A 488,125-nucleotide genomic window follows, 5' to 3' on the forward strand; every position below is an offset into this window, starting at 1 on the left:
CAAGAAGCTTTCGGAGGGCAAATAGGCACCCCAAGACTTCCCTGGTGCCCTGCAATGCAGGGGACGTGGGTTTGATCCCTGGTTGGAGAACAAAGATCTCACGTGCCACAGAGCAACTAAGCCCGCGGGTCTCAACTACCGAGCCCTCTCGCCTCGACTAGAGAGTCCTTGCATCGTCACAGCTGATCCATGTTCCACAACCAAGACTTGATGTAGCCAAATAAATAATATTTAAAAAAATGAAAGAATAGGCATCTTTAAGAGAATCAAAACAGCAATATCAATATCTTTGTCTGAAGTGTGTGCAGGTTGAGAGGCTTACGCATTTCTAAGTTTCAGGAGCGTTTTGCTGTTTAAAGCACTAGTTCAGCCTTGTGATTCGAATTTAAAATATGAGATTGAGCACTTGATTTAGACTTGGGATTTGAGGTTGTACTCTTGGGAAGTTTGTAAACAGTGCTGGAGTTTATAGATTCCGTATATTAGACCTACAAAGGATGCACTTAATTCTGCAGTGAGGCTGGCTTCTCAGTCAGATCACTGCAGTACCTAAAGGAAAGCGGGACGTATTCAATCTGTTTATGCCGTTTCAAAGGCTTTAAGGAGTTTGAATAACTAGTTTTGTAAATGGGAACGAACGGTGATCAGTGGCCCTTGAAAGAGATTGTGTAGATGTGCTGAATTTATAAATATAGAAATAGAAATAAAACAGCTAGATGTCAACTGAACTTAAGAAAGCACAGCATTTTTGTTTTTATTTTTATTTTTTGGCCACACCATGAGGACTGCGGGATTTTAGTTTTCCGACCAGGGCTTGCACCCAGGGGATTTCCCTGGTGGTCCAGTGGCTAAGACTCCACTCTCCCAATGCAGGGGGCCTGAGTTCGATCCCTGGTCAGGGAACTAGATCCCACATGTTGCAACTAAGAGTTTGGGCACCACAATTGAAGATCCCCTGTGCCGCAAGTAAGGCCTGGTGCAGACGAATAAATAAATACATAAATATATATTTTTTAAATGGCTTGAACCTGTGCCTTCAGCAGTGAAAGCTCAGAGTCCTAACCACTAAACTGCCAGGGAATTCCCAGAACAGCATTTTTTTTTAATATGGAACATTCATGAATCAGATCTGAACGTTTAAAGTCAAAGGCATTGTCTGAGTCACCTTTTCTGAGCACAAAAGTCACCCAGGGAACAAACCAATCCCAAGGCTACATTCGTGCCTCCTTTCTCAACTTCCTCCCGTGCACCCCACCTGCCATGTCCCTTCCCAAAGGTGAGCTCTGGAGGTGACAGGCCTGCTTGGACTCATGGGTTTACGGTTAACAGGATAACGTCTGGCTGCAGCGGGAAACACCAGGACCTTTGAATCTGGCCTTGGTCTCTAATGGTGGGGCTGCCCGAAGCCTTTAGCTGACCCTCCCAGAGGGAAGAAGCTCCAATATGAACCAGGAAATGTTCAAGGTACTTCACCAGACAGCAAGAGCTAACACAGCTACGGTGTTATTATGACCAGGGATAGTAGCTCACGTGATCACCATAAGGACCCGTTTCACAGAGGAGGAGCCTGAGATGCGGAGCTGTGGGTGGCAGAGCTGGGACTTGCCTCCAAAGAGTCTGGTGGCAGAACCTTCGCTCTTCATCAGGCTCTTCTCCTTCAGCCTCTCCCCCAGCCTCCCACCCCCGTGAAGCAAGACACCGTGGTCCCACTGTGCAGAACAGTCAACCGAGGCTCAGAGAGACTGGAGACTGGCTCAAGGCTGCGTGGCCTGCATGGGACAGAGACTTTGCAGCTTGTGGCCCTTCCAACATCTGTGCAGCCCAAATCCAGGGGGGCAGGTGGATTTCCACCCACAGTCCCCGGATGGTTTTGATATAATTACAGTCGTGGCCAGTGTTTTGCAGGCAGAGCACAGGGGCTCAGAGTGCATGGAGCAGGGAGGCCGGGACTGGACTGGGCACTGGAGCGGGTGCAGGGGAGGGGGACGGTGAGGAAGGGGCAGGCCGGTTCCGGGTGGGCAGCCCCTCGGAGGTGTTTCCTGGCTTTGGACTTATTCCTGAGACCAGCTGGAGGTGATTGGAGGGTTCTGAGCACAGTTAGACTCATGTCTGAGGGCCGTCTGTCACCGGAGGGGAGCAGGACCAGACAGGGCAACCAGAGAGGGCACTGGAGCCTGGGCCAGTCTGATGGCTGGAAACTGAGCCAGGCGGGTGCATGGAGATGGCTTCAGAAGGCAGCCTGCACAGGGCTTGGCAAGGATGGCTTGGAGGAGAAACTGGACATCAAGGAGGACCTCCAGGGCCTGACTGGGCCCGGGCACCTGTGTGGACCTCCCCTCTCCACACGGAGACCCTGGCCCACTGCACCAAGGCCCAAAGCTGAGGGCCTTCCACTGGCCTGGAGGGTGACCAGAGGGACGCAGAAGCACGGCCACAGGGCTGGCTGCAGCAAACCAGCTGCCCTGAGGTGCCCTCACAGCGACCTGAACCGCTTAACACCCCCCAGAGGAGTCCGGGTAATTCAGTCTCTCTGTTTACTCCCACGGTGAGTGCCTCTGAATCTTTCAACTTGACTGCTGACTGTATCAAAATTCCCGTGGTAATTGGATCAGGTGCAGTATTTTCCATGAGGATATTAAATCAGGCCTTCTGCCCGCGTCCAGAGCGATCCGTTTCGGAATATAAAGACGCAGGAGATGGCATTACCCGAGGAATTTTTCCTCCTTTAAACTTTCTCCCCCACTCTTAATCATGGCAGCTCTTTATTTGTTGCCAAATAAATTGGGTCGTCCTCCCCTCTCCCAGTTATCAGCCAAAGGAAAGGAAAGACGCCTGGGGGTCGAAGAGGGAGGCTGGCAAGGGTGTGGGGCGGCAGAGCCCAGGTTTGCCCAGGACTGTCCCACCTCTAGGGGACCTGTGGGCCAGGTGGAGTGGTCAATGGTGTGTGTGTGTATTGCAGGGGGAAGCGGGGAGGTGTGGATAACCAACCACTTCACTACCCCCGGTCTCTCCATCAGGCCCCTGGGAGGGTCACAAGGTGGAAGGGGGGTGCTATGCACTTGGATGGGAGTCCTTGGTCAGCCAACCTTCAACAGGGGACTTTTTTCCCCAATATTTATTAATATTTATTTATTTGGCTGCATCAGACCTTAGTTGTGGCACACAGGATCTTTATTACCGCACGTAAGATCTCGTTACCTGACTGGTGATCGAACCCAGGCCCCTGCGTTGGGAGCACAGAGTCGTAGCCACCAAACCACCAGGGAAGTCCCAGGGTGGGGCCTTCTGATCAGCTGTAACCTCTGTGGGAGAAAGCTCCAGGTCACAGCAAAACTCAGAGCTGGGAGTTGGAAGCTCAGAGGCATTCGTTGTTTTAGAAATAAAAAAGATGGGGGTAGGGAACTATTAAGGTCACATCAGGGGTTGAAGAGGCTGCATCAAAATGGTTGTTGTTCCCTGGAGAAGGAAATGGCAACCCAGGCCAGTCTTCTTGCCTGGAAAATCCCATGGACAGAGGAGCCTGGCAGGCTACATACAGTCCATGGGGTCGCAAAGAGTTGGACACAACAGCACACACGCAAGGTCAAAAATAAAAATTTTTTTTTAATGGCTGTTGTTTGGAACAAGGCAAAGACGGTGGTCACATGACCATGTATCAGCAGTATTTGTCACCAGATCGTATGCTTTAAAACGGATACTTTGGGGACTTCCCTGGTGGCCCAGCGGTTAAGACTCCACTCTCCCAAAGCAGGGGCCCAGGTTCCATCCCTGGTCAGGGAACTAGACCCCACACGCCAAGAGTTCAGGTGCTGCGACATGAAGATGCTGCATGCCGCAACCGAGATCCAATCCAGCCAAACAAAAAATTTTTTTAAAGTGTTACCTCTATGTGACAGGAGCTTCATGTTCATTCGGAACAGTGGCTCCACCAGATGCCATGTTACCTGCCACTGACTTGCTTCAGTTATTCAACCAGCATTGACTGAGCTTCTGTTCTGTGCCAGACCCTGGTGTAGGCTCTGGGGATGCAACATGGAGCAGAACATAGGTGCTTCCCTTGGAGAGCTGGCATCTGGTGGGGTGCAGGGGGGACAGAGGACAGCAGGAGGGGAGGCCCAGGGACGGTGGGGCCCATCGGGACCTCAGCTTTTACTGTCAGCAAGCTGGGAGCTTTGGGAGAGTTTTGAGCAAAGGAGGGTTTTAACCTGACAACTGATCCCTCTGGCTACTGAATACAGGATGGACTAGAGGGGCCAGGGACAAGCCTAGGGACCCCAGATGGGAGGCCAATGCAGTCATCTAGGTAAGAGTCAGTGGTGAAAATACAGATGAAAGCCACAGTGAGATCTAGTACATAGCCACCAGAATGGCTAAAATTAAAGACAGATATCACCAAGTGTTGACACACACCTGGAGCAACAGGAACTCTTACATATTGCTGTGGGAGTGTAAAATGTCACTGCCAACTGGAAGAAGTGCTTGATATTTTCTGGTAAAATTAAACACACCTCTACCTACCCTACAACCCAACAATTCCACTCACAGCCATATACCCAAGAGAAATGAGGGCTTATATTCACAAAAAGACACGTACCAGTAGCTTTCTTCGCAACTGCCTCAAACTAGAAACAGCTTAAATGTCCATCCACAGGCGAATGAATGAAACAATTGTGTGTCCACAACCATGAAACATTACACAGCAGTGAAAAAGGAGGCACCCCCGATATACTCAGTGACATGGATGCATCTCCTCTCCCCTAATGCAAACAAATCAGAAAAGAGACACTAAAGAGCACATACTAATATTATCCAGTAGCATTTTTCTGAAGTTTTAGAGCCTGTGGAGTGACTTAGAGTGACAGAAGTGTAGCTCCCTTTGGAAAGGTGACAATGACAAGGAGGGAGAAGGAGGGGACCTTCCCCAGTGATCCATGTTCTTGGTCTTGATCCTGGTGGTGTTTTTACAGGTATAATGAGTGTGCTTAGTCACTCAGTTGTAGCTGACTCTTCTCAACCCTTTTGAAGGCAGCCTGCCAGAGTCCTCTGTCCATGGGATTTTTCAGGCAAGCACTGGAGTGGGTTGCCATTTCCTTCTCCAGGGGATCTTTCTGACCCAGGGATCAAACCTGAATCTCCTGGGTCTCCTGCATTGCAGGTGAATTTCTTACCCACTAGGCCATTGAGGAGACCCCTTTAGAGGTACATATCTACGGAGAAGGAAATTGCAACCCACTCCAATATTCTTGCCTGGAGAATCCCATGGACAGAGGAGCCTAGTGGGCTACAGTCCATGGGGTTGCAAAGAGTTGGACATGACTCAGCGACTATCACACATCCCTGGAAAAATTCATCAAGCTAGCAAACAGCTGACTCATTGGAAAAGTCCCTGATGCTGGAAAAGATTAAGGGCAGAAGGAGACGAGGGCATCAGAGCATAAGATGGCTGGATGGCATCACCGATGCAATGGACGTGAACATGGGCACACTTCGGGAGATGGTGGGGGACAGGGAGGCCTGGCGTGCTGCAGTCCATGGGGTGGCAAAGGGTCGGACACGACTGATCGACTGAACAACATGTACTTGTTGATGCATTTCACTGAATGTGAAATATACCTTGGGTGGGGGGAAAAAACTGTCATAGGATGAAAGAGAAAGAATCCAGGCTCCAACCAGGTATCAGGGTGATAGATGTACAGGCAGAGGCAAAGGGCCTGTAGAAACTCAATCCCCATCTGTGAGCTCACTGCTTCTGGGCCTTCACACCACATGGTGCCAGCCACCGCCTGCCCTTCCCCATGGACCCTGCCCCTTACTCTGGGTGGAGGCACCCCAGGTGGGCAGATGGGCACCGAAGGGGGCAGGTGGCCTGAGGAAACGCATATTTATCTGGGAGACTCAGCCCATTTGTCTGATGGGGGAGGGGCTGGTGGTGAGCACCGAGGGACCAGATTCCTGATTATAACTTCATCACGGGCGCTGGCTATTCGGGAGGCGCTGATATTTATGGAATAAATACGACGCGATTTATGGCTGTATCTCCCTCTGATGTCCCATCTGATATGCAATTCAATTTCTTTTATTGTCTTTGGGCTCTTGCCATGGAGGAGAATGCATAAATAAATAAATATATGGGCAAATGGCAGCCGGCAGGCCGGGCTGGGGCTGCCAGCCCGCCGTCTCCAGTCCCATATTAGGCCCATCGATCACGGGTTATGAAGCCCAAGCTTGTCCCCCGGCTGGGATGGGGAGCAGACGTGCCGGTCACTCCTAGTTATTTAGGGGCCCCCGCTGGCATGCTGCCCTGCCTGCCCTCTGCCTGCCAGAGGGCCCAGGCAGCCCTGCTCAGGACCCAAGGCAATGCCAGTCACTTGAAGGGACCACCATCCTACCCTCCCAGGCCCAGTTGTCCCAGCTCTGCCGTGGTGGAGAACACCAAAGACTGCAGACATGTGCCCCTTGCCTGCTCACCCATGGGGCCCTCACGCCAAGTGGCCAGGCCACGCTTCTGCTGTGGAGTCAGGCCACATCTTGAAAACCAAGCGGGGGGCAGCTCTGAGCCTTGGGGACCGGCATAAGTCCCCCTGCTTGATCCTCGCCTCCCCATCTGAGGGAGGGGCAGCAGCCTTCATCCCCCAGGACAGCTTCCAAGACACGGGACACGCTCTGCGCACCAGGCTGGGTGTTCATATAGGTGCTGTCTGGGCACCGGCGGCTTGAGGGGCCTCGGGAGCGGGCAGACCTCAGCCCTGCCCTCAGCCAGCCCTGCTCTGGGGCTGACAGAGGGCTCTGTGGCCGGGCCCCTGCCCTTTGCTGAGGACACAGTTTGGAGAGGCCTGAGGCAGGCTTCAAGGCTGCCCTCCGCAGCTGTCTGTGGCCGCGTCTCATGCGGACTCCCACACCCCGCGATCTCAGGAGCCTGCAGCAAGCACCCCTCCCTGGGGCCCTCGGGAATTGTCTTCCAGAGGCCTGAGGCTGGGTGCCCCCTCCGTCTGCGTCTCCCCAGCCCGGCCAGGCCACGGGGTCTATGACCACCCTGCCCAAACCCTCAGGCTCCAGGGCCACACCCCTTCTGCCACCCTCCCCGCTCCCCATCGGTTCTAGTCTCTCTTCTTCCTCCAGCTCCCATGGGGCCTGCCCGCTGGATCCCTCATCTCACAGCTCCACAGCCTTCAGCTGGGGTGTGCTTACCCCCAGCTCTGGTCCTGCCATACACGCACACATGCCACAGTTACACACACACACACACACACACACACACACACAAGACACGCAGGTGCCCATAGACCACACCCATATGCAAAACAGATATCCATGCATGCATGTGCACACATGCACACACACACTGCACACACATGCCCATACCCCACATTGATCACAGGCACACACACACAAACACACATCCCCCATGCACACATGCGCACACACACAGCACACATGTGCACATACCTCGCATTGATCACGTGCATGCATGCTGCACGCTGTATGCTCACATAACACAGCTCACGCATGTGCACACACGCATGTGCACGTGTGCTTGTGCGCGCGCACACACATGTATCCAAATGAAAGCCTGACAGCTCCAGCACATCCCCGACACAGCAGTGTGGGAAAGAAAAGCAATTTGCGAAGAGGATCTCCACTGAAGAGAGAAATTTCCCTGCTGGGGGCGGGACAGACAATTGACCTCGGTTGGGAAGGAAGAGGGTGTGCCAGCGGCTCGAGCAGCGTGTGTGCAAGTGCTCTGTGACCCAGGCAGAGCAGCCCGGATGCTCTCGGAGGGAGTTCTAACCTGACATGGATGCTGCGGGCTCTCCTTTGGGTGATTTGTCCTGGAAATTGGGGCACGTGGGGGAAGGCAGGGCGGAGAGGCTGCTAGGGAGTCTGAAAGAACTGAGTTCAAACCCCACCTGACCACCACCCCGCCCACCCCCCCAGCCAAGTAACTCTGGGTGAGTCACTTTGCTCCCTGAGCCTCAGTCTTCCCATCTGAAGCATGGGTCGATACTGCTTCCTAGAAGGATCCCGTGAGGAGGAGCCTGATGGTTGATGTGATGAGGCTGAGGGTTCACCCCTCCATGGCTGCAGCACATGGGGGCCTCTAACCCCCCGTCCCCACGGCTACCACTGCCTGTGGGACCACACTCCGCACTGCCCCCTGTCCTCCAGGTGCCCCTCAATGGCCCACACCCTCCTAGGGGAGGCACAGCCTTGGCAACCTCACCGCTTTATTTTCTAGATGTTCCTACTCCCACCTTGGCCTTGGATTGGCCCCAGCAGGCGGCATAAATTTCCCGCAGCCCGCGAGGGAGCCCCGTTAAGCCAGCGCCAGGAACGCTAACAGCCCGCCTGGTCCCAGGACAGCCCGCCTGGTCCCAGGCCGAGAATCCCAGCCTCTCCCTGACATTTGCAAAGTTCACGTTTTCAAAACAGAGTCACATGAAGGGCGAGGTGCGTTTGTAGATCACTTTCCGGTCGTGAGTCATGGGCTGGCGAGCTCCCTCCCTGCCCTCGGCCTTCACCCGCGTTCACCAGCAGCCCTGCTCCCAAACCAGAACCTGGGCCTTGCTGCCAGATTACTTTATCCCTCTCTCCTTCCCTCCCTTCCATCTGCTTCCATACACTCACTCATTCACTCCATACTATTCACAGACCACTGAGCGGACACCCTGCCTGGGGTGCACATTGAGGACAGAGCAGGAAGCCACCAGACCCTCGTCCTCTGGGGCCAGCAGCCCAGTGGGAAAGAGGAACACGGAACGATGATGGGTCAGAAGTGCCACGAGGTCAGGGCTGGAGCATCCTGAGAAAGCGACATCATCCCGAGGTCTGAGGCCCAGAGGAGGAGCAAGAGTCAGGCTGGTGAGAGGAGGCACCAGCAGGCGCCAAGGTCCTGGGGTTGGAAGGGACCCAGCAAGTCTGAGGGTCTGGAAGGTGCTGGCCAATGGCACAGGGGTTCTGGGGTCTCAGGATCTGAGTTCTCAGAGGCTGCCTTGACCCAAAAGGAACGTGAGCTCCTGCAGAGGCATGCACATCTGGGGGACAGAGTGCCTGGCACTAGGGCACAAGGGCTTCCCAAAGGCCGACAGAAACAGCAACATCTATCCTGCCGAGGGCCCTGGCACAGACCAGCTGTCTATGCAAAACCCCACTTGGCTTCCTGTGTCCATCTCAACACCTGACCTTCCTGTAACTGCAGCATGCTGTCACCCCTGACACGTGCACACACACACCCCTCAGGGTGACTCCAGCTTCTCTGGAGGCTGGACCCTGGGGTGGCCCAGTCTGCTCAAGGCCAGGGCACCAAGGAGAAATGTCTTCTATGGCCTCAGAAGGAAGTGGGTCCATGGAGTGTTTTTTTTTCACATTCTAGTCCCACTCCCCTGTATCCCCATATTCAGCAATAGCTTTACCCTGACAGATGCAAAGTGAGCTTCCAGAACCTGGCAAAAAGGTGGCATATTCATACTCCCCTGGCATAGAGAGAAAGGTAATGTGTTAACAAATGTGGGTGATGAAGACCTTCTTGTAATCCATCAGATTTTAAAGAACAAAGAGGTTGGCCCCATTTTAGGGGAAGAAGAATATTACAGAGCTATTCCGAGTATTTTCTAGAGATTTTATATTTATATTTTTAGTAATTTTCTGGTAGAAACTATACAATAAAATGATTTGGTTTGGTAAAAAAAAAAAAAAAAAAAAAGACCTGAGTCTGACTCAGGTCTGGGGGTCCCGTCTTGTTCCCAGTGGTGCTCACAGTGCTGATGAAGAGTCCCTGGGGGAGCTAGAGGCTTATCTGTGCTTTCCCCTTCCTGGCTGGGTTCTGGCGCTGACTTATAATCGCTGTTCCGTGTCCTCAGCTGAAAGAAAATTGTGGAAACGCAATTACTGTTTAAGCTGCGGCAGGGACTGCTGGCGGGGACCAGTGTCTGCGCATAACCGGTCACTCCGCTGAGGACGCTGTGCCCTCGTCTGCTGCTCTGCGTCCCATGGATTCAGCCCACCAGTGTCCCCGCTGAGCAGAGGAAGGGGCGGGGAGCACAGGAGCCTGCCCTCAGGAAGCTCCCAGTCTGCTGGGAGAGAAAGACCACAGACAGACGAGCGAGGACGAGTCGTGCGTCAATTGTGGTGCGGGTTAGGGAGGGAAACACTGCGCCATGCAGGAGCAGGAAGCTCAGGGGAAGGCCAAGGACGGTCTGGGTCAGACTCTCCACGTGGGGACCCTGGGGAAGGCAGGGACGTGGAATCTGGGGGAACAGTGCTCCAGGCATAAGGCGCAGCACGTGCGAAAGCCTTGGGCTCTGTGTGTGTGGGAAGGAGACCCGTGTGGCTGGAGCTGAGCGGCCGAAGGGAGAGGGTGGCAGGTGCGGTGGGCGAAGTGGGGAGGGGGCCCCAGATAGTGCTCCTAGTGGGAGGGTAGGGTCCCTAGAACTGGGGGCAGAGGCCGCGTGAGCAGAACCTAGGGAGAGAGGTGCTAGCTTCCCACGCGCAGGCCTTCATCCAGCACCACCGTCATCTTTATCACTGCCCTCTCCATCATCCCACCGTCGTCACTGTCACCATCCTCACCATCTCCATCACCACCAGCAGGATTCACACATCCATCCATCCATCCACTCAGATGCTCTCATCCTGCATGCACTTTCCATTCACTCACCATCCCTCCATCACGCATCGCCCTTCATTCATTCACTAGGCATTCTGCAAGCATCCACGTTGCTGCCTCCCCAAGGGATGAGTCACACCCCTTCTGCCTACCCTCCAGGGGCCCCTAGTCTGGCAGGGGTGGGGTGGGTGCAGACAAGTAAGACAGCCCCCCGAGGAGCAGCTGCGCTGTGTGATCCACCCACAGGTTGGGCCCTATGTCCCAATGTTCCTGGCTGACCCGTCTCTGGGTCACTTCAGCTGTGTGTGGGCAGTGTCTGGCACAGCTGAGATGTGACTGAGTGGGCTCGGCCACAGGGTCTCCCCAGGGAGTGCCAAGCCCAAGGATTACTGCACTGGACCCTTAGTGTCCAGAGGAAGACAGAGGGGACCTAGGAGGGGCCAGAGGCTGGGTCTAGGGCTAGAGCCTCTTACTCGGGGGGAAGGGGAGGATCTGGCCCCTTAGGAGAAGTCAGAGAAGGGAGTCTGCTCTCTGGCAGCCCCCACATGGAGTCCAGCTCTTCAGCAGGATATATGAGGCTGGCCCTTGCCCACCCACCAGCTTGCCCTTTGTGCCACCCCCAACCTGTCTCTTCCCAAACTCCCATCTCCAGCCACTCTGGACTCCCTTCAGTTCTTTGGTTTTGCCTGTAAGCCATCTACATGCTGTTTCCCTCCCTTGGAATGTTCATTTCCATCCCCTTTACTGGCTATCTCCTCCTCTCTGGGTCTTAGCTGAGACCTCACCTCCTCCAGGAAGCCTTCCCTGACTTCTCCAGACCAGGGTAGGCACCTTCTCTTTATTCTCACTTCCCCAGTGCTTACTCTGATCACTCTGTGTTATCATCAGTTCAATTTAATTCAGTTCAGTCGCTCAGTCATGTCCGACTCTCTGCAACCCCATGAATCGCAGCACGCCAGGCCTCCCTGTCCATCACCATCTCCTGGAGTTCACTCAGACTCACGTCCGTCGAGTCCGTGATGCCATCCAGCCATCTCATCCTCGGTCGTCCCCTTCTCCTCCTGCCCCCAATCTCTCCCAGCATCAGAGTCTTTTCCAATGAGTAAACTCTTCTCATGAGGTGGCCAAAGTACTGGAGTTTCAGCTTTAGCATCATTCCTTCCAAAGAAATACCAGGGTTGATCTCCTTCAGAACGCACTGGTTGGATCTCCTTGCAGTCCAAGGGACTCTCAAGAGTCTTCTCCAACACCACAGTTCAAACGCATCAATTCTTCGGCGCTCAGCCTTATTCACAGTCCAACTCTCACATCCATACATGACCACAGGAAAAACCATAGCCTTGACTAGGCGGACCTTAGTCAGCAATGTCTCTGCTTTTGAATATACTATCTAGGTTGGTCATCACTTTTCTTCCAAGGAGTATGCGTCTTTTAATTTCATGGCTGCAGTCACCATCTGCAGTGATTTTGGAGCCCCCCAAAATAAAGTCTGACACTGTTTCCACTGTTTCCCCATCTATTTCCCATGAAGTGATGGGACCAGATACCATGATCTTCATTTTCTGAATGTTGAGCTTTAAGTCAACTGTTTCACTCTCCTCTTTCACTTTCATCAAGAGGCTTTTAAGTTCCTCTTCACTTTCTGCCATAAGGGTGGTGTCATCTGCATATCTAAGGTTATTGATATTTCTCCCAGCAATCTTGATTCCAGCTTGTGTTTCTTCCAGTCCAGCGTTTCTCATGATGTACTCTTCATAGAAGTTAAATAAGCAGGGTGACAATATACAGCTTTGACGTACTCCTTTTCCTATTTGGAACCAGTCTGTTGTTCCATGTCCAGTTCTAACTGTTGCTTCCTGACCTGCATACAGATTTCTCAAGAGGCAGGTCAGGTGGTCTGGTATTCCCATCTCTGGAAGAATTTTCCACAGTTTATTGTGATCCACACAGTCAAAGGCTTTGGCATAGTCAATAAAGCAGAAATAGATGTTTTTCTGGAATTCTCTTGCTTTTTCGATGATCCAGCGGATGTTGGCAATTTCATCTCTGGTTCCTCTGCCTTTTCTAAAACCAGCTTGAACATCTGGAAGTTCACAGTTCACGTATTGCTGAAGCCTGGCTTGGAGAATTCTGAGCATTACTTTACTAGCATGTGAGATGAGTGCAATTGTGCGGTAGTTTGAGCATTCTTTTGCATTGCCTTTCTTTGGAATTGGAATGAACACTGACCTTTTCCAGTCCTGTGGCCACTGCTGAGTTTTCCAAACTTGCTGGCATATTGAGTGCAGCACTTTCACAGCATCAGCTTTCAGGATTTGAAACAGCTCAACTGGAATTCCATTACCTCCACTAGCTTTGTTTGTAGTGATGCTTTCTAAGGCCCACTTGACTTCAGATTCCAAGATGTCAGGCTCCAGATGAGTGATCACATCATCATGATTATCTGGGTCGTGAAGATCTTTTTTGTACAGTTCTTCCATGTATTCTTGCCACCTCTTCTTAACATCTTCTGCTTCTGTTAGGTCCATACCATTTCTGTCCTTTGTCGAGCCCATCTTTGCATGAAATGTTCCCTTGGTATCTCTAATTTTCTTGAAGAGATCTCTAGTCTTTCCCATTCTGTTGTTTTCCTCTATTTCTTTGCATTGCTCACTGAAAAAGGCTTTCTTATCTCTTCTTGCTATTCTCTGGAACTCTACATTCAGATGCTTATATCTTTCCTTTTCTCCTTTGCTTTTGGCTTCTCTTCTTTTCACAGCTATTTGTAAGGCCTCCCCAGACAGTGTTATCATCACCAGTCTATTATTGGAGTCCCCCAAGTGCAGAGACAATTTCACCAATGCATCATTCTGTCCCTTGTGTCCAGCCTGGGCCCTGGCATGTGGACTCAGTAATTGTCCAGCCAGTAAGTGGATGATGAGTGGACAGCCAGTCATACCTCCTTTGCAGTCCAGCCTCTGGTCCCTGTACCATCCAGAAGAGAGGGGCAACATTTACCCATCTGGGCCCCCTGGATTTGAAGGGCTATCCAGGGTTGACTCAACCCTAGACCCAGGCCCTGCTCAAGCTGGGGACAGAGCGGGTTTGAGACAGTTGCTGTACTGAGGGGTGGCATGCCCCGAGGCCAAACATGTCCCTGGGCCTGTCTGAGCCTGTTAACTCCAGGGAGAAGATGTTCACTGAGGGTGACAGCTGAGGGGTCCCTGTCAGCTCCCATCAGCATGAGCCCTCCCTCTCCGTCCTGCCTCCCATCCCATCTTTCAGGTCTCCACTGTGCTGTCACCTCTTCCAAGAAGCCTCCCCTGATTGCCCAAACTAAACTTACTTCCTTGTCCTGGCCCCTTATCTATTTCCTTCGTGGCTTTTACCATAATGTCACTACCTAATTTATCAATTTGTTTCCCGGTCACTGTCTGTCTCCCTGATTGTCTAGGAAACAATTAGGATGAGATTGTGAAATACCCACTGCCTGCAACACCAGTGGCCGGCATAGGTGCAGCCCAAAGGAGTGGATGAATGAATGAGATGAGAGTAGAGTGGAAAGTGCATTAACTCTGGGACCAGGCTTATAGGGCTTGAATCCAGGCTCTGGGGTGGACCAGTGGGGTGGTCTTGAGCAAGGACCTGCCTCTGGCTGAGCCTCGGCCCGCCTCCCGGTCTGAACTTACCTGCAGCTGGTGTGCTCAGCCCAGCTGGGCCTGGCTCCCAGAACGCCTCTGCGATGGCCACCTTGTCCTTGCTCAGAGGTGCAGGATGGTCACCGAGAGGGGCAGAGGATGATCACAGTGTAGACAGATGGGCTTGGGCCTGACAGCAGGGTCCTAGGGGGCCAGTATAGCCCTCCAGACCCCCAGTTTTGACCTCCTGCTTGTCTGCCTGTCTGCTTAGCAAGTGAAATCTACCCACTTGACAGAAAGGAAGACTGAGGCCCATTCATGCAGACAGAGAGCACAGACTTAAGTGCCTTGGAGCCAGACAGTGCATCATGAAAAATCACCTAGACCAATGCTTTTGCTGTCCCAACAGGGAAAACGAAGTGCCCCAGAGGGACAGTGCCCAGTCAAGGTACCACGATGACTCTGGGCCAGCCCCAGCTCCTTCTGAGGCTGGGGGCCGGGGCTGCTCCTCCTCTTCTAGTGCCCCCAACTCCAACAAGGCTAGGGAGCTGTCAGGTGGGATCAGCAGGGTCCTGGCTCCATCTCCCCAGATTTAATTAACAGGCCTTTCATCTCTGTCCTGAAGGAATCTGCTCTCTTCTGTCTTCTTAATTAACATTCATTAAGCAAATCAGAACAGGGCTTTTCTCCTCCTTTCTTTGCCTGGAAGGTTTTAACCCTTGGTAGGTGGACTGTGGGAAGGAGAGTCTGTGCCTCTGCTTGCAGCTCCAAGCGAGAGGTCAGGCCTCTGCAGGAGCTCCCCAGGTCCTCAGGATATGCAGAGCCTCTCCTGGCCCCCACCATCAGCCACACCCGGACAGCAGGGCCACCTCCCACGACACCTCCATGCCGCCTGGATTCTTGAAGGAAACTAACATGGGTTCTGCTGCTCAAGAGGCTTCCCATCATCCTAAGACGATGAGTTAGGACACTGGGCAGGTTGTGGGCCCTCCAGGCTGCAGGAAAACTGAGGCCATGTGCCCCTGTGGCTTCTGTGACCCCACAAAGACTTGGGCTTCAACTCATGTGTGTGCGCAGACAGGGCACAGGCCACAGGGCACAGATCCTTTTGCTGGGATCATGGCAGGTCCTGCCTGGAGCTGACCTTCAGACTAGTCTCTCCCTCTCCTTTCACATTTTTTTTTTTTAATTTTTGGTCATCCTGCTCAGCTTGCGGGGTTTTAGTTCCCCAACCAGGGATCAAGCCCGTGCCCCCTGCAGTGGAAGCACGGAGTCCTAACCACTGCACCACCAGGGAGGTCCCACTCAGTGCCCTCACTTGATGGAGGCTGGCAGCGTGCATCTTTGGTTGCCCTTTTGTGGTTCCTAATGGCGACTCCCACAGGTCTGCTGGCTCACTCCCTGAAGCTGCACAAGTGTTTGCTGTCCCTTTATCATGCAGATGTGAGGAGTTATCCTGAGATTTTGTGGGTGCACAGACACCCCATGTTTGGGGGCCACATTCCTAGATGGCTTCCTGGCATCTGGGAACCCCAGCCCCTCCTTGACTCCCATCCTGGGAGAAGCTGACCCCAGGGATGGGAAAGGCCTGGGCGAATATCCTCAGTGAACGACGTGCCGTCTCTGGGCCTCGGTTTCCCCATATGTGTAACCAGTGCCCCTGGGGCCCAGTGACTTTATTCTGGTCCGTGGTCCACCATCTGTGTGGGACAGCAGAGTTGGCCTTGGTCTCCAGGGGGCGAAAGGAGCCGGTCCTGTAATGTGGCCAATGTCGCCACCTGGTGGTGGGTTGGGGCGGGGGAACCCACCGGAACCAGCCGGACCGGGAGCGCTGGGAGGAGACGTTCAGGCAGACAGAGGTGGCTATCCAGGCAGGATGGTTCCCTGGAGAGCCGCTTCCAGGAGCTGGGTGAGGCCAGGGAGCACCCAGCTGGCGCCTCTTAAAGAAGCCATCATCTCAAACCCGGCTCCTGTAGGATAATCCTTTGCCAGCCATGTGGTTCCTGCTCAGTTCCCAAACATTCCCTGAACTGTGTGTTCACACAATGGGGACACAAGGGTGAGGTACCCAAGGTCCCTGCCCCTCCACAAACACACAACCCTCAGTAGCAGCAGAGCCTCTTCAGGACAAAGCCCCAGTTCATCACCATGGTGCCCAGCATCCCACTTCATCCGGCCTCTGCACCCTGCTCCAGTCTTAGCCCCCAGGACTAGCCCCCCACCCAGAGCTGCAAACACCCATCAGGCTTCCCTAGCCATTCAGACCTCAGACCCTTTGCACATGCTGTGCCTGAGATGCCCTTTCCCCCATTCATCCCATTACCGTATAGTTTGCTTGTCACCTCTTCTGGGAAACACCCTCTAGGTCCAGGCAGAACTATCTACCCTGCCCTCCTTACATCCCCAGTTCCCCATGCACAGCCTTCTGTTACATCCTATCACCCTGTTCATGGACATCAGTGGCTATGGTGTCTACTTCTGTTTTATTGACTACGCCAAAGCCTTTGACTGTGTGGATCACAACAAACTGTGGAAAATTCTTCAAGAGATGGGAATACCAGACCACCTGGCCTGCCTCCTGAGAAATGTGTATGCAAATCAAGAAGCAACAGTTAGAACCGGACATGGAATAACAGACTGGTTCCAAATCGGAAAAGGAGAACGTCAAGGCTGTATGTTGTCATCCTGCGTATTTAACTTATATGCAGAGTACATCATGCAAAATGCTGGGCTGGATGAAGGACAAGCTGGAATCAAGACAGCTGGGAGGAATATCAATAACCTCAGATATGCAGATGACACCATCCTTGTGGCAGAAAGCAAAGAATTAAAAAGCTTCTTGATGAAAGAGAAAGAGGAGCGTGAAAAAGTTGGCTTAAAACTCAACATTCAGAAAACTAAGGTCATGGCATCCAGTTGAATCACTTCATGGCAAATAGATGGGGAAACAATGGAAGCAGTGACAGACTTTATTTCCTTGGGCTCCAAAACCACTGCAGATGGTGACTGCAGCCATGAAATTAAAAGACACTTGCTCCTTGGAAGACAAGCTATGACCAACCTAGACAGTATATTAAAAAGCAGAGACATTGCTTTGCCAACAAAGGTCTGTCTAATCAAAGCTATGGTTTTCCCAGTAGTCGTGTATCGATGTGAGAGTTGGACTATAAAGAAAGCTGAGCACCAAAGAATTGATGCTTTTGAATTGTGGTGTTGGAAAAGACTCTTCAGAGTCCCTTGGACTGCAAGGAGATCCAACCAGTCCATCCTAAAGGAAATCAGTCCTGAATATTCATTGGAAGGACTGATGTTGAAGCTGAAACTCCAATATTTTGGCCACCTGCCTCATTGGAAAAGACCCTGATGCTGGGAAAGATTGAAGGAGGGAGGAGAAGAGGACGATAGAAGATGAGATGGTTGGATGGCATCACCAGCTCATCATGGACATGAGTCTGAGTGCGCTCCAGGAGCTGGTGATGAACAGGGAGGCCTGGCGTGCTGCAGTCCATGAGGTCACAGAGTCAGACAAGACTGAGGGACTGAACTGAACTGAATGGATCCTCCACCCACTTCTACCTTCCCAGTCTCAAGCAACATCTGATAGTCCTGAGCATGTTTAGAAATTTATTCCTATTTTTTTTAGAGTTTTTATGGGAAATGTACTAAGTTTTATCAAGTGTTTTCTCTAGCATCTGTTTATATGAGCATATGGCTTTCTCTCTTGGTTTACTAATTTTAATGAATGGAGAATATAAGGGGGCATCTCCTGGGGGTGGGGGAAGGGAAGGCTTCTCTCTCAAGTGATGTTTGCGGATGAGACACAAATCCTTGGTCACAAATATCAGGTTAGAATCTCTGCTTTGAGAGCAGAGAAAAGCCAGCAGCAAAAGCAATTTTCAGAGTTAATGGAAGCGTGCAGACGCAAGGAACCATTGTAGCATCCTGCCTAGGGTGACTTCACTGCTGAGAGGAAACATGCAATGGGAAAGACCAGATTTTTTAAAAACCCGCATGTCCCCTTTTATCTCAGGACTTGAAAGGCACTGGGGAGAGGTTTCCCCGTCAGCAGCCATTGAAACCTCACAACCGCGGTAATGAACCTGTATCGCCACCCTTCCCATTTTACAGATGAGGACACTGAGGCTCAGAGAGCCAAGGTTCCCCCGGCAGAGCCAGGGCAAGGCAGCCAGGGAGCTGAGTCCCCAGCCGGGCACTCCCGGGCACGTCCACCAGGTGGGGGTGAGCGCCCAGAGACGGAGCGGTCGGGAGCTGGGGGTGCTGCCCGCCGTCCGTCCCTCCCTCCCGCAGTGGGGCCCGCCCGCCGAGGGGAGGCGCGGTCCGCGCCCACCGGAGGAGCCGGAGGCGAGGCGGGCTCGCAGAGCCGGGCGCGCACAGCTGAGCGCAGGGTCGTCGGGGGCCCCGACCATGGGCACGGCGGCGGCGCTCCTGCTGAGCCTGGCGCTCCTGGCGCCGCGCGCGGCCGCAGCGGGCATGGGCGCGTGTTACGACGGCGCGGGGCGCCCGCAGCGCTGCCTGCCCGTGTTCGAGAACGCGGCGTTCGGCCGGCTCGCCGAGGCCTCGCACACGTGCGGCCGCCCGCCCGAGGACTTCTGCCCGCACGTGGGCGCCCAGGGCGCGGGGGCACCGTGCCAGCGCTGCGACGCCGCCGACCCCGCACGCCACCACAACGCCTCCTACCTCACCGACTTCCACAGCCAGGACGACACCACGTGGTGGCAGAGCCCGTCCATGGCCTTCGGGGTGCAGTACCCCACCTCGGTCAACATCACCCTCAACCTGGGTAAGCGCGCTCGGAGCGGGGGCGGCACCACTGCCCCCTCGTCCCCTCTCCCACAGTCGCGGGCAGTGGTTAGCCATAGGATCCAGACTGGGCGGGGGCGGGGGGGCGTTGCTCAGGAATGGGACCGCGAGTCCTGGCAGCACATGGGGTCTGGAAGAGTCCGCCCCTACTGGGAGACTGAACGACCACCACAGCGGGAATGGGACCTATGTCCAGCGCCATCTGGAAGGATAAGCTGATGGGTGTCCCTTGGGTCTGGGAGGGGTGGGAAGCCTCCTGGGAGCCCTTTACAGAGCAGTGGATTTGGGTGCCAGAGCCGTGCCAAGATTGTCCATCCTAGACCCGGAGCTGTTCTGGCTGAGGAGGGGGGTGACCCACCCGGGGTCAGCTCGTTGGCTCTCTGGGGCCTGGGCTCCTCGTCCTGGCTTATCGGGTGACTTATGGGGTTCAGTGACCCCTGAGGTTGTGTGCCATCCCTGGGGGAGCTCGGGGATGGAGCCAGCCTGTTCATCACAGGGAGGGTTATCCTCAAGGCAGGAGCCAAGTTTCACTGGGCTGCCGGGTAACTGGACCAGATGGCCTGGCCCCTCTGCTGTGTCCAAGCCTCCCTCCACCCAACCCCAGGCCACGGCGCAGGAGCCCTTGTGTGTGTGTTCAGCAGTGGCCAACTCTGCGACCCCATGGACTATAGCCCGCCTGGCTCCTCTGTCCGTGGGACTTTCCAGGCAGGAATACTGGAGTGGGGTTGCCATTTCCTACTCCAGGGCACCTTCCCGACCCAGGGATCGAACTCGTGTCTGTTGGGTCTCTTGCATTAGCAGGCGGAATCTTTACCACTGCAGTGTCTGGGAAGCCCCTCAGGTCCCTGGCAATCAGAATCCGGAGTCTGGACCCAGCCCTTCACTCCTCACACTGCCCCCACTGCAGGGAATGGAAATAAAACATGCCCTCCTGGCCCCCCACTCCCTCCAGAGCCCTTTCAGGGAGGGAGTGTTTCAAACTGTCCCTACTCCCTTATCTGTGGGTTCAAAATCTCCCAAAGCTTTGAGAACTCAGAGTATTTTTATACACTCATTTTGGCTGCTAAACCTGCCCTGAGGCTATTTATAGACCTTGTTGATCCTAGAGTGAATAGTCATACGTTTGGTTACTGAGATGTTATTTGAATATGGCTGTTGGCCCCAGACCCAGCTGGGGGTGTTAACACAGTCCATGGTAAAAGGGCTGTATCATCTTTCCAAACTCTGGAAAGTTCTGAATTCTACACTACATCTGGAGACTGGATAAAGAATTGCGGGAAGGTATCCCTATTTTTCAGATGAGAAAATTGAGGTTCAGAGAGGTTAAGTCTTTGGCCCAAAGACACACAACTGCTCAATGTTACCGGCCTCTGTGTATATCCAAGAGACGAGCATAAACTCCTCGACATGCATTCCACCCACCCGTGGAGTCTGTTCTTCCCAGCTCTGGGTGACAGTGCCTTGGGGAGGGCGGGGAGATGGGACCGAAGTGGTGGGTGGGGGAACACTGAGTCTTCTCAGAAGAGCAGGCTGGTGCTGACTGCCACCCCAAGAAGCTCAGTTGCTCTGGGGTCTTGACGGGCCTTGACACCTCCAACTGACCTGCCAGGCCTGCCAGGTGGGGCTTGTCGATGGAATGGGACGGCTGGGATGGGGCAGGGTCTCTGTCCATCAGGGCGACAGGAAGCCAGTGCAGGGAGAGAGGCTGGGGGAACTGGCTGGACTGGCCTGGCAGGACCCCAAGGCCACAGGAGGAGGAATCTGGGGCTGGGTGGAGGCTGCGGGAGACACTCTGTTCCGTGACAGAGGGTGTGGGATTGGCTGATGTGGGGCTTGTGTGGGTGGAGCCTGGGGCAGGCGCAGATGAGGCAGGGGTGAGGGGGGTGGGGGGGCATCCGTGAGTTTCAGCTGGGGCACTTCCCGTTTATTTGCGCTGTGCGCGGGCCCTGTGTGGGGCACACACACATAGACACACATAGCCACACCATACGCACGTGCACACACGCTACACACACACCACAAACGTGTGCACACACACACCACACACAAGCACACGCACACATGCACACACACCACAAACACACACACACCACACACACACACACACCACACACACGCACATAGACACACCATACACACATGCATACACAGTCACACACACTGCACACACACACACACACCGCAAACACGCACACACGCACACCACACACACGCACATCACACACACGCACATAGACACACCATACACACGCACATAGACACACCATACACACGCACATAGACACACCATACGCACGTGCACACACGGTCACACACTGCACACACGCACACACACACCGCAAACACGCACACACACACACCACACACACCACACACACCACAAATGCATGCACATGCGCACCACACACAAGCATACACACACGCACACACACACACCACACACGTGCACACACCACAAACACACACACGCACATAGACACATCATACACACGTGCACACATGGTTACACACACTGCACGCACGTGCACACACACAGGCACATACACACCCCAAACACACACACGCGCACACACACGCAGACACACCACACACGCACGCACATACACATGCTCACACACCGCACACACATGCAATACACACCCCGCACATACACACCACACATACACATACGCACACACATACACCACACACCACACACACCACATACCACACATACACACTCACACACCACACACACACACACCATTGCTCTTCCCATTGTGTTGTGTTGTACAGCACCAGGCACGCAGGAGGGGCTCTGGAAGGGTCTGCACAGGGAGTGAGTGAGTGAGTGCAGCATCACCTCCTCCGTCCTGTGCTCTGGGCCCAGCTCAGGGCTCTCTTTTGCTGCTCAGGACTCAGAGCAGCCTTTGCCCTCGCACCCAGCACAGCCGCTCACTGCACGAACGCTACCCCCTCCCCGTGCCCCGTCAAATGGGGTGAGAGCCACCCCTCCTGGGTGGTTGTCCCGGCCCCCCAGCTCAGGTCGGCCCAGTGCTTACAGGAGCTGGGTCCATCCTTGTGTGTGACCGGGGGCCTCTGCTCAGAGCGCCTCAGGCTGCGGCTCCCCTTGAAGGTGGCCTCTGCCGAAGGGCTTGAGAAACATTCGCCCAGCTGGCTCCCAAAACATGTCCTGACCCCGGGTTCCGTCTACGCAGGAGGGGTGCTGGGAACCCACAGCAGCCCTGGATGTGGCCCGTCTTTGGTTCCATTCCACTTTGGGTCTCTCCACCCCGAGCCACGGATGATGCAATAATGGGGAGAACAGGTCTGGGGTCTTCAGGAGCTCCCAGTGGGGGCCCAATCTCAGAGGAGGTGGTTGGGGGAGCCTCTCCCAGGCCTCGGGCCCCCACTACCGACCTCGCCCCCTCTCTCCTTGACCTCGTGGGTGGCAGCTCGGGAGTGGGGGGGCCCGGGTCTTCTGGAGGGAGGGGGGTGAGGGGCGGGGGAAGAATAGGCGGCCGTCCACCCTGGAAGGAGGTCGCTGCTTTCCCAGCCCCCCGCAAGCTTGCAGACATCTGCTCTGAATCCCTGAGTCCAGTCGCCCAGCTGAGCCTTCCTGTCTGGGATAAAAGGCAGCAGTGGGGGCTGGAGGCTCCTCAGCCTCCACGGAGGCCCTGGAAAGTGGACAGACTGGAGCCGGGGGTGGGGAGAGGTGCAAGGGTGGAGGTGGATGTTTATCGGGGGATCCTTCCCATGTGCTGGGAACCCCACCAAGCCTGCACCCCCATCCCAGCACCATCTGATCCTGTATAGACAGGGAAGCTGAGGCTCTGAGCGTGAAATCAGTGCCCAGGGTCCCACCGGATACCTTGGGACCCTCGCCACCGTGCTCTTGCCCTTGTGGATGATAAGCGTCCGGGTTAGGCCCGTTGGAGCCTCAGCCTTTGGCTAGGCTCGGATCAGTGGGGTCTCCCTTCTGCTTGTCCACTTTCTTGAATTCCCAAGAACCTCCTGGAAGGACCCTTAAGTCCCTGAGCAGGTGAGCCCTGAGCCCCTGAGTGTGGGGAAGGCTGCAGGGGTGTGGGGGATGGGCTCCCGGCTGGGGGCTGACCCCGGGTGGACCAGTTCCCCGGCATCCAGCATCCGGTCAGTGTCTGCCCCGCATCATGGAGCGAGAAGACAAGCTAGGCCCCTGGAACCATGTGGATGAAGATTTACGCTCTGGGGACATACCCAGAGCGGACCTCCTGGAGATCTGAAGGGTGGCGGGAGCTGATAGGAGAAGGGAGGACCTTCCAGGTCAAGGAGACCACACAGGGGGACTAGGAGGCCGCTCTGTGTGCTCTTGGACCCGGCGGTCTGGCCGGCCAGAGCAGAGGGAACAAGAGGATAGCGGGGCCTGGCCCGGTGGGAGCTGACGTCAGAAGGACCTGCTGGCCCCTGCGGAGCCCGACGCGGGCTGTGTCTCCCGAGCCCTGGCTCCACTGCGTCTTCCTGTCGAGTGGGTGGCCGTGTTTGCATTGGCCGAGGCCAGTGCCGGGGGGGACCAAGTCCTCCTTCCTTCTCCCTGGGGGCTCTGGCTGGAATGCTGGGGCCCCAGGCAGGTCAGGGGGTCAAGGCAGCAGCCATTACTAGCTTCCACCACAGAAGCAGCCCCCCACAGCCCTGGGCCCAGCTGGCCCTGGCCGCCTCACCTGGCTCTGGACTTGTAGGAGCGGGAAGTCCCCAAACCCAGGAAGATGCAGGCAGCCTCCGGATTGCCCCTTTCTCCCCAACTCTGGCCGCGTCACCTCCCCGTCAGCAGGGCCGATGACGGCCGGAGACGGCCTCTCTGCTCTCCGTCTTTGCCTTTGCTGTGGCATTGGCCGGGGTAACTTCCTGTTCCCGCCTTCTCTCGGATCACCCGTATCTCATTCATAAAACAACCAAGTGCCTACCACGCGCCGGTCCCTGTACCAAGCAGCGGATGAACATGTGGATCCAGCAGTGGACAAGCTGCTTTCTCCCCTGCTAGGCTCTGAGGTCACCTCCTCCAGGAAGCCTCCAGGTTCCAGCACTGGGCAGAGGGCCTGCCTCTGTGTTCTTGCAGCCCTAACCTTCCCCTGTCACAGTCTAGATCATGAGCGTGAGCTTTTGGTTCATTCATGTCCATCACTGGCTCCAGGCAGCAGGGAAAATGCCTGTTTTCACAGCTGTCCCCCAGCACCCCGGGCCTGCCTTGTGCACTGGTGCTGTTGGTTGGGTGGGTGAATGGAACAGCAGCGAGCGTTTAGTCACGTGTGTGCCAGGGACTATTCTAAGTGCTCTGCGGTCATTTATTCATGAATCCTTCTTATTGTGATGCCCGTTTTGCAAATGGGGAAACTGAGTCACTCCGTTTCAAACACATGCCCAGTTCACACGAGGGGGGTTAGGTATTTCGCCCAAGGCCACCGAGCTGGTAAGCATGCAGCGGAGCTGGAATGTGAACCCAGATTCATGAAGGCCACACCGTATTTCCTCCCGGCAACAAGGAGCAAGTGGGTGAATGCGTGAATGACCGCCGCCCCCCGTCCCCAGCCCTCCAGATAAATCCCGACTCCTGAGCTGCGGCCTCGCCCTTCCTCCTGGCCCTGTGCCTCTCCTGCCCAGCCCGCGGCTCCAGCTGCTTCACCCCGTCCTTTCCCCTGCTCTCTCTCGTCTCCCCACCCTGTGCCCTCTCCCCTTCTCATGCCCTCTGGCTTTACCTACTGGGGTCATGGTTGACATTTGGGGCTCCCCCTGCACCTATAGCCCAGTCTCCCACCTGAGCCCTTGACTGGGTCATTCAAGCATTCACCCGAAAGCCAGCTCTTGAATGTCACGCGGGGCCCAAAGATAAAGGCACCGTGTAAACCGTGCCCGTAGCAGCATTGTCCACAGTAACTGAAGGCTGCAAGTAACCCCGGTGTCCACTGATGAATGAACAAGCGAAACGTGGCGAGAGTCACACAATGGGATGTTTTCAGCCTTAAAAAGGAAGGACGCCTTGGTCTGACCCCTGCTGCTACATGGATGAACCTCGAGGACGTTATGCTCAGTGAAATGAGCCAGACGCAGAAGGGTGAACGCGCCATGATCCACTCATAAGGGTCCCTGAAAGAGTCATGTTCATCGAGATCGGAAGAGAATGGCAACCCACTCCAGTATTCTTGCCTGGAGAATCCCATGGACAGAGGAGCCTGGCGGGCTACAGTCCACGGGGTCGCCAAGAGTGGGGCTAACACGGGGTGGGCGAGGAAGAGAACCGTGGACGGCTAGGCCCGAGGAGCCCTCTGTGGCGCCCCTGCAGGCCGGGAGCGGCTCTCCCCACCTGGTTCTCATGCCCTTGGTGGGCAGGGCAGCCTCACCCCCGCGTTTCCAGCTCAGCTCCCCACCCTGCCCCCCTCCAGCCCCATCCCCAGGCCACTGCGCCCCAGATGGCTCCAATTAAAGGGCTTTGTTTTGTTTCCATTTTCCCAAAATAAGCCTCTCCTTCGGAGCTCCCTGTGCTCGGTCAGTGCCGGATGTGGGCCGGCCTGCTTCTCTGGCCGCCCTGGTGACATTCCTGGGCTTTACGGCCCAGCTGGCTGGAGAGGACAGCGCTGGGTGCTGGCTTGGCTGACTTCAGCGGTTCTCAGGGGGCACAGGCACCCCCTTCCTGGGCAACCCCTTCTCTCTGAGCCCTGAATGGAGGGTTGTGGTTCGGCGACTTTGGGGCCGACAAGCCTGCGGTTGAGTAGAGACTCAGCTGTTTTCCATGTGACCTTGGGCGAGTCCCTGTCTTCTGCCCAAGCCTCGGGTTCCTCGTTAGCGAGATGCACACAGCGATGGAAGCGTTTGTGGGTCTCTGAGATACAGTGTACGTAGAGCACTTAACAAGGTTCCTGGCGGGACTTGCCTGGTGGTCCAGTGGTTAAGACTCCAACCTTCTGATGCAAGGGGCACATGTTCAATCCTGGTTGGGGAACTAAGAGCCCACATGGCTTGTGGCCAAAAATACATAAATGCAAATTAAAGAAGACTTAAAAAAAAATACAAGGTGCCTGGCACATAGTAGGTGCTCAGTAAATGCCGGTTGTTGTTAAACAGACTTATTCAGAGGTCATGAAAAGCAGACTCTGTGATAGCCTCAACCATGTTGTCGGGGTTGCCTGTCTCCACTTGCTCGCTGGATTATACCCTCCTAGAAGGTGTTAATGGAAAAGGCAATGGCATCCCACTCCAGTACTCTTGCCTGGAAAATCCCATGGGTGGAGGAGCCTGGTAGGCTGCAGTCCATGGGATCCCGAAGAGTCGGACACGACTGAGCAAATTCATTTTCACTTTTCACTTTCATGCATTGGAGAAGGAAATGGCAACCCACTCCAGTGTTCTTGCCTGGAGAATCCCAGGAATGGGGGAGCCTGGTGGGCTGCTGTCTATGGGGTCGCACAGAGTCGGACACGATTGAAGCGACTTAGCAGCAGCAGCAGCAAAAGGTGTTAATGAAAATCATGCTTCATCTGGCAAGCATTTATGGAGCACCTGCTGTGTGGTGGGCTTCCTAGGTGGCACTTGTGGTGAAGAATCCCCCTGCCAGTGCAGAAGACATAAGAGACACAGGTTTGATCCCTGGAACGAGAAGATCCCCTGGAGGAAGAAATGCCAACTCACTCCAGTATTTTTGCCAGAAGAATCCCATAGACAGAGGAGCCTGGCATGGGCTATAGTCCATGGGGTCACAAAGAGTCGGACACGACTGAGCATCTGAGCACATACTGTGTGTTGGGAAGATCCCCTGGAGGAGGAAATGGCAAGCCAATTCCAGTATTCTTGCCTGGAAGATTCCATGGACAGAGGAGCCTGGCAGACTGAAGTCCATGGGGTTGCAAAGAGTAGGATGACTGAGTGACTGAGCACGTACGCACTGTGTGCCAGGCACGATGCTCAGCTCTGAGGTGCACTGCCCCGTCCCCGTCCCCAGGAGGTCACAGTCTAGTGGGAGGGACATGCAGGTCTTTACAGAACAGGGCAAAGAGACTCGGGGAAGCTGGGGAGCACTAGTGAGACACCCAGACCCACAGCCCATGGATGAATAGCCATCAGGAAGGTTGGAAGAAGGCAGTTCCACGCAGGACTCGGGCTGGGGCATGTGATCAGTCTGCTAAGCCAGTAGGATGAGCAGGGATGCATGGTAGTCAGCCAGGTGAGGAGCAGAGGGAACAGCATTTTAGGCAGAGGGAACAGCATGTTGGGTGGCTGGGAGGTGGGAGCCATGTGGTCCTGAGCAGTGTCGCCCCCTTGTTAACAGTTGGGGATGACATCAGTGTGTTCCCAGCTTTCTTAATGGGAGCACACCTGTCTCAATCACCCTGAAGCCCTATCGGCCCCACAGCTTGCAAAGGTCAAAGCTGCAGTTTTCATTCTTGTCGCTGCTTAGAAGACCTCAGTTCCTTTCCCAGCCTTTCGGCTGCCTTTGGCAGGAACCTTTTCATCACAGAGCAGGGATTACGCTGCTTTCTTCTCCCTTCTAATTAATTCTTGTAACAGAAAGTTGCTGCCGTGCCTCTGTGATGTTCCTGCATCTTCTCTCCCCTCCTGGCCTGGCAAGGAAAGGGAAAAGCCGTGATGTTTCCTCACGTGTGAAGTTCCTCGTTTGCATGAAATCTCAGTGGCTGCCTTTTTCCGATCATGCTTCTAGCTGCCAGCTACCTTTTAAGTGGCTCCAAGCTCCCCTCCTGTGAGGTGTCTGGCTGGATGTTTACAGAGGAGTCTGGGTCGGTGGACCCAGGGCAACCTCCACGAGCATCCTTTCGTGAACGCACGTCTGGGGCAGGTCCCCACCTGGTTCCAAGGCCTGACGCCTGCTCAGAACAGAAGCCGCCGCCCCAGACACTGGCTCTGTGTGGGACACATGCTTTCTTTTAAGGGACTCGGAGTGACAGTGCCAAGCTGTGCTGTAACTTTGAAAAACATCTTAAAACAGAACATGGCAAGGCGGTTGCTTTTTAAATTTTTTTTTAAAAAATTTGTGTTTTCTCCAGTTTTTAAATTAGAACAAGCTTCTTGAGAAAAAGGAACTGGGAGAATGCAGAACAATTGAAGAGGAAAGAAGAGCCCCGAGTCCTCTGCCCTGAGGACAGTCATGCTGACACGTTCGATGTCTTTCTTTTCTGCCTCTTCTTTGGGGATTTTTAAATATCAGCTGATGATTCCCAATGTAGAATCGTTCGTCTCCTTTTTTCATTCAGCATTTTGACTTCCCCACGTAATATAAACTCATTGTCAACTGTTCCGGTAGATTCAACTAGCCTGTGAGTTTATGCCCTACAATTTATTGAGCCCTGATGGCTCCAGTTTTCCCCTGTTATAAAAGCACTTCCTTGATGAACTGACTCGTCAACTCAGGCTCAGTGCCTTGTCTGACTTCCCAGAAGTGGGATTTCCTTTTTCTTTTTTTTAACCAAAGCCCGAGAACATGTTTATGGCTCTGTGTCGCCACACTGCATTCCCCAGGGACCAATATGTATACTCTCGCCCCAGTTTTTCTTTTATTGTGGTAAAATGCACATAGCATAAAATGTATTAGCATAACCTTTTTTAAGTGCCGAGTCCACTGGTATTAAGTACTTTCGCATAGTTGTATCACCACCATCCACCCACCAAATTTTTTCATCTTCCTAAACTGAAACATTCAGATTGGAATGAAAACTGCCCTTTTCCAGTCCTGTGGCCACTGCTGAGTTTTCCAAATTTGCTGATGTACTGAGTGCAGCACTTTCACAACATCATCTTTTAGGATTTGAAATAGCTCAACTGGAATTCTATCACTTCCACTAGCTTTGTTCGTATTGATGCTTCCTAAGGCCCACTTGACTTCACATTCCAGGATGTCTGGCTCTAAGTGTGTGATTACACCATCGTGATCATCTGGGTCGTTAAGATCTTTTTTGTACAGTTCTTCTGTATAGTCTTGCCACCTCTTCTTAATATCTTCTGCTTCTGTTAGGTCCATACCATTTCTGTCCTTTGTTGAGCCCATCTTTGCATGAAACGTTCCCTTAGTATCTCTAATTTTCTTGAAGAGATCTCGAGTCTTTCCCATTCTATTGTTTTCCTCTATTTCTTTGCACTGATGGCTAAGGAAGGCTTTCTTATCTCTCCTTGCTATTCTTTGGAACTCTACATTCAAGTGGGTATATCTTTCCTTTGCTCCTTTGCTTTTTGCTTCTCTTCTTTTCACCGTTATTTGTAAGGCCTCCCCAGACAGCCATTTTGCTTTTATGCATTTCCTTTTCTTGATGGTCTTGATTCCTGTCTCCTGTACAATATCATGAACCTCTGTCCATAGTTCATCAGGCACTCTGTCTATCAGATCTAGTGCCTTAAATCTATTTCTCATTTCTACTGTGTAATCATAAAGGATTTTATTTAGGTCATACCTGAATGGTCTAGTGGTTTTCCCCACTTTCTTCAACTTAGTCTGAATTTGGCAATAAGGAGTTCATGATTTGAGCCACAGCCAGCTCCCGGTCTTGTTTTTGCTGACTGTATAGAGCTTCTCCATCTTTGGCTACAAAATCAATCTGATTTCGGTGTTGACCATCTGGTAATGTCCATGTGTCAAAATTCTCTAAACTAGGCTTCAGCAATATGTGAACTGTGAGCTTCCAGATGTTCAAGCTGGTTTTAGAAAAGGCAGAGGAACCAGAGATCAAATTGCCAACATCTGCTGGATCATCGAAAAAGCAAGAGAATTCCAGAAAAACATCTATTTCTGCTTTACTGACTATGCCAAAGCCTTTGACTGTGTGGATCACAATAAACTGTGGAAAATTCTGAAAGAGATGGGCATACCAGACCACCTGACCTGCCTCTTGAGAAAGCTATATGCAGGTCAGGAAGCAACAGCTAGAACTGGACATGGAACAACAGACTGGGTCCAAATAGGGAAAGGAGTACATCAAGCTGTATATTGTCACCCTGCTTATTTAACTTCTATGCAGAGTACATCATGAGAAACTCTGGGCTGGAGGATTCACAACAAGCTGGAATCAAGATTGCTGGAATAAATATTAATAACCCAGATATGCAGATGACACCACCCTTATGGCAGACAGTGAAGAAGTAAAGAGCCTCTTGATGAAAGTGAAAGAGAAGAGTGAAAAAGTTGAGCTTAAAGCTCAACATTCAGAAAACTAAGATCACGGCATCTGGTCCCATCACTTCATGGCAAATAGATGGGGAAACAATGGAAACAGTGGCTGACTTTATTTTTCAGGGCTCCCAAATCACTGCAGATGGTGATTGCAGCCATGAAATTAAAAGACACTCATTCCTTGGAAGGAAAGTTATGACCAGCCTAGACAGCATATTAAAGAGCACAGACATTACTTTGTCAACAAAGGTCCATCTAGTCAAAGCTTTTTCTGGTAGTCATGTATGGATGTGAGAGTTGGACTGTGAAGAAAGCTGAACATAGAAGAATTGATGCTTTTGAACTGTGGTGTTGGAGAAGACTCTTGAGAGTCCCTTGGACTGCAAGGAGATCCAACCAGTCAATCCTAAAGAAGATCAGTCCTAGGTGTTCATTGGAAGGACTGATGCTGAAGCTGAAACTCCAATACTTTGGCCACCTGATGCGAAGAGCTGACTCATTGGAAAAGACCCTTATGCTGGGAAAGATTGAGGGCAGGAGGAGAAGGTGATGACCGAGGATGAGATGGCTGGATGACATCACCGACTCAATGAACATGGGTTTGTGTAGACTCTGCAAGTAAGTGATGGACAGGGAGGCCTGGCGTGCTGTGGTCCATGCGGTCGCAAAGAGTTGGATACGACTGAGCGACTGAACTGAACTGAACTGAAACTGTCCCCATTAAACACTCTTGCCCCCTTCACTCACCGTTCTGCTTTCTGTTTCTATAAATTCAGCTACTCTAGGGCTCCCTTCAGCAGTATATACACTGAATTCAACTACTCTAGGAACCTCATGTAAGTGGAATCACCTAGTACTTGTCCTTTGATGACTGGCTTAATTTGCTTCACGTAACATCCTTGGTGCTCGTCCAGGTTGTAGCATGTGTTAGAATTTCCCTGCTTTGAAAGTTTGAATAATATTTCATTGTGGGATGAGCCATGTTTTGTTTCTTCATCATCCATCCATGCACACCTGGGTTGCTTCTACCTCCTGGCTATCGTGAATAATGCTACTGTGAGGATGTGTGTGTCCAAATATTTCCTCAAGACCTTGCATGATTCTGGGGAGTATATACTCAGTCGTGGAATTGCTGGATCATATGGTAATTTTATTTTTAATTTCTTGAGGAACCGCCAAGCTGTTTTTCATAGCAAGTGCATCATTTTACACTCCTACTAACAGTGCACAAGGCTTCCAACTTCTCCACATCCTCGCCAACGCTTGGTATTGTTATCTGCTTCTTTAAAAAAAAAAAATAATAGCCATCCTAGGCCCTTCTCTGGTGGTCCACTGATTGGGACTCCATGCTCCCGATACGGGGGGCCAGGGTTCAATTCACGGTCAGGGAACTCTATCCCGCATGCTGCAACTAAAGATCTCACGTACTGCAACTAAGAGCTGGGGCAACCAAATGAATTTTAAAGATAGAATAAAATAATAGATATCCTAATGGATGTGAGGACCAATTTTTAAAAATATATAAGACAAATTTATGGAAACATAATTTACCATCCAGTGCACCCAACTCAAGCATACAATTCAGTGCTTTGTAGTATTACTCATAGAGTTGTATACTCATCACCACAGTCCATTTTTGAACACTGTCATCACCTCCAAAGAAACCCTGTACCCATTAGCAATCATCTCCCCCCAAGTATTCTCCCGCCCTCTAAACCCTGAAAACGACTAATCTACTTTCCATTTTTCTGACCGTGCCTATTTGGGACATTTAATACAGGTGAAATCATACTATATGTGCTCCGTGAAATTAACGTCTTTGTATTTTCAACTGTGCTGGGTGTTCTTGCTGCTCGGGCTTTTCCTCTCGTTACGGAGAGGGGCTGCCCTCTAGCCGCGGTGTCCGGCTTCTCACTGCCGTGGCTTCTGTTCTTACAGCGCACAGGCTGGAGTGGGCTTCTAGCTGTGTACTCGGGCTGAGCTGCATGCGGATCTTCCTGGACCAGGGCTGGAACCCATGTCCTCTGCACTGGCAGGTGGATTCTTTACCACTGAGCCACCAGGGAAGCCCGGCTTCCTTTATTTATCATATTGTTTTCAAGGCTCATCTCCCTTGTAGCCTGTGTCAGCTCTTTACTCCTTTCTCTTGCCAAATAATATTCCTTTGTGTGATATACCACGTTTTATTTTTTCATTTATCTGTCGACAAACGTCTGAGTTGTTTCCGGTCTTTGGATTTTATGAGTAATCCTGCTGTGAACATTCGTGTGGAGGTTTTTGTGAGGACATATGTTTTCATTTTGCTTGGGCACACGCCTGGGAGTGAGATTGAGGAGCCGCGTGGTAACTTTATTTTAACCTTTTAAGAGACCCCCAGACTCTTTTCCAAAGCAGCTGCACCATTTTGCACTCTTACCAGCTGTGTACAAGGCTTCCAGTGTTTCCACGTCCTTGCTAACACTCCTTTTTGTCTTTTTATTATATCCATCTTAGGAGAATGGAGTGGTATCTTGTAGTTTTGTTCTGGGTAGTCATGTTGAACATCTTCTCCTGTGCACTTTGGCCATTTATATATCTTCCTTGGAGAAATGTCCATTTTTTCAGTTGGGCTATCTGTCCTTTTTTTTGGGGGGGGGTGTGGAGCCACGTGGCTTGCAGGATCTTAGTTCCCTGACCAAGGATAGAACCCGTGCCCCCTGCAGTGAAAGCACCAAGTCCTAATCACTGGACCCCCAGGGAAGTCCCCAATGATCTTTTTATTTTTGAGCTGTAAGAATTCTTTATACATTCTAGATAAGCCCCTTAACAGATACATGCTTTGCAAATAGTTTCTCCTATTCTGTGGTTGGCTTTCCATTTTCTCAGTGGTGTCAAGAAGCACAGGAGTTTCTGGTGAAGTTCAGTCCGTCTGTTTTTTCTTCTTCACTTGTTCCTTTGGTGTCCCATCTAAGAAGGCGTTACCTCACCCAGGTCACGAAGATTTTCTCTTATATTTTCTTCTAAGAGTTTTATAGATTTAGCTCTCGCATGGGGCCACAGTGTTTTAAACAGAAGACTGAAGTGACTTGTCCTCAGTGGGTAGGGAAGACTGTGGGCAGTGATGGAGGCGGCGGCAGCAGGGCAGGCCTCCTGGGGCATCTGGGACCGGGCAGAAAGGCCAGGGGAAGAAGGTGGATGCAGGAAGGGGGCCTTGACAAGTTCTCTGCTGCTCAGGCACGCCTGACTCTGTGTGACTCTACGGACTGTAGAGTCTCAGGGCCTGAATCCATGTCTCTTAAGTCTCCTGCAGTGGCAGGTGGGTTCTTTACCACTAGCACCGCCTGGGATGCAGGTTCAATCCCTGGGTCGGGAAGATCCCTTGGAGAAGGGAATGACTACCCACTCCAATATTCTTGCCTGGAGAATCCCATAGACAGAGGAGCCTGGCGGGCTACTGTCCAGAGCATCGCAAACAGTCAGGCACAACGCACAACTGTTAAATTGGGAGATAAGGCCATGGACCCAAGAGCTGGAGACTTCTCTTGAGAAATTTGGATTGAGGAGGAGTTTGATGGAGGCAGGGGAAGAGTGAAGTCCCGGGGGAATTGCATTAGGATTCGGGGGGGGGGGGGGGCTTGAAACAGGCATGTCTCCAGACTCCAGGGGTCTGAAATCACTGGGAGGGAAGGAGGTAAAAAGGCACAGGTGGGAGGTCTGGCTTTGTTGGGGTGTAGTAAAAGAAATAACTTTCTAATGGCAGAGCAGACTTCAGGTTGTGGCACTATCCCATTGCTGGGGCAATTTGAAGCAGAAAGAGATGGCTGAGTCGGAGGTGTTACATTGCTGATTGCTGTGCAGGGGGGCAATTGGCCTAATTAGGGGATGGCAAATGCCTGGGAATCATGCCAGCATTGTCCTCTCCGGTGTCCCTGACAGGCATCACTAACTGATCCTGGCATGCCCTGCTCGGTGCTCCAGACAGCCTCTAACGATCCATCCAAGATAGTTCATGCAGCCCAGCCGTTCTGTTCTCCCTGGACCAGGATTCTGACTCTCCCTTCCCTTCTGTAAAATGGGTCCACATCTTCCCACTGCAGGGAAAGCTTATGAGATCACCTATGTGCGGCTGAAGTTCCACACGAGTCGACCCGAGAGCTTTGCCATCTACAAGCGCAGCCGGGCGGGGGGCCCCTGGGAGCCCTACCAGTACTACAGCGCCTCGTGCCAAAAGACCTACGGCCGGCCCGAGGGCCTGTTCCTGCGGCCGGGCGAGGACGAGCGTGTGGCCTTCTGCACCTCCGAGTTCAGCGACATCTCCCCACTGAGCGGGGGCAATGTGGCCTTCTCCACCCTGGAGGGCAGGCCCAGTGCCTACAACTTTGAAGAGAGCCCTGTGTTGCAGGTTAGAGGGGAGTGGGACTGGGGGATGGAGGGGAGAGGCTGACCCGGACACTCAGGTCCAGGGGACCAGAGGGAAGACTGAAAGGGCAGGAGGAAGCAGGGGGCTCTTCGAGATCCCCTGGTTTTTAGATTCTAAACAACAGAAGCTTTTGTTGTGCCTGAATCTTTTGTGAATGGCTGATAATGAAAGAGTTGGAAGAGGGTGCCCTGTGACAGCCACCAACTCAGCTAACCCCTTTCCCCTGGGGAAATGGAGGCTCAGAGCCGGGGAAGGGACCTTCCAGGGGCCCGTGCAGGTGGGTGGAAGGGTCCTGAGTGCCCTGACTCCTAGCTGGAGCCCCTGCCAGAGCTCCCTGCTCTGGGATGGATGGCCTTGCCTGCCCTGTGTGTCGCCAAGGGCTGTGATGAGGACGAAAGGGAAACGTGAAAAGCACCCGCGTTTGAACTCGTGGAGTCGTGGTTTCCGTGCTGCCAGGCGGAGCTGTCCGACAGGACTTCCTGCAGTGACAGAAGGAAATGACCCCAAGCTGCGTGGTGCGGTGGGGGTTGCCACGAACCACGTGTGTCTGTAAGAACACGTGAGGTGTGACTAGCACGACTGAGGGACTAAATTTTCAACTTTAGTTTAGTTTAATGAATTTTAATTACTAGCCCCATGGGGCTGGCTGCTGCCACCTTGGGTAGTCAACAAGAAGGTCGCCAGCAGAGTGAGTGGCCTTTAAGAGATGCTTATTCACCCTTTGAAGGTGAGATCGTAGAAGCTCGTTGATCTCATCTCCATGGCAGAACGCTGTGGCCGTGGGTGTGCACCAGGTCCCCGTATCTTGCCCATCTGAGTCCATTCATGGGACAATCAATCCACTTGCATCTGCGCCATCTTGGCAGTGTGCCAAAAGACCTACGGCTGGCCCGAGGGGTCCCCTGCCTTGTTGTCCCATATGTCCAGGATGTTATCCCTGATGAGAAACAGCCTTTGCAGAAATGAGCCCCTTGCAGCCCCCCAGGCAGAAACCAAGGTCAGAGAAAGAAACCAAGGTCAGAGACAAAGAAAGGCAAGGCCACGCTCCCCTTCTTTCCCCTCTCAGCGCCCCCAGGGTGGTGCTTCCTCTAAGGATGGGGAGCATGTGGGGTGGGGGTACCCAAGGATGTAATCAATTGTGGTGTTGGAGAAGATTCTTGAGGGTCCCTTGGACTGCAAGGAGATCCAACCAATCCGTCCTAAAGGAAATCAGTCCTGAATATTCACTGGAAGGACTGATGCTGAAGCTGAAGCTCCAATACTTTGGCCACCTGATGTGAAGAGCCAACTCATTGGGGAAGACCCTGATGCTGGGAAAGATTGAAGGCAAGAGAAGAAGGGGGTAATAGAGGAGGAGACGGTTCGATGGTTTCACCAACTCAATGAGCATCAGTTAGGGCAAATTCCTGGAGACAGTGAAGGACAGGAAACTCTGCTGTGCTGCAGTCCAGGGGCCGCAAGGAGTCAGACACAACTGAGCGACCGAACAACAACGAGGGATGTGTTCGTGTGACTGCTGTGTCTTGGATCCCTCCATCCCCCATGCAGGGGGCCACAGGCCTGGGGTAGAAGGCTGACCCTCTGCAGGGTGCTGCCTGGGGCAGAACCACTGCTGCCTGGAGCCGAAGCTCCCGCCTCCTGCTACTTACCATTGCATTCTGGCCCCCGGGTGTGTCCAAAATCAATGCCCACTTGCAGTTTTAACTGGGCCATTGCAGAAGTTGCAGAAGCCCATTGCATGTGTACATAGGGTCCCCAGTTTGCCCAGAAGCGACCTTGAGGGAGTGACCTGTAAAATTTGGGCTAAGGAAACAAATTCCCCTTCCCTCTCCCAGCTCCCTTCCCGGTGTCTCAGGGAGAGCCTGATGCTGTTCCCAAGGTCATTGTCTTCACAGACTGATGAGCAGGTCATAGGCTGCAGGGCAGATGCAGGAACCCAGAGGAGGGCCCCTGCAGGCCGAGACCTTGGCGTGTCATTGCCCTCTGGACTCCACTGATATGATGAGGGCGTTGCGGTTAGATGCAGGAAGGCAGGCTACCTAGTGGCTAAAGCTGGGACCCTGGGGGTCAAACACGAACCCCAGCTCCTCGTGCACCAGCCCTGCAGCTCGGAAGCACAGCACTTACCTTCTCTGAGCCTCAGTCTTTCGGGTCATGTTGTTGTTCAGTTGCTAAGTCGTGTCTGACTCTTTGCAACCCCATGGACTGCAGCACACCAGGCTTCCCTGTCCATCCCTATCTCACTCTCTCCCAGAGTTTGCTCAAACTCACGTCCATTGAGTCGGTGATGCCATCCAATCATCTCATCCTCTGCCGCTCAGTTCTCCTCCTGCCTTCAATCTTTCCCAGCTTCGGGGTCTTTTCCCATGAGTCAACGCTTTGCATCAGGTGCTTCAGCCTACTCGTCTGTAAAACGTGGCTGAGAATAAACCCTCCCCATGGGGTTATTGTGAGGACCTAAGTCATAACTACTAGAGAAGGCACTGGCACCCCACTCCTGTACTCTTGCCTGGAAAATCCTGTGGATGGAGGAGCCTGGTGGGCTGCAGTCCGTGGGGTCACTGAGAGTCAGACACGACTGAGCGACTTCACTTTCACTTTTCACTTTCATACACTGGAGTAGGAAATGGCAACCCACTTCAGTGTTCTCGCCTGGAGAATCCCAGGGACGGAGGAGCCTGGTGGGCTGCCGTCTATGGGGTCGCACAGAGTCGGACACGACTGAAGTGACTTAGCAGCAGCAGCAGCAAGTCATAACCACACAGTAAGTGTCAGCTGTTGCACCTTCCAGCTTAGGCAGCAGTGATTTGAGTTCTCTGCGGACACTGTCTCCAGACAAAGAAGACTCTTAGTGCCTCAGCTGTGCTCTGCTGGGTTCCCACCCGGGCCTTGCCCCTTGCTTCTCAGCTGCCCCAGGGACTGGCGAGCAACATCAGCGACACCTGGGCACGTGTGGAAATAGAGTCTCAGGCCCCACCTCTGATCAGAAGCTGCTTTTTAACCCGATCCCTGAATGCACACTGACATTTGGGAAGTGATTCAGAGAGTGACACCCCTGTGGGAGCTGACAAACTCCTCCGAGCGCTGAGGTCCCTTCTGAAGTTTTCTGGTGCCAGAACTCCTCCCTGGCTGAAGCATCCTCAGGCAGAGGTCCTGGGCCCCAGGTCATGGGCTTGAGGGTTGCTGAGCCTGAGGGGGACCGGGGAGGCCTGCTGGCCTGAGTCATGCTGGGGTGAGAAGTCAAGACTCTGCCAGGAGTTCATTTCCTGTCCTGATGGGCCTGATTGCTAAACCAGGGGCTCCTGGGCTGAATTAAAAAGGTGATTAACATTCAGCTGGAGCCACCTCTGATTGTGACACCAGGCCGATGAAAATGTCAGCCCTCACGTGGGCTCTCCCCCAAGTCCCTGCCAGCTCTTCCAGGGGGAAGCCTCTCCTCCCGCCATCAGCAAGTATTTACCGTGTTGTCTGCTCCGGGCCAGGCAGAGCCCGGGGCTGGGGATGCCGCCAGGACCCCGAGTCCCTGTTCTCATGGGGCTGTGTTCTGGTGAGACGTGTCACCTGGGACAAGGGCCTTGTCTGTGGGAGGCAGCTCCTTAGCCCGTGAGAAGCCTGTAAACCCAGGGCTCTGGGACGTGCCCTCCCTCGGCTAACCTCTAGCGTGGCAGTGCAATTCTACTGGGAGGAGTCGGGGACCTGCGTGACACAGTTTTAAAAGGGCTGCTCCAGCCCTTCACCCAGCACCTCGGCCACTTGGTGGACTCCATGCCCTGCCACTGACACTGGCTCTTCCTCCTCCATCACCCTCCCGGGACAGACGTTATCCCTTGTCCCACTTCACAGATGGGAAGGATGTGGAGGTTCCGAGACACTGAGCTGCTTCCCCAAAGCTGCAGAGTCAGGATGGGGCTGGGCACCCAGGTTGACATGACCCCAAAGCACAGGCTTCTTATTTCTGCAGTGTTCTCAGGGTTTGTCTGGGCTGGGCCTGTCCCTGAGTGTCAGGAGACCCCACCACCGCCGCCACCACCACCCCCAGGCCACAGGCAGGACCTCCCAGCAGAGCAGGGTGGGAGCACAGCCTGGAAGCACACAATGCTGATGGTGCCCCTTTCCCTCCGTCTTGTCCCCCAGGAGTGGGTCACCAGCACGGAGATCCTCGTCTCCCTGGACCGGCTCAACACGTTTGGGGATGACATCTTCAAGGACCCCAAAGTGCTACAGTCCTACTACTACGCCGTGTCAGACTTCTCGGTGGGCGGCAGGTAGGTGGCAGGCAGGGCAGCAGTGGGGACAAGGGTGGCTACCGTGGAGGGTGGAAAAGGCGGAAAGGGGAAGTGTGAGTCGGTCGGCCACGTCCAGCTCTTTGCGACCCCATGGACTGTAGCCCGCCAGGCTCCTCTGACCGTGGACTTCCCCAGGCAGGAATACTGGAGTGGGGAACCATTCCCTTCTCCAGGGGATCTTCCCCAGCCAGGGATCCAACCCGGATCTCCCGCGTTGGCAGGCGGGTTCTTTACCGTCTGAGCCACCGTGGACGGTAAAGAAGCCATTTCTGGTGCTCTGAGTGATGGGGGGTTTGGGGAAAAGCCAGAGCCTGGTCCCCTGGGTCCAGCACTCAAGACCTTCGTGACCTGGCTGCGTCCCGCCTCCCGCAGCCCTCCCACTGCTCTTCCCACACGAGCCATGTTCCTGCACCACCTGTGGGACACACCAGCCCTTTGCACCTGCAGTTCCTTCTGCCTGGCGGCCCCTCCCCCTCCCTTTCCTTCCTTTTTTTGGGCATCAGACAGGTGCGCTCATTCATTCATGCCACACGTGCCCGTGTGCAGCAGTGTTCCACGCTCCCGTCTAGCACACAGAGCCTGTTACGTTTTTCGCCCACCCACTGTTCCATGGGACATGTGCTCCAAGACTGGTTTACAGTGGCCTCGAGCAGGCCCGGGACCCCAGACTTTCAGCTTCACTTCTTTAAGCAGCACTCACGAGCTTATAACCGATGGAGCCGATCAACCTCATTCTTCCCCAAATCTTGTAAACTTGGGTACAGTAGGGTTTCCCAGGGACATTCGCATTGTTGAACAAGGCTTTGAGGCATCTCTGCATAGGAGGAATGGTTCAGGCTGCTCCAAAGCCCCTCGGCCCATGACCTGGAAAGGTCGCTGTGGGAGGAGCCGCTGTGCTTCCGTGCTTCTCCTGGGGATCGCCAGGCCCTACGGTCGGGACGCCTGGTCCTGGCCCACATACTCCTCAAGCTTCAGTCACTGCGTGTTGTCGTTTGTCTGCTTAAGCATCTCGTCTCTCCAAGAAGCAAGGATCATCGACATCTCAGGCCTGCCTTACATGTAGGCACCCGGTACTGGGCCCTCCAGGCACATGTGACATCTTTAATCTAAATGCTTATCGGGCTTCTTGGAATGGAGAAAACAGATAGATGTGTTCTGGCCCCAGGCAGACAGTCACCAGATTAGACCCCAGTAACCACAAACTAATTAGAACCCAGTACCCATGAACTGTGGTGTTGGAGAAGACTCTTGAGAGTCCCTTGGACTGCAAGGAGATCCAACCAATCCATCCTGAAGGAGATCAGTCCTGAATATTCACTGGAAGGACTGATGTTGAAACTCCAATACTTTGGCCACCTGATCTGAAAAACTAACTCATTTGAAAAGACCCTGATGCTGGGAAAGATTGAAGGTGGGAAGAGAAGGGGATGACAGAGGATGAGATGGTTGGATGGCATCACTGACTCAATGGACAAGACTTTGAGTAAACTCCGGGAGTTGGTGATGGACAGGGAGGCCTGGCGTGCTACCATCCATGGGATTGCAAAGAGTTGGACACAATTGAACTGTACTGAACCACGCCCCAGAGTAACAGGGACGGGAGACCAGGGCAAGGTGTGCCATTGGTCAGGGGGACCACCCTGAAGATGGGGACCCCACAGGAGGTCAGGGAGCCCCGATGAGGCTGGAGGAGGTGAGGGGCAGGCATCCCAGTGAAAGAACTAGTGTGCGAGACCCAGGCTTGAGGAAAGAGGTGACAACCCTGTGGCTGGAACGGGGGACACAGAGACGGCCAGAAGCTTGTCTGGACCGTGGACCAAGTTTGTGCAGTCAGTGGGAAGCTGCTGAAGGATTTGGCCAGGTAACAAGAGGATTGGATTTCTAAAACACCCCAGCCCCTGACAGCATAAGCGGGGAGACGAGAGGAGAGAGAAGTTGGTTGTGGCACTTCCCAGATGGTCCAGTGGCTAAGACTCTGTGCTCCCAATGCAGGGGGCTCAGGTTTGATCCCTGGTGAGGGAACTGGATCCCACATGCCTCAACTAAGAGTTCATATGCCGCAGCAAAAATCCCACACGCTGCAACCAACACCAGGCGTAGCCAAATAAATAAATATAAATATTTTAAAGAAGAAGCTGGTTGGGCAGAGAGGATGGGAGAGGTGTGGGTCTGAAAGCTAGTTATGATGGGAAGTCAGCTCGACATGGGAGTGGTGGCTCAGGAGGGTAGGGAGCAGGGGCTTCCAGAAATCAGAGTTGCTTGGAGGGGGTGCAGAGAGATGGGTGTCTGCGAAGGGAGCATGGGTCCACTGTCCGCACTTGGGGCGTCTGCACCCCTCAGAGGCAGAGGCTCGGGAGTGAAGGGGAAATGGGGGAGTGTCTGTGAGGACCTCTCTGCCCCTTCCCCCCCGACCCCGACTCCACACTTGACTCAAGTCAAACCACCCAGGGGCAGGGCCCCTCGGAGGATGGTGGATGTCAGTGAGCTGCAGCGCCTGCTGTCAGGGGGCTTCGGGACAGAGAACATCTGGGTCCCAGCTGCCAGAGCCGGACCACCCTCCCGGCAGCCTGTGTCCCTCAGTGGCCCACAGGAACTTCACTCCTTCCCTTGAGGTTGGAGGGCTTCATGGAGGAGGCAGTGTTTGCAGTATCCCATTGGGGCCGAGAGCAGTCCCTTATCCTGAGATGGGTGACCGCTGTCTCCTGAGACTGCCTGGTGCCCGCCTCACCTGCCAGAAGTGCTGGGCATTACCTGCCTACCCTGAGCTCCCGGAGAGGAGCCAGTGCCCCACTGGCAGTGGTTGGAGAGTCTTCAGCACCCACTTAGGATGGAGCATGAAACGCAGCTTATGGGGAGACACCAAGTGGGCACAGAGGAGTGTCCAGGAGCTGGGGGTCGGTGTGGACTAGGAGAGAACGGGCTTCAGATTCTAGCTCTGCCGCATGGCATCCGTCACGCCATGACCTGAGCCTCAGTTTCCTCTCCTGTGAAATGGGGATAGTTACAGTCCCTTCCACCGTGGTGGTGAGACTCCAGATAGACGACGTGAGCTGACTGCTCAGCTGGGGGCTGAGACAGAGAAGTCTGGGAGCCGGGAGCCATGGCCATTGTCTGAGCGGCCCAGTCTGGCCACTTGGGGTTGGGGTGACGGTCTCACAGGGTCAGGTTCAGCGGAGCAGGCTGTGTGATCCTCCGGGCACATTTGTTCCTGCCTGATTCCACCTGTGTGACCCTGGGGGAGGGTGGGCGGGGCAGGCCCAGGACTGCCCTCAAAGGCACAGCCTCACCGGAGCCTTGAGATGAGTTGGGGGCTGTCCTATGTGTGGGGCAGTCTCCTTCCCGTCCCTTTAGACGCAAAGGAGCGGGCATGCGGTGGCCTCCCTGGCTGCCCCCACCTCCATCCACTGCCCTGAGAGCTGGCCCACCCTCTCCCTACCCAGGAGACCGAGATGACTTCTTCCCCTGGGTATAGCACCCTGAATGTAGGGTCATAGTGGGCTTGTGAAGTCATGATGGGTTTATACATGTGCAGAGCTCAGAACAGCCCGCTGTGGTCGGCTCTGTTCCTGTTGCCCTGAGCCCAGAGTAGGTGTGGAAGAAAGCTCGAGCAGTAAAAAACCCACCTGCCAAGGAGACATAAGATCTGAGGATTCGATCCCTGGGTGGGGAAGATCCCCTGGAGGAGGGCATGGCACCCCACTCCAGTATTCTTGCCTGGAGAATCCCATGGACAGAGGAGCCTGGTGGGCTACAGTCCACAGGGTCGCAAAGAGTCGGACACGACTGAAGCGACTTGGCATGCAAAGCTCCACAGCTGAGCGGTAGAGTCAGGGGCTCCCCTGAAGGCCGGGGCTACCTGCTGATTAACCCTTCCTGTGCTGGTGCCTCCCCCAGTTTGCAGACACCCTGCCCCCGTGTTCTTTCCCCAGGTGCAAGTGCAACGGGCATGCCAGCGAGTGTGGCCCAGACGAGGAGGGCCGGCTGGCCTGCTGGTGCCAGCACAGCACCACGGGCGCGGACTGCGAGCGCTGCCTGCCCTTCTTCCAGGACCGCCCGTGGGCGCGGGGCACGGCCGAGGCCGCCAACGAGTGTCTACGTGAGTGTCCCGGGACTTTGGGGGCCAGAGGCAGGGGCAGGGGTTGCGGGCTTGGGAAACCAAGCCCCCAGCCCTGCTTCTGGGTGGGCTGGCAGCAGCTTGGGGCTGTCACCCCCACGTAGGGACCAGGAGGAGCTGAGGGAGAGCTGGACCCGGCGTTTGGTCCTCAGCCCTTGCCCCCACACACAGAGCCCCAGACCCAGTCTCCCCAGTTGAGGCGTGCGTGGCGGGAGGGCTGAAAAGGACACCCAACTTGTTCCTTTGTTTTCATGGCTCCCACCACAGCTGCTAATCAAAGCCAGGCCACCCCGGGCCCTGGGAAGGTGCTGACCTGCCCACCCATCCTCTCCCGCAGGCCCCCAGGCAGCCCTGGGATGCCCGACCCGTGTGATGTGGCCAGGGCTGCCTAACCTCAGAGAGGCACACTGCAGAGGCTGGTGGTGCTTTACCTTCCCCACTGGGGGCTCTTCCCCGCCTGGCATGCCCCTTCCAGCCTCGCTGTGTCCCCAAGCCCTGCCTGCCTCCCTTTCCCCCGACAGTCATCGGACTTGCTAAGCCCTCGCAAGTGTAGCTGGCCGTTGCTGGGCACCAGACCCCACCTGGTTCCATGCTGGTGGGAGGCACGTCTTCCCACGCACGCGCTCCTGACGGCTCAGCCTCTGGACCCACTGTGCTCTTGGGCCTGGGCTGCTGACACAGAGACCCAGGGGGGAGGGAGGGGACGGTCTGTTCCACGGAACAGGATGCTGTCTGCAGGAGCCTCCCAGGGCCACCGTGGCCCTAATGAGTTCCTTCTGCCCTCACTGGCCTGCCTCCGCCAGGAAGTCCTCCTGGAGCCAAGGAAGCTGGCTGGCTCACCATTCCCAGTCTGGGGCTGACTCTGTGGTGGGGACACCAAAGGTTGTGTCCTCACCCCTGAGGTCATGTCTCTGTCCTCCCAGCCTAAAAGCTGGGCTGTATACCTGACCCCTCTCACCCACCAAGTCCAGGCAGCCCTGAGCCCCGATTTTGATCACATTCATGCCCCTCCAACCCGGCTAACTGTGTCCTTCTGCACAGCCAACACGTGGTCCAGCCAGTCACCCCTCCTCTGAGCGTCTAAGACCCCACCTCCCTGCTCTCTCTACCCCCTCACCCCTATCCCCTGCCTGCACCACTTTCAAATGCAAATACAATTGCAGTCACCCACATTCTTGCTCCAAGGTGAAGTCCGCTGACCCTGACTGCCCAGCCTCCCTTGATCAAGCCCTGGCTGACCTCTTGACCTCATAGCTGCCCCTGCACCCCTCTCCCTCCTGTCACACTGCACCCTCCCATTGCATGACATGCCACCTCCCACCCCGACCCTGGGCGAAGCCTCCTCCTCTGGCTGTGTCACAAAGGGCCTCTCGCCTCCGCCTGGGACTTTCCTTCCCTTCCTCCTCCTTTGCCCTCCCACTTCCCTCCTGCTCACCCTTCAGTCCCTTTAGCTGTGACTTCCTCCAGGAAGGCTGGAGCCTCCCTGCTTCTCCCGTCACAGCCCCTCCCCTGCAGGATGTTCACCTGCTTGCTGCATCTGTCCTCCAGCAAACAGTGGGACCATGTGTGCAGGAACTGGGCTCCTACTGTTCACGGGTCCGCCCCGCGCTGGGCTCACCATGGGAGCCAAGACGGAGCTGATCCTTGATACATACTGCTTCTTGAAAAAATGTATTATTGAGTGAATGAAAGGTGACTTGTATTTTTCATGCCTCTGGGTGACCTCATGGTCACTGGGGATCAGATTCACACACCATTATGGCTTGGAGGGTCCACAGGGGGAGCCAGGCTGCTGCTTTGGAAGGTAACAAGTCTGTGACCCATGACCAGGTGACTGTAGGCCTGGCTTGCCTGGGAGGGTCCTGTGTTGGTTGTGTTTTATTAACAGTGCCTCTCTTCTTCTTGAGAGTGTCTTATTTTGGAAGATCAACCACCTGGTCTCCAGATTGTTGATCAAGCCAGGCCTGAACTCCATCCTTGATCTTCCTCCTTGATCCTGGACCTTCCTCCAGCTGCCTGCTCACTCACCAAGGAGGCTGATTGGCACCTGCTCCCCTCCTACCACGGGCCTCAGCCTTACACTCACACCCTCCCCCTGCCTCCTGCCCACAGCTTGCAACTGCAGCGGCCACTCTGAGCAGTGCACCTTTGACCGGGAGCTCTTCCGCAGCTCGGGCCACGGTGGGCGCTGCCTGGGCTGCCGTGCCCACACAGCTGGGCCACACTGCGAGCGCTGCCAGGAGAACTTCTATCGCTGGAGCCCGCGGACGCCCTGCCAGCCCTGCGACTGCCACCCAGCAGGTGAGTGAGCCACCCTGCCCCGCCCCCACAACCTCACCCACCGCCGCGGGCCCCTGCTGCCCTGTGCCCTTCCTCCCCAGGCTCCCTGCGCCTCCAGTGCGACGACTTGGGCACCTGCGTCTGCAAGCCCACGGTGACGGGCTGGAAGTGTGACCGCTGCCTGCCTGGGTTCCACTCGCTCAGCGAGGGCGGCTGCAGGTGAGGGTGGCGGGGGCGGTGGGTAGAGATGGTACGAAAGGGCACGTGGCAGTGGACTTGGGCTGAGTGGCGGGAAGCAAGCGGGGAGCTCCTGAGCCCCTCAGAAGGCAGAGTCGGTGGGCATTTGGATAGATGGGTAGAAGGTGGTACCAGGGAGCAGAAGAGGAAGCAGAGTTGAAGGCTGACCCCCGAGGTTCTGCTTTGGGCATCTTGGCAAAGGGAAGCCATTCTTAACAAGGGGGACACAACTCAGGAAGACGCTGAGTCCGCAGTGCTCGGGGTGGGGAGAGGCACCGACGGGGAGAGAGACAGGCCGGGGCTGCTGGGGTCTGGACCGCAGAAGGGGGATCTACACATCTGCTCTCACCTGGTTGAGAAAATACACAGCGACCAAGAAAACGAAGCTGCTATAAATCAGAAGCACTTTTAAATGAATTTGGCTTTGGTTAATTTCAGCAGTCTTCTTGGATATTTGAAAGGCAGTGGAAATGGCATGGGGAAGGTAAGGGAGGCTCTCGCTCACAGAATACCTAGTGGTTCCAGCGTCACACTTGCCATTGGGTGGGGACCGGGATGCTTCTCCAGTGTCTCTCCGGCCTCTGGACCTTTGCACATGCCACTTCTCTGACCCCAGAGCACTCTCCCTCACTCAACACCCACTGCCACCTCCCCCTGGCCTGTGTCTGAACAAAGTCCTACTCGTCCTTTAGTTGTCAACCAAGGTACAATCCCCCCACTTCCTCCCCACCCCAGGCATCTCATTGGTGCTGCCATGGACTCGGGTATGTTCTCTCTCCTGTAGCTTGTATCAAAGTCCAGCACCCACCTGTTTGCCTGTCCATCCTCACTGGACTCTAGGCTCTGTGAGGACAGGAACCATGTCTTGTCAGATGGATGGGCAGACAGATGGGTGGATGAGCGAACAGGTGCATGGGTGGGTGATGGGTAGAAGGGTGAATGTGTGGATCAGTGGATGGAAGGATGCACAGATGGAGGCGTGAGTGGATGAGTGGACAGGCGGATGGACAGGCGGGTGGGAGGGCGCAGATGGTTAGCTATTCAGGTGAGTGACTAGGTCACTTCCTTTGCTCAGCAGAAACCAGGGGGCAGGCTCTTGGGTCAGCCTGCCTCCTGTTCCTCTCATGCATCAGGAAGGATAGAGAGAGTCCTTCCCATGAGGATGGGCTGTTCCCACTCTGGAGCTCTCTCATTGGACACCCTCCTCTTGTCTTGTCTCTTTGGCAGACCCTGTACCTGCAATCCTGCGGGCAGCCTGGGCACCTGTGATCCCCGCAGTGGGCGCTGCCCCTGCAAAGAGAACGTGGAAGGCAACCTGTGTGACAGGTGGGTGAACCGATCCAACAATGAGCCTGCTGGCAGGGACCTCGGTGGTGGTGGGAGGAGCACAGGGCATGGTCCTCCCAGACTTGGGCAACCCCACCACCTGGCTCTCTTCTTAGAGCACAGCAAATCTGACACCCAGGAAGTCATCCAAAGACTTTATGACACTGCTTATACTGTGACACACCACCACTGATAGTTCATAAGCTGTGAAAATACATCTTCTTGAAAAGAAAGAGCTAGAAAGGATAGGGGAGATCATCTAATCCAGGGATAGCAACCACGTCTTACTGGTACCACAATCCTCCCATCTCTGGCCCAGGGCAGACATCACTAATGGAGCACTACCATAACCCTCCCATCTCCCACCCAGCACAGACATCACTAATGGAGCACTACCACAACCCTCCCATCTCCCACCCAGCACAGACATCACTAATGGAGCACTACCACAACCCTCCCATCTCCCACCCAGCACAGACATCACTAATGGAGCACTACCACAACCCTCCCATCTCCCACCCAGCACAGACATTACTAATGGAGCACTATCACAATCCTCCCATCTCCAGCCCAGGGCAGACATCACTAATGGAGCACTACCACAACCCTCCCATCTCCAGCCCAGGGCAGACATCACTAATGGAGCACTACCACAACCCTCCCATCTCCAGCCCAGGGCAGACATCACCAATGGAACACAGCCATCTTTACTGTAAGCTCTGCTGTTACCTTAGAATCCTTCTCCATGCCCTGCTCCAAGAAGATCCAACGAACTGAGCTGAGACTCAAGCTTGTTTGCCATCTTTGCCATCCTGTCGTGGTATAAGTGGAGCCCCTAAAGCTCAATGAGGCAGAAGGGCTTTTCCCTAAGCTTCGTGCTCAGGCGTTCCGGGGCCTCCTGGCCCCAGCAGTGGGCTGGCAGACAGATGTGGGTTTATGTTCTTGGGCAACTTTGTCTCCTCTTCCTGGCTTTGTCTCTGACCTCTGAAGCCTTTGCAGCCAGCGTGGGGCGTGCCAGTGCCTCTTTGATCCTCTGGCCACGGAGTATGTGGGGGAACCTGGCCCAGCAGTACATTGTGGACTCCGCTATTGCCAGATCATGTTGTTCCTCTGCTGGGTCAGGAAGACGCCCAGCCTTGACTCTCATCTTGGGCAGCCCCAGGCCTCTTCCTCACCTTGTCTGCGTGTGGCTTGTGGGTCCTGGAGTGGGAGGTGGACACCCTCCTGGGTCTTCCTCCCACAAAACCTCTTAAGTTGAAGAGACAGAGTGAAGCTGGGGGGGCTAGATCCCACTAACTCTATTCTGCTGCCTCTACCTTGAGGAGGTTCGCCTCTCGGCCTCTCTTTACCCATCTGTGAAGTGGGAGGACTGGGTGACATGTTTGTTGGAGCAGCAGCATTGAGGTAACTGGCAGATTCTCAGGAATCAGATTCCTCCACCTGGGTTGGTCTGAATGGAATTTCTGGGCAACCCCCCCAACATCGTGCAAACCAGGAATCTGCATTTGTAAAAGGCATCTGCAGGGCTCATTGGGAAAATGGCTGATTCTGAGGCTGGGGTTGAGGAAATACAAGATGAGCCTGAAGCATTTTGTAGAAAGCAGAGAAATGCTTAAAAACAAAACCAGACAAAAACAAACCCCCAAAAGACCCAAACTAGGATGGGGCCCTGTGTCAAAAGGACATGAACGCCAACCTGAAAGAGTTCCCAAAGCTGGAACAAAATAAATAATAACAATATTGGATTATAACCCAAGAATAAAATAAATATCCATAAGTCCACACTGACATAAACAGATGCCTGAATAAATAAATACACGGGGACAAATCCTCCTTGCAGAAGAATTCCACAGAAGATTTAGAAATGGAGGAGGGAGGGGAATACAGAACCACAGTTAGAATATCAAAGTAACAGTCACTGTAGGCCGGAGCTGCTGATAAATGCTGAAATTCGTGGGCAGAACTTGAAGGAGAAACAGGATAGTTGCATAGCCCTCAAACATCTCCCTCAAAAAATTTACCAATGACTGGGACTTCCCTGAAGATCCAGTGGTTAAGACTTCGAGTTTCCACAATACGGGGCGTGGATTGGATCCCTAGTTGGAGAACTAAGATCCCTCGTACCCTGTGCCCCCCAACCAGAAATTTTACTACCTACTCCAGTGGTTTCACCATAGGCCCACAATTCTTTGATTATTTCCCCCTCCCAGAGGTGGAGCTTAATTCCCTTCCTCTTGAGTCTGGGATGGATTTAGTGACTTGCTTTTGACAAGTAAAATATGGCAGTTTTGCAGTGGAGGAACCTGGTGGCCAGCGCCTTAACCAAGCGGTGAAGGTTAACATCCCCAGTGATGTCATACATGACCAGGACATCACAGGGGTATCAGTTACCCCAGTAAGATGTGACAAGAAGGGCGCTTTCTCCCCCAAAACCCTTGGCCCCCGTCTGATTATGAAAAACCTCAAATAAACCCAAACGGAGGGCATGCTACAAAGTACTTAACCAGTACTATCAAAAGTATCAAAGAAAGACCTACGAGCTATTACAGATAGAGATTAAAGATACAGTGAAATACAACACCATGCCCTGGATCAGATCCTGAAGCAGAAGACAGACATTTGTGGGGAAAGCGGGAGAAATCCTAATAATGTGTAAGGTTCAGTAAATCATTCAGCTCAGTTCAGTCGCTCAGTCGTGTCCGACTCTTTGCAACCCCATGAATCGCAGCACGCCAGGCCTCCCTGTCCATCACCAACTCCCGGAGTTCACTCAGACTCATGTCCATCGAATCAGTGATGCCATCCAGCCATCTCATCCTCTGTCATCCCCTTCTCCTCCTGCCCCCAATCCCTCCCAGCAGCAGAGTCTTTTCCATTGAGTCAGCTCTTCACATGAGGTGGCCAAAGTACTGGAGTTTCAGCTTTAGCATCATTCCTTCCAAAGAAATCCCAGGGCTGATCTCCTTCAGAATGGACTGGTTGGATCTCCTTGCAGTGCAAGGGACTCTCAAGAGTCTTCTCCAACACCACAGTTCAAAAGCATCAATTCTTCGGCACTCAGCCTTCTTCACAGTCCAATTCTCACATCCATACATGAACACTGGAAAAACCATAGCCTTGACTAGACGGACCTTAGTCGGCAAAGTAATATCTCTGCTTTTGAATAGGCTGTCTAGGTTGGTCACAACTTTTCTTCCAAGGAGTAAGCGTCTTTTAATTTCATGGCTGCATGAATCAGTGTTAAATTCTTGGTTTTGATAGCGCATCCTGGTGAGGTCAGACGTTACAATTAGGAAAAGCTGGGTAAAGGTGCCATGGGAACTGTGTCTGTCATGTTTGCAACCCTTCTCTAAATCTGAAATTAAAGAAAATTCCCCAGTGACTGCGGGCTGCAGTTGGGCTAGCTGGGCTCCCTGAACACAGCCAGTTCACTGGCCCCCGGGGGCGTGTCCCGCCTCCCTTGCCTCCCTTGCAGATGTCGTCCGGGCGCGTTTAACCTGCAGCCCCACAACCCCGCCGGCTGCAGCAGCTGCTTCTGCTACGGCCACTCCAAGGTGTGTGCCGCCGCTGCCGGGTTCCGGGAGCACCACATCCTCTCTGACTTCCGCCAGGGTAAGAAGTGATCCCCGCAGCCGCCTCCAAGGGCTCTGCTCCCAGCCCAGGTGGGATGGCAGGCCTGCTTTGAGGACATCCAGTGATGGAGGGGCAGCCTCAGGCCCCAGCCCCGGCTCCTCCCACAGGCCCGCACAGTGGCCATGGTCCTCTGCGCCCTTCTGCACCCCCAGCACCTTCCTGCGCCCCCAGCACCTTCCTGCGCCCTGGCTTCCTTCCAGTCCTTGCCTGCTCCCTCAGTCTCCAGTAAAAGCAGGGGAGGGGATGGGTATATGGCAGCCTCTGGAATCTCAGGGGGATTTTCATTTCCTCCTCGGACCCCTTGGCATATCCTAGTGCTGGGGATCCAGGCTTGGTCCCCTGGCCTCCATTTATTGAGCACTTGCTGTATGCTTGACACCCTGCTGAGCTCATTATGTGCATAGAACCTGAGGGATTCCCTGGCAGGTAGATACTCTCATTCCCATTTTACAGATGGGGCAACCGAGACCCAGAAAAGGGAGGTAACATAGCTTAGCTGTTGGCACCCCAGCTTCATCGGCTTCTAAGTTTTGTTCTTCATGGCTGTGCACGGCCTTCTTTCTGAGTCCAGGGTCCAGGGTCCCCAATTCCAGGTGGCTGTTTAGAGCAGGAAAGCAGTGGAGCTCTGCACTCTGCCAAACATCATAGCCTGAGTGGGTCCCAGCCATGACCCACTGACCCTTATTCCCCAACCCCACCTCCAGCATCTCCTCCTCAGGGCCATTTCTGGGGCACCCCAGATGCAGGGGGCAGTGCGCCCTCTGCTGGACTGAGAGGGGCTTGGAATGGGGACAGCCCTGTGGTCACCTGGCCCGGAGTCAAGCATGTCAGCATCAGACGGAACTCAATTTAAAAATCCTAGGAGAGCATCGCGATCTGTCCTCACTCGGCCCTGGGTTTGACGATTCAGTCTCAGCATCCCATGTGATCCCACAAACACCCTCAGCCGGCACTTCTCAAACTTCTGGGTCTCTGGATCCCTTTATGCTCCTGAAAATCAGAGACAATCTCAAAGTCCTTTTGTTTATGGGGGTTGTGTTTTCTGGATTAGACATTAGAACAGTAATTTTTAAGTATCTGTGCATCAATTCATTTACAAATGACTATAGAAAATTTATAACAAAAAAAAATAACTTCCGCCTGTGAAAAATAACTTTTTAAAACACAAAAAATTTGGGGACATCCCTGGTGGTCCAGCAGGTAGAACTCTGCACTTCCGCTGCAGAAGCTGAAGGTGCGATCCATGGTTGGGAAACTGAGATTCCATACGCCATCGTGGCGTGGCCAAAATTTAAAAAAAAAAAAAAGACAAAAAACTCTGAGAAGAGTGGTGCTACTCATGTTACATTTTTGCACCTCTCTTTAAGCTCTGGCTTAATAGAAGTTAGCTGATTCTTACCACGGCTTCTGCCGTTTAGTCTGTTGTGATATCACACATCTTGTAGCTCCTGGAAAGTTCTCAGCGTGCGAAAGAGGATGAAAAATGCAAATGACATTTTAATGTTACTAAAAAGATCGTTTGACCTCATGGACTCCCCTGAAAGAGTCCTAGGGATCTCCCAGGGTGTTCAGACAAACTTTGAGAACTGCTTCTGGGGCCATAAGTACTTCATTGCCCTCCTTTTGCATATGAGAACCTAGCCTCAGAGAGGTTAAGAAACTTGCCCAGGGTCACACAGCCAGCAAGGGGGCAACCTAGCCTAGCCCCGAGGAGCTCCGGACTTCCCCTTTCTGACCTCTTTCCCTTCCTTCTTCCCTCCCTCCCCACCCCTTGGGAGCCCCAGGTCTCCACCCTATTCTCCAGCTGTCTTCTGGAGAGTCTCCCCTGGAGGCCACTTGCTCTGTGCCTGACTGTTTGGTGAACTGCTGGGGTCGGGGGAGGGAAGTGGACCGAACCGGGACTGGGTTACCACCCCTGCCTGGCCACTTCCTAACCAGGGGGCCTCCTTGGGTGCAGTGAGGTTCATGGCACGCACACTTGGAAGGACAGGGGCAGTGAGGTCACAGGCGAGGGAATTCCCTGAAGACCAAAAAACCAGATCAAGCCTGGTCTCATGAGAGACGGCCCACCATGGGGTTCTGGGGCCATGTCCTCGTATGTGCTCAAAGTCCGTTGATGGCGCAGGGTGCGTTCAAAGGTCAGCCATGACCTTGCCCCAACAGAGGCGACTTCCTGAAGCTTCTAGCTTCTCTCAGGGCCCTGTCCCATCCCATGATCCTGCCCTGATCTGGGCTGGGTCTCCAAGCTGCCTAGGTCTGGGCACAGAGCGAGGTCCTGGCCGGCTCCTCTCCCCACCTGACCTGTCTCTAGAACAGTCTCTCCCACTCTGGGTCCTGTTGTTTCAGGCAGCACTCACGCCTCTGGGGGTTGTCCTTGGGACCCAGGGAAGGGTGTGAAGTGGGAGGGGGCAGAGGTCACCCTCCAGGACCTCATGGGGGGGCGTGTGTGTGTTTGCTGTCCAGGAGCCGAGGGCTGGCGGGCCGGAAGCATGGGGGACCCAGGACATCCTGCACGATGGAGCCCAGGGGGCCTCCTCCTGGACCCAGAGGATGAGGAGGCAGAACTCACAGCACCAGGTACCCGCCGGCACAGGCAGGGGCGGGGCTACCCTTGTACCTGCCCTGTGACCGCTGTCACAAAGTGCCACCAACCCAGTGGCTAAAAATGTGTTCCATTAGTGTTCTGGAGGTCAGAAGCGTGAAATGAACTTGTTGGGCCGAAATCAAAGTGTGGTCTAGCTGTGTCCCTCCTAGAGCTTCTGGAAGAGAGTCCCTTCCCTGGCCTTTTCCAGCTTCTCAAGGTGGCCCGCACCCCTCTGCTCATGGCCCCTTCCTCCCTGAGGGCAGAGGCCTGAAAGAACGATGGGGTGTTTACTGGTCCCCTTTCCTTCTGAGCTGTGATTTTCCGCTTAAGTGAAAGTAAAAGTCGCTCAGTTGTGTCCGACTCTCTGTGATCCCATGGACTATATTTAAGCGCTTGACTAATACAGAGAAACGACAGTCAGAAGGCTAGGTGAGGGCCCCTTGGTCCTTGGTGTATCTGCCTTGTTTTGGCTAGAAGCGAGTTCTGATTCCCATGGAAAAGGTGGCCTGTGGGGCCATCAGCCCCCCAGCTTAGTCACGCATGTAGCCCTCTTACCTGGGACTTGCTGGAGCCTCACTAAGCTCCCACATGTGCGGGTCCCTGAGGACTCTGAGCTCGTGGGGCGTCTGGCACTGTGAGTGCTACGTGAACGGGCAGACTGGTGCCCACCAGACATACGGCATCTCCACCACCGGGCATACTGAATCTCCTCTGCTCCCACACGGACTCTCTTGCCCCATAGCACGTCACTTCCAAAAGCCAAGTTTCAAGACAAAAGTCTTAAGACTGTCAAGATAGGGTAACCAACAAGGACCTACTGAACAGCCCACGGTGCTCTGCTCAGTGTTATGTGGCAGCCTGGATGGGAGGGGGGTTTGGGGGAGAATGGATACATGTGTGTGTGTGGTTGCCCTTTGCTGTCCTCGCTGAAACTATCACAACATTGTTAATCGGCTATGCTCCAATATAAAATAAGTTTAACAAAAAAAATGAGCGTCAAGACAGTGACAGCAGAGCATTAAACTGGGTGTGGGACCCCCGGTGATTGGCAGGGTCTGGGTGTGGGACCCCCAGTGATTGGCAGGGTCTGGGTGTGGGACCCCTGGTGATTGGCAGGGTCCCATGCCCTTAAAGCCAGCTCTGGCTGCGGAGATGTGGGCAGGCCACCCTCAGGATCTTCTGTGCAGGGTCCCTTTGAGTTTGTAGTTTTATCTTTTGAGAGTTTAATTGCCAATAAAAATCAATATAGACATTAAAAATCCAGCTAATTAAGTGAAGACTATCAAAGCCTTCTTCTCTTGTCTTCAGAGAAGTTTCTGGGAGATCAGCGATTCAGCTACGGGCAGCCCCTCACACTGACCTTCCAGGTTCCCCCTGGGGGCTCCCCACTCTCCACGCAGCTGAGGCTGGAAGGGGCGGGCCTGGCCCTGACTCTGCGGCATTCTGACTCACCCCACACCCCGGACTCTGGGCAGGCTGGGGAGGTGCGGCTGAAGTTCCTGTAAGTGTCCTGCTGTGTCCTGAGTGATGGGGTCGGGTGGTCGGGATGGGCCCTGAGATCCAGGCACATCTGTTCCCCTGCGGTCTGGGGGCTCCTGCCAGGGGGTTCTCGGCACCACTGGCCCCTCTCACGACCCCCGGCCTCAGGATCTGCTTTGACCCTCCCCCCGGCCAGGCTGCAGGAAACCTCCGAGGACGTGGACCCTCCGCTGCCCCCCTTCCACTTCCAGCGGGTGCTCGCCAACCTGACTGCTCTGCGTATCTGGACCAGTGGCCACAGCACCAGCTCTTCCGGTCAGTAATGACCAGGGCACTCCCCAGCCCCCAAACCAGCGAGACCCCCGGGGGCTCTTTCATCATAACCTTATGGAGTCTTCACAGCCGGCGGTTATCGACCCCACTTTAGCACAAAGGGGTCTGAGGCTCAGAGAGGTCGAGACACTTGCCCAAGGTCGTATAACCAGTAAGGGCAGCAGGAGTGGATCCTGAGGACAGAGGCAGGGGCTGGACAGGTGAGGAGGCTGAAGATGGACAGCTCTAAGGGACGCAAAGAAACCAAGAACCTGACGTGGCCACACCAGGGTGGAATCCACCCCTGACAGGAGGCTGGACCCTGGGGGGCTCTTCGATGATGCTTGGGATTCCTCCCCCTGCTGGTCATTAGAGGTGTTGCACCTAGAAAAAGCCTCGTTTCCAAACCTCTCAACCAGCCTGCTGAGTCATCACAGCCTCCAGCCTTCTTTCTTACCACCTCTCATCCTGGTCACTGAGTGATCGCCTTGGTGGTCCTCTCACTGTCCCTGGTTCCTCTCTCTTTCCTAGTGTACTTTCTCTCCTCCTCCCCCCACCCCGTGCCTATATGTGCCTAGACCAGGCACCCTCCGTATCCATTTTTAGGACAGATCTGTGGCTCAAAGATAAGGGATCCACCTGCCAATGCAGGAGACGCAGGTTCGGTCCCTGGGTCAGGAAGATCCCCTGGAGGAGGAAATGACAGCCCACCTCAGTATTCTTGTGTGGAGAATCCCATGGACTGAGAAGCCTGGAGGGCTACAGTCCACAGGGTCACAAAGAGTCAGACATGACTGACTAGCTGAGCACACACACACGCACCCCTTTACTTTCTGGAAATTCACGGATATTATAACCCGCTGCTGCCAAGTCGCGTCAGTCGTGTCCGACTCTGCAACCCCATAGACGGCAGCCCACCAGGCTCCCCCGTCCCTGGGATTCTCCAGGCAAGAACACTGGAGTGGGTTGCCATTTCCTTCTCCAATGCATGAAAGTGAAAAGCGAAAGTGAAGTCGCTCAGTCGTGTCCGCCTCTTAGTGACCCCATGGACTGCAGCCCACCAGGCTCCTCCATCCATGGGATTCTCCAGGCAAGAGTACTGGAGTGGGTCGCCAGTGCCTTCTCTGATATTATCACCTACCTAGACACAATTTTTAAAAACCAATATAATATGCTAACTGTAATACACAATAAATAGAAAGTGAATATTTAGAAATAACCATATGGGGACTTCCCTGGTGGTCCAGTGGCTAAGACTTCATGTTACCAACACAGGGGACCCAGGTTCAATCCCTGGTCAAAAAACTAGATCCCACTTGCTGCAAATGAGAGTTCATGTGCCACAACTAAAAAGCCCACATACTGCAACAAAGAGCTGTGTGTGTGTGTGTGTGTCAGTTGCTGTGTGTGTGTGTGTGTGTGTGTGTATGTGTGTGTTAGTCGCTCAGTCATGTCTGACTCTTTGCGACCCTATGGACTGTAGCCCACCAGGCCCCTCTGTCCATAGGATTTCCTAGGCAAGAATACTGGAGTGGGTTGTCATTTTCTCCTCCAGGGGATCTTCCTGACCTGGGGATTGAGCCTGGGTCACCTGCATTGCAGGTGGCTTCTTTACCATCTGAGCCACCAGGGAAGCTTCAGATAAAGGTCTTTTATCCTCATGCAAGCATGTCTTCAGGTCAGATTCCTCAAAATGGAAATGTGAGGTCAAAGAGTGTATGTTTTCTGTTTTAACGCATGCTGCCAAATTTTGCTTCAGCAAGGCTGTATCTCTCTATATTTTGATGCCAAGTGTCTACTCTCTTTGTCTATTTGCCTGCTCAATGTTGACAGATAGTTTTTCTATTTTGCCCCAAGTTTCTAGTAGTTTTCTGTGGGAAAGCTGGTCTGATAAGAGCTACTCCTGTGTTACTAGAGGCTCCCAATTCATCTTCATACATCCCCATGTGTGAGTTCCCCAAGCCCCCATCCTCCACCATCACTACTGTGGAAAATGCTCACCAAGCTGAGGGTTGTGAGCAGTATCAGTGTTTATATGTACATATTTATTTGTTTGGCGGTTTCTTTATTTATTTGGGTCTTAGTTGCAGCATGTGGGACCTTTTTTCAGTTTTTGGCGTGCAAACTCTTAGTTGCAGCATGTGGGATCTAGTTCCCTGACTAGGGATCGAACTTGGGGCCCCTGTATTAGGAGCACAGAGTCTTAGCCACTGAACCACCAGGGAAGTCCCGTAAATATATGTATCTTTAATAACCAGTGAGAGTATGGTTCTTCTTGTCAAATTCCCAGCCATATAAATTTCTCCTTCTGAAAGTTACCAATTTTTCCTTTGCCCTTTGTCCTTTTTTAAAAATTGCAATTGACCCATGGACTGCCTTTGTGTATGTGGGCCAATACCCTGTTACACAGGTGAGCAGGAAGGTTCAGGGGAGAATCACGTGCATGGAGCTGTCTCCTTCTGTCTCTCTCTGAAGGTCCCGTGCTGCTGACTGAGGTCCAGCTCACATCTGCCCAGCAGGGGCTGTCCCCACCAGCCTCCTGGGTGGAGACTTGTTCGTGTCCCCAGGGCTACACCGGCCAATTCTGTGAGTCCTGCGCTCCAGGATACAAGAGGGACACGCCCCTGGGGGGTCCCTATGCCGGCTGCGTTCCCTGCACCTGTAACCAGCATGGCACCTGTGACGCCAACACAGGTAGGTCTCCCTGCACCTCCGCCACCCTCAGGCCACCTGGGCTACACCCACAGCAGCGAGAAGAGCACTGACCTGATCCGGGCCAGCTGCGTGCCTGCGAGTGATCACGGACACTGATAGGATGGTGTCCTCAGTTTCCTCCATGTGCTCAGTTCAGTTCAGTCGCTCAGTCGTGTCCGACTCTTTGCGACCCCATGAATCGCAGCACGCCAGGCCTCCCTGTCCATCACCAACTCCCGGAGTTCACGCAGACTCACGTCCATCGAGTCCGTGATGCCATCCAGCCATCTCATCCTCTGTCGTCCCCTTCTCCTCCTGCCCCCAATCCCTCCCAGCATCAGAGTCTTTTCCAATGAGTCAACTCTTCGCATGAGGTGGCCAAAGTACTGGAGCTTCAGCTTCAGCATCATTCCTTCCAAAGAAATCCCAAGGCCGATCTCCTTCAGAATGGACTGGTTGGATCTCCTTGCATTCCAAGGGACTCTCAAGAGTCTTCTCCAACAGCACAGTTCAAAAGCATCAATTCTTCGGCGCTCAGCCTTCTTCACGGTCCAACTCTCACACCCATGTGCTAGGCACCGTTTTATAAGCTGTACCGTTGGATACTGCAAAAAGCCCTGGAGGTGCCGGGATCCTTCCGGTCCCATGTTACAGGTGTGGGACCAAAAGTGCAGGGAGACGGCTTGGCCAGTAGGTGGCAGAGCTGCTCCTCTCTCAGGTCACTGCCAGCGACGGTCACCCCCACTTGCAGCAGAGGAAAGCCCAGCAGGGAGACCACGGGCCCTGGGCCGGAGCTGCCAGACTGGGCCTGGACACTAGCCTCTCACACGGGAGGTGGGAGGGCCGGCGCCTGCTGCTCTTCTGCAGCTTCTAGGATCTCTGCGAAGGGAAACGCCTTTTCCCCGCTGTCAAAGGACAGTAGACTGGGAATCAGCAGGCCGGCCGGGGTGGGGGAGCACCCACAGCACGAGGGGCTCCTTCCTTCTGGTGCCCAGGCAGGCATCCTTAATCGAGCCAGATGGAGCCTCGTGATCCTTCCATGCCGGACTCTGGAAGGGTCATCTCATGAGATGGGACTGGTTTGTTGTCCCTCAGAGCCCCTTGCCTTGGAACGACTTCCAGCTCCGTTTGGGCAGGTCTTCATCTGTAAGGGGGTGGGGGCACAGCGGTCACTGCTGCCCTTCCTGGGAAGATGAAGTGAGTGGGTGGGTGCTGGGCAGAGACAGAGGCCATGGAAAGCACCCCCTGGGTGCCCCCCCGTGCTCTGCTTGTCCACCCCGGGTCCTCTCTCTTTCCTCCTGTTCACCCCAGTCCTTGATGAGTGCTGCTGGGGGGCGCCTCTGGGAAGGGGTGCTCTTGCTTAACCCCTTCTTAGCCAGGCTCCTCCCTTAGGCCCTGGCAGTGGCTCTGAGCAGGCTCTGGACGCCATGGGGCTAGAGAAGGGGGGTTGCAGTGTCCCCTTCATTAGAAATCAGTGGGCAGGAATTCCCTGGTGGTCCGGTGGTTAAGACTCCATGCCTCCACTGCAGGGAGCACGGGTTTCATCCCTGGTCGGGGAACTGAAGATCCGTCGTAAATAAATAAATAGAAGCCAGTGGGCAAGGAGGGGAGTTCCATTCTATGAGGCCAAGAAAGCCTCTGGAAACCCACAGACCCCCTAAATGGGTTTCCTCACATTAAGGCCGGAATCCTGGGTCTGTGTCACTGTCCCTGAGCTTAAGAGGGCTTGGAGGTTTTAATTTACAGAATAAAACAAAGAAACCACTGAGGAAGGGGAAAAGGAATATCAGAAGCAAACACTAGCAGCATCGTCAGCCGGTTCAGGTACAGGTTTCGGGTTATCAAATAATAGTGATGACAAGTAATAATTGTGTGTCAGAGGCTGTGCATGGCTGCACTGAATCGTGATGAAAACCTGTTGTGATCAGAGTCATGTGTGCCGATTTTGCAGGTGAGGAGGTTGAGGCCCAGGGGTGCCCAGCTTCACATGGTCAGTGAGTGATGGACGTGAACCCAGGTGGATGCTTCATCCCTGGGCCATGCTGTCTGCACTGTGGAAGAGGCCCCACCCCAGTTCCCACCCCAGGACATGCTCGGTGGCCCCCGTGCAGCAGCCCACCCCCTGTCTTGAGCAGGGTCTGGGTTCAGGCGGTGGTGACCAGGTGCTTGTCTCACCCCTCAGGGATCTGCCTGTGCGGCCACCACACCGAGGGCCCGTCCTGTGAGCGCTGCTTGCCAGGTTTCTATGGCAACCCCTTCACAGGCCAGGCCGACGACTGCCAGCCCTGCCCCTGCCCTGGACAATCGGCCTGCACGACCATCCCAGACAGTGGAGAAGTGGTGTGTACCCACTGCCCACCAAGCCAGAGAGGTGAGTGCCCGGGGACCCTGCCTCTGCCAAAGCTCCAGGAGTGAGTCCTGGGTCCACAGATGAGGGAGGGCCTCGCTGAGGGGTGTCAGGCCTGACCTTTGGGAATCCTGAGTCTCATAGTCTGATAGTCAGGGCCGTGGGCTGCTGTGGGTTCACTGAGCATATCCAGGTGGGAGTTTGGAAATTGTTGTGTCCAGCCCTGCCCCAACCCACAGAGCCTGGGTTAGTAGTTTAAGATGGAGCTCTGGAATCTGTATTCCTGTCATGTTCCTAGGTTATTCTTTTACATAGTTTAGGTGGAAAACCCAGCTGATTGAACTTTCAGCTTTTAACAAATGTCGCCATGGGAATTCCCTGGTGGTCCAGTGGTTAGGACTCGGAGCTCTCAGTGCTGTGGGCCTGGGATCAATCCCTGGTCGGGGAACTAAGATCCCACAAGCCATGCGGCGTGGCCAGAAAAGCAGACGCAGAAACAAATAAATAATTACAAAATGCCGCCAGGTAATGTGTGATGCAAAACCCCCCCCGTCCCCAGTCGTCTCCCTGTTCCTCATTCCTGCTCCAGGAAGCAGAGTCATCCTAGACAGCTGATCGTTTTAAAAAAAAAGAAAAGCACACAAGAGCTTTATTGAGAAAGTATTCATATACCCCCTGACTCACTGATTTAAAGTGTGCAATTCAATGGTTTTTTTTCATATTTGCAACTACTGATTTTTTTTTTTATTATTTTAGCAAAATACGCACAACTTGCCGTTTTGACCATTGTCAAGTGTACAATTCAGGGGCCTTAACTACATTCCCGGTGTTATGTAACCATCACCGCTATCCACCCACAGAATTTTTTATCATCCTAAATAGAAACTCCCAACCCATTAAATGATTATCTCGTAGCTCCCCCCGCCCCATCCTCTGGCACCCACCGTCCTAGTTTCTGTCTCTCTGAATGTGAATATCCTGGGTGCCTCAGGTGGGTGGCCTCTGACGATATTTGTCCTCTTGTGACTGGTTTGTTTCACTTGGCGTAATGTGCCCATGGTCTCAGGTACCTGGCTCTGCATCTGGGACCACTCTGAAAGCAGCTCCCTTGGGACTCTCCGGGCGGCCGGTGGTTAGTGCTGCATGTTTCCAATGCAGGGGTTGCAGGCTTGATCCCTGGTCAAGGAGGTTCTGCACGCCATGTGGTGTGGCCAAAAAAACCTGAAAGCAGCTCCCTGACAGCTAGCAGGTTGGGGAGGTGCTCCAGAGCAGGGGTCCCCAGGAACTGCGGGAGTGAGGTCCCACCTCAGGACCCTGCCCCCCACCATCACGCTGCCCTTGTTTCCACAACCTTCCCCACATTCCCTGGCTCCCCACCTGTGGCTGCCCCCAGTCTACAACTCAAGGGGACTCCACTCAGTGAGAGAGGGTGGACAGAGGAGTTACCCAAGAGAGGACTTCGGGGGAGGAGGGCACTGCTGTGCGCAGGAGGAGCCCTGGGAAGGATGCGAGGGTGGACATCAGGGCTTTGTGCCAGCTCATGTCTTTATCACGCCAGCATCCTTCAGGTCCCGCCAGAGCTCAGCACACAGGGGACTCAGCCACGCAGTCTGATCCGGGACTGACCGCGGTCAAGTCCTGATCCTTGTCTGCCTCGCTTGCCTACCACCCTGACCCCTCGCAGCTGCCTCCTGCCGGGGAACTATCCTCACCCAGTCCCAGGTGGACGGCAAGTTAATTGCAGGGACCACATTCTTCATCACTGGCTTCAATCTCCCCCTTGGCCATCTCACTCCATCTCTGTTTCAAGGTCTCAAAGCCAGACCCTAGCCTCTACCTTCTGACCTCCATTCAGATTTTTCTTTTCCTTCCTTTTCTCTTTTGTCTTCTCCTCCTTAGTCATCGCCCTCTCCAGGTTCAAGGTTGCCTGCCTTTCATCGCATTAACTTGATTTCCACCTTAGTGATGAACTTTGAGGATGTCGGGAGCCCACAGCTCTTTTTCACAACAGTAGCTACTTTTTAGATTATAAATTAAGTAATACTCGTTGTAACCAATGAGTAAATTGTTGGGAAAAGTGTAAAGGAACATGAGTGCCTACAGGCACGAAGATCATTTAAGATGCCCATCATCCCAGCACCCCCAGGTCCCCCTGTTGTCTGTTTCATGCAGATATGCACAGAGAGGTAGGCATGTTTACCGAGAACAGGCTGACACTGCATGAAGCCTGCGGGACAAGGATGGCCCTTGATCTGTGTTCAGAGTGGGCTTCCCAGGCCATGAGCCTCCAGAAGCCTCCTCACACACTGTCTTTTCTGAGACTCACAGTAACCCTACGGCTGGAAGATGAAGCCGCAGCACCAGATCAAACCCACGAAGCAGGGCAGGAGAAGGAAATAGACAGTCCAGAGGGAGTTCAGAAGCCATGAGAAGCAGAACAGGCAAAGGGGCCAGAAACCACAAGGAAGAAGCAGCCCCGGCTGAGGGAGAGAGACAAGGAGGGTGGCGGTGGTGTTGAAGGCGGAGACAAGGAAGATGACGACAAAGAGAGGGATGAGCAACATAAGGATGAAGATGATGAAGACCGTCAAGTGGATGCTAATGATGAAGGTGGAGATGGTGATAAAGGTGTCGATAACGAAGACGCTGAGTGATGATGGAGAGCGATGCTCAAGGTCATGAGGAAGATAAGGGTCAAGATAATGACCGTAGCGATGAGAATGATGGATGAAAATGATGGCAGAGGTGACGTCCACAGAGCTTCCTTGGCTCAATGGTAAAGAATTCACCTGCCAACACAGGAGACGCGAGTTCAAGAAGATCCCGCACGGTGTGCAGCAGCTAAGCCCAGGTGCCCCGACTATTGAGCCCTTGCTCTAGAGCCCATGGGCCGCAACTACTGAAGCCCACGCACCTTAGAGCCCTGCTCTGCAGCCGGAGAAGCCCCAGCCACGAGAAGCCCTCGCTCTGCAATAAGAGAGTAGGTCCCACTCTCCGAAACTAGAGAGAGCCCCGCGGGCAGCCGTGAGGACCCAGCACGACCATAAACGCATAATGCTAAATCAGCCATGGGCGAGAAATCAACCGGACCCCACATCATCCAGCCGCCGCTCACCTCTGCAGACAAAGGTCATGATGACAATAATGATTATGTGAGGAAGAGGATGGTCAAGGTGCTGATGAAGAGAATGGTGAATGAGGGCCTGATGGCTAGGAGGGTGATGATGGTGAATGCGTGATGCCAGCCACTGCTGCTGATCATGAACCACGTGCCAGTATCTGGGCTTGGTGCTTTGCTCGCCTCAAGGGTCCTTTGAGGTCGCTGCCTTTATTGTCCCCGCTCTGCAGACACGGAGTCCAAGTTCAGCAAGCCTCAGTGGCTCGCTTAAGACCACAGGGCCAACTGATAGCCCGGCTGGGCCCTGGCCCCAGGTCAGCCTGACCCCAGAGCCCATGCTCCGCTCCACCAGGAGGCTTGCAGGCGCTCTCTTGGGTTCCCACCCACCCTCACCCCTCATGGACCCGGCAGGCCAGGCCCCTCGTTCCTGCTCCTCCACGCAATCCTTCTTCTTTCCCAGGGCGGCGCTGTGAGATCTGTGATGATGGCTTTTTCGGGGACCCACTGGGGCTCTCTGGGCGCCCCCAGCCCTGCCAGCCATGTCAGTGCAGTGGAAACGTGGACCCCAACGCTGTGGGCAACTGTGACCCCCTGTCTGGCCGCTGCCTGCGATGCCTGTACAACACGACCGGTGTCCACTGCGGGCACTGTCGGGAAGGCTTCTACGGGAGCGCCCTGGCCCCTCGGCCTGCAGACAAATGCATGCGTGAGTACCAGCCTCCCAGGCCCACAGGGCGGGGCGGGGCGGGCTCCTTCACCAGATCCAGCCGGCTGTTCTGCAAGGCTCCTGTGCAGCCTTAGGCAGGTTACTCACCTTCTCAGTTGCCTTGTCGAGAAAGTGTAAGGGTTTGTTTCTTCTCCGAGGTTCTTTCGGCTTCGGGATCTGATCAACTCTGACCCTGTGATTTTCTTTGTTTGTGGTTTTCCTGCCCGGATGATTTAGCACTGATCTCACGCTCTGCCGTCAGCACCTGGGACTGTCCCAGACGGCCTGCGGCCCTCATCATTTTGTCCTGCCCCTAGGCTTCCAAGATGCTCAGCCCTTGGGCCTTCGAGGCGTGCACCAGTCTGTGGCAGGCTTCCAGGAGTGCCCCAGGGAGAAGCTCAGCATTTGCCCCCCTACTCCATGCAGCCCCTGTTGGCCTCTTATTCTTAGGGGGGCCCAGGAGAGCAGAGTCAAGTGACCCAAAACAGTGGGAGCCAGGTCGGCCCCTAACCCCCACAACCTAGTTTCTGGCCTTCACTACAGCCTTGTAGGGGGCTCAGAAGGGCCACCCGCCACCACGGCCATCTGACCTGTCTCTCCAAGGACATAGAAAATGGGCTGAGACTAGCGCCCGGCCCTGGAGCCTTTCTTCAGAGACCGCTCAGGAGTCTGAGCTGAATGGGAGTCGTCTCCCTGGGCTCCCCACCTTCTCTGCCTCTCTGGGACCCCTCGAGGTGGGACAGGTGGTCTGCGGGGTGCCCTGACACCCTCTCCTTCCCCTATTCCCATCCCCCAGCCTGCAGCTGCAACCCGGAGGGCTCAGCCAGTGAGCAGAGACCCTGCGACCCAGCGACCGGCCAGTGCGCCTGCCTGCCCCACGTGACCGGACGGGACTGCGGCCACTGCAGCCCAGGCTTCCATGACCTCCAGCCTGGCAGGGGCTGCCGGCGGTGAGTGGGGTGCAGCTGGGGTGCCTTCCCCTGGCGGTCCCCCCAGGATGGAAGAAGCCACCAGGGAGCCTCCAAGCCCACTGCGAGGTGCCCTGCACTGATGGGGGACAAGGGGACGGTCCCTCGGGGTCAGATTCACTGCCCTGCCAACCCAGGACGCAGGCCAGGAGCAGCCCTGAGGGATGTCCAGGCAGGCAGGAGCTGGTTCGGTCTCTGCTTCCCTCCTCGGTGACTCGGTCACTCTGTGAGCTTTGCGGCCACAGCAGCAGCTTAGATGGCGTCTTTAGGGAGCAGCAGAGGACTCCAGGGACATCCCCCATGAAACAAATCGGTTTCTTTCTGAGCAGACTGTCTCTCTCCTGCTTTCAATATGCCAATTGCCTTGTGAGTTCCAACTGACAGGTATAGGCCCAGATGTATACATGAATATGTCCCCATACCCTCTTCGGGGGGTGGAGGGGAGGATTTTGTGAGACCGTGCCTCCTTGGCTACAGCTTGGAGGAGGCTGTCGGACACGTTCCCGCACAGAGATGGGCCCTCGTCCGCAGAAGGCAAGGTCCCGAGGCCCCGCGCCAGCCTGAGATGACACAGGCAGGGCTGGGAACGGCCCAGAGCTCGTCCCAGACCTGGGTTCCTTCCCTTCCCTTATTGTAGCTGCAAGTGCCACCCATGGGGCTCCCAGGAGGACCAGTGCCACCCCAAGACTGGGCAATGCCCCTGCCGTGCAGGTGTCGAGGGCCAGACCTGTGACCGATGCCAGCTGGGTTTCTTCGGCTTTTCCATCAAGGGCTGCCGCGGTAAGGAAGCCAGGTCCTTCCCGGGCTGCCCGGAGACGGAGGCTTCTAGGAAAGAGGGTCAGCGGGGGATGGCCGAGCAGCAGGAGGGAGACAGATCGGATAAGGGGCAGGTCTTCTTGGAGTAACCGTGGGAACGTGGAGTGAATGAACAGAGCAGAGGAGGGGCACGGGATCTAATCCTAGATGCTACTACTGACCTCCTGAGTGCCTGAGGCCATCAGATCACCTCTCTGGGCCTCACTTATACGTGGACTGCATGGCTATCCTAAACCTGCCTGGTCCTCAGATCCTGGGGACACTGAAATATCTCAGGTTCTTGGTCATCGCCTCCAACCTTCTGAATCAGTCTCCTGGGAATGACCCAGGAAGGTACTTGAGCTGCCCACGGGGATCGGGAACATCTGGGTGGCCAGAGCGGCAGGGCATCTGGGGGTTCTGGTGTGGGGTGGCCATCAGGGCGCCCAGTGCCATCTGCACACCCCCCCAGACTGCAGGTGCTCCCCGCTGGGTGCCACCTCGCCCCAGTGCCACGAGAACAGCACGTGTGTGTGCAAGCCTGGCTTTGTGGGCTACAAGTGTGACCGCTGCCAGAACAACTTCTTCCTCACGGCCAGCGGCACGCAGTGCCAGGAGTGCCCGCCCTGCTACGCCCTGGTGAAGGAGGAGGTGAGCCCTCCCCGTCGAGGCCCTGCCCAGGCCGGCTGTACCTTCTGTTCATTTCACGCCCCCAGCGAGCACCTGCTCTGTGCTGGGCGCCGGGAAGAGCCCGCTTATCCTGAGCCCTTGGTCTTTCTGGGACCACCAGCCACCTTCTTCTTGTGCTCATCCAGCCATCTGGCTCAGCTCTCCCCTCTCCCCTTTCCCGGCTCCTGAGTGGACAAGAGAAAAATGGCCCCAGCCTTGTGTCCTTCCCCACTACCAGGCCGAGGTCTCACACTTACTCACATTCCCTGGGGATGAGGACACAGGTGGCTCTTCGTGGGGAGGGTCAGGAGGAGGGCGATGCTCATGCTGGAACACAAGTAGAACCTCAAGCAGGGAGATGACGTGGAGCAGGGGTCAGGAGCATGACCTCTGGACCCCAGGAGCGTGACCCCCCAGCCCTGTTCGTTAGTTGTCACGTGTCCAGGCAGGTGACAGCCTTGGTAAGCTTCAGTGGGTCTCTTTCACTCCAAAATGGAGATGGTTCAGACCTGCGACCCCTTTCATGAAGTCAGTGAGGCCAGCTTTTGGAATGATGGTTCTGTAGAAAGATAGGATGGTGTGTGATGGGTACTGGGTACCACTCCCAGCAGCGCCTGGGCCAGCTGCCCTAATCAAGCCCATTGACACATCTACAGGAACTCAGGTGAATATTCACACCAAGAGGGTAGATAAAGATCACAGGTAGCCTTGTTCCGAATATTCACACCAAGAAGGGAATAAAGAATTTAGCCTTGTTCTAAGTGAATTCAGGGATTTTTTTTTTTTTAAACCTGATTTTGCCATCCTATGCAGAATGGAAATCTTTGAGGATTTTCAGAGCATTTTGGACTTCAGAATCAAGGAGAGAGCTTGGGACCTGTATCCCCCACCCTTTAGGGTGGTTAAAAGGTGAATGTGAGCTGGCGCGTGGCTGGTGGTCACTCACACCTGGCTCCTAGTGAGTGCTCCATAAATGCATTTCTTGTTCATATGATTGAAAGAACGGGGCTAGGAGATGGAGCAGAGCGCTGTCACTCTATCTGCAAGGATCATGTGTCTGCTCCGTGCCAAGTCCTGGGAACATGGCAGGACAGATGGAAATCCTCCTGAGGCTTCCCTTCCCATCCCCCCTCAGCAGGGCAGAGGTGTGATTGGCTGAAGGCCAGTAGGTACCATGGGTGTGAGAAGGGAAGGGTCAGCTCCAAGGATGGGGGAGGTGTACAGTAGGTTCCCAGAGGTCCAATGTATCCTTTGCTTTAAGGCCTAGATTAGGATTGGAGAAGGCAACACTTGCGGGGATGGCAGGCCAGGCAGAAACCAGCAGAGGTGTCCAAGCAGGACTTCAGGCCACCAGCCTCACACACCCTTCCCTCCCTGACCCTTCCAGGCTGCCAAGCTGAAGGCCAGGCTGACCCTGATGGAGGGATGGCTGCAAGGGTCTGACTGCGGCAGGCCCTGGGGACCCCTGGACATTCTACAGGGAGAGGCCCCACGGGGGGATGTCTACCAGGGCCCCCACCTGCTGCAAGGTACAGTGGGAGAGCAAAGTGGGAGACTGGGAGGCCAGGGGAGGGGGCTGGCTGGTCAGATGCCCACCGTGGAGCCCCTCGGTCTGGCCTCAGGATGCTTCAAGGGCTCTCGGCTCACCCCTAGGAGAACTCGCTTGCTGGTAGAGCATGTCTGACTTCCCCGGCTGTGTGAGCCCCTCCTGCCCTGCAGTCCTGTCACCCCACGGACCTCTCTTTCACTATCCCTTGCCCTGTTGTACTTTGTAGCTTTGTTAAGATCAGTCTCTGACTACAGCCTCAGTCCCCATGTCCCCTGCACCACCTAGACTATACCGGTAAGCTCAGTGAGGGCAGGAGCTGGGTTCATTCACTGAGTCAGTCACTCACCGAATGACCATCGAGGCGCTGTCCCAGGTGCTGAACAGGTAAAGTTTCTGCTGTCTTAACTGTTGGCCATTTTGCTCACTGCTGTATCCCCAGCATAGAAAAGTGAAAGTGAAGTCGCTTAGTCATGTCCGACTCTTTGTGACCCCATGGACTGCAGCCTACCAGGCTCCTCGGTCCATGGGATTTTCCAGGCAAGAGTACTGGAGTGGGTTGCTATTTCCTTCTCCAGGGGATCTTCCCGACCCAGGGATTGAACCCGGGTCTCCTGCGTTGTAGGCAGACCCTTTACCATCTGAGGCACCAGCACAGAAAGTGAATGGCAAATAGGAAACAAGACTGTCATTAAGTCGAGATGTGGCCCTGGGATACTGATGGGGGCGTCAAAAGCCAGTTGGTTATTTTGTCAAGTTTTATGTTCACAAGCACCTGTACTCCTGCAGCAGCCCCAGGTGAGCTGAGCACTGGTTTGCAAGATGCACACAATAGGGAGCTATCAGACGCTGTGCATTAAATGTCCACTCTGAGCCACGCCCTGGATTACAGAGCTGACTTGGGGAGGGTTTCCTGGTCTCTCAGGTCCAGGAAGCACTCGTAGTGGTTCTAGAAGGCCTGGCTTCCCTCCAGTCCTTTGTCTGTGGCTCACTTCCTGCGTGGGGGACCTTGGGTCATGATCTGCCATCTCTGGGCCTCAGCTTTTGCATCTGTAAAATGGGGGAGGCTCTTCCTTTAGAGCCAGTGCTCAGGCCTGCTCGGGGAGTCAAGCTGTGCCCTGGAGTAGAGGCCACAGTTGGGGCACCTTGAGGCTGTGGGCTTTACTGTGAAATCTCGACTGCTCTGTGACCCCTGGGCTGGGGGCTTTCTGCAGGGGCCCAGGAAGCCTTCTTGGAGCAGATGACAGGCCTCGAGGGTGCTGTGAAGGCTGCCCGGGAGCAGCTGCAGGCGCTGGGCAGGAGTGCCCACTGTGCCCAGGCTGGAGCAGAGAAGACCTGCGTCCAGCTGGCGGACCTAGCGGCAGCACTGGAGTCCTCGGAAGAGGAGATTCTGCACGCGACCACCATCCTCGCATCTCTGGTACCCTAGGGGACTCCCTTCCCGATCCCTCCCCCGACTGAGCCTGGGGCATGTCCCCGCTTTGGGAGGCTCAGTTTTCTCATCCGCAGAATAGCGGGTCACACAGTGGCTCCTCTGCCCATTCAGTGAGATGATGTTCACAAAGCATGAGGCATATTCCAAGTAGACAGTGAATGTCCAGCCAGTGGCAGGCGTCGTTACTGTTGTTTCCAAGCTCTAGGGCTCCACCGACTGGATGCTGACTTTGCAGCTGGCTCTGAGCATTTATACATTAAATATAAATTGGAGAAGGAAATGGCAACCCACTCCAGTATTCTTGCCTGGAGAATCCCATGGATGGAGGAGCTTGGTGGGCTACAGTCCACGGGTCACAAAGAATCGGTCACGATTGAGTGACTTCGCTTTCGCTGAGCATTTATACATTAAGTGGCGTGGCCCAGTTCTCCCAATAACTGAGCCAGGTACAGGCTTGAACCTTCAGGGATGGGCCATCAGCTCCCTCTGACTTCCTTCTTTCCTCTAAAGGTGATTCCTCAGGAAGGACTCAGCCAACCTGCCAACTGGAGCCAGCTGGCCACAGAGGCACGTGCCCTTGCCAGGAGGTGAGCCCCTAGGCCCCGGGAGCTTGGTGAGGTTGTTATGCCCAAGTCGCGAAATCTCCCAATGACCACCAGGGAGCTGATATCTGATGCAAAAGCAAGAGAGTTTTTATTACCAAGCTCGAGCTGGGGCTCCCACCGTTACCGACGCAGCGGCTAAGGAGAGGAGCCTCGAACTCTGGGTTACATTGCTTATATAGGGTACTCTCGCACGAAAAATTCGAAAAACAGGAGTTTCCGGGTTGGGAGACGTCTAATTAGTTACCTTCTGTGGAAGAGTTAGGTGTTGGGTTCTGATTGGTTTTCATTTCCCGGGCTGGCCATGGGTTCTGATTGGTTCCCATTTCCCAGGTTTAATTTGAAAGTCCTGAACATAAAGTCAGGAGATCCTGATCTGGGATCTGATTGGCTCACAGGTGGTGGGGTGAGGTCAGGGGATTTCCAAAGACTCTTTCCTCAGAACTCTAAAATGGAGTCTTTTTTTTTTTTTTTTTTTGGCAAAATGGAGTGGCTTAGGCTCTTCAAGGTCCTGTCCACAGAACCATGCAGGGAGACCAGCCCTTCTCCTGAGGGCTTCCAGGCTTGGGGCCAGCCCAGTTGAGGTGTCCCCACCCCGAGAAGTTGGAACTATTGAGTACACGGCTGTATGGTGGGGGAGAGCTGTGCAGGATGCTCACAGCATCTCTGAGCCCAGAGACAGGGGGGCGAGGTGTGGGTGGAGCTGCTATATTGAGATGTAAGCCATGTAAGTCAACCGTTTAAACTGAACAGGTCAGTGGTGTTCAGTATATTCATAGAATCATGCTATTATACCATCCCCACAATCAGTTTTAGAACACTTTCGTCACCCCCCACCCAGAAACAAGTCCCATACCCATCAGACATCACTCTCCCGTCCTCCTCACCCTCCCTAGCCCCTGGTAACCGCTCATCTGCTTTCTGTCTCTATAGGTTTACTAACCTGGACATTCCGTATGCATGGAGTCGTACACGTGGTCTTTTGTATCTGGCTTCTTTCACTTAGTGTAAATTTTCAAGGTTCATCGGCATTGTGCGTTGTGTCAATACTTCATTCTTTTTTTTTTTTACAACCAAATAGTATTATTCCGTGGTTTGAATGTATCACATTTTGTTTATCCAGTCATCTATTGACGGATATTTGGATTGTTTCATCCTGTGCCTTTAAGTAGCAGCTTAAGATCCTCAAGACACAAGCTCTGAAACAATGTGTCCCTTTGGCTGTACTTTACCCCTGTAGGTCCATTTTATGGATGAGCAAAGAGACTCAGAGAAGTGAAGTGACTTGCCTAAGGACAAATGGTTAGCAGTGATAGAGCCGGATTCAAACCCAGGCTGTCTTGACCACTCTTTTCTATGCTGTCTTTATTAGGGTGACCGTATAATCTATTGTCCAAGCTGAGATTTTATGTGTGATGAAAGGCCCCATTGTACATTTTGCCAGGACAGCAGGCATAAACCCAATATAACAGGAAGAAGGGGCGTGGGTCCTCTTGCCGTCAAGTCTTCGCTGCCTGCCAGGCACAGAGGGTAAAGGAGCCTGGCCCCCATGGCTGCACTCTGCGTGGGATGGTGTGAGGCTCACACAGGGGATGGGGGTTTGCACCTAAGCCCCCTTCCGTGTGAGCTCCTGGTGATGGTCAGGTGGGCATTTTCACACAGCCACAGGGACACCGCTACCAAGATTGAGGCCACGGCTCGGAGGGCCCTGCTCGCCTCCAACACCAGCTATGCACTTCTCTGGAGCCTGGTGGAGGGCCGAGTGGCCCTGGAGGCCCAGCAGGAGCTGGAGGACAGGTGAGACCTCCCACGTGTGGGTCGGAGCCTGGGTTGGCTTCCTGGAGCCCACAGGGCCTGACCAGAGGCCAGTGGTTCCAGAAACACCTCCCTTCCCTTGAGCCCTGACGTTCCCTGGGGTGGGGTAGGATGCCTGGGGTCTTGGCTCTGCTTGGTGGTGAGTTATAGGAACCCACTCATGCCTAGAGGAGGAAATGACAGCCCCCTCCAGTATTCTTGCCCTGGGGAATCCCATGGACAGGGGAGCCTGGAGGGCTATAGTCTCTGGGGGTGGCAAAGAGTCGGACACGATTGAGCACACACACTCTCGCCTGGGGTGCAGCTCAGCCTATGGAGAGAAGGGACAAGAAACGTGAAGGAGGAGGGCCCAGGTCAGCACCTCCTCCCCCCACCCCACCCCCACAACTTCCCCACCCCCACCCCAGGCCCTGGGGAGTGCCTCTCAGGCACTAGCTTTCTACTTGGCCCCTGATTCTCTGCTGAGGAGGGGGTGGCCCCCTCCTATCCCCCTCATTCAGAGGGTCAGCAAAGACCCACCAACGTCTCACTGAGCCCAAGTGGACTTCCTAGATGAAAGACTCTGATTGGCCCAGCTTGAGTCAGGTGGCCCATCCTGAACCAATCAGTATGGCTGGGTGAATCACATGACTCACTCCCAGAGGCAGGGGTGCTGGTTCCCATAAAAAGGGATGAGGGATGGGAGTGACCTCGGGGGGTGGCTTCCCTCATAGCTCAGTCAGTAAAGAATCTGGCTGCAGTGCAGGAGACCCAGGTTCAATCCCTGGGTCAGGAAGATCCCCTGGAGGAGGAAATGGCAACCCATTCCAGTATCCTTGCCTGGAAAAAAGTCTCATGGACAGAGGAGCCTGGTGGGCTCAGTTCATCATGGGGTTGCAAAGAGTCGGGCACGACTGAGTGACTAACACTTTCTTTCTCGGGGGTGGTCCACTCCAGCAGTACCCATGGTTGGGGGAACTGGTCGGGGAGCAAGATGTGGACAGCTGGATCAGAAAGCCATCTTAGTTGATTGATTGATTATAGCACTTTGGGGGAAAAGGCCCCCAGAGCGATCATGCGACCCAGGGATCTCTCTTTACCTGGAGACCAGCATGCCCAAGGTCACCCAAGGGCGTCAGGGCCTGGGCTGCTATCCCTCCGCCAGCGTCAGGCCTTCTCCTCTTGGAGATTCATCCAGAGGAGCCAGACATTCACATAACGTGTGACTCTCAAGTGGAAACCGAGCGGGAGCCCCTTCAGAAAAGCGTGATTGAATTAAGCGAACGGAGGAACAAGAATGTAGCGACTCTGCGGCCTTTTCATTCATGAGGAAGCTGCCAAGTGGCAGCCAGCTTCTGAGGCCAGCTGCTGGGTACCCACTCCACAGATGGTGGCTCTGCCCGGGAAGTCGCCAGAGCCCTCTTCCATCGGGGATTCCGGTGGGGGCGGGGGTTGCGGCCGGGACAGCGATAGGGAGGCACAGCCTACACCCGCTCACAGGCCACCCTGCCTCTGTCTCCCCCCAGGTACCAGGAGGTACAAGCGGCCCAGAAGGCGCTGGGCACAGCTGTGGCAGAGGCGCTGCCCGAAGCTGAGAGGGTGCTGGCCGCCGTGCAGCAAGTCGGCGCAGACGCGGCCCTGCGCCTGGCCTCACCAGTGGCCCCAGCATCACTGGTCAGCTCGGCTATCCCTGGAGCTCTGCGTGGGGTGGGGATGGGGGAGAACACGGCGGCTGGGAAACCAGTGTGGCCCAGGCAGAGGCAGATGACATGGCTTATTTTTAGCTCGATAGCGGCTGATTAAAAGATAAGGCACCTCCATGGCCTGGCAGAGTGCCTGCCTGGCACAGAGCTCAGCCAATTTTAGTTATTGAAAATAATATTAAGGCCGAGGTCCCTTCTCCGTCACTGTGTCATTGGCAATGACACCAGGCAGACATGGAGTTAAATCCCAGCCCCACCATTCAAGTTCTGTGACCTTGGCCAAGGACCTTCCCCCTCTGTGCCTCAGTTACTTTGTCGGATGGAGCTCACCCTTTAGGTTATTTCTGGGCTGTATCCATCACGGGCGGGGAGGGCATTCATGGCTCACCTCTGGATAAATCATTTCATCATGACTTCTCAGTATTCCTGAAATCCCGAAACTGGGGACCTGAACTTGAAAAAAAAGAGACTAAACAAGAAATATATCTGGGACCCAGCCGGTTGGGACTGACGGGCCCCAGGCTAAATGCTCAGGGTCTTTGGTTCTCCCGCTGTGTATAAAAAAGGAAAACATGGGTAGTGACATGTCTGGCTCTGAGTGCTGTCCCAGATACTACTGAAAGTGTTAGGTAAGAAGCAGTCCCCACAGAACAGTCTGAGTTCAGAAGTACAGGTTATTGGTCCTCTACGTTAACACCTTTCCCCTCCCCAGAGTAAAGCTAGACAAAGGGCCAGTTGGGTTGGACTAGATACTGGTTTTCAGGCCCCTTATCCTTAAAAGGAGCCCAACCTCAGATACTCAAACATTCCTCGGAATCATTCTGCTTGCCTCAAACAAACAAAACCAGGAAGTCACTGCTCAGCTAGGATTCATTTCTGCCATAGAAAAAGAAAACAATCTATTGAGGGTGTTTCTCTGACTGGCTGTTTCCAGGTATAAGATTATGAGTAATCCTAATCTACCTACAATTGGCAGCTTCCCCTGTAGCTCAGTCGGTAAAGAGTCTATCTGCAATGCAGGAGATCTGGGCTCGATTCCTGGGTTGGAAAGATCCCCTGGAGAAGGAAATGGCAACCCACTCCAGTATTCTTTCCTGGAGAATCCCATGGACAGAGGAGCCTGGAGGGCTATAGTCCATGGTGTTGCAAGAGTCGGATACGACTTAGCGACTAAACCACCACCACCACCACCTACAGCGTACCAGTCTGTGTACTTAATTCAGGATGGAATTTAGAATTAAGTAGGGAGTCTGAGGGGGGAAACGCAGGTCAGGAAGATCAGCTGAGTTGCCTGAGGCCACGCTTCTAGAAATTGCTGGGGCTGGAATCAGGCCTCAAGTGACAGGTTCCCCAGCCTGGCTTCTCTCGCCCTGGCTCCTCTGCATCTTGAGGGTCCACACGCAGCCTGTCCCCCACTGTCTCTGCCCCTGGGCTTCTCCCATCCCCCTGCCCCTTGGACCTTTCTTGCCTGAGCCCTCCATTTCCCAGCAGCCTCAGAAGTCCCAGGCCGAGGCCATGAGCCTGAAGGTGCAGACGCTGGAGAAGACAGTCACGTCGAGGGAGCGCATGGTGACCGAGGCTGCCCGGTCCCTGCAGGCCACCGCCCAGGCCGTGCTGCAGGAGATGGAGCCCCTCACGCAGGTGGGCTCTCATCCTTTGAGGCAGCACCTGGAGGAGGTTGGGGCTGCCCCAGGGGTGATCTGGGGTCAGGGATTGCAGGGGAGGTGGGGGCAAAGACCAGAGCAGTTCTTTCTGCCCCTCCAGTGCCTCCCCGCCAAACTCCAGACAACCTCAGTCAGCATGTGCCAAGGCAGGAGGTCCTGACTGCCTGAGAAGGGGTAAAGGTGTGAGAGGAGGCAGGATGGTTAGACGGACAGAGCACCAGCAGTGTCCAGGGCCTGCCTACCGCCCTCTGCAGTGTTAATTACGTCTGGAGGAGTCTCATCCATTCAGTCTCCAATTCGTTAGTTCACTTGCCAGATATTTTAGCAAACACCTACATCACTCCTGCGCTCAACCCCACAGTTGACAGCCCCGAAGCGGAGGCAGTGCTAAGTAATCACAGAACTCAAGAGTTATGGGGTGAATTTAGCCCAACCCAGTGGTTTCCAGCCTATTAAAGTATAAGCACCCCTTCAGGTATGGTTTTTCTTAAACTTTTCATCTGAAAATAATTTTAGACTTAGAAAAAAGTTGTGAAGAAAATCCAAAGAATTCCCCTATACCCTTCACACAGATTACCCTTCTATTAACATTTTACCTAACCACCTTATAAAGATCAGAGTAAGGAAATCAACGTGATATTTACACGATGAGCCTTATCTACAGACTTTATTCAAATCTATCATCCACTTATCCCAGCAGTGGCTTATCCCACAGACATCTTTATTGTCCTTTTAAAGACAAGGCTCGGGGGAGAAGCTTGCTGCCAGCATCCAAAGAGCTGGGCCTTGTGCCTGTCGCTCGCTGGGTGAGCTGTGCTGTGTTAGGGTCTCCTGGGGTGGTACTCGTTAATCTAGTCCATCCCCCTGGTCCGGGGAGCAGATGAGGCCACAGCAGGGTCAGGACCAGACCCCAATGTGCAGTGACCAGCCTGAGCACAGTGCCTCCCACCTTCCCCTCCCAGGAATGCCTCTGCCAGGCGTTTGGACTTAAGACATGAGGGCTCCCTGGGCAGCATCTGGTAGCTCTTTAAACCCACATGATTGACTGATTGACCGAAATTCATGTGACGTAAAATTACCCCACTCCTTTTTTTTTGGCCAGGCTCTGCAGCATGCAGAATCTTGGTTCCCTGACCAGGGATTGAACTCATGCCCCCTGAGATGGAAAGGTGGAGTCCTAACAACTGAAACACCAGGGAATTCCCTAAAATTACCCATTTTAAGTGTACAACACAGTGGCGTTTAGCACGCTCACCAAGTGTGCAACCATCACCTCTCAATTCAGAAACACTCGTCACCCCAGAAGGAAACCCCGGAAGGGAAAACTTACACCCATTAAGCAGTCACTCCTCAGCCCTCCCTCCCCCAGCCCCTGGCAACCACCTGCTTTCTGTCTCTGTAGATTTACCTACTCTGGACGTTTCATACAAATGGAGTCATATGATATGGGCCCCTGTGTGTCTGGCTGCTTTCGCTTACCGTAATATTGTCCAGGTTCATCTACATTATGGTACATATCAGCACTTCATTCTTTCACATGTGATGACGTGTGAAAGTCACTCAGTCGTGTCCGACTCTTTGCAACCCCGTGGACTATACAGTCCATGGAATTCTCTAGGCCAGAATACTGGAGTGGATAGCCTTTGCCTTCTCCAGGGGATCTTCCCAACCCAGGGATTGAGCCCAGGTCTCCCACGTTGCAGGCAGGTTCTTTACCAGCTGAGCCACAAGAGAAGCCCTGAATAATATTCCACCGAGTGGATACACCACATTTTGTGTATCCATTCATCCATCAAATATGTATTGAGTATCCAGCCTTATTTAGTGCTGAGCTTCCTTGATAGCTCAGTCAGTAAAGAATCCATCTACAATGCAGGAGACCCAGGTTCGATCCCTGGGTCGGGAAGATCCCCTGGAGAAGGAAATGGCAACCCCCTCCGGTATTCTTACCTGGGAAATCCAATGGATAAAGGAGCCTGGCGGGCAACAGTCCATGGGGTCACAAAGATTCGGACACGACTCTTAGCAACCGAACCACCATCATCACCTTATTTAGTGACAGCGGGGAAGAAACTAATTTCCTAGGAGTAAAAGTTGTGTAAGAAACAGATTCTCTATTTCGCATCCTCTTGCTGAGATACAGCAGCATTCTGAAAAGAAACTTTCAGTCATCCATCTTTCTTTTACTTCTTCAGTTCCAGCGTTCCTTTAATATTTTGTGGGACAGAGAAGCTCTTGGGAGAGATATTCAAAGTGTAACATTGACGGAGTAAGACAAGTCAGGTAGTCCTGGTAAACAGCGTAATTCCGCGTCCGTTTTGGTGCCCTTTGGGGACCTTGTATATGTGGGTTTGGTGCCCACCTGACCCGGCTCTGCCCAGCACACCTCCAGCACCACCTGCCCAACCCCTCCCATCTCTCTCCAGCTGCAGCAGGAAGCCAGAGCTGCCCTGACCCGAGCTTCCTCATCTGTCCAGGCTGCCACAGTGACCGTCATGGGAGCCAGGGCTCTGCTGGCTGACGTGGAAGGTATGTGTGCCTTGCTTGGCCCCAGGCTCATCAGTGCACAGACGCGCGTGACAGACCCCAGGGATCGGGCCTCACCCTGGGCAGGCCAGGCTGCAGGGGCCAGAGGCCCAGTCACATAAGCATGAGCCAAAGAGACCGTTGCCTCCGCCTCTCAGGACCTCCCTTTCCTGTCGCTGCTTGTCCCTCCCCATCTCACATACCACTCACCCCGTTCTTGCCCACATGGCCATCCATCACCAGACCACGCACAGAACCTCTCAAGAGCAGATGGGAGGAGAATCGGATGCCGTCAGCTGTCCATCCCTGATCCAGGCCACTCTGGCTCAGTCACCTGGTACAAAAATGGCTGCCCTGGTCCAGCCTCCAGTGGGGCTACGGGAAGGGATTTGGTGTTTCTCTTTAGAAGGGAGCGTGGGTTGATGCCAGTCCAAGTCTCTCTTGAACTTTAGGAAAATGAGGCCAAGTGGCCCCATTTTACAGATGAGTAGACCAAGAAAGGAAATTCTGCTGCATGAAATGTGGAACAGCCCTTAGCCTGTAACTGTTCTGCCAAGAGAGGGTTTGTGTTCAAATAAGTTTAAGAAATGGGACAAGCTGTAGATCTCCCTGAGGCCTTGCAGTGCACACCTTAGTATACTAAAGGCTCTGAGAAGTCCTGCAATTAAACAAAACAGGTTCACTTTTTATTGGCGTGCCTCCATGAAGCATGCGGGATAGTTCCCACACCAGGGATTGAAAATGTGCCCCTGCAGTGGAAGCGCAGATTCTTACCCACCAGACCGCCAGGGAAGTACCCCGGGTTCACTTCATATAAACTTAGTTGACGTTATGCCCTAGCATTTCTCAACACCCTATGGAACTAGGACTCCCCAGCGTGCCCTTTCAGAGAAGGCAATGGCACCCCACTCCAGTACTCTTGCCTGGAGAATCCCATGGATGGAGGAGCCTGGTAGGGTATAGTCCATGGGGTCCTAAGAGTCAGACATGACTGAGTGACTTCACTTTCAGTTTTCACTTTCATGCATTGGAGAAGGAAATGGCAACCCACACCAGTATTGTTGCCTGGAGAATCCCAGGAACAGAGGAGCCTGTTGGGCTGTGCCGTCTATGGGGTTGCACAGAGTCAGACATGACTGACATGACTTAGCAGCAGCAGCAGCAGCAGCAGCAGCAGCAGCAGCGTGCCCTTTAAGAAATACCGGTTTTGTGTACAAGAAGCAAAATAGATCTAAACTTTGGATTATCCTCATAGAATGATTATGTACTATTATGTCCTTGAAAATTACAAAGCTTGATTCTTTTTAAAATTTTATTTTGTCCACCATGGGGGGCAGCCCAGAATGAGATGGTTAGATGGTTAGATAGTATCACCCACTCAATGTACATGAATTTGAGTGAGCAAGCTCCAGGAGATCGTGGAGGACAGAGGAACCTGGTGTGCTATAGTCCGTGGGGTTGCAAAGAGTCGGACACGACTTAGCAACTGAACAACAACTGTAATCAGTACCCCTTGGGATAAATTTCCCCTAGAATTTGATCTGAAAGGAAAGGGGAAAGTCTTTCTTTCTTTATGGAGAGACACTGCCTTTTATTAGATAATAAAATCCGTGTGAATTGTCGAATTTCCCCTTTTGTCTTGGCTGCTAGGAGGCTAATTGGTGAACAGAGCATCTGGCCCTGCACTGGCATGGTCCTGATTTTCTGGCTCTTCTCACTTTTCCTCGTCCTCCGAGTTACATACGGCCCTTGGTTTTTCATTTTAATGGTCCAGTTGATCTATCATGATAAGCTGCCTCAAAGCCTTTGAAGAAATGGGCGGTCCATAAAAACACAGAACTGAATGGGTCTTTCTATATACTGGGCTGTGGCTCCCATCTCTACTGGCCCAGGCGTTGACCACCATGTAACCCTGTGACTTGTATGTAGAGTTGGCCCAAAAGTCCATTTGAGTTTTTCCATAAGATATTCCATAACCGAAACAAGATCTTCCCAGCTGGTTCAGTGGTACAGAATGCACCTACCAATGCAGGAGACTCAACAGACCTGGGTTCGATCCCTGGGTCGGAAGGATCCCCTGGAGGAGGAAATCGCAACCCTCTCCAGTATTTTTGCCTTGGGAACTTCTATGGACAGAGGAGCCGGGCAGGCTACATACAGTCCGTGCTGTCACAGAGTCAGGCAAGACAGCACACACTCATGCAACCAACTTTTTGGCCAATCTGATATCGTAGTATCACGTGAATCTTTACACTCACAAAGCACTATGTCTCATTTAGGTTTTTCCCGGGTGATCCTGAGAAGTAACACACACAGGTCTCGTGTGTCGTATTCTTCATTGTCCAAGGGTCTGGGGACAGTCAGCTTCCGGTGGGGACCTCCTGTTGGGCTCTCCAGGCATGAGCCCAGCCCTCCTGACACAGCTTCGGCTGGGTTTATAGGAATGAAGCCGAGGTTTCCTCGGCCCAAGGACCAGGCCGCGCTGAGGAGGAAGGCGGCCATCGTCCAGGACAGGATCCTTGCAGACTCGAGAAAGAAGACCAAGCAGGCAGAGAGGATGCTGGGAGATGCAGCTTCTGTCTCCTCCAGGGCCAAGAAGAAGGGCAGGGAAGCCGAGCTGCTGGCCCAGGACAGTGCCAAGGTCAGGGCCAGGGACATGACTCCTGGGGCGTCCATGTCTTCAGGGCCTGGGGGAGGACTGGCATAGAGGAGGTGCCCTTCTGTGGGGCAGCTGCCCTCCCACATTTGCCCCTTTCTGTGTGCAATGCTGAGTGCTCTGCACTTAACCAGGGGCTCCCAGGCTCTGAGCTCTGGAGCTTCACACGGGTGACCCTGTTGATTTTGCATGAAATAGATGTCACTGCAGTCCCCGTGGGACAGGTGGGGACCCTGGGGCCCAGCCTGGTTCAGTAGCTTCAATCACATGAGCAGGACTCACACCTCGGTGTGTTGGGCTCTACTCCCTAAACCTCTAGGCTTTTCTTGTTTAATTGGGGCCAAGTTTGAATCGATGTGAATCTCCCCAGCACCTTCACTGGCTTTGTTGCTTGGGTCCCAAGTGAACTGGCCTTATTTTTTTAAGTGTATTCTTTTTAAAAAATTAATTAATCTGACTGAGTGGGGTCTTAGCGGCGGCACTCAGGATCTTCATTGCGGTGCACAGACTCTGTAGTTGTGGCACTCGGGCGTCAGTAGTCTCAGTAGTCGTGAGACGTGGACTTATTTGTTCCGAGGCCTGTGGGATCTCAGCTTCCTGACTGAGAATCAAACCCGTGTCCCCTGTATTGCAAGGCAGATTCTTAGCCACTGGACCACCAGGGAAGTCCGCTAAACTGCCTTCACAGCTGCCTAGAGAAAGTGCTGGATTTGCAGGCGCCCCCAGGCTTGCTTCTGGTCCCGTTGTTTCAATTCCGGCCAGCTCCTCTCCTCTGCAGCTGTCTCCCTGTCTCTGAAATAGCTGGAGTTTCTCCTCACAGGAGAGATGGGTAGGGTCCAGCGACCTGCACCGCGCCAGCATCCGGTACATACCTGTTGAATGAATGAATGAATGAATGATCGTGGAGGGATGAAGTGAAGTGATGACCGCTTGGCGTGATGACCATTAATATCCTTTACCTCTAAAAGGACTCTCCTGGGGACTTCCCCGGCAGTCCAGTGGTTAAGACTTCACCTTCCAATACAGGGGGTGGAAGGTTCAGTCCCTGGATGGGGGGCTAAGATCCCACATGCCTCGCAGCCAGAATATTTTTTAAAAAATCCATCAAATAGAAGCAATATTGTATTACATTTAGTAAAGACTTCAAAAAATAATCCACATTAAAAAAAAAAAACTTAAAAAAGGAAAAGAAGGACTCCTTCCACTCACCCTCCCCTCTCTGCTGCCTCCCACCCACAGCTCGCCAAGGCCTTGCTGAGGGCAGGGAAGCAGGAACACCGCCGGGCTAGCCGGCTCTCCAGCCAGACTCGGGCGACCCTCAGACTGGCCTCCCAGCAGCTGCTGGCCTCAGAAGCGCACAGACAGGAGCTGGACACCGCTGAGCGGGTACGAGACCCCCACCCTTTTCCCTCCTGATCCTGGACACCAGCTGGGAGCCGCTCAAGCTTTTCCTCTCCCCCTGCCCCCCAACAGGATGGTGCCAGGCTGAGCCAGATGGAACGGCAGATCCGGGAGTCACGCAGCTCCCTGGAGAAAGACATCAAAGCCTTGTCAGAGCTGCTCACCAGGCTGAGTAAGGAGACCCCAAGGCCGGGCCCTGGGCCCCTGGGTCCCTGGCACACCTCTGGGATCTTTCTATGAGGCCCAGTCCAGGGGAAGGTTGTCTCCTAGCCCTCCTATCCATTGCTTCCGGCATCCTGAGCCTTGTGGTCGTAACTGCTCCAGGCCCCCTCACATAAGGCAGGGTTGGGGTCCAGAAACAAGCTTACTTTGTGCCTCCAGGGGCTGCTACTCAGGAGGAGGGAACGCTCACTACCTGCCCAACACCTGTAGGCACCAGGTGACTGGATCTGGCCTCAGTGGTTAAGGATTTCAGAGAAGGAGAGAGAATGTCACAGGAGCAAGCGTGGCGCCGGGGACCAGGTGCTGGCTTGGGATCAGATAGACCAGGATTCAAGTCTGGCACTTTGCCTTCCTGGGCTGTGAGATCTTAGGAAAATCACTCACCCTCTCTGAGCCTCAGTCAGCCAATCTGTGAAATGGGGTCACAGGGGGTAATTCACAGGGTGCTTGCCACGCTGTGCGGTGTGTGTGTGCCCGCGTGCTCGGTCGCTCCAGCCGTGTCCAGCTCTGTGTGGCCCCGTGGACTGCAGCCCGCCAGGCCCCTCTGTCCATGGGACTCTCCAGGCAAGAGTACTGGAGTGGGGTGCCACGTTCTCCTCCAGGGCATCTTCCCAACCCAGGGATCAAACCCACGTCTCTTACATCTCCCACATTGGCAGGTGGGTTCTTTACTGCTAGTGCCACCTGGGAAGTGTGGTGAGTCAGTAAATCATGAAGGGGACAGCCCCCAAGACGTGGAGCCCTCGAGCAGAGGTGAGGGGCTCAACTGCCTAATAGCAGTTAGGCTGAAGTGCTAAACTTCAGTGGCCTTCAGGGAAGCAGTTGGCTTCACTGGTAGCTCAGTTGGTAAAGAATCTGCCTGCAATGCAGGAGACCCCGGTTCAATTCCTGAGTCAGGAAGATCCTCTGGAGGAGGGATAAGCTATCTACTCCAGTATTCTTGGGCTTCCCTTGTGGCTCAGCTGGTAAAGAATCCACCTGCAGTACAGGAGACCTGGGTTCGATCGCTGGGTTGGGAAGATCGCCTGGAGAAGGGAAAGGCTACCCATTCCAGTATTCTGGCCTGGAGAATTCCATGGACTACAGTCCATGGGGTCACAAAGAGTCGGACATGACTGAGCAACTTTCACTGCTGAAGTGAACAGCATGCCGTTTTAAAACACACAAAATGTTAAATTTGCCATCTTAACCATTTTTCAGCGTACATGTCAATGGTGTTAGGTACAACATTCACCTTACCATGTGGCCTATCACCACCATCCATCTCCAGAACTTTTTCACCTTCCCAAGATGAAGCCTGTCCTCATTATACACAAAGCCCACTCCCCCACCCCCAGCCTCTGGCAACCCCCTGTTCTTCCATCTGTCTCTGTGAATTTGGGGTTGTAGGCACCTCACCTAAGTGGAATCATACATTATGTGTCCTCTTGTGACCGGTCTATTTCACTCAGTGTGACATCCTCAAGGTTTGTCCATGGGATAGCATGCATTTCAATTCTCACTGTCAATAAGATAAGGGGAAATCAGCGTGTTCTGCATTTCACCTGAACACCAGGCCCCCACTCAGCTATTCGCACACACAATCGGATCTCATTCGAACCTTTCCAGCCAAGGATCCTGATGCTCCTGCTATTCTGCAGATGAGGAAACCGAAACACAGGAATTTAAATAATGTGCCCGGGGTCCCACAGCTAGTCAGCAGGGAGGCTGTGGGTCACACTCAGGTCTGACTTGACTCAGAGTGTGTCCACTCGTAGCTACGAGTCTATACCCACAAGAACTCAGCACATTGGACACGATTCAGCCCAGCCTGAATCAAACACTCTGTGTGGGTAAAACCATTCTCACCATTGTTGTCATTCACTCATTCACGCTGGCACTGGGATTGACCCGGAGGTGTAGGAGTGACCACACACACCTAGACCCTGTCCCCACCCCAGGAGACCCAGCGGGACAGGCAGAGTGGAGGCTGTAAGCTCCTCCGAGGCCACGCTGTTTGGACTTTGCGGTGGATGGTGGGGCCTCTGAGGGTCTTTGCTTGGAGCATCTTCCCTCTGCCTCTTCCCGCCCCAGGCTCAGCTCCTGCAGCTGCCTGCCCTCCAAGCCAGCCTTCGAGGCCCAGGACACTCAGGGCCATGGGGGCCTGTGGGGTCTGTGGGTTCAAAGCCACTTAGGGACTTCCCTTCTGGGGTCCAGTGGCTAAGACTGTGCGTCCCCAGTGCAGGGGGCCTGAGTTCAATCCCCAGTCAGGGGACTAGATCCCACAGGCGGCAACCAAGGGTTTGCGTGGCCGCAACTAAAGATCCTGCATGCCGAAACAAAGATCGAAAAATCCCACGTGCCGTAACTAAGACCGGGCACAGCCTGATTAATTAATTTTTAAAATGCCATTTAGAATTTGTTCCCTTGTCCCCACCACTCTCCCGCCTGGCTCAGCTGTCTTCCCGTTGAGTATCACCTTAATGACAAGCTGACAAAGCCCAGGCAGGGGAGACAGCCGGTGGATTCCATGCCACCACCATCACCAAGTTCATAGGTGAGCACCCGGCCCCACCCGCCTCGTTTCACACTTGGAGAGTCTTCCGGGGGAAGTCTTTCACCCTCAGCAGCAAAACTAATCCAGGCCCCGGGGCCAGGACTAGACCCCCGCTGCCCGCTTCCCAGGCCTGCAGCTCCTCCTGTCCCACCCCCCCTCATTCTCATGCCAGAGACCTTTCTTTTCACCTGGTGTCCCTGCATCCCAGGTGAAATCCATCCATAAGCGTACTCTCTCAGCGAATCGACAGCTTGGGGGAGCCAGCAGACACGTGGGGACCTCTCTCTCACACATGCTGCTTTGTAGATGAGGAAACCAGGGCTCAGGACTCACCCAAGGCCTTCTCTTCTTTAACAGTAATAGTAATGCCAGTACTAAAGCTTAACAGCTTCTCCATGCCCCCCGAGGGAAACTTCCAAGGTTGGCACATAAGCTTCAGTCAGTCAGTCAGTTCAATCGCTCAGTCGTGTCCGACTCTTCGACCCCATGAACCATAGCATGCCAGGCCTCCCTGTCCGTCACCAGCTCCCGGAGTTTACCCAAACTCATGTCCATTGAGTCAGTGATGCCATCCAACCATCTCATCCTCTGTCATCCCCTTCTCCTCCTGCCCTCAATCTTTCCCAGCATCAGGGTCTTTTCAAACGAGTCAGCTCTTCACATCAGGTGGCCAAAGTATTGGAGCTTCAGCTTCAACATCAGTCCTTCCAATGAACCCCCAGGACTGATCTCCTTTAGGATGGACTGGTTGGATCTCCTTGCAGTCCAAGGGACTCTCAAGAGTCTTCTCCAACACCACAGTTCAAAAGCACCAATTCTTCTGCGCTCAGCCTTCTAAGCACATGAGCTTGGTGGGGTACAAACCTGGCCCAGCCCCTCTCCTGCCTCACCACGCTGCCCTCTTGGGCTTTTGCTTTCCTGATAGCTGTGGGGGGGGGCAGTTGGGATCCTGAAAATCTGGGGTTGGGGAGGGCCCTCCAGGGGTGGGGAGCCGGCCCCCTCCCTAAGTCTGTCTGTGCTCCTCTGTCCAGGGTTGCTAGACACCCACAGAGCCCCAGCCAGGGCCCTGGACGAGACCCAGCGGACACTGGAGCATCTGAGGCTGCGGCTGGGTCCCCCAGGGGCCCTGCAGGGGAAACTGAGGCTCTTGGAGGAGGAGTCCAAGCTGCAGGAGCTGCAGATCCAGAGCTTCGAGAGCGACCTCGCAGAGATCCGCGCTGACAAGCAGAACCTGGAGGCCATCCTGCACAGCCTGCCCGGGAGCTGTGCCAGCTGGCAGTGAGGGCTGCTGGGCCCCGAGGTGCCCCCAGACCCTGAGGTGCCCCCCCTTCCCAGCCCAGGGCCTGCACACCCCCGCAGGTGGGCTGTGCAGACACACCCACCAGAGCCTGCTGCCTCGCACCCTCCCGAGTCCGTGCTCACACTCCCTCCCCTCCGGCAGGAGTGAGTGTGCATTCAGAGCTCACCCAGGTGGCTACGGTGTGCACACCCCCAACAGTGTGCACTCCCACGCCGTACACGCCTGCACGCACGCAGGTACACGTGGGCGTCTGTGAGTGTGCACAGCGCACATGTGAACTAGTCCATCCATGTGTGCTGCGCCTCCCCGCTGGACTCTGAACACCCTGTGACATACCCGGGCAGGGTCGGTACCCAGAAGGCTGAGTCGGGGGCCATCTGCAGAGATCCAGGGCGGGTTCAGCCACAGCCCCCGTCTCCAGACCTGCCCTCTCTCCTGCAGCACCCCCCCTAACCTATCTCTCATCCACCATGAACACCCAGCCCAGCTGAGGGACCAGGCAGGTCAAGAGCTGCAAGATGCTAAGGCTTCTCGGCAGAGGAAGCTGAGGCCCAGGGTTCCTGGGGCCCCAGGGCAGCCTGCTTGCTCGGCTGGCTGGGGCGTGGCCCACCCGGGAAAGGAGCCTCGTTGTTGGCTTCAAGGAGTGCCTCCCTTCTCAAGATCCTGGGACTGGGTCGCATTCACTGAAGGAACCGCCCACCCTGGGCCCTCGGCCCCTTGTAGGGTCATGACCCTTTAAGGGGTCATGGCCTGTCCAAAGAGCTGGGTCTCATGGCCTGAGAGGGCCTGGGTTTTGGAGCTCTTTGTGACCCTGCCAACCCTGGTTGTCCTTTGACCGATCAATACTTCCCAAACTGGCCGCGCAGCCCTGCCAGCCCCACCTGCCACAAGGCAGGCCCAGCCAGGCACTGGGCTGGGAGGCCTGGCTGCCTTTCTACCCTGTCATGCCGGGGAATCCCCATGCAGCCAGGCCCCCTGCCGACCTCTGCCCAGGAGTCTCGGCATCTCCTCCTGGCTCTCCTTCCCTTCCCCGGGCTCTCTTCCAGCAGATGGCAGGACCCTGGCACTGGGAGGGTGGGCACCTGGCACGGGGAGGAGCCTAGCCCCTTCCCAATGCCCTTCCTGCCTCCCCCGCCCCCAGCAGGGGCGACAGGCAGCAGCTCAGACCAACTCTGTTTAACCAGTTCTGTTTAACATGGCAATAAAGGACTCCTGTACTAGCTGGTGGTGTGCCTCTGGTCCAGCAGGGGCCTGGGCTGTGGGTGCACCCAGCTAGCGGATGGCAGAACATTTGGTGACACCTCTCGGCCTACGTGAGGGGCTAGGACGATGGCAGAGCTGAGCCCACCGGCTTTGCCAGTGTCTTCCCACCGCAGGGACTCTGCAGGGGTCCTGCGACCCCAGCCATCTGCCCTCTCCTCTCTGCTTCAAGGGGCTTATTAGACAAAGTCTTGGGGCTGGGAGGGAGCTTCTCTGGTGGCTCAGACAGTAAAAAAAAAAATTACTTGTGATGCGAGAGACCCAGCTTCAATCCCTGGGTCAGGAAGATCCCCTGGAAAAGGGCATGGCTACCCACTCCAGTATTCTTGCCTGGAGAATTCCACGGACAGGGGAGCCTGGCGGGCTACAGTCCATGGGGTCAGACACTACTGAGTGACTAACACTTTCACACTTTCACAGGGGCTGGGGGAGCGTGTGGGGTGGGGTGCAGAGAGGTTATCAGCTGACCCCTGGCTCAGGCTAGAGACACTGAGGCAGGAAAGGAACTCAACACCAGTGTCCAGTGGTGCAGGAAGGCTCAAGGAGGGACCCCAGTGAGGAGAGGAGGGCTTGGGGCCAGGCCTCAAAGGGTGGGGAGACAGCAGGGAACATTCCAGGCAGGAGAGTGGGCAGCAACCCAGCATTTGCAGGGTGGGGGCCTGGCCTGCACGGGTCACTCTGGGAACCCAGGTTGAGGGTGGGATTCTGGCGCATGCTCAGTCAGGGCTCTTGACCACAAGGACCACCCCCTCCTGCTCTGGTTTAAGCAGAAAAGGGGCATTTGTGGCCAGGGGCCGGAGGCTTACCTCTCCCCTCCTTTCTGTCTTTCCCCTTGTTCTCTGCCTCTGCTCTCTCTGTGTTTACTTTTTTTCTCTCCACAAAGCAGCTTTCTTTGCTTTTCCTGTGCTTTTGATGGAAGAGAATGTCCTCACTACCCCTACCGCCTCCACCCAGACACACTGTGGCCCCTCTGTTGACTTGTCATCAGGTCAGATGCTTAGCAGAGACAGGCTAGAAACTGTCCTGATTCCAGCTTTCCATGAGAGACCAACCCAGCTCAACCAGATTCCCCTACTCCTGGTCAGAATAACAAGGGTCTCTCTGGGCTTCCCTGGTGGTTCAGATGGTAAAGAATCTGCCTTCAGTGCAGGAAACCCAGGTTCAATCCCTGGGTCAGGAAGATCCCCTGGAGAAGGGAATGGCAACCCACTTCAGTATTCTTGCCTGGAAAATACCGGCGGGCTACAGTATCATCGGGTTGCAAGAGTCGGACACAACTGAGCGACTAGCACTTTGACACTTCCTTTCTTCCTGGGCCCAAGGCCGTAATGAGAGCTGGGCTGTGCCTCTCCCATCTCTGCCAACCTCTGGGGACAGCATTCAGAGAAGAGGTGTGCTCCTCCATGGAGAAACCAAAAGCCGAGGCCAGGGTTGGCGGGGTGCGGGGTGACATGGTGCACAACAGTGACCCGAGGAGGGACCAGGTAGATCTGGATGGGGAGGCCAAAGCAGGAGGGTTTTACTCTCCTGAGAGTTTGATGATTGATGCCTGTGTAAGTGGTGCCAAGGAGATGGGGGTTCTTTGAAGACCTCTAGGGCAGGGTCTAATGCCCCCCAACCCCTCTTCCTGGCTGACAGAGGCACACAGCTGCTCTGATGCCTGCTCTTGGCATTCCACTTTTATCTGCCCAAGCCATAGCGGGCTCAGCAAAGCCCTGTCCCAGCATCCCCGACGGGTGGAGAACAGGCTTCTTCTCTGCTCCGTGGTGACGTACCTCGGGCCTGACATCTCGTGACTCATGCAGTCCAGGCATGCCTGGTGTGGAGAGCTGTTCTCTGGCCCCAGAGGTGGGGCTGTGGCTGGGTGGAATGCGGCAGTTGCTGAACATCTGGCTAGGCATGCAGCCCAGCAGCTGAGCAGTGGAAGACAGGGCAGCCTCTGCCCTGCAGAACCAACCAGCCCAACACCCAGGGCAAACAGCTGTCTGAGCCTCGACCAGGAAGGGCATGATCAGGGCCCCATTCTAAGTTTGGATGTTAACCGAAAGGTTGCTGGTTCAGGCCCACCCAGGGACGGGCCTATACTTTGGGGCTTCCCTAGTGGCTCAGTGGTAAAGAACCCACCTACCGTGCACAAGATGCGGGTTCGATCCCCGGGTTGGGAAGATGCCCTGGAGAAGGAAATGACAACCCACTCCAGTATTCTTGCCTGGGAAATCCCCATGGAAAGAGGATCCTGGTGGGCTAGTCCATGGCGTCGAAAAAGAGTTGGACAGGACTTAGCGACTAAAACAATAAACATTCTAAGTCCGCTCTCTTCTCTGGCATCCAGACAGAGTATCTCCTTTTAACCCAGGGTTATTATTTCTACCTGCTTAAACCACCCTCATGGTAATAAAATTTATAATAGCCCCAGCTGGGTGAGAAGCATTGTTTCCTCCATTCTGCAGACCAGGAGACTGAGGCTCAGAGAGGTCAAGTACCTTGACCAAGGTCGCACAGCTGGCCTATATCCAAACCCTAAGTAGGGGTGAATGGGCCTATGGAGAATAACTGGCTGTGCTGGGGAGGTGGGACCTGCTGCCCTGGCATCAATCTCCACCTTGGGTTGTCCCGCCTCCACCAATCTCCACCTGTGTAGCCCTCTCCTTTGGGACAGCCTAGCCACTTCCCTCCTCAGAGGCAGCAGCAGAAAAAAAAGAGAACCAGCTGGCCCCAGGACGTCAATCCTAGGGGTGAAAATGGAGGCTTTCTGCACCCAGTCCCCAGGGACCTGCTCACTCAGTGGGCGTGTGGGTGGGAAGTGGTGACCAGGTATGCTGTTCGCCTATCCTAGTCCCTGTCAGTGCTGTGACCCATGCATAATTAATTGTTAGGAGGGCCACTGGGGATTCCCTGGTGTCTCCACGGTAAAGAATCTGCCTGCAATTCAGGAGACTCAGGTTCAATCCCTGGGTCAGGAAGATTCCCCGCCCCCCCCCCCCCCAGATGGGAATGGCTATTCATTGCAATATTCTTGCCTGGAGAATTCCATGGACAGAGGAGCCTGGAGGGCTACTGTCCATGGGGTCGCAAAGAGTTGCACACGATTGAGGGACTAACCACTTTTCACTTTCTTCCAGTTCTTGAGACCTGCTGTTTCAGAAACTAGAGGCTTGGTTTATCATTCTGGTGGACTTGTACTCCAGGCTCCAACTTTCTGACTTTTCTATAACGTGGAGCGGTGGAGTCCTATTTCACAAAGTTTTGAGGATTAAATGATGTAATACATATATCCTGCGTTGGTGCCAGTGAGTGATCAAGGAAAAGGTTTTATAAACAAAACACCAACTCGTTCTAATTGATTTCAAGTGTTGGTGATACCCGAGAGACGCTTTGTCGTTATGCGTTTTCTCAGCAAGCTACAAGCGTGTACATCTTTCAAGAGTTAAGAGGAAAGTTTGGGAACGTTGGGCCTGCCTTTCTGAAAGTACGTGCTGCGCAAAAGGCGAGAGTTCAACTCCCGGCAACTGGGACCTGCACTGGATGGATCCTCAGAGTCATTCCACGAAGTGAGTACTAAGGTCGTCCCGGTCCGTTCAACGGTAAACCGCGGCCTGAACGGGAACGGACTGGAAGAGGTCCCGGGGACGAAGCGAGAGGGAGGCGCTCCGGGGAGGCCCCCGCACGGAGCATTTTCCGCGTCCTCCAGCAGAGGGGCCGGCCGGCGGGCTCGGCGTCCCGCATAATAGCCGCTTTGATGCCGGCGGCGGGGAGCAGAGGGGAGGGGAAGCGGGGCGGGCCGGGCGGGGAGGGAGGGGGGAGGGGAGTGTCCCGCCGCCCGCGCCATCCCTCCGCCCCTCGGTCCCGCCGCCACACGCCGCGCGAGCTCGGACCAGGCGCCCGCCCCTCCTCCTCGTCCCTCGCTGGCGGCCGCGAAGCCCCGAGCCGGCGGGAGCCGTGTGCTCACCATGTCGGTCGCGCTCAGCAACAGGTTCCAAGGTAGGCATCGCGGTGCCCCCGCCGGCCCGCGCCCCTGCCCCGCCCCCTGCCCGCCGGCCCGCGCCTCCGCCACCCCCCCGGCCCGCGCCTGGTGGCCCCCGCCCGCCACCTGTGCGCGCGGGGCGCTCGGTGGGGTCTGCGGCGCGCGGGGAGTGGGCGCGGGCCGAGGGCGCGCGGCCCGGAGAGAGACCCCCCGGCTTCCCCGGCCGCCTCTTTGTCTCCTCCAGGAGGGAAAGCCTTCGGTTTGCTCAAAGCCCGGCAGGAGAGGAGGCTGGCCGAGATCAACCGGGTAAGCGCGCGCCGCTGCCTTCGCTTTTCCAGCTCCACGCTGCCCCCCAGGGCAGCGTGCCAGTCGCCCCCAGATCTCCCAGCGCCCCTTGGGGTGGGTCCCACCTCCGTCTGCGAGGCTGTGCTGGCTGCAAAATCAACCCCCCTCCTTCTCCCGGGCTTTCCCCAATTTCCTCCCTCCAGCCCTGTCTCCGCGCCTCCAGGTAGGTCCCCCTCCAGCCCCTCCACCTCCCTCTGGTCTCGGGTTGCAAGTTGTCCCTCTCAGACTAGGGAGGTGGGGCCCTCTCTGGAGCTCTGATGCCAGCCCAGTTCACCCGCCCTGGGCCCCCCGGAGCTGGCCTGGGATCTGGCGCAGGGACTTGGCACTGGAAGGGCCCCCCGATGTCTGAGTTGTCCCCTGTTTTACATCGGGGGAGGGAAGAGAGGCTCAGAGAGGTGAGGGAGCGGCCCAAGGTGGCACAGCAAGTCTGGGTCAGGCTGCTGTTAGGACCCCGGGCTCCAGACTCACAGGCCAGTGATCTCGCCCCCCAGAAAATGTTGGCCTCCTGGCTGGCTCCCCCACTCCCACAACTCCTTCTCACTCCAGCGCTTTTAGGAAAGGTTGCCTTAGATACTTGATGCTTTTCATCCTGGTCCTGGTGGATTTCTATAAAGAAATCCTTCCGGCTCTTGCCAGACACACAATGGGACGTTTTAGACCTTTGCTTAAAGACTACATTTAAACTCTGGAAGAAAGGGAAAACTGTTGGGCCTGCTCGGATTGGTCAGAACCTCAAGGCCGCACCACAAGCCCTGGGCTCAGATCTGGTCTCCACCATGTACCAGTTCTGCGGTCCGTAGCAAGGACCTCTCCTCGCAGAGCCTGGGTCCCCCAAAGGGCTCAGTAAGGGAAGGAACGTCTTGTGATTGGTCCAGCACCTGGCCCGGCAGGAGAGAAGACCTCCATGGGTGATATTCAGATGACTTCTTAAGGAGGATGTCCCAGGTTTCTAGCTGGTGGCAGAGTCATGCCCACTGAAACAAGGCTGGACATTTCCCCTGCTGGTTCCCTTGGGCTGCTGGGCATCCAAGATCCAAGTGCGGCTCAGAGTCCCAAGTGGACAGCGGTGAGGGTCCGCGGGGCCCTGGGGGGAGGCCGTGTGGAGGAGGGTCCGAGGGCTGTGGCACAAATGTTGTATTAACTCTCACCCGGGGCTTGCAGTCTGATTTCCATGGACTGTCTAGAACTAGGCAGCCTGCCTGGTTTCACTCCACCAGTAGGAAACCCTTGGAGGGCTCTGGAGACCCCAGGGTCCCACCAGGTTAAACTCTGGCCCCCTTGTCATCATCCTACGCCTGGCCTCTTGGTGCCTTCTTGAGCGCAGCTGGATGTCAGGACCTGGACGTCTGGCTGGGACTCTCAGGGGTCCAGGCTGCTGGGCTCCCTCCCAGGTCCCATCTCAGCTGGCCCAGCCTTGGTGTTGGCTGCTTTTGCCCTCTGGACGGGAGCCTGGAACCCTGACCTCATACAGCCCCCTGGGCCACTCAGCCGGCTGGGTTCCAAGCCAGTTGAATCCACCCACAGCCAGAGGACCCCGAGCCAGAGACAGCTGGAGATGGGAGAGAGGTGACTATAGTTGGACAGACCAGCGGAGCTGAGAGTATGTGGGACTTTCCATGCCAACCCTGCCCGTGGGGGATGGGGCGACTACATGGGGTGGGGGTGAGGCTACAGGGCTGTTCTGGGAGGTGTGCTGACTTGGCTCAGGAAAGGGAGGGACTGTGGCTCTCAGGGGCCAGTCTGGACAGCACTGAGATTGGAGATGGTGAACACGAGAGAGCTATGTCTAACCACCTTGGGACCCCTGCGCCCAGAGAGGGCAAGCCACTCGCCAAGGCTTCACAGAGGCCAGTGGCAGAACTTCTGGTCTAGTGTCCTTTCCCTGCCTGGATGCTATTCTGAGATCCACTGTGGGAGCCCAGGCTGGGCTGCTGGGATCTAGGCTCTGGGCTCCCAAGGAAGGAGGCACCAGGATGAAACTAGAAGCTTGAGCTGTTCCCTACCACAGCAGCAAGTTTGTCCCACCATAGTTGAGAGTCATGGGTGGAGGGGGGTGTTCACTGGCTCTGTGACCTTGGGCAAGCCTCTTGAGATAATGGTAATATGTTTGTTGTGATTTTTCAGCTGAGATAATCTATGTAGAGTACACAGGAGAGCTGCCTGCTGTCTTGATTGTTATCATTGGTTTGTTTGGACTACAAGGTGCAGGAGTGGAAACCAGGGGCAAGGTCTGAGATAGGCTGGCTGTCCATCCTGAACCAGACCCCTTTGTCTGGCAGAATCTTATCTTCCCCTTCCTCAACTGGGAGCAGAGATGCCTGCTCTGTTCCAGGTCCCTACAGCGACTGTCACTAGAGATGATCAGGCTGAAGCTCCTTGCAGACTCTCGGGGAGTCACTGCGTCTGAAGGTCTGCGGCCATTTCGCACATGGCCATGGCCGCAGTGGAGGTTCCCTAGCGTGGATGGATTCTTGTTGTTCAGTCGCTCAGTTGTGTCTCACTCTTTATGACCCCATGGATGGCAGCACGCCAAGCTTCCCTCTCCTTCACTGTCTCCCAGAGTTTTGCTCAAATTCATGTCCCTTGAGTCTATGATGCTATCCAGCAGTCTCCTCCTCTGTCACCCCCTTCACCTCTTGTCCTCAGTCTATCCCCCAATCAGGGTCTTTTCCAATGAGTCAGGGACCACTATTGGCAGCCCAGATTGCCTGCTTTTGGGGTGTAGCTTCATTGCTCCACTGAAGTGGGGTTTTTGGGGTGCTGGGCTGAGCAGCTGCCCGGTGGCCCTTTGGAAGCTGGAAGGCATGAAGGTCAGAGCTTCATGACTCACTGTATGTGTTTGGGCATTGCTGTGCCTGCTGCCTGGGGCAGAGCCTGGCCTGGCGACGAGCTCTGGGGGCTTCTCTGGGCCAACAGTTTCCCTGTGGCCTTTCTCCTCCCTGGGATGGGCCAGTTTCCAGAGGGCAGCAGGGTAGCTCAGTCTTGGCTATTGTTATGATAAGGGATTCAGGAGTCAAAAGAGAAGGAGATTTGGGTGGACCCAGAGGTCCCTGTAGAGCTGTATGAAAATGCACTTTTTGAGGTTTCACTCTAGCTTTTGCTGTCATTTTCTGCGCACTTGGCATGTGCTGGGAAGTATGCCAGGCATGCTTGGGACATTATCTTACTGGGTCCTCACTCCAACCCTGTGAGTGTCTGTTCCCATATTGCATGAGGCGAGATTCAGAGGGGCCGAATATACTACCTGGGTTTAAACAGCCACATGAGGCTCCCCAGGTGGCTCAGAGGGTAAAGAATCTGCCTGGAATGCAGGAGACTCGGGTTCAGTCCCTGGATTGGGAAGATCCCCTGGAGGAGGGAATGGCAATCCACTCCAATATTCTTGCCTGGACAATCCCATGGACAGAGGAGCCTGGCGGCGACAGTCCGGACACAGCAGAAGCAACTGAGCATGCACACACACACAAGTGGCCACACTTGACCCCAGCCTTTCCTCTCCATCTCTGAGCTTGGCTGGGGCTCCCCTGTGGGCATCCCCACGCTGTGTCTGTGTATATCTGTGTGTGTGTGTGTCTGTGTGTGTACGTCTCTGTGTGTGTGTGTGTCTGTGTGTCTGTGTATATCTGTGTGTCTGTGTGTGTATGTGTGTGTGTCTCTGTGTGTACGTCTCTGTGTGTGTGTATATATCTGTGTGTCTGTGTCTGTGTGTGTGTATGTATGTGTGTGTGTATGTGTGTATGTGTCTGTGTCTGTGTATATCTCTGTGTGTATGTCTATGTGTGTGTCTGTGTATGTGTGTCTGTGTATGTGTGTGTGCCTATGTGTGTGTGTGTCTGTGTGTGTGTATGTCTCTGTGTGTGTCTGTGTGTGTCTGTGTGTGTCTGTGTGTGTGTCTCTGTGTGTACGTCTCTGTGTGTGTGTGTGTATATCTGTGTGTCTGTGTCTGTGTGTGTCTGTGTGTGTGTCTGTGTGTGTATGTGTGTATGTCTCTGTGTGTATGTGTCTGTGTCTGTGTATATCTCTGTGTGTATGTCTATGTGTGTGTCTGTGTATGTGTGTCTGTCTGTGTATGTGTGTGTGCCTATGTGTGTGTCTGTGTGTGTGTATGTCTCTGTGTGTGTCTCTGTGTGTGTCTGTGTGTATGTCTCTGTGTGTGTGTTTGTGTCTGTGTATACCTCTGTGTGTATGTCTATGTGTGTGTCTGTGTGTGTATGTGTCTGTGTGTGTGTCTGTGTGTGTCTGTGTCTCTGTGTGTGTCTCTGTGTGTGTATGTCTCTGTGTGTGTCTGTGTGTGTGTCTGTGTCTGTGTGTGTATGACTGTGTGTGTGTCTGTGTGTGTCTGTGTGTGTGTCTCTGTGTGTGCCTGTGTGTGTATGTCTGTGTGTGTGTATCTGTATGTGTGTGCTTGCGCGTGCGCATTCTCTGCATCACTGGAGCCAGCAGGACCTCCTACCCCCCTACATAGCTGACATTCCCCGCACCCTGATGGCATGACAGGTGACCCTGGGTCAGCCAGACCCGGCCTTATATGGCAACAGGACAGATTCTCTCCAGCTTCTTGCAGGAACCAAGGGAAGCTACAGGACTGGGCGGGTGCCCCTCAGAGTGCCCTTAGCCATGGGATGGAGCAGGAGGAGCCTGGGAGGTGGTGAGAGCTGCGGCTTGCACCGGCCAGAGGCCAGAGGCTTATTTACAAAGTAGCTTGCATTGTGCTTTCGCTCCAGGCCTGGTGCTTAGCGCGCCTCATCTCACTGACTCCTCTCAGTGGAACGCCGGATGAGGTGGATGCCCAGCAAGAGTCTGTAAACATCCTCGTGAGACAAGGATTACTTGGCCACCCAGGTTAGAGATGAGGAAACAGAGGCTCAGCCAGGTGAAGTCACCTGCCCAAAGCCACCCAGCCAGGAAGTGACAGAGCCGGGATTCTGTCTCCCAACGCTGCCCATGGCTCGGCCTGGCCCCTGTCCACCAGGTGGCTGTGGCCTCACTATGACACAGGCCTCTCTTGCTTACGTGGATAAGGATCTCTGGCTACCATCCCGCCCTCTCAGCCCTCCAGGGTCGAATGAAGGGCACTCGGCATTCCCTGTAGCATTTTGGTGCCTGATGGTTAGTCAGAGCCCACGTGCCACCTGCGCCAGGAACTGGGCACAGCAGGCCGGGTAGCTCTGCCCCGGGGGGTGCTTCTCCCTGGCCCCTCCCCCAGCAGCGGGAGGCCTCTGAGCCCTGGCCTGGCACTGCACAGGTGTGTCTCTTGTCCTGTGGACTGGCAGTGCTACCCTGTCCCCTGCCCAGGTGAATGCCCAGCTGGCATCCCCGGGCACCCGTATCTCTTGCTCTTCCTTAATATATTATAAGGGAGATGGTGATAAGCAACCACGTGAGCCTCTGAGGATTCAGTGTCCCTGCAGGTCCTGCCCCTCTCGACCTTAGTGTGGCCACATCACAGAAAGCCGGAGATGGAATTTCTGCAGAGTCTGCTTCATTCGGGCAGGTGGTGGGGTGTTTTTCTCCAGCTGCCCTGTCTATTGGCGAGCACACTGTGTCCGGATGAGGCCCCAGAGCCGCCGTGGGGAATGTGAGCCTGTTGTCCTCGCGGGTGCACATTACAGGCACCTGCTACATGCCAGGCCCCAGGCCAGGCATCCGTGACCTGGCTCTGGCCCTTTAAGAGCCTGTGGGCTGCGTCAGAGGCCACAGGGCCAGGCATGGTGCCACCTGTCCTTGGGGTTTTCTCCCAGGCCTTCGGCCACCGGCCCCTTGGATGGCCTCCAAGATGGTGATATCTGCCTGCCCTAAAATTCTGCTGCAGCTAATACATAAAGACATGCCTGGAGGGCCGGGAGCAAGCATCCGGGAGCAAGTGCTAGAGGTACCAGCCCAGAAAGGGAGTTACATGGGGTCCGGGGGTGGGACAGGCAGATGGCGAGGATCAGGAGGCCAGGACACAGCATCCTGGGGCTGCCAACCCCTGCTGGTTCAGGAAACAGCCCCTTCTGGGCATGAGCTCTCAGGGGGAGACTGGTGTGTGTCAGAGTATAGATGACCAAGAGAGGCAGTAGCTGCGGGCACCATCCCTGGGGTCTGAGATGGGCGCACTTTGTCCTCTGTGGATGGCCCATTACTACCAGCTCAGCCTGGTATCCAAGGACAAAGCCAAGTTTGCCCTGGAGGAGGAGGAGTGACCAGGGGTCAAGGCTCACCAGGAGGACTTGATGGCACAATGTGAGACAGAGTCGTGGGTGGGCCTCTTCTCTGCCCTTCCGCTATACACTCTCTTGGTGTGGCTTGAGTTTGGGTGATCCAAACACACAGTGATAACTGCTAACCTTTAGTAAATATACTGGGCTTCCCTGGTGGCTCAGACAGTAAAGAATCTGCCTGCAATGCAGGAGACCCAGGTTCAGTCCCTGGGTCAGAAAGAACCCCTGGAGAAGGGAATGGCAACCCACTCCAGTATTCTTACCTGGAGAATCTCATGGACGGAGGAGCCTGGGGGGGCCACAGTCCATGATGTTCACAAAGAATCAGACATGACTGAGTGACTAAGCATATATACAGTAAGTATACTAGAAGTGAGGATTTTTCTATACTGTTCACTCATTTAATCTTTATACCAACCCAGTGAGGAGGTTCTGTTATTATGGTTCCATTTCACAGATGAGGAAACTGAGGCCCAGAGTTGTAAAGCAAGTTGCCCTGGGCCACAGAGCTAGTAAGTGCTGGAACTGGGATTTGAGCCCAAGCAATCCAAGTCAAGCTCCCTTCCCCATCCCTATGCCGAGCACGCCCTGCACTTGCTGGAGGAAAGATGGTTTGGTCAAGACCTTGCCCTCTGAGGCCTCAGTTTCCCCAGGTGTTGACAAAGAGGACCAGCTGGATCTCTGAGGAGTCCCTTCTGGATTCTGTGACTGGGTGGATGTCAGAGCAGCTCTGCCACCTCTGGGAGTCCAGGCCATGGGCAGTGACCTCCTGGCTCATGGCTTCTTGTTTTCAACCCCAGGCTCTTTCCAGCTTGCATTTCCTGGTCCTTTGTTAGGAACTGACCAAGCCCCCAAGGGCTCTAGACTGTCTACTCTCAGAGCCCAGCGGGCCCCTGAACTCCTCATACCTGGATGCTCTGACAGCAGTTTCTGCAGCCTGAAAAACTGGTCTGTGGGGACAGTGGGTTGGAGTGGGAGTGGGATTGGGGGATGGGACTAGAATGAAACGTCTGCACACACACCCCTTCTCAACCCCCTAGAGGGCTATAGAGTGGTTCCCTGGCCTCTGGAGTAACCTCTTTCTGTAGCTGCCCAAGAAGAAATACTGCCCAAATCCCAGTATTGACCTTCTTTGCCCGGAAACAGTGGCCAGGCCTTGTAAGGGGCAGGGAGGGACCTGGGATGGTGAAGGCAGATAGACCTTGAATTGTGAAAACACTGTGATCTTGAGTAAGCTGAGCAATCTCTCTGGACTTCCGTTGTCTTATCTGGGAAATGAGGACACCCGGAGAAGGGAAAGGGCAACTATAACCGGCTTGAATTGGGGGAGGGGGTTTCCTTCCTAATCTGTTTAATAGTTGATGATGGTCTGGATGATGAGCTGGGGGTTATAAGTGGATTGAATGTATAGAAACGTTAAATGATAATAATAAATTGTTGTTCAGTAACTAAATCGTGCAACCCCATGAACTGCAGCATGCCAGGATAATAATAAATTGCTAACATTAATTTAACGTTTACCAAGTGCCAGGCGCTGAGTTAAGCACTTTAGGTATATTTACCTACCTACTGTAATACTCAGGACAAGCCTATGAGGTAACTATTTTTCTCCTTCCCAGGTGGCACAGTGATAAAGAATTCACCTGCCAAGCAGACTTGGGTTTGACCCCTGGGTCGGTAGGATCCCCCAGAGAAGAGAATGGTACCCTACCCCAGTATTCTTGTATGGGGTGGACAGAGGAGCCTGGTGGGCTTCAGTCCTTGGGGTCACAAAGAGTTGAACACGACTGAGTGACGGAGCATGCAGAGATGAGGAAACTGAGGCCCAGACAAATGAAGTCATTTCCCCGCGGCACTCAGTGCGTTCAAACCTAGGCATTCTGACTCCAGCTCGCCCTCTTGTTTCTGTTTTTGGCGGTGGTGGTTTAGTCGCTCAATTGTGTCTGACTCTTGTGACCCCATGAACTACAGCCCTCCAGGCTCCTCTGTCCATGGAAATTCTCCAGGCAAGAATACTGGAGTGGGCTGCCATTTCCTCCTCCAGTTTCTTTCTTTTTCTTCAAACATCTAAGGTGACCTTCTAGTTCCATCTCCTCCACCTGGGGGCCCAGAGCTAGGGCAGGGGCTGCTGGGGTCTGGAGAAGGCACCCGCCCAGTGGGCATGGCTGTGCCCTGAGGCTGGGCAAGGATGTAGGGGGAGGAGTCTGGAGGGAGGAAGCTGTGGGCTGTGCATGAGCAGGGACCAGGAATCCAAAGCTCCGAGGTGGGGTGGGAGCTGGCAGCCCAGCCAATAGACCTGTTCCTGCCTCCCGCCTTTCCGCCTCCCCATGCCCTTGCCAAAGGCATGGTCCACACAGCTGCCCCAAGCCCGAGGTCAGCAGTTTATGGGCCCACCCGCCCATAAACAGGTCAGCTGCTTCTCCCGCCCATAGTTGCCCTATGGCTCAAGCATTTATCACTGAGGGAAAATGTCGTTCCAGTCTCAGTCCTCTCCAGCCTCTGTCATGTGCATAAACATGCTTTTGCAAAGCTGCCTTTTCCATTTCAGGAGGGAGGGTGGAGAAAGTCTTCCTGGGCTGAATGCAGTCCTCCCTGTTCACTCAGTGCTCACATTAATTGAGCACCTACTATATGTTAAGAATTGCCAGGTGCTAGGCATCCGTGGGGCAGAGACAGTAAACACATCCTCCTAGAACCTGTTACCAAGAACCTACCTTCTCATAGCATTCTTCCAGCACCCACTGCCACTTCCTTCCTTCTGCTCCTCACCTCTGCTCAGGGAGGGAACCCGAGCCTCTGCTGTGGAGTTTCATCCCAGCTCAGCCACTTGCCAGCTGTGCTGCCTTGATGTTGTTCAGTCGTGTCCGACTGCGAGCCCACAGACTGCAGCATTCGAGGCTTCCCTGTCCTCCACCATCTCCCAGGGTTTGCTCAAACTCATGTCCATTGAGTCGATGCCATACACCCATCTCATCCTCTGTCGCCTTTCTCCTCCTGCCCTCAATCTTTCCCAGCATCAGGGTCTTTTCCAATGAGTCGGCTTTTCGCATCAAGTGGCCAAAGTATTGGAGTTCAGCTTCAGCATCAGTCCTTCCAATGAACACCCAAGACTGATCTCCCTTAGGATGGACTGGTTGGATCTCCTTGCAGTCCAAGGGACTGTCAAGGGTCCAACACCATAGTTCAAAAGCATCAGTTCTTTGGTGCTCAGCCTTCTTTATGGTCCAACTCTCACATCCATACATGACTACTGAAAAAACCGTAGCTTTGACTAGACAGACCTTTGTTGGGAAAGTGATGGCTCTGCTTTTTAATATGCTGTCTAGGTTTCTCATAGCTGGAGAAGGGAATGGCAAACCACTGTAGCATTCTTGCCTTGAGAACCTCATGAACAGTATGAAAAGATTACCTTGATGAGCAAGTTGTTTATCCTTCCTGAGTCTCAGTTCATTGACACTTCCTGCAAATATTGGCCAAAAAGTTCATTTAGGTTTTATTATAGGAAAACCACTTTTTGGCCAACCCAGTATTGACTGAGCACCTATAGAGTAGAACCCAGCAGGGGCAGACAGCTAATGGACAACACCCTCAATAAGCAATTACACTGTAAGTCGTGTTAAGAGATAACTCACCGTGGAATGCAAAGTGTTATCTTAAGGTGGATCGGAAGTGGGGTGGGGTCTCCAGGAGGCTGTGTGGCATTGAGAGGGTGACAGTTGAGTAAAGACCAGAAGGAGGTGACATGCAGCTATGTGCACTCCAGGCAGGGGACACAGCTGCCATCCCGTGGTGGGAGCACACCTGGCATGGGGGAAGCAGAGAAAGGAGGCAGGATTGCTGAGGCACCCACTCTGGGGGTGAGAGCTGGGATGTAGAGGGCAGAAGTGAAATAGCATGTTAGATGGTGATCAGTGCTAAGGAGGAAATTGGCTTTATCAGTGAACAGACAATAGTCTTGGACACCTAGGGCTGCCTGCTGAGAGCCAGGCCCAGGGTCAGGTCCAGAGAGGGGTGTGGCTATTAAGCACCCCGCAGTTCAGGCTGAGCTCTTGCCTTCAGGTCTGATTTGTCTCCAAGCCCTGGGATGGAGTCCTACCCCTTGACCCCCATCCGTCTGGAATCCGTAGAGGTGAAACCTTGAAACTCAGAGTGGGTCTTGAACCCACAGTCTTTTAACTAAGATCACACACTTGGTCTCAGGACTTAATGAAGCTCAGGTTCTCCATGTCTCATCACAGAAAGAATTCAATGAGAGACGAAGTGATAGGTAAGAAGTGGATTTACTTAGAAACACTCCACAGAGAGTGTGGGCCATCTCAGAGAGCGAGAGCTTCGGCACGGTACAGGGTTGTCAGTTTTTATAGAGCTGGGTAATTTCGTAGGCTAATAAGTGGGAGGAATATTTCAGCTATTTGGGGGAAGGGGTGGGGATTTCCAGGAACTGGGCCACCGCCCACTTTTTGCCCTTTAAAGCTGAGGCTCCCGGTCTAGTGGAGGTCCCCTCGGCCACTGTCTTGGACCTGTTTGGTTCTAATCAGTCTGTGTTGCGTACTCAGGCTGTATCATTCTTTTAAAGTCATCCCCCCCCCCCCCTTCCCTCCTGTTTCAGAGGTGGTCAACATACATTACAGACAGGCTCCAGGATGGTACAGGATTTCTGGTCAACCAGAAAGAACAGGGGAGTTCAGAGGGCCCCCAGGTCTCTCCCCAGAGGATCTCAGATGTTGGGCTTTGCCTGTGCTCTTGTGCTTCCTAACATGATCAAGTGAAGGGGTCACAGGCAGTATGGTGAGTAGCCTAAATGGATTCCACTTAAAAATTCAGAGATTGTGAACTTCCTTCTCTTATGAAATATCCTTTTCTGAACTCATGGCAACCGTCAATGGTCATTGTTTAAAGACTCGACTTGGCAAAATAAAATCTTGGACGCCCTATATTCGCATTTCCCCCTATTTTTTTTTTTAATGTTTCTGCTTTACCCCAAAGGCTGGGAAGCCCTGGCTGGTTTGTACCTCCGCCAGACAGATGTGGCATCTGTGACCCCAGGAGGTGCCTGGTTGGCACAGGGTCACAGACAAGACTTAATTGTCCTGCTCTTGGTCGGCGGGGGGGTGGGGGGTAGGGGTGCAGAGGAGAAGAGCTAGAGCTACGAGAAGAAGCCAAGAGGAAGGGATGGACAGACAGAGCCAGCCGACAGGAGGGCAGTCTCCCAGGCTGCAGGGGAAGGTTCCAGCTCAGCGGAGCCAAGTGCAGGCAAGGCTGTGCGTGGTGCGTGGTAATGAGGCTCCGAGTGAGGCTGCGGCTGAGCCAGCTGGACCCCATGGGCCCCGGGGCTGCCCCCTACCTGCTCAGCTGCTGGAGCCACGGGCCCTGGGGTCCGATAGATGCGGGTTCCAAACCAACCTTGAGCTTTCACCTTGCCTGGGTACCTTGGACGTGTAATATATTGACCACCTTGGTCCTATTCTGACCTGCAAACTCAAGTAACGGTGGCTGTGAGAACTGAGTGGGATCGCATAGTGTCTGCTGAAAGCAAAGGAGCAATCAGAGGCCCCCTGACCCAGTGAGAGAAGCCACATTGGCAGGGCGGTGGCGGTGGAGGGGGGTGCCTCCTACTCTGTCAAAGGGTTCTGAGTTAGTAGGGAGGAACTCGAACCCTCGAAGGGATCAGATGCTGCCCCACACAGAGTTGTACCTCTTGTTTTCTGAGCAGGGACGTTTGAGCCTGGTGCTGACTACCCACAGAGGGTTGTCTCCACTGAGGTGTAGGTGCCTGAGGAGGTGGGCACCTGTGCGCCCATTTAGCAGCCAGTAAGGAGGAGGCTGAGATCCAAACCCAGAGAGCTTTATCCTAACCAAGGTGCTTGTCATTCTCCCATTCTACATTGCATTTACAAAGACTGGCTGGAGAGGTAGTGAGTTCCCTGTCCTAGGAGATGTGTGAGTATAGACTTGTTCATCATTTAGCAGGAAATGATGGCAGGAATTATCAGAAACAGGTTGCATGATTGGCCCAGATAATTTTTTCTTTTCACTTAAAGATCATTCGTTGAACTACAAGTATATATTTATATGGGACGTTCCAAAATTTTAAATTAGAATTTTGTAAACTCCTCCAAATTAATTTGTAAGATGTATTTTTCAATAGTAGTTGGCCTAGTCATAACAGGAAAAACATTCAAGAGAATGGTAGAAACCCAAGTTCAGTATCGTGATTACCTCTGGGAAGGGGGAGAAATTGGATTAGGGAAGAGCAGAGCGGAGCTTCAAACTGTGTATTAGTTAGGCCTAGATAATATTTAACATTTTACTTTATTTTAATGTTTTTGGCCACACTGCATGGCACGGGTTCGAACAGGGATGGAACCCGAGCCCTCTGCATGGACGCGTGGAGTCTTAACCACTGGACTGCCAGGGAGGTCCTCTAACGTCATGTTAAACAGGGACTTCCTGTAATTTTACGATAAGGACCTTGTGTTACCCTCCTTGGTCTCCCCTGCTCCCAGGATACCTAGAACAGAGCAGTGTACCCTGTGGTCCCTCAAAAGCTGTTGAAATAATGAAAGGGTGGAGTCACAGGCATGTCCATGCAGCTCAGTGAGAAAAGCAAGGTCCAGGGAAGTGGAGGGGAAATTCTGCAAACGCTGGTGCCACGATGGGAGCGCACCCTCTGCTTCCTCCTCTGAATGCAGGTTCCAGGGCCACTTGAAGATGAGCAACAAGGGAGGTAAGACACAGGAGACCTGAGTTCGATCCCCGGGTCAGGAAGATCCCCTGGAGAAGGCAACGGCAACCCACTCCAGTATTCTTGTCTGGAGAATCTCATGGACAGAGGAGCCTGGCGGGTTACAGGCCATGGGGTCACAAAGAGTTGGACATGACTGGACAACTAACACTTTCAGTTGCAAGTAAGACACCTGCCACTGTGCCCAGCCTAGCAGGTGCTAACTGTTAGTTTTTGTTTTAAAGTCAGATGAATACCCTGCTCACTGCCCATTTTTAAGTGTTGGGATTAAAGGTGCATGCTTTAAGTCAGACAGAACTGAGCTGAAGCTCTGGCTCTGTGAGCCTCAGTTTCCACATCTGTAAAATGAGAATAGTAATTATAGCTACCTTCTGGGCTCACTGGGAGATCCAGAGTGAATGTGTGGGCAGGTGCTTCATTCTGGGACTGTTATTTAATCCTGCTCCATCTCCCTTCAACCCCATCTGGTTCTGAAAGGGCTCAGTTGAGTTTCTTGAAGCGTCTGAGGGGAAGGCAGACCCTGTTTTACAGATGAGGACACAGGTGGGAGGGTAAATGACTTCTGGAGAGAGAGTAATAATAATAATAACATAACAGCTATTGTTTATTGAGCTGCCAAGATTCATATAGATACTCTCCTTGGATTCGCAGACAAGAAGAAGTTGACGATCAGTTCAGTTCAGTTCAGTCACTCAGTCGTGTCCAACTCTTTGCGACCCCATGAATCGCAGCACGCCAGGCCTCCCTGTCCATCACCAACTCCCGGAGTTCACTCAGACTCACGTCCATCGAGTCCGTGATGCCATCCAGCCATCTCATCCTCTGTCGTCCCCTTCTCCTCCTGCCCCCAATCCCTCCCAGCATCAGAGTCTTTTCCAATGAGTCAACTCTTCGCATGAGGTGGCCAAAGTACTGGAGTTTCAGCTTTAGCATCATTCCTTCCAAAGAAATCCCAGGGCTGATCTCCTTCAGAATGGATTGGTTGGATCTCCGATAGTTATACCCATTTGGCAGATAAAGCGAGAGAGATTCAAAGAGGGGTCAATTGGCTCAGGATCGCCTACTTAAGGAGTGCATGCTGGAACCACGTGATTTGCCTTTGCAGCTCACGGCTTTGTGGAACTTGAAGCTTCCTGGGTGCCCAGAGGGGAAGCCCAGGTCCCTGTGCCCCTACTTCAGAGGCTGACTGAAGGTGCTTTGTCTTCCAGAGCAGAACCACTGGGCCTCACCGCCAGCTGCTAAACAAACTTCCTACCCACGGGCTGGACTGTGCAGGTCTGCCCCTGAGGGTTGACAGGAGGCCAAGATAAACCCCGAAGCCTCCCTCCCAGTCCGGCCAAGCCCAGCCACCTGGCGGGAAGGGCGGCACCGGGCAGGGGGCCTGTGTGTTGGTGAGCTTTGCCTGCTGACCGCCTGCTCCCCGCTGTCCTCTTCCTCCATAGGAGTTCCTCTGCGACCAAAAGTTCAGTGATGAAGAGAACCTGCCGGAAAAGCTCGCAGCCTTTAAAGGTGAGCTGGGGCTGGCTGCCCCCCATCCCCAGGAGAGCTGGGTGGCCCCCCTTGCTCTCACACATAGCGTTCCTCACCCATAGAGCCAGGCTGCACCCCGGTTTCATCCAAAACACCCCACTTCCAGGCAGACTGTGAGACAGGGTGTCCAGCCCCGGGGACACCCCTCGCCCGCAGGCCCCGGGCCCGCCCTGGCCCTCTCTCCCCTCCGCTGCCCAGCGTGGCTCAGGTTGGCTCCTGCCCGCTGCTGCCCAGGCCCACCCTGCTCGCTCCCGGGGCCCCAGGACACAATCAGCTCTTTGTCGCCGCGCTTGCCTCCCCTCCTCCGCGGTGGAGCGTCTCGGGAGCCCCTGCGGAGAATGGACGTTTGTGTCGCCACAGTGGGGCAGGGGGCAGAGTTTCTGCCCATTGAATCCCCAGCAGCACAGGATGAAAAGAAAACAGGGCCCAGGAGCCCGCGCGGGGCGGGGGCGGCAGAAAGGTCCCTCTGTTCTGGGCCCTGGTGCTTGGTTCCCAGCCAGCAGCTTGAAAGGAGAGGAGCTGTGCACAGAAGGAGCCGGACAGACCCACCTTTGGTGCCCAGGAGATGCACTCTGGGTGTGGGAGCCCTGGGCGCTCTGGGGGACCACTCGAACTTGGCACTGTGGGCATCCTCACTGCTCCAGGGCAGAGAGCTGGCCAGTGCTCCTCGGACCGCTTACAGCTCAGCCGTCCTTGAGGCAGGACACCAACGGCTGAGCGTGTGCTGAGCGCTGACCTTGTGCTCAGGGTTGCAGATCGCCCCGCCTCAGCCCAATCCAAGCCGCGAGGAGATGGTGCAGATGAAGAAACTCAGGCTCAGAGAGGTGGTGTCATTTGCCTGGGGTCACACAGCTCACTACTGGCAGAGTTGGAGCTTGAACCCGTATTGGTCTTACTCCAAAGCCTCTGCTCTTAACCATTACACAATTGGTGCTTTTTACATCATAAAGAAAGAAAAAAGGAAGAAAGAAGGCAAAGAAGTAGAAGACAGACACTCCCGCCCTGGCAGGTCCTTCTGCCCCTCCCTTCCCTGTGCCAATGCAGAGCGGCCAGTCTCTTTCCTTCTCCCTGAATACTAACAGGGTCACTCTTCAGAGGTGGCTCTGAGAGGAGGGATAGAGGTCCCAGGGGGCTCCACGCTCCTGGTCCTCATTGGGATGTAGGATGGGGTCCATCCTGGGACCACAGGAAGATACCTCGGAAGTGAAGGGAATGTGGAAGTTTTAAATCACTCACTCATTTTATCTGCAAATGAGTCCTACTAGGCACCAGGCCATTTGGGACCTGGGGGGCACAAGGAACACACACACAGGGCGGCCCCCTGGCCAAAGGAGCCCGTGTCCTCGTGGGGGAAGGGTGGTGAAGAGAGAGCAAGGGAGTAGAAAGGGTGTCAGATGATAGTAGGTGCTTTGTGGGGGTGACGGGGCCCAGTTAGAAAGGCTGGAGACCCCTGAAAGCAAAAGGAAAGGCCCTGAGAATTCCTGGAGGGACATTCCAGGCAGAGGGGTGGCCAGGCTAAAGCAGGAGCATGTGGGAGATGGGCCAGGAGCCGTAACATGCTGCTGCGGGGAGCAGGGTGGGATGGGGGACATTGAAGGGGAGAGGCAGGCCTGGAGTCTGGAGGGCAGACGCTTGTGAAGGTCACGGGGCCTTGCAGGTCACTGGGAGGATCTTGGCTGTCTCATGCTGGCTGCTCAGTGCAGAAGAGACCCCGAAGGTTCTGCCCTCCTGTGGCAGGGGCGACCTGCCCAAGGCCACAGGACTTCCCTGCACACACTGCCTTCTTAGGAGATACCAGGCTCATTCTTCCGACCCCTTGATCCAGGAGGTCGAACTCCAAGTCTGTAGCGAGGTTTGCAGGGAGTGTCCGGGGACCCCGGGGCACTGTACATGGCACTTTGTGGTCAAGGGCAGCTGCATGAGCATTTGTCCTAAGAGAGCATCAGGTTCTCAGTGAAACCCATGAGCCGCCTACAAAAGATCAGAACTGTGGGGACTTCTTAGCTTGGAGGTTCTCTCACCCAGCTGCCCATCTGAATCACCTGAGATGCTCTGAACCCACCAATTCCTGCCCCCAAGATCTGCTTCCCAAATCCTGCAGATCCGCCTCCCCGGGGCTGGGTATTTATTTCAGTCTCTTCACAGACGGTTGGGATGCGGCCAGCCCGCACTGCTGGGGGTCTGGGGGAAAGCAGCTGCCCATGTTGGCAGAGGGTCAGAGTGGACCCTGGGCATCTTTCTCCACCTCGCCTGCTGTCAAAAGGTGCAGTGGGGTGAGCCCTTTCTCCAGAGACAACAGCTGAAATGGCAGGACTTGGCATCGAGCCCCCCAAGTGGGGTGAGGAGGCTGGTGTGGGCTCCCTAAAGACCCAGCCAGTTACCCCCCAGGGGAGTCACTGGGGCCCTGCTAATGCCAGTTTTTGCTCTGTGATTTCCAGAGAAGTACATGGAGTTTGACCTGAACAATGAGGGCGAGATTGGTAAGTGAGACCCCAGGGGTGCTGGGCTGGGGGAGGGGAGGCAGTTTGATGGGTCGGGGGTGGCAGGTCAGAGAGTCCTCCTGCCTCACCAGCCTGTGGTTTCCCAGTGAACCCTCCTTCCAGCATTTCTCCTCCTCCTCTGTCTTCTCTCGTTTTTCTCCTTTTTGAATATTTTTATCCTGTTTTCTTTAAAAATGAAATGTGAAAGTGTTCGTCATTCAGTCACGTCTGACTCTTTGCGACCCCATGGACTGTAGCCTGCCAGGCTCCTTTGTCCATGGGATTCTCCAGACAAGAATACTGGAGTGGGTTGTCATTCCCTTCTCCAGGGGATCTTCCCCACCCAGGGATTGAAGCCGGGTCTCCTGCATTGCAGGCAGATTCTTTACCATCTGAACCGCCAGGGAAACCTCTTTAAAAATAGGGGGTTATTAAATTAATACATCATCACTATAAAATGGTTTGGAAATCACCGCAAAGCACAGGGACAAAATACGTCACCACAACCCCACCTCCCAAAATACATCACCACAACCCCAACCCCAATAGCTTCCTTCCATTCTTTGTGCTAATCACAAGCAGTTTTATACCGCTTTAGAGCCTTTTTTAAAAAATAATATATTGTTTGTATTTTGACATATGATTCACTTTTTTGAACTATAATTAATGGCTGCATAATATTCCATTGTGGGGATGGACTATAATTTATTCACCCGACACCTTAGCATCGCTCTGTCAGACGATGTCTGGTTTTAAGTCTTACGGATAATCCCATGAAGGACGTCTTTGTACGTCAATCCCTGTCCACACTGCTGATTATTTCTTTAGAGTAAATCTCAGGAATTAGGCATTCTGGGTTAAAGGCTTTTGAAGCATCTTGCCAAGTTGCCATCCGGAAAGGTCTTGCCAATTTAGTTTGGCCCACAGCGTGGGGGAACGGTTCACTCCTTCCTGTAGAGCGTTGTCCAGCTTTCATTGAAATGTCCTGGACATCCTGGCACCTCGGTTTGACATCAGTGCGGCCCACCCTGCCTCTCTGGGGAGCTGGTCCACCCCTCCCCCGGCCCTAAAATTGGCCCCCGCCCTACCCCCACTCCGCTGTTTGCTGACCCATTGTTCATGGAACAATCCGAAGGAAATTGCCTCAGATCTTGGGAGCCAGGAGGTCAGAGGCAGCAGCTCCTCGGGGTGCCTCCCTTGTTTTTCTTGAATTTGGTTCATTTGTTGGCTTTCTTGCTCTGTAGGCTGTTCTGGGCCCCTTCTCCCTTCCAGCAAGGTGGAGCCTGGGACTGTGGGGTGGGAGAGGCAGGTCGGGGAGAAGCTGGCAGCCAGCACCCGGGGAAGCGATTTCTGATGCATGGGTCAGGCCGACTCTCTGATCCCACTTTGCTGGAGTCGATTTCCCGGGTGGCTGGAGCAGTGGACTCACGGTCACCCGAACCTCAGGCAGCCGCAGGGAAAAAATAGAATGAAGAGAGCTGTGTGTCAGGGGCATCCTGTGCATCCTCACTCCACACGATCCCATTGACTATTTGATCACTGATGGCAGGAGGTTCAGAGAGGTTAAGGAGTTTGCCCCACATCCCACAGCCAAGAATAGCAGAGCTGGATTCCAACCCAAATCTGCCTGACTTTAGAAGCCCATGTCCCTAACCCCTAGTCCATACTGCCTCTGAAGAGGGCAGGGAGGGTGTGATGGGCTTATTCTCCCAAGAGGAGAAAAGTCATTGCCTGCAGTCTCCAGGGAGGGGCCATCCTGCTGGGCTTCTGGGCATGGGGTGCCGCCTGGGAGCTTCCCAACTTGGCCCGGCAGCCTGTCCCCACTTAACAGATCTGCTTCTCCTCTGGCAGATCTAATGTCTTTGAAGAGGATGATGGAGAAGCTTGGGGTCCCCAAGACCCACTTGGAGATGAAGAAGATGATCTCGGAGGTGACAGGCGGGGTCAGCGACACCATCTCCTACCGAGACTTCGTGAATATGATGCTGGGGAAACGCTCGGCGGTCCTTAAGCTGTGAGTACCTCCTGCCTCTCCTGGGGTCTCCGGAGGCAGAGTCACCGTGTGTGGAGAGGTTCCTGGCTCGGCACCTGAGCCAGTCCCCGGCCAGGAGGTAATTTATTTCTCTGACTCACTGGGCAAGGTTCTTAACTTCGCTGAACCTGATGTCTCATCTATCAAATGGTCCCATTAATAAGTACCTTGCCCGCAAAATGAGCCCATAGCAGAACCTAGCGAAATCAGGGCTTGGTAAGCGGCAACGGTGATGGTGATGACGATGATGATAACTGCACAGCTGAGACCTTCTGACCCTCAGCTTCCTCCTTTGTAAAATGACTCTGCTACTCCACAGATTGTTGTGAGCATAATCTAGAGCAAAAACCAGCTCAAAAGGTAGGTAGTGTTCAATCTTGATGCTGTTTCTTTTTTTTTTTTTTCCCAATTCTGCTTCTTTAAAAAAATTTTTTTTGGCTACAGTGGGTCTTTGTTGCGGCACAAGAGTCCTTTGTTGCTTCTCTAGTTGTGGCATGCAGGCTTCATCACACCACGGCATGTGGCTCTTAGTTCCCCGACCAGGGATTGAACCTATATCCCCTATCCTGGAAGATAGATTCTTAACCATTGGACCACCAGGGAAGTTCCTCTTGACGCTACTTCTTGCTACTGAAATGACTTTGGGAATATTACTTTTGGCCCCTGAGCCTCAGTTCCTTCACCTGTAAGATAGAGATGATCTTATGTATCTTGCATGAAGTGTTGTCCTGAGGGTTAATGAGCTAATACATATGAGGAGTCCAGCACCTGGCTGATGGCAAGCGCCTAGTGTGTGGTAACCAAAATCCCAGTTTGCATGTACTTCCCCACTGGAGAGCAGCAGAGAAATTCCTTGGAGAGTCCCACAGTATTTGTTCAGACTGTAAAGGACCCTTGCTTGGATTTTATAAGATTAATTAAAAAACATTGAAACAGTTGATTTATGATATTGAGTAAGTTTCAGGTTTATAGCAAAGTGATTCAGTTATACATGTGCGTGCATGCATGCATGTTAAGTCACTTCAGTCGTGTCGCTTTGGAACCCTGTGGACTGTAGCCGACCAGGCTCCTCTGACCATGGGATTCTCCAGGCAAGAACACTGGAGTGGGTTGCTGTGCCCTCCTCCAGGGAATCTTCCCAACCCAAGGATTGAACCCACATCTCTTGGGTCTCCTGCATTGGCAGGCGGTTTCTTTACCACTGGTGCCATCTTGGAAGCCCAGTATGTATGTATATATTTTCAGATTCTTTTCCATTAGGGGTTATTATGAAATATTGAATATAGTTCTCTTTGCTATACAGTAAATCCTTGTTGTTTATCTGTTTTATGTACAGTGGTGTGTTTGTGTAAGGTTAACTTCAAATGTACTAATGTAAAATATACCTGTCTCACTTTACAAAGAGTAAAGCTGAGTGACCTGCTCATGAGCCCATGGGTTTCAGGCTGGTCAGAGCGTTTAGTGGGGGGCGGGATGATCGGGAGGTATGGTGGGAAGACCATATAGGTGAGATCACACCGCACCTGAATGGCTAGGTGGTAGCAATAGGAGTGATGATGCTATTAAAATGACACCTAAGATTCAGTGGATATTTGCTCTGTATTGGGCCCCAGTCTGCACGTTGACTCCTTAGATTTGTCATTTATGAATTCAGTAAATATTTATTGAGCACCACCTCTGTGCCAGGAATTATGCTTGGTGCTGGGGACCCATGAATTACTTACATTCTAATGACAGGAGACAGACAAAAACAAGGCAAAAACCCCAAACAGCAGGTTGCAATAGGGCAGCACACAGAAAAATAAAGTGGGCAAGAGGACTAGAAAGAGGCGGGGTAGTGGAGAGGGAGGATCTCAGCGAGGTGACATTTGACCAGGGCCCTGCGTGAGGGGGATGTGAACAGATGAGGTGGGGGAAGCTGCACGTGCAAAGGCCCTGTGGCACAGCCGTGCTTTGATGCTCAAGGAATAGCATAAAGCCTAACAAGGCCTGTGTGCCTGGAGGACACTGAGTGAAGGGTGAGTCTGCAGAGATGGGCAGGGGCCAGACGATGTGGGGCCTTGTCGTCCACGGTTGATTTAGCATCATTTGCTTATTTATTTTTGGCTGTGCTGGGTCTTCGTTGCTGCATGCAGGCTTTCTCCAGCTGCAGTGAGTGGGGGCTACTCTTCGTTGCAGTGTGCGGGCTTCTCATTGCAGTGGCTTCTTTTGTTGCAGAGCACAGGCTTGAGGCACGCGGGCTTCAGCAGTTGCAGCTCTTGGGCCCTAGAGCACACAGGCTTCAGCAGTTGCACCATGCAGGCTCAGGAGTTGCAGCTCATGGGCTCCAGAGCACAGGCTCAGTAGTTGTGGAGCCCAGGCATAGTAGCCCTGCAGCCTGTGGAATCTTCCCAGACCAGGGAATGAACTCGCATTCCCCCACATTGGCAGGCGGATTCTCATCCACTGCACCACTAGGGAAGTCCCACGGAGCTGACTTTTAAAAGGTCTCCCTGACTGCACTGGAGGAAGAGTGGCTGCAGGCAGGTTGTTAGGAGACTCACACGCTTGTGCAAGTAAGAAATGAGGTGCTCAGCCTGGAGGGGCTGAAGTGCAGGTGGGCAGGGGCTGTTGGAGTTGGGGGTGATCTTGGAGTTAGAGCTGGCAGGGTTGCTTCCAGGTTTAAAGGAAAACAAGGAGTCTGATGGTTGTAAGGTCTGGGTTCTGAGCTGACTGAGTGATGGTGCAGTTTGCTTTGAGAGAAGAGCAGGGGGCAGGTGGGACTTGAGCTCAGTTTTGATGTATTGACTTGGAAGTGCCCCTAGACACACAAGGGGAGAGGTTGAGGAGGGAGCTGGCTGTGCAGGTCTGGTGCTCAGAGGCCCTTTGTGGACGATTGAAGCTTGGATGGGATTCAGAGCCAGGGGCCTGAAGGAGCCTACCCAGGGAGGGAGACCAGAGGGAGGAGAACACTGTCGCTTGGAACAGCTCCAGGATGTGAGCGGTTTTGGCATCATCACATTTAGTTGGAAACACTGAGCATGTGTTGAGTGTCTTGCTTGTGGCACCAGCTGGGAAGGAGTAGGGCTGGGATTCCTTCCTGAGGCTATACCTTGAACCCCCACCCTCTGCTCCCCAGACTTTACTGTCAGAGCAGTGGGAGATTTTTGAAGATCTGGGTTTTGAGCAGACCCACAGCGCACACTAGCCCTGCCTCCTCCAGGCAGCGTGGTTGGGGGAGGCACATGACCCAGAAGTCTGAGGTCTGGAATCTCATTCTGCCTGTGTGGCTCTGAGTCACATTGCCCCTTGGCACCTCAGTGTTCTCCTCTGTAAAATGGGACCATCTGCCTGCAGAGGCTTCTGGGGAAATCCCGCTGGAGAGAGGATGCAAAGGCATTCTGTGGTGGTCCCTGCAGATGTGAGGGCCGGGATGATCTTTCCCTGGACGAGGAAAAGAGTTCTAATCCTGTTTTGTGTTGTTTTCTTTTTTTTTTTTTCTCACCACTTCCAAACCAGAGTCATGATGTTTGAAGGAAAAGCCAATGAGGGCAGCCCCAAGCCAGTCGGGCCCCCTCCAGAGAGAGACATCGCCAGCCTGCCCTGAGGATCCCTGCCTGGACCTGCCTCGCCCTCCCCACTCTCTTCCTCCCTCCTGACCTCACCCTTCGTGACTCACTGTGACCTCTTATTCGTTTTGTTTGGTCGTCGTGTGTTTGTTTTTTCTTCAGCAGAATCAGTGATCTCTTTGTATAGCACAAATGATCTGCCTTAAAGGGGCCCTGGGTTGGGGAGTCCAGATCGCCTCCCTCTCTTTTTCCTTGCGTCTCCCCTCCCTGTGCAGAAGGGCTGACATTAAACCAAAAACCAGACGGAACAGGGCCGGGACAGGGAGACCAGAGCCTGTGATTCCCACACGTGAAGCTGGCACTCTTTGTCCTTCCAGGTCTCTGAGCTGAGTCCTGGCATCCTGGCCTGGCCCTGGTGAAGACCTCAGCCCACTTTTAGAAGACCCTGGGGTTGGGATAAGGCTGTAAGGTCTCGTTAGGGTTTCCTCAGACAGGGATCTTGGGTATGCTAGGATGTGGCCACTCAGGGTCCCACTTCCCTGGCTGGTCTCCCCCCGTCCACGCCTTGTCTTATTCTCAGTGAGGTGACAGAAGGAGACGAGGAGAGGGGCTTGGCAATGTGAGCCCTTCCAGAAGTTTCCAGAGGAATCCTCTAATCTTGCCCCCGGCCACACCTTTACAGGCAGCTCAGAAGGAGGCTGCAGCACCCCCTGACCCTTGCTGGGGCTTCAGAGGTGGAGGGGATCCTGGGGCCTTGGGGAGGGATTCAGCTCAGTCTAGTCCCACCTTTCAGGGAGGATGTTGAGGGCGATGGGGTAGGCGGGCAAGGACTTCAGTGCTCATGGCAAAGAGAGGCAGCACCCCACTGTTAAGCCAGGAGCTGAGAAATAGGTTGCCTGATCTGCTTGAAACCTGACTCTGCTTCCTCTTTTGCCTTCACACCTTCCGTACACCACTCATTCATTCGTTCTCATTCATTCACTCAGCCACTCAACAGATATTTATTGACAACCTATTATAAGCTTTAAGCCCCCACCCCCACCCCACTTTGTCCTGACATGTGCTGTGCCCACTGTCTCTCTGATTCATCTCTCTGTTTCCAAATCACTCAAAACCTTGAGCCTGGGAATTGGATCAGGGTCACCTGTGTTTTTTATTACGGACTAGAGTTTTAGAGCCCTGAGCCACCCTGCGGGTTAGCTGGGGCAGGCCTCTCAGTTCACAGGTGACAAAACTGTGGTGACCCACAGGGATTAAGTGCCTTGTCCAAGGTCAGGGGTTTATCTGGAGATGGGGGGATCTGGACTGGGGCCTGGGTGTTCAGATACCCTCTGCCCCTGCCTCGTCTCTGCTCTGGGCTGGCCTCAGTCAGTGATGAAAACAAGGGAAGGGACAGGGAGGGGCAGTCTCCTAGGTCAACCCTCGGGGAGGGCCCTGGGCCAGAATTCACCCTTCCTAGTGCCTCTGAGGCAGGATCAGCAGGGCCGTCAGCCTTGACCCCACCTGTATTCTGTAGTCCCTTCCCCTGCCCACTCAGGACTTAGATGCACTCATCCATTGCACATGTTTATAAGCACCTGTTACCGGCCAGTACTGAAAAGGACAGACTTAGAGTCTAGTGGGGAATTCAGACCCTGGTGATGAATGTTGGGAAAGAGGAAGCTATGAGGTGACTGCATTGCAATCCTAGGGGCCTAACTGGGCCCAAGACTGGGCAAGAGTCCTGCAGAAGACTTTGAAAAACTTCAAGTGGGAAGGTCTGGGGGCTGTTGGAGGCTGGAGCCAGTGTGAGCTCCCCGTGGCTCCTTTGACCCATAATCAAGGACCCAAGGAGCTGACTTGACGACAGTTTTTGAGGAAGTGGAGCAGGTAGGGGGTGGGGATATGGCCAGGTTGGATTAATCCACTGGTCTTGACCAGTTCAGGAACAAGATTATTCGGCCATGACTGGCTGATCTTCAGTCTAAGGAGGTACTTCAAATGCATGAGCCTAGTTGAAGTTTAAACCCCAGCAAAACATTCCTCCCTGTAAATGTAAAATCTCACCCCCACATCTCCTCCCTGCCCCCACCCCCGAGATCCTTAGCTGAGCAAGTGTCTATCTCCTCCCCTTCCCACTGCCTCTCCTTTCTGGGACAGGCTGAGACGTTTGAGCAAGGAAATGCCTTCCTTGACCTTTCATCATAGTGTATCTGTACCTTACTCAGACAAGAGGGCAGATCCATCTAGGCTTAGTGCAGTGGTTACACACTTTACAAGATTGCAGGAAGCCTCTTTAAGGGAGGAGAGCAAGTGGCTGTGTTTTCAGCTTTTCGAAAGAGCAGGAAAGGGTTCTCTCATTGGATGGGGAGTGTCCTGGGAAACCCCACCAGTTCCTTCATCATTTCTTGGAATGCAGCTCCTGAAGGGAGAGAGTCTCAAGAGTGGTTCCTGAAAAGGGAGGTCTGCATGTATTTCAGACTGTGGTTATTAGCTATAGGACTCTTACTTCTTTGGCTAAGGGCTCAGCTTCTTAGAAGTCAGCTGCCTTCTTTCTGAAAGACCAAATCTAACTAATGTAACCAGCAACTTGGGGACTGCCAAGTATGGCTTTGTCCCTGCCATTCAAAAGGAAGGAGTGTGTCGGGCAAGTTCAGGTGGATGCAGTATGTGTGTGTGTGCGTGTGAGTGTGTGTGATACTGGATATCATCTCTACAGACTGGAAATAAAACATACAAACTTATCCACGTCTTGACTGGTGTATTCTGGCGATGGCTCCGACACTCAGGAAATTCAGAAGAGCTAGCTCATATAGTGACAAAGTGAATGACTGTATCTGTGTACCAGACTGTTAGACATTGAACTTCCTTTAGTGCATACAGCAACCCCATGAGTAAGGTTCTAGTGTATCAGCCTTGCTTGAAAAATGAGAAGCAGGCTTGGAGGAGATAAGCAGTTTGCTGAAAACCAAATAGTAAGCAGTACAATACACCCCCTGGAGCTGACCCATGTGATCCAAATTAAGAATCTGTGTCCTAGAGCGTCTATAATATTCCACTACAAAAATCTCTCCTTTGGACTGCGTAATAGCTGGCAATCAGCATATCCAGACATGCTGAATTCTAATCAGGCCTTCACCACTTTTTGACTGAGGGGAACTGGGGAATCTTCTTGACTTCTCTGTGCTTCCAGTTGCCTCATCAATTAAATGGCAATGATAATCTCTAGGTGACTAGGACGTCTTGAAGATTCAATTACACATGGCTCAGCTGGTAAAGAGACTGCTTGCAATGTGGAAGACCTGGGTTCAATCCTTGGGTTGGGAAGATCCCCTGGAGAAGAGAAAGGCTACCCACTGCAGTATTCTGGCCTGGAGAATTCCATGGACTGTATAGTCCATGGGGTCGCAAAGAGTCGGACAGGACTGAGAGACTTTCACTTTCACTGGCTCTTGCTCCAGAAATGACTACCTTAAAAGGAGTAAACAAAGCGGATCGCTGGGGCCCTTTAATCTCCCCTTTCAGCCTTCAGAAACACCAGGGGAGAGGCCCTGTCCCATCAATTTTCTGAACACCTTTTCCTTCCATACCCCGTCCAAAGCCTTTCTCAGGAGTTGCTCCTTGGAAATATTTCTCAAGTTCCTAACATCTTTGAAATCGAAAGTATTAATAACCACCTACATCCAAAGATTACTGTGAAGCCTCAACGAAACGAGCGTGGATCTCTCGCGCTTGCACTACCGACTAAGGGAAACTCACAGAAGGCGAGCCCACGCCACCTGCAGACGCCAGCGGCGGCCCGTGAGCAGCCGGGCGCAGGCGCAGTGACTGCCAGGCCACGCCTCCTCCTCTTCCGAGCCGGCCAATGGGAGGCGGTGGCCAGGAGGCGGCCGCGCGACTTCAGAAGGTCCCCTCAGCCTTCCTCTGCCACGCCGCCGGCCGAAATGCGTGCCGTCACCAAAAGCGCGCCGGAAGTGCGAGTTGTGCATCTCGTCGCAAGCTCTGAGGGGAGGAAGTTGGCCTCGGAAAGACCTGGGCTGTGTGGGCCAGGCCGCGGACGGCGGCTGTGGGGGCTTCTTTCACCAACTGAGGCCGCGCGATGGGAGACGAAATGGATGCCGTGATCCCTGAGCGGGAGATGAAGGTCAGGTGTTGGCCAGGGCCTCCCACCCTTCCTCAATCCTGGTATTGCCTTGGCGCCTCCCTGACCCGGGAAGCGCGGGTGTCCGCTGCCCCGCCTCCTGACTGAACGGTGTGAGGCGATGCAAGTTCTTGTCTCCAGAGCGTCCTGGAGCGCTCTGCCGTGCAGCCGGCGTGAAAGCCCCACGGAATGTACTTTCCGCGTCCCCTGCTGGTCTTGTGCGAGCCTCCTGAGTTATCGTGGTTACTTTAATGTGGTCGTCGGAGTATGGGAATAACTGTTGTTTATTGAGCGTTTACTTGCATGCCAGGCACTGGTAACTATCACAGCGACCCTAGGAAGTACTTGTTAATGTAGAGGAGCAAATAGAGGCTCGGAAAGTTAACTTAGCCAAAGCCGCCCTTGACAGGCGGACTGAAATCTAGGTTGTTGTGAGCAGAGGAGACATTCTCTGTCGCTGAACTAGTTCAAGCCTGTAACCCAGGCTTGCTTAACGCAGAGCAGGGATCATCCCTTATCCTACAGGCGCTTTTGTTGTGTTTAGTCGTTTCCGACTCCTTGGGACCCCATGGACTGTAGCCCCCCGGATTCCTCTGTCCATGGGATTCTCAGGCAAGAATACTGGAGTGGGTTGCCAAGCCCTCCTCCAGGGGATCTTCCTGACTCAGGAATTAAACCCATGTCTGCCGCTTTGCAGGCAGATTCTTTACCATCTGAGCCACCACGGAAGCCCACAAATCCTTTAATTAACTAGATTTGGAGGTACGTTTTTGGCACTGGAAATCCTTCTGAAGTCAGGAAACTTGAGAGGACCAGATGATCCAAATCTCAGCTTAGTTCAGTCGCTCCAGCATGTCCAACTCTTCGACCCCATTGACTGCGGCACTGCCAGGCTTCCCTGTCCATCACCAACTCCCAGAGCTTGCTCACACTCATGTCCATAGAAAGGAAATATTAATAAGTCATGGGAAGATTTTAGGCATTTGGACAACAACTCACTGAAATGCGTTAGGAAGTAGTAATCCATACCATGTTAAGAGTAGAAGTCTCTTCTTAAGAATATCTGCCAAGGGTGACCAACCCAATGAGAGTGTGCCCTGTTCCTCATGTAGGTTGGGGCAGAAGGATAAAAAGGTTTTAGAACCACAGACTCAGAAAATGGTGGTCTCCCATTGAGTTTCTGATTACCAAGACCCAGAGGTTATCAGGATGAGAATTAACAAAAAACTGAAAACTTTATGGTGCTGGAGAAGACTCTTGAGAGTCCCTTGGACAGCAAGGAGATCAAACCAGTCCATCCTAAAGGAAATCAGTCCTGAACATTTATTGGAAGAACTGATGCTGAAGCTGAGGCTCCAATTCTTTGGCCACCTGATGCGACTGATTCTTTGGAAAAGACCCTGATGCAGGGAAAGACAGGGCAGGAGGAAAAGGGGGCGACAGAGGATGAGATGGTTGGATGGCATCACTGACTCAATGGACATGAGTTTGAGCAAGCTCTGGGAGTTGGTGATGGACAGGGAAGCCTGGCATGCTGCAGTCCATGGGGTCGCTGAGAGACTGAACTGAACTGAACTATGGTCTCATCTGGAAATCCGTGTGGATTTCTGATCACCATACACAGTTGGAATTAAGAAGATTATTTCAGTTACTCTTTTACCAAACATGTTTAAACATCACATCCAAGGGAATTAGTATTTGGGGATCCTGCGGAAAACACCATGTAGTGTAGTGTAGTGAAAGTCACTCAGTCGTGTCCAACTCTTTGCGACCCTATGGACTGTATATAGTCCATGGGATTCTCCAGGCCAGAATACTGGAGTGGGTAGGCTGTCCCTTCTCCAGGGGATCTTCCCAACCCAGGGATCAAACCCAGGTCTCCCGCATCGCAGGGAGATTCTTTACCACCTGAGCCACAAGGGAAGCCATAGGAAACACCATAAAGGTACACAAATGAAGGCTGAGAAAGGCTGTCTTTGGTTTTTATGTCTTTTAGAGTGTAAGCAAAAGGAAATTTACATTCTTTTCACTAAAACCTTGATTTAAAGATAGAATTGAAGGGGGAAAAATATGTATAGTACAACTTAACGTGTGCATGCTCAGTTGCATCCAACTTTTGCAAGTCCATGGACTGTAGCCCACCAGGCTCCTCTTTCCATAGAATCTTCCAGGCAAGGATATTGGAGTGAGTTGGCATTGCCTCCTCCAGGGGATCTGCCCCACCCAGGGGTCAAACCGGCCACACAGTCTTTACTCTTAGGGTAATATATATTTTGCTGTACCAGAATATGACAGGTAATCTAACATCCTGTTTTCCCTGGATTGATCTTGTGTTGACCCTGCGCCATAGGATTTTCAGTTTAGAGCACTGAAGAAAGTGAGAATCTTTGATTCTCCTGAGGAGTTGCCCAAGGAACGCTCGAGTCTGCTTTCTGTGTCCAACAAATACGGCCTGGTCTTTGCTGGTGGAGCCAGTGGATTGCACGTTTTTTCTACTAAAAATCTTCTTATTCAGAATAAACCTGGAGATGATCCTAATAAAATAGGTAAGTTCCTTGGTTTCTGTTGCATGCTAGAGAGAGGAGCATAGTGAAGTGCTAATGTCATCTGCTTCCCAAGTTTTACATAGCAAAACTACTGTTAGTCCTGAGGTTGACCCCCAAGAAGAGGAAGTGCTAGATGGGCTGCTGGACGCCTTCCTGGGTGTTCTCTCTGCTCCTTTGTATTTCCCTTCTGGTGACTTGTTCCTCTGAACTCAGAGGGAAGAACGGCTTACCACGGTGCCACACGTTGTTTTCGTTGTTCAGTTCACCTTGGGTTCTGGCTCTGTAGGAGAAGAACTTTGCTGCATGGCCTTTTAGTTGTCACAATAGCATCATCCAAACAAAGGGGAATGTGTACTGTTTGGAGCATTGTTGCAGAAATATGGTACAGGACTATATTCAGCCAGGGCTCTGGCCACAGTTGGTTTCCCCAGGCCGTATGAGGGAGAGTCCCCACAACACTCACTGTAGCATTAGCCATCCATAAGAAAGCTGCAGTTCTTCTGCACAACTCGGTATCCGGGTGTGTGTGCGTACGTTTATGTAGACGTAAGAATGATGTCACATAGACCTGAGTAGAGAGAGTTTGGGCTTATGCTTCAAACATTCCATTTTCTGCTCTGTGTTTTTTGGTTTTCAGTCGATAAAGTTCAAAGCTTGCTGGTTCCTATGAAGTTCCCAATACATCACCTGGCTCTGAGCTGCGATAACCTCACACTGTCCGTGTGCATGATGTCCAGTGAATATGGTTCCATTATTGCTTTTTTTGATGTTCGCACATTCTCAAATGAGGTAAGCTGCCGGCAAACTCTAGGGACCTAAGGAGAGTGCCTGGTGTTGAATCATAACCTAGAAGTTCCTGGTTGACCTTTAAATTCTTTTTCTAGATTTGAATTCGGGTTTTTAAGAGGTCCTTAGTTATGGAATCATAAATCAAGATCTTTGCGATAATACGGACTTCAAGAAACTATTTTGTAACACCATCTGCCCCAGGGTGCTGTCATTTCTCATTTACACTTGAGACAGCCAGAGCCCAGGGACCCTAAGTGACTTGCCTGAGGCCGCAGAGTTAGTAGACAGTGTCGGAAGTTCCTGTATACCGGGTCCCTGGCCTCCCACCACAGTGCTCTTCCATTCCAGGCTGTGTAGTAATGGTAATCGTCAGTGAGATTGAGTGTTGAGATTCACTGCGTGCCAGGCCATGTGCTGGCGCTTTGCATGCCTTGTTTTCATCCATGCCCGCCCCTCTTGGCTTTATACTAGCCTCATACACTCGGTATCATGGTTTTCATCTCAGAGATGGAGAAACAAGCCCAAAGAGTTTAAGTAACCAAGAGTCCAGCAGTACTTGGGCGGGGGGCGGGGTGGAGGGGGTTTGTTTGAGGCACTTTTTTTTTTTAAGTAGAAAGGAATTTCTTTATTCCTGTCCTGGGGAAAGGGGGGTGCTGCAGGCTCGTGCCCCGAAACCATGCCTCAAGCCCAGAGGCTTTGGTGAGGAGTTTCGCAGCAATGGCTCAATGGCGGGGTTGCTGATGGAAGATTAGCCTGTGTGCAGGGGCTGCACGCCTTTAATCTGGTCTCAGGTGGTCTCTCTTTTTTTTTTCTTAATTTTTAAACTAAACATGTAATTTTGTTTTGGGGTATAGCTGATTAGCAATGTTGTGATAGTTTCAGGTGAATGGTGAAGGGACTCAGTCATACATATTGAAGCACCTTTTATATCATTAATCTTTCGTTAGTCTTCTACAACAAATCTTTCACTGAGGCAATTTTGGAATTTTGAAACCTGCTGGGGCTTCTGCGTACCAATTAAGCGCAGTATTTTAAGATGAGCACTCTCTAAAATTCAAGGACCCAACACTATTAAGAAGCAGAGTCTCAGTTTTTATTTAGTATATGCTCTTTATCCATTATTTTGCATTTGTGTATTCCCTGTTGAGAGTCCCTCTGAGTATGCTACAATAATTGATGGCCATTTTCAAAATTACGTTAAAATTTTCTGTAACAAATAGACTGTTGTATAGGGCTACAGTTTTTTTCATGGTCATGGGGAAAAGTGAACTGTAATTTGAGAAAACTTGCATATTCAATAATTTTCTTGGACCATTGAATGTCTCTGTATTTATCTGTTTATTTTTGCCTCTGGGCATTTGTTTTAAAAGGCTAAACAGCAGAAGCGTCCATTTGCATATCATAAGCTCTTAAAAGATGCAGGAGGCTTGGTGATTGACATGAAGTGGAACCCTACGGTCTCCTCCATGGTGGCAGTTTGTCTGGCTGACGGCAGCATTGCAGTCCTGCAAGTCACAGAGACAGTGAAAGTGTGTGCGACCCTTCCTTCCACAGTAGGAGTAACGTCTGGTGGGTAATAACGTCTTTTACTTTTTAACATACGATAATGGTCATCTATTTAAAAATTAATCTCTGAGGAGAAAAGCAAATAGGGCTCTTTGCCATACTTGTTTTTTGGTAGAAGTGGAGAGAGTGTATTTTATTTGTGTAGTTACTGTCCTTGAAGCCACACAGCACACATGATTTACCTTCAGTGTGCTTGGGTTTTCTGGTGAAATGTTTGGGTATAGAAATGTTTGGTTTAGAACTGTGTTGTTGAAATAATTATTTTGACCTAAAAGATCAGACTCTGAAACAGTCATTTGTACCTTAGGGGGAAAACATTAGAAAATATCCAATAGAAGCAAGAGAAAGATTTCTTGATATTTGAAAACCTTTTCTATCCTCCTCGATTTATCTAAAAACTGGAGTTTTCTGCACTTTACAGCTTTCTGGGCAATACTCCATTGAAAAAGCCTTTTTAGCAACTGATTCAATGGCCCAGTAACAAATCACAATTCGATTGTGTCATCGACATGATGTTTCTTTTTTTACTTTGCCAAGTAAGGATGATCCCACAGTCTTCCATGGACTGACAGAAAGAGGAACACAAAGTGGTAATTGTTGCCATTTAGTCGCTAAGTCACGTCGGACTCTTTTGCGACCCCATGGACTGCAGTGCGCCAGGCTCCTCTGTCCATGGGATTTCCCAGGCAAGAATATTGGAGTAGGTGGCCATTTCCTTCTCCAAGAGATCTTCTTGACCCAGGGATCAAGCCTGCACCTCCTGCATTGGCAGGTGGATCTTTTACCGCTAAGCCACCAGGGAAGCCTGAAGTGGTGATTACATGGCTGTTTTCGTACATATCTCACGGTTTGCTCCATTTTCTTCAGTTTTTAATTGGTAGTATTTTCTTCTTTACCCAGTGTGCTGGAGCCCCAAAGGAAAGCAGCTGGCTGTGGGGAAACAGAATGGAACTGTGGTCCAGTATCTTCCTGTAAGTCTTGCCTTGGGCTTCAGAGCATTTTTATCAAGTAACTGTTTTGGGGTTGGTTTGATAGTATCTTCGCTGTTTTTTCCTATTGAAATATAGTTTATGTTCATTGCAACAAATCTGTCTGTACCCAAGAGAATGCAGGAAAGAGCTGTCGCGTGTCCACTCTGTCATCCTTTTCCTGTGGTCTTCCAGAGATAATATTCCTGAGTACTCTTCAGTATAAATCAGCAGAGAATCTGTGTATGTCCGATCACACCCGGTTGAGAAGGAGAGGCTCGCGGGCAGTGCCGAGGCCTGTGCTGCTGTGTATCCCTCCTGTTCTCTGCAGGGTACAGAGGGTGAATGTGGTGGGACAGGCTTCAGGTTCAGGCTCAGTTTCTTCTTTATCAGCACAGAAAGTCGTTACATGAAATTTGGTACATGTTCTTTTAGGGCATTGGTCTGTAAAATGACAATACAGTTGTTGGATTTGCAGTCTGGGGATTGTTTTGTTTGACACTGGTTTTTTCAAATCTCTTTCAGACTTTGCAGGAAAAGAAAGTCATTCCTTGTCCTCCATTTTATGAGGCAGACCATCCCGTCAGAGGTAACGCATCTGCTTTTCTTACTGGGCTAACATCTAAGGAGGCACTGTCTGTGGTGCAGAAATGTTAGACCGTGTGAGGCCTGCATGCCGGCTCAGGAAAGTGCTGGTGCCTCTTGTGTGAAACACTGTCTCAGCCAGCTAATTAGGTCTCGATCCCTGGGACAGGACGATCCCCTAGAGAAGGAAATGGCAACCCACTCCAGTCTTCTTGCCTAGAAATCCCATGGACAGAGAAGTCTGGTGGTCTACAGTCCGTGGGCGGCAAGGAGTTGAACACGGCTACATAACTGAGCGCAGCATACATACACAATTAAGTCACCGTAACAGTAATTCTCTAGTAGATACCTGTGTCACTTGGTAAATGACGTTAAATGGATCCTGACTTTTTTTTTTTAATTAGAATTCTTCATTATTTGCTTTGATTATCATCTGCTGGGGGTAAAATACCACTCTGGAATGAATTTGAGCTTTTTGAATCTTTGTGAATTACGTTTAGTGAAGTCTAGACCTTTTTAAAAGCTATAGTAGTTAGATATTTGTTTATCTATGAGCTGATAATTTTATAATGTACAGGGGTTATTCCAAGCACAAAGATGGTTTATTAGGATGTGTGTCTTTCAGTTCTGGACGTTCTGTGGATCGGCACATATGAATTCACCATAGTGTATGCCGCGGCGGATGGGACCTTGGAAACGGCTCCAGATGTGGTGATGGCTCTGCTCCCGGTATGTGTGTGAAAGGGGTGTCTTGATTATTTGAGAATTATATAATTCTTCTAATAAAGTTAGAGGCTTTAGGCGTCTCTCTCCTTTCCTTACTGGCAGTGGTACCACTTGAGGTGTGAGATTTTTTTAATGCTGCACTAGGGGCCTGAGGACCAAAATGGTGGTGTCCACTTAGAGCACGTTCTATTGTTGAGCCATATGGTGAAAAAAAATCCTAAAATATTAAGTTGTAAACTGTGAGTTGTGATAGGTGTTAATCTGATGAAGTCATTTTAGAAAAGCAAGAAAATATCTTGATTTTCAAAATTCATTCACTTATTCAACGACTGAACAACAAAGTGTGTCAATATGCAGTGGTACCATTTTTAATCTTTGCCAATCTGCTATGAGAAAAAAGTGCCTCCTTTTTATTAACTCTTTTGGGTTCCTGACAATGTCAAATTTTAAAAATAAGTTTGTTAAGGTGCCTTATTTCAAGATTAAGATTTTCTATTCCCAGGGATAATGTTAACACTAGCATTTGCTGAGTACCGTTTATGTTCCATGTCCTGGATTAGAAACTTTCTACATATCCTTTCATATCTCAGTTAAAACAGCCTTTGATGTAGATTTTTTTAGGTCCATCATTTGTTGTTGCTGTTCAATTGCTGAGTCGTGTCCGACTCTCTGCGACTGCTTGGACTGCAGCATGCCAGGCTTCCCTGTCCTTCACCATCTCCTGAAGCTTGCTCAAACTCATGTCCGTTGAGTTGGTGATGCCATCCAACCATCTAACCCTCTGTTGTCCCCTTCTCCTCCTGCCTTCGATCTTTCCCAGCATGAGGGTCTTTTCTAGTGAGTTGGCTCTTTGCATAGGGGACCAGAGTATTGGTGCTTCAACTTCACAATCAGTCCCTCCAGTGAATATTCAGGATTGATTTCCTTTAGGTATAGGTCCATCATACATAGGGGAAAGCATTATCAGAGAAGTTGAGTAATCTCCATGGCCAACGTTTCTGTTCTTTGTATTGCTCAGTGTTGTCTTTATAGTGTGTCTATGTATTTTCTTTTTTTATTTTTTTAGTATATTTTTTCATAAAACTTTAAGGATTTTATCTTTTGAGATTCTTAACTTTGTAGGATTAAAGAAAAATCACCCATGAGGTTTTTTTTTTTTCTCATTCTGTTCAATGTAGAAAAAAGAGGAAAAGCACCCTGAGGTGTTTATGAACTTCATGGAGCCCTGCTATGGCAGCTGTACCGAGAGGCAGCATCATTACTACCTCAGCTTCGTTGAAGAGTGGTGAGCTGTGGACGAGGGAGGGCACACCTGGGTCATTTTGTCCTGCTTGTTCTGTTTTGTCTCCTCTCTGTAAGAGAGGAGAATAGATGTTGGAGATGCCCTAACCATATATTCAGCTCATGTTGGATAATGCCTTTTTGACTACTACATCTGTTTCCCCAGTCTTGAATTATATAGCTCGAATACACACTAAACTTAAAAATCCCATTTTCTCGATAAGTCCACTGATGACTTAAGAAAATACAGATATTTAAGAAACATATTAAAAGTTTCCCTCTGAGCTGAAGTGTCCCTTTGAAAGATGGATTTCTTGAAACAAAGTTTCTCTTGCTTCAGTTAGGTTATTCTCTGTTTAGAGTGGTATATTTATTGGGATCTGAACTGATTCTGTAGTGTCTCCCCTTTGTCTTAAGTAAGGAGACAGTTGGCTGAGTCTCCAGGGCTCTGCCCTGTGAACTAAAAAGTAAAGCTTTACGTCCAAAATCTTACCTTCAACGAGGTAGAAAAGCTCGCCTTTCTCCTTGACATCTAGGGAGGCTTTGTAGGTGTCACCACTGACTCAAGTCAAGGTACAGCTGTTGCCATTTGAATTTAACGGTCTTCCGGTTTTATTCCTTGAAGGGATTTAGTGTTGGCAGCATCCGCAGCTTCCACAGAAGTCAGCATCCTCGCGCGACAAAGCAGCCAGGTAAATGTTTCTCTTTTGTCACTTTTATGTGATGTTGTTCTGAGAGAGATTTTGGAGGGGTTTAACTGTGAGGTTAAGATTTAGCTGAAGTCACACTCCTTTTATTGAGTTTCTGGATGAGAGCACAGCGTAAAAAAGCTGTGGACCAAATGGCTTGGGTATTGTGTTGGACAAACTTGGGTGCTGGATTCAGCAGTTCCTTCAGTGTTAGCCAGAGCCCTCTGTTTGTTTCCACTCTCCATGAATACCTCATACCCATAGTCGTAATTGAATGTATTCTAATACGAGTGTACCTGGGTGTGTAGGAGCCTTTTTCTGCTTTATTCTGTTTAACTATCTTTATTTTCTCCTTATTACTTGAATCTGCCTCTTCTATTCAGTTAACTATAACCCATCCTTGATTATGGAAGAGAGACATGCAAGTCAAACCAAACTGTGACTCTTGAGAAATACTTTCTGTTTGGAAAACCACCAGAAAGCTAAAAGCATCTGTGTAGACAAGCCCCCATCTTCCTTCTTTTGCTTTGTGCTCCTTGCAGGCCAGAGTGGGCTGAGGTTGTCATGGTACACTCCCCTTATGCAGAGAGACTACACGGGAGACACGGCTCCTCAGCCGAAAACTTTCCCTTTTGAAAAGTCTACCTGGAGTTTGAAAATGTTCTGTGCATCCTGTGCCTCTTCAGTCCAGCATTTATCCACCCTTCTCTTGAGTGGCACGGTGGCCCACCATAAGTGCTTAGCTCTCAGAGTCCAGCACTCTTGATTTGCTGTTGTTGGATTAACTTCAGTAACAATCTCCAATTGGATTAACTTCAGTAACAATCTCCTGATAGCACAAGTATTTTATGTATTCACACATTAAGAAACACTCTGATTTTTGCTTTTTATCAAAGTAATTTATGTTCATGGTTGAAAAGTCAAGTAGTGGAAAAGGGCTTATACGTGAAATAGCAGCCCTTCCCATCCTGTCCTGGTCTGTCCTGTTCTCTGAAAGAGACCATTTTTAACTTGTGGTCTCTCTCTCTTAATGGTTATCTCCTTATCCCGAAATAATAATTTATTGCATCACTGGTTATCAGTTGTTAACTTTAAATTATTGGCCATGGTGCAAATGAGGATTTAGCTCACGTTTGGCCTTTAGACTCCCATCCTTCCTTTCAATAGGATTAGAGCACTGTTTTAGTCTCTTCTACTTGTTACCTTTGAACTGTAAGTGATCATTTTTACTTTCGATTCTTACGGTTTTACCATGTACCATCTCTCATGATCTTCCGAGCTGTGAGAGGACCATCTCAGTACCCACCCTTGCCTTTAGCACACCTCTTCCATGCCCACCTTTAAGCTGCTGTCACCTGCATCTCATATTCCACAAAATCAAAGCTGATGTTGGTTGTATTTTGCCCTGTAGTGATTAGCAAGCCTTCTTTGTTTTGTGTATTGTTGTATTGCCGATTGTTTTTCAAAGTTGGAACCTGTTTCATTTACTAACGTTATTGTGAATGTGACTGTTCACTTCATGCCTAAGGCTTGGATCACAATTGTTTTCTTTCCTCAACAGTTTTTTTGTTTTTCTGTCTCTCGTTGAGCATTATTCCTCCTTTAATTCATGCTGCCCAGTTTTGGTCAGCATTGAAAGTTGGACAAAATGTCTGTGATTTTTAAAAACCAGGAGTCATTTGTTGTAGGGAACAGATCCCACTCAAGCAAACATGAGCCAAAGGGGAGTTTATTGGAAAGATGTGGTGGCTTCTCAAGGAATCCGGTGGCAGGAAGATTGACCATTGGAGGAAATACACTGAGAACTAGGAAGACAAGAGCTCTGCCTCTGTGGTCGAGTGAGCACGGGGCGTCCGGCAGCTTTCTAGGCTGTGTGCTCACGGCCGCAGCCGTTGTCACCTGGCGCTCCTGGTCCCCATGCAGATCCCTCAGAGCAGCTGCTGGCTGGCTCCACGCGGCTGTCAGATGGTCCCACTGTGTCAGGAGTCCACTCGAATGTGGTGGAGGACACGTCAGAGAATGTTCATGATAGTGATATTTATTCACCAGACAGGAGCTTTGTACACCAGGAACAGATAGAAAGACTTGGAAAAGGAACCCCTTGCTTCCTGCGGGGTTCATAGCTTTTAGACTATGTTTCCAGATTTTAGAGTCCCAGGGAATGCAATACTAAACCAAGTGAGTTCCCTTTTTCTCCTCTCCTATTTGAACAGTGCTGGAAAAAGCTCTAAGCAACGCTGTATCTTCTTCTACTTGTTCTTTTTTCCAGAATAGCTGGGAATCTTGGCTGCTGGAAGATTCTAGTCGAGCTGAATTGCCTGTGACAGACAAGAGTGATGATTCCTTGCCCATGGGAGTTGCCATAGATTACACTAACCAAGTGGAAATTACCATCAGTAAGTATAGTCTGTCATAGCTAAGCTACGTGCAGAAATAGTCTTCTTCCCATCATGGTTAATATTCAAATCCAGCTCTACATTTTCCTGATGGAACTTTCTCTGCCGTGCACTTTCAGCTTGTCGTAGCGTGTCTGTGTAAAGAGTGAGACAGAGTGCACTATACCACACCCGTCTGATTTGAGTGGATATTCACTGACCAAGGCCACACACTCTGTGTGTCTCTGTGTATGTAAGAATATGGCTGGAATACACAACACAGACTTCATAGCCTTGTTTCTTTGCCCCTCCCGGTTTCCCAGGGCCTCCCAGGCAGGTGGTGTATCCCAATACTCGGTTCCGTGGCTTGGATAAGAAATTGGAGGCCTCAGGTACAGACTTCCAAATGGGGCCCGAGCATGTGCTCTAAGTCTGTCTTCTCCCCTGCTGAGTCTTGGCAGGGCTGCAGTCCCGTGAAATGTGAACGTGAGAAATGACATATTTTTTCTCACGGATCCAGAGAGCAAGCTACTGGCTGCAAGTAGGGAGAGGGAAGCGGGGAGGGGCATCATAGGAGAGGGGGAGCAGGAGGCACAGACCGCTGGGTGCGAGACAGGCTGCAGGGAGGCGGTGCACGCGGCCAGTGTCTGGCAGTAACTGTAAGTGGGGTGCAACCTGTAACACTTGTGTAAAGAATTTTAAAAAGAGCCAAGGAGACAGTATAATGAAAAGGCAGCAGAATGGAGTGGAAAAAAAATCTACAAAGTATATCTGATAAGGGGTAATACCCAAAATATATAAGGAACCCATGCAACTCAATAGCAAAGCGAAATAAATAACCTGATTAGGAAATGGGCAGAGGACCTGAATAGACATTTTTCTAAAGAAAGCATACAGATGGCCAACGTATATGAAAAGGGATGACTCGACATTACTAATTACCAGCACAGGGAACTCTGCTCAATACTCTATAGTGACCAAATGGGAAAACAGTCTAAAAAAGTGGATGTGTGTGTGTACAATATATATGACTGATTCACTTTGCCATACAGCAGAAACTAATGCAACGTTGTCAATCAGCTCTGTTCCAATAAAAACTTTTTAACAAGTTTTTACTACACACACAATCGATGTGTTTATTAGCTTGACTGTGGTAGTCATTTCACAGTATGTGTGTCCTTCAAATCATGTTATACACCTTAAGTACATAGCAATTTTTATTTGTCAGTTTTATGTGAATAAAACTGGGAATGTATGTATGTGTTTTTAAAAAGGCATATACTATGTGCGTTATTTTAGAGAGGTGTCTGTGTCAGGCACCACTGAGTTCCTTGTCCTTTCTCTGACCAGACTGTTTGGTCTGGTTCACTTTACTTTTGATTCTCACGAAGACTTAATTGACAAAATACATGCTTATCATTCAACTGTAAAGTAATTGGACTCACTTTTCCGCGTCCTTCTGTGTGTTTTCCCCAAGAGTCTCCTCTGTCATTTTTCCTGGAGACTCCTGTGTTGGTCGGGGGGATGCTGAACCTGTCTCCCTGACACCGGGACACACATAAAAATCAGAGCTTTGGGAGAGTCAGAGCCACTGCACAGCTGCTGGTGTTTGTGCAGCTGGCAGTACACCGGCTGTCTGATCACAGCTCTGCTTTAAAGGGCCGATTCATAAGGGCTGTTCAGCTCCAAGTCAGAGCGAACCAACTGCGGCTTGTATGCAGAAGAGTCCAGTGAAACCCCTTGCACGTCAGGCTGTCTTCACCTCCCACGCAGGGGCCCTTCCATTGACTTGGCCCTTCTATACCTTGGTTTTCTTTTTTAACAGATGAGGAGAAGACTCTTCCACCTGCTCCAGTGCTTATGTTACTTTCAACAGATGGTGTGCTTTGTCCTTTTTACATGATCAATCAAAATCCTGGCGTAAGGTCCCTCCTCAGGACACCAGAGCGGCTCTCGTTGGAAGGAGAGCGGCAACCCAAGTCATCAGGTGTGTACCTCCACTGCCCCCCCATCCCAGCTGTGGCTGAGAGGGGGTCCTGCAGGCTTGAACAGGAGTGTCTGCTGGGATGAGCGCTGTGAGGTCGCAAAGTGTTATCGCTGTCAGCCAGTCTGTCTCTTCAAGGGAGGACCAGTCTTCCCCTTGAACACATGCACACACTTGCTATCTCTCATCCTCAAGCTTTATTCACCAACCTTTACTTTAGAGAAAAAGGAAGCTCAACCCGATGGATCCCATTAGGTAATTTACTGACAGTACCCTGTTGTGAGACCCCATATTATATGATCTGAAACCCAACATGTTTAATGTGAGAAATTGGTTAAGTGATTGTACGTCTAAACAGTGAAATGTCATGTAACAGTTAAAAATATTATATTTATTAACAGAGAAAGGGCAGAACATGGCATGAAAGAGCACTGTGGTTTCTTTTTTTAATGAGAAAAATATATGCATTGAAAAACTACTTGTGAGATACTAAAATGTAGATAGTGGCTACTGCTGCGTGGTGTGAACATGGAAATTTTCTTTTCTCTTTGTATTTAATTTTCTTTAGTTCCTCCCCCCACACCCAACCCCCGACCCCCGAAGGTATTGCTTAAGTAATACATGCTTATTGGAGGAAAATTGAATGAAAAATACAAAAACACTTTGGAGCCCATTAGTCATCAAGCAATAGCCAGTCAATATTTTGGTACATGTTCTTTATGTCCATAAATGCATGCATATAAATGCCAGTCTGCATTTTCAGCATTTTCTCAATGACAGTCACCTGTGAGAACAAAATCAACTTTTTAGAAGGGCATTGTTTCATATTTTAGAATTTCACTAGTATTTCTCTTTTTGAATTCTGTGAATATATAACTAGTAAGCTTTTTCTCTTCTAATATAGTTTTTAAAGCTCATAGTGTAATCAATTCTATATCTTGTCAGAAATACGTGGACCAGTGGGTTTGGGTATGGTTGAGAACACTTAAGAGTGTCTTATCGCACTGCTTCCCAGTGCAGAGTGAATTATACATCACAAATAGAGCCACTTGGATACTTGGGCTCCTATCAACTGTCAGTGTGACCTTAAGTAATATACTAGGTGCCTTGCATAGACTGTATCCGTGCTGTTATGTTGGAAAATCTCCTCAACACAGTGTGTACTCTTGAGTTGTTTTCTTCCCTTTAAGTGGTCCTGCGTCCCATGAACTCCCTACGCTCAGTTTCTGGGTCCATATATGATAAGCAGTGTGCCCTGTGAAGTCAGGAGCCTGGGGAATGATGTTTGTTTCTTTTTGTTTCTTTCTTTTTAAATACTTGTTTGACTGCTTCCGCTCTTTATTATGGCCTGTGAAAGCTTCCGTTGCAGCCCACGGTCTCTCTAGTTGAGGCACATGGGCTTAGTTACTCTGTAGTATGTGAGATCTTAGTTCCCCAATCAAGGATTGGACCTGCACCCCCTGCATTGCAAGGTGGATTCTTTACCACTGAACCACCAGGGAAGCCCCAGGAAGTATTAATAGATTTACTTGTATTTATACTTTCAAAGAAGTGAACATTTACTTGGGGTTCTCTGTTTTTAGAAAGTGGCATTTTTATGTGCTAAATCACTTCAGTCATGTCTGACTCTTTGAGACCCTATGGACTGTAGCCCACCAGGCTTCTCTGTCCTTGGAGATTCTCCAGGCAAGAACACTGGAGTGGGTTGCTCTGCCCTCCTGCAGGGGGTCTTTCCCAACCCATAAATCGAACCTGCATCTCTTGTGTCTCCTGATTGTCAGCAGATTTTTTACCACTAGTGCCACCTGGGAAGCCCAGCATTTTCATGGTTGTATCCTAAGTATTTCATTCTTTCAGATACAGTGAACATAAACTGTCATCTCTGACAGTTTGAAAGAACCAAGACCTACAAATATTTTGATTGAAAAATATTGCTTTCTTAGTTATTTGGAGAATAATTTTGGGGAATTTAGAGAACTAGCTTGTTTATAGAAAGTTTGGAAAATAGAAAAAAATTTAAACTTGCCTTTTATGGAATTCTCTTCCAGTGTTTTTTCATAAACATCTTCATAGTTGTGATCATATTATATACATAATTGATATGCAGTTCATTTATTTAAATTTTAAGTGTTTTCCAGGTTCTTATGCAATTCTTATGATTTATTTAAGAATGTTTAATATTCTGTTGAATATATTTTATCATTGGGTTGTATTAAATATCTTTTTTACTTTTTAAGTTATTTCATAGGCATTATTCTTAGAATTGGGATTACAAGGTCCATTTTTTATGATTTTTTTGAGACTTAATGTTTTCTCGAAGATTGCTAAATTAGGTGCCTGGTAACAAAAAGTTTCAGGTTTATTTTACCCTTTCACACCTCTATATTTTGATAATTTAGAGAACCAAAGTATGCCTCATTTAATTTGTGTTTCTCTGACTAGAGGGAATGTATGTATTTTCTTCCTGTGAATTAGATTCCCAGTGTTTATCTGTTAAAGTCTCAGGACTTCCCTGGTGTTCCAATGGTTGGGACTCTGCTTCCAATACTGGAGGTGTGGGTTCGATCCCTGGTGAGGGAACTAAGATCTCACATGCTTCAAGGCATGGCCAAAAAATTTAAGAAATAAATAAATGAAAAATTTAAAGTCCCCCACATTTTTGTTGTTGGTTTTATATTTTTGGTTTTTTTAATTGGTTAATTTTTGACTGCACCAGGTCTTCACTGCTGCGTGGGGTTTTCTCCAGTTGTGGTGAGCGGTTGCTGCTCTTTGTTACGGTGCACAGGCTTCTCATTGTGGTGACTTCTTTTGTTGTGGAGCCCAGACTGTAGGGCACAAGGGCTTCAGGAGTTGTGGCGCGTGGGGTTAGTTGCCCCAAGGCATGTCGAATCTTCCCGGACTAGGGATCAAGCCCATCTGCCCCGCACCGGCAGGCAGACTCAACCACTGGACCACCAGAGAACTCCTCAAAAGGTTTTTAAATCTCAATTTTTATTTAAAAAATAAAACATATTACTTGCCAATTGCTGCAGATTTTTTTCTAGTATACCTTTTGGTTGTATGCCAGTTTTTGTACTTAGTCAAATCTTTATCTTTTGTGATTTTGGGGGTCACTTTTAGGTTTATCGGGTTGTTAGACACTTGGACTTAATTCACTTTTTGCCACCTTTGTTTTGAGATACAGTTACATATATCCTTTTGTATATCTCAAAACAAAGGAGATATATCTTTGATTAAACTGGAGTTGTTTTAGTGACTATTAAGAGGCGTAGGTCTGAGTTAAAGTTTTTTCCTGATAATAAAATATTGCAGAATGACTTACTTTTCACTGTGACATTGAGAAGTGTGTTTTTTCTGTATTTCTCAAGTTGGTGTTTATGAAGTCCCGTTAGTCTGATGTCTTTCTGCATTTTCTTTTTCCTTCAAAGTTTTAGATATCTTGCCATATGAAATGTTTGCTCTGGAAAGTTCTACATCAGCTCTCATTTCTTCTCCCCACAACTTTTGGAATGAGGACCAATTATTTCTGGCCTCATTCTTCCACCAGCCCTTTTCCACTTGCTTCCTGTGATGTGGTCCTCCACTGTCACAGCATTAACTTGTCTCTTCCTTTTTCTTCCCTGTGTTTCATTGCAGGAAGTATACCTACTACCCCCACCTCCCCGCAGGCCCCGCAGAAGCCTGATGTGCCAGCTGCCGTGGCGCCTGCCTCTGTTCTGCCTTCATCACAGGCTGCCCCCACCTCCACCTTCTCTCTGCCTTCTGCTGTGTTCTCCTTTGGTTCTTCATCTTTGAAGTCCTCTGGTTCTGTCCCTGGGGAGGCTCCTCCAAGTTCCAGTGGCTCTGACGGTGCCAAAGCAGCCCTGGCCTCTGGCGCATCGCCCTTCTCTTTTGCTCCTCCTTCTCAAGCCTCCCTCGCGCCCACGCCTGTGGCCTCTCCCATGACCCCCTCAGCTGCTTCATTCTCCTTTGGATCATCGGGTTTTAAGCCTGCCCTGGAAAGCACGCCAATGCCAAGTGTGTCAGCTCCAAATATGGGAATGAAGCCCACCTTCCCACCGTCAGCTCCTGCAGTCAAGGTCAACCTTAGCGAAAAGTAAGTAACACTTCAAGTTTGACAGGTAGACATATCACTTGTTTTTCACTTACATGTGGGATCTTAGTTCTCTGACCAGAGGTCTAAGTTCCCCACATTGGAAGGCAGATTCTTAACCACTGGACCACCAGGGAAGCCCTATGTGATCTTATTTTTTCACTTCTGTACCTGCTTGTTTTGTTCTCACCACCAGAATATAAGCCTTTTGAGAGAAGTATCCCTTATACCTGTACCCTTTCGCATAATTGCCATTGAGTGTAAATACTACCAGCTTCCCCCTCCACTTTTCTGTATCTTCCCTTGTTACTGTGGAGGGGATGTCAGCCGATGTCATTGTCGATACTAAACTGTCATGCAGCCACTTCATTCTGAAGGTTGCCTAGTATTCCATTGTGTAACACCGTGATTTATTTCACTAGTCATCTGATGCTGTATACTTATATTGTTTACAGACATTTACTCTTTTAGGTGAAACTTACTTCGCCTTCCTAGTAGAGCGTCAGCATCCCAGAGATAGTAACCTGCTCTCATCTTCCGTTCTCCTTCCCCAGAGATGATCATCCCTCAGTAATTTCCATGACAAAGGGAGGATACTAAACTCTCCGAAGTCCATTGGGTCCCACCTTCTTTCTTCACTCAGCCTGATAGGCTAGACAGTAAATGTTTTATATCATGGTAAACTTAGTTTTGTCATCATGTTAAGTATGTATTTGATATTTTCATTCCAGATAAGCAGATGATTAATGTTTCCATGCAGCCTTCACCTTTTGTAATAGCTAAAGTGAAAGTGAAAGTGAAGTCACCCAGTCGTGTCTGACTCTTTGCGACCCCATAGACTAGTAGCCTACCAGGCTCCTCCCTCCATGGGATTCTCCAGGCAAGAGTACTGGAGTGGGTTGCCATTTCCTTCTCCAGGGGATCTTCCCAACCCAGGGATCGAACCCAGGTCTCCCGCATTCCAGGCAGATGCTTTAACCTCTGAGCCACTGGGGAGGCCCCAGGAAATAGCTTAACATTTGCACATTTGGACTTCCCTGGTGGCTCAGACAGTAAAGCATCTGTCTACAATGCGAGAGACCTGGGTTTGATCCCTGGGTCGGGAAGCTCCCCTGGAGAAGGAAATGGCAATCTACTCCAGTACTATTGCCTGGAAAATCCCATGGACAGAGGAGTCTGGTAGGCTACAGTCCATGGGGTCGCAAAGAGTCGGACACGACTGAGCAACTTCACTTTCCTTTCACTTTCCTTGCACTTCCTAAAGGCAGAAGAGTCTAGGAAGTTACCTTTTGATGATCATTCATGACTGTTGCAAATAATCCCACAGCAGCAGGCTGTTCTGACCCACTTGGGCTGCCGTTTTCAGGTTCACGGCTGCAGCCACCTCGGCTCCTGTTCACAGCTCACAGAGCACAGCCTCGATGCTGCCCTTCTCCTCGGCCTCCAAGCCAGCTTCCTCTGGACCTCTCAGCCACCCCACACCCCTCTCGGCATCATCCAGTTCCTTGCCATCCAAGTCCTCAGTCACTCCATCGGCATCAGGTATGATTTTAAGCAAACAGCTTCAAAGCTCAGTCCTGAATTCCCAGATTAGCATTTCTCCAAGTTATTTAAAAATCCTAGCCAACATAGCTGGACTGGATTCCTTTTTCTTGCTTCCTGTAACTCACACTGAAGTCCAATGGCTTTTGTACTCCGGTTTGGAAAGATTCATAATGGCTTCAGTGCTTGTCTCTGTCTTGTGGGGCATTTATCTTCACATAGAGCTTGCTCTCCATGCAGGTCAGTCACCAAGTAAGTCTTGAAGACACATAGACGATAAGGAACCTGCGGAGGCTTTCTGCATATTTCCTCTGGTGACTGCCCTGGATTTTCACACTCAGCCCTACCTTAAGCAGATTTTTAAAATAAACGTCATGATAGTGGTTCTCTCCAGGTTGAAGTGCATTATACAGCTCCATGAGCAAATGCATCCAGCCTGTCTTTCTCTTCCTTCAGCCCTCGGAGGCTGAGGCCTCTCTTGCAGCAGAGCACAGGCTCTAGGGCACACGGGCGCCAGTAGTTGCAGCACACGGGCTTAGAAGTTGTGGCACACAGGCTCGGAAGTTGTGGATTTAGTTGCTCCACAGCATCTGGAATCTTCCCAGACCAAAAATGGAACTCTTGTCCCCTGCATTGGCAGGCGGATTCTGAACCACTGCGCCACCAGGGAAGTCCTGTGTCTTTCTTTTTTAATGTAAATTGTTTCTAAAACATTTGAAAGTTACTCACAGTATGAAACACTTCACCCCTAAGAACTTCAGTGTCTCTCGCCTAAAAACAAGTGCACTCAATACATTATCACACTAAAGAAATTTAACAGTAATTCAGCCTGTAGCCCGATTCCCATTTCCAGTGTTGTTCCTGTAATGTTCCTACAGCTTTGTTTTCCCCCTTTGTTTTTCTAGAAGCCACTCAAGGACTAAACGTTATGTTCCGATTTTGTCTCGTTGGTCTCAAGCAGTCTTTTACTGTTTTTGTCTTCCTCGGCATTAACATTGGTGAGATCAGGCCAGTAGTTTTGTGGACTGTCCTCCAATTTGGTCTTGAGAGTTTCCGCACAGTGAAACTTACCTGACACATTTTGAGCGGTGATACCATGTGGTGGATGTGTGTGCCACATCCCGTGACTTCCTTTTGTCCTGACGTAAGCGACGTCGTCTTGCTCACAGTTGTGGTGGCGTCTGTCAGATATGTCTCTGTTTTTAAGTTAGTTGTTTGCTCATGCCAGCGATAATACCCAGCCAGACGTACTTGCATAGCCATTTGGTGTTTGAGTGTCAGGAATAATTTTATCTTGGTAGATCCTGAGCAAGCATTGAGCTGTATAAATTCCTGAAATCTCTCTTAGCTGCTGATCAAGGACTGCCTCGTAGCATTTGTCAAAGTTATCTCATTCTGGGACTTTTCACCAGATTCTGCAAAGTACCTGTCTATGACCTAAAGAGTTAACAAGCCTTTTGTCTTTTCATATCTCTTTATAGTTTAGGATAGAAAAAGTGTACCACACCACACACACTTTCTCCCTGTCTGCTGCTCACCACCCACATCTCCCTACCGCCATTGCTCTTATTTAATTCTTAACAGTTTGGTGGCTCCTGGATCATTGGATTGTACTCTAGACCCACTAGGGGAGTCCCCTCTCTCACTGTTTAATCTGGTTCTCTTGAGATGAGGCTTGGATACAAGTTTTTGGTATATTTGTTTTTAAAACCCTCCTACTGCTAAGTCACTTCAGTCGTGTCCGACTCTGTGCCACCCCATAGATGGCAGCCCACCAGGCTCCCCCGTCCCTGGGATTCTGCAGGCAAGAACACTGGAGTGGGTTGCCATTTCCTTCTCCAATGCATGAAAGTAAAAAGTGAAAGTGAAGTCGCTCAGTTGTGTCTGACCCTCAGCGACCCCATGGACTGCAGCCTTCCAGGCTCCTCCGTCCATGGGGTTTTCCAGGCAAGAGTACTGGAGTAGGGTGCCATTGCCTTCTCTGTTAAAAGCTCCTAGGTGATTCTCATGTGCAACAGACTTGTCCTAGAGGATTCCAGGAGGGTCCCGAAGGCCCTGTGAGTTCTTCCTAGGTGATGAGAATTGTTGTTCTCATGGTCTTTAAACTTTGTCCCCAGTTCCCAGAGGTCATCAGGCACCTCTGTGAGGATTAGGGATGGGCTGAGTGTTCTGCCTCCTGGGCCTGGACACCAGTGCACATACCTGTTATTAGAGACACTCCAGTTTACCTGCTTTACAAGGGAGCTTCCTGTTTTAAAATGTTATATGTGTTTTTTAGGTATTTGGAAACCGTGGATATCTCTTTTGGTAACCAAGATCATAAATGGAGGCCAGGGACCGTGAAAAACTTATTTTATTAGATTTGAGGAAAGGATATTCATTCTGAAAGAAATAATGGGAATGAATACTGTTTGTTTTGACTGACCTCTTGTTCTTACAGGGCGAGCTGCTCAGGGCAGTCCAAGTCCGGTGCCCTCAATGGTCCAGAAATCACCTAGGATAACCCCTCCAGTGACTAAGTCAGGCTCTCCTCAGGTATGTTTAAACTCAGCCTGCAACACTGTGTTTATTAATTTACTGCCCTAGACATACATGTTTATAAAGTGAGTTTTTTTTTGGTTTTAGATTTCACAGCAAAAGTATTTCGGACTATGTGACAGGAAGTACCAAAGTGGGAGCTGTAAATGTTTGTAATGTCTGCTCATAAAAGCCATTTAACGCAACCCTAGAATCTTAGGGTTGTTTTCTCTGCTGATTCCTGAGCTTATCCATGCTATATTCCATTTGTGGAATCCTATTCATTTCTGAAGACTGTAGTATACCACCTGATCTTTTTCTGTTATTCCCAAAGTAATCAAGAAATCTCCCACTGCCCTCTCTTTTTTCTGCCTTTCCATTACGACTTGGGTTATTTTATTTAATTTTTCGCTAACATGGAGCACACATAGTGGGAAGGAGGATGCAGGTGACACACCCACCTGGGTGAATTGTCACCAGCTGAGTCCAGTCCAGGCGCTCAGGCGTGTCCGACTCTTTGCGACCCCATGAGTCGCAGCACGCCAGGCCTCCCTGTCCATCACCAACTCCCGGAGTTCACTCAGACTCACGTCCATCGAGTCCGTGATGCCATCCAGCCATCTCATCCTCGGTCATCCCCTTCTCCTCCTGCCCCCAATCCCTCCCAGCATCAGAGTCTTTTCCAGTGAGTCAACTCTTTGCATGAGGTGGCCAAAGTACTGGAGTTTCAGCTTTAGCATCATTCCTTCCAAAGAAATCCCAGGGTTGAAAGAAATCCCAGTCTTCTCCAACACCACAGTTTAAAAGCATCAATTCTTCGGCGCTCAGCCTTCTTCACAGTCCAACTCTCACATCCATACATGACCACAGGAAAAACCATAGCCTTGACTAGGCGGACCTTAGTCGGCAAAGTAATGTCTCTGCTTTTGAATATGCTGTCTAGGTTGGTCATAACTTTCCTTCCAAGGAGTAAGAGTATTTTAATTTCATGGCTGCAATCACCATCTGCAGTGATTTTGGAGCCCCCAAAAATAAAGTCTGACACTGTTTCCACTGTTTCCCCATCTATTTCCCATGAAGTGATGGGACCGGATGCCATGATCTTCATTTTCTGAATGTTGAGCTTTAAGCCAACTTTTTCACTCTCCTCTTTCACTTTCATCAAGAGGCTTTTTAGTTCCTCTTCACTTTCTGCCATAAGGGTGGTGTCATCTGCATATCTGAGGTTATTGATATTTCTCCTGGCAATCTTGATTCCAGCTTGTGTTTCTTCCAGTCCAGCGTTTCTCATGATGTACTCTGCATATAAATTAAATAAGCAGGGTGACAATATACAGCCTTGACATACTCCTTTTCCTATTTGGAACCAGTCTGTTGTTCCCTGTCCAGTTCTAACTGTTGCTTCCTGACCTGCATACAGATTTCTCAAAGGGGCAGGTCAGGTGGTCTGGTATTCCCATCTCTTTCAGAATTTTCCACAGTTTATTGTGATCCACACAGTCAAAGGCGTTGGCATAGTCAATAAAGCAGAAGTAGATGTTTTTCTGGAACTCTCTTGCTTTTTCCATGATCCAGCGGATGTTGGCAATTTGATCTCTGGTTCCTCTGCCTTTTCTAAAACCAGCTTGAACATCAGGGAGTTCACGGTTCACATATTGCTGAAGCCTGGCTTGGAGAATTTTGAGCATTACTTTACTAGCATGTGAGATGAGTGCAATTGTGCGGTAGTTTGAGCATTCTTTCGCATTTCCTTTATTTGGAATTGGAATGAAAACTGACGTTTTCCAGTCCTGTGGCCACTGCTGAGTTTTCCAAATTTGCTGGCATACACCTTGGTAACCAGCACCCAGAGCAAGAAACAGACCATACTGGAGTCCCTGAGTCCCCCCTCCTGTGAGCCCTTCTAGACATTACCCTTGCCAAAGGGGTCTCACTATCATGATTTCTAATAGCATAGCTTAGTTTAGCCTGTGAGTATCTTCTGTAAAATGGAATGAGATAGTATACATTCTTGTATCTGGCTGTTTGGCTCAGTGTTGTGTATGTGAGGTTTTTCCGTGTTGTCGTTGCTGTCTGGAATTCACTGGGTGACTATTACTACAAGTTTCATCCCACCCTTGACAGACATTTGAGTAGTTTCCAGGTTGAAGTCATTGTGAATCGTGTTGTTATAACCACACCAGTTGACGTCTTTGGGTGAATATGTGTATGCATTTCCAGGAGTGGAATTGTTAGGTCATAGAATATACATATATTCCTTTTTAGTACATTCCCACCAGGCGTATTTGAGTTCAGCTGCACGTCCTCACTAGTCTTGTAGTTTACATTTTTATTGTTGTTGTATTTTGTGGTTTTAATTAATATTTCACAGATGACTAGTAAAATTGAGCTTTTTTTCATCTGACTATTGTCTTTTCAGTGGTGTCTGCGAGTCTTTTACCTATTTTTCCATTGGGTTGTTTTTTTCTTATTGACTTGTAAGAGTTCATTCCTTATTGGATATGCATATGCATGTGTAAACGCATATATATAATGCAGATACTTTCTCAGGCTCTGAATTGCCTTTACCTCCCCTTGAGGTGTCTTTTGATGCCAAGTGCTTAATTTTAATGTAATTTAGTTATTTTTTTAAGATGAGTACTTTTTGTGTTCTGTTTTGAAAATAATTTCCTGTTCGAAGGTCAAAAAGATATTTTCCTAAAAGTTTTATTATTTTACTTTTCATATTAGATCTACAGTCTATTATCTCAGTTTATTTTTATAGTTTAAAGAGAATTTTCTGTCCATTTCCCACTTGATTATTTGAGTGCCTTCAGAAAAGGAGTCATGTCTTTTCCTTCTGTTTCTCTCCCAGTCTGCTTCCTTCCCCGCCCCAGCACATACCTGTACAGGCTTCACAGTAAATGCCCAGTTTTCAGCTGTAGCTTTTGGCATAACACGTGACACATGGCATTTATTAAATAAAGCTGTTCTACTGAATGCTTATGCAATCTAAAAACTCTTCTGTATGTTCATTGGTGTAGGTAACAAATCACTTGAACATCCTCTCAAGTTATAACACCTCTAAAGCAGAATTCTTTTTTTTTTCCCATTATATATTTATTTGGTTGTGCTGGGTCTTAGTTGCAGCATGTGAACTCCTAAGTTGGGGCTTGTGGGATCTAACTCCCTGACTAGGGATCAAACCCAGGCCCCCTGCATTGGGAGCACAGAGTCTTCACCACTGGACCACCAAGGAAGTCCCAAAGCAGAATTCTTGATCTGTATTTTCTAGGAACCTGTCCTGTTCTGGTAGTCCCATCTTGAAAAGCACTAACCTGGCAGTTTGCTCCAGCTCCTGATCCGGAAGTCACCCTGGATTCCTCTCTGTAATAGCACCTGCTCTGGTCCATGCTAGCAGAGGTCTTGCCAGCTTTGCTCTGTGATGTGTTATTTGTCATAAATCCACATCTCTGTCCCTGCTGATACCGAATTTCAGGCCATTATCTTCTCTACCCTCAGTAGCCTCCTGACCACTCTGTTTTTTCTCCTGCCTGTCACTGTCATCCTTGCTCTGTTGAATAGCAGGAGGACTCTTCTAATATCATAAACCAAAGAATAGTTTCAACTCTCCTAAAACTCCACTAGTAGTTTACCAACACAGAATAAAATCCAGACTCCTTGGTATAGTCTTAGATGACCTCCCTCTGCCTGCCCCCGACTCCCTGCCTGACTTCATGTGCCCACATTCACTTTTGCCCTGAACTTGCCAAAGTCTTTTCTGCGCTTGCTTTTCTTGCTGCCTGGAGGTGCTTACCTAAACTTGCCATAGCTTTCTCCCTTACTTCATATCTCAGTGCAGAGACAATGCTCAGTGAAGGCTTTTGGGCCGTCTCATCTGAAGCAGTGTTTTCATTTTTATTCTCTCTCTATGTTCCTGTTCATTTTTTTCACATCACTTATCACTTGCTGCAATTACTTAAGATTTGTCTACTTCTTATTCTGTCTCGTCCCAGTGGAAGGTGAGCTCCGTGAGAGTAGGGACCTCATCTGCCTCGTCTACCTCCATCTCCACTGTCTAGGACACGCCTCATACCGAGACGGTGCCCAGCAAATATGGGTTCAAAAGACTGAATGGGGGAACGGTCACGGTATTGTGAGAGTGCTACACCTGTGACAGACACTGAGCCACCTACTCCAGGAAGCCATTGCTCATAACATCTTGCTTGGGGTATGGGATGCATTTTTAAACCTTTCCCTTTCATTTCAGCCAAAATCACTTCAGCCTCCTGTTACAGAAAAGCAGGGACACCAGTGGAAAGAGTCAGATCCTGTGATGGCTGGAATTGGGGAGGAGGTAAATCTGTTCCTGCAGATTTTTCCCAGAAATAGCTCTGATGGCGAGACTTGAATGGCTCTGGGTGCTGACTCCTATGTGACTATTTTATTCTGGCATTGAGCCTTGGCGTGTCCTGGGAGTCTGTGCTGTTAGAGGGCCCAGAAGCCGTGACAGGCCTGCCACACCATTCAGACTGAGTCGTCTCCTCATTTGTGGCCTTGACAGATCGCTCACTTTCAGAAGGAGCTGGAAGAGTTGAAAGCCCGAACGTCCAAAGCCTGTTTCCAGGTGGGCACATCTGAGGAGATGAAGATGCTGCGAACAGAATCAGATGACCTACACACCTTTCTCTTGGAGATTAAAGAGACCACAGAGGTTTGTGTTTTTGATACTCTTCGTAAATTAGACATTGTCATCCTGATACTCCATGGGCATATATATTTTCTCTCTTAAAGGACCACTGATAGTGTTTTTTATGTGAATGAGTGGTTTACCCAGGAATGCCTGACTTCAGACCCTACCTTTTGTTTTAGTCACTAAGTCGTGTCTGACTCTTTATGACCCTATGGACTGTGGTCCATGTGATTTCCCATGGATATTGAACAAGAAACTATGTGACATTGTGCAAGTTATTCTAGCAGCTCTATGTTTTAGTTTTTTCATGTGGAAAATGCAATAATAAGTACTTTGTATCCCATTGGCACAAGGCATTCCATTAAAGTTTATTCTAGTTGTTAGTTTAGTTTAGGTATATTTGAAAGTTTACTAGCTTTTTTTCTTGGTATAAAAGCAAACTTTAATGAAGATATTGTGGGTCATTTACAGGAGAAAACTTACTGTCTTTTATAGTCAATTGTTAGGTTATAAAGTGTTAAGTTTAAGAAAAAAGCAGGATACTCAAGAGCGTACACAATATAAAAATAACAAGTGTTTGCTGTTCGCTGTATTATTTACTGTGTTACTTTTTTTTTTTTGGCTGTGCAGGGTCTTAGTTGTGGCATGTGGGATCTAGTTCCCCAATCAGGAATCAAACCCAGGCCCCAGCATTGAGAGCTCTTAGCCACTAGACCACCAGGGGAGACCCCTGTGTTTCTATTATTACTCTTTACTATGTGCCAGGTGTCTCAATATTATCTCAATGAATCGTCACAGCTTTTCTGTGTGGTAGGCACTATTATTCTTTCTGTTTTGCAAGAACAGGAAACCTAGGCTTAGAGAGATGAAGTGTTTTCCCAAAGTCACCCAGTTACTGAGTGATAGTGCCAGGATCCCAATTCAGACTGCCTGACTCCAGAGTTCTTGTCTTAAATATCATGCTTGGAAACAGGAAAGTTCTCAAGGTGGGGGGGAAGAATAAATTGGGAATTTGGGATTAAGAGATACACACTCTGTATATCAAATAGACAGACCACAAGGACCCACCATATAGCACAGGGACCTGTATTCAATATCTTGTATTAATAATAACCCATGATGGAAAAGAATCGGAAAAAGAAGTATGTGTGTGTGTATATATATGTGAAACTGAATCACTTTGCTGTACATTTGAAACATTTTAAATCAACTATACTTCAGTAAAAATTTTAAAAGTTAAAAAAAAGAGGAGAATTCTCCAAGGTTTTAGCAGTGATCATCTTTATTTATTCATTTCTTTATTCTTTATTTTTCGACTACACCCTGCAACATGCGGGATCTTAGTTCCCTGATCAGGGATTGAACCCACACCCTTGACAGTGAAAACACCAAGGCCCTTCCTTACCACTGAACTGCCAGAGAAATCCCAGTGATCATCTTTTAGACGGAAGGATTACCAGTGTTTTTATTTTTATTTCCTCAGTTTCTGATCATTAAAGTTGTATTTTTTTTAATGAAAAAGGAAAAAAAAAATTAATGTTAGTATCTTTCTTTCCAAGCAGCGAAATCACTTTTGGCTCTGTTCAGATGTTCATCTTGTTAAATATTTGAGAAGCACCACCTTGATCTAGCAAGAAAGGTTTATTTCTCAGAAATACCACTTTTGTATCAGCCCATCCTTGTACCTTTTCTAGTCTCTTCATGGAGATATAAGTACCCTGAAGACAACTTTACTGGAGGGCTTTGCTGGTGTCGAAGAAGCCAGAGAACAGAATGAGAGGAACCGTGACTCCGCATATCTGCATTTACTCTACAAGAGGCCGCTGGACCCCAGGAGTGAAGCTCAACTCCAGGTAGGAAACCTCACCAGAGCTGCCGAAAACAGACACCTAGATGGGCACACTCCTCTAGAAGGTCCGGGTTTGCAGGACTGCCCAGACAAAGTTGCTCATTTCCCCTGAGTGCTAACCCACTTCATATATACCTCCTTGACTACAACAAAGAAGACAGCACTTTCCCCCTTGAGGTTTTTTGGATCAACGAAAACATAATTTTTCATTAAATCTTAAGCTGAAACTCCAGTACTTTGGCCACCTCATGCGAAGAGTTGACTCATTGGAAAAGACTCTGATGCTGGGAGGGATTGGGGGCAGGAGGAGAAGGGGACAACAGAGGATGAGATGGCTGGATGGCATCACTGACTTGATGGACGTGATCTGAGTGAACTCCGGGAGTTGGTGATGGACAGGGAGGCCTGGCATGCTGCGATTCATGGGGTCGCAAAGAGTCGGACACGACTGAGCGACTAAACTGAACTGAACTGAAGCTTGGTAGAAAGTAGCTGTTGAAAAGATATATTTAGAAATCAAATCAGGAATAATAATAATTATTAATGTAACAGCTATTTATTGGCCTTAAAAGAAAAGGAGTTGTTTTCCTGGTAAACAAGTTTGGGAGGGCATTCAGAAGAAACAGCATGAGTTCATGCAGAGATACAGTCACTTTTGAAGTGTCCGCAGTAAAGGGCCTCCCTGTAGTCACAGAGTACTGAGTTGAAATTTGTATTTGATGCTAAGGTTACTGCTGCTTCCTAGAATCAGCCTGACTCTCTTTTAAGTGACATTGTCATTTTCAGTTAGGGCACATACCCTTGTCCAAGAATAATTTTGAAAATACAGTTAAACACAATAAGATCTTGGTACAGATGTAAAAGTATTTCCCAGTGTATAGCACTTCATCTTCATTTGTATACACATTTAATGGAATGCTTCATTTTCATTAGTAGAATGCTCTATTTTAATTTTTGAGAGTTAAGTTATGGCGCCATAAAGGTTAACACTAGATCAGAATTTAAAGAAAATTATTGAAGGCCTAAAATGAATTAATAGGTAAGACTTTTAATAATGGAAAATTCCATTTCTAGTACTGATACTATTCTTTGTTTTTGAGAAATGACTTTTCCCCCACTGGTGAGATGACTTATGTGTTCTATTCTGTGAATAGATAGGTGCAGAATTATTTTCAGTGCTGTTTTGTAGGATAATTTTGTCTGTATTACAGTTAATTTCATGGGTGGGAGAGCAAAATCTAAATGGGTGTACTGTTGGAGTAGCAGAGTACAGTGGAAAATTCCTAGGCCACGTGGAGATACTTTATAAGAGCTGAAAAATGAGAACTAAGCCAGAACATCGGTTCCCTAGAGGCCCTGGGCTGACACACCCTTTCTGTTTCCCTTTTCTTAACACTATCTCTCTGTCACACACTTTAAAGGTTGGGTTTCTCTAACATTCTGATTATTTGTTGTTATTTAGTCGCTAAGTTGTGTCTGACTCTTTTGTGACCCCATGGACTGTAGCCCACCAGACTCCTCTGTCCATGGGATTTTCCAGGCAAGAATGATGGAGTGGGTTGCCATTTCCTTCTCCATCTAACGATTATATTAAAACCTGTTATGTTTTCCTTATTCCTTGTGGTTCTCAGTTTGAAAAGACTTCAAAGTCATTTTAACTGTTTTGAGACACACTCCTGCAAACTACTAGAAAACCGAGTCATTTTGCCATTTCATTTTTTTCTTGTAGGAAATCCGGCGCCTTCATCAGTATGTGAAATTTGCTGTCCAAGATGTGAATGATGTTCTAGACTTGGAGTGGGATCGGCATCTGGAACAAAAGAAAAAACAAAAGTGAGCGAGATCTCTCACCCACCATCTTGATAGTGCTGTGGCCTTTTAAAAAGGTCATCTAGGAAGGTTTCCGAAAACCCTACACAGGTTCTTTCTCTTTGACACAGTCATTATACATCAAGAAATTCTATGGAATAATAACATTGCTCACAATAATACATACAAGAATCTACAGCACGGTTTATGAGAGTGAAAAATTGGATTCAGCCTAGTTATGCAAAAGTTAAGAGTAGCTAAATCTGACCACATTTTTCTCTTAAACAAAGTACTGGGTAACCGTTGAATCTCATATTCTCAAAAAATCATGTTAAATATCTTTTCTGTTTTACATGAAATATACAAAATATATAATTGTGTAACTGTAATTATTAGGTACAGCATAAAAGAAATGAAAAAGTTAAGACATGAAGTCATACTAGATGACCTCAGTGTGGAAGTCTAATGTAAAAAAAAAGGCTGGTAATAAATCTATCAGAATACTCACTTATAGCTGTAAGATGGGATTCAGAGGGGTTTTTCTTTTACACTTTCCTGTATATTCCAGGTTTTCTTTTGAAGGAAACATTGCTAATTAGTTTGGATAACTAAAAGGATGAGAGGAATGATAACATAGAGGAAAACCTTCTCTTGTGATCTTCTGTCCATGGATGTTTGGTTTGATGCCTTGTGTTTTCCAGAAGGAGTAGAATGCAGTACATTGTGAAAGCAATAAGATGATGTGAAAAATAGGTCAGCCCTCCAAATGCTAGATTTCTGAAACACCTACACTTGGTCAGTGTGATTAGCCTTGTAAGGAAATAAACCAGGAAATGATCTGTTTATTTGTTTACAAAACTGTGAGGTCACAGACTTAAGTAGGGCAGCCTGAGTGTTGTGTCAGGGGCAGGGGTAGAATGTGTTTAAAATTCGGTAAACAGAATTTAATACATGATATTGTACAGCGTGGAGAAAGGCTTTGTCCCTAACCTGAGGAACCTCAGAGCATAGAGGTGGTAAGACAGAGGTGAAAATTGATCTTCCCAACACTGGCAGGGGCAGATTCTGTGCCCTGGAGCCCTTGTCCCTGGGGCAGCCTGGCCCCTTTCTAAGAGGTTTCAGAGTGCACTCCCTTGTTGCTAAATTCATGTTCCTCCCCAAGTGAGAGAATGGCTTGACCTGACAGCATGAACGTTCTGCTCGGCTTGACAGTTGGAATATTCTTGTCTAATTAATATGTTGACTTTTTAAAAAGTGCGTGAGGCTAGCAAGAAAAGCCAGGCTTTCTTCTCCTTTAAACAACCCCATGGATTTTCTGTTTATACTTAATGTCCTTTTTTAAGTTTCCTTTCTGCGGAGTTCTGATTCTTAAATCTGTACGGTTTGCTGGCACGTCTCTCTTTTAGACCCTTCTCCAAATATTATCTGGAACCCCACTGAAATGCCTTTTAAAAATATATGTTGAGCTAATGACCTTGTCACCAGAAAGAAAGGGACCATTGTCCTTTTCTCCTTTTAATTCTTTTGGGTAGGGGGCCCCCTGCTGCCAAGTCATGTGCTGTCCTCTGTTTCTTGACGGCACTCTGAAGACATGCTTTTTTTTTTAATTGACTAGTTTGTTTTTTGGCTATGCTAGGTCTTCACTGCTGCACACAGGCTGTCTCTAGTTGTGGACAGTGGGAGCTACTTTCTAGTTGTGCTCGGGCTTCTCACTGAGGTGTCTCCTCTTGTTATGGAGCACAGGTTTCATTGCTCCATGGCACGTGGAATCTTCTCGGACCAGGAATCGAACCCTTGTCTCCTGCATTGGCTGGTGGATTCTAAATGACTGGACCACCAAAAAAGTCCCTCTTAGTAACGTCTTGCTGTTTCTTTCCCACTAGTGGTTCTTCATTTTATTATTTTCACTGTCCTTTTTTTTTTCTTTCCAGTAGAAATTTCTTTTATTTGAACGGTTCTTATACAGTTCTTTCCTCCTTGGTCTAAACAGGCGCCTGCTTGTGCCAGAACGAGAGACGCTATTTAATACTCTTGCCAACAACCGGGAAATCATCAACCAACAGAGGAAGAGGCTGAATCACCTGGTGGATAGTCTCCAGCAGCTCCGACTTTACAACCAGTCCTCCCATTGGAGCCTTCCCTTGGATGTTCCCTCCCAGAGCACCACACACAGGTGTGCAGGAGAACACGTCTATTAATGCCACGTGCGCTTAGTAAATGAGGTGGGATGAGCGAATAAATACACAGAGCAAAGTGGACTAGTCACAGAGTAGTTGAGATGTGGGTTTGAAAGTGACTCTGCTGTCTTTCATCTTTGTGATCGTGGTCAGATTCCTCACCCTCTCTGATCCTTTTTCCCTCTGCCAAAAAGTGGGGCTAACAATAGCCTTCTCAAGTAGCTCAATGGTAAAGAATCCCCCTGCCAATGCAGGAGACGCAGGTTCGATCCCTGAGTCAAGAAGAGCCCCTGAAAAAGGAAATGGCAACCGACTCCAGTATTCTTGCCTGGACAATCCCATGGGCAGAGGAGCCTGCCAGACTACAGTCTGTGGGATTATGAAAGAGCTGGGCATGACTGAGCATGCGTGCATGCAGGGAACTAACAATGTGCACCTCATAGGGTTACTGGAGGGTTTAAGTCTTTAAAGTACCTAGCAGTGTGCCTGATGGAACAGGCCCTCGATAGATAATAGCTGGTACTGTAGTCATAGCATTATTGTTCAATTGAAAATTAGCTGTCAGGATTAGGTTGATCAACTTGTCTGGAAACTCAGAGTTGTCATTTTGCAAGTGTGGAGATTTCAGACCCTGCCTTAGACAGTTTACCCCTAAAGTTACCAAAGTGGTAACTGCCTTTAGCCTGAATGTATAGATTTTAATTGCCCTTCCTTCTAGAGCCCTATTGGGGTTGTGTTTGCTCTGGGGTGGGATGTGATAGTGAGACTGATCATTTTCCTTTTGGGTTAATTCATTGTTTGGTCAGATTTTCCATTTCCTTTTCAGGATGCTCTCATCTCTTGCCTTTGTATTTGGGAGGATAATGTACCATCACCATTACCACGAGTCCCAATTTCTCAGGTCATAGTTGGTTCATACGTAACATTGTCCTCTTTCAGTTTTGACAGTGACCTCGAAAGCCTGCGCAATGCTTTGTTGAAAACGACTCTAGAGTCTCACCCCAAACCGTTGCCTAAAGTACCAGGTAAATGCATTCTCCCCAGTCTTTAAACTCTGTTCTCTTTCATCTATTGACCTTAAAAACCAAGTTTTAAGCATTTATGGGTTCACGAATTTCTTGCAGCTAAACTGTCCCCCGTGAAACAGGCACAACTGAGAAATTTCTTGGCCAAGAGGAAGACCCCCCCAGTGAGATCCACTGCTCCAGGTAGAGGAACCCGGTCCTGAATTTTTAGGATAAACTATAGTACATTGTGTGGGAGTAGGATGGGGTTTGTGTATGTGTGCGTCTATGTGTGTTTTCCTTTGGTTCTTAACGGGAGATAGAGGAAATGTCTCTAGAATCTGTCATCCGTCTGAATATGGGATTAAGAAGAAGCTTATGCATAGTCAACTTGAGGTGGTAGTTTCGGCTTTCACACTGTGTTTTCCATAGTCCTCAGGTTCTGTGGCAGTGATTGCCAAGGATTTGGGGGGACGCTGAACTGGTTCCAGGGGTCCTAGCCTTCGCTTTAGCTGGAAAAGCTTTACTTTTCTGATTTGTGTCGGATTTTGAGTAAGGCTGCATTTGAAAAAAGACATGCTCAGCAGGCACGCGTGACTAGTGGCTACTCTAATGAGAGATGCAGGCATAGAACGTGCAGGCGCAGGTAGTTATGAATGGACTTGCTGAGGGACTGTGCTGCACACTGACTTGCCTCGGAACACTTTGGTACAGTGCTGTCCGGTAGAACTTCCTGCCGTGGTTGTGATGTTGGGTCTGTACTGTCCAATACAGCAGTTAACTGGTGGCCATTGGGTGCTTTAAGGGGGATGGTACAACTTAGAGGTCAAATTTTTCATTTGTTTTTCATCTGAATAACCACACATGGCTGGTGGCTACCAAACTGGCATTGCCACCCTAGTACAGCGTTTTTTAATTTAAAAAATTCTTTTGGCTATGGCTGCCAGGGAAGTCCCCATGCGTGGTTTTCACTTGCAATTGTTTATATTATGTTTGAAAAAAGTGAAAGCGTTAGTTGCTCAGTTGTGTTTGACTCTTTGCACCCCCATGAACTATACAGCGGACCAGGTTCCCTCTGATCATGGAATTCTCCAGGAAAGAATACTGGAGTGGGTAGCCATTTCCTTCTCTAGGGGATCTTCCCAACCCAGGGATCGAACCTGGGTCTCCTGCGTTGCAGGCAGATTCCTTACTGAGTGAGTCACCAGGGAAGCCCATGTTATACTCGCATTATGATACGTAAAATCTTGCAGAGTGATGCGCCCATAGGACACATAAGTCAGTAAGTATTAGCAATACTTTTAAATAACTTGAGGAGGCAAGAGGGCTGTTTTTTGCTTGGTTTTGGTGTTTCCAATACACAGACAGTAACATGACTTCTGAAATTCATGGTAGAAAGTAACATGGCGTAAAGCCTTACCTTACAGTTTATGGAAGGAGCAAAACAGGGAAAGTGAGAATCGATTTTAGTGATTTTAAAAAAAAAAACAACTAATTGTCTCATTCAAAAGAAGCGTTGGATTTACCTGGTGTTGTTTGAGGTCCTCGGGACTGAGGATGTGCTGTCTTCTCCAGTCTGTATTAGGCCTGTTCTTAGAAGCTTGCTGCTGGAAAGCAGGGACACCCATGTGACTGCTTGCTCACTCGGTGGGGGTTTGTTGCTTTCCTGAGGGGGCGTTATTGCCCGTGAACGTCCTGCTTTTACACCAGTGTGCGTCCTGTGTCCCACCTCACATTTTTTTGCCTAACAGTCAAAATGTTCTTGTCCTATACAGCTCAGTTTTGCAGAACCCATTTGAGCAAAGGCTTTGTTCACGTTCAGCCGCAGCTGCTTCCACTTAAAATAAGTAATAATTAAGTTGCTTTACAAATTGGATAGTTCTCTAGCAACAGTGAAAATTACATCGCTTTTTGGACTCGAATTGTCTTAGTTGTGTTTTGTTTTGGGCTCTGTAGCCAGCCTGTCTCGGTCGGCCTTCCTGTCTCAGAGGTATTATGAAGACTTGGATGAAGCCAGCTCAACATCATCCATTTCCCAGTCTCTGGAGAGTGAAGACACACGGACATCCTGTAAGGATGACGACGCAGTGGTCCAGGTCCCCCGGCACGCTCCTGTGGTTCGAACACCTTCCATCCAGCCCAGTCTCTTACCCCAGGCAACTCCTTTTGCTAAATCTCACCTGATTCATGGTTCGCAGGGTATGATGGGAACTTCAAGTAAGTAAACAGTGAGACCAGAAACAATCTTTTCCCTAAGAGGTTCCTAATTCATGAAGGAACTGTGGCTGGGTTTTATTACTAGCACACGCAAAAGTTGTGGGTTCTAGCCCATTTCTGCTAATCTTTTAGAAATTACAGAGTCAAGAGATATTTCCCCCTTGAAAGTGGTTGGTAGGGCACTGTGAGGAAGAGGAGGCGCTGCAAGGCTCACACTGTTGCCCGTTACGTGGAGGACAGCGTGTGCCCTTCTGACCTCGGCTCATTTCAGCTTGAAGCCATGTCCTGTCTCAGGGCTCACCAGCCATGGTGCTCGTTATCTCTGATGGCTTGCTGACAGGACCTATGTTGGGCTGTTAGATCTTCAGCTCAGAGGGTCAGGATTTTGTACTGAAGTGACTCCTAAGTAGACCAACCTAGGCATGAGGTACTAGAATGGAGAGATTTGTGAGAGGAGAGCTAACTATTCATTGCTTTGTATGGGCATAGAAGTTATATCTCACTCAGTGTCAGATGAAATGATCATGTAACATATTTTCACCAGTAGAAGTGGGCAGACAAATAGCATACAGCATCTTTGAAAGATAAAAGTGCCAACCTGTCAGTTTGCCAGTATTTTCTGTTAATGCTTAAGGATTTTAAATCTTTGCATTTTCCCTGCAACCTAACGTGGAGAATTTACCCTTTTAATTTTTGTGTGTGCTTCTCTTCTGACCCACTGTCTCACTTAACTTTACTTTTTCCCTCAGTGTCTACACCTGCTAGCAAAATTATTCCCCAAGGAGCTGATAGCACCATGCTCGCAACAAAAACCGTGAAGCATGGTGCACCTGGCCCTTCCCACCCCATCTCTGCCCCCCAGGCGGCCGCTGCAGCAGCACTGAGACGGCAGATGGCCAGTCAGGCACCAGGTAAAAGCACCGGTACAGGGGCTGATGCTGAGCTTTCTGAGCCACAGGCCAGGACACAGCGGCCAAGAAACAGCGGGCCCTTCACTGCCTTTCAGGAAAGAGGACTGATGTGATAGCTCATGCCTTTTGGGGGAGAGTTCTGAGAGGGCAGACTCAGTTGGAAACTTGCCCTTAAAGGGCTGTATAAGATCTACCATGTTAAGTTCATTTGCATCATTTCCTTTTAGATTCAACATAATAAGGATTCATCCCTATTTTTTAATAATGTCTGCTTTAAGCCCCAGAATTAATCTTTGCTGTCAGATCACCTAATAATGTTAGAGCTGTCTCGTAGTATTTTAAGGGTCCGAGCCACCCTTTGCAATGAGTGTACATGTGCCCGTTTTGCTTTTGAGTAATGCTCGGTTTCGAGAGGCAAAGGTCACCAACCAATATGCAACAAAGCCCAGACTCCAATCCTGTGTTCTTTGTATTGAAGTACAGCTTTTTCTTAAGATTGCAGTTTTAACCTGGAAACCTGAAGCTCTAAGGAGCTAATCAGCTCCTGCATTTTGTCAGTGGTTTGTGGCTCTCCATAATCTTCTACATCAAGATTTCTAGGTAATTTGCCTCGGAATTCAGTTAATCAGTTTTTACAAGCCAGTGCTTCTCAACCAGAGGCTCTTTTACTCTGCCTGCTTCCCCTCCAACAGTTGGCAGTGTTGCTGGCCTGTAGTGGGTAGAGGCCAGTAATGCTGCAAAGAAACTCCCAAAAGCACAAGACAACCCTACAGCAAAGGATTATCTATCCCCAAAATGTCAGTAGTGCCAAGAGTGAGAAACTTGGCTATAAATCATATTTTTGTTTTAGCTGAATGAATCTTTTTAGTTTTATACCTGCTTAGAACATATGCCAATTTACACTAAAATTTTAAAAGATGGAAAAGACATGGTGGTTTGATTTAGCCAAAAATAGTTGCCATTAGATGATAATAGATCTCTAGGGAAAGTTCAGATTAAAACCCTTACTAAGACACCTAACATAGATATGAAAGAGAAAAAAACAGAACTTTTTAAGGTACTTTTGAGCATTCTGAAAAATATAAGAATTCCTTGATGTTTTAAATATCAGTCGGACCAAGCAGAATCTTAGCATTGTACTGAACAGATCCAAAATCAAGCTGATTGATTATTTATCAGCTTCAAGTCTACCAGGATTTAGGATTAGTCCATTCTCAGCAGGAGGTGGTGTGATCATTTCAGAAGACATTATTCAAAAACAGGTTTCGAAGGTGTGGGCACCTGTGAGTGTCAAGGATGAACTACGTGCAGTCATAAGCAGGGCATCCCTGGGGACTCCCTGAAGGAAGGGGTGGAGTGAGCTGCCATAGAGCCACCATCCTACCTGGGCTACAAGTCCAACTGCCCCAAAATAGTTGGAGAAGATCCAAGAGCTTTGCTTAGGCCTTAATAGTTATTTATAAATTATAAGACACATACAAAAAAGGTATGGAAGCTGATAAGCCTAAGACAGGTGAGTAAGTGCCACATCAGTCCCTGGTACCTTTCCTTAATTCAGGCCTGCTTGGCCTCCTCCTCCATTTTGGTTCAAGCTCCATTTTTCATATTTGATTCACTGTGTCTGTCTCACTAAAGCATGAACTTCTTTAAAGAAGACACTATATTTCAGACATTTTTTGTATTCCGAGCACCTAACAGAGTCTGACACTAATAAGCTCATGTGAAAGAGTGGCTGAATGAATGAATGCGTGGAGGCAGGAACACTGGTGATCCTCTAGCTCTTTCTGCCCTTTTCCAGGACAAGCCGATATGGCAGGTATCTCAGCTCTGCTCTGTAAAAGCTGGCTGGTGAATTCCTTTTTTCTGAACTAGGACATTTGATTAAATTGCACAAAGCTTCATTGGATAATCTTTATGAAGGGCGTAGGCCAGGTGTTCCATTGAACACAGTGCTGCAGAACCACCTAAATTTCCTTTATATAATAAGTTTGCATTCTGCTTGTGTCCTAGTTATTCATTAGACCTGGCTAGAATTTTGATCTTATATTGCAATTAACGTGCCTTTCTCTTCTCTATTTAAATAGCTGTCAGTACATTGACTGAATCAACTTTGAAGAATGTCCCTCAAGTGGTAAATGTGCAGGAACTGAAGAATAATGCTACAGCCCCCTCCGCAACCATGGGGTATGTTACTGCTTCAGTAGTGTGTTTCAGCCAATGAATTATTCTGCAGTAGCGTAGAACTGCCTGCAGGGAGCAGCAGTGCTATTGTTCCAGTGTGACTTCCTGCACAACTTCAGGTTATCAGAGGAGCGGAATGGACAGCTAATCTCAGGCACACAGTTGGGCTTTCAGGAAATTGTCCTCTCCAACTGGCAGTAACAGTTGCCTCATAAACTTCCAAAGTCTTGGTGTTACATACTCAGTGTGCTGTTTGCTGTATGTAAGTCTGCATGTGGTACACGTTACAGTTATTAAGTCAGGTAAGGTGGAGGGTTTGATTTATTTTGGGGGCTCCTGAGTTGACACTTCAACTCTAACGCAGACTGTTGATTCTAAAAACCCAGTGACGGTCTCTCCTCCCTTCCTTCCCCTCTCCAGGCATTCCTGTTTGTTCAAGTTTCTCATATTGCTTGTATGAAAAAGCAGTGGTTTAAAAGGCAGAAGCTCTGTTTGGAGACTTCCAGTTTCTCCCCATGCCACATCTAAGAGCTGGATCATTGCTGCCAGAACTGACTTTTAAGTGTGAATCTGTGTTTAGAATTCCAGGCATTGACTCCCTCCCGCCGTTGTGGGCAGCACGGTTCACAGAACATGCCGGTGTCCTGTTGCTACCAAGTATCTTGCAGCCAAGAGCTGTGCAGTGTGGCTCGGGGAAGAGTTGAGGGCTGTCTCCTCAGTTTGAATGTAGAGATCGTGAGGACCAGGGTCATTCAGGGGGTTAGTGTCTGGTGCCTGTGACCAGTCCAACTGCGAGAAGAACAGCCGCTAACCCTGTGTTTTTTCCAGTTCACGTTAGCCCTCTCCTCCCCCACCCTAGGTCTGCTCCCTGTTCGATTTTGGCTTTATCAAGTGGCCCTGCTTCACTAGTCCACTGGCCTCTTTTTTCCACATTGGTCCATTTATCAACACTGCCAGGAATTTCTTAGTTATCTCAGGGCCATACTAACAGCCAAAAACAAGCCTAGCTTTCCTATCTTATAGTGACCTTGAAGCTTTGGTATGCTGTTTAGACCAAGATGGCATTTGTGGTTGTTGTGAACATCTCAAGGGAAAGAACTATGCATTCGAGTTTGGGAATTATAGCCAGATTCCTAGTGTAGGGTAGGCAAGGAAAAGCCACCGCAAGGCAGAATCTTACATAAGACAGGAAAAGCCAGCTTAATGGTGAAAGAAACATGGTCTGGAATACTTTAGCTGTTCTCACAATATGTGAGAAGCACCTCTTGATGATCTCCTTTATCTTATCTCAGGCAGTGTTTTCCTCTAGTGATTCATCTGAGCTGATCATTGATATGAGCTTTGTTAAAGGAGCGATTCTGAGTTTGCCCTTTTTTCTGACTTAAGAAAAATAGACATAGGAGTTCAAAAAGAGTTGAAGAAACTCTTCTTTTCTCCGCAGAATTGGACTCTGGTTATTATTAAACTTGTATGCCCAGCATGGCACCTGGAATGTTGTTTCTTTTTAATACCTTATTGAATAATAGGTGAATCTAAGCACAGTTGGTAAGTGGAAATTGGTATTTACCGCCTTCCCCAATAAGAAAGCCTGAGAGGGAATTATACTCATTATAAAATTACTTTCAGATTCTGTTAAGCAGTAGTTTCCTGAGTGTTTTTTGTTTTTGCTTGTTTTGTTTTTGTTTTTGGTGGCACCTCGAGCCTTTATGGGATCTTAGTTCCCTGACCAGGGTGGAACCCATGCTTCCTGCAGTGAAAACATAGAGAGTCTTAACCCCTGGACTGCCAGGGAAGTCCCTCCTAAGTGTATTTTAAGTATTTAATTTTGCATTTAACTTCTCCTGAGTAATATCTTAAAGAGATTTATTATAAGATGAGGTTCTATGTTTCTGCCACTGGTATAGCTTATGTTCACTGGCCTCACCCCGCTCACCCCTTATATTAACCAGTCATCCTGTTTTCAAGAAGAGGGCTCATTTGGGGCACACTCATGCTATTTAGACTCCTCACCAGCGCCCAGGCACTTGATTCAGCAGATTCCTAAGGGATGTCTGCCATGAGCATGATAATGCCCTGGATATTTGGGGTCCAGTAGTCAATAAGATATACCAAATCCCCACTTTCACGACACTTAGATTTTAGCAAGAAGACAGCCACCAAGCTACCCATTTCACATTAGTTATTTAACTGTAGTATAATGAGTTTGATGAAGGAGAGGTACAGGGTGCTAAGAAGGCTCACAGTGAGGCAATCTGGTCAAGTCTGGGGCTGACAAGGTTAGGAAGGAAAGATGTTTCAGCTGGAAGTTGAGAGGCGACCAGAAGTTGCCAGGCAGAGTGGAAGAAGAGTGTTGTAAACAGGGGTTGCCGGAGCTGAGAGAGCCCAGAGCTGGGAAAGGGCAGCGCAGGTCTGAGGGCAAGTGAGAGGCCAGTGTGTCTAGAGTTCTGGCAGGAAATGGAGGGTGAAGGAAATAGGGCCAAATGAGGTGAGAAATATGGTGGAATTTTTTATTGGTTTGTTGTTTTCCAAAACACACCCAGATCATCATTCCTTTCAGGAATTTTGGCATTCGTTTCTTCATTCTTTCTACAAATACTTAAGTAGCATTTGGTATATGCCACACACTGTTCTAGGTGCTGAGAATAACACAGTTAACAAAGCAGACCCCGCCCCCCAAAATCCCCAAACCCTGCCCTAGTCACAGAGAGACAGATGACAAGTAAGAGTCATCTAAATACAGTGTTTTAGAAGGGGATAGGTATGACAGAGAAAATTAAAGCAGAAAAGGGGTTTAGGGACTTTGTCCAGACGTGGTTGCAGTTTTAAATAGAGGCAAAGAAGGTGCTTCTCCTACATGGCTAATGACTACCATGTCTCAGAAATACCAGACCATATTTTTTTCACCACAAAACTGGTGATTCTCCTGTCTTGTATGTTGATAATACTCTGCCTTGCCGTGGCTTTTGACATTTTACATTTGAATAAAGACCAGAGAGCAGGCTCATGAATATCCTAAGGAAGAAAGCCCCAAGCACCAGGCCTGTAGTGAGATCTTGTCTGGCAGGTTCAGGATGAAGCCAGGCAGCCCCTGGTGGCTGAAAGGAGAGAAGAGAGTGGGATAGGGCCAGGGTACAAATCCAATAACATCTGGTAAGCCTGGTTGAGGACCTAGCTGACCACTGGATGCTGAGTAACCTGATCTAATTTACATTTGCTTTTTTAAAGCAATTTTAGTAATTTTTAAAAATACTGGAGCATGATTAACACACAGTAAAATTCACCTTTTTGTAGTCTAAAATTCCACGAGCTATGATAAATGCAGATCATTTTGTTGACCTGTGAGTTTAGCAAGAAGTTTCTGGTTCGTACATTTAGAATAGATGAGAAGGGCTGGAGTGAAGAATAAAAAAAGGGAGAACAGTTAAGAAGCTATTTCTTTTTTTATTGTGGGTAAATATATGTATAACAAAATTTATTATTTTAACCATTTTTAAGTGTGCAGTTCAGAGACATTAAGTATGTTTACAGTGTGCATAAGTGTCACCCCATCTGCTGCAGAACTTTGTCATTCCCTCATACAGCGGTTGTACCCGTTAGATAGTAACCCTTTATTCTGCCTTACTTCTAGTCCCTGGTAGCCTCTAATACACTTTCTGTCGCTAAGAATTTGCTCTATATGTAGTATTTGTCCTTTTATATCTGGCTTATTTCACTCAGATATTTAAGATTTATCCGTGTTGTGATGTGTTAGTTGCTCAGTCATGTCTGACTCTTTGTGACCCCATGGACTGTTTGTTATCCACCAGGCTTCTCTGTCCATGGAATTCTTCAGGCAAGAATACTGGAGTGGGTAGCCATTCCCTTCTCCAGAGGATCTTCCAAACCCAGAGATCGAACCCAGGTCTCAGGCACTGGAAGCAGATTCTTTACTGTCTAAACCACCAGGAAAGCCCGTGTCGTAGCATATGTCAGAGTTTCATTCCCTTTATGACTGAATAACATTCCGCTGTATGCGTATGCCCTGTTTCGCCCGTCCGTTCCATCTGTAAGTACGCACTCGGGTTGAGGGCTTCCCCGTCTTGACTCTTGTGCATGGCGCTGCACTGAGCACTGCTGTGCAGCCCTCTCCTGGAGTCCCTGCTTCTCAGTGGCTCTGGGTAACGTTGTAGGAGTAGAATTGCTAGAGCATATGGCAGTCTACTTGCTGAGCTAAATGTAGTTCCAACTTTTCCAAAGCAGCTGTACCATTTTGCATTCCCAATAGCAATATATGAGGTTCCAGTTTCCCCACATCCTCACTAATTTGTGTTACTGTCCGTCTTTTTGATTATAGCTATCCTAATGGATGGACATGGTATCTCCTTGTGGTTTTGATATGTGTTTCCCTGTGACTAATGATATTGGATGTCTGTTTGTGTGCATATTAGCCGTTTGTATCTTCTTTAGAGAAATATCTCTTTAAATCTTTTGCCTGTTTTTAAATTGGGTTCTTTATCTTAATTGTTGAGGTGTCATTTTCTTTTTTTTTTAATATTTATTTTTATTTATTTATTTGGCTGCACCAGGTCTTAGTTGAGGCACACAGGATTTTTGATCTTCATTGAGGAAGATTTCTTTTTAGTTGCAGCATGCAAATTCTTAGTTGCAGGATACAGGATCTAGTTCTCTGACCAGGGATTGAACCTGGGACCCCTGAGTTGGGAGCAACAGGGAAGTCCCAAGGTGTCATATTATTTATGTAATCTAGATTCAAGTCTCTTATCAGATATATGATTTGCAAATATGTTCTCCCATTCTTTGTGTGGTTTTCACTTTCTTAATGGTGTCCTTTGAAACAGCAGTTTTTAATTTTGATGAAATTCGATTTATTTTTTTCTTTTATTGCTTGCACTGTTGGTGTCTGATATATGTTTAAGAAACCATTGCTTCATGCAGGATCGAAAGATTTACTCCTGTGTTTTCTTCCAAGTTTTATATTTGGAACCCTTACATTTAGGTCTTTGATCTGTTTTGAGCTAACTTTTGTAAATACTGTGATTTCTGGTCCAATATTTTTCTTTTGCGTATGGATACTCAGTTGTCTCAGGGCCTGTCTGGTGGCTCAGTGGTAAAGAATCCGCCTGCCAGTGCAGGAGTCGTGGTACCATCCCTGGGTTGAGAAGATCCCCTGGAGAAGGAAATGGCAGCTCACTCCAGCGTTCTTGCCTGGGAAATCCCGTGGACAGAGGAGCTGGGGGAGCTACAGTCCATGGGGTCGCGCAAGAGTCAGGCACGACTTAGTGACTGAGCAGCAGCCCCCACCCAGTTGCCACAGCACCATTTTTGGAAAAAGCCTTTTTTCCCCTGGAATTGTCTTGGTACCCTTGCCACACTGATTGGTTTTCTAATGTTAAACCAATCGTCAGTAATAATGTATTCAACTTTTTCATATATGGTTGGACTCAGTTTGCTAAAATTTTGTTAATAGTTTTGCATCTGTCTTAATGAGGGATATTGGTCTGTAGATGTTCTTTTCTTATAATGTCTTTCTTCCATTTTAGCTTCAGAGTAATACTAGCCTTATAGAATAAGTCAGAAAGTGTTCCTTCCTCTTCAATTTCCACGGAGAGTTTCTGTAGATTGGTTACTATTTCATCCTTAAATTTTTGTAGAATTCACCAGTGAAGTTATTTTGGCTTGGAAGTTTCAATTTCTTTAGTACATATACGACTGTTCAGCTTATCTACTTCTTTGGTAGTTTGTATGTTTCAAGAAATCCATTTCACTTGAGTTGTTGAATTTATTGACATTAATAGTTTTTCATTAATAGTCACTGATTATCATGCTTTAAATGTATATAGATTTTATTTTCCTCTTAATAGTAATTTGGGTCTTTTTTTTAACCTCATCAGTCTAACTAGAGTTTTATCAATTTTATTGATCTCAAACAAGCCAGCTTTTGGCTTCATTGAATTTTTTTTTTTTTCCCTACTTGATCTTATTTCATTTTCCTGCTTACTTTGGATTTTATTTACTCTTCTAGTTTCTTAAAGTGAAAGCTAAGGTCATTGATTTGATGCTGCTCTCTTCCAACACAGGCATTTGGTGCTATAAAGTTCCGTCTAAGAACTGCTTTGGCTACCTCCCACAGATTTTGAATGTTATTTTTTCATTTTCATTTAGTTCAAAACATTTTGGGTTCTTTGTATACATATGGGATATTTAAAAGTGTGTTAGTTTCTAAATAATTGGGCATTTTCTAGATATCTTTTTGTTATTGATTTTTAATTTAATTCCATCATGGTTAGACATGTTTTGTATGACTTGAATTCTTTAGGTTTTATGGAGACTTCTTCTGTGACCCAGAAGTGGGATCAGCAAGGTTTTTCTTTTTTAAGGGCCATACAGTAAATAATTTAAGCTTATGGGAGATACAGTCTCTGCTTCAACTACTCAACTCTGCCATTGTAGCCTGATTGCAGCCATAAACCAAACGTAAATGAATGGGCATGGCTTTGTTACAGTTCAGCTTAATTTACAAAAGCAGGCAGCTGGTCTTTTGTTTCTAGTTTGCCAATCTTTGATCTAGAATGTCAATCATCTTGGTAAATGTTCTGTGCCACTGCTCTTATTGGGTGGCATGTTCTATAAATGTCAGTTAAGGTGGTTCGGTTCAGTTCAGTCTCTCAGTCTTGTCTGATTCTTTGCGACCCCATGGACCGTAGTACACCAGGCCTCCCTGTTCATCACCAACTCCCGGAGTTTATCCATTGAGTCAGTGATGCCATCCAACCATCTCATCCTCTGTTGTCCCCTTCTCCTCCTGCCATAAATCTTTCCCAGCATCAGAGGCTTTTCAAATGAGTCAGCTTTTCAAATCAGGTGGCCAAAGTATTGAAGTTTCAGCTTCAACATCAGTCCTTCCAGTGAACACTCAGGACTGATATCCTTTAGGAGGGACTGGTTGGATCTCCTTGCAGTTCAAGGGACTCTCAAGAGTCTTCTCCAACACCATAGTTCAGAAGCATCCATTCTTCGGTGCTCAGCTTTCTTTATAGTCCAACTCTCACATCCATACATGACTACTGGAAAAACCATAGCCTTGACTAGACGGACCTTTGTTGGCAAAGTAATGTCTCTGCTTTTGAATATGCTGTCTAGGTTGGTCATATCTTTCCTTCCAAGGAGTAAGTGTCTTTTAATTTCATGGCTGCAGCCACCATCTGCAGTGATTAAGGTGGTTGATGATGATAATTTTCTATCTGGTTATTCCATCAGTTACTGAGAATAGTATTGCTATATTCAAGTGTAGCTATGGATTTGCTTATTTTTCTTTCAGCTCTAGCTTCTTTTTCTGCCTCATTTGTAGTTCTGTTGTTAGTTACATAAACATTTAGGATGGTCACATACTTTTGATGAAATGGAGGTAGATATATGTTACAGTGCCATTTTCTGCCTGTGGTCCTTTGATTTCTGTTTTCAGTTGTGGAACAGAACATTTCAGATGAATTTCTGATGATCTCTTCTCGGGTGCATACTGCTAGTAGAATATAGTCATCCAGAATATGATAATTCCGAGTTTGGTATTTCCATCTCCTCTTGAACATTTCTAGCTGTTGATTTCCATTGTTTTGGTTCATGATCATGTACAAGTCTTTGAACACATTTATTTAGCCGTATACTGTCCTTTTCTGCTTGTTCTGTTAGATCATGGTGGGTCTGATTTAATCAGTTCGTTTACTAGCTGAGTGCATGAACAGCATTTATTTCTCTGCTGGGTCATCATGTAGCCCAGTGTGTAAATACTGTGAATCCTAATTTTGCATGTTTGGGGATTTAGGACACCCAAGAGATTTATGGCTTTCTCACAAATAAACAGAAGAATAATTGCACTTAGTCTGCTTCATGCATGATTTAATTTACCATCATATCATAACTAAGTTTGAGGTATAAATGTTCTAAAGTTGGGTGAATTGCTGCTTTTATTTTTAGTCGTAGTTTTTTTTTAGCTCATCTTTGAGAAAGCATGAAAGATTTTCATTTCCCTTGTGACTCTCATGAGCTGCAGTCCTTTTTCCACCTAACGCTGCTGTGTCTGCCCAGGGATTTCTCAGTCCCAGCCTCTCACGCACGCATTCCTTTTCTTGTTGGAGTGTAAGCCGATGGGGGAGTGTCCCTGTGTACCTGCTTGGTTAAGTATCTTGGGGGACCGGTGTGCATTTCTTCAGAGAGGCACACATTTGTAGTTGCTTCTCTCTTCAGTAGGAAAATAAAGAGGGTTTTATTGAAAACAGTTGCGTTTTTTTTTCCTTCTCTCTGAATCTAATAAAGTTTGGGAAGGTTCTCATGTTATTCCAAGAGAGTATCCTGAGGTAACTGTAAGATTATTAAGATGTTTGATAATTTTTTCCCATAAGGCGTGGGTTTATTTTTGTCTTTTCTCTCACAAGTTAACTTTTTAATGGAAAGTTGTTAATCCTCCTTAAGCAGAAGTTCTGAGAAATAAAACCAGATGCTACAGTTGTTACTGCTATACCCACCAGTCAGAGGAGCTCTGGACGGAGGACAGATACATTGATGAAAAGAATTGCTCCCAGGAGCCAAGAACAGAGCTTTGGGTTGAACAGGGGATTTTTTTCCCCTCACATATTTACACTAAGTGGGCTTCCCTGATGGTTCAGTGGTAAAGAATCTGCCTGCAGATGCTGGAGATGCAGGTTCAATCCCTGGGTCAGGAAGATCCACTGGGGAAGGAAATGCCAACCCACTCCAGTATTCTTGCCTGGGAGATCCCATGGACAGAGGAGCCTGGCAGTCCATGGGGTCCCAAAGAGTCAGACATGACTGAGCAACTAAGCAACAGCAACAACAAAATTAACACTAAGTAGTTATTAAAATAACAGTTCCATGCACACTGTGTTCAGGGATGACAAAAGATGGCGAGGACTCTTTCTACATAGACAGGAGGCACTTTTCACGTTGACACTACAACAAAAGTGCAGGTTGGGCACGGAGCTGTGGTATGTTTTAACTCTCCTGTGTGCTCATGTGGTGAGCTCTCGGGGCTGGTTGCTAGGAGAAGCTGAGAGCTCTGCTTTGAGAAGATCACATACACCCCATCTATCCTGATGAACATTTTCTGAGACTTGGAGAAGAGAATCAGGAATTTCCCACATGGTCTGGAATGGTGGTGGGTGATGGGGAGGAGGTGGAGAAAGCTTTCTCTTCAAATAAGAAGAAGATCTACTTCAGAATATCCGTAACTTTTTCCTTAAAATTCCAGGAAGAAGATACATTTTAAGGTCGTTGCTTTGACTTTTATGCTAAAGACCCAAATTTCATGTAAAGAATTGATTGTTCAATCAGAAACATGTCAAATGATTTTGATTAGGGTCTGAAACATCTGTGTTCTACCCCAGAACTGGTATTACTTTTTTGACAGAAGGCGGCTCAGGGTTGAGTGTGAGTCTCCCCCAGTCTCGCCTTCCTCTTGACCGTGTGCTTTGTGTTTCCAGCTCTTCAGTGCCGTGCTCTGCAGCCAAAACGCCTCATCCGGTGTTGACCCCAGCGGCTGCTAACCAAGCGAAGCAGGTAAATTGCGGATTTTTGCTTTGCTAATGTGACATGCAGTGACTGTCCTTGTAACTGAAGACAATCTGGTACTAAGTCCCTGCACTGTTTATTTTTTATTTTATTTAAAAATTTTTTTCCCACGTCTTTTAAATGAACTCTGAAAAAGACCTGTGATCCTTTCCCCACAATTCATGATGGTCTTGACCTAGTAGGTCAGTCAGGACCCGATGATGTCTTTGTCGACCATGTGACATTCTGCATCTGGTAATCTTGGGTCATAATTCTCTGTAGGGAGGGTATCTGTATGGAGTTGAAGTTTACTTTCATTTAACCTTGTCTTAGTTAACCCATACAACAGCCATATAGACAAGACAGATGTTCAGCTACGTTTCACTAATGAAGAAACCAGGGCTCAAGTGGCTGACACAGGCTTCCACCTGTAGTGGATGGGGAACCCGGGCTGGAACCCATCTTCCGGCTTCTCCCTGCCCACTGCTTTGTTCCTTGTACCTTTGGGCATCAGCCTCCAGGGAGCAGAGTCTTCTGCTTTCTCCTGTCATCCCTGTTTCTCAGCCTGTGAATCTTCAGTAATGTTTGTTATGTCTGCCTGCAGGCTCTTGCCTGATAAACATGGTCTCTTACGAAAATAAGTTATATTGTAGACAGCTAAACAATCCAGAAGAAAATAATAGGAGATGGTGGAAAGGCAGATCAAGCCCTCTCTGAAACTTTCCCTAAGAAAACCTGGTTTCTCTGCTACTCAACTCTGCCTCTAGAACGGTCATTTTAGACTGTGTTTGAGATTGACCCTCAGAACTTGCTTAATGTGAGTTCTCAGACATGGCTGTCTCCTCCGTAGTTTGCCCTGACTTAGCATGGCACTTCAGCAGTTAGCGTTTGGTCTTTCTTCTGGAGCTTTCCATCTTCGCCTTAGAGGACACGTGGTGAGGCACAAACCATAATGAACAAGAGAGAAAGAGCATTGACTGGAGATGGATAAGTTGGGCAGTTTTGCTTCTTACCCTTACTATAAGTTTAATTGAGAGCCAGGATGTATTTCATTCATTTACTTCTTCCTTCATTTGGGTTTCAAACACCCTGATGCCTTTCATGTGCTGAGCATCGCGTTAGGCACTGCGGGAGGAACTGCGGGCTCGGCAAGCAGGACCCTGTTTTCTTGTGCTTGTGGAGTATTCCCATCTCTGAGACGATATCACATTTAAACATATTGACCTAAATTGAAACTGAAGAACAAAATGTAACTGAATAGAAGTGTTTGTGCTTGCTTATTTTAAATTATGTCATTATTTTACGTGTTCCTTTATTCCAAAGACTGTTTTGTGGGTCACGTAAATGTTTTCCTCCTATTACAGGGATCGCTGATAAATGCCTTAAAGCCATCTGGGCCCCCACCAGCACCCAGTCCGTTGTCATCTGGTGATAAATCTTCAGGTCAGTTTGCACTTTTGTTTTAGTGAAAATAAGAAGTGAAAGATATTTTCCACAGAGGAATTTAATTGTTCTAGATCACAAGGGCAGTTAATGTAAAATCAAGTAAAGACATATTTGAAAAGCCTCAGGGGACGTAGAATCTCCAGGAAGTCAGTGTGCCCTTTGGCAGCTCTGTAGACTTCTGAAATAGGAGAGCAGTAGGAGAAAGCCTTCCTTTAAACATTTTTCCTAAAAAGAGGACCTGCCTTGTTGGATATCGGAGTTTTGAGAGAAGTAGATCCGAACATTGAACTCTTATTTCTTCTACTAAAGGGAAAGAAAAACTCTCTGGGTTTTTAAGGATAATTCAAAAGCCAGTAAAATATAGAAAGTAAAATGGATCCGTTACAATATACGATAATATGATAGATAAATGGAGAGCCTCCCTGGTGGTTCAGATAGTAAAGAATTCACCTGCAATACGGAGACCTGGGTTCGATCCCTGGGTTGGGAATATCCCCTGAAGGAGGGCATGGCAACCCACTCCAGTACTCTTGCCTGGAGAATCCCATGGACAGAGGAGCCTGGTGGGCTACAGTCCATGGTGTCGCAAAGTCAGACACGACTGAGCAACAAAGCATAGTGCACGATAAGTGGATGTAATCCAGTACTGAAAGACTGAGCTTCACATGCTTCCAACACTCAGGCCTCTTAACTGAAATTAGTTTTTACAGTCACCATGAAGTGCTCTGACCAGGCTTCCTTGCTGGCCTGAGCCCACCTGATGCAGAAGCGTGCCTGTGCATCCAGCCTAGCTGAATGCAGGCCTCTGCTGCTGGATCCCTGTCAGAGCCCACTTCACTCGGCATGCGTCACTTTTTGCTGCAGGGCTCTTGTGCCACCCACAGCCCAGCATTCTCCCTGTGCTCTGAACTCCAGCTTTTATTTTGATTCATGCTCTCAAGTGGGTCTTTAAGCTAATAAATTCTGTCAGAGATGCTAAACTTCACACATGAGGAGCCTGCCTACCGTAATCTCTACGTAGTCATGCTGTCATCCCAACTTCCTCTGTAGTCAGAAGCTTTCTCATTGGATACTGGGTTTATCCTCAGTAAATATTCCTTGCACTCAGAAGAAGACCATTGTGTAGCCAGTGCTCTATTCTATAAGCCTCCCATGAGAAGGCAGTGTGTAGCGCTTCTCGACTAGGAGCTAAAACTTCAACTTAGAAGGGAATTTTGGTGCAGTTGTCAAAGACTTTTGAATCATTTAGGATTCAAATTAAGAAGTTTGTTTCCATTTCTGGCTAATATTTTAGAAGAAAGTTTGAAAGATTATATATCCTAACCTCTTTCAAGGATTTTATTGGAGAGTTTTTTGTCACTCTTGAAATTAAGAGTCAAGAACATCTCAGGGGCAGTTAGCATGACTTGGAAAGAAATTTCTAAGATTCGTCATTCAATGATGATTGTGAAATATTCGCTCTCATTGCTAGATGTCCTTCTGTTTCTATTTGCCAGAAACAGACTTTTTTTGAGCAGGAAAATTTCCCTGAAAAACACTATTTAAGAGTTTGCAAAAACTTCTAACAAAAACAAAAAGTCATCTCTGAAACCTCTATAGAATAATTCCCTTATTAATTAATAATGGAAACACCTTCATTGTTTTCCTGATTTTAAAACTGTTGCTGCTGCTACTGCTAAGTCACTTCAGTCGTGTCCGACTCTGTGCGACCCCATAGACGGCAGCCCACCAGGCTCCCCCTTCCCTAGGATTCTGCAGGCAAGAACACTGGAGTGGGTTGCCATTTACAGGACCACAAAAAGTCTACCGTGTGGAACTGTATAATGTAGAAAATTTGTAAGTTCCCTATTCCAGAGATAACAGCCCTCAGAGAATTGATGTGTCTTGGGGTTTGATGTATATCTATTGGTTTCTTTAAACAAAGATAGCCATATCCTGTATATGCTGATCTGTAATCTGTCCCCTCTCCTCCCTCCCCCCAGGAAAATATCATGTTCATCTTTTCAGGTCTGGTACAAGTCTGCCTGTCTCATTTTAATCCCTTCGCTGTACAGTTGTACCCTGTTCAGTTTTTACCAATACTCTGCTGATAGTTCAGATTGTTCTTAACTTTTCAAAATTCTAAGTAAGGCTGCATTAGACATCCTTGTCCGCATCACGTTGTATTATAGTAGTGTTTTAGATAATTTTGCAAATCTTTGCTCCATACTCATGTAAAGAGAAGATGCTTTTTCTTATTGTTTGGGTTGGTTTGATTTGGGCTTCTCGAGTGTAATTCCCCCAGCCCCCTTCTCCTTTTAGAAGGAGAGGGAGAGGTGGGGGGGAGAGTGTGGGTACTGCCCCAGCCTGTTAGTGAGCAGCCACAGTACACCAGATGTGGGGAGATGACGGACTACACTTTAACTCTCCACACTTCTCTGTGTGACAGCAGTCGTGTTACCTCTGTAATAAAAAATAAAGAAGCAGAGCTGTTATTAACTAATAGTAATACAGGAAGTCTCTGGAAAAACAGAGATGCGGCGAGAAAGCCAGCAGCCGTGAAGTCACTACGCAGAGACGTTTCACACGACCTGTTTCCCCTTGGAGTTTCTTTTCCTTTGATATATATCACATTTCATTAATTGCAGAATCTACTTTTAAAGCCTTAAATTTGACCTGCACGCCAGTTACTTTGATGTCTTTCCTGGAAAGGGTAAAGTGGCATGCCTTGGTTTGAAATCGACAGTTGACAGGGCCAGAGAGCCCATTCAGAGACCTTGAGCACGACCGAGTCCTCACTCTCCCCTTGACTGCTGACCTACAGGAAGCACGTGACCTGGGGCTGTGCTTTGCGTGGCACTGTGCATTCAGTGCCACAGAGAATTAAACTAAAATGGTGTTTGGTTTTTTGTAATGCTCTTCTTTTTTTCCCGTAATTCCAGGACCAGTGGCAACCAAGATAGAAACAGCTGTGACTTCTACCCCGTCTACTGTTGGGCAGTTCAGCAAGCCTTTCTCATTTTCATCAGGGTCAGTTGTAAACTTAAGTTTTGTGGCAGATCACAAAATCCTTATAGATTGCTTCTCCAAATCTTATAGTCAGCGGGTATACTTATATGAAGCCAGAGTTCTTATCTCCACAGTGACACATTTAATGATAGTGGGAGTAGCTTAGTGTCCTAATGTAAATCTGTTTGCCCTTTTCGATTCAGTTTTATATGTGTGTTCTTACTGGCTTGTTTGTTTTGTTGTTTAGGATAAGCCTTGTTTGGGTAGTGGGTCTGTGGTTGCTCTGGTTTATCACACCGAGATCTTTTCATTCTGACACCATCTGGCGCCTGGGTGAGACCTTGGATTGGCTTCGCTGCCCCGAGAGGTCACATTATACTAGACTGCTGAGCAATCAAGACAGTGGCCATTTAAGAATTGGGGTTTTATATAGATGTGGGGAAGTCCATTTCTGTTTCATTTTTTTAAAAGTGATGATGTCTGTACTTGTCAAATTGAGTTATTTTTAAAAACAAAAGGGTCTTCTAACCCTCAGTCCAAAGGAAGTTCTTATTAACATTGGAGGGGGCATACCTTTTCACTATCCTGCGAACACTCATCATGAAACCTGTGAGAGTTGGCAGAGCATCTCTCTTCTTTGGGGTGGAGTTAGTCTCTGTGTGGCTGAGATAAATACTCATCCAAAGATTGTTTTCACCGTGAAGGGTTGCACATTCAGTTCCACTAGAAAAGCCTCTTAAGCTCTTCCAGTTTATGCTTTTGTAACTGGAATCACACTGACCACAGTCTCTTTTCCCTGCTGTGAGTTTGTTTCTTGAACACCCTTCAGCCTAACACATTACGAGAAAGGAGGGTGTTAGAGTAGAATTTTAAGGGGGAAATCATATATATTTTCCTGTAAATCATCAGTTTTCTACTCCCCAAAGGTAGTTTGGAGCACAGTTTTAGAGAGTAGGTCAGTTCCAGGAGCTACCGCATCTGTTAATTAGTCTTTACTTCTGTGAACCTGATACTCTTCTTCCCGTCTTTAAAATAACCTACAGTGGTTTGGGTCATGGGTCAGCTGCTTACTTCTGTTACATCAAATTTCTTCACCAGGGTTGAGACAAAGAAAGTGATTTGTTTTCTTTTCTTTTTTTTTTTAAGATGATAAAATATTTAACCCATCTTAGGTGGTCTTGGACCATTTGATGAAGCCAGTGACGAGTTTAAAAAAAAAACCCCACTCTACTCTTTACTGTTACTTACTCTATTTGATATGCTCGGCTTTTTATCAGGTTGGCCAAAAAGTTCATTTGGGGTTTTCCATAACATCTTACAGAAACGCCCAAATGAACCTTTTGACCAATCCAACAGTTTTTAATTTGCTATTTGAACTTTTCTCAGAATGAGTACTCCATTCTGGCTCAACTGGTGCTGAGTTTTCTTCTTTGCTTATAGTGTCTTCACTCACAGGGTAAAGAAAATGTACAGAAAGAGAGGAGAAGATGAAAAGAATCACATAGGTTTTTGAGGGACTTTTCCTGGTGGCCTAGTGGTTAGGGTACAGCTACAGCGCTTTCATTTCTGTGGGCTGTGTGCAGTGCCTGGTCGGAGAAGTGAGATCCCACAAGCCACTTGGTGCAACCAAAAATTTTTTTTTAAAGTTTCTGAACCACATTTCCCAGCCGAGGACTAAGCGTTTTGTCCGAACAGCAGAGACAGTGGCTTCCATTTCATACTGTCTGTTGTCTCCCCCAGTGGCATGCGCTGTCCTGACGTGCTCCCTGGGTGGGTAATAGGCTCCTCCTCACCTAGCCCATCCCGTCCGCCTCACTAGGCGAGCCAACCGCTCCGGCCACCATCCCAAGGCACAGTCCTAGTTCTCCTTCACTTTCCTTGAAATAGGTCCACACCCCCTCTGCCATGGGAAGCCTGGCTGTTCCTCCAAGGCCTCCTCACTGGCTGCTTCCCTCTCACCTCACCTACACATCGCTCCCCCCCACGCTCTGAGAGCTCTGTGCTACTGCTTGAGGCAGTGCGCTTGCTGATGTTTATCGATAGATTGCAAGTCCCTGAGAGTAGATTATGTGAATGGATTATAAATGTACTGTTAAAGGGCAGTGTTGTGCCTTAAGTCTGTTCATTTTTAACTTCTTTTCTTCCACCCCCTAGGACTGGCTTTAATTTTGGGATAGTCACACCAACACCATCTTCTAACTTCACTGCCACACAAGGTACAGTCTCTGCATTGAGTCGCCTCACTTTCGTGTTTCCCTCTAAACAAGTGCAGGTTTGAGGGAGGCGGGTTGGTTGACATTTTACTTGCTGCTGCATTTTGCTTAAAGTATCTGCAGTGAACTTGGTGTTGATATTATGCATTAGAAATAGGCTAGATTTAAGAAACTGTGGGGAATGACTTTTGTCTTCATAGTTAAAAACTCAGAAAGGGTTTGCTTTTAGAAAGGCAAGGCTGTGCTTTAAATGTGAATGTTTACATGCAAATTAAAATTTCTTTCTCCATCTTTGTCATATGGTATTTAAAATTATATCAATTTTTAATAATCATAATATGTAGTGAAACTATATGTAACTTTGTTCTGTATTTTCCCAGTTTCCTGTAGAGTGTTATCATACTTTCATAATTTAAAAAAATTTTTTAAATGAAGTCAAAATTGTATCCATTTGTAGGTTGAGATAGGCAATGGTAAAGAATCCACCTGCCAAGGCAGGAAACGCAAGAGATGCTGGTTCAATCCTTGGGTTGGGAAAATCCCTTGGAGGAGGAAATGGCAACCCACTCCAGTATTCTTGCCTGGGAAATTCCATTGACAGAGCCGGGTGGGCTGCAGTCCACGGAGTCCGACAGGCCTGAGTGACTGAACACACACACGCAGTACTGTAGAAAGGAAAGACCAAACTCGTGTTTCTGTCCTTGATAACCTATCGGGAGACACACTTGTCCCGCGCACGTTGGTGCAGATCTGCCAGCGTCTGTTGTTTAGTCACTGAGTCGGGCCTGGCTCTTTTGCAGCCCCATGGACTGTAGCCCGCCAGACTCCTGCTGTCCATGGGGTTTTCTGGGAGTTGGTTGCCATTTCCTTTTCCTGGGGATTTTCCCAACCCAGGGATCGAACCTGAGTCTCTTGCATTGCAGGCAAATGCTTTATCACTGAGCCAGCTGGGACGCTCAGACCAACATCTACCAGCATGTTTTTAATGTTTAAAAGACTTTGAGGACCTATCAGAAACCAGATGTATTTTTTAAGTGCCTTCAAGTTCTCAGTTCAAAGTAATTGAATTTACTTCTGTTTTAAAAAGAAAGCTTTTATTATAAAAGTGTTTATATTTTTTATTAAAGTAATATGTTCTAGAATTACACATTGTACCCTTAACCATTGCAGTTCTATTTCCTTTTGGGATTTTTTGCTTCTACCTTTTCATTTAACACAATCCTTGTGAGTTTTCCAGTATTAATGAGAGTCTTGTTTAAATGTCATTTTTAGTGGCTACATAATTTGTCTTGCAGATGTGCCCTAATTTATTTAAGCATCGCCCTCGTGGACGGTTCAGGCTTTTTCCAGGTTTTCCTATAATAAATAAGACAATGACCATCTTTCAACTTTTCCTTCAGCATGTACTTTTATGAGTGCTTTTCTGTGTGTCAGCCTAAGTGATGAACATTTTTTGGTAAAAAAGGGATCTCTTAAAATCTGCTAGAGGGATATTCGGGAGCTGAAAGCATACCAGGCATCCTAAACCCAGTCTGTGTGCGGCACTTCAAAGGTTGTTGATTTCATTCTATCTTTTCTGTCTGAAGCAGTGATTCCTAAACGGTTCTGTCCACTTAGATGTGGCAGAATACCCTTGAGGCCCACTCCTCTCCCGAGTCTCACTGTCTAAAAGAAAAACAGCTCAATGGTATAAAAAGATTGGCAAGAACAAAATAATTGTCAGAAATCCTAAATGAAATACATTAGGAATAAAACACAACAGAAATTCCATAACCATTTTCATTAATACTAGAACAGACAGCAATCCAAAATCACAAGCAACTCAGTACAACATCAGTGATATAGAGAGGGGTTTCTGGAAGTTATCTGCAGATACCAGGGGCTTCACAGTGTTCCCAGGTATTTGTGATAGCTAGACTTCTTAAAACCACATGGAGCTAAACACCTCAACAGGCACTTGCAACAGACCAGTTTCCATTTATAATATCAGATTTTAGTCTTCCTTGTTGACCACTTTTTTGACCAGGCCTTATTTGCAACAACTCTATGAGGTATAGCTATTATTATCTGTCTTCCAAATGGAGACACTGAAGCCCAGAGAAATCAATTAACTTTTCCAGAGTGGCACAGCCAGCAAGTGGCAGAGCCCTCAGCCTCAGCCCCTCATGTCCTTGCCCAGCAGACCACGCTGCCACTGTGAGAGCACTCCGTGAGGAGAGCACTAGGAAGTAGCCCTGAATTGTAGGTAAGAAAGAGGACCTGTGGATTGACACTTTGTCCATAGAAGCAAAAGAAAACCTACCATACGGAATCAATTCCTTGTCTTGTCAAGAAGAGGTCCATAGGCTAGCATGTGCTGAGAATGTTACTCCTGAGACACACACACAGGAGGAAATGTGCGTGAGGTCTTTTTGTTTCTCTTGTGGACAACTAGGTTAACTTCAGGTACTCTAGATACAGGTGTATTTGTTGTGACTTAATGGTGATAAAAAGAACGTGCGTTCCTCTCACCTCAATGAGACGACTCAGTGCTCATGTTCCCACGGAGAAGCACACGTTCTGTCCCGCGCAAGGACAGTGCTATCAGAACAGGCTGTCCTGATGAGGTCAAGGGAGGAGAGAGGCTCTGGCTTAGAGAAGTCAGTGAGGCTGTGGTCGGTCATATTTTGTGACACCCAACCCATCTCCTAATTTCTTTTTCTTGCCAGGGTCAGCACCCCCGACCAAAGAGCCAAGCCAGCTCGATGCATTCTCCTTTGGCGGGGGAGGCAAGCCTTTCTATGAGACCGTTCCTGAAAGCTTACCTTCCTCAGGGACGATGACATCAGCTAGCACAGGAGCGGCTGGTGCCGCGCCAGGAGAGTCCGCCCCGCACAGCAGCAGACCCGCAGCCCCTTCTGGAATCTCTCTCTCCACCCCCACTGGCAAGCTGGAGGCGCCACCATCCAAGCTGGGCGAGCTGCTGTTCCCAAGCTCCCTAGCGGGAGAGACTCTGGGAAGTTTCTCAGGACTGCGGGTCGGCCAAGCAGACGAGCCCACCAAGCCAGCCAGCAAGGCACTGTCCCCAGGCGTGACCAGTGCCAGTGCACAGCCCACCAAGACCCCCACCGCCCCTTCCGGGTTCAGTTCTCCCAGCCCTGCGGTGCTGGGGAAGCCCGCAGAGCCCCCCGAGACCACCTCTGCGGCCACCTCGGCAGCGGCACCAACAGCAGCAGCCAGTCCCAGCCCCAGCAGCTCCTCAACGGGCGTCTTTGGCAACCTGCCACTCACCAGTGCGGGCTCCTCTGGGGCTATCAGTTTTGGGGGCCTGTTTTTCAGTGGTACCAAGACCAGCTTTTCATTCGGAGGCCAACCGACAAGCAGCACAGCACCCTCCTCCTCCCCGGCGTCCACTGCCACGCCCCTGCCCACGTCACTCCCCACCTTGTCGTTTGGCAGCCCCCTGAGCTCAGGGTCTGCCCCCACCCTGCCCACGGGCTCTGGTAAAAGCTCAGAAGCAGCTGCGTCATCGGCTCTGCCCGAGAAGCCAGGCAGTAATGAGGCCTCGACATCAACTGCCTCCCTCCTGGGGCAGCAGCCACCAACCCCGCTTCCCCAGGCTCCACTTCAAACTCCCGACTCTGGGAAGAAAGAGCCTGCTCTCACCCAGCCTGCCATCAGCAGCCCTAGCACTGAAGCGGCCAGTACCAGTGTCCTGGTGCCTGCAGCTGAGGCTGCTCCAGCAGCCCCTGGGGTCCCAGACATCAAGACGGAAGCGCCGTCCCCAGGCCCCACCGTCTCTGTGCCTGGGCCAGCCACCATCTCGGCACCTGGAGCCTCAAGCACCATCCCTGTGGCCCCAGAAACATCCAGACCTGCCACCACCTCCAGTGGTGTTTGCAGCGCTGCTCCAGGCCCAGCCACGGAGACCCCGGTGTTTGGGATGGCCACTTCTGACTCCTCTGTCTTCACTCAGCCTCCTGCTGCCAGTTCCAGCTCGGCTTTCAGCCAGCTCAGCAGCCACACAGCCAGCGCCCCCTCAGCGACCCCCATGTTTGGGCAGGTGGCCGCCAGCACCGCCCCCAGCCTGTTTGGGCAGCAGACGGGCAGCATGGCCAGCACAGCGGCCGCTGCGCCGCAGGTCAGCAGCTCGGGGTTCGGCAGCCCTGCCTTTGGCACCTCCACCCCAGGGGTCTTCGGACAGCCGGGTTTTGGGCAGGCCCCGGCCTTCGGGCAGTCAACCAGCAGCCCCGCAAGCAGCTTTTCCTTCAGTCAGCCTGGGTTCAGCTCTGTGCCTGCTTTTGGTCAGTCCGTGTCCTCCACCCCTACGTCTACCAGCGGGAATGTCTTCGGTGCCTCTTCGAGCACCAGTAGCTCCAGCTCCTTCTCATTTGGACAGTCGTCTACCAACAACGGAGGTGGGCTCTTTGGCCAGAACAACCCTCCTGCTTTTGGTCAGAGTCCTGGCTTTGGGCAGGGAGGCTCCGTGTTTGGTGGCACCTCGGCCGCCACCACAACAGCGTCATCCTCTGGCTTTAGCTTCTGTCAAGCTTCAGGTAAGAACTTACGGGAGATTTTTCCTTGGTTGTCCTCCGTATATGAAACATTTGCAACAAGTTTGCATTGCTTCGGAAATGAAAAGGAAGTGAGGGAAAACAAGAGATTCTGGAAAGTCTGTAAGAGGGCTTGGGCACTGGCGGCCTTGGGCGTTTCTTTGGTTTAATCACTGGCTCCAGTCTTGCTTCTCCGCAAGTTCTCCACCAGAGTGCCAATTCCATGGGGGAGAAAAACAAGTTTAAAGACATGGCAAGTAATGAATGACTCATGAGTATGAAATGTTAAATTTGGAAGGTGTTTTAGAGGTCATAATGTCCAAAACTGTCAAGCCTGGAGGTGACTGGTCTAATGTCTTTCAATGCCAGTGGTGGAACCAGACCTAGACTCCAGAGCTCCTCACCCTAGCCCTTTGTTAAATTGTCTTCTGACACCATCTTGCGTCCTAGAAGAGCAGATAGTGACATTTGAAAAGTTGGGGTTTTTTTTTTTTTTTCTATTTTCAGTATAAGTTTTAAAAAATCTTTTAAGTTTTACAGTTTTTTAAAGTAAAATGTAATCCTCACTATTGCATGTCCCATCTTAGCAGCTGCTTTTACTCCAAAAACCAATAGATGGGACACTCCCAAAATCTTTTCTAACCTTTCTTTCTCCATGGTTATCTTATGAAAGGCATTTCTTCAGCAGTCAGGCTCAGAGGGTGAGGGGGTAATCAAAGGTCATTGATTTCTTGGTGGGCAGGGTTACAGATAACTGCTGGTTCATTCCTTTGATGATAATACACTTGAAGCTGGCTCATAATTTATTAGAAAGGAAGCCTATTCCTTCCTGTCTTCAGTAACTATTTGCTGAACCCCCAGTATGTTCCACTACAATAATGGATGCAAGACACAGTGATGCGAGGTAGTTTTGAGATCCACCTAATGCCTTGTGCAGAGGCTGGTCAGCCTGTTTGAGTGATGGGAAGTGTGACAGGTTGGTCTAAACCACAGGCAGAGAGAAGGTCTTGTGGGTCTTAAAAAAGAATAGGATATTTAACCCTATCTCTAGCGCATCTTTTGTTCTGCAGTCAAAACTTGAGAATCCTTGTCTACAATCAAAACTATTTCAATACAACCGAGAACCTGTGAAAAACTCTTCCTTCCTGTGGTAACTAGGAGGGAAGATGCCTGCACAGCCTCCTCCAGCTGTGGTGGAGGCACTGAGGCCTGCCTGAGCTCCCCTACCTAGGCCGGTAGCAGGAATGGAGAATGGAACTCTTGCTATCTAGCTCCTTGTCTGGGGCTCTTCTGCTACAATATATAGTTCTGCCTGGTTTCCCAGGCCCCGTTCAACCCAGCACCTAGAAGGAAGATAAACAGCTCTGCAAGAATCTGGCACTGAGATTAGAGGAAACCAGAGAGTAGTCATACTCATGATATTAAGTCAGTCATTGGAAACACTTCTTAGCAGCTATGAGTCTAAGGAAAAGCTACTCAGAGTCCTCACCCCCACCCCCTGGGGTTTGGTAGAGACAAGGATTCAGTCCCTGAGGCTTTGAGACTTTTTTTTTTAACTGTTATAAAATTTCAGCAGTGAAAAAAAAGGTTTCAAAACTATTTGCCCGTAATTTTCTCCATTTCCTTGGTAGGGAAACAGATTTTACTCTTGAGATGATTTATTCTGAGGTACTTTCACATACCTGAATGGCATTTAAAAACCGAAAAACAAAACTTTGATGTATAGAAGTTTCATTCAAATTAAACTTCTGTTTTCTTTTATTTTATAGGTTTTGGGTCTAGCAATACTGGCTCTTTGTTTGGTCAAGCAGCCAGTACCAGTGGAGCAGTCTTCGGCCAGGTAATGTGGGTATCTGCCTCTCTTCGGGCCGACACGGTCAGTCCCGTTTGCGTTGCTCCTGTATAGAGGGTGTAATGTGTTGTGTGTCCAGCAAACAACACTGAGGTTTTCAAGCTCTGCCTTCCGTAGCTTCCTTGGGGTCACAAAAGTCTCTGCTTCTGATTTGAGAGAATCACTCCAGTGTTGATCCTTGTTTGAAAGTCCTCTTGGAAAGCACTTTAAAGCACATTGCCTGGTTTCTTTCAGTCTTCTGCCTATTGTGAGGCCAGGGATTGGCATCTATGGCCCGTAAGCGAAATCTGCTCCTTGGCCCTTTTTTTTTTTAAGTGGTTGTTTAAACAATAATAAGAATATGCAACAGAAATTGTAAATGGCCCCTGTACTAAGCAACGTGTAGTCCAGGAGCTCCTTTTGATGACCTGAGCTGTTTCTGTTTGTCTAGCTAGTGGTTATCTGTGTGCTGGGCCTGGTTTTTAGTGATGTACCCACATAGACTTAAAATCATTAGTGCTTGAATAAGGTAAGTGCTGTCATTATCCCCATTTGTCAGATGAGAACACTGAAAACCCAAAGGGGTTAAATTTACTGTTATAAAAGCTAGCTGCTTTTACTTTTGTTTGGTTTTAAATATGTGTTTATGTGTTTGGTTGCTTCAGGGCTTAGTTGTGGCATACAGGATCTTTAGTTGCAGTGTGCGGGACCTAGTTCCCTGACCAGGGCTCGAACCTGGGCTCCCTGTGTTGGAAGTGCAGAGTCTTAGCTGCTGGACCCCCAGGGAAGTCCCCAATCCAACTGCTTGTATTCATTTATTTGTAATTAATTGTTTTGTCTTTGGTTGCACTGGGTCTTTGTTGCTGCTCTTGGGCGACTCTAGTTGCAGTATGCAGGCTCCTCATTGCAGTGGCTTCCCTTGTTGCGGAGCACAGGTTCTAGATACACAGGCTCAGTAGTTGCAGCACATGAGCTTAGTTGCCCCCCTGGCATGTGGTATCTTCCCAGACCAGGGATTGAACCTGTGTCCCCTTCATTGACAGGCAGATGCTGCTTTTAGATCATAGTACCTTCACAAGGAGTCCTTCAGAAGAAAGATGCTCTGACATATTGGAAATGACTGACTTTCTAAGGTAGAATTGACATTTGTCCAGAAGCTGGAGAAAGTGGTGGCCGTGTCGTATGCTTCTTCCAAGTCTTCAGTAGGAGATTTTCTTTTTCACCTTTCTCCTAAGAAGATGGGCTCTGCCCTAGTCAGTGATTCTTGACAGAAAGAAACAGAACTTCTGATTTTCAAGTTCCCCAGGGAAAACAGCTAAAAATAGATAAACCAAATAAACCATAGATTCGAAAGCACTTATAAGCTAACAAGGTATTTTACCACACCTTATTAGAGGCGAAATGGGAACCTGTAGAAGTGAGTGGAGCACAGAAGCCAGTTCTGCCCTGAGAGCATTACTAGTCTGAGAGCACTCGGACTTCCTGTGTTAACAACCCCAAAGGACAGAGGGGCAGGCTTCACTCACCCAGGCACGTGCAAAGTGGGAGGGCTGAAAGAGCCCCCGCCATGGTCCGCTGTGACTGCACTTCTCCGGTCTTGTCCTAAACACGCAGCCTGACCTGCTCCAGGGACGGCAGTGTCTCCAAGACGTCTGGCAGGACAGCACAGGCTACACTAAAGAAGAGTAACTCTAGGCCTCCGGTAATTTTTAAGGACATTGATTCCCACACGTAAATTCGTCACAGCAGGAAATAAGGAGCTATGATCAAGAGCCAGAACAAACATGAGACACACATTTGCAAAGACTCCCTAGAATATAAAACAGCTGTGTTTTACATGCTGCAAAGAAATAAAGGACAGACTTGAAAATACCAGTCAAGAATCAGAAATTACAAGAGTCATAGCAGCTTTGAAAAAGAAACGAATAGAACTTTGAGAAAACTGTTACAATTAAAATTTTAACTCAGCAGATCAGACCCAGCTGAAGAGAATAGTAATATACTAGATCACAGATCAGAGAACTTTCTCTGTGAAGGACCAGATAATAAACATTTTAGACTTTGAGAGCTACTTACTGCTTCCGTCGCAACTACTCAACTCCGCCGTCGGTGGTACAAAAGCAGCCAGAGACTGCACAGGAGAGACTGAGCACGGTTACTTTCCCATGAAGCCTCATTTATAAAAGCAGGCGGCAGGCTAGATTCGGCCTGTGGGCTGGAGGTTGCAGACCCTTGAACTAGAAGATCAGATTAAGTTATCTGGAAGTCACCATGGAGAGCATAAAAGATGGAAAATACAAAAGAGAAAGCAAAAACGCTGAAAGAGGAAATCTAATGTACATTTAATCAGAAGGAGAAGAAAAAGAATGTATGATATTAGAAGAGAAAAAGATTTCTAAAACCAACAGCAAACAGTAACCCACAGATTCTGAAGTCCAACATATACCAAGCAGAATGTATAAAAGGAAATTGAATCTAAGACCTGCCATAGTGAAACTGTGGAACTACCAATATAAAATATTAAAAGCACTCAGAAAAAGGACAGGTTCCCTTCAAGGCAGCAATGGTTGGACTAACAGCAGAGTTCTCGATGGTGGCAGTGAAAGCCAGACATAGCCCATCTACCCAGAATTTTTGAACCCAGCAAAAAAACATCTGTACATAATGAGGTGAAATCAAGACACTTTTGGGGCAGATCCTGAGAGGATATATGCCTAGCAGACCTGAAGGAAATTCTAAAGGATATTCTTCAGGCAGAAGGAAAATGTGACCTCACTAAAATTACAGCTCTCTTAATTTTAGGGTAAAACAAGCCATGAAATAGGAAAATTGTAGCCTATATAACCAACAGAGTAATCATATTCAGATATAAACAATACAAGTCAAAAGGAAAAAAGACAACTGCACCCCCACCAGAATGGCTAAAATTGAAGGGCTGGTGGTACCCCAGTACCTGGGAGGAAGCAGAGCAGCTATAATAGAAACACAGCAGGAGTGAAAGTTCATAGAATCACTTTGGTGTCAAAACTAGATACATGGAACACCTGTGTATCTACTCCAGATAAGCAGACTATATCTACTCTAGATAAGTAACCCACAAAATCAGAATGGTGGTTAGTCTTAGAACATAAAAAGTGAGGTCTGGGGGAGCCACCCAAAGTACTAACAGTGTTTGATGTCTTAAATGTTGAACGTCATAAACACCTATATGCCAAAATTCATTGAGCTCGCTTCGTACAAGATTGGGACAGCGCAGAAGCACGCTGGCTGCGACGGACCGTGCAGAAGCATGCTGGCTGCGACGGACTGTGGAAAGACTTTACACATGGACATCACCAGATGGAAGAATATAATCAGATTGATTATATTCTTTGCAGCCAAAGATGGAGAAGCTCTATACAGGCAGCAAAAACAAGACCGGGAGCTGACTGTGGCTCAGATCATGAACTCCTTATTGCCAAATTCAGACTTAAATTGAAGAAAGTTGCCTAGTGGTTTCTAGGGAAAACCACTAGACCATTCAGGTATGACCTAAGTCAAATCTCTTAAGATTATACAGTGGAAGTGAAAAATAGATTTAAGGGACTAGATCTGATAGAGTGCCTGATGAACTATGGACGTAGATTCGCGACATTGTACAGGAGACAGGGATCAAGACCATCCCCATGGAAAAGAAATGCAAAAAAGCTAAATGGCTGTCTGAGGAGGTCTTACAAATAGCTGTGAAAAGAAGAGAAGTGAAAAGCAAAGGAGAAAAGGAAAGATATACCCATCTGAATGCAGAATTCCAAAGAATAGCAAGAAGAGATAAGAAAGCCTTCTCAGCGATCAGTGCAAAGAAATGCAGGAAAACAACAGAATGGGAAACACTAGAGATCTCTTCAAGAAAGTTAGAGATACCAAGAGAACATTTCATGCAAAGATGGGCTCAATAAAGGACAGAAGTGGTATGGACCTGACAGAAGCAGAAGATATTAAGAAGAGGTGGCAAGAATACACAGAACTGTACAGAAAAGATCTTCATGACCCAGATAATCATGATGGTATGATCACTTGCCTAGAGCCAGACATCCTGGAATGTGAAGTCAAGTGGGCCTTAGAAAGCATCACTATGAACAAAGCTAGTGGAGGTGATGGAATTCCAGTGGAGCTATTTCAAATCCTGAAAGCTGATGCTGTGAAAGTGCTGCACTCAATATGCCAGCAAATTTGGAAAATTCAGCAGAGGCCACACGACTGGAAAAGGTCAGTTTCCATTCCAATCCCAAAGAAAGGCAATGCCAAAGAATGCTCAAACTACCGCACAATTGCACTCATCTCACACACTAGTAAAGTAATGCTCAAAATTCTCCAAGCCAGGCTTCAGCAATACGTGAACCATGAACTTCCAGATGTTCAAGCTGGTTTTAGAAAAGGCAGAGGAACCAGAGATCAAATCGCCAACATCCGCTGGATCATGGAAAAAGCAAGAGAGTTCCAGAAAAACATCTATTTCTGCTCTATTGACTATGCCAACGCCTTTGACTGTGTGGATCACAATAAACTGTGAAAAATTCTGAAAGAGATGGAAATACCAGACCACCTGACCTGCCTCTTCAGAAACCTATATGCAGGTCAGGAGGCAACAGTTAGAACTGGACATGGAACAACAGACTGGATCCAAACAGGGAAAGGAGTATGTCAAGGCTGTATATTGTCACCCTGCTTATTTAATTTATATGCAGAGTACATCATGAGAAATGCTGGGCTGGAAGAAACACAAGCTGTAATCAAGATTGCCAGGAGAAATATCAATAACCTCAGATATGCAGATGACACCACCCTTATGGCGGAAAGTGAAGAGGAACTAAAAAGCCTCTTGATGAAAGTGAAAGAGGAGAGTGAAAAAGTTGGCTTAAAGCTCAACATTCAGAAAACGAAGATCATAGTATCTGGTCCCATCACTTCATGGGAAATAGATGGGGAAACAGTGGAAACAGTGTCAGACTTTATTTTGGGGGGCTCTAACGTCACTGCAGATGGTGATTGCAGCCATGAAATTAAGAGACGCTTACTCCTTGGAAGGAAAGTTATGAGCAACCTAGATAGCGTATTCAAAAGCAGAGACATTACTTTGCCAACGAAAGTCCGTCTAGTCAAGGCTATGGTTTTTCCAGTGGTCATGTATGAATGTAAGAGTTGGACTGTGAAGAAAGCTGAGAGCCAAAGAATGGATGCTTTTGAACTGTGGTGTTGGAGAAGACTCTGAGAGTCCCTTGGACTGCAAGGAGGTCCAACCAGTCCATTCTAAAGGAGATCAGTCCTGGGTGTTCATTGGAAGGACTGATGCTAAAGCTGAAACTCCAATACTTTGGCTACCTCATGCGAAGAGTTGACTCATTGGAAAAGCATTTTATGCTTAAAATGGTACACTCTACCTGATTGGTGGTGCCTGTCTCATACCAGCCAGGGACAGAGCAACTCCTTGTTTATCTGAGCTTGGCTTTTGGCTTGTGCCCATGCCTGCTGCATGCCCTGAACAGATAGGGGAGGGGAAGCTTAAATGATAAGTTTTATGTACATTTTACCACAGTATAGAAAAAGAAAAAAATATTTTTTGGAAAAGGATAGCCAGAGGACCATAAGTATATTCAACTGAATTAGTAACACAAACTAAAACCTCAAAGAGAGACCCTCCTGGAAGACAGCACACATTTTAAAGCCCAGCAATACTGAATGCCAGTGAGCATGCAAAGCAGCAGAACTCACATGTGCTCTTAGTCAGTGTACGTTGGCACAATCGCCTGGGAAAATAGTCTGGGATGATCGGGTAAAGCCCTGCAGTTCCACTCCTAGTTTGTTCTGTAGAGAAACTCATCTGTGCACTGGGATACAGTGTTATAAAAACTAGAGCCTGGAAGCAACTCAAATGGTTATGGATATACCATTGGGCAGATGAACTCAGATTATCCTGTAATAGAATGTTACCACATGGTGAAATATGGTTGTGAAAATGAACACATTAGAGCCGCATGGGTGATTTTCACAGGCCTGTTTTTTCTCTCTCCCACAGGCACAGTTTGAGCTAAGAGATTTAAAGCCCATACTGTGATAAACTCCATAATGCTTACTCCCCCCACCCCACCACCACTTCATGTTCTTCTTTCATAGAAATTAGGGTTGCCATTGGAAAGGCTGGAAATTCAAGTCAGTTTTGTTTTTTTTGTTTTCTATCATGGCAGGGGCCTTATCTGTTATAGTCATTACTGTATCCCCAGTGCTTCAGACTATGGGTAGCACAAGACGAGTGTTGTAAAAATGAATGAATTTTCAGGTCATAGGGGTATTCTCAGAAGAATTTAAGGATACAAGGTAGATTCTGGCCAGGATATAGAACTTCATTTTCTTCATAAGTCCAAAAAAAATCCAGTTAGTATGACTATCACACTGGTTTTATGAATGTTAGAATTATCTAGTGCTGTTTAACCAATTACCTCCAAATATAGTAGCATTCTCTGGAGATTGGCTTGGTGGTTATTTCCCACCTTAACTGGAACTCATGGCTACAGCATCTTCATGTGGCTTCTCTATGTTCCTTACAACATGGTGGCTGGATTCCAAGGAAGACTATTCCAAGAAAAAGGAAGCCATACAGAAGCTATCCTCAAAAGTTGCAAGCATCATTTATACTGCATCTTCTTATGCAAGGCTGTGTCAGAGTCCCACCAAGCTCAAGGGGAGGGGACTAAACTTCACCTCTTGCTCTAGAAGAGCATTTAGGTCTGGAAATATTACTGTGACCATCTTTGGAAAATATACTCTGTCACATGGCCTGTCGAGGCATGGCAGAGAGCCTGTTGACTTGATTTCTAGAGAGGGGAGTTAGTTGTAGGTGACCTTGATGGTACAGCAGCCTTTGGGAGTAACTGTCAGGACTGGGTTTGGAAAAGTAGAAGACAGGCCTTGCTGAAGGAAGAATACTGGCTGGAGAAGAAGCCAGAGGAAGATCTTGGTAACAGTGAGGGCAAACGAAAGACCAATAAACACACGAAAGGTAATCAATAGTATTAGAAGCGTTAGAAAAACGAAAATCAAAACCACAATGAGGCACCACTCCACATCCACTAGGAAGGCTATAATTTAAAAGCAAACCAAAGAATAACATACATAGACAAAGATATGAAGAGACTGGAACCCTCATGTATTTCTGGTTGAAACGGAAAATGGTACAGCAGTTATGGAAAACAGGTTCCTCAAAAAGCTAAACACACAAATGTCATCAGTTCAGTTCAGTTACTCAGTCGTGTCTGACTCTTTGCAACCCCATGGACTGCAGCATTCCAGGCCTCCCCATCCATCACCAACTCCCAGAGTTTACTCAAACTCATGTCTGTTGAGTTGGTGATGCCATCCAACTATCTTATCCTCTGTCGTCCCCTTCTCCTCCTGCCCTCAATCTTTCCCAATATCAGGGTCTTTTCAGATGAGTCAGTTCTTCACATCAGGTGGCCGAAATATTGGAATTTCAGCTTCAACATCAGTCCTTCCAGTGAACATTCAGGACTGATCTGTATAGTCCAACTCTGTCATATGAGCCAGAAATGGTGCTCAGACACTTGTTCCTCAATGCTCATTGCAGCATTATTCACAATGGCCAAAAGACGGAAACAGCTCAGTGTTCATCAATAGGTGATTGGATAACCAAAATATGGTATATTAATACAGGGGAATATTATTCGGTCTTCAAAATGAGTGAAGTTGTTCTTCACATCACATCACAGATAGATAAATTGTGAATACATTATGTTAAGTAAAATAAACCGTAGATAAAACGACAAATATTATATGGTTCCACTTATATAAAATATTTAGAATAGGTAAATCCATAGAGCTGGAAAGTAGATCAGAGTATACCAAGGGCTAGGGGAAGGAGGGACCAGGGAGTGAGTTAGTGGTTATAGAATTTCGGTTATGTGATGAAAGAATTTTGGAAATAGTATTAATTGTTGCATAACATTGTGAACATAATTAATGCCATTCAGCTGTATATGAGAAAATATGTCATATATATTTTACTACAGTTTTTAAAACTTAGATGTAATATACCATAATCATTGAATTTTATACTTCAAATCAGTGAGTTGTGTAGTACGCGCATTATATCCCAATAAAGTTCTTTAAAAAAGACTGGGGTCTGAAAGACTTGCAGGTTCAATGTAAAACTGCTCTATTCACCCCTCCCACCCTTTGCTAAGAGTAAAGAAGTAAAGCAGAAAGAACTTGCAGTCTTGCATCCTCCTGCTCCCTAGAACTGTTTAATCCAAGGATGACACTGCAACTCAACTGCCTCCTGGCTCCAGGCTCCAGCACGTACACAACAAATAACCCAGGTCCTAAGCAAAGACAGTGCTGGGCTTACCTGGGGTGAATTCATTCTAAATCTGTGAACCATTAGCTCCTCACTTTAGGACAGAGATGAAAGAGTGGTCTCTCACTCTCTGGGGAAATTATTCGCAGTCTTCAGTCACCACAACACTGTTCTTCTATGTTAAGTCCACTGTACCTAACAAACAAATTTGGTAACATATAAAGAGGTAAAACAAAAGCGGGGACCTGCCGTCATATTTTAGAAATCAGCAAAAAAATAATAATAAAATAATAACAGATGATCCACGTATTGAAACAAGCAGGTATAATAACTATTGTGCTCAGGTATTTACAGGAAAATAAAAGAATGGTTGAATAATGAATCTCAGCAGAGAAATGGAAATTACGAAAACGGTCAGTTCGTATCGGAAGTTTCAGTACAGTATCCAAAATGATTCGTTTAACAGCAGAGGAAATACTACAGGAGAACTTGAAATACTACAATGAACTTGAAAACATGTCAGTAGAAACTACCTGAAATGAAGCTTCAGTCCAGTTCAGTCGCTCAGTCAGGTCTGATTCTTTGTGACCCCATGAATCGCAGCACGCCAGGCCTCCCTGTCCATCACCAACTCCCAGAGTTCACTCAGACTCACGTCCATCAAGTCAGTAATGCCATCCAGCCATCTCATCCTCTGTCGTCCCCTTCTCCTCCTGCCCCCAATCCCTCCCAGCATCAGTCTTTTCCAATGAGTCAACTCTTCACATGAGGTGGCCAAAGTACTGGAATTTCAGCTTTAGCATCATTCCTTCCAAAGAAATCCCAGGGCTGATCTCCTTCAGAATGAACTGGTTGGATCTCCTTGCAGTCCAAGGGACTCTCAAGAGTCTTCTCCAACAGCACAGTTCAAAAGCATCAATTCTTCGGCTCTCAGCCTTCTTCACAGTCCAACTCTCACATCCATACATGATCACTGGTAAAACCATAGCCTTGACTAGATGGACCTTTGTTGGCAAAGTAATGTCTCTGCTTTTGAATACGCTATCTAGGTTGCTCATAACTTTCCTTCCAAGGAGTAAGCGTCTCTTAATTTCATGGGAGCAATCACCATCTGCAGTGATTTTGGAGCCCAAAATAAAGTCTGACACTGTTTGCACTGTTTCCCCATCTATTTCCCATGAAGTGATGGGACCGGATGCCGTGATCTTCATTTTCTGAATGTTGAGCTTTAAGTCAGCTTTTTCACTCTCCACTTTCACTTTCATCAAGAGGCTCTTTAGTTCCTCTTCACTTTCTGCCATAAGAGTAGTGTCATCTGCATATCTGAGGTTATTGATATTCCTCCCAACAGTCTTGATTCCAGCTTGTGCTTCTTCCAGCCCAGCATTTCTCATGATGTACTCTGCACAGAAGTTAAATAAGCAGGGTGACAATATACAGCCTTGGCATACTCCTTTCCCTATTTGGATCCAGTCTGTTGTTCCATGTCCAGTTCTAACAGTTGCCTCCTGACCTGCGTATAGGTTTCTGAAGAGGCAGGTCAGGTGGTCTGGTATTTCCATCTCTTTCAGAATTTTTCACAGTTTATTGTGATCCACACAGTCAAAGGCGTTGGCATAGTCAATAGAGCAGAAATAGATGTTTTTCTGGAACTCTCTTGCTTTTTCCATGATCCAGCGGATGTTGGCGATTTGATCTCTGGTTCCTCTGCCTTTTCTAAAACCAGCTTGAACATTAGGGAGTTCACGGTTCACGTACGGCTGAAGCCTGGCTTGGAGAATTTTGAGCATTCCTTTACTAGTGTGTGAGATGAGTGCAATTGTGTGGTAGTTTGAGCATTCTTTGGCATTGCCTTTCTTTGGGATTGGAATGAACACTGACCTTTTCCAGTCGTGTGGCCACTGCTGAATTTTCCAAATTTGCTGGCATATTGAGTGCAGCACTTTCACAGCATCAGCTTTCAGGATTTGAAATAGCTCCACTGGAATTCCATCACCTCCACTAGCTTTGTTCATAGTGATGCTTTCTAAGGCCCACTTGACTTCACATTCCAGGATGTCTGGCTCTAGGTGAGTGATCACACCATCATGATTATCTTGGTTGTGAAGCTTAGGGAGACGGAAAAAAAGACTGGACAGAACATTCGTAACCTATACAACAGTGTAAGGCAATTCAGCAAGGTGTCATCAAGAGTCCTGGAAGGAAAGGAGACAGAATGGGAGAGAAGAAAATTTTTTGAAGAGACAATGGCCAAGCTTTTTTTAATTTGTTGAAAAACTGGAACCCACAAATGCAATAAACTCTGTGACCCTGAAACAGAGTAAATATCAGAAAACCACCCTTGAACACATTTAGTTAAATTTCTGAAAACCAAATACAAAAAGAAAACTTTTAAAGCAGCTAAAGAAAAAAAGAGTGATGACATAAAGAGAAATAATGTATTGTGCAGTTAATAACAAGGTATTAAATATATGACAACCATAGCAAAAAAGCAAAAAAAAGTTTGCTACCTTGGAGTAAATCAGTGCTGCTCAACTGGTGTCTATTTCCATCCCCAAAGGAATTTCACAGTCACAGTGTCTGGAGACTTGTTGGAGCCTCATGAGTGGGGATACTACTGTAGTCATCTAGCCAGGGATGCTGCTGGACATTCTGTAGCCCTCCAAAGAATTATGTGGCCAAAAATGTCAATAATGTCACTGTGAAGAAACAATTAGGAAGACAGAGATTTTTTTAGAACACAGAACACAAACCATAAAAGAAGAAATTGAAAAGTTTGTTGAGGTTTAGTCACTAAGATGTGTCCGACTCTTTGCGACCCCTTGGACTGCAGCACGGCAGGCTTCCCTGTCTTTCACCGTCTCCTGAATTTGCTCAAACTCATGTCCATTGAGTTAGTGATGCTATCCAGCCACTTCATCCTCTACAACCCCTTCTCCTTTTTCCCTTACTCTTTCCCAGTATTGGGGTCTTTTCCAGTGAATCGACTCTTAGCATCAGGTGGCCGAAGTATTGAAGCTTCAGCTTCATCATCAGTCCTTCCAGTGAGTATTCAGGGTTGAATTCCTTTAGGATTGACTGGTTTGATCTCCTTGTTGTCCAAGGGACTCTCAAGAGTCTTCTCCAGCACCACAATTTGAAAGCACCAATTTTTTGGTGTTGAACCTTCTTTATGGTCCAACTCCTACATCCATACATGACTACTGGAAAAACCATAGCTTTGACTATATGGACCTTTGTCAGCAAGGTGATGTCTCTGCTCTTTAGGGGGTCCATCGAGTCCTGAAGCCTTGCTTATCAGATCTCTTCCGCATGACCTTGTCATGGGTGGGATCTCCTGTGGTGGCTCCCGGCAGGAGATCAGTCCTGGGTGTTCATTGGAAGGACTGATGCTGAAGCTGAAACTCTAATACTTTGGCCACCTCATGCGAAGAGCTGACTCATTTGAAAAGATCCTGATGCTGGGAAAGATTGAGGGCAGGAGGAGAAAGGGACAACAGAGGATGAGATGGTTGGATGGCATCACCCACTCAATGGATATGGGTTTGGGTGGACTCTGGGAGTTGGTGATGGACAGGGAGGCCTGGCGTGCTGCGGTTCATGGGGTTGCAAAGAGTGGGACATGACTGAGCAACTGAACTGAACTGAAGAACCAGCCAGACCAAACGTGGACAAGATGTAGAACAACTTGATCTCTTAATGCACTGCTGGTGGGAATGTAAAATGGTGGGATCACTTTGGAAAACCATTTGGCAATTTCTCAGTAAGTTAAATATACACTAATTTTTATGGTTAGCAATTCTAGGTGTTTACCCAAAGGAAATGAAAGTATTTGTTCACAGGCAGACTGGTGTCAGAATGTTGCTAGCAGCTTTATGATAGCCCAGATGTTCATCATTAGGAGAATAGTAGACCCTGTCATCCTCACGCAGTGGAATACTACTCAACAGTAAAAAGGGAGGGACAAGGCCTGCAGCCACATGGATGGACCTCAGGAGCATATGTTAGTTCTAGCCCAGTCAGTTAGGCAAGAAAATGAAAGAAAGGTATCCAGAGTGGAAAGGAAGAAGTAAAACTATGTATGTTCAGATAATATCATATATAGAGAAATCCCAAAGGAATCCACTAAAGGACTGCTAGAAGTAATAAATGAGTCCAACAGGTTTGTAGGATGCAAGGTCAACGTATAAAATTTTAATTGTATTTATATACATTTGCAAGACACCATCCAAAAATGAAGTTGAAATTAAGAAAACAATTCTATTTCCAGTATCATAAAAAGGAGTAAAATATCAAAAATAATCAGAAGCACAAAACTCTGAATACGAGAAAACACTATTTTAAGAAATAAAAAATGATCAAAATAAATGGAAAGACATCTTATATTTATGGATTGAAAGATTTAGTGTTGTTAAAATGGCAGTAGAGAACCAGGGCTGGGAAAACTAACATTCACGCAGGAATTCAGTAATGAGTAAGAAAGACAAAAGTGGCTGTGTCCATAGAGCTTACCTTTGATGGGACGTGGGGGGATCAGTCTTTAAGAGTTTAATTTGAGATAATTTTAAGCACTACGAGGAGAGGAACTTCTCTGGTAGTCCAGCGGTTAAGACTCCACACTTCCTATGTGGAGGGTGCAGGTTCAGTTCCTGGTCGGGGAACTAAGGTCCCACATGCCATGTGGCGTGGCAAAAAAAAAAGCAAAAAGAGTACTGTGAAGAGAACAAGATGATGTGGTAGTGTTCAGGGAAGCTTACTTGGGTCCAATTGTCCGGAAATGCCTTTCTGAGAAAGTCTCATAAATCTCTCTTTTTACATTTGTTTCTTTGATTTAGGATCAAGGCAGGTTCATTCACTGAGACTGGTTGATAGGTCTCTTCAGGGTCTTTGATTGCCCTTCCATGTCTGTCCTCCTTTTCTTTTGCCTCAGAATACAGCTGTTGAAAACAGCAGGTTGTTGGTCCTTTTAAGATTGCCACACTCCTGTTCTGATTGCATCCCTGTGGTGTAGCTTCTGATTGACTTGTTCCTCTGTCCCTTCCTGTGAAATGGTGCTTGGGTCTGGAGGCCGGATGAAATTCTCAGGGTTTTTGGCAATTTTTAAATTCTGGATCTTGAACACTGACTCCCTCTTTAATGGTGTAAATGTACTGTTAGTTTTTTGGTTGTGGTAAGTTTTTTACGGTTTCTGTTTTGGAGCTTTACACAGTGGAAACTATTATTATTTACTCTAATTAAAATGAATGGGCTATTCTAACCCACTTCTGAGGATGTAGTTTAACTGTCAATTCACATTCACTTCAGTGAAGTGTTACCCACTTCTACTCATTTCTACAGATAGCCATTATTTTTTAAATCATATTTTTTAAAATAGAGTGAACCATCTGAAGTTGCTGGGGTTTGTGGGCTTTTTGTTGTGGCTTTTTTTTTTCCTTTCCTATAGGACAAAAAATGGTCTATCTATTGGCAATTTTCCTGTTTCAGCTGGATCCATGGAAGTCAGCTGAGAAACCTGGTATTTTCTGTTTTCCACACACATGCATATTTGTCATGTCTTCGTTCCTTTGGAAGTCACTTCACTAGTTATCAAAGCCTGTGCTCTTATGATTGGATTTCATTCCAAGTTTTAAAAATCAGTCATTGTTAAATGGGTGTAGTAAACAGTTTCTGTTGTTTTTAAAGAAGTTTAAAGGGGCAGGGGTAGCGGGGCGGGAGACAAGCAAGTACCTTAAGTAGGTTGCCCTCAGATAAAAATGAGCCTGTCCTGTTCAAGGCACAAAAGAAGGCGGGGGATAAAGGGTGATGCTGAGAGATGGGCGGGGCCAAAGCGCGTAGTTTCTTTTCAGAGTTTGTAAGCAGGAGCGGAGCGACTTGACTGCTGTCTTCAAGTGTTCTAGCAGCTGTGTGAGCAGGGTCACAGGGGAGCAGCACGCCGGTGGCCCCTTCCTGCGGTCCAGTCTTGATCGGGCAGTTCAGACTGCAGGCGGCGACTGCATCCCCCCAGAGCAGGGGCCCGCTGGGAGCCTGTCTCAGGGACCGCCCGTTAGAGGTCTGGCTTCTTTGGGGGATTAAATGATTGTGTGTAAAGACCTTAGGAAAGTGCCTGCACAGAGCAAGTGCTCAGTCGCTGGCTGGTGGTTGTTGAAATACCAGCAACCATTTCTGAGCATGTCAGCTACATTTGAGGCACTTTTCTAAAGGGCACTACATTTCCAGCTGATGTATGTCACCCAGTGTTGGGAGGTGAGTAGTTTATTTTCCCCATCTTACAGAAGAGGGACTTCGGCACCTCTCCACCTACGCACAGCGGCCCGTCTCTACTGGCCCGCTGTATTCTTCGTTACCAGCCAGCGAGTAACGTATCTAACTAGTGTTAATGGCCCCTCAAATCTGGCACCCGTCTTCCTTAAAGAGCTAGTTCCTCAGCAGAAGTACATGTGGTGCTGGGTCCAGCTCTGTGTCAGCATGCGCCTACATTTAACACCTTCAGAGTGTGAGATTTGCAGATTTGGACAGGATTCAGCTGTGGTCATCATTTCAACAATGGAGCTAATTTAAGCTTATTTCTGCAGCACTGGGAAAGTCATTATGAAATAAAAGTGCACAAATTGGGAGAAAAGACTGTGTAAATCACTGATAGTCAGTTGCTGATGAGTTCAGCCAAACACAGGATGAATGAAAATAAGTGATGCCCATCATAACCTAGAAATGTATTTAAACCTTCACATTTGGGGGAGCTCCCAAGGGTTGGGTTTCCCTGCCCCAGGAATCAGGGCAGGTAAACTGTTCGGGCTCCCACCTACCACAAGTGATGTTTTCAGAGAACTGGCAACGTAGAATAACTTGAGAACGTGTGGTTGTAGGGACCATTCCATCCAGAGTTCAGCTCCCTCTCTGGTCGTTAGAACATCTGCACCAGCACTGATCAGCGTTCCCTTGCTCGTTCCATCTGCACAGCTGTGAGCTGCTCTCTGTGGACGGGGCCTGCCATTTTACCGTGACCTCTCATCCTCCCTGGCTTCCTGTCCCTTTTGTCTCCTAGCAGTCGTCCTCTTCCAGCGGCAGCGTGTTTGGGTCTGGAAACGCTGGAAGAGGGGGAGGCTTCTTCAGCGGCCTCGGAGGAAAACCCAGCCAGGATGCAGCCAACAAAAACCCATTCAGCTCGGCCAGCGGGGGCTTTGGGTCCACAGCTACCCCAAGTAAGTTCAGAAACTTTCCTGGTCTCTGGGTCCCCTGATGTCATTGTCATTCTCCTGGCAGTATCAGAGCTTCAGTGACAAGGGTAGCAAGGGAGGAAAGGTCTGGAAGGCCCATTTAAAATCTCTCCCCCAGAGCAGTGCGGTCTGTTTTGATTTTGTTTTTCATTTTGGGGTTTTTAATGAGATGTCCTATATAACCATGAAAAGACATCAGAGCTGCAGGGAGAGAGGATCTATGCACTGAGCTACTCCCATCGTCTCTCCCAAGGCCCACATTGCTCTGTTTCTTAGGACTGAGATGACTTGAAATGAATGCAAGCAGACAAGCATAAAAGAGAGCAGCCGAACAGGCTGGGTGTGCTCGGAGGAGCATCTGGATTTTCATTTGTGTTGGACTTGCTTTGAATTTGCTTTAAAATACAGCTACTGTAGAGAAATGTCACACAAAAGTTGAAGCCATCATTATTTCTCGGCTCTTACACTTTTGTCTTATTTTCAAACGAAGCTGTATCTTTGTGCTGGCACTTTCTTCTTCAGCTAATTCCTTGTTGATCTGTCTATTCGTGATTGGAACTGAAAGAAATTTGTTTGTTTAAATCTTCTAAAAAACAATATTGTGTTGCTGATGAAGACTGAGTTGGGAAGTCAGGCACCTGTCAATCTTCATCTTAGCTGCTCTCATTAAATATGCACCACCAGAAGCTTCTCTCATCTGTGTGATGATTACATGATCGCTCATTGGGAAAGACCCCAGTGCTGGGAAAGATTGAGGGCAAGAGGAGAAGGGGACGACAGAGGATGAGATGGTTAGGTAGCATCACTGACTCAATGAACATGAGTTTGGACAAACTCAGGGAGATAGTGAAGGACAGAGGAGCCTGGCATGCTGCAGTCCATGGGGTGGCAAAGAGCTGGACACACCTGAGCAGCTGAACAACAAGGTATCGGGCGCTAATGTTCTCCAGATGGGACAGAGGTTTCCTTGATGATGAGGCTCATGTAGTTACAAGCAAAACTCTCTTTCCTGAGACTCACATATTGACAGATCAGTTATTTTGATGTCACTGTTTATCTAGTAATATGTAAGGAAAGATTGTAGTGAAGATACACACACATCTTTAAAGTTGCAAAATTATATAATCAGAAATTTTTGTTCTGCTAGTAGGAATTTAGAACCTAAAACAGAGAGATCTTAGAACTCGAGTACATTAACAGTTTTTGAAAACTGTAGGGTTGATTTCCTTTAGGATTGACTGGTTTGATCTCCTTGCTGTCCAAGGAACTCTCAAGAGTCTTCTCCAGCGCCACAGTTCGAAAGTATCAATTCTTCTGCACTCAGCCTTCTTTATGGTCCAACTCTCACATCTGTACAGGACCTACTAGAAACGCATAGCTTTGACTCTATGGACCTTTGTCAGTGAAATGAAATCTCTGCTTTTTAATATGCTGTCTAGGTTTGTCATAGCTTTTCTTCCAAGGAGCAAGCGTCTTTTATTTAATTTTATGGCTGCAGTCACTGTTCACAGTGATTTTGGAGCCCAAGAAAATAAAGTCTGTTACTGTTTCCGTTTTTTCCTCATCTCTTTGTCAGGAAGTGATGGAATCAGATGCCATGATCTTAGTTTTTTGAATGTTGAATTTTAAGCCAGCTTTTTCACTCTCCTCTTTCACCTTCATCAAGAGGCTCTTTAGTTCTTCTTTGCTTTCTGCCATTAGGATGGTGTCATTAGTTTCAGATGTGGCCGTCCCCATTTTATCAATAAAGATATAGATTCAGAGAGAGGGTGTGGGCTTCCAGAGGTAATAGCCATTAAGTAGTGTAAGAGGGGTTTCATCCAAGCATGTGTGCAGAGCTCTGATCCACTGTGTTGCCTCCTGAGATCTTCCAGCCCCGCCATGGAATGGAACCCCTCCCTGTGCACCCTGTCTGATGGCCCTCATGCTTGCTTTGCATGGCATTCATTGAACATGTTCCCCTGCAGATAGATCAGAGCACAGATTGGGAGGCCAGCCCCTCCCCTGGTGACATTTAGACCCCGGGCTGCGTAGTCCTGGAGCTGCCCTCCTTAGCCCTGAAAAATAATTGGAACTAACTATGCAGTGATCTCAGAAGACAAGCTAGGGATATGACTGGTGCTTGGTGCTGGAGTGTTCTGTATCCTGAAGTTCACACTGCAAAGGTTTCTTCTCTCTTTCTTCCCGGGAGACTCTACCGAAGACAGGTAACCCCTGGGGCCATGTGAATTATGTGTGAGGAAACCTTGACTCAGGAAGGCTTAGTCCTTTCCCGTCGATTATTACGTTTTCTAAGCCAAGGCTGACTGCACCACTCATTTATCCCCCTGTAATGTCTTTGAACATCCTAAAGACCAAGGAGTCTTAAAGAGATAAAGGGATAAAGAAGCCCAAAGGCTTGTAAATGTTCTCTGACCTCCCTGGAATTCAGGTCTTCCAACACGGTTCCAGTAAAATCATTTCACCTCTGTATTTCTGGTTTCTCCAAGAGGAGATCTAGTCTCTAATCTTACACTTGAATTCGTTTGTTATTTGGAATTTTTGCCTTGTTAGCACTAACAAGGTCAGAAAATCATCGCCCTCTCTTCTTGAAATACCAAATGAAAGGAATGGCTGGGAAGCCTGGTTTTTGTTTCTAGTATCAGACGCACCGCCATTGAAGGGATCTAATGTAATCCTCAGTCACCTTGGATCAGGAAAGGATCAGACTGCTCAAGAGGCATTTTGCAGGCTCCACTAGGGGATACGTAGCCCCCTGGGACCATATATGATGGTGATGAAAAGGAATTTGCTACCCGCGCATGCTGTCAGTGCCTGACATGCTCACAGCCAAGCTCTTAGACTGGCAGCAATAGTTTTACAGAGCAGGTGACCATGCCGTGGTCTGGGGCTCTGTGTTACTGGCGCATGGAAATTAGAGATGGCTGGGTCCCTGAGATGAGGCTCTGCACTTGCTGGGTTCTGGATCAAGAGCATTGAAACCAGAAGTGTTAACAGAGTTGCATCTCACACTGGGGTTGGATTGGCAGCAGAGCAAGAAGAGAGGCCCTGACCTTGACAGGTTAGTGGTGGACCCCCTCTTCAGACAGCTCGTCTTGGAGAGTCACCCTCCACGTTTCTCCCATCCATCACCCTCCCTGTGAGCACCTGTCTGGCCCATGCAGTTGTCTGTACGTCTCTCTTGGTGCCGTGCAGTCAGCTCTCCACACCCACCCAGAGCATGTCATTGCAGCCTCCTGTCCATGCCTGTGTCTGAGCAGTGATCCTCTTTAAAGAGAGCAGTTTGCTGCCTTACTATGGGTGCAAGCTCATTGTAATAAAACACCCATCACAGCAAGGTGGGGAAATGTGAGTCGTCCCTCCCCGCTCCTCCCAGTAAAGGGTTAAAGAAAAATTCCTGTTACATAGCATGCTGTGTGTACTCCCCAGGAGCGTCCGTGTTTTTGACTTTTGGCAGTTTATATGTTGCCTGTCAGATTTGCAGTATCTGTAACAAAAAACTTGACCCCCATCTTGATTTTTAGGAGCTCAATTCCTTTTTTCCTTTAATTCTTGGAGCCAATTCAGCTGAGGGAGCAACCCACCATATAAGCATCTAAAAGGTCAAGGGCTTACTCTGAACCTCTTAGAAAGAGGAAGTGGGACTGGAAGTCCTGCTGGCCTCTTATGTTCTTCAGAATATCCCGAGCTTCCATCCAACCAGAAGGAGGAGCAGCGGGATCTTTCCTATTCTGCCTGCATTCTCTGTGCAGAGCCGGCAATGGCAGGCATGTAAGAGTAGGATTGGAAGTCAGTGTGCTCAGTTTGAATTCACTCTAGCTTTGTTTTCTCTAGTTTTGACAAAATTTGAAGTTGGTCTTCATGTGAGGAGATCCATGAACACCATCCCCGTTCTTCAGAAGCCGAGTCTCATGTGGCCGCGGGGTGGGCCCCCTGTTGGACACATCTGCTACCTGTGGGCTCACAGGTGCATTTCTGCAGAAGAGCCCTTCCTTGGAACCTGTTGCCTCCCTTTGTTTTGTGCCTGTAACATCATATCAGGAAATCCTGAGCCTGGGCACTAGAATGATTACAAGCTTGTCATGAAGATACATACACATCAAAGGAGGTTTCTGTCTCACTGCCACCCAGCATCCTTGGGTTCTTGACTTCTTTGTCACGCCCATCTCCCCAAACGCCTAGTGAGATTTCTTCCTTCTCTGTTTTGAGGAGTACGTGAGGACATCTTTCTTCCTCTGACTTCCCTCACACATGTTCTTCATCTCTTCAGATACATCTAACCTGTTCGGAAACAGTGGAGCCAAGACATTTGGCGGATTTGCCAGCTCATCATTTGGAGACCAGAAGCCTGCTGGCACTTTCAGCTCTGGTGGAGGAAGCGTGGCCTCCCAAGGCTTTGGGTTTTCCACTCCGAATAAAACAGGTACTGCTCTGCCTATTTGCTATGCTTATGGTTACACGTGTATGTAATATGCATAGACTTTTGGAAGCAGAGCTCTCCAGGCTGGTTCTCGAGGGAGGTGACTGGAATGCAGATGAAGATACTCTTCTGCCAAATTCATTCTCTTCATTGAGCATCTACTACATTCCTGACACTGCTCTCTGTCTCTGGAGACGTACTAAGTACAGAATGCATGTCATGCAGCCCTTAACAGAGTGTAGTGTCTTCATAGGGAAGAAAACATTGTGGATATTTACAGTTGCATTTAACAACCAAAGAAGGGAGCCTATAAGACTGTAACTTGAAACATAAACAAGAAAGCATACTGAGTCATATTTGCTTGGGTGCCTATTACCTGTGATGGGTAAGACAGATGGTCCGTGTAATTTCTTATGTCTATATCATTTTGTCCTACCCAAGTCACTTTTTTTTAAACTTTTTATCAAGTATAATCACATAACTATATCACATGCTCTTGTATGTATACAGTTTGCATAGCATAATGATACATCACAATTAATTTTCACTTCTGAATATACCCTACCTAGGGATAAAGAACATTGCAGTACTACTTTTTATCCCAGCATCACTTGTAAAATGTATATTTGTAAACTGTGTGGCTTTTTTTTATAATCGTGTATTATTATACTTGCAATTAAAGATTTTAAAGACCAGTATATATTTACCTGCAAAAAAAAATCCTTCATCTCTGTCAGCTGCCCCATCTATCCTATTTCTGTGTCTGAGCTCTACAGAGGGGCTGCATACCTGCCCTTGTCTTGTGGAAAATTGTGTGAAAAGATTTTTGGGGGCAAGGAGCCTTAACCTGCTGAGCAAGCAGTTTGTTTAAGCAAATGCCCCACAGGTGAGCAGGCAGGATGCTTCCCTGGGTGTGTGTTGCGGACTCTGTGTGGGGATTGCAGAGGAAGGACCCTCCCGAAGGAGCAGCCGCCTGGATGCCTCTGACAGGGGAGCGTGGCTGCCCCGAATTAGTACCTGGAATCCCACCTTTCAGAACTGAAGTTACTGCGGTTTCCTAATGCACTGGGCACCTGTACTCAGACCTGTGCCTGGCGTGGGCCAGTCTTTGCTAGCTTTTGATGCTCTTTCCTAGAATCTGAAGTGGAATAGGAATGAGCACCACAGCTGCATTTTGCAGCTTTGAGTGATTTAAAAACACTTCCTGCAGAGAGTGATTTAAAAACAAAAGGGCTGCAAATCTTTTGGTCCCAGTTAACAGGGCAAATAGCACTTGACTAAGATAGTTTTTTTTTTTTTTTTTTAAGATAGTTTAGTTTATTAATCATCAAGACCTTTTAATTTATCTTTTGAGGAACCTGATCATGTTTTCTTCAACTCTTGTGTCTTCTCTGTTGTTCCTTATCCTGGGGTCACGTTCCAGTTGAGTTGAGAACTTGACCCTTTTGTTTTTTCAGTCTGAGAGAAAATGCATCCACCCACTTTTCAGACTGGTTTTTCCTATTTCATGACTTGCCCCATGGAACCACCTCGATTGAGGACTCCAGGAATTTCAGATTGTGGGTTTGGGTGGGTCTCTAAAAAATTCCAGAAGCAGCCCTCCTCCCTTGAGTACAGTTGCAGTAAAAAATAACCACTGGAGATGATTTGAACAGAGGACAGGAAGTGGAACAGACTGACAGTGACCTGCTGCCCCAGTCCACTGGGTCACGCCATGTTCTGCCGCCGGAGTTACTGGCTTTGGTGGCAGTGGAGGGGGCAGCATGGTGGTGAGGTGCTAGGTGGTCGTGTGGTCACCCTGCCTTTATTCCCATCCAAGCTCTGCCACTCACCAGTGGCTCATTCTAGACATGGGGCATCTTCTCTGAGCCTCGGTGTCCTCCCCTGTGAAGTCAGGGTCCCGGGTTTACAGGGAGGATTGAAACTGGTGAACAGTACCTGGCACTTGGAGGGCCCTCAGTAAATCGGATGTCTTATTGAGTACTAAACTCCTGTCTCTTTTGGAGAAGAAAATCGTGAAAATGTAAGCATCTAATAAAATTGGAACCCTCAGCATCAGGAGTGAGCTGTCTGTCTCCAACAGTGAAGCCCGGATCACCGTTCATTCTCTTCTCTAGTCTAGCTGTGAGGTGGATCCGTTGTTTTGGGGCGTTGTGTATACCCGTGTAATCTCCTCTCTCCATCCAGTATACTTTCTGTACCATTGTGACTTCTCATTTTTCACTTACCTTCCACCAGGAACTCTGAACAATATTGAGTACAAAGTACTAGGTGAAGGTCTGTGTGTCCAGGAAGAAAGTGTAACCAGATCCGTGATCAGTCTTAAATAATTCAACTGCAAGGGTTTTTTAGCACTTTTTTTTTTCCAGTCTGTTATATTTGTAACCCAGCAGCCTCCATTATCATGGCTTGGAATTTCACTCAAGGTTTTAAAATACAGACTGTAGACCCAAATGTGAGCCCGCACGGAAATCGCCTTCTCAGTTGTGCTCCTGCTGTTCCTGGTGAATGAGCAAACGATCGAACCAGAGAGCAGCAGCTAGCTAAGGCGGTCAGCTGCCAGCCTTTCACATCCAGCGTTTGCTCTTGCCTGATGCAGGCAGCAGAAGCTTATGGGTGATTACACTCATAATAAGAAGGCCTGGGTGATCCCTCTAACACCGGGGTTCACTTTCCACTTGGGCGAGAATAAGGGCCCCATCTCGCTGGCCCAGTCGCCTCCTGGCTTGGCCTGGGCCACCATTCCTCCCTTCAGAGCACACCTCTTGTACTGTTTTGCTGTGTTCTGTTCAATAGACGCTCGGCGAGTGTCTCTGCTAATGTCCTAGAACGATGTCAGCAGAGTCTTGGGGTTTGGGAATCCTCCTCGGGGGCAGGAAGAACAGTCAGGCAAGGGCCTTCTGTCTTGCCACTTGGCAGGCATCTACCAGTCGGGGGAGGCGGCCCCGGGCACGCCTGGCCCTTCATGTGCGGCCACCTGCGTGGGTGCCGCCCCTGTGGGCCTGTGTCCACGTGAGCAGCAGTGCCGGGAGCCTGCCCACGGGCTGGTAGACTCAGGGCTCGCCTTGCCCGCTGATGGAGGGTTCTGTCTCATTCATACAGCAGCCGTCCTCCAGACAAGAAACACAGTGTGCCTTTTTTTATTGAGTAGTTCCTGACTGCAGAGAGAGAGCTTTTTGTTAATTCTTCTGTGCAGGGAGAGGGAGACTCCTGAGAGAGACGGAGAGGCATCAGGCTGTAAATAAGTAACGAGCTCCTGGCCGAGCGCCAGCGCCCCGCGGCGCTGCGTCTCCTCGGAACCCAGCTCGTAGGTCCTCCCTGAGAGGGGACCGTGAGCCTCTAATTCGTGTTTCTGTGAAGCTAGAGACCTTGCCTATGTGATGATAAGTAATAAACTCTGACCATTTTGACAGCTGGGTAGGGATTGAATCTCTTGCATGTGACTTTTCAGTGAAGAGTCTCAAAACATGGCAGGGGGGCCAGGTGGGGGCCTGATGTGGCCAAGCTGGTTCTTCATGGCAGTTGGATCTCACAAAATGTGGAGCTGAGGAGTCCAGCTTGCCTCTGGGAAGGCCCGGGGAGCTCACAGACAAACATGAGGTCTCCTGGGTTCTTAGAACTCCAAGATGTGCTCCTACGTGGACCGCAGACCCTTCTGCTGGAAATGGAGGGGGTGGCAGTTTGGTTGGGTTTGGGTTTATTATTTTGCTGATAGAAGGGGTGTTGCCCTTTGCTATAATTTTTTGAATTTGAAGTTCTAATGTATTTTCCCCTTTCTCCTTCTTCCTCTTTTGATTTGGTTTCTCACTGCTCATTGTCTTCTCTTCCTGTCTCCTCCTTTATTTCTCCCTGTTTCTCTTTGTTTGCCTCTGTTTTGCTCAGGTGGCTTCGGTGCTGCTCCAGTGTTTGGCAGCCCTCCTACTTTTGGGGGATCCCCTGGGTTTGGAGGGGTGCCAGCATTCGGTTCAGCCCCAGCCTTTACAAGCCCTCTGGGCTCGACGGGAGGCAAAGTGTTCGGAGAGGGCACTGCTGCCGCCAGCGCGGGAGGATTCGGGTAAGCCCCCCGGGAGAGGCCAGAGGAAGCCCCCAGGCTCGGGTCAGCAGAAGCACTGGGGCCCAGTACTCCTGTTTTGAAAAGAAAATTCTTCTGTTTCCCCTTTTCTTGACTAAGCTGAAATTCCTTTCCTCAAAATCCGCAAACCAGTCACTCCGGGATTCCTGTTCTCTGCAGGGATAAGGCCAGACTCTGTCCAGTTCTTGCTGGACATGAGCCGCGTTCCTGTCCCCTGATAGGTGTCTAGCAGATCCCTGCTCTCCTAGCAGAGCTAAAGGATTGGTTAAAGGAAGAAAAACAGTCTGCCCTTACTGCAAGATTGCCCCTCGTGTGGTGACTTGTGTTAGGAAATTCCGAATGAACAGTTTTTACCAAATTCTTTTCTCTTGCGATTGCTGTCCCTGAGCAGACAGCTCCTTAAGCCCCCTGCTGCACTGCAGACCCCCAGCATAGGACTCCCACCCACAGTCCCCGGGCCAGCTTCCACAGGCACCGTCTGGGCCCTGGACACGTTGCAGAGTCTCCAGGGCCGCTCTGCCTTCAAGGCTGCTCTTACTGCTTGGTGTATATGCTCACTTGAAAATGCCATAGTAGAGATTTGCTCCAGAGGGCCCCAGAAATTCAGTCTGGTTACCAAAACCCCAAGGAGAAAATAGCCTTCACCACATCACAAAATCCCAGTGAAATATATGTGGTGATGACTACAAAGTGTCTCATTCGAAGGAAGTATATGAATATCTAAAGTTACTGTCTGCTGGGCCTTTCACAGCCCTCAACCCTGGCTCGGGACTCGTAACACTACAGAGCTGGTGGGTGGGGCCAGGGCCGTTTGGGAGCACTGTTAGGGCACATGGGATGAGTGCTGGCAAAGCGGGAGCATCTTTGTCTCAAAAGTAAACTCAAATGGAGCCCTTGCTCACTACCTCCTCACCTCTCCATGAAAGAGGCTGGTGCAGACATGCAGGCAAGTTTCAAGGAAAGTGAGCGAGTTGATACATTGCTTCTTGGATTTCATGTAGAGACTGATGGGTCTCTTAAGCTGCTCCCAGGAAGTCAGGAAACCCGAAATTAAGGAAAGCTTTGAAAGGAGAGTTGGGGGCGACTTAAACCAGTTTTCTGGCAGGTTCTGACAGATACTGTTTTCTGCAGTGGCCGCCCAGCACATGATATTACAAAGTTGCTGGAAGGTTTGTAGTTGACTGGGAATCTTGAGGTTTTTATTTATTTATTTGAAACCAGCTATTTTCTTCACTAGCAAAAAAAAAGGATCAGGTTCTGCCCTGGCCAGGGGCTCGCCCACATAAATCCTGACTGGCTGGTTAGTTCCGAGTTGTCCAGCAGAATCAAGCACCAGTTTTGGTGGGACATCTCCCAAAGAGCCCATCACCGTTCTTCAGGTCCCCGTCGTGAGTCTGTCTCTGACCCTGGCTGAGACCTGAGGGCTTCCCACAGCCGTGTATGAGAGGCCCGAGGCATGGGTGAGATTAGCCCAGGACCAGTGACGTGGAAGTTCCAGACAGCAGAGGAAAACCCAAACACTGGACAAGTGGGGTTTCATACTGCAGCCCTTTATTTTTCTTCACGAAGCTGAGGCAAAGGTTTGCTCTGGGCTCTAGCCTACTTTTTCTGAGAGGCTGCCAGTTTAAACCAAGCTCATCACTTCGAATCATGTATGTCGCGCATCCTGAGACTCGGGAGGGGGGCTGAGGCTGTTGGGCAGCAGAGGGACCGTGTGGCCACGCTAACCGCAGTCTCCATTCTCACCGGGACGCAGGTTCGGGAGCAGCAGCAACACCACGTCGTTTGGCACCCTCGCCAGCCAGAACGCACCGACTTTCGGATCGCTGTCCCAGCAGTCTGCTGGGTTTGGGAGCCAGAGCGGCGGCTTCTCAGGCTTCGGATCAGGCGGAGGAGGTGGGCAGCCTGACCTCTCCCTACACTGTGGTCTCTCCTTTTGTTCCCCCAGTAAATGTCTGACAACCCTCACCCCTACCCTGACCCTCCAAAAGAATGAATGATTTTACCTGGCCATTCAGTCTGGTACTTGAAAAGCTGAAAGTGCTAGAAAGACACAGTGTTCTTTTTAGGTTTTAATCAGACTTGTAACACTGTGCTGTTTCTTACCAAATAAAGAAATGGCTGACTTGACTTTTCTCTCAAGATTTGAGGACCCCAAAAAATATCCATTCTAACTAGACCTTGATATAAAAGTCTAAACCAGAAGACTCAAAAGATATAGAAGAAAGTAAAACTAAGAGGTAGAAACTTTACAAAATGTCTTTCATTTGATGCCCTACTTCTTCAGATAGTAGAATACCTTTGCAGCACACTTATGAGATGCAAAAGTTAGGTGTTGTCATTATTTTACAAATGACACAGAAACCGCAAGGGGCCAGTTTGCTCCAAGGACTAGACAGTGAGCAGCAGGGCTGGCCCTCAAACCGAGTGTCTAGCTGCTCTGGCCTCAAGGAGAAGAGAAAGCAAGTGGATGGGGGAAGTAGAAAAAGCACGTTTTCTTGATGAAATGAGTTTGTGTGGCATCAGCAACAGTGAGAGGAGGCCTGCCGTGACCCTCTGCTGGCCACGGTGGAGATGGGACAGACCCTGAAACAGCCAGCAGACCACGCCCCTTCCTGCCCCCACCCCCTCCCGGCCTGCGTCTTGTGGGAGGAGGGCTTCCTATGGAGACACAGGGAGGGGGCCAAGGCGCCCTAGAGACCACCTTTGCCTTTCAGGCGTCTGTGTGTTCTAACTGCACCCTTTTCCTCTTTTTCAGGATTCACCTTTGGATCTTCTAACTCGTAAGTACCCCTCTTCAGTTTTGAGTCATTAAGTAAGGGTAGAAGCCTGTGCAGTATGTGAAAACAGTAGTTTTGGTCTGTTTGTACAGTTTGGTATCTATTTTTCCTGTTTAAAATCTTGTTCTGGAAATGGCATTTCAGCAGCAGGTTTTGGGCTGTGTGGACTTGCTGCTCTCAGTAGGCATGTGGCCAGAGGTTCCAGGCCTGGCCTTCTCCTGGGCCATGTGTAAGAGAGAGGACGGTGCCTTCTGCTGAGCAGAGCCTGGAAGGCAGAACCCGAGAGATGCTTTTCCTTATTTCCCTGTTCATTCTCAGAAGCGCCCTGGGCTCCAAGCCCATCCCCAAGTCCTGTTTTTCTGTCCTCACTTTCTGCGTCTGTGCAGAACTGCCTGACACTGGAAATTCCAAGTCCTGCTCTTTGAACACAGGCAGTTGCATGAGCTCCGGAGCCCTTCCTAGAGCAGTAGCTGACCTGCCTCTCCCGGCACTTCCTTGCAGGTCTGTCCAGGGCTTTGGTGGCTGGAGAAGCTGAGTGGGTGTTGGCACTCCTTTCCATCCCTGTGACCCGGTGCGTTCTCAGCTCCCCTTCTCTGAGAAACTCTGCAGCAGTCCTCTGAACTGGATGCTCTCATTGAAATACACCACCCCCTCAAAGAAACAGCAGAAACCAAACTCCAGAGATGCCTGACTGCGTGTTCTGCGTTGCGTTTTGTGTTGGTTGTCCCCCCCTGCTATTAAACTATTCGGTCTGTATCCGCACGGAATGTGTATGGGCCTCCTCCGGTCACAGGCAGGGAGAAAGGTCCCCCATTTCTGGGCTCTGAGGAGCCTGCACCGCCTGGCGGTAGCCAGCAGTGTCTCTCTGCAGAGGCGGCCTCCAGAAGGGTCTGGTGCAGGCTGTGGCCAGGCTGGCGCTTCTCCCAGACGGCCCCCCAGAGGGAAGAGGTCATGTGCCGGCCAGCACCTTTCTGAGGCTGTGACTTGCTGTCTCTTCTTCACTTCTTTCTGCTGCTTGGCATCAGGCCCCTCGAGATGCCAGTATGGCGGCTAGTTGGAGGGAAAGAAGCTCACCGACGCGGGCATTAGCCAAGTCTTGGAAGCGGCACAAGCCCCTCAGAGCGCGGGCGGCTGTGAGGAGCATGGAAGCAGCAGGGCCTGCGATGGCGGCGCCGCCCTGAGAAGCCCTCAGCCCCTCTTCCCAACTTGGCTCTGGGCGCTGAGCATCCCACAAGTGATTCTCACGCTCTGGCAAGGAGGTGGGCAGTCGAATGAGAAACCGCTTTCATTCCAGCAGGCGCTGGTGATGTGGTTGACCGCCCCTGGCTCCTGTCTGTGAACTGCAGTGCTTGCAGACCTGGGTAGGCCCAGGAGCTGAGACGACATCGCTGCTGCCCTTGGCCACCACACGCGTGTGCTAGCGTGGCCTGGAGGTCGAGTTCAGTCTCGCTGAAGTGCTTGTGAGGCAGAGTTCTTCAGATCTGGGAGTATTTAGTTCTTAGGCCTGTGACACCCTAGGCAGTTTCTGACAGACACTGCCTTGCACCAGGCGCAGGCAGAAGCGTATGTTACCTTTCAGGCTCAGAGTGGGACAGCCTGGCCATTAGCAGGGGAGGGGTGGAAAGGGACAATTATTTAGATTTTCGTATACTGGAAAGTTTTATTTTGAAACATTCTAATAAAAGTTTTCCATGCGATTTAGTGTGTCACATTGCAGCCAGCATGGCCTCGCTGCTAATGTGGGCTTGTGGGGAGGGTAGACCTCGGCGAGGAGCCGGGGCCAGAGCCTGCCCTGCCGGCCCCCACTCTGCCAGCGGCTCTGGGTGACGCAGACCCACAGGCCCCAGGCCGGCAGCTTCTGGTTCAGCCGGACTGAGATGGGGCCTGGACGCCTCGGACTGAGGTCAGCAGTTTCTGCCGCTCATCAGAAGAGGAGTCTGCCGGCGCAGCACGCTGGGTTTCAGGAGCCCCAGCGCAAGATTGGGTCCCTGGTGACTTCCCCTATTTTCTGTGCAGTTTGTGAAAGAAGAGTGAGCGTCTGTCCGTCCATTGCACTAAACAGGGCGTCTGCCTCCTTCAGAGAGCCTGGACTTCAGTCCTATCATGGGGACCCTTTTGGTCCTCGAGGAATTGAAAAGCTCGTCTCCACCTGTTCTTGCAGGAGGCCCCTCAGCCACAGAGCTGGTTGCCAGACGTCCACATGCCTGGCCCAGGGTCCTTTCCTCCCGCGCGTGTGCTCCTAACGGGGCCATCTTGAGACAAAGGACCTTTGTCACGGCGGTGGGCCAGTGGCAGGCCTGGCTTTCACGGAGCAGTGTGACTGAGTGACAGGTGCTGAACTGCCCCAGCATGTCCCCCTGCTGACCGGCACCCACACAGAGCCATCTCCTGCCCTTCTGTTTCCCCCCCCCGAGGCACTTTTTTATAAATAGAAGCTGGTTTGGCCTAAACCCTTGACCTCAAATTCTCTGCTTAATCCCCCATCGAGGTGGCATGTGACATCTCTCCAGAAGGCTGTATCAGCTGTGCTCAGCCAGATAAGGTCCTGCACTCACCGGAGGGCGGCAGCCCTGAGGAATGCGCGGCTGGTGTAAGAGCCCCTGCGAGTTCCTTTTTTGGGGTCGATTTCGCTGGTAGGTGGCAGGGGTCATCTCAACACGCAGCCAACATGCATCCCCTGAAACCCAAGCTCCCAGGATATCAGGCGGGGAGTGCAGCCTGCCCAGGGAGGAGGTGGCGGGGTTGCGCCTTTCCCAAGTAGGGGCAGACAGAGAGCAGCCGGTGGAGGGAGGGGGGTCGTGTCCCAGGGAGAAGCCCAGGACGGGGGTGCCCCCAGCTCTCGCAGAGCGGCCGGTGGCAGCAGGAGATGGGCAGTCACAGCAGGCTGGCTTTGTATCTCTGCTTGTGTAACTCAGGAAAGGCAGGAAGGAAGAGGAGGATGGCAGTTTAATGAGCTAGGTCGTGTTTTGCTAGACTTTTCCAGACCTAAATGTCGTTCATTCATAATTGGTGCTTCAGAAGGCGTTGCAGTGATTGAGGCCAGAAATTGAATTTCTCAGGGGCCAGATGAACCCAGCTCACAAACTGGACGCGTGAACCAAGTCCCTTTGCGTGTAGCTGTGGCCGTAGCACCCCCAGTACCTGAGCGGGTGGCCCCTCCATCTGATCCCCCCCACCCCGCCCTGTCCCCACAAGCACCCTGGTTCTGTCTTCAGCTTTCCTTTCCGTCTCTGGCAGCCCCCAGCGATGTTTCTGAGTCAGGTCTCTGGCGCTGTGGAGAGGGTGTGGACATTGCAGGCTGATCTCTCACCCTCACTGGCTCTGGGACCGGGACCAGTTTTCCCTTTTAGTCTCCCTCGGCAGTGAAATCCCAACCTTGGAGGCCCTTGTGAGGATGAAAGGAGGGTCCACCCCTGGAGCACCCAGCACAAAGTAGGTTCTCATTAAATGGTGGCTCTTCAGCCTACAGACCTCACCCTACGTCCCAGGTAAACAATTTTAGATAGATCCCCATGTCAGCCTCATCTGGTTTGTGATAGGGGGCATCTTCCACCTGGCTGTCCAGCCCTAGGCTTAGCAGATAGGGGACCACTCTGGGTGAGCGGTCATCCCCGCTTAACGAAGCTCTAACACAGGTGGGTCCATTTCCGCCTGAGGTGCTGGCCCAGCAGAGCTGAGTTGGTCCCTTGAACCTCTGTTTCCAACAAGCTTCACAGGTGATTCCCACGAAGATGGTCCATGCTCCACGTTTAGAGACAGTAAATACTTTCTCCCAAGGGAACATTCAAAAGAGACTCTCATTCTCATGGCCGTGTTTATTTTGTCATGAGTCCAGGGTGAGAAATCGAGTACCACGGAATGACGAGGAATAACAATAGCGTTGACAGATCTCAAATCAGGTGCATATTTCCAGCCTTGGCCATTAGGTTTTCTTGCTGGCAGAATGGGAGTGTATCAGGGCTAGTGCAAGGCACGATGGGCTCTTTCTTAATGTAAGCTGATATCAAGAGGTTTTTAGAAGGTTTGGGTGAGAAATTGGCTGCTCTGATTAAAGGACATGGTCTAGGGTGCTCTGTGTTACGTACCCTCTGAGCCGCCACAGATGCCTTTGTCATGCTGGCAGACCAACTTTTCAAAACCATTAAAAAGAAAGAAAAGGACACTTCTATAAAAATTGTGAACCTTCGCTTGTGCCAATTAAGTAATCAAGGTCTGTTGGTGGTTAACAACTCTTGGTCCAATCCGTAACTCATACAGAAATCTAGTGTTTCCTTTTACTGTTATCAACTTGGTCACCTAAAAAAGGGACTGCAGAAAATTTTTAAAAATCGAGGACAGACTAGATTTCAGACCAGAATTTCAAGTTAAACAAGAATTAGGGGGAAAAAGGAATTAGGACTGCTCTGAGGAAACCTGGAGAGTCTTCCCCCTCCTCCTTTCCAGCACCCTTGGGGAAGTAGAAATGAATATACAAGGAGAAACGATTAAAACCCCAGTAGATACAGGAGCCACCTTCTCAGTTTTAAACCCTACCAAAATCAAAGGCTCCCTCCCCCAGAGGAATACCTCAGTGCAAATAGTGGGGATTTCCAGTGCACCCAGTAAGGCTTTTAAATCATTACCTTTAGAGTTTAACTTAGCAGAACTTCAAAAACATTCCTTTTTTCCCAGTAGAAAGTACCCCTAGTCACCTGATAGGTAGAGATTCATTAGAAATATATGGCGCCCAGATTTCTTTTACTCCTAAGGGAGAAATGTTTTGAGGTATAAAAGATCAATCAGGTTTCTCTCTTCATATAATGTTTATAGCCCCTGATAAAGGGGATGCAGAGCAAGGAAAACTGCTAGGCTTAGCGCCTAAAGAATTACGGGCATGTGACCCTGCTGACACGGGGAGAACCACCATTAACATGCTGTTCAGTTCAGTCGCTTAGCCGTGTCCAACTCTTTGCGACCCCATGAATCGCTGCACGCCAGGCCTCCCTATCCATCACCAACTCCCAGCGTTCACTCATACTCACGTCCATTGAGTCGGTGATGTCATCCAGCCATCTCATCCTCTGTCGTCCGCTTTTCCTCCTGCCCCCAATCCCTCCCAGCAGCAGAGTCTTTTCCAATGAGTCAACTCTTCACATGAGGTGGCCAAACTACTGGAGTTTCAGCTTTAGCATCATTCCTTCCAAAGAACACCCAGGACTGATCTTCTTTAGAATGGACTGGTTGGGTCTCCTTGCAGTCCAAGGGACTCTCAAGAGTCTTCTCCAACACCACAGTTCAGAAGCATCAATTCTTCAGTGCTCAGCTTTCTTCACAGTCCAAATCTCACATCCATACATGACCACTGGATAAACCATAGCCTTGACTAGACGAACCTTTGTTGGCAAAGTAATGTCTCTGCTTTATAATATGCTATCTAGGTTGGTCATAACTTTCCTTCCAAGGAGCAAGCGTCTTTTAATTTCATGGCTGCAGTCACCATCTGTAGTGATTTTGGAGCCCAAAAAAAGTCTGACACTGTTTCCACTGTTTCCCCATCTATTTCCTATGAAATGATGCGACCAGTTGCCATGATCTTCATTTTCTGAATGTTGAGCTTTAAGCCAACTTTTTCACTCTCCTCTTTCACTTTCATCAAGAGGCTTTTTAGTTCCTCTTCACTTTCTGCCATAAGGGTGGTGTCATCTGCATATCTGAGGTTATTGATATTTCTCCTGGCAATCTTGATTCCAGCTTGTGTTTCTTCCAGCCCAGCGTTTCTCATGATGTAACTCTGCATATAAGTTAAATAAGCAGGGTGACAATATACGGCTTGATGTACTCCTTTTCCTGTTAGGACCTAGCCTGTTGTTGTTGCTTCCTGACCTGCGTATAGGTTTCTGAAGAGGCAGGTCAGGTGGTCTGGTATTCCCATCTCTTTCAGAATTTTCCACAGTTTATTGTGATCCACACGGTCAAAGGCTTTGGCATAGTCAATAAAGCATTACCATAGACCACAATAACACCTGCCCAAGTCATCAGTATCCCTTGAAGCAGGAAGCTATAGCAGGAACCCTAGTGGTGGTGGTTTAGTCACCAAGCTGTGTCCAACTCTTCCCAATTCTCGGACTGTAGCCTACCAGGCTCCTCTGTCGATGAGATTTCCTAGGCAAGAATACTGGAATGGATGCCATTTCCTTCTACAGGGGATCTTCCCAACCCAGGGATCAAACCCACGTCTGCATTGCCAGGTGGGTTCTTTACTGCTGAGCCACTAGGGAAGCCCGTAGAGGAAGTAAAACCCTTGATTATCAGCTTCCGTTAAGGAAGGGCTCACTGTCCCTTGCACTAGCCCATCCTGCCAGTTAGAAAACCTAATGGCAAAGGTTGGAGATTGACACAGGATTTGAGATCTAGCAACGCTATTTTTATTCCTTGTCACTCTGTGGTACCTGACCCCATACCTTACTGTCCTATATCCCTAAAAGCAGTGACTTCTTTTCTGGGATGGTATCTCTACATACCGAAGTGCATCCTTCAGTATCCCAGTACATCCCGATGATCAGTATCTTTTTTGCCTTCACTTGGAGTGAATGGCATTATGCGTGGACTGTGATGCCAGTGGGCTCCACTGAAAGCCCCACTTGCTCTTCTCAGGTATTAAAAGCAGATTTAGATGATCTAGCTTTTCCTCATATATCAATCTTGATACAATATGTAGATGACTCGCTGTTGTGTTCAAATTCCTTAACAGATAGTCAGCAAGACACCCTGTACTTGCTCCAGAAGTCAGCTTCAAAAGGACATACGGGGTCCAAGAGAAACCGCAGCTGGGCTTTCCTGGTGGCTCAGTAAAGGGTCCATCTGCAACGCAGGAGACCCGGTTTGATCCCTGGGTCAGGATGATCCCTGGGTCAGGACGATCCCCTGGAGAAGGGAATGGCTACCCACTCCAGTATTCTTGCCTAGAGAAGTCCATGGGCAGAGTTGTCTAGCGGGATACAGTCCATGGGGTCTCAAAGAGTCAGACACAGCTGAGTGACTAACACTTTCACAAGGCTAACGTAAAGAATTCAAGACATGTGATAGCTAAGGGTGGCTATTAATTGATCTAGACAGAGTAAAGGGCCTGCTGGCCTTCCCTGCCCCGAGAACAGAAAGGCAACTGAGAGGTTTTCTAGACCTTGCAGGCTACTACAGGAACTGGACTCCAAGTTTTTCCACTAAATCATAAACATTCTATGATTTAGTTAAACAAGACCAAACTGAAGCTCTTTGCTGGGAAACAGAACATTCTAAAGCTATGGAGACCCTTAAGGGCCTCCTGGTAAAGGCCCCAGCCTTAGGACGTCCACATTAGGATTGACCCTTTTTCCTTTGTCCATGGAAACCAGAGTGCTGCGCTAGGGTATTGTCCCTACCGCATGGCGGCTCCTTCCAGCCGGTAGATATTAGAGCCTGCAGCTAGATGCAGTAGCCAGTGGCCTTCCTCCGTGTCTCTGAGCTGTCACTGCAACAGCTATGATGTGTTGAACCACAGGAGAGAGAGTTCTGAGTCACCCTGTCACTATCTTTGTTCCACACTTTGTGGAAGCCTTACTAAACTCTCCTCACGCACAGCATTATTCACCAAGTCAATTAACTTCTCCTAAGATTGTCCTGTTCTCACCAAACAAAACTCTCCACAGGTGTAACAACCCAGCCACCTTGCTCCCAGAAAAGTTGGATGAGGAAAAGCTCTATTGTATTGTTGCAACTAACAGTCTTTTATTTCCTAGGATTGACTTTGGAGATAGTCTGATGAATAATCCTAATCTTATTTTATTCACTGACGGTTCATATTTACGAGGACCTCAGGGAGAATACCAGGCTGGCTGTGCTGTTGTGTCTCCAGTGTCCATCCTCGAAAATGGGCCTTTGCCTAATGTCTCTTCCACCCAACAGGCTGAGTTAATAGCACTGACCCGGGCGTGTCCGTTGGCAAGAAGAAAGTCTGCCGGTATCTGCACGGACAGCCGCTGTGGTTTGGGAGCGGCACGTGATTTTGGTATGCTTTGGAAACAGGATTTCTGGCACCCTCAGGACGGCCCATCAAACACGGGAAGCAGGTCGCAGAGCGGGGAGATGCCATCCTGCTGCCGTGCGCCCTTGCTCTCGTCAAGATGCCAGGCCACTGAAAGGCTGACGCTGCACAGGCCAAAGGAAACCCTTCAGCTGATGGTGCCACCGAGACAGCAGCCTCTCTCGCAATCAACAGCCAACTAACCACTGCCTTTTCCCTTTCAGTCTCCAGTAACCCCACTAACACATTGTCCAAGTTTCAGAGAACAGTAGCAGGCCAAGAAAAAGACACCTGTGTACAGAAGGAAGGGAGGTTTCAACTGCAGCAGAGAGTAGGGCCAAATGGGAAACCTGTCCTTCTGTTTTCAGCCCAGTATCCTGTTTTACAATACATTCACGAGTAAACTCCTTGGAACCCAGATAAGATGGTGTTGTGGGGTAAACAATATTTTTGGATGCCTTTCTTTACCATAGCTCAGAAGGTCTATTCAGAATGCGATTCGTGTCCAAAGTATCACCCAGGAAAGGCCCTGTGTGGTTCTCAGAGAGGTTTGCCGTGACCTGCAAGTCCTTCTGAAGTATGGCAGATTGATTTTAGAGCAGAAGCCTCCCTTGCAAGGTTATCAGTATGTTCTTGTTACGATGTGGGTGTTCTTGTCATGATCTATGTGTTTTCACACTGGGTTGAGGCATTCCCCTGCAGAAGGGCCACGGCACAGTCAGTCAGGAAGCTGCTTTTAGAAAGTGATTCCCATCTGGGGAATCCCCTCAGAACTACACAGCAACAGAGGGACTCATTTTACTGGACAGATTGTTAAGGAAATTTGTAAAATTTGGCCTATTATGCAACACACCCACTGTGCCAGTCTTCTGGGTTAGTAGAAAGGGCAAATCGAACAAATGAAAACTCAGTTGGCTGAAATAATGGTTGCTTATTTCTTTCCCTATCCTGCGACCCTTCCGTTGGCTCTCCCCAATCTCAGATCCACTGCTTTTGGCTAACATCATTTCTCTCCCTTCGAGATTATCACAGGGAGACCAGTGAGAATGGATGAAGGGTTATATGATCCTATGTGGCTAAAGGGAGATATATTACATAATTGCAAAGTTTTAATCAAATTATTAGCAGGACATCCTAAGCTTGTTTCTGAAGCTTATCACAGTAATCTGTCCTCATATGAAGATCAGATGTCGCGTGACTTACAACCAGGAGATTGTGCGTACTGGAAAAGACAAATCTAACGGACCCCCTCCAATCTAGATGGAAGGGCCCTTGTCAGGGTCTTTTAACTAGCTCATGTGCAGCGAAACTGAAGGGTATTGATTCTTGAATTCCTATTTCCCACCTAAAAAGGGCTCCTGAACCAGAATGGTATGTAGCAAGAACTGCTGACCTCAAACTCACTTTAAGACGTCGCCCTAATGAGGTAGAAATACCAACGCCAGGACCGGACGAAAAGAGACTGCTACCCCAAGATGCTGGACCTGACCTGTATGATTGTTTGTGACGTTTTCTTCTCGGTTTCTTGGACTCTTACAGATGAATCAAATGGACATGATCTTATGCAGATTTTAAATCAGATTGTTGGGTTTGTGGTCAATTGCCTGCATCCCGTACTTCTGGTTTACCACGGTGGGTTTCTCCCCTCCGAGGCTCTGATTGGATGGCTCTTAGTTTATTTTAGAAGAAAGGAATTATAGTGCTGTCTGGGCCACCATTGATTCACTAGATGGGACCCACTCACTCGGCCAATCAAACACACCTATTCTGACCCTGGCCATAAATACGAAATTTCGCTTTAGATTGCTCAAGCTAAATCAGAACAACAAGCTAAATTTCAGTCAAAAAATGTAAATTCTGTGCTCTCAGGAGGGACCCTTCCCCAGTTGTGGGATGGATTTGTCTGGCTAAAACACCAGGCTATTGTAAGTTCTCTAAAGGCCTCCCTATGCTGGGAACAGTCAAATCATACTAACTAGCCTAATAACACTAGAAAATTAGAATGGGCACCTTGTGAAAAATGCCAGTATATCATTTCCCTTAAAGATAGTGATTGGTACGGAACAGGTTGGATCAGACAACCAGAAATGTGCTGGGTGGCACCTGACAGGACTCAGTGGCTCTGTGGGTCCAATCTGTGGCCCTGGGTGGCTGGGAAGGTGTACTTTAGGATTCCCTTGGGCTCAGGGCCCCTTATGTACAAATTTACATGTAACTCCAGCAAATTTACCATCCATCCGAGCCTGACGAACTGAGAGATCTGTGTTTCACTGGTATGATCATTTGGCAGCTATTTTTGTGCCTTTGCTAGGATTGGAAGATGTAATTTCCCACATTGAAACCTTAACAAAATTCACTCAGAAGCCTTTAAATGATAGCAACCAGGCTATTAGCCTGCTAAATTCTGAGGTCTCTGTGATGAGGAAAGCTGTCTTACAAAATCGAATAGCCCTTGATATCCTCACAGCATCTCAAGGGGGCACCTATGCCATAATTCAAACTGAATGTTGCGTTTACACACCAGACAAATCCTCTAATGCAACACATTTAATGACTCATCTGAAAAATCAGATGGCTGCCTGAGATGATCCATTTCCTAACCTTGGTGATCTTTTGGGAAGATGGTTTGGCTCTGGAAACCCGTGGCTTAAATCCCTGCTTGTAACTTTAATAACATTACCAGCTGTATTACTCACAATTTTGTTGCAGCAAAAACAGAAGTGGAATTTTTCCTGAGAACAAGGAAAGTAAAGAGAACTGTGAGCAGACTAGAGAAGAAACAATGGGCCTGAAAGAGCTGATCACTCCTGGCTTTACTTTAACTGTTGCTAATCTGTGCTCTGTATCTCTCAGAACTAACCTGCACCCACTGCCCCTAACTCCGCATGAGTTACACCCTGCACCGACCTCCCCAGCTCTGCATGTTGCATCGTGCACCGACCTCCCCTAACTCTAGGCAGATTACATCCTGTACCTGGTGCTCACCTTCCCCACGCTTCTTTGCAGATCACCGCTGTAGCTTTTTGCATTTTAGAAAGAAGGACGCAATACCATAAACCAGAGACAGACCCACGTACCGGCCTACCTGATGCGAGCGCTAACCGTTTTGAAACAATGCAAGAAGAATGAAGACTCACTGCTTTGCGCTTATCAATTACCCCAGACCGCGAGCCCCATCTGTGTGATCCCCGCAGATTCCCCGTCGTCGTAGGGGCACGGTTCTTGAGGCGCTAGCCTGCTGCGTTCTCCCTTCAGCCAGCTGAGAACTAAAGCCATCTTTCTATTTCCTCCAGACCCTGTCTCCATAATTTTTTATTTGGTGGACAGAGAAAGCCAAGATTTTGGCCGGAACTATTTTATAAGATTGTTGTCGGGTTTCCCTGGTGGCTCATTGGTAAAGAATCTGCCTGCCAATGCAGGAGACAGGGGTTTGATCCCTGATCCAGGAAGATCCCGCGTGCCCCAGAGCAGCTGAGCCTGTGGACCACAACTATTGAACCTGTGCTCTAGAGCCCAGGGATCACAACTGCTGAAGCCCACACGCCCTAGATCCTGTGCTTTGCAACAAGAGAAGGCACTGCATTGAAAAGCTCGTGCACCATAACTAGCAAGCAGCCCCCACTCCACAAGCAGAGAAAAGCCCGCACAAGCAGTGAAGATCCAGCACGCCAAAGATAAATAAAATTATTTTTTTAAAAAAACAGAAGATTGTTGTCTCTTGCATTACACGATGTGTAACCAGGCCCCTGGCCAAATTAATGATGAGGCCAAATTAATGATGGCTAAACATCTTGAAGAAATAGATCATGTGTATAACATAGAATAATTATAACTGTGATTCTAGATATGGGAAGAAGCAACAAGGGAAATATCTCCTGGACCATAATAGGTTAGTAGATAGAGGATCCAGAGAAGCTTTAACATTAGTCGCTCAGTCGTGTCTGACTCTGTGACCTCATGGACTGTAGTCCGCCAGGCTCCTCTGTCCATGGGATTATATTGGAGTGGGTTGCCACTTTCTTCTCCAAGAGATCTTCCCAACTCAGGGATCAAACCTAGGTCTCTTGCATTACAGACGGATTCTTTACCATCTGAGCCACCAGGGAAGCCCTTTGATTATCTCCCAATGAGCCTAATCCAAAAATTAACACCTGGAGTGACGCATCCGTGAGAATCTTGCCTGATCCAGGATGAGCCTCCCAGCACCATGGGGGACAAAAATTGGTCATGAGATGCCCCCCAAATATTGGCCGAATTCTGGACCAAGAGGAGGAACTGAGCAGTGGAGTATTTCCCGCCATATCAGTTGACAACGAACATCACAGTCACCGGCAATTGCAGCCGCCAGGGAAGGTGAGCTGGTGAGCCCTGAGGGAATGCAGGGAGGAAAGAACACCTGCCATCTAGCAGCCGTCAGACCGCAGCTACTCCCTCCAGCGAGCCCGGAGGAAGCTCAGAATGTGAAAAACACAGGAAACCGGCCCCAGATGGCTGAGGTGCATATGAAAGGGATGATTTCAGGGAGCCCAGATGCTTGCCTCCTCCCATACAGAGAAAAGCAATAAATTCCTTAATTTAGGATTATCTGGTTTTCTTTCATTCACAAAAATACGCTTGACATTTAGACTCCCTCCCGGCCTTAAGTCCTAAAAATTTCCACCAAGTAAAGCAGAACCCTCAACTTTTAGGTAGCATGTTATTTTTTGAGTCGACAGGGCGAAAGGATCTTTCTGAAATCACTGATGAGAAGCACCGAGTTTTACGTTTCAGCTGCGTTTTGGGCACCTGCTCAGAAGAGAAGGCACAGGTGGGCCGTCAGCTCCTTCCCCTGGAGGCAGTGTCTGACCGCCGCTTTGGTGAAGTGTCCCCGGTTAACGGGCGCAAGGAGGCCCCCTCCCCAGCTCCATCTTGTCTGCCACACCGCTCACTCCCGCTGTCTCTTGTCTCCACGTCATACTTTTAGACAAAATACCGGAGGAGGACGAGAGGCAGCTCTGTCATGCTTTTCTCTCCAGTTCCATCAGCCCCGGGTTCCCACTCAGTCTCATGAAGCCCCTGTCCAGCGCTTCCAGGCACGGGCCGGCTCTCCGACTCCTGCTCCTTCTGTTAGGAGGTGTCGCCTGCTGAGAGGAGAGCAGGGGCGGATGTACCTCCTGGCCCCAGCTTCTACCATCAGTCCCTTCCTCCTCCTACCCTGGTTCGCTCCGATTTGTCTGTTCCTCACTCACATGGTGGGGTGGGGGGAGCAATCAGACTGAGATGGTTTTAGCCCCCAAACCTCCCCTATCTTCAGAATGTTTCCTGTGGGAAGACTGTGTTTGCGGGCTGTCGCTCAGTTGTGTCCGACTCTTTGCGACCCCGCAGGCTGTAGCCCTCAGGCTCCTCTGTCCAGCAGATTCTCCAGGCATGAATATTGGAGTGGGTTGCCATTCCCTGGATCTTTGCGACCCAGGGATTGAACCTGCATCTCTTACGCCTCCCGCATTAGGCAGGCGAGTTCTTTACCACTAGGCGCCACCCAGGAAGCCCGGAAAGTTTGTATATTCATCCAAAACATATAGGGTTCCGTGGGTCAGATAAGTTGGGGACAAGAGTGAACAGAACAAGATTGATCTTTCTATTGAAGGACGCTGTGTGTGTCTTTACTATGCAGATTTGCTTTGTAAATCAGTAAGATGAAATAGTCCTCCGTTTCCCAAACATTGTGACTGTGGAACCTTCCTTCTGGAGCCAGGTTCCTTGGAGCTTATCTTTGCTTCGTCGTGGGTGTCTCTGGACAAAAGCAGAGCTTATTTACTTCCCGAGGGTTGTGTTTCCAAGACGTTCCTCTCTTGTATTTGATGATAACAGGAGTGAGAATTCATTCAGTGATTACCGGCTGCCAGGCACTGCCTGTCCTGAGTGTTTCATGGACATTTTCAGGTGTAACTTACGCCTTTCAGATACGAATGAGGCCAAGTGAAGAAGCAGTCTGCTGAGTCCCAAGCGTGGGTAGCGGTGGAGCCAGAAAGGAACCCTGGGCGGTGCTTCCTGCCTGCCCCACCCCGCAGCCCCCTGCCCTCAGCTAGGCCAGGCCATCATCACTGGCTCTCACAATCATTCTTCCTGAAGCTGGTCACTCCTTTTAGAAGAAATAACCTGCCCAATTGTGCCAAGGACCCTGCCAAGCCCCTCACATGCCTATCGCGTCCACCCCACGGAACGACGACGGATATGGACTCCGGTAAATGCTCTGCCTGTCGTGTAGTCGCTTACTGGCTCCAACCTTGTACGTGATTGTCTGTCTAAGCCGCAGCCCCCGGGGAGGCGGGGTGGGGGCAGGGGCCGAGTCCGTTGAGCCCGTGTTGGCACACGCCGTCCACAGATGGGAACCTGCCAGCCGCTTTCGGAGGAAGGTGATCAGACCCTGGAGGAAGCAGCTGGCCTCAGGCCCTCTGGCCGGCTAATCCCCTCCTTCCTGCGCTGTCTCTTGGGGTGGGGTGGGGGGGCTCTGTCTTTGAGGCTTTCCAGAGTCCCCCAGGAGGTCAGCCACAGACCCACCAGGCGGCAGTGGCTCCATTGTTCAGCCCCTCCCTCTGTGCTTATAAATAGAACCCCATCCATCCCACAACCCCAGCCGGAGATTCTCCACATTGTTTGTGGCCCTGGATCGCCAGCTGTGGAGAGCAAGTCTGTGCAGGCGGGGTGGGGTGGGGTGGTGTGGGGGGCTGGCCAGAGCCTCGGGCCCTGCGTCACAGTGGGGCCGAGCTCATCCTCCTTTAGGTGGTGTTCACAACCATGCCTGCTATCGAGAAGGTCCGAGAAGGAAATCCTTACTGTGGCCTGCGGGTCATACATCCAGGCCCGCCTACCCCAGCCGCCCCCTCTTGCTTCACCACCTTCCTCTGCAGGCCCTTCTGTACTCTCTCTTCCTCAAACAGCCCGTGGGCCTCCCTCCCTGCTCAGGGCTCTTCCACACTCATCTCTGCTGCTGGGCCCTCCACTCACCCTGCAGGTCTCAGTTTGAATCTTTCTGCTTCCCCCACCAGCAGCCCCCACCCCACCCCGGGCTGCCTGCCCTGCTCAGACTCAACTGTGTCCCGTCCTGCTGCCGTGTTGAGGCCCACATCGCGGTTACAATCATTCATCGGTCGGACGGGTGGATCGTTGGTTTGTCTGGTCTGTTCCATGCCTTCTCCCCGCTGCACCCCCAGTTTTCAGCTCAGTGCGGACAGAGGTCGGGCCAACCTTGTCTGTCCACAGCCCCCGATCAGGCCAGGGCGGCAGAGTCAGGAACTGTGGGCAGAAGCCACCCAGGATGACTTTCCAGAAGCAAATAGGAGTTCCTTTCCCCACCTCCCACCCCACCCGAAGCCAGAACCCATCAGGGGAGGACACGGGGGTTGGAGCAGGGCTGCTGTTCAGGGAGCACGGAGCCAACTGATCATACCAGGGCCACACAGCGTCCCCCAGCCAGGGGCCTGGCTCTTGGCTCTCTGTGCAAGCTGGCTGGAGCCCCCCACAGGCGTCACTGCAGTCGCTGGGCCCGTGGTTCCCACCCTGCCCGGTGGCCCCCAGGTTCTCAGCATCCCTGGACAGTGCTTGCTTGGGGCTGGACTCGCTGTCTGTGGCCCGCGGCAGGTGACATTGGGCAGCGTGTGGGGGGCACAGGCCAGAGGCAGAGAGGCCTGGGTACAAAGCTGTCCTCCTGAGACTTCCCAGCTGCAACTGGTCGTGTCCTCCGTCCAAGTTAGAAGCAGGCAGAGGCCACACGCCTCTCGGAGCAGGTGCGCACTAGGCCGTGCCTGCACGTCACCAGTGGCTTCCCGGGGAGAGGCGAGAGGCCCACGAGCTGTGGCAGCCCAGCTCAAGCAGGTGAGCCCCCGTGCCCGCCCCCTGCGCCCCCCACCTGGGCACAGCCTGCCACGCTTTCATCTGCTCAGTCCCTGAGGAGGGACAGGCCTCAGGCTGAAAGATATGTGGCCCCTGCTTCCGCCTGACTCATCCTGATACAGGAGGGTGCAAGCCTCACACACACACATGCATGCACACACACCTGTCCAGGCTACACACACACACACACACCCATCCAGGCTACAGGTTCCCTGCAAGTAAGAGCCACCAAATCCACAACTCACACCCGCCATGCTCCTCTCCAGCCCCACCCCTTGCTAATCTGCCCATCCCAGAGCCCTCCAGCTGGCCCGGGGGTTGCGGGAGGAGCAGGAAGGGCCGCGGTGCCAAATTTTGAATCACTGGCTGCAACTGACAGAAGGAGCCGTGCGAGCCGATGCAACGGCCTGGCCGTCACCACCCGGCATTTTCAGAAGCACTTAGAATTCTCAAGTCCTGGGCTGTTTTGCTTTCAAATCGCTTTCATGCTCTGCGTTTTAGGGAACAAAGATGTGCCCCAGTGTAGGGAAATGAAACTGCTATAATTGCAAGTTTCTACCTACAGCACAGCCCAGACCTCTGCCACCAGCCCTCCTGTCCCGGACCCACGAGAACCACGCTCCTCTCTTTGATCAAGTAGCAGCAGTTGCTCCGAGCTGCACTCAGGCCGGCTCCTCGTCTCCCCTTGGGGCTTCGGGCAGCTGACCCGCCCCCTGACCCGACTCCTGTCTACAGCTTCAGCTTTCTTCATCTTGAGTCATTCTGGAAACAGGAATAAACATCATCTCTGAGACATTCGAGCCAAGTGGCCAGTGTTGCAGATGGTGGCACTGGTAGTCACCGTCCACAAGCATGTGCTCACGTGTCCTACTTCCTGTGTGCATCTCACGGCCGGGCCCTCGTTAGATGGTGCACCCGTCACATCTCCTCCTGGTGGGCAGTGGGTCCGACTGCCCCAGCCACAGGCCCTCTTCTCACCAAGTGTGTTGCTGGCTGTGAGATGTGTGTTCTGGGTGGAGGTGGGCCCTCCTGTGGCCTTAGCACGCAGCAAAGCCAGCCCCGGTGGGACTCAAAGAAGCGCAGCATTTAGGGGCTGAAAATGGTCCCGTTTGATTCCATCCTCAATACAGAAAGGAATTCAGACCTAAAAATGGGAAGAAAGTGACTCAATCCAGCAAGTAGAGTTTATTGGTTAAGATCGAGTGGACACAAGGAATTCTGGGCTAGAATTCCATCCTAGCTGTGTGACTTCAGGCAAATCACTTAGCCTCTCTGAGTCTCAGTTGTTTCACCTATATAAAAAGGGGAGTGCTTTTTAAAAAGGGGAGCAATGATAATATATTTGTCCAGATTTGCTGAGGATTAAATGAGACGTTATGTGTAAAGCTGGTATTATTCTCCTCACTTATTAGACTGGGCGCAGCAGCCTGAGTTCCCCATACCTGACCTACTTCTCATTTATTGCACGTAAGGAGCCTTGTGCTCAGTATATGACAATAATCGAAGAGCTAAAATGAGTCTGTTGCAAGCTCTGAGGCTCTTCTCTGTTAGCTGTTTATATACTCCAAAACAAATGAGCTTGACTGCCCAGAGCTAAATGTTTCTCAGAGCATTACAACTCAAAAAGACATGCAAGATAGGTCAGCTTGTGCAATAGATGTTCACTGGATAAGAAAAATAACCACAGTCAAACTGGTAAATGTTTTATCTTCACATTTTCAGCCACGGGCCCTGAGAATCAATCATTCAACGTTGCATCCCGGGACTCTAGCTGTAACGTGGGTCCCTGCAGTCCTGGAAGGTCTCAGGGGGCAGCAGGAACACGTGGTCCATCTGAGACTCTGGCTCCACAGGTGCCTGTCGCTCAAAGGTGTAAACTGTGGGTGGTGGCTGTTCACCCACATGAGTCCCTAAGTGCCTCTGGGTGCCCCTAATGCCCTCTCTGCACACGTTTCCCCAGTGGAATGGCACCCACAAAGGAGAGATTTCACTTTTCATTCATCCATGTTAAAGCCAGCTCTCTCAAAGTGCGCTGGGCCTGAAATTGGAAACTGCAAATACACAGAAATTAAAACTCTGCCCCGAAGAAGCTTCTAGTCTGATTTTTGTTGTAGAGATCAGCCTTTTCATGATGGTGTCCGTCCACTCTTGGATATGAAATCAGAATGTGCCTTGGACTTCCCTCAACCTCATTTCTCTTTGCAGTGGTTCTTCTTGCCTATAAAGTGGTTTAGTCGCTCAGTCGTGTCCGACTATTTTGCAGCCCCATGGACTGTAGCCCACCAGCCTCCTCTGTCCATGGGATTTCTCAGGCAAGAATACTGGAGTAGGTTGCCATTTTCTTGTCCGGGGTATCTTCCCGACCCAGGGATCAAACCTACGTCTCCTGTATTGGCAGGCGGCTTCTTTACCACTGAGCCTCCAGGGAAGCTCTATAAAGGAGTATTTTGTGCCAAAGGTATTGGATTAGGGAATTTGGAATGAGAAAGGACCCCAGCTCTACTCATCATTTAATGTCAATCAGGGCACAAGAAGAACTTGCCTGAGCAGATAGAGCTGATCTATGCAAGTGAATTGAATTTCCAATTGGATTCTTAATCAAAGATGTTTATTTTGTCTTACCTGCTAAACTTCTGTCAAGAACAAATAGAACAGTCAGAGTACACTCAGCTTAGCGACCTGGTAACGGGAAACAGGACCATGGGGGCCTATGTTACGGTGACCCGTTGCCACTTGTGAGTCTGTTAATGCTGTCCGACAGCGACTCCTGTTTATTTCCTGGCACTAACACCAGATTGGATGGGTAGGAGAGGGCAGAGGACTAGAGGGGAAGACAAAACCACTCATCTTTAAAGTAAACCTGTTTCAGCCTGTATCTTGGTCACCGATGCCAGAGCTATGGACCAAGTTCCCAAACCTCTGGGCAACATCCTCTAGAAAGGTCTGTGGATCTGAAAACGGAAGTTTTCCTTCAACACAGAATTCCTTAGATTTCCTTCACATGCGAGGAAAATGCCTTAGAAAAGGTTACCCATCTGAGGTATTCCCAACTGAAAGCACGGGGGAAATCTACAGGGAACCCTAGGTCCCTGTTGAGATCTGTAGCTATCATGAGACTTTCTACTGCATCAAAGCTGTCAGGAGAGTGGGGATTCTTGAAGTTTGGAGGAGGGCCAGATTTTCTCCAGTGAGCATCAGCATTGCCTTGAATTGGTCATGGTTTTCAGTTGCTACTTACGAGTGAATTCATAAATTTGAGGATCACTTGTCCTCTTGGATGGGTCATTATATTTCTGTGAAATTGCTGCCGTAATGCCTTTTTCGAAAAAATTAGTCGATCCCTCTAATTCTCGGTTGTTTCCGAGTTCTTTTCCTCTAGAAATTGTAGAAATGCATGATACTGGCCCTCGAATTCTTTTTTCTTTCCAAGGATGCTGACTTTGTCTATTTCCAGGAAGATGAATTACTAGACACCAGATTTACCTTCCTCCTAAAACAACTAAAAATCCAGTCAGTTTTTCAAGACAGTTGACAGCAAACAGCAAGTGACAGTGACCCCTGAGATTCAAGGAACAGATGAAGTGAATCCTGCAACCTCCCCAGTTTCCTGCCCAGGGAACGTAATGGGTCACAGCACCAGAAAGGAGCATCCAGGCGGGGCCCAATAGTCTTTCTGCGCTCGTAAGGCGAAGTGTCGGAGAAGACGGGTGCACAGCGAGAATTCTGGACTCTGCCAAGGGTCTGTCTCCGGCACGAAGCACTGATCAGCACACACGTGAGGAAATCCCGTGTCTGGAGAAAAAGCAACATGAAAGGATTAGAGACAAAGTCCCAAGGACTCCAGGCCATAAACTAGTGCTGGTTCCTATCAACCAAAGTAGAAAACCTCATTATTCACTTAGCATTAGATAATATACTCAGAAGGGTCCTACCTCAGTGAAGTGAAATGAAATGAAGTCGCTCAGTCATGTCTGACTCTTTGCGACCCCATGGGCTGTAGGCTACCAGGCTCCTCCGTCCATGGGATTTTCCAGGCAATAGTCCTGGAGTGGATTGCCATTTCCTTCTCCAGGGGAGCTTCCCAACCCAGGAATCAAACCTGGGTCTCCCACATTGTAGACAGACGCTTTACTGTCTGAGCCACCAGGGAAGTCGGGGTAAATGAGTCCTAACAAAATGCCACTCTTATCTAGCAAAGCTTAGAAGCAAGATCCAGATAAAGAAGATCACTTCCAGATCCCAGAATTAAGCTCAGGAAACTCACAGGGATACAAAATACCCAGTACGCAATGAAATAAATTTCACAACGTCCAGCATCCAACCAAAAATTACCAAGTATGCAAAAAGAGAAATGTGAGCTGTTGTGAGGTGAAAAGTCAATTGAAACTAATCCAGAAGTGACCCAGGTGATATAATTAGTGGTTAAGAATTTTTCAATCATTATTAAAACTGTATATGTTTAAGAAGCTTAAAAAAAAAAAAAAAAAGACAACATGTTAAATAGGGGCATGGAAAAGACCAAAGTAGAGATGAAAATTATAATGTCTGAAATGAGAATATCCTGGACGGGATGAATACAGTATTATACACTTTGGAGGAAGATTCGTGAACTTGAAGACACAGCAATAGGAACACCCAAAATGAACCACACAAAGGAGGCTGAGAGAAAATTGAAACTGAGCATCGGTAAACTGAAGAGCAACCTCAGGCAGCTCAATGTATGTGTCATAAAACTCCCCGAAAAGAGAGATGAGGGAAATAGAAAAGATATCAGAAATGTTAACTACATGAGTAAATATAGAAATGGGGGGGTATTTTTCAAGTCTCTTAGGCTATTGTAGGGCTCATCAACTATGGGTTAAAGACGTAGTAAACTTCACAGGACTGGGGGAAACAGGGGCCCACTCCTGGGGACACAGAGAAAATGGCGCAACAAGGAGTTATGATCGTAAACCAACAAAGGGGGTGAGATGGAGACTTAAACCAATCCAAAGCAGGCAGAAGTGGAGGCGGGGAGAGCAGCAACCACAGCAGCCCTCTTGGATCTGGTTTCCTGTAGGGGAAAGTTCTGGATGATGCTGTCATTTTCCCATAAAGAAAAATCCAGGTCCAAACGACTTTCCTAGTGAGCGCCAGTGAATATTTAAGGAAAAAGAATGCCAATTGTACACCAACTCTTCCCAAAAGAAATCAAAGAGAATGGACTACATCCCAATGTGTTCTATGAGTCTGCTGCTGCTGCTGCTGCCAAGTCACTTCAGACGTGTCCGACTCTGTGCAACCCCATAGACGGCAGCCCATCAGGCTCCGCCATCCCTGGGATTCTCCAGGGAAGAACACTGGAGTGGGTTGCCATTTCCTTCTCCAATGCGTGAAAGTGAAAAGTGAAAGTGAAGTCGCTCAGTCGTGTCCGACTCTGTGCGACCCCATAGACGGCAGCCCACCAGGCTTCCCTGTCCCTGGGATTCTCCAGGCAAGAACACTGGAGTGGGTTGCCATTTCCTTCTCCAATGCATGAAAGTGAAAAGCGAAAGTGAAGTCGCTCAGTCGCAACCCCATGGACTGCAGCCCGCCAGGCTCCTCCATCCATGGGATTTTCCAGGCAAGAGTACTGGAGTGGGGTGCCATTGCCTTCTCCCATTCTATGAGTCTAACACTACTCAAATAACGAAACCAAAAAAAGATATATACTATAAAGGACAACTACAAATATCACTCATCTAATATAGATGTAAGAATTTTTAACAACAGTTTAGGCATCAACTCCAATTTATCTGTCTATATAAGATAATGATCAAGTGGGATTTATTCTAGCAATTGTTTATTTAACATTTGAAAACCAATCAATACAATTATATTGAGTAAAAAATAAAAAAACATATGATCATCTCAATAGATATGGAAAACACATTTGATAAAATCCACTGTTCAATTCTGACAAAAATTTTCAATGAAGTAGAAATCTTCAAAAAATCTCTTTGACATGATAAAGGGCCTCTAGAAAAAAAAAAGCCCACTGTTAACATCATACTTAATGGTGAAAGAATGCTTTCACATCAGATTCAAAACAAAGCAAGAGTTCCATTCTTACCTGCTCTGTTCTATGTTGTACAGGAAGTTCTAGCCAATGCAATAAGGCAAGAAAAAAAGAAACAAAAGGATCCAGATTAGAAGGGAAGAAGTTAAACTTTGTTTGCAGATAACATGATTTTCTATAGAAAATTCTATAAAATCTATAAAACTATTAAAACTAGTAAGGAACTTTAGCAAGGTTGCAGGACATAAGGTCAAGGTAAAAAGTCAATTGTATTTCCACATACTAACAACGAATAATCAAAAATTGAAATTTAAAAAGCAAATACCACTTACAATAGCATCAAGTGTATAAATGACTTAGGTATACATCTGACAAGATTTATAATGTAAGACCTATACACTGAAAACTACAAGATATTGCTGCATGAATTTAAATAAAAGGAGAGAGATATATGCCTGAAACAGAAGACTCTATATTGTCAAGGAATGTCGGTTCTCTCCAAACTGATCTACAGATTCAGTGCAATCCCATGAAAGTCACAGTAGACTCTCTTTTTTTGTAGCTGATTCTAAAATCCATATTGAAGTGTGAACAACCTATCATAGTCAAAAGTGAAAGTGAAAGCCACTCAATGTCCAACTCTTTGAGACCCCATGGACTATACTGTTCATGGAATTCTCCAGGCCAGAATACTGGAGTGGGTAGCTGTTCCCTTCCCGAGAGGATGTTCCCAACCCAGGAATCAAACCACGGTCTCCTGCCTTGCAGGTGGATTCTTTACCAGCTGAGCCGCAGGGAACCCCAAGAATACTGGAGTGGGTAGCCTCTCCCTTCTCCAGCAGATCTTCCTAATCGAGGAATTGAACCGGGTCTCCTGCATTGCAGGTGGATTCTTTACCAACTGAGCTATCGGGGAAGCCCATAGTCAAAACAATATTAAAAAGAAAAAGTTAGAGAAGCTATTGGACTTCAAAAGTTATTGTGAAGCTATGATATTTAAAACCAATACTGGTATCAAGATAAGCAAATAGATCAATTATACAGAATAGAAAGCTCAAATATAGATGTGTACATATACAATCAATTTATTTTTGACAAAGATGAAGAGGCAATTCAGTGGAGAAAGAACAATCTTCAGCAAATGATGTTGAACAATTGGTAGTATATAGAAAGATAATTAATTTCTATTAATTGATCGTGTGCTCTGTAACTGAGCTAAATTTGCTTATTAATTCTACTATTGCATTTCTCTCTCTCTGTGTGTATGTAGATTTCTTTGCATTTTCTGCACACACAAACATTTTTCATTTCACGGCAAACAGTTTTCTTTTCCCTTAACAACTCTTTGCACATTATATTTTTCTTTCTTTTTTGCTCAATGCACAAGGTTGAATAGAAGTGCTAAAAGTCGACATCTTTGTCCTGTTTCTTCTGCCCTCCAAGCAGCCACAGTGGTGTCTCATACGGCTGAGCCTTGGCAGTGGAGAGGTGGGAGAAACTAGCAGCGCAGGGGTTTTCTGTAGCACCCAGGTGTCTGGATTCTCAGGCTGAGTTTTCAGGACCCCTGTCCAGCTAACAGGGAAGCAGTGTCCCATCCTAGGGTGTCTGTCTCCCTCAGAGCCCCCCAGGGAAGTAGATGGGTTGTGAGCAGGATTCAGACCTTTTTGGGTTCCCTGGCCATCAAACCCATCGATTCTGCCAACACCATTGTTCACATCCATCGTTCCTGTGGGATCATTAGCTTCGTTTCATGAGGTCAGGGTGGGGAGTTGGATCCTCCTCCTGCATCACCGTCAGCGAGCGGAGGCATGTGTCCACGTGGCAGAGTTGCCGTGATGTAATTCTGTGTCACGTGTGTCGGAGCCATGTGTCAAGAGGACAGCTGCGGAATGTGGATGGCCCTAGAGACTGTCACACTGAGTGCAGTAAGCAGAGAGAGGAGAAGTACTGTGTGATACCCCTTATATGTGGGATCCAAAAAGGAATGAGACAAATGAACTTACTTAGAGAACAGAAGAGACTCAGCGAAAGAGAACAGACTTAGCAAACTTAGAACTTAATGTTACCCGCGGTGGGGGGTGGGGGAGAAGGCTGTGGGAAGGGATAGTTAGGGAGTTTGGGATGGACATGTACACACTGCTGTGTTTAAAACGGATAACCACCAAGGACCTACTGCATAGCACAGGGAACTCTGCTCAACGTTATGTGGCAGCCTGGATGGGAGGGGAGTTTGGGGGAGAATGGAGACGTGTGTATGTACGGTTGAGTCCCTTTGCTGTTCACCTGCAACTATCCTATCTTGCTAATTATCTTGCCTTTTTAAAATTTGTTAATAGGTACAGGAAAGAGGAGCCTGGCAGACTACAGTCCATGGGGTCCCAGAGTCAGACACGACCTAATGTCTAAACTACCACCACAGCCTTGTTAAATCCACTGTACCCTGATACAGAATTTAAAATTTAAGAAAAAAAAGAGGACAGCTTCAGAAGCCTGGTCAGCCTCCCCTCATGTATCTGTGCTGGAAATGTCAGGCTGTTTACAGGGAAATCCCTTGGCCTTGCAGGTGACAACATCCTAAGGGCTGCCTTAGTCCCTCAACCCACCTCACCGGCTACTAGGCTTAATCTCTGAGGCCCCACTGTGCAGAGCTCCTCACTGATCAGAGACACCAGAAGTCCCAAAGGGAACTCATTTTCCACTGCTGATAGCCAGATCTGCAGCCAAAACCAAGCGATGGCTGAAAATCAGAAATCAGGGCAGATGCCCTGGCCACTAACCCACAACAAAGCCATCGGGTGACCAAGTGGGAACACCCTGGCCATAGCCTCTAGGTCCCATCCTGTCCCTGCCACCTCTTATGATGGGCTGTCTCCAGATTTAAAGAACCAGGGACGCCCAAGGTTCACCTGTGAGCACCCACCCCCGAGGATGTAATAAAAGTGAAAGTTGCTCAGCAGTGTCCACCTCTTTGTGACCCCAGGGACTATGCAGTCCATGGAATTCTCAAGGCCAGAATACTAGAGTGGGTAGCCCTTCCCTTCTCCAGAGGATCTTCCCAACCCAAGGATCGAACCCTGGTCTTCATTGCAGGCGGATGCTCTACCAGCTGAGCCACAAGGGAAGCCCAAGAATACTGGAGTGAGTAGCCTAGCCCTTCTCCAGCGGATCTTCCCAACCCAGGAATAGAACCGGGGTCTCCTGCATTGCAGGTGGATTCTTTACCAACTGAGAAGTTGGTACCCTGGGTGTAATAAAGGACCGTCTCAAAGGTCACTCTGAAATCCAGGTTCACTATGGCACTTGGCAAAGTGCTTCCTCATCCTCTCTCCTTGTACGTGCATCAGAATAACTTCATTTCATGGAGAAGAGCCTTTTATAGGTAAGTGAGTTTTTCAGGTGAGAAACATTTCTTTCTTTAAGCCCTTGGAGGGAACTTTTTCAAAGTGCACAACACAGGGACTTCCGTGCCCAGCTCTAGGTCTGCCCACGTGTCGATGACTCACCGCGGGCAGCAGGGACTGGGGCTGTAACCTTGGGACACGTCCGCCTAGTCAGGACCCAACGAGGAATGGGTCAGACAGAAATGCCTTCCAAAGGAAGGAAGTGCGGAGGCCCGCTCCAGTGTGGATGAACCCTGAAGACAGGATGCCATGTGTGATGATGAAGCAGACGCAGAAAGACAAATAACATATGATTCCATTCATCCGGAGTGCTCAGATGCATAGAGACAGAAGGAAGGGTGCTTTCCAGGGGGTGCTGGGGAGAGGAGACTGGGGAGTTGTCACTGAATGAGTGCAGAGTCTCTGTCGTGTAAGATGAAAGAGCTCTGGAGACACACGGCAGCGAGGGCTCTGCCTCAATGCAGGCGATGTGCAATGTGACTGGCACAGAACCGGATGCCCAAGAAATGGGTAAGGTGGTGCACCGCACACGTGCGTGTTCAGCCCCTTTGTCCGTGTCCGGCTCTTTGCAACCCCAAGGACTGCCGCCTGCCAGGCTCCTCTGTCCATGGGACGATCTCGGCAAGAACACTGGAGCGGCTTGACACTTGCTTCTCCAGGCCGATCTTCCTGACCCAAATATCCGATCCGTGTTTTCTGCATCTCCTTTGGCAGGCCGAGCCTTTACCGCTGAGCCACCTGGGGAGACCCCACGTTGTGCATGTATGTTATGGCAATAATAATAGCAATCAATAACATACCATCGGCCTTCTCAGCCCAGGACGCTGACAATGCTCGGGGAGGATAACCCATAAGCCAAGGTGAAGGCAGTGCTCTCCTCCAGGGCCACATGCGTCTGGCTCAGGACCATGGCGAACGCTCACTGTAGCCTTCAGCGCCTGGGGAGCACAGGGTAAATAAAGCCCACAGAGCCGGGTAGGCACAGCCAGGCCAGCTGCCCATTCCAGGGAGGCTGCCCAAGGAGGGGTGTTAGACTTTGTGGTGAGGGTTTTTTTTTTTTTGATGATTTAATTTCATTACTGTGAATTGGTCATAGTTGTCTCTTACGATCCTTTGTATTCCTGGGGTGTCAGTTGTAACTTCTCTTTTTCTCCTTCTGATTTTATTGATTTGGGCCTCTCTCTTTCATTCTTGATGAGGCTGGCTAAAGAGCTATCAGTTTCGTTTAGCTTTTCAAAGAACCAGCTCTTTTAAGTTCTATTGACTTTTTAAATTTTTTGGTCTTTCTGTCTGCTCCAATCCTTATGATTTCTTTCCTTCTCACATTGAGCTTTGTTTGTTTTCTAGTTCCTTCAGTTGTGAAGTTTGGTTGTTTATTTGAGATTTCTCTTGTTTCCTGAGATATGGCAATAAACCTCCCTCTTCCCCCTAGAACTGCTTTTGCTGCGTCCCATAAATTTTTAATAATTGTGCTTTCATTTGTCTCCAGGTATTTTTTGTTTCTTCTTTGATTTCTTCAGTGGTCCATCGGTTGTTTAATAGTACATTATTTAGACAACACATGTTTTTTTTTGTTTGCAATTTATTTCTTACGGTTGATTTCTAGTCTCCTCACATTATGGTTGGAAAAGATGCTTAATATGGGTTTTCTGTATTTCCGTTATAGATTTTGGCTTTGTAGTTACCATGACAAGGGTGTGTGTGTATATATATATATGTGTATATATATGATTTATTTCTATTAATAATCACACATAATTATTTCAACTTGCTGATCTCTTAATTGCAAACCGATTTTAACTCTGCATTTTAGTCTTCTCCCCCCATGATCACTGTTTTTGATATCATATTTTGTAGCCCTGTTTTGTGTATCACTCATTGCAGATGTAATGATTTATTACTTTTGTCTTTTAACCTTCCTACCAGCTGTATACATGGGTGGTTTCCTACTTTTACTATGTATTTGCCTTTACCAATGAGCTTTTCCCTCCGTAATTTTCAGGAAATGTTTCTAGTTGTGTCCTTTGCTTCTTCATCTCACGGAATGAAAAAGAAGTCCCTTTAACACTTTTTTGTAAAGTTGCTTTGGTGACGCTGAACTCTTGGCTTTTGTTGATATTTAGCCTCTAGGTCGTGTCTGACTCTTTTGTGACCCCCTGGACTATAGCCCACCAGGCTCCTCTGTCCATGGCTTTTATCAGGCAAGAATACTGGAGAGGGTTGCCGTTTCCTTCATCAGGGAATCTTCCTGACCCAGAGGTCAAACCCAAGTCTCCTGCATGGACAGGTGGGGTTTTTTTTTTACCACTGAGCCACCAGGGAAACCCCTTTGAGCTTTTGCTTATCTGTAAAGCTTTTTACTTCTCCATGAAATCTACATGAAAACCTTACCAGCTAGAGTATTACTGGTCGTAAGTATTTCCCTTTCATCACTTGAACTGTATCATGACACTCCCTTCTGGCCTGCAGAGTTTCTGCTGAAAAGTCAGCTGTTAGCCTATGGGAATTGTTTTGTACACAACTGTTGCTTTTTCCTTGCTGCTTTTAATACTCTTTTTCTTCTTTTAATCATTTTTTGATGCAGTGGGTATCGCTGAGGCCCTCTCTTGGTTGATCCTTTTGGGAGCTCTCTGTGCTTCCTGGCCCTCCACGTCTGTTTTCTTTCCCAGGTTAGGGAAGCTTTCAGTCACTGCGTCTTCGAATATGTTCTCTCCTTCTTCTGAGACTGTTGGTTATTATGCATGATGTCCCAGAGGTATCTTAAGCCGTCCTCATCTCTTTCCGTTCTTTATGCTTTTTGTTGTTGTCGTTCAGATATTTAGTCCTCTGCCTTCCGACTCCCTGATCCGTCCTTCTATCTCTTCTAATCTACTGTCGATTCCGTATTCTAGTGTATTTTTTATTTCGGGTACTATATTCCTCAGCTCTCCTTGGCTCTTTTTTTTATATCTCCTAACTCTCCGTTAAACGTCTCACTGTGTTCATCCATTTTCGTCCCGAGTTCTTTGATCATCTTTTTGCTTCATTACCTTGAACTCTCTGCAGGGTAGATGCCCATCTCCGTTTCACTTGGCTTTTCCTCTGGGGTTTCATCTTGTCCCTTTGTTGCAACATGTTCCTCCTGTTGCCTCATTTTTCTTAATCTGCTATTTTTATTGTGAAGTATCTGGTCGTTTGGTTACATTTCCCGACCCTGGAGAAATAGCCGTTTACAGGAGGCGTCCTTCGTGTGCCCCGCAGCGCCTTCCCCTCCAGTCCCCAGAGCTGTAAATTTTCTAGGGGCACCTCCTCTGTGGGCGGCATGAGTCCTGCTGACTGCTGAGTGTGGTCCAGTGGCCGTGGCTGGCCCCCAGTCTGCTTGGTTGCCAGGCCCTGCCAGTGTGGAGGCTGCCAGCCCCTGTCGCCAAGTCCAGGTCATAGGCTGCAGTATCCCAAGGGGGCGGGGGTCCTGGTGTGGGTGCTGGCTCACTAGTGGGCAGAACCAGACTCCGAAGTGGGTGGTCCTGAGGCCAGGGTTCCTGGAGTTACTGGCACCCTGCTGGTGGGCGGGACTGATCCCTGAAAGGGCTGGACGCAGGTTCTAGGTGCCCCAAAGCCGGTGCTGGCCCACCAGTGAGGGGTCTGGGTCCCAAGGTGGCTTGCTGAGGGCTCCAAGGTGTCTCAGAGGTGGTGTGGGCCTGCTGGTGACGGGGGGTGGGGGGGGGCGGCCAGGCCTGGAGGGGCGGGCTGCAGGCTGCAGTGGTCTTGGGGCTGGTGAAGACTGACCATGGGTGCAATCAGGGCCCAGGAGATCCCAGGGCTAGTGCAGGCTCCTGATGGATAGACCCTGGTCCTGGGGTCTCTGGCTGCAGGGCCCAGGGGTCCCAGAGCTTATATCAGCCCACTGCTGAGTGGGGCCCAATCCCAGGGCAGCTGACTGAGGGGCCCAAGGTGTCTCAGCGCTGGTGGTGGTGGCCTGCCCGGTGGGGAGGGCCGAGGCCTGACCCCTTTCAAATGACAGCCTGTACCCTGGGTCTCCGTGTGTGGGAATCCTGTGTGCACCCTTTAGGAGCAGAGTCTCCATTTCCCAGAGTCCTCTGGGCCTCCCGAATGTACGACGCCCTACTGGCCTTCAAGGACAGAGGTTCTGGGGGCTCCTCTTCCCATGGCAGACCCCAGGGCTGTGGAGCCTACTGTGGAACTCAGACTCCCTCACTCCTCGGGGGAATCCCTGCAGCTGCAATAATTTTCTCATTTGCAGGTCACCCACCCAGGGGTATGTGCCCTTCCTACACCCCAACTCTGTCTCTCCTTCCCGCCGCATCCCAGGGCTGGTGCCAGGCTGCCAGTAGGTAGACTGGGTCCTACTGCAGCAAGTTGCAGGACTGTAGTGGTCTTGGGACTGGGGTTGGGCCTCCCGCTGGTGGGCAGGCCAGGGCCCAGGGTTTCCTGAGTCGAGTACTTGCCCACTATCTGTGAGGCTGGTCCCCAGGCTAGATCTGGCTGGCTTATGGGCAGAGCCAGGGCCTCAGGGACTCTGGGATTGGTTCCTGCCCACTGCTGGGTGGAGCCTGGTCTTGGAGTCCCTGGCTGCCAGGCCCCTACGAGTTCTGAGTCTGGTGCTGGTCCCTTGAGCCGGTCTGCCCTGGTGGACAGGGCCTTGTCCAGGCACACTGTAGGCCTGAGGATTTTTTTCTGACTGTGTTTATCTCACTGCACCAGATCTTAGTTGCACCACTCAGGATATCTTCAGTTGCAGCAGGTGGGATCTCGTGTCTCGACCCGGGATTGAACCCAGGTCCCCTGCATGGGGAGCGTGGGGTCTCAGCCACTGGACCACCGGGGAGGTCCCGGCTCAGGAGATCTTAAGGCAGCCTGCCCGCTGGTGGGGGGGCGGACTTTGTCCCCACGCGACTCGAAGCTTGGCCTGAGATGTCCCAGGCCTAGGGCCGACAGGCTGGCGGGCAGGGACAGGTCCTGGCGCTAATGACCTCGGGAAGGTTTCCAAAATGGCACTCGGCAGTGCCAACGTCCACGCGGTAGAAGCAGCCCCTGGGTCTGCGGCCACAGCACCTGTGTCCCCAGGGTGTGCTCCGGTCGCCTCCTGCCTCTCTGGGAGGCTCTCCAAGGTCAGCAGGTGGTCTGATCCGGGCTCATTTCAAATGACTGCCTCTGCCCTGGGTTTCCACGTGTGTGAATCCTGTGTGTGCCCTTTAGGAGCAAAGTCTCCATTTCCCAGAGTCCTCTGGGCTTCCCGATTGTACAATGCCCTTCTGGCCGTCGAGGACAGAGGTTCTGGGGGCTCCTCTTCCCATTCCAAACCCCAGGGCTGTGGAGCCTGCTGTGGAACTCAGACCCCCTCACTTCTCAGGGGAACCTCTGCCGTTGCAATTATTTTTTCATTCGGAGGTCACCCCCCAGGGGCACGTGTCTTTCCTACTACACCCCAACTCTGTCTCTCCTTCTCACCTCATCGTGATTCTGTCCTTATATCTTCAGCTGTAGGTCCTTTCGGGTAGATTCTGGTCCCTCTGCTGAATGGTTGTCCTGGGATTTTCAGTGTTTCCCTTGTAGGAGGGGCTTCCCTGGTGGGTCAGTCAGTAAGGAAGCCGCCTGCAATGCAGGAGACCCGGGTTTGATCCCTGGGTCAGGAAGATCCCCTGGAGAAGGAAATGGCAAGCCACTCCAGGATTCTTCATGCCTGGAGAATTCCATGGACAGAGGAGCCTGGAGGGCTATAATCCATGGGGCCACAGAGAGTCGGACACGACCTGGCAACTAAGCACTACCACCTGGTAGGAGATGAGCTCAGGGTCTCCCTCCTCTGCCATCTTGGACCAGAATTTCGTTAAGCAACCATGTTTATCCCCATTCTCCGTACCCACGCCCATGTATCCTGCTCAAGGTCATGTGGCCCTGCTGAGCTCACCGTGACCCTCTCTGCCTGAGTGGCCAGGATGGAACAGGAGCTGCTGCCATCTGCAGAGACCCGAGAGCTCCTCCCGACACGCAGGGGATCCGGCACGCGGCCTCCACCACTGTCCTTCCCGGAATCATCTCTGGGTTGTTCCCAAGTGATGGCACCTTCCGGAGAGCTGCCGCCGCCACTGCACAGTTAACCCCAGGCATGGCCGAGCACCCGCTGTCCTCTCTGCTCCTAAAATAACGAGCGCTCCTTCCCCAGGCTCGGCTTCGGCCACCGTCTCTCCAAAGGGCTCCTCACTATCCCAGCCCAGGGGGCTTTCCCAGCTCCGACTCTCCAGGCAGTGCTGCTTCCCCACCCCACTCTCCAGGTCTCCCTGACAAAGCCTGCTCCTCTGGGAAGACTTGCCCACCCTCTGCTCATCCTCGGGGCTGTGGGCTCCAGGCTGCTGCCTCTCAGGCACAGAACAAACGACCCATATACGGAAGATGACCAAAAGTGCATTTGTCGGGACGACCCTGGGGCTCCAGTAGCTAAGACTCCATGTTCCCAATGCAGGGGCCCCAGGTTCGGTTCCTGGTCCGGGAACTAGATCCTGCAGGCCGCAACTAACAGTTCACATGCTGCAACTAAATAAGACTTTGCAGGCTGAAAGGGAGATCAAAGATCCCGCATGCTGCAGTTAAGACCCAGAATAGCCAAATAAGCGGGCTTCCCCGGAGGCTCAGGTGGTAAAGAATCTGCCTGCTCGTGCAGGAGACACAGGAGACATGGTGTGACCCCTGGGTTGGAGAGATCCCCTGGAGGAGGAAATGGCAGCCCACTCCGTGTTCATGCCTGGGAAATCCCACGGACAGAGGAGCCTGATGGGCTACAGTCCAGGGAAGTCAGCCGCAAAGAATCGGACTTGACTAAGCGACTGAGGACACGCACAGCCAAGTAGATAAGGAAATAAATGTTTTCTAAGTGTGTTTCTCAAAAAGGGAGCGCTGGTGTGTGCTATAGGACGGGGAACCTGAAAACAGGTTCAATGAGGAAGCTAGGCAGAAAAGGCCACCTTTCACAGGATTCCATCCACACAAAATGTCCAGAATAGGGGCATCTATAGAGACAGAAAACGGATGAGTGATTGCCAGGGCTGGGTTGTTTGGGAGGGCGTGGGCCGGCGATAGTTAATGGGTGCAGGGCTTCCTTTTGACGTGAAAATATCCCTGAATTCACTGGTGATAGGTTCACAACTCTGTAAAGATACCAAAAACCATGCAATTGGACACTTTAAATGGGTGACTCTTATAGTCTGTGAACTGTATCTCAATAAAGCTATGGGAAAAAAAAGTTTAAGACACCCGTCTGGAAGGCCAGCGAGCCCTCAGTGTATATTTGTGGAGGACGTGTGTGTGCTGAGTCACTCAGTTGTGTCCAACTCTTTCGTGACCCCATGGAATGTAGACCGCCAGGCGCTTCTGTCCATGGGATTTCCCAGGCAAGAATACTGGAGTGGGTTGCCAATTCCTCCTCCAGGGGACCTTCCCGGTCCAGGGGACCTTCCCGGTCCAGGGATCAAGCCCACATCTCCTGCGATGCAGGTGGGTTTTTTACCACTGAGTCATCAGGAAAGCCTCTATTTGTTGAGGATGCTGAGTCCTAAATAACCAGCTCCTGTCATCTGGATGTTGTCGAGACTTTTAACCACAGTGAAAGAAGGAATCTCTGATCTCTCATGTAAACCGGGGTCCAGGGTAATCCTTCTCAGGCAGCCCCCTCTGCACATTTAACATTGAGCAGCACCCTCAGGGGAGGGCAGGAGAGCGGGGAGAGGGGGTGCATGTCCCAGCTTGCAGATTAGGAGATGGGCATGGGCGAGCAGCCCGACCTCTCTCAGCGAGACAAGTGGCAGCCAGGAATAGCGCAAGGCGTCTAACTGCGTCCCGCCTGCTGTAAACACCCAGCCGCGCCACCCTTCATCTGTCTGATTTTAAAAAGGACCATAAAATACGAACCAGGTCAGCGGCCCTGAAACCTGAGTTGGGCTCAAGCTGATGGAGAATTTCGGCGTTTCCCAGTCTGCAGGGACATGTGGGGAGGCCTGGCGGCTCGGAGCTGGGCTGGCTTCTGCCAGGATGGGTGTCAACCGTGTGGCTCTGCCTCTGGTCACAGGCACAGAGGCCGAGCTCATGGCAAAGATGTACTTTTTTTTTTTTTGCATTGGATAATTTCTATCTTCCAGCGCCAGAGGGGCTGCTGATGACGCCTACTAAGCCACATACTTGGGGACCTTGTGTGCCAGTTAATGAAGGAACAATTAAGGGCAGTGTGGTAGAATTGGGGTGTGGTGGAAAATGGGGGGCGGGGGTAGCCCAAAAAGCCAAGTCAAAAGACAGCTGTTTGGCTGCAGCGGCTGAGCCCCAGTGCTGCAACTACGGAAGCCCGCGCGCCCGAGAGCCTGTGCCTGGTAACCAGGGAGGCCGCCGCTGGGAGAAGCCACGCACCACAACTAGAAAGTGGCCCCCACCCTTTGCAGCCACAAAGACCCAGTGCAACCAAAAGTAAATAAGGGAATAAATAAATCATTAAAAAAAAAAAGACAGCTGTTTGAAAGCAGCCCAGCTCTGGGCCTTCCCAGCTGAGGGACCTTCAGCAAGGCCCTCAGCCCTTTTGGAGAGTCAGTTTCCTCATCCACAGAAGAAGAAGAACACCATTGATGATGTATAGGGACAGGAAGGGGCTTCCCAGGTGGTTCAGCAGTAAAGAATGTGCCTGCCAATTCAGGAGACACGGATTCCATCCTCGGATGGGGAAGGTCCCCTGGAGAAGGCATGGCAAGCCACTGCAGTGCTCTTGCCTGGAGAATGCTAGGACAGGGGAGCCTGGCGGTCTCACAGAGTCGAACACGACTTAGCGACCAGACAGCGACAGGGGTGGGAAGGGGTGGTGGCAGGCCAAGCGTTCGCTCTTTAGATGCCCTTCTTGGTGGGATTTCGTTCTACTAATGATTCGGATGGATCCTCGGTGGACAGTGCGTGCACACTACGGTCCATACCTACGACGTTTTCCTTAATGGAGGGCCCAGATCCCAACCAGGAGAGAAACAGTCTCCCTGGGGCCATTCAGGCAGGACCAAGAGACCACTCAAGCCTGAGGGGAAAGCGAGTACGTGAGCCATTAGAAATGTCCAGGGGCCTGAGAGTATCACCAGCCTCTGGCTTTCTGCAGTCGACAAAAAGCTGTCTCCCTCTTGGACCCAAATGGGGTTTCCTCTAGGCCTCAGCTGAGCCACAAGGTGGGACACACGTCTGCTTGCAACGCGGGAGACCTGGGTTCGATCCTTGGGTCGGGAAGATTCCCTGGAGAAGACAATGGCCACCCACTCCAGTACTCTTGCCTGGAAAATCCCATGGATGGAGGAGCCTGGTAGGCTACAGTCCATGGGGTCGCAAAAAGTCAGGCACAACTGAGCGACTTCTCTTTCTTTCTTTTTTCCATGCTTCAGGGCCCAAACTAGAGGGACTCTGTCTGGAACAGAGCCTGGGCTGTACCCAGAAGTGGCATTAGAAGGGGGAGGCAGGCTGGGTGTCGGGGCCTGGTGCACCTGCTCCTCCCTGGTGTCTTGGGGGAGGTGGGCCTGGCCCAGTCCAGACAGCCGACTCCTCACACCCTGACTCCTGGGGGGTGGGACACTGCAACAGCCGGTGGGAGCCTGGTGTGTGTCTCACCCCAGTCTGGGGGTTCTAAATTTAACCTGCTATCAGCCTGAGAGGCCGGAGGCTTCCACCAAGTGACAAAATGCCACTTGGAATCCAGTATGCTCGCTCATAAGCGCTCCCCCTGCACAATCCCTTCCCAAATGTCACCCCCAAACGCAGGCAGCCATCTGAGCATCCTCGCCTGTCAGCATGAAGATTCGAATGTCTGAGAAACTGAGGACCCTAATGGGGTCCAGCCTGGCTTCCTCCTGCCGTGAGCCAGGGCCGCGCCCCACTGTCTGTTGATACGTGCACACACATACATTCACACACGTCCAAGCACATACACACGCACACAGTCTCATGGGCAGAGCGCAGGAGCTGACTCTGAGGTCGAAAGCCAAACCACGACAGCGAACTGCACCACCCATAAGCCATCTTGGTGGAGGGCGGCCAGGCCTATTATGCAATTTCCTGCTCTGGTGTTTCAGACCCCGGAGACAGGATGCGAGTGCCGTTGGGATGCTGTAATGCGAGAAGCCCAGGAAGACACCAAACCAACGACCACAGTGAATGGGGCCCCGGGATCTCTGCAGCCCGCTGACCGGTCGGCCTCTCCCAGGCCGGGACCTAGCGGGCTCACCGTGGGCCAGGGCCCGGAGAGCTGACCACACAGGGACTTCCTGTCGGGGGAGGAAGGCATTTCCTGCCTGGGGAACCCAGGATGGACTGAGCCACAAGCAGGGGGGCCTTCTTATTGTTTTCTTTGTTTCTGTTTTAATTTTTGGCCGCCCAGCGCGGCCAGCAGGACTTTAGTTCCCTGACCAGAGATCAAACCTGCAGCCCATGCGGTGGAAGGGCTGAGTCCCAACCACTGGACCGCCAGGGAAGTCCCTTGGCAGGGCCTTGTTATTAATAGGTGCCATTATTGGGCACCAAATGTGTGCCCCACAGTGACGCACTGAGGCTGAGAGCACACAGCAGAAGGTTTGGGGTGGGGTTCAAACTCTGGCTCTGCTTCTCCCCAGATGCGTGGTCTTGGGCAGCTTATCCACTTGCATTCTCCCTCAGTTTCCCCATCTGTGAAATGAGGACCAAGATAACACCTGGGGTGTAGAGAGGGTTCAGTGAGTTAACACCCAGAACCCAGGTGGAATGGGGTGTTCGACAATGACCTTGAGTCCATGGCCCATGGGTAGAGCCCACACCCACTCCAGGACTTCTGGGCTGTCCCAGCTCCCATCCTTCCATAGAAAGTTCTGATAGAAGATGGTATTTAGGATCAGTGCTCTGGCCCCACACAGCCCCTTTCAGCAGCTGCAAGTGTGGGCAGGGTGCAGGGCCCTGTCCTTGGTTGACCTTGACTTAGCATCTGTGTCTCCACGTGAAGATGGGTTTGCAAGTCTGTGGGTAAGGACCCAGTCCACACACCAACCCTCCTGTCACACACTTTCTACTGTTTGCCAGAAAACCAAGCTGCCCCCAAGTCCTAGCTCCATATCCATCTCCTGCCCCAAGCCGGGGGCGCTGTGGGTGAGGAACCAAGGTCCCCGGGCTGTGGACCACAGAAGATGCGTTGGCAAAGTGACCTGCTTCCTCCTGGGTTCTCGTCCCAGGCCCTTAGCACCAGAACCCCCAGGCTCCAGCCATATACCCACCCCCAAACACATTCACGCCCGAGGCTGGAAATACAGAGCCATCAACACCATCCCGCCCCCTTGCCAATGAACCCACCGCTTCAGAAACATCCAGATCCTAGCCAGGCCTGCTTTAAAATTCCATTTTATTTCTCTTTGTGAGTATTTGTTGCTGTTTTAAAAAGGTTCACGGTACATTTTTGTTTTCGAGAGTCTTGTGCCTCCTGTAAGTGCACTGCTTTGCTTTCCAGTACTCTCCAGACCGCGGACGGCCCTTATTGCTGAATGAGTGTGTCCACACCGGGGAGTGGGGACACCGGAGGGCCTGGGGCGGGGCCCAGCTGAGAAGCCTGGGTCTGTGCTCCTGACCCGAGGCTGAGGGACCAGGCCCAGGCTAAGCTGAGCATCCTTAGCCAGACCTCCAGCCTCCCCAGGGCCTTCCCAGCCCTGTCTTTAGAAAGGCCAGGAGGGGTAGAGAGAAAGGGGCGAGGGGTAGAAGATGCGGGTTGGGGGTGAGCCAGGCAGCAAGCTGACTGGGAGCCCAGGCATGCGGTAGGCATGGAGGCGGGGTGGAGGCAGCCGGAGCAGTGAAGGCCTCCGAGAGGGCCCTGCTCCCTCTCAGGGGGAGTGGGCCTGGGAGACTCTGCCCCCAGCAGCTCAGACCACCCCTCCCCCAGTCAGAACTCCTCAGCGAGGGCCCAGCCGAGAAGCAGCGCTGTGGTTCCTGACCCCTCGCCCAGAGCCCTCTCTCCTTTTTAGTGCAAGAAAGACCTGAGTGCAGAGAAGGGCCTAGCCGCCTCGAGGCCAGGTCCCGACCCCGGCAGCCGGACTTCGCCACCCCGGCGCCTCCACAGCTTGTCCCCAGAGCGGGGGGCTTCGTATCCCCCTCGCTGGAGGCTGTGGCCTCTCTGGGTGGCAGGCCTCCCTCCAAACACACCAAGGGAAGCTGGCCGTTTCCCCCCACCACCCCCCAACCCCGGGGCCTGACAGGGGTCCCCGAGCACCAGGTGGGCCGCCAGCCACACCAAGTTCTCCCCCGTCCAGTGGTTCCAGGAGAGCTGCTCACCTCCCATTGGCAGCGGGCTCGGGAGATGGCTGGACAGTAAAGCACCCCTTGAATAAACGCAGTATCCCGCGGATAAAGGAGCAGGAGGAGGACTCAGTGACCCATGCCCTCCCACAGTCACTGGGGCTCCTCCAAGTGGCTCATCTGTAGCAGAAATGCCTCATTTCCCTCATCTGACAGTTTTCTGTGCTTGATTACGATCCATTAGAATGAGGGACCCAGGTGACGTTGCTGTGGGTCTGGCAAGCTTGGAGGAAGGGGGCTTCAGCTGGGTGTCCCCTCAGCTCCTGCAAGCAGCAGACGTTGCTAAAAAAAAAGCTTGGCGTCACTCAGGGCCAGGTCCTGGGGCTCCAGAGGGCCCAGGCCCACTTCGATCCCCCAGCTACGGGGGCCCTCGTTCCCTTCTGTGTGGACAGGCAGCAGGGGCGGTGGGGGGGGGGTCTGCCTTCTGCCTTCCCAGACCCAGGAATGCCCATCTGTGGGTGCCCCCACCTCCAGCACTGCAGTGCCCAGAGCCTGTCTGCAGCCCTCCCCCAGAGTACCTGGTAGAGGCGTCCCCTGAGAAGATGCTGCAGGGAGGTGCAGGCCCTCTTATCTCTGAACTACAGCTGGGTAGGGTGGCTGGCCCCCTTCAGGCATTGGGGACCAGTGTGGATGGAAACAGAAAAGCTGAGATGTGCCAACAGACCCATCCAAGGACCAAGGTGCTGGAAATTCCCCAAGTTCTTACCTGCAACTCACAGGACCCGCCCTCTCTCCTCCTAGCCCCACCCAAGGCCAAGTTCTGGCTGCAGAGGAGAGAGGTGAGACGCCCCCGGCTCAGAGCTCAGAGCCCTCTGTGCAGGCAGGGGGTCGGGGATGGGGTTCTACCTGGGGCAGAGAGAAGGGACTTCGGGGGCAGAATCGGTCTGTGGTTTCGGCTCAGCTAAAACGAAAGAATGGGCAGCTGGTCTCAGATCTACCTCGGCACCCCCGACCACCTGGGCAATACCCAGGAGGAGGGGCTTGGGGGAGTCTCTCCTTTTCCCCATCCCCTCCTCCCTCGCCTCTGGCAGAAGATACAAAGTCCAATAGAAAAGAGATCCTGCTTTCTTTGTTCCGGGTTTGGTTTTTTTTTTTTTTTTCCTTTAAAATCAGCTTAAGGCAAAAGTTTGGCAAAGCAAGTCTACATAAGGCCGCGTGAAGGAGGATAGGGTGGGGGCGGGAGGGGGGGGGTCTTTCCCCTGGAGGGGCCCACCGCACCCACCAGGCTCATCACCAGCTCCTCCTCAGACCCTGAACCTCGTAAAGAGGGATTAAAAAAAAAAAAAAGAACAGAAAAAGCAGTTGTTTCAGGGTGTCTGTTGCAAATGAATGAACTTGCAAGGAGAGGAAAGGAGACCCAGGGTGACACTGAGGGTGCATGTTGGGGGGTCGGTCCCACCTGGGTCTCCCCCCTCCCCCAGGAAAGCAGGTTCCAGAAGGGCGGGGGCGGGGCGGGGTGGGGAGGGGCCATCCCAGGGGCATTCGCACAGTGAGATCCGCCCCGCCGGAGAAGGTAGAAAGGTTGTATTTCGCTGAATGACCACAGAGTCCGTGTGGGGGGTCGCTTGAGCGGTGTCCTCACCCGGGTGTCGCCCCGCGGGCGCCCCCGGCCGCTACCGGTGCTTGGGCGGGATCACCACCAGCGGCGGCCCGAACTTGGGCCGCCACATGAGGACCTGAGCGTCGTTGGCGTTGGGCTTGACCAGGGCGCTGGGCGGGATGGGCTCGTTCTTGCTCAGGATTTTGGGCTGGTCCTGGGCGATGGGCTCCCGGAGCCGGGCGCGCTGGCCCAGGGGCCGGGCGGGGTTCACCTCGATGCTCAGCTGCATGCGCCAGTGTAGTGTCTGCAGGACGATCATGTCGTTGGTCGAGGTGTTGGTGGCCACCAGCCACGTGATGAAGCTCTGGTCCCGGTAGATGTTGGTCAGTTTGGCCACGTTGCTCTCGCTGACGGGCACGGCCCACGTGACACTGGGGTAGAAGTTATCATTCATGCTGATGATGAACTTGGAGTTTCTCTTGGTGGGGCCCACGATGGTGCAGGTCTCTGTGGTGTTGCCATACCACGGGTAGTTCACCCCGTCCGAGTCGCTGATGGCCTCAATCTTGCCTTCCTGGAGGTCTGGGAGCTCCCAGCTGGACCTGAGGATGGGAAGGCAGTTTACATCACCAGCCAGCCAGCCAACCACAGGCTGGTCTGCTTCCCTTTGTCCTGGCTGCTCACCTCTTGGGAGGGGAGGGGGTTGTGCAGCAGCTGGTTGAGGGGGTGGGCCGACAGGAAACAGACAACCCAGCATCAGGTTGGGGAATCGGGGCTCCCCTAGACCTGGCACCCCCCAAAAGCCATATCCTGTTCTCTTGCATCATCTCAGATTGGTCTCCCCCCCATGGAAACCACTCTAGACAGAGGCTGGACTTTGGGAAGCCCTGGCTGCCCCTAGCCTCAAGGGGATGTGTCCCGGGGGGCCTGGGGGCAGCTCACAGTAATGGGGAACCCTGACATGCGCTGTGCCCCCCACCCCGGGTCCTGGTGGCTGGTGGATCAGCTGCATGCAGCCCTGTGATTTCAGTGAGGGCAGAGGCCGCTGACTGCGAGAGGCTGGGGGTCGAGGGGCCTCTCCTGGACACAGCACATCAGGGCACCCTGCATGTGCTGGGAGTTTCTTTCTCTTGCTTTAGGGGCTGACAGGAAGCTGCAGGGCCCAGTGGCCGTGAGGTCGGTACTTCTAAGAGTGATTCCAGTCCCTCCACTGACCAGCACGTGACCTAGGTCAAATGCCTGCGTTCCCTGAGCTTCGGTGTTAGCACCCAGGCCAGAGACACAGGAACCAGTGCCCAGAGCCCTCGCTCAGACTCTGTCCCCTCCCCTCCACATCTCCTCCACCACGTGTGGGTCTGGGCTCCCTGGACCCCTGCCCAGCATGGCCAGCATCATAGGTAGTACCCCCTTCTTTCTGCTCATGCCAGCCTAGAAGAAGAAGCACAATATGGCCTGAATTGCTCCCACCCACCCAGTCAGCCCGTCTTTGGAGCAGCAGAACCAAGAAAACCTAACCAACTCATCTCAAAACACCACACTCAGTCCCTGCCTCCGGGCCAGCTATACAATCAGTGCCTCCTGGCCTTGCTGCAGGTGCCGGGGAACCTGCAGTTGCAGCTTCAGGCCCAGCTGAGTACCAGCGGTACTTGGGTCAGCCTGGCTTGCTTTCAGGGGGCTCAGTCTTCCTGGGGTGGAAGAAGGTGGCTGAGCTGTCTGTGGAGTTCAGACTCAGGAAACTTACTAGACTTGCTCAAAGTCTCAGCCAGCCTCTCACTGGTGTAACACCCTGAGCAAAGTCCCTATACCCCCTGGGCCCCAGACTCATCACCTTGTCCCACCTGGGGTCACGGAAGGATTCAGGCAGGAACGTGCCAGCCCAGGGCAGGGCACAGGACAAAGGCCAGTGATTGGTATCTGCTGGCTCCTGCCGCCATGGCTATTGCTATAATAATAGCTCTCAGACAGAAGAGGACACTGGCCTGTCCCAAGTCACTCTGAGGACACGTGTGGCTGGACAGCAGCATCCAGGGAACCCACCCCTGAGAGACTCATCAACAATCACCTCCACCCCTCTAGGCAGATGAAGTAAGGAAAGCTGTGGGTGGGGTCTTTTTCCTCAGATAATTCCGCTGAGCAGTGAGACCTAGGCACCTGCCACGCCAAAGCTCGGGATGCTTTGCCCCCAGAATTCTGCATACCTCTGTACGCTAGCAGTTCTCTCCAGAATATATATTACAAGTTGCATTTTTATTCACGGCAGCACTGTTCACAATAGCCCAAATGTGGAAGCAACCCAAATGTCCATCACTGGACGATGGATAAAGTGGTCTGTCCATGACAATGGAATATTATTCACCCTTAAAAAGGAAATTCTGACACACGCTACAACATGGATGAACCCTGAAGACATTATGCGAAGTGAAACAAGTCAGACGAAAGGACAAACACTGTATGATTCCACATATATGAGGCCCCTCGAGGACTCAGACTCATAGAGACAGAAAGCAGGATGTGGTTGCCGGGGGCTGGGGGAGGGGCACGGGCAGCCAGGGTCCCATGGGTGCAATCTCAGTTGGGGAAGATGAACAATTTCTGGAAATAGACACACAACAGTGTGGGTGTTTTTAATACCCTTGAACTTAAAAATGGTTCAGATGATAAATTTTATGTATATCTTTGTTTTGTTTAGACACTCGGTCGTGTCTGATTCTTTGTGATCCCATGGACTGCAGCCCGCCAGGCTCCTCTGTCCATGGGAATTTCCAGGCAAGAATACTGGAGTGGGTTGCCATTTCCTCCTCCAGGGGACCTTCCCACAGGGATCAAAGCTGGGGCTCTGCCCCAGGTGGGGCAGATTCTTTACCACTGACCCACCAGGGAAGCCCATGTATGCTGCTGCTGCTGCTGCTAAGTCGCTTCAGTCGTGTCCGACTCTCTGTGACCCCATAGACGGCAGCCCACCAGACTCTGCCGTCCTTGGGATTCTCCAGGCAAGAACAATGGAGTGGGATGCCATTTCCTTCTCCAATGCAGGAAAGTGAAAAGTGAAAGTGAAGTCGCTCAGTCGTGTCCGACTCTTAGCAACCCCATGGACTACAGCCTACCAGGCTCCTCCGTCCATGGGATTTTCCAGGCAAGAGTACTGGAGTGGGGTGCCATTGTATAACTTAATCATAATTAAAAATGCATTCCTGAGATGCATCATTTAATGTTAGCAGTTAGTAAATGTGGTCACTACTAGAGGGATAATTAGGAATGTGATTTTGCTAATTTTTCTGTTTGCTTCATTAAAAAGGTCACAAATTAGTGTAACACCTGTCTCGTAGGCCATCTCCAGCCTGGGGCCCTGAGCTCATCAGACTCCAAGGGAGGAGGTCACAGTTGTGAACCTGGAGACTCAGCTGTCCCAGGGGATGGCTGCCATGGACCAGAGAAGGGGGTCAGGGTCCCTGTCCTGAATTTCTCAGAAGCCTGTGTCCCACCTGCCTCCAGCCTCCTGGAAGGCACCCACTCTACCTTCTCACGGTGTTTTACTCTTAAAAATTGTTTGTTTGTTTTTTTTTAAGGCAGAAAGCCATCTTGCCAAAGGCCCCCTTTCACTTCCTAAGAGCTGGCTTGTTTGGGGGAGTGGGGCTTGGTACCCGCATGGCCCCCGCACTCTGTGTCTCAGCCTCTGACCCCAAAGCTTCAGGTTCCCTTTCCCCTACCAGCCCCCACAAATGCCTAGGCGCTGGCTCAGTCATAGACAGTGACGGTCCCCGTGAGCGAGCAGACAGCCCTGTTTCACGTGGCATATTACTCAGAACCAGGGCCAAGGGCGTCTGTTTTCACATCATCACAGGCCAGCTGAGCTAGCTGCGGTCCCCTTGGTCCAGTCTCTGAGTCGAGGCGGTACGAGGGGGCATGGGTAAGGGCACAGTAGCTGACGGATGCAGGCCAACCCGGGGCCAGTATCCCCCTGGCTACAAGCTCTGGTCAGGTCACAGATGTCAGCTCCACACTGGTCCACCGTGGTAATCACACCCACCTTCCAGGTTTCTGTGATGATTAAACCTGTCGACACGTACCACCTGGTACGCAATAAACAGCAAAACGTGGAAACTCCCGGAGAACATCTTTGGGAGTCGTGCCTCTCACACTAATGGATTTGCCAGCCCCGATGTGACCTGAGGCCTTCTGACCTCATTTATGTTTCCAGATTATCTGGGCTCTGAAAGGAATAATTCCATATAGTTCCTGCCTCAAAGACTTCCTGTTTGTTCTGCAGGGACATCGGGCTTCGAGGCAGACCCTCGATTTTCCGCTCCCTGCACACCCTAAGCCTTCTAGTTTGCAAGTTGAAGACAGTACAGCTATAGATGTCACTGAAAGGTCTGGGCAAGGCTCTCGGGTCCACACCGATGCCCACGCACCACCAGATCTAGGTAGAGGAGGGGGATTTGTGAACACAAGCAACCGCCCATTTCTGCCCCAGCACCTCCTGTCCAGACCCCAGGGCAGTCCTATCAGGCCTCCCACAGGGGAGCAGGGGACATGGTCTCCCCCGTGTCCTCTCCCCTTTGCTCGCCGGCCTGCACTGGTCTTCAGGGCGACAGTGGCCACAGGAAGTGTGGCACCAGCGCGAAGTGAAAAAGTTGTTCAAAAGTTAAGAACCGCCACGTGGTGACCGTGGAGCCTGGCACCAGGCCGGGGGCCCTTCAGAGCACAGGACCCCACTGTGCCCATGCCCAGGAAACTGGCCCGCTTCCCGTCACTCTCCTACCCTCATTCCGGAGGTGTGGGAAAGCAGAGGACGGCAGGCAAGTCCAGGCTTCCAGCCGGACCGCAGATGCTTTCTGGGGCCCGCTGGCAGCACATCTGAGCCAGACTCCTGAGTTCCCCTCAAACCCCGCTCCTTCTGCAGCGCCGTCCAAAGCCACTCAACAAACATCTGCAGGGACCCCCCACGGGCGCTGGCCACCCCACCATCGCGACCCGGTCATCGGCAATGTTGGGGGCCCTGCACCCTCTGGATGCCCTAATCCATCCCTGACTCCCCCTTTCTCACCTCCAGACTGCCTCCCTCACCCCCTCGTCCCTGGCCACGACCCTTCACCTCTCCCAGGTCTCCTCCTGCCCTCGGCCAAGCTCTCCTCCCTGAAACACAAGTGGTCTTTAAAAACACAAGACGGATGGCACGCTTCCTTCCTCCAACCCCTTTACATCTGCTGTGACCCCCCTCCCCACGGCCCTAAAAGTCAGATGCAGGCGAAGCTGAGGGCCTCCAGGTGCATGCCTACATGCGTGCACACAGCCTGCAGCGTGCAGACGCTCCGAGCAGTGTGACTGGCGGAGAGTGAGTCGGAAGGGGTTACAAAAGGCCTTCCCTGCAGGCCAGAGAAGGGGTTGAGGCTGTGCCAAAGGGTGCCCACAGAGGCTGGGGAGAGTCACCCTATGACTCAGGGCCCCAGGCCCAGCCACCAGCCCGAAGTTGGCTCTGCTCAAAGGCCTGTGGGTAGACAGGGAAGGAAACCAGAGGTGCCCAGAGGCCAAAGGTGTGACCCTCCTGTGGCCTCTGTTTCCTCCCACCTCACCACTCCCTCTTGCCCAGGCCACAGTCCCAGGGCCTGCCACATGGCAGAAAGGGCCCGACAGCACCTGTTTTAGTTTTCAGTTTCAATAGCTGTGCTTTTGTTTTGTTTTTAAAAAGCAAGCCATAGAGAAGTACCTAAAGTGAGAAACGCAAGTCCTGCCTTCCGGGCCGCCCCCTTCCTCGCTGAGGTTACTCACCACATCCCACTCTGGTGAACATCCTTCTGAAGCTTTCTCCCTGCACATACCCAGTATATGTTCAGTTTTTAGTGACAGAATCTTAATTTGAGCCCCTCCTCGTCCTATGTAGCAGCCTCGCCATACTCGGCCCTGGAGACAGGACACTGGGGGTGTTCGTGGCTCTTTGCCACGATGGCCGGGGCTGGAGTTTCTGCCCACAAACACATCCATTCTGCCCCGCTCCTTCCATTCAGGTATTCATTGACTCATTTGTTCAGTAGACTTTTTTATGTGCTTACTACCTGCCAGGCACCAGGCCAGGGGCTCAGTTTCTGTTAAGACAGACGCCAGAACTACTGGGTTGGCCAAAAAGTTTGTTCAGGCATTTCCACACCACGAAAAACCGGAATGACAGTGCCAGAGTTGAAGGTCCCATGTGCTTGTAACTCTGAAAGCTCATCTTCCAGAAGCTGCCCACATTGTACCCCCCGCACCAGGCATTACTGACCCTTTCCATTTCTAACCTAGATCCTATCAGCGGAAAAAAGAAAAAAGCATCTCCCCGTTTCACTTGCCACTCCCCTGATCATGGCGGCGGCCGGCGTCTCCCCGCATGGCCCGGGAGATGCCAGCTTCTGTTTTCCGCCCTCAGAAGGCGAGGGTGGGCACGATCGCCAGGCAGGGGCCAGTCCAGGGCAGTTCTTTTGGGGCCGGGCAGTACCCCTGCCCCCAACTTCCTCCCACCCCAAAGCCTGGAAACGAGGACTTCCCTCTCCGGCCTCCACCAGGGCCCCACAGATGGGGGAGGCCGCCTTCCGGGTGCAGAGAGGAAGTACCGTCCCCAATTGTTCTGCCCGGCCCCCCGGGCAGGCCCGGGCCACAGGAAGAGGCCACGTGGTCACCAGGCCATGCCTCCTGACCCAGCCCCAGACCTGCTGGAGCAGAGCAAGCCTTCTCAGACAAGTGGCCTCGGGTCTCAGCGGCCCCAGCCTCAGCATCAGTGAGGACCTCTTGGAGTCCTTGGGAGACCAGAGAGAGACCGGGGAGCCAGGCAGAAGCCCCTCCACCCCTGCCCGGCCCTCTCCCACTGGCCTCACCATCCTGTGACAGCTCAAGTCATCGCAGGTCCGGCTGCAAAAAGCCCTGAGAGGTCTCGTCGCCAGAGACTCCCCTGCTCTAGGCGGGTATGGGAAACCCAGCCCAAAAGAAGAAGAGCAACGACTCTAACCCAGCACTTGGTGCTGATTCCCGGCCGAGCGCTGTGTAATTGATGAGGAATGAATGCTGGTTATGGTAGGAATAGCAACTATGCAACCAGTGTTTCGTATGCACAGGCACTGTGCTGAGTCCTCTCAGGCACCATCTCATTTAGTCCCTCAACAACCCTATTTCACAGACGGAAACAGTGAGGCTCATAAAGGCTGGGAACCTGGCCCAAGCTTGCCGTACCTCTGGATGGTGGAGCTGGGGGGCCACGTCCTGCTGGACAAGGGCATGGGCAGGTGGCACTGTCAATCCAGAGAGACCCCCACGTCTTGAGCTGTTCTCCTCCCCTCACCCCAAGCCTGCCCTTTGGCAAAACGTGGAGCCAGAGCCGGCCTTGACTTTGACTTTGGCCGTGGGCCAGATTCCCTGGGGGCTCCAGCGGGAGGGCAAATTAGGGATAACGTGAAGCGTCCCACACACAAGGGAGAAATTGGGACTTGTCACTTGGAAGATTGTGCCAGCTGACAGGTGGCGGCTGAGGATTGCGGAGGATGGGACTGTGGAGGCAGGCGTCTCCAACATTTTTTTTTGGGGGGGGGGTAGCCTTTAAAGCAATGTGGGCTGAACCCCAAACGATATAGAATCCTCTCAAGCTGGCACAAGTAACTCACCATTTTCTAGCTCTCGTCTTTAAGCTGGGGCATTACTGGGGTTTGGAGTGTGGCATTGTTCCACTGCAAACATTTCCAACCCACAATGTCATTCAAAAGGGTTCTCCTGGATTAGAGATTAATTTCAAGCAGGGATAATGTTTGGGGGTATTACGGGTTTTGGTTAAGTATTTGGAATTAATATTTTTAATATAAGAACAGAAACCCTAACCTAACCTTTGCCACCTGGCCATCCGCTCTCCGGGCCTTTAAAGCCCCGGGGGCGGGGGGCGGGCTTCATTTTAAGGCTTCAAATTGCCTGGGTCTAGCCCAGCAGTTCTCAATCAGGGGTGACTTTTTACCCCTCCTGGGGACATCAGGCAGTGTCTGGAGACATTTTTGGCTGTTAGGATTGGGGGAGGGAGGCTACTGGCATCGAGTGGGTAAAGACCAGGGACACTGCTCTCTCCTGCAATGCACAGGACAGCCCCAGTCCCAGCAAAGTTAACGGACAGCTCCGGGCAGCCTGAGACCACCGGTCACCCCACCTCTCACCACCCTTGACTTTCCTTCACATCACGGGGCTTAAAAAAGTGAAGAAGCCTCGTTATCACAGGAGGTTTGGGATAGGGAAGTCTTTTCATCCCATCAAAATGCTTCCATCTGGGACTTCCCTGGCAGTCCAGTGGTTAAGACCCTGAGCTTCCAATATAAGGGACGTGGGTTCATTCCCTGGTTGGGGAACGAAGATCCCATATGTTGTGTAGCAAAAAAAAAAAAAATGCTTCCATTGGCATTCAAGCAGGCATAGCTGTCCAGGCTTTTTCTGGAGGCCAGAGCCTCCCCACCGGCCAGAGGAACCATCTACTTGATAATTCGGTTTCTTAATACAGTTTTGTTGATTAATAATCAAGCAGTTTCCAACTGTGCATTTCAGCCACAGGGCAGTCACCTACAGCTGTCTTCTTCTCGAATCCTCCCAGCAGCCTACGGGCACTTCTAACTCCCCATCCACAGATGGCAAAGCCTAATCCAAGAGGCAACTTGCCGAGGCCCCAGAGCCAGCACTGGGGTCATCCTGACCCCAGAGACTGAATTCATTAATGCCCAGTCCCTCCTGCCCCTCCAGGGAGCCTCCAACTCTGCTCTTTCTCTGGGGCTGGTCCCATCTCCACTGGGACCTCAGTGGACCCTGGAGAAGGAGGTCCATGGGACACAGGGGTCCCTGCGCCGAGGTGTGTTCCAAGAAGGGGAGAGAACAAAAGGGAACACATACAGAACACGGAAAACGGGCTTCAACCACTTGAAAAATCACGCATGACTTACACTGTTAACTGTTAAATTCTTAAGTCAGGGAATAGGCTCTGTGTGAAAGAGGAAGACCTGGGCCAGGGAGAAAATTCAGCACAAGGAGTAATTTACATCTGTCTGAATTCAGCCAGACTCTTTTTACAGGTCCTATCACCCACTCCCTGTCTGACAGGAGGATCATTACAGTAACAACAGCATTACAGACAACAGTCACCTGCAGTAAGTATTTACTGTGGGCTTGGCGCAGGGCCGACAGCTTGACCAATGTCATCTCCCGTAATTCAATAAGCCCATGCTGCAAGGCCTATGACTGGCCTGGATTTGCAGACGAGGAAACCGAGGGTCAGAGTGGCTAAGGTCACACCCTGGAAACTGACAGAGCCTGGACTGGCGCCCAGGTCTGCTTGACTGCAGTCTAGGTGTGCACTGGGTTCCTCTAACCAGGAACCAAGGACTGGCACAGACAGAGAAAGGTCAGCTCAGGTCTCCCGATGCAGACCTGCCTCCAGCCGTAGTGCCCGAACGGACCTGGAGCCACATCCATGCTCCAGGTAGCCCAAGGCCTTGACGACTCACAGGTGGGGAAACCGAGGCTCCGGGCCAGGCCTGCTCCCTCCCCACCACATAGCAAAACTCAGTCCCTTTAACCCTCCCCAACTTTCCTCTTCCTGGCGCTCACAGGAGGAGGACGGAACTTTCCAAGTTCAGAAGGACCCTCTGACTTCCCTATTCTTTCTCGGGAAGAAAACAAGCTTAGCCTAAAAGCCTAGAAAAACCTTTGTGTCTTGCCAGTTGTCCCAGATGCCCTGCAAAGCCTGAGAATATTTGGGCTTAAGACTTCTTAGGGAAGGTCCACACCAAGTAACTAAGAAGAATATTTCCCTTCTTGGGATGGAAAGTCAGTACCATCTCCTACCCGCCCACCCCCCAAAACCCCGCCTGATTTAATAACCACTTGGAGAGTCAGACCTGGAGCATAGCTGTCAGGGAGACAGAGGAGAGCCGAGGAGTGTCCAGATACGGCCCGCGTGCCTCTCGGGGTGGCCACGGTTACACCTAGTTTTCAGTTTTTCATGACCCTCCTGTCGCCCTTTTACCATCAGAGTCACAGGTGGAGAAGCCACAGGATTTGCTGTTCCCCCCCATCCTCTCTAATTTTAGGTGGCCCCGGGGGTTATTAAATCAGTTTCAAGTCCGAGGGCAAGTCTGCTATAGGACGGGGGAGGTGTGGTGCAGGGGTGGATCCTGAGAGAGACGCTGTGGGCGAGCATCCATGCCCACTCCCAGGGTCTAGTTGGGGGCTGCCTGCCTTCAGAAGCCTCCCCGTGCTCAGACACAGCTATTGTCATCGCCCTGTTTTAGGCAACCCCTTCAAGTTAAGTCACTTCCCTCTCTGTCTACCACTGCTCTTTGCACACTCAGGGTGACCATCTCTAAGATCAGGGCACCTGCCAGGATCCTAAGAGGCCACACCAAATGCTACATTATCCTGGGGACATTCTAGAGACCGGGCTGGAGAGAAGAGGCCTGTGGCCTCCTCTCAGCTGTTAGGGCCCCCTGGAGCCCTCTGCACACGGACGATTGAGGTCCACAGAAAGTGGCCTTCTGCCTCCGGGGACAGAGAACACTGCACTGCGATGCAAACCGCGTTTCTAAAACCCTCTCCAACAAAACTCCATCCTGAGCAGAGCAGAGCATCCCCCCAGGTCTTGCTGTGCCTCCGAAAATGCGGGGGGACAAGATCAGGCCCAACACAGAGCCCTGCATGCTAACGCTGGAGGCTGTGGAGGCCCGTCTCTCCTTCCCTGAGTGCCTACTACGACCACGTGGGCTGGCGGAGGCCTGAGCCAGGCCAAGCCCCGGCCCCTCCAGTGACCCGGGACAGCACACCTGCTTTGCCAAAGAGGCGCCCGGTGGAGCGTCCCTCTGCTTCCTGGGCATCTTGTGGGGAGGGAGAGAGGAACCCTGGGGGGGGCCAGGGACAGTGGGAGGGAAGGTCCTAGAGCTGTGACCCCGATCTGAATCAACAGGCAAGCCCTCTAGGTCGCCTGGCCGAGGAGGACTCAGAGAGCACTTACGCTTCCCTCTGGCCCTGGAGAGACACTCTAGCCCCCGCCTTCCCCCTTCGCCCCCCACCCAGCGGCCCCTGCCCAAGGTTTGCTCTTGAGCAGTACTCACATGCCCTGCTCCCCATACTGGTTGTAGAACTCCATGTGGCTGCACGCCTGAATCCAGCCGACTATCCAGGTCTCCTTCTTGGGGATGGGCGGCATGACCACCTGGGCCGAGGCACGGAAGTGGGGTGTCCGGTAGCGGAGCACCACGCTGGAGGACTCATCGATGCTGGTGGGGATGGGGTCGATAGAGGCCTTCACATCGATCACCGTGATGCCTTCCCGGAAGACTCTGGCTTTGCCTCCGATGCTCTGAATGCAGCCCATGGCACACAGGACCACTCTGATCTCCAGGGAGGACCAGCAGTCCCAGGGGAAGCTGGGCATGGACAGGATGGAGGCCGCCGGACCCAGCGCAGACAGTAGTACAGCTCTTCAATCTCAAATCCCAAGACCGATATCCATAGGATAGAAGATTCACTGAGTCCAGGGGGTTCACATATCACTACCGCGGGGCCACTTTATAAATAAGGATTTTGCTGCATTTCAAGGGCCCTGGGTTCTCTCTTCTTCTGCGAGCAGTGAACAAAAATCACCGATATTCTTTGGGTTAAAAAAAGGAAAGTTTGGAGGTTAATGGATAAGCATGTTGTTCAGACATCCAGCCCTTCCCGTGCCTCACACGCGAGGAACGCAGCTCCGAGACGCTCCCTGAAGTCTTCGGGCGAAGAAGGCAAACGCCGGCAGACACATAAATAAGGAAGGCTGCGTCCCCTGCGCGGTGCCGCCACCCCGGCTGCCGGAGACCGACTTCCTGCCCTTCTGCCTTCCGCACGCGCTCGGGCACACGCACCCGGCCGCTCGCCCAGGCCCGGTCGAATCAATGGGAGAGCAGTTTCTGTTCAGTCGGCCGAGGTCCGGGGGCCCTCGGGGGCTTCCAGGAGGGCGAGCGCCCGGCGCCGGCCGCCCGCGGGGTCCCCGTCGGCGCCCACTCGCGGGCGCGGGCCGACGCCCCCACGCGGGCGCGCTGCGTCCCCTCGCCGCTGTCGCTGTCGCCGCCCGCCGCCGCCGCCGCCGTGCGGGGGGCCCCGGGGCTGCTCTCGGGCCGCCGCCTGGTTCGCTGCGGCCGCCGAGGACCTGGAGGGGGAGGTGGAAGGGACTGGGCGTCAAGGCCCGCCTCAAAGTTGAGCCGAACTTTGCTGCGAGGGACGCGCGGGGCGCGCGGGCTGCGGAGCTGACCGCGCACCTCTGGGCGGTCTCCCCGGAGGCGGCGGCCACCCCCGACACCCGCCCGCCCCGTCAGTGGCGGCCGCAGGACCGCGCGCACCAGCGAACAATCGCCGCCCGTGACATCTCCGCTGACACCTCGCCGCCCGGAGGCGGGGTCCGGGAGGGGGAGGCCACCGCCTGGCACTGCAGTGGGCCTCGTGGACTTTTGGGTCCTGGCACTGCCCCCACCTCCTCGCCGCCGGCGCCCCTTCTTGGTCAGACTCCCTCCGGGCCCTCCTCACCACGGGGCGCGCAGGGCCACCCTTGCAGGCCGGTCAAGTCGGAAGCATGCCCCTTCCCGAGCCGGGGCTCCCCAGGCTCCCGAAGGGCGCAGAGCCCCTGCCCCGCCGCTTTTATCCCCTCTAGCCAGCCCGGAGTGGCCCCCCATCCCCGAGCGTCCGGCGCGCTCGCCGCCGCCGGGGAACTTTGGCGCGCACGCCCCGACCCGGGCGGCGCCGCCGACTCACCTGCCCCTCGGGCCGCTCCGCGTGCCCGGGCTGCCGCCCTCCGGACGCCCCCGACCCCACTACGGGTACGTCCTGGGGGCGCCCCCACCCCCTTTCTAGGGGAAGTGTCCTTTAGCTCTACAGGGGTTTGGGGGCCGGCGTGGACGGCCTCCCGGCCCCCAAGTCCTCCTAGCTCGGGGCTGCCCGGCGGGTGGGGGTCGGGGGTCGGGGGTGGCCGGGGCGGAGGGGTGAGGCTCGGGGCTCTCTCGCCCCCACCCCGCTCGCCTGCTTTATTTTATGATCATCGTGAGCGTGCTGTCGCCGCTCAGCCCCGCCGCCGCGCCGCAGCCGCCTGGCGCGCCCCGCGCTGCCTCGCTCTGCTGCAGCATCGGAAAGGCAACCAGGTCAAACTTTGCAGAAACTCAGCCCCTGCGCCGGCCTGGCCCCGCGTCCGCCCGCAGCCGCCGGCCGGGAGCACAGCGCACGCAGGGACCGCCGCTCGCTCGCCGGCCCCGCGGGGGTGCAGGTCCGCAGGCGGCGGCGGCGGCGGCGGCGGCGGGCGGGCGAGCGGGCGCCGCCTCCTCCTTGCCGCCCGCCCCGCTCTCCACCCTCGCTCCCCGCACACAGCCCGCCTCCCCACTGGTGATCCTCTCCCCCCACCCCTCGCCCCCCTCTCGCTCCCTCGCTGTCTCTGCAGCTGCTGGGGGAGCCGAGCCTCTCCTTGCAGAAACGACATTTCCTTTTTGGCTATCTCCGGGAATTCTGGGTAGTGTAGTTCGGCTTCTGTCTCCGGTCCAGGTGGGCTGCTCCTTGTGCCCTTTGAACTCAGCGGGCTTTCCCCCGATCAGGGCAGGCGGAGAGCTGGGAGGTGGGCGTCGCCCTGGCCTGGCTGATTGGAGACAGTGCGGGACTCTGGGGGAGGGCTCCACGGCTGGGAGGTTGGGAGTGAGGGGAGAAGGGATAAAGGTCCCTGCGTTGTTCTCTGTGCTGGGCCTCTAGGCACCCCGACAGGTGGTCAGGGCCTGTTGGGCACCAGCTGTGATCAACGCTGGACAAGCCTAGTCATTTCATTTACCATCAACCCGCGCCCCCATGGGAGGCTTACCGTGTGTATTTCACGGAGCAGAGGGAATCCAAAGCTGGGAGATTTCCAAGACTTGCCCGCCAGTCCCACCCAGGTGGGTGTCCCGGCTGAGACCAGGAGGTCTACGTGCAGAAGAGGTCCTAGAGGGGTTTGACCCTGGACAGGGGGGATCGCTGTTAACCTCTCTAAGCATCTTGGAACCAGGACCCACCCCCCCCAACCCCCACCTTGGAACTGCCGCCAGGGAAACGGGGAATGGCCAGGTGGTTTGTGACATCATGCCCTTCTCCTGTGATTATGCCCACCCCCATGCACAGGGCAGGTGGTTCCAGCCAGAGCATCCTGACAGCCTGTGAGGGCAGGATTTGGAGGAGCAGAGGGTTCCCACCACTCTCAGGTCCTCTTTGAGGGGTGATAAGCCAGCCAAATGATCCATTTCATACCAGCAACCGGCTCGGGCCACAGGCAGGAAATGGCCACTGTGTCGTGCCCAGCTGCACCCCTGCCCTTGTCCTGATGACTGCCATGGGCCCTGAGCTTATTGAGGGGTCGTCCCTTTCCAGATCAGCTAGGAAGTGGTTTATTCCTGGTCCTGCTGACTGAGACCAAGGTGTGGTGGCCTTTGGGATCTGCCTACTGCCAGGAGGGAGGAAACCCACAGGGCTCTGAGGGACCCCGTGTAAATTTCCACTTCCGGGAAGAAGCTTTTCCTGGCCTCAACCCACAGTGTCCTCTCCCTGCTGTGAACTCATGGCCTCCACAAAACATCCTGCCCTTCTTGGATTGCACTTCAGCCTTCACCCACCTCAGCTGGTGGGTGAATTATTATGCTGTTCACTTTATATAGAGACATTACTTAGGGGGTGTCCATCTCATCTGCCCACACCATCAGCCCCAGAGCTTGGAATACTGGAGTGGATAGCCAGTCCCCTTCTCCAGGGGATCTTCCCAACCCAGGGAAAGAACCTGGGTCTCCCGCATTGCAGGCGGATTCTTTACCAGCTGAGCCACAGGGGAAGCCTGCACTTCTTGCTCATCCAACGTGAAAGAACAGAAGTCAGAACCCTAAAGTGCCTACTAAGCAGCCAGGCCCCCGGAGAGGATTTCCAAGAGTTGAGTGTCCTCGATGCCTCTTAGAAGTGATGTTACACCCTGTAGTTAGGGCTTGGTTGGCCTGGGTTCATGATGATGATGATAAGGTGTCCACCACGTGTCCATATGCATGCGTGCTAAGTCACTTCAGTCGTGTCCAACACTTTGCAGCCCTCTGAACTGTAGCCCGCCAGGCTCCTCTGTCCATGGGATTCTTCTGGCAAGAATACTGGAGTGGGTTACCGTTTGCTTCTCCAGGAGTTCATCCCAATCCAGGGATTAAACCCACATCTCTTATGTCTCCTGCATTGGCAGGCTGGTTCTTTACCACTAGCATCACCTAGGAAGCCCACCACACCACTGAGCAGATATTGCCTCTTCTGATCTGCTTGGCCCCAGGAGGTAGGCTGGACAGAGAGACCCATGGGTCAGGTGACAGTGGTTTTCCAGAGTCTGCATGCCCACCTAGATCTGGCCAAGTTCAAAGCCCACCTATCTCCTCCTCTAGGTATGCCCTGCTTGCCTGGGGGTCAGCCCCCTCTGAGCCAGGTGGAAGCAACACTAGAAAACCCTGTGTCTGGTAAGTCCCACCAGAAGACTGCTTGGGTGTCCGTGGGGTGAGCAAAAAATAGAAAACCCCTGACCCTCAATCCCAGAGATGCCTCCTCTTCCACGTCGCCTCCTAGGCTGTGTTTTGTCTTGGGCTAGTTGAAGGGCCAGTTCTGCAGAGGGAGAACACAGGCGGTGTCTGGGGGCCTTTTTCCCAGGCTCTGAGCTAAGGACGGGCACCCCTGGGGCCCGCCTTGAGCGATGGAGGGTCTGAAAGGGCCAGCCCACACCTGCCTCCCCTGCCCCGGCTCCCCACGGGCCCTCTGAGGTCCGGCGGCTTCCCTAGCTCTCAGCCCTCCAGCCCTCCTGCCTCTCCGCGCAGCCCTGCTTCCTGCTCAGCGTTTTCTGGAGTCTGTGGGTGTTGGGCACAGACCCACGGCTGTCTCAGCATATGTGAGGGCCCATGAGGCCTCCACACGAGACTGAAAAGCTAGCGTCTGCAGAAAAGAGGGAGGGGTCATCTGCTTGTGATGTGCCCAGCACCACGGGGACGCTCACATGCCCCCCCAGACCTCAGTCTCCCCAGACTCCTCTGCGTTGATGTCACCGGTGAAGGGGAAAGAGCAGAGGTCAGGAGGCATGACCCCAACCCCTCCTCGGGGATGGTGAACTCCCCAACGTGGCAACTTGGGAGCTCTTAATGCCGTTGGTGGGAGGACAAGGTACCTCAGTTTGCAGCACGCTGGCCCAGAGAGGTCGTAAAAACCCAAAATCACACAGCAAACCAGAGGGAGAAACAGCCTGACCCCACCTAGCTGGGTTTATATATATAAACACACACATATTCATTGGCTGTGCCAGGTCGCAGCTGCGGCACTCAGGATGTGGGAGCCAGTTCCCCGACCAGGAATCAAACCCAGGCCCCCTGCATGGGGAGCTCAGAGTCCTAGCCTCTGAACCACCAGGGAACTCCCTGAGATGGGTTTTAACACACAGTGTCAACGAGTCCAAAGCCCTCCCAGGTCTGCAGGAAAGCTGAATGCAGGGTCTCCTCACTGAGCATCACTGGAGCCAGGGCCTCTGCATACGCCAGCTTCATGGCTCTCCATGACAACCCCATAAGCCAGTCCCATCACCAGCCCATTCCACATATGAGGATACTGAGCCTGATGAAGAAGGAGGAGTGGATGGAAACCACCCACCTGGCTCGTGGTGCCGGGGGATTCGCTGTAGCAGGCATTCTCACCAGCATTCCCTGCAGTTGTTGGTGTCCAGCTGCTAAGTCATACAACTCTTTGTGATCCCATGGACTGCAGCATGCCAGCCTCCCCTGTCCACCACTATCTCCCAGAGTTTGCTCAAACTCATGTCCATTGAGCCAGTGATGCCATCCAACCATCTTATCCTCTGTCGTCCCCTTCACCTCCTGCCTTCAATCTTTCCCAGCATCAGGGTCTTTGTATCAGGTAGCCAAAGTATTGGAGCTTCAGCTTCAGCATCAGTCCTTCCAATGAATATTCAGGGTTGATTTCCTTTAGGATTGACTGGTTTGATCTCATTGCAGTCCAAGAGACTCTCAAGAGTCTTCTCCAGCACCACAGTTTGAAAGCATCAGTTCTTCAGTGCTCAGCCTTCTTGATGGTCCAACTCTCACATCCATACATGACTACAGGAAAAACCATAGTTTTGACTACATTGACCTTTGTCAGCAAATTGATGTGTCTACTTTTGAATACGCTGTCTAGGTTTGTCATAGATTTCCTTCCAGGGAGCAAGCGTCTTTTAATTTCATGGCTGCAGTCACCATCCGCAAGACCACAGCTGGTCCTCCAAGAGCTCTCAGCCTCAAGGGTGCAGTCTTCATGAGACCAGAAAGGCATTTCACAGGTGGGAAAGCCCTTGTTTTGCAGAAGGAAATGTTATAAGAGCTGGAATTCTGTTGCCCTGGGAGACAGGGTTCTATCCTTAACTGTTCAGGACCAGACAGGAAGCCAATGGTGAGGCTTGAAATGTCCACTTGGGAGACAGGCAGGCAGGGTTGGTGGGCCAGGCAGGTGGCTGGAGGGGGACATGTCAAGAGGTGAGGAGGCTACAGGGCCCACCTGGCATAGCTGAGACACCTCACCTCTGCAGGCAGTGGGCTCAGACTGGCCAAGCCGGCACAGCCGGGATCTCAGAGCAGGCTCTGAGCTAGTCTCCCCTACAGAGGGAGACACGGGCCCGGCAAGGTCACGCAGGGAGGGCTCTAGGACTAGAAGCCAGGCCTCCTGGCCCCCAGGTCCATGATAACCTCACTCTCTCTGCGGGGGCAAATATGCGTCATGGGGCCTTGCATAAAACCAGGTGCCTGGGGTGGCCGCTCCAGCCAAAGGCTCAGGCACACATTTCTTCTAGGTCTGATCAGCTGGCCTCCCCACCATCTCAGGCCCATGTATTCCCTCCCCCGTATTGACTGGACCCCTGGGCTGGGCCCTCAGAAGACACTGGGGAACACAGCCAGGGCCCAGACAGACAACAGACTTGCTCCCCTCAGCACTCACATCCCCGTGGGCCCTAGAGATGCCAAGAATGATGAATGGAGGTATTAATTAACATGAATAATAAATAGGTACAAATTCATGCTTGAAACAGTTATGAGTAAGTATTGATTGCTATAAATTAGGACGTGTATGAGTAAGTTGCTTTGATGTGCGTGTCCAGTAGGGACCTTGGGGAGGGGAGGGTGAAGGATGCATGTTCCAGGGGTGTGAGGGGTGTGATGGTGTGTGATGCAGTTAGAGTGTGTGGGTGACTGTGTGTGTAAATGAGTGTGTGTGACGGTGTGAGTTTGTATACGTGACAGTTGTGTATAATGGTGGGGTGCATTTGTGTGTCTGGGAGGGGGTATGCACGTCATGTGTCCATGTGGGTGCATGTATGAGTTGTGTAGTCATGTGAGTGACCACAAGTGGTGTGGGTGTAGGTGAGATTGTGTGTCTATTGTGTATGGAGGTGTGTGCCTTGTCTGACGATGTATGTGAGAGTGTGTGTGAGTGCAGAGGGCAGTTTGCTGGTTGTGCGAGTGTACGTCTGTGTGAATGTGCACGATGGTGCACGTTCATGCGTGGCTGTGGGGGTGGATGTGAGCCGGTGTGTCTGTGGGTGAGAGTGTGCGTCCGTGCGGATGTGTGTGTGACGGTGAGTGTAGGGGGGAGCACGTTTGGGCCCACGTGGGTGGGCCGTAGGGGCGTGTGTGAGTGTGCATGTCTGTGCACGTGTGCGTGCTGGATGTTATTTTGGGGCTGGAGAGGATCCTTAATGAGCCTGTGGGATGAGCAGGGAGGGCGGGGAAGGGCTTGCTTCTCCCAGCCTGGAGCGCAAGGGCCAGTCCGCGTCCCCGGCTTCGCCATCAGAGCCGCAGTTCGGAGCGACAAACGCCTTCTCAGGTCTCTCGAACGCACCCCGTCCCGGCAGGAGGGAGCAGCGGCGCCCAGGTCCCGGCAGCTGCCCGGGCAGCGAGCACGGGTGCCCCGCCTCCCACCCGGTCACCTGGCCCCGCCCCCCGGCGGCCCCGCCCCGCCCGAGCATCCTCGCGGCGGCGGGGCTGGGCATCACCGTCCCGCGCGCCGCAGGTGCGGGAGGACGCGGACGCCGCGCCTCCGAGGCTTGCTCGGCCCGGCCCCCCCGCGCGCCCCGCCGCCGCGAGCGACGGGGACGGAGGCGTGGTCAGCAGGCTGGGTGCGGCCTCGGATCGGGTGCGGCACTGGGAGTTCTCCAAGGTGCTAAAATAAACCCAGCGAAGGATCAGGTTTCCCGACCGAAATAACCCAGGAGCGGCCTTGGAAATGCGAACTGAGAAAGCGATCCGGGGCGGGAGCAGGCGGGGTGGGGGGAGGCGGTGATGAAAGATGCTTTTCGCAAGGCTGCCCCTCCCTCCTCTCCCCTCCAGCTCTGCCTCTCCCCAGAGTGGAGCTTCTCACCCCTCCCGTCCTCTTTTTGCGGCCATCACCCCCGGATAGCTCGCCTCCGCATGGCCATCCATCTCTGCAGATCAGAGCCCAGCCAGCCAGTCATTCCATATACGTTTCCTGAGCTCCTGCTAGGGGCCACCTGGGCTTCCCAGGTGGCTCAGTGGTAAAGAATCTGCCTGCCAATCCAGGAGACGTGGGTTCGATCCCTGAGTCGGGAAGATCCTTGGAGAGGGAAATGGCAACCCACTGCAGTATTCTTGCCTGGAAAATCCCATGGACAGAGGAGCCTGGTGAGCTACAACCTATGGGGTCACAAAGAGCTGGACACGACTGAGCGACTAAGCAATAACACCACCTAGATTCCAGGCTCCCTGGACACCTTGTGCCCCCAAAGGAACAGACAACAGGCCCTGCCTCATGGGCTCTCACTCTGCTAGGAGGACACGGGTGCTAAACCCATGCAGAGTAAGTGAGCGTATGACGGGTTAGAAAGGAAACTGACCAAGGAGAGAATTAAAGGGCAGGAGAGGGTAAGGGGTACTGGGGTGACTTTGAACCCCGAGGTAGCCCACTGGCTCACGCCATGATTCAAAGAGAACCCCTTCACCTCTGAGCTCTGCTGTTCTCGTTTGTGCCTCTGGGACTAAAAGCCTATGAAGTTGCAGCAACAGTTGAGCACAGGTTTAGCTCTGAGTCTGCCGAGGAGCAACGTTGAGTACAAGTTATTGATAAATACGCTCAGTAGTAGTAGTCGATCTATCTTAAACATTTAGAGACAATGAATAGCAAGTGTCTATGATGTATAAGCAGCTCTAGGCCCCAGGATGTGGCCAGAAAACCTCTCCTGCCTTCAAGTCACAGGCCGTGTAGCCCAGCGGTTGGGGCAAGGACTTTAGGCTGTCCTGAGTCACTTCATTGCACACCACACACTCCTCTCTCAGTAACGGACAGTGCTAGAAGAGAGAAGTTATACGGACCAAGGGCCAGGTGAGGCGATGGTTCAGAGAGGCCAGGTGGTCTGCAGGCATGCGGCCACCTCTGTCCTGCCCATTGCTCTTGTGTGGGGAGGGGGGCCTGACATATAGCAGACCCCAAAAAGTGTTCCAGGGGCTTCCCTAGTGGGCCAGTGGTTAAGACACTGTGGTTCCAGTGCAGGGGGCACAGGTTCAATCCCTAGACAGGGAGCTAAGATCCCTCCTGCCACAAAGTCAGGAAAAAAAAAAAAATTAAGTGTTCCAAGAGTAAGCGAATGAGTGAGTGACAAATGAGGCCAAGTGGATAGGGAACAGAAAAACTGTGGGAAACGGAAAAACTCACGGCTGGGAAGACAGCCTTCTGGCTCAGAGTTATAGGGATCAGCCAGCCCACATCTTAACTCTGGTCTTGCTTGATCAGCTCTGTGGCCTCGTAGGTGATGTCACCACTCTAGCCTTTTCTTCCTCGGCTCTAACACAAGAAGAGTGTGGTTAGACGTGCCATGTTGGCTAGAAGTGTCTCTGACCTTGTCCTGGTTTTCTGGGTCTGGGCACTGCGGTAGGTGGCTTAGGTTGACCCATCAGATCTCACGGGGTTGCTTCCAAACACACCGTTTTATCTGGTACTTGCTGCTGTAGCCACTTATTTATATTCTGCCTAAGTGCACAGGGGTGTGTGTGTAAGGATGGCTATGCCATCTAGTGCTTAATAGTTTTGAATAGTCACAAAGTAGAAACAATCTACATGTCTAAAAACAGAGAATTGCTTCTACAAAGTTTGGCCCATCCACATGACAAAGTACCAAGCAGTCGTTGAAAACTGATGGGTTGTCATGGAGACATTGCCAGGTCTATATTGTTACATGAAAAGGGAGAGGTTAAAAGGATATATAAATACAGTCATATTTTAAATGCATATTTGTTTATCTCTGTATTTGCTATACATAGATACAGTTTATAGATATTCTTTCTGATTGTTAAAGTAATACTTGGTTGTCGTAAAACATTTCAATAATTGGAAACGAGAAGTGCAAATTCCTTTGTAACCTGACCGTTCTCATGTTAACAGTTGTGGCACCCAGGCAATAGAGTTACATTTTTTTTTTTGCAGCACCATGCAGTGTGTAGGCTCTGAGTTCCCTGACCAGGGATGGAACCTGTTCCCCTACAGTGGAAGCGCAGAGTCTAAACCGAAGGACCACCGAGGCAGTCCAGGGTTACACCTGTATTACATCATCTGTATTCATTGACTTTATTGCTGTAAGACTGTAACATTTGACGATAAGGAAAAATAAGGCTATTGGTAAAAATATATTGTTTTGGAAACTGGCTAGTTATTTCACAGGTGTATATACTATCTCCCCAACTATACAGAACTATAAGCAGGAAGAGATCAATGAAAGCATCAATTCGATGGATGAATGAATTCTAAGATGCTCAGAAGTGGGATGGTGTAGCCTGTGGTAGGAGCTCATAAAGGGATGTTGCCTGCTTCTCAGTTGCCTGAGAAGGTGAACTGGGTCACCCCAGCTTACAGATGGAGGGGCAGGTCTCGGTCTGAGTGAGCCCCCTGGGGGAGAAAGAGAGGCCAGGAGTGCTGGCAGGACGTATCTGTGGTCAGTAAAGTAGAGGAAGCTGAGCTGGGGTTTGCACCCAGGGTTAACCCAATCCAAAGCCCACTTTTCACCACTCCTGGGCCAAAGTCCAGTCAGACTCCATGGCCCTCCCCAGAATGGAGCCCACTGAAGCCCTGGGAACCTGCCAGCAGCTCTTGCCAGGCCAAGATGCTGACACAGGCCTCTGGATATTAATAGCCCCTCTCTGGGCTGGGCTCCTCCTTCCCTCCCGAGGTCAGCCTGGATCATGGTCCCCACCCAGGAAGAGTGGGGTGAATGCCCTGGTGGAAAGCTGAACGGGCACATCCCAGTCCCTGTGGCTTGCAACATCTGAGTCTGGAGGTCCCAGGGGCTCTTGGGAGTTGGGCCTCACCTCTTCTGGGTTTCACCCCACTGAGCCTCAGCTTCCTCATCTGTAAAGTGGGCATGACATCATGACCTCGCCGGAAGGTTGGTTACATGGTGTCATAAGCTAGAACACAGAGAGGCCACGGTACGCTGCCCGCTCGCCGTGCGTTCTGCATCCGACTTCACGTGCATCCGTCCGGGTTCAGGACGGGGCCACGCAGGTCATCATGGCCACACCCAGGAAGGTGGGATGTGACTCAGTCTGGGACATCCTCCTCTGTGGCTGCGTGGTCTGAGTGGAACATTCTGGAAGAGAAGTGCCAGGAATCCACAAGGAACCCCAGACTAAGGATTCCTGGGGTCTGGCTTCTCACCAGCCAGGTATGGAGGAGGGGCCAGACTTCAGGGGGGCAGGTAGGTGCTTCTGAAAGAGTCACTCAGAGGGAGAGAGGTCTTTGCCGCCTTTGTAAAAAAGACCGGTTCCTAACCCAGAGTCTTGAAGGCTCGCTACGTGGCAGGGACCCTGCTCAGCATTTTACATCATCTCTCTGACTTCACAATAGCCCTTGGAAGGTGGACACTAGTATTCCTGTGTTACAAGAGGAAAAACAAAAAAGACTAGCCCACAGAGGCCAAGTGACTTGCTAGAGGTCCTACAGCTAGTTGGTGGCAGAGCCCCAGGTCATCCCCCGTCTGTCTGACTCTGGAGCCCCCAGGCTGGTCCCAGGCGACCAGAGAGCACGCACGCCACCCAGGCGGCTTCCTGTCCTTGGGAGTCTGTGGACCTGCTCCCTGCGAGGCTGTGGGGTGGGCCTGGGGCTTCCCAGGGGCAGGAGGGGGCTCCATGCTTGGAAGGAATCCTGTCCTCATCCCAGGCCTTGGCTGCTATAATAAATCATGACACCAGGGCATTAGCTTCTAACTCTGCTGGTTGCCCTAAACCAGCGGCTTCCGTTTGAGCCCAGGCCCGGTCAGCCCTTAAAGGGCTGTCAGATTGGGTTTCCACAGCGAGGGAGGCCCGAATCAAACCCTGAATCCTCCAACTCAAATCGCTCTTGGCCTGCTCTTCTCTGGGTTGGCAGCCTCTCTTGCCCCCTCGGTCCATGTACCACCACGCGGGCTCCCAGACCTCACAGCAGGCAGGAGGAAGGCTCTCCCCTATCTGAGGCCACTCACCTGCTCTTCCTTCCGGGGGAAAGCCCCCCACGACCCCCAGGCCAGGCCTGGGGCCCTGTTCTATGATCCTGAAACATATCCGCGTGATGCTTGCAATCATTCACACATGTCATTCATTTAATACCTGCTGAACTATACTTTCTCCAGGGGGCAGGGATGCACGTGGTGTGTTCCCTTTGCTACAGTGCCAGGCACCTTGTGTGGCACCAGGAGCTCGGAAAATATTTACAGGTTGCCTGAAGCTGCTACAGTGATCCCATCCTCCACAAAGCTCCAGGCAGCGGAGGCCACCTCCAAGGGGCAGATCCATTACCAACCAATTCATTACCCTTCCCTCGAATGGAAATCAAGTCTTACAGATTGAACAGTCGTGCACTGAAGCCAAATTCAAGACTGAAAAATGTCAAAACCCAGCCTGCCAGCTTAATGAAATGCTGGCACGGAGGGGAGGGGCTGGGCTCAGCCCCGCCCCCAGCAGACCCAGAATGATGCTGTCAGTGACATCATTCACCCCATCTGTTGTCCGGAGAAGCCTCTGGCCTGGGCTCTGCTGTCTGGTCCATGGGACCAGATCCAAGCCATCCAGGCCAGTGGGGCAAGTGGGCCTGGCTCTCCGGGCTCTGGACTGCTCAGAAGGAAGCTGATTAAAGCAGGGGTAAGTCAGGGGCCCACCGCTGGGCCTCTGGCTAGGGGCTCAGCCGAGGCCAGACCTATAGGACTACATTTCCCAGAGTCCCCCAGGTCCCCCCAGAGCGAGCCATTGGGAGATTTAAATAGCCCAGGCCCGAGGCAGCCAGGCCGCAGCTGTGGACGCGTCTGCCTCCCGGTGGCTCCATTGGCGCTGGCCGGCACTGGGGGGCTCGATTGGCTGCCCGGCTGGCACTGACATTCCCCAGGAGCCCAGTGGCAGCCGGAGGTAAACAGCCATGTGCAGGCCTGCTCTCTATATTTAACATCTGCCGAGGAGCCAGCAGGGAGGCAGAGAGCAGGGGCGGCTCCGGCGCTCCTGTCTTTGAGGGAGAAGGGCCTCGCGGCCAGGCTGGTACCGGCCCTTGCCAGGCGATCGTCAACCATGCCAGCCTCCCAGAGCCGGGCCCGGGCCCGGGACCGCAGCAACGTCCTCAACCGGGCCGAGTTCCTGTCCCTGAACCAGCCCCCCAAGGGGGCCCCGGAGCCCCGCAGCTCGGGCAGGAAGGCCTCGGGCCCCTCGACACAGCCCCCAGCCCCTGGGGACGGGGCCCGCGAGCGGCGCCAGTCCCAGCAGCTGCCTGAGGAGGACTGCATGCAGCTGAACCCCTCCTTCAAGGGCATCGCCTTCAACTCCCTGCTGGCCATTGACATCTGCATGTCCAAGCGCCTGGGGGTGTGCGCCGGCCGGGCCGCGTCCTGGGCCAGCGCCCGCTCCATGGTCAAGCTCATCGGCATCACGGGCCACGGCGTCCCCTGGATCGGGGGCACCATCCTCTGCCTGGTGAAGAGCAGCACGCTGGCCGGCCAGGAGGTGCTCATGAACCTGCTTCTGGGTGAGTGCACCCGCCCGTCGTCCGCCACCCACCCTGCCAGGCCTTGGGAGGGAGCCGGACCCACCCCGCCCCTGCCAGGGCCAGTGGGGTCCCTCAGAAACTGACTGGAACAATCTAATGAGGCTAGCAGGAAGGGTGCCCCAGAAATAGGCAAGCCTCCGGCTTGGGGAAAGAGGGAGCTGAGGATGTCCAGACCATAGTCCCCTGCAAAGTGGGAGCCTTGAGAATGCAGAGCCCCAGCGGGAACTTCTGAGGAAGAGCTCTGCCCTGGGCAAAGCACATCGCTGACCAGAAGCAATTTGGAGGGGGTGCCGGAGGCCTTGAGGGATGTGTCCAGGAGTCTGGCGGGTGCTCTGGAGTGGGATGTCTAACCCTGTCACTCCCATCCCATGGATAGGTCCTTGAGTTCCTAGGCTGCTTGCAGGCAGCAGTTGGGAGCTGCCCACCCTCCCCCATCACCCTGCTTGGCTCAGGGACCCTGAAAGCCCTCTGGGATCCCTGGCGGGCGTGGGGGTGCAATCTGGGGCTCCCACCCACTCAGGGCCTCCTGGAGTGCTTACCTGCCTCTTCCCTCGGGGAGTCGCTGGAGGAGAGGACCTGGGGAGCTTTGGTTTGTTTGCAAAGTCTTTGCCACCGGCGTCTTTCGGTCGAGCACTGCCCCGTGCCAGGTGCCACGTGGGCCCATGTGGAAGGCAGGCCCTCCCCTCTACCCAGGAGGTAATGCCCAGCCCCCATCTGGCCCACCCTCCGGGCGCCTCCAGATCCCCAAGGTGCTCGGGCCCCTCTGCCGCCACCCTCCAAGCTGGGCCATGTTAACCTCCGGGCACTTCTCAGCACAGCCACCATTTAGGACACAAGTAGGGGGCGAGGGGGCATGGCTCAGGCTAAGCCAACACTGACAAGGGGTCCCAGTACCGAAGGGATGTGGGTTGGACCCCTGAGAACTGCCATCCAGGAGAAGTTAGAGTAGCTGTGAGTCTTCCCGCTCAGGTCTCAGAGCATCTGGGGTGGGTGCTGCTGGTGGGATGCGGGAAGGGCGAAGTAGCAGACTTTCACGCAGGAGATGCCGGGTCTGGTACCTCAGTGTTTTCTTGTTCTTGTTCCTAAATGATCCCCGTTACTTGCTGTTATTCCCAAATAAGCAGTCACAACGTGGCTGCTGCCCTTCCCATTCCCACTTCGCAGATGAGGAAACTAAGCCTCCTGGAAATAAAGCAACATGGCCAAGACTTCAGAACTTGAGATTTGCACCAAGTCTTGCCTGACATCCCGGCCTGTGCTCTTTCCGGGCACCTGGAAAGCCCTGGGCTTGGGATGGAGGGGCAGAGCACGGTGGCCGGGGGGTTTTGGGGGGCAGTGCAGAACCATGGTTTTGCCATCTAGTGCCCGTTGAAGCCTCAGACAGAGCAGTGACTCAAGAAAACTGTGAAGGGAGGGTGCGGTCAGGTTGCCTGGTGTCCAAGGACGAGCGTGGGAAAGTGTCCTTGAGCTTCTCTCTCAACCCCGCTCCCTAGACCCGTCCGCATGGTCCGTCCATGTGTGATGTTGGAAGTGGTGAAGCTGTGCTGGTGATTTATTCAGCGCTTACTATGTGCCTGGTTTTTCATAAACCACGTCATCACGTATCATCCTCACCACAACGCCCAGGGAGAAGCTGCTATTCTCCCTGTTTAAAGAGGGAGAAACTGAGGCAAACAGAGACGCTTTGCCCTCAACCATGTGGCTAGTTAGTGATGGAGCTGGGACTGGAACTGACACCACTCTGGCCTGTCAGGACGAGGCTTCCGGCTTTTACTAGCAACCAGATTCTGTGCACGCAAAGTTGTTTGTTTTGTAGGACAGAGAGCAGGATTCGAGAACTCTCCCTTCTTGAACAAGAAGGATAGTTGTTTCTCAGTTTTTAAAAACATCATTTAGTGAGCTCCACTTAGATACCAAGTACTATGCCGTGGATGTCTTGTATTTCATGATGTTAAAATCTTTTTAATGATAGTATAATGTAAATTTTAATATACCCACTACACAGATGAGTTAACTGAGGCTCACAGGAGTCGAGGGATTTGTCCAACCCCACATATCTGTAAGTGGTAGACCCAGGAACCAAGACAAGTCCTCTAGGCTACAAACCCCTTGCCTTCCTGCTCCCTTTTGGTCTGCAGGTCGGGCAGACCAGTCCACATTGAGGAGATACCTGCAGAGAGGTCTCCCTTTTACCAGCAGTTTTGCTGGTGTATCCAGGTACCAAGACCATGGAGGAAAAAAGAGCCTGGTCCAGAGAAACTGCTCAGAGCAGGCAGGGTGGTCTGTGGACCTGCATTCTCGGTGGGGATGTGGACCCAGAAAAGCAGCAAATAACCAAGCTGGGTTGACCCACGGCTCTGCCCTGCCCTGCCAAGAGCAGCTGCCCACACTGCCTTCTGCCCAGGACGGCAGACCGCCCTTGAGGGAAAGCTGCACAGAGCAGTCTATCCCTTAGTCTTTGGGACCCTGGGCCTGGGGGCAGGGGCTTTCAACCCTGGAGCCCTGAGGTTGGTGTGGACTTGTCCTGGTCCTCTCCCTGACCCTTCCTCACTCTGGTCAAGTCAGTTCCCATCGCTGAGCCTCAGTTTCTTCATCTGTACATGGGGCGTCAGGGCTGTGGTGGGGACTCAAGAGGAGCTGGCAAAGCACCAGGCACAGTGGGTGGCAGGTGGACGTGGGCACTGCAGGGCCCAGAGGGATGAGGGGCCCAGCCCAGGCCTGCCTGCCTACTCTGAGCACCAGGGATCCAGCAGAATCCTGGGGGCAGAGCCTCCATTGTACCGTTGGGACCCGGGCTCTCCTCGGCCCCAAAGGGTAAAACTCAGGAGCCTTGGGAAACGGAGCTCCAGCCACTGGACCCGGGAGAGTCCCAGCCGGGCCGGGAGGAAGTCCTCCCTTCTGCTCCCCGAAATCCACCTCCCTTGCAGAGGGCTATGATGTGTTGCACAGACCTGGAAGCCTCAAAGCCAAAAGGGGTCTTAGCAGCTGGCACGGGCTTGGCTCCAGAGTTGGCTGGACCTGGGTGCACATCCCAGCCCTGCTGTGGGACCTGGAGCAAGTAACTTGGCCTCTCTGAGCCTCATTTTCCTCATCTGTCTAGTGGGTTGCTGGGATACTCCCCTGAAGAATTACACATGGCACATACCCACGCCAGCTAATGCTTATGGAAGGCAATCAACATTAGCACCCTCATCACCATTGCCATCGTCAAAAGAAGTCCCAGGTCCAGGGTCGATCCAGGTCCCCTCCAAGCTCTAGGCACCTGTGACGTGACCTGATCCCCTCTTTGTCCTTTCTCTGCAATGCCCGGCTTCATGACCCCAAAGCAGGCAGGTAGTAGGGTACCTAGGCCATTCCCATTCACCAGACCCATCCTGGTTTCCCCCCGGGCCCATCTTCAGGAGGAAATGGTTTCCATGTCTTATTTCCATGATCTACAAAACAATCCTAATTGAAATGTCCCTGATTATGAAAACTATATATTCCTTTTTTTGAATGTCCTTTTTTTGTCGTGGTAAAATAGCCGTAACCTAGAACTCACCGTTCCAGCCGTTTTTAAGGGTACACCAGTATGCAGTACAGCCTTCCCAGGCGGCTCAGCGGCGAAGAACCCGCCTGCCAGTGCAGAGGGCTTGGGTTCCGTCCCTGGGTCGGCAGGATCCCGGGAGAAGGAAACGGCAACCCACTCCAGTACTCTTGCCTGGGAAATCCCACGGACAGAGGAGCCCAGCGGGGCTACTGTCCACAGAGTCAGAGACGACTTAGCAACCGAACAGCAAGAACGTTCAGCACATCCTCACTGTTGGGCAACCACCACCATCATCTCCAGAACCTGGCGATCTTCCCAGGCTGAGCCTCTATGTCCATAAACACTAACTCCCCACCCCTCTGCCCGCAGCACCCAGCACCCGCACTTTCTGCTTCTGTGAATCGGATTCGTCTAGGGACCTCGTGTCGGTGGCGCCGCACAGCGTCTGTCCAGTGTCTGTCTTGTTTCCCTAAGTACCCTGTCCTCAGGGTGCAGCCGCACCGTAGCAGGTGTCAGCATCTCCTTCTTTAAGGCTGAGTGGTGCTCCATGGTGTGGAGGGACCATGTTTTGCTTATCCAACATCTGTTAGTGGACCCTTGGGTTGCTTTTAGCTTCTGGCTATTTTGAATAACGCTGCTCTGAACGCGAGGGTACAAATATCTGTACAAGCCCATGCTTTCACTTCTTTCGGGTGTACACCCAGGATGGAATTGCTGGAACAGATGGTAACCCAGGTTTAATTTTTGAGGAACCCCCCAGGCTGTTTTCCACAGCAGAAGAACAGTTTTACATTCCTGCCACCTGTGCACAAAAGCTCCAATTTCTCCACAAGTGTTCTTGGCCAGCATTTTTTTTTTTTTAATAATAGCTGTTTTAATGGGTGTGAAAAGTGGTGTCTCATGGTGGTTTTGATTTGTGCTTCCTTAGTGATAAGTGGCGTTGAGCGCCTTTTCATTATATATCCTTACGATAAGGAGAATTCAAGCCAGGACAGATGACAAAGCAAGGGAGGAGTTCCTTGGTGGTCCAGTGGTTAAACCTCCACGCTGCCAGTGCAGGGGGTGAAGGTTCAATCCCTGGTCAGGGAACTAAGGTCCTGCATGCCTTGAGGCCAGAAAAAATTTTAGTTAAAAAAAAAAAAAGAATGTCTCCCTTAAGCCCCTTCCCCAGGAATAACCGCTGCTGCAGTTTGGGTCATGAGCCTCTGGATGTTTCTGTTTGCTTCTAAAATGACCTCCTGCTGTGTTTTGCCCAGCTTGGCCTCATTCTCACGGCCCTTTCAGGCCTGCTGGGCCACGTACCTCCCATCTGGGCCCCCCTGAATCCCTTTGCATCAAGCATGAGGGGTTTGGAAACCAGAATCAACTCCCTCAGCCTAGCAGCACTCCCCTGCCAACTCCCTACAAGCATCTCACAGCATCCCCTCCCCCAACCCAGCCCCTGCTCACCCACCCCCCAAATAATCTGTTCTTTCAGCTTCCCCAGCCCCTGCTCTGGGGGCAGCTTAGGTGACAAGCCCTCCGCGAGGCTTGCATAGCCTGTCCCTAGTTGATAGATATTTAGACTGATCCCAAACCCTCACTGTCGGGAGCACTCCAACTAGAGACACCAGCTCAGTTCCGCAGAAAGAGAACGTTTTCCACCCTTCCCTTCTCATCATCTCAGTGCAGCTCAGCAAAAAGTTCCCTCCAGTTGGTCTCTGGCCGCCCCCAGACGGGGTCAAGGCCCCCTTGTAGGGAGGGGAGCTATTGGGGGGGCCCCCTTCTGTGTCACTCAATTCCCCCAGCCAAGCCTGGTGCCCTTAGACTTCTATCTAGACCCATGATTTTGCTTTCCTTGCGCCCAGGCGGTCTTCTGAGATGAATCAAGCCACTTTAATATCTGGGTTCTTCAGGTGAGAATTAGGGAAACCTGCAAAGTTCTAGAACTCGCTTCCAGCCAGGGGAGTTAGGGACAGACCGGGACACTCGTGTCAGCCCCCCAAGCCTGGGCACCGAGGGCCGGGGCAGGGTGTCTGACTGAAGGCAGGGCCACTGTGGTCAGGAGAGATGCCGAGTTTGTACACACACACACACACACACACACACACACACACACACACACACACACTGCTCACACCAACAGAGCAGAGGTCCCAGTGCCAAATGCCTGGAGTGTTTCTGCCTCCTCTCAGGGTTTCCCTTCCATCAGCCTCTCTGCTCACTGCCCACCTCCCCAGAGCTCTGTTCTTTTACAGCAGTGTACCGGTTTTTAAAATAACTGTTGTGTGCGCGTACGCATGCCCTAAAACACACAAGACATAAAATTTGCCATTTTAACTTTTTTTAAGTGTCCAGCTCAATAGCATTACATTGTACAGCCATGCCCACCACCCATCCCCTGAATTTCTTTCATCTTCCCCAGCTGAAACTCTGCACCCATTAAGCACTAACTCCCCAGCCCCTGGCATCCTCTGATCTACCTTCCCTCTATGAATCTGCCTGTCCTAAGGACCCCATGAAAGTGGAATCATGCAGTATTTGTCCTTTTGTAAAAATAACTTTTTAAAAACGCACACAGGTCATGCCTCTTCACAGTCAGGAAATAATGTTAATGCAGAATTACAGAAAGACAACAAAAATGAGCCTCATCCTCCTACCCAGTGAGAAGCACAGTTAACATTTAGAGCGGTGCCTTCCAGACTTTTTTCACTGCGTATAGACGCATTTACATCTTAATTTTACAAAAACGGCATTATCCTACTGTAAATCCGGTGTGGTCATTGGCCTTTTCCACTTAAACCCCAGAGCTGTCCTTCCGTGGCTATAAATACACATCTGCTTCATCATTCGCAGCGGCCCCAGAGCGCTCCGTCGTCTAGACTTGGCCGCAGTCTGGCCCATCTGTCTCCAACTCAAGGGCATCGGGTTGGTGCGGGGTTTTCAGCATCACGAAGGATGCTGCAATGGACATCCTTGACCGTGAATCGTGGGGCACATCCCTATTTCCCAGGGAGACAGTCCTACCCATGGAAGGGCTGAGTCAAGGGAGGCCTGCCGTAGAGACTTCTGAGTCTGAATCCAAAGCCCTTCAGAAAGTTTAGACCAATTTACACCACCACCACCACCCCCCCAGAGCACCAACTGGGCTATTTCCCCAGTTCCTAGAGGGACTAGAATGGGAGATCAGAGGCCACAAGAGTGGGTACCCCTCCTCCCAGCCCCAGGCACTGTCTGCTCCTGGCGGGGTCCACAGCTGCCCCTTCCTCCCTCCTCCCCGGCCTGCCCTGCTGCTGAACTGGTCCCATGGTGGGCATCTCAGGGGGAGCAGCCAAGCTCGAGGGGCCAGGAGGGATCACCCCAGCAGCAGCCCCGCTCACCAGAGTGGGAGAGAAAGTGAGCGCCAAGGCAGGTTCTTGCCACCTCTGAGGCACCCGCACATCAGGGTAATAGTTGTGCTTCCTGCAAGGGGATTTAGGCATCTGAGCCACCCGCCTGGTGAGAGGGGCAGGGAGTGGAGATTGTTGGTGGGGCCCAGCCCTGCAGACCAGGCAGCCTTCAGAGTAGCTTCTGGAACGACCCCCGTTCTATCAACGAAGGGAGGAAGCTCAACAGGAGGGCTGTGCCAAGGTCATGAAGTTCACAAGCAGCTGACCTTGAGGCCCGCCTCTGATCCTGGAGCCCAGGCGTGCAGCCTCTGCCCTACTTGATGGCAGTGAGCTTGATGCCACCAGCCTGGGTCCCACAGCGCTGCGGTTCTGGCCCCTGAACTTGCTGCCAAGCAGACCTGTCCCCATGGGCAGGGGGCCCTGCCTCCCTCCCAGTCCAGAAAGAATACCCTGTGAGCGGAATTCGCGGAGCCTTGAGTGACGGAGCCATTTGCTTCTATTTCCGGGCGCCAGGGTATGTGCTGACGTGTTAGAATCAGTCACAAGAGGGCTGGCCATGGTGCTGGGGGAGGGGAAGGCAGCCTGGGGGTGCAGTGGGGGGAGCTTGCGGGGGAGGCCCCAGGGCCATCAGCTCTGCTGGGGAGCCACCCCCCACAGCCTCGTCTACACCCAACCCTCAAAACCCGGCAGCAGCAAGAGTAGGGGGAGAGACCACGGGTTCATCACACCTGTAGAGAAGCCCCCATCTAACTTACTGCCCATCTCTTACTGCACCCCTCCTGCCCCCAGTCGTCTGGTACCCTGCCAGCCTGGTTCACCAGCCCCAGGCCTGGCCCTAGCCTAACACACTCAGGAAGCAGTGGGACCCAAGACCTATAGGTCAAGTGAATGAATGAAGGGCCCCGAAAGCCCAGGGCAGAGGGGCAATTTTCACCTTATGGCCTCAAGGGACAGAGCCAGCCAAAAATAACAGATTTCCAAAGGCCCAGATGTGGGGTTTTCAAATCATGGCACACAGCCAGCCTCAGAAGCGTCTCAGGGGACAGGGGACGCTCCCCCATTTCCAATAGCCCCAGTGACAGCCATGGGGCTACTTCTCTTATCCGTTCATATCCTGAGTCTCTGTTGTTCAGTCGCTCAGGCATGTTGGACTCTCTGCGACCCTGGGCTGCAGCACGCCAGGCTTCCCTGTCCTTCACCATCTCCCAGAGTTTGCTCAAACTCATGTCCACTTCTTTGCGACCCTGGACTGCAGCATGCCAGGGTTCCTTGTCCTGCACCATCTCCCAGAGTTTGCTTAAACTCGTGTCCATTGAGTCGGTGATGCCATCCAACCATCTCATCCTGTCGCCCCCTTCTCCTCCTGCCCTCAATCTTTCCCAGCATCAGGGTCCTTTCCAATGAGTTGGCTCTTTGCCTCAGGTGGCCAAAGTATTGTAGCTTCAGTTTCAGCATCAGTCCTTCCAGTGAATATTCAGGGTTGATTTCCTTTAGGTTTGACTGGTTTGATCTTGCAATCCAAGAAGACTCTTAAGAGTCCTTCAGCACCACAATTCGAAAGCATCAGTTTTCTGGCACTCAGCCTTCTTTATGATCCAGCTCTCACATCCCATTGATTACACGACTATTGGAAAAATCATAGCTTTGTCTTATATTGGGAAAAAATGTTTTGCTGCTAAAAAAGTTTGAAAGGTGTGGGTCTAGCTCGATTCCTTGCCCATTGGTCTCGACAGTCCTCGAGGAGAGCTGGGACACCTGGCCTGGGGGCAGCGGGCAGCAAGGCAGAAACCCACCTGGCCTCCAGCCTCTACATCAGACTGAAGCCCTGAGCCCAGCTCCCCGGTCCCAGGCAGCCCGTGGAAGAGCAGATGCTGCCCCTTGCCCCTGCTTCCTCCTGGAACCCAGAGGCTTCCTCTGGGCACCTCTGCTGCAGTCCACACTTGTCTGGGAAAGCAGATTCATGCCAGCGAGAATTCACCAACCTGCTAAGCCCTGGCTTTCAGCTGAGAAACTTGGTCACTAATTACATAGATGGCCCACATGGCTTAGACGGTAAAGAATCTGCCTGCAATGTGGGAGACCTGGGTTCAGTCCTTGGGCTGGGAAGATCCCCTGGAGAAGGGAATGGCAGCCCACTCCAGTATTCTTGCCTGGAGAATTCCATGGACAGAAGAGCCTGGCAGACTATAGTCCATGGGCTTGCAAAGAGTCGGACACAACTGAGCGACTCACACACACACACATACACCCCACATCTTCCTAGTGGCCAATGTCATGGTTCTGTTTAGGGGCCCCATCCTGGTCCACATAAGTCCCATCCCCAATCCACCAGCCTAGGGTGCTGTGACCTTCCTTCAGGTGCTGAGGGTCTCGGAACCAGATCATTTTGACGCTGATGGGACCTCAGAGAAGGAAGTCCTTTTGCTGGTGCACATGCTCAATACAGCCCAGCCTCCAGGGTCTGAAAGCCTGGCTCAGGCCAGGCTGGGGCTTTGGAGTAACAAGAGCAGCTGTGCCCTGGACCAGCACGTACCGGGCTATTCTAAGTACTTCGTAGACACTAGGAGCTCATCTCATCCTGCGAGAACCCTTGTTACAGGCGGGCAGACTGAGGCTCCGACAGGTGAAGGCACTTGTTGAGCCAAGGCGCTGGGACTGGAACCCTACCTGTGACTCTGAAACCTGGAAGTTTAATCCCTTACCTGTGAACTGTCTCCTCCCCAGGTGGCGACAGCCTGTCATGAGGTCGGGGAGCGGCCTTTCTGGCCTGGAAAGGACTGGCTGCCTCCTCTCGGCCTGGCCTCGTCCCTTCGCTGCTCCATTGGGCTCAGGGTCCCAGGGGCTCAGATGCCACCACCTTCCTTCAACTTCCACCTGCCCTTTTGGTCTCCTATGTCCTGCTGGGACTGTGGCCCCTTGTGTCCCATGGACTCCAGATGCTCCCAGCCTCAACCTGGGTTAGCAGCCTGCATGCTGGAAGGTCTGAGCTCCTGGGAACAAGTTGCCATGGGAACATGGTGCGGAGGGGGTGGGGCATACAACAAGGTGGGCTCCCTCTGTTAGACTCCTCCCCGCCTCCATGGACCAGCAGCCTCTGCATCCACCACTTCCTGCTTCTGCCCCCTCCCTGGGTGGCCAGGATGGACAGACATCAGCTGGCCCTGTGGCTAATGAGAGGGGCAGGCCCCAGGGAGGCCAGGGCTTCAAATCCCCAACGAAGAGCCCAGACTGCAAGCAGCAACCCTGCAGAGGGCAGGGAAAGAGGAGTCCTGCTCTGCCCAGGGAGCGCAGTGCTACCCAGGTGCCTGGAAGTCCAGCCCACGGACCACCAGATAAATACCCCGGGACACTCCAGACACTGCAGCTGGCCAGTTTCAAAAGCAGGTTACAGAACAGTGTGTGTGGAGCACGTCACAGCTTTTATTAAATCAACGCTCTGTAGGTGGAGAGAAGGTTCTGGGATGGTGGCTCTCTCTGGGTGGCAGAATTACAGGCGATTTAAAATTTTATTTTGTCTCCTGTTTTATAAGTTTTCTACAGTGAACATCAATTGTGTCATTTTTTCCCCAAAGATTTTTTTTTTTCCCCATTTCTGAACAAGAATGATTGCAGGGCAACAATTCTGGTTATCTCCTGCCAAGTTTCCAGGGAAGCCTCCAGCGCTAGGCTGCCCTGGTCTGTCGTTTGATACTGACCTTCCACCCTTCTCTGGCCCTCCTTGTATGCCAGGCCCTGGCGGCACCACCTTGTCTGGTCTGCTGGGGCATCCCTGTTTTAGCCCTGAACCTCTTATGTCCCCCAAAACTTTCTGTCCCGAGCAAACCCAGGACAGTCAGTCACCCTGCAGGCGCCGCGCCAGATCTCTGGATGCAGGTGGTTGTGATCTTGCCCTAGAGGTGAGAGAAGTTAGATGCCTTGCCCAAGGTCACAGGAGGCTCCACGGCTGGGACTCAAGCCTGGGTCTCTGGGACTCTTGTGAGCCCCCACCTTGGCTGCCTGGGTGAAACTGGGGCCTTGGCTTGGGGCCCTCGTCTAATGGCCCAGAGAGGCAGGGCACCCTCTCCAAGGCCACACAGCGGGGTGCTGGTGGGGACTGAATGGATAGAGATTCCTGTCTCCCTCAGGCTCCCCAAATGGGAAAAAGCCCACCCCTCTGCCTCCAGCCAGTACTCAGCTAACATGTGGAGACCTGCCCTTCCGTGTCTGATGCTGGGCAGAAGCCAGTGAACAAAACAGACATGGCTTGGCCCCACCTCCACGAAGGGATGATGTGAAGGAGGGAGTGAGAGCTGACGAGGAGCTGCTTACTGCCCAGGGGGGAAGCACGGTGAGGATGACAGAGCGGAAGTCAGAGGGAGGGGAAAGGGAGTATCCGGACAGAAAGAGGAGCAGAGTAGGATGCTCAACCTCCGGGGCTCCTCTCGTCCCTGTAAAGGGAGGGCAACAGAGCTCAGCTGCCTTGGGAAACAGTTTGGTGGCTTCTCAGGAAGTTCCACATCGTTACTGCATGATTGGCGGGCTTCCCTGGTGGCTCAGCTGGTAAAGAATCTGCCTGCAATGCAGGAGACCTGGGTTCGATCCCCGGGTTGGGAAGATCCCCTGGAGAAGGGAACGGCTACCTACTCCAGTATTCTGGCCTGGAGAATTCCACAGACTGTACAGTCTGTGGGGTCACAGTCAGACATGACTGAGTGACTCACTTCACTGCAGGATGGTGCAATTCCACCCGTAGGAATGTGCCCCCAAAGAACTGCAAACAGGTTCTCAAACAGTCCTCATCCACAAATGTTCATAGCAGCATTGTTCACCACAGCCAAAAGGGGCAGGCCACCCAGATGCCACCAACAGATGAATGGATTAAAAAAAATTGTGGCAGGTCCAGACAGTGGAATAATAGGCAGCCATAAAAAAGGAGTGGAAGTTTTGATGCCTGCTGCAACATGGACGGGCCTCAAAAACATTACGGTACGGGAAAGAAGCCAGACCCGAAAGGTCTCACATTGTATGACTCCATTCATATGAAATGTAGGGGACAGGCAAATCCACAGAGCTGAAGGCAAATCAGGGGTTGCCAGGGGCTGGGGGAGGTGGACGGGGACCAATGGCTTAATGGGGACTGGGTTTCCTTTTGGGTGATGAAAACGTTTTGGAACTTGAGAGAGGTGGGTGTTTGCCCAACGCTGTAAATCCACTAGACGCTGCTGAACTGTACCCTTAAAAATGGTTAATTATATTCATAGTGTTAGTTGCTCAGTCGTGTCCAACTCTTCGTGGTAGCCCACCAAGCTCTTCTGTCCGTGGGATTCTCCAGGCAAAAATACTGGAGTGGGTTGCCACTTCCTCCTCCAGGGGATCTTCCCAACCCAGGAATTGAACCCAGGTCTCCTGCACTGCAAGGGGATTCTTTAAAGTCCGAGCCACCAGGGAAACAATTGTACGCACGGATCTCACTTCAACATAGAAAAGATGGGTATGGTGACACCCTGTTCTTGGGACTGGAGGGGACTTCAGTGAAGTTCTTAGGGGAAAACCAGCAGCCCAGGGCCCCTTTGGTCAGGATGAGATTCTCCAAGGTGCCCACAGTGGCCCACGAGACCCCTGTCACTGCTCTCTCATTCAGCACCTTTACCTGTCCGAACACCCCAGGGAGGGCTTCGCTAGTGGCTCAGTGGGAAAGAATCCACCTGCCAATGCAGGAGATGCAGAGACGCGGGTTTGATCCCTGGGTCGGGAAGATCTCCTGGAGGAGGGCACGGCAACCCACCCCAGTATGCTTGCCTGGAGAATCCCCCGGACAGAGGGGCCTGGCGGGGCTACAGCCCGTGGGGTGGCAAGTGTCAGACACGACTTAGGGACTAAACGGCCACCGCCATATCCCAGGGGAGTGTGCTCCAGGGAGAGGAAACAGCCACATGCGACGGCCCCGAGGTGGGAACCTTGCTGGGAGGTCCGAGTGGCCCAAGGGAGGAGGGGGTAGGGTGGGAGGGGGCAGGGTGGTGCTAACGACCTGGGGGCCCCCCTCTCCTGCCTGCAGCCCTGCTCCTGGACATCATGACGGTGGCCGGCGTGCAGAAGCTCATCAAGCGGCGCGGCCCGTTCGAGTCGAGCCCCAGCCTCCTGGACCACCTCACCATGGACGTGTACGCCTTTCCCGCTGGGCACGCCAGCCGCGCGGCCATGGTGTCCAAGTTCTTCCTGAGCCACCTGGTGCTGGCCGTGCCGCTGCGCGTCCTGCTGGTGCTCTGGGCCCTGTGCGTGGGGCTGTCGCGGGTCATGATCGGCCGCCACCACATCACCGACGTCCTCTCCGGCTTCGCCATTGGCTACTTCCAGTTCCGCCTGGTCGAGTTGGTGTGGATGTCCTCCAACACCTGCCAGATGCTCATCTCTGCCTGGTGAGCCGTCTGTCCACGGGGTGGCCCATCGGAGGACACGGGGCTGGCAGGCCAGGGGGAACCGGGCCGCCCCAGCTCATCCCCTCACCCCCATCTTGGTTGGAGGCTGGTGACATCAGGTGGGCCCGCCAGTGACCATCCCATCCCTCCCACTGTGCGGGGCACCCCCTGCCCCCTTAATCAGACTCTGAGTCCCTCTGTAGACGAGCTGGGGCCCAGTTGTGGGGACAGCCCTGCTGGGCTTCTGCTCTGGAGGGTACCAGGCCAGAACCACGCGGGGGGCCAAGTCTCGTCTTGTCCTTTCATCACCACAACCGTTGAGTTCCTGGCTGTGCCCACCTCACCGCAGCACAACGCCTGATGAAATACCCACAGCCCTCCGCCGAACACAGGTGCCATCCCCATTAACGGTCACCGACAGCTTACTTAGGGCAGTGCTTTCCAAAGGGTGCCCCATCGGACACCCGCCTGCAAGATGCCTTGGGAAGAAAAATGGTCTTGTGGTCAAACAAATTTGGGAAATGCTGCATACACACTGGATGTCCACGGGGGCCGGGACTGTCATGAAGGCTCTGACAAGTCCTGCAGAAAAGCTTCTTGTCAAACCTTGTTTAATCCATGTTTCCTAAACTTATTTGACCACAGAACCCTTTTCTCACAGAACAGCTAGGAACCCTCCAAGGAACCGTGTTGCTCCAGGGGCGTTTGGGGAGACGCTGCCCAGGAGCAGAAGGGCCTGAGGCATGAGCTGGCCTCTCCTGGTGCCGGGCCCTGGAGCCCGGGGAGACCAGGTGTCTGGGCTGCTGCCCACGGAAAGCCTTGGGTGGCGGTGCTGATTTGGCCCCCAGGGGCCGGACTCTGAGTGACCTAATAGGTCGTGTCCAGGTCAGCCGTGCCGGATGTGCAATTCACGTGACAATACAGATGACATGCAGACATCTTGCCTGCGTGGGTGTTTTTCCTTCTCTGATGCAAGTTTCCAGGTGGGAGAGTCCCTGTTAACTTGAGGGTAGGGGAGCCGATTGCTTTACCCCCAGTCAGGCCACAGGGTCAGGTGGTCAGGGAGCAGTGGGCTCCTGGGGCTGAGTTGCCCTTCTCCCCGAGGTCTGTGCTAGGGCTCCCTCCATCCCCAGGCCCTGCACTGGCCACTCTGCCCCGGGGCCTGGTTCTGATCAGTTTGGGAAGCCCTCACCATGGTGCCAACGGAGAGCTTCCCTGGGGGCCAAGACCCCCCTCGCCCCCCGCTGGCCAGGACCCTACTCCAAGGATGTGGTTGGTACCAGGACAGGGGAGGCGGGACGAGGGAGACATCAGGGCCGACCAACCGTGGATTCCTCTCCTGGCTGTAGTTAAGGAAGCGCCACAGGCAGGTGGCTTAAAACAACCATGGCATGCTCTCTCTCAGTTCTGGAGGTTAGGAGTCCAAACTCGAGGTGTCAAGAGGGCCACGCTGCCTCAGAGACTCTGGGTAGAATCCTTAAGAATCCGCCTGCAATGCAAGAGACCAGGGTTCAGTCCCTGGGTTGAGAAGATCCCCTGGAGAAAGGAATAGCTACCCACTCCAGTATTCTTGCCTGGAAAAGTCCATGGACAGAGAAGCCTGGCGGGCTACCGATGGAGCGACTAACCCTTCACTTTCACCTCTTCCGGTTTCTGGTGCTGGCTACGTCACTCCAACCCTTGCCTCTGTCATTTCGGGGCGTTACTGCCCTCGTCTGTTGTCCATCTTCTCTTCCTATTGGACTAGGGCCCAGCCCACTCAGAATGGCCTCATCCTAACTTACATCTTAATCACGTCTGCAAAGGCCCTTTCCAGATATGGTCATGTCCGTAGGTGCTGGGAGTCAGGATTGCAACATCTCAGGGAGACACGATTGAACCGTAAGAGGCAGGATCCTCTGGGGGAGAGACAACTTCCTCTCCCTGCCGCCTCGCTGGGAGAGGGCAGAGATGTGGCCCAAGCCTGCCTAAGCGACCAGCTGCTGCTGATGAAGGGCGGGGTCTCCTGGGCCCAGAGCACCACCCCCTCTGCCAGGCCCAGCCCTCCAGCCTGAATACCTTCTTCTCCAGATCCCACACCCTCAGGGGTCATGGTCCCCCAGGGCCAATCCCCTGCAGGTAGGCCCCAAGCTGCCCCTGCTCACTTTCCCAAGGCTTCTCTCTGGAGCCTCCTTTTCATCCAGACCTGCTGGGGGTGCAAGAGCTCTGTACCTAGTCTCTGCCCTAAAGGAGCTCAGGGAGGCCAGACGCGGCCAGCCACCATGATATTGTTGTTGTACAGTGGCTTAGCGGTGTCCGACCCTCTGTGATCCCATGGACTGCAGCATGCCAGCTTCCCCTGTCCTCCACTATCTCCCAGAGTTTGCTCAAACTCATGTTTATTGAGTCAGTGATGCCATCCAACCATCTCATCCTCTTATGTCCCCTTCTCCTCCTCAATCTTTCCCAGCTTCAGGGTCTTTTCCAATGAGTCGACTCATCATATCAGGTGGCCAAGTATTGGAGCTTCAGCTTCAGCATCAGTCCTTCCAATGAATATTCAGGGTTGATTTCCTTTAAAATTGCCTGGTTTGACTCTCAAGAGTCTTCTCCAACAGTGCAATTCAAAAGCATCATTCTTCAGTGCTCAGCCTTCTTTATGGTCCAACTCTCACATCCATATGTGACTACTATGTTGAAGACCCTCAACTTCCAATCTTGAATGCTGGCTGACCCGGCGTCTTCAAAATACATTCTGCATGCTCCCACAGACGCTCCTGGGCAGCACGTCCATGTGATGCTGAGCAGAAGGGGTAAGGGTGGCTTCCTTTGCCCCTCGCCCCTACCCTCGGGAACCTGGGAGCCTGTCATCAGGGCGAATCTGGCTCCAGCTTTGGACAGGGGACACACTCCGGCTGTCCAAGGCCCACGCCTCCAATGGGCCCCAGGGCCTCTGCCTCTGCATGGGTAGGCAGTGGCCTTTAGAGTCTTCAGGATGAGGAGGGGTTTTCTGAAGAACGGTGGGCTCTCAGCAGACCCCATAAGCTCAGGGTGGGTATTAGAATCCAAGTGCCTAACAGACAGTTAGGAGAACAATCTCCCTGGAGAGGCAGTGGGCAGCTTGCCCGGGAGAAACATCCTGTCCTGCAAAGTGTTAGCAGCACTGGGAGCTCGGGCCAAGGCCAGTGCTGACACAGCGGTCACCTCTCCGAGCCTGGTGTTCTGAGCTACCAGACAGGGCTGACGGGGGTCCCTGTGGGGTCGTGTGTGACTCAGGTGTGCTCCCTGTTGGGGGGGGGAACCTGGTGCAGGGTCCACCCTGCCATCCCAGAAGGATCCCACCGGCCGGGGGGAACCTGCAGAAGCAGAGCCGGGGATGGGGGCCAGGGAGGGGTCTGTGACTCCTTCAGAAACACCCCATTCCTGGAGAGTGCACACTCACCTATGGTTAACATACTCCAGTGATTGAAGCCGACAGCCGCTCTCACTTTCTTATGGTGAATTATAATGTTTGGTTCTAATGGTAAGCCCATTCTGCATTCCTGGGATAAACCCCACATGGGGTTACCCTAACCTTTTCTAAATATCACCGCCTTGCGACTTCCCTGGGGGTCCAGTGGTTAAGGCTTCACCTCCCAATCCAGGGGCTGCAGTTTTGATCCCTGGTGGAGGACCTAAGATGCCACATACCTTGTGGCTAAAGAAACCAACACATAAAGCAGAAAAATGTTGTATCAAATTCAATAAAGACTTTAAAAATGGTCCACATCAAAAAAAACTCAAAAAAATAAATATCACTGCATGGGATTAGATAAAGATTCTGTTGGGACGTCCCTGGGGGTCCAGTGGTTAAGGCGCCATACTCCCAGTGTAGGGGACACAGGTTCGATTTCTGGGGTGGGGAGGGGTGAGAGCTAAGATCCCACATGAAAAAAAAAAAGAGTTTATTAAAAAGCTCTGTCCAAAGGGGATGTTCACGTTGTCTCCTCGATTTGTTCGTGTCCACTTCGGCTACCAGGGTGAAGTGCGAATCGAGTTGGCATTATCTCTGTTTCCACTCCTCTGTCTCCGTCCCTTATTCCTAAGCTCTCAGAGATCAGCCTGTCCGTGGAACTGGGATTCAAGCTCGTGACTTGGGGGGAGGCGAGGAGGGGGTCTATGGCTTCCAAGTCCTTCACCTGCCTCATCTCGCTGATTCCTCATCATGACCTTGTCCTTATTTCACAAGTGAGGAGACTGAGGCTCAGAGAGGGAAAGTCATTTCTCCAAGATCACTCAGCTAGGATTTGGCTGAGTCAGGATCAGAACCCAGGACCCAGTGGCCTCGGAGCAGAGAACCCTCTGGAAAACAGAAACACAGGGCACCCCACCAACCTTGGAGTGAGGCTTGGACTGCTGAAGTGTCGGGCACAGGGGTGGGATGCCTTTTATCATTCTTTTTAAAAATATATATTTATTTTTATTCATTTGGCTGCACCAGGTCTCAGCTGCAGCACGCAGGATCTAGTTATCTGACCGGGGATTGAACCTGGGCCCTCTGCATGGGGAACTTGGAGCCTTAGCCACTATACCACCAGGGAAGTCCCCTGTTTTTTTCTTTTTGTAACAGAGAATCCAGTCCCATTGTGCTAGACGGCTGCCGGTGTTGTCTGAGCTTGCCCTTGGCCAGACTCTGTGGGTCCCGTCCAGACCGGATGTTGGGTAAGACGGGAACGAGGCCCACTGGCCCCTGTGTAGTTGCAAAGCTCAGCCTCAGTGTGGTGTGTCCTCCCCGATTCCTCACTCCGACCCACGCCCACCCCCAGCCCTGTGGGCCCCCACCTGCCCCTCCCGGAGCCCAGAGTCAGTCCTGAACTTGCCCAGTGCCCTCCTGCCTCCGGGCATCACCCCCAGCTGTCATGGGCAATGTGACCACTTCCCAGAACACAGAAGTTCACCTGGGTTTCTTTTGTCAAGGTCGCTGGGATAGTGAGCCAAGGGGGGCTCAGGGACAGGCTTGGGGTGGACTGGGCAGGGTGATCTTGAGGAAGGAGTGCACACATGGGAGTCAGACCCTAAGGGCCCTAAGTCATTGAGCCCTTCTGAGCCTCAGTTTCCCCCTCTCTAGAACGGGGATAACGCTACCTTGCATAAGGCTGGAGCATCCAGAGCTGTGTGGCCCAGGCGGGCACACTGAGGCGTCGAGAACGGAAGACAGAGCTTCTTGGGCTGCACACACCCCCCAAGAACCACCTGGCCCTGCTGGGCACTCAGGCGCAGGGCAGGGTACTCTGGGGATTGGATAGACTGGAACCGAGAGATGGGCACCTACCCATGTCACGGTGGACCCAGTGGCTTCTTTTCACAGATGGGGGCACTAAGGCCCAGGAGGGGTGTCCAGCCCACACCAAGTATGCAGTCACTATGCAGCCTGCCCTGAACCCCACCACCCACCCTGCACTCCCCGGCTTCAGGCTGTGGGTGGGCGAAGGGCATGCGAACTGACCCCCTCCCACCCTGAGCCTGTCTCGTTTCTCCTCCAGGCTGCCCAAAGCCTCCTTCCAACAGAGCTGGGATTTAGGGCCAAGGAGGTCACCCCTGACCTGACTCTGCATCTTAGTAGGGTCTCTATTGGATTCCTAGTTGTCAAAATAAAGAACAGTAAGTTGGGGTTCTAAAGACCCCTGACAGCTATGGCCTGGCTATGGCGGGCTGGCCTGGGAAAAACCCACTGCCAAGAACACACTATTGTGGGTGTGAACAGGCTGAAATGTGCCCCCTCTCCGCAATTCATATGTTGAAAGCTTAACCCCCAGGACCTCAGAATGTGATTCTATTTGAAGACAGGACCTTTAAAGAGGCAATTAAGTTAAAATGAGGTCATTAGGATGGGCCCTCGTCCAACAGCACAGGCATCCTTACAAGAAGGAAAGTTGGACACAGACACGCAGAGGGACGGCCCAGTGAAGACACAGGGCGAGCACAGCCCTCTATGAGCCAAGGAGAAAGCAAGGCTGTTAGTTGCTCAGTTGTGTCCAACTCTTTGGGACCTGTGGACTGTAGCCCGCCAGGCTCTTCTGTCCATGGGATGTCCCAGGCCAGAATATTGGAGTGGGTTGCCATTCCCTTACTCCAGGGGATCTTCCTGACCCAGGGATCGAACTCTGGTCTCCTGCACTGCAGGCGGACTCTTTATCATCTGAGCCACCAGGGAGAGGACTCCATCATGGGCTTCCGGCCTCCAGGAAATCGAGGGAAAGCACTTCTGTTGTTACAGCCACCCAGTCTGTGGTCCTTTATGGTGGCAGCCCTGGTTTATCAGGTCAGCTGGCCGTCACCTGTCACCACAGGAAGAGCATGGGACACAGGTCGGGTGAGTTGGGGACCGGCTGCGACAGGCTGCTTCTGGGTGACGTGGGGAGACCACTGAACTAGCAGCTGCCCTGGGGGCGGCTCCTCCCAAGACACCGTCACCTTGTCCTGAGCCCCTGCCAGGGGGAGGCTGCTTCTGGGCCGAGGCAACTGGTCCAATTCAAAGTCCCCAGGTCCCAGCCCCTGCCCTGCCTGGGGAAAGCCCCAGAAGGGGCAGGAGAAGGGGACGGCAGGAGCTCGAAAAACGCACGAACTCCAGGATCAGCCGCCATCTGGCTCCAGGAAGAGACAGAACATCTGGCCGCAGCGCTGGGCCCGGCATTTATGTAACCCGCGTGCAGATACACGTGGCTCACCAGGCAGGCGGGAGAGGCTGGGCCCGGGCCGTGCTCATCTCATCTGACCTTCCCCTTGGGAACCGGGCCTCGTAGGGAGAGGGCTGTCGTGAGCTTTCGACGATACCAGGCTGGCACGAGCTGACAGCCAGGGAGCCCTCCCCATGCATTCCAGCCCCCAGCCCCAGCTCGGACACACAAGCACGTGCACACACACACACGGGCTGACTGGCTGGCCTCCGTGTTCTCACACTTACAATTACGTGCGGGAGATCCCCAAGCCTCCTTTCAGTTCTAATGTTCTGTGACGTGCGTGTCTACGGACACTCCCACATCAGACACTTCATGTGCTTGGGTGTCACACACGTGCACGCAAAACACGAAAACACACACATGATCATCTTTGCACACAGATACATTTATACACTCCCTTCATATCCCAAACCTTTCTCAGTCGTGCCCCAGCTCAAACACACAGTGAAGTCTCTCTACACCTGTCTTCTGGTGTGCGTGCACCTTGATGACGATGTACACGCCTGGCCTTGCATATGTGTATACACACACGTGTGTGCTCTTGCAGGGTGTACACACTGAACCACATCCAATTTCTCTGCATGGCCATTGTTGACAAGTATCAGGCTCACCAGATTGAGCAAATAAAAATAAAGGATCAGGGACTTCCCCAGTGGTCCAGCAGTTAAGAATCTGCCATCTAATGCAGGGGACACAGGTTCCATCCCTGGTTGAGGAACTAAGATCCCACATGCTGCGGGGCCCCTAAGCCCACACAGCACAATGAAGGATCCCATATGTGCCAACAAAGATTGCCATGTGCCGCAGCTAGGACCCAATGCAGTCAAACACATTAAAATTTTAATAAATTCTATAAAATAAAATAAAAAAATTTAAATAGAGGATTCCATCTTTGGGATATAGTGATACTCAAAAACTGTGCATTTATCTGACATATTTAACCAAGATGTCTATTTTATCTCGCACCCAACCCTAATACGTAGTATACATTCTCACACACACACGAATTCATGAGGCCGTCATGAGGCCCAGCCCAGGACATGCTGTTTCCCTGGGAGAACTTCTAAGACGTTCTCTGAGTCTGGTCATTAGAGCCCAGCTCTGACCTCAGCAGAGCTCCAGGTCCCCAGTTACGGCTTTCAACAACCTAGCCCAGGACCCGGCTTGCTAGTGGGAAGAGGCAGGGCTTCCAGCAGGAGCAGGGCGCCAGCGGGGGTGGCTTGCTGGGACCCTGGGAAAGCTCCTCTCACCAACAGCCCAGCTGTGAGATCTGGCAGCAGCAGCCAAGCCCTGGGAACCCCACCCTAGCCTGGTTATCGTGGGGCCAGGACTCGAGGAGGGACGTCCAGCCGGGGTCAGAGATGCAATGTGAGGCCCCGAGGCCGGCTTGGCTGCAGCTCCATTCCAGGGCTGCTTCTGCTGCTGGGAGATGAGACAGGGCAAGTGGGTCTTGAAATCCTATTTCCTCCACTTAAGTCCTTTGGCCAGAAAGGTCTGTAGAGGGACAGGGTCAGGCAAGGTCCTAGAAGGGGCTTAGCTCAGGGAGAGGGGGTCCCGGGGAAAAGACCCAGACCTGCCCCTCCCCACGTGACCTGGCCAGCCTCCCCGCCCACTCCCAGACAAGAGAGGAATTCTCATCCTGAGCCCAGGGCCGGCAGATGTGTGATGAGTCTCCCGAGAGCCTCACAAAGAACAGGATGAATTTTTCTAAGGAAGTATCTGGTTATCTTGTTTTTTTGGTTACATAAGAAGACATTTTCATTATTTCATGGAAACCCAAAAGCAAAAAAAAAGGTTCTTTTTTTGCTTTTTCTTGCAGACGTTTTTCTCCACCTTCCTAAATACAGCGACGTTATTTTGACCCAAAAGTCATTGCACGCCATAGCTTTGTGACCTGCTTTTATCCTGTATAACCACGTTTCTGCATCAATAATTCAACATCTCCATCTTGACTGAGAGCAGCCTCCAGGGATTCCTTGTATGGAAGAGACTCTCTCTCTCTCTTTTTTTTTTTTTTTTCTGATATTTAGATGTCTACCAGTTTATTTGTTTTTAATTGCAGTGAAATTCACATAATAATATAAAATTAACCGGTTTAAAGGGTACAATTTGTGAGACATTCATCAGATTGTGCAACCACCACCTAGTTCCAAAATATTTTCATCACCCAAAAGGAAACCCAGGAGGGCTGTTTGTCCTCACCCTCCCTCCCCCCAGCCCCTGGAAGACACAGTCTGTTCTCTGTCTCCATGGATTTGCCTGTTCTGGACATTTCACATGAGTGGAACCACAGACTATGCAACTTCTTGTGTCTGACTTCTTTCAATTAGCGTAATGTCTTCAAGGTTCACTTGCGCTGTGGCAGATATCAGTACTTCGTTACTTTTTATGACTGAATAATATTCTAATGAGGCTTCCCTGGTGGCTCAGTGCAATGCAGGAGACTCGGGTTCCATCCCTGAGTTGAGAAGATTCCCTGGAGGAGGAAACGGCAACCCATTCCAATATTCTTATCTAGAAAAACTCATGGACAAAGGAGCCTGGCAGGCTACAGTCCATGGGGTCACAGAAGAGTCAGGCGTGATTGAGCGACTAAATCCCACCACTCCACTGTGTGGATGGACCGCCGCTCGGCTGTCCACTCCTCCCGTGATGGACGTCTGTGTCGTCTCCATTTTTGGTTGTTGATTGTTTTATTACTGCTGCCCAAGTGTCTCAGTGTCGGACACGACCGAGCGACTTCACTTGCACTTTTCACTTTCACGCATTGGAGCAGGCAACGGCAACCCACTCCAGTGTTCCTGCCTGGAGAATCCCAGGGACGGGGGAGCCTGGTGGGCTGCCGTCTCTGGGGTCGCACAGAGTCGGACACGACTGAAGCGACTTAGCAACAGCAGCAGCAAGTGTCATAGCTTTATAAGTCCTGATATCAGATGGGGTGCATTTCTGTCTGTATTCCTCCTCTCCTGGAGTGGCACAATCCTTTGCTCACTCATATTAAACCTTAGAGTCACTGGTCACATTGAAGCTGGGTCTCCCGCATTGCAGGCCGACTGACTCTTACAAAAGCCCCCATTAAGACTTTAATTGGAATTGCTTTGAGTCCATGGATCAGTCTGTGGAGAACTGTCATTTTTACGCTAACCGGCCCTTCTGTCCTCAAGCATGGGTTATCTGTCCTTTTAAGCCTCAACTCATTTTCATGGACTAGTATAATTTTCTGCCTAATTCTTACCTTTATTCATTAGACCTATTCTTGCATCTGAGCGCTCAATCGCTCGGTTGTGTCCAGCTCTTTGTGACCGCATGGACTATTATATCCCACTAGACTCCTCTGTCCGTGGATTTTTCAGGGAAGAATTCTGGAATCAGCTGCCGTTTCTTCCTCCAGGGGACCTTCCCAACCCAGGGGTTGAACTTTCACCTCCTGCACTGGCAGGCGGGCTCGTTACCACAGTGCCACCTGGGAAGCCCGTAGACTCATTCTTGGATACTTGAAATTTTTGCACTCTTAGGGCTGACCCCCGGAGAAGGCGATGGCACCCCACTCCAGTACTCTTGCCTGGAAAATCCCATGGATAGAGAAGCCTGGTGGGCTGCAGTCCATGGGGTCGCTAAGAGTCGGACACGACTGAGCGACTTCACTTTCACTTTTCACTCTCATGCATCGGAGAAGGAAATGGCAACCCACTCCAGTGTTCTTGCCTGGAGAATCCCAGGGACGGGGGAGCCTGGTGAGCTGCCATCTGTGGGGTCGCACAGAGTCGGACACGACTGAAGCGACTTAGCAGAAGCAGCAGCAGGGCTGACCCCACCCCCTTTTTTAAAGTACATTTTCCAGAGTCCTAGTATCTAGAAATGCAGTTGTATTTGTGTATGGTTCTTGTATCTAGGTGTCTTGCTAAACTCTTCTTGGTTTCCTATGTCATTGAGCATATCTGAAGATAATGTGTTTTGTTTTCTCTTTCCCAACCTTTGTGTTTTTTAATGAATTTTTTCCAGTCTTATTGTTAAGGGAGGATTTCCAATTGAACAAGAGCAGTAATGGGAAGCATAACGCTTCTCTCCTGTCTTTGGCCTCACCGTGCAGCATGTGGGATCTTAGTTCCCCGACCTGAAATCGAATCCACGCCCCTTGCAGCGGAAGCACAGAGTCCTAACTGCTGGATTGCCAAGAAGTCTGAAATATAATGTTTCTTATGTCTAATCTCAGAGGGAATGTTGCTAATGTTTACCCATTTATCAGCCAAGGAAATTCCCTTCTATTTCTGATTTACTGAGAAGTTTCCCACCATGAATTTATGCTGAACTTTTGAAAATACTTCTTCAGCATCTATTAAAATGATCCTGTAGTTGTTTCCTCCTTTAATCAGTTAATGTGTTAAATGCCACTGATTTCTCTAGTATTAAACCATCCTCTGCAATCTTGGCATAAAGCTCATTCCATCATGTGTATTACACTTTTTTATACACTACTGTCTTCAGCCTACTAATGTTTTCTGCTCTGCTGCCAAGTCGCTTCAGTCGTGTCCGACTCTGTGCGACCCCATAGATGGCGGCCCACCAGGCTCCCCTGTCCCTGGGATTCTCCAGGCAAGAACACTGGAGTGGGTTGCCATTTCCTTTTAGGTAGTATTTTTTTTTAATGTTTTATTTTGTATTGGAGTATAGCCTATAGCAAGGAGATCCAACCAGTCCATCCTAAAGGAAATCAGTCCTGAATATTCACTGGAAGGACTGATGCTGAAGCTGAAGCTGAAGCTCCAGTACCTTGGCCATCTGATGCAAAGAGCTGATTCATTTGGAAAGACCCTGATGCTGGGAAAGACTGAGAGCAGGAGAAGAGGGGGATGACAGAGGATGAGATGGTTGGATGGCATCACCAACTCGATGGACATGAGTTTGAGTAAGCTCCGGGAGCTGGTGATGGACAGGGAGGCCTGGCGCGCTGCCATCCATGGGGTCCCAAAGAGTCGGACATGACTGAGAGACTAAACTGAACTGATAGCCGATTAACAATGCTGTGATAGTTTCAGGTGAACAGTGAAGGGACTCACCCATGCATATACATGTATCCATTCCCTCCTACTCCCCCACCCATCCAGGCTGGCACATAACATTGATCGGAGTTCCCTGTACTACACAGTAGGTCCTTGTTGGTTATCCATTTACAGCCATGTGTACGTGTCTATCCCAAACTCCCTATCCTTCCACCCCATCCTCCCCCCAGCAGCCATAAGTTCATTCTCTAGGTCTATGTGTCTGCTCCTATTCTGTGAATTAGTTCGTTTGAACCATACCTTTGAAGACGCCATGCACACGGGTGTCATATTATGTGTCTGCTTCTCTGTCTGACTTGACTTCACTGAGCGTGACAATGTTGACTGCAGCACTGTTTACAATAGCCAAGACATAGAAAAAACCTAGATGTCCATCAACGGAGGAGCGGATAAAGTAGATGAGGAACACACATGTGATGGAATATTGCTCAGCCATCAAAAAGAATGAAATAATACCATTTGCAGCAGCATGGACTGACCTAGAGATTTAGTACTTTTACCCTTACATTTTTGAGTGACACGTGTCCCTAATTTTTCTTTATTGTACTGTTCTTGTCTGGTCTCACGATTCAGATTATATCAGCCTAGTGGAGCGAATCACCCTCACATATTTCCTGGGAAACCTGGTGTGATATTAGAACGATCTGTTCCCTAGGTGTTCGCTAGAACTCACCTACAGATCATCAAGTCCTGGTGTTTTATCTCTCTCTTTTCCTCCTTACTACTTAAAAGGATATTTAATTCTTTTTCATAGTTCCATTTGGGGCTTCCCTAGTGGCTCAGTGGTAAAGAATCTGCCTGGCAGTGCAGCAGACACAGGTTTGATCGCTGGTCGGGGAGGATCCCACTTGCCGCAGAGCCGCTAATACTGACCCCACGTGCTCTAGGGCCGGTGCTCCGAAACAAAGCCGCCACAGTGAGAAGCCCTTGAACCAGGAGAGAAAAGCCTGGGCAACAGTGAAGAGCCAGCAGGGAACAATAATAAAATAACCATTTTATTAAACAAAAGTAACAAAATAAACAAAAGTATTTTAAACATAGTTGCATTCAAGTGTTCTACTTCCTGATCCCATCTTGGTAGGTTATATTTTATCCAAGTTTTGGACCATTTCATCTAAGTTTTCAAATGTATTGACATAGAGTTATTAATCATATTCAGACCCTGGACTTACCTGGAGGTACAGTGGTTAAGGGGTGGGAGGAGGTCCTTGGAATTTTCTATTTTATGAGACCTGCAACACTTCCGAGAATAGTCTCCACCCAGGGCCAGTGGCTACAGAGCAGGTTTGTCGCTTGGAGCTCCCAGAGTCATCCTACAAAAGCTGAGGCCCTGAAATGTGAGCCTGCTCTCCTGCTGCTGGAACCGCCACCTTCTGCTGTGTCCCAGGCTTCTCACTGGTGGTGACTCTGCCATGACGCCCCGGAGGGCTGTCCACTTGCCATGGGCTACCTGACCCCCCCCACTCACTGACCGGCCAGCCTCCTTTACTTTTGGAGTTCTCACGCCATCCTTTGAAAGCTCTCCCCAACCTGCCTTGCCGCCAGACCCTCCGGGGGCACACGGTGCCACGGCCCAGGCTGCCTCACCTTTGGGTCCAGGCTCACTGTGGTTTGTGCAAAGCACAACCTGGGATCAGAGCACCGGGCCGTCGGCATTGACTTTGACGGTGCCCAGCGCAGACCTTTTTCTGCGTATTTTCTTGGCCACGGTTGGGCTGAGACCGCTGGAGCATGAGAGTGCTGTGTAGACAAGGTGAAAACTGAGTTCATTTGAAGGAATGGGACTGTGGCCGTGGAGAGCTTGCACGTGGATGTCAGGCTGGGACCCAACCCTGGCTCCTCCACTTAGAGCTAGGTGACCCTGGACTAGTGACCTCATCCATCTAAGCTTCAGTTTCTTTCTTTCTTTTTTTTTGGCCTCGGCTTGTGAGAACTTAATTCCCTGACAGGGATGGAACCCATGCCCCATCCATTGGAAGTGCAGAGTCTTAACCAACGGACCCCCAGGGCAAACCCTAAGCCTCAGTTTCTTCATCCACACAATGGGAATCACGGGTCTCTCCATCCAAGAGTGCTGGGGACTAGGATGGTGCTTGTCCACGTGGAGAGGCGGGCGCACGCCTGCCAGGTAGTTAGTGCTGAATCAATGTGTGTGCATGTGTGTGACCCACAGAGAGGGGTTTGCAGCCCTGCCTCGGGTACCAGCTGCATACTTGGCCCTCTGCACGCTCTAGCTCGCTGCCCTGAGAGGTAAGACCCTCCATCAGCTGTGATCTGAGCCTTGATTCTCTCATCCTTAAGGGGGTGGACAGACCGGTGTGTGAGGATGACGGTGCTTTGAGACCTTGCCCAGAGGGTATATGATATGATATATGGCAGAAACCATATATCAATATACAATATTGTAAAGCAATTATGCTCCAATTAAAAAAAAAAAAAACAAAAACAAAAATAAATCAGGCCAAAGAAGCAGCTGTCTCTCCCCCAGGCCCACCCAGCAAGGTCAGCGCTTCCAAGGGTCACACTCCAGTCCCCGGGGTTTTCTTGTGCCAGTTGAAGAATCCAGTGCCGGGGCTTCCTGTTGTAATAACTCCCTTCCTGTCCCTGGAGCGCCCCTTCCCCACTAGGTGAAACTCAGAAGAAGGGCCGGAAAATGGCAGGCTCTATTTTCCCCACCTTCCAGGGGCAGTTGGGTGGAATGTGTCCTCTGATAATGAGCTGCAAGGGGCCGGGCCAGGGCGGGCTGCCCGACCTGTGCTGTGTGGAGCTGGCTGATAAAGGCTCCAGAGGGCCTCGGGAGCCAACGCCCAACCCAGGGATGGTACCCATCTCCTGCACTGCAGGCAGATCCTTTGCCACTGAACCACCAGGAAAGCTCAGATCCCTCATGCTGCCTCTAAAAAGTCCTTCATGCTGTAATGAAGACTGATGACACCAAGTGTTGTAACTAAGACCCAGTGCAGCCAAATAAATACATAAAAATAGTAAGGGCTCTGTAATCACCCAGACCTGGGTTTGAGTCTTGGCTTTGTCACCTAGTGGTAGCTGACTGCCTTGTGGGCCTCAGTTTCTTCATCCAAAAAATGGGAAGAACAGGTATCTTGTGAGACTTGGAGAACAGGCCATGTGTATCTCACTTAGGCCTGGCTCTGGTGCCTGGGAGGTCCTCAGCAAATAGTTTTAAACTGTGACTGGGGAGCTCCAAGGGCTGGGCGGTCAAGAAATGAGTCACCTCTCCCCTTGCAGGGCCATGTGGAAGTCTGGGGCAAAAATGAGGATGTTGCACGGGGAATGCAGAGCAGCCTCCTGGATACTGGGGCGGGAAGTGGGTACAGAGGGCTAAGAGCCAGGGGCGGGGGGCTGCTCTCCTGGGGGCACCTGTCTTTTCACGTGTCCACTGCAGTCTGGCCCCTCTGTTGCCATGGACACATCTGCATGGATCCCTCACCACCTCCTTCCCCAAGCCCAGATGCTCTTCCCTTCAGCCAGTGCCCACCCCGTATGACCAGAGTCCCCGAGACCCAAGTCCAAATGTCTGGGAGAGTTCATCGTTTGGCCATAGGAAGGGCCCAGCCTCTGTCTGGACCCAGCTGCTGGCTGGGGGACCCCACATTGGGCAGGTGGTGAGCTCTTTGAGAACCAGACCAGGCTGTCCTCCCACCCTCCTCCCTGCTCTGCCCCAGCTGCCGGACCCACAGCAACAAGGACAGGGCTGGGCCCCCAGCAGGGCCTTTTCTGGAAAGGCAGCTCCTGCTCTCAGCCTCTCCCGTGTGCCAAGCCTTGGAGGAGCTGTGCCTGGACTGGGTTCTCGCCTCCACCTGTAAGTCAGGAGAAGTGACCTGCCCCCTCCAGGGCCACCTGACCACTCAGACCTGCACAGCCCCCAGCCTGAGGTGGGCAGGGCAGGCGGAGAGAGGACGCTGGGGAGTCAAGGATATTCCTGCCTCTTGTCTTGTGATGCTGAAACTCAAGAGCCCCCTGACTCAGCAGGATATTAATAAGCCTGGCGGGCTCCCAGGGGGCCAGCTCTGCCAGGGGCCAAAGCAGGAGGACTTCCAGCCCGCTGGCTTGGGATCTCCCTCCCCATGTCCACAGCTGGCCCCACAGCCCCAGCTCCTTCCCCAGGGCCCCTGGGCACCTATACACCCCAACCTCTCCTGGTAGAGAGACCCTCTCCCCACTGCTCAGGAGGCCTGGGTAAACCTCACTGAGTTAAAGGGAACTATCTAGAAGGGACCCAGGAGGAGAGATGGAGCCAAACATCATGGGGGTGGGGGGCACATGGTCCACCCTTCGAGCTCCAGGGTCAAGTTCAAGCTTTAGCTCTCTCTAAAGTGAAAGTCGCTCAGTCGTGTCCGACTATTTGCGACCCCGTGGACTACACAGTCCATGGAATTCCCCAGGACAGAATACTGGAGTGGGTAGCCTTTCCCTTCTCCAGGGGATCTTCCCAACCCAGGGATTGAACCCAGGTCTCCCAAATTACAGCCAGATTCTTTACCAGGTGAGCCACACGGGAAGCTGAAGAATACTGGAGTGGGTAGCCTAGACCTTCTCCAGCGGATCTTCCCGACCCAGGAATGAAACTGGGGTCTCCTGCATTGCAGGTGGATTCTTTACCAACTGAGCTATGAGGGAAGCCCCTCTAATTTATAGACTTGGGCCAAATCACTTAACGATGCTCGGTTTCTTAATCTGTATAGTGGCAGAGGGGGCGCTAACAGTACTTAGCCCTAGGTTCGCTGCAAGGACCCAGTGAGGTGGCTCTCACAAAGGGCAAGTCCAGGGAATGACAGCTCCTCCTCACCTGTCACCCCTGCTGGTTTCAGCTGAACAAGATGATTGGTCCATCTGGGACTCGGTTTCTGTCCCACAGCGCTCTCTAGTGTGCAGAGATGGTTATTGCAGGGGCCCCCTGCAGATTGTGTGGGTTCCCCTGCTCCTGAGCTCTGAAGGGTCCAAGAGGTACCTTTTCTGATTGACTCAAGTTCGTGACCCCTGTGATGCACTGGCAGTGCAGGCCAAGAGGATGAAGACCCACTCCCTTTCTTTCAAAGTTCAAAGCACACGGCAGCCTGGTTTGGCATCAGTGACCTCCGTAAGCCCCGTCCTGGGCCGTGCCCCTCTCAAGGCTGAACGAGTCACAGCCTCCATCACAGATCTCAGCTACAAACGGGAACACAAAGCCCAAAAGGCCACACACAGGAGCTGAGCACAAAGTGAACCAGGTGCCTGCACACCAGCACTTACGGGATTGACTCCAGCCCGAGACCCCCACAGTGGCGGACTCAGAGAGGACTCGAGGCCTGGGTCCCCGGCGGTCCCTTTTCAAGGCTGCCCAAGGGGAACATTTGCAGAAGGCAGACCCAGTCTGTCTTCTCCCTGTCTCCTAGCCCCTCCTGCTCCCCAGGCTGGGCAGCCTGTCGGCTTAAACAGATGTCTGCCTGCTGAGGGTTCCCCAGGAAACCCTCCCTGCCTGCCTCAGCGGAAAGTATCCACATTCTAGGTCTCTTCCCTCCCCCACCCCCAATAAAACCCTTTCCATCTCTGGAGCTGCTGCGGGCAGAATGAGACCAGGGGGCGCAGGCAACCAGGGAACCAGGACAGGATGGCAAGTCCCGGGGACCCCGCAGGGCTGGCAGTGAGCTCCCCAGCTTGGGGGTGTTTATGCAGAGCAGCTGGTCATGTGGCCAGCATGTGGGAGAGGTGAGCCCACCTGAGGACAGCTGAATTAACAGATCTTACATGGTAAAGCATCTGCCTGCAATGCAGGAGACCTGAGTTCGATCCCTGGGTTGGGAAGATCCCCTGGAGAAAGAAACGGCAACCCACTCCAATACTCTTACCTGGAAAATTCCATGGACGGAGGAACCTGGTAGGCTATAGTCCATGCGGTCACAAAGAGTCAGATATGACTGAGCAACTTCTCTTTCACTAAGGGCCCCTTCCAACCCAGCGGGTCTCTGGTTTTCTTCAAAACTTTCTAATTTCTCCTAATTTTTTTTTTTTTACCAAAGTCATAAAAGAATGGAGTTCAAAAAGAAACATGAGGCCCCCCAGTGTTCACTGCAGCACTGTTCACAATCGCCAAGACATGGAAGCAACCGAAACGTCCACAGACAGATGAATGGATAAAGGAGATGTGATACAGCTTCCTCCCAGTGGTCCAGTGGCTAAGACTCTGGCCTGCCACAACTAAAGATCCAGTGTGTCACAACCAAGACCTGGTGCAGGCCGATAAAGTAAATAAGTAGTTACCAACCACGACAACAAAAGCTGCGGTAGAGCACGCCTCAGGGACTCGAGATCGTCTTTCACCTTGGGGTGTGTGATCCCCGAGGGAGGTCACTTGGTCCTTATCAGGGGCTGCAGTCCCTGACCCCGGCTGCCTTCCCCTGAGCTGGGCAGGATTCGGGTTCCTTCACATTCCAGACAGGCTGGCTCTCCCAGGGCTCTGTGATAAAGTAAACCACAAACAGACTTCCCACGAACTTGTGACAGCCTCGTTGCCGGGAAGGCGAAGCTTCCTTCTCGCCCTCAGCACTGCCCCAAGGAAGCGGGGAGGAGGCAGGTGGGGGAGACAGAGGGGGTCAACTGTCTCACTTCCAGAGGACAAACAGCTGGGACCAAAAATTCAAGAAGAAATAGGAGGCAGCACCATGCTGTGCCAACTACGTCTCCCGTAGCAACTTAATCTCTCTGAGTCTCAGATCTTACAAACCAAACTGCTCTGGTATGCCCTCCCTTTTTAAATTAAAAACCATGGGCCCCTTTTCATCCTGTCTTAACATTTACCACTCATATGTGCAGGAGACTTGGGAGTTTACAAGGCTGTGTGTGCGCGCTTAGTCGTGTCCAATTCTTTGCGACCCCGTGGACTGCAGCCCAACAGGCTCCTCTGCCCATGGGATTTGCCAGGCAAGAATACTGGAGCGGGTGGCCATCTCCTCCTCCAGGAGATCTTCTGAACCAGGGATCGAGCTCACGTCTCTTGTATTTCCTGCGTCGGCAGGCCGATCCTTCACCACTACTGCCACCTGTTGCCGTGTTGTTCAATTCCTCAGTCGTGTCTGTGACCCCATGGACTGCAGCACGCCAGGCTTCCCTGCTCTTCACCATCTCCCGGAGTTTACTCAGACTTATGTCCATTGAGCCGGTGAGGCCATCCAACCATTTCATTCTCTGTTGCCCTCTTCTCCTCCTGCCCTGAATCTTTCCCAGCATCAGGGTCTTTTCCAATGAGTCGGCTCTCTTCACCTGGGAAGCCTCTTATAAAGCTCATCAACGAGGCAATGCATGGCAAAAACCACCACCATACTGTAATTAGCCTCCAATGAAAATAAATGAATCAATTAAAAACTTTTAATGGAAAACAATCTATTATCATAATCAATTCTCACCACAAACTCAGGGGGAAAATGGTAGAAGTCTTTTCCCACTTACGAGATTAGAAAACCCACGCTCAAGATGAGGTCATCGTGGATTAGGAAAGACTTTAACCCAACAACTTGAGTTCTCATATGAGAAAAGGATAATGGGGACACACAGACCTGCCCAGGAAGGATATCACGGGACGAAAGAGGCAGAGGTTGAAGTGATGTGTCTCCAAGCCCAGGAACACCAAAGATTGCCAGCGAGCACCAGAGGCTAGAAAGAGCCAAGGAAAAACTCCCCCCAGATCCTGCAGAGGGAACAGGATACCCTAACCCTTCTGATACACCGGCATTGGACCACCAGCCTCAGAACTGTGAGAGAATGCATGCCTATTGTTCTGAGCCCCCAGTTGATGGTCCTTTTTTCTAGCACCTTCAGGAAACCCATACAACAGCACTGTAAGAGCAGAGGCTGAGTGAGGGATGTTCTACCCACCAGCGTCCATCTGGCCCTGAGGCTCTGGCCCCTTCCGACTGGAGAAGTCTTTGAGGATTTCATTACCCATGTGATCCCTCTCATGCCACGGAAATCAGGCAAAACCCCGTCTCAGTTCATTGCAGAGAAGGCTTTCATAAACATTGTATAGGTTTTTTTGTTTTTTTCCACTCTGAATTTTTTTTTTGTTTTTAAAAAACTTATAAATTGAAATATAGTTGATGTGATATTAAAAACATATGTTATACATATAGATATATTGATATATAATGATATATGTGATGGAATGTTACTCAGTCATTAAAAAGCCATAATAAATAATATCATTTGCAGCTACATGGATGAACCTAGAAACCATCATACTAAGTAAAACAGGTCAGAAAAAGACAAATATTACACGATATCATTTATATGTGGAATCTAAAACCATTCCCATCAGTTGGTCTTAGCACCCTGGTTGAAAATCAATTGATCATAGAGATGACTGTTTATCTCTGGCCTCTCAATTCTATCCCATTGGTTTATTTATCTAGCCTTATGCTAGCAACACTCATTTGACTACTGTAGCTTTATGGTACATTTTGAAACCGAGAAATGTGAGTCCTGCAAATTTATTCTTTTTCAGATAGTTTCAGCTATTCTGAGCCCTTTGAAATTCAATATGAATTTTAGGATGGATTTTCCCATTTCTGCAAAAATACCATTGAGGACATCCCTGGTGGTACAGTAGATAAGAATTCGCCTGCCAACGCAGGGCACGTGGGTTCGATCCTTGGTCTGGGAAGATTCCGCATGCCTCAGAACAACTAAGGCCATGCACTACAACTGCTGAGCCCATGCTCTAAAGCTCTCATGCTGCAACTACTGAGCCTGCACGCTGCAACTCCTGAAGGCCGTGTGCTCCGCAACAAGGGAAGCCACTGCAATGAGAAGCCTGTGCGCCACAACGAAAAGTGGTCCCTGCTCATCACAACTGGAGGGAGATCACACGGAGCAATGAAGACCCAGAGCAACCAACAGAAGAATAAACGATTTTTTTAAAAAACACCATTGATATTTTGGTAGGAACTGAATGGAACCTGAATATTTCTTTGGGTAGTATTACCATCTTAACAAGAGTGAAGTCTTCTAACCCAGTGACACGTCTTTCCGTTTATGTAGCTCTCTTTTCATTTCTTTCAGCAATATTTTGCAGTTTTCAGTGAACAAACCTTACACTTTCTTTACTGAATTTATTCCGAAGTATTTTCTTCTTTTTCATGGGAGTATAAATTCATAATTTTCTCTTTATTTCCTTTTTGGATTGATCATTTCAGCACCTAGAAACACAACTGATATCTGAATGATGATTTTTTTATCCTACAACTTTGCTGAATTGATTTATTAGCTCTAACAAACAGGCTTATTTTTACGTTCTTTAGGATTTTCTACATATGATATTGGGCTTCCCAGGTGACTCAGTGGTAAAGAGCCCACCTGCCAATGCAGGGGGCCCAAGAGACACAGATTCAGTCCCCGGGTTGGGAAGATCCCCTGGAGAAGGAAATGGCAATCCGCTTGCCTGGGAAATCCCATGGACAGAGGAGCTTGGCAGTCCACGGGATCGCAAAAGAGTCAGACATGACTTAGCGACTAAACAACAACGGACTAATGTATGCAGAACACGCCCAGACCTGCATGGAAACAGAACCTCGGGTATTTGTGGGTTGTCATTCTCTTCTCCAGGGGATCTTCCCAACCCAGGGATCGAACCTGGGTCTCCTGCAGTACAGGCAGATTCTTTACCATCTGAGCTACCAGGGAAGCCCCCTGTGTATTATTACTTATTATTATTGCTGGGCTGGATGAAGCACAAGCTAGAATCAAGATTTCTGGGAGAAATATCAATAACCTCAGATACGCAGATGATACCACCCTTCTGGCAGAAAGCCAAGAACTAAAGAGCCTCTGGATGAAAGTGAAAGAGGAGAGTGAAAAAGTTAGCTTAAAACTCAACATTCAGAAAACTAAGATCATGGCACCTGGTCCCATCACTTCAGGGCAAATAGATGGGGAAACAGTGGCTGACTATTTTGGGGGGCTCCAAAATCACTGCAGATGGTTACTATAGCCATGAAATTAAAAAATGCTTATTCCTTGAAAGAAAAGTTATAACCAACCTAGACAGCATATTAAAAAGCAGAGACATTACTTTGCCAACAAAGGTCCATCCAGTCAAGGCTATGGTTCTTCCAGTAGTCGTGTATGGATATGAGAGCTGGACTATAAAGAAAGCTGAGCACCAAAGAATTGATGCTTTTGAACTCTGGTGTTGGAGAAAACTCTTGAGAGTCCCTTGGACTGCAGGGAGATCCAACCAGTCCATCCTAAAGGAAATCAGTCCTAAATATTCATTGGAAGGACTGATGATGAAGCTGAAACTCCAATATTTTGGCCACCTGATGCGAAGAACTGACTCACTTGAAAAGACCTTGATGCTGGGAAAGATTGAAGGCAGGAGGACAAGGGGACGACAGAGGATGAGATGGTTGGATGGCATCACTGACTCAATGGACATGAGTTTGAGTAAACTCTGGGAGCTGATGATGGACAGGGAGGCCTGGCGTGCTGCAGTCCATGGAGTCCCAGAGTCACACAGGACTGAGTGACTGAACTGAACTGAACTGATTGATGTTTCAGCATGTTTGCCCCCTGCTGGTTCTAAAGAACTCACCGATTTATCAGCTTTGGTTATGTGACAAAAGTAAAAATATGGCTAGTCCTGTACTGATAGAATAATCTCAAGTGTTTTTAATCTTCCTAGAAAATTGAATGATCTGGAATGCTCTTAATGATCTGATTGGGGGGCATTTTCAAAACAGCTATAAGGTAGAATGCTGTTCATGTTGTCTATTTAAAATATATGCATATTTATTTGGCTGTGCCAGGTCTTAGCTGATGCATTTGGGATCTTCTATCTTTGTTACGGTTCACAAACTCTTAGTTGCAGCACATGGGATCAAAACCAGGCCCCCTGCATTGGGAGCATGGAGTCTTAGCCACTGAACCACCAGGGAAGTCCTTCCTGTGTCTTATTTCTGTCTTATATGGCACCTCTTTATGTGCCCGTGTTCCCATGGGTCTCTTGGAAATATTGTTATGAAGATGACTGGCTTAACGGACCTCACCTTTTAGTATCACTATGTCCTTTTGAGGAGAAGGCGATGGCACCCCACTCCAGTACTCTTGCCTGGAAAATCCCATGGATGGAGGAGCCTGATAGGCTGCAGTCCATGGGGTTGCTAAGAGTCAGACACAACTGAGAGACTTCACTTTCACTTTTCACTTTCCTGCATTGGAGAAGGAAATGGCAACCCACTCCAGAGTTCTTGCCTAGAGAATCCCAGGGACGGGGGAGCCTGGTGGGCTGCTGTCTATGGGGTCGCATGGAGTCGGACACGACTGAAGCGACTTAGCAGCAGCAGCAGCATGTCCTTTTGAGAATATGTTACCCTTGTTCAAGGCCAGGGTGCACTGTTGCAGGGATTTCCACTAGATGGGAAAGTTCGCTTCTGTTTATTAAATATAATCAAGGGGCATCACAAGAAGAGCCATCGTTACTGTTTTCTGTTGTCTCTGATACCACGGAAATTTTGCACTTTATTCAGATTGTTGCTGTTGTCACTCTTACCATTGTAATCCCACAGGCAAGTACACTGCGCATCGCTGAGAACTCGGAGTAAGCTTGCAAAACACCTTCTCCCAGAAAGTGAATCAGATCTCTCCTAGGGCCTCAGACACCTCACTGATTAAATTGTTGATCCAGAAAAATGTCTGGCTTTTTGTGGTGATGGGTGGAGCCTTCCATTTAAATTCTCCAACGTTATGACTTTTGTTTTTTTGCCATGCCTGGCGGCTTGTGAGATCTCAGCTCCGGACCAGGGATCAAACCTGGTCAGCAGTGAAAGCGCCCGAACCCTAACCTCTGGAATGCCAGGGAATTCCCAGATGATCGTGGCAGATTAGCTCATTTCCCCCAGATGTTTGTTCTTCTGCAAGAATTATGTTCAGGACAGGGTTTATTTGCCCCCCAGCTCACAGAGCTTCAGACTGGAGAAGCTGTGCACAGATTTCTGATCGCATTTCTCCTGGATCCTTCTCCCTTGGCCAAATGTCTTCAGTTCCTCCATTTGGCTCTGGAGATGAGTTTATAGGCTGAAAGGCCTCGCTGTTAGCAAACAGCTTTTTGATTTGTCTTTTCAGAGTTTCCTTGCTTATAAATCTCCGGTGGGCAGGTCATTCCTCTGCCAGAGAAGCTCCACCTGCTCAGTCACACCCAGTTTCCTATAACTGCTCCAGACGGATTGTGGCTATGTGCTTGAGCAGACTCCTCCAATTCTGGGTTCCAAACCACTTAGGGCTTCCTAGGCTCGGTGGCTTCCCAGGTGGCTCAACGGTAAAGAATCCACCTGCAATGTAGATGTGGGTTCCTGGAGAAGGAGATGGCAACCCACTCCAGTATTCTTGCCTGGGAAATCCCATGGACAGAGGAAACTGGCGGACTACAGTCCATGGGATCGCAGAGTCAGACACGACTTAGCGACTAAACAACAAGGTTCAGTGGCAAAGTAGGCGCCCTACCAGGGGTCTCGTGTCAGACTACGACGTCTAGCTTGAGCGCAATCTCCACCAAAGTGCCCGATGGCGTCCAGGCAGGTCCTTCCGGGGCAGCGGCCGCCATCCCGCCTCGCCTGCACCTTTGGCTTCCCCCGGCCCCTCCATCCTCGGGCCGCATCGCCTGACCGGCCCCACACCCCCTAGGCCCAGGGCTCAACCCGCGCCGCCCAAAGGAGAACACTGGGAAGTAAGCTCCCACCCGGGGCCCGAGCCTACTCCCCGCGTCGCCGTCGGGAAAACGTGAAGGTTTAGCCTACCCATCACAGCACCTCGGCCAATCGACGATGCTCACCGGTAGATAGGCGGCGACTCTGTCCAATTGTGTCCTTCCGACCACAAGCGGCTCGCCCAATCGCTAGGGGAAGTAACCAAGGACGCCTCCGGAAGAAACTGGGAAGGCGGGGGAAATTGAAGGGGTGTGGCCACAGGGCCCCGCCTCCCACTCTGCGAGGCGGGGGTTCTGCGCGTGCGTGATGGAGCCTGGGGCGGCTAAGGTGGAGGCGTCCCTAAGGTGGGCATCCGGTCATCATTAATTCTTTTAAAACCTCTTGTCCAGAGCTAGCTTAGCCAAAACTAAGCATATCACACTGATCCCCTTATCCAATGACTGCTTCTGTTTATTCTAGAAAAAAATCAGTAATATTAAATTTTACTAATCACTTCTTGGCTTTTGGGCTAAGACCAAGTGTAGTATGGGGACTTCCAAGGTGGCACAGTGGTAAAGAATCCGCCTGCCTGTGCAGGAGACGCAGAAGACGCAGGTTGGATCTCTGGGTCAGGAAGAACCTCTGGAGTAGGAAATGGCAACCCGCTCCAGTATCCTTACCAGAAAAATTCCATGGACAGAGGAGCCTGGTGGGCTACAGTCCATGGGGGTCTCAAAGAGCCTGACATGACTGAACACAGACAAATTTTACTAATACATATACAGATTGATCCTCAACTGAGAGAGGATGACAGGATCAAGCTGTGTAATACATACTGGCAAAGTTTAATATCACTGATTAAAAAAATTTTTTTAAATTAAACTGTGGTTGATCTGCAACATTGTTTAATTTCTGCCCCCCAGCACATTGACTCAGTTATACATCTATATATTCCCTTTCGTATTCTTTTCCATTATGGTTTATCACAGGATATTGAATATAGTTCCCTGTGTGAGTTAAAAAAAAGAATAAAGATGAATCAAGACTTCCCTGGCAGTCCAGTGATTAGGACTCCACCTTTTAAGGTAGAGAGGCAAGGGGCACAGATTCAACCCTTGGTCAACACCCCACATGCTCATGGCACAGCCAAAAAGAAAAGAATAAAAGGTGAATAAAAGGATCGTATTTTCCCTCTTCCCCAATGGACCAGGTGGAATTCTCCCCAGTGTACCAGCGCCTCACTTTGGAGGCTCTGCCCTACAAGCCCATTTGTTGTCTTCAGAGACAGGAGAGTGGTAATGCTTTATCTATATTTTGGAGAAAGTCTGCCTAGAATGACCCCAGGCAAGTCAGTTAACCTCTCTGTGCAGTTTCCTCATGGTTAAAATAGGAGTATTTTTTTTTTTTAATAGGAGTATTAACAAAAACTGTCTCATAGGGGATTGGGGGAGGATGGAGTGAGTCAATAATATGAAAGTGCTTAGAACAATGCCTAAGGGCACAGGATAAGCTCTTAAATGATGAGGGGTGAGTAGGCGTAGTGTCAGAGCAGCTCCCTACTGCTAACCTGTCCTTACTTCTTTTCAATTACTGGGTTTGGAGTCAGAGTGATCTGGTTCCATATTGATTTATTCTTCAAGCATGAGCCTCTCACCTCCTTGCTGTTGTTGTTTGGTCACAAAAAGTCGAAGCCAACTCTTTGCAACCCCATGGGCCGAAGCACACCAGGCTCCCCTGTCCACTATCTCCCAGCGTTTGCTCAAACTCATGTCCATTGAGTCGATGATGCCATCCAACCATCTCGTCCTCTGTTGCCCCTTCTCTTCCTGCCCTGAATCTTTCCCAGTGTCAGGATCTTTTCCAATGAGTTGGCTCTTTGAATCAGGTGGTCAAAGTATTGGAGCTCCAGCTTTAGTCCTTCCAATGCATATTCAGTGTTGATTTCCTTTAGGATAGCCTTCTAAAATGTACTTAAATTTATGAGCCTCCGTTTCCTCCTCCATAAATGAGAGGCGTGCTATGCTGTGCTTAGTCACTCAGTTGTGTCTGACTCTTTGTGACCCCATGGACTGTAGCCCCCCAGGCTACTCTCTCCATGGAGATTCTCTAGGCAAGAATACTGGAACGGGTTGCCATGCCCTCCTCCAGGGGATCTTCCCAACCCAGGGATCCAACCAAATGAGAGATGATGTACAGATAAAATGACAACATGAGTGTAACTTATTTATCTCGGTGCCTGACGTTTAGCAGATTCTTAGTTTTTGAAAAAAGAACTATCATTTTTGTTGTAGCAGAGACTAATGTGTTCAACAATCCCCACTTCCTTTTCCTCCAGGGCACTCCATTAGACTATATTTCCCAACCTCCCATGCTGGTAGGTGGGGACACAAGACTGACTTCTAGCCAGTGGAGTGTGGGCAGAAGTAATACGCACACTTCCAAGGCCTGCCTTTCTCTGGAGTGATGGTAGAACCAGAGGATGGAAGGTTCCTGAATTCCCGAAGGAATTTCCAGAATTCCTGAGTTCTGCTCCATTTGGAACAGAAGGAAATAGGAAAACCCATGTGGAAGAAATAAAAAAATAAACTTGAATTGAAATGCACTGCTAAAATGCTAGGGTTGCTTGTCACAGCCTTGAGCCAACCTAATACATAGCCATTTCTCTTGTTATCATACTTTTTTTTTGAAATCTCAACTCTCCTGACTTCAGTTGGCACAAGATTTGTTCTACATTTCAAAAGTATGCTGTTTGGTGGTGGCATTTTAAATGTGTGCATACCGCCCCCCAGCAGGACTGTAAACCCATCTTTGAGCTGTTTCTTTTGTGCACACTCCCTCTTAGTCCTGAGTCCCACACCCACGGAGCCCAGATCCTCCAGTGGCACCTGTGGACTGATGCGAGGGTAACTATCCACAGATGGGGGCAGAAGTTGTTCCCGACTTCATCACATTCCTAGCTCACCTGTTTTTCCTCCTTTCCTCTCCTCGTTACAGGTTCCTGTTTTTAAAAATTTTAATTGCATATTGGAGTAGAATTGATTTACAATGTTGTGTTGGTTTTAGGTGTACAGCAAAGTGATCTAGTTATACATACACGCATATATGGTCTTCCTAGGTGGCACTAGTGGTCAAGAAGCCACTTGCTAATGCAAGGGACATCATGAGATGTAGATATGATCCCTGGGTTGGGAAGATCCCCTGGAAGAGAGCATGGCAACCCACTCCAGTACTCTTGCCTGGAGAAACTCACGGACGAAGGAGCCTGGCGGGCTACAGTCCATGGTGTCTCAAGAGAGCTGGACAAGACTGAAGCAATTTGGCACATGCACCCATGCATACACATATATTTTTTTCAGCCACGTTGTGTGGCTTGCAATATCTTAGTGCCATGACCAGGAATCAGAGCCATGCTCCCTGCATTGGGAACACGGAGTCTTAACTACTGGAGTATGAGGCAAGTCTTTATTCTTTTTCAGATTCTTCTCCCATTTAGGTTATTACAGAATACTGAATAGAGTTCCCTGTGCTATACAATAGGTCCCTATGGATTATTTTAATATAGCAGTGTGTATATGTTAATCCCAAATTCCTAGTCTATCCCTCTTCCCTTTGGGGAACTGTAAGTTTGTTTTTGAGGTCTGGTTTGTAAATAAGTTCTTGTGTATCATTGTTTTAGATTCCACACATGTGGTATCATATGATAGTTGTCTTTTTCTGACTTACCTCACTTAGTTTGATAATCTCTAGGCCCACGCAAATGGCATCCTTTCATCCTCGTTATGGCTGAGTAATATTCCACTGTGTACGTGTACATCTTTATCCATTCTTCTGTCGATGGACACTTAGGTTGCTTTCATGTCTTTGCTATCTATTATAAATAGGACTGCTGTGATCACTGGGGCGCATGTATCCTTTCAAATTAGAGTTTTCTCAAACATATTCCCAGGAGTAGGGTTGCTGGATCTTATGGCAGCTCTTGCGCCTCCTCCATGACTTAGCAGGTAAAGAATCCACCTGCAGCATAGAAGACAGGGGAGATACGGGTTCGATCCCTGGACTGGGAAGATCTCTTGGAGGAGGAGATGGTAACCCACGCCTGTACTCTTGCCTGGGAAATCCCATGGGCATGGACATAGGAGCCTGGTGGGTTACAGTCCAAAGGGTCACAGACAGTTGGACACAACTGAGCATCTAAGCACACGCACACACACACGCAGTACCTCTATTTTTAGTTTTTTAGAGAACCTCCGTACTCTTGTCTCCAGTGGCTGTACCAATTTATATTCCCGCCAACAGTGTAGTAAGGTTCCCTTTTCTCCATACCCTCTGTGGATTCCCTTTTCATTACCTCATTTATTTAGCAAATATTTATTGAACTCCCTCCTATGCTGTGCCAGGCACTGTGTGAGATTTGGGGATGTAGTAGTGAACACGCAAACACCATCCCAGTCAGAGGATCTTATAGCCTAACGGGCAAGACAAGCAAGCAGGATTTTCAGCGTAAAACACTGGCCCATAAGCTCCGTGAGCATCATATCTGTCTTGTGAGCCTTGGTATCCTGGGACTAGTGCCAAACAAGGCATAGAGATATGATACTATGGGAATTTGGAGGTGGGTGTCAACAGGAAAGTGTTCTTAAAAGAGGTGATATTCATGGGAATTCCTTCATGGTCCAGTGGTTAGGACTCCAAACTTTCACTGCAGGGGGCACAGCTTTGATCCCTGTTTGGGGAACTAAGATCCTGCATGCCAGGCCACACAGCCAAAACAAACAAACAAAATTAATCAGAAGACATTAAACCAAGGGACATTAAAAACAAAAAATGAGGTGGTGTCCAGCCTGAGTGTTGAGGGTTGAGTAGGATTCCACTTGGCAAAGGAGGTTGTGTGGGTCCAGGGACAGTTTATTCCAGGCAAAAGGAACCTGTGGTACCAAGTCGGCTGGCGAAAGCTATGACCCTGGACAGTGATGGGGCGAGAGATGGGCCTGGAGAGGTCAGGAGGGATAAGATCATATTTCAGAAGTCCAAGGAGTTTGGCCTGCGACATTAATGAACACCTGACAAGACCATCATCTGGTGTTTCACTGGTTAATTCTTCCCCTGCAAAGAATAGAAACAGCCTCAGGAGTGACTCAGTTAAGCTTCTCAGGGAAAAGCCATTCTTAGCCAGTTTAGGTGCTTTCAAACTGTGGTGCTGGACAAGACTCTTGAGAGTCCCTTGGACAGCAAGGAGATCAAACCAGTCAATCCTAAAGGAAATCAATCCTAAATATTCATTGGAAGGACTGATGCCGAAGCTGAAGCTCGATACTTTCGCCATCTGATGGGAAGAACTGACTCATGGAAAAAGCCCCAGATGCTGGGAAGGATTGAAGGCAGGAGGAGAAGCGGGCATCAGAGGATGAGATGGTTGGATGACGTCATCGACTCAATGGACATGAGTTTGTGCAAGCTCTGGGAGACGGTAAAGGACAGAGAAGCCTGGCGTGCTGCAGTCCATTGGGTCGCAAAGAGTCAGCCGTGACTTAGTGACTGAACAAGTTGCTCTAGAAGAACTTTTGCAGGTGTGGCCCCTGACCAGTGGGGACCCAACCCAGGGCAGCCCAATCATCTCATTATTCTTGCTACTTCATTTTTGTTTCTTTTGGCCTTGCCTTGTGGCATGCAAGATCCTAATTTCTGGATCAGAGATCGAAACCGAGCCCCCTGCAGTGGAATCTTGCTACATTTCATATTCTGCAGCTGGGCCCCACCGGCGTGCCATTTCCTCTCTCGGGCTATTGTTTGTGTCTAGGCCGCTGGTGGGATGATGTAGTTCTGGACATCCACACCCAGCCTTTGTGACAAGGGGCTTGCTGCCTGTCAATCCTCTTTTTTGGCTGTGCCATACTGCTTGCAGAATTTTAGTTCCCTGACCAGGGATTGAACCCAGGCCATGGCAATGAAAGCCCTGAGTCCTAACCACTAGACCGCCAGTGAATTCCCCATCGTTCTTGGTATACCCTCTTTAGACCAGCTATACAGTTAGCTGCTAACCCACTGGCCCAGCCAAATGGAACCATCATGTCTTCATTCACTGTGTTAACTAGGAAGTAAACATATTTATGCAGACATCCTAGTTATTCAAACTTATTTCCAAAATTGTCTTAAATTTTCCTCCAATTATTTTCCTTTCTTTTTGTTCATCTAATGCTACACCAAAGATTTTGCTGCCAAACAAATTCAGTATGGCATAATGACTTGAAATCAGGCAAAACTGGGTTTGACTCATGGATCTGGTCATCGTTAGCTGTGTTGGCTAGTTACCTACTCTCTCTGAGCCTTGCTTTTCTCATCTGTAAAATGGGGATGACAGATTCAGTGAGACAAGGTATGTGGACTGTTTAGCACATCACCTGGCATGTAGTAAGCCCTGTAGGCGGCAGCCATTCCTCAAGATTCAAAAAATATTTATTGAGCACCTATTAGTATGCATGCACGCATGAATTATGAGTCGTGTGCTCAAAAAGTAACTCTACATGAGCCTGCTTCTGGTAGTTTTTATCTGTTCTGGTTTTTAAATTAAAAAAAAAATATTTATTTATTTGGCTGCATCTGGTCTTAGTTGCGACACAACGGAGCTTCGATCTTCTTTGGGGCATGTATGATGTAGTTCTGTCAATAGGGATTGAACCTGGGCCCCCTGTGTTGAGAGCAGAGTCTTAGTCACTGGACCACCGGGGTAGCAGCTGCTTTTATTTCTGTTGTTTCTGACCGCCCAGTTTGTAGGATCTTAATTCCTCAGAGATTGAAAGTGCCCTTGGCAGTGAAAGTAGAGTCCTTACCACTAGATCACCAGGGAGTTCCCTTTTCTGCTTTTAAATTATGAGAGGAGAAACACACTCAGGCACACTGTTTCCAAATCGTGGCCTACAGACCCCTCACCTCTTAAGGACCTAGAAGAGTCAAAACCATTTTCATAATAATACTAAGACACTATTTGCTTTTTCACTCTGTAGACAGTTACTGTGGTGGGTAAAACTGCTGGCTGCCTAGCTTGAATCAAAGCAGTAGCTCCCAATGGTACTATTAAAAGTTGCATTCTGCATTGCCATGCTCTTTGCAGAAAAAAAAGGTAGGCCACTTCTGCTTCAGAATGACGCTGATGAAGCCGTAAAATTTCAGTAAAGCTCAACTCTGAAGGACGTACCTTTTTAGTATTTGACAAAATGGGAAGTACACAAACGCGCTTCTCTGAGGCAGACTAAAGAAGTCTGGTCGTCTTCAAGAAAGGCACTTGTGTGACTCAGTCGCCAGCTGAACTGGCTGCTTTTCTCAGTGATCACCATTCTCCTGAAAGACAGATGACAGCTATGGCCATTCAGACTGGGCTGTAAAATAGACCTGCCATCTGCTTGACTGCTGACAGGTTGCCAGCCAAGTCATTATTAGGCCATCTACTCCTAATGGGGACCCAGGAGACTCCTCAGATGGCATAGGAGAAAGTGTCCTTGACTCCACAAATCCTGTTTCCCCTTGGACTCAGATGAATAAGCCATTTAGAAATAAAGTGTGTATTTCCCTTAAAATTTAAATATCACCAGGCAGGTTGGAACCCTAAATGATACACAAGGGACTTTCCTGGTGGTCTGGTGGCTGAGGTCTGTGCTCCCAATGCAAGGGGCCTGGGTTCCACCCCTGGTCCAGGAACTAGACCCCTGATCTGGGAACGAGATCCCACGTGCCACAACTAAACGTCTCATGCTGTGACTAAAGATCCTGCATGCCCCCAAAAAAGATGTGCTGGAACTACATAAAAGACCTGGAGCTTTTTAAAAACTGAATAAAAGACCCGGGGCAGCCAAAGAAATAAACAGATAGTTCTTTAAAATTAAAACAATAAATATATGCATGTGAACAGATGGCAGTAACATAACTGACCAAGATCCCAGCAAAAGGGCCATTGCAAATGAGGAATCTTTTTATTGTGGTAAAATATACATGCCGTGAAGTTGAATATTTTAACTACTTTAACATGTGTGCATTTTGTACACTTGCAATGTTGCGCAATCTTCACCTCTATCTAGTCTCATCATCCCCAAAAGGAAATCCCACACCCATTAAGCAGTCACTCCCCACCCCCACTCCTCCCAGCCCCTGGCAACCCTAATCTGCTTTCTGTTTCTATGGATCTGCCTATCTGGGGTATGTCTCATAAATGGGATTATGTAACATATGGCCTTTTGTATCTGGCTTCTCTCTCTTTGGGTAATGTTTCCAAAGTTCCTCCCTGTGATAGCACCTAACAGTACTTCTTTCAATAGTTAAATAAATAATATTTCACTGGCACTAGTGGTAAAGAATCCGCCTGCCAGTGCAGGAGATGCAAGACATGTGGGTTCCATCCCTGGGTCAGGAAGATTCCCTGGGGTAGGACGTGGCAACCCACTCCAGTATTCTTCCCTGGAGAATTCCATGGACAGAGGAGCTGGGCGGCCTGCAGTCCATGTGGCCAAAGAGCATGGAACACGACTGAGCAACCGAGCACACGAGCCTGCCACATTTTATCTGCTCAGCTGTTAATGGACATTTGGGTTGCTTCTACCTTTTGACTACTGTGAATAATGCTGCTATGAACAGTCCTGTATAAGCTTTTGTTTGAACCTCTGTCTTCAACTCTTTTAGGTAAACACCTAGGTATAGAATTGCTGGGTTATGCGATAATTCCATGTTTAATGTTTTCAGGACCCTCCGTCCTGTTTTACTAAGCAGGTACACCATTTTACATTCCCATCAGGAATACATGAGTGTTCCAATACATTCCCATCCTCACCAACACTTGTTATTTTCCATACAGGCATCCCAGAGGGTATGAAGCTGTATCTCACTGTTCTTTTAATTTGCATTTCCCTGATGGCTAATGATGTTGAGCCTTTTTTCATATGTTTGTTGGCCATTTGTCTATCTTCTTTGGAGAAATGTCTATTCAAGTCCTTTGCCCACATTTTCATGGAGCTGTTTGTCTTTTTGTTACTGAGATGTGTGTTACTTTAGATATTCTGGGTATCAGACCCTTTTCAGGTATATGGTTAGCAAATAGTCTTTTTTCTCAGTTTGGGTTTTCTTCTCCCTTTTGCGTCAGAAAGTTAGATTTTGAGATCTATTATTTCTCTAGTCCCACATTTCTGGAATCCTGCCACAGAGGGCAAGACCTGATTCCTAAATTCTCCTGCCAGTGACCTTCCTTTATGCTTCCATTGGTCTTACCTCCTGGTCACGTGTCAACTCCATCCGTTGATATGGCTTCTCAGGCTCCATGCTGAGGAAGATTCAAAAGTGGGAAGATTCTCATTGGGAAAGAGGACCACAGTTCAGGAATCCTGCCATTGGTACTTGCTTTTTTGGTACTTGCCATCCCATCTTCATTTAGAAGCCTCCTTAGTGAATTTCTTCTTTCCTTTCCCTCCTCATGATCAGTTGCTAAATTGTGTCCAATTCTTTGCAACCCCATGGACTGTAGCCTGTTAGAATCCTCTGTCCATGGGATTTCCCAGGCCAGAATAGGGGAGCCTGTTGCCATTTCCTTCTCCAGGGGATCTTCCCCACCCAGAGATCGAAGCTGAGTCTCCGGCATTGGCAGGAGCGCTGAACCACCAGGGAAGCCCTGTCCCTCAGATTTTTCACCCTCTTCTCTCAGCCGAGGTTGCCAAAGTTTTAACTAAATAAATATGTATTTATTTGGCTGCACCAGGTCTTAGTCGTGGCATGTGGGATCTAGTTCATTGACGAGGGATCAAACCCAGTCCCCTGCACGGCACGCTTGGAGGCTGAGCCGCTGGATCACCAGGGAAGTCCCACAGCTGCCAGGTTTTAAATCTTATCTTCACACATCTTTGCTTCCCCAGTCTTGGCTCGTTCTCTCTCTGTGGTGGAAAACAGAGGGCAAATTCGTAAGACTCAGGTGTGGCGTTGAGAAATCGACAACACTCCAGCCCTGAACTCCCTTTGTCATGAGCCCCTCAGAGGAGACCTTGCTTTTAAGCCCTTCTATGTGAGGTATTGAGACCTAGATGTGAATGCCAAGGTCTGTGCAGGGCCCAGGCTGCCTGTTCAGACCCAAGCGTCATATTTTTAGCCCAAGGCTCCCATTCCTGCCAGAGGGCACATTTCCTGGGATGTGGCCACTTTTCCGATGGCCACCAGCCAGCCCATGGTCCCCTTCTGGGGCGCAGATGCTCCCATCTCTGGCCCTTCATTCAAGCTGGTCCTTCCATCTGGAATGTTCTTCCCCAGTCTCCTCTGATTAAACTCCACTGTTCCTTCAAAGCCTGGTGTCAAAAGCACTTGCTCCAAGAAGGCTCCCCCAGCCTCCCCGGCTAGAAACAATTTCTCCCTAGACTACGGTCTTTTTTTCCTTAAGATGACCACATTTTCTGAACAGTAATTGGGACTCAGGCTCTCTGTCACTGGTACAATTGCCTTTTGGAGAACAGGTGCAGAGAATACGACAGCAGGCCCATCCAGGAATCCCTGGCGTGTGGGATCACTGCACAAGCTGTAGGCTCACATTCCTAGATTGTACTGCAAGTTACTGCAGTTCTGAGCTGGGAGAGTGTGCTGCTGCTGCTAAGTCGCTTCAGTCGTGTCCGACTCTGTGCAACCCCATAGATGGCAGTCTACCAGGCTCCCCCCATCCCTGGGATTCTCCAGGCCAAGAACCCTGGAGTGGGTTGCCATTTCCTTCTCCAGTGCATGAAAGTGAAAAGGGAAAGTGAAGTCACTCAGTCGTGTCCGACTATTTGCGACCCCATGGACTGCAGCCTACCAGCTCCTCCGTCCATGGGATTTTCCAGGCAAGAGTACTGGAGTGGGGTGCCATTGCCTTCTCTGGGAGAGTATGCTACTAGGTCGGAATCAGGCCTGGATGATTCAGACCCAGCTCAGGCCCATGCCTGTGTAGTAGGGAAGAGCCTTTGTATTCTATTACATATTAATCACTAAAAGGATGTTGCCTGTAAGCTTCAGTGATACATAATGGCCCATCTCTGAGAACCGTGCCTCCCAGGTAATGATTGTTAAACTAAAATACCTTTGTTTAGCTCACCAGGAAACCTCCTGACCAGGCCCACCTGGTAAATGACTGCAGGAAGGGAGAAATGAACACAGACACTCCACAGGCTGACTGGAACCAGGAAATGTTTGACTTTACTACCCCCTCTTTTTAGTATAAAAGAAGTCTGGATTCTAACTCAGCCAAGATGGCTCTTGGAACATGAGTCTATCATCTTCTCAGTTGGCCAGCTTTCAGAATAATCACCATTCCTTGCTCCAACAACTCGTGTCTCAATTTATCGCCCTGTCTTGCCGCAAGAATACAAGCTTGAACTCGGCGGCACCTGGAGGTAGTGAGAGCTTGATGAATCAGTTTTTGTTTTTGTTGGGTTTGGTTTTGTTGGTTTTTTTTTTTTTAATTCCTCTTGAAAGTTTCTTGAATGAAGAGATGAGTTATTTCTCACCTTGCCATTTCTCAGCATCTGACTGGCTGCCATGATGGATCTCAGTAAATATTTTTTGGCTTCCCTGGTGGCTCAGATGGTAAAGAATCTGCCTGCAATGCAGGAGACCTGGGTTCGATCCCTGGGTCGGGAAGATCCCCTGGAGAATGAAATGGCAACCCACTCTGGTATTCTTGCCTCAGAAATGCCATGGAAAGAGGAGCCTAACGGGCTACAGTCCATGGGGTCGCAAAGAACTGGACACGACTGAGTGACTAACACACACACACAAGTAATTTTTTCAGTCGGATGGAATGTCTTCACTAGACAGAATGAGTGGAGGTTTGGCTAAGACATGGGGTGAGGGAAGGCAAGAGGTTCTGAGAACTGACTCACTGACTGACGGAATGCAAGTGTAAGAGGCCTGTCAGCTTCCACATTCACTCCTTTGGAACCCAGCTGTCATGCTCTAAGGAAGCCCAGACTGTGTTTCTGGAGAGAGGGGCTACAAGGAAAACCCTGGAGCATGAGACACCTCGTGGAAGAAGAGACAGTGCAGCGGCCCCAGTGATCCCTGTTGTACCAGGTGGAGTGAAAGAACCCAGCCAGGTCAGTTCAGTCGCGCAGTCATGTCCGGCTCTTTGCGACCCCATGGACTGCAACACGCCAGGCCTCCCTGTCCATCACCAACTCCCAGAGTTTACTCAAACTCCTGTCCATTGAGTCGGTGATGCCACCCAACCATCTCACCTTCTGTCGTCCCCTTCTCCTCCTGCCTTCAATCTTTCCCAGCATCAAGGTCTTTTCCAATGAATCACCTCTTCGCATCAGGTGGCCAAAGTATTGGAGCTTCAAGCTTCAATATCAGTCCTTCCAATGAATATTCAGGACTGATTTCCTTTAGGATGGACTGGTTGGATCTCCTTGCAGTCCAAGGGACTCTCAAGAGTCTCCTCCAACACCACAGTTCAAAAGCATCAATTCTTTGGTGTTCAGCTTTCTTTATAGTCCAACTCTCACATCCATACATGACTACTGGAAAAACCATAGCCTTGACTAGACAGAACTTTGTTGGCAAAATAATGTCTCTGCTTTTTAATATGCTGTCCAGGTTGATCATAACTTTTCTTCCAAGGAGTAAGCATCTTTTAATTTCATGGCTGCAGTCACCATCTGCAGTGATTTTGGAGCCCAGAAAAATAGTCTGCCACTGTTTCCACTGTTTCCCTATCTGTTTGCCCTGAAGTGATGGGACCGGACACCATGATCTTATTTTCTGAATGTTGAGCTTTAAGCCAACTTTTCCACCTATCCAAAACCCCCCAAATTGTGAGAAATTACAATTGTAGTTGTTTAAATTTATGTATTTATTTATTTTTGGCTGTGCTGGGTCTTTGTTGCTGCGAGCAGGCATTCTCTGCTGCTGCTGCTGCTGCTAAGTCGCTTCAGTCATGTCCGATTCTGTGCGACCCCATAGACGGCAGCCCAGGAGGTTCCCCCATCCCTGGGATTCTCCAGGCAAGAATGCTGGAGTGGGTTGCCATTTCCTTATCCAATGCAGGAAAGTGAAAAGTGAGAGTGAAGTCGCTCAGTCGTGTCCGACTCTTAGCGACCCCATGGACTGCAGCCTACCAGGCTCCTCCACCCATGGGCTTTTCCAGGCAAGAGTACTGAAGTAGGGTGCCAGTGCCTTCTCCAGCAGGCATTCTCTGGTTGTGGCTAGCAGGGGCTCCTCTCTAATTGTGGTGTGCCGACCGCTCATTGCAGTGGCTTCTCTTGCTCCAGACTCAAGAGCTCAGGCTCAGTAGTCGCAGCACATGGGCCTCCTTTTCCCTGAGGCATGTGGAGTCTTCCTGAAGCAAGGACTGAACCCGAATCTCCTGCATTTGCAGGCAGATTCTTAACCACTGAATCACCACGGCATTCCCTGTTGTTGTTTTAAGCCACTAAGTTTTGGGGCTGCTTGTTACAAAGCAACTGATGACTGACAAGGCAGGCTCCAAGGTGTCTGAGATGAAAAAGGAGTAGCAGTAATAAGCAACATGTGCTGAACGCCTGCTGGTTGCCAGCTTGCGCTAACAGCTGATACAGTGTGCACAGCACCTCATTCAATTCTCGAGACAATCCTCTTCCCCAGTTTTCAGAGATTCAGTGAGTCAGAGCCACTTGTGTAAAGACACACAGGAAATGAGAATAGAGACAGAATCTAACTCAGAGGTGTCTGACTTTGAATCCTGCATTCATTTCAGACCATGGCTCCAGGCTGGGGGCAAGCCCAGGGGAAGGGCATAGACTCAGTGCCTGCTTCAGGGTTGAGCGTGGACACCCACCGAAGAGGTGAGTTCAGGTGAGCTGACTGGGCCTTACTGGAACCTGTGGGTTGTGTGCATGGCCATGCCATGGACAAGACTCAGGCTCTGAGTGGCTGAAGGGAGGCTTGGCTTTGAAGCCAGATGGGGCCACCAGGAGAGGCTCGCAGACCTGTCCCTGGACTCCATGCCTGGGTCAGTGCTTTAAGGCTGGCTTCCTGTTTGTGTTCTGTGTCTAGTGGTCCTCCACTTCCCTTCCCTCCAGTGGGACACTGATTTGCCAGAGCTTTCTGAGGTCTGGAGGGCGAGAGAGTTTCTCTTGTCCATCTCACAGCCAGGCAGTGGTGGTGGATGAAGGTCCAGTAGCCTCAATAGATTGATCTGTGAAATGGGGTTGATGATAGACCCTAACTCACAGAATCATGGTGAAGAGGCTGTGATATGCAGAAAGTGGGGGCAGTGAGACAAGCCCTCAACAAGTGTGTGTACTCCTTTCTACTCAGCTCTGTCACCAGCTCCCTATGGAAACTCGAGCAACTCCACAAAACTGTGTTTTAATTTCCTTGCCCCAAAGTACTCAATAAATAGTGACTATTCTTTTTGTGTGTGTCTGGTTTGGGTCTTAGTTGCAGCATGTGAACTCAAAGGTGCAGCATGCGGGATCTAGTTCCCTGCCCAGGGATGGAACCCAGGCCCTCTGCATTGGGAGCACCGAGTCTTAGCCACCAGACCACCAGGGGAGTCCCAATGGTGAATACTCCTGAGGGAGGCATGAAAGAAACCCAGCAAAGTCTCAGGCTCTCCAGGCAGTGGAGTGATGAGGGGCAGCTTTTCTGGCTTCCTTTTGAGGCCAGGACTATAGGGCACCAGCAGAGGTCAAATTCTGACCTTCAAGCTTCTCTGTCCCTTCATTTTTTTTCTTCTTCTTTCATGCAATCATCTCTCATTAAGCACCTATGATGTGATACAGATTGTGGGCTAGGGGAATTAAAAAAATGAAGAATTCACTGAGTCTTTCTGGAGGAGCTCCTAGTCTTGTAGGGGCCACAGATATGCACAAAGATGAGGACCACCAGGAAGACTGGGACTGTGATAGAGAGAAGGTTGGCGTGTGCCACTGGGGGTTAAAGAAGAAGAAAGTAGAGGGGAAAAAAGGAGAGAGAGAGAGGAAGAAGAGGGAGCACAAAGGGAGGCAACTTTCCAAAGGGCTAAGAAGAAAAAAAAAAAAAGACCTGAATATGACCAATGATGGGCTTTCCATGTTCCATGTGAAATTAATGCAAAGGAAATAAAAATCTATCCATAATGTGGTTTTAGAAAAGAAAATCATGAATGAAGAAATATATGCATGTGTTATACAAAAATATTAAATTTCAATGTAACCAAAAACAGTGAGCACATTTTGAGACAAATAAAATTATGGATTCATAAAATCTGCAATTGGCTGTGAGAAATAGATGGAATCCTCCCTCTGACTCAGTTTAGGGGTTCGAAGAGATTTCTCCACTCATAAGCATAGTTTCTGAATATTTAAAAGAAGGAGAAGAAAAAACCCTAAGCTGAACAAGCTACGGTTTTTCCACTAGTCATGTATGGATGTGAGAGTTGGACCACAAAGAACGCTGAGTGCCAAAGAATTGATGTTTTTGAACTGTGGAGCTGAAGACTCTTGAGAGTCCCTTGGACAGCAAGGAGATCAAACCAGTCAATCTTAAAGGAAATCAACCTCGAATGTTCATTGGAAGGACTGATGCTGAAGCTCCAATACTTTGGCACCTGATGCAAAGAGCTAACTCATTGGAAAAGACTCTGATGCTGGGAAAGACTGTGGGCAAGAGGAGAAGCGGGTGACAAGAGGATGAGATGGTTGGAGGGCATTACTGACTCAATAGACATGAGTTTGAGCAAACTCTGGGAGATAGTGAAGGACAGGGAAGCAAGGCATGCTGCAATCCGTGGGGTTGCAAAGAGTAGGACACAACTTAGCAACTGAATGACAAAAAAACAAAAAACTGAACTATCTCTTGTCCATTGCTTCATGCCAGCTCTCCCCAGCTTTGCCTTGCTTGGGCCACTCAGTTCACACTTCCTTTCAATGTTCCAGCTCTGACTACTGCTGTTTATAGTTGTTGTTCAGTTGCCACGTCATGTCTGACTCTTCTCGACCCCATGGACTGCAGCACACAGGCTTGCCTGTCCCTCACCATCTCCTGGAGTTTGCCCAAGTTCATGTCCACTGAATCGGTGATGTCATCCAACCATCTCATCCTCTGTCGCCCTCTTGGTAACTTTAACGAAATGAAACTGGCTCATTGATTGTTCCCCTCTACATTGCCCGCAGTCTCTTGGGGATAAATGACCCCAAAGTCCAGCCCTGGTCCAGCCCTCATACTCTGATCCCTTTCTCCTTCCTACCTCTGTCCTCTCTAGGTCTTCAGTTCTGGGAGAGCTTGATGGACACTTTCAGGGTCCTGGAGAAACCCCAGGTACCAGCCCTAACTGACAGTGTTAGTCCAAGGATAACAGCCCCTCTCCCTGCTCCAGCATCTTCGCCTTGTTTTCCCCACAGACCAGCACAGCTGGGGTCAAATCCTTGCTCCACCACCCATGACCTCAATTTCCTTATCCATCAAGTGGGAACAATAATAACTGTTTCCCATGTATTGAGTTATCTCTTGTAAAGTGCTTACCAGCCTGCCCAGCCCGGAAAAGTGCTCAATAAACAGTACCTAGCATTGTGGTTGTTGTCACCCCAGAGAAGTGCAGGATGAAAATGATTTCCTGAGACTGGGACAAAAGCCGGGTTTCCTGGTGCTCGTGAAGCACGCCATTTCAACTCCCAGGGACTTAGCAGCCTTTGCTGTCCCCAGAGGGCGTCACTCTCCTTTCTCTTGTCCATTTGACTTTCTCCCTGCCTGCCATCTGTAGTATTTCCTCACCTGTTTTCCAGAGCACTCAAAACCCTCCAAACTTTTCATCTTTTTTTTTTTTTTGGTTCTCTCTCTCCAGATAATAAAAGAGATAACCTCCTGATCCTAAAAGAGTTCCAGAGTCCCTTACCTTCCAGCCAAGAGAGTCAAGGGCCAGACACTCATTCATCGCCATTCTACAAACCAACCAATATTCACTGAGCGCCTACTATATGCCAGGCACTGCGGTGCTCATTGCTAAGCATAAACTTCACCCTGATCCGAGCTAAGTTGAAGCGGGTTAACTTTCCTCCCAAGTCTGGCTGTGTGGCCTTGGACAAGTTCCTTCACCTCTCAGAGTCTCTGTGTCTCACCTGTGAATTGGAACAATCAATATCCGCCCAGCAGCTGGGATGAAACAAAACCAATCACTCCCCCGCGGCTGGCCGCTCCCCGTCGGTGCGGACGGTGTGTATGGACAAGTGCCAGAGACGATTTGGATTCCCGGCTCCAGATACATTTCTTTGTCTTTGCTCTTTCAAATCGCTTGATTTCCTAAGTGCCCAAGTATCCAGAATAAAAGGCGAGAATGCCCCCTGAGCCCTCAGACCGCAGAGGTCTCCGGAGCAGCGTGCCTTCTCCCTGACCTTTTGTTTGGCCTTCACACACACACACACTCAAGAGGCTGAGTTTATTATTGTCCGTCTTACGAAAATGTAATAAAGTATCTAGACTGGGCGACAATCTTGCTTTTGAATTAACAATGCATGATGCCTGCGGTTCCCTTTCCGGGCTTCTGTGAAATAACGTGTTGTAACAGCAGCCGGGCTCCCCGTCTGGCGGCGGGCGCCGCAGTTCTGCGGGAAGGGGGGGCGGGGGGCGGGGATCCGGGCTCTCACCGCCCCCCGCGCGCCCCCCGATTTCCCCCCGCTTCCCAAGCCGCCCTGCGCCAGGGCCTCGCCCGCCCCTGGCCCCCTCCAGCCCAGCACCCCCTCTTCCGGCCCGCTCGGCCCGCCTCCCGACCCAGCCCCGCCTCAGGGCCTCCTTCCCTTTCCCTCAGCCCCGCCCCTCGGGCACCCCTCCCCCCTCGCTCCCCCGGCCTCTTCAGGGGGCCCCCGGCCCAGATTCCCCCTCTCCCAGGCCCCCTACCCCCGGCTTCGTCTCCTAGGCCCTGCAGGCCCTCCCCTGGGTCCCTCGCGCGAGCTCGACCCCCCTCTCCCGGGACCCCAGCCCCCCCTCTTCGGGCCCGGAGGCGGGAGGCGACCGCCGGTCCCCGGAGGCGCGGCAGGGGGCGCTGCGCGGGCTGAGGCGCGGCTGCGGGCTGAGGCGGCGGCGGCGGTGGCGGCGTGAGGAGGAGGCGGGCGGAGGCGGGGGCGGCGGCAGGCGGGGGGGCGGGGAGCCGAGAGCTGGAGGGAGGCGAGCGGCGAGACACAGGCTCCGAGGCTCCAGCGAGCGAGCGAGCGAGCGACGAGTGAGCCCGGGAGGGAGGGAGCGAGCGAGCGAGCGAGCGAGCAGCCGCGCCGCCGCCTCGCAATCCGCCGCCATCCCGCCGCCTGACCGCCGCCCGATCGCCATCGCCCGGCCCAGTCGCGCCCGCGGAACTAGACCAGGTGGGCCCGGGGCGCCGGGCGGCGGGGGCGGCGCGGGGCCGGGGCGGCGGCGGCGGGCGCGGCGCTAAAAGATGGAGGCGGCGCGGCCAGGGCCGGCTTTTGTCTCTCGGTGGCTGCTGACTGACAGCGGCGCTCGGGCCGGGCCGACCTTTGTCCGCGATCGCGGGGGCTCGGCCCGCCCCGCGCCGCCGCCGTCGGCCCGCGGGGCCGGGCTGGGGCGACCGTGGGGCGGGGGGTGCGGCGGGCGGCCCTCTCCCCATTGTTGTGGCGGCGACGAGCGGCCTAGGCTCGGGCGCGCGGCGGGGTCGGGGCGCCCCCGGGGCCGGGGGGCCTCCGAGGGAGGGGCCGCGGGGCGGCCGAGGCTGCGGAGAGCCCGGGGAGTCGCCTTTCCGGCCCAGATTCCGGCGGCCGCGGGTGTCTCGGCGGCCCGAGGAGTCTGGGCCGGTTTCCTGCCGCCCGGCCCCCCATCTTGCTTCCTCCTGAGAGCGGCCGCGGGATGCAGGGCCGGGGCCCGGGGCCGACCCTCGGGGCCGGGGGGGGCGGAGTCCCTCGCCCCTCGCCGGGTGTCCCCGAAGTTGGTGATCACGGTTGCCGGCCTGGGTGCGAGGGGCCGGGGGCTCACAGTCGCCCAGACGGCCGCGCTTTGAGTGCGGGAACGAGAGCATTATTTTCAAAACACTTAATGCTCTGTTGCTGAAAATGTTCAATAATAAACTGGATCTCTCCCCGCTCAGGGCCTGCCAGATGGTTTTTTTTTTTTCCCTCTCTTCCTCCCCGCCCCCCCACCCCCCCCCCACCAAGTAAAACCCAGCACTGTTGAAATCGCGGGCCTCTGAAGAGTGGATTTGCCTTCGTAAAATTGGAAGGCGTTTTTTTTTTTTTTTAACCGTTTTCTCCCTCTTTCGAAATACCGTGGGAGGTCCAAGCCCACCTTGAGGCGAGCCGAGGAGGTGTTTTTCAGCCGAATGGTCGCTTGAAGGAAGGGGGGGGGTGGGGGGCTGAGAGCTCTCCGGAGTGTGTCATTTGCTACATGGCTGCCCGAGAAAAACCTTTAGAAGGCTTTGGTTCACGGGATTGTTCACTTGTCCCTGAGATTGTTGTTTTTCTGTAAGGTTTTGTGTGCATTTTAAGTGGCTTTGTACATCATCCAGTTTGGTTCCTGTAACCATCCATTTGAAGTCTCAGCATGGTTTCTGGGAATCCACTTGGAGCCATCTAGCCCTGTTTGCGCAGTGCTGGGGTGTTAAGTGGGCCTGGGGAGGCCCTGACTTTGAGGTGCAAGCCCTGCTTCTGTCAAATAGCTCAGATTCCCAGAGCCTTCGTTGACACAGGTAGGGACCTTGCATCCTTTCCCTCTTAAGGCCTGGCACATAGTTGGTGCTTAATGGTGGTTTCTCCTGTGGCTGTTTGTACACCTGCCATCAAGTCCTAGGATGGAAGCTGAGCCACTGGTGGTGCCACCCTTCATGCTGAACGGTCAGGCAGATGCCACAGGTGCTGGGCTGAGGCCCAGCCAGGGAGAAGGACGGCAGGGCACGGAACATCACTGGGCTCTTGCTCCTTCAGCACTGGGGCTCAGTGGGGAGACCAGGCTGGCGAAGAGCAGGCTTTGGAGCACTCAGGAACTCCATCGATCTGGGCTGTGTGGCAGTGGGTTTATCCCCTGGGATCGGGGTGCCTGCCCTTTCTGAGGCTGTTCCCGCAACTGGGCTTAAGGCACAGCAGAGAACATGAGATGCTGGAGGCTGAGAACAACAAGCAGAGGCCCAGGGAGTCTTGCCTCTTGAGGGTAACTGCTTTCCGTTGGGAATGGCAAATAAACATTTGCTTGGACACATGTGTCCCTTGGAGCCTGGATTCTGGTCCTCATTGGGTTAGCTTACGCAAGTCTCAGCCTCAGCTCCTGCATCTGTAGAATGGGAATAATTACACCTTGCCTTGGGTATCTGTTGGGGCTCTTGGGAGCCTCACATACTATTTGCAGCAAAGCACTTCCATCCATGGGAGGGTGATGAAAATGTATGTATGTATGTTTTTGTTGGTTATCTGGTTTTCTGGTGTCTTTTTAATTCGTGATCTTTTGCTTCTGTCATTTTGGTGGATGGAACCACCCCAAATTCTGTCCGTAGCTGATTTTATTTTGCCTTGTAGCACCAGAAAAGCCAAAAGAGAGAGGCTACTCAGCCAAGTCTGAGGTTTGTGCTGTTTGTGGGAGACCATAGGAAGGACTGAGGCTAGTTTGGGGAGACTGACCCCAGTCTTGGCCATGGGTAAGGACTGAGACCTAAGTTACCTCTGGACCAAACCTATAGCTTGTTTGTAAAGGGCCCTGGAGACTCTGCTTGAACATAAGGTGGTTCTGCAGTCAGTGGGGAATTTGTTTCAGTTCATTCTGGCATTCCCACAACCACCTTGGTTTTGTTTTGTTCTCTGTGTGTGGTTTTTTTTTTAAACCTCCTTGGAACCTTCTGGCCTCCTGGCTGTGTGACTGAGACGTTCTAGTGGGTCAAGTCATCCTTTCAATTTTCCCTACTTCCTGCCTCTTGGCCCATCCTTTCCGTCTGATTTCAGTCTGGCCCAGCACTGTGGAGGTTAGCTGGGTGGTGATGTGATGAATTCACTGCCCCTTCCACAACCTTTTTATTTACCTGTGAATTTCAGCTCTGACTGGCTCCCTAATGCTACCTGCACGGTGGAGGGGCTTGTTTCAGCCAATTGTAGGTGCTTGTCTCTGCTTAAACATTCTGGGTCCTCTCCAGTCTCCTTCAAGCCCAAATGGGTAAAAAGAGAGTCTGGGGAAGGAAGAGCCCGAAAACCTTGGGAGAGAGGAATTTCAGGAATGGCAAGTCAGAACTAGTTCCTGCCCGGTCTAGTTGCCTGGAGCCTGGCCTAGGGATTTTTGTTAAGCCTTTTGGTTGGCCCATTCCCTACTCCCTTTTAAAAATCAGGGTTTTTTTTTTTTTTTTCTGAAGGATTGTTTTATTGTGCTTCCAAGTTTTTTTTTTTTTAATTGCACAAAGTACTGACTCATGTTGCTAATGGCTGTATGCTGGTTGTATGTCTCATTGTTCTACCGCTTTAAGATTGCTCATGTCTGTATTTGTTTCTATTTCAAACCAGAATAGGCCAGTTGGGCCAGTACATGTATTTCTAAATTTGATAATGAGGCTTCTCTTTTGTCAAAGGTGTGTATCTTGCTATGGGTGGGCAGGTGTTAAATAGGGCCTATCTACACTAGATTTTAAAGCAGTGCATTTCCCTGTGAAAAAGAAAATTTCTAACAGAGAGGTGTTGGGGTTTGTGTCCTGAATTTCATATTTTAGTCAGGGCAAACTAGACTGGCTTCTTTTCCAATCATAGCTTGATGTCTTTCTTAAGGTTTTTTTTTCCTGGGGCTTGTACAGACTTAAACCTTGGATTTGTCCTTTGAACAAAGAAATAAAGGCATAATTTGGAAAATATATGTACATATAACTGAGTCATTTTCCTGAAACTCAGGAATTGTAAATCAACTATAAAATTCAGTGAAAAAGAGGCAACGAGATATATCACAGGACTATATTGAGTATCTTGTAATAGTGTATAAGGGAAAATAATCTGAAAAGAAAAATATATGTAACTAGATCATTTTGCTGTACACCTTAAACATGTTGTAAATCAACTGTACTTCAATTTAAAAAAGAAAAGTAAGGATGTCTCTGGTGGTCTAGTGGTTAAGACCACTAGAAGACTCTGTGCTTCCAACAGAGGGGGTGCAGGTTTGATTCCTGGTCAAGGAAGTAAGATCCCACGTGCCTTGTGGCACAACCAAAAAATAAAGCAAAGCAAAAAAAGAAAAGGCATGGCCTGTGGTGCTGGAGATGAGAGAGAGGTGGGAGAAGGTGAGCTTCCTGATGGAATAGAATTGTTTAGACAGGCTTTTGGGTGAGCGAGGTGCCGTTTGGACTGGCGTCTCCCCTGGGAACAGGGGGACCTGGGCTTTGCTGTAGTGCTGTCGCTGTGCCTCTCTGGGTGGCACGTGGGAATCTGCTCTGGGAGGGAGGCCTGCCTTCCTGAGTTGAGCCAAAAGTCTTGGTTGGGCTTGTTCTGAGCTGTGCTTGCTCTTTTTTGGTGGTGGTTTTCTGTGCGGCCTGAGCTCAGGGCTGGGTTGCTCCTGTGAGGGTGTTGGCTTGTGAAGCTGTGCAGGTGGAGAGGTGTCTGTGGGCAGAGCGTGGTCTATCTTGAGTTGCTGGCAGTCCTTCACATTCTCCCAGGTGACTTCCTTCCACTCTCACCTCTGCAGCTGGTTTTGTAGCTCTGCTCTATATCCTTCCTCCTTTCAAGAAAGCTGCCAGCCTTTTCCTCCTTGTGGTAATGCAGAAATAGTACGTGTTGCTTTTAGAAGTCACTGCCGGACTTTGGCCAGGCATGGTGCAAGGCCCTTTAAGTACTTTTCCCCAAAAAACAACCTTTCCCCTGAGGGGTAGGGGGACTGCAAAATACTGAAAGGAATAAAGACAAAAATAAAAACACAAATCACCTCTAACCTCACCATCCAGAGGCAACTGCATTAAGACTCGTGGATTTCCTTCCTTTGATTATATGTTTTTTTCAAAATTAGAAAATACTACTATATACACTATTCAGGGATTATAGATCCTCTTAATGTTATAGTATATTTCCCCGCGTTGTTGAAAACATGATTTTTTAATAATAATAATAGTTGCTGTTACATGGATATGTCATGATTTACTTAATCCTCCATTATTAGATTGTTGTTACCCACTTTGTGTTCTTACAAACAAGACTTTAGGGAGCATCCTTGCTTACCAAGCCTTGGGTCCACATTGCTGTTTCCTGTAGGTGGAATTCCCAGTTGGAGGGTGTACAGGCTCCTGCTTTGGCTCAGCAACAGTGTCTCCTGCAGCCGTGGCTACCTCTATGTCCAGCCTCGGTCACAAGGTGGCTTCCTTCTTAGACCACTGAGTTCTGGGTGTCTCAGTCCTGGCGAAGCCCTTTGATGAGTGGAGTTGGGGTCTTACTCTGTTTCCTGGCTTGGATGTGGACAAAGGTCTCGATTTAGACACTTACTCTTCTGGGACTTAGATGTGGATGCTCCACTCATGTTCCTCAGGAGCTCATGTCCAGTTGGGGGAGATAGCACTTCCTTAGAGAGGCCTTCCAAGCCGCTCAGCCCATCTCCATCATCACCCTCCGTGATTCTTTCTAGCCCATGCTGCTTCTCTATTTGCTTTTTTCCTCTTGCTTTCTTTTCACAACTTTAAATACAGGGTTTTTTTTCATTGTTGTTTTGTTAAAAAATTATTGTGGAATAGAAATGACATAAGATTTACCATTGTAACCATTTTTAAGTGTACAGCCTAGTAGGATTAAGTACATGCCCAGTGTCGTGCAACCACTGTCTGTCTCTAGAACTTGATCGTCCCCGCACATTGGAACTCTGCACCACTTAACACGCCCCCCAACCCCCACCAGCCATTCCCCCTGCCTCAGGCCCTGGCAACTTCCAGTTTACTGTTTGTCTCTATGAGTTTGATTGGCCTGAGTCCCTCAGATAAGTGGAATTGTCCAATATTCGTCCTTTGGTGAATGGCTTCTTTTACTTAGCGTGGTTTTTCAGGGCTCGTCTATCTGTGTTGTTGTGGCATGTGTCTGAATTCCATTCCTTTTTAAGGCTGAACAGTAGTCTCTTACAGGCTTCCCTGGTGGCTCAGCTGTAAAAGCATCTGCCTGCAATGCAGGAGACCTGGGTTTGATCCCTGGGTTGGGAAGATCCCCTGGAAGAGGGCCTGGCAACCAGCTCCAGTCCGAGTGCCTGGAGAATCCCACGGACAGAGGAGCCTGGTGGGCTGGACGCACACAGAGCTGGACGCAACTGAAGCGACTAAGCAGCAGCAGTCTGTTATGCCCTCAGCGACCGCCTTTTGTTTGTCCCTTTGTCTGTAGATGGCCTACAACTTAGAAATACTTTGGGTTTTTTTATTTTTGTTGTTTGTTTGTTTCTGTGCTGCCCTGCATGCAGGATCTTAGTTTCCCCACTAGGGATCCATCCTGGGCCCCCTGCAGTGGTAGCGCAAAGTCCTAACCACTGGACTGCCTGGGAACTGCCCAACATTTTTGTTGTGTTTTTTTGACTCGCCCTTATGCCCCAGTGGAATGCGTGTCACGTGAAGCGGATTCTTCACTTCCCGCCTCCTGATGCTCTGCGTCTCACACAGATGGCCCTCCATCCGTACATATCGGGTGAGAAGTTGAGCCCAGCTCGGCCCGGGTTCAGGCGGTCAGGGAAGGCCTTCTAGAGAACGTAGCTGACTTGAAGTAAGCTCCTCTTGAAAACAGGGAGCCCTGGAGTATTAAAAATGTGTTTCTAAGTTGAAATGCCTGGGCTGCAGAAGAAAGCTAGTGAGTCAGCTTGCTTTCCAGAGCACGAGGCCCTTCAGTGTGGATGTGGTGAGAATGCTGGGGGGGTGGGGTAGGACTTCAGCTCCAGGCCTTGAGTTGATTTTCCCAACGTGCTTCGAGCTCATCTCTGTGTGGAATTGGGGGAGTGAATCTCACTGCCGCACCAACTGGAAAAAGGAGGTCACCTCCAGCACTCTCTCCACGGTTCCTTTGTTTCTTTAGAGCTTTTTTTGGCAGGTGTTGTTTACATCCAGTTCAGAGCTTAAAGAACTGCTCTGTTCCAGGGCGTGCAGAACACACAGGCTGGTCTGGGAGGGCCGACCTGTCCATGGGTCTGAATGGGCTGAGTGTTCAGAAATAGTTGGGGAGAGTGGAACACTGCCCTGAAGCATAAAGTGGAATTCTTTCTGATATGAAATTAATTGCAAAAATATACTTACTGGGAAAAAAAAAAAAAGCAAGTGTGTGTAGAAAAATGAATGCTCTTCTCTTCAGCTTCTAAGGCAATAGGCGTCATTTATGGTTCGGTGTGTTTATCCTTCTCATACTAAAGAGCAGAGGTGGGCTCATGCTGTTCTTTTCTTCATTTTCAAACTTAATCATGAGCTTTTTCCCCCCAGACTAATATATACAGATCTATCATATTGTTAATGTTTTTAAAATAATATTTGTAAGGTTTTTTTTTTAAAATATGAACATGTATGGAAGAAGAAAGCAAAAATAGATCTTAATCTTAACCTTGGCCCAGATAGTCCCAGTTATTTGTTTTAGAAAGTACTTAGGAAAATTAAATCTGTATTGAAAAATATAAGGGTTCTTCCCCAGTCTTTCTGAAAGGAGACCGTTGTTTGAAAGCAGGGAAGAAAAATTATGCACGTTATCCATTCCCTGTGTGTGTGTGTGCGCGCGTGCGTGTGTATGTAGACCTACAGCAGGCTGTCCCTCTCACTTAATGTCGTGTGTGTGTATCCATTCCCCGTGTGTGTGTGTGTGTGTGTGTGTGTGTATGTGTACCTACAGCAGGCTGCCCCTCACTTAATGTCTTGGTGTGCTCCATGACACTTGTGTAGACTGATTACATCATTTATTTTAGCAACTACAAAGAATGATCTGTGGATTCACATGATTTTACCCTGTTTCCTATCTGTGGACATTGGGCTATTTCTAATTTTTGGATAATAATACAGTTTTGGTGAAATTCAGTTGAATTTGTCTTCATAAACATATAATTTGTTTGTGATAGCACTTGAGAGTATGTTTCTGTAGTGTGGGGTCTTCCCGTTGAGTAGCGTTTCGGTAAGAGTTCCGTTAAACTCTTTTAAAAAATTTTGTGCCAATTTACATAAAATAGTATACGAGAGTGGGTGTTTCTGAACTGGGGGCTTTTCTAAATGAATCATCATTTGAGGTCATTTTGGGTGCACACGTTTCCCAAATTAAAAGCAGCGACTGTTGAAGGCTTCCTGTGGTCTGGTGTAGGATCTCAGCCTTTGATTGGCATTGACAGGCACAGCAGAGGTGGCATTCCCGAGGACTCCAGTGCAGGTGCCTGGGCATCTGCTCAGATGAGGCCGATGGGGGCTGGTGGGGGTGGTGTGCGGAGAGGCACAGGCAGCCAGGTTTCCTTTGATTTTCCTTTTCAGTTAAAGTCATGGGGCTTGGCACAGTTGTTTTCCTCTAGCCTCTGTGCATTCAGGGACCGCCCCCGCGTGGGAGCTCTCACAGAAGCCCTTCCGGGGGTCTCTGAGGCTTGCATCACAGCCCTCGGTGGTCTTGCTGCTAGTGGTGCGGCTGCTGTGTGGGAGGGGTTATCTGGGGGCCGCTGCCCTCTTGCTCCCAGTTCTTCACTCACCCACTTGTCTCTGGCCCCCACTTTCCCCGCCTGTCTGTTCTGGGAGCTCACACCTAGTGGGCGAAGTGACTACGGAAACGAAGCCCCTGGAAACGCCTGGGTGGGATTTCATCAGGCCAGGTGCTCCGGGAGACGAGTGCCCAGGGTGGGGTGCCGTGGGGAATAGAGTGCCAGCCCTTGCGCTTGTTATTGTTAGTTGGAACCTGGAGAGAATCCCTTAAATTCCTTCTCCTGAGGGAGAGTAGCCCTTGGCTTTGGTCAGCTGTCTTCATATCCAGGTTCTTCCACTTGTGAGCTGGGTGATTATGATGATTTAATCTTCTGGAGTCTCCATTCTCTTTGTCTGCAAAATGTCACAGTGACACCTGCCTCCTAGCACTGGGGGAGGATTCAATGGGTCCTATGCTGAAGTGTTTCTAAGGTGCCTGGCACAGGTGGGCAGGCGCTCAGTAAACAGTAGCTATTAATGGCTCCTGGATCCAGCACTAGCTCCTGGGGGTTTGGAGCAGGCAGGCTTATACACTTGGGGCTCTTTAGTTCGCTGGAGGTTGAGGTTTCTAATTGTGTACTCAGCCCTGTGCTAAAGATTTAAACCCAAGCCTCACAGCACCCCCCCTCACCAGCAGGAGCTCAGACAGTGTAACCAAGGGCCTCCCTGGGGCATTGGTGCTCTCCTTACTGTCCACTCTCTCCAAGGTAAACACGCCCAACAGGAGCGTCTGATCACTGCCTGCTGCCCTTCACTGAGTTTGTTCTTTCTTGGAGAGTTTTAGGTAAATGTCTTGAAAAGAATAAAGACAAGGTTTGTTGAAGTTGATGGCGTCAGGCAGACAGACCTTCTGGACCTTAAACAGACCTCCTTCACCCCTGTTTCCATACGTGAGCCCCTGTTTCTCAGTCTGCCCAGAGGGGATGGAACCTGCCTCCCAGGGTTGCTGTGCTGATGGCACCTGGTCAGCTCAGAAGCAGGACGCCGTGTTGATTCCGTACCGCCAGGTTTGGTGGTGGTTCAGTCGCTCAGTCGTGTCCGACCCTTGTGACCCCATGGATTGTAGCCCGCCAGGCTCCTCTGTGCATGGGATTATCCCCACAAGAATGCTGGAGTGGGGTGCCATTTCCTTCTCTGGGGGATCTTTCCCACGCAGGGGTCGATCCCGGGTCTCCTGCGTTGCAGGCAGGTTCCTTGCTGACTGAAGCCAGCAGGGGTTCTCACAGCTCAGTTTATCTAAACACTAAAGAATGCAATGGAATGACAGGACAGGCCTGTTCCACAAACCCAGACACTCCAGAAAGTACACAGAGTAGGAAACAGGTCATTCCTTGCAGTTGCTCTCTCTTTCAGATCGAGAGATGAGTGCTGTCTTAAATAATTTCGTTTTCTAGTAATGGGAATGTTTTAGTCACCTGTGAGCTGTTACCCTGACGTGACCACTGGGAAACAGGAGATAGGAACCTATCTTTAAGTGTATATACTTAAGGCATGCTGTATGCGGCCCCCCAGCGCCGTCACTTTGGTCCTTTCCTGCCCAGAAAGGGCCATGGTCGCTCTCTCTGCTTGGGTGAGTCCTCGTGCCGTGTCAGTCGTGTCTGGCAGCCGCAGAGCATAGCGTTTGCCAGGCGCTGCTCTCCACAGAGCGTCAGGCGAGTGACAAGGTGTTGGCGTGGGGAGTCCGAGGAGCGGGGGCAAGGTGGGCGTGTGCTCTGTGACGTGGCCTTGTCGGGAAGGGGCAGCACAGTCTGTGATAGTTGGGCAGTGGGGGCTGCAAGAGCAGAGCTCTGTCTGGAGGGGCCTGGTCCTGTGATAGCCAGTTCTCATTAATAACCCGCTGGGAGGGATTGGGGGCAGGAGGAGAAGGGGATGACCGAGGATGAGACGGCTGGATGGCATCACAGACTCGATGGCCGTGAGTCTGAGTGAACTCCGGGAGTTGGAGATGGACAGGGAGGCCTGGCGTGCTGCGACTCACGGGGTCGCGGAGTTGGACACTGAGCGACTGAACTGAGCTGAAGGCCAGCCTGTGTGCATGCGGGCGCATGGCTCCTCTTCTCGAGTGCTGGAAAGACAGATTGGCATCCTCCTGAAAGCCCCTGGGCAACACTTGGCCCTCCTTTCTGGGGTTCTTTCTTTTCAGACCTGGTCTTGCCTGATTGGTGGCCCTGGACTGTCATTGTCCTGGGTTTCCTCTGGAGTCTGAGGCTTGGAGAATAAATGGCATACGAGTTCCCGGGCTATAGTCCTTTGGACTTTGTTGGAGAGCGTTGAAACCAACCTGGCCCTTTTAGCCCCTGCCTTCAGTATGTGTGTGTTAGTCACTCAGTCGTGTCTGACTCTTCTGCAACCCCGTGGACTGTAACCCACCAGGCTCCTCTGCCCGTGGTATTCTCAGGGCAAGAATACTGGAGTGGGTTGCCATTCCCTTCCCCAGGGGATCTTCCTGACCCAGGGATCAAACCCAGGGTCTCCTGCATTGCAGGCAGATTCTTTACCATCTGAGCCACCAGGGAAGCCCTGCCTTCAGTATATTGGGATTTTATTTTCTTCAAAGAGGAGTGGCTTGGGGTGCTTGGTTATTGATGGGCCATCTCTGTCACAGCACACACACCCTGCTGCACGTGGCTTAGCTCTGCGTGGGCATGACAGAGTGCGAGCGGGCGTGATGCGACTTTGGCCTGGTCCTTCACCTCTCAGCCTCCACTCCCTCATCTACGGGGGCCACAGTGAGGACGGCCACCCCAGCGTTGTTGGCAGGATCCTCTGCACAGCTGTAATTACTATTCTGCCAGCCTGGTGGAGTAATTCCCTGCTCGGATTAGAGGGAGGTGTTGCCCTCCAGGTGGAATGCTTTGTATGCTAACAAGCCTCCTCTGGGGCCGCGTGCAGCCTGAAGCTGGGGAGGTGGTGGGTGGAGGAGGGCTGCCTGAGGAGGGCAGGGTCTGTTCTAAGGGTGCTGTGTGCCACATCCCTGTGGGCATGAGCTGCCGGAGGGCCTCCCATGTGATAAACCTGATTATAGAGGTCTGGGGTCTGAGCCCTGCTGGTTTCTCTGGATGGCGTCCCAGTTCTCTCCTTCCTCACCTCCCTGTCTGCCCTGCAGTTCTTTGGGCACAGACTAAAAATAGGCTTCGTAGAAATGTCAGACAGTACAGGAGTATTGGCCCACGTGTAAAGTTATATGTAGCAGGACGTTAGCTGTAGCATTATTTGTCACAGGACGAGGTTGGAAATAAGTTACATGTCTGGAGAGCATGGGTAAACAAATGTGGCACAAATGTGCAGTGAAATACTAGGCAGGCATTAAAAAGAGCCTCAGGGTGGTATGCATTCTCTTGGAAAAAAAAAAAGACCACATGTATAATAAAAAGCAAGCAAGCAATAATAAAAGAAAGCACGTTTCTGCATGATACAGTAACAACCCTCATCTATAGAGTAAAAGTCCAAGACCACAAAAAAAAACTGCTGATAGCTTTACACAGCATCCACCAAGTTCACATTGTTACCTTTTGAGTTGGATTGACTTGTTTTGCCTATTTTAGGACCATTTGAATTTGTTACACTGAGTGTGTATTAGAAATACCTGTTAGTTAACAGAGATAACTAATTACAGAGGTAACCCATATAAATTCAAATGAAGACACGTACCTATGGGCCAGACCCCTGGGTTGGTGCGGATTGGTGCCTTACTGGCTCTTTCCTGGTAGAGCATCATCCAGACTCTGAGTTTTGCTCAGACTCACCCCAGGTGCCTCACCTCCTGGTTCCGGGGCCCTGATGGGGGTCACAGAAATCTAATCAATTCAGTCATGTCTGTTTATATATCACTGGTCCTCAGAAATTGCTCTGTTGAGCTGGTTAAAAGGAACAATCCAATACAAATGCCATCTCCAACTTCTGTTCTCTGCTAAATCAGATTTTACAATATAGATTGCGATGGCATTTGCAGAGTGCTTCTCACTTGATAATTCGCCATTATTTGGAGGCAGAAAAGGAAGGAGAAACGGAAATAGAACTTCTGTGTCCTGTGTTTCTTTTATTTGCCAGGTCCTTGCTAAGTTTTGACCCTGGGCAGGGAGACCTTTATGTGGCACATCCGTCCAGCTGTCCATCCCTGGCTGTATGTTGAAATTGCCTTAAGTTTTTTATTTAAAAATTTTTTTCTACTTGCTAAGTGAACTGCATGTTGAAAAGGTGAAATAGGCCAGTAGCTCTCTGCAGATTGCAAATGAATTTCTATCCGAGTCCTCTCTCAGGCCTCAGCTCAAGCCAGTGTGCCACTGAGCTAGGTGAACAGGGACTGACCCCACTGCCCGTGAAAGAAGGAGCTGTAAGAATTTTAAGTAGATCAGCAATGATGACGATGGTCACTGGAACCATTGAGCAAGTGCTGTGTTTGGGGAGACACAAGGCAGACCCCAGTGGGTGAGGAGCCTGTAGCCGGTGCACGCCATGTGCCCGTTGGACCCTAAATTAAGAGTGGGGTTCTTTACCTGACGCTTTCCTGCTCAGACCCCACTCCACCCTGGGCCAGACTCTCCTGCACAGTCACCATGGCCTCAGGGGTACGGACAGAGTCTGCGAGAACTGTGGGCCTTTTATTTTGGGCCTGGGCCCCTTGGTGGCCAGTGTAGGCCCTGTAATCACAGTAGCAGGTGTTTCTCCAGTGCCCAGCACTCCTGGATGTCATACTTGACTGGGTTCAAGTTCAGGTTTTGCTGTGCCTTAACCTGAAGCTAGTGACCTTGGGCCAGTCATTTAACTTCCCTGAGCTTTGGTGTCTTGCCTGTAATTGAGGGTAAAAGTACTTTTCTGTGAGTGGCTATTTTATTTTTTGTTCTAAAGAACTCCTGTTTTAAATTTCAGCTTTATTCATTAAGTTACTTTTGGCTGTTTTCTTTGTTAATTGTTTCTGCTTGCCTTCACATTCAGTTGTGTCTTTTTTCTGACTTCTTATCAGATGCTTAATTTCATTTTCTGTTAGGAATTTTAAGTTTTTAGATTAAGTTTCCTCTGAGTACAAATTTGTCTTTGTTTCACGTGTGGTGTTCTTTCTCCATCTGTGCTATTTTCTAGGTATCCTGCAACTATGATTTTGAATTCCCCTTTGAGTCAAAGGTTTTTTAAGAGGGAGTTTTAGGTTTTCCAACCGATAGCATTATTGTTACTTCTCCTTTCGTTACATCTTGTTTCATTGCACCGTGGTCAGAGATGTTTGCTCTTTCAGGATTTGGGGCTTTTCTTAAAGTCACACAGAGAGTAACTTTTTGAACATGTTTGCTGATGTACCTTTTCACATGATTCATGAGTTTTTCTGTTTTGAGTGGGCTTTAGATCAAATCTTACTTAAGACCAAGGTTTAGAGATTTCTGTGTTTTCCAATGTTCTCTACTTATAGTGATTTTTTTTTTCATTTTTAAATTATTCTATAAATATAGGTTCATGACAGTTATATTTTCTTTGTGGAGTGTACTTCCTACCCATGTAAAAATGACTCTTTTCATTCTGCTTTTGTGTCTGGCTTCTTTCATCAGTGTTGTTACATGTATTTGTGAGTTTCACCCGTGTAGTTGTGTGTGAGTTTATTCCTTCTCATTTATCTTTTTTCCAGTTTTATTGAGATATAATTGACAAGGTGTACCGGATAGTGACTTGACTTTCATACAGTGTGAAATGATTATCCACAGTAAGTTTAGTGAACGTCATCTCATACAGATAACAAAATTAAAGAAATAGAAAAAACTTTTTTTCCTCCGGATGAGAACTCCTAGGATTTACTAACAGATTTTCGTATATAGCATACAGTAGTGTTAATTATGTTTACGTGTTATACATTGCATCCCTGGGACTTACTTATCTTGTGACTGGAAATTTGTACCTTTTGACCACCTTCATCCTTTCCCTCTCCACTCCCCTCTGGTAGGCACATATCTGCTCTCTTTTTCTGTGAGTGAGTTATAGTTACTTAGTTACTTAATTACTGGTACTTTGTTTAATTGACCCGCAGCACTATTGGTTCTTGGTACACAGCATAGTGATTCAGTATTTTTCCACATTTCAAAAGATCACCACAGTAAGCCGAGTTACCATCTGTCTGTTCCTTCTCATTGTTAAATAGTATTCTGTTATGTGAATATAGTGGCTTCCCTGGTGGCTCAGACAGTAAAGTGTCTGCCTGTAATGCGGGAGACCTGGGTTCGATCCCTGGCTCGGGAAGATCCCCTGGAGAAGGAAATGGCAACCCGCTCCAGTACTCTGGCCTGGAAAATCCCATGGAGGAGCCTGGTAGGCTACAGTCCATGAGCTCGCAAAGAGCTGGACACGACTGAGCAACTTCACTTTCACTTTCATGTGAATATAGTATTTGTTGATTCTAGTGATAGATTTTTTAGCTTGTTTCCATTTTGAGCTATTCCGAATAGTGCTGGCTGGCATTAACACTCTGACACATCTTTCATGCGTGTGAGTATGTGTTCTCTTGGATTCATACCTAAGAGTGGAACTGCCAGGTCACAGGGGAGACCCTCGCTCGGCTTGGGTGGACGGCTGCCTGTTTTCAGAGATGCTAGCTGTTGCCATGCCCGCCGCGGGGCAGGAGCAGTGTCCTCCACACTGCAGCGCTTGTCGTCAGGCTGTGTCAGCTCTCCCCACACTGCTCTCAGGATTCCGTGACCGATTTCTGAAATTGATATGAAAATCAAAGGCCAAGGATAATCAAAGCATCCTCGAAGAACACAGCTGATGTACTGAAGAACATGGTACTAGATGTGAGGACTTGGTAAGAACTACAGCAAGTGAGGCATCGCAGTGTTGGCGGAAGATAGGCAAATAGCTGGATAGGACAGAGCTGCTCTTGAAACAGGCTGCGCGTGAATAGCCACTTAGTTTGTGACAAAGGTGCCACATAGCAAATGGGAAGGGCGGCCTTTTCAGAAGCACCGGGAGGGGGCTTCCTCAGTGGCCGGGGGGTTAAGGCTCAGCCTTCTAGCGTGGGGTCATGGGTTCAGTATCTGGTTGGGGAACTAAGGTTCCACATGCCATGGGTGTGGCCAACATTTTTTAAAAAACATAATATTAAATAAAAAGTACTGGGAAAGTTGGATTCTCTGTATGGGGGTGGGGGGAGAATTTTTCAACCCCAAATCCTATCCAGGATCAGTTTTAGGTAGATTACAGAGCTAAACATGAAAGAGAAAACAGCTTCTAGAATAAAACAGGAGAGTTAGCTTTATGATCTTGGAGAAGACAAAATTCTTTAAATAGGATACAGAAAGCACTACCAAATTAGGAAAGATTTATAAATTGAAGTGTACTTTAAACTTCCTATATTCTGGAGCATTTGATTACAAATGCTCCAATAAAATGCAACACATACTGTTTTGTAGTTGCGCAGGTGCCTTAGAAGGTGTGTCAGTTCTGTCTGCCCTGGGGACCCCTGCCCTGCTCTCGTCAGGGCCGGTCCCTTCTTGCTGCAGTGCAGCTGCCACCTTGGGCCTTGGGTGGTGGTCCCTCTGGGTCTTGTCCTCTGTGCTGGATCCCTTGTGTCTTGCATCCCGTGTGTATCATTGGTTGGGGAGCTGAGCATCGAGTAACAGCAACTGTCTTAAGCTGTCTTAAACAATAAGGACATTTATTGGCTCAAATAAGAACTCCAGAGGTGGGCAGGCTCTGGGTGTTGGTCCTGTGTGGGGTGTCCCTAATGAACCAGGTGGGTCACTGGTAAGGAGGCTAGACCAGGCGTGCCCCTCGCCCAGCTGGGTATGGGCCAGCCTCTCAGGCCTCTTGTCTGCCTGGGGGAGGACTAGGTCACTTCCTCTAGAAAGGAAGAAGGGAGAACTGGCTTCCTGGCAGGAATGGCTACTGCATTTATTTGCCTCTTGTTCACGAGAGCATCTTTCCCTGCAACTTTCTAAGAACGTAAATGTTTTGTGGCCTTGTGTCACGAGTTGAAAACGTCCTTCCATCCCCACACTTGGCTCGGTCAGCTGGATAGGAGGGTTAATGATGCTCAGGAGAGTCAAGTCACTGGCTCATGAAGACTCACTGCCATCCCTTTGTTCCTCCCTGGGACCTTTTTTGCGGGTGATGGTTGGCTTTTGGCAGCTTTGGGGTTCTTGTCTTTATCCCTGATGTACTGAGATTTCCCGTTGTACCCCGTGTTCTTTTTACACCCATTTCTCTGAGCACTTGGCAGGTCCTTGCAGTCTTGTATACTTCAGCTCTGGGAATTTCTCATGTAACTTTTATTTGATAATTTCCCTCTTCTTGTGGTTCTGGAAATCTTAGTTAAATTTGGACCCTTGGATTAATCTAATTTGGGGTAGGAGTAGAGACTAGTATTCATTTATCCCCCTTGTTAATTTTTCTGAGAGATCCTTTGTCTTGCATTTCTTCTACTGATGTGAAAGTTAAAATTTGTAAGAATAGTTTGGATTTATAGAAAAGTTGGAGATGCTGTGTATTCTGCTCCCAGTTTCTCTTAAAAAGATCTTCCATTAAAATGGTCCATTTGTCCTGGCGACTTAACCAGTGTTTATACATTGAGGCTGTTTTATTCATATTTCCTTGATTTTTGCCTAATGTCCTTTTTCTGTTCTAGGATACAACGTTAGTTGTCACGTTTAGGTTCTCTTAGGTTGGCAATTACCAGGTTTTCCTTGTCTCCAGTGACCTTGAGAGTTTTGAAGAGATGTTTTGTAGAATGCTCCTAGTTGTGATTTCTCTGGTACTTTCCTCATGATTAACCTGACATTATGGGGTTTTGGCTGTCATGTCTTTAATTCTTCCTCGGGCTTTTTCCTGTTTTCTGATTGCCCCTTAAGAGGAAAAAAAATCCTGATGTGTGCACGCAGCATCTTCTCTTAATTTCCTCAGGACATTAATTAAAAAAAACAACAACTTTGGTTCCCGGGACTGTCTGTTTCCTTCAGGCTCTTTTGTTTGGTTTGTCTTTCAGTTTCGGTCTCAGATGAGCACAGCTGATTGGAAAACCTGGTGGGTGGGTCAGAAGGAGCTCTTGGGGGTGGGGTGGGTGAGTGAGAAGCCATCCTTTTATTCTTGAGTCCCCAAGAGCCTGCCTTTTTTTGAGAAGACCCCTTCTTTGCCAGGAGTGTGGAGGCCTCGAGGGAGGCAGTCTTGTTTGTCTCCCTTTCCTGTGAGGCCAACTGCAGAGGGAGTTTCAGGCCCTCAGGGCTGGGCCTCAGGTTTTCACTTAGCTTCTGTTTTTAGCTCCTTTCCTCACTCCCACCACCCTCTTTGACCTGGTGTTCTCAAGTCTAGACTTCTCTTAATTTATCCAGAGAGGAGGGGAAGAGGGAGCTGACGTGGGAGGCTGGCTGTTGTACATACAGCCTTTGTGCAAGTGCTCCCAGCTCTAACATCCTCTCCCCTCCTCCCACCCCCACCCCAGCCCTGCAGTCTTACAGGGTGCCCAGTGCTCCTAGGACTTCCTGAGCTCTCTGGAGTCCTCAGTTTCTAGGATCCTTTAATCTCCTGTTTGTTACTACTCATGTCTGTTCTTTGCTAAAGTTGTCCCTGTCTTTTGGGTTCTCTTTGTTGTTGCTTTTTAGAGGGTTTTGGAAAGATGAACCATAAATGCCTGTGGTCTTTATGCTGTGTTTAGCCAGAACACCCCTGCTTTTTAAAGAGTTTCTGTGAATCAAGTGAAATTGAATGAAGGGTCATTTCTGGGATGTGTGTGCACATGTAGATAGGTATGCAGTCACGTTTATGTACGAATGTGTAATTGTGTGTGTTTGTCGATGACCCCACTCAGCTGCTTTATTCCACGTGATCAGTGGTGGTTGTCTCATAGCGTCAGGACATCTAGAGCTGCCTTTGCAGTTGTGGCTGCAGAGGTTTGCAAGTCCCTGAAGAAAGGGTGGGTTGGGAGGTCTGGTCATTTGGCACCGTGTCCTTACAGAGCTCTCTGTTCTCTTGAGAAGGGAGGGACCCTGAAGGTGCAGGGTGGGTGGGGGTAAGGGAGTGACCAGGCCTGTTGGTGGATTCCTGCTCTGCCACGGAGGTCTCCATCGCACCTTGGGACCACTATCTCTAGTCTCTGCAACAGCCTTCCAAGTAGATCTTCTGTCCCCACAGCGGGGTTTGGGCTCACAGGCTCCTTCCGTCCTCTCAGTCTGTGTGGAGAGAGAGCTGCTGCCTGCTGGAGGGAATTGGTCCTCGTGGGGAGGGCTTGCCCCCAGAGCCCGTGCGGCTGCAGTCGCTGCTCCCTGGTGATAGAGCCGATCTCTCTCTCTCTCCCTCTCTCCCTCCCCCCCCCCCCCCCCCCCCCCCCCCCGCATCCTCTGTTTTCAGCAGTGGATCTGTGAGGTCCTGGGGTTTGGCAAGGTTGGAAGGTGTGCTGTCTCCTGGGCTAAAGAAAAGCACTTCCTGCCAGTTAGTCCTCTTGCTTGCTTCCAGTGCCCAGACTCCAGCTGCTGCGGGTGACGTCGTTCCTACAGGAAGGGCTTTGGGTGTAAACACCGTTGCTGGTGGCTGCATGGGGCGGGAGAGTGACAGGCGCGGCTGACTGGGACGGCGGCCTCCAGCGCTTGAGCTCAGCTTGTCTGCAGTGTTCTCTAAGCTTTCCTTAAAATCACTTTCATAATTTTTTAAAACGAAGATCTGTTTAGAATTTAGATAGTAGTTTTTGACTTCCGTTGCTGAACTCCTGAAGCAGGAAACAAAACCACAATGGAAGAGTAGCAGGAGGCAGATAATTAGCATCGGAGCCCGGTGGCCCCTGCCTCCCAGGGACTTGTGCTGGTAGAGAGGTCCAGCAGTTTGACTGGGAACTGGGTGACGGTGATCATTTTTCATTTTGTTTTTTAAGCTTCACGGTTTTTTTGTATCAAGCATCTATTCCTTGTTACTAAGACATGTTGGGGGTAAATGAATGAGCAGGACCAGGGCTGTCCACCGCAAGTCTGTCCTTACCCCAGCGTGTGGCTGCCTTGGATGCCCCTGCTTACTGCCCTCACGTGGGATGCCTCGAAACCGGGGCAGCTCAGTGCTGTTCAAAATGCGGTCGCAGTGGAGTGTTGATCTCCAGGGTTTCTGAGCATTGAAGCACATCTCTGTCTCCCAAGAATCAATTAAAGGTATCTACAGGCAGATCCCGAACCCCCTTGAATTTTCGGTCTTAGTTTGCAGGTCTGCTCTCTGCCGTCAGGGTCCTTAGGCTGTGAGACTGCAGAGAAGGGTCAGGTCCCTGGAGCCTGGAGGTAGGCAGGAAGCTGGAGGCGTCACTGGCCGCAGAGGAGTGGGAAAATTGAGTAGTGTTGCAGGGCCAGTGGTGGTGCTGAGCCTGGGGCCCAACCTGCGGGACAGCCCTGGGTTGCGTGTGTTATGTTCTTCATTCATTTATTCCTGATGCCAGACCTTTGAGGTGCATAGCAGGGTGTTCATGTCAGGAAATCCACAGGGAAACTGGCCAGTGTGGAGGTGACATGTGACCTGAGTTTGGAGAGAGGAGAGCGGCAGGGGTGGGGTGGGGATGAGAGTGGCAGGGGTGTGGGGTCGCCTGTTTGTCCTGGATTTGACCCTCCAGCGAGCATCAGGATGAGGTTGAAGGTGTCTGAGCAGGTGCCCGTGACCTGGTTTGGTTCTGGTGGGGGGTGGTTAAGGCTGGACAGGGTTCAGGGAAGCGGGCGCGGGGCTTGCAGACCCCAGAGTGTGCCGGAGAAGTGGGGGTGGGGAAGGGCTCTAGGCCCCGCAGCTCGGCCGTCGCCCTTACTGCCTTCCTGTTCGGCCTCGGTGGCTTCCTGAGCCTGCTGGCTGCTGGGGGTGTGCTTCTCCCCCGCACCGTCCCCCGCTTTGTGTCCCTCGGGCCTTTGCTCTCCTTCTGCCTGTCCCTGCCTGTGGGGGTGTGTGCCGTGTTCTGCAGTACCTCACGCCCGTCCTGCAGAACCCTCACCTGCCTGGGGCTCCTGCAGGTGGGCCAGCTCCTGCCTGTTGGGGCCTGGAGAGATGTTAGGGCGGGTCCCCTGCTTCCGGCAGGCCAACCTGATTTTCTGACTGGGGCCCTGAAGGGAGCCACTGAAAGCTGGAGGTGTGGAGTTGGTGGTGCTATCGCTGGGCGAGATAGCAGAAGCTCCCCTGCAAACCCAGGTGGGGCTCCCCACTCTCCACCCCCCACCACATCCTGGGGCATATGTGAACCCCTTTTTGTTGAGTCCATTTCCATATCTACTTCTCCCTTTAGACTAGGGGTCCGCTGGCTGCAGACCCCAACTCTGGCCCCCTTCCTGTTTCAGTGAAAGGAGTTTCGCTGGAAGCCAGCTCTGCTGCTTCCTGTTGTCTGGTCGCAGCAGCGCAGGGCAGGGTGGTTGGCGTGTGCTGGAGATGCTCAGTCTGGCCCTCCACGGAAGGCACTGTGGAGCCTGCTCTGGAGGGCGGGCTGGGGTCTTTGTTGCCTCCACATGCCCAGCACTGAGTAACCCCTTGGCAGCCACAGAGTGGGCAGCACACATCTGAGAACTTGAACTCGGTGGTTGGCACCTACCCCTGTGTTAACGTTCTTCTTTCACAGACGCTGATATGTTTGAGAAGGATGGGATTATTTATTCATCTCATCCTGGATTGTGTGGTGATGGTTCTTTATGTTCTGACTGAGACTGGACAAGCATACTGTCTGGTGACCATGTCCTTTCCAGACCTGCTTATTTCCTGACCTGTTTATCCAGCCCCGTTCTCCGCTTCCATTCTGGAACGGTTCATGCTTTTTGGTGTGTTCTGTGTGGCAGTGGGATCTTTCTTTCCTTTCTCCTCACCCTAGGCTGGGGGCTTTTGCTTGTGCCTGGTGGCTGTGGCACCTAGGCTGAGTACACTGTTTTTGTGGCTTGTGGGTCTTCCCCGGGGACCCCTCCTCTCTGAGCACGCAGTGGGCCCTTCCTTGTCGGTGACTGGAGGAAAGAGCCACGTGGTGCTGGCTCCAGGTGTCCTCAGGATTGCGGACTGCTCAGGAAAGCAGAGGTTTGCCCAAATGTTGCCAGACTCAGGGACACCTGTGAAAGCCTGGGTTTGCCCCGATGTAAAGCTGGCTGTTGTTGGCCAGCAGTGTTGGCGTGTAGAAAATGTTTTGTTTTTAAGCACCTTGTCTAGCCTCGTCATCTGTGCAGTCGCTGAGAGGCACCCTTAGAGGCAGGGTTGCCACATGGCTGGGCCGGGGCGCTCGCTGTCCCCCCGGCCAAGCCCCAGCAGCCTTGAGTCAGGGTCCCTGGGCAGAGAGTCTGCACCCAGGTGTCCCCGCCTGGGCTCCAGGCCTGCCCCAGCACTCAATGGCCTGTGACCCTGGGCAGTTTACTGCTCTGTCCTGACCATAATGTAGTGTCTTTCTCTGTAAAGCGGGCTGATGACCGTAGTGTCTTCTGAGCATGGAGGACAGTGAGTGTCAGCGGGTGCCCAGCTTGCCCTGAGGGCTACCCCGGGGAGTCCCCAGCTGGGCGGGCGTCTGCCGCTGGCTAGTACCCAAGTGGAAGTGAAATGAATCCTATTACTCGGAAACGGCTTTTTATAAGCTGGAAGCTGGGAGGTCCTCCCTCTGGTGGATGAGAGCAAGCGTCTTCTGGTGACCTGACGGCTGGGACTACTGTCTGGAGGGGCGGGGCCTGGACTAAGTTGCCTTTGTTGGTGAATCTTTCTGGTTCCTTTGTTCTTATAGAGCCTTTCCTCTCGGCACTTTTAGGAAGGTTGCCAGAATAGGCCGACCCGGATTTAAGATGTCCTTTTCTTCATTCCCCTAAAGTTGTCTTCACACGGATTTGGGGTGCTTTTTTTCCTTCTTTCTTTCTAGGTGAGAATGCCCAGGGATCCAGGCAGGGCCTGGAGGGGTGGTGCGGGACTGGGTGGTGGGGAGGGCTTCCAGCAGGAGGGTGGGACGGGGCTCCCTTGTCTTATAGTTGCTGTAGATGGAGTACCGAGGACCCAAATTAGATCTTGTTTAGAAAAAAGAAGCAACACCCCAGAAAAGAATTCTGCTGCCTACCAAAGGGAGCGCGTGCAGAGCGAGAGCCCTGGCTGGGCTCCCGGCTTGCTCTGTGCCGCCCACAGAACCTGGAGTCTCCACTGGTTCGTCCCCAATGAGCCAGGCTGAACGGACATGCCCCTGACCCACCAGAAGCGTGTTCTCTGGCTTCCCAGCCTCACGAGCCACACCTACCTGTTTGTCTCTGCCATCTGACAGGCTAGTCGAGCCCTTGTGTAATCTTTGCGTGTGTATTGACAGACCAGAAACTCAGCAGATACTCATAAGCTGGATAAAGCCATACTAACAGTATTCTGGGCCTGATGTTTGTGAAAACCCAGGGGTAGGCAGAGCAGCCAGAGACGCAGGTGCCGCAGAGCTGGGCCCTACACATGACCCTGATTCTTGGAGGAGATGGATACCTGTGTGTGCTGGTGGGGAAGCCAGAATGATTGTATTTGGTGTTTGTTCAGTGACGTCTTCATGCGAAGAACCCTTGCGTGCCCTGAGGCTGGTGTCTGTAACCTTGCTTTGTAAAGGGCCCGGTAAATACCAGTAGTTGTTGCTCTGTGGGCCCCATGCGGCCTCTTGCAGTTTCCGCAGGCTGGTGTGTGTAACTGGCCCGCCCTGCTGGAGGGGGAGTTGGGCCTGAAGGACGTCCATCTGTGCACTCTATGTGGAGCCTTATGGTGAACGAGTATCAGGCCCCCTCCCCCACAGGGGCTGTTTCCTTAGCAATGGGGACTCAGTCGCATTGCCTGTTAGCACCCCAGATTTCTGTAGCAATGCAGAATCCAGTCCCGATATGTGGTGAGACACTGCTTTGACAATAAACCGCAGAATTTCATGGCCATGGGTTATTAACATTGGGTATGTTTGATTTTAGAACCTGTTGGCATTTGTGAAATCTGGCTGTGGTCCCTCAGTCTGTGTGGGAAAACTCAAGTGCATAACTTGGTTAAAAAGTGGGAAAGGGGCCTTCCAAAAAGTACGCCTGTGGGTTCAGAGCAGGTGTTAGTCCAGCGCGTTCCTGCCTTGGCTTCACTGAGGGGCTTTTGTCAAAAGGAGCAGAAAGCATATTCCCTAAACATAGTAGGTGCTCGGTTAGCATTTGCTGAGGGATTGAGTTTATTTAGAGGACGTAATTCAAGCAACAATTGTTGACCGATTAACACTTCTTAGCTCCCATTGGCTCAGATATTTTCCTTATTTTTTTCCAGGATGCCGGGAGTGGGGGTGCGGTCAGGCTCTGGTTCCCTAGTGCTTCTTGGGGGTGAGTGTGGGGACTGGTTAGTTCTGAGTGGTGTGGTGTCATCAGGAGACCCACTGAGCGCTCTGTGTCCGCTCTGACCTGTGTGCACTCTGACCTCTACCCCCGGGCCCAGGCAGTGCAGAATCAGGGAGATCTGTTTGTATCAGTGAACTGGTGGAAATTTGGACTAAGGAATACTTAAGATTTACTTTTTATCGAGGTAACACTGGTTTATAACATTGTATGTTTTTTGAGGTAACACTGGTTTATAACATTGTATGTTTTATCTGTACAACTTTGTGTTTCTATTTCTTGTGTCCCAGAGCATGCTGATCACAAAAATTGAGTTTCCATCCATCATCATGCAGATGACCCTCTGCCCTTTCTTCCTCTGCTTGTCCCTCCCTTGCTGCTCACCACTGCTCTCTGTATCTGTGTGTTTGCTTTGGTTTCATTTATTTTTTGCTTGTTGTTAATTTTTATATTCCACCTGTGAGTTGAAATCATACAATATTTGTCTTTCTAATCTGACGTATTTCACTTAGCATTATACCCTAAAGGTTCATCCTTGTTGTCACAAATGGCAAAGTTTTGTCTTTTTAAATGGCTGGGTAGTATTTCATTGTGTATATGTATCACAGTTTCTTTATTCATTCATCCTTTTGGCTATTGTAAATAATGCTGTAATGAACATTGGGGTACATACATCTTTTCAAATTAGTATTTTCATATTCTTTGCATAAATTCCCAGAAGTCGGACTGTCAGGATTATGTGATAGTTCGAGTCTTGATTTTTTTGATTGCCCAGAATGTCTGATGAATAATTTTTATTTCGCTTGTCATTGTTGGTTTGGGTTTTGATTCAGTAGGGAATAGTGTACCTGGATTTAAATGGTGATGCTCCACCTGTGGTCCTGCAGGTCGTGTGGCTGGGAGGAGGGCACCGCTGGCTTTGTTTAGAAGTGTTTGTAGGTTCAGGGGCAGCAGACATGTGGCTGAGACTTAGCATTTCCCACGACAGTGCTAAAGTGAGACATTCTGGAACATGCTTCTTATTAATCAGCTGTGTGACTGCAGACGTGTAGGCTGGACGTGGGGCGGAGGTTATGTCCCAGGCCCAGCTCAGGGCTTGGACACATGGCAGTGCCTCCCTAGTAAAGACGTGTTGAATGAATGAATATATTAGTTTTCTGTTGTTGCTGTGACTGATGATCATAAAACTCTAGTGGCTGAAAACAAAACAGACACATTCTCTCCTGGTTCTGGATGTTGGAAGTCTGCAATGATGCTGCTGGGCTGAAATCAAAGCAGCCGCAGGGCTGCGTTTCTCCTGGGGGCTTTCCTGGCCTGGTGAGCTTTTCCGGGTGGCCTGCATCCCTCTGCTCCTAGTCCTCTTCCAGCTTTAAAGAGCCTTACTCCAACCTGTGCTCCTGTTAACCACTCAGACTCTGACCCTCCTGCCTCCCTCTCTAAGACCCTTGTGATTACATTAAGCCCACCCAGATAATCCAGGATGATCTGTCCATTTCAGGATCCTCAATTTAATCATACCTGCAAAGTCCCCGTTGGCTGGGAAGGTAACATACTCATGGGTTCTGGGAATTAGGGCATCCACACTTACGTTACTCAGCAGGCCACGGGAGTTGGTGGAGAGTGCTCAGAGTCCTCAGTGGAGTAGTCCCCTACTGATGAATAAGAGACTCCACCCCGCTGCCTGGGCTGCTCCCACTTTGGGGGGGCCCCTGCTTGGACCCCTGCTGGAGCTGTAGGGCCTCCTCAGGGGTGCCCATCTATTTCCCATGTTCAGGGCATTTCCTTTTAGACCCAGAGTCAGCAGATTTTGCCAACCACATGTCCTGTTGCATATTCTTTGTGTTTTAAAAACAAGTGTGAAAATGTGGGGAGGAAAGTCATCTTTACCTTGAGGGCCTTAGAAAATGAGCCATTGACTGGTGCCTGACTAGTATTTTGCCAACCCATGTTTTGGACTGAACCCTGCAGGCTGGGGCTGCCTATGGCTATCACCTTGGGGGCAGTTTTCAAGAGCTCTTGTTAGTAGTGCGATGCGTGCACGCGTGTGAGTGTATTGGGAGGGGTTCATGTTCCTACTCTAGTGAACTTTTCTGTTGTTTCTTCTATCTGACAGAAACATCTGAAAATTAGGTCTCATCTAGTCTTAATGGAGAATTTCAGGTGGTTTTCCATTTGAAAGCTTATTATTAATTACTGATCATTCTGACATGGGACAAGATCCAGTCTCTTTCCTGCAGGGCCTTGCAGCCCAGGGTTGGGAAGCAGCCTGGGGAGGTTAGTTATTACCAGTTCTGATTGTGGCAGAAGCTCCGTGTGTGCAGCTTTAGGGGCAGGGATTTAAAGATAGAGGGTGTGTAGCCCCTGGCACATGAGCAGGCACCAGAGAGGGAGCTGGCGTGGAGCGCTCTGATGGGCCGTCTTGGTGAGCGCTTGCGATTATCAGTCCTCATTTGTTCCTTCACGGGGCCTGCTCTACTCTGCTGGCCACCTGGGGCCTGACCACTGGGCTGCGTGGGGGCCTTTACCTGGCCGGCTGTGTCTGCCTAAACCGGGTTCTGAGTGAGGAAGGGAGTTAAGTACCCGTCCTGGGTGGCTCTGTCCTGGTGGCCCAGTGGTAAAGAACCCACCCATCTGCTAATGCAGGGGATGCGGGTTCCATCCCTGGGTTGGGAAGATCCTCTGGAGGAGGAAACTCCAGTATTCTTGCCTGGAGATCCCGTGGACAGAAGAGCCTGGCGGGCTACAGTTCATGGGGTCCTGAGAGTCAGACATGCCACACCGCACATGGGTGGCTGAAGGCCTGTGGGGAGGAGAGTGGCACTTCCGTGAAGGAGGGCAACCACTGGGTAGGTGACCCCTGCACGTCGTATGCAACTCAGGACGCTCAGCCCTGGGTGTCCATCGAGGTGCTGGAGTGTTTCCAGATACAGAATGGGTGCCTATCTGTTCCTGCACCCGAGACCGTGACTGGCAGGGCTTGAGTATCGCATTTCACGTGACAGGAACGAAAGGACGGATGCGCCCAGCTCACTGGGCGTGCTCCTCTGGCCGAGGTGGCTTCAGAATAGGGTGAAATGACTGACCTTCCTGCAGCGGCTATGCCAGGTGCCTGTTGTGAGTCATGGATATTTTCACTTCCCTTTTGTCATTGAAAACATTTTATCAGTAGGCCTAAGTTGATGCTTTAGCTTTTTTCCCCATACGTTGATTCCAGTGGGAAGTTACAGTCACTTGTACAAGTTTTTGTTCTTGCACGATCAGATGTAGAACCTAAAGCCAGGGTGAGCGTAGAGTGTAAGCACTGGCGCTGCTGGTCCTCAATACCCGGCACGTGGCCTCACTGGCTGTTCAAATCAATGAGTGCCAAAGGGAATGAGGAAGGTGCTTCTGGAGGAGCCGGCGGAAAGATAGAAGGTGGCACTTGGGAGACACTGCTTCCTTGGCTGGCCTTTCAAGATTTTTTCCCAGTGGAGGGCAGGCATGGATGGTACTGCCCACATGGGCTCCTCTCCCCAAGGGGGCCTGCTCTCTCTCCCGTTCATGCCCTGCTCTTGGCGCCTGAACAGGTGTTTCCCTCTGGGTGCTGGTTCTTTGGTTTGAAAAGCGCCCATACCAGCTGCTTCATGTGATTTCCTGGCTGTGCACTTCCCTCTGGCTTGGTTTTGCTCATCCTGGTAATGGACAGCTTTCCATGAGGAAGACGTTATTTGTGATGTTACATTGTTGTGCTACAAGGGAATGAGCCTTTGTTTTTCTACCTTGAGGAGCTGTCCTTGATTCAGAGGGCCTGATGTGTGAAGTTTACCTCTTATTGTGGCTGGTGAGTGTGAGAGTGCAGCTGATTTTCAGGCAGGGAGAGTTCCTATCGTTGGAAGTGGGGTGTTGTCTACAAGATGCTCTTTAAATGTGAGAAAGGCTGCCTGCGTGGGAACGGCATCTTTCTAGGGACAGAGTCCGAAGCTTTCTTCACATCTTCAAGGAGATTCATGATCCCTAAGGATTCAGTTCACTGGATCAGAGGTTCTGGTGGATTAACACTTTTTTTCCCCCCATTTCAAAGGCAGATCGGGAGCGGTGCCGAGAAAAATTTCCTTACTAGATGACATTTCATCGCAATGTCCGATCGTTTGGGGCAAATAACCAAGGGCAAGGATGGGAAAAGCAAGTATTCGACTCTCAGCCTGTTTGACAAGTATAAAGGAAAATCAGTAGATTCAATCAGATCCTCAGGTAAGAGCGGGTAGGGGCCCAGTACCCTATGCTTTCCCTTAGGGAGACTTTTGGGTCTAGGACCAGGAAAACCTAGGGTCCCCTGTCTGGTTAGACAGATGTGGTCCACACAAGCCAGTCTTCTGGGCCTATGGGGTCACCCCCATAGTTCTTGGGGAGCCCATTACCCTCTACTTCTATGTGATGTCCTATTTCAGATCCTGGACTATTCCTGACTGCTGTAGCAGGATTATTTCCTCATCTGTCTTGTCTTATTGAAGCTCTGGCTATTTTGAGCCCGATGGGTAGAATGGAATTTAATTTGCACTAGAATTACCCTTTTTAGCTTTTGTGGTTCTGCTATTCCGGAACTTGGTGGGAAAATTTCCTGTTGATTCTGTCCACACCCCCTGAGAATCTTTTGAATGTTGGGGTCCCTGCTTAGGCTTGGCTGAGTCCCCGCAGTCCTGCTGTCATGAGGCCAGAGCAGTCTGCCCTTGCACAGGGCTGGTGTTTGTGTGGGACGGAGGTTTTGGGGCCTGGCTCTTTACTGTGTCCTAAACTTAAACTCCCTGAGCCTACTGCCCACAAATAACCGGAAGCCTCCACAGTGGCTTCAGCAGCCAGTGTCTTTGAAGTCCTTGGTGAAGAGCTTGTCAGTTCAGCTCAGTTCAGTCGCTCAGTCGTGTCCGACTCTTTGCGACCCCGTGAATCGCAGCACGCCAGGCCTCCCTGTCCATCACCGTCTCCCGGAGTTCACTCAGACTCACGTCCATCGAGTCAGTGATGCCATCCAGCCATCTCATCCTCTGTTGTCCCCTTTTCCTCCTGCCCCCAATCCCTCCCAGCATCAGAGTCTTTTCCAATGAGTCAACTCTTCACATGAGGTGGCCAAAGTATTGGAGTTTCAGCCTTAGCATCATTCCTTCCAAAGAAATCCCAGGGCTGATCTCCTTCATAATGGACTGGTTAGATCTCCTTGCAGTCCCAGGGACTCTCAAGAGTCTTCTCCAACAACACAGTTGAACCTTGTAAAGTGACTATAAGTTACGACCACGCACTTTTGTGTGTTTTTGTTTAAAATACTTTGATTTATTTTTTTGGCCGAACTGGGTGTTAGTTGCCGCACGCAGGATCTTGAGTTGCAGCATGCGGGTTCTTAGTCGTAGCATGTGGGATCTAGTTCCCTGACCAAAGATTGAGCCCAGCCCCCTGCCTTGGCACTGCAGAGTCTTAAGTCACTGGGCCGCCAGGGAAGTTCCTTCTCATGGCAGATTTGTCCCTTGTTTTCCATTTGGTTGCCATTGTCATCGTCACTTAGAGTTTAGAAGAGCAGCCGAGTGAACCCAGAATCTCTGCTTCCGTGACTTCCTGTGCAACATCTCTTTCCATCCCTCCCCCTGCAGTTATTCCTCGACATGGCTTACAAAGTCTCGGGAAAGTTGCCACGGCCCGGCGCATGCCACCGCCTGCAAACCTGCCAAGTCTGAAGTCTGAAAACAAAGGAAACGACCCCAACATCGTGATAGTACCCAAGGACGGAACAGGATGGGCAAACAAGCAGGACCAGCAAGACCCAAAGAGGTGAGAGCGAGGGGTGGGCGGTAGGCGGGAGTTGGAGGACGCCCCTTCCACCTCTGCTCCTGCTGCCGAGTTGTTTCTCGCTTCCTGGCTCCTGGAGCCAAAGCGGCCGGGTTTCTGTGAGCCACCTCGTCCCCAGTGATCAGTGTCCCTCGTGCCTTATTAAGAAAGCCCTCATCACTCCCAGAGGAGCTTATGCAATGACTCGAGCCAGTTCCTGAACAACCCACTGTGGACAGAGCCGAGTGCTTGATTTTGGTTGGGGTCCCTGGGTGCTGGGCCCCAGGTGAAGGAGGAACCTTCCGCATTGAGGGATCACAGCGCCGCACATAGGCGGCTGCTCTCCTCCCCACGACCCGGTCACTGAGGAGAGCCACGCCAGGCCCAGGCACTCCGGGTCACTGCGCAGCTGCCCTGCATCGGGGACGGCTAGGAAGGCATCAGGAAGGGACAGGGCCTCACTAAGGCCAGCAGGCAGAGCCCGGCTGCTGGGGTTTGCTTGTCAGGCAGTGGAAATGGAGCAGTTTGGCCTCGTCCACCTTTGTGCCCTGTTTCCCTGAGGTCCAGTTGCTGATACTCCAGACCCAGAAAGTAAAGGTGGCCCAGATCACGGCCTGCCAACCAGGGTCCTTTTCTCTAATTGAAAATGGCCCAAAGCTTCCTGTAGTTAATTCAGACAAGATGTAGAGAGTGAACAGATTATTAGGCCAGGTGATTGATCAGTAATAAGCAAATACTGTAAACATTTCCTAACAGTCTGAATAGGGATCGTCCCAATTCATGGGGTAGTGTGACGTGTAGAACAGGCTCTGCTGTGTGATTTCTAGCCAGGCCGTTTATTAGCTTTGTGGACGCTGGGGAACCATTTGACTTCTGACCATCAGTGTCCTTCTGTGAAGTACAAATAACCCCTGGCTCCAGGGGCGGCTACAGGAGAGGGACGAGAGGACCCAGGTGACATGCTTGGCACAGGGCCTGGTGGGTGGCAGATGTCAGTGTTACTCTTCCTGCCAGTCACAGACACTGCAGCCTCTAATGAGACGGATGCTGCACGTTTCAGTGTAAGCAGTGAAATGCCTCTGCTACTGCTAGTTCTAGAGAGCTAGGACGAAACCTCGCTCCCTCCGTTTATCCAGTCTTAACACACCGTCGGCATAGCATCGGGCAGCTTGAACGGGGCCGGTGTGCTGAAGCATGTTTGCCAGCGAGAGGTGGAGAGTGTTGGTAGTGGTAGCAGATGCTGGCGCTGCGTCTCTGCTGCCCCCTCCCTGGTGGTCAGGGAGGTGGCCGAGTGGGGAGGACCACACCCACTGGGACTCAGTGTTTGGAGTACACAGAAAAGTTCATTGTGGTTTTATCTGTCATGGAAGAGAATCTGGAGATTGGCACGTTCTAGGCCTTCCACCTGTGTCATTAGGAGAAAGTGGTGGGTTCACGTGTGTTGTCATACTGATATGTGTGTGTGGTGTTAGCCTACTTGTGTTAAAAAGTACTATGCTAACGTGTGTGGAAAAGTCTGCTAGAGTTTCTCTCTGGAGGATGACATGGTGACACATTCTGTATGGTTTGTGTTTATTTTTGCCTTGAGCATATATTTTTTTTCACAAACCGATAGGTTAAAAAAGGATCTCCTGTTTCAGAGTGGTCAGCCCCTGAGGAGCTGTGAATCCTTGGTCAGGAGTGAGAGGCGGGGGCCCCTCCACCCACCACTGTAGCCGCCTTCGTGGCAGATTCTCCGTCTCTTTGTTGTTCGCCCCTTTGTTGTTCACAGTGGGCTTTCAGTCTCTGCAGGCAGAAGCTGTTCAGGAAGGCAGACAGCTGTGCTGGCCGTCCTGTTAGGGGTCGGTGAGCAGACCTCACATGTGGTCCAGTTCTCGTTCTCTTGGCCAGCCTAGGAGTCTGCCGGGGGGAGGTATTTGTAACCCGCCAGAGGAGGTCGGAATGTGGAGGGACCCTGAGGTCATGGCCTCTGATCCTCATGTGTGTCCTGCCTTTGTCCAGTTCCAGTGTGACGGCCTCTCAGCCGCCGGAGTTGCTGCCGCAGCCGGGTTTGCAGAAATCTGTCTCCAATTTGCAGAAGCCGACACAGTCGATCAGTCAGGAGGTAGGTGCTGGGGACCCCGTCACCGAGAAGGGTGGCTCCCTGTGACCTGCCCGTTCCAGAGGCCAACCTGAAGAGTGACTTTCAAAAAAGACCCCAGATTCAGGATAGAATGTAGATGCCTAGTTGGATTCCTGTTGGCTTAGCTCAAGGTGAGTCACCTGGGCAGCTGCATGCTAGATCGGGGCCCCGCAGTGTCTCCTCGGAAGCAAGAGCCATAAGGAGACAGCAAGTGTTAGGCCACAGGAGGTTCAACAGTCTGGTGAGTTTGGAAAGCAAAACAAAGCAGGCACCTTCATGGGTTTTCTTAGCGTCAGACTTTCTCTCTGTATCTTCAGTATGCTGATGTGTCCTGGGTCTCCAGGTGAAGGACATTGTGGACAGCAGTCCCCGAATTTGCTTGTCCTTGGAAATGTCTTTTAGCAGACTGTCTCTGGGGACTAGTGTTTCTCAGAATATGCTTTGTGGAATAATGAGCTATAATCCTTCATTTGTCAATGCATTTCAGACACCTCTCTAAACAGAAAATCATGATTAATCAAGAGCTCGTATTGTACTTGGTCCATCAGCATCTGTGGGTTACAAAGGCTAGCAGCTGGTAGCTGGAAATCTGGACAGATACCTGGCACTCGCTGGCTCTCTTGAAAAGAACCACTCTGTGGGGAACATTCACTGCTTTGCCAAAGGGACACCGTCCTCCAGCCAATACTGAACTGTGCTTTTAAATCAAAGGAAAAGAAGAAGAAGAAAAAAATCTATATTCATGTGAGACTCCATGTTCACCAGCCTAAGTCCACTGAGGCCTGTTGAACAGTGGGTAGCGTGGAGTTTGTGTCTCTTTCCCAGATTTGAGACCAAGTGCGGTTAGGGGGCCTTGGTTGTTCTGCAGCCCTGGCTCAGTGTCAGAGCTGGCTCTGTGAGCCTGTTGGAGATGAGCTCGCAACGTCCCTGCCGTGTAGGGCCTGGGCTCCCGTGGAGAACGGGTGCTGTGGGCCCGTCGGGGCCGGATCAGGCCCTGCCCTGGAGCCAGCCCGCGGCCCCTCTGGCGCTTCCTGGCTTTCCTTTCCTGCAGAGATGGTGAGAGGAAGAGGCCCCCAGTGTTTCCCGGCTTTGAAACCTTGTCTCAGAGGCAGGTTGACTCTGGGCACGCAATTTGCTGCAGTGTTAGTAACCCTTCCTTGGCCGGCCCCATAGGCCTTCTCTTCCAGTTTGGTGCACTTGGTGGGCGAGGGCCAGGGCCCCTGTGACTGCAGACCCCAAGGGGGTGGCTGTGGGATAGCAGTGACCTGGGGCCTCTGCCTCCTGGTCTGGAGGCCCATCTCCAGCCCCCAGCTGTTCAGACCCCCTGGGACCTGTGGGCATTCCAGGTCACTGGGAGCAAGTCTGTGATAAATGGGTCGTTGCACTTAAGCTCTGCCTTGGAGGCTGGAGAGACCACCATCTGCCCTGAGCGTGTGTGGAGGTGGCAGCAGGGGAGGACAGAAGAAGGGAATTATTTGATCTGGGATCCAGTCCAGTGGGTGAAGAGACGTCACGCTGCGTCAGCTTAGTTTTGTGTATCTTTACCTTCAGTTTAGGCATGTTGCTGGGAGAGGCAGCTGAACTCAGTGGTTGGGGACCTGAAGGGGCTTTGGACCCTGGTAGGGTGGGAACAAGTCCTGGTCCTCCTTCCCTAGTTGGGTGTCTAACCCACGTGACCCTGGTGTGCCTGGCACCTGGCTTGCATGTAGGGAGCTTTCAGCAAAGGTGTGCCGATGAGGCGCGCCCAGATGAGGTGGGAGCGGAAGGCTGGGCTTGGGGAGTCAGGCCTTGGAGGATGACAGGAGCCGTGGGAAGTGGTGCCGGGCTGGCCAGCGACACAGCAGGCACGTCAGCTTTCCCATACGTGTATTCTCTTAGCAGCAGCACAGTTTTTAAGGCACGTGCTGGAGTTGGGTTTGGTCTTGTCCCTGGAGCAAGACAGAGGAGCTCTGTGTGGGCGCGTGTTCCAGGCTGTGGCCCTGGCTCTGCTCTGTGACCCTGGGCTGGCCGCTTGCCCTCCGGCCTGCTCTGCATTTGTCGTGTGGCCAGTGCTTCCTGAGCCCGGGCTGCTTCCTGAGTGGAAGGCTATGTGGCAAGCACATGTGCTTGGGTCCTGCCCAGCTGGTGGTAGTGGGTACAGCGATGTAGCCTCGGGGCACCTTGCTGTGACATGGTCGGGGCACGGACAGCAGCCTGTTGGGCTGGCCCTGTTCTCATTCTCTTCCTTCTTTCAGAATACAAATTCAGCTCCAGGTGGACCAAAGTCATGGGCACAGCTGAATGGAAAGCCAGCAGGACACGAAGGTGGTAAGTGAGCGTGTGGTGTCGCACTGGGTCGTGGGAGGGACGAGTACCTTTTCTGGACTGTCCCAGTTCAGTTCAGACAGCCTGAAGCTTTGTGCACTCTCCTCGCTGAGCGAGGTACTGCCTTTGCCTGGCGTGGAGGCGCTGATTCTGCGGACCACATCAGCTCTCTGGTCTCATTGAACATTAACACTGAAGACAGTCCCCCGGGTGTGTGGAGGAGACCCCAGCACACCCTGGTTGGCTGAGCTGCTAAAGGAACAAGTCCTCACTCAGCGAGCACCCGCCTCCTCCCTGGTGGGGCGAGGTGTCATGTGCGGGACGCTGGCTTGCGGCCCGGGTTTGTAAATCAGCAGCCCTGGGAGCTGAGCTGCTTGCTTTTGGACGGTGGCACCAGAGCAGGCAGAGGTTATGTGGGGTTTGTTGCCATGGTGTCCCGCCTGACACAGGGAGACACACTCAGACGGCTGTTCAGCCCAGGGACGGCGGAGGGCGCGTGGGAGGAGGAAGTGTCCAGAGCCTTAGGTCAGTGCCGAGCAGCGCGCTGAGATGGCCCCAGGGCAGGCCAGGGTACAGTGGCTGCGTGGTGGGGCGGGGATCTGGGCTGTGGGCCCAGGTCAGCAGGTGTTTTTGCAAGGAGCCAAACATCCGGATTTCTCTCTGGACTCTCCTGGTTTTCCAGTGTTGGGGGCATGTTTCTAGCACGATGTGTAGACAGCACCAGTCAACGCCTCGAGCTGGAAGGAAAGGGATGGAGGTGTGAGTGGCTTGACCACAGCTGCCCTTTCCTCCGTGACCAGCACAGGCCACCGTCTTTACCGTCAGCCCTGTCCTGGCATTGCCTCTGTTTTCTGCGTGTCCCTGCCGGCCGAGGCCTTGCCAGGCCTCACGTGTCATGGTTGAGAGTGGACACCAGCTCCACGTGCCAGCTGCCCTGCACACCTGGCTGCTCTGCCACTCTGAGCACGGGCCCTTCTGGGTTGGGTTGCCGTGCGGGTGAAGACTTGCCCCTTCCTCCGTCTCCATGGGGATGTCAATCAGTCGGTGTGGCGGGGACACGCAGCTTCAGCCGGGAGGGCGAGGTGGAGGGAGCCAGACAAGCAGAGAGGGTTGGGTGGGGGCTGTGACAGGGCCTTTTAGACCTAGACAAGGTCCTTCCAGAGGCTTTGTGGAGACCATTCACTGGGCTGTTCACAGTGGGTCTTTGCTCTCTGTAGCCTCTATTTCTGTGAGGTTGAAATATTCTTAAGTAAATTCAATGTACTTGTTTTTAATTAACAGGAACGATAGAGGTTATTTGAATTAAAGTTGGCACAGCTCTTATGGAGGGCAGCCTGACACTGCCTATCAGTACCAGCCTGATACCCTCTGACCTGGCAGTTCCTCTGCGGGGCGATCACCCTGCAAGTGATACCTGTGTAACACAAGATCTCACTGCCCTGTTATAACTGCAAAAGATTGGAAGCAGCCACTTGAAATGTCCATCAAATGATGGTACTTTAATGAAATGCTGTTTGGCTAGAAGGAAAAAAATGCAGTTTTCTACTGATCTGGCAAGCTTTCCAGGACATATTATTAAGTGAAAAAAGCATAGAATAGTACGCAGAGTATTTTACCATTTGTGCAAAAAATCAGGATGAGAGAAAATACGTTTCTAGAAAATGTATGTGCATTAAAAAAAAAAAAGATCTCTGGAGGGAAACATAAGAGGAAGGAAGAGAGGGAACAGAACAGAAAAGTGCATATTTTGTGAGGACATTTGATGTAGATCAGGGCTTCCCTGGTGGCTCAGACAGTGAGAATCTGCCTGGGAAGCTGGAGGCCCCAGGTTCCATCCCTGGGTTGGGAAGATCCCCTGGAGAAGGAAATGGCAGTCCATTCCAGTACTCTCGCCATGGATGGAGGAGCCCGGCGGGCTGTTGTCCACGGGGTTGCAGAGAGTCCCACACGACTGAGCAACTGACACTTCCACTTTTCTTTGATGTGGAAAGATGGGGTACCTGGGTGGGAGGAGGGCTTCTGTTGATTCTTCTTTAAGGCTTTTTACCTTTGAACCTTTTGATTTACTTATGGAAATGAAACTTGGTTTAGAAATAATTTTAAAACACAGTGAAATATCCTGTCAACATGTGGTAGCTCATCTGGGAGGCGGCAGAACCCAGTAGCCCAAGAGGAAAGAACAGACGTGTGCTGACTATGACCCCTCCTACGCGGGGGTTACAGCCTGTGAGGCTTCCAGGGCTGTGCACAGACATTGTCACGACTTTGGAACTGTCGATGTCCTTCCTGAGTTGACGGACTCTGCATGTGGAGGGTGGTCCCAGGCCTGTTTCACCTGGACCAGGCCCAGGCCTAGGTCTGCCTGTGTGGTTCAGGCAGAGGCCAGAGGTGCGTGGCCTCCTGGCTCTGCTGCCTAAACCACCAGCAGCTCCCTCTGGGGCCTTGCAAGAAGCCCCTGATTGTGCTGCCTCTGTTCCTCCGGGCAGAGAACAGAGGGCAGGAGGGAATGCTGGGTGAGCATTACAGGGCATCGGAACCTTAAGAATGTGATTTTGCTGTGAATGTTGGAGTTCTTCACTTTGTCCTTTTTATCTCGGGAGGGCAAGTTTTATTCATAATTAGAATATCACCTTTATGATTATCAAGACAGGAAAAAAGTACTAGGCTTTTTTTGTTTTCTTGGTTATTACTTTAACTTCAAACTGTCTACCTTTTTTTGTGTGTGTGGCCACATGACATGTGAGATCATTCCTTGACCAGGGATGGAACCCGTGCTCCCCTGCAGTGGGAGCTTGGAGTCATAACCCCTGGACCACCAGGGAAGTCCGTCTGTTCCTACTTTTAAAGTATTGGCTTTCATATTTCACTCCTGCCAGTGACCTTTTGATACAATGAGGCAACTGTGAGAGTGTTGGTCCTCCTTCGTGACACCTGGCGATTGTCTCTCAAGTGAAGCATTGGTTAGTAATGTGTCCGTCTACCCCTGTGGTGGGTTCATCTGACCCCCCTGTCCCTTTTTACTAAGAGGGATGGTGGACAGATGGCCACCTTGAGCTTCTGCACTGACCCTGCCGCCTCTTTCTGAAAAAGCCTGCTGCGGTCAGCAGGTGCTCTGATCAGTAATTCCGGGGGACAGACGTGGGTGTGTTGCCTGGGGGTCAGGGTGAGCCACAGTTGGATGTTTACTGTGTGGTGCTGCACGTGCGCTGTGTTCACTGAAGGGACCGGACCCCACTCCAGGCCCTAAAATGCATCACTTGTCCGTGCCCGTTCATCGAGGATGATTGCAGGGTCCCAGTGCCCCTTGCTCTGAGTGATACGAGCAACCCTCAGGAAAGGCTTTCTCTGCAGGGGTTGATAGTGTTGAAGAGTGAATGAAAGAACAAGGAAAGAAGTTGTTCCTGGGATTATAAGAGTTAAAGTGTTTGGCCTTGCAGGGCTTGAGGAGCTTTGTAGGAAATGGTTTACTGGAGTGGACAGACAATCCAGGAGGCAGTGTGAGCTGTGAGGTGTTGGGGAGGGGCATTACCTCCACCCAAAAGCCGCTGACCTCAGACAGGTTTCCCCAAAGACTGTGCTTGTCTCCCCTCTCCTCAGGACCACCGCCGAAAGGACGGTACTGCCTTCCTCCAAGAGTGGGAAGGGAGGCTCAGACTGCAGTATCTGCCATACCCAACCTCTGCTGTTTGTGACCAGCTCCAGCAGGGGGCCTGCTGTGGTCTGCAGGCAGCCTCCCCTCGTCACCCTCAGGAAACCCTGGTGCCACTCTGTGGGCACAGAAGGCCAGCACAGACGGCACCGCAGGAGGCAGTGCCCTTCAGGGTGGTGGGGCCGCCAGTGTGCTCCGAGGCTGAAGCAGAGAACCATGGACACCAGTCTCACCTGCCCCCTGAGTCTTTCTGATTCTCTTGACAGGTTTAAGGGCCTCAAGCCGACTGTTATCCTTCTCTCCCGAGGAATTTCCGACGCTGAAAGCAGCTGGAGGGCAGGACAAGGCTGGCAAAGAAAAGGGCGTCTTAGATCTGTCGTATGGGCCAGGACCAAGCCTCCGCCCTCAGAGTAAGTGAGCTGCAGCCTCCGTCTGGAACAGCAAAGTTCCCCTTCAGCTTCTGCCTCTTAGACACGAGCCATCTCTCAAGCAGCCAGGCTCCCTGCCTGGAGAGCACGGCTGCCGATCCTGTACTGGGTTCTTGTGTCTGTGGACTCACTTCCTGGGCTGGGCTGGACGTTGCGCCTCCCTTCTCGTCCTTTGGGTCAGTCCAGGCCTGTCCGTCTTCCCAGCAATCATCGGAGGCTGTGCTGTGCCTGGGTGGTCACGGCAGGGACAGCTGAACCAAGGGCAAGTTAACTTGACTCCCAGTTCAAGAGCTTATTTTCTAAGCAGTGGTTTCCAGAGCTAGCTGAGTCTTGTCAGAATCACTTGGGGGTTCGTTAAGTCTGATTTCCAGTCCTCTCCTACCCTGCAGCCGAATTAGAATCTGTTTTTTTAACATGTTTCCCTGGTTGCGTAGCCAGCCCACCACTCATCTCCATGGCCTCTAATTGGGGGTCTGGCCAAGGGGTAAGCAGGGTTGTGTAGCAATTCTTATTGGTAATAACTTTTTTTCTTCATAGCCTTGGGTAGTTAGAATTTAAGGTATTGTTTGGGAATGAGATTTCCCATCAGTTCTAATCACAGATTCTGAAATAGCCCTTGGGTAGGGAGTTGATCAGGTCTTGAAATATGAGAGACTTTTTTATCTGCTTGTTTTGATTAATCCCCAAGGTATCCCAGAGTCAGAACGGATATCCTATAAATGAAATGATAACCGTGAAGCTCTTTAATAAAACATACTGTCTTCTCAGTGGTCTATGCTGGGTTATTTTGTTTGTTCCAAATATATAATCAGATTCCTTAGGCCAGAAACATCATCTTTCTGGGATTAATTAAGATGAGCTGTTGTAGGACTGTAATAATTTAGAACTAGAAGCTTCTGGAATCAGTTCTGTCCCCTTGTTTGAGAAGATGAAGAAGCAGATGACCTCAGGTGACCGGAGCTTGGCTAAGGTCATGTACAAGGTGGCTGAAGAGTTGGGAGCAGTGTGACTTTGTGGCTCCGATCCTGGGTTCCATTCTCTTAGGGGTCAAGTACTCAAGAACCTTTCATGTTTCAACTTCTCTAACTATAAGTTGACCAAAAAGAGGAGTCTTTTTGGCGCATCTGATTCCTTGTTGGCCTATAATCCCACCAGGCTTTGCTACGTTGAGCAGGAGAAAGCGTCATCTTAAAACAATGGTCAGAGAGGATTGGCAGATTTCAGTCTGTGACCTGCAGGAGGTCCCCCGGCCACTGTGGGAGCAGGTGGGATGAGGCCTGAGCAGGGGGCCCAGCCCCTTCCAGTGCCTATTTGAGGGAGCCAGTAGCTGTTTTCTACATCACAGCTAGGGAGTCCCTGACTAGAGTTGGCACTGCAGAGCAGGGTTTGAACTCGTGTCAGGAACTCTGGTTCCAACATCAAGTCCAGTGCCAAGCCTGGTACCAGTCCCGATGGGACTGGGTCAGTATTAGTGGAAACAGTGACCCAAGACTGCTCTTATGGGGCTTCTGGGTCTCTTTGGGGTGTTAGGTCTCAGGTTGTGTGGTCTCTGAGTTGATGAAGGAAGACCACCCCTTGTTTACACTTGCCTTCCCTCTGAGCAGACTGTGTTTTGTGTTTCTCTGACAGTCAGACACCCTCAGCAGTTTCATACTCATTGGCCAGATGTCTGCCCCCCACCTTCCCTGACAGACTTGACCAGTCAACTCAATTCTTCACTTTTTTTTTTTTAATTTTTGGTGAGTGAGGGGGGTCCCTTGACCTTCAGAACCTCATACAATCCCTCCTCCCCCTTCCTCTTTCCTCTCCCCTTTTGCCCCCTTTCAATTTCCAGATGTGACAAGCTGGAGGGAGGGCGGTGGGCGAAACATAATTTCTGCCACGTCTCTGAGCGCCTCCCCAACTGAGCTGGGCAGCAGGAACTCGAGTGCAGGAGACGGAGCCCCCTCCTCGGCATGCGCCAGCGGTTCTAAGGACCCCTCTCTCCGCCCGGCTCAGCCTGCCCGCAGAGGGGCTTCACAGTTCTTGGGGAGTGTATACCACCCACCTACATACCATGACATGCTTCCTGCTTTTGTAAGTCTTCAGAGTGTGCATTCTGTCCCCGCAGAGTCAGATCGTTCATGTCCAGCAGAACCTACTTCACATGGTTGAATGTCCACCGTGGGCATCCCCCATCCCCACCCAGTCTCTTTGCCCTGGTGCCTTACCCTGGAGGTTTCCATTACTTTTGCATTTTCACTTCCCCCGTTTCAAATTTTAAGGGCCTCTGGCTTCTTTCCCTGGCGATGTGGATGTTATCTTAACCTTGGTTCTTTTAGAAGAAGGAGAGGCAGGTATTCCCCAAGACACAAGTCCCCAGATTTGTGTGCTGATAGCAGGAAAAATGGGGGAGATGGTGATAGGATTAATTGGGAAACCCCAAGACTTTCCTGTTTCTGTTTCCCGTTTGCCAGAACAAATTCTGATGCCAGTGGAACTTAGACTCTGGGCCATTACTGGAAAACCCTGTTCATTGATGTTATGTTTCAGATGTGTTCGCCACAGTCAACAGAGAACCAGGGTACAGTGGAAAGAGGATCTTTTCCCCTTCCTCAGCTCCGTCTTGAACCCCGTGTTCCTTTTAGACAGTTCCAGATGAATGACCAAGACGGGTAAGGCCAAAGCAGTGTAGGCACGTATGTAGAAGCCACCCTGGTTGGTGGTATTGGGGCAGTACAGTGGGTTTACATAGGACAGCGCTTTGGCTTCCGGAGGCCTCAGAAGCTGGAAAGCACCCTGATGCCCAGGGTGCGTGGGAGGGCGGCCTCCCGGGCAGGGCGAGGAGGGGCTATGAGTTCAGCTCCCTGCTAGTTGTGCACTGCTGTCACCGTGGATTTAACACCGAGCAGCTAAAATGAAGCCGAACTTCTCTTGGCGATGTATTTCTTGATTATATGTTCTTTAAACAGGGGAGGATTATAATATCAAGGGCACACGTGAACCTTTGCAGTGGGGGACATAGTTCTGGAGAAGTATTTGGGTTTGCTTCCATCTGTGTACTTGACACCAGCCCAGTGTCTTTACCCTTCTCTCTGTCATCAGAAAAGAAAATAGATTGGGAGTGAGCCGCCCAATCCGTCCACTGAGGCCGCTGGTGGAGCGGGTGCCACGACCCACCATCGTCAACGCAGAAAACCTGAAGGGCCTCGATGACCTGGACACTGACGCCGACGATGGCTGGGCAGGTGGGTGGTGGCGTTTGCTGGCGGGCTCTCGGCTGACGGTTTAGCAGGCGGGGACTGCACTCTTGTTTCTGCTTCTTGCCAAGGTTGGCAGTTCCTGCGACACAGTGTCTACGGGAACTCATGGGGGCAGAGGGCAGCAGACAGCCTTGGGCCTGAGAGATCCTTGCTGATCCTTACCAGCAGTTGTTTCCGCACGCAGCCACATTGTCTGTCTTGGTCTTTCGTCTTACTCTTAGAGGGAGAAAGAGTGTTTGTAACGAAAGAGTTAAAACAGGAGGGTGACGAGCCCCACATAGCGCCCTGTCACTGCGTTTCAGCAAGTTCCGACATTCTGCATTCTCATAATTACCCACACTCCCGATCTGATTATTTTCTTTTAAAATTCTTCTGGAGGTTTGTTTCCAAGTAAAAGGCGCATATTTAGTTGTAGGGTTTTGATAAACCCACGTGCTTGAGCAGCACAGCCGCGTCAAGACACAGTACTCACTCCACCCCTTCCCAGCCAGTCTTCCTCCTGACTCTGCCCGAGGCCTCCCCCTTCTGATGAGCCCTAACTGCAGATGGATGGAGTGGTGCGGCTTCCCTTCTGCTGTAAGGTTTGTGAGGCCACCCGTGTTATTACGTGTGTCAGTGGTTGCTTTTAATCACTGAGGCGTGTGTCATTGTATCAAATCCTGTAGTTTGCTCGAAAGTTTATTATGGATGCTGTTCTCATTTCTCTTGAGTTAATATCCAGCAGTGGAGTCGTTGGTTAAAGGGGAGGTGTGTGATGAGGTCTGCCAGAAGCACGCAGACCTCCGTAGTGGCTGGTGTGTGCTCCAGCGGCAGTCCTGAGAACTTGGCTCTGCATCCTTACAGTGCTCTGGTGTGCATCTCTTTAATTTTAGCCATTCCAGTGGGTGTGTAGTGTTAGCTCATTGTGCTTTTAATTTGCATCTTGCTGATGAGTAATCATACGCTTGTTTTCATGCCGATTTGGCTACTGGTATCTTTTTTGAGTGTTCAGATACACATCGTTGGAGGCTTAATATTTCACAAAAGTTTTTTCCCACTGCCTGCCTGATCCATTTTCTCAGCACTGCACTTTAATTAGCAGAAGTTTTAAATTTTGATGAAGTTTAACTTATAAATTTGTGTTTTTTATGGTTTATTGCGTCTTTTATAAAAATCTTTGTCCCTCCTGGTGGCAAAGATAACTCCCTTATGTTTTATAATTTTAACACTGGTTTTTAGATGTGTGGTCCATGTATTAATTTGTATATGGTGTGAGATGGGAGTCAGGGTTCATTTTAATCCAACAGGATACCCAGTTGTTCTACACCATTTGTGACAAGACTTCTCTTTCCCTGTGGCATTGCTTTGACGCCTTTGCCAACAATTGATCGATCATAGAAGTGTGGGTCTAATTCTGGACCCTGTTTGTTCTATTTATTCATCCTTATGCCAACACCACACTGTAGCGTTGTGGTAAGTTAGTGTAAATTTCCCAGCTTTGTTCATTTTTAAGATTATTTCACTCTTCTAAGTCCATTTTCATATAATTCTGGAATCTTTTTTTTAAAAAATGATGTCTGTAAGATTTGTAATGATATAGATATCACTCTTTCATCGCTGATAATTAGGTAATTTGTATTTATTCTCTTGTTCACTTCTGCCAAGGGCTCATTAGTTTTATTCATCTTTACAAAGAACTTTTGGCTTTAATTTTCTCCATTGTTTTGACTGTTTTCTAGTTCAGTGATCATTTTAATTGGAAATTTCTAGATTTCTCATTTAATCCCATTGTAGTCACAAGGGCATATTCTGTGTGACTTCCGTTCTTTCCAGTTTATTAAGACTGGTTTTGTCACTAAGATACGTGGTCTGTTTTGCTGCATAGTCCAAGTGCTTTTGAGGAGAGAGTATTCTGTAGCTCACATTCCATATGTATCAGTTTAGTCAGGGTGGTTGGTAGTGCTGTTCATAACATTTTTGTCTAGTTCTGTCAGTTACTCAAAGTAAGGTATTAGACTCTCTACTACAGTTGCAGATTTATCTGTTTCTACCTTTAATTCTGTCAATTTTCGCTTCATTTATTTTGAAGCTGTTACACCCACTTTTTATTTTTATGACTGGTGTGCTGGCCGTTTCTGTTGTTTTCACATACTCTTGGTCTCTCCTCCGCCTCTTGCCTGGAGTCTGTCTCGCCCTGTGTCAGGTCACGTTCTGGCTGTATTTACTGTTGTCGTGCTGTGTTTTTGCATCCGCATCCTTCAGCCCATTGGTGTCTGTATGCACCGCGAGGCTCTGGGAGATAGTATGTGATCACATTTGCTTTGTCGTCAGATCTAACTCTTTAACTGGATTGGGCTTTTTGCCACGTCCCTTTTTTCAGTGATATAATTCATGTGACAGATTTTCGTATTATATAAAATTTGCCCCCTTAAAGTCTACCATTCAGAGATGATTAGTATATTAACAAGTTTGTGCAATCATCCCCACTGTTGAATTCCTGAACATTTCCATCACCCACAGAAGAAGCCCCGTACCCATGAGCACTCACTCCCGGTGACCCGCCCTCCACACACAGCCTCTGGCAAGCACCGTCTACTTTCTGTGTGTGGATTTGTGTGTTTTGGATGTTTTGTACGAATGGAGTCGCACAGCAGGATCTGAGGCCTTTCGCACCTGGCTCCGTCTCTCAGCATGATGTCTGCAGGGGCCGGCATGTTGTAGCGTGTGTGTGAACTCTTTTTTTTTTTTTTAATGTGGCCAAATCCTGTTCCATTGTGTGCATGTACCACGTTTTGTGTGCTCGCTCATCCATTGATGGACACTTTCTGCCACCTGAGCCACTCGGTCACAGATCCCACCTCTCAGGAGTGTGTGTTGGCAGGGAGGCCTCCCGGCTGGTTTCTGCCTGCTTCTGCTCACTCCTCACCTTGTAACACACTTGCAGAACACTTGGTCTGCACAGATTTAAGGACTGTTCTCTTAACAGTTAATCTAACCAGGGAGGCTACTGTGCTGTGACCAAAGCCAGGACTATCTTTCGCTTGTATTTTTGTTGTTATTTGTTTAATTAATTTATTTTTTAATTGAAGGATAATTGCTTTACAGAAATTTTGTTGTTTTCTGTCAATCCTCAACGTGAGTCAGCCGTAGGTGTTCATATATCCCCTCCCTTTTGAACCTCCCTCATCTGTCTCCCCATCCCACCCCTCTAGGTTGATACAGAGCCCCTGTTTGAGTTTCCTGAGCCAGACAGCAAATTCCCATTGGCTATCTATGTTACATATGGTCACTTGTATTTGTTTTAACATGTTTTTATTGATTTATTTGGCTGCATCATGTGTTAGTTGTGGGATCCAGATCCCTGAGCAGGGATCGGGCCTGGGCCCCCTGCATTGGGAGCGTGGAGTCTTAGTCCCTGTCCTCCACTTCTCTCTGCAGTGTGTGCTCTGGTGGTGGCAGCCGGGGGTGCCCCTTAGCCAGGTGGGCTGGCGCCCTTCCTGCCTGGAGGCAGCGCTCCCCCCACCCCAGTGGTGCTCTTACCACTGTTGGGATGTGCATCTTGTATCCTTCTCGCTGGCCCTCCTCCTGTTGCAGGCCTCCATGAAGAAGTGGACTACTCCGAGAAGCTGAAGTTCAGTGATGATGAGGAGGAGGAGGAAGTGGTGAAGGACGGCAGGCCAAAGTGGTAAGGGCGCCATCCCTGCTCACAGCACCGCTCCCAATGCCGGGGGTTGAGGGGGCGTACGTGCACTAGTGTTCTCCGCGCTGCCGTGCGCTGACCCCGGCAACCTCATGTGGGCAGATACTGTTTCCATTTTGCAGATGGAAGGACAGCTGTTTGGGGGTGGGGAGCCAGGGTAGGCACCAGGCATGGCTGGCTGAGTCCTAGCCATTTAGCCACCGAGCCCGCATTTTTCCCAAGTGTGTCTTGTAGACTGATTGTTCTGCAGACTGCCATGAGTGTGTGGTGCCCCTAAAGGCTTCTCTGGCCAAGCAGATTTGGGAAACTGCCTGGGTTCAGCTCTACTCCAAGAGTGCCCGGAGCCTAGGATGTGCATTCTACAGCCTGCTGGGAATCTGGGAGTGGGGGAGAAGCCAAGAGCAGGGTATGCCACGTTGCCTAAGCATATTTGACCACTTGAATCTTTTCTCTCTCTTTTTTTGGATCATTTCGTTGGACTGATGCTTGCTCCCAACACCATTTGGAAAATACTTAAATTGTAGTCTAGCCAGTCTAGTTTTTAGCAGAATACCAGTAGCATTGGCTTGTACTTTTAAAATAGTACCTATGGTCACTTTAATTTGCATACCCACCCCCTCCTCCAGTATTGGGAAATATGGATGCTTCTCTTTATATGGAATTGCCTGTTTCCTTTGTACCTATATATCTGTTAGACTTGCTATGCTCTATGTTAAAATGTGATCACTGTTCTATATTGCTTAGATAGTAGTGCTTTGGTGTTTTTCCCCTTTGTCTGTTTCACTGTCAGGAATTGAACGTTTATGTAGTTGGGTCTGCAAGTCTCTGTTGTGTCATCTTTGGCTTCACAGCTCCCCTTCTGCAGGGAGCTGGTAACGATCTTCTGTCACTCTTCCTCAGCTGGCACACAGACAGTTAGCTAATTGAGGCTTCTGAAATTTATTTTAATGCTGCTTGATTTCAGCTGAAGCTTTGGATGCCCTTGGGAAATAAATATTTATTGGTCAGTTTTTGGAACTAAGCTCAGAAGGAGATGTGATCCAGAATTTAAATCAGTGGAAACGTGAAGCTTTGTAGGTTCATTGGAGCAGCAGTCCACTCCGTTCTCTCTCTGAATTGATGTGACTTGACTGTCCATCTGAAAGAGTGAGACACTGGCTGTAGCGACCAGGGACACACCACATTGAGTCCCCAAGCCGGCCACCACTCAGTGTTCTCTGAGCTGGCTGAGACTCCTCCTGCAGGCCCCACCCACGATGGGCTCCTGAAACCTCCCTGGCTCCATCCCTACCTGTTCACTGTCTCTGGGACTTCAGGGACCACAGGTCTTCAGGGACCTGAATCGTTTCTTTCATGCACCATCCAGAGACTGGCCGGGCCGGTCCCTCCTTCCCTGTCGCCCTCACCCTGTGGCTTAGTCACCATCTTGATAGACTTGGGTCTTTCCTGGCAGGTTCGGAACCTTCCGTGGGCACCACACCTCGGCTCGCCACCAGGAGGCAGTGGCAGGCGTTGCTCTGTCTGGCCTCCTGCCTCTCCTCACCCGCCTCACCTCCCTCCACCGCCAGAGCGTTTGTGCATGTGTGTGCGCCTGTGCGTGCAGGAGCATGGGTGTTAGCCAGGCCTGACTCCCTGACTTTGTGCTCCCGCTGGGTTTTTGGGCACCACTTCTGCACTAGCAGAGGTGTGAGTAGATGCACACGTGTTTTGTCACAGAGCTTTTGTTTGCACCACAGCGTGTAAAGGTGAGCACCACTCAGCGAACCTTCCCGGAGCCTCTGCTGGGCGTCTGTCTCCTCTTCCTCCATCCAGTGTGTGCATTGCTCCTCTTGCTCTTTGTAATGTATCACTCAGCAAGCCTTCTTCTGCTGTTGTGCTGAACATTTGTTCAGTCCTGGGACGGGGCTTTGGCAGAGACAGAAGGGCCTGCAGTGGGAAGCCTGGGTTCAACTCTGTTAGCTCTTTCTTGTGAACAGCTCCCCAACCTCCCAGAGACTCACTGACCAGCTCTTTAAAATGGAGGAAGTAGAGGTGTTTGTTTTTCTGGTTTTTTTGTAGTAGATGAAGTAATGGATGTGAGGCATCCTGCCTGGAGCTGTGTCTTTAAGACTGACTTGGTAAAATGGGTGCTGGTGTAGGTGCTCTGGGCGTGTCCTCTCAGCCATAAAGCGGATGTGCCATGGGTCCTTTATGAAGGAAATCAGTTTGTAGAAGCTAACTTCCAAATTGCTAACGGTCTGATGAGACCATGCCTGGGCCGACCAGGAAAACCAAGTCTTCACGGTTTGTCCTAGGAACAGTTGGGACCCCAGGAGGCAGCGGCAGTTGTCTTTGAGCTCTGCAGACAGTGCTGATGCCAAGCGCACCCAAGAGGAAGGAAAAGACTGGAGTGAAACAGGAGGCGTGACCCGTGTCGTCCGGAAGGTGCCCGAACCTCAGCCGCCTTCCAGGAAGCTGCACAGCTGGGCGTCAGGCCCTGACTACCAGGTACCGTGGGCACTGCGGGGGAGGGGTTCTGTGCCTGTTTGGCTGGGGGACATGCATGTGCGTGTGCGCACACACAAGCCCTTTCCAAGTTCAGTTGACCAGAGATCCAAGGCAGAGACTCCAGCAGGTCACCTGAAAGGCTGTTCTGTGCATTTACAGTGAACAGGAAGGGGTGGAGCCAGGGAGGTTTCAGGAGCCCATCATGGGTGGGCCTGCAGGAGGAGTCTCAGCCAGCTCAGAGAACGCTGAGTGGTGGCCGGCTTGGGGACTCAGTGTGTGTCCCTGGTCACTAAGGCCAGAGTCTCACTCTTTCAGATGGACAGTCGATTAGGTTTCACTGAGTTCAGTGGTCTGGTCGGTTTTCTGAAAAAGTCTAAGCAGACATTTCTTTCTCTCTTTTTCTAAGCTATTTTAAATTGGAGGATATTTGCTTTACAATATTGTCTTGGTTTCTGCCCTACATTAACATGAATCAGCCATAGGTATACATATGTCCCCTGCCTCTTGAACCTTCCTCCCTTTTGGTTTTTTTTGACCGCACGGTGCAGCATGTGAAATCTAGTTTCCTGCCCAGAGACTGAACTTGAGCCCCCTGCATTGGGGCAGAGTCTTAACAACTGGACCTCCAGGGAAGTCCCTCTTTATTTTTTTTTAAAGTTAAAAATTCTTTTAAGATTTTGAGAACAGTCACAAACTTATAGAAAAGTTGGTGTAACGCAAAGAACATTTTTCCTGAGCCATTTGAAGAATAAGTTGCTAGTCCGATCAGGCTCTGTCACCACAGAATGCTTCTCAGGTAAGCACAGTCAAATCCAGGAAGCTCGCGTTGACTTAGCACTGCCACCTTGTCGCCAGACTCCATCCCATTGCCCCCGCTGTCCAGCTAATGGTCCGGATGCACAGGAATCTGGCTCAGGGTCAGGTGTCCTTCAGTGTGAAGTGGACCCTCAGCCTCTGCTCCGCTTTCCTGAGGTTGACACTCTGGAAGATCAGAAGCCAACTGCTTTGTGCAGTGTGCCGTTTGTCTGGAGCTTCCTCACGGTGGGGTTCAAGGCTTCCCTCTTGTGGCTAGAGTCTCTCAGAGTTGGCACTGACTCTTCTCATTGCTTCCGCCTGGATGACCCTGGTCCCTCTCTGCCCGCTGTGACAGCCTTACTTTAATCTCAGGATTGAGGTGCTGGCTACTGGGTTTCACAACATCGAGCTTTCACATGTACCACAGATTGGTAATTGATAGAAGTTTTGTGGCTAGTTACTTTAAGACTATGAATATCTAGTTTCTCATCAAATTTTTAATTAATATTGTTTCTTTGGATGTTCAGCTTGTCTTTGATTTGGGAGCTTCAGGCTTGTAGCCGTGTGCTTTTCACTGTCTCCATTCTTTTTTTGAGAGATTCCTTGCTTTCTGGTAGAATAAGCTTTTCCAAGCTCATTTTGTCCTTATCTAGCCTTGGCCCTGGAGTCAGCCTTTAATGACACTTATAAACCGGTACGTGGGCACCAGGAGTGCCTCTGCTTCTGGTCTTTTCCATGGATAGTTGGGGAATGTATGTACGTGAGAGAGACACACACACACAGACACACACATGGAGCTAGGGATTGTATATATGTGAGAGAGAGACATACACACGTGAGAGAGACAGAGAGACACACACGCACACAGTTAGGGAATGTATGTATGTGAGAGAGTGGGAGACACGAAGCACGCACACACACACTTCATTCTGGCTGTTTCCTGTTATCTCCCTAGTCTCTCTGTTTCTATCCTCACCCTCTCCCTTGCACAGGTGCCCTCCTCAGCTCCTCACATGTCAGCCCCCCTACCAGAGACCCTGAATTTCCCTGCTGAGCCATCTCTTCTAGAAGTTCCTTCCTCCTCCCACTTGATTGGGCTCCACCTTCCTCATCAGCCACACCTCCATGGGGACAACCTGCTCACCTGCCTGGGCTCCGACCACCTGCCCTGAGCTGTCTGACCCCCGGGGTGCTGGCCTGGCGCTGCCGCATTGCCTGGCTTTGGGATGGAACTGAGCCGGAAAGGCAAGCTGCGGAGGGGAAGGCATTCATTTAAAGAAACTTGGCAGACTTGCCATTTCCAGAGCACTGTGCTGTTTAGAGGACTTCCACATCTTCCTGTAAAGTGAAAATACCTTTTATCTTGAGTTTTTGTGCTGAGCACATATCATGTCTTGCTAGGCATTGTGCTCGGTACAGGGGACACAGGAATGAAAACAGACACAGTACAGCGCTTATAAATTATCTTGCGATTAACCCAGATTTCATCCCAATATTGGGGTTGCTAAGTATTCAAAAGAAGATTTTTTTTACTTTGATCTGCTCATAGCAACCCTGAATTATCTTGAGTGTTTTTATTATTATCTAGAGTCAACAAAGATAAAATCTCTTATCATTTCATGAGTACAAATTTCTGAAAAGATTGTCACAGCTTAAATGTTTTGCAGAATATTTAGTTTATAAAATGATAGCTCACTTCACGCAGTTTTGAAAGGCATGTCTGTAGTTTTGATGATATGCACATACCCTTTGATTCTGGTATTTACTTTCTGGGAAATTGTGAAGGGAATAATAACAGGGGTGTGCCTTAGGGATCATCCAGGTGTCCTGAGCATCAGGGGGTGAGATGTGTCTTGGTGGAGACTCGAGGTGAGACAGTACATGGCTGTTAAGGTGCCTGGACAGATGGCAGTGATCGGGGCAAAGTAAAAGGAGAGTGCACACTTGGCCCCAATTATATCATGTAAGAAGTACCTTTGTGATTCTAAATTAGACATTTATAATCTTGTAGTAATTGCCTCTGGATTATAGGAAGTTAGTTTTCAGGAGAAAAATCACTCTCTGCTGTCACTGCTACTTACTGCTTTTATGGAGGTGTAATTTACATAAAGGGCTTCCCTGGCTTCTCAGTGGTAAAGAACCTGCCTGCCAGTGCGGGAGGCATGGGTTTGATTCCTGGGTCGGGACTGTCCTGTGGAGAAGGAAACAGCAACTCACGCCAGTATTCTTGCTTGGAAAGTCCTGTGGACAGAGGAGCCTGGTGGGCTGCAGTCCATGGGGTCACAAGGAGTCAGACACAACTGAGCAACTGAGCACTGTTCTAAACCTGAGGCAGCCTTTCTCAAACCTTATAGTCCGTGGGTTTGCAGAAGAGTCATACAAGACTTAGCAACTGAACGATGACAATTAAAATACAAGAAAAGACACAACAGACCTTGGTTTCATATGTCTGATGACTTTTCAACAGTTACCTTCATCTGTGTAACTGTCCCTCAAAACAAGAAGTTGTCTGTTTTTCTGCCAGTTGTATGTCATTCGACTTCCAGTGGCTGGGTCCAGGGACCCAGCCCATCTTCTGTTCTGCTGCATATTCTGCCTGCAGCCTCTCTTCCTGCAAATCAGTAAGAAATCTTCCCAGAACTGAGAGGTTTTCACACTGCATTGTTTGTGCCCTGTTGGTTGTCTAGTAACTTAACAATCAACTTGAGACTTAAAAGTAGGTAAAATACCTTGAAGAGATGTTTTTAGAGATGCTGTTTTGTTTTTACATTTAATCAGTTTGAAACCTCACGTGTGAGTGTGAGTTCTGGTGTCTTGGGGCTCTTTGTACCCAGAGGTTCATCTGCTGTCGTGGGAGGAGAGTAGGGCAGTTCTGTGGCTGAGGAGTGATGAGCATGTGGTTTTTCGCTCCTGTTCTTTAGCTGTGGACACCCTGACCTTGCATGCCCAGAGGTGGCTGCAGGAGTGCCCATTCTCGTGAGCGTTTCCTGCATTTCAGTCATGGTGTTAGGAGGTTTGCAAACGATTCCGTGCACCTTTATAGCCTGGAGGGCTTCCTTGATTATCAACAGTTTCCAAAAGAGAAATTAGGGTTTAGACTGTTGGTGCTTGCCCAGCCCTCTTTGCAAATATAGCGTAGGGCAGAGCAGGATCGAAGCTCAGGTCCGTTTGCCGTAGGCCTCTTGAAGGTGCCCAAGGGTCTCGAGAAGGGAGCTGACCCCCTCCAGGCGGTGGCCTGTCTCTGAGTTGTGACATCCTCTGACCGTCTTCTCTCAGCAGAAGTCCTCCATGGGCACCTTATTTCGGCAGCAGTCTGCGGAGGACAAAGAGGACAAGCCCCCCCCACGGCAGAAGTTCGTCCAGTCCGAGATGTCAGAGGCTGTGGAGCGAGCCCGGAAGCGCCGGGAGGAGGAGGAGCGCCGCGCGCGCGAGGAAAGGCTGGCTGCCTGTGCTGCCAAACTCAAGCAGCTTGACCAGAAGTGCAAGCAGGCTCAGCGGGCCAGTGAGGCCCAGAAGCAGGCGGAGAAGGAAACTCCCCGCTCTCCGGGGGCTGAGAAGGTGACTCCCCAGGAAAATGGCCCTGCCGTCCACAAAGGTGAGCAGTGAGCCTGGCCCCTGACCTGGAAACAAGGGCTGTGTCACTGGGCATCTCCCTGGCTTCTTAGCACGAACTGTGGCCAATGGCTGGACACACAGGGATCCAGTTGTTAAGAGTTCAGGCCTGGATTAGGGGCCTGGGTTCACGTCCTGTTTTCACCACTGAAGCCAGCTGGCCACTTGCTTCCCCTCTGACACCTCCCCTCTGACTTCCCACTTTCCTCGCCCATGAAGTGGGCTGGGGAGAGTTTGTACCCACCCCCTGGGCTCAGAGTCCTGGGAGATGATGTCACGAAGCACGTGGCACATTTCTAGATGCAGAAGCACCCGCCTTCTCACGGGTGCTTCTAACGAAGCACTGTCTTCATTACCACTACTGCTTGGCAGTGGAGATGTGGGTGCCGGAGGACCTCATTAGGAGCACAGCGCTCTCTGTGACGCTGAAGGAAGCCTGCCTGCTTTTTAGAATACATTTTCCCTGATGTTAATCCTAAAAGGACTGGATCACGTGGCTGCACTAGACACACCAAACAGTGTTAAGTGGTGGAGGGGGTCTCTTGCTCTAGGTTTTAATAATATCATCAGTTATGTTCTTTGTGACTTTCTTAAGTGAACTCAAACAAAGTCTCTAAAGTAGAGAAGGACCTGATGTTAGTTTCAGTTGCTGAAAGCTTCTCAGATGGAGGGCGTTCTGGTGACCTCATGGTGATCAGCGCCCTTCAGGCCAAGGAACTCAGACCCTGGTCCTTCTGTAAATGCCATGTCACTGAAGTCTGGGTGAAGCCTGGGCCCAGTGTCGGGGACCTACTGAGGGGGCAGTAGAGAGTCAGGGAGTGGATGGCAGGGTGCAGAGTGGGCTACGCCTGGGTGTGGGGTGTGTCCCCGGCTCTTCCATACCTGCCCTGCCTATCAGCATTCCTCTGGGACGCCCTCCAGGCTTTGCACTGGTCTTTGCTCTCTGCAGTAGATTTCTTGAGAATGCAAACGTCAGTTATAATGAAGGTGGAAGAAAGAATGCAAAGCTGGGATGGGGAAGACAGCAGGGGATTCCAAGGGGCACGGTCTTGGAGACCGTGGGGAGCATCCCGTTTGAAGCGCACTCCGTGGACTGGAAGCTTTTATGAATTGACCTGGCTGTTTCTCCACTTACTTGTTCTGTAGGCTCCCCTGAGTTCTCTGCCCAGGAGATCGCCAGCACGTTTTCAGAAGAAGCCCCCACAGCTCCTCCAGCAGTGGCTCAGAGTGGCGGCAGTGAGGAGGGACCCAGGGAGGCTGGGTCCCCTGCGCAGGAATTCAACAAGTACCAAAAGTCACTCCCTCCCAGGTTCCAGCGCCAGCAGCAGCAGCAGCAGCAGCAGCAGGTAAACAGGAGACGCCTAGCCCATATTGTAAACAGATCCGCCCCTCCATCTCCCAGGCCCCTTCAATTAAAGCAGATGACACCTACCCTCCTGTACCCCAGTCGCCAGCAGGGACGTGGAGAGTGGGGGCCTTGGAGATCAGCCCTGGCCTTTCATTTCTCCAGGTAATTCATCCTCTGGATGAAAACCTTTGTTGGTAGTTTGTGGACCCTGTTGTCTAGCGTTGAAAGGAATGGCTGGTGGTGTCTGAGTGGTTTTTTCACTGCGAGGTGTACAGTGTGGCCACTCTTCACACTGATGGCGGCCCCACCCTGGAGCCTACCCGGGAGGAAGAGGCCTGGGGGCTCTGTGGACAGCACTGGAGAGGAATGTTGGCTTTGAGTTAAGGGTGGAGGCTTGTAGGTTTCACATCAAACAGCTTTGGGTTCTGCTTATCTAGCCACGTGGGGCCTTGGACAGGTCAGTGTGAAGCGGAAGGAATGAAGCCCTGACTCTGCGTGGCGGTGAGAGGTTCTGTGATGCCTGTAGACTAGTTTATCGATAGTCCAGTAGTGTCTTTATTGGTGTTCCATCAATGTTCTTAAAATATTGAGTCTCTCTCTTTGTTTTGGCTGTGCTGGGTCTTCGTGGTGGCATGTCAGCTTCTCTGGTTGCAGAGCATAGGCTTAGGTGCCCTATGGCATGTGGGATCTTAGTTCCCTGACCAGGGATCAATCCGTGTCCCTGCATTGAAAGGTGGATTCTTAACCACTGGACCCCCAGGGAAGTCTGGTAAATTATTGTTAGTAATCGAAAATGTTCCAAAATGTGGGTGCCCTGGGGAAACAGATCAAATTTTATACATTTACCCAGAAATTTTTTAAAGTTGCCTTTACAACCTTCACCCCAGACCCTATTTTCCTTGGGCTCCTAGGAAGCCTTCCAGAAGCCCGCCGTGGCCTGTGTTCTAGACAGTTAGGTACGCTCATTGTGCTGTTGTGGTTTTGTACCGTGAGCAGGCGCCATGCAGTCACTCCTGGACTTGGTGAAGATTTACTGCCGACTGGAGAGATCTCTGGAGTCACTCCAGCCAGACACAGTCGTAACAGCTGCTCTAGGGAGGTCTTCTGGGGAGGGTGGGGATGGGCAGTGACAGGTAAATCCTTCCTGAAGAGTAGGAGGAAGGCTGAACATGCCAGAATAGCCTGAGGGAGTCTGGCAAATGGACTGTCTGGTCAGCTTCCCTGGGGACCTGGGGTCTAGACAGGAGGAGGAGCTGTGGGCAGAGCCCTGGAGAGCTCCTCTTACTGAGTGCTGAGCACTCCTAAGAGGTGCTAGGGCCCCCGGTGAGCCATCCGGGGAACCCAGCCCAGGCTGGAGTTGAGCCAGCCGGCTGGGATAGGGTGTGCTGGGCCAGCTGTCCCGCTTGTTTGACTGCGCCTGTGTCTGCCTAGGACGCTGGTTCGGGATGTGCTTGTGAGGGAAGCCCCAGGGGTCATCGGTGCTGTGGAGCAGGTCTGAAGTGAACCCTCGCTGGGTCTAGGTCCTTGATTTTTAATACTCTGTTGATGTGTTAGTTCATCCATTCATGCAGTGAACTTTTTCCACACCATGTCTGGCGGTAGAGGTGAGCGGGCTCTGTGAACTTGACACGCGATCCCCTGATATAGGGAGGGAGGCAACCGCAGGAGAAACATCAGTGCTATGAGAGCAGAGAACAGGGGACCTGATCTTCCTTGGAACTTGTGGCAGGCTTCCCAGAGGAAGTTCTCTTTAAGCTGAAACCTGAAGGAGGGGTGTGGGTGAGCAGGTCTGGGGCCCAGGGAACAGATGGCCCAGCATGTTTCCAAGGCCTGAAGCAGGCGGGCAGGCAGGTGTGTGGACTGGAGGCCGGGGCAGTAGTGGGAGGTGATGCTGGAGAGGCAGATGGGTCAGGACCCGCAGGACCCTGCAGATCACATGCAGCCCTGTGGGATTCCGGCTGTTGGATGGAGAGCTGTGGAGAACCCAGGAAGACTCTGGCCGTGGTCAGGGCATTGGAGTGTGGAGAGCGAATTGAAGGGACAGTGGGGGCTGGGGATGGGGAGGAGCACTGGGGAGGGGTGCTCTGTGAAGGGGTGCTGGTCATGTGTCAGCTCCAGGAGAGCCTTTGATCTGCATGAGCACCCAAGCTGCCGTGTGTAGTGGAGGAGCCTGAGGGCCCCGTGTGACGATGGGATGACTGTGCATCCATCCTGGAAGAGGGCCCGGGCCTGAACGTGGTCATGCGTACACTGGGGCCTGCCCTCTCTGGTCTTCTGTCTGGTGGGTTTTCCCTGGAGGCGTGTGTGTGCGGGCACCACGGCACCTGTGCAGCCCGGTCTCTCTCTGCCAGGAGCAGTTGTATAAGACGCAGCACTGGCAGCCGGTGTACCCTCCGCCGTCCCATCCGCAGCGCGCCTTCTACCCGCACCACCCCCAGATGCTGGGCTTTGACCCCAGGTGGATGATGATGCCCTCCTACATGGACCCCCGGATCCCGCCCGCTCGGACCCCAGTGGATTTCTACCCCTCGGCCCTGCATCCCTCAGGTAAGCACCAAGGTGCAGTGAAGGCCAGGGTATGTGGTGTGGTCAAGGGCATGGCCTTGGGAGGTAGACAGACCCCACCTGGATTCCAGTCTGACCTCTTTGCAAGTCACATATCCAGTCTGAGTTATAACTTCCTTGTTTGCAAAACGAGTGTGTAGTAGTACCTCCCGCAAAGAATTGTTAGGAAGAGACTTTAAGATTCTGAATCATAAATTGTCTTTGTTAATTTTCATATCTCTGCCACGTAGTTTTGTCCCTCTTTCCGTTCTTTAGTGTTCTTTGTGTTCTCTCTTTTCATTGATTAGTCTTTCCCAAGGTTTATCAAATGCCGTTTTTTTAATGCCATTTTTAAAAAAGTATCTTTTGAGGTTCTTAATTCCTGTCTTTTATTTGGCTTTTATTTCATTAATTTCTGCCCCCCCATTATTTCCACTGAAATTATTTTGTTCTTTTTCCGATTATGTTGGATGCTTAATTAGATCACTAGTTTCTGAGTTTTCTGATGTATTTACATCTCACCCGAGTTTATGAGCCACTGAGTTTTAAAATAACATTTTTATTACTGTACAGTTTTAAATATTAGTCTGATTTTGAGTGATTTTTAATGGTATATTGTAAAATTTCCAAATACAGAGTTTTAATATCATCCATATGTTGTTAATTTCTACTGTGGCTGCCTTTTGGTCATATATCATGGTCTGTATGATATAGACCAGCAGTCACAATTTTTTTCCATTAATACCAGATAATAAATATTTTAGTCTTTGAACTGCTACTCCAGTTGCTACTCCAGCTGTTGTAGAACAAAAACAGCTATAGACAATAGTAAGTGAATAGGTGTGGTTGCTTTTCAGTAACACTTTATTTTTAACAAGCGGCAGATCAAACTTCACTCAGGGGCTTGAAAAGAATATATTCTCCTATTGGACATGGTCCATTAAAGCGTGCCTGCTAACTGTGCTGTATAAATATCTATCATCACAGTTTTTTTTATCCCCTTGATCAGTTTCTAAGAGGTGTGTGAACATTTTCCACCGTGTTGTGGGTTTGTCAAATCTTGTAATCATGTCAGTTTTTGTTTGACCTCCCTGAAAGCATATAGGCTTGAGATGACTGCATCTTGTTTCTTGTATCTTCATATAGCACCTTTGTTTCTTGGGTTTTCTGTCTTTAACGTCTACTTTATCTGATGATAATTTCAGTCCAGTTTTCTTTTGGTTAGTATTCAGGTGGTATCTTTTTACCCCAACTTTTTATTGTCAGCCTGAGCCCTTTGTGGAGGAGAATGTCTTTGTACGTTTAAGATGTGTCAACTGTGACTTTAGTCACCGAAGTTGTTCCCTTTAGATTGGGGGCGTGGGTGTCAAGTCTTCTTTTTGTTTTCCTTCTACATTCTGTTTCCACTGTGAGTGGTTAGGTTAAATTCTAACACGTACCCTTGACTTAACACAGGCTAATCAAATTACCCTGAACCTGAGCTCTGATTCAGGAGTCTTTTAATCTTTGCCTGGAATTTTAATTCTTCCCTTGTTTTGATGCTTACCAAATTATTCTCTTTGCTGTTTTATTCAATCCATGCTTGTTCAGATCTGCCTACGTGTTTACTAGTGTCTTTGCTGCTTATCCTTCCATCTGGGTTCCATTTATTGTTTTCAGAACATACGTTCTGTCAAGGCCTCTAAGAAAGTCTGTTGGCAATACGTATTCTTCACATGGGGTTTCCCAGGTGGCACTAGTGGTAAAGAATTTGCCTGTCAGTACAGGAGACATGGGTTCCAAACCTGGATCTAAAAGATCCCCTGGAGGAGAAAATGGCACCCCACCTCAGTATTCTTGCCTGCGGAATCCCATAGACAGAGGAACCTGGCTGGCTACAGTCCATGGGGCTGCAGAGTTCTATGCAACTGAGCACTATTTCTCACCTACGGCAGCCTTTCTCTTGAACGATAGTGCAGCTGGGTATGGACCTCTAGGCTTGCAGTCACTTTCTTTCAGGGCTGTGAAGATAGTATTCCTTTTCTTCTGGCTCCTGTGTCTAGTCTGTGTTGCTTTAAGACCGCTTTGTCTTTGGCCTCCTGTAGTTCTTTCAAAATGCTGTGTCTAGGTATGTATCTATATCCATCCTTACTTTATTCTGCTTAAAACTCACAGTGCTCACATCTGAGGTTGTATTGCTTTCATCACTTCTGGGAGTTTCTCTTCTAATTACCGTGTTGCCTGTCTGCCTTCTTTCATTCTCTGTGTCCTTTCTTCCTGTGTCGCCCACTTCGATTATTCGTGCTGGCTGTGCTGTACGAATGCCTGCATCATCAGGCTGCTTCGCACTTTGCCTCCAAGTCTCGAGTACATGAGAGCTGATGTCTGTGGTGCCTTCTGGGAAATGCCTGGAATTATTCTCTAATTCCTCGTTCTCTCAGGCTGTGCCTCATCTGCTGTCTGTATTTTTTACTGTCCAGTGGGTTTTTAATTTCAGTGGCTGTATTATTACTAGGCTTTTCCTCTCAAATCTTTTTTTCTCGTGTCTTACATTTTTTTGTGAGTTTTCAGTTCCTTCTTATTTGCTTTTAATCAAGTAAACCGTAATTCTCTGGTGTTTAACATTTCGATCTGTTCCTGAAGTTCTTGGGGAATGGTGCATGATCCCGTGGACGTGCTGTGGACTCGTGGTGGATTGCTTTCCCGGCGATGTTCTGGGAGTTTTGACGCATAAGTTCGTTTCTGGCAGAGCTATTCTTACCTTGGGGACTCGGTGTAGCTTTGTTTGAGAGTGTATCCCACCAGGGTGGCCCTGTGTTTTCATCTACCAGCCTAGAACTACCTTTTATTGTAACTCAGGAAGTTTTTGGAGAATTCTAGGGGTGTAAATCTGAACTCCACTCTACTACCCCCAAGCCTGTGTGAAAGCTGGCATGCAGCCATGAATTCCTCACTGGGGACTGTTTTCCCTGACCTGACCCTGGCTGGGACATTAGCTCAATCATCTCCCTGTCCTAAAGAGTGTGAGGTTTTTCTGGTCTGCCTTGTAATTGAATGCATAGCCCTTTGAGGGTCTTTGTGTAAGCAGCACCTCGGCTGTAACTCTCTGCCTTATGCAGAGAAGCCTCGTCTCTTGTCGGGAGCGGCGAGGGGGTGGTATTTAGGAGCACAGCTGTAGGTCACTACCTCTGACAGATGTGTCCCTGCGTCCCCTCTCAGGAGCCCTGGCTTGTGCCTCTGGCACATGGCTCTTGCCCACGGCTGTGGTTTCCACTCCCTGGGGGATTCCTGGTTTGGGGGAGCAGAGCTCTGCAAGTGAAATGTGTAATATGTTTTGTGCAGTGTTTTTGTGATAGGAGGTTTTTTTTCAGGTGATGAGCTGCCATATTGCCAAAAATAGCTCTGTGTGGTGCTGAGCAGTTCTGCCTACCTCGTGATCAATACTTAATGAACGGGGTGTAATTTTAGGCTTCCAGAGAGGGTCCTCGCCACCACATGACTCAGACTACCTTTGTGCCGGAGTTGTATATTGGTAACCTTTGGACAGAGCATCCACAGCTGAAAGAAAGTATAAAACCACTAGCCTGATGCAGAATCATTTTCCTGATCAGATTATCTCAGCTTTAAAAATGGGCACAAAAAAACATTGGTGGCCAGTAATTAGCTTTGTGAAATATCTAAAAAATCAGACCCTCTTTTCTACACAGACTCTGGCCAAATGGGAGGCCTTTAATGTCGTCTACAGCATCCCATCTGTTAGAACTGGACAGAGGGGCCCTAGTGAGGGGGTGCCGTCTCCCAGGCTGGTTTGTATCTGGTTGGACCGAGATGTCAGCTTATCCCTGTTTCCTCGGGCCAGTTAAGAATTGAGTGTCAACTGTGTGTCCTCTTCTCCCGTTCCCTGGAGAGAAAGTGGATTATCACTATAAGCTCAGGGGCAGAAACAAACAGAGCTGAAATCCAGACCCCTTTCTGAATCTTCTTGTAGGGTTTGGAAGCAGGCAGACGCTGGCTCCTTGGTGCATGTAGGCTTCCTGGATCTTCTTGTAGGGTTTGGAAGCAGGCTGACGCTGGCTCCTTGGTGCATGTAGGCTTCCTGGAGTGTAGCTCATCTTCCCTGTGTCTGTGCAGGAGACCCTTGGGCATCTCCTGCTGCTGGCTGCCTGGCCCCTTAGCTTTCTGCTGCCAGCCATGGGCTCTCTAGTTGGTTGTGTCCTGTTTCCATCTGCCAGTTGTTTAACATCCTTCAAAATAGGGGATCTTCATCGGGAACTAAGATTGGACCTCCAGGGACTTCGAACAGGCCTTTCAGATGGCGTGCCTGTGTGCTTTTGGAGGCTCTATGATCAGATGATGTGAAGCAGGTGGGCTGCCGCATCCGCAGGATGGTCGGGGCAGCTCGTCTCCTCTGGGCCTGTGGGCGACCCATGGCTTGCTGAACGAGGTGACCAATTGGCTGTTTGCCTTCTTCAGGATTGATGAAACCCATAATGCCCCCGGATTCCCTTAGTGGGACTGCCTGTCGCTCTGAGGACCAGAGCTGTGTGCCCCCGCTGCCAGAAAGGAAGGTGACCGCCATAGACCCCGCCCCCGTGTGGAGCCCCGAGGGTTACATGGCGTTGCAGAGCAAGGGCTACTCGCTGCCCCACCCGAAATCCAGCGACAATTTGGCCATGGACATGCATGTCAGGTGAGGTGACGCTTGGTCCTGCTGCCTTGCAGCTGAAGGAGGAATCTTGGTCCTCAGTGAGATGGGCTCTGGGAGGAGGCCGTCCTGGGAGACACCGCCCTCAGGAAAGGGGCGCCTTGAGAGAGACCAGTGTGCTCTGGGAAAGGAGAGTGAGACGAGGATGGCTGGGTGCTTTCATGTGAGAGGCTCCGATGGTGACTGAAGGTCCAGGAGGAATCCTGGGGTCAGAGGCAGAACCTTGGGCCAGGGCCGTGGGGTGGGGTTGAGCATGTGTGTTACGGCTCCTTCCTGTGAAAGTAAGGTGAGCTGGCTCTGCCGGCCCAGCACCCCAGACTCTTCTCGGACTTTCCGGCTCCAGCGTGTTTGAACCAGAGGATACCCAGCTGTTCGTGGAGTCCGCCAGCCACTGATCATCACTCTGGACTCCAGGGGCCGCCACCAGCCCATGGCCCAGCATCTCTGAGGCCTGTTTAAAGATAGAGCGAATGTTCGTGCCTTTGTTTTTTTCTTTTTCGTTTAAAAAAAAAAATTTTTTTTTTTTAAACTGTGTTCAGCGTGGAAACCAGGAACCAGGCTCCAATCACATTGACTGATTTTTCTGGTTCCTTTTCAGGAGTGAAAGCTCTTACTCTGCCTCCCCCGGAAGGTCAGGGGGCGTGAGTGCCCAGCGCGAGCTCCTTGAGGAGAGAGGGCAGGAGTACTTGAGCGCTTCTGACAAGAAGGCCCCAGCAGACTGTGACTCCCGTGTCTCCTCTCAGAGAGTAGGCCAGGAGCTTTTGTTTCCACCCCAAGAAAATGGTCAGGAAGCAGGCACTCCTGTGAGTCACACCCCAAACCTCAGGTGCTCCCCACTGGAGCCTGACTTTGCCCCCACGGAGAAAAAGCCCGAGTATGGTGACTGGGATGTGAACCACCAGTCAAAGGTTGCCGACCCAGACGCTGCGGTTGAGAAGGAGGTACCGCGGGAGGAGCCACCCTTCAGCGTCTCCTCCTGGGAGAAGGAAGGGAGCCCAAGCAAGCCGCCGGCTCTGGAGCCTGAGTGGACGCCAGAAGCCCGGGGCACCAGCAGCCAGCACCCAGAGCAGACCAGCAGGACCCGTAGGTCCGGCCCCATCAAGAAACCTGTCTTGAAGGCCCTCAAGGTGGAGGACAAGGAGAAGGAGCTCGAGAAAGTAAAGCCGGAACTGGCAGAGGGGAACACCCGCCTGGCCCGGGAGACGGGGCCTGTCCGTGAAGTGGCTGAGGATGAGGACCAAGAGAACGACCCCGCACTGGCCAGTGTGGCCCTGGCCACCTCAGAGGACCAGGGCTCAGCCCGTGGCAGCTTGGGCCGTGAGGCCAGCTGTCCCGAGGAGGACAACAAGCCTGATGGTGCCCCAGAGGCCAGACCCTCCAGGGAGGCCAGCCACACACCCCCGACCAAGAGGAATAACTGGATCTTTATTGACGAGGAGCAAGCCTTTGGGGGCCGGGGGCCAGCCCGGGGCCGAGGCCGCGGGTTCCGAGAGTTCACCTTCCGCGGGCGTCCCACTGGTAGCGGCCTGTGTGGCGGGGGCGTCCTTGGGGCACGGGGCCTCTACAGCGGCAGTCAGAGGAGTGGCCGGGGCCGGGGGCCGCGGGAGTTTGGGCCGCCGGATGACTTCCCCCGGGCCAAGCCCCGGCGGAGGATTGCCAGCGAGACCCACAGCGAGGGCTCTGAGTACGAGGAGCTTCCCAAGCGGCGGCGGCAGCGAGGCACCGAGCCTGGGGATGAGGGCACGCTCCCAGAGCGGGAGGAGGCCACGGGAAGGAAGGGCGACTTCAGGGAGTCCTGGCGGTCCGGCAGGATGCACCCCGAGGACCACGGTGGGCCTGAGGCCAAGAACCGAGGCCCCCGGGCCTTCGGGCGTGCCCTGCCCCCGCGCCTGAGCAACTGTGCATACAGCCGGAGAACCTTCGCGGCCAAGGAGGTGGCCCCTTGGCCCAGCCGGGGTCCTGGCGCCTCCTGGCAGGAGCCTGGCCCCCCTGATGCGTGCGGGGCCCGGCGGCCCTTAGACAGAGACTATATCCCAGACGCCTATAGACGCCCCGACGCCTTGGGCTCCCGGGGCTTCGAGGATGGCCGCCTGGAGGACCGGAGGGCCTTCTTCCAAGATGACCATGCTGCAGAGTCCGAAAACACAGAGAACCGGCCCTTCCGGCGAAGGCGGCCCCCACGCCAGGACAAGCCGCCCCGCTTCCGGCGCCTCCGGCAAGAACGGGAGGCCCTGGGCCTGTGGGGGCCGGAGGACGAGCCACCTCTGGTGGCCGGCCAGTGGCCGGGCCGTCCCAGACCCTGCCCTGGGGACAGGAGCAGCGCCTCAGGCCGCAGGTCCCCTGAGCTCGCCTATCAGAACTCCTCCGACCATGCCAATGAGGAGTGGGAGACGGCCTCTGAGAGCAGCGACTTCAGTGAGAGGCGGGAGCGGCGGGCCGGCCCCGAGCTGGACCCCCAGGCTGATGGCGGCCCCCCTGGGGTGAGCGCAGGCGAGAAGAAGGAGCTGGCCAAGCGGAGCTTCTCAGGCCAGAGACCCCTGGTGGACAGGCAGACCCGGAAGCTGGAGCCGGGAGGGTTTGGGGAGAAGTCTGTTAGGCCAGGTGGCGGTGACACTTCTCCCCGCTATGAGAGTCATCAGAACGGGACGCCTCTGAAAGCCAAAAGGTAAACCAGAAGCAGAGTCCCGGGTTCTTTCTTGTCCCTATGGTTCTGTCAGCCGGTGTTTCCGGCAGCACCTCACGCATGCTATCCCGCCGTGTGTCAGGGCCCCGACTCCTCCCCTCTCGTTGTGCTCCAGGGCGACCGCCCACCGAGGCCATCGTGTGTGGGCACCTCCATCATTGGCTCTCACCCTGCTGTCTGCTTCTCTGGGGTGTGTTGTTGTTGCTTCAGAACCGAGACCAGAGGCCCCGTCCGGTGGTCCCCTGGAGTGGCTGTCCCAGTACCACTCCAGGGTTCAGTCTCCATATGTCTTCTCGGAGTCCAGCCAAAGGGCCACCACCACACGGTTGGGGTCGCTCCCTGTGCGTGGCGCCTGGTGAGCACTGGTCTGTTCCCCAGACTCCTCGGCCCCTGACTGTGCCAGGCAGTTTCTTCACTGGGGCATTGCTGGCCTCCTGGCTGTACAGAGAGATCTTCCCTGAGTGCCTTTGCTTTTCCACAAAAGATAAGCAACCCCACCCCGGGGATAACGCCCACACTTGGTGATAGCCAGGCAGTAAACAGGGGCTGTTTACTGTTACCGAGGCCCAAAGGGCGCCTCTCCAGACTCAGAGGCGTTGAGGTGGGTGCCCTGTGCTCGGTGTCTGCTCGCTGCCCACAGCTGGCCCGGGATCAGGGTAGGGGCAGACCCCGTGCAGCCCACATCCCTGATGTGGCTCTGGCCCCGCCCAGGTGCCGAGGAAGACAATTATCCTACTTCCCAGCCTCCTCAAGGGTTCAGGGCACAGAGGCCTGGCCTGTAGTTCACTCGTATCTCTGAACAAGGCGCCACAGGAGAATGTGGGTTCTTGTCGGTGTGGATCTGGAGGAGCTTTCTAGGCCCCAGATGCCAAGACCTGGCTTTCCTTCTGGTTTCTGCCCCAGGGGACTGGCAGTGGAGCGAGGCCTGGGCTCCCTCTGCGGCCCAGTTCTAAGCCTTGCCCCTTATCTCTCTTCTGTAGCCCTACTGGGTGTGGTAGGCAAAGGGAAAGGACAGGAGTACTAGCCAGGGGAGAGGGTGAGGACAGAGCAGCTTTCCCAGGGTCTTTGCTGGAGCAGTGGTCTGGGGCAGCCTCCCCACAGGCTCGAGACAGCATGTAACCAGCCACCCCTTCTGCTGGGTGGAGGGGACAGCTGGAGGGAATGACGGAGACCAGGGCTGAGCTTGGGTGTGTGCTGGGCGTGTATGCAGCTTCACCTTCTTGGGCCACTTCTGAGCTGACGAGATCTTCCTTCCTCTCTAGGTCCCCAGACGAGGCCTTGCCTGGAGGTCTTGGCTGCAGCAGTGGGGGCGGCCACTACACCCTGGAGCGGGCAACTCGCGCTGCCACTGACGTCCCCGAAGCTTCCTGTGAGGAGGCGGAGAAGGAGGCCAGGCTGGCCGCCCAGAGGTCAGGCGAGCAGGGAGAGACCGTGAAACCGTTCGACCTGAGCTACGGACGTGAGTGTCAGCTCACATCTCCAGGGGAAGGAGGGTCCAGGTGAAATGGGGGAGGTGGGCATGGCCACCGCCGTGGGCTGCTGAGTTTGCCCTTTGCTGAATATCGTAGGTTCTGGGCACATACGTACTGGGTTAAGAGCAAAACAGGAAGGATTCCTGCCCTTGTGTTGCTCACAGCTCTGCTGCACTCCCGTAACACCCCTGCAGTGTCTCAGTTTTAAAGATGGGAAGCTGAGCCCCAGAGAAGCTGAGTGGTTTATCCAGGGTCACACAGCTGGTTAGGAGTAGAGCTGGGACTTAGGTGTGTGTGTCTCTGAGGCCTGTTTTCTTAACTGTGACCTGTTTGGTTTGAGATAACAGTGCATTGCAGGGTTGTGAGAAGGGTGTAGAAATCCTCGCTGGGTTTCCTAGAGCCTGGTGATGGTGAATATGCTGAGGCCCAAGCCAGCTAAGCCCCTGGCCTTTTGAGCTGACTCAGTGCTTAGATATCAGGTGTCTGTAGGGTTAGGTTATCCTTAGCTTTCAGTAAATGAAACCATTGCCCTTCCTTGTGAATCTTGGTTCAGATGCCATCATTGAAAATTGCGGATCCAGCCCTGGGGAAGAGAGTGAGGTGGGCTCTCTGGTGGGCGAAGGCTTCATTGAAGTCCTGACCAAGAAGCAGCGCCGCCTGCTGGAGGAGGAGAGGAGAAAGAAGGAGCAAGCCGTGCAGGTGCGGGGCGTGCTGTGAGGGGGCACGGGCGCGCTGTGAGGGGGATGCGGCGCGCTGTGAGGGGGCACAGGGTGCGCTGTGAGGGGGCACGCGGCGTGCTGTGAGGGGCACGGGGCGTGCTGTGAGGGGGCACGGGGCGCGCTGTGAGGGGGCACGGGGCTGGGACGCAGGGACACCTGTAGCCTGTGGCGTCAGAGTGTTCTGAATTCGGGCTGGGAGAGGAAGAAAGGCATGCTTGTCAGCAGGTGCTTCCTCCCAGGGCCCACTGTCACTGTGCTCCATGGGATAGATGGTGTGATTTCCCTGGTCTCAGAGGGTAACTGATCCTTGGTGACACCAGCTGAAACGGGCTGAGCAGGACACAGACCTCTGTTAGCTCCTGAAGTCCAGCCTACTTCTCCTGTAGTCTCAGATCTCAGCCCACTGAGCACTTGCAGGGGTGGTTTGGTCGGCACTGCAGTTCCCACGTGGTTGAGGTCTTAACCGACGGTTGGTGAATTCTCTGGAGCAGTTTCCGGGTGTGGTTTTGGAGCCCACAGTCGTCTTCCTGGGGGGAACTCATTTTTCTTGTCTGCCATCGAGGCTGGACTGTATCACCCTCTTCTCCGTAGGTTCCTGTCAAAGGCCGAAGTCTCTCCTCTCGAATTCCTCCTCGGTTTGCAAAGAAGCAGAACAACCTGTGCCTGGAGCAGGGCGATGGGCCTGTGCCCAGCAGCAGCCTGGGCACCGAGATCTGGGAGAGCAGCAGCCAGGGTAAGAGCTTGTGTTCGGCCCTCGGGCCGCCTCCCAGGCTTGGGGCCCTTCTCAGGGAGGGCTCTGCCCTGGGGCCATGAGCATAGGCACAGCACTGCTTGTCTCCTGGCTTCCTCTGTCTGGGGTTAATGCCGCCTGAGCACCACGTGCTGCTGCAGCCTCTGAGCAGATGTCAGAGTTTCCCTGCCTGAAGCGTGGTGGCAAGCAGAGCATTCCGCATCCAGTGACAGGAAAGAGTGGTCCCCACCCCGCCTGGCCGAGGTCGCTCAGCAGTTGGTTTGACTGTTGCCCACGTCAGCTATCCTTCCTTCTTGCCTTGCGGGCGAGGAGCAGACGCCTGTTTGGGAGAACAGGAGTCCGGAGCTTTCCCGTCTGTGCTGCGCGCCCTTTCCTTGCCAGAAGGAGGTTTCTGTCAACTCCTCTCCAAATGTTGTCTTAGACTTGAAACCAGGCTAGGGTGTCCCTTAATCTATAGAAAACCTCTTTCCCTGAAGCTAAGAAAATTTCTTATCCAGTGGCATTTTTCTGATAATCTTTCAGTTTAAAATACAAAACCATTTGAGCAGATTGTTCTTGAGTTCCTGCTTTGGGCAAGGCCTTGCAGGGCGGGCAGCAGGAACTTGGTGAAATCATCCATCGCTAGCTCTTTTATTCAGAGCAGCGGAGGCTTCCGGAGTGAAGTGACAACTCTGGAGCCACGTGACAGACACCCAAGAGCCTGGGTTCTGAGCCTGATTCTCTCAATTTTACCACATGGCCTGTCTTCATGTTTCTGATTAAAACCTTGATTCTAACACATTTCAATGTAATATTGGGAAATTGTCAACTCTGATTGAAAGTAAAATAGCCTTTTAGTAAATTTTGGTGTCAGTCAGTTTGGTTTTGTGAGAGTGGTGGGTGTCACAGCGTAAATGTCCAAAAATACATACCTTGGTCAAGCAGGGTGGACCAACTCAGGAGTTGCCCTTGGCCATCAAGGCTTTCCCTCCTGGATTGTGCAATGTCTTGTGGTTGCTCAGACCAGGGGTGTGTGGGTGGCTTCAGAAGGGCCCTGGATCTTGGAAAAGAGCTTGGGAGGTTTTGTGCACACAGACAGGGTCTGTGACTTTTGTTGGATTCTTAAGAATGGTTGAGCTAACAACAGTTGGGTAATAATCAGCTTGACTTGTTTAAAGACTTGTAGCTGCTGCTAAGCTGCTAAGTCACTTTAGTCGTGTCTGACTCTGTGCCATAGACGGCAGCCTGCCAGGCTCCCCTGTCCCTGGGATTCTCCAGGCAAGAACACTGGAGTGGGTTGCCATTTCCTTCTCCAGTGCATGAAAGTCAAAAGGGAAAGTGAAGTCTCTCAGTCGTATCCGACTCTTAGCAGCCTACCAGGCTCCTCCATCCATGGGATTTTCCAGGCAAGAGTACTAGAGTGGGTTGCCATTGCCTTCTCCATCAAAGACTTGTAGAGAGATGCCAATTTGTAGAAATAAATAGTTGGCTTATGTGAAAAAAGCTTTACCACAGCAGAGGTAGTGATACGGAGCTCTAGTCCCTATGAGTGAGAAGTTGCTGGTGTGTTTACCTGGAGCTCATCATCCATGAAATCTTGGGAAGCGCATTTATGGACATGTTTCTGGGGACATTGGGAAGTCGAGTGAAGGTGTCAGACTGAGGAGGGAGGTGGTTTGGAGACTGGAGTTTGTGTGAGCTGCCCGTGGTCGTGTTTCTGGCTTGGTGGCTCCTCTTTGATGTCCTGACTCTGTCTTCCTCCTCGGCAGCCCTCCCCCTTCAGGCCTCAACCAGTGACTCCTGGACCAAAGCTGCCACTGCCTTCACCAGCACCGAGCCTGGCTCTGCTGAGGTGAGTGGCCCCCAGGCACCAAGCGTGTGCTCACAGCCCAGGGCCGTCGCGGCCGCCACCCAGGCTCTCCCTGGCGCCACAGTGAGCCTGGCTCATCGCTGGTCTCCAGTCTTGCTTTCAGGTGTGTGGGAAGGAGAAAGAGGGGATGGCCAGGGAGTACCCATCCTGGCTCCTTGGCGTCTGGCCGTGCTCACAGTGCAGGGGCCCACATGTACTGGGGATCACAGGCTCTGGCCGGGAGACATGTCATGCCCCAGGTCTCGTTCTGTGGGACTCAGGTACTGATTGGCCGTGTGTCCTGCACAGCAGGGCTTTAAGAGCAGCCAGGGAGACAGCGGTGTTGACCTGAGCGCCGAGTCCCGAGAGTCCTCAGCGACCTCCTCGCAGCGCAGCTCCCCATATGGCACCCTGAAGCCCGAGGAGGCAAGCGGGCCTGGCCTGGAGCCCAAGGCCGACGGCCACAAGGAGCAGACTCAAAAGCAGTCAGAGCCAAAGGTAATCTGGAGCCCGGCTCTCAGGGGCCAGGCTAGGCACAAGGGCTGGTGTCTTTTGTCTTCTTTTTTGGCTCCCAGTTCCTTGGAAGCTAGAGGTCAGGGTCACTCCAGGCTGTGTGTCTTAGCCTCTTTGCTTTTCTGTCAAGGATTCAGAACAAGGCTCGGGACAGAGCAAGGAGCACAGACCAGGACCCATCGGCAATGAGCGCTCTCTGAAAAACAGAAAGGGCTCCGAGGGGGCCGAACGGCTGCAAGGGGCTGTGGTTCCCCCTGTTAACGGGGTGGAGATTCACGTGGACTCTGTGCTCCCGGTGCCACCCATTGAATTTGGAGTCAATCCGAAGGTGAGGCTTGAAGTGCTTCTTCTACCCACTGCCCCCCAAGCCCCGTTTCTGGTGCTTGGAGAGGAAGGAGGGGCCTTTCCTGGAGGAGCAGGGTGGTAGGTGCTGGCAGCACTCGAGGCTGTTGTGGGGTGGCATCGTGGGTGAAGAGCTGCTGTGGGCTGGCCCTGTCTCCCTGCCAGTGCCAGGCAGGTTCTCAGACCAAGCAGGAAGCCAGACAGAGAAGGGGATGGCCGCCTTGCTTGGGGGCTGTCGGGGAACAGCTGGCTGTTTTGTTCACGTGGTGAACACTGCTTATTTATTTATGTGGCTGTGCTAGGTCTTAGTTGCATCACATGGAGTCTTTGATCTTAGTTGAGGCATATGGGATCTAATTCCCTGACCAGGGATTGAATCCAGGCCCCCTGTGTTGGGATCCCAGTCTTAGCCCCTGGACCACCGGGGAAGTCCCATACTGGGTTTTTTGAGTTGCTGAGGCTATGGGTCTACTTCATGTAGACAGAAGGTGAGCCAAGGTGATTTCTGTGTGCTTTGTTCCCCCTTTTTATTTCCCTAGGACTCTGATTTCAGCTTGCAGCCCGGCTCTGCCTCTGGTCCCGCGGGGAATCCAGTTGTCAAGCTTCAGGACGCATTGGCCAGTAATGTAAGTCTGTGCTTCTACCACCCAGCTCGGTTTGTGTCTTAGTGCCGTCTCTAATTCCACGTGCGTGGCAAGCTGTTCCACACGCGTGGCAAGCTGTTCCACGCCCTGGCTTTGTGCACTTGAAGTGGAGTGGTGTAACTCCTAAGGTCTGGTGTGTTTGGCACTTGGTGATTCGAAACTCTCCCGGTTCCACGGTCACACACGTTTGAGAATGCTGTGCTAAATAGACAAAGTTTCTTTACTCTGCAGTTTCTCAGAAATCCTGTGACCTGCAGGTGGGCGCTGGGCACGGCAGGAAGGGGCTCTAGCACTAGGTTTCTGACCATATTTCCAGGGCCTCTTTTCACGGTTTGGGGGAAGGGGCTGAGACAGGAACTGGGACTTCCATGCTGTGCAGCGGGGCCTGCATGCTGGCCGCCAGCTGTGCTTCTGTTGCCGAAACATGGCAGCCCTGCTGGAAGGCTGGGTCCAGGCAGGAGGGGTGTGGCTCCCCCGCCTGCAGGGGTCCCACCATGTCCTTCCCTCCAGGCCGGGCTGGCCCCCAGCATCCCCATTCTGCGGCGGGACCACCACATCCAGAGGGCCATTGGCCTCTCCCACATGTCCTTCCCCACCGCCGACCTTACTCTGAAGGTAACTCGGGGCCCAGCTTGTGAGGGGGCAAGAGCAAGCAGAGCCCACCCTAGCACACCCCCTCCCCGCACCCCGGGGCTTAGCTTGTACCGCCCCTTGCCTTCTGGGTGGTAACTTCCATCTCCCCCACCTCCTTGTTTCCGAAGATGGAGTCTGCGCGCAAGGCTTGGGAAAACTCGCCCAGCTTGCCAGAGCAGAGCTCGCCAGGAGGCGCCGGCTCGGGCCTGCAGCCCCCATCCTCCGGGGGGGCCTCCAGCGGGGTCAGCTATAGCTCCTTTGGCGGCGTCTCCATGCCCCCCGTGCCCGTGGCCTCGGTTGCACCTTCTGCATCCCTTCCAGGTACCTCTCCCCTGGTCCAGCTCAGGGATGCTTCTCCAGTCCCTCGAGGGAAATGCAGGGTCTGTAGCCCTGAGCACTCCCTGCCTTGGCCTAAGGAGCGCGTTCCCGGCTGGGAGCCACGGATTCCTGTGTGCTCTGGTCTCTGGCACTTGCTGCTCTTGGCCTCCAACCCTGGGAGGCGACAGGACTCTGTGACCTCGGCAGGGCTGTCTCACCTCCTGGAGAGAGGCCCCAGCAGAGACTCTGTCGCATGAGTAGCTGTCTGAGCCTTTCCCCCTCCTCTGAAATAGCACAGGGTCGTGAGGGCCAGGTGTGGGGTCACCATGCTGATAAGATGAGCTCACACCTGGGAAGGGTTTGTATCAACTGAGCCTCAATAAGCGGGAGCCAGTTTTACCCCAGTTGTCACTGTCCTGGTCACGGTGTCAGTGCCTGAAGGAGCCCGTGGGGATTCAGGGGGCCCAGCTGCCAGCGTCTCAGTGATGCGATTCCAATAGATCCTTCTGACCCTCCACTGTGGACTCAATAGCAGGGAGATGAAGAGGAACGTGACTGAGAGACCATGGCAGCCTCCTTTATGACCGAGCCCTTCCTGAGTGTGCGGGGTGGTGGGCAAGGCGGGAGGCCGGCTGCAGCTGTGCCTCCCCTTAGGCTGCCCAGGAGCCCGGGGCCAGCTCTGCTACGTTCCCTCCCCCACCGCTTCTCTGGACCTTCTGGGACAGTGAGACTTGATCCTGTTCCCCTGCCTCAAATTCTGTTTCTAGGCAGCCACCTGCCACCTCTCTACCTGGATGGCCATGTGTTTGCAAGTCAGCCCCGGCTGGTTCCTCAGACCATACCTCAGCAGCAGAGTTTCCAACAGGTGATGCCAGCGAGACCGGCGACCCAGGGACACGGGGGAGGGCGCAGCACGGGGCGTGATTGGCTGCTTCACGTGCCCGTTCACTGCCTGTCTCGTGTTTCGCACCCCTCACGTTACTGCCCTATGCCTGGCACGTTACAGCAGCCAGGTACTGTTTACTGAGTGAGCACGTGAGAGCCGAGGAGGAGGGACAGAGCTGAGTGCTCTGGACCACTTAGTTTCCTTTCTTGACGCTCTCCCTCCTGCACCCTAGCCGGGGAATTCACTGAAATGGAATTCTCTTTGGTGATCAGGTATCCTTCTGATGAAGAGAAGAAAGGCCTAGACTCCCAGGCATGGATGCGTTAGAAAGAGGTAGTTGTAGAAGTGAGCAGGTGTCTATGTTCACGCACAGTGGGCACACTGCTGTGCTGCCAGGGGCCGCGTGTGGGAGTCTCCTCCTGAAGCTGGTGCTGGGCCTTCCACGGGGGGTCCTGTGCCTGCAGAAACCAGGGTGAAGCACCGCCCCAGGGGCAGAGGACACGGCCCATCCTGGTCTTTTCAGAGCACATTCTTAAACATTATGTCATTTGGTTCTGCAAGGTCTCGTAACTGGGTCATACCGCACATATTCCTCTGTCTGTGGCATTTTCCATCCACCGTTTGGTTTCTGAACCTGCCTCTGTTGGCCGTGGAGCTCGGGCTTGTTTGTCCCACTGTGCAGGGTCCAGCGTAGGGACGATTGTGCTGGTTTGGGGTTGCTGCCAGTTCTCTGCTCGCTCCCGAGAAGGAAGGAAGCACAGGCAGACTGTTGAGTTCGCGTTGAGGGAGGTGTCGGCTGCCCCGGGGAGAAGGGCCAGGGTGGCGGTGAGGGGGTGCCAGTGGCGGGCTGTGAGAAGCAGCTTTCAGGGCAGCGCGGTGACCGCCCGCCTCCCGTCTGCAGGCTGCCGCTGCCCAGCAGATCCCGATTTCCCTTCACACGTCTCTGCAAGCTCAAGCCCAGCTGGGACTGAGGGGTGGGCTGCCCGTCTCCCAGTCTCAGGAGATCTTCAGCTCCTTGCAGCCCTTCAGGTGAGATGCCTGGGTTGGGGGGCTTGGTGGCTTGCCCCCAGGGCTTCCGGCCTTCCCAGTCTGTGGGGCTGGTCCCTCAGCCACTGGTTGCTGCGCGCATGTCCGAGGGGGCTGGGAGTCGGGGGTGAGCCGTGCTGTGGGCAGGGCCGCGGCCCAGCCTTGTCTTTTGTGCCCACGTCCTCCTGCCCCCTCCCTGCTCTCCCTCCTTGCTGCCCCGGCCTGCGCACTCAGTGTGTCTGTCCTGTGCTTTTGGCATCATACAGGTTTTCCTTTGTCTCATATAGCCTGTATGTTTGCCTAATACGGTGATGTTCAAACTGGGGTTCCTAGACTAGCAGCAGCAGCAGCAGCGTCTAGGAGCTTGTTGTAAATGCAGGTTCTCAGGCCCCATCCCAGCCTTCTGAGTCAGAACCCCTGGGGCTGAGCCAAGAGCCCGCGTGGGAGCAAGCGCCTGGGGTCTGAGGTGAGAGCAGCTGGCGCAGCCGCGTGCCTGACCTGCCCTTCCGTCTGCTCTCGCAGGTCTCAGGTGTACATGCACCCCAGCCTGTCGCCGCCCAGCACCATGATCCTCTCCGGAGGCACAGCCTTGAAGGCCCCCTACTCGGCGTTCCCCGGCATGCAGCCCCTGGAGATGGTGAAGCCCCAGTCCGGCTCACCCTACCAGCCCATGAGTGGGAGCCAAGCCCTGGTCTACGAGGGCCCGCTCAGCCAGGCGGCCGGGCTCGGTGCCTCCCAGATGTTGGACTCCCAGCTCCCGCAGGTCAGGAAGTCAGTCATGCCCGCTTCCAAGCCTCAGGTCTCTTTTCTTCATGACCCTTTCTCCTCATATCTTCCTCTTAACGCGCCCTGGCTTCTGTGTGGCTCATGGCCGCTGGGACTGGTGCCTGGGCTCAGGCCTGGGCCGGCTCCTCCACCCACCATGAACAGCTCCGAGACCTAGCTTCTCCTGCAGCCTCTCCCCCACCCGGGCTCAGGGGTGCTGAGTGTCCACTCTCGTGCTCACTCGTGCTTCTAGGCCCCCTAACCCTGGCCTCATCCCCACCCACCATGTGCTACAAGCGCCAGGTGACAGGATCTCTGGTTCCATGTCCTCCTGGCCCCTGGCCCGTGGGCACATTAGACTGTTCTGAGGGTCACTCCCTTCCTTTGGCCCCTGGATCAGTCTTCAGCTCCACTCCTGTGTGGTTCTTGGCAGGGCGGACGTCTCTGTGGATGACCCTCCCGCAGCCTCCTCACCCCCGGGGCTCCACTCACCAGTCCACGGTCTGGACAGGTCCCTGCTCGCAGCTGCACCTCTCCCATCGTCTTGGGCTTAAGGGTCCTACCCGTTCACCACCTTGAATTTTTTCACCCCCTCCTCCTAGTGACCAGCTACCTCCAACCACTTTTTAACACTCCCTCCTACTTCCCTACTCGTTGTGGGATGGGGTGCACTATGGCTTGTAGGATCTTAGTTCTCTGACCAGGGATTGAACCCGTGTAGTCTGCGGTGGAAGCGTGGGGTCCTAATCACTGGACCACCAGGGAATTCCCCACTCCTTGTCGTTTGTACTCAGCTTCCCACCCTCACCTCTGCTCACCCAGGTTAGACCCTGGCCTGTCTCTGCCTCTGCCTGTGAATGGATTCAGGCTAAATACAGACCCTCCAGATGGCCCTCCACAGACACAGGGCCCTCCCCACCCAACGCACAGCCCCCTGCGTGCACAGTTCCCAGTGGCTGGATTCAGACTGAATACTCTCTCCAGACAGCCCCCTGCACTCACACAGGGGCCCCCACACGACGCACAGCCTCCCTGGACGCAGTTCCCGGTTTTGGTACCTCGCCTCTTCATTGCCTTCTCCCCCACCTTGATGGTTCCTCCTGTGTCCACAAAGAAATGTGAGTCGTAACCAGGATCTCTGAAGGCCAGGAAGGGCCCTGGGGCAAGGGTGGCAGCCATCCTCACCCACCCGGGTGCTGCCCTAGCACGCATTAGCACCTGCCACCCTCGCCGCATCCCCAGGCAACCCTGTCTTCCACTTTCTTCTAACAAAGGAAACTCTTTAAGGGCATCAGCCCGCCCCACATTACTGAGCCTGCCCTTCCTCCTCCTCTTCCTGCCCGGTCAGCAGCATCTGAGCCAGGGGTCAGGCTCGCTGGGCTGCGGGGACTGCCCCTGGCTCTCCGCCCTCCCCGAGGCCCTCCTCCTCCGTCCCTTCTGCCGCCTCCTCCTCACCTCCCCTGGCAGTAAGTCAGTGTGCCTCCTGGGCTCTGTCTAGACCTGTGCTTCTGAGCCTCATCCCAGCGCAGCTCTCCCTGCGTCTGTCTTCAGCCCAGACCTGCCTCTCGACTTGAATTCAGACCCAGTGAGCTGCCCGCCATTTCTGCTCACAACTCACAGTATCTCAAACTTAAGGGAAGCAAACTTCACGTCCAGCAGGGTCATCTTTCTGTTTCTGTTCCCCTCAAGCCCCTATTGATGCCTAACCCCATTCCGTCAGCTGTACCTCTGAAAAGTATTCAGAGTCTGAGCCTTTCTCGTCCTGTCTACCCCGCTCCCACCCTCACCCCCATCAGGGCTCTGCCCAGGGTATGTGTGAGTGCCCCTCATCTCAGTGATGCGACTCCAATAGGTCCTTCTGACCCTCCACTGTGGGCTCAGTAGCAGGGAAATGAAGAGGAACAGGACTGAGAGATGACACGTTGGGGGCCCCTGGCCCCCCTCCTGGGTGTCCGGGCCCACCTCCTTGCTCTCTCACACCTCGCTCCAGCCTTCAGGAGCATTCCCTTGGGCCTGGTGGTCCCCGCCTTGTCCTGTCATAATCGCCTTCAGAAGGACCCAGAGACACTGGGAGCCCTAAGCCCTGGACCCTGGCTGCTTTCTGTCGCCTTTGGAGGCAAAGCATAAGGGACTCCTGCCTTTTTGTGCCACAAAAGGGCCCACAGACACCCTTGCTCTCCAGCTCTCCTCTTTGGGGGACTTGCTGGGCCACTGCTTAGGAGGAGGTCTCTGGCCCTCGCTGACCTTTCTCTCCCTCCCCTCAACCCCTGCAGCCAGCCTGTGGTTCTCTTCTCCTGCTCTCCTGAGAGTGTAAAATTAGGGTGATTGCTGCTGCGGTCTGTCGAGAATCTGTTCTGCTAGGGGGGGCCTTGCTTCCTCCTTTGGAATGAGAGACCCTGAAGTGTGACATGGGCTTGCTCTTGGACATGCGTGCCATCCTCCTGACTGTGCCCCTTGTCCAGCAGCTGACGATGCCCCTGCCTGGCTCCCAGCTGCCTCTGCCCCGGTACGGCTCCGGGCAGCAGCCCCTGCTCCTGCCACAGTCCATCCAGCTGCCCCAGGCGCAGAGCCTCTCAGTCGGGGCCCCCCGCAGGATCCTCGCCCCTGGGTCCCAGCCTTCAGTCCTCAACACCAGCAGAGAGGTGAGGCTCACTCTGTCTTGCTATGATCCTGGGATGCGGGGCAAGGGAGTCCTGGCCTTGGGGGACCCTCCTTGTAAGTCAGGAGCCGTAGCTGTCGTGCAGCGTGGAGGCTCTGGGCCTTACCAGATGGCTGGCTTCCTGCTCTCTGCCAAGTCCTCTCGGTCCCAAGGCAGGAGCTCCTGCTCACCTGTCACTACAGCATGGACAGGCCTGGGAGCACGAGTCAGGAGGGCCTTAGGGGCTGCTGCTGAGGTCCGGGGGCCAGAGCCTTTGCCAGCTCCAGGTTCCACACAGGGCGGCCTCGGTGGTGCGTGTCCATCCTCCTCATCTCGTGGCACCCCCACCCCCCACCCCGCAGCCCCAGCTCTGCCCAGGGTGGTGGTGTGGGGGCAGCCGTCCCCAGGGCCCTGCTGTGACTCTGTCGCTCCCCTTCCCGGCATCTCTAGTCCTCTCAGATGGAGATGAAGGGCTTCCACTTTGCCGACAGTAAACAGAATGTTCCTGCAGGAGGCTCCGTGCCGTCACCGCAGACCTACAGGTAAAGCATCACCCTGGGGTTGGGTGCTCACAGCGAGCCCTCAAGGCGCAGTCATGGGCCCTGGGAGAGCAGGGCGCTGAGGTGGGGTCGCCTTTGTCAGCCCACCTGTCACCAGGAAGCTGCAGTGCAGGGATGCAGGAGACTCGGGGTTGGTTCTGCTTTTTTATCATAAACTGTTCTGATGCCAGAGAACTTTGTGGAGAAATAGGGAAAGGAAAGGCTGATGTCACGGTAACATCAGGGCCGACCCTGGCTACTGGCAGCCTCCTCACCAGGTTCTTCATAAAAGACTCCCTGGCATGGGGGTGTGCACTCTGGAGCGGGGACTCCTCTCCCGGGGCCTCATGTCCCCCGTGGGCTTCTGACCCACCAGGGCTTGCTGCTCTGGGCTCGAGGGCATGAGTGGACCTCCTCTGGATCCGCCTCCACCTCTAGTAAGTGTCCCAGGTCGCTTGCTGGATTCAGAGGGGGCTTGGTGTATGTAAGCCATGGGCTGAGTTATGGCTGACCCTTGAACTTATAGGGGGTAGGGGTGCTAACCTTCCATGCGGTTGAGAAGTCAAGTATACTTCACAACCGTTCATGTCCACGGTTCCATATTTGAGGATTCAGCCAACTGTGGGCTGTGTAGTACGTGTATATTGAAAAAAATCTGCGTGTAAGTGGACTCCGTGCAGTTGTTCAAGGGTCAGCAGTTCTTAGTATGTTAGGAAGTTAGGGAGCGTCCAGTTCTGACAGCTTTTGCACTGGCTGGGAAGGCCCCACACTCTGGGGTCTGGCCCAAGAGTTGGTACAGTCGACTCTTGTTGACCGTAGAGGGTTCCTGGAATTCCCTCCTGTTTGCCCGTGAGGAACACTGGTGTGTGTGACCTGCAGTGCCTATGCGAGGTGACCGCGTAGCTATGGCTGAGCTTACCCCCCAACACAGCCAGCCGCCTGCCCCCTCGACCCGGAGCTGGAGGCCGAGTCGCCCTCCTTCACGTCAGTCCTCCAGCTGCATGCAGTTCCTGAGAAAGGGGTTTTTGTCAGTCGCCCCCTGTTTCTATTATCTTTCCTGTTCTTATTTTCACTCTCTTGGCTTGACATTTTTTCTTGTTGTTTTCAAGCATATTTTTCATACAGGCCAAAACTATAGACCTGTAAAAAGTATCTGTGGGCAGCAGCAGCAAACAGTGAGTTTGGGTAAGAAAAAGGAAGCTCAGACACAAAGGGATTCCCCTGCTGCCACAGGCAGGTTTTATCCCATCTGATTGGAGAGCCTTCCTTGGAGGCAAACCCGGAAAAGGCACGCTCACGTAACAAGAGTCACCTGTGTCCATTCGCTGTCGGCATGGCAGCAGCGGCTTTGTTCTTGGGAGAATGCTTAGAAAAGACAAGCGTAGCTGGTAGCCTTTGTTGGTGTCTTAGTGGGGTTGGGAGAATGGGAGTGGTTTACAGTGCAGTGTTGCCCAAGTTTTCTGGAGACAGGGCTTCGGATGCATGCCCTGTCAAAGAAGGGTTCCTTGACCAGATACTTGGCAGAGGGGTGTGAGCCCGGGAGGGCTTGCTGGGGAGTCAGGGCGCACCTCAGCAGAGGGCTTACATTCCCCTGGCCCTCGGGGGGTCTTGTTGAGCTCTTCTCATGACCTTTGACCACAGAATCCTTCTCCACATGTTATTTAGTCGCTAAGTGGTGTCCAACTCTGTGGCCCCATGGTCTATAGACCACCAGGTTCCTCTGTCCATGGGATTTCCTAGGCAAGAATACTGGAGTGGTGGGTTGCTGTTTCCTTCTCCAAGGGATCATCCCTACATAGGGATCGAGGCCACATCTCCTGCATTGGCAGGCGGATTCTTTACCACCGAGCCACCAGGGAGGCCCTTTTTGCCACACAGCACCTGGTTAATTGACATCCTTGGAGCTAGTTGTCTATCAATGGTACACATGTAGAAAGATGATTTACATTTTTATTACTTCTGGTATTATTCTTTGCTACCCACTACCCTCTACTTCCCAAATGAAGACTGGAAGGATACTTGGCATAGCTCATGTATCAGGCTTTTTTTGGTGGGGGGGGCACGCTGTGTAGCTTGCAGGGTCTTAGTTCCCCAGCCAGGGGTTGAACTTGGGCCCCAACAGTGTGAGCACTGAGTCCTAACCTCTGGATCACCAGGGAGTTCCCTTCTTTTTAAAGTCTAAACTCCTATTGGAGTTTAAGCTCGTTTTTATTTTTTATTTATTTCATCAATCATATATACACATATGTACCTGCCGTGGCACTCGGCTTGTGGGATCTTAATAACCTGACCAAGGATTAAACCCAGATCCATGGCAGTGAAAAGCGGAGTCCTGACCACTGGACCACCAGGGAGTCCCTTCATGTATCAGGTCTTATAGCCCTTTTGTCTGGAGCATCAAGTTGGTCCAGACCCTCCAAACCTGAGAGACGATTGGTGACTGTCCTTTGGTCGGTGTCTGCCCATGGTGGGACCTGGCCACCGCCCCTCAGGTGTGTCCCTGTGAACTGGGTTGGAGGTGCCAGGGCCCCGTGGCGACACCCTCGCCCCCTGTGCTCTGGCTGTCTGGGTCTGTGTCCTCCGATGGAGGCTTGACTCCGTTTCCGTGGTGACGCGTGTGTTCTCACCCCCTCCTTTGGTTTTTTCAGGCCTAGCTCTGCTAGCCCCAGTGGGAAGCCCTCTGGATCAGCAGTTAACATGGGCTCTGTGCAGGGACACTACGTTCAACAGGTAGAAGATGGCTTTCCAGACCCTCCAGCCCCGGACGCTTAGGCCCGTCGCCAAGTGCCAAAAGAGGAGGGACTGTCCAGCCTGTTTGCGTGCTCCTCTTAGAAAGAGACATGCCCTGGCGCTTAGAGAGTGGCGCTGGGAGCCTGCGTCCCTCCTGGAGAAGGCGCTTCTCCTTTTGCTGGGCGTCTGGATCCTTCCTTGTCCTGCTGAGAAGGGAGGATGCGGATTCCATGGAGGAGGTCACGCCGGAAGGGGGACTCTCCCTCCGTAGCAATTGGGCTGTGAAGGCACTGGGACCCGGTTAGGCCCGGGGGTCAGCTCTAGAAGCCGGGGGTGTGCGGGCGCGTATGCGCCTGGCGTGTGTGCCTGTGTGTGCTGGCCTAGTAAGTGCTGTGTCTCGTTCTTCTCTTGGCTGGGTGGGGTCCAGACAGACTGACATTCTCCTGTTTATAACGAGAGGGCTGGCTCAGCATCTTTGCCTTTGGCACAATCTCTTCACTCCTGTAAAATGTGACCGGGCTCCAGAGCTCAGACAAGTCAGGTGTGGGATGTTAGCAAGACAGCCTTCCTGGCTGGTGGAGGTAGAGGCTCTGTTGTTCAGTTCACTTCTCCTAACTCAGTTCCCCAAGGGTCACTCTCTGAGTTGCTAGGCCTGAGCTTCTAAAGCTTCCTTGAGAACTCACACCACCGTGTGAGGGGCAGAACCAGGCTGCTCACTCGGTGACACTCCTCACTGTGCAGAGCTGCAGCTTAAGGGGCTCCTGGCTGTGACTCTGGAGGTCACATTAGGGGCTTGGGGAAAGGCTCCCACAAAATGGGAGTCGGGAGGGTTGAGGATCTGGGAGGCTGAGTTGGTTGAGAGGCCCCCCGCTCCTGCAGCACGGGCTGGGGTGCGCTGATTTGAGAAGGTCCCTGGGGCGGCCTTGGGTGGGCCACTCCTGCAGAGGCCCCTGGGCGGCACAGATGCTTCCCCGGGACCCGGGCCTCCTGCCTCTGAATCACTGCACTCAGCGCTCTGGGAGGGAGCAGAGCCTTCTCAGGCCAGGGTTCTGCCAGGAGAGGCATTTCTGAGTCTGGTCCTTGACTGAAAGATGGGCCTCCTAGGGTAGCTTTCCTCTTGACGTAGGAGCAGGAAGCAGGTGGTGGGGCCATGGTTCCTGGCAGGTATGTCCGCACAAGGCTGACTTCCTCTGTCTCTGTCTATCTGTCCAAAGGCAAAGCAGCGAGTGGATGAAAAGCCCGGCTTGGGAGCCGTGAAGCTGCAGGAGCCTCCCTCAGCCGCTTCCCCGCTGAAGCGAACCGGAGCGATCAAGCCCCGGGCAGTCAAGGTGGAGGAGAGCAAGGCCTGAGGGGCTGGGCCCGGCCTGCCCGGGAGGACTCTGCCCTTGGCCTCGCCGCCGCCCGTTGCTGGGGAGTCTCGCCGAGGGATCCCCTGTCCACCTGCCTGGCCCGGACTTCGAGATCTCCCTTCTCTCCTCCACTCCCGAAAGCTCCGTTGTCCAACCGGCTTGTACCCATGGATCTCTGGCATTGACCTGCTTGCTTTAATACGAAACGAACAAGCAAACGACTCCATTCCCGTCTCCTTTCCATCACGAGCGCAGAGTGACCAAGCGTCATGCCGTGCAGACTAACCCCGCCCTCTCCCGCTTCCTCCCCTCCCCGCCTCCCGTCCCCGGGCACCGTGGGCTGGCAGCAGGGCCGTTTTAGTTTGAGGCTTTTTGTTTTAAAAAGCAGCTACAGGTTTTTACAAAAGAGAAAGGAAAAGAAAACAGAAACACAAGCTATGTATAGCTAGACTCTTATCTGTCCTTTGCTGCCCTCTCCCTGACCTCCTCCTGTCACCTCCCCTGTTCGATGTGGTAGGTCACTGCAGTACCGGCAGGGGTGATGCTTGGGAGCACGCCTCTCCTGCTCTCTCTCCTCTGATTACTTGCAGAAAGAAATGGTTTCAGACACTGCTCCTGAGCTTGGGAAGCAGTGACTTGCAGGGGGCGGGGAGCGGGCAGGTGGGCTGGCATTTCGATGGCTTCCAGCCTCTGGGCTGATGACCACAGGGAGCTTATGGTCAGCCCATTGACACTGATGTTTTTAGCCTAAGAATGACACAGAACTTCTATCTCAGACTCTTCCTAAAGCTGGTGGGGACACTGACTGCTGGGAACCTGAGGTGAATCATGGAAATAAAAGGCAGTGGTGTGTTCCTGTCTTGACCAGGGCAGTGCGAGCTGACAGCACCACCCACCCCCCTACCCCCCTATCAGTGCCTGCTGCACTCACAGGGCCTGATGTCTTCTCATGCCCCCTCTCTTCCGAGCTGCCTTGTCTCTCTGGGTCCTCTGTCCATCCACGTCTCCTGCAGCTCGGCACTGGAAACCCCGCTGTCCTCTGTGGCGACAGGCGCCTAGACCGTTGTCACTAGAGGTGACGGGTGTGGTCGGGTCTGTAGCCGCGGCCTGAGCTCTGGGAGGAGGCGGGAGGGCTTGCTGCTTTCCTTTTCTCCCCTCCCAGCTGCAGGCCCAGGCTGTGGGGCCGGAGAGGCCTAAGGGGGCAGTGGGGTCTCCAGTCTTTCCAGAGGCCAGAGCAGGGCCCAAGGGGAGTTGGGCGAGTGCAGGGCTGGCGATGCTGCCAAAACAGCCTGCCTAGCCTCTTAGCTATTGCCGTCCAAATGTGGAGACATTTTACGCTAGGTCTCTGTTTGCTTTTAAAATAAGAACTAGAAGGAAATCATCCTAAATTCCAAGGAAAGGTGAGGGGAAATTTGAAGTTTCGTCTGTGCTCTTGAGAGAACTTAGCGCTCATCAACCTGCTGTTGCTGACAGGTCTGGGGAAGACTTGGCTCGGAGGATGGGAAGCAGGGAGACGGCATGGCCCGCAGGGTCCACCTGCAGCGTTGCCCCAGGTGGTGACGGCTATTCGGGCTGAGACTCGAGGCTCTGTCTAGTGCAGAACACTGGGAAAGAAGGGCCTTAGGAATCGCTGTAGTCACTCATTGCTCTTCGCTGCTTTAAGGAAGTGTGGGAACAACAGGCTTCTGGCAAAAGGTGCAGGGTTTCAGCGTTTAATCAGTGGTGTCCAGCACTCCCCTCCTTGCCTCCACTCAGACCTTACTTCTCACTGGCGTGTTTTTTTGTTTTTTCTTCTCCTTCATCCCCGGAATCTTTACTCTGAAGTCCTTTCTTGCAGGGCTGCCCCTGGACGGAGCTCCCTGTGCGCTCACCTGCCCTTTTCTCCCTTCTCCTGCAAGCACCTGGCTACTGTCCCCACTGAGACAGGGCTCCCCTCCCCTCCAGTGGCCCCTTCAGGGGCCTCAGACTCACAAACAGAAACGTGGCCAGACCCCTCACACCTGATTCCAGTGCACATGGTCAAAAGGAAAAAAGGCTTTCTCGTTTTGAAATTCAGCAGGACAGGCCTGGATGCTGTTACAGACTCTTTAAGATGTGTCCTTTCAGGTGAACCTGCCCTCAGAGTGACAATACTTCCTGTTTGAGGAAAAAAAAAAAAAGGGTCACCTGTTCTCCAGCCCTTTTCTCTACCTACCCCTGTATTCCTCCCACCCCCAATAAAAACAAAACACTAGAATTTATTTATATGTATTGATGTCGTAGGTCTAGGTGGAAAAAGAAGTAAATGTTTCACTGCTCTATTTATATATAATGTCTGAATTATTCTGTGCAGGAAAGGCCAGGAAAATTGCATGTGACGTTCAGTGCGTTTACCACCTTTGTGTGCCCAAGCTGCAGTCTCTTTCTGGATGAGACACAGATTTTACATTGAACTCTGGAGGCAGAGGGCGGGCAGCACCCCATCCCTCCCTTGGTCTGATGAAATGCAGTAATTAGTGCAGAGATGTCTTGGAGGGCAGTCTCTCTCCTTTCATGTGGCTTTAGAGCCAATCTCCAGGTAATAGGACTTGGGGTCATATTTTGCCTTCACATCCCCATCCTCAGAGTGCAAATCCACACAGAGGCCTCTGCCAGAAAGCCTTGGGTCGACCAGCCGGGACACGTAAAGACTAGCACTCGACGTTTCTGCTCCTGGGCAGGGTCAGGGGTCAGAGCCCTCTCACTTGGCCTTCAGCTACTCAGATTACCCTTCTTTCCCATGCTGGCTGTTCCACCCTGGCTGCCGATGATGCATCCTGTTCCTCGGCAACCAGTGACCCTGTAGTACTGTGTGTCGTCCGGCATCAGTTCCTCTATGGGGTAAAACCCAAGAGCGTGAGCTCACGTACCCATGCGGCCTCATCCACCCCCTGAAGGTTTCTTTGCCAGCTGTATTTGGTCTGGTTTTTGTTTCCTGTTTTGAATCAATGTTACTGTTTTCAAACTTGGAATTCCTACACTTTGGGCTCCAGGTTCCTTCAGGGAGAAAACTAAGGAATGACTATTACCCAGAGAAATCGGTCGGTCCGGTTCCAAAGCCATGGTCAGGGCAGCAACTTCTGGGGACTCGGGGATATCTTGTTACATTCTGACATCATTTCTTCCCAGCTCTGCCCTCACCCTCCTGTCTTGTAGATCTGCCTTCTGGACAGCTGATGAGGTTTGCCAAGGGCCATGGAGGCTGAGTGTGCACTCACAGGCATGGTCTCAGAACTGGCCCGCTGAGGCAGCGTGGGGGCAGCAGCTGAAGCCCCCTCCCTCCCGTGTGGTTCCCCTCTGTCGAGTAGCTGCATGTTACCTCTCAAATCTGTATTTGTCCCATTTTTCTTCTTGCAGAGCTAGCCTGGGGTAGAAGGTCTGTTGGAAATGGCCTTTGAGCACCAAGGACACTAGGGTACTTGAACTTAGTACTGTTCTGTGATGACTGGGAAATGCAGACTTCAGAAAGCTGGCTCTTCCAGTTTGAAAAGTGAACCGGACGTAAGACATCACCAGGACAGGAGCAGCTCAGTGCTGGGGTCAGACGCTGTCGTCCAGCCATGCCCTCCATCGGGACCACCAGTGCATATCTGGCCAGTGATCTTCCAGGCGCATCCATCCTGCCGTTCACCATTTCTCCACCCCAGTTAGGTGACCTCCAGGAGGCATCAGTGTCCCCGAGGCCCTGCCTTCAGCATGTTACAAAGCCTCATAGTGGAACTCTGCTGAGGCTCTCTGTGGATGACCTCCTTCCATTGTGAAAAGGGGGTCCTGCACACCAAGCTTTCGACCTCATGCCTTGCATAGTGAAAAGCGTTCGGGTTTTTTTGTTGAGAGAGGGTTGTTTTTTGTTTTGTTTCTTTTTGATCTTATTTTGGCCTTTCCTCTCTTTGTCTTTTCATGTAGACCAGATATTTGAAAGGGCAGACGATGGCTAAAAGGTGTAATGTGCAGCTTGTTTCTACGTGGTTTGGGGGAGCTTTTACCTTAGATGGGAAAATGGGACCCTGGATTTACCAGGCCATGGTGGCACCCTCCTCCTTCACCCTTCCCTCCGGTTCAGTACCTGTTGTTTCTCCTTTCAAATATGTGATTGTACTAGCTCTTTCCATATGAAAGAATTCTCCTTATTTAAATAAAAAAGTTTAAAAAAAAAGACCCACTGAAACCAAACATGCTCTGTTAGGCTGTGTGTTCCTCGACCTTGTCACTTGACTAGAAATGGAAGTGTCTTCCCCAGGTGTAGAAATTAAGAGCGACTGGGCAGCCTGAGGGCAAGGAGGGGCTGAAGCCTGGGGTTATTAAGGTGGGTGGACGTTAGCACTGCCTGCCCCCGCCCCCCTCACCCCACTCCCCTTGAGGAGTGGGTGGGTCACAGAAGTTGAGTGCTGGACTTGTGGTTTGTTGCCACTTCTAATGTCCCTGTTGTTCTGCTGTAATAGGAGCGGTAATAAAGTACAAAGTTTTGCGGTGCTTTGGGCTGGGAAAGCAGAGCAGGCCGGGTGTGGGCCAGGAAGGATGGAAAGCTAGGATCTGGGTCTGAGCAGCAGTTCTCGGTTCTGCCCTCCACTAGGTGTGTCACCTTGAGAGAGACACCTCCGCCCAGAGCCACAGTTTCCATAATTACAAGATGTGGGTTGTAAACAGTACCTACTGGGCAGGGTACTGTGGATGCAGAGGCCACGGGAGCGTTCAGTACAATGCCTGGCCCCAGATAAGGATGTAGGAAACTTATATCCAGTAAGTTTAACCCTTTCCAAAAAGAAACCCTGAGCAGGCGTGGCCCCTGGGTTCCCTGCTCCTGGGAACCGGCAATTCACATCTGCAGGAGCCTGGCTGTGAGGGAGGGGGTGGGGGGGGCAACAGGCAGGAGGCCCTGGGTCCTCAGGACCAGACGGCCCCTACTTTAAGAGCCCAGCCCCACTCCTCTGGGTCCCAGGACGCCCTCTGGCTGCAAGCAGGTGAGCCTGCGCTCCCTCCCTCTACACAGCTGGGGTGAGAGTCACCTGCATTACCACCTAATGCTGGGTGACGGAGGGAAGGCAGGAAAGAATCGTAATTCCTTATTAGACTTGCAGTATCCTTCCATGCAGTTTAGTCGCTAGGTCGTGTCCGACTCTGCGACCCCATGGACTGTAGCCTGCCAGGCTCCTTTGTCCATGGGATTTCCCAGGCAAGAATACTGGAGTGGGTTCCCATTTCTTTCTCCAGGGAATCTTCCCCACCCAAGGGATCGAATCGCCTCTCCTGCATTGGCAGGCCGGGTTCTTTACCGCTGAGGCACCAGGAAAGCCCGTCAGGAGTACTGACTCCCAGATAAACGAAGGTGGACTGAAGAGCAGGGCTGCTTTCCTGCCCGTTAATCGTCGGGTCATTCCCTTGACCGGAAGACGCCTTGTCCCGCTGCAGAGCAGGCTCGGAGGGCCCCCTCGGGCCGGAGGGTGGGGGGCACCGCCGGGGATGAGCCTCCGCCTCACACCGATCGAAATGCCGATATGTTCGCACTGTGTCGTTTAACAGATGTAGCCATGTGTCTCGTGGCGCAAAGGAACCTAGACTCCCCAGCCGGGAGACTGATAGCCCTCCGGGATGTCATGCATTCTTGGAGCGCCGATCTCGGCTCGCCCAGTGCGCATGCGCGCTGCACCCTCCCTGCCCCGGCTGGCCCCGCAGGCGCGGCGAGTCGAGCGTCGAGCGGCCCAGTGGGCAGCAAAGAGTGCCGAGCGGCCTCACCCCCTACCAACGGTCGGCCTCGCGGCGCACCCCCGCCCCAGGCAGGTCTGAGGCGCAGGGAGCGGCTCTGCGGGGACCTGAAGAAACAGCAGTACGTTTGTGGCGCCGGGGGCCAGAGCCCAGTCGGGCCCCCCGGGCAGGTGAAACTCTCGGGAGAGAAGCGGAGTGCCGGGCAGAGGAGAGGGGCTCCCAGGGCAGACAGGGTCCCCGGAGAGAAGGGGGTGCCCTGGGCCGACGTAGCAGCAGGAGGGAAGCTTGTCGCCCTGAGGACAGAAGGGGGCCGCCGCAGGCCAGAGGCGGCGTTGCTGTGAGAACGCGGGGGCGGGTGGCCCCCACGGCACCTGCAGCCTCCAGAGAAAAGTGGACCCGAGGGATGGGGGGAGCCTCGGGAAAGAAACAGGGTGCCCGGTGTACACGCGCCCTCGAGGTGAGAAAGGGGGCGCGACGGGAGGGCGGCCCTTGGAGCAGACGAGAGGCTCTGAGTCTCGGGGGTGGGGGACGGACGGAGGTCAGCGGCTGTCAGCCGGCCACACTGCCCAGGTGGGCAGGGGCCCCGGGGTCCAGCGCTGTCACTGACCCGACGGGCTCCGCGGGTGGTGCTGGAGTGAGGGACTCTTCAGTCCTGAGGTGGCCACCTCACCGCGTGTGACTGCTTGTGAAAGAGGGTCCTGATGTCACAGCCTCCTCCTAGCCTTCAAGGGAGCCACCGGTGTTCTTGGTGACAGCTTTTCCTCTGCTTTTCCAGGGCATCCTCCTCCCCCGGCCTGCTTTTCTGCAAGATGTTGGGATTCTTGCAGCACCCTGTGATGGTGACCGCTGAGGTAAACTTGAATATGGTAGCTCTGACCGCGATGGGATTGCTGAGCCGACTATGGCAGCTTGCCTATCCAAGGGCCGTGGTGTAAGTCAAGCAACTTGATTCTGGGGGCCTCCAGAAGGAACTGTAATTTTTTTCAGTGCATTGATGGCTGGAAGTGCCTTTTTGAGCCCCATAAAATGGGAGAGCCAACTTCTGGGCTTCCTTGGTGATGGATGCCTTGGCTGTTAGAGGAGAGACCAGCTGGTCCCCAGGACAGCCCCTGCAGAGTCCACCTGTTCAGTCTTGCTCCGTAGGTCAGTAGTAGGTGCAGTATCCATGATGGGTGACCTTTGACAGTCCAGAGAGTGGAGGGCAGAAGACTGAGGAATTTGGAAGCGAGTCCTCGCTGATGGTAGAGTGTGTTCTTTGTCATAATGAGAAATTGTTGTTATTATTAAAGGGCTGTTAATGATGTGATTAATATATGTGTTTCTTTTCACTTAACTTTTTATTATGGAAAGCATCAAACATATACAAAAGTACAGAGAATGATATGTTAGTCACCCAGTTACAACAGTTACCAGCTCATAGCCAATTCCCTGCCTGCAGTGGATTTTTTTGAAGCACATCATAGACACTATATTTCATTCATTAAACGATTTAGTATCGATTTAGATCAGGATTCTTGAAAATCACAGGGTCACAGTAGCATCATCATGCCTAAGAAACTGACAGCAGTTCCTCCGTGTCAGCAAACGTCCCTGATTGTCCGAAAGAGGTTTGCTGCAGTTGGCGCCTCTCCCTTTTACACCTGCGACTGCTTTGTTGGGTCACCAGCTCTTATTCTGACTCTCACCTGCAGACACGCAGGTGGACAGCCAGATCAGCTTTGTGTCCAGGAGGCCTTTGGTAGACTGGCTCGTGGTACACCCTAACCTACACACAGGGAGAAAAGTAGAATCTGTGTCAGGAAAGCCTCCTGAATGCCCAACTTCCAGGGGGGCGTTTTCCCTCCTGTCCTTGTGGATATGTGGTGCTGCACACATGTCTTCATATTCAGGGATGCCATGCACTTGGAGCAAAGATTCCAGCCTTGACTGGTCACTCTCCAAAGTCATTTGGAAGCAAAGGTGTACGTTGACCCGCGTACCTTTTGTGCACAGTTAGGATCTCTAGCTGAACATAACGTGGGTTTGCTTTACAGTTTTGATGAAGTGTATTACGGGCAGTACATCTCTTTCTACATGAAGCGGATCTTCTTTTTGGATGGCAGTGGACCACCGTTTGGCCACATGCTTTTGGCCTTGGGAGGTAGGATTTCTTAGAGAAACGGCTCTTTAACACTTAAACATGGAAGTTCATGAGGGCAGAAGCGGTGTCTTATTTTATTTATTTATCTGTTTGGGGGTGTCCTGGGTCTTCATTGCTTTGCACCAGCTCTCTCTGATTGTGCCAAGGGGGGCTAGTCTTCATTGTGGCACACGGGCTTCTCATTGCAGAGGCTTCTTGTTTCAGAGCGCAGGCTCTACGGTGCACAGGCTTCAGTAGTTGCCACACATAGACACACTGGCTTAGTTGCTCCGTGGGTCTTATTCTTTTCTTTATCATTGTTCGCCTGTTGCCTGCCGCGGTTTGGTGCTTCAGAAGTATTTACTGAACAGGATAGTTATTGATTCATCTTTTGTTTTAGGTTATTTAGGAGGATTCGATGGTAACTTTCTGTGGAACAGAATTGGAGCAGGTAAAATATCATTGTCATCTTCCTTATTAATGTGCACGTATTAGAATTGAGAGGAAGTAGCTATCCTAGAGATTAACAACTACAGCTTATTCGTCTGAATCCAGGGTATGATAAATAGCTTGGGTACAAGTGAAAGACTTTCAAAAAGTCCAGTAAATTCTTTAGTGCTTACTTGTCATAAGCATGTTGCCCTTGGTCTTTGGTACACATAGCATGCTGTATGTGGCATCTGTGCATACCACTGTATGTGGCAAGTACCTTTTGTACATATACATGTGTTGCCACAGTGTTTTTGGAAACAGATTGGGTAAATCTGTAAATAAGCATTAACTCATTTCAGAGTCCTCAGGTTCCCGTTCTTACTGAGAACCGGCACTCGACCACATGAAGCCGAGGCCCACACACTTGGTCCCTGATGAGACCCAGCCTTGCAGACTTGCGCTGTGGTCCGTGGGCACGTGCGCCATGTGAGGACATGTGGCGGTGTAGGGAGGGGGGTAAGTGCCCCATGCGCTCAGCCCCTCTGTGCTCGCTCTTCCAGAATACAGCAGCAACGTGCCCGTGTGGTCCCTGCGCCTGCTGCCGGCCCTCTCGGGGGCCCTGTCGGTGCCCATGGCCTATGAGATCGTGCGGGAGCTCGGCTTCTCTCACTGTGCCGCCACGGGGGCTGCTCTGCTGGTGTTGATCGGTGAGGCCCAGGCGTCCCCCTGCTCCGGGGGGCCAGGGCGACCCCAGCGCTGATCTCTGTGTCTCTGCGGCCCAGGAGGGCTCGGGGTTCAGTGGGTGTGCCCCCTCCCGTGTCTGCTACTCGCAGGACAGAAGGAAGCATGTCCAGGGTGTCCAGATCAGACTCTGGCAGTCACCCCACTCCCAGGCTGGGGGTTGTGCATAGGTCTGTGTGTTCAGACTGTGATGTTGTGGAGGGTCAGCCAACATGTAGCGGGGCTGCCCAAATGATGCTCCTATGTATGCACCCCCACCCCTGGACCATCGCCCCTGGCAACCCAGTCTGTCCTTGAATGAGAACCTCCCCCCACGCCCCACCCCCCTTGACCAATGGAGACAGATTCAGGAATGAGTGGGTATTCCTCAGAGCGGACTCTCTCAGCCCAAGTCTGTGAACAAATGAAGTTAAGTCAGATGAAAACAAACCAGAATTCATGTCTGTTGAGTGACAACCCTAACTGGGGCCCGTGCCCACAGAGTGTTAGAATGTCCAGGCACCCTGCAGAGTTGGTATTTCTCCTGCAGATGAGGAAAACGAAGGTTCAGGAGGACCAGTAACTTCCAGCCAGGTTGAGCCCCCACTTCCCACCTCCAGACTCTGGGACGTTTGGCAAGGACCCTTTTTTGTGGACATTCACCCTTGCTCCCTGACACCTGATACCCGTGTCCTTTTCCCAACAGAGAACGCTCTCATCACTCAGTCAAGGTTAATGCTTTTGGAATCAGTGCTGATATTTTTCAATCTGTTGGCCGTGCTGTCTTACCTGAAGTTCTCCAACTCCCAGAAACACAGGTATGGAGAATGAGACAGAGGAGTCCGGGGGCTTGTCCACCTGAGCAGGTCTGATACCCTTCCATGGGGGACAGCTGCCCCAGGCACCTCCACTGGCTCTTGGCTCCTGACTTCATAAATAATTCTCATCTCTCTATAATGTAAACTACGTGGAAACATCTTCTGACCCAAAGGAGAAGTTATATCAGGAGGACTGCTCTTCGGGGAGATGAGAAATCTTTCCCTTGTACCTGGAGCTCGGCGTAGCCAGCTGAGATCTCTGAGACTGTGCCTTCTCTGGCCTTCGGGGGAAACGTTCCAAGGCCTCAGCTCTGCTTCTGTGCTTTGCTCCAGGCCCTTCTCCCCAAGATGGTGGTTTTGGTTGGTGCTGACGGGCGTGGCCTGCTCCTGTGCAGTTGGGTGAGTCTGGTGCACTGGGTCTGAGGCGGCAGCCACTGCCTCCATGTGTGTCTCATCTTGACTTCCTCTTCATCCTGTGTCTTTAGCATCAAGTACGTGGGTGTGTTCACATACTTGCTGGTGCTCGGGGTTGCCGCTGTCCACGCCTGGCACGTGATAGGAGACCAGACGCTGTCAAACGTAGGTGCTGATGCCAATGGGTGGGGCTGGGCTGGCCTGGGGACAGGGCTGGGGGGGGAAAGGCTGGGGGATCAGGGGCGGGGTGGGGCTGGTGGGGATCAAGGGTGTAGGTCTGGGGTAGGAGTGAGGCTGATCCTGGGGAAGCAGGAGGCGGGGCTGGGGTGGCGGTGGAGCTGAGCGCAGGGCAGAGATATGGTGGGGTCCGGGGTGAGGCCGGGCTGGCTGTCGGGGCAGGGAGCAGGATGAGAACCCTGAAAGGAGGACTGGCCTGGGGCCGCCTTCCCCCGGGTGGGGTGATGTCCCCTCCGTCCTCTGGCAGGTCCGTGTGCTCTGCCACCTGCTCGCCCGAGCGGCGGCCCTGGTGGTGCTCCCGATCCTTGTGTACCTGCTATTCTTCTACATCCACCTGCTGCTGCTCTACCGCTCCGGGCCCCACGACCAGATCATGTCCAGTGCCTTCCAGGCCAGCTTGGAGGTAAAAGTGCCATCCTAGAAAGAAGGCCACACTAGACTCAGGGTTTTTTTAATGTAAACCACCCCAGGCGAGCATCAGAGGGAAAACCAAATCGGGGAAGTGAGGCATGTCTTCACTCTCTCTACACTAATTCTGAATGTGCTAGTGGCGTGGGAGGGGACGAGGGGTCCGCCTCCCCAGCAGCTGCCTCCAGTCATTGGGAATATGTAAGGTGCCAGTATTATGTCATACTTGACCATAGCTGATGGTGACTATGGCCCGGATGTGGGGAGGGGCTGTCAAAGGGGCTGGCTTGGGAGTCACGTGTGTACTCTCTGTCTGTCTCCCTCACTGGCCAACTCTGTGCTCCTATTTCAGGGAGGGCTGGCAAGGGTCACGCAAGGTCAGCCCCTGGAGGTGGCCTTCGGTTCCCAGGTCACCCTGAAGAATGTCTTTGGCCAACCCGTGCCCTGCTGGCTTCACTCTCACCAGAGCACCTACCCTATGATGTAAGTAAGGAAAGTCATGTTTTTAATCCAGAGATTATAACATGTTTTGGGGCTTTTTTTTTTTTCCCTTCACATTTTTGCTGTTACCAGCTTTCACTTCATGTGAAGGAGTTTGTGAGATAAAAGAAATGGAGCTCTCGGACCCTGGTGTCACTGAGTCTCGTTATATACCATCGATGGGGGGACCAGCCCCTCTGGGATGGAAACATATCTGACACCTCGCTGGGTGGCGCCTGTAGGGACTTGGGGGAGGGCGTGAGCCCCCAGCACCCCACCCGCAGTTGCACCTTCTTGCAGATATGAGAATGGCCGTGGCAGCTCCCACCAGCAGCAGGTGACCTGCTACCCCTTCAAGGACGTCAACAACTGGTGGATTGTCAAGGACCCCGGGAGGTGAGTACAGGTTGGGGGACAGCCTGGCCTCAGTCGCTGGCCGCCTCGTAGCTTCAGGACCAGGTCTGTGCCAAGAAACCCGCGGTCAGGGACATAGCAGCGTTCCTAGCAGGTACAGTACAGTTCAGTTCAGTTCAGTTGCTCAGTTGTGTCTGACTCTTTGCGACCCCATGGACTGCAGCATGCCAAGCCTTCCTGTCCATCACCAACTCCGGGAGTTTACTCACATTCATGTCCATTGAGTTGTTGATGCCGTCCAACCATCTCGTCCTCTGTCGTCTCGTTCTCCACCCGCCTGCAGTGTTTCCCAGCATCAGGGTGTTTTCAAATGAGTCAGTTCTTTGCATCAGGTGGCCAGAGTATTGGAGTTTCAGCTTCAACATCAGTCCTTCCAATGAATACCCAGGACTGATTTCCTTTAGGATGGACTGGTTGGATCTCCTTGCAGTCCAAGGGACTCTCAAGAGTCTTCTCCAACACCATAGTTCGAAAGCATCTTTTTGGCGCTTACCTTTCTTTATGGTCCAACTCTCACATCCATACATGACTACTGGAAAAACCATAGCCTTGACTAGACGGAACTTTGTTGGCAAAGTAATGTCTCTACTTTTTAATATACTATCTAGATTGGTCATGACTTTTCTTCCAAGGAGTAAGCGTCTCTTAATTTCATGGCTGTAGTCACTATCTGCAGTGATTTGGGAGCCCCCAAAAGAAAAGTCTGACACTGTTTCCACTGTTTCCCCATCTGTTTCCCATGAAGTAATGGGACCGGATGCCGTGATCTTCGTTTTCTGAATGTTGAGCTTTAAGCCAACTTTTTCACTCTCCTCTTTCACTTTCATCAAGAGGCTTTTTAGTTCCTCTTCACTTTCTGCCATAAGGGTGGTGTCATCTGCATATCAGCGGTTATTGATATTTCTCCTGGCAATCTTGATTCCAGCTTGTGTTTCTTCCAGTCCGGCGTTTCTCATGATGTACTCTGCATATAAATTAAACAAGCAGGATGACAATATACAGCCTTGATGTACTCCTTTTCCTATTTGGAACTAGTCTGTTGTTCCATGTCCAGTTCTAACTGTTGCTTCCTGACCTGCATACAGGTTTCTCAAGAGGCAGGTCAGGTGGTCTGGTATTCATTCACATCTTTCAGAATTTTCCACAGTTTGTTGTGATCCACACAGTCAAAGGCATGGTCAATAACGCAGAAGTAGATGTTTTTCTGGAACTCTCTTGCTTTTTCTTTGATCCAGTGGATGTTGGCAATTTGATCTCTGGTTCCTCTGGCTTTTCTAAAACCAGCTTGAACATCTGGAATTTCACAGTTCACATACTGTTGAAGCCTGGCTTGGAGAATTTTGAGCATTACTTTACTAGTGTGTGAGATGAGTGCAATTGTGCAGTAGTTTGAGCATTCTTTGGCATTGCCTTTCTTTGGAATTGGAATGAAAACTGACCTTTTCTAGTCCTGTGGCCACTGCTGAGTTTTCCAGATTTGCTGGCATATTGAGTGCAGCACTTTCACGGCATCATCTTTTAGGATTTGAAATGGCTCAACTGAAATTCCATCACCTCTGCTAGCTTTGTTTGTAGTGATGCTTCCTAAGGCCCACTTGACTTCACATTCCAAGATATCTGACTCTAGGTGAGTGATCACACCATCGTAATTATCTGGGTCATGAAGATCTTTTCTTGTACAGTTCTTCTGTGTATTCTTGCCACCTATTAATATCTTCTGCTTCTGTTAGGTCCATACCATTTCTGTCCTTTGTTGAGCCCACCTTTGCATGAAACATTCCCTTGGTATCTCTAATTTTCTTGAAGAGTTCTCTAGTCTTTCTCATTCTATTGTTTTCCTCTATTTGCGCTGATCACTGAGGAAGGCTTTCTATCTCTCCTTGCTATTTTTTGGAACTCTGCATTCAAATGGGTATATCTGTCCTTTTCTCCTTTGTTTTTTGCTTCTCTTCTTTTCACAGCTATTTGTAATGCCTCCTCAGACAGCCATTTTGCTTTTTTGCATTTTTTTTTCTTGGCGATGGTCTTGATCCCTGTCTCCTGTATAATGTCACGATCCTCCGTCCATAGTTCATCAGGCACTCTATCTATCAGATCTAGTCCCTTAAATCTATTTCTCACTCCCACTGTATAATCGTAAGGGATTTGATTTAGGTCATACCTGAATGATCTAGTGGTTTCGCCCACTTTCTTCAGTTTAAGTCTGAATTTGGCAATAACCAGTTCATGATCTGAGCCATGCCGTGTAGGGCCACCCAAAATGGACAGGTCATGGTGGAGAGTTCTGACAAAATGTGGTCCGCTAGAGAAGGGAATGGAAAACCACTTCAGTATTTTTGCCTTGAGAACCCCATGAACAGTATGAAAAGGCAAAAGATAGGACATTAAAAAATGAACTCCTCAGGTCGGTAAGTGCCCAATATGCTACTGGAGATCAGTGAAGAAATAACTCCAGAAAGAATGAAGAGACAGAGCCAAAGCCAAAACAACACCGAGTTGTGGTTGTAACTGGTGATGGAAGCAAGGTCCAATGCTGTAAAGAGCAATATTGCATTGGAACGTGGAATGTTAGCTCCACGAATCAAGGCAAATTCGAAGTGGTCAAACAGGAGATGGCAAGAGTGAACGTTGACATTTTAGGAATCACCGATCTAAAATGGACTGGAATGGGTGAATTTAACTCAGATGACCATTATATCTACTACTGTGGGCAAGAATCCCCTAGAGGAAATGGAGTAGCCATCATAGTCAACAAAAGAGTCCAAAATGTCGTACAAATAAAAGAGTCTGAAATGCAGTACTTGGATGCAATCTCAAAAACGACAGAATGATCTCTGTTCATTTCCAAAGCAAACCATTCAATATCACGGTAATTCAAGTCTATGCCCCAACCACCAATGCTGAAGAAGCTGAATTTGAATAGTTCTATGAAGACCTACAAGACCTTGTAGAACTAACACCCCCAAAAGATGTCCTTTTCATGTTAGGGGACTGGAATGCAAAAGTAGGAAGTCAAGAAACACCTGGAGTAACAGGCAAATTTGGCCTTGGAGTACAGAATGAAGCAGGGCAAAGGCTAATAGAGTTTTGCCAAGAGAACGCACTGGTCATGGCAAACACCCTCTTCCAACAACACAAGAGAAGACTCTTCACATAGACATCACCAGATGGCCAACACCGAAATCAGATTGATTATATTCTTTGCAGCCAAAGATGGAGAAGCTCTAAACAGTCAGCAAAAACAAGACCAGGAGCTGACTGTGGCTCAGATCATGAACTTCTTATTGCCAAATTCAGACTCAAATTGAAGTACAGCACAGCTGTGGTCAATGTGATGATGACAAAGGGGGCCATGCCAGGAAGCGTGGAAAGTGACCTGAAGTTTCAGAAAAGAGTTTAATAAAACGTTCCTCGTATGAGGAACATGCTGATGGGGTGGCTGTGAGACTCCACAGAGCCTGAGCAAGGACCCCCGAATCCAGCCGTGCTCTCTTCCAGGCACCAGCTGGTGGTGAACAACCCCCCGAGGCCCGTGCGGCACGGCGACGTCGTGCAGCTGGTGCACGGCATGACCACGCGCCTCCTCAACACGTGAGTCCCTGCCGCTGCTCAGAGCGGGCGTGCCTGTGTTACCGCCTCAGATCCCCCTCTGTACTAGGTGTCAAGGGCGGGGAGGGGAGACCTCAGTGATGGCGTGCGGGCTGGGAAGGAGAGTGCCACCCAGAGTGAAGTGTGGGGCGCCCTGGCAGATGGGGGCACCTGCTGAAAGGAGAAGCAAATTCAAGAAGGCTGTGAGCTGGGGGACAGAGCCAGGAACCCTACCTGGCCTGACCTCTGGGCCACCTCTGCTGTCCTTCCACCTGGCCTCTTGGGTCATCCACATGGCCTCAGGGACCCCGCCCTCCCCCCTTGGACATCTGGGCTCTCCACGCTGCGTCCACCTTGTCCTTTCCCCCTTCTGCCGTCCCTGGGTCGGGAAATCCATGGGGCTCCAGTCCTTCCTGCCCTCACTCCCAGTCCTGCTGGGAATCACCCGCCCTCTGCACATGGCAGGCACCGCTCCCTCTGAAAACTCACACTTGACCAACCTCACGTCTCTGCCAGGAGCCTCCACGGATACCCAGCGTGACTGTCACACTCAGAATAACTCCCCACTCTCCCCTGGCTGCCGCCCCCTCCGGGACCTGGCCCGCTGACTCCCTGGTAGACTTCATGCCAGTCACCCTAGCCCCCCGCTGCCCCCAAAATGACCCCATGCAGCCTCTCTGGGGCCTTTGCTCACTCTGCCTGGAATGCTTTTCAGCTCAGACCCCACTGCCATCCCCACCATGGCCCACGCTTTCACTTTTTTAAAGAATGATTTTATTCATTTATACTTGTGGCCACACCAGGTCTTCACTGCTGCCTGCAGGCTGCTCTCTAGCTGGGGTGCTTGGGCTTCTACTTCGGCGACTGCTCTTGTTTCGGAGCACTGGCTCCAGAGCTCAGGCTCCCGCAGCGGTGCTGCGTGGGCTCCGTAGTTGCAGTTCCCGGGCTCTAGAGCACAGGCTCAGTTGCCCTGCAGCAGGTGGGACCTTCCTGGAGCAGGGATAGAGCCCGTGTCTCCTGCATTGGCACGCAGATTCTTTACCACTGAGCCACCAGGAAAGCCCCCATGCAGTCACTTTATTCAGGGGTCAGCTGAAATCTCCCTGCACCAAAAGCATTTCTTGCGCACTGTGCCCGCCGGGGTCAGTGTTGTTCGTGGCACTCACAGGGCCTGCAGTCATATCTGACTTTTCCAGGGTCATGAGGGCCTCTTCCTTACTGCTCACTGCGGGTCCTCCCCTGATGTGGTCCCGCACAAAGTCCGATCAGGCATGGTTTCCCTGAAAGTAAACAAGGGGAACTGACGTCCCTGGGCACTTGTTTTCCAACAGTCTTTTGGTGCCCCCACCATTTCCATGACCTGGCATTAGGGAGCCCCCAGTGTCCAGGCTGTGCTCCCAGCTTGGTTTATCCTCTGCAGAGGGGATGGTGAGCCCGTGATTTAGATGGATATCCCCCTACTTCCCCATCGTGTGCGTCCCCGGAGGCGTGGTCACTGCAGGGCCTCTGCCCTCCATGAGGGATTTAGCGCCCTGGGGAATGGCAGCCGAGGTGCTTGAAGGTTGAGCTGGCTTTGTTTCCTGAGAAAAAGTGCTTTTTTTCTCCTTGAAGAAAAGCGAGTGCCTTTCATGAGAGTTTCGGTTGCCCCCAGCAGCGCTGTTTGGTTTTCCAGGCATGACGTCGCCGCCCCCCTGAGCCCCCACGCACAGGAGGTCTCCTGCTATGTTGACTACAACATCTCCATGCCCCCCCAGAACCTCTGGCGGCTGGTGAGTCCCCGGCCACCTCGAGCATGGGCATCATGGCCCTTTCCGAACAGTGCTCTGGAACAAGTGACCCCCTGTTCTACAGAAAGGGGGAGCCAGGGGATTTTCCTGTGTCCAGGAAGGAGCTGCGGGGATGGTGGGTGGGTATTGAAGTGCTGCAGGGAGGAGGCCCCTCCCACAGTCAGCTCAGACCAGCTGCCTGGACACACCCAGAGCCTCTTTGATCAACCCTCGCCCGGGGACAGGCAGGCCATGGAGGAGTGGGGGCAATTTCTGGCACTGCCCCCCTGGGCCCTGGGCCCTACCGCGGGCTCTTCAGGGTGGCACACTGTGTCCTGGGCCAGGCTGCAGGAGGGAAGTTCCATGGCTGGGCTGCTGGACCATCTGAAGTCAGGGCCGTGAGTGCAAAACGCAGTAGCAGGGCCGTGATCGCACTGGGCTTACTTCTGGGAGAGGCGCGCCTCACTTCAGCCTCCATACCCGCTCCCTCGTAGCACCAGCCCCTCAATAGGTGTGAGGTGAAGCCAGGGGCCGTGAAGGCCGCCTCTGTGTTCGTGCCCAGCGGGGCCCGGGCGCTGGGTGCCGCACACGGGTGCTCCATGTGTCTGCCTCTGTCCTTCCCCTGAGGCTGCTTTGATGTGGTTGTCGCCCCAGCTTCTTGTCCCCAGGGTTGTCCTGAAGGTCCTGCCTGCTCCCCTCTCTGGTGAGGCCCATCGCTGACCCCTTCTCTGCTCCTCAGCCCCTTTCAGCCCCACCTGCCCGTTTCCAGGACTTGAAGCTCCATGATGGGCAGAGAGGATGGCCAACCGGAGGGTGTGGCCTCCTTGTCCTGCTCCTGCTCAGCCCCTCTGGTGTTGGTTTGTCAGTAGCCACAGGACCTCCCGGGGTCGTGCCAGGCACCCGCCAAGCTCTTCCAGTGTCAGCTCTTTATTCCCTATCCCCAGGAGCCTCCTCTCAGGGTGGAGCCTCGCGGGGACAGTCTCTGACCTTCCTCTGCACTGTCCTCATGTTTGGCCTGAGGTCTCAGGGAGCAGGCATCACAGAAGCTCAGCGAGGAGCACCATCCTTAAATCCCCACTGGAAAGGCTATCCGCATCTGGAGGAGGGTGGTGTCCCCACCCCCACCCCCAGCACCTCGCACAGACCTCTGGAATAAAGTTGATGGCACTGTCTGGGATCAGCCGTGTCAGCTTCCCTTGGGGGACTGTCCCCTTGTATCAGTCCAAGCCAATCTCACCATGGTGACTGGTCTTCATCTTTACATTTAAGGAAATCTGAAAAAGAGTGAACTAATGGCCTAGATCTGCTTTTACAGGACATCGTGAACAGGGAGTCAGACACGGATGTCTGGAAGACCATCTTGTCAGAGGTCCGCTTTGTGCACGTGAACACCTCGGCCATCCTCAAGGTCAGCGACCGCCTCCCCGGTCCTGCCCAGAGGGACAGACTGAAGGGGGGCCATGGGGGGTTGTGGGGTCTCTGTAACTGCTCAGAACTGAACCCTGGCGTGAAGCTCCCTGAAGGAGAGCCACTGCCCTTGTGGGTGACCTGGGGTGGGCTCCCCCAAGCTGGGCGGACCTGGGCCCTCCATCATGATCCCCCCACCATCTTGCTTTGCCAGCTGAGTGGAGTGCCCCTCCCGGACTGGGGCTTTCGGCAGCTGGAAGTGGTGGGGGAGAAGCTGTTTCGGGGCTACCACGAGAGCACTGTGTGGAATGTGGAGGAGCATCGCTACGGCAGGAGTGAGCGTGCGGCTCCTGGGGGCGGGACAGCCCGCGGGCTCCAGGCCCTACTGTGGACCCTCCCCTTGCCCCCGCACCCCCTCCCAGGCAGGCGAGGGGGACAGTGCCACCGGAAGGCAGGGCAAGGAGAGCTTTTGACTGGAGAGACGGCCGGGCGGGTGGGGGACCGCGGACCGTGTCCTGCGGGTTCTCTGGAAAGCAGCGGCGACTGCCGTGGGCGGCTCCCTGACTGGGTTCTGCTTGCGTCCTCCGGTCCCCGCGTGCCTGCTAGGCCAGGAGCAGAAGGAGAGGGAGCTGGAGCTGCACTCCCCGACCCAGGTGGACATCAGCAGGAACCTCAGCTTCATGGCCAGATTCTCCGAGCTGCAGGTGACAGGCAGACGGATGGGCAGCTGACCTTGCCCCTCGCCGGGAGGGCCACTTGATCTGTCCAGCGTCAGCATTCAAACTGGGACCTGCCTTGGCAGGGAGGGCCGTTGCCCTGTGTCCTCTCCATGTCGTGCCCGGCACCATCAGCCCCCGGCCCCCCTGCTGTGTGGCTTTGCTGGCAGTAACCGTCAGGAGCCAAGGAGACATGCAGGAGTGTGGCACTGCTCCCAGGTCAGGTCGACACGGCACAGCCCCAGGGAAGTCGGAACTGGGCACTCAGCGTCCCCAGTGTCAAGGCACCCTTACCGCCCCATCCCATCCCTTAATCCACAAACTGGAACCCGGGAAAGGCGCCTCCTGGGCTGCCTCTGCGGGTGACCTGAGTGAACTTGAGGTTGGATGCCCCATGAAAGGGGCAGTGGATTACTCTGCCCCCTGGCAGATCCCTTCACTGTGAAGGGCATCTGGCTGTCCGGTGACTCCTGGTGGCCTCTGTTGTCTGCAGTGGCGGATGCTGACGGTGAGAAGTGACGATTCGGAACACAAGTACAGCTCCACGCCACTGGACTGGGTCATGCTGGACACCAACATCGCTTACTGGCTGCACCCCAGGACCAGTGTAAGCACAGCATCTGCGGACAGTCAGCCCATGCCCGAGAGGCCTGTGATGTTAAGAGTAGCCATTGCATCCGCCCAAGCCCCGGCCTTCCTGCGCCGTCCTGACAAAAGCCAAGGGCTTGCTGTTCTCCGAGTGCTCTGGCAGCATGGGGCCCAAGCTCCCCTGAGGTGCCAAGGGGTCAGGTCCCCACGCGTCTGCAGGGAGGGACACCCGGCTTTGCTGCTGCCATGGTGGCGCGTGGTTCCCCTTGCCCAGCCGACATGGTTTTTAAAACCATCCCACTTGATTCCCCTCCTGGCACCTGGTGTCCAGGCTGGTCAGTGCTCTGCTTCCCTGTCCAGTGTGTCTTCACCTGGCAGGGCAAACGCAGTACGTGGTCGGTACCTGGTAGTGACTTAAGCTAGGGGGTGCACCCCCTTTTCCCCTGCGGACGTGGGAGGCCGTGGCTTGCTGAGAAGTGGGCACTGAGCACCTTCTGCATCAGCGCCCCCGTCCCCCTCCTTGTGAGCCGCTCTGCTGTCCAGAAACAACCCCATCCACTCCTGGCTCTGATTCCACTTACAGAGCCGAGCACCTTCACACGTCCGTCCTGGCCGCGAGGGCCAAGGGTGGGCAGCGCCCGCGCCTGCCCCAAGCCACACCAACCGGCCTCCCTCCCACAGGCGCAGATCCACCTGCTCGGGAACGTTGTAATCTGGGCCTCGGCCAGCCTCGCCACCCTGGCGTACGCCCTGCTGTTTGTCTGGTATCTGCTCAGACGTAGAAGGAGAGTCTGCGACCTCCCTGAGGGTCTGTGCCGCGGCCCACGTGCCTTTCACGCCCCGTCCCTCTGGTTTGGGCCAGAGCTCCGTGTGCTTAGGGCTACATCAGCAAGCGTGGCCTTGGGCCACCTCTGTGTTTCTGCCCCGAGGGCACTTCTGTCTCTTCCCCAGAGACAGGATGCCACGCTGCAGTCCCCATGTCACCTTCAAGGCTTCTCCAGGGCCATGCAGGTGTCGGGCCTGAACTGCTCCCTGACCCCAGCACCCCTGGAAGTGGCTGATGGGACAGAGCTGCTAGGAGGCACTTGCGGGCAGGTGGTTTGCAGGAACAGAACCTCCCTTAAAACCGTTCTGATACAGGAAAGGAGCCAACGCCTGGGGTGGGCCCCAAAGGCCGCCAGGGGCGGGGATGTGCCCTCTCTGGGCTCAGCTGAGCTGGTCATTCTGTCCACTGGTCCTGGCTCCTGGGTGGGTGCACAGTGCAGGCCTGCCCCACCCCCTGAGGAGTGAGACCAGAGACCCACGGGGAATCAGGAGTGAGCTGGGCCTGGCCCAGGGCTGGCGCGTCTCAGGACTGGGACGGCAGGGGCAGCAGGAAGTCCTGGAGGTTCTTAGGCCACAGTCTGCTCTTCCAGAGACGGTGGAGGGGCTAGGATAGGAGACAGAAAGCAGGGGCCGTGAGTTCACGGGCTCACGTGGATGACAAGGTGAGCCTGCCCGGCGGCAGGGAGCCTCCCGGCTCAAGATGGCCTTCCCTGCAGACTGCTGGCTGCGCTGGGTGCTGGCCGGGGCTCTGTGCGCTGGAGGCTGGGCCGTGAACTACCTACCTTTCTTCCTGATGGAGAAGACGCTCTTCCTCTACCACTACCTGCCGGCGCTCACCTTCCAGATCCTGCTGCTGCCCGTGGTCCTGGAGCACGTCAGCGACCACCTGTGCAGGTACTGGGCCTTGGCAGCCACGCGCCCTGGGTCGGGGGGTGGGGTCCAGGGGGAGTCATGAATGGTGATTGCAGCGTGGTGTGGACAGGGTTAGCCAGAAGAGGCACTAGCAAGGCTCCTGGGGTTCCGAGCACAAAGCTAAGGCTGCTGGGAGGTGAAACCAGGGGATACACATGGAAGGACCTTTGGCCTAGAGGAACAAAGAAAGGAAAGGGAGGCGCGTGGTGCCCAGCAGATACACCGGGGGCCTGTAAACCAGAGCGGGTCCTGGAGGCGGGGCCCGGGGCAGCTCAGGAGGGCGGTTCTGTGCTCTGCTGCTGCGACGGAGCAGGAGTGTGGGGTTCAGAAAGCAGAGCGCGTGAGGAGGGGCTCCGAGTGGGTCAGGCCGGACTCGACGAGGGCTGACACTGGCCAGGGTGCCGAGGGGGACTTGCGGCAGAAAGGGCCAGCCCCCCCATCGAACTCTGCTCCGGGCTGGCAGGTCCCAGCTCCAGAGGAGCCTCTTCACGGCCCTGGTCGTGGCATGGTTCACCTCTGCCTGTCACGTGTCGAACATGCTGCGCCCGCTGACCTACGGGGACAGGCCGCTGTCACCCAATGAGCTCAAGGCCCTTCGCTGGAAAGACAGCTGGGACATCCTGATCCGGAGATACTAGTGGGACACGGACTTACCGGCGAGCGGCAGGGCTGGGGCGGGACAAGGTCTTAGATGGGCGTGTTTCCTGCGGGCAGGCAGAGGGGCTCTGAGCTTGGTGGACATGGGCTTGGCTGGGATTCTGCCCTGGTCTCGTTGAAGAAATGGCCCTCCGATAGGCACCTTGTTTTCAGCAAAGTCTGTTTTCTTTGATCATAAAGAGCCCCATGCACGCACTCAGTGTGGAGCTGCTGGGTGGCATGCAAGACAGCCAAGAAAAGGCAGGGACGGGCTGGTTCTAGTCGACCCAGACAAGGCCCAGTCTTGCTCAGAGGCCGGTGGTGGACTCAACCCGGGCCCCTGCTCCTGACCTAGGGAGGCCCCGGAGACTCCCCCTCATGGTTCAGTGGCCTATGAGACCTCGAACACCAGCCCAAGGGGGTTGGGGGAGGCCAGCTGTGACTCCTTTTGCTGACCCACCCCCACCCAGAGCCTGCTGTGTGCAGCCTATCAGCCACACGCTTCCTGGTCCTGGTTCTGCTTTTACGTAATTAAAAAGGGACAAACTGGCACTCACATTCGGTGTTATTTATTGGTTCTCTCTCCAAAAAGAACAGTAACCTTGACAAAACCGTCACAGTCATCAGGAACCAGCCCTCGAGCTCAGCCAGGCTCACCCAACATCCCTGTGTAACTAGTTAGTACTCGAAAGCTGGCGGCAAAGGGGAGGGACCACTTTTACAGTAACAGCTGCCACATGGAATGGGGCACAAACCAGGACAAGACCACTAGTGTCTGGTCACTAGGCAAGCCCAGGGACACTTGCCTAGACCACTAGGCAAGCACAGGGCCACTGTGGGCCACGGCATCTGCTCACGCTTCCTGATCCACACACACCTTGGCCATGGGCGACACTAGGAAAGGCCTGTCCAGATGGCAGCCTGGGCTCCAGGGTGCCAAGCAGGACACTGCTTGCAGGAAAGCAGGCAGGGCTGGGCCAGGGGGACCTCATCTGTGTGTTTGGTGCTGGTTAAGGAAAAGTTTGCTCCCCAGGGCTCCCTCCTGGCTCTGCCTTTGGAGCACAGGCCAAAAGGAAGGACGCCTCTCTGTGGCTCCTTGCGTACCAGATCAGTGTGTACCAGGACCACGACCCACTGGTGGGTCATGAAGTTGGGTTACTAGGTCACAGCGAGCATGGTGTTAGGAAACCAGAGTAAACAGAAAATGTGGCTGTATAACAAGTAAAACGGAAGAGGGTTATCTTCAAACTTGTGTTCCAGTTACACGTGAGTGAACCAGGTCACACTAGTCTCTCTTGCCGGGGGTTCACCGTCAAAATCACGGCGACCAGGCTGTTCTCCCAAACATGGGCCTCGTGTACCGCACGTTCTGTGGCCTTTCTCAGCAGCAAAGGGCGCTTCCAGCCCCCATGACGTGAGGAAGCGGGAGAGGAGGTCAGGGCCGCCGGCAGAGAACCTGTCATACCGCCTGGATGACTCGTCCAGGTCTCCCGAGTTAGCCGGGACCCTGACAGCGCCCCATCCGTGGCCGCATGTTTTGGGGCAGGCGGGCCTCTCTGGGCCCGCCGGGCGCCGAGCAGCCCGCTCCTCAGTGGGGCCTGCTGCTGGACTCAAGGTGCGAGCGCTTGCCCGAGGCCAGCACCCCGGGGTGCTCCCCCGGCTCCGGGAATGTCCTCTTGTGGCTGCGCCCGTTGGCCCCCGCGCGGTGCCACTTGCAGATGTCGCCGTTGAGGATGTCCTGGATGTGCTGCACGATGAGGTTGATGGCCACTGCGGGGTCACACGGGCGGGGTCACACGGGCGGGGTCAGCTGCCCGCCCGCCTGCCCGCCCAGCCGCCACCCGCGAGGCACACGCTTTCCTCCACAGGCATCCGCCTGCCACCGAGCCTCAGCAGGTAGACCAGTGCCCGCTGGGGCTGGGCACAATAAAATCGACCTGGCGTGGTGGCGCGGGTTTCTGTTAACTAACCCTGGGTGTAATACTTCCTGCCAACAAGGGCCTCCCTGTCAAGCAGTCCTCCGTGTATTTTTTTTCCCACACCACCTTTACTGAAACTTAACTGATGTCATACGCTATGTCACCTTAAGGTGTAAAACATGCGTGTTCTAAGTATGTTGTGAACCTCTGCCACACATGTACATGGACGGGCCTCACCCCGCAGCGACATCTCAGTAACCTGGACGGGCCGGGCCTGCCGCATGGCCCTGGTGGGGGAGTGTGGCACAGGCCTGCTCCTTACCCATGTTGTCAACCCCTCGAGGGATGATCACGTCTGCGTACTTCTTTGTCTACAAGGCAAGAAAAGGAGGGTCTTGTGAGATGTTTTGGGCGTGCCTGGGCCTAGATGCGGGGCGCATGCGCAGGCCACCTTGAAGGGTGAGGATGCGGGGGCAGGGGCTCAGGTGAGAGGCCACGAGCCCAGAAGCAAGGGAAGCTGACCCGAAGCAGCGGGAAGGGATGGTGCGCGTCTGCCGGCTTCTCGGAGACGCTCGTCTCTGAGAGCACTGCCATCAGGGCCAGTGGTCTGTGCTGACCGCGGGGTGCTCTGGGCCGGCTGAGGTGGGGCACCCTCCCAGTGCACAGGGTGTGGAACCCTGCAAGAGCAGGGCTGCACCCCAGGCAGGAAGTCGCGGGATCTGCTCCCCTTCCTGCTTCGTCTCTCCTCTGCTCCCACACGGAGTAGCCCACTCCTGTCTGGCACTATGGTGCCGCCAAGGAGGGACCCCCAAGTGCTGCTGGCGGGGGAGGGGGGCCCGCAGATGGCTGAGCACCGCCAGTGTGTGGGCCTCGGCCAAGGAGGCCTGTCCCAAGAGATGAGCCGCGGGGGCGGGGGGGAACAGGGACAGACTGGGTCCCAGGGCAGCCGTGTCTGCAGGCAGAGGAGACCCAAGGCTGAACTCCCACCGGGCTGGGCCACTCTGCTGGGCTGTGCGGGCAGGCGAGGGCAACCAGCAGAGGGCTGAGAAAGGTCCTAGTGACCGGGACACGGGCAGCTCGGTCACCTCGCTGAGGCTCCCCGTGAAGGTGGGGAGGGACTGGCTGAGCACACTTCTGCCTCCATCCGGGGGCACCCGATCACATCTAGTGTCCAGAGCTTCACGGTAAACCACCTACTTTTCAAAAGTGTCTTTCTGGGGATATGAGACTGCGGAACAATTTCCTAATCATTTTCTAGAAACTCCAAGACCATGAATGTAAAATAAAATGTTTCCATGAACTAGCAAAGACAGAACTCCTTTGTCCCATATATCTAAAACAGGAATCCTGCTTCTAATTCCTCTGTACCTCACTTTACCCTTTGGGAAATGATACTGTGAAATTTCCCTTTGAATCTCTCCGCCATCCTATCCAGTGAGAGAGGCGAGAGGGAGAAGGCAGACGGCCGCACACAGTGAATCCCTCCTCGACACTGGAGGGACCTCCCTCCACCCCCAAGAGACACACAGTGTGGAGAAAGTTTGTAAGCACCTACTGTGCGCCAGACAACACTTTGGCAGCCAACAGACAGAGATCCCTGCCCCCACGGAGGCCCCCTGCTCCCGTTCAGAAGGGCTGGGGGGAAGGAGAGGCACAGTGTGGGCAGTGGACGAGCAGTGCCCCGGACAGATGCAGACGAGGGCCTGGGGGGAGGCGACGCTGGTGCACGGGGTGAAGCCTGGTGTGGGGAGGAGGGGTGCGAGGGACAAAGGACCCATTCCCAGCTGAGACTACTCCCTGGGACTGTGGGAACGAGAGGCTAACTTCTCCACGTATACAGCAGACCGCGTCCGTCCACGACTCAGCTCTCAGAATGGGCACCGGGGGGCCTTCTGACAAGGGGGGAAAGGAGGTCCCTGGGCAAGTGGAAGGCGGTACCGGCAGGCAGAACTCCTCAAAGGCCGGCTTGACAAACGTGGTGTACTGCGTCAGGATCTGCTCCAGGTCCCGGCCCCGCTGCACATCCCGGAGAACTGCAGTGATAGGAGAGAGCAGGGGCCTGCACACGCCGGGGGGGCCTGGGGCCAGCCTGGCCAGGGGCAGACGGGCCTGCATCCGCCTTACCTCTCCGAGATAGCCTGACGTCGGAGTCAGTGTCCACAAAGAGGCGCAGATGGAACATGTCCCGGATCTCCTGACTGTAGAAGACCAGAATGCCCTCAAACAGGACCACGTCTGCAGGGTAGACCACCGTGGTCTCCGCAAGCCTGCGGGACAGGCCAGGGGAGAAGCCTGCCGTCAGCATCAGACCCTGGGCATGGATAAGGGGGGCTGTCCCGGGAACCAGTGGGGCACAGCCCCAGGGCGGGAGGGGTGTCCTCACCAGCCCCCCGGACACAGCCCTCTCCTCCCAGAACCACCCACTTACCTTGAGTGGGTCACAAAATCATAGGTGGGGACCTCGACCGTTTTGCCCTCCACGATGTTTTTCAGAGTCCTGTGCATCAAATCGTTATCAAAAGCATCTGCAGGGGTGGAACAGAAAACAGGGCAAGTCTTTATGCTGAGAACTCGCTCGGCCCTGGGGTCTGCTGGGTGCGAGTGCTGCCAACGACCCTAAGGAATGTCTGGGCCGGAGGAGCCCGCACGGCTTCCATCAGCAGGGCCCTCTGCAAACCACAGGCTGGACCTGTCCTCGCTGCCCTGGGGCAGTGCCACCGCCTGGGCCTCTGTCCCACCCACAAGTCTGAACACACGGATCTCCTGATCAGCCAGTTCCGGGAGGTAGGTGAGCTAGGCGTCTTGCTTCTAGTTCTGGGAAATAACACAGGCTAATGCTCCTCGGACCTTCTTCCCATGTGTCCCCTGGAAAGGAATGAAGACGGGAGCCAGCCACTGGGTGGAATCGTCTACTAGCAGCAGGGAGGGGCAGCATGGCTATCCCCCTCACCCATCTCCTCTCCACCTGTTCCCCTGGCCCCTGACCAGACCAGGAAAGGGAGCTTTAAGGCCTCTGGTTCTCGTTCACCCACTGCTGGCCTCTCGAGGACTCTGCCCCAGTGGAAACGGTCTGCATAGCAGGCCCCTGATAGCAAGAAGGCGTTTAGTTTTCTCCACTACCACAACTGTTGCAGAGCAGTGGGCCTGAAGGCCCTTCTGAGCTGCAAACTCCCTGACCGGCTCCAACCGATGCAGCCTGGAGCTCCTGCAGGGTCCAGAGTGCACAGGAGAGACCCCGGGCTTAACCCCAATCTGCTCCACAGAGGTTTAGCCAGGGACCACCTGGGGCCTCTTCACCATCCACGGCCAACTCTGGATCCAGTCTCCACAGTCCGCCCTTCTCCCTCACTCTCTCCCCACCTTCAGAGCCTCTACCTGGGTGGTCGAAGTTGTACTGTCCTTTCAAAGCCTTGGCCTTCTGCTCCGCAGTCAGGACCTTATAGAACCTGTCTTGGCTCAAGATGACCAGCTTGCGCTGCCGGTGATCCACTTCATTCTGTCCCAGCAGCTCCATGATCTTCTCGCATACAGTGGACTGGGAAACACACAAACAGGAGCCCCGCCTGGAGACGCCCACCCCGGCGCATCAGCTCCCGAGCGGCCGCCGGGTCAGCGGCTGCGCCTGGCGGGGAGGGCGCTGGGGTGCACCAGCAGGGGCAACGCGGACCCGGAGGCCACGAGCGGCCAGGCCAGCCGGGAGCTTGCGGGGGTGCCCCGGGGTCCAGCAACCCGCTCCCCGCCTGGCCCGCCGCGGCCCCAGCCCCTCCGCCCCCAGCCCTGTCCACGCCCGGGAGGTGGGTGGGGGGCACCTCGAGGCAGCTAGAGGCGGGGGTCTCCCTCTGGAATGAGGCCCGACAGGCCGCGCGGAGACCCGGGGGCGCCCAGGGTGACTCGCAGGCCCCGCCGCGCCGCCCAGCCCTTTACCTTGCCGCTCGCGGTGCCGCCGCTCACGCCGATCAAGAAGGGCCGCTGGTGAGGGCGGTCCGCCTCGGGCCCGGCGCCCTCGCAGTCGCCGCCTCCAGCCGAAGCCATCTCCGGCGTTGCTCCACCGCATCTGACTCCCGACTCCCGCCGCCGCCGCCGCCGCCGCCGCGCAAAGGTCGGAGACGCCCCCCGCCCGGGGCTCCACTTCCGGGAGGCACGCGGCCCGGCAGGGGGCGGGGCGGCGGGCGCGGGGCACGGCGGGAGTTGTAGTCCTGATTGGCGGCTGAGGGTGCCGCGCATGCGTGGGCCTGGAAGGCCGCCTAGGCAGCTGGACCATTTGCCGAGACGCAGGTTGTTTTTTATTATTTGCTGCAAAAGCCAAAAGCCAGTCGGTTTCGCAACTGGCTGCAGTAGTCTCTAGATGTCGGGCGGCCTCCGAGAAGGTTCCTTCTGCCCGCACCTCCGCGATGCCTTGGGTGGCGGTGGGAGGCGTCGGAATGATCTCCAGGGCCGCAAGGTCGGGGTGGGGTGCTTGGGCATAGAAGCGGGTCGGACTCCTGAGCCCCGTGACCCGAACTGGAAACTAGAACCGGTTCTGCAGCCTCGTGTGCAGTCACCCAAGTGCACGCTGTCACCTCCGCACCGGCCCCAGTGGTCAGCCCTTGCCTCCAGCGCGTGGGTCGAGTCCTCTTGCCTGGGCACAGGCTTAGCCCTGCTCCTGTTGGCCCTCCATGCCAGCCGAGCCTCCACGTTATCCCTCCCTCCTCGAGTTTCTTAACACGACCCTGAGCCTTCAGTGGTCCCCCACTGCCTCTGGCCAGCAAGTTCCTGACGTCCTCAACCTGCCCCTTACATGGTGGGCAGAAGTCGTGGGATGACTTTTTGACTGAGCCCTAGACAAGCTGGGAAGAAGGGACCCTGTCTGCTGGATTCCACCTGTGCCCCTGGTCCAAGAAGGCAGATACCGACCTATTCCTGTTGTGCAATGTCCTCAGGCATCAAGTCTCTCTGCAAGCCTAGCTCCTGCTCTCTGTGAGCCCTCCATGAATATTTGATGAAACTGAAATATGCAAGAGAGACTAACATGGAGACGTCAGGTGAAGAAGCATTAACCCATTTCAGCAAGGGTTACAGGATGGTTCTGATGGGGTTGAGCGGAGAGGGGATGATGAGGGGTTGGAGGTGGTTGGGCCTCCTGAGTCCTGAGGACCTGGGCAGAGGGAAGCGGATGAAGGGCGGCTGGATCAGCATGAGAAAGCCCGCCCCCACAACTGAGAGGAGCTTACAGGGAAGCTCAAAGTAGGGCATTCACACGTTCAGGGACAAGGTTGGGGACCAAGCCCCAGCCAGGGAGAGAGTTAACAGTGACTGACCACCATGTTTCCTTACTCCCCAACTGTTAGGGGGGAATGTTGTGATTTTTGTGAAATTAACAAATGTGAGTGAAGACAGGGCAACTGATGGCCAGCAGAGGTTCAACAACAGAAATGGAAACAGAGAAATTTATTACTCACAGGTCCTGGAGGAGGTACACCGCATGCCTGGAGGGGTCATGCAGGAGGGCTAGGCAGAGTGCAGAGAAGCAGAGAGAGGCAGGCCCTGGGCCGTACTCCTTTATCAGGATCCCTTTGTGGAGTACTTAGGGGTTCTCAGACTAGGACTGGATTGGTTAATTCAAGCCAAAAGAGTAGGGTTTTGCTCGAAAGTTGGACTGTGAAGGAAGCTGAGCGCAGAAGAATTGATGCTTTTGAACTGTGGTGTTGGAGAAGACTCTTGAGAGTCCCTTGGACTGCAAGGAGATCCAACCAGTCCATTCTAAAGGAGATCAGCCCTGGGTGTTCTTTGGAAGGACTGATGCTGAAGCTGAAACTCCAGTACTTTGGCCACCTCATGTGAAGAGTTGACTCACTGGAAGAGAGTCTGATGCTGGGAGGGATTAGGGGCAGGAGGAGGAGGGGACAACAGAGGATGAGATGGCTGGATGGCATCACTGACTCGATGGACATGAGTTTGGGTGAACTCTGGGAGCTGGTGATGGACAGGGAGGCCTGGTGTGCTGCAATTCATGGGGTCACAAAGAGTCGGACACGACTGAACGACTGAACTGAACTGAACTGGGGTCTTAGACATAGAGGCACTAGAAGGCAGTGGGGAGACTCTTGATCACAAGAGCATGTGTTTGCTGGTGAACAGGCTGCTATCTAGGGTGTGTGGGTGTGTGAAGGGGCTCGAGTCAGTTTGAGGTCTCTCCAGGCAGTTGGCCACAGTGGATACCAGGCAGCAGAACGATGGAGTATCTTAGCGAACTCTCAACAGGGAAATCCCACAGTGAGGCTGCCTTGCTCAAGGCACACAGAGGGCCTGGCATAAGGCCCGGCTCTGAGGAGGTGCCTGTTCTGCCTGCTTCTCTGCATTTGCCTGTTTGGCATCTGCTCCTCCCAGGGCCAGTGATATTAACTAGATCGTTTGTATGTGCACGCATGCTCAGCCGTGTCCGACTCTTTGCAACCCCGTGGACTGTAGCCCACCGGGCTCCCCTGTCCGTGGCATTTTCCAGGCAAGAATACTGAAGTGGGTTGCCATTTCCTCCTGCAGGAGATCTTCCCTACCCAGGGATCAAACCCACGTCTCCTGCATTGGCAGGCGGATTTTTACTGCTAGTGCCACCTGGGAAGCCTATTTTGTGTGTGTATATTTATATATATTTAATACTGACACTTTTTGAGGGAGGGGGGCATGCTGTACATGTTGTAGGATCTTAGTTCCCTGACCAGGGATTGAACCCTGGCCCTTGGCTGTGAAAGTGCAGAATCCTAACCACTGGCCTGCCAGGGAATTTCCGTTATTTTTTTGTATTATTCTTTTTTAAAAAAATTATTAGTATTATCTTTTGGCCATGCTGCATGGCACGTGGGATCCTAGTTCCCCTACCAGGGGTCAAAGCTGCAACCCCTGTGTTGGCTGCTCAGAGTTGGAACCACTGGAAGTCCCTTCTTCTTTTTTTAATATTTATTTATTTGGCTGTGCCAGTCTTAGTTGTGGCACTCAGGATCTTTGATCTTTTTTGTGGCATGTGGGATCTAGTTCCCTGACCAGGGATCAAACCTGAGCCCCCCTGCACTGAGAACTCAAGAGTCTTAGCTACTGGACCACCAGGAAGTCCTCCTTTTTGGTATTCTTGTTGCTCCAGCACAAGGCTAGCCACTAGTGAGGGACAGCAAAGGGAGCCCCTCTTTCACAAGCAAACCAGCCCACCCCCAACCACGTCTCATCTAACCCTACATGCTCCCACCAAGCCCCAGGCCCACATGCCCTCCCAGACCTCCCACCCCGCCCTCTGCCCGGCTGACTCTTCCCACCATGCCCTGGTCCTCTCCCACAGCTGGACCAGGCCAGCTCCTCAATGCTCTCCGTGGAAAGCATGGACCACAGCTACAACTATGGAGCAGGTTTTGCAATCACCTGCTTGGTGTTTGTCTCTCGAGCTGAGCCCCGAGCCCGGGGAGGGCAGGGCTGTGGCTGCTTGTTGGGCCGACTCTGCCATGTGCGGGAAGCATCTGTCGCTGCTGAATGAGTAGTGGGGCTGAGACTCAGCCTTGGTTTTCTCAGAACCAGGTGAGGCAGAACTCTGGGATCCTTGCCCCCATCTTCACCATTGCCCCACCGGGTCAAGTTCACAGGAACACAGGAAACCTAGCTTTCCAACGTGGCCCTCCTCCCCGATCCCCTTAGCCAGCCCCACCGCCTGCAAAAGTTGTCAGTTCATCCCCCTCAGGTCTTTAAGCTTTTCTTGAACAAAAGTTGATGCTCAGCACTTGGGCTGACCAGGTGCCTGACATTTTAAGAGTATTGCTAGTTTCCCAATCCCAGGTGTAACTCACGCTCACTGCAGACAATATATAGACACAAACATGCACACAAACTAAAATCAACCCTGACCCCTCACCCGAGAAAAACCATGGCGTTGTATTCTGGTGTTTGCTCTTCCGGTCTGATACGGCTGTGGCTAGATAGTGCAAAGATAAAGTTCTGGTTATATATCCTGAATAGGAGTAAAGCCTTACACAACCTGTCAAAACTGCAGAAATAGCAGGAATAAACCCATGAATCATTACACGTGTGTGTGTGTGTGTGTGCACGCGCTCAGTGTGCCCAACTCTTCACGACCCCATGGACTGTAGCCCTCCAGGCTCCTCTGTCCATGGGATTTCCCAGGCAAGAATACTGGAGTGGGTTGCCATTTCCTGCTCCAGGGAATCTTCTGACCCAGGGATCAAACTTGTATCTCTTGGGTCTCCTGCATTGGCAGGTGGATTCTTTATCATTGCGTCACCTGGGAGCCCATGAATAGTCCAAGTGGTAACTGTTAATAGTAAAACGTTGATTGTGCAAAAGACAGTTCTTGAACAGAGAGCTTTCAAAGCAAAACACAGAATAAGGCTCAGGGTATGTTACTATAAAGCAGCTCGGACAGTGAGAGGCAGTTGACTGTAATCTTTGCCGTGATTGGTTATGTTAATAATGCTGAGATTTTCTTAAGTGATAGGGAATTGGTTCCCTCACACCAATTCTGGGAAACAGTTTCAGCTGTGCTTATGATTTCCAGAGGCAGAAGGAAGGAATAACCCCAGGCAAGTTACTCTTGCAAAATAAGCTACATTAAATTTTGTTTATATGGCTGAACTGTCAGGAAACCAAACTTGAGTCTGTTTGTCTGAACGTAACAAAGCCAATCTACCCACACCAGGTTGTGGTGAAGGAAAATGGAGTGTTTATTGCAGGCACCAAGCAAGAAGTCCAGGACAAGCAGTGCTTAAAAGTCCTGAACTCCCCAAAGGCTTTCAGGGAAGGTTTTCAAAGACAGGGTGAGGGAGGGGGCCTTGCGATGCGTGATCAGCACTCCGACATTCTTCTGATTGGTTGGTAGTGAGGTAATCAGGAGTCAACATCATCAACCTGCTAGTTCTAACTGGCCTGGAGTCTGTGTGCTTGTGGGCAGCAGGCAGTTAACTTCTTCCACCTGGTGGGATTTGGGTATCTGCAAAACAGCTCAGAGGACACAGCTCAGAATATTAACTAAGCCCTGGAGGAGGAACTAAAGGTCCTTGACTTTAATAGCTAAACTATTATTATTTTGTCTTGCTTGACTGTTTTTCTTTCTGCATTTTCTCACTTCTCTGATTTAATGTACTCTTTAGAACTTGGGCTTCCCTGGTGGCTCAGATGGTAAAGAATCCGCCTGCAATTGGGAGACCTGGGTTTGCTTCCTGGGTTGGGAAGGTCCCTTGGAGAAGGGAAAGGCTACCTACTCCAGTATTCTGGCCTAGAGAATTCCATGGGTTTTACAGTCCATGGGGTAGCAAAGAGTCGGACACAACTGAGTGACTTTCACTCACACAGGACTTGGGGAAGGCCTAGGAAGCTAGTAGTTTTTCTACAGACAAGAGGCAGGTGGAGGATATGGCAGTGGTTGGAGTCTGTTCTAGGAAGGCCCCATAGGGTCCTGCTTGGTTACAAAACTGTTTTTGTCTACCCAGGGAATGTTCAAGGCTGGTCTTCGTTTGTTTTTATTTTAACCCATTTTCCTGATGGGGAAATTGAGAAGCAGAGAGATTACGTGGTTCACCCAAGGCTTGTGGCTGCAAATGGACCTCCAGTCACGAGAGCCATGCCGGCACGCTCGCACATGTACATGCTCCAGACGTGGAGGAGGGTGTCGTCCGCCCAAGACGAGAAAGGGAAATATGGTATCCAGGCCTTGAGAGAAGGCTCTCGTTGCCAGTGGTTGAAGCCGAGTTGCCCATGATGGGGCCAGAACCTGACTGTGCCTTGGGGGCTGAGAGTCAGAGTCACAGTCCCACACACAGTAGCAGGTTCTAGAACTGGCCCTCTGCATATGGCTGGAGACTGAAAGGGACTGTGCTTTTATGAGACTGAAGCAAGCCACTATCCCAGTGGCTCTGGGCAGAGTCCTCCCACAGAAAGTGGAACGGGCCCTCCACGTGGTGCAGAAATGCCAAGTGAGAAACACAAGATGGTTCACCAGAGGAGCCACCCGACTCGTGTTGCAGGCGCACATGTGGCTCACGCAGGGCACCTTGAGAAGTTCACTTCTGGCCGTGAACTCATGATGATGCTAAAGCCCGCGAGGAGACCTGCCTTGTGTGCAACAGCAGGCGCGGCAAATGGGCAGATTCATATCTGAGAACCTGGACGTATCACAGCAATTTGAAAAGAATTTAAAACCAGGTCTATACAAGTGTTTGCAAACATGGCAAGCAAATGCTACATGTAATCTTGGCCTAGATTCTGTCCTGGCCAAAAAAACACACTAGAGAAGACAGGGAAGTCTGGCGTGCTGCAGCCCATGGGGTCTCTGAGTTCGAAATTACTTTTCAATAAAAAGTTTTAAAGACCATTTGAAGAGAAAACACATGGACTAGAGTGGTGTTCAGTCGCTTAGTCGGGTCCAACTTCGCGACCCATGGACTGCAGCACACCAGGCTTCTCTGTCCTTCACTATCTCCCAGAGTGTGCTCAAATTCATGTCCGCTGAGTCATGGACATGGTGATACTAGCTAACCATCTCATCTTTTGCTGACCCCTTCTTTTGCCTTCAGTCTTTCCCTGCATCAGGGTCTTTCCCAGTGAGTCGACTCTTCACATCAGGTGGCCAAAGTACTGGAGCTTCAGCATCAACCCTTCCAATGTATATTCAGGGTTGATTTACTTTAGGATTGACTGGTTTGATCTTACAGTCCAAGGGACTCTCAAGAGTCTTCTCTAGCACCACAATTCGAAAGCATCAGTTCTTCAGTGCTCAGCCTTCTTTATGGTCCAACTCTCACATCCGTATATGGCTACTGGAAAAACCACAGCTTTGACTATATGGACCTTTGTCAGCAAAGTGATGTCTCTATTTTTTTTTTTTCTTTTTTTGCATCACCACAGAAAAGACATTATGAAAAACATACAGATTTTAAAAGGACCAGATGAAAATTCTAACCACGAAAAGTAAAGACTGACACGTTTTGCAAGGACTCCCCTGGTGATCCTGCGGTGAAGACTCCACACTGCCAACGCAGGGAGTGCATCTGTGTGTAAAACTCAAGCCCTAGACCACTTCCCCGGTAGTTCAGCTGGTAAAGAATTCCTGGGTTGGGAAGGTCCCCTGGAGAAGGGATAGGCTACCCACTCCAGTATTCTTGGGCTTCCCTTGTGGCTCAGCTGGTAAAGAATCTGCCTGTAATGCAGGAGACCTGGGTTTGAACCTGGGCTGGGAAGATCCCCTGGAGAAGGCAACGACTACCATTCCAGTATTCTGGTATTCTGGCCTGGAGAATTCCATGGACTGTATAGTCCACGGGGTCACAAAGAGTCAGACATGATTGAGCGGCTTTCACTAATAATGCCAGACCACTGAGACCACTAGTCTACTACAGGGCACAAACAGAACCCCCCCCACCCCCCACCCCACCCCCCAAAACCCCAGTCCCCTCCTCCAGGGTTTGCCTCCTTTTCCTCGGTCCCAGGGATCTCTCTTCCCATCTTGGGAGCTCAGCTATGAATTGAAATTGCTGTCTGGCTTGTGGGTGTAGTCTATCTAGCATTTCTGGATGTTTGGAGTAGACCTGCTTTGAGTTCTCCAATCTGGCAAGTCTCAGGGAACAGAAGTGTCACACACATTGTTTTAAACCCCAGGAGATTTCATATGAAAATCTGCACTGCTGGCTTCCCTTGCTGGGAGACACAGAAGGGGAGACTGGGCGCTCTTCGGATCCGCAAGGCCCTTGTTGGCCACCAATGCATCCAGCTGGGCTCTCTGGCTGGCGGGTCTCCCGCACTCCTTCCCCGCCGCCCCCTCCGCCCGTTCCCAGCTGGGCCTGGGTTGCGCCCCTCCGACTCGGCCCCCTTCCTCGGGGCCGGCCGGGCGCGGGTCCTGCGGAGGCGGCCAGGCCGCACGGGTTCGGGCCCCAGCGGCCGGGGCGCGCGAGGAGCCACCTGTTGACCCAGCCGCGGGCAGTCCTGCGGTCAATGATTAACCGGCCGCGCCGCGCGCACCAGGAAACCCGAGCTGTCCGCGAGAGCGGAGCCGGGCTCGACGGCGGCGGGAGGCGTGCAGCCTGGCCGGTCGCGCCATGGACGCAGGTAAGGGCTGTGGGCCCGGTGCGCGCCCCCACCCCGGCCCGGCTCCCGGGGAAGGCGGGGGCGACCCCCACCCCGGGCCCCGAGGCTGGCTCCGCGGGGTCCCAGCCTGGCCCTGCCCTGGGACGCCTCTCCCTGCCGCCCGGGACTGGGGGAACCGGCGGCTGCCGCAGGAAGTTTCGGGGACCTTGGCCGTGCCCCTCTCCGCAGGGCGGACGCCCCCGCGGGAGAGCTGGCGAGGGGGGGAACCCTCGGCTCGGCCCCCGGGCGGGCAGCAGGTGCCCCTGCAGTGGCGACCTGGGGGGCCGTGTCCCCCGCATCCCACGCCCAGTCCTTCCCCTAGTAACTTTCTTCGCCCCTCTGGTCAGGCTGAAGTCCTTGGAGCGGGGGAGGGGCGACCCTGGCGGGGTTGTGGGGCAGAGACGGGGAGAGATGGGGAGAGCCCTCGCGGACTGAAACAGGGACCGAAGGAAGTGGGACGCGGGCGCGAGCTAGAGAGCTGGACGGACTGGGTAGGGGGCGCGGGAAGGCCCCGCAACTTTGGCGTCTGCGGCGCAGCCAGCACTGGGGGCGGGGGCGCGCTGATCCGAGAATCCCCTGGCCGCGGTCCTAACCTCGGGAGTCGCAAGCAGGCGGGCCAGGGGCTGCTGGTGACGGCCGGGGGACCGGAGACGCGGACGGTGCGGTCTGCCTAACAACCCCCGCCTCCACCACCAACCTGGGGCCGGGGAGCCCCTAGGTCTCTTCTGCAAGGGGCTCCCAGGGGGTTGCTGCTGCCAAGAGGGACCGGGCCCCGCCTGGCTTTATCTGCCGCCGCCACCCCAGACCTCCAGGAAGCGCCCCCTCTTCCCCACCCTCGAGCACCTCCCACCCGGCTCCTGGCCCCCCTTTTCCGGCTGGAATGTCCCGGCGAGGCTCGGGTGTCAAGAACTCGAGAACCCGAGGCCGCAGCGCGGCAGCCCCGCCAGCAAATGTATTTACTCTTCGGCCCTATCTCCGCGCCATCGGGCCAGGTATTTGTCCAGGCCGCCCGGGACAGCTGCGGGTTTTGTTATGATAACTGGGGCAGGGGCTGGCGTCTCCACGGGGCGCTCGGTGCCCGAATTGGGGGGTGGGTGGGGAGGTTCAGGTTACCCTTGTGAACCTCAGCGAATAAGGCCCACCTGGGGCTCCCCTGGGACACTCCTGTAGGAGGCTCTCAAAACAGAGCCTGGCCGTGTGTCCACTAGTGTTATCTTTAAACGATCCTTTTACTGTTCTTGTCCCCATTTACACGTGAGGGAAGGGAGGATGGGGAGTTTAAATCTCTTAAATTCAAACAGATGACAAAGCTGGCCCTGTTTTTTTTTTTAAAGATAACTGAGACACTCAACTTTAAAAGAATTTTTTGGCTGCGCTGGGTCTTCCTTGGGCTGGGGCTTTTCCTGGCAGGCGCCTGGGCTCTCTAGTTGTGGCTGGGGGAGGAGGGGGTCCTTCGCCTTTCTAGTTGTGGGGTGCCAGCTCTCTCTAGTTGTGGCAGGCTCAGTTAGTTGCCCTGCGGTGGCATGCGGGATCTAGTTCCCTGACCAGGGATTGAACGTGCAAACCCTGCATTGCAAGGCAGATTCTTAACCCCTGGGTCACCCTGGCTCAGGGTCACTGCAGACATAATTATTCCCATGGCCTGGCACCTGATAAATGCTTCAAAACAGTAGCTGCTCACTTGAACATCTTCGTGGCAAAGCTTCATCCACTTAGCAGCTGTACAGGCACCTAACCTTGCTGAAATGATGGTATTTTGGTAGGATTTGTTGTACAGAATTGTATTTTTTCTGAAGTACGGTCGATTTCCCATGTTGTGTTAGTTTCAGGCGTGATTCAGGTATATATCCGCTCTTTTTCAGATTCTTTTCCATTGTGGGTTATTACAAGATACTGACTTTAGTTCCCTGTACTATAGGTCCTTGTTGTTTATCTGTTCTATATATTAGTAGTTTGTATGTTAATCCCAAACTCCTAATTTATCCCTCCCCCCCAGTTCCCCTTTGGGAACCGTAAGTTTGTTTTCTAAGTCTATGAGTCCATTTCTGTTTGTTGTCTGTTTTTGTAAACAAGTCCATTGTATCATTTCTTAGATTCCACATGTAACTGATATGTGATATTTGTCTCTGCCTGACTTACCCACTGAGCGTGATCATCTCTCCAGCCATCCTGAACTGTATTTCTGAGCCTAGAACACTAGTCCGTTGGAGTTACCCAATGACAATGTGTGGGACTGAATGGCTGGCTGGCTGCGTGCCTCCACCTGGTTGCGTATTCAGAGAATGATTTGGGGGCTTTGTGTATCAGGGGAGGTGGATTTTGGCTGAGAGCTTCATGAGTCAGCCAGCCAGTGACCCCTCTGGCATAGATAGTGAAGGCAGCTTCTCATCTTCCCCACAGTGGCCCTTTTGTTGTTGTTGCCTTGAATATTTAAAACCTCCAGCCCTTGCCTGGGTGTGTGAGGTTGGTAGCTGCCTTGGTGCCTCCCCCAGGAATAATTAGGCCAGCCCATCCCTCCAATAGATAACAACCCTGAAGCACCTCCCCGCACCCCCAGATCCTTCTGGAAGAGCCCAGCTCTCTGGGTCAAGCTTAGAAGTCGCAGGTCTTGCTAACGTTGCTACTGCTAAGTCACTTCAGTCGTGTCCGACTCTGTGCGACCCCATAGACGGCAGCCCACCAGGCTCCCCCGTCCCTGGGATTCTCCAGGCAGGAACACTGGAGTGGGTTGCCATCTCCTTCTCCAATGCATGAAAGTGAAAGTCAAGTTGTTCAGTTGTATCCGACTCCTAGCGACCCCATGGACTGCAGCCTACCAGGCTCCTCCATCCACGGGATTTTCCAGGCAAGAGTACTGGAGTGGGGTGCCATTGCCTTCTCCGTTGCTAACGTTGTGTGACCTCATTTCTCAATGGTTTTCATTTCCCCTCCTCTTGCAGATTCCTCAGACTGGCCAGAACACCCTTCCAGTTTCTTCCAGCCGCTTCCCAACCTCAGATCACGGAGCCCGTCTTAGCTGAGGGTCCAAGCACTGTACAGCCACACACTCCTCTCATTCCCACGATAACCCCGAGAGGTGGTGGTGTCCCCATTTTAAGGACGAGGAAACCGAGGAGGCGCTGGGAGGGGAAGCAGCCCAGGCAGTCCTGGTTGTGACCCAGACCCTCATCCCAGGGGCCTCCCTGACAGTCCAGTGGTTAGGACTCAGCATTTTCACGGCTGGGGCCCAGGTTCAATCCCTGGCCAGGGAACTGAAATCCTGTAAGCTGAGTGGCACCGTTGGGGGGAAAAAACAAAAAAAAAGACCCTCATCCCATACCCACCAGCCGAGCTCTGCCCCGGGCACTGAGGGAGGAGGGAAAAGTATATGTGGTTCGCCCTGTCGCTCTTGCCCGCTCATTTCCCCTCCTCCCCTCCGGATGCGGTTGGACTGGGTGCGCCCCACCGCACCCGCCAGTCCCCCCACTTGTCTGTATCCATCTGGCGCTTGGCCTCCCTTCTGGCCCGGCCACTGTGGCCTCTGCCTGCTCCCCACTCTCCTGCCCCCGTCCCGGTTCTTCCTGCTCCCAGAGGAAACCTTCTGTATCAGTGATCAGTTGGCTTTTGTTGTGGAACAAACCAGCTCAGAACTCAGTGGTCTAATACACCAGGCATGTGTTGTCAGCATCGTGTGGGTCTGCAGCGTGGGGCTGGCTCCCTGGGGCTGAGTGGTCGGGGGACTGGCAAGGCATTGCCCCCATTCTCCTCCTTGGGGCCAGTCCAGTGGGTGGCAGAAGGATTCCCAGCGGTGAGAGAGAGCAAGCCCCAGTGTGCGAGTGTTCAAAAGCATGTTTTTTTCTTTAAAGAAGGTCATCACTTTATTTGGAGTATAGTTGAAGTACATCAAGCTGCATCTATTTAAAATGTGTGTTTTGATCAGTTTTGACATATTGTGCATCTCTTCAGCAGTCAGTACATCAAAATAACAATCTTCTTTTTTTAAAAAATATTTATTTATTTAACTGTGCCAAGTCTTCACTGTGGCACGTGGGGTCTAGTTCCCTGACCAGGGATTGAACTGGCACCCTCTGCATTGGGAATTCAGAGTCTTAACCACTAGACCATAAGGGAAGTCCCCAAATAACAGTCTTTACCCTCAAACGTTTCCTTGTGCCCCTGGTAATCCCTTCCTGCAGCTACGGGTGGCTTTCTGTCCATCTCAATGGCACATTATTCTAGGATTTTATATACATGGGATCATAGAGCCTGGACACTCTTCAACTGGCTGCCTGTCCGTGGCTTAATGATTTAGCGATCCATCCATGCGGGCTTCTGTGCATATCCAGAGTTCATTCCTTTTCACTGCTGAGGAATTGTAACTGTTAAACAGATTACAGGTGGTCCCCAACTACAAACTACAGATGGTTCAATGGTCTGGTTTCCGACTTGGCAGTCGTGTGAAGGTGATGTGCATCTGGTAGAAACCGGACTTTGCGTTTTGAGTTCCGGTCGCCGGCGCCCTGGCAGCCTGCAGTCTGCTCCTCCGCACAATGCTGGGCGGTGGCAGGGCCGTGGCGCCCCGACACCCACTGAACCACGAGGGTACATTGCAGCCATTCCGTACCCACTCAGCCATTCTATTTTTCTATCCAGTGTTCAGTCAGTGGCAGGAGGTGCTCACGTGCCTGATGGTCAAATAGGCTTTGTGTTGGACAGTTTTGCCCAACTGTCAGCTGTTGTAAGTGTTCTGAGCAGATTTAAAGCGGGCTGGTCTAAGACTATGATGTTCTGGAGGTCAGTGGACTAAATACAATTTTTTTTTCCCCCAAACTGCGTGGCTTGTGGGATCTTAGTTCCTCGACCAGGGATAGAACCCATGTCCTTGGGAGTGAAAGTGCAGAATCCGAATCACTGGACCACCAGGGAATTTCCCTAAATGCATTTTTGACTTTAACAATATTTTCAACTTTTGATGGGTTTATCAGGATACAAACCGCATTGTGAGTCGAGGAAGATCTGTACTCTCAACACTTGGGTGTTTTTTTTTTTTAATATAATTTTATTTTTGTGTTTGTTTATGTTTTGGCCGCATGGGGTCATCTTGCTAGGAGGGCTTTTCCCTCGCTGCAGAGAGCAAGGGCTGCTCTTCATTGCGGTGCACAGGCTTCTCACAGCAGTGCCTTCTGTTGCCGAGCAGCGGCTCTAGGGTGTGTGGGCTCCAATAGCTGTGGTTCCCGGCTCAGGAGTTACGGTGCACGGGCGGCATGTGGGATCTTCCCAGACAAGGGATTGAACCCGTGTCCAGTGCATTGGCAGGTGGATCCCTATCCACTGTGCCACCAGGGAAGTCCCCAGCACTTAAAGAAGCCACATTTTAAAGAACCCGTACTTACTACCATGCAGTCTGGGGTGGCTGGGTGGGGTGCCTGTGTCTTGAGTGTCTCCTGAGGTTGTAGTGAAGTCATCAGCTAGGATACAGTCACCCCAAGACTCAGCAGAGGCTGAAGGGCTGCCTGCAAACTCACTGACCTGGTTGTCCTCAGGTTTTGGCGCCTCATGGGTGCCTGGCTGTTGGACGAGGGCCTCAGCATCCTGCCGTGTCACGCGGGCCTCTCCTATCATTTCCTCTGGAGTCACCAGAGACACACAGCAACTGACAAGAAGGCAGGAACTTCTTAAAACTAATCTCAGAAGCAGCCGCATTCCTGCTGCCTTATCTCTTCACTGGAAGTCATGCAGAGGTTTCCCAGGTGGCGCTAGTGGTGGAGAACCCACCTGCCACTGCAGGAGATGGAAGAGAGGGCGGGTTCTGTCCCTGGGTCAGGAAGATCCCTGGAGAAGGAAATGGCAGCCTGCTCCAGGATTCCTGCCTGGAGAATCCCCATGGACAGAGGAGCCTGTGGCTCCAGTCCATGGGATTGAAAAGAGTCGGACACGAATGAAGGGACTGAGCATGCATTGGGAAACTTCCATGATGGTCCAGTGGTTAAGAGTCTGCCTTGCAATGTGGGAGACACGGGTTTGATCCCTGGTGGGAAAACTAAGATCTCATGTGCAGCTACTGAGCCTGCATGCTCTGGAGCCAGTGTGCCACAGAGTTTGTGAGCCACAACGAAAGAACACCCATGAGGCAGCTGTGACCCAATGCACCAGATAAATAAATCAGTGTATGTATATGTATATATGTATCTTTAAGTCACTCAGTGTGATGGACACTCAAGGGGAGAGAATTATGTGTTGGGGGTCAGGGGTTACAGAGGGTGCCTCCTGCAGACATAGCCCAGCGTATGGACACAGCACAATTGCTTTATCCAGTCATCGGTTGTGAGCTCTTGATTGTTTCCAGTTTGGGTCTATTGCAAACAGAGTTTTCTGTAAACATTTGTGTGGTCATACGTTGTTTGTATTTGTCTTGAGTAAATACCTAGGAGTGGAATAGCTGAATCTTAATGGTGTATGTAGGTTTAACTTTTTAAGAAATTGTCAAACTGTTTCCCAAAGTGGTTGTTACTGTTTTATTTTCCTATTTGCAGCCTTTGAAAGTTTCCATTCAGTTCAGTTCAGTCGCTCAGTCGTGTCCGACTCTTTGTGACCCCATGAATCGCAGCACGCCAGGCCTCCCTGTCCATCACCAACTCCCAGAGTTCATTCAGACTCACGTCCATAGAGTCTGTGATGCCATCCTACATATTTGCTACAGCTTGCTAAGGTCAAGTTGGTTGGTTCTGTTTTTTTAATTTTAGCTATCCTAATGGGTGGTGATAGCTTGTGGCTTTAATTGGCATTTCTAATTTTTAAAATAATTTTACTCATTTGGCTCTGCTGGGTCTTCGCTGCTGCAGGGGCGTTCCCCTAGTTGCGACGAGCGGGGGCGACTCTAGCGGCGTGCGGGCTCCTCGTTGCGGTGGCTTCAGGCTCCGGACGCTTGGACTTGAGTATCTGTGGCTCGTGGGCTCAGCAGTTGCAGCTCCCAGGCTCGGAAGCACAGACCCAGTAGTTGTAGCTTAGTTGCCCCATGGCATTTGGGATCTTCCCAGATCAGGGATTGAACCTTTGTCTCCCGCATTCTTAACCAGTGAGCCACCAGGGAAAGCCGGCATTTCTCATTTTGATGGCATCGCTGATGACTAAGGGCACGGAGCATCTTTTTATGTGCTCATCGGGCATTTGAATGTCTGCTTGAAAGTGTTTACAAGTATTTTGTCCGCTTTCTTATCGGGATATTTGCCTTATTATTGAGTTTGAGTTCTTTATACAGTGTTGATACAACCCTTTGTCTGATGTGTTAAATTTTCTTCCACTCAGTGACTTGCCTTTGTAATTCTTCAGTTCAGTCGTGTCTGACTCTCTGTGACCCCGTGGACTGCAGCATGCCAGGCCTCCCTGTCCATCACCAACTCCCGGAGTTTACTCAAACTCATGTCGATTGAGTTGGTGATGCCATCCAACCATCTCATCCGTGTTGTCCCCTTCTCCTCCTGCCTTCAATCTTTCCCAGCATCAGGGTCTTTTCAAATGAGTCAGCTCTCCACATCAGGTGGCCAAAGTATTGGAGTTCTTGGTGATGTCTTTTAAAGAAATATGTATTTGGCTGCGTGTGGTCTTGGTTGGGGCCTGCGGGGTCTTGCGCTGTGGCACATGGACTTTCTAGTTGTGGCGCGTGGGATCTTAGTTTCCCCCACCACGGATGGAGTCTGTATCCCCCGCACTGCAGGGTGGATTCTTAACCACTGGACGCCCAGGGACGTCTCTGCATCTCACGCCTTGATGTGTTCTTTCTTTGCGGTCACCCCGTTCAGAATCACTTTTCCATGTGCCTCGTGACTGTATTTTTGGTCCATGAATTCTTTAAGGTGTATTATTTAATTTTCAGATAGTTGATGTTTTCCTGGACACTTCATTAGTACTGGTTTCTAATTCTCTTGTGGTCAGTGAATGCAGTTGGGACGATTTCAGTTCCTTTAACATTGCTTTGCTTTATGGCCCAGTTCGTGGTCTGTCTCGGTAAATACACGTTGTGTTCTGAGAACGGTATCTGCAATTGCTGGGTAGAGTATTCTATAAACATCTGCTGGATCAAGAGGCTTCACAGTGTTGTTCGGATTGTCTGCGTGCTGACTGATTCTGTCTGGTTCTGTCAGCTGGTGGATGAAGGTATTAACGTCTTCTATAACTGTGCCTCTTGCGTGTTTCTCTCTAACTCTGCCAACTTCTGTTTCATGTAATTGGAGCTCTGCTATTAGATAGAGGTGCATTTATAATTGTCAATGTCCTCCTGGTAAATTATTCCTTTTATTATTAGTGTTTCTCTTTATTGCTGGCAATACATTGTTTGTTTGTTTGTTTTGGCCACACCTCGCAGCTTGTGAGATTTTAGCTCCCCAACCAGGGACTGAACCCAGGCCCATGGCAGTGAAAACACCAAGTCCTAACCACGGGACCACCAGAGAGCCACCTGGTGGTATTCTCGGTCTGTTTAATCTGATCACAAAAGCCCATTGCAGCCTTTTTTGCTTACTTTGTATGGCCTATCTTTCCCATTTATCACTTCTGTGTATTCTAAGTGTTGTCTATTGTCACTTGCTTGTAGGTCTTGGTTTTTATTTGTTACGTCAATCTCCGATTTTTAATTGGAAAGTTGAGATCAGCATTTATTATAATTATTGATATGTTTTTAAATTATTGATATGATGTGTGTTGGTTGCTTGATTGTGCCCAACTCTTTGAGACCCCGTGGACTGTAGCCCCCCAGGCTCCTCTGTCCATGGATGGAATTCTCCAGGCCAAAATACTGGCGTGGGTTGCCATTCCCTTCTCCAGGGGATCTTCCTGACCCAGGGATCAAACTCAGGTCCCCCGCATCGCAGGCGGAGCCTTTACCTTCTGAGCCACCAGGGAAGCCCACTGATTCAATGTTTAAGGCTAGTTTTATTGTTTCCACGTTGTCGCCTCTGTTGTGTCCCCCTGGTTTCTACCCCCTTCACTCCTGTGCTGTGCCCACTTCCCAGCTTTGTTGGGTATTAATTTGAATATTTTTTTAGCATTCCATTTTAATTTATCTCTTGGTGTTTTTGCTGCATAGTTTCTGGTTATTTTTTTTAGTGGTTGTGCTGTTCCAACGGGTTCTTGGCCTCCTTCGTCAGTGAAATTGATCAGAGGTCAGACACAAAATTCAGGCGAGGCTTTATTGAGGGCCCTGTTGCGGCGGGGGTTGGGGAGTGAGAGCAAGTAACAGGTTCCCTTGCTTGCTCACTTGCTGAAGAGGTGGAGCAAGCTGGTTCCTTACATGCGGTAAGGGTAGGGGTGTCCGGGGACCCGGCTGGAGGGGCGGCTCAGGTGGCTTGCCCACTCCTTAGGTGGTCGTGTGTGCAGAGGGCGTGCACAGGACCATGCTTCTGCTCCCAGCCCTGCTCCCCAGGCTCTTGGAAACTGGCAGTTGGGTTATTTGTTTGTTTTTAATCTCTTTGTATCCTTTTGTCCAGAATTTGCCCTGACTGCACATGCATGCAGTTATTCTTAGTCCCATATGGACTCTCTGTATTTTGTTGTTGGAGGAGAAGTGTGTCCAGGTACAAGCATTGAAGCAAAGGGTTCCAGGTTCCAAGCCTGTCTCAGGTCTAAGGATTAAAATACATCTCTAACTTCTTACAGTCTCCTTAGAATTAGTATTGTATCACTTTCAGTAAGGTGTAGAAGCTTGTTAATTTATAGATCTCTTTACCTTCATCCCCATGCATTAAGCTTTTATAACTTTTCCAGGCAAGAGTACTGGAGTGGGTTGCCATTTCCTTCTCCAGAGGATCTTCCCAACCCAGGGGTCGAACCTGGGTCTCCCGCATTGTAGGCAGATGCTTTATCATCTGAGCCACCAGGGAAGGCTTTATAACTTTAATAAGTGTTATAGTTTTCATGTGTACACATTGCAAACTCATCATAATATGTTTTAATTTTGGCTTTCAACAGTCATACATTAGAGGAAAAAATTATTATCTTTTCTATTCACCCCAATTATTATACGACAGGGGATGAGATGGCTGGATGGCATCACTGACTCAATGGATGTGGGTCTGAGTGAACTCTGGGAGATGGTGATGGACAGGGAGGCCTGGCGTGCTGCGATTCATGGGGTCGCAAAGAGTCAGACACGACTGAGCGACTGAACTGAACTGACAGCTCTTCCTTTATTTCTCAAGTTCAGGTTCACCCCTGGTATTATTTCTTTTCAACCCAAAGAATTTTTTTTAACCTCTCTGTTACGGAAGGTCTCTGATAAGGAATCCTCTGAGTTTTCTTCCATCTGAGAATGCCTTACTTGCGGTAGGCAGAACTCTAAGAGTGGTGCCCGTGTTTCCCTTCCCTAGTTATTCTGCCAAACACGAGTATAGGTACTGCTGTGAAGGGATTTTTACAGATGGAATTAAAGTCCCAAGTCAACTGATCTTAAAATACAGATTTTTCTGGATGGGTCTGACCCAATCAAATGAGCCCTTTAAACACAGAGATCTCTCTCTACCTGGTAGCAGAAGGGAAGACAGGGAGTTCTGAAGCATGAGAAGGCTCTGATGTGCATTCCTGGCTTTAAAGATCGAGATGGTCGTCTGGGAAGGGTGGCGAGCAGCCTCCAGGAACAGAACCTCAGAGCCGTGGAGCTAGAATTTCCAACAACCAGAATGAACTTGGACGTAGATTCTTCCTTCCAGGCCCATTCCACTTAACACCTTGATGAAGACCCTGAGTTGAGTCAGCCTGCACTTCTGACCTACAGAGTGTGAGCCAGGACATGAGTGTTTGGTAGTTTTTCTCCATTTAAAAAAGCTGTAAAATGCACATATCATAAAATGTATCATCTTAACAATTTTTCAGTGTACAGTTCAGTGGTACTAAATGCCTTTACATTATTGTGTAACCGTTACCACCATCCACCTTCGTATTTTCTTTCATCTTTCCAAACTGAAACTCTGTCCCCATTAAATAGTGACTGTCCTCCTCACCCCTCTTCCCCGGTTCCTGGTAACCACCATCCCCCTTTCTGAGTCTGGTCAGAAAACGAAGATCATGGCATCTGGTCCCATCACTTCATGGGAAATAGATGGAGAAACAGTGTCAGACTTTATTTTCTGGGGCTCCGAAATCACTGCAGATAGTGACTGCAACCATGAAATTAAAAGACACTTACTCCTTGGAAAGAAGGTTATGACCAACCTAGACAGCATATTGAAAAGCAGAGACATTACTTTGCCAACAAAGGTCTGTCTAATCAAGGCTATGGTTTTTCCAGTGGTCACGTATGGATGTGAGAGTTGGACTGTGAAGAAAGCTGAGCACAGAAGAATTGATGCTTTTGAACTGTGGTGTTGGAGAAGACTCTTGAGAGTCCCTTGGACTGCAAGGAGATCCAACCAGTCCATTCTAAAGGAGATCAACCCTGGGATTTCTTTGGAAGGAATGATGCTAAAGCTGAAGCTCTAGTACTTTGGCCACCTCATGCGAAGAGTTGACTCATTGGAAAAGACTCTGATGCTAGGAGGGATTGGAGGCAGGAGGAGAAGGGGATGACAGAGGATGAGATGGCTGGATGGCATCACTGACTCGATGGATGTGAGTCTGAGTGAACTCCGGGGGTTGATGATGGACAGGGAGGCCTGGCGTGCTGGGATTCATGGGGTCACAAAGAGTCAGACATGACTGAGCAATTGAGCTGGACTGAAGGACCTCAGACAGTGGAGTCTTTTTGTGACTGGCTTATTTTACTTAGAATAATGTCCTTAAGTCTCTTCCATGTTGTCAGACTTTCCTTCCTTTTAAAGGCTGAGTGACGCTCCATTGTGGGGATAAGCCGCACTTTGCCCATTCATAGGTCGGTAGACCCTTGGGCTCCGCCTTTCAGTCTTGTGACCGGTGCTGCTGTGAACGTGGGTGCATAAACATCTCTCCCCTGCTCTCAGTTCTTCTGGGTGTGTCCCTGGAAGTGGAATTATTGGCTCCTGTGGAAATTGCTTATTTTCTTTTTGGTTGCATTGCACGGCTTGTGGGATCTTAGTTTCCCAACCAGGGATTGGAAAGCTGGCGGCGAAAAATGACCCATTACATTATATACAGCAGTGAAAAACGACTGGACCACCAGGAAGTTCTCTGGAAATGTGTACTTTTTGAGGAATTGGCGTGTTTTCCACAGTGGCTGCACCGTCTTACATTCCCACTAACAGTGCACAAGGGTTCCAATTTCTCTGCATCCCCGCCTCCGGGTTTCTGGTTTTACGAATGCAGTCATTATCACGGCTGGCGTTGTGTGCCGCTGCGTTTATGGTGATTTGCTGTCAGCAATAGAAGAGGCGCACGTGCCTCGATCCTGAAGGACATTTCCTTTCAATGTTGATTTCTGGGTTGCAGGTTTTTTCCATCAGCTGTTTAACATGTTGATCCTCAGCTGTCTCTTGATTATCTGTGGAATTCAAACTGTTGTTCCCCTGTATATAATGTAATGGGTCATTTTTCGCCGCCAGCTTTCCAGGCTTTGATGTTAAATCTTTTGGTTTTGAGAATTTGTTGCTATTGTTTTGGCTGCGCTGTGTGGCATACGGGGATCTTTAGTTCCCTGACCAGGGATCAAACCCGCGGCTCCCGTAGTGGAAGCTCAGAGTCCTAACCACTAGACCTCCAGGGAGGTCCCCGAGAAGTTTTATGATGCTGTGTCTAGGGAGTTTTCTCCCACGAAGTGCCTGTTGTGGATATTTAGAGTTTTATGAATTTGTCTTTTATCACATGTCGTGTAGGTAATTAGCCATTATTACTGCAAATGTATTTTTCCCAAAATCTGTCCTGGGACTTGACATGGAGTTAAGACCTTTTCCTGTAACCACAGGCCCCTGAAGCTCTATTCTCTTTTTCCTTAATCTCTGTTTGTTAGATTGGTGCTTCTTCAAACTCACTATTTTTTTCCCCGTCACCTCCATTTTAATATTGACATCAGTGAATTTTAAAAAAAGTTCAGATATTATGTGTTGAAAATTTCTTGTGCCTTTTTAAAAATCCATGTCAAACTTTCTAATTCTTCATTGAGAACTTTTTTCAAGTGTGTTTATCTTTGCTCATGGGGTTTGTTACTTTCTCTGATAATTTCAACATCTCAGGTAGACATATGTTGACTGTCTTTTCCCTTGAGGACTGGTCACATTCGCCTCATTCTTTGAATGGCGAATGCTTTTTGGGTTGGGTCCTGCACATCACATATATCATGTTGTATAAATTCTCAGTCCTAAAGGAACTCAACCCTGAGTATTCATTGGAAGAACTGATGCTGAAGCTCCAATACTTTGGTCACCTGATGGGAAGAGCCAACTCAGTGGAAGAGACCCTTCAATCTGGGAAAGATTGACAACAGAGGGTGAAATGGTTGGAGGGCATCACTGACTCAGTGGACATGAGTTTGAGCAAACTCTGGGAGATGGTGAAGGACAGGGAAGCCGTGAGTGTTGCAGTCCATGGGGTTGCAAAGAGTCAGACACGACTTAGCGACTGGACAACAATAAATCCTAAGTCCTGTTATGCCCTGGAAAGTTTATGAAGCACTCAACCTAGGTAGTTTCAGATCACTAGTTGATGTACCTTCTATGAGTAGCATTTCCAATCTTGGTCCAGTTTCCTGTTTTTTATTTTTGAGGTCTGATTGACATTACATTACAGTAGTATCAGGCATACAATGTAATGATTCAATATCTGTATACACTGTATAATGATCACTGTACAAAGAAAATTGTTTTCTTGTGATGAGAACTTTTAAGAATCAGTCCCCTAACTACTTTCTGATATGTTGTTGGTTCAGTTGCTAAGTCATGTCTGACTGTGATCCCATGGACTGCAGTACCCCAGGCTTCCCTGTCCTTCACTGTCTCCCGGAGTTTGCTAAAACTTGGGTCCATTGAGTCCATGATACCATTCAACCGTCTCATTCTCTGTCGCCCCTTTCTCCTTCTGCCCTCAATCTTTTCCAGCATCAGGGTCTTTTCCAATGAAAGAGACAGCTCTCTGTATCAGGTGGCCAAAGTATTGGCATTTCAGCTTGAGCATCAGTCCTTTCAATGAATATTCAGGGTTGATTTCCTTTAGGATTGACTGGTTTGATCTTCTTGCTATCCCAGGGATTCTCAAGAGTCTTCTCCAGCATCATATTTCGAAAGCATCAGTTCTTTGGTGCTCTGCCTTCCTTATGGTCCAGCTCTCACATCCATACATGACTGCTGGAAACACCATAGCTTTGACTATACAGACCTTTGTGGGCAAAGCAACATCTCTGCTTTTTAATATGCTAAGTTTGTCATAGCTTCTTTTCCAAGGATTGATGTCTTTTAATTTCATGGCTGCAGTCATCGTCCACTGTGATTTTGAAGCCCAAGAAAATAAAGTCTGTCACTGTTTCTGTTTTTTCCTCATCTATTTGCCATGAGCTGATGGGACCGGATGGTATGATCTTAGTTTTCTGAATGTAGAGTTTTAAGCCAGCTTTTCCACTCTTTTCTTTCACCCTCCTCAAGAGTCTCTTTAGTCCTTCTTTGCTTTTAGCCATAAGGGTGGTGTCATCTGCATATCTGAGGTTGTTGATATTTCTCCCGGCAATCTTGATTCCAGCTTGTGCTTCATCCTGCCTGGCATTTCTCATGATGTACTCTGCATATAGGTTAAATTAGCAGGGTGACAGTATATAGCCTTGACATACACCTTTCCCAATTTTGAACCAGTCTATTATTCCATGTCTGGTTCCAACTGTTGCTTCTTGACCTGCATACAGGTTTCTCAGGAAGCAGGTAAGGTGGTCTGCTATTCCCATCTCTTTAAGAATTTTCCACAGTTTTTTGTGATCCACACAGTCAAAGGCTTTAGCCTAGTCAATGAAGCAGAAGTAGATGTTTTTCTGGAATTCCCTTGCTTTCTCTATGATTGAGTGGATGTTGACAATTTGATCTCTGGTTCCTCTGCCTTTTCTAAATCCACCTTGAACATCTGAAAGTTCTCGGTTCACGTACTGTTGAAGCCTAGCTTGAAGGATTTTGAGCATTACCTTGCTAGATGTGAAATGCGCTCAGTTGTGTGGTAGTTTGAATATTCTTTGGCATTGCCCTTCTTTGGGGTTGGAATGAAAACTGACTCTTTGCAGTCTTGTGGCCATTGCTGAGTTCCAAATTTGCTGGCATATAAAGTGCAGCACTTTAACAGCATCATCTTTTATGATTTGAAATAGCTCAGCTGGAATTTCATCACCCTCACTAAAGCTTCTGAGGCCCACTTGACTTCGCATTCCAGGATGTCTGGCTGTAGGTGAGTGGCCACACCATGGTGGTTATCTGGGTCATGAAGATGTTTTTTGTGTAGTTCTTCTGTGTATTCTTGCCACCTCTTCATCTCTTCTGCTTCTGTTAGATCCTTGCCATTTCTGTCCTCTATTGAGCCCATCTTTGTATGAAATGTTCCCTTGGTATCTCCAATTTCCTTGCGAAGATCTCTAGTCTTTCCCATTCTGTTGTTTTCCTCTATTTCTTTGCATTGTTCACTTAAGAAGGCTTTCTTATCTCTCCCTGCTATTCTCTGCATTCAGTTGCTTATATCTTTCCCTTTCTCCTTTACAGTATTATTAGAGATTCACCATGCTATACACTACCTCTCCAGGACTTATTTGTTTTATAACTGAGTTTATACCTTTTGACCCCCTCCACTGATTTTGCCCACCCCCATCCCCATTTCAGACAACCACCGATCTGTTCTCTGTATCCATGAACTCGGGTTTGTTTTTTCCCGATTCCACATGTGAGTGAGGTCGTGCACTATTTCTCTTTCTCTGTCTGACTTATTTCACTTGACATAATACTCTCAAGGTCCATCCACATTATTGCACATGGAAACTCCAGTACTTTGGCCACCTCATGTGAAGAGTTGACTCACTGGAAAAGACTCTGATGCTGGGAGGGAGTGGGGGCAGGAGGAGAAGGGGACGACAGAGGATGAGATGGCTGGATGGCGTCACCGACTCCATGGACGTGAGTCTGGGTGAACTCCGGGAGTTGGTGATGGACAGGGAGGCCTGGCGTGCTGCGATTCATGGGGTCGCAAAGAGTCGGACACGACTGAGCGACTGAACTGAACTGAACTGAATACTTCATTCTTTTTTAGTGGCTGAATAATATTGTAAGTGTGTATAACATATTTCAAGGCAAGATTTTTGTTAATATGTTTATACACACACCATTTTCTTTCTCTGTTCATCCACCAGTGGACACTTAGCTGGTCTTAACTACTGAAAATAACGCTGCAGTGAACATGGTGAATGCATATGGCTTTTTGAGTTAGTGGATTTTTTTTCCTTTAAAGACCCAGGTTGGAATTGCTGAGTCATACCGTAGTTCTTGGCTTCCCTGGTGCCTCAGTCGGTACAGAGTCTGCCTGCAATGTGGGAGACCTGGGTTTGACCCCTGGGTTGCGAAGATCCCCTGGAGAAGAGAAAGGCTACCCACTCCAGTATTCTTGCCTGGAGAATCCCATGGACAGAGGAGCCTGGGGGGGGGGCCACAGTCCATGGGGTCACAAAGAGTCGGACACGACTGCGTGACTAACTTTTTTTTTTTTTTTAACGGTAGTTCTATTTGTGATGTTTTTCAGGACCCTCTATGCTGTTTCCCATAGTGGTCACACCAGTTTACACTCCCACCAATAGCGTGTGCACAAGGCTTTTCTTTTTCCCACCTCCTCACCAACACTCGTTCTTTCTTTGCTTTTTGGTGACAGCCGTTCTAACAGGTGTGAGGTGATGGCACACTGTGGTTTTGGTTTGCATTTCCCTGATTGAGCATCTTTTCAAGGTACCTTTGTGGCCCTCTGTATGTCTTTGGAAAATGTCTGCTCAGATCTTCTGCCCGATTTTTAATTGTAGGTTTATTTTTTGCTGTTGAATTATATGAGTTTTTAAAAATATACTTTGGATATCAACCCATGTAAAATACATGATTTGCAAATATCTTCTCCTATTCAGTAGGTTGCCAGTTCAGTTTGTTGACGGTTTTCCCTGATGTGCGGAAACTTGTTTGATGTTGTTCCAACTTGTGTTGTGGCTTTAGTTGGCTTTGCTTTTGGCTTCAAGGGGACTTCCCTGGTGGCTCAGATGGTGAAGCGTCTGCCTACAATGCGGGAGACCCACGTTCAATCCCTGGGTCAGGAAGATCTCCTGGAGAAGAAAATGGCACCCCACTCCAGTATTCTTGCCTGGAAAATCCCATGGACAGAGGAGTCTGAGGCTATAGTCCATGGGGTCACAAAGAGTCAGACATGACTGAGTGACTTCACTCACTTGGCTTCAAATCTAAAAAGAAAGTCATTGTCAACACTAATATCAAGACACTTACTGCCTATGTTTTCTTTGGGGAATGTTATGGTTTCAGGTCTTACATTCAAGTCTTTAATCCATTTTGAGTTAAATTTGGGGTATTGTGTTCGTTTATGGGTGTGGTGTAGTGGGCAGAATGCGTTGTTGAATCTTGTTTGTTAATATTTCCTTGTTGAGGATTCTTACATCTGCGTTTATCAGGGCACTGGTTTGTATTTTTCTTGTGGCATCTTTTTCTGATTTTGGTATCAAGGTAATGTTGGCTTCATAAAATGAGTTTGGAAATATTTTCTCCTCTCTTTTACTTGTTCATATAGTTTGAGGGTTGGTATTAATTCTTTGGGTGTTTGGTAGCCATCTGGTCTTAGAGTCCTATTTGTTGCAAGGGTTTTGATTACTGATTCTCTTTAGTAATCAGTCTGCTCAGGTTTTTTTTCTTCATGATTCAGGGTGGAGCGCTGTGTGTCTAGGAATTTAATTTGGCTTCTAGGTTCTCAGATTTGTTGGCATGTAATTGTTCATGGCAGTCTGTCAGGAGCCACTGTATTTCTGTGGTATTGGTGGTAAACGTGCCCTCTTTCATTTTTAATTTTGTTTGAATCTTCTTTTTTCCTTAGTCTAGCTAAATATTTGTCCATTTGGTTCATCTTTTCAAAGAAGCTGCTTTTCGTTTTATTAATATTTTCTATTTTTAGTCTCTGCTTCTACTCTGATCTTTGTTATTCCCTAACTTCTACTAGCCTTGGGCTTCATTTTTCTTGTTCCTTGAGGTGTAAATGTAGAATATTTATGAGATTTCTGATGTTGTATAGGCATTTATTTTTATGAGCTTTGCTGCAGCTCAAGTTTTGGTCTGTTCTATCCATTTTCATTTGTCGGAAGGTATTAAAAAATTTTTTTTTCTTTTGATTTCTTCTTTGACCCATTGGTTGCTCAATAGCGTGTTGTTTGATCTCTGTGAATTTTCCAGTTTTCTTCCCATAATTGATTTCTTGTTGGCAAAGGTGCTTGATGTGATTTCAACCTTCTAAAGTTTAGAAAGGCTTACTTTGTAGCCTACTAGGCAATGGCAACCCACTCCAATACTCTTGCCTAGAAAATCCCAGGGACAGAGGAGCCTGGTGGGCTGCAGTCCATGGGGTCGCTAAGAGTCGGGCACGACTGAGCGACTTCACTTTCACTTTTCACTTTCATGCATTGGAGAAGGAAATGGCAACCCACTCCAGTGTTCTTGCCTGGAGAATCCCAGGGACGGCGGAGCGTGATGGGCTGCCGTCTATGGGGTTGCAGAGTCAGATACAACTGAAGCGACTTAGCAGCAACAGCATGAACTATCCTGAAGGATGTTCCATATACACTTGATAAGAATATGTATTCTGTTTATTTTGGATATATATTCTGTATATATGTGTTTGAGTTTATCTGGTCTAACATGTCCTTTAAGGTTGCTGTTTCCTAATTTTTTTTTTAATCTGGGTGATTTATCCATTGATGTAAGGTGGATATCAAGGTTCCCTATTATTGTATTGCTATCAATTTCTTTCTTTAGGTCTGTTATTATTTGCTTTTATACTTAGGCACTCCTATGTTGTGTTCAAGGCAAATTGAAAGTGGTCAAACAGGAGATAGCAAGTGTGAACGTCGACATTCTAGGAATCAGCAAACTAAAATGGACTGGAATGGGTGAATTTAACTCAGATGACCATTATATCTACTACTGCGGGCAGGAATCCCTTAGAAGAAATGGAGTAGCCATCACGGTCAACAAAAGAGTCCAAAATGCAGTACTTGGATGCAATCTCAAAAACGACAGAATGATCTCTGTTTGTTTCCAAGGCAAACCATTCAATATCACAGTAATGCAAGCCTATGCCCCAACCAGTAACGCTGAAGAAGTTGAAGCTGAACGGTTCTATGAAGACCTACAAGACATTTTAGAACACCCAAAAAAGATGTCCTTTTTATTATAGGGGACTGGAATGCAAAAGTAGGAAGTCAAGAAACACCTGGAGTAACAGGCAAATTTGGCCTTGGAATATGGAATGAAGCAGGGCAAAGGCTAATAGAGTTTTGCCAGGAGAATGCACTGGTCATAGCAAACACCCTCTTCCAACAACACAAGAGAAGACTCTACACATGGATATCACCAGATGGTCAACACCATAATCAGACTGATTATATTCTTTGCAGCCAAAGATGGAGAAGCTCTATATAGTCAACAAAAACAAGACCAGGAGCTGACTGTGGCTCAGATCATGAACTCCTTATTGCCAAATTCAGACTTAAATTGAAGAAAGTAGAGAAAACCACTATACCATTCAGATATGACCTAAATCAAATCCCTTATGATTATACAGTGGAAGTGAGAAATAGATTTAAGGGACTAGATCTGATAGAGTACCTGAAGAACTATGGATGGAGGTTTGTGACATTATGCAGGAGACAGGGGTCAAGACCATCCTTATGGAAAAGAAATGCAAAGAAGCAAAATGGCCGTCTGGGGAGGCCTTACAAATAGCTGTGAAAAGAAGAGAAGTGAAAAGAAAAGGAGAAAAGGAAAGATATAAGCATCTGAATGCAGAGTTCCAAAGAATAGCAAGAAGAGATAAGAAAGCCTTCCTAACAACAGAATGGGGAAGACTAGAGATCTCTTCAAGAAAATTAGAGATACCAAGGGAACATTTCATGCAAAGATGGGCTCAACAAAGGACAGAAATGGTATGGACCTAACAGAAGCAGAAGATATTAAGAAGAGGTGGCAAGAATACACAGAAGAACTGTACAAAAAGGATCTTCACGACCCAGATAATCACGATGGTGTGATCACTCACCTAGAGTCAGATATCTTGGAATGTGAAGTCAAGTGGGCCTTAGGAAGCATCACTATAAACAAAGCTAGTGGAGGTGATGGAATTCCAGTTGAGCTGTTTCAAATTCTGAAAGATGATGCTGTGAAAGTGCTGCACTCAATATGCCAGCAAATCTGGAAACTCAGCAGTGGCCACAGGACTGGAAAAGGTCAGTTTTCATTCCAATCCCAACAAAAGGCAATGCCAAAGAATGTTCAAACTACCACACAACTGCACTCATCTCACATGCTAGTAAAGTAATGCTCAAAATTCTCCAAGCCAGGCTTCAGCAATACATGAACCGTGAATTTCCAGATGTTCAAGCTGGTTTTAGAAAAGGCAGAGGAACCAGAGATCAAATTGCCAACATCCGCTGGATCATGGAGAAAGCAAGAGAGTTCCATGAAACTATGCCAAAGCCTTTGACTGTGTAGATCACAATAAACTTGGAAAATTCTGAAAGAGATGGGAATACCAGACCACCTGACCTGCCCCTTGAGAAACTTATATGCAGGTCAGGAAGCAGCAGTTAGAACTGGACATGGAACAACAGACTGGTTCCAAGTAGGAAAAGGAGTACGTCAAGGCTGTATATTATCACCCTGCTTATTTAACTTCTATGCAGAGTACATCATGAGAAACGCTGGGCTGGAAGAAGCACAAGCTGGAATCAAGTTTGCCAGGAGAAATATCAATAACCTCAGATATGCAGATGACACCACTCTTATGGCAGAAAGTGAAGAGGAGCTAAAAAGCCTCTTGATGAAAGTGAAAGAGGAGAGTGAAAAAGTTGGCTTAAAGCTCAACATTCAGAAAACGAAGATCATGGCATCTGGTCCCATCACTTCATGGGAAATAGATGGGGAAACAGTGGAAACAGTGTCAGACTTTATTTTTTGGGCCTCCCAAATCACTGCAGATGGTGACTGCAGCCATGAAATTAAAAGATGCTTACTCCTTGGAAAGAAAGTTATGACCAACCTAGATAGCATATTGAAAAGCAGAGACATTACTTTGCCAACAAAGGTCCGTCTAGTCAAGGCTATGGTTTTTCCAGTAGTCATGTATGGATGTGAGAGTTGGACTGTGAAGAAAGCTGAGAGCCGAAGAATTGATGCTTTTGAACTGTGGTGTTGGCAGAGACTCTTGAGAGTCCCTTGGACTGCAAGGAGATCCAACCAGTCCATTCTAAAGGAGATCAGCCCTGGGATTTCTTTGGAAGGAATGATGCTAAAGCTAAAACTCCAGTACTCTGGCCACCTCATGCGAAGAGTTGACTCATTGGAAAAGACTCTGATGCTGGGAGGGATTGAGGGCAGGAGGAGAAGGGGATGACAGAGGATGAGATGGCTGGATGGCATCACGGACTCGATGGACATGAGTCTGAGTGAACTCCGGGAGATGGTGATGGACAGGGAGGCCTGGTGTGCTGCGATTCATGGGGTCGCGGACACGACTGAGCGACTGAACTGAACTGATGTTCAGTGATATATACTCACAATGTTATATCTTCTGGTTGGATTTGAGCCCTGTGTCATTTTGTAATACCTTCTCTGTCTCTTATTGCAGTTCTTGTTTCACAGTCTCTCTCTGTTGTATAAGCATAGCTGCCTCAGGCTTTTAGGTTTCCTTTTGCGTTGAATGTTTTTCTGTTCTTTTCTGGTCTATGTGTGTGGTCTGCAGACTCACACCTGCAGTGTCTCTTATAGACAGAATATCTTGTCTCTCTATCCATTCAGCCGCTCCATGTCTTTTGGAAAAGTTAGTATTTAAAGTAATTGCTAGGCATGCACTCATTTGCGATTTTGTTCATTGTTTTCTGGCTGTTTTTCTGGTCCAGGTCTAAGGTCTTCCTTATGCAGGTCTGGATCTGTCCCCTACACATGCATCTTGAGGGTGAGTCTAGGGTTGGTGTGGATCCATTCTAAGATGACTGACCATTCCTAGATGTGGGATTCTCAGGAGTAAACCCAAGAACGTCCTGGGCAAGCTGATACACATTGGTCACCCCAGTTCACACACAGAACTAGGGGACTCAGAACCCCTCTGAAGGTACTTCTCTAGGATTTCCCTACCCTCTGCCTTCTGCAGGGGGCCCTCTCCTGGTTCCTCTGGCCAGCATGACCGAGTTTATCATGGAGTTTTAGCTGCCCGGTCATGTGGTTCTGGGGCTGGAGCTTTGAGCTTCGAACGAAATGAGAGGGGAAAACAGGCAGTTCACCCCTTTATAGTCACTTCTGTGTTTTGACTACACTCTGCTTTTGTCCACTTTTCAGGGTCTTTTGTATTTTGTTTGGCATTTTTAGATCAGCAGGAGAGAGAGGCTTTTTAAAACTGGTAATAAGATTTACCGTCTGAACCATTTCTAAGTGTCCAGTTCAGGGGCATTCACGGTATTGTGCAGCCGTCATCATCACCTCCCTCCAGAATGCTTTCATCCTCCCAGATGGAACTGTCCCCACTGATACCCGAACTTCTCATCCCTCCCAGCCCCTGGTAATGTTGAAAGATGCAGGTTTTTAAAGCCAGTGTTTGCAAGATGTTTATTAATGTTCCGTTGGCCAAAGCAAGTCACATGGCCAAGTCCAGCCTGAAAGGGATAGAGAAACAGGAGGCGCGGCCTGGGTGGCCATGTGGTGTGGAAGCAAGAGCACCTGCGTGGGTCTCAGGAGAAGCTGTGAGTGAGATCCTGGCTGCTGGGAGCAGGTGGGTGGGAGCCCTCAGGGGCTCAGTAGTCCTGTCGTTGGGATCCCTCCCCTAGGGAAACCTGACCTCTGATTTCACCCACCTGCTGTATGGGCGGTGGGAGTGGGAGGGATGGGGGCGAGGCTAGGGGTGGGAGGGGGATTTCAGCAAGGCTCCCCCACCCTCAGCAGCGCTGTGCAGTTATATCTCTTTTCTTTTTCTCTCTGCCTTCTATAACCCCTGAAGAGAGTCAGGAAATGAACTTCAAAGCCACACCCTGGGATGCCCACCCAGGTCTGGACTGGGAGTGGTGGGGGAGGTCCTGCCCCAGCCCCCTTCCAGCCTGTTCCTCCGGACCGGAGGCCTGGAGGGGCTCAGCTGGTCAGGACACTCTCAGGGGGTGCAGGGCGGACCTTCAGGACTTGTTGGGACCGGCCGGGGCGCCCACGGTTTATTGAGTGGATGCTGGCGGGCAGGGCCAGGCCTGGAAGGCAGCTGAGAGGCCCCTTCGGGCTGCTGGGTGGGCTCCTCTTCACCCACTAATGCTTGGGTGCTCCGTTCCCTCCCCCACCCCGTTCACGTCTCTGCTCCTTCTCTGCCTGAGCAGGCTCTTGGCCCTTAATGACCTCCTGGCTCTCCCTGGTCCTCGGGTAGCCAGGGTCCAGTGACCCCAGAGCGGAGAATCTGATTGGCTCAGCCCATCCTCGCAGACCAGCTCCCATTGGACGGTGTTTCAGCCTATGAGGGGGCTGCCCTGCGCTGAGGCATCTGCCTTGGTTCCATCTGCTGGGGCATCAGGGCCCTGGGGGCAGGACCACGTCCCCGCAGGTGCAATCAAGGCGGGCACGGCCTGCCTTCCATCCCGCTGGCCATCTGTACTGGCTGTGTGGCCGCCAGGAAGGCACGTCCCCTCTCTGAGCCCTGGTTTTCGCGTCCCCTTGTTGCACTCTGGATAGAGCTTCAAGGGTGCAGGCTTGGGGAGGCCTGAGTGCGGGGTTCAGGGAGGGTCAGGGTCGGCAAGGTCACTGTGACTCTCCTCGGAGGGGCTGTGTTCTGAGGTCTGTGAGGAGGACTCCCTCCTGGCCCGGCAGCCTTTTGGGGGCTCACTGCCTCTGCCGTTTCTTCCTAGGAGCGGAAGCGAAAGGGGGTGGCGGCCCCGCAGTCCCTGAGGACCCTGTGAGCCCCGGGCTCCCGCAGCTCCCGCGCCGCCCGCAGCTCCTGGAGGAGGACCGAGCGCCCAGCGAGGAAGTGGCCGCCGCAGACGGAGGGGACGCCGCGGCGCCAGAGGGACCCCCGGGCGAGCCCCCGGCCGAGGCCTCCGCGGCGCCCCCAGCCCAGGCCCAGGCCCAGGCCCAGGCCATGGCCGCGGGCGAGGCCCTGCCAATGCCCAAGGCGGCGGCCGGTGGGGTCCCCAACATCGGCTTCGTGGGCGAGCCCCCGCCCTACGCGCCGCCGGACCCCAAGGCCGCGCACCTGCTCTACCCGCCGCACTTCTCACCGCCGGTGCTCTTTCCGCCCGCGCCGGCCGCCCCGGCCCTGTACCCGCCGCCCGCACCGCTCTTCCCCGCGCCTGCCGCACAGCCGCTCTTCGCCACCTTCCCAGTGGTGAGTCAGCCCGTGGGGACCCCCGTCTCCCCCCTCAGCCACCCTTGCAGAGGACACAGCTGTGCCCTGGGGGCGCAACAGAAAGGGGCTTCCTCCGCCTAGGGAATGGGCAAGACTGAGCGGCCTCGCAGGAGCCGGGGGTCATTTGAGCTGGGTTCTGCAGAATGAACAGGAGTGTTCAGGGAGAGGAGGAGAGCCCAGCACAGGCGTTGTAGGGTGGCCAAGGCTGGTGCATCCTGGGAGTGAGGGTGGTTGGTCCAACTTATTGAGGAGCGGATAGGAAGAGGTGGGGGTTCCATTGTGAGGGACCCCAGGGCCTTTATTAGGGGATGAGTTGATACAGATTTTTAGAAAAACCCTGGCTGCCTGTGGAGGAGAGCTTTGAGGTTTCCAGCACCTCTCCCCACCTTGGTGCGGAACACTGGAGGACGTGGAGACCCTGGTCGCTGCAGCCTGGACTGAGCAATCTGTAGGGGCAGAACCTGGAGGATTCCAGGGGGCTGCGTGACGGGTCGGGGTGCTGAGCGGGCAGGAATGGGGCCTTGCTCCCCGGGCAGCCTGCAGCCTGGCTGGGTGAGGCTGGGAGGTGGCTGGAGTGACAGCGCCATGGCGGTCGCTGACCACGTCCTCATCCTGGTGTCTGGAGGCTACGGCCCGCTCTCTTACCACGCCACGGCCTCTTCCCCTGCAGTACAACAGCCCCGTGGCAGGCGTGCCAGCCCCGGCCCCGGCAGAACACAGGCCCCCGCCCAAGGACTACATGATGGAGTCTGTGCTGGTGACCCTCTTCTGCTGTCTCCTCACTGGGCTCATCGCCATCGTCTACTCCCACGAGGTAGGAGGGCGTGGGGGGGGGTACCCTGGTGCAGCCCCCAGGCCTGCCGTGCCCAGGCCCCCAGTGTTCCCCCCCACCCCCGAGAAGGCTGGCAGAATTGGGAGATCGGTGCCCAGTTGTCTGGAATCCTGGCTGCCACCTCTGCTGTCTCTGCCCTTTACCACTCAAGATCTGCTCTAGAAGATTCCACTGAAACAGTTCACACTGGTGGTGTGAATGATTCAGGTCCAGGGGACTGCCCATCCCGTGGGGCTTGTGTTTCAACTTAGATTAAAAAAATAATAATTTTATTTGATTTGGGCTCTGGTGGGTCTTTGCTGTTGCTTGCACTTTCCCAAGTTGCAGGGAGCAGGGGCTCCTCTTGGTTGCGGTGCGTGGGCTTCTCTTGTTAAGGAGTGCGGGCTCCAGGGCACGCGGTCTTCAGTAGGTGCAGCCGGGGGCTCACTAGTTGTGGTTCCCAGGCTCTGGAACACAGGCCAGTAGTTGTGGCATGGGGGCCTGCTTGCTCCATGGCGTGCGGGATCTTCCCAGATCCAGGACCGAACCCACGTCTCCTGCATTGGAAGGCGGATTCTATACCATGGAGCCACCACGGAGGCAGCAGGGGCTTGTGTGTAATCTGTCCATCTGCTCGTTTATTCTACCCACCCACCTCTGTCTGTCCTTCCCAGCTACCCATCTCTCCGTTCACCCGCTACCCACTTTTCCATCCACCATCTGTCTAGTCTCCATCTATTCATCCACCCATCCCATTCATCTGTTAACGCACCTGTCTGTCCACTCAGCCATCCGCCTGTCTGTCCATCCACCATCCACCCACCTGGCATCTCGATTACACCCTTTCTTCTTCCTCCCTCCCCGCCATTCCTGACCTTGGCTTGGCATGAGGCTGTCCTAATAGTAGGAAGGCCCTGGGGCTTCTGTTCAAGGCTGACCCGATGAGAGCCCTGATATCCCCCGGAGGTCAGGCTCCCCAGTTGTAAGCAAGACGGGACTGGGGCAGGGGGGCTGAGTGAGGACCGGGCCCCTCAGAGGTGCGATTCTGCAGGCTGCTGCCTGCTTGTCAGTTCTGGCTCTGCCACCAGCTGCAGGGCCCTGGGGCGGGTCACTTAACCTCTCTGAGCCTTTGTTTGCTCATCTTCAAAGAGGGGCCAACGATGATATCGAACTCGGGGTGGTTGTGCAGATGGTGAGGGACAGGCCTGGAGTGCGGATGTGGGTCAGGCCTGCAGCCAGTGCCCGGGAGCTGGTCGCCACCGCCTCGATTGCTGCTGCCCCCGCGTGAGCTGTGGCCTGGACAAGCCCCCGACTGCCTCGCGGAGTCAGCTGTCCAGTCTGTGCGCTGGGGCCGGGCAGGCACCGGGAGGGAGCACGGGATCTGGGTCCACTCACTGCTCCTCTGGTCTCGTTGCAGACCCGCGCAGCCCTGGCCCGGGGGGACCTGGCTCAGGCTCAGGAGGCCTCTCGCAAGGCCCGCTCGCTGGTGCTCTTCAGCCTGCTCTTCGGGGTCTTCGTGTCCACCAGCTGGGTTATCTACGTGGTGGTCGCGCTCTACCTGCCTTGAGGGCTGCTCGCTCCGCTGGGGACTCCGGGTCCTTGGCCAGGCTCCTTCTGTGGACTTGAATTCCCGCCGGCAGCCACCTGTCACCTAGAGGGGACCCGGGCGGGAGGCCGGAAGACGGTGGGCTCTGCAGTCCATGGCACCCCTGTGGCCGGGCCTCGGCATCCTGGCCTGAGGGGGCCCCAGTGCCCCGGTGGCTCCAGCTGGGGGACGGGGGCCAGCGCCTCCATGCCCAGGCCTTCTCCTGACCCTGAGGGACCAGCGCCCTCCTCTCCTCAGAGTCGCTGGCAAGGACGTTGCCACCTCCGGCCGCCCATGCCTGCAGGGCCTAGCTGCCCGGCTCTCGCCCTCCCTGTGGGAGCTGAGAGGAGCAGCCTCCCCTCTCCTGGGTGGCTCCTGCCCCACCCAGGAGGCAGCCTCTCTCTCTCCTGCTGACCCCTCGCCCCAAAGCCCAGGCCATGGTGACCGGTCAGTGGACGCACAGCAACACGCCGGGCGGAGGGTCTCGTGGCTGCTTCGGGAGCGTTGCTGGCCCTGGTCCCTTCAGGGGCTCTGGGGTTCCCCCTCCTGTCCCTCCGGGATGCTGTTCTCTGCCCACACTGCCGTGGTGTCTGACTCGTGCACATGGGCTGGAGCAGGGCGGGAATTTCTGTCGGGTGTTTCCTGGCCAAAGGTGACAGCAGAGCAGGGACGTCTACCCGCACGGAGAAGAGGAGGGGACCTCGGCAGAGTCACGAAGGTGGACAGCTCCGGGGGGCTCTCTGAGCACCCACTGGGTGCCAGTCTCCGCCCTGGCACTCACCAGGACCGGGAGCTGAAGCAGGAGCACATCCCGTCTTGACCCTTGGGACGCTCCTGGAGCCTGGGAGATGCAGATACAGAAGAAGAGAGGCAGGACGCTGCGTGGAGCTTGAGAGGTGGCCTCATGGTCCAGGCCGCGGGGCTGGCCCAGACTAAGGCTCTCAAACCCTAAAATGCATGATCGTCACGAAATAGGGGGAGTAAATGGGATTTAGGGGTCCATAGACGCCGGACGGCCATAGCAACTTCTGTCACTAAACTCTTCTAAGTAAAATCAAAATAGAAATCACGTAGACCAGTGTGCCACTAGCCCGAAAGCCTATAGGAAACACCTGGGATCCTTGTTAAAGTGCGGATCCTCATTCCGTAAGTAGGGCCCGAGATCCTGCAGTTCTCATTTCTGCTCCCAGGTGCCACTGAAGCTGGTAAATTGGACCAACTTTATGTGGTTAAAACCATTAAATCAGGACCAAGCCAAGGACGCCCCCTAGAGTCTCTGCTCAGCACTGTTGTGAGGTTCTAGCTAGTGAAACAAACAGCAAAAAATGAAATTTGTAGTATGAAAACTAGAAGAGAAAAAATGATGCTCTGGCTAGAATATGCAAGCATCCATGAAAAATTAGAATAAGAGGACTCAGAAAAGTGATTATAGTAGTCAGTAGCAATATTCAGTTAAAAGTGGAAAAAATGTAAAATTCCACTCAATAGTGATTAAGAAACAGTAAAACTTAGGCATAAATTTAACAGGAAAAAAAGAACAATTTTTTTAGAAGGAAAGTACATGTGTTATAAGATGCCATACAAGGATTTTGGGACATCTACTGTTTGAAAAAAACAAAACCCCGTGCCTCTAAAAAGAGCAAAGAACAAAGTATCTGCATATAAAGATGTAATATCATAAAATATCTAGCTTTCTTAAACAGACTTAATGAAATTCCAACAAGAAAGCTAAGCTTTTAAAACTGACAAAGATGTTTAAAAAATATGGAAGGAAAATGTGCAAAAATTGCTAATTTTTTCAGTTTAATGAGGGAAAACTGTCTTCACCAGATTTTGAAACTTACGATAAAGCTCCAGTAAACGCAGAGTGCAGCATGGCTTTGCCACAGAACTGGAATGGTGAAACATAAAGCCCAGAAAACACTCCAGGTGTATGTGGGACAATAATTCCTGGCCCAGAGAGCATTTTAGTTGAGTCAGGGTGGACAGCAAGCAGAGTTGGCTAACTGGTTGGAAAAAAAATGATTCTCCTCCTATTGTATAAATAAATTCCAAGTAGTATGAAATAAAAGTGTACTAATCTTATATGAAGCTTAGGGGAGCATTTCTATAGTTTCAGGGTGTTAGGCAGTGTGGAAGGGGCGGCCTCCCGCAATCTGGAATACTTTTGAGGAAAAGACTGGTAGCTTTTGAGTTCTGTGTGTTAGGGAAGAACTTACTTAAACTATCGGATGATTTTTACTTATCAGATTGGAAAACGTTAGAAAGATTGATTCTGGAGTTGGTGAAACCTTGACCCTCTCATTTGTTGCTAGGGAGGTGTGCATTGCTACCCTCTTTGTAGAAAACAGACTATGGTATCTGTTAGTGATACATGTTCAGTTCCGTTCAGTTCAGTCGCTCAGTTGTGTCCGACTCTTTGCGACCCCATGAATCGCAGCACGCCAGGCCTCCCTGTCCATCACCATCTCCTGGAGTTCACTCAGACTCACGTCCATCGAGTCCGTGATGCCATCCAGCCATCGTATCCTCGGTCGTACTAGGTATTAATGTGCATGTGCGTGCAGAGACCAGAGTCTGGGAGGGTGTGTTCCAAGCTGCGGAGGGTGACTGCCTTTGGGGAGGGACTGGCACTTGTGCCACACGTCGCTGAAGTTTAAAATGCGGGTGTATTCATGGGCTGTGCAATTAAAAAACAACTGGAAAAAACGTGAGTGCCTTTTGACCCAGTCATTCCAGTTATGGGATCCTCCACGGTCGAAGAAGCCGTCCATCTGGACAGACATCTGTCAGTGTTGTTACTGAAGGGCCCTGAAGGAGAGCTGGTTGGGGCAACTCTGGAATGAAAGCTCTGACGACACTGGGGCACATCCTATTTTGGGGATGTTAAAATATGCGTCTTAGCGTCACGGCGGGGTGGCGTTGAGATGTTTAACCTCGGAGAGTGGTAGAGAAAGGCCTTCCTGAGAAGGCTGAGTGTGGATGTGGCCGTCTCCAGGTGGTCCCATCATTTTGCGTTCCCACCAGCACCTGTTGGGGGGTCCCAGTTATTCCACAAACTCATCAGTCCCTGGTTTTTGTCGATCTTTTACATTTTAGGGCTTCTGGTTATTAAAACTATGGTGATATTTCAGTGTGGCTTTAATTTGCATTTTGCTGACTAATGGATGATATTGGGCTTTTAATCATGCTCATCAGCTACGATGGTGATCTGATGATGTCTTCAGATATGATGATCGCTTTTAAAATACTATCTATTTTTGGCTGCTCCGGGTCTTCGCTGCTCTTGAGCGGGTGTTCTCTAGTTGCGGCGAGCGGGGGCTCCTCACTGCGGGGCACAGCCTTTGGTAGTTGCAGCTTGTGGGCTCAGCTGTTGCAGTGCCTGGGGCTAGGTGCTCTGCGGCATGTGGGATCTTCCCAGATAAGGGATGGAACCCGTGTCTCCTGAGTTGGCAGGCGGGTTCTTCCCCACTCCGCCACCAGGGAAGTTCTGGATCGCTTGTGCTTGTTCAAGTCTTGAGCCCGTTTCTGGGCTGGATTGTCTTTCTCTTATCAGTTCAGAGGAGTTCTTTGGTGCTTTCTAGGTATGAGTCTGGTGTGAGATTCAGGGATTGCAAATACCTTCTACTTTTGTAGCTTCCCTCTTTACTCCCTTAATGGTGTTGTCGGATGGAAAGTTCTCAACTGTAATTATGCAGATTTATCTTTTCCTTTACGGATTTTGTTCTTTCGGCTTTAGAAAAATTTCCCTGCCCCTGGGTCATGATCAGATATTCTCTTTTGTTGTTTCGAGATCTAGAAGCATTATTGGTCTCTTTTTATATTGTTTTCAGATTTCCACCCAGCTGGACTAGATCCTAGAGGTCCATTTGTCTGTTTTGGTTACCACAATCATACTTCATGTCTGAGACTTGATAGTAAGTCTTGCCATTGAGTGGGTCAGGTCCTCACACCTTGAGGGTCTGGATCATTTAAAATCATCTGCATGTACAGTCAATTTTAGAATTAACAATTCACCTCCTACAAGCACCAGGATGCTGACTACGACCGCTTTAAGTCTAGAGTGTCACATGGGGACAGCAGACATCTTCATAGCATTGTTTTTCCAGCAAACATGGTGACTCTCCTTATGTATAAGAGGTTGTTGAAACAGTTCCCTTGATTTTTTTTGTGTGTGTATATGCACAAAATCTGCACATCTTTTGTTAGTATCCATAGGGTATTTGATTTTTTTGAGACTATTATAAATATGATGACTTTAATTGTTGTTATTTGCTAATGTACAAAAATGCAATTGATTCTTGGCTTTGAATCCAGCACCTTTTTCTAAATTCACTTATTCTGGTAACTCATCTGGAAATTCTGTTGGATTTTCAATTTGCACAGTCTCTTCTATGTATAGTATTATAATCTATTTATATAATGAGTTTTTTGTTTTCCTTTCCAGTCCTTACTCTCCTTACACTGGTTGGGACCCCAAGTACAATGCCAGGTAGCAGAGCTGACAGGGGCAACCTTCTTTTTCCTTGTTTCAAAAGGAATGCTTCCACATATCCTGTTAAGGAAGAACTCTTCTATTCCTATTTTGCTAAGAGTTTGTGTGTGTGTATGTTTAATTACACTTTCTAATCATGCACGGGGGAATTCCCTGTGGTCTTGTGGTTGGGACGTAAGCCTCCATTGCAGGCAGGATCCCTGGTCAGGAACTAAGATCCTGCGAGCCACTCAGCTTAGTGCAAAAAAAAAAAAAAAAAATTCCACGCACAGATACTGAATTTTATTACTTTTACAAATCTGCTGAGAAAGTTATCTCACTTACTCTGTTAATATGGCAACTTCATGTTGATTTTCAAATGTTAAGGTAACTTTTCACTCCTGGAACAAACCATCCTGATCATGACGTATTATCCTTTTCAATACAGGATGGACTGTTTCTGGATATTTTGTTTAGGATTTTTGGTGCCTGTGGTTCAAAAGTGAAGATGATCTGTAATTTCATTCTTATTTGTGGCTTTGATAGCAGGGCTGCTACGTGAGCTGGGGAGGGACTTCCCTTTTGGGAGTGTTGTGTAAGATCAGTCATTTCGTAGTGCTCTCGAGAGGGACACGTAAAGCTCCCCTCTAGCATCACAGATTTGTTCATTTCTCCACATCGACTCTTGCCTTAGATATTCTGAGGCTATGTAGTCAGATGCAATGCCAAAGCCTTTGACTGTCTGGATCACAATAAACTGTGGAAAATTCTGAAAGAGATGGGAATACCAGACCACCTGACCTGCCTCTTGAGAAACCTATATGCAGGTCAGGAAGCAGCAGTTAGAAATGGACATGGAACAACAGACTGGTTCCAAACAGGAAAAGGAGTACGTCAAGGCTATGTATTGTCACCTTGCTTATTTAACTTATATGCAGAGTACATCATCAGTTGATGGGCTGGAAGAAACACAAGCTGGAATCAAGATTGCCAGGAGAAATATCAATAACCTCAGATATGCAAATGACACCACCCTTATGGCAGAAAGTGAAGAGGAACTAAAAAGCCTCTTGATGAAAGTGAAAGAGGAGAGTGAAAAAGTTGGCTTAAAGCTCAACATTCAGAAAACGAAGATCATGGCATCTGGTCCCATCACTTCATGGGAAATAGATGGGGAAACAGTGGAAACAGTGTCAGACTTTATTTTGGGGGGCTCCCAAATCACTGCAGATGGTGACTGCAGCCATGAAATTAAAAGATGCTTACTCCTTGGAAGAAAAGTTATGACCAACCTAGATAGCATATTGAAAAGCAGAGACATTACTTTGCCAACAAAGGTCCGTCTAGTCAAGGCTGTGGTTTTTCCAGTAGTCATGTATGGATGTGAGAGTTGGACTGTAAAGAAAGCTGAGTGCTGAAGAATTGATGCTTTTGAACTGTGGTGTTGGCAGAGACTCTTGAGAGTCCCTTGGACTGCAAGGAGATCCAACCAGTCCATTATGAAGGAGATCAGCCCTGGGTTTTCCTTGGAAGGAATGATGCTAAAGCTGGAACTCTAGTACTTTGGCCACCTCATGCAAAGAGCTGACTCATTGGAAAAGACTCTGATGCTGGGAGGGATTGGGGGCAGGAGGAGAAGGGGACGACAGAGGATGAGATGGCTGGATGGCATCACTGACTTGATGGACGTGAGTCTGAGTGAACTCCGGGAGATGGTGATGGACAGGGAGGCCTGGCGTGCTGCGATTCATGGGGTCGCAAAGAGTTGGACACGACTGAGCCACTGAACTGAACCGAACTGAATCAGATGCAGTGCGAAGAGGCATATATATTTAGAAATAGTTAAATCTTTCTGTTGCGTGTACCTTATAGCTTTCCAGGGATCACTTTAACTCCAGTAGTGTCTTTTCCCTTTTTTTATATTAATATAGCTATGCTAATTTTTGGGCGGCTGTATTTGAAAATAAAAGTATGGAAAAAGACATGCTCTGCTTTCTGTCTGAACCTTTAGATTTTAGGTAGGTACATCTTGTTAACAGCACACAGATTTTTGTCTGACAGTCTGCCTTCCAACTAGAGAACGTAGTCCGTCTATTTATTGTAGTCTGCTTTCTACTGCTTTGCTGCCCCCGCTAGTGCTATGCTTCTCCTTCCTTGCCTTTTATTTATTTATTTTTCAGTTCAGTTCAGTCTCTCAGTCGTGTCCGACTCTTTGCGACCCCATGGACCACAGCACACCATGCTCCTCTGTCCATCACCAACTCCCAGAGCTTGCTCAAACTCCTGTCCATCGAGTCAGTGATGCCATCCAACCATCTCATCCTCTGTCGTCCCCTTCTCCTCGTGCTTTCAATCTTTCCCAGCATCAGGGTCTTTTCCAGTGAGTCAGTTCTTTGCATCAGGTGGCCAAAGTATTGGAGTTTCAGCTTCAGCATCAGTCCTTCCAATGAATATTCAGGACTGATTTCCTTTAGGATGGACTGGTTGGATCTCCTTGCAGTCCAAGGGACTCTCAAGAGTTCTGCAACACCACAGTTCAAAAGCATCAATTCTTCTGTGCTCATTTTTCTTTATAGTCCAGCTCTCACATCCATACATGACTACTGGGAAAATCATAGCTTTGTTTGTTGGAAAAGTAATGTCTCTGCATTTTAATATGCTGTCTAGGTTGGTCATAACTTTTTTCCAAGGATCAAGCGTCTTTTAATTTCATGACTGTAGTCACCATCTGCAGTGATTTTGGAGCCCCAAAATAGCCTGTCACTGTTTACACCGTTTCCCCATTGATTTACCATGAAGTGATGGGACCAGATGCCAGATCTAGTTTTCTGAATGTTGAGTTTTAAGCCAACTTTTTCACTCTCCTCTTTCACTTTCATCAAGAGGCTCTTTAGTTCTTCTTCGCTTTCTGCCATAACAGTGGTGTCATCTGCATATCTAAGGTTATTGATATTTCTCGGAATCTTGATTCCAGCTTATGCTTCATGAGTCCAGCATTTCTCATGATGTACTCTGCATATAAGTTAAATAAGCAGGGTGACAATATACAGCCTTGACATACTCCTATCCCAATTTGGAACCGGTCTGTTCCATGTCCAGTTCTAACTGTTGCTTCTTGACCTGCGTATAGATTTCCCAGGAGGCAGGTCAGGTAGTCTGGTATTCCCATCTCTTTAAGAGTTTTCCACAGTTTAAAACAGAAGTAGATGTTTTTCTGGAACTTTCTTGCTTTTTCAATGATCCAGTGGATGTTGGCAATTTGATCTCTGGTTCCTCTGCCTTTTCTAAATCCACCTTGAACATCTGGAAGTTCACGGTTCACGTATTGCTGAAGCCTGGCTTGGAGAATTTTGAGCATTACTTTGCTAGCATGTGAGATGAGTGCAATTGTGTGGTAGTTAGAGCATTCTTTGGCATTGCCTTTTGTTGAGATTGGAATGAATACTGACCTTTTCCAGTCCTGTGGCCACTGCTGAGTTTTCCAGATTTGCTGGCATATTGAGCGCAGCACTTTCACAGCATCATCTGTCAGGATTTGAAATAGTTCAACTGGAATTCCATCACTTTCACTAGCTTTGTTCATAGTGATGCTTCTTGAGGCCCACTTGACTCCACATTCCAGGATGTCTGGCTCTAGGTGAGTGATCACACCATCATGATTATCTGGGTCGTGAAGATCTTTTTTGTATAGTTCTGTGTATTCTTGCCACCTCTTCTTAATATCTTCTGCCTCTGATAGGTCCATACCGTTTCTGTCCTTTATCGTGCCCATCTTTAAGTTGCCATCTGAAAAGTTCCCTTGGTATCTCTAATTTTCTTGAAGAGATCTCTAGTCTTTCCCTTTCTATTGTTTTCCTGTTTCTTTGCATTGATCACTAAGAAAGGCTTTCTCTCTCCTTGCTATTCTTTGGAACTCTGCATTCAGATGGGTATATCTTTCCTTTTCTCCTTTGCCTTTTGCTTCTCTTCTTTTCTCAGCTATTTGTAAGGCCTCCTCAGACAGCCATTTTGCCGTTTTGCATTTCTTTTTCTTGGGGATGGTCTTGATCACTGCCTTCTGTACAATGTCACTAACCTCCATCCATAGTTCTTCAGGCACTCCCTGGAATCTGTTTGTCCACTTCCACTGTATAGTCATAAGGGATTTGATTTAGGTCATACATGAATGGTCTAGTGGTTTTCCCTACTTTCTTCAATTTAAGTCTGAATTTGGTAATAAGGAGTTCAAATTTAAGTCTGAATTTGGTAATAAGGAGTTCATGATCTGAGCCATAGTCAGCTCCCAGTCTTGTTTTTGTTGACTGTATAGAGCTTCTCCATCTTTGGCTGCAAAGAATATAATCAGTCTGATCTCGGTGTTGACCATGTGGTGATGTCCATGTGTAGAGTCTTGTGTTGTGGGAGGGTGTTTGCTATGATCAGTCTGTTCTCTTGGGAAAACTCTATTAGCCTTTGCCCTGCTTCATTCTGTGTTCCAAGGCCAAACTTACCCGTTACTCCAGGTATCTCCTGATTTCCTACTTTTGCATTCCAGTCCCCTATGATAAAAAGGACATCTTTTTTGAGGGTTAGTTCTAGAAAGTCTTGTAGGTCTTCCTAGAACCGTTCAACTTCAGCTTCTTCAGCATTACTGGTTGGGGCATAGACTTGGATTACTGTGATATTAAATGGTTTGCCTTGGAAATGAACAGAGATCATTCTGTCATTTTTGAGAATGCTTCCAAGTACTGCATTTCAGACTGTTTTGTTGACTATGATGGCTACTCCATTTCTTCTAAGGGATTCTTGCCAACAGTAGTAGATATAATGGTCATCTGACTTAAATTCACCCATTCCAGTCTATTTTAGTTCACTGATTTCTAAACTGTCGACATTCACTCTTGCCATCTCCTGTTTGACCACTTCCAATTTACCTTGATTCATGGACCTAACATTCCAGGTTCCTATGCAATATTGTTCACCAGTCACATCCACAACTGGGTGTTGTTTTTGCTTTGACTCCATCTCTTCATTCTTTCTGGAGTTATTTTTAAACATTATTTATAGCTATTTAGTTTTACACTTTATTTTAAACATTATGTTTGGCTGTGCTGGGTCTTCATCGCTGTACAGGCTTTTCTCTAGTTGCAGTGAGCCGGGGCTCCTCTCGTTGCGTGTGTGTCCTTCTCATTGTGGTGTCTTCTCTTGTTGTGGAGTGTGGGCCCCGGGGTGAGCGGGCTCAGGTGTTGTGGCTCCTGGGCTCTACTGCACAGGCTCAGGAGTTGTGGAACACGGGCTTTATGGCTCTGGCATGTGGGATCTTCCTGGAGCAAGGATTGAACCCATGTCTCCTGCGTTGTCAGGCAGATTCTTCACCACTGAGCCACCAGAAGTGCCCCCTTTGCCCTCTTTTAAATCAGTTTTTTTTTTCCTTAACTCCATTTCATCCTCTCTGCTGGCTTGGCAGTAATACACTCTTTCCCTCTATAGTGGTTCCCAAGAGAGAACACACTTGTGTTCTTCCGAAAGCATGGTACTTTTTTTCCCTTTCTAAACAATTCAAGAGTCAACTCGAGAATCCTCTGCTTGTGTCTTCTTCCACTGTTGATATGGATTTTAGTTTTCCCTATTTGAAACCGCATGAGACAGCTGTTTGATACAGTTCATGCTCATTTAGGTTTACCACATGTTGACTGTTTTTGCGGCTCTGTCCTCCTCCCCTGCATGTCTGATTTTCCATTTGGGATGATTTCTGTTCGGCCTGAAAACATTGTTCCTTCTTGTCTCGATGTAGTCTGCTGGCCATGAACTGGTTTGGTTCTTCTGACAGTATCTTGTTTGCCTTCATCCTCGAAAGGGATTTAGAGTGAATACAGAAGTATGACTGGTGATCTTCTCTTCAGCACTGAAGATGCACCACTGGCGTCTATGCCCAGGCACTTCTGTTGGCGAGTCTCACTTACTGTGCCTTTGATGGTAGTGTGTTTCCCCTCCGTTGTCTACCTATTCTCTTCGTTTTTGTCTCTCAGAAGGTTAGGGCCATGCCGTGCGCAGACGTGTGCTCTTGCCCTCCCTGTCCATGGGTCCAGCCAGCCTCGGGTCACGTACTGTGTTTCAGATTTGGGGTGCTGATCCCCGGGGGCAGAGGGCTGACTCTGGGACTGGAGTTTGGTATCCACAGCGGGTCTTGAATCCAGTCCCCTGTAGGTACTAAGGGACCTTGGTATTTTAAGGTATTTCTTTCTAATTATCCCACTTGGCATTCATAAGGCTTCTTGAATTTAGGGCTTGATGTTTTCCACTCAAGACCAATCAGAAGGCACAAACTATGGAGAAATTTGAACAGAGAAAGATTTTAATGGAAAGAATTATTAACTGTAAAGGGAAGGCTAAAGTCCTGCTGGGGTGAAGATGAATACCCCAGGAAAGCGGGTAGGCCCTCAGGTAGGCGCTTAGGAGGGCCACGAACCCAGGGCCAGGATTCAGAGCTCGTTGTTGGAGAAGCTGTGGTCACAGCCGTCCGCAGGGCGGAGAAACACTGGCTCATGCCGGCCAGAGCTGGTTCAGTGCTGAGGCTGGGCACAGAGGGTGGCACCCGGCCTGGGGACCACAGCGAGGTGACCAGGTCGGGACCGCAGGCTTGCCGAGAGATGGCCAGGTTGAGGGGGGAGCGTGGCTGGGGAACAAGGTGCTGGACGTCTGCAGACACGTGCCTCTAGTCGCCCTGAGGTCACAGAAGAAAGAAGTGGTCTCCACTCCAGGGGCCGCCACCACCTACAGTCTCCCGGCAGCGACAAAACCCTGCACTTCTCTGCACACGAGAAGCGCTCACGGCCGAGTCGCAAGCATGAGGAACAAGAAATTGACCACCGGCACAATCAATTTTGGAAAACCTTTTGAAAAAACAGCTTTATTGAGGTATGATCTGCACGTCCTTTTGAGTACAATGATACGTGGAGGACGTTTGCAGAGCTGTGTAACCACCATCACTCCTCAGTTTTAAACAGTCCCATCACCCCGAAAGCGCCCCCGTCGTGTGCTGCAGTCCGTGCCTACTTCCAGGCGCTGCCAGGCTGCCCGTCTCCAGGCTTGCTGTTTGTGCACATTTCGTTTAGACAGAAGCAGGAAGCGTTTCTGAGGTTCATGTGTGTTGCGGGTCAGTTCTTTCTTTTTGAATTGCTGAATGGCGTCCCGTTGTACGGAAGCACGTGGGCTTGTCCTTTCACCAGCCGACGGCCGTCTGCACTCCTTCCACTTTGGGTCTGCTGTGAACCACACTGCTGTGGACACCGCTTCTGCTCTGCAGCTGCCCCTTTTGCTGCTGGTACTGCAGTTACACAGACGACCTCTCAACCCCACGTCTCTTCCCACCTTGGCTTTTGTCCTTGTGTCTCTTCACGCTTCATCCGGCCCGAAGCCCCTGAACTACCTCCGGTTCACTAATGCTGTCCAATATGTTCACTGAGTTCCTTGCATCAGCTGATGGCAGAGTTTTTTGGTTTTAGAATTTCCATTTGTCCTCTGTTTCTGTGTTCCGACTATTTGCCTCAACTCTCAATTCTGGCTTACACTGAGATCAGAGTAAGCATTGTGCTTTTGCGTCTATCCCTGCTAACTGCGGAATCCCTGCCCCTGCAGGTCTGACTCTGTCCGTTGTTTCTGGCCTGGATCTGTCCGTGTCTCTTGCCCTCTGTGTTCCTGGTTATTGTTGTATCAGTTCAGTTCAGTCACTCTTTGTGACCCCACGGACTGCAATATGCCAGGCCTCCCTGTCCATTACCAACTCCCGGAGCTTGCTCATTCATTGTTGTTGTATATGACACATGGAATAACTGGAGGCTGAGGATGACGTCCGCCTCCTCCAGTGAGGCCCTGCATCTACCCTGGCAGGTACAGAGGTGCTAGCATTCTACTTGCAGGGACCGAGATGGTCTGAAGCCGGCTTGGCCCCGCGAGGGCTAGGGTACTCATCGTCATGGTCATGCTTTTATACCTGGAAGGTTCCTTTGAGGGGTCTCAAAGTGTAGTCAGTTCTGGACTGTCTTCTGCTGTTTTATATCTTCCTCTTGTCAGAAGTGCTGCTGAGCCTCTTAAGACACCTCTTTTGGAATTGGCAGGAATGTGACCCCAACTGTCAGCTTCATGGATTTCTGCCCAGTAATTCTTCTCTTGCTAGCTCTCAGATGGATTCAGGCCTGGATTTTAAAATACTTGGTTCAGCTTTCCTAGCAGGGGAGCTGGTCTGAATTACCTAGCATGCCATTCCCAGAAGTGGAAATTCCTTCTTAAATATTTTTAGAATAAGCTTGTCAAGAACCATATAAAATCCTGGCAACTAGTAAAGTCTTTATTATTTTTAAAAATAATTTGTCTGCTTCCTTTTGGCTGTGCCGGGTTTCACTGCTTCATGGGCTTGCTTCTCTAGGGAACGGGGGCTGCTCTCTGGCTGTGGTCCATGGGCTTCTCACTGTGGTGGCTTCTCTTGTGGAGCACGAACTCCAGAGTACAGGCTCAATAGTTGTGGCACTGGGCTTAGCTGCTCTGCGGCATGTGGGATTATCCAGGACCAGGGATCGAACCCATGTCTCCTGCATTGGCAGGTGGATTCTTTACCAGTGAGCCACCAGGGAAGCCCCAACTATTAAGGTCTTCATTGTTTTTATTTTAAAAATTTTTTTCATTTTATAAAATATATAATTTTATTGAAGCCTAGTTGACATATAGCATTAGTTCCAGGTGTACAAGGCGATGCTTAATGTTTGTATATATTGTAAAATCCAGTTAACATGTATCACCACACAGGTAAACTTTTTTTTTTCTTGTGATGACAACTTTTAAGATCTACTCTATTGGCAACTTTCAAATATGCAATATGGTATTACCACAGTCACCAGGCTGTACACGACACCCCCATGACTTACTATGTAACTGCCAATCTATTACCTTTTGACCCTCTTCGCCCATTTCACTCACCTCTCCTGCCTCCGGCGACCACCAGTCTGCTCTACCTGTGAACTAGGTGGGTTTTGTTGTTGTTTTTCCCAAATCCTCACCTATAAGTGAGGTCCTATGATAACTGTCTTTCTTTGGCTTATTTCACTTAGCGTAATGCCCTCAAGATCACCTATGTTGTTGCAGATGGCTAGATTTCTAGATTTCTTTTTGGCTGCAATGGGTATTCACTTCTGCACACAGGCTCTTTCTAGTTGTAGCAAGTGGGGGCTCCTCTTTGTTGCTATGTGGGGATCTCTTGGTGCAGCGGCTTTCCTTGTTGCAGGGCACAGGCGTACGGGCTTCCGTAGTTGTGGCTCACAGGCTCAGTTGCCTGCGGCATCTGGAGTCTTCCTAGACCAAGAATCAAACCTGTGTCCCCTGCCTTGGCAGACAGATTCTCAACCACTGGACCACCAGGGAATTCTACAATCTCATTTTTTATGGCTGACTAATATTCCACCGTGTGTATATACACCACAGCTTCTTTACCCATTCACCCACTGGTAGACACTTAGGTTGCTTCCCTGTCTTGACTGTTGTAAATAATGCTGCAGTGAACATTGAGGGTGCTTACAGGTTTGGTTTTTTTTAACAGATAAAGATTTATCCATTCTCATAACTCCTGTACCCACATACAGCTTTTGGAGTTTGTGTTTTTATTTGCTTTGGATAAATACCTAGAAATAGAATTTCCGGGTCATACAGGAGTTCTGTCTTTAATTTTTTCAGGAGTCTCCGTACTGTATGTCTTCCATAGTAGTTGTACCAATTTACATTCCCACCAACAGCGCCTTTGTTATGGTTGTTCAGTTGCTAAGTCGTGTCTGGCTCTGCGATCCCTTGGACTGCAGCACTCCAAGCTTCCCTGTCCTTCATTGTCTCCTGGTGTTTGCTCAGATTCGTCTCCCTTGAGTTGGTGATGCCATGCAACCATCTCATCCTCTGTTGCCCCCTTCTCCTCCTGCCTTCAATCTTTCCCGGCATCAGGATCTTCCCCAGTGACGGCTTTCCTTTTCTCCACCTCCTCACTGATGCTGCCTTTTCATTTTGATGATAGCCATTTTAACAGGTGTGGGGTGGTATCTCATTGTGGTTTTGATTTGCATTTCCCTGCTGGTGAGTGGTGCATCTTCTCAGGCATTTGGGGGCCATCTGTGTGTCTTCATTAGAAAAGTGTTCAGGTCTTCTGCCCACTGTTTAAAAAGTATGTTTTGCTGTTGAGTTGTATGAGTTCTTTCATATATTTTGGATATCAACCCCAATTAGATATATTTCTTGTCGATATTTTCTCCCATTCAATAGGTTACCAATTTGTTTTGTTGATGGTTTCCAGGGTAGAAACAGTAATTTGATGTAGTCCCCCAACTTGTATGTTTTTGCTTTTGTTTTCTTTGCTTTTGGTTTCAGATTTACAAAATCATTGTCATGCGATGTCAAGAGGCTTACTGCCAATGTTTTCTTTTGGGAATTCTGCAGTTTCAGGTCTTACATTCTTTAACCCATTTTGAGTTAGTTTTTGGGTGTGGTGTAACATGTTTCCCAACACCGCTTATTGAAGATACTGTCCTTTCCTCATTGTGTATTTCGGCTTCTTTGTCATAAATTGACAGTATACGTGCTGGTCTACTTCTGGGCTCTCTCTTCTGGTGATCTATGTGTCTGTTTTTATGTCAGTTCCATACTGTTTTGATTACTATAGCTTTGTAATATCGTTTGATGTTGGAAAGCATGATGCCTCCAGCTCTTTTCTTTCTCAAGGCTGCTTTGGCTGTTCAAGGTCTTTTATGATTCCACACAGATCTCAGGATTATTTCTATGAAAAATGCCATTGGAATTTTGATAGCAATTGCATTGAATCTGTGCATTGGTTTGGGCAGTATGGATATTTTAACATTAATTCTTCTAATCCATGGGCACAGATTTTCTTTCCATTTATTTGTCTTCTTTGATTTCTTTCATTAATATCTTAGAGGTTTCAGTGTACAGGTCTTTCACCTCCTTGGTTAAATTTATCCCTAGATACTTTCTGTGTGTGTGGTTGGTTTTTTTTTTTTTTTGATGTGGTCATGAATCATATATGGTACATGAGATTGTTTTCTTAATTTCTTTCTGATAATTCACTATTAGTCTACAGAAGCAATACATTGATTTTGGTACATTGATTTTGCCTTCTGTAACTTTATTGAATTTATTAGTACTGAATTCATTTATTAGTTCTAACAGTTTTTTGGTGGAGTCAGAGGTTGTCCATAAATCATTCATCTGTAAATAGTTTATATCTTCCTTTTCAGTTTGAATGCCTTTTTTTCTTGCCGAATTGCTCTGGCTGGAACTTCTAATACTTACGTTGAATAAACATGGTGAGAGTGGGCATCCTTATCCTGATCTCTTTTCTGGCTGTGCTGCATGACTTGAAGGGTCTTAGTTTCCTAACCAGGGATTGAACCGCCACCTTGGCAGTGAAAGGACCAAGTCCTAACCACTGGATCTCCACGGAGACTTTGCTTCTGTGTATGTGAGTGTGTGTCTTGTCCTGATCTTTTATCTCTTCGCCACTATGATGTTAGCTATGGGCCAGTGAAAAAGCTGGCTTAAAGCTCAACAGTCAGAAAACGAAGATCATGGCATCTGGTCCCATCACTTCAGGGCAAATAGATGGGGAAACAGTGGAAACAGTGTCAGACTTTTTTTGGGGGGGGCTCCCAAATCACTACAGATGGTGACTGCAGCCATGAAATTAAAAGACGCTTGCTTACTCCTTGGAAGAAAAGTTATGACCAACCTAGATAGCATATTCAAAAGCAGAGCCATTACTTTGCAGACAAAGGTCCGTCTAGTCAAAGCTATGGTTTTTCCAGTGGTCATGTATGGATGTGAGAGTTGGACTGTGAAGAAAGCTGAGCGCCGAAGAACTGATGCTTCTGAACTGTGGTGTTGGAGAAGACTCTTGAGAGTCCCTTGGACTGCAAGGAGATCCAACCAGTCCATTCTGAAGGAGATCAGCTCTGGGATTTCTTGGGAAGGACTGATGCTAAAGCTGAAACTCCAGTACTTTGGCCACTTCATGCGAAGAGCTGACTCATTGGAAAAGACTCTGATGCTGGGAGGGATTGAGGGCAGGAGGAGAAGGGGACAACAGAGGATGAGATGGCTGGATGGTATCACAGACTCGATGGACGTGAGTCTGAGTGAACTCCGGGAGTTGGTGATGGACAGGGAGGCCTGGCGTGCTGTGATTCATGGGGTCGCAAAGAGTCGGACACGACTGAGCCACTGAACTGAACTGATGGGCCTGTCACATGTGACTTTATGTTGAGGTATGTTCCTGTACCTTTTGTTGAGAGATTTCATCATAAATGATGTTGAATTTTGTCAAATACTTTTTCAATATCTGCTGAGATGGTCTTTTGGGTTTTATCCTTCATTTTGTTAGTCTGGTGAATCACATTGATTTACAGATGTTGAACCATCTTGTGTCTCTGGAATAAATCCAACTTGAGTATGATCCTTTTCCTGCAATGTTGAATTTTGTTTCTAATATTTTTTGTTGAGGATTTTTGCATTTATGTTCCTTAGGGATATTGGCCTGTAATTTTCTTGTGGCAGTCTCATCTGGTTTTCATGTCAAGGTAATGCTGGGTTTGTTAAAAAAAAAAAAAAATTGGAAGTGTTTCTTCCTCTAGTTTTTGGAAAAGTTTGAGAACTCATATTATTATTTCTTCTTTGAATGTTTGGTAGAATTCATCAATGAGGCCACCTGGTCTCAGACTTTCATTGAAAAGTTTTTGATTATTGATCCAATTTCTTTACTAGTAATCAGTTCAGATTTTCTTTGATTCAGCATTGAGAGGTTGCATGTATCTAGGAATGTGTCTTCTAGGTTGTCAAGTTTGTTAATTTGTTGGCATATACTTGTTCACAGTGGTCTCTCTTGAGCCTTTGTATTTCTGTGATATCAGCGGTAATAGCTCCTCTTTCATTTGATTTTGTGTCCTCCGGTTTTTTCTTGGTGAGTTTACCTGAAGGTTCATCCATTTGATCTTTTCAAAGAGCCAGTTCTTAGTTTCATTAATCTTTCCCATTGTCTTTGTGTGTGCGTGCTAGGTTGGCTTCAACTAAAGCGTCCAACTCTCTGTGACCCTATGGACTGTATCCCGCCAGGCTCTGTCTGTCCATGGGATTTTCCTGGCAAGAACACTGCAGTGGGTTGCCATGCCCTCCTCCAGGGGATCTTCCTGACCCAGGGATCAAACTGGCGTCTCTCGCATCTCCTGCATTGGCAGGCTAGTTCTTTACCACTAGGGCCACATTAATTTGATTATTTCCACTCTGATCTTTATTTCCTTCCTTCCACTAACTTTAGGTTTCATTCGTTCTGGTTCCTTGAAATTTAGTGTTTGAGCTTTATGTTTCTTGATTTAGGTGTTTCTTATTACGAATTTTCCTTTTAAAGCTGCTCTTGCTGTGTCCTGTAAATTATGATATGTCGTACTTTCATTCCCCTAAATGCTGTCTTTTACTTTCTTTGACCTCATAGTTGTTCAGCAGTATACGATTTGATTTCCATGTACTTTTGGATTTTCCCATTTTCTTGTAATCTTTAGTTTCATACCCTTGCAGTTGGCAAAAATGCTTGATATGATTTCCATCTTCGTTCATTTAAGAAGATTGTGACCTAACGTGTTATGTATTCTGGAGAATGTCCCGTGTGCCCTTAGAGCAGTGTATTCTGCTTTTGGGTGGAATGCACCGCATGGATCTCTAAGTCCATCTGATCAAATATGTTTAAGGCCAGTGTTTTTCCTCATTGATTTTGTCCGGATGATCTATCCACTGATGTAAGTGTGGGTTGTTAAAGTTCCCTACTATTATTGTTTAGTCTATCTTTAGGTCTAGGAATATTTACTTTGTATATTTAGGTGTTATTTGGGTGAGTAAATATTTGCAAGTCTCTTTTCCCTATAAGGTCTTGCACATCTTTTATTGGGTTTGTTCCTAGTATTTTAAGAATTGTGATGTTAGTGTAAATTGCATGTTTTTAGGGTGTTTTCCAGTGTGCGTGTGCACGCTCAGTTGCTGCAGTGGTGTCTGACTCTGCGACCTTATGGACCGTGGCCCACCAGGCTCCTTAGTCCATGCAGTGCACTATATACAGGGACATGTTTAGTTTTTTGACTGTATAGTTAACTGCCTTGATTTTCTTAGTAATCTCTTAAATTAGCGAGGATCTGCAGTATTAATGAAAGACAAGGTGATGGTGGGGTCCTTACCTTCTTCTATTTTAAAGGAACTTGATGGAATATTTCATCATTAAGTATAATGTTTGCTTAGGATTTTAGAAAGTAATCTTTATCAGACTAAGGAGGTTTCTGATTTCTACTTGAGTAAAAATTATGAACGGGTGTTTTTTTTTTAAACAGGTCTTTCTGAGTACTGAAGTGATTATGTGATGTTCATTTAATCTGTTAACGTATTTATTCAGGAGAGGCTAGGCCATGTTGTGAAAATTTATAAACCCTAAAATCTCAGCAGCTTAATTATTAGCACAAGTTCATTTTTTGATTCACGTAAAGCCCGGTATGGAACAGTGGAAGTGGTTCCTGCCTGGGCTGCCTCCAGTCAGGGTCCTGCCATCTCCACA

General features: G+C 51.0%; 10 protein-coding genes and 2 non-coding genes across 36 annotated transcripts; 9 read left to right on the forward strand and 3 right to left on the reverse strand.

Moving 5' to 3' along the window:
• LAMC3 (laminin subunit gamma 3) lies at positions 18,591–86,712 on the forward strand. Its single transcript, XM_018055991.1, has 28 exons — positions 18,591–19,021; positions 34,237–34,541; positions 38,694–38,824; positions 42,775–42,941; positions 45,072–45,260; positions 45,341–45,458; positions 46,704–46,802; positions 50,278–50,414; positions 52,899–53,012; positions 54,328–54,520; positions 54,695–54,813; positions 57,286–57,504; positions 59,687–59,875; positions 63,430–63,675; positions 64,472–64,625; positions 65,281–65,423; positions 65,911–66,089; positions 67,495–67,636; positions 68,868–69,073; positions 69,599–69,675; positions 71,353–71,487; positions 73,011–73,158; positions 74,679–74,828; positions 77,278–77,380; positions 79,819–80,018; positions 81,273–81,419; positions 81,507–81,606; positions 85,224–86,712. The coding sequence occupies exons 1-28, from the start codon at positions 18,646–18,648 to the stop codon at positions 85,472–85,474; spliced, it is 4,737 nt and encodes a 1,578-aa protein (XP_017911480.1). The 5' UTR covers positions 18,591–18,645; the 3' UTR covers positions 85,475–86,712.
• Positions 90,580–116,324, forward strand: AIF1L (allograft inflammatory factor 1 like). Of its 3 annotated transcripts, XM_018055992.1 has the most exons (6): positions 90,580–90,733; positions 90,961–91,022; positions 105,452–105,518; positions 107,978–108,019; positions 109,871–110,033; positions 113,550–116,324. In XM_018055992.1, the coding sequence occupies exons 1-6, from the start codon at positions 90,703–90,705 to the stop codon at positions 113,635–113,637; spliced, it is 453 nt and encodes a 150-aa protein (XP_017911481.1). In that variant the 5' UTR covers positions 90,580–90,702; the 3' UTR covers positions 113,638–116,324. The 3 variants fall into 3 exon arrangements, with proteins under 3 accessions (XP_017911481.1, XP_017911482.1, XP_017911483.1); XM_018055993.1 differs by lacking the exon at positions 90,961–91,022 and having other exon boundaries at positions 90,586–90,733; XM_018055994.1 differs by lacking the exons at positions 90,580–90,733; positions 90,961–91,022 and adding an exon at positions 105,206–105,284.
• Positions 117,536–207,301, forward strand: NUP214 (nucleoporin 214). 2 transcript variants are annotated; one of them, XM_018055995.1, is made up of 36 exons: positions 117,536–117,722; positions 120,070–120,265; positions 120,903–121,054; positions 122,425–122,623; positions 123,521–123,591; positions 124,114–124,177; positions 124,799–124,902; positions 126,078–126,184; positions 126,806–126,872; positions 129,139–129,265; positions 131,070–131,231; positions 134,865–135,324; positions 136,688–136,863; positions 139,304–139,398; positions 143,630–143,716; positions 143,924–144,073; positions 145,747–145,905; positions 147,631–147,734; positions 149,701–149,883; positions 150,827–150,912; positions 151,012–151,095; positions 152,848–153,108; positions 153,858–154,019; positions 156,104–156,203; positions 165,695–165,770; positions 167,126–167,204; positions 170,129–170,216; positions 172,350–172,411; positions 175,117–176,943; positions 178,710–178,780; positions 194,161–194,317; positions 198,603–198,755; positions 202,635–202,806; positions 204,581–204,720; positions 205,583–205,607; positions 206,106–207,301. In XM_018055995.1, the coding sequence occupies exons 1-36, from the start codon at positions 117,678–117,680 to the stop codon at positions 206,137–206,139; spliced, it is 6,285 nt and encodes a 2,094-aa protein (XP_017911484.1). In that variant the 5' UTR covers positions 117,536–117,677; the 3' UTR covers positions 206,140–207,301. The 2 variants fall into 2 exon arrangements, with proteins under 2 accessions (XP_017911484.1, XP_017911485.1); XM_018055996.1 differs by having other exon boundaries at positions 194,164–194,317.
• Positions 173,291–173,361, reverse strand: TRNAC-GCA. Its single transcript has one exon. It is a non-coding gene; the product is annotated as a tRNA-Cys (tRNA).
• FAM78A (family with sequence similarity 78 member A) lies at positions 242,304–256,952 on the reverse strand. The gene is made up of 2 exons (XM_013968032.2): positions 255,901–256,952; positions 242,304–245,406 (listed from the first exon to the last, which is right to left on the reverse strand). The coding sequence occupies exons 1-2, from the start codon at positions 256,221–256,223 to the stop codon at positions 244,878–244,880; spliced, it is 852 nt and encodes a 283-aa protein (XP_013823486.2). The 5' UTR covers positions 256,224–256,952; the 3' UTR covers positions 242,304–244,877.
• On the forward strand, positions 256,701–260,314 carry LOC108637171 (collagen alpha-1(I) chain-like). Its single transcript, XM_018055997.1, has 2 exons — positions 256,701–257,637; positions 260,236–260,314. Exons 1-2 carry the CDS (start codon positions 256,720–256,722, stop codon positions 260,269–260,271), a joined length of 954 nt encoding a protein of 317 aa, XP_017911486.1. The 5' UTR covers positions 256,701–256,719; the 3' UTR covers positions 260,272–260,314.
• Positions 268,891–284,115, forward strand: PLPP7 (phospholipid phosphatase 7 (inactive)). The gene is made up of 2 exons (XM_018055999.1): positions 268,891–269,863; positions 282,816–284,115. Exons 1-2 carry the CDS (start codon positions 269,413–269,415, stop codon positions 283,178–283,180), a joined length of 816 nt encoding a protein of 271 aa, XP_017911488.1. The 5' UTR covers positions 268,891–269,412; the 3' UTR covers positions 283,181–284,115.
• Positions 325,692–410,115, forward strand: PRRC2B (proline rich coiled-coil 2B). 12 transcript variants are annotated; one of them, XM_018056000.1, is made up of 32 exons: positions 325,692–325,910; positions 353,465–353,634; positions 355,020–355,197; positions 357,196–357,298; positions 359,551–359,623; positions 363,536–363,679; positions 365,532–365,773; positions 366,230–366,351; positions 366,782–366,924; positions 370,513–370,603; positions 372,913–373,105; positions 377,177–377,495; positions 378,659–378,858; positions 381,209–381,407; positions 385,857–386,073; positions 386,687–388,753; positions 390,034–390,230; positions 390,797–390,942; positions 391,554–391,695; positions 393,462–393,544; positions 393,851–394,039; positions 394,185–394,382; positions 394,936–395,022; positions 395,551–395,655; positions 395,802–395,994; positions 396,759–396,856; positions 397,779–397,906; positions 398,426–398,666; positions 401,131–401,310; positions 401,757–401,848; positions 404,494–404,575; positions 405,790–410,115. In XM_018056000.1, the coding sequence occupies exons 2-32, from the start codon at positions 353,520–353,522 to the stop codon at positions 405,922–405,924; spliced, it is 6,702 nt and encodes a 2,233-aa protein (XP_017911489.1). In that variant the 5' UTR covers positions 325,692–325,910; positions 353,465–353,519; the 3' UTR covers positions 405,925–410,115. The 12 variants fall into 12 exon arrangements, with proteins under 12 accessions (XP_017911489.1, XP_017911491.1, XP_017911493.1 ...); XM_018056002.1 differs by having other exon boundaries at positions 401,134–401,310; XM_018056004.1 differs by having other exon boundaries at positions 393,854–394,039.
• Positions 411,581–428,681, forward strand: POMT1 (protein O-mannosyltransferase 1). Of its 5 annotated transcripts, none has more exons than XM_018056015.1 (20): positions 411,581–411,766; positions 412,421–412,576; positions 413,679–413,785; positions 414,165–414,215; positions 414,757–414,903; positions 415,623–415,734; positions 416,068–416,133; positions 416,220–416,313; positions 416,633–416,788; positions 417,146–417,276; positions 417,574–417,669; positions 421,186–421,278; positions 422,948–423,044; positions 424,357–424,449; positions 424,663–424,783; positions 425,055–425,152; positions 425,658–425,771; positions 426,434–426,560; positions 427,294–427,471; positions 427,953–428,681. In XM_018056015.1, the coding sequence occupies exons 2-20, from the start codon at positions 412,455–412,457 to the stop codon at positions 428,125–428,127; spliced, it is 2,178 nt and encodes a 725-aa protein (XP_017911504.1). In that variant the 5' UTR covers positions 411,581–411,766; positions 412,421–412,454; the 3' UTR covers positions 428,128–428,681. The 5 variants fall into 5 exon arrangements, with proteins under 5 accessions (XP_017911504.1, XP_017911503.1, XP_017911502.1 ...); XM_018056014.1 differs by having other exon boundaries at positions 411,658–412,102; XM_018056013.1 differs by having other exon boundaries at positions 411,658–411,815.
• UCK1 (uridine-cytidine kinase 1) lies at positions 428,679–434,187 on the reverse strand. Of its 6 annotated transcripts, none has more exons than XM_018056021.1 (7): positions 433,969–434,187; positions 433,420–433,579; positions 432,473–432,569; positions 432,169–432,311; positions 431,983–432,077; positions 430,367–430,415; positions 428,679–429,895 (listed from the first exon to the last, which is right to left on the reverse strand). In XM_018056021.1, the coding sequence occupies exons 1-7, from the start codon at positions 434,074–434,076 to the stop codon at positions 429,714–429,716; spliced, it is 834 nt and encodes a 277-aa protein (XP_017911510.1). In that variant the 5' UTR covers positions 434,077–434,187; the 3' UTR covers positions 428,679–429,713. The 6 variants fall into 6 exon arrangements, 4 of the variants coding, with proteins under 4 accessions (XP_017911510.1, XP_017911509.1, XP_017911507.1 ...); XM_018056020.1 differs by having other exon boundaries at positions 431,869–432,077; XM_018056018.1 differs by having other exon boundaries at positions 431,869–432,077; positions 433,420–433,607; positions 433,969–434,156.
• LOC102186025 (vegetative cell wall protein gp1) lies at positions 442,067–471,746 on the forward strand. 2 transcript variants are annotated; one of them, XM_018056022.1, is made up of 4 exons: positions 442,067–442,116; positions 466,145–466,620; positions 467,312–467,455; positions 468,870–471,746. In XM_018056022.1, exons 1-4 carry the CDS (start codon positions 442,107–442,109, stop codon positions 469,017–469,019), a joined length of 780 nt encoding a protein of 259 aa, XP_017911511.1. In that variant the 5' UTR covers positions 442,067–442,106; the 3' UTR covers positions 469,020–471,746. The 2 variants fall into 2 exon arrangements, with proteins under 2 accessions (XP_017911511.1, XP_017911512.1); XM_018056023.1 differs by having other exon boundaries at positions 467,543–468,973.
• TRNAE-UUC lies at positions 445,314–445,385 on the forward strand. Its single transcript has one exon. It is a non-coding gene; the product is annotated as a tRNA-Glu (tRNA).

The sequence above is a fragment of the Capra hircus genome, chromosome 11 (assembly GCF_001704415.2).
Source record: "Capra hircus breed San Clemente chromosome 11, ASM170441v1, whole genome shotgun sequence".
Taxonomy (NCBI): domain Eukaryota; kingdom Metazoa; phylum Chordata; class Mammalia; order Artiodactyla; family Bovidae; genus Capra; species Capra hircus.

Excerpts from the sequence above, each read along its gene's own strand:
- PRRC2B (XM_018056000.1), top strand. The coding sequence starts at position 353,520 with ATGTCCGATCGTTTGGGGCAAATAACCAAGGGCAAGGATGGGAAAAGC. Across the intron at positions 359,624-363,535 it reads GCCAGCAGGACACGAAGGTG|GTTTAAGGGCCTCAAGCCGA; the intron begins GTAAGTGAGCGT and ends TTCTCTTGACAG. Across the intron at positions 381,408-385,856 it reads CTCGGCCCTGCATCCCTCAG|GATTGATGAAACCCATAATG; the intron begins GTAAGCACCAAG and ends TGCCTTCTTCAG.
- LOC102186025 (XM_018056022.1), top strand. Across the intron at positions 466,621-467,311 it reads TCTTCGCCACCTTCCCAGTG|TACAACAGCCCCGTGGCAGG; the intron begins GTGAGTCAGCCC and ends CTTCCCCTGCAG. Across the intron at positions 467,456-468,869 it reads CCATCGTCTACTCCCACGAG|ACCCGCGCAGCCCTGGCCCG; the intron begins GTAGGAGGGCGT and ends GTCTCGTTGCAG.
- LOC108637171 (XM_018055997.1), top strand. The coding sequence starts at position 256,720 with ATGGGAGAGCAGTTTCTGTTCAGTCGGCCGAGGTCCGGGGGCCCTCGG. Across the intron at positions 257,638-260,235 it reads CGCCCCCGACCCCACTACGG|GTATGCCCTGCTTGCCTGGG; the intron begins GTACGTCCTGGG and ends CTCCTCCTCTAG.
- POMT1 (XM_018056015.1), top strand. The coding sequence starts at position 412,455 with ATGTTGGGATTCTTGCAGCACCCTGTGATGGTGACCGCTGAGGTAAAC. Across the intron at positions 413,786-414,164 it reads CATGCTTTTGGCCTTGGGAG|GTTATTTAGGAGGATTCGAT; the intron begins GTAGGATTTCTT and ends CTTTTGTTTTAG. Across the intron at positions 416,789-417,145 it reads CCTTCCAGGCCAGCTTGGAG|GGAGGGCTGGCAAGGGTCAC; the intron begins GTAAAAGTGCCA and ends CTCCTATTTCAG.
- UCK1 (XM_018056020.1), bottom strand. The coding sequence starts at position 434,076 with ATGGCTTCGGCTGGAGGCGGCGACTGCGAGGGCGCCGGGCCCGAGGCG. Across the intron at positions 432,312-432,472 it reads GATTTTGTGACCCACTCAAG|GCTTGCGGAGACCACGGTGG; the intron begins GTAAGTGGGTGG and ends CCTGTCCCGCAG. Across the intron at positions 430,416-431,868 it reads TCTGCTGTATACGTGGAGAA|ACAAAGAAGTACGCAGACGT; the intron begins GTTAGCCTCTCG and ends CTTGCCTTGTAG.
- NUP214 (XM_018055995.1), top strand. The coding sequence starts at position 117,678 with ATGGGAGACGAAATGGATGCCGTGATCCCTGAGCGGGAGATGAAG. Across the intron at positions 151,096-152,847 it reads AGTGAGATCCACTGCTCCAG|CCAGCCTGTCTCGGTCGGCC; the intron begins GTAGAGGAACCC and ends TGGGCTCTGTAG. Across the intron at positions 153,109-153,857 it reads GGGTATGATGGGAACTTCAA|TGTCTACACCTGCTAGCAAA; the intron begins GTAAGTAAACAG and ends TTTTTCCCTCAG.
- AIF1L (XM_018055992.1), top strand. The coding sequence starts at position 90,703 with ATGTCGGTCGCGCTCAGCAACAGGTTCCAAG. Across the intron at positions 90,734-90,960 it reads GCTCAGCAACAGGTTCCAAG|GAGGGAAAGCCTTCGGTTTG; the intron begins GTAGGCATCGCG and ends TGTCTCCTCCAG. Across the intron at positions 110,034-113,549 it reads CGCTCGGCGGTCCTTAAGCT|AGTCATGATGTTTGAAGGAA; the intron begins GTGAGTACCTCC and ends CTTCCAAACCAG.
- LAMC3 (XM_018055991.1), top strand. The coding sequence starts at position 18,646 with ATGGGCACGGCGGCGGCGCTCCTGCTGAGCCTGGCGCTCCTGGCGCCG. Across the intron at positions 54,814-57,285 it reads CCACAGCACCAGCTCTTCCG|GTCCCGTGCTGCTGACTGAG; the intron begins GTCAGTAATGAC and ends CTCTCTCTGAAG. Across the intron at positions 59,876-63,429 it reads CTGCCCACCAAGCCAGAGAG|GGCGGCGCTGTGAGATCTGT; the intron begins GTGAGTGCCCGG and ends CTTCTTTCCCAG.
- FAM78A (XM_013968032.2), bottom strand. The coding sequence starts at position 256,223 with ATGCCCAGCTTCCCCTGGGACTGCTGGTCCTCCCTGGAGATCAGAGTG. Across the intron at positions 245,407-255,900 it reads CAGTATGGGGAGCAGGGCAT|GTCCAGCTGGGAGCTCCCAG; the intron begins GTGAGTACTGCT and ends TCCCATCCTCAG.
- PLPP7 (XM_018055999.1), top strand. The coding sequence starts at position 269,413 with ATGCCAGCCTCCCAGAGCCGGGCCCGGGCCCGGGACCGCAGCAACGTC. Across the intron at positions 269,864-282,815 it reads GCTCATGAACCTGCTTCTGG|CCCTGCTCCTGGACATCATG; the intron begins GTGAGTGCACCC and ends TCCTGCCTGCAG.